This window comes from Melospiza melodia, chromosome 2 (assembly GCF_035770615.1).
Source record: "Melospiza melodia melodia isolate bMelMel2 chromosome 2, bMelMel2.pri, whole genome shotgun sequence".
NCBI lineage: Eukaryota > Metazoa > Chordata > Aves > Passeriformes > Passerellidae > Melospiza > Melospiza melodia.
The window spans coordinates 124,947,030-125,523,745 of record NC_086195.1 but is presented as its reverse complement, the minus strand read 5'-3'; the positions used below and the strand labels follow the sequence as shown (position 1 = coordinate 125,523,745).

The window sequence follows — 576,716 nt, the reverse complement described above, 5'->3', positions numbered from 1 at the left end:
TTAAGAGTAAGATGCTTCTTTGTGTACTTCTGGAATAAGGAAAGCAAAAGCAACCTTGAAAGAAACAAAATGTGGGAAAACAGGAAACAGACACCAACAGACTGTATCACAAGCCTTTCAGGTAATTTAAAAGCAGTTACTGTTTAAGAATGTTGAAGAAATCAGGCAAAAGACTGAAGACTTAGGATTTTGAGGAAGGAAGGCTGTGTTTGGAGAGACAATCATTCTGGTTCTTGTTTCTTATAAAGCATTATGAGAGGAAACAATAAAATTCAACAATGCACAGGTCTGTTTGACTCATGTTAGAACTCTCTCCTTAGCTACAGGATACTGTAATGTCAGGGCTGCTTTTGTTACAGCCATTTTCTTCAGTCATGGGAAAGTTGCTAAGTCAATTACTGCTCCTCTCTCCCAGCCTTGTACCAAAACACTGGCTTTACTTGGCAAGCAAGGAAAGAGCTAGAACAAAATGTCAGCTTCTCAGAGACAATAAAATGGAATCTCAACTATGCCACAAGGCCATCACATTACTTAGACTGACAGTTCATATCTGGATTAGATGAAAAAGAAAAAAAAAGTGTAATAAAGGTATGATCTTGGAAAAGAGGGGCACAGTGGGAAGCAGTGAACAAAGCCAGTAAAAATAAAATGCCCCCGCTCTAGTCATCTGCAGAATAAACTTAACTTACATGTACTAGAATAATGAAAAAGAGCCCTGACAATCAAAATTATTCAAGAATTACAAGTCAACCCATTAGACCTCAGAGAAAAAAAAATGTCTGGTGGCTGCCAGAATCTTGTCTACCCAACTGGTGATTTCTCACCATTAGCTGTCTGGAGCCCAGCTGGGGCAGAATGAGCCATCCCTCACAGCTTGCCTGGCTGGGCAGAGCAAAGGTTAGTGCTGGGTCATAGGAGAAAACTCTCAATGCAGCTGCCTCACTGTATTTTGCTTGTGGTTTATAAAATTAATAGGTTTCAAGAAACAAGGCAGTTCAGTTTTCAATATGGTTCATGACCAAACCTTCAGAAGAGTAAATAAGCTATGGAAAATTCCCAGTGCGTAAGAGAAAACCTCAAAAACCTAAACATATCATAAACATGCCCTTGTGTCTACAGAAGCTGAGAGGGTGGCAGGAGCAGAAAGTCTTGAAAAAACATGAAGAGATTTTTCAACAAAGACTGAGTAGCTCATATCTGACAGTACAGGCATTTCCTCTGGGTTGCCAACTCAGCACTGGAGGCTGTAATCTCTGACACAGCCCCTACACAAACATACTCAAGATCAGCCTTAACACAGGTGAGCAACATCTGAATGATCCAAGCCCACAGGCATTCCATGCTCCTGCCCAGGAACTCCCAAAATTGTTTAGGAATTACAGGCTTTGTGATTAGTTCAAGATGCACATGTGTCATCAGCCTCCTTGTGTGTCAGAATGGACAGCCAAGGCAAAAACAGACCAAAAAAAGAAACCAGAAGGGACACTGCTGCTCTTAAAACTCATACGGGTATTTACTGTTTTTCCAGAATAAATCACTTCAGTCTACCAACTCAGGCACAGTTGTTTCCCCACTTTCAGCTTAGAGTGGGGACCAGTACACCATTCCCATTCTCCTTCTCAAATCAGACAGTTTTCTCACTGTGATTTCTCAAGAGAAAATAAATACATCATTTTTTCAATACAATTGCTTTCTATCACTGCACCATATATTTTAATTGCTTGGTTTCTGAGATCAATATAGATAATTAGCAAGTTTGCTCATCTATCTTGTCATTCCTCCATTTCCAGCCTTCACTTTTTCCACCTCTCTTTCATTTCTTTACCTTGAGACTTCATTCCACCTCATATGAACATTTTTTGGCCATACTCAGGTTCTGCTCTGCATCATTTTAAAGACAAGAGACTTCCTCCCTGCTTGCTCTAGTGTGATCTAATCATTACTTGAACACTCAGTACTTTGTGAGGTAAGCCTGACCAGACAAATACCAACTTAAAAGTAAACTTGTGGTAGATTTGTCAGAACTAACATCAAAACAATGCATCTTTGGCTTATGCTAAGTACTTGTTTGATAAAGTACATTTCCCAGAGCTGGGTATATGACTTAGCTTCTTCAGTCTCTCTAGCTCTCTCACTTTCTTTTTCTCCTTCCCAATTTTTCTTTTCTACTCACTAGAGTCATCTTGTAACATATGCTCTATCCTGAGCACTTTGTCTTGCAGAGATAACAGAACACCTCTAAATACTCTCTCCTTGTGACTGGGCTTCTCATGGAGCATAAAATAAAGCTATTACTCTGTAACTTCATAATAGAACAGTCCAGTCTTTTTGTCTAACAGCAAAGAGGTGGTGTCCCTTCCTTGCAATAGTCAGATCATTCCTGAAGGCTCTTTTCTTTTGGTGCAGCTTTGCACCACAAGCTGAGCTCCCTTCTCATTCCCAGTGGTTTAGGAGGAACTTTGCTGTAAGGCTGCATGATGGACTTCCATGAGCACCTTGGCACACCTCACACCTGGGTGGGCACATGGCAGCCGCTCTCAGACAGGAGAACTGACTGACACCTTCCACTGCAAGCAGAATTATTGCCAGGCCTCCTTCTTATTCCTTTTATTACAGCCTTCATAAACCAGTTATACTCACATGTTTCAGAGGGGTTTGTCTGTAATTCAGACAAAGTACGTTCACCATTAATAAGCAGAAAGGTACCATGTCTAGCTCAGAAATTCCCTGAATCATAAATTTTCAGAGGCCAGGAGAGTGTGTCACTGTATGACTGCTCTCATCATTCTTCATGTCCTAGACAGACTCAGAGTCAGTATCCTCGGCTGAGTCTGACCAAATGCTCCGTCTGTTTGTGCACCTTCAGACAAGCCCTGCACTTCCCCTCCACTTCCACAAAGTAATCTACTGGGTGTCCACTGAGGATTTAACATACACACACAACTCTTTTTTGTCAAGAGGTTGATGAAGTGGCCAGTTTCTTCTGGAGTAAGACAAAAATTCTCACAGTTTTCTCAATCTTGGTTTTTAATTCCACTCTGCCTTTATCATCAAAACTACTAGAATTATTACATCCCAACCCTCTCAAAATTTCTTACCAATTCACACTATGACTTTAACTTGTCCATGTCCCCAGGGAGTGAGGAGGCTAAGACTATGGAATACACATACTGAATCAAGTTCTTGTCCTCTGGATGATCATCTGAGGCCAAAGGATCATGCCCACTCCCAGTAAGTGAACTCCAGTAAAAGATTATTTCAAAAGTCCCTATTCCTTGACTTTTGGAAGTGATCTATTTGTACCAAAACAAGATTTCCTACTATTCTTCTCACCTGAATGTTGTTTTGTACTGGGAACAGACCAATTTCCTCTGATAGCAGTTCTCACATCCTGGGAATTGCCTGCAATGATGTGCCCTGGTTCACCTTCAAGTTATGTCCCACACAGACAGAAAATGTTACAGCACTGGGTAGTGTCTGGTGACCACTGACCATGCCACCATGGTAGAATGAACCAGGGAAAGGAAAGGATGGAACAATGTCCAAGAAGATAAAGCCATACTGAACAAAATACATCAATACTTGCTTTACCATAATGATTTTAAGACATTTTCCCATTACATTATTTCATCTCTCCAGGAAAATTGAAACCAGTGTTTTTATCCAGTCCTCATCCACACTGTTGGTCTCCAGTCTAGCCTCCCACCACTCTCACTGCCCCTCCAGGAAAACTGCTCCCCTTGAGGAACTTCAGCAGTACACTATCGTGTCTGGATAATACCCTCCCTCCTTCTCAGTTTATTTTGGTGAACAAACAAGTTCTGTCTTATAAAGCAAAAAATAAACACTTGCCATCTCCTTAACATTTGAGAGGATTAACAGTTAACTGGAGCTATTTTCACCTTCATGTGGCAACTCATTCTGCCACAAAGATCTGTGGCACTAAATGAAACCCTGCCTCATTCAGACAAATGGCACTTCACCTGGACCAGCAATTTACTCCACATGTATTCCCTCAGAATAAAGATTTTTGCAGTATTTGAGGCATTGACTCTGAAACATTTATATACAAAATATATTTATACACTCAAAACTACTCCCATTTTGATCAGCCTTAAGGACATCAGAGGAATAGGTTGTGCAGGCAACTGTTTTGGGTTTTTCCCTTTTAGAATACTCCCCAAAGCCTCAATGACAAAAGCACAACAGAAATCTTGAAACTCAGATTACAGCTGCAATCGCATGTAAGCTCTACTTTTTCTTCCCCATTTCCAGTTCAGATGAAAATCATCATAGTCCAACAAATTTAAAGATGTTCTTAAACCCATGTTACCCTGAACATATTCCTTCCCAAGCTGACCTACGACTATTTTTGCAGCTCCATACAGCATGCAGATTAGCTTTTGGTCTTAAGCACAAAAAAAGTTCTGTAAGCACAAAATTTCTGTCACACACACACACAACTCTTGTTAACACAAGGCTGGCAATGGTGATTTCCTTGTGAGAGAGCAAAGGAAAAGGAATTAACTGCTAGTGTCTTAGATCAAGCAAAAATTTATTTCCCACGTATTTTACTGAAGATATTTTATAGCAAAACAGGGACAAATACTCATACAAAGCCAACAAATAACATATAGAGAACAAGTGAAAGCTAATGAGCACAGCCCCTACTTCCCCATTCTATCAAATCCTATTACAGGTATTACAATACAACTACATCCAATGCAAAACCCCTAATTCATTAAATAGAAGGAAGAAATACTGTCAACACATATGCATCCCTAAAACCAGTATGACTTCAAATAAACTGCAAACTTCTCATGTCATTAAACATCTACATTTCTTAGAAGTTTAAAACCAGACTTTTTTTCTGCTATTAATATGGGAACTGTCCTCCATACTACAGCTCAAACCATCTCAATTGCTTTCCAATACCCACTCTAGAAAGACCTTTAAAAGCACACAGAATACCATCTGTACTCTGTACTAAAGAGAGCAGACTAAAAAGTGGGAGACAGCCAACCTGTTCCCAAAAGGAGTTAATCCATTAGTAGTTAAAGCCAGTTTATGAGCCAATTACAGGAGCTTCCTAAAAGCCTCTTCAGAAAACTCTTCAGTTATGTCAATATTAAAAAAATGGTTAAATTATCCTCTACGACAGTGCCCTGAGGCTTTAAGCAGAGATACAGGCTCACTGAAATTTTGCTCTACACTGATTTAGTGACTATTCCTGGCACTGACATCATCATTTCCTTCTGCCTTGGTCTCAGACTGGCAACCCCAGCTATTAACAGGGAACAAGAACTTAACAACAGGAGAGAAAAGAGAAAGGCTAAGCAGGCAGAAGTTATTTCTAGTACATGCTGATATTCAGAGAAGACAAAAGATGCAAGTATCAGTTAAAGCAAAGCAAGTAGTATATAAAAATTGTACTGGAATATGCTTAATGATGGTACTATATTGATTCTTGCAGGGGCAAGTGAAGAAATTTGAATTTCATGTAGTATGGCAGGAAGCCAAGGAACGGGTCAATGTATCGAGGCAGTTGCAGAAGCCCTCATGTAAATGCAGCATGGTGAGAAATGCAAAAGGAGTGAAGCACAAAACAGCAACAATTACAATGCACAGCAAATGATTAGAGCCCAGCCAGCAGCTTTAGCTGAGCTGCCTGTGGCAATCCTAAATGGAGGCAATGAGATCCTGTCTGTACAGGCTGATAAGAAAAGAAAGAAGACCAAAAGGCACCATGGGAGTGAGAGGCAGAAAGGCTGTTATGGCTAAATAATGAAGCCAGACCATGGCACAAAAATCTCCCATGTCATTTTTATTTGCTTGGAAAGGTATACTTGTCTCAGGTATACTTGGAAAGGTATACTTGCTCTGTATGGGAAATACAGGTTTTATGGAAAGAAAACTGCAGTGATTTCTGATTTGAGACCTGTCCAAGTTTAACCTGTTCCCAGGAAGGAGCTGTGGGCACACAGCACAATCTCTCCTTTCAGGCAGCACTTGCATGTCACTGTGTACATACATGAGCACGTAAGCAAACAAAACAAGCTGCAGGAACATGTCCTGATCTCTCCCCTCCACCAGCCAGCAGAGGCCAGAAGCATCTGCAACTATTAGATGTTTGATACTCATATGACAAGAAGGAAGACAAAATGAAGAAGCTATGCTAGCAAGGAATACCTTACAATCAGGAAGCTATTATAATCAGGAATAACTGACACTCATCCCTAAGACAGTGTGATACATGGCAGAGTAAAAGTTAAAGAAATCACCCAAAAGCTTTTGAGTCTACTGGCAGGAATCTGATTATGAAGTAAAAGGTAAGGAAAAGGCTAAAAGCAGAAGCTTTAAAGAATTTATGACAGAGAGAAGGAAATAGGCATCCCGGTGGGGAGTGGGTAGGTGTGGGTGTGCGAGAGTGGGGGTATTAAACTCTGAGAAACAAAAGAGAGAAACAGAAGCAGCCCATCCTAGGGCTTTCCTACCTAGCTGGTGAGCAAGAGTTTCCTCCCAAATGCTGAGTATGGTCATGTCAAACAGATATCCCAGGCTGGCCATAGACAGTAGTATTTTAAATAAAAATTTAGACATGCTGGTGAGTGGCCTGAACTGCCAAATAACTGGAACAACTGGGAGAACATGAAGCACAGCAGATTGGAAAACAGCATCTAGGATTGGAAAACAGCATCTAAATCACATGCCATGACACATTTGAACCACAGGGCCCAACAACCCACAACTCTTGGGCCAAGAGAATGCATCAGCTGATAAGCATCTTTTGGGTGATAGGGGATGCACAGGAAGGGAACACAAGGGAATGAGATGGTTTAATGAAAGCTGTAGCACCAACAGAATGTAAACCCAGCCAGCTTCTTCTCATCCCTACCCAGTCCAAGTATACTGATTTCTCTACTAAATAAATTCTTGAATACTCTTCCATATAGGTTTTCACACCATGTGTTTAATTAGATGTGGTAACAAAGTTTAATTAGGTGTAGTAAGAAATACACCTTTCTAAGTGAAAGCAACACAAAAATAGGTTGTAATTTATAAAGAAAAGAAGTAATTACCTGTGGAACTACAAAGCAATCAAAGGTGCCTCCAAACACTTCACAGAGGCTACAATCCCCTGCAATGAGAATGCCTTGGCACACCTGAGGTAAGCAGAACCTTTAATGCTTTAAAAAACTCAACTTGAAACAACTCAGAAAAACTCTTGATTATGTTTACGTAAATCATCAGACAATCTGGGATCTTGATTAACAATAGTTCTTATTAAAGGGTAGTGATCTTTGCTACATTTTGCAGTACTTTCATAATGGAATTCAAATTAAGTTGATTCATTAGCCCTGCTGAGACCCAATGGCAGTTATGTTGCCAACTAAGTTCCAAAGTAACGCTGATACACTGGATTTGCTGTGATAAGAGAATTGGGCTAAAGTTATACAAATTGTGTCACAGTGAACATAAAAATGCTCTCCAACTAGAATTCACAAAATAATATTAATAACTTGATTCTGTCAGGATTTAAATATCTAAAAAGATGTCAATGTATCTCATTGTAATTATGAACAATGCAGTTATCAAACACAGGAGGCAAAAAACAAAAAGCACACAGTATTTAATATGGAAATCAAGGCATTATATCCTCAAAACCTGCCCTTTATTTTAAAGAACGAAACCTAACTCAAACCAGAAACATTCAATTTAAACCAGATACACCAAGTCTGTGGAGAGTCTTCTTTAGTAAATCAAATTGCAACATACAGATCAGGCTTGTTAACTTTCATTTACCTGAAATGAAAAGTGCAGATAGAGATATTCATAGAATAGTTTGGGTTGGGGAATCCTTAAAGATCATGAAGTTCCAACTCCCCTGCAATGGGCAAGGATGTCCTTCACTAAAGCAAGCTGCTCAAAGCCCCATCAAAGAAGCACAAGCATCATAAGGATCAAAATGTACATTTTGCAATACACTTTCCTATGAAATTAAGTGAAAAGCCCTTACCAATGTCCCTGACTTGGCAAAAGAAGAGATCAAACAGGATTCATAAACCATTTATTTCAAAAACAGCTGTCACAGGATGGTGACTTGCCTAATTTGAATAATTCCTCTGGTCCTACAAGGAGATGTGCAATAGTGTTCTGTGCCTGAAGGATCAAACTAAGAATGTAATACAGAAATCCCATGAAGGATATTTTGTGGCCATTCTGTAGCAACACCAAAGCAAGTACGTCCTGCAGACAAAATCTTCCATTAGCAGTGAAACTTCCTTCATAAAGCATCATCCTCTGCAATGCTACAACTGTAAAGCACCAGGCTCTTAAGACTCTCCACAAGTTTTAAGATGTTAGGAAAACACCTATGGAGCAAAACCCAGAAGGTGCCTGGAGAGGAAGCCACAGACTTCTAATGGGATACAAAATCCCTTTGACCTGTTTGACAGGAAAAGGCACCAGCTGTGATTACCTGCACAACAAAAGCACATCTGAACGGTAAACCTGGTAGCCCCTACCAGGAACAAAGCATTACACAAATTGTAAACAATTTCCCCTGGCACACTGTCCCATTTGACTTTCTGCTCTGAAAGGTTGGTCATGTCATAGGTTTAGTTAAAACCTATGACATCCCATCCAAAGAAGAATGTGCTTCACCAAGTGGTGGTTATACCATTGCTTGTACAGCACAAAGCCTCTAGAGGTGAAAAGCAATGTAAAGTGCTCTTTATTGAAGTTTTTAGTGGCTTGTCACTTCATCTTAGAAAAAAACAAGATGCAAATTAGGGCAAAGTCAGATAGGCATGTTGATATAACCAGCTGTAATTAGAAGCCCATATCAGCTTTTTAATTCCAATTATTGCAGAGAGAATTTATATTGATGTTATGTTTATTCTCATAGTTTGGGATGAAAAGGGATCTTTGGGATCACATTCTGGCCTCTTTTAAGACAGTGATGAAAGCTCACACCTACTAAATTTGTGCAACAAGTTCATGATTACTTCATCTTGAGAGCACATTTCTGAAGAGCAATCAAGGCTTAACTCAAAGGAATCACAACTATTAAAATATACTCAAAATTTTCCACATGAAATTGTTTGCTGATTAATGATCATGACAAAAAACAAACAAACAAACAAACTCCCCACCCCCAATGGTTTTACTACTTGTTTCCCACTAGTCTCTTGAGCTTCCAAACATTGGTTATCACTCACAGTAGGAATAAGTAACCATACATTCAGAAGGACTCTTCTAAATAATGTGCATACTGAGATTTCACAGGATCAGCTAGGTTGAAAAAGACCTCTGAGATCATCAAGTCCAACTCATCACTTAACACCACCTTGCCAATCAGACCATTGTACTCAGTGCCACATTCAGTCTTTTCTTAAACACCTCCAGGGATGGTGACTCCACCACCTCCCTGGGAAACCTTTTCCAATGCCCAATCACCCTTTCTGTGAAGAATTTCTTCCTAATATCCAGCTTAATCCTCCCCTGGCACAGCTTAAGACTATGTCCTCTTGTCCTGTCACTTGTTGTCTGGGAGGAAAAGCCAACCCCCACCTGGCCACAGCCTCCTTTCAGGTGTTTGTAGGGAGTGAGAAGGTCCCCTCTGAGCCGCCTCCTCTCCAGGCTGAACAAGCCCAGCTCCCTCAGCCACTCCTCACAGGATGTGCTCTCCAGAGCCTTCATCAGCTTCACTGCCCTCCTCTGGACACACTCCAGCACCTCAAGGTCCTTCCTAAGCTGAGGAGCCCAGAACTGGATACAGGACTCAAGGTGTGGCTTATATCATTGAATTCAGCCCATGGATCCAGCCTGTCCAGGTCCCTCTGCAGAGCCCTCCTACCCTCCAGCAGATCAACACTCCTCCCCAGCTTGGTGTCATCAAAGTTTTTCTTGCATAAATCCAGCAGTCACTCACTCTAAGACATATTTACCAGCTCTTCTATTATTCCTGTAGCTGTTCCATGAACACTTCTGAGTTTAACAGCATGCTTTTTAGCCCAGTCTCCTAAAGAGAGAAGCTTAAGAGAAAATGTTTTCTGTCTGTATTTGTCAATCAATCTCCTGCTGACGATTTTTTTAATCAGTTGGCGTTTTCCACAGAATTTGAATAAGTGGTAGAGATTTCAAAAGATACTCCAGTTCTACTAATTTTATTAAACTCAACGGCTGTGCAGAGAAGAAAGCAACCCAGGATGTCCCTAGGGAGGAAAGGGCTGGACACAGCAGTTCTCAGCAGCTTCTGACTGAAAAGCACATAAATAGTGTGTCTGCTGTCACACTGTGCCACCTTTTACAAACATGATGTTTGGGCTGGTGGGGCATAAAACTGGACAAATCAGCAGAGACTGTCAAATAACTAAAAGGGTAAAACCATACACAGCAAGTATATCTGCAGCTGGATACAGTCTAGCTGAATTGTTTCCTCTGTTTGAAGCTTGTATGAAATTATTACAAAACCATCCGCTTGGAAGCAAGTCAACAGTAAAATAAGTTCAAATTAATTGCAGACATTACTGCCTCCAAAAGCACAGCATCCTTGACAATTTCTGTGCTCAATGCAATTTCTTTCAGAGTATTTCCCTTTTCTCTTAGGATTTATGAGAACAAAACTATTAGATAAACTAGCAATCTACCTTGTATGGCAGAAAGGAATGGGACAGTGAAAATGACAGGTTTCACAGTGCTGTTAAATTAACAATGTGTATTGAAAGATTTTTAATCTGACTCACAAGTGCTTTTTACGTTACAAATATACAACTGGCAAAACAGATGAGTTTTTCCACAATTGACTCTTACTGAAATCCCAAAAAATGGCATCCAAGTGAAAGGTTTACACCAAGACAGACAAGTAGCGGGACATACAGTTGACACCAGGTGATTTTAGCACTGTGGATTCTGGAAAGTACTCAGTCATAGCACATAACTGGTTGCATTCTCAGTACAATAATGTGCCCAGAAGCACAAACATGATTCCAGACGGAGTAGGGCAAGAGATACTTTCTCATTATTGCCACATCCACTGTATGACTTTTTGCAATAACTTCCTCTCAACACGTCCTTCTGTGAACAATGAAGTTAATGACAAGTGTTTCCTAGGTATTGTGTACCATGTCTCTACTTTCCTTATATATGAAACAAAACAGAGAAGCACAACAAAAAAGAAATCGTCCAACCTCAACACTTGGGGCCCTGCAACTTCCTCTCTACCCTCCAGCTTCCTCTATTTCCATCCTACCTTGATGTCTGTCCCTAGCTCCATTCTGCTACTTAAATATCATGTTGGCAAGTGCTGCTCTTGGAGCAAGTTTAAAAATTTGCAGAGACAACTGTAATCTTTGTGCCTCATCACACTGCTCCTTTAGAAACTCCTCCACTGGTTTCAGATGGCGCCTGCCACAGAAGCTGTAGAAATCCCAAGAGTCACTCAGAATGAAACAGGGTGCAAGCTCACCCCTGTATTATGTGAAACACCTTGTACTCCAAAGGGAAGAACCTTTTGATATAGGTCACATTGCAACACAGCTAGCTGCTTTTTCCTGGGGCCCTATCTCAAATGTAATTCAACTCTTCCAGCTGATCATCATTAAAGGACATCAGTGAAGGAAAAACTGCAGACATTTGGGGCACTGACAGCCTACTGAAGGTGATAACAATTCACAGTTCTCAAAATCCACACACCTTTTACAAACACTGGCACTATAGGAATGTTCTCTAATGCCCCTGAAGCACCCTAACACTGACCTCGAGCACATTTAGAAATAAAATAATTTACCATTAGGATTTATGCTTGAATAATTTGCCTCCATTTATAATCCCAGTCTGTGCATAACAGGAAGTACTGTCACATTATCTATACAGCAGCATTTACTGCTAAAACAGAACGGCTTAAGACTTACATTTGAGTCTTTAATTACAAACCAAGTTTTATACCTATTCCAGAATCATGTGATGACTATCCAATCTCAAAATGGTGAGCACTTCAAAGTGTGTTCTGCTGGAGAAGAGTCTAATTGAAGTTGCTGTTGATTGGGATTACAGATAAAATAATACTTGTATGTGATTTGCATAAAGAATTTCATTAATAGAGGAGAAGCACTGAAGAAACACTGAATGCAAAAACAAAGAAGTGTGAAACAAACTTCATTTAGTGGGAAACACAGCAGCAGCAGAAGACAGTACTTCTATATGTCAGAGGTTTAATGGAGAACAGTTGAAACTTGATTTAGGCTACAAAACAGTCAACAGAGGCTATGGTGGGGATGGAGAAGCACAGCAGAGACAGTGTAAACTCAGTGTTATGAGAGCTGGGAGGAAAAAAGAAAAAAATTATGCACTATGTTAAAGCCTTATAAAGATACATCTCTCTTCTTTCTTCTCCTCTGTACTCTCAAAACCCACAGCATTGCAGCACTTCATGATAAAAAAAGTACCAGATGCTATGTGATTTAACCTCTGAGCATTTTCTCCCCATCAGTTTGTTATGAAACCCACACCAGATGAAAAGCATGATAAAGATGCAATCCTGCAGGAAAAGGTGCAGCTTGATGCAGGGCATGATCTCCAGAGAAAGGAGATTGTACCACATTTAATGGATGCATGAGTTTATTCAAAATGAAGCCATGAAACTACTTCATGCCTTCATTAGCATTCCTTCCCAGGAGCAAACAGAGGTTGAAATTTTTCAAAATACTGTGAGTTCACCTGATTGATGCATACATTAAACCGGCCTTCTTGTAGTTAGCAATACCTTTTTTCCCCTAATTGATCATCTTTTAGGCAGGAAAATAAGCTTCATTTGGCCCTGAGGGGAGTTCAAAGCTGGCTGCATGTCTCTGCAGTGGAATGGAAACTTTACTAAAGCAACATAAATGTATATTCTCTAAACTGGAAGCAGCAAACCCAAGAGGGCTGGGTGGCTCAAGGACCCATTCTGGATGTAGGCACAGTCCCAAGAGATGCAACATGACAGGAAAAGCAGCCACTGCCAGTTCTGGCCTCCTCTGACCTCCAACAGGAGCTGCAGCCCTGCACCACATCAACACAACCATCAAAAGTCTGAGACTGAGCATTACAGCCTCACACAGCAACAAAACATTGCTTCCATGAAGAAACAACCCCAGGTTGCTGCTGGATCTTTGGTGGAACACCAGCTCCAATCTGGAAAAGGAAAATACTTTTTGCAATCACAGGAGGAAACAGCAGACCTGCACCACACAAAACCATGTTTTCCTCTCATGCTTTAGATTAGGATCCAGACTGCTGATCCAAAAGCAGGAATGGCCATTATCTCAGCCTTCCAACCAGACCTGATATATGTAACTTTGCCCTTCATGAGTTGTGGCCAACAAAACAAAAAGGCTGAGTGCTGAAATTTTCAAAACAAAGCCATCATTTACCTTAACTTTAGAAACATCATATTGCATAAGAGACTTTTAAACAGTTACATAAAGTCAATCTGCTTTAGGGCAGTGATTGTCAACCAGTGAGCAGCAATGCTCATGGACAAGGAAGTTCAGATCTATAATGTGAGCCATCAGAGAGGAAGGTCAGATGCTGCTCACTGCATGCTCTGTGCTCTACTCCCATGGCAGGGAAGGCAAGGGAAGCACCACCAAGTCCCAGGACTCCCACGCCTAGGCAGAGACTTTCTGCTTTAACCACACCTGACAAATGAAACCTTCTTCCTTACCTTCCTCTTCAGAAGGCTTTTAAAGCCCACAGATCAGTCACTGTTCTTTAAACAATCCCTGAAGCGTTGATCTTGGGGATGTCATACCTACTTATTGTCTCCTCTCCTGCCTGCTGTTGTAAACTGCCCATTCAGCTTTGTTCCACATGGTCGGAATACATCTTGTGGAGCCCTCAAGAGAGCTGCACAGCATTTAATTCATAAATTAATGCAGAGCAGCCACATCTTCCATACCAGAGCTACAAAAGCTTCACTTTCCAAATAAAATTTCAGCATTGATAATGTATTTGTAGACTTAGGAATTACTTACTGGATAAGTGTGTTACTACATGTGAAAGACAGCAGTAGCCTCTGAAGCACAGATGTTGTTATTTAGCTATATAGATTTACTGGGTGGGAGAAAAAAGAAGCAGAGGGGAGGAGGGGTGAGCTCTCCAAAGCAGATGTTTCCAAGCCTTTTTAAAACTAAGAGACAAGACATAAGACAACACTTGAAGGAGCAGCTGGGGACAGCGAATAAATACAGACATTTAAATGTGACTAATTACATACACATGCTGGAATTCTCAGAGGATGATCAGGGAGCCAGGCTCCCAGCTCACTCTGACTTTCAACAGGAGTTCAGTGGCCTGTTCCTTCAGGCATGCTGCAAGATGTCATCTTGCTAAATACAGAACACTGCCTCTAAATGTTGCCTCTAGTAGCTTAACTACAGCAAAGCCTGCAGATTGCTACAAAGCTATCTACAGGAGCCCTCCTCTTTATTAAATAAATACAAATGCACGTATCTGCTGTTCCTTGCCTGTGTGGCTCTGACAGATGAGACAAAGTTGTCTGGACAGCACAGAGGCCTTAAAGCATTTGGGGAACCATCCTTCTGTGCTAAACACAAATACATTGCCCAAAACCTGCTCTAGCAATGGTGGGGAAAGGTTTACAAAAAGTCTAGGGATCCTTTCCAAGTACTTTGGTTGTAAAGCAGGAAAGGTTTCTGTACATGGGAAGTGGTGGCTCATAAAAAAAAAGTTCAGGGAAAAGTACATACCATTGATTTTCAGATGTATTCATGCAATGTGGCTAGACACACACTGTTCATGACAGCTCAAACACCTCCACCCAGCATGGCTGCAGAAAGAGAATCTCTCCCTGGTCATTTGCCTTCTTCTGCATTACAGAAAAAGAAAAGTGCAGTTCCACGATACATAGGATTAAGGCCTGTTTCAGCTTAAAAAGCATGAGGGGAAAAAAAAATACAACAGGGCTCAAGCAGCTGCCAAAAGCTGTGTGTCAGCACAAAGGGGTGTGTATGGACACAAACAGCCAGAAGCATGGGAAAGTCTTGACCACTTCCTTCCACGGCCTATCTTAAAAATCTTCATAAAATTACAGATAGATTTCTGGCAGGTGACAAACAGGAGAGAGGCTTCACCTCACAGCCAGTGAGGCCAGATGTTGCTAGTCACAACAAGCAGTGGCTGACTGTGCAGAGGGCCAGGAAGGCTGTGACTGTAAAATTGAGGAGGAACACAGTGCAAGATCTTTTGTGAGTAAAAGACAAAAAGGAGAGAAGCCAGACCTACTAAGACTTTCTTTTTCCCAGCACTCAAGGTGACTGACTACACGGCACAACAGTGTTCAGTACAAGTGCAGCTAGAGGAAGGTCCCAAACCACCAAGTCCATACTTGTTGTTTTTTATCTGACATACTGGGGCAAGGGTCTGTGGTCAGCAGGCTGCACATCTCATCTCCCTGTATGGTGTGAACATACACATCAAGAGCCTGCATCCCAAGTCCTGTAACTGGGATACAGGAGACTGATGGGGGTCAGTCACAAGGACCACCAGGTTTTGTACCAGGTCCCACAAGGGACGCCCACAAGTAGCAAACCTTTCCCAGAAGGAGCATCCCAAGAGAGAGCTGTGGTTCTTACAGAGTATGACAGAAGAAGTTGCTGGGGGACACAAGCAGTGTGAGTGTGGTGCCTACATCTGTACTGTCAATGCAACTTAAATCCACTAATGCGTCTCCTTTTAATCTCTTGTGCAGGGATTCAGCCCAGGAGATTGTGCTGTAGCAGCTGGCTGAGACCACGGCCTGTGATGAAGCACAACAGCTTAGTGGTTTAAGACTAAATGAAAGTACTGAATGCTTCTTAAGGAGAAGCTATTAGGTAACTGGTTTTGAACTGAATTTTTTGCTTCCTCTGCAGGGGCTAAGGAAGCACACTTGCCTTTTGCATTTTTTAATAATCTACTACTTAATGTTCAAGAGCTCAGCACTTAAATATTTTAATTTGCCCTTCCATTCAGATGAATTTTTCCATCCATTCATCCAGCTGACTTCACAGCATGCTCCACAGGACTGAGGGCTGGCTCAGCCCCAGCTGCTTTCCAGGCTTTCTGGAATGCAGAGGTGGCAGCAATGTGAACAGGCTCAGAGGGCACACTGAAAAAGACCTATGGGTAAGCTCATATCTTTTTTACCTTCTGGAGAGGTAAAAAGTTTCCTAATTGGGCCAGGTGTTCATTTAGCCAACATGTGTGGTCTTTGAAAACAAGCACTACTCTGGGACTTAAGAAAAGCAAGTGTCTCTAAGGTATTTTTAAACAGCTGCCCACTGGATGCAGCTTTTGTTCTCCCTGCAAACCTGAACTGTTCAACCAGTTACATGTATGAGGGAGTTTGCAGGGTAGTGTTCATTTCTGCAGCTAAATGCTTCATTTAAAACAAAGTCAAGGAAGTTCACAAGACAAGCATTAGATTCACCAGAACAAGTCAGTTTTGAAGATGAAGTGATTCTAGATTGTTGCTCATATTTTTACAGCCTTATTTGCTCACTGTAACATCCACGAGATATTCATAAGAAAATCAGTGATTTTCACAACACTCAATTGGAACCTGCACTTCCCTAGAACACCTAATCTCTGCTTTGCACTCCTGACCTACCTCTAACAAAGGCTCTGCCTCTCCTGCCTTTGCTGCTCTCCTCACTGGCAAATTCCAGCTACAAAGACATTTGGCTAAGCATTGCTTAATTACCCCACTTTTCTTACAGGCTGAAGCGCTAGAACCAAGATGTCTGTGAACAAACCTGCAAGAGATTTCAGATCATGTGGAAAAATGTTAAGAACTGCAGTTCAGACCTTCCTGAAGCAAGCAGTGTGGCATGAAGAAAATGCTGGACTACATTCTGAAGTGCTTGTTTTATCCCATGATGTAAACACTCCCCTTCATCTTCCCCTTCTTCTTTCTCACAGCTAAGACAGACAGCCATGAAATCCTGCATCAATCCTGTGGAACAATATAATCTAGAAACATTCTTCTTTCCCAATTCTCTTATTTGAACTGCTAAGCACTACTTTCACCACTCAACAACAAATAAATGTGGAAACTAGACAAAGCAGAGTGTCCAGGTCAGATATCAAAGAGAAGGTGGCAAAGGGAAAGGACAGTTTCAGCAGACAAAAGCTTGCTTGAACTCTGATTTTCAAATTTTGTTTCTAAGACACCTGAACTCATGATTCAGTGGCTAAAACCCCGTGATTTTTCTACACATTGCAGCTAATACACTGAACAATACCTAGCAAATCACGGTTACAGAATGCTTCACAAACCAACTGAAGTTTTTTTTTATCTGCATTGTAGAAAGTTAATGAAATAGTCTTCAAATAGAGAATATATAAGCAAAAATCTGAATAAGTATTTAAAACCTGTCTAGCCAAATGAAAAAGCTTGGAAATCACACTGTTAATGTAGTCATTGCCTTACTGCTATTCATGAAGCAAGAAGCTGCATGTATTGCATAACAAGAAGGAGCTTTTCAGACACCTATTTCCAGCATTTCAGGAAGTTCACTGAAAAATCCATTGGTACTATAATTTTACAGGGCCCCACTTAACCGAAGACAAAACCTTTAAAAGACAGCTGGCTGTGGCATGGCATACTCTCTCAAAATAAAACAAACACAGGCAAACACTTCTGAAGGTCCTTCAGTACACCTCCTAACTATTCAAAACAGATGGGAGCAGAAGGGCATTTCAGTTAATCTATGTTTGCAGAGCCACGGATATCACAGGATTTCAACCCACAATTAGGGTTCAAAGGATAAGGACAGAAGGCTCTGTGGCTGTATCACATCTAAGGAGTGCATTATACACTTCCAGAAAGGCCAAAGCAAAAAAACCCAAAACCTCAATGTGGTAACCAGGACAACTGTGCTCCTTTCCCTGTCTAAACACATAATCCTCCAGGCATGCTTCAAGGAAAGTCCAAGCTCAGTGATAAACTCACTGTCCTGTATGTTCCACACATATTCACCCTCTCTAACACAGAAATTGCCTTTTCCCACCTTTACTTCCCCTTGTCCCACAAAGCCTTAGGACCAATAGCAATACAAGCAACACTTAAAAGATGCCAGCCTAGGACTTGGTAGATACAGGTTTGAGCTCTGATTTCTCAGCATGTGTGTGACCATCATCACCTGGTCATATTCAAATTGTGCAATGGAGAATGACACAATGAGAGTCCTCGGGCAGCAGCTAGAGGAAGGCTGGGCCCTGCAGGTGGTGCACAGCTATACTGACATGGCAATTTTTGTTCTCAAAGAGGTTCAGCTGTGTTCCAGGAGCACTGTGCCCTGGTTGACAAGTTCACTGGAGCTCAGAGCCTTCACAGCAGCAGACTATCCCCTGCCTCATGAGAGCAGACTGCAGAGAGGAAGAGGTCAAATGTACCTTCTGCAGAGGAGGAGGTCAAATGTACCTACCTCTGGTAGGACCTGCATGGCCAGAGGGTACATGCACAGGCAGGCAGGACCACTTACCCCAGCCCATCCTCATATCAAGAGTGGGCCTACAGTGATGGAGGTCACCATATGGGTCACCTGCATTTGTTAACAGGTCCCAGATGTAAAGACTACCAGGACAAAGCCTTATCAAAGGCAGCAACAAAATGATACTAAATACTGGGCTGAAAATTGGGCTGGTCAGAACTTCCCTAGCACAGCATTTATCATATTGACATGACTGACACAGAAGTGTATGATGCCAGCAGTGTGATTTTGACAGCTCTTCTGCCAGAGAACACAAAGCATTCCTCACAGAGGCAAACCAGCTCTGCCACTGCTTCTGGGGTAACGTGAAAGGCTTTGGTGTGGCCTGAGAGCAGTGGTCTTGCAGACTCCTCCCCACAGGACAGAGAAATCTTTACTGCCATTTGAGTCCTGTGGCATCTCTGTTCCAACTTGAATGAGACCAGATGGCTGATTCTGAGGCTGCCTTAGTAAGTGATAGCAAACTTTTGTTTTAAGTCAGCTCTGTAGCACTCTGACCACACAAGCTGTGCTACAAATTTACTTAGCTGGTAAGGTCCTTAATGCAAACTAGAAGGACATTAATATTATCCTTTGATGTCTTTTTGGTATTTATGCCATGACTAAATTGGGTAAGGAAATGATTAACATTTAAGGTTATTAGGAAGAAAATTACATAGAGGGAGGGAAAGGGAAAATGAAAAAAACTCACATGCTATAAACTCATAAGGATATTTCTGATTAGGAACATTCAATGTTCAACTAAATGTGTTGATACCTCCAACTATTTTTAAATGCAGCAGTGCAGACTGTTTGCAATCAGTCTGTTTCTCATAACTTCACAGCTATATTTCAAGTCCTACCGAGTTGCGAGCTTGTGGCAGACAACACCAGTGTCTGTTATGACTTCACTCAGTCTCAGCTCCAGGTGGACCTTCCCCTGAAACACACCAAAAACACCACAGGAAATGTTAGTTTTATCCATAGGCACTCACACCATTCCAACTTCAACCAAAGCAAGCCAGTTTGTGCAAGTAATTCCAGGAGAAGCCTAAAGATTAAATAAGAGCTGTATAGCTGAGGTCTTCCTACTGCCAGAAAATCCAAACTAGTATTCATTCAACTAAATTTGGGTGCATAATTCCCACCATTATATTATAAGCTGAACTGATTGAAGGATATGGAGTGTCTATGGTCTGACACAGAAATGTTATGCTGAAGTTGTAATTAGCATTTTAAATATTAAGCAAGTATCTGCAACACTATTGTTAAAAATTATATCACAGAAGTATCTTATAAATTAACCTCCACATGTTTTAAACATTATAAAAATAAAATGCATTAAGCAATATAAACTGTAAGACAGGTATCAATAAAAGTATATCAAACAACTATTAAAAAGACACATTAAAAATGTTCAATCGTGTTGCTAGCATTCACAGTATCTACTGTTACACAGTGCTCAAGTCCTTACCATCACAAAGTACCAAGGTATACAAGCGTTTTTATAGAAATATTTTTGCTAGTCTTAAATAAATGTTTCCTTCTCAGGAAAGAATGCTTCAATGCACTCAGATGAGCCTGAGAGCAAACTGGCCATTTGCTCAACCTGAACAACAGACTGAATAAAATGAAAGCTCCTCATTTCAGAAATTAGGTTGAAAAAAAGATATTTAAAAATCAGCAGTATTTCACGCATTTTCCTAGCTACATTAAGCATAAAATGATTGTGATGCCTCTCATGAGCTAAAAAGCCATTTTTCTTGTAGCTTTTGTCTTTCTCTTGTGAAAGCTTTGAAAATGGTCAGCTGCTCCAAGAGTGACTCCAAGCTTCCTACAGCAAAACAGAGGTCATGGGATCACTGGGACCAGCAGCCTACAAGTATTCCCAAAACACCTTCCAATGTTTTACTCCCAGTTAAAAACTCAAATACCTTGAAATAAGGCTACAGTAACATGCTTTCAGGCTTATTTTACAGAAAAGGTTACTCTTACATAAACAGAATGCTTTTTCCCAAATCAATTATACTATTATGCAAAACATAAGGATTCAGCTGAATAAATTCACTCCTGAGACATGGCATTAGCTGGGTTTACAAAATACCAGATAATTCATTTTGCAAAGGGAAGATGGAAAACTGCAATAAATCAGTATCATAGGATCAAAAGTTAATCTAATCAACAAGAAGGTCAACCTATAATGGATTACTTGTACCACAGAAACAGAGAATTGCCATGATCTTCGACTGACAGTTTGTAAGAAAGAAATCTATATTTTTAGTATTAACAGAACTACTGTAATAATAACCGGAATCTTTTATTGTAGTAGGTCTGTAGAGTTTACAAGCAGGAAAGATTAGACAATGCAACAGAACAAAAGAAAAAGTTCATTTTACTGAAAACTGAAAAAGTGACTTCATCCTGCTCAGAGAGAATTCCTCCTTTGGAGCCAGGGATTGAGTCTAGGCTCAGTCCTGCATTAGGAGGCTATAATGCTTTCTTTTTTCTGAGAAAAAATCTGGAGGTTTGGCAATTCTGAAGCAGCATGTATTGATTATTCAAAACATTTCCATTAGCAAATATATTTCAGGGTTGTTCCTAGAAGCAGCTATGCTTATTAGCACAACCTTCTGTGGAAGGGTAGGACCCCTTTCCAAGGAACAAGCTGAAGGAGTGCCAATTCAACTGCTGAACACTTCCTTTTCCATCAGCTCCTGCTGACATGGAGGGTGGGTTCACAGGTCACACCTCCTTCCCAACCACATCTAACACCACATAATGGGGCCAGCCAGCTTCCAGTTATTGATTAGAGAAGCCATTGGATGACTGAATTTCTTGTAGGGAAGCAGACAGTACTCAAAAGGAAATAAGTAACAAAAAAACGTTTGAAAGGCCTTACTGAGAACACAATTTATACTATGCTTGTTAAATATAACCTTTACTACACACTCTGTTATCTGAAAACAAAACTGACTGCAAGTTGGCAAAAAAAAGAAAAATACTCAAAGTCCTGGTTTTCTAGATACAGGGAAAGCCTGTCTCCAGCCTGGAATGAAGCAGTGAGCCTCTGTGGACTGAAACACCAGAAAACAGTTATAAAGCAAATAAAAGTACACAAAACCCTACCTAACTGTATCATGTTTCCAGCAGTTGCAAATTTGTGGTTTAATTTAACCGCAGTACTTTGAAGGAAAAAAAATGCATGACCACAGATTATCCTGAAGTTACTCTTACGACAAAGTTCTGCCACCCTGGCATGAAGCAGTTTCAGCATCCTGAACAAGGCCTCAGAGGCAGGGCTTGCAAGGTCACGAAGACACCACTGGGAGCCGTGTCAGAGTGCAGCTAAATGCACACATTTTGCCCTGGAATCTGACACACCCCACATGGAGCAGTGACTGTAGATTCAGATGCAACATCCAACCCAGATCAAAATAGATGCAATCTGGTTTTTCAGAGAAATGTTTATGAAAAGGCACTGACAAATACCAGGAACTTCTGTGCCTATCTGAGGCTCTAGAAGATGCACAAAAGACTGTCAGTCTGCCTAAGCTCAAGACAGGAGCCAAATCTATCCAAATTTCCCAAATCATTTTAAAGCAAATATCAACCAGGCCTCCATCCTTCTTGTTACTATAAAATTTTTAGAAATCTTTCACTTTTTAAAAACATCAAAGGAAAAGAACAAGTCTTCCCTACTGATTTTAAACAAAACTACAAAATATACAGTTTGCTTGAATATTAAGTATCAGGTCAATAGCCTTAATATCCAGGGCTCACACAGCATGATAATTCATTTCCACAAAAGAACAACAGTTGATATCAGGAAAACTCCTAAGTAAGGCATTTGTTTACTATTTTGTTTACTATTAAACCTGCTGGCAAGAGGTTTATGGTAGCCCACCTTTCTACTTCTCACTAGCCTACCCAATTTTGCTGGGAACTTTCCCCCCAAGGTGGGAGGTGCACCTGGATGAAAGTTTTTCCAAACGTTTATTCCACATGGGGACACTTTTCCCAACTCAACTCTGCTCGTTGCTCAGCAGTGTGGAAAGAGGGACTGGGATCCACTTTTGGCTCCTTACTCTTCACCCTGCTGATAGAGTATTTCTGCTGCAAGCAGTCTCACCCCAGCTCCTGGAGGTGGAGGACAGATGAGATGTACCAGACAGGAGCTGTAGGAGAGGACTAGGCTAAGCAGGTGACATGAACCACAGTTCAAGACTGACTCATGCCACCACTTCATTTTTTTTGCAATCTCAAATTCAGGACTGTGATAACACTGGTATATTGGTTTATCTTCCCTTGCTCCAAATTGTCAGGAGAAATGAGCATTGGAAGAACTCAGCACTGCACAGAGACCATTCCAAATTAGGAAATAACCCGCACTACTGCTTTTCCAGTCTTTCCAAATTTTATTTCAGAATATAGCAAATGTTATTGGGCAGATTCTGTCTACGCTGAAACCTTTTTACCCAGTTTCTTGGGAAGTCACTTTCTGCCATCAGTAAAACTTAAAAGCAAACAAGAAAACTGAGCCAAACCCTAAGGGCTCACTAAACGCTGCCCCTGAGGGAGTGGGAGGGGAAAGATCAAGGGTACAGCTACTGCTTTAGGTAAATCCAGCCCTGCAGCATTATAAGCAGCCTCACATAATGTCAGGCCTAACAGCAGGTTGGGAGCAGGAGGAAGAAGGAGTTTGTTTGCTGTCTATGTTTGCTGCTCGTAGCAGCTGCTCCTTCCTTTAGCAGAGGGCGGCGGGCGGCTGGGAAAGGTCTGAGGATCGTGCTAGAGATCACAGCCTGCCTGCTGGACCACAGGGCAGCTCCCAGAAACTGGAACAGAACCCAGCTGATGGCTGAGGCAAGTGCAGCAGCTCCATTCAGCACTGCATGGATTCATAAATGCTAAGCAAAGCGGAACTGATATCTGCTTGCTCTCCATATGTGCAAGCATGTCAGAACTGCTCAGGAGCTGGCAAACAACTTCACATGGCATAATGTTAACCTTCCTGTTTCTCTAAAGGAAGAATACTGCCATATGGTCAAAATCCTTAAAATTAATCTTTTTTTTTCTCTCAAATAGTTTGATGGGATATAATATGTAGATGTTGCACGTGAAAGGGTTTCATTCCCCCAGACAAATTATGTTCTGCAGATACAGCCCCACGTATGTTACTTTAAAACCATGTACACTCGTTCAGCAGTAGGTGCTCCTCACCACAATAGACTAGCTACTGAAAAGTAATAGAACAAAACATTATCAGCTGCCCTAGCCCTTTGTGCTGTTAAATCCGAATACTGTGCTCTTACATTCACACAGGAAGTCCTGCCACAAAGCAGGATCTGGTCAATAGCTGCTCTTTCCCTTTACCACAAACATTATTTACCATTGCTGATGCATGGTTCAGTTGTCAAATAATTTTGTCAGTAGGCATTTAGCCTTGAGATTCTCCCCACCCTATCAAAACAGACATGTCATCTCTCTTCAAAACAACTAGAAGACAGAAGCTTAAGTGCCACTGTTCAAAATATAGAGGGTAGCACCCATTTATTTCCTGTTAGTGGTTAAAAGCTGATACCTAACCTGGAAGCAGCTTCTTCTTTTTACCATTTGCATTTACCCATGCTTACAGTAGGTTGTACAAAATGCATCAGTGACTCATTTTTATGCTAGAAGCGTTTAAGTACCTACACAAAGATAGAAAATATCAGTTTTGGACAGTGGGCATGCAATGCTCTTAACTGTTCATCGGATAATGTAATTCTATCAATTACTGGAGTGAAACTGCTCTGCACAGTTGCTCCTAAAGACAATTATATCTTGTATATTCAAATGTATATTCTTAATTAACAATTAGCAACAGAGCCATCACAGTTCAACACAACTTGGTCCACATATACAAAGAGCATTGATTTATATAGAACAAGAAGCAAGCAGACATGGGACAGTCCTTGGAAATTTCAAAGTGAATAAAAATAACAAAGTAACATTTCCAGCTTCCTCCACAGAATGGGATAAACTGTACTCAGTCTTGTGTGATGGAGAAGATGAGCTAATTAAAAAATTTGTGGTAAAATCTTGGCTCTGATGAACTCATGGCAAAACTCCCACTCCCAGAAGGCCAAGATTTCATTCACAAAGCCTGACACTTGGGATGCAGATTCTGCATTCAACAGGAAGATGAAGAAGAAAAAGGAAACATTTTTTTGAGAACCACACCACGTCTTAGCTAGGTTCTTCTAGTTAATACACAGGCAGCATTTCAGAGCCAGTAGTTATGTCAAGCAAGATAAGAAGTTTTAGGTGTACTCTCCAAACATACCCATAAATAATGTTTTCACTAATGAAGAACAGTACACCACATGACACAGTCCTTTCTCAAGAACAGGCATGTTTAATCAACAATAGTCAAAGGCCTGCATAGACAAAATGCTAAAGTGGTGAAAGGAAGAGGAAAAGCTTTTGGTGTCTGAAGAAAGTACTCAACATCAGTTAATCTTTGGCACAAAGCTTTGAGTACAGAAGGTTAAAATGTGAGACAATTTGCTTCCTCAGTGTTGGTTATCTGCCCTTTACATGCCTTTTATTTTTATTAAGTTGATAGCCAAATAGATATCTCAGACACATCAAAGTTCTTATGAGAAGGAAGGGGAAATGAGCAATTATCAACTTTTTGTCAGACTTTTTTTTGCCCCAACAATGACTTTACATAAGACCTTGAGCATAAATGGCTTTGGAAAAGCATTCTATCATTTAGAACTGAGAACTCAGCTGTAAGAGGACACGACTATTACACATTTGTCAATGGAATGGAGGAAGTAACTCAAAGCACACTTGAAAAGGGGAACTTTTAAAACAAGAGCCTGCACAGGAAAACATGTCAGAATAATTTCTCTTTGCACATGCCCCCATTTAGGCATATACTGACGACATGGTTTGGAGTATGCTGGTGTATATAGAAATTAATCAGAATATATCTGGATCTTTAACCACTTCATTGATTACATATACACAAAGAATGTCTAGGTGGCAAAGCTCAAACTTCACAAAACAGACTTGAACTGTGAACTTCATGTGAAGTGAAAAAATATTAAGGGGAAAACTACTCAAAATCAGGAAAGGCCTTTTAAAGACTGCATGTGCACTTGGGCTTAAGTTCCACTGAGAACACATGGACCACTGAGAGCATCTGTCATCTACAGCCCTAGGCAAATATCTGAATCAGTTACTGTTGGGTAAGCTTCCTTCTGTGAAGAAAAGGAAAACATTCATGGATCAAAGAAGAGGTACACGCAACAGCATGGCTATTTTTACTTCCAGACCTCAAAAAGTATGACAATGAGAATACAGCAGGTCCTGAAAGACAAATGACTGATAGAAAAGAAACACGTCCCATGTAAAGTGTGCAACATCATGCTCCTCCTGGCCTCAAGCAGCTTACAATGTTGTCCCTGCTGCTGCTAGCCCCTCCCCTCCAGCTGAAGCTGCCTGATTGCTCATAATCTATTTCAATGCAAAAGTTAAACCATTTTCAGCAATGGCTCAATTCCTGTTCTACTTCTCACTAAAATTCTTGGGCTCGTGTACTGTCAGACACTGGGCATTTAACTCTGGGCACAGTACTGAGGAGGAGGCAGGCTCCATCAGAACCTGGGAACTTAAAATTCCTTCAGCTAAATGCACACAAGCCCACCTGGTTATAGCTTTCTACCTCCAGAACAAGTTTCTCAGTCGGGAAAGTTAAGTCATAAATTAAACATTAATGGCTGCTGTCAACTTCTATTCTGTACTCTATATAAGAAAGCTTCCTGATCACATTTAACATTTTACTTTATATTTAAAAAGGAAATACTCATGTAATTTCATATTTGCATGACAAACACAAATACAAGCTGAAGTTTCATCATTTGTTCTTCACAGAGCAGCTCAAACTTAACCACCTAGAGCACAACTACTGTTTAATCACCCAGCTCTATCTCAACAGCATCCAGGCTATCCTGGATGGTAGTCCTGACAGGACTAGAGCAGACCATGCACTGCATTATCCTCAAACTAGTGAGAGCAAAACCAGCCAGTGAAATGTGGGGGCACTGATGTAGCAACAGAAAAAAAGCCTGGGAACTTCAAGGGGCAGCTACAGCCCACGGCTGACTGACACAGCACTGTGCTCTGGCAGCCACTGCTTTCCACTGACTCAGGCAAGGGGAAGTTGAGATGCACCTGATGATGCTGATTATCTCACTGGGTGGGTTTGCTAGATAAAGGGTGAACCAAACCCACAAAAGGCACTGGGTGGGTTGTACTGCCTGCTCTGCATCTGTGGGCTGAGCAGCTGCACAGTCCCACCTGTACTGCTCCCTGCGAGACTGAACACAAGGTGCTGGTGAGATCACAGGCTCAGCAGCACCCAGCACAGACATACAATGCCCTCATTTTTTCTTCAACATGAGCAATCATGCCAGACTCCTTTACTTGCTGTCAAGCAATAAATGGAGGTGGCATTAAAGCATCTGACAGTAATACTCATATCTGTGTAGTCTGACAATTAATGCAGTCCTGCTGTCAGTAACATCCTTATCTGCAATAAAATTTATGAAGCCATAATCTCACTCCTGAACATACAAAGCACCTTTATAAGACAGTAAGAATTGGCAATGTTGTAAAACCATAAAACTAGATTCAAAGTCTCAAGCTAAACACCTTGGAAACAATCTGTGATGAAGTTATACAACACTTAACACTTACATATTGATTTTTTAAAGTATACAAGAACTCATACAAATGAGGTACCAACCATGCTGAACAAAATTTTAAATTTCTCTCATTAAACTTCAGATAGCTCAAAATATCAGTTCTTACATCACAAATGCTACTATCTATAATTTCAAATCAGTCTTTCTGTTCTCAAAAATGAGGTACCATGTCCTAAAAGTGGGCCACAAGAAACAAAGCATCCAATATCACTAATTTTTGAACAATCCATTGCTTTTAAGGTGGCTTTCAGTTTCTGACTGTGCTGGCTGCTCTGCTTAAAACCTGGGTATTTTTAGACTTCACACATGGTAAAGCTAAGTCTCTCATAGGTTTGTTATTCTTACCCAGTTTCTTTCATATCATGGCCTAATGTATTAGAAATAATTAGAAACCTGGTCTCCTTTTTCTTTTTTAATTTCTCAGTCTGACTGCATAACCCCAAGCAAGTCACATTCTTTCTGACATTTACTCTCACTGTATTCAAAGTGTGGGAGTGACAATAGCTTACCTCAATAGAGTGCTGTGATGCATAGCTAAATAGCCATGAAGTGATCTACAACATGGAAAAATTGTACAACGGCCCCTGGCTGACAAAAGCAGAAAAAGCAGGAGTTCCCTGGCCTACAGCTCAATGTTTAATCCACTAGATTGCATTGGAAAAGCTGCTAGAATGATAAAACTGATAGCTGCCACATAAAGACTGCCTTTGTACTAGTATTTGCATGATTCACTGCAAATGTTAACTATTAAAAATTTCTTAAACTATTTCTTTAAAGTTGGAGGAAAACTGAGTAACATTGTAAAAATACTCATCATTAATACAAGGATTTTATTTTTCCTTACAAATCATGAAGTGCTTAGGACAACTGAGATACTGCAAATGTAAAAGATACAAACAAAAAAATTCATTTGGCTATCTTCACTTGCATAAGAATTCATACAAAATATTTACAAATCTGCTCCCATTATTATGGAAAACCAAGCCCTCTTGCAGCCTCAACATAAAGACCAAGGAACTTTTAAATAAATGGAAAAAATTAGAGTATCATGTAAATCATATTTACACTACGTGTAATAAAGGCTTACTGTGGAGCCCAGAAACAGCTTTTAAGAGTTGGGCTCTAGTGAGGATGCAAACAGAAGTGATAAACTGCACAATTATGAACAGAGAACATGCTTCCAGCAAATCCTGTGCTCCTCATCACTCAAAGCAAGAGCTGTCTGCCCCTTACATTAGCACTGCTGCCCTAGAAAGGACCCTCGTCTAAAAAGCTTCCACAAATTCACTCTGTATAAATACTGTAACAAAACAAACAATGCAGAAGCTTATCTAAATATTGGCTTTCTTCAACTGATAAATTACAAAGGGAAAGTTTTCATATCCTACAGGAAATAAACACTTAATCTATTGTTCCAAAGGCACTGTCATAAGAGGCTTTGGGGTAAGAAGACAGGGACACACCAGGGTAAACAGAATAGATCTCATAGTTAAAAGCCTGTTAAAAAGCCTTTCCATCACCAGTGACACTGAAATGTGGCATTAGAGAGGATCAATATTTTACAGGAGAATGTCACAGGCTGAAGAGGCTGTCCTGAGGCTTTCTTTGTATCACAGGCAAAACAGGGTATTATTTGTCTCTCCAAACAAAAAGAAAACCTAATCTGGCACGCATTTTCACATATGCTTCACCATACATGACTACACTTTATGTTGGAAAGTGTGTGCATTTTAAGTGTCATTTTCCAACCTGGTATATGTGCAGACTTGCACACACACTGAAAAGCCAAAGCACTGTGTCCAACCCTACCATACAGAAGTATCTAAGAGGCATTTCCCCTTGCATTTATCTGAGACTTTTGCACAGGCCAGATATTCATGTCTCCTCCTAAACAAATATTGTGGTTCAAAAGTGATATGTATACTTACAGGAGGAAAAAAAAAAGTAACTGGCACAGTATTTTGCTATATAATTTGATTGTTTGCTTTGTTATAATGATTGTTTTCACAAGACCTAATGTCATAACAGAAAATAGAATCTGCTTCAAAAGAAGAAAAGTACAGAGAGAGGAGTCACACTGTGTAGAAAAATTTGCAAAGTACCAAAACCTAAATGTGATTTAGGGCTGAAGTAATACAATAATCAGCATTCCCACTGTATGGAACAGGGCCTGGAGATCTGGCAAGGAATGTTTTTCACATTTAAGATGTACTTATTGCCATTCCTGTGGCAACCTGCCAACATAATTATTTTAAGCAGTACCTGCAGATACTATTTTCAAGATGGCTCCACTCCCTGAGGAATCAACTGTTATTTATAGGCCTGAAGTTATTTGATACTTAAGATAAACACACCCTCCCTGTATCAGACCTGATGGTTCACATTGTTTTCATTGATTCTGTATGCAGAATCCTGAACCCCAGTGATTTATGCACACTTTTAATCCATCCTACACTCATCACCAAAACCCAAACCACACTAATGGGCAATGCTTCCTTTTTGTAGGGAAGCAACATATCTGCCCCAGAGCCATGACACCCATGAAACTGCCATGGCCTTGTTACAAATACTCCTTGCCAAGATATGTTTTTAACCATCTCACCTGTACTTCTGAATCAGCATCAACATGCTGGAGTTGAAACCAGGTGTCTCTGTTATGATACTTCTGCAGATCTTCTTTCTGTATAGCTACCTTTCCTGAAATAAAACAAACCAGAAACAGAGTTTAAGACATACTGTAGCTCCACCAAGATATATTTCCATCAAAACCAAGTTGCAAAACAATGATTTAGGGCCTGTCCTATTCAAGAAAGGCTTTAGAGCAAGGGAAGATTTTCTTGGGGAATATTTCTTTACACAATAAATAATGATGAGCACAATATTGATGGATCATACAATTCTGACAAGCATCTTTTTCCACTCCATTTAGTGAATGACTTTTGTGAAGGAATTTTGTGAAAATTCCTAAAGTCCTACACACCTAACAGAGTGAAGCACTGGACATTATGGACAAGCTTGAAAATATGCTTATAACAAAAACATCATTATTAATTCTCTAACATGCAATTAAACTTGTGGGAAGAAAAGCTTGGAAAACACTGCAGAGATTTTTTTGTGGCTGATGTCTTTAACAATCCCAAATTAACAGTGCCCTGCATATGCTATTGCCAACAATATTTCAGGATGAGGCATTTCAAAGTATAGTTTTGTAGGAAAAGGAAAACAACTAGAAATGTCAAATCACAGCATATTCCCACATCTGCACTTTGGCACCCTGTCAACCCCTCTCTCTCTCTCACTCAAATCTTTCAGACTTGGCATTACACAAGCCAGAGCCACCCAAGGGCTGTCCCTGACTCTAGAGAAAAGCCAGGGGGGAAAACCACACCAAAACACTGAAGAATTTTAACTCTTACATTTTTATCCCCCTCTTGCCACTACCAAATTATCTGTTTTGGTAGGTACAGTAGCAGCACTCAGCTCCACGCTGTGAACTAAGAGCCTGCATGACTGCAAAGGGTCAATGCAGAAATTTTTGTCCTGCCCAATCTCTCTCAGGCAGAAAGTACAGCACTCTCTGAGGAGCACTGAAACTTTTTCCAAGCCTCCTTCTTTGTATACACAAAGCTGAGTGCGGCATGCCTGAGGAGCACGTGATGCTCAGAAGGCTGCTTTGGGTTGGGTGGCTCCCCAGGCACTGAGCAGAGCAGCATGTTTGAGGGGAAAGAATCCAGGGCAGTCAGAGACACTGACAGGGCTCCAGGAAGCTGGGGTTTGGCAATGTGGTTGGGTAGATTTCTGCTGCTAAAGTGAGTTGCTCACACACAGTTTGCAACCACTGCTTTGTCATAAAAACACAGACTTTCTTTAACCAAATGTTGCTAGATAAAATTCACCAATGGATATATTTTTCTGGGAAAAAGAGTACCAAGGCAACCTAAATTCATGCAGTTTGGCAAGTTGTCAGTAATACATTACTGACAGCACATGTTAACAGAACACATTTACAAAGGAAAAAAAAAAAGGCAAGAACACATGATCAAAGACTACAAAGGTGGCAAACAAAAAGCACTAAGCACTTCCCTTCAGAAATCTAAAAGCTTAGAGAAGTCCTAGCAGCAAGCTATTACACACCAGCATTCCTTCAATTTATGGCCTTTTCCTTTAGTTGGATGGCTTCACCCAGCCCTCCTGTTTGCTGGGCTATGCCCCATACCACGTTGCATCTGCTTTGTTCTGTCACCACAGGCTGTTTCTGATGACAGTTTCCAGATTTCCGGTCCCAGTTTCTAAACTACCTGCCATTCTTCCACAACTGCCCTGCATGGTATCTGGCAGGGTTTCTGCTCTAGTTTCCCTTTCAAAACTTCTGACCCATTATTTCTAAGTCTTGCTCACTCTGTCCTCAGCACCATCCTCTCACTGCTTGGCCTGTGGAGATTATCAGATCCATCTCCTGTCAAGCATTTAACTAGAGATTAACAAGGGAGACTCTTTACTGGATATGCAGAGCAAGCCACTTGAAACTTCTTAGAAAAGCAATAATTAAATTACACAAACCTACAAAATAATATGGCAGGAAGGGTAAATAAGACATCTGCACTGTGCTGAACAGAAGACACAAAGTTATTCTGCTGAGAATCCATGGCATGATGACTGTGTTTTTTCAAAGCTTCTACTTTTATTCTCCAACCACAGCGGTTTGTGGGGAACCTAGTTTCTCTAAAACACTTGGAGAGGAATACATTGAAATGCATGACCTTCCACTAACTGCTTTGGACCTCATTTGAAATTGTTTACTTTCACTGGCTGCTATCCTCACTCTACCCTTTAATCTCCTGCAGAAATCCTCCACTCAACTGCAGGTTGCACACACTCTGCAAACACTGTCACCTGCCATCATCCCATTCACAGCCACCTCCCTGTAAGGAGTGCCCTGAAGAAAACCCAAGGATTCTTTTCCAATATCTGCATCTGCACGTGGCATAAATGGGGTGATCACTGCCCCCTTTTTCAGCAGGGAGTTCCACTGCTCTCTGCATCAAGGATGGCAGGGTAACCCAGCTGGGTCTGGCCACAAAGTCAGTACATGATCATGATTGCAGCACCAAGTGTTCACAGGCAATGGCACGTGCCTCCAGCTCTGAGGGAGTTAACGTGGTGATACAACTGTTTTGATTAGGAAACTGTTTGAACAGCACTGTTTGCTCTGCACACAAGCAAGTTTTATTAATGACTGAAACTTACTGACTGGGCTGGCTATTATCCAGGGGTTTTCATTGCATACCAAATGATCCACAAAGAACTAAAATCTACTAGGGAAAAAGAAAAGGGTGGCAGTAAAAAGAGGGCCTACAGTTTGGCCAGTCTAAACATATACAAATATATAATACTGATAAGGCAGAATGTTTGATCTGCCCTGTTAAACAGTTCTCTGCACACACACAGAGGAGCTTCCCTCTCAATTTGTTAATAATTCTTCACCTGCACCAGCCATGTGCATACGCTCATCCAGCTCACATTCCTCCTCCTCATCACCAAAACACAGTGCAGGTGCTGAGCATGGTCATGTTTCTGCCCTGGTCTACACAGTCACTGCTCTTCCACTGGCTGACCTACATCTGACCTGGCTCAAACAACTTCCACAGCACCAGAACTAGGCTAAATCCAGGCCAATAATCACAAGCTGTTGGCACCTGTCGTTTGACCTGACACTACACGATAAGAACCTGTAATTCTCCCTGAAGATAAACCTGACACGAGAGGTCAGAAGGATTTACCACCTCTCATTTAAGGGATGTTTTCGTCCCTGTGGTTCTTCAGCATGCTCTCAAACTCGAGCCCATTGTCTCACGCTCTTTCTCAAGACTTGGGTGGCTTCCAGACAGCACCAAGAAACTCTAAATCTTGCACCTGAGGCACCCAGCCACTCCTGCTGGTTTCCTCAGAGTGGCCCCAGGCTGCAGAGTCTGCATCTGATTCAGCTTTTAGACACTGCATGGGAAGAGGCAGGAAACAGCCAAGCTTGTTGAACAATGTAAGGTGTAATTTCAAAACTTAGTATAAGTTACACTTTTAGAAGTTAGATTCTCAGCAAAAACCAGCAAAGATGAAGTAAAAATATTCTTCTCATCTGAACTAATTTCTTTCTGAAGCCTGATGCTCACCAGAGCCTCAGATTGGGGGAGGGTAGGAAAGCCTCACACACTGCTGTGTGTTTTCCATCCATATGGCAACATTTTCCTTATGACCATCCCCCTCCTCACTTCAGACTGAACAGATCTTCACTGCAACGTTTAAATCCTAAACTCTGTGTTCAAAACAAAGATGCAACATGCCACAACTGAGCTCTTCCCTCTATGAACCTCTCTTTAGAGAAAAAACAATATAATAAAGTTACTACCTAGGCCCTGGATGGTTTTAAAGCTGCAAATTCCACTTTATAATCCCTGGTACAAACTGATTTAAGAGCCTCCTACGTTCTCCACCCATGCACCCCCACCCTCTCAAGCAGGGCATACCGAAAACTATTGAGGAAATCAAGCTAATCTAAAAACAACTCAAAAAATGAAAATAAACATTCTGTGCAAGGAGAAGAGAATAAGAAATAAGTTTCACGGGCCACATGTGGGTGGTGTTGGCATTTTTAACACAAAGGTCATTTCAACTGACCTGTTTTAGAGCTTCCTCACTCAAGAGTCACATTAACATAGTTAGAAGACAGAAGAGAGCAGGAAATCTGTAATTTGGGCACAGAGACAGAGATTTTGAACAGAGAAAGGTAGGAATTTCTGGCCATACCACCTGGAAAAGTGCTTGTGGAAGCACCACACCCTCAGTGCCCATCCCTCACTGGTTACAAACATTTTTCCAAAACAAGTCAATGCAGCCCATTAACCTGTCCCTGAACATGCCTAGGCTTGTTAAATCAGGGTCAACTTCTCCATACAAACACTGACAGAAATTATAATTTGGCTCAGGCATTCTCCACCCATACACAACCACCTTCTGTCTGCAGTACCTGTTGGTGACAAAAGCATTAGGCATTGGTTGAAGGATTACATCCCACCTTTTAAAAGAGTAATTTGCTAGACTCTCATTTGCAAATGAGATATGCAAATATTTCTGACAGATGCTAGACTAGTAGAAGATTCCTTTACTGAAAAAGTAGCACAGCAGCAAGGAAAGGAGCTTGTCATTTTAAAAGGGCACAAGACTCGACCAGAAACATGACCCAACAGTTATTTTACATAAGTCTAAAATCAGAGAGAGCATTTCAGGAGCTCTTGTGCCTTCTCTTTAGGTTATCTTTATCTTGGAATACCTACATAGTGAAAACAACAGAATTTTACACACTGTTGCCAGGTGAGCTGATATTATATAATATCCTTCATTAACAACGACTGCAGTACAGGTAATTTACAGCAAAGGGTTAGGTCTGAGTCACACATTAAAAGGCCCCAAAAGCCTAATTAACTGAGTGTTCTCACAGCTCTGAACAGAGACTTTGTCTCCTTCCTATGTAATGCAATAAGTGAGCCTCAAAGCTACTTCAGAAGTTGCTTCATGTTAGTAGGTTAGGTACACAGACATGCTGTATCACTGTATTGATTTAATATAACTGTTATGAAGGTGCACAAAGAAAGGAGCTTTCAATGGTTGGAAAGACTAGGGACAAATCAGAACCAATTTTAATCAACACTTTAGGCTGTGAGAGCCTAATTATCTTGAAACAAAAAGCATCACTGCTATTTCAGCCTACCTATATTTGGTTATAATTATCTGCATGAAAGGTTATTTGTCTTTAAATGAAAGTACAGAAACCTTTCCTGCCTTTTTCAAGAACACCACAAATTCACTCACCTCTCCCATAACACACAAAAAGATCAAAACAAGCAAACTCCCTATTTCAGAATTACAAAGATAAGGATGAGAATTATGGGCAACATAAGGCTTCAGAGCTTTAGAAGCAGCAGAATTGTTCCCTCCTGGCTCCTGTGCAGTGCACCATGAAGCACAAGCACTATTAAACCATCTGCTACAATGGATAAGAATTTAGTGGCAATAATAGCAGAACACTTCCAGCACAGCATTAGTGCATCCACAGAGAGTACTGAGGTATGTGATATTCATGACCTCAATTTCATTTGTTTGGGTTTTTTAAACCAGTCCAAATATACTAAGAATATCACTTATTAAATCAATTTTTCCCCTTTGTGGGATTTATCTTGGATAATAAGGCAGAGAAAAGTAGGCTGTGGACAAAACACAGCTTCCATCCTTTAAAGCTGCAAGCTGCAGCATTGCATGAACTTCCATCAGGGTTCTTTTGCTGGTCACAATGCAAGAGATCTCACCTGGCTTCCATCTGAATTTCTCCTCTCCCTCCCTGCTAAAACAGCAAAACCTACACACAAAAAGAACCAATCCTCAACCACACCTCTGGTATCAACTCTGCCAGCAGCTCCCTGGGCCCTTAAAATGGCCCTACATTTGAGACACTGGCTGTAGCCTGTGGTGGGTTGCAGTGGGAGAGCACTCCTGAACTCGACCTGCATTCACTGCTGTTTGCCTTCCAGCAGGCACCAAAACCCTGAGCACGCTGCCTGCACTGAACAGCCACCTCATCCATCCCCTCATTCTACATACAAACAACATTAAAACTTGTCCTCGTGTCAGCAGGAGGTCAGGAGGGCTGCATGAAAAGACAGTCGAGGTTCTAGCACATTACGCTCAGTAGTTTTGTTTAGATCTGTATTTCCAGGATGAAGAAGAAAAAATACCAGTTTTTGAAAGCTCAACTTTTTTTTTCCCTGCTCTTGAGACCACCCATCAGGTTAAAAGATATTGTGAGTGCCAACTTTTTCTATGCAGAGTGTATTTACTTTAGCCTTTCTGTGTAGCTGCAGAGAACATTTCCAGGATAATTCTAGCTTATATCTTTTTGAGACTTGCTATGGAAGAGTCATCTGTTTCCTTTATTTCATTAGCAGTTATATTTATATATCATACTGAGCAGATATGTTACTCCCACGTCATCCACCAGTACATTATGGAAGCAGCAAACCACTGCCCAAGCCATGCTCAGGCTGGAAGAAACCAAGGAACGCTATTTTCTACTGAAATTTTGACCTCTGCTTCATGCTTTATTGGAGGATCTTTCCTGCACTTAACTAGCAAGAAGCACAGTTCATCAGGGATGATTTTTTCAAATTTTTTCTTTTAAACCAGTAAAATACTGAAATAAAAAGGTGATGCTTCAGCTACATTTGGTAACACCTAATAACTGGAGATGGTTTGCTTGGATGTTTAGTAATAAATTACTCTACAAACATACTTCCTCAGCTTTGGAAGTAACCATTAACAAAGACACAGGTAATTCAAACATTCAAGCCTCAAACAACTTTCAATTCCAAGGTGTTTTCATTTTGTGAGTTTCTCCAAGAGTTAGGAGTTGGTTTCATCTACTTTAGTCCACATTAGCCAAATTTAACTCCTTCTGTAGGCAAATTTGTTTTAGTGCTTTACATTGCTTCACCTCATCCAGCATTAAGCAGGAAAAGAGTTACAACCTAATAAGATAGAATAGCCACAAGAGTCTCAATTTGTCATACAACACACCTAACAACCGGTATGAAGGTGACTTAGAGCAGCTTAGTTATTGTAAATGTAATCAACAGAACCACATACTAGTCTTCTCCCACTGGCTTTCTACTCCTTCACTGAAAAGCTTTAACATTTCACATCTGTGCTTTATTCAGCACCATTCCATCCCCAGCAGCACAGCAGCATTTTGTTCTATTCAGTTCCTGCTCAGCACAGATGTTGGCAAGTCAGTTTCATGTACCTCTCACCAAAACAAATGAAGTGCTGAGGTGAGAAAAACCGAAATCACTTAAGTAGAGGATAAATGATTGTGTACTTGTCACCTGAAGGACAGATGATATCAACCAATCTCTCACCCAAGTGTTAAGTGATTTGGTGTGGCATATTTCCTGTTTTTAATCTGATCTGTATATTTAAGGTCACAGCCTGGCAGTCTGAGCTATTCATTACACACCTAGAAATACCAGCTCAGGGCATATCACAAACATGGTTTTCCTCACTAAATCTATCTCAGTTATTCAGGTGTGAGAAACCCAGTTTATTGTTATTACAGACACAGCATGTCTCATTCAACATCTCTAAAAGGCTGAAAAATATCAAAACAATCATTAAAGAACATTTGCCTGATATAGCAGCACTACTATCCTGATATTCCTTCTGCTGCGTCTAGCCAGAGACATCTTTTTTTTCCATTATTACTGGAGGGGCACCAATTGAGTTTTTCAAGTTAGCCTCATCTCCTCTGTGTTTTTCTCATTCTAACAACCAGAAGGAAATAGGTGATCTACACATTATATACACATATTCCAGCAAATTGTCTTACTACTACTGCTTGATCATTCAGAAAAAAACAAATGCGATTTTAAAATGCTTTCATATTTCCTGCTCAAAGCATCTCAACACACTATATAAGTCAGTACATAAACTCTATCCAGTAACAGTCAATATCACTTAAACAACAACTTAAAACTAGTTTACTTTCACAGTAACTATTTGCTATTTTATCTTAAAAAAGAGAAAAATAATATTTCAGATCCACTGAACTCTGAATTTTCTTCATTATATTTGCATTTCAACCAGCATTCAATATTCTTCCAAGACACAATGGTTCAAAAGTTGTGTCTGTTAAGCTAACAGATGACTTAGCAATTATGATTAAGAAAATGCAAATGTAATAAGCAAACATGCAGACTCAAAAGATATCTTTATCTGCACAATCCTCCCATCCTGTATGCCAAAATACTACAGCATGTTCCAAAACATATCTGCTACACATGTTTCAGTTTGAGTTTGTTTGGCTCTTCTCAGAAGTTTGTGTCAGAGGTTTCACGGGGTTCTTGTTTTTCATATTCTCTCTCCCACATCTTCCGTTTTTGGTAGCTTATCCATTCTCATCTTCACACACTGAGTTGCATTTCTGAAGTTACACAAATTTACCATCACAAACTTATACTTCACATTTCAATAAATAAAAGCATGCCTGAGCTCCAGTAACCCTGGAAGTCAGTACTGTAACACCAAGTCGCATTGTAATACCAAGTCAGTATTGTAACTGGAAACATTGAACAGTGAACCAAAAGGAATTCTGCTAACCAAACATCTACAAAAAGTAGCTACTTGCTGAATTCTCACCATTTTGACCCATTTGCACTCATTCTCTGTCTCAAAATCCCCTCAAAACCAGCCAAATCACAATGCAAGAGATGTCAAACATTTCAAATCACACATAGGTAAATTCACAAGCTCAGTAACATATGGAATTTAAATCAGTCTCTCCTGGATGGAAGACACTACCCCCCAACTCCCTCCTCTGAAAAAGTTCATTGCTGGATGAGCATAAGTAACTACATTTTATTCAACAGAAGTCTCTCATGATAACAGAATGTCACAAGGGATCTTTGGAATGCAAACTAAGGGCCCCTGACTTTGGTGGTTCAGTGGAAAAGAGCTCATTTTAGCTCTGATCTGATCACCCCTTTCAGTACAGACATCTTCCAAACCTTCCTTGCACAAGCCTCTTCAAGGAAAGTTTTAAGTCTTAAAACTGAGCTGAAGATACAGATAGAATAACTATTGCTTTTAAATGTTACAGACTTTTACAAATTGAAGAGTTCCTTTGTGTGGAGGGATAGAATAGTGCAGAAGGTAATCTCACACCTGAGGAGTTGCAGCTGTGCTAATCACCAAAGATTAGGAACAGGCCTGCCCTTAATAGGCCACAGCTGTGTCCAATAAGATCAGTGCTATAAAAGAGTGGGTTAGCTGGGTGAGAAGAGAGTTGATGTTAGTTGGCTGAGCTGTGAAGAAGGAGTTGGTGCTGTGAGGAGTTGTCTGTGAGAACTCACCAAGAAGGTATGGGAACTTTTGCAATAAGATGACAACACCCTTGTTCAAAAAAAACTCCACGGTTGAGCTTTGCAGCTGCTGACTCCCATAGTGAAAACAGCCACAAGCAGGTACTCCAGAGCACTGTTCTCTTCCCAGAAAAATTTCCTACTACGAGCAGAACTTAGAGAGTAGTATCAAACTGACAGCAATTCTGGATTTTTTCTTCCCTTCTCTCCATTGCTATTTATCACACTTTCATTTCTTTGAAATACTTTTCAAAACATGTCTCAATAAGAAGTAAGGGAAACAGAAGGAGGAGGAGAGGAAAAATACTACAATACATAATGTGCACTGTGTAAAATCTCAGCGCAGGCAGGAACACCAGAGTTTTGACTTCTAGTGCTACATCAACACTGACACCAAGCTCTGTGGTTTGGCTGACACACTGGAGAGAAGGAATGGCATCCAGGGGGCCTTGGACAAGCTGCAGAGGTGGGACAATGGGAGTTTCATGAAGTTTAACGAGGCCAAGTACAAGGTCCTGCACATGGGTCAGGGCAATCAGAAGTTCAAACACAGGCTGGGTGGAGAATGGATTAAGAGCAGCCCTGAAGAGAAGGACTTGGCAGTGCTGGTGGACAAGACACTCAATGATCCAGCATTGTGCACCTCAAACTTCCAAGGCAAGTGTATCCTGATGCTGCAACAAAAGCAGGGTGACCAGCAGGTGTAAGGAGGTGATTCTGACCCTCTAAGCCTGCTCTTGTGAGACCCCAGCTGGTGTACTTTGTCCAGGTCTGGGGGCCCCAACACAGGAAGGATGTGGACCTGCTGGAATGAGTCCAGAGGAGGGTCACTACATTGACCAGAGGGCAGGAGCACCTCTCCTGTGAAGACAGGCTGTTCAGCCTAGAGAAGACATGGCTCCAAGGAGATTTTCCAGCCGCCTCTCAGTGCCTGAAGTGGGCCAACAAGAAGGCTGGGGAGGGACTTTTTGTAGGGCATACAGTGATAGAACAAGGGGGAATGGCCTTAAATGAAGAGTAGCTTTAGAACAGACATTAGGAACAAATTCTTTTCTGTGAGGGTGGTGAGGCACTGGAATAGGTTGCCCAGAGAAGCTGTGGATACCCCATCCCTGGAACTGTTCAATGCCAAGCTGGATGAAGTTATGAGCAATGTGATCTAGTGGAAGGTGTCACTTCACCATGCTTCAACCAAGGTGTTGAAACTAAATGGCCTTTAAAGTCCCTTCCAACCCAGCTCTTTCTATGATCCTAAGACCAGTATAGTAACACCAGTTTGCCTACCTGTGGATTCTGCAACACATGCAAGAGTTAACATTGCTATTTCCTGAAGAGAGTGAAAAATGAAAACCTGATCAATCATTCAAGCATGCAAAAAAAAGTCTTTATATTTTCTGCATGTTCTCTTCACAAACTGTTCCTAGTACCTTTAAGATTACTATAGCAGCTCCTGAATAATTCCCCTCCAACATCAGAGCTTGATTATTAAAACATGAACTTAGAAAACATGGAGAAAATAAAAATATTTGCACTTCTCTATCTGCAATTTAACCTGTCAGACATGTATTAAGTGGTTCAAGAGACTCTTTTTCCAAGAAAAGGAGTAAAGCCCTGAGCAAGAAAAGTCCCTGGCCTATTGATGGGTCACTGCAGCTGCTGAAAACTGGTGACACACAAGATCAGATAATTTCAACAATGAAAAACTCATCAGTTGAAAGAAGGGAGCTGTTACTTTCAAAGTACAAGGGAAACTAGACATTAGAGAGAACAAAAAGCTTTCCAAAAGCTCACTCAACAATCAGAAATTGACTCCCTCCTCCCCAGGTTGCTACACACGCATGAGCTCATTTACAGACAAAGAGAATGATGACCTACTTTCCTACCTCATATGTAAAACAATAATTAAAGAAAAAGCTGCATGACAAATTACTGTAATGTAAAGATACATGTAAAATATCTGCACCAGCACTCCATGCTTTAAGAGAATTTTTTTTATGCCATTATACAAACTATTGCTCAACATCTGACAACTTCCTCTCTACAACCTCTGTCAAGATAGCTATAGCCATCTATTTCAAAAGAGAAGAATAACTCAAAAAAAAAAAGTCCAAAGTGTTCAAGTGACTTAAAATAGAAACTGTTCCCCTCAATAACAACTAAGCTTTTACAAGGTTTTTATCCCCAGAGAGATAAATGGAGTGTTGCGCAATTTGCTGCAGATGAAATACACAGCAAATAATATCTGGAAAAGCAGCAATCTTGTCATCCTCAAACAGGCACTGGAAGTCTTTTAGAGCTATTCTGTAAGTGACAGCTTGCTCTGATACACTCCCCAGAATTCTGTCATCATTGTACTTGGGGTACCTACAGCCAGTAGGATTCCTCTGCCTGTTGTTAAGGCGGCCATAGTTTAACAATACTGCAGGCACCCAAGCGTGAGGGACCTGGAAAACTGCAAGACTAATGGCACTGCAGTTAGGAAAAAAAACCAAAAATAACATTTGCAGTGACAAATGTGAGGCTGTCAACATTTAAACAAGGTTTTGTAGCCTGTTTTAGTTAAACTGCTCACTATCCTATTTAAATAAGGTTTTGTAGCCTGTTTTAGTTAAACTGCTCACTATCCTATTTAAATAAGGTTTTGTAGCCTGTTTTAGTTAAACTACTCACTATCCTATTTAAATAAGGTTTTGTAGCCTGTTTTAGTTAAACTGCAATCTGCATTCACTATCACAACAGTCAGTGCTTTTCTCCCCAACTTTTTAATACATAATATGTAATACTGAAGGCATTTTTGACAACTGACAAAAGGACTTACCACTATCATCATCAGTCCTATCAAGACCCCATCTCCTAAGACTGCAAATGATGTAAAAGTTAAAATCCAAGAGAAATAAGCTGTAAGGAAAGTAGTAATTTATGAACACATACCTATGATGGAATCCCTTCGAAAAACATCTCTGTCAAAAATATAAAATGACAGATGGCGAAAGGTCCGAGGAATTTCACAGTAAAAGTCTTCTCCATAGAAGGGGCTGAGTGAACAAAAAAAAAAACCAACACACACAAACACATACACACACACAAAAAAAAAAGGAAAATAGATTAGTGTTGGTATCCTGGACAAGCTGGTGCGTTTATATTTCACACCCAGAACATCACTCAGGACTGTGATGGCCTTTCCCACAACTGAATGCTCCCTTTTAAGCACAGTTCCATTTTGACTCTTCCTAAATATCTTAAACGCTCACAGAACAAGATTTTTTAATGAGCAAAAAAGAACACATACTTCTTTCTATCTGGAAAACAAGTATCCCTTTACAAAGGGGGCAGAGACCACATTATTTGTTAACATACCACGCTTGAAGGGCAGGGAGAGGCCCCTGCTGCCAAAGAATGCTTATAGTAGACCATTAGGATAGAGATCACAAAAGCATACTGAACAGGATGAGAAAAATACAGTATGATTCATGGCTTTTTTTTTTAAAGCACTTAGTATACTTAAGATAAAATGCCTACAGCCATTGCATCTTTTCTCATCCCCTGCAAAGTTTTTTATTTAAAGTCAGACCCAGCCAACTGATGGTAACTACGCCTTGGAGCTGGCAGCTTGTTACGTCAGAGCACTGAGTATTTTTGCATAGTGGAATTGTATAGTTTTGGTGTGGGTTTTTTTGTTTTGTCTTTCTTTTTACAATAAGACCTTTTTTTTTTTTAAGACATTAAAAAAAAAAAAAAGAAAGTACTATCTCAGCATGAAAAGCTCCTTACCGGACCTAAGGGGCTTTCTTTGGATCCTACCAATTTAAATAGGCGAAAAAATTCTCAGACACCTGACAGCAATGCTTTCAGTTTCCTTCTATCAAATTACATGGTTAAGGATTTACTCCTAGGAACTATAAGCATATATAAACATTATTTATTCATTGACAGGTCTACCATTTTACACAGACCTTTCATTCCAAGTCACTCACGCTTCAGTAGATCTAAATGAGTGGATGCAATTCAAGTCACGTGGACAAATACAGCAAGCACTGCAGATGTAGATTTAAAAATATATCTAATTCCAACAGGCCAAAAGCCAGCAAGTTTTCTCTTCCCCTCTTATTGCCTTGGCTGAGCTCAAAAATGAGACACAATTGTGCTGTAATTTTAATCACTATTAAAATTTTTTATGTTAGAAAATCAGATATGCAAAAGTTATTAACAACTCCTTGAATAAACTTTCAAAATTTTCAGAATTTTTTCAGGAAAGGTCATTTCCCTGGCTTCTTTCAGGGATGTTTTACACCACCATATGTTTTTGCTTGTATTTCTGCCTATGGGAAAAATACACTCCCTCAGAATCACCATGTTCCCTCAAAAGCTAGCTGACAAGTCTTCCTTAAAAACACAATGGCACTGCAAATTAGCTCATCAGTCTGTGTTTGAAGGGAAAATTACACCGTAATTTCATGAAATCCAGAGACATCACTCTGGATTCACCAAGAACATTATTTAAGTCGCTACTCCACTAGCCACACAAAGAACACATGTTGGATGAATAACAAAGCCCAAGGCATACCCACAGGTTAAACTTCCACCACTGAAATGGTTTCCCATTCCTTGAAAAAAATGCATCCAAGTTACAAGAACCAATGTGAGGCCCACTCAGCCATGCCTACTGTGAAGGCAGGGGAGGAAAACCTGACAGCTGGAAATGGCAGCTGGTTTGACTCCTTGTCCCAACTGCCCCATCCAATTCAGCACTCCTTGTTACATCCTCTCTACCCATTCTGCTCTGATAAGTTTCATTTGGAAGCAAGAATTTCACAGCCACTACTTCAGGCCCAAAATACCTTAATTCTTTGTTAAAGGCAGCTTCTACCAAAGTGGGAGCTGCAGGACTGTCCCAGCAGCCATGCTCGTGCTGGCAGCCCCGAGGGCCTCGCTCTGTGCACATCACTTGGTGCATGTTTTCACACACAGGCTTAACCCTAGGGGGCCAAACAAATGCATTAATATTGCCCAAATACCTAGTGCATTATACATGCAAAACACTTCCATCATTCTGAGCTTTAATACTCTATTCAGCCATAAAATTGTCCTTTCTGCTGGAAGAACATGACAGATGAATTTATTTCACTCATGACCTTAGAATGAAATGATACTTAATGAACTGTGGATTATATATTCAATCCTCTATCAACAATATAAGGGAAGCTTCAGTGTACTGCAAATTTAAATGCAATATAAATACAAGTGACTTATACTGAGCATAATTTAATGATTCTGGGGGGAAGAGACATCAACTGGAACCTATGGCAAGTCCCTCCCATTAATGTTTGCCATGGGTGTTGAACAGAGGCAGAAGTCAACTAAGATCAATCCACAGCAAAACAAACAAGAGCCAGAAAAGCAGTGTGGACAACAGGAGGTACCTAGCCCAATGCACAAAATCAGAAAGAGACTAAAAAACAGAAGAAATGCTGTGAAGGCTGACTTAGCCATGCAGGGACTGTATCAGGTCACTACTACTGGCACCAGGTTTATTAGTCTGAGCAGGGCAGTGTGAGCCACCATGAACAGAAGAGATGCTTTGTTCTGCTCTTGGCTTCTCCCCTCTGAGATCTTGAGCCCCTTGCAGATTCACAACCTCTCATCACTCAGGTAACACCCCTGAGATGCACTGGTTCTTAATTAATTTAAGCAAGCAGATTTCCAACACAAGCATAGTCTCTGCACTGGGTAATTAGCCAGAAAAGTTTTAATTGTAACAACACACATCAAGATAAATCCAGAATGTTCCCAACCCAATCTTGTGCAGCTCTGCAGAAACAGTAACTTCTTTCTGAAGGAATCAAATGCAACCATACAAATACTTCCAGCTTCCACTGAAATGTGTGCTTTTTCTCCATGTATCTCCTCAGAACAGTACTTGCTTTGTCTCCCATCAAGACCTGAAGAGCAAGAGGTCGCAGCAGTCAAATCCCATCATTTATTTCCCAAGCTAACTTATCTCGAGCGAGAACCCCGGGGCTCCAGAAGAGTTTTTCCAAAAGAACAGCTAAATCCTTCCCCCAGTGTCTCCTCTCTCTGAAAAGCCAGAATTTTTCGGATGGGGATTCAGTACTTTTATTTTGACAGAGCAATTAATAAAAAGCAGCAACATCTGCCTACCCAGCCCCCAGGAGTCTGACAACATCCTCCAAAACAAATACTGGAACTAGCCTGGCCAAAAACTCAGAAATCTTTCAAGAACCAAGTGAGTTCAGATTCAGCTTACAGGTTTTGAGTTGAACTTTCCTTGCAGATGAATCAGCCCTACACTCAAGAGATATTTTAATCATTCAGAGTGGAGGAGTGACAGTGAGGGCCTCCTCTCCAACCCTGGCAGCACAGACTGCACATGAATATGATCACAGGGGAAGGGCATGGCCAACACCAGTGCTGTCATTATTTCAGTTTCTTCTGCACATCAAACAAGTGGTGGGATGTTACTGCTGAGAGCAGGAACTTGCAAGGCCAGAAACAGTGGATTTCCCCTGGAAATGCAATTCATCTTCTTCCAAGCTGAACATAACTGCATTTTCAAACCCAGCTTCTTCAGTAAGGACTACTAAGTTCAGAACAGCTCTGCTAATTTTTAGTTTTGCCATCAAAGTAACAAGAAGAGTATCACTGCAGGTATCAGCTAGTCTTTAGTTACGAAACAGAGCTTGTTATTAAATCACTGTCTCTTGTTTTCCTGATGGGGTTAGAAATGGAGAAAGATCTGTACCAATTTTTAAATCCTTGCTCCAAGCTTTCAGGCACACAAGGGTCTGATTAGCCTTCAATTCCACACACTCTCCTTCACACCCCTTTCTCATTTCTCTTTCAGTACATGCACATATCTTAATATGTCCTGAGCTCAGGGAAGCCTGAGCTCAGCAGTCCTTGTTCCTTAGGAAGCACAGGGCTCTCTTACTGCACAGCTTTTGTACAGCCTCTATCACCAACACACACACTGAAAAATCTCTCCTCAGGACACTTTCTGCTCTCCTCACAGAAGAGACACACACAAAAAACTGAAGTCAGACAGATGCATAAACAGTGCAGCCTATCTGAACCTTCAGGCATACTCACTCTCCCCTCACCAAAATCTTGCTTGTTATGAATGCTCATGACATGGGAGCAAGGTATATTTTCTTGGAATACCAAGAAAACAAAACTAAAAAAGATCCCTCTAGGTATTGTTTCACTCACTTAACAGCTTTCCAGCCCTCCCCATTTCAAGGTATCTATTTTTGAATGTCTTCTAAGCATGTTATGGCAGTGAATATTTTCAGGAGGAGACTGGGAAGGAGAAGAGAAACAAAAATTACTGCGCAGATCAAGTGGAATGAAAATAAATAATGAAGAGAATCCTTACTTCAAACACAATACACCCTCTAAAAAGGGTTCAAGAATTGTTCACATTTACATATTATACTAAATTCCAGAAGTATACTTGCAAGTTTATTTCATAGCTTCATATATCTACTGAGATCATCACAATATTAACGGAGAGGAAGAGATTTCATAAAACAAATGTTAGTGTAAAAACATTTCTTTAGTTTCAGGCTGTGCTACAAAACCTCATGCTTGTTTTTCAATACTTAGGATTCGCTAAAGCAGTTTTGTTTCTGTGCTGGCACCAGTACTTCAGTGGATGAAGTGAAAGAGTTGCATGATGAATAATAATGAAACCCCTCAAGCCAGAATTCTTTGTGTATGGATTTTTTTAAAACTGCTTTTGTGATTAAAAGTAAGGACTATTAACATGCCACAGACAACTCCACATCCTCTGACTATTTTAAAAGGTTTAGAAATACTGAATTCATCCTGCTACATGAACTGAACACCAGAGTTCACATCACCATGTGAGCAGGAAGCAGAATCAGTCTGTACAAAGGAGCACACTTGTTTGTTTCTACTGCTAAGCTTTTTCTACTACTTGGCTAATACTTTTTATGCTATGCTTTGCAGCATATGTAAGGGAGTGGGGTAGAAGAGAGGACGTTTATTCAAAGCAGATACAGCAAGCCAAATAAAATCTGAATGCACTTCAGTCTCCTACTAGACACAAAACTAGGAGACAACAGGCAAGTAAGACAGGCTCTGTAAATGCCAAAGTTGGTAGGTGCCACAGTAGCTTTCTGACACAATTTATTAAAAATTACTAATATTATATTTGAAGCACAGATTTGGCAGAGGACATGCAACAGGCAGTATATGGCACAGGAGGCAACCTCTAAATCCAAACATATCACTTCTGCCCACTGTTGAGAGTGCTGGCTGCAGTCTACCAGACACCCACTGAGCCTAAGTGAATTTTTTCTGATGTACTGTGCAGAGACACTCGGATGAACAGTGCGTTGTTACACCCATAACCAGCCCTACTACACAGAGTCAAAAATAAAGCAGTGTGCATTTTCTCAATCCTGTGCTCAGAAGAGACAGACAGACACATGAGCTATAGTTATCAACCTCACTTGACAGTTGCTGGTTTGGCTCAATGAGGCTTACAAGGATTATGATAAACTGAAGCAGCAGCCATTTGGCCCCTGGTCACCTCCCAAAATATTCTGTAAGATGACACACACAAACAGCAGAAGCCACATTATAGCCGCGTTTACTTTTTTTTTTTAATCACTCAAAGCAGCCTACAACACCAGCAATTGTTACTCACATGGGTGGCTTTTCATATTGATAAACACCCTCATTCATAAACCCTGCCTTGGGTCTCAAGGTTCACTTCATTCTCCTTCTTCCATTAAATCTTGCTTCCCTTACTGGCACTCTTCCCAGCTATATTACTTCCCTGCACAGCCATGCAGTGCTTGGCTTCAATAATATCCCAGGCTGAAGCTGTACCCCTACCAATCTCAACCCTTTTCCTTAGAGCCTCAGGGTGTTCCAGAACTGAAGTTCATTGTCATCAGGAACTCAAGCCACTGTTAGGTGCTGTCACAAGCAGACCTTGGGAACCTGCAGGAGTGAGGCAGCAGAACACACTACCACATCCACCTCAAGGCCTCTGCTTAAGACATCTGGGCTGGGGAAAGCTGTTATTTCAAGGAGGTGAGCTGGCAGTGTAAGAATGTAGAAACAGCTAAAGGAGCTAGCTCAGATACAACAGCTAATTTTGGCAACATTCCAACTAAGGGAAACAACTTTGTGTTTAAAATTTGAGAGGTGGCCTGCATCCAAGATGTTATCAGAACATGAAAAGTTTAGCTACACAACCATGAACTCCAAACACACTGGGAAAGAGGATTTAAGCAAACCTAGAATTAGAAAATAGAATTAAATATGGCAATAAAATAACTTAATGAAAATTCTGAGAGCTATTGGCTGAATTTGTTACCTGATCTAATTCTGAAACAAACACCGAATAACCACCTATGAAAGAGAACACAGCCTTAACTATGAATTTACAGCACATTTCAATATACAGTCACAAGCACACTGCAGACTTGTAGTTCTCATTGTTATGTTCACCAGAGACTTGCAAAAAAAAAAAAAAAAAAAAAGATCAGGGGTGTGAAAGTGGGGAAAGTGCCTATGGCTTCATTTGCTGTTTCATTCAGGCTTTGATCACTATGTTTAGCATGTGAAAAATTCCTCTGTGAAATAGTGGTGAACTAAATAATCACAGACTCAACATGCTTGGCTCACCTTTCTAAAGCACACACTGTCAGACATTTGATTCTTAGCATACGACAGATTTTGCCTTTATTCATATCCTTGAAACAAATTTAGAGATGTCACATTCCTTCCATTCTTCACCTATGATTTGAGAAGCTGCCTTGATTTCCTGTTGCAGCTGACACTGCCCTTTAAGTGAATGGGCACATTTGATGCAAACTGCAAAGGCAAAGTCAGTCTTAACACCAACAATCCAAGAAAATTCATCCTCAGGAAATATCTGTAGCTAGGAAACACTCCTGGATGGTGGAGCCTGAAGTAGGGAAAGCTACTAATGGGGGAGGATAAGTGGTTTATTGAGCAAAGGGAATTAATAGGCAAAATTCTTGTCAGGCTGTTTATTGCAGCTCAGAACTAAAGAAAATTTGTAGAGCTCTGCATTTTAAAAAGCACAGTCATTCTAACATGCTCCTTAGGACATAAAATACACGTGTCCCTTCACGTACATCTTTGCTAGGTTATATGGAATGGATCCAAATCTACTCAGTGTCTTTGTAGATGATGGTAATATAAATATTGAATGACAAATACAAAACAGAGAAGCATATTAAATCCTGGCTCTAACTGACCTCTCCCTCATATCTTATGACTTGCATGTGACCTTCTTAGAATTTAGCAAAAGCTTGTGCCAAGTTTACAAAAACAGTGCTGCTTGAAGAGTTCAAGACTCTCTCCCTGAGAACCTGGATTTCTTGGTCTGACCAAGTCACATATTCACTATTCTTGCCCAAAGACCCCCAGAGAAGTGGGATGATTCTGAACTACCCATATAAACAGCACTTTCACGTTGCTCTGTGGTTTTAAAGAAAGGCCAGCCCCAGTGGTAACCAACCCTTGACTTGTTTCAGTCAGACACTACTAAGTTTATTGCAGCAGCCCTCAAAATCTTCCAGCACAAAGCAGCAGTGCTCACCATCCAGTTTAACAGCAGCCAAGAGGCTGGATGGCAGGAATGATTTAAGTTCTATGTTGCAATTTATGAGCCCCACCTGACTGCTGAACAGAGGAGGTAAGATTCACCATGCTGGCTCCTCTCAGTTTTTGAGACACACATTCAGAAAAAGGGCATCAAGCTCATAGATATTCTCTTCAGAGCACTGGTAAGGGCACTTGACTGGACAACAGGATGTGCTGGGTCAATTCTTTTGAGTTCTGAATGATTCATGCATTGTTGATTTAAAAGGTTACTGCTCTCAGCTGTCTTCTCATGCCTCTGCCACAGACTAATAAAAAAAGAACACGCTGCAGAAGATTAGGACAAAGCTCAGGGAGGCAACTTCTTACACTGTCCCAGCATAAAACAGGAGAGGATGAGTCAGAGCCTGTAGGTTCTATAACAGATATTCCAAGCAAGGCAGAATTGGACATTCATCCAAGTCCCTCTGGGAAGGAGAGATAACTGCTTCCTTTTTTCCATCTGCCAGTTCCATTTAAGCTTTACACCAGGAGCAGGCCTGTATTGAAAAATATAGATTCATGCAATGCCTAGTGGAAGCCTAAAGAAGTTCAACTGAGAAAAAAGTGTGAGGGGGGAAAAACAGTAATTCCCAACTACACAAGACATTATCTCAATTTCAAGCCTTTTCATGCAGGTGAAGGAAAAAAACATTCAGAAATGCTGCAAAAGATGGGCTTCTCCAGGATAAATCTGAACAAGAAGACATCATTCCAGAAGCAGTAGTGCTAGGACTGCATATGAAAGACCTCCTAATTCAGATTTTCACACAAACTATCTTGTTTTCTGTAAACTACATGAAAGTAATTTTTTTGAGCTTATTGGAAGATGAGGGAGTTATCAGCTTTAGTAAAAATACCAGAAGTACTTAAAACTATAGCAAGCCAGTCCTGTGCCAGACATGAAGTGACAGGAAGTAGAAACCAGGTACAACAGACCAGAGCCAGGGATCTTCCCTTCAAACTGTTAGAGGAGAACTGTGTCAAGCCGTGTCACCCAGCCATGCAGTGTTTCAGGGAGGACTCAATTAATTTAGCCAAGCATTGGCCCAGCTTCACATCCCTGTTCCCAACCATTGTGTATCACTGCAATACCTCAGAGAAACAGACCAACACAATCCATGATTAAGCTGGCAAGGGCCTGCCGAAGGAGCACCAGACATGAGAGCAGGAATTTCTCTGCTGCACAGAAATTCCATGACCCATAGGGCACATGAGCCCCACCTGGCCAATAACTCACTCAATGGGTTAAATCCATCTGCAAACAAGCACTAAAGAATGGAACAGCGTGACTGGCTCCTCATCCCAGAATCATGCCCAAAAAACAACGGGCAACTGCAGTAGGGTCTGGTATCAGTTGAAAAACATCTTCTGGAAGACTATGTATGCGTTTGTTTTAAAAAATGTAAACACAGTCATGAAAGATAGAGTAGCTGTTTGAGTGTGCCTCATGGAGTAAGAGCAATTCCTACCCACAGACTGGGAAGACATCCCAGGATTACCACTCATGTAGTTGGGATTTTTGTCTGCTTTTCTTTTATGGCCCAGAAAAAACAAAGACAGGAAAACAATTATAGGACTAAAGGCAAAACTGAGTTGATATGAATGTTTATAAGTGGAAATTCAGAGACTGTAAAGCAGCAAGTTTTTCAAAAACAGTATTTGAGAACCGAAGCTCACACAGGGAGAAGGCAGGCTCCCACTGACTAGGAGAAGAAAGAATGATGAAGGAGATCATTTTAGTCAAGCCTTACATCAGAGAAAATAGGTCCATAATGGGATTTTGAGAGGTCATCTGGTCCCACCATTGTTTCAATGCTGGAAGATCTCTATTATTTAGTTCAGACAGATCATATAGAACCTATTAAAAGCCATCAGCAATAAACATGAAAACAAGCAAAATCTACTCCAGTGCTCCAGAACCTTGAGCAGAGATTTTTTCTTCACAGTTAACCTTAACCTCAACTTCCTTCCCCACTGCAATTTGAGTTCACTATTACTTGCAATATCCATACTGGACAGAGAGGCCAGTTCCCCCCCTCTCAAATTTTGGCTTTTGTGGGGGGGTTGTTAGGGGTTTGTCTTGGTTTTATTTTTTTTAATCTAAATATTTATGTCTACTCTCATCCTCTTCTCTAAGCTAAACAATTCTAATATTTCAATCTTTCCTCACTGGTTATGTTCTCCAGACCTCTGATCATTGCTCAGTTCTCCCCTGAATTTGCCTCAATTAACCAAATGAACTTAGTCCTGTCAGGAAAATAGAAACCTTCCAATTTTGCACAGCCTCATGTACCTCTCCATCTTTATTAGACAATCTAAAAACAGATGCAGCTTTTCCCACTGAATGAATTATATTTGTTGCTTATTTTTATTACCAAGAGTTTATTTTTTCAATAGAAAAATGCTTGGATTAATTCAAGGAAATGACATCAGCTATTCTCACACATCCTCACTTCCTATCTTCCATTTCCCTGTGAAACACTAAGGATCATCCAGAAAAAAAAAAAAAAAAAAAGAAAACTGAAAAAAAACCCCAAAACAACAAAATGCATATGATTCACCCAATCAGTTTTAAAAAAATAATTGGTTCAGGGATATTTGATTTAGGGATACTACATGTCAGCTATAGGGGTGAGGAAGAAAGCCTACAGAGCAATTTTTGCTTTTAGTTTGTATACTACAATTTAAAGAGCATTAGCACCATCATTCAAAAACACCAAGGCTTAAAGATGACAAAAATTTGTGTGAAAGAACAATTAAAGAGACTTACAGGAATAAATCCCACTCACATTCCCGAATGGGTCAGGTACTTCTGAGTAGCTGGGAGTGAGGTCTAGAGATACTTCCTGAAGTACATTATTTGCAATAACAAGACAAATAGCACATTCCTAACTTATTACTCAAATTGGGAAAAGGGTGAGAGTTATCTCTTAATATAGACGTTATGAACTTGATTGTTCCTTGCTGCGTCTTTCCTCTCCACTCAAAAAAAAAGTCTGGCTTACCAGAATATACATATATACCCAGCCTAGTTCCCTTTATTTTTTTTTTATGTCTAAGGATTTCCAGAAGAAAGCATTTTAATTTTTACTACATGCTTCTCATTCTGTTTCATTCTACATTTGACCTCTGCAATCTCATAGGAAGTGTCCAAGATAATCAGACAAGCATCTTATGTTCAAGCCTCTCCTTTCAGTTACAGCCTCGTGACAGGAAAAAAAAAACAGAATTCTTAACTCCCTAGGGCAGCCAGACCAATGCAAAATTCTAAGTCTAGAAAGATGCAAAATGGAGTTTAGTGAACCTTTTCTAAACTGAGATTTTAAAAGCTCAGGAAGTACAAAACAAGTACTGTAGAAAGAAAGAAGCACTGGCGATACATTGTTAGGGAAAAAATTAATATGGATTGCCTTGGTGAAGGCATTTTTTCCCCTTAAATACAGGTCAGTATCACAACATTACTCTTTTTACCACTAGTGTTTTTTAAACTGGAAGAAGAATCCTATTCATTCTCTCTTCTCCCCTCAAGAAAGTATCTTTGGAATATTAAACAAACCTAGTTAGCAGACAATGAGAAGAGTCAACAGAACATTTATATATGTATGTGTTACCATAATGACTTCTCCACTATTTTGGTCCTGAAAACCTCCTCCTGGTCCAGGTTTACAGTACAGTAGCAATCCCTCATCTTGTTTGGCCCCGGATATGTAGGAAGATTTTTGGCTTCACCTAAAGACAAGAAAGAAAAAAACCAGAAAGGTTACATATTAAAATGTTATCCATAAATCAGTAATCTGTCAACTACTGCAGCGTCAGCAACATGGCTAAAGGAACGTATTGTATTTTCCTTCTCAAATGTGAAGTCTCCATCAAACTTTGCAGCAGTCTCCTGTTTTCAATGCAGCAGGTCCTGATCAGGTTTAGAGCTCAGCTAAGAACTAAGAAAAGCCCATTGCATCCAATTTATTCCCATGTATTTGGATGCAGACTATCTCCTTCCATACAAAGTTTAGGTTTTGATTAATGCTCCCCTAAGATACCAAGAACACAACACAACATAGCAACCAAGCTTTTCAACACAGCCCGGTGATTTTATCCTGAAGTCATTACCAGAACACAGCAAATGAGCTGTGCAGATCACAGCTCCATCACTCACCACGGATGTGAAGATGGAAAACAGTCACTTTAGTTACAGCCAAAAGCCTTAGATCACAAGCTGGACTTCAAAGCACTCTGATGGGATAATTAGCACTTGTGAAGCTGCCTAAGGCCCTTGCACAAAGGTACCATGCAAGTCATGAGTATTCTTCACAATAAACATTTGTTTCAAAACTACAGCAAGAAGTTAGTACTATAATTAACAACAACAAAAAGGACAGGACCGAGGAACTCAGGCTAACCAAGAGACTACCAAACCCAAGTGTATGAAACAAGAACAAAAACCACAGTTTTCCCCTTTACATATTCATTAACAACCGAAGTCAAGTACTAAACTTCCTTGGCCGACTCATAAAAATCAAAACTCTCCATCAGGAAACTGGACAAAGCCCCTCATCATTTGGCTGAAGTATGTATCACTATGTGGAGGAGTGATTTAATTCTAAAGACAAAACTCAGACTAAGTGTAAGTCTGCAGTGCACATGGTCCTATTTACTGTCACTCTTCCAGTAGCTGGAGATTATTAGCACATAGCATGGGTACTAGGTCATTCTGTCCTGGTAAAAATATAAGGAGTAAGACCAAAACTGCACAGAGCAAGGGAACACAGGCTTGTTTGCCAGTACAGAAGGAAGCTCTAAATGATGGTAACAAATATAACTTTTTATCCAACCCCTGCAGCTCAGCTTAAGTGCACTTTCCTAGACACAGTTCCCCAGTCTCTGGCTCCCAAATAGCTTCATACTAATAACAGAATCTCCTTGCTTTTTTCAACTCTGTCTTCAGTACAGACATACTTGTTCCTTTTGGCAGATTTGTCCCACAGCAATCTGATGCATGTGCCTGTAAACACTGAAGACGCACAGCAAGGAAATGCTGAGCCAACCTGCACCCTCAGCTATTAAGGAAAGACATCAAATGACACAGGACTCCACATCTTCCTGCCTATCATCTCCTTCTGGCACACTGTTCACACACTTCTGCTAACTGACCCATGGCATGCCCTTGGAAACATCACACAACCACATTTCTCAAAAATGGCTTGTCAATTGTGTGACTGTATGTGCATGTAGTGCACACATATGCGCCATGGTTAGTTTTTTTTCTAAAGCTAACCATGGAGCATATATAGAGGCACTAAAAAGGGACTAGAAAATGTTGCTTCAGACATTAATGCCTTGCTTCAGAGTTCTTCTAAATAAGTTTGTTCGCTCAGCTCAGCTGATACAACTCGATAGCATTCTTCCCACTTCCTTCAGAGTTGCGAGACACTGGATTAAAAAAAGCTGTCTCCACTGTAATTTGAAGGTGTGACTGGAACATCTGTTGGCATGCTCAATGTGGTGTTAAACTAAGCTGAAGTGTTAGCAATAGTTCAACTGCAGCAGCTCTAGACAAAAATATACTGAGGATTATTGATGGCTTGCTCAGTCTGCACTGAAGTCTGTCCTGCCACGCTAAACCTCCAAGTTTTATTCTTGTTAGTCTGAGTTCAAGCAAGCTACGAATCAAATGCCCTATTCTCACACAGACTGAGGCCTCCAAGCCTGTCTCCTCTGCCCAAGCAAGCAAATTCCTGTTAATTTTTCTCCATTAGAGTCACATGAGAGCAGCCTCTTTCCTGGATAACAGGGTACAGTTCCCCAAAGAGACAGTGTCAACAGGAAGTGTTTCAATAGCAGACTGATAAGGAACTCTTCCTCCAGGGCTGGCACACTGTTCTCACGCTTCTTCCAAGAGAAAGACACAACATTTTCAAGCTCAAAATCTAACCAAAACAGTAACACAGCTTCCCTTTTTCTTCACTCTTCCACTTTCTGCTTCAAGATTAATGCATCACATGAAACCAAATTCTGTTTTTCATCTTGATTTCCATTTTTTTTCATGTGCACAATATTCACTTAAGCACTTAAAGGTAATAGTTATTTCAAGTACTCTAAAAACCACATTTTGAGAACTAAGTTATTTCTTTTATAAAAGACTTACAATAGGAAAGCCCACAATATTGAAACCTAACTGCAGTGTAAAGGAAGACACCATTTAGCATCACTGGAAAATGGCTGCCTGCATAGTCTGCACAGCAAATTAAAGGTCACCACCGTCACAATGGTAGAAAGTGCACAGAGGGAAGATAGAGGGAGAAGACATTTTACAGTCATTTCTTTCTTCAAAATGAAAAAGACCCTGGAAAACCATGGAGACTAGAACAATGGATTAATTGACCAACCCAATATATTAATCATGTTACTCACTTGAGTAGCTTACAAAAAAAAATACTGTTTCTTCCCAACACCGGCAGCAGCCAATGGCTGTTTAGATTCCTCCAGCACTGAGCAGTAGAGAAAGAAAAATTTATCAAGCTTTCAAGCACAGCTAAAGACTCAGCTCTCTAGCCAGACATTTTAAGCCAACAAATGCGCTCTGTTAGAGCTTCAGTTGCTCTTTAGATTCCTCCAAGACAAAAAAGTTCCCTCTGTGGCACTCTTTTGCCATCTACAATGAAGCTGAACAATCTGATCAGTATTTTTTTGGATTTGCTACCAGCAAACTGAAAATAAAAGAAAGTCCTTAATACATTATATAGTCATGCACTATTTCCATTTTCTCAAAAAACAGAGCTGATGAGATCATTTATTTTGGGCAAGAATTTAATCACTTAACCTATGTGTGCAGAAGAGACATCTTCATCAAGTGCATTTTCAAAGGCCAACTCCCATGTTTTTTTCTCCCTTCTTCACATGTGTGAAGTACCTGTACAGAGGAGAACTTGGAGAGGGTTTGCAGATGAAAGGTCAACACACTCGCCTTTAAAACCTTTAGTTTTCCACTGCCACTAAGAAGAAATGGAATGTTTCTTAAGATGTCTAAGACCCTGACAATTCAGACTACACAAGCACTTTGTTTTGGAGCATAAGGCCTCCATTTGAAGCCACAGCAGCAGAATAATCTGTTCAAGTTTCCAATAGCTTTTACCCCTATCCCTGCACTTCCAATGTACATGGTCCTAATTTAACTGTGTGCCGAACTCAATTTAGCACTAAGTACTTAAACCTAGCAAAGCTGATTTCAGCTGTGGAAAAGTTAACATTGGTATTTTAGACAAGTCTTAAAAAAAGAATGTACAATTCTGAATATGTCACTGGCTTGCTATCTTCTCCCCGTTCTCCTCATAGAATTACTACAAGGTTGCTACAGTTCAAAAATAGACTACCACAGCAGATAGCTTAGCTTAAGCCAGGCACAGGGAATGCAACAAGCTGGAAGAAGATAAAGGAAAAACTCAAAATTGTATTTATCTTCCTTGTTCTTCCCAATGTTGCATATTGCTGCCCTGCTAAAACACCAGCAACCAAAGGAAAGCAAGTTTAAAGGGTACTCCTACACATATGGCAAGGAAGGGCGCTGGGAGCATAACTGGTAAGAGCTAAAAAAACTTGGAAAATGCTTCTAGGAATAAGTATATGCATACATGTCCTTAAGGTTTTCCCACTTGAATTTTTTGAAGCATCTAGTATTTTTAATTGAATTTAGATACTTGCCACTGTGTCATCTTTGTTTCTGATATATATTTCCCCAGATGCAGCTTTCTGAAAAGCAAAGGCTACATGGCAGCCACATATTATATCTACCTTTTGCAACAGATTTCCTGCTCTTGTGCTGCCAAATATTGGGTCACCAGCACACATCTGCCAATCTGAATGCATTAAGGAAGATTTTGTAATGCATTAACAAATTTAGCTTGCTGCTTTCTAGCAGCAACATATTTGACCATGATGGCATGAGAGAGCCATTTCTCAAACTGTTTCAGAAAACAAACAAGCAAACAGAAACCTACCTCCAAAAAAACAAATCCAATAAAAGCAGCTGAGCTTTCAGTACCAGAGCATTTGACTTCAGGGAGAATGCTGAAAGACTTAAGTACAGAAACAAAGTACCTAAAATCTGAAAAGGGCATCGTATCCAAAACCACAGCAATCCACTTTGTTTCTACTATATTCAGGAAAATACCCTCCAAAGAAGCTTGCAGGGAAGCATTTCAAGAACAAAAGCAGAGCAGCAATGTATGTCAAGAATGAAAAGCTTCTCCTGTTCTCATTTAAGCTCTCTATCTCAACAGAGATGCTGGAAATCTTGAAAAATTATCTCAAGCATTCCTTTCAAGTTTTCTTTCTTCTGAAAAAGCATTATTGCTTGAACACTCACAGATCAAGCAAAAACAGAAAAAAGAAAATGCATGTACACCCAGACCTCTGATGACCACAATTTATGCTTAAAAAGCTACTCATGCACAAAATTCAGCATATATGTAAAATATCAAGATGACAACAAGTTTCTAATTAATACTTCATTTTACTTGAAACAGAAATATAATACTACTCAATGTGGATTAACACACATACGAATAGCTAGAATTTAGTGTCTATGCATTAAATTTTAACTGAACAGAAACAGTTGCATTTATGTTGAATGTTGAGAAAGCAGTTCATTTTCTTGCACATAGAAGATCATCTTTTGGGGATCATCTTAGATGGGGACTAAGGGAGGGATATGACTACAATACCTCAGGAAGAATATACTGAGAAAATAAACCCTTTTATTATTGAAATGGTCACAGTTGAAAAACTTTCATCCACATTAAAAACCAACTTTGTTACTGAACAGCTAATGTGATAATTATATGACATTAATGCAATGTTTGAAAGCAGAACAGATGGTTGCATTTGTATATAATTCCTGTATGCAGATATACTGTGGGTACCTCTCAGAAAAGAGAGTTTGAATTAATTTTTGTCAGTCCAAATAGAAAATAGCAATAAAATAAAATTTAAAAGTGAAGTTCCAAAAACCAGTGTACCCAGCATGCAACTATGGAACTATGTAAGCAGCTTAGTGCTCCTTTGTACTTCTGCAGTAAAATCAAAACAACAAACACTTTCTAAGCAATACATGCCAAGTGTCAAAAATGTTCCTTTCTCACCACATCTGTGTATAATTCTCAAAGCCCAAAAATAAGCAAAACACAAAAATCATTTATCTAAAAAGGAAATTAATATATTAATATAATTCTTTCTTTTAAAACAGGTATGGCTTGTAATGCTCCTTGTCCAACGATCTCTCTTTGCCTTGACCACTGGCATTTATGTGCACACACATACACACTACTTTCCTTTCATGAGGGGACACATTGCATTAGATTTCTAAACCAGGTCAAAAATAGCCATCTGTGAAGAGATTTTGATGATCTGGAAAATGAGATTTTTAGATGACCTGTTCTTAATCTAAAAGCCCTTGCCTGCCAGTCTCTTTCCACGTGAAATGGTCATCACGTTATCAGGGATGGCATTTCCCCAACCAAACAGCACTGCAGACCAGGCATTAGCAACACCCCCTGAGCAGCTCCATACCACAGCCCCAAAACCACAGCCTTGCTTCAGCAGGCAGCCATCAAGGAAAGCACACGGCATTAATTAAATACTTTTTAGACAAGAGTATCGTGTGGAAACCCTCCTGGCTTCAGGGAAAGAGCATCAACCCCAAATCTTCTGGCATGAAACTGAAGACCAGCACCAGCTGATAGCTCTATTCACAGCCTAGTGACAGGAACATTGGCACCTGTTAAAATCCCACCTGCACAACCAACCTCACCAGTACACCCAGAGCCGTAGTGCTGTACCACCTCCTTTCCCCCTTAAATGATTAAACTTTTACTGGTTAGGAACCTTCCTACAGATCCTTCTCTGAGCTGGAGCCTGCTCTGGCACAGCACATGGGCCTTCCTGACCACGGTAACAATTGCTAAGCCTCATCAGCCACGGCCTGCATGGTGAACACACTCAGACCCGTCACTCAGAACGCCAAGCAGCCACATTCCCTTTTTCCTATACACATGGGATCAGACATTCCAGTTCTCCTTTTGCAGCCCTGAAAGTCCAAAAAACTGTCCACATATCTTGCTTTATTTTTCTGGGTGTAACAGAAGCAGCTGAGGATATTTTCACTGGAGAGCAATGAGAAGCTGCAGGCTGACAGTCTTACTTTTCTTGTAAGAGGAATGAACAGAGAGAAGGCTCAAAAGATCTTGTCATGATCTTAAGTACTTAAGTGCTTACAGCACCAGGGCTGTTAATCAAATCCCAGGGCTGAGAGGAAAGATGCCTATAAAGCAAGTTTCATGAGAGCTGCCTGCAAAATTAAGATTTTAGTTTGTACAAGAGGAGAAGCATAATTCTCCTCAACTCTTTAATAACTGGTTGCATGCTACTTGCCAATATTGTGGTCAACAGCAGGCATCAGGTTTCTCTAAAGATCCCCTTAGAATAGTAACTTAATCCCACAAAATAAAAAATACACAGTCCAGCTGCTTTTTAACAAGACTGAAGCTATTCTGTGTAAAAGGATACTTTGAAGGTATCCTACTCTTTTAAAGTAGAATACTGCCAGGAAAAAGGTGTTCTCAAGGAGTTCACATTTAAATTCAGTTTTCCTGCGGCATTCTGGCGGAAGCCTTAAGTGCTTTGATGTGATTTTTTTGGTCATATTTCTGCAGAAAAAATTATGAATTAGCTAGACTCTATCTGTGTTAGCACAAAGTTAGACTCAGTTCCACATTTATTATTTTTCAATCCCGTTTGTGTTTTGAAGATGGTACTTTGCATCAGCACATCTCATGCAACTCCTAGCTGCATTTGATAGAGACTTGTGAGGTTTTTCCTACAGTTTCAGAACTGCAGGGACTGGCTACAGGCTGTTCTGTGGCCTTGGAATTGTGACCTTGGTTTAGGTTGTGGCTTGTGCAGTCCTTGGTAGGTTTTCTGGTTTTGTTCCGAGGTAGGCGTTTGGGAGGGGGAGTTGCTTGGTTTGGTGGTAGTTATTTTTTAAAAATGAATATCAGCTTCCTAAAGTTATGAAAGACCTTCTCTCAGCAAAGTTTAAGTCACTGAACATCTGTTGTGGGAGGCCATGAGGGAGAGATTCAGGCTGCAGGAGGGGCAGAGTAGCTGAGAGGAAGTAACTTTAAACAGACTATTCCATCATGGAGCTGCACTGAGCAAACAGCGAGCAATTTTCACTATTTTTAGAAAAACAGTACAACACAGGAAATACAAGCAAGTGATTTACAACATCAAACAAAGAAATCCAACAAGTGTTCCCTTCTGAGAGCCTCTGTACTTTAGCATACTTTAAGATTGTTGCTCTGTTGTAAGGAACCTAGTCATTGCTAAGGAACGAAAGTACTGTTCTCAAAAACATCAGCATAAGCAAAAAGAAAAGTGGAAAAATATTTTTATTTTCATTTATATTATTCACAGACAAAACTAAAAGTCATATCACAATTTTTTTTTTTAAAAAGGACAATTTTTATTTATGTACATCCCATCTTTTAAATTGTAGATCAAAAAGCAACAGCAACAGTGTGGAAAAAAACAACAAAACACAAGCAATGCAAAAGGAGTGATGCCCTCCCTCTTCCAGGACACTAATCACTTCTATCACAACAAGCAACACCAAAAATTTTTAGAATAAAGAAACATGAAAAGTACAAATCCACCAAAGGCCGCATTTTGCTTCGATTAAAAGCAAAAGGAGTAACTGCTGAACAGCCAAAGGCTTTACAGGTCCTGTTCAGAAACTGTAACTGTTTCCTCCAATGATTCTGCTGTTCACAACAGCTCTTCCTTTAGAATTACATATTTAGAAACATCTTCACCAAGCAGAGTCTCAGGGAATCACGTTTAGATCAGGTTCAGTTTGGTCCTCTGGCTCCACAGTGTTTAAACCAAAACAAAACCTGGCTATTGAGAAACTGGGGGATTTTGAGCACAGAAGTTCAACGCAATCTTGAAAACTATCTAAGATTTAGGAATTAATTGAGAAAAGAGTGCCTTCTTCCACATTCAAAATACTCCTCCTATTACAAAATTAATCTTCATGAGAGGAGAACAAGGTATTGATATCTCCTCAACTTGCTTTACTTGAGTCTTTCTTCAAGAACAGTGAAAATAGGTACTTTCCTACAACGAGATCAAATTCTTTCTTCCCATTTAAGTATTCCTCATGTGTTTCTTCACACATGACAAGCATCCTCTGCACTAAGGAACGAGATAAAAGGAAACGCTTTAAGAGAAGTGTGATCATAACCAGTTCTCAGTCTACATGCTTATCAATGCGTTTTGAATGAAAAAGGGAAATCATACTTTTCTAGCCATAGTCTTAAGTGGCTGACAAATGCTATGCTACAAACTCAGCTCTCAGCATTATCAAATCCATCCACAGTATTTGTTTTACTTCAGTTACTGGGCCTTTATTTGCATAACACTTTTCCAGTAGAGTAAAACAAAAATACATTTCACTTGGACATTAGTAAAGTTGATGCCTGATATGATTATAGGTGACTTTAAAAAATGCATTTCATTGCTGATTAGCCTGTATTGCACAGATGCATGACAACAATACACAAGAATTTACATCAATTATGCTAATTTCTTGTTGCTAGTTCACAGACCCATTAATGAAGCAAAACCAAAGGCATCTCTCCGTTCAATATCTTAAGGTGCCTAAAAGCATTTGAGCTTGACTATTAAAGCAACCACTTGGCAGCTTGCAGTGCTATGCAGCTGGACTCAAGTCAACAGATGGAAGGACACAGCCACTGATCTAAAAACTCATTGATCTCTTCACAGAAAGCAAGAGGATGAAATGCTCTGCTCGAGGTGTGGTGGTAGTTATTGCCTCTGCTCTGAAGCCACACTGCCTTAACTACAGCCACCACACAGCTTGGCCCAAGAATGTCTAAAGGTGGCTACTTCCACAACATCCATATACTGACAGACCTGGACCATCATCATCATCCAAGACCCTAAACATTCCATTTACTGTGTCAGCAGGCTTACTAAATAAGTGTTTGTTTTTTCAGAAATCTCATCAGCACAGGATTCCTAGCTCCTTGTAAAAATAAATTTTCACTTCAAAAATACAGATGAAGACAAACTGACCTAAGTATAGGGAGGAAATGACAATTGTAACTACCACTGCCTTAAGCCTTGGAAAGTTTTCAAATTACAAGCTAAGAGCATGTGAGATTACTTTTAAATTAAGCTGTAAGGATCTACCCACAAATCTAGAGCAGTATAAGGGATTTGCTTGACCAGCAGTGAGAAAAATGAGCTGTAAAAAAACCAAACAAGAATTCCCCCATCCAATTTCCCAGTGTCCCAGGTGGCTGGGGGAAGAATCTCTCATGGAAATGAAGTTCACATGCACAAATACCTAAGTATTTACTTGTTCAGGCTTCATCTGCAGTCAGAGGATCAGGTCCTCATCTCCCAGTACATAAGACCCAAGATACTCATCTCTGCACAAAGTAACTGCCAAAATACACAGGCATGTTGTCTTCCAGGGGAAGCCAATGCAGCAGGATTAAACAAACTTCACAGCAACACAGGTCTGTTCTATTCCAGTGGATATTCTCAGAGAAATAAGAGCAAGACTCAAAATTAAATTTTGGTTGTAGTTAATCACCCAGAGGCTGAGTATCTTCCAAATCTAGCAATGTTTTTTGAAGCTGGGTATTCTGTATGAGCTGCTCACCCACACCCACAAAATTCAGCCAAAGCTGAATTTTAGTATATCTCTTTAGTCACTTCAGGAATCTGTTTCACACAGAATGAAAGGAAAACCAACAATGTAAACTAGTATATGTAACAATTGTGAATGTCTGGTACCTGTGAGAATCAGCTGCATATTGGAGACAAAACAAGACCACCACAAAAACCTTCACAAAAAACCCCAAAACACCACATTTAAATTTCTATAGATGATCTCATTTTCTCCCACGCTGGTCTGCACCTCCACCTACTTCATGAGCATTTTCCTGTCAAAAAAACATTGTTAACAACTTAAAACATGCAAAATGAAGTTGTTCATAAGAACCAGAATCAAAGTCTAATGTGGAACATAATTCATCTTTCCTTCTATTAAGGTTTTCATCTATAAACTATGACAGAGTTTATAACCATTTATTTCACAACTTCCAGTTCTTTACCATGTCATAACCCTAATTTGCTCTCAAGGCACAAACCAGACATTGCTCCTGGGCATATTCATAAGATGCAACACTTTGCACAATTTAGGTGCCTGCATTAACAACTACTGTTGACAGACTCCTATGTAAGAGTATTTGGGCATGAACATAACACATTTTCTGAATCATGATTTGTTGTTCATTGACTAGATATGGAGTTTAGCCAGCTAACAATGGCTAAACTCCATATCTACAGCAACATCTGGGCTATGTGTTTACAGACACACTATATATATTTTCCCCTCTCTTTTCCTACTTCTGATCTGGCCACCACACATTTTTTACATTAATTTGTCTTTCAAACTGCTACTTCCCACAATGAACCAGCACCCCTAAAATCTTCTAGTACCAACATAAAGAACTTCAAGAGCCTTCCTAACAGTGTATTACATAGCAGGGACTAAAAACTGCTACTGTCCTAAAGTTGTTCAAAACCTCCATTAAATCTCAACTCCATCAGACACTTTCAGTTTCTGCCCCAAATACTAAAGTCTGATTCAGGTACCATGACAGCATGCCATCTATGTTAGCAATTTTTGCTATTGCCACTGCTTTCATAAATCTATAGGTTTCATAAAGTTCAAGCTACTACTGCATTTGCAATGTTGTTTTTGTTCTTAACAGTATAATGAAAGAAGCCAAGTTTAAGCAAGATGTATTTCAGCACACTGAATTACTTAAAATTAACCTGCCTTATAAACAATTCTTTGCTAGTTACTGTGAATCCCAAATTTAGTAGACTATTTTCAGTGGGACTCCAATGATATGTCAGTTACCATGATCATAATATATTTTTCAATATAATGATGCTGCTGAACCCAAACCGCAAGCAGTGGGAGAGCACAGAAGGGGTGAGCAGGCAACAACCTGTGGTGCCATTTATTTTTTAAACAGGATTTCAAACAGTGACTAATCTGATTGCCCAGAGAAGGGGAACATCACATGAATCCTGGCCTGAGGAACAGACCTAACGAAGAAAGCATGACTCATTGTGCAGGCAGTGTGATAAAAACCAAATGCTTGATCTTCCAACTTCAGTAACTATGGGAAGAGAAAACACATTTATTTCTTCACTCCTCAGCACTGAGTATAGGTAACACAGGCACAACACTGCAGAAAAACAAGCAAGAATCTGAATATAGTCATTTATTTACAAGCAATGATCAAAACTACAGACTTCAGAAGTTTGTGCAGCTCTGTGCTCTAAAAACACAGCACTTGATATAAGCAGTTAAGATTCTGAAGAAACATCTGAGCCAAAATTACAATATTCCCTTGCAATTTCCACAAACATCCATATTATTCAAATTTGTATTTACAGGGAAATGTATAACTTTTCATGAACTGTCTGCAATCCTGTTGGGTTTTTATGCAAAGTATAAAGTGGGTATTAAAAATGGAAAGTGACCTACTTTCCTTTTCTAAATTATGCAAAGTGTTAATATAATGAAACTCAGTTGATGTTGGTTTTCCTTCAGTCTTCTGGTTTCAGTTTACAAGTTAGTCATATCAGCTGCAGAAAATAGGGTAAAGTCACACTGATTGTGAAGTATTCATGAAGTGTTAAATATTTTGCATACTTATTACTAGTGAAAAAGCAGAAATAATTTGTCAATGCAGAAGGAATTCAAAAACATGAACGAGAGGAGTATCTGGCAACTGCTCCAAAACACATTCACAAATTTTATTGTTATACACATCTTCAGTTTCATCATTCTAACACAGCACATACCTGCTCTCACTTTGCCTCAGTAGCAGAGGTCCAGCAGTAATGAGAGCTGCACCAACAAAGAAGACATTCTCTTTCTTAAAATGCTTAAGCCTACACAAATATTCATGTATGATAAGGGAGGATTAAGCTTTAAAAAGAGAAGGGCAGGTAAAGGACATTTGACAGGATGGAAGTATAAAGGCACAGCATTCCTAAGCATAATGCAATACAAAAGATATACTGTAGTGTCAATCTTAGTTTAGAAGTCTCATTCTGAAAACTTTGCCAATTTAACCAAGATCCAACTGCACAGTCTTTGAGCCAACACAGCTAGCTGGTGACAGTGGCTTGCTTTCATGACACACAGCTGGAGAAGGCACTGCAACCAAGCTTATTCTTCAGTCCAACAACCAAAAAGGACAACACACATTTAAGTAAACTTAAACTCACAGTTTTGAATCACAGTTATGTGGTGCAACTACTCAGTCGTCAAAAGCCCAAAATATACAAAACCTTGGTTAACTCTGTCATCAGCACTTTACAGAACACATCAAGCAGGCAAAAAGTGATAATGTACCCACACACATCATCTTACAGTTCATCTTTTTCAGAGCCCAACAGAAGTGAGAAAATCATGTTTTTCTTTCTGATACAGCATGTACTAGTTTTATCTCAAACTCAAAAAATAGAAAGCAATAAATCCTTTCATATTTATTGTGGGTCACATGAAGCTGTGTTATCACATGCAGCCAGTGTCAATAGGTACCTAAAGGTCAAACTACACATGTGCAATATCAAGTTGTCTTGAAATAACCTTCTCAAACCCCTGTGTAAATTCATAGCTTGCAAAAGAACATGAGACTGGAGTCAGGGAATGCTTCTGATAATCAAGTGTAAAATGAAGTTGATTTCTGGATTGTATCACACACTTTCACAGACTGTAAGGAAGTTCTTCACAGACATTTACAATAACCAGATGCAAAAGTTAAACACGTAAACAGACGTGCCCATCCAAGGACTATTTGTTGGATAAAAATATTCCCTTTTTTTACCTTTTAGGGTAGAACACAAGTTACATAGAGTAGATGGACACAAATCCATGGGCATGCTGTAGTCACGACTTTTAATGCTGTAGGATGGGGACGAATACAGTGGAGATTTGGCTACCAAAACAAACTAATGCTTCTTTGCAGAGATCACCCGAGAATGCAAAGTCATTCATTCAGCCTCAGTTAACCCCTTGCTCATTTCATGCGGTTTCAAAAGTGGCCCATTTATTTTTACACAGCAATACCACACAGCAGAGCTGCTCTGTGCAGGAAGGCTCCATCCCCATGCAAGAAGTTGGCTCTTTTGGTTGAACCCCTGGATTCCACCCTGCTTCTGCTGCAGACTCCAGCTCTGACTGTGCACAGCAAGTCACACAGCAAACTTCCATGGTCAAACTCCATCCCTCTCAGTACTTCATAATCAAAATGCAACTTCAGACCCCTCAGATGAGGCTGCATAGGAGCAATGCATTACAGTCCTTGCTAATGCAACTGCATGAGGGATTGCAGAAGCTGCATCTGAGGGCCAGCAAAGCCACGCCAGCCTGACCCACCTGCCTTACACCAAAGGGCTCTCCTGTGCAGCATGTCAAAATCAACACCTTGGTCTGGGAAGCCTCTTGTCTGCTGTCCTAACAGCACAAGGGTGGAAATCAAACACAAAGGAGAATTTACCAACACAGAGCTGGAGAAGACAAAGCACCTGGTCCTTTTAACAAGCAGGTAAGACAAACAGCTCCCAGTAAGCAGGAGAGGAAATATCTCACTGTTAGCAGTGTGGAATTCCAGGAGTGCTGTCACATCCCTACAGAGAAAAAAAATGGCCCCCAAGGGCTTTACTATAGAAAGAACACTAATTTAGGCAGGAAAAAGGTAATATAACTGTTGCAGAGCAACCTGGCAGAAAAATGCCTTGTGACAGATTACTTTCATAGGAAAGACACTCTTCATGGGAAGCTGCCTGAGGTACTCCATACCAAAACAGAAGGGCAGAGGAACTCCCAAGTGGAGAGAGGGTACCTACACACAACAGAAGCACAGAGTAACACAGAGATAAACGCAACAACAGTTCCCACTAAGGCAAAGTTCACCTCTGCATACTCCAGCACCATTACATCTGAAATAACCATGCCATAACCACAGCATAACCATGCTGCTGCCAGCTATGGACTTAAGGGATCCAAAGAAAGACACTTTCTCCTCATCTTCCCAAGATGAACCATTTGTGAATTAGAATGTTAAGATGTGCGGTCAAAGCAGATCTTTCCTATACTGAAGATTTTTGACTTGTGGGGGTTTCTGCACCAGAAACTAGTTGTTTCTTATTTCCAGTTCTAACTTGTTCTGAAATGAATATGTTTGTGTTATAAATTCAGAAGTGAGGCAGTGGTATACCTGCAAGCAGGAAAACAAATGCACATTTGCTATTCAACCAAAGAAACTGCCCCTAAAGCTTAGCAGAAATATCAGTCTTTAAAGGAAACATCTACATAGGTAACAATACTCTAGGTCACTGTTATTTGGTTATTTCTTAGGAGTTCTTATAGTTATCACTCAAAGCTTCTCTCCTTTGAAAGGCAGATAGATTTCTGTACTAACATGTTCTTAGCATACATAAGATATTCCTCCAGAGAAACAGCAACACTGTTTAACAGCATAATTTGGGTAGGAAAGCTCGAAGGAAGTATAACTCATTTTCAACTGAACTGCAAGTCAGTGTCTTCCTTTCCTGTACTGCAACACACTCATCCTGGGCCAGAAGAGTTACAAGGGGGTTTTAGGCTGGGAGCAGCAATGTCCTCACCTGTTTCAGTATCACTGCAGCTCCACAGCCATTTGAAGCCACCACAGGCCAGGTGACTGCTCACTGCCCATCGGCCCCACGTGGTGCAAAGACACAGGTTCACATGGACACAAACCCATCAGGCAGAACAGACCACAGCAGCTCAGAACAGCTCCTGTGCAGCCATTAGCTCTGACACGGTAGAGGCTCCTGATGGATCCCACACCACAGCCTTTGGCCTTGGTGCAAGAAATGGGGCAGCAATGAGAGTGAAAGGGACAGGGCTTGTGCAATGCATAGCACTGGACACATATTTCATACAGGTTTATGGGATGTCAGCTCCTGGAAGATCTGAGGCTGCAATCTCAAGCACTTGAACTACAGGCTCATTTTCACAGCTACTCTTGCTGGGGTTTGTTCTATAATGCCACTGACCTAAAGACTCAAGCAAATGCAAAAGTCTCTGACAAAAAGATTCTGGTTAACTTATGGGAAGATCCAGTTCAATTCCTCATCATTCTCCATTCACCTCTATATTCCCTCACCACCACTTAATGCTCTCTGCTGATCAGCCTCTCCATTCTTTTTACTGATGGCCCTTTGAAAAAAAAAACTACTAATAGAGCAAAGTTTTCCAGACCTAACAAAGTCTTTCTATCAAAATCAAAGGGAAATAAGTGAAGAAAGCCAATCTATGTAAAACAGTACCAAATCTTGGCCACTCTGCAATGCTTGAGCTCAAATAAACCTATCAGAAATTTTTTCCAAGGCATTCTTTGACAGGCAACTTGCTACTTTCTTTTATCCTTTCCTTTATTCAGTTGAATCACCACTGTGATTGAAGCTTATACTGTACATCATCTCTTTCATGAGGTTTCTTGCTCCTTACCAAAATGAAGTCTAAAATACAATCAAGAAGCCCACAAGGAAATCAGCTATTCAAGTGCATCCATACCCTACTTACCGCCAGTAAGGCTTATTCTCCATCAGAAAATTAAATATTCTCCCCAAAATGGTTACCTCTAATTCCATGCAGCTCCATGCTGTCAGCTGAAGAGGCCAGGTCATTGGCTCTCCATCTCCAGTGCTTTCCCCAAAGTCAAGTGCAGCTATTGCCTCTGCTGGCTCAGCACACTGGAGATGCCCTGGTGTGGCCACCAGTGAGTCTCCACCTGGGATCAGCAGATTCAGTCAGCTCCACAGCTGCCTGCCAGCCCCTGGAAGCTGCAATAACAGCCCCTCTACAAGACAATGCACAGTTATAGCAAGTGAAGTGTGTCCCATTATCCCTGATCTCTCCAGCTGCATTCAAATCCAGCTATGGAGAGACATATCAGAATCACTGCTTCTCCAAATTCATTACAGCTCCTACTGAAAAACCACACTTCCCCTCCTAGCCAGCACAGTCACTCCCTGGGATGCACATGCACACTGAAGGTAAGCAGACCTACTAGACTTTATTAAAAATACTGTCTTGAGATTATTCACCACAGCTGTTTCCTCTTCAAGCTAGTGGAAAACAGATGGCAACATAACAAGAGCTAGATAATTTTAAAAATTAACTCTAAAACATGACACTTGTACAGGATGTCTTCCACTCATGCATCTCCAAATGGGATAGTAAAAATAAATTGATGCCAAATGTCATTTTGCTAGTACAATATAGCATAATTAACATATCAAGAAGAAGGGCAGAACAAAGAATACTTTAAATTACACAGAAAAGCTGCATGTTGTGTAGAACACAAAGCTGTTGTTGTAGATTCCCTACAAAAACAGAGAACATTGTTTATCTCCTCTGTCAAACACCTACAAAGCCTGACAGCATCAAGACACCTACAAAGCACCAAGACACTGCAATTACAGGTGTGGAGAACAGGGGTGTATACTTTTTAATAATCATTAGCAACTTCAGTCAAGATTCACATGGGTGGGAAACAGCAAGGAAAGTATTTCAAGTCATACTAATTATCTCTGTGAACATAATGAGGGGATTTTATTTGTATCAGTCTGGCTCAACTGCAGCCCATCAACTCTATTTCATGCATATTCCATATGCTTAAGAGTAGAATTAAAAAAAAACAATAAACAGACAACTCTAACAGTCTAAACACACATTGAGGGAGATCATGCATTATTGAGCTACTGCATGTTAAAAAAATTCCTACCAAACATCAGCATTTATGGACAGACAGCAATGAAAATCTCAATCAGTTATGCATCTACAGGACCAATTTAGAGCCAAAGGAGAAAGTTTGGACAGAAATGAAAGCTGTGCTTCCAACTACCTACTTTATGGGAACAGTTCAGGCTAAGTGGTTATCTTTTTTTTCCTAATGCTTAGCACTGAAATGCAGTATGCAACAGACCCTTGAACTACCAGCTCACATCTCAGGATCTACTAATGACTCTGAGTCTCAAATTTAGAGTAGTGAGGAAAACAATGCTACAACACTTCATTTTTCTGGGCAGACTCCTGGAAGTGACTACTTAAGTGTGGTATACATTGAAGAACTTAAAAGGTGCAGCTTTTATTTCCTGGCAGAAGAATATATTTATTTTAAAAGCTAACAAACTAGTCTCTGCCAATCCAGACAACTTTCCAAACTTCACTGCAGATCCGCTGAGAAATACACTCACTTCTATTCTCCTACTCCATTAACATGCCTGGTATCAGCTTCTACCACCTATTCTATCAACATTTCTAAAAACTAGAAAGTAAATAACCAGAGCAGTTAGACACTATCTTTTACAGTACAGCAAAACTGGTCCAAAAGAAAACTTATGCGTTTGTATATCTGTTCATCCCCCTTCAAAAAAACCCTCAAGCATAAAACAAAGCACACACAAACTGTGCCAGATGGTTAGCACATTTAGAAACAGAGCTGGTCCTAAAATCAGCTCTGGATACACTCAACCCTATCACTGACAGTACAACACAAGCAATAGTCCCTGTGATTCTTCCACCTATCATGTTTATTGCTGTAATTTGAAGCCAAAAACAGCAGCCTCAAAGTGCCTCAAAACAGCAACACTTGTGGTCAGTAAAGCAAATATACAAACCGAAATACTGTTCTCTGTAATAATCTAGCATATACTCATAAAATACACTGCACAGGATCATAACCTGCATAATATATACTGTAATAACTCTATAAGTGCTTTACATGTTTTTTTATACTGTCACGTTACAGAGACATACGAAAACCCAACAGAACATGCAAGCAACTTTTAACTTTGAAACTCTCTGTTCAGCTGACATTTAAAAAACCTTACTTTCATTTCTGACTACTTATTCTGCTGGGTTTTGATACAGCTTTATCTGAGATGAAAGAATTCTCTATTCTTTTTCTACAGGCATAATCAAATATCACATGTTGCTAATCTTTTACTACATCACAAATACATCTGAAGTGTCTGGAATAGTGGAAGTGTTTGGTGTATTGAAGAGCAAAGCAGTGAAAAAGAACAACTACAGCAAAAAAAAGATATTTCCTTTCACAACATTTTATCTGACTTCCATTCTAAGAGTAGAAGACTGAATTTTGCAACTTGCCTGCCACATTATTCAGCAAATTTGTGATCTCAAGCAAGACAGTGAAGTCTCTGACATACTCATGTACTCTTCTAGCTGTGACTGTATGAATCAACTTCCTCTATTTATGGCAAGTGGGTACTAAATTAACTCTTGCCTTGGCATTTATCATCTACAAGCTTCATTCTCAAATTCACGGGATATCCTCTGTCCGGCACAGTGTGCCATTCCAAGGAAGTTGTGTAACTCCTGCTGGCATGGCTAACCAAAGCTGACACATGTTTATATTGCAGAGGAAAAAAAACCAAACCAACAAATTGTTACCATCTTGTGAAACACAAAACTCAGGTGAAGGACACCCAGACTGCCATTTCCCATTACAAGACCCACACCCAGACCTGCTCAAGTGGTACCTCTACCATTAGTTCTCCCCCTTTTGTAAAGGCAAAGTAGACATAAACACACGTATTGAAAATTTGTCTTGTAGATTAGGAACTCAATTTCCAAATCTTAAACATAAATCCTGCCTCATTTTCTTCAGGAATCAGAAGTCATAAATGCTGCCAGTCAGGCTTACATTTAAATGGAAGATGGGGCACATGTACAGTTGATAACTGCAAAATAACCACCTGCAAAATAAATCTGCCAAGGAATCCAATTACATCATTGAGCTCTAACCACTTACAGTGTACTTGCAAGAATGAGAAGGACACCCATTTAACAAGCTTCCTTCCTCTTTAACGAGCTTCCTTCCTCATCCTTTGCCCGGCCCCCCACCCCATCCCCATTTTAAATGCTTCACAACAACCAACTATATCATGTGGATTATCTAAAATAAAGTTCTCTCCCTTGTTATCATTAAGAGCTGCAAATTACCAAGAGCTCACACCCAGTGGAAGATGTTTACTGAATAGATAGTACAGCTGTGTGGTTTTCCCAGCAGGGAAGAAAAAGCCACTTAACTAGATAAGCCCTCCTTTCAACTTCTCTCTACTTCCACCTCCCTGCTGTACCCTTCAGCTCAAAGGAGCACCTAATCTTAGACAGTGCCAGAACCAACACTGCACTTAAGTAAAAGAACTCACGTAAAATTCCAGCACTAACAGTCAAGCCAAGCTATAAAGAATCATTCAATAACTTACTGAACACATCTCATGGGCACTCTCTGCTACTTTGTTTTGGGAGATCCTATACCACTTTCTTTACATAACAGCTGTGAATTTTCTCCCCCCAACCCTGCAACTGCTCTCTCCTTAATCCTTGCTAACTTGATTGCCTGCCATATCCCTGCTCGTACACAAGCAAGATACCCTTAAACATATGGGAATCCTTGATGTCATGCAGCAAGGAATTACTAAACCCACAAAGTGCAGACTTCATGTGCATCTTAAGAGAAGATAAAAATCTCTAAGCAATTTGATTATGCAGAACAAGCTTCAGATGCATTTAATAGTACTCCAGTATGTGCATTTAGACTACAATTCAAAATATTTTGTGTAAGTTATCATTGCCTTTTCAAGAAAGGAAAAAAAAATAATAACAGTGATAACTTCTAACTCTTTTAACCAGGCAGAACTAAGAGGAAGATGAGGAACCACATGCCTATCTATAAAAGACTGGTCATTACTCTCCCTTCTGTGGAAGAAGCACATTGCAAGTACTGCTGTTCTGAGACATGCCACTGTCTTTCAAAGCAGCAGGAAACTCAAATGCAAACAGAACCAACCCTTTCATCTCAAGTACAGGTCTGCAGGGAGAACCACAGCTTAGAGGACTGTGTAGAAATTAGTTTATGAACTGTCTGCTGCAAAGACTCCTTCAACACAGCTCCCACAGAAATAGCACAGAGAAATCTCTAAAAAAAATCCTTCTGGGGAAAGGGGAAAGAAAAGAGGCAGGAAACAAAGGAACACTGAACTCTAATAGAGCTCTTCTGCTGATCAACAGAAGGCTGCTGACATGATGTAAGGGAAGACTTGACACAGCCTGGAGAGAAGTAAGAGTATGTACCAGAAGCTTCACAAAAATCAGACACGGTTTTCAAACCACAGAAAGAGGGAAGAAGAATAAAACACTAAAAAATGTCATAGAATGAGAGCAAGATACTAGTCAAAGTACATGGATGAATAAAGGCACAAAAACATAGCTGCAAAAGGTTAAAGAGACTTCCAGATAATTTACTTTTTGTCCACCCCAACAGTCTAATTAGCAATCACTGTGACACACTGGAGCAATAGCTGCTGCCAATAGCTCCTCCCTTGCCCTCATCCACCAAGGGCTGAGGAAGCACCGGCCATCCCAGGCGAGCCCCGGCGGCTGCAGCCATCCCACCGGGCCTGGCTCCCCTCACACACAGGATGTGCTTTATTGCCACAGCCAGCGTTACAAAACACACAGACCTATCTTCTGTTATTGCATCTCCACTTCCTCTTCTCACCCTTGAGGACTGACACCACGGTTATCCCAGGATCAGGAACTGCAGCAGGTTTTATGTGATTTGAGGCCAGCCCAGACAAGGCCTTGCCCAAGCAGAGCGGTGCCAGGGCTCTCTCTGAGCAGAGCCTCTCCCCCGGCCCCGGGGTCCGGAGCTGGGCTGGGGGCCAGCCGGGACAGTGCAGCTGTGAACCCCGAGCAGGCTGGGGAGCAGCCCTGGCACACAGCACTGCAGGAGGCCTCACTGGACACCCTGCCCCACCTCAGGGCTGCGTTCCAGCTCAGACCCTTGGCAGAGCTCTGCAGGTTCCTCCGCACCCGGCCATTTGCCTTACCAGCCCCGACTCTGCCCTGATGACTTAAATTCTGGTGTTACCTTGGACCAACTCATCACTACAGAGCTCTCTGGTGGTCACCATGCTCTTGGCTGACCCTGGCTAACATCATGAACCTGCTCTACCCTTCTCTGGCTACCATATGATTCCCCACCTCACTGGCAAGATCACTGCCCTGGCTGCTTTATTGTCATGCCCAGCTTCCAGCCTGCCTTTTTTAATCAAGTAATCCACTTTGTGCTCCGTGACAAAAGGAATAGGATAGCCTCACATCAAATTAATCTTTTGTTCATTCAGTTCTGCTCTAAATATTAATAAAACACACCCTTATAGCAGCAGGGCACTGGAGTTCTGCTACTAAGGTCACAAGGATCAGTGCAGTATTTAACCATCGTTATTCAGAACAGGGCAACACTTGTCAAGGCCAAGCAAAAGGTTATGTTGTAACATAAGTGAACAGCAGCTTTGCAAAAAGGTAAACAGCTAGAATACAAAATGAAATTTATTACCAAGGCTATAGCAGACTTCTCTACATTGTTTAGACTCCAAGCAGCTAGAACAGAAGTTATTTGCACAAAACAGTGCTCTACACCAGGACTGAGACCTTGGTAGTGCAGTGCTCAAAATTCCATTGCTGTTAGCTTACTGAAAGGCAAAAACTGTGTTAACTCCTGCAGATCAGCACGAGTCTAACATGCAGGGGAGGACAGCTACACAGGGGAAAGAGAAAGCAACAATTTAGTACCAATTTCTTAATAATAGATTCCTCTTTAGCTTCTATTCTTCAAAACCAATTCAAGTACTACAGCTGTTTTCTGCTAAACTCTTCCTACACCTCTCAACTGTTTCAGCTAAAACAGACAACATCAGCTCAAAAGAAGTCAACTTGTTCAGCAAATATCCAGGTGTCAAAATTAAGTATTAGGCAACCCTTGCCTTTTGACCTTAAATAATTCAATAAAAATTCACCAAAATCCCAGAGAACAGAAATCAGTATATTTTCTGATCCTTGTGAGAGACACTTGCTCTTGTACTGCATTTCACTTCTCCAATACTGGTTATGCCAGGGAGAATTTGCACAGAAGGCATTTGACTCCAAGTGCAGATTGACAAGAACAGGATCTTGAAAGGAAGGAAGCAAGACTTGGCTAGGCAGAGAAACAGAATCCTGCTTGTCCTCCCCTGTCCCTTCCCCTGGCAGGGTTCTCTCATCACTCTGGCACTGCTTAGCCAAAGCCAGTTGATTCCATCTCTACACAGAGCTGGGAGAGGTGCTCGTGAATTTTCTGCATGCTACTCTGTGGGGGAAGGCACATCACAAATGAAGTAAGCAGGAAGAAAGAAAAATGCACAATGGAATAACAATGGCTGAATACCTATTCAGGTCCAAGATCCTTACTACTTCAACAAAATTGCCTTCCAGAAAAACATAGAATTAGACGGAAATTGGCACCACGACTGGTAAATACCATTTTTCTATCCTGTCTCATACTTAAGAGAGTCAACTCTACCTTGAAAAAGGCTTGATAATTAAAGATTCCACTGTATGGTAAGGAATGCAGCAAAGCAGCTCAACAACAATGCCAAAGCAGGTGTTAAACTAAACATATGGCAGAAAACCATTCCACTACAAGAACAGAATACAGATGATGGTAATGTTAATAATAAAATAATAATAATAGTAAAAAATAATTACTCATTACACAAGTACTACTGAAAGCAGTACAGCATTTTTCTTTTAAAAGTAAATATATAATCCTGTAAAGGCAGGAATGTTGTGTACACAAAGAGACTCAAGATTAAAACTAACAACCCTCCTGATGGCAGCCCTCAGTTTCAAGTGCTTGACTCTGGAAGCTCACCGGTTCTTAGCAGACAGGGTAAACAATGCAAGCCTTTTAGACACTGCTTCCAGCTGCCAGGAACATGAATGAAGACATATGTCCCATGTCATAATGTCACAGTGAGACAAATATACAGGCTGTTTTACAGGCAGAACAGCAGCTATGTGTTTCAATGACTTCCCTAAATCAGGCAGTCTTCAAATAATTAGCATAAAAAGTCATCTATCATTAAGGCTAATTAGGCAATTAATGAACTTTAAAAATCACACCTGAGGAGACTGTAAAAGGAATTAAGTGGGCCAGGTCAAACTTACTGTCTTATATCTTGAAGGTTTGGGGCTGAACCACCCAATCTAGATTATTACAAGAGTACAAACCAATTTTCTATCTCAGTGATTATACTGCCTACAGCTCAGCCATAACTACTGATATGATTCTGAAGCCTGGGTATAACTAAATATCTTTCAGAGGCATCACTAATAGCACAGAAGATGTACAGCAGCATCCTTTTGACTTAGTTTTAATTTAGAAAAGTCTCAACCTCCTTCCCTTATCCCCTGAAAGCTCTCAATCACAGCCCTACAACAGAATTCACATTAGTCCCCATCAAAATCCAAATAAGTGCTCCATTCCTCAAAAGAAATACTTGAACATAGTCTTGATACTAAGCTGTTTTGTTTCAAAGATTTTACTTGAATGGTTGTTGAAAAAAAATTAAAAATCCTGATTAAAGTAAAGCTAACCCACTGGCTCAAAATCATGTTCAGAAGCTTTATATTGTCGTCATCCTCATCCTATGCTGGCCTATTTTAGTGCTAATCTCATGTTCCCAAAAGAAAACTATCATTCAACAAACAGATAGCAATGCAAAGGGAAAAAAAAAAACAAACCAGCACACAGTGGTTGAGCTATGGCTCATCCTTCCCACACCCTGGTCCCCCCACAGCTATGAAGGCTCAGCCCTCCAGCACAGCTGGTTTCAGGTGCACCACACAGGTCACAGAAGCTACAAACACTTTGTCATGAAAAAAAAAAAATGGCATGCATCCATGTCCAAAACAGTAGCAAAACAGCAAGAAAAAAATATCAAATAAGTGCACATGACACCTGCACTAGATCAAAGTGCACTGTGCTTTGCCGCTGTCAAAACCCCAACCTACCCCAAGAGAAATATCCCAATTCTATCTCCTGCAGGCTGATACCCTAGAAGATAAATACACTGCAAAATATGTTAGCATTGCACCACGACACTGAAAATACCAGATGCTATACCTACAATACAACAAAAGCACTGATAAACCACCATCACTGCCTCCTCCAGAAGGACAAAGGGAACCAAATTCCTGTCTTCAAGGCACAGCTAAGTGGTCCTTACTCCATACTCTGAGGGAAGTAGGTAGAAGGTCCTGTCTACATCTCATATTGGGGAGTTCAGGAGAGCAATAGGGAATCTGACCTAGCCCCACAGCCAGTGTTTCCCCCCCACACAAGTTAGTGGGTTTTTCAGATCACATTCTGTAGCACTGAGTTAACCCCATGCAAGGCCAGAGGAGTTTTGGCATATCTGCAGCCTGGCACTAATTCACAGACATGTAAGCTCTTATTTGGTTCTAAGCCCTTCCTGGATAAGATATTCATGGCTGACCCCATTTCATTCTGCCACTGGGCATGGTCTGTTAAGCACAGAACTTACTGCTATATGTTTCCAAATGCAGTGTGCATGGTAGTGCTGAAGTAGAGACCCCATCTCACAAGCACCTGGTACTTCTGGTTATATCTCAAACAGCCACCAAACATTAAAAAAAAAAAAAAAAAAAAAAGTTGGACACAGTACAACTAAACCTGAATAAGATTCCATCAGACCAGGAGAAAAATACACCTTCAATTCTAGCAATTCACTCTGCATAAGATAGTGAAGCCTATATTCAAGAGCATGTAGAACAAGTTATTTCCAAGAATGGATTACCATTTCCCATTATCAGAAGCAGAGCACCAGCATACCAATAATTTGCAGGTGTTATTAGGAAACTTTAAAAACAACATTTTCCACTAGACTGTAACAGAGACTGGTTATATTTAATAATGAAGCTGGCTTTAAAAGTAATTCAGCTCATTTTTTTTCCACTTCCAAACTCACAACTTTCTGGAATACTGTCACAGAATCAGGTGTCAAAACACACTAATTATCAGCCTGTAAGAGTTTCACTGAAATGATTTTGCTCTATTGCAACATTCCAAATCCCCCCAGGCACTTTTTATTCCCTGTCAAAAATCACAGAATCACCATTCAAAAACAGACAGGCAGGAGTATTGGTCTGAACAAAAATTAGCTTTTTTCCTCCCTCTCAGGCAATTTTGCTTAGTAGGCCTAAAAAATAAAAAATCCATGGGAGAGTAGGGAGAGTCACACTATCTTGAAATCTAGTTCCTCTCAACTCTAACACGCAACACCAATTTCCTGAAGTCCATTTCAAGCACCACCCCACAGAGCACAGAGGTTGGCTCTACACATCAGCAGGAGAGAGAGGGGACACCAACAGTTCCCCCAGCTTTAAACAGGGCTGGATTTGTGACCATTGACCACAACCTCCTCTGTAAGCCATCATCATCTCTGAAGCACCTAAGCCTATTCTGCAGCAGCTCCTGGTAGTGGGAACTCTGGTGTTCATAGCGGTCAAGCAGAGCCATCCAAGAGCTGCTGGCCCTCAGCATGCAGCAAAATTAATTATGTGGAACAATCTACAAGCACAGGGTAAGACAAATATTTACGGAAGTAAGACTAGTGCTGGTCAACTCCTACCTCACACTTAGGGCAAGAAATGCTAATAGAGCACAAATGTGGTTCTTCAGGTATCTTAACAATTTGAAATTTGAATATTATGCAACATCAACCGAAGTCTTAAACATTAAATATCTACCCTGTAAATGTGACTACAAGTTTATAAAGAGGAACAGGCCACAGAACATTTGCAGAAATAGCTGATGGGTCCTTTGTCTTATGTACCAGGGAATACTTTACACAAAACTCAGAACCTGAACATTATGTTCCTGGAGGTAAAACGCAACTTATCATTTGAGGAATTCAGCTAATAGGTTAATGAACCAGTGCTGCAGGGATAAGTACTCTGAAGGAAGTCTCTTAGGACCAGACTTGGTCTAGGCTACAGAGAATTTGCACAAATCAAGACGAGGAGCTTACTGACAGTTACAACAGTGCACAAAATTTACAGGGGCACAGCTCCTCTGACTTGAGCAGAGCAGGTGCAAGTTTTTAGGACCTTTACTGCATCCCTGAAACATAACAGAGTCCAATAGCAACAATAATCCCCTACAGAGCAAAATGGCTCTTGGGTTTACCAAATTCTCAGACACCCTGAGCCGTACCGTTACCTTTATACAAGTGCAGAAGACGTGAGAAACTTAATAGTGGTTCTGTACCCAGATAATATAATATGCTGAAAGACACACAGCTGCTGGAGTTTCACAATTCTGTCAGTATTTTTGCCTACCTTGTGAGAAACAACTAGCTCTTCCCTCAGCTCCTTACAATATGGAGAAAAAATATAATGTGCAGCTACCTCCATGTACAACCTATTTCATGTAATCACTTACATATCTGCTGTCAGGGACATTTGAAAAAAATCAAAGGAAGACAAGAAATTGTACTGATCAGATCTGTAGAGGAGTGACAGGTCTCAGTGCTAGCACTCCTTGCTTATATCTGCTAAAATTTACTCAAAGCAGCTAAGAAGATAAATATTTTCCCAATATTAAGTTCTCCATGAGAGCAAATGCTGCCATTTCAGAGATATTCCAAAATCAAAACTGGAAGAGAAAACAAATCAGCAAGTGCATTTATAAAGAGAAAAAAACAATGCTTCCAATGCAAGTCTCATCTTAAGAACAGGTGTTTTGTGAAGAAGTTTTTCAACATGTATTGCAGCACAAAAGTTTTCATGACTAGTAACAGCATGAAGAATGAAAGCTGCAATCCCAGAAACAGCACTCGCAGCTGGCAAATGGCAACAACAGAAGAGCTGACCACTGGACTACAAAGAATTTGCATTTGTTCCATAAAACTTAGGGCAGCCACTCAGATACATAAAGTATTCATAAAAGCACATTTTTTCTCAGGAAGAACAGAACAACTACTTGCAAAAAATGAGAGCAATTCTGTTGGACAACTGCATCTCTCTTTTTTACTACCTTTGAATTATCTGCAACAATGCAATCCCAACCAGTAAATCTAACTTAAATATGGCTGGTTTGGAGAGGACGGATTGGTTTTGTTTTAGGCACACACAGCTCTCACATTGTGCCACAGTGTCAGAGCTCAATTTTCCAAGGCTGTGTTCATGTGTTCTATAGCAGTCACCAGCCTTTCAAACCAGAATCAAAAAGCAACTGTAGGATGTCACACCCTGTGTCTCCTGCAAAATAGATCTAATTTTCCATTACAAACTGGTGATTGTTCCTGGGCAGGGGGAGGGAGAGAGGGAGGGAGAGAGAGACTAAGAAAGGCAGCTTTTGTACTATCTACCAGATTTTTCTTCTATTTCTACCACCCTCCTTCCTACAATTCTACAAGCTGAACGACAGCCAGATAAATCAACGGAACTATTTTTCACCGAAATAAGACAACAAAACATCTGAGAAGTTTCAAAATACAGTTCAATTTCACTGTTCAATTACACAGTTAAACACAAGCACATCTAATTACCTTTAAGAACTCACTAATTGGTTTAAAATGCACATCTCAGAAGATGCTAAGAGAAATAGCTTTCAGAATGTTGCACTGTAGCACTCAATGAAACAGGAAATGAGGAACAAAGAAAGGAATTTCATAGATTCCAGATGTACTCTAACACCAGCTGGGAAATACAAGCAAGAATCAACTCCAGCCTTGTAAAAAGCTACCACTAACTGTTTTCTTCTAGAGTTCTTACACAGAAGTAAGTAGCTGTAAACAATTTGTAAACAGAAATATTTTTAGAAGGAATTGGAAAGAGTAATAAACTTCTTCCCTTCCCTCCTATTTTTAAGGAGTTTAAAACTCAGCCACCAGTTAATCTGGTTTTTTGAGCTGCTTTTTTTAAACATATGAAATCTGAATAAACAGTCATAACAGCAGCACAACTGTAAATATTTCAAGTTGTCCTATTTCCAATACTTGGAATATTAAAGCTGAATGAAACTCAAAAGCAAGGAAAATTTAAAAAACAGTAAAATTGACTTACACTACATGCCTTCCGTGCAACTGGAACTAAACAGAATTTAAATTTGCAAATTGCTATAAAATGAGTTATCAGTCACTTAAAAGTTTTATTCCTACATCTATAAATTTTAAAAAAAGAAAACACACTCCAGATTAAAAACCCAGGAAATAAAACTCCTTCACAAGTTCAAACACCCTTCTGCTCCCTGTGTAACAACATCTCCAATGTTTCATCTTCCTTTTTTTGAAACACAAACTCAGGCCTTTCAATGCAAACTTCTTCTAAATGGATTTTGAAATCTCTTCATAAACAAGTTTAGAGACAAAGAGACAAAATACATTTCCCCCCAAAGTCACTGTAACATATGAAATGAAAGCTTAAGCCTGAAGCATGCATCTTATGGAACACAGATCTGTGTCCCCCTCCTCCTCTCATCACAGAAATAGTTGTTCTTCCCAGCTTTGAAACTTTTCATTCATTTATTGCACATGGAAGAATTGAGACACTTCATCTAACATGCATCCACCTCCTAGCAGTGTGTAAAAGTACATTCATATTTATGCAAATTAAACACTGCATCAAATGCTAGCTGCTAAAACCTACCAGTCATTCTGAAGGAAGTGAAACCCTCTTACCATCACATCACCCTAATCCACTTCAGTCAGTGGCCATGCAGTCACAGCTACAAACCTCAGCAACAGGGGACAAACAGCAAGATTCAGCTGCTGGGCTAATGAAGGGACCTTCGTTTTGCCCCAGTGCTGCCTGAGAGGCAATAACACACAAATGCACAAGTCTCTAGCAAAGCAGAAAAAAATGGTAATACTTCAGAGGTCTGCAATGAAAACTGAACGGCAGAAATGTTAATCAGAAGCCTCAAAAGTCTTCAACATTTGTGTTCTTCCCTCAAGAGTCTTCAAAAATACAGATACACTATATTTTCTCTTTCAAGCAGAAGGGGAAAAAAAACCCAAACAACCCTCAAAGACCTCAAACTTTCCACTGAATATATGTAGTGTTTTACAGCTGGCACTGATCCACTAAAATTTGAGAAAGGAAAACAGGGGGAAAATATTGCAGTTCTCCGTAGTTTTGAAGCTTCACATCTCATTTTGCAAAACTTTCACCCAGAAAGTCTTCTATAGGAGGAAAACAACATGTGAAGTTTCAGGGAACTTCCTTTCCCCCTGGTAGAGGTTAGGATGGGAGAGGAAGGAAGTCAGATTTGCTTTGTTTTTACTCCAAAACAAAGCTCTTATTTGGGTCATAAATTCAGTCACCAACCCGCCACGCTGAAGAAATCAGACACTGCTAAAGAACAGACATTTCATAAAGTTTAGCAAATGTCAGTAAAATCAGAAGGTTAGAATGGGTGAGTCCACAATCAGCTTTACTGTTTAATAAATTATAACCTTTTATTAACTCCAAGATTGAGCTTTTTCTTGGTGTAACCACAAAATGCATAAACCTGGAGTACTAGAAAGTTTAAAAGCACAGCATTAAGATTTACTAATGCGTGTTTTGACTATTAATATATGCCTTAGGTGACTTGCTCCCCAGAAGCATTAATGGTCCACCAGCACACACACATTAATTTTCCTCTGACATATTTGCCTGAGTATTTGTTGGTCAGATCAATATGAGCAATGCAACTCTGATATTTAGATCTTTTACAGTATGCAGCCCAGTCTACAAGCATCTGATTTTATTCTAGGCTTCTGGCTCTCACAAGAGCTAGCTCTAAGATTTATTCTCCAAACACATCCGTTTGCAAAGTGCATTGTAACAGCATGAGAAGTGTTAAGTACTCCTCAACAACTCAAAGTGGATTTTACCTCATCCTTTCCCCTCCCCCACCTCCTCCAAGAAAAAAAATTGCTACATGAGATATTCAAAGACTTAACTCGACTCTCACAGAAGTGCAATTGCTGGCTTTAAAGAATTATTCCTAATTTACACTCCTGTAATGGACATCACTCAGTGAGAAAAGGACAGAGGGAATTTTAACCTGATTAATACTATCAAAGGTATTTTTGATGAGGTTTTTCAAATGTATTTTCTAATCTTGGTGTAGGCAACACTGTCCAGTTGTTTACATGAGATCTTCCTTAAATGGGAGCATCAGTGCAACAAATTACTTCCTATGACAACAGAGTGCTTGACAACATAAGTGCATAAGTAGAAATTTTGCTTTGATGCAGAGAAAGGGGAAAGCTCTCTCAAGCATAAATATGATAATCAACATGAGGTGCCTCAGCTTTAAAAGACAAGTGTGTGATGGAGAAATGGGACAGAATGTGTGACTATTAATTAATACCAACTAGAACACCTAAACTTTCATAAACAGCTACAGCTCCTGAACTGAGTGAGAGATTCAAGTAGTTCTCAAGCAGGAGGTCAGAGATACAGATACATCAGTTTGTCAAGTAATCTTCTTGCCATTCTCTCTGGAGTTTTAACATTTATTCTCCACAGCAGCTGACCAAGCTGGTGTGTAATGGCAGCTAACAAATACAGCACCATCAAGGAAACCTACAGTAAGGAAGGGGAGTGAACTGAAAAGCACAGAAGGAGTCAGGCAGTGTCACAACATCACCAGTACCCAGACATGAACACAACGGATGCACCTGCTGTCCCCTCCGACTCCCCACACACGCACACTCCCAGTCAAGCTCCTGGACACTTGTCCAGAAACACCTCTGACAGCCACTGCAGTGTACAGCTCACTAAAATGGAAAAAAACTAAACCTCAAAAGGAAATTAAGTTGCATTCTTTGGTTCTGCTTTGCAAACTGAACTGGATTTTCTCTCCTGAGAGCAGAGGAGCATCAGTCAACAGCAGGTGTGCAAAGAGCACTTCATGGCTGGGAGCAACATGAGCAGGGAAGGGGAAAGACAAGACCTGCCTTCCCAACAGCACCAAGGGACTAATCTGGGGGACTGTATCATGATTTCATGCTTTGGACTGCAGCTATCAAACAGAATGGAAGAAACATGCAATACATAAAGAACAGCATCAGGCAGAACTGACACATAAAAAACAGAGCAGGAGAAGGTAATATTGGCATCTAACTAACCTGGCAATTTCAGAACTAAAGATCTGGTTTTAACCAATGATAGTGAAATAGTAAAAAAAACAAAAACACAAAAAATATTCATCAGTCTGAAGAGTAATTCAGGGCAATGAAGTTTTCAAAAGCATTTTCTGGAAAACTGAGAAAGATATCCAGCATTTGTATGTCCTTATGTAAGAGCATTTGGTATTCTCACCACCAGACAATCACTTCCATGAAGAGACAAGAAAATACTTCTCATGAGACAGATTAAGTAACAGTTCTTTCAAATGTACCAACTCCATAAGATCACAAGTTTGCTTATTGACATCAGGGGCCCTGAGCATGTCTGTTTAACACATTCACTCCTGTGAATTTACCTCTACACACTCTATAAACCAAAACACATGAGCTTCCACTTATATATGAATCCTTGTCTACTTAAAGGAAAGCTATGGATGGAATGCTATGGAGTTTGGTATCAGGCTGGCAGCCCCAAACACAAGCATCTTCTATTTCTTCAAAACTGCATTCACTGCAGCATTTTCCACTGCTACCTCTGTTTCCTCCTCTCACTTGCAGAAAATACAGTCTTGCTCCAGCCATGGCTGCTCTGGACAGTCCAAAGACAGCCAGGGCACTCTGCCTCTAGGAACAGCACTGGACCCAGCCTTTTCCATTCAGAACACTGAATACAAGCTGGTCAGAACACAGCCACCACCAAATCTAGCAATGTCAAATACTGAACCAGCAGTGACAAATCTGCATAATTTATTCTGCATCTTCCATGGCCTGTGAGTCTCAAGCCTTAATGAGCATTGCTACAGTCAATCAATATGAACGTTAAGTTGCCACTTTATTTCACCTATGCAACATCAGTTTAAGCTGCACTTGTTAACTTTTTAATGTGAAGAAAACATCTTGAGAAGTCTTGAATATATTCAGGGTGAGATGCAAATAGCTTTTCTTCCTTTCTTTTCTTCTTGGTCCTCCAACTTAGAAACACCGGAAAAAAACATTGTTATCTTTATAAGAAACATTTCACACTTCCTAAATAATTTTCCATTTGTTTTTTATAAATACATACATACAAATGTGTATATGTATATATGTGTGTATATCTATATATGTATATATATAATGAGAGAGTGAGAAAAGTACCTGGGAAAAATTCTCTCATTCTAAAAATATTTATTCCACAACCTTGTGCCCCATTTAAAAGGGAAAATCCTTTTACAGTATTATGCAATGAACATATTTAGTCGTAATTACTTCTACAAGTAACCACTTAAGGCACTAAATCCCAGCAGACAACATTAAAAGGGACATCTTCTAAAGACAAAATGGATTTCCCTGAACAACCTTAGTATTAATAGACTTTAGGGAGACCTTAAATTTGTCAGGGACAAGAGAAGTTTCTTTTTAGCCTGGGAAAGGCAGAGACATCTCTCAAACATTTACACTGTAACAAGTTTAATGGTGGAAGCCTGTAAATACCTTCTCTTGGCAATTGACCCGCTTAAACAGCAGTAAACTAGCACTTAACTAAGTACTCTGCCTGACTTCACCCAAGACTCTCAGCTTCACAAGTTTAATTGCTTTCACAGTGTCTTAAACTACACAGCTCTCCATTAATTAGTAAAGAATAAGAGGCAAAGAGATGGCATATCTACAGACCAACCATACTAATTTTGTCAACTGGACATAAACAAGTTCTTGCAGTTCCTAGAAAATTGAGTGAGTTTAGAACAGGGTTAGCTGTGTGTGAAGCACCAACCTACATCAGATAGGAGCCAACTTTTATCACAAATATTTCACTGCTTCATGATTCTGCTCACACTTACTGCTAAGGATAGCTTATGCCACCGGAATTCCCACATTTTAGACTAAGGCCTCAACACCTTGTAACCACAAAATGGCCCTTTTAAAACGTGATAAAAGAAAGATTTAGAAGTTCATGAATGTCTGAAATTGCAACAAGCATTCACATTGCACAAGGGGATTGTTACTATCTGTCAGCTCAAAAGCACAATGAGCAGAGGATCCCCTCAATATATTACAGTTCCAGTAAACTCTCGGTGCGCAACATCCTCCTGCCCCAATTACTACTTTCAAACTATCAGACAGAACTATAACAAGCTCTACTACTGCTAGAAAAAATACTATTTTAAAGCAGAGCCAAATGCCCCTAAGTATAACAGTACTAGATTTTAGGGACATGAAAAGCTTGCTAAAGCGAAAATTCACAAATGAGCTGTTTCTTTAGATTTTTCATGTATAAACAATTTCACAAAGTAAAATCTGGCAGCAGGTTCTCTGCTAAGCAGCATACAGCTTTCAACAACAGAAACGCTAAACATGAGCTTTCATTTTTTTCAACTGAAAGTTTAATAGTTGATGCCATTTAAGGAGAAAAAAAGTAGCAATTAAGTACAGCATATTTATTAAATATTAACAGTGCAACAAAAGTCGTGTTGTCAAGCAGAAGGACTCTTTGTAGTTTTTCCAGCCAATCATCAGCCACAGAGCCTTATGTTGTTTCCTTTCAGGTTTTGAAACACTGACTCATGGAAATATCAGCACTGCACACTTCCTCAAAGTGGCAATCTTATAGGAAGTGTTTGTTTAGTCTTACATGACACATTGTTTTGTTTATGTATAAGGGATTCCGGTAAAAATAATTTTCAATTAAGGAAAAAAAAAGACATAAGCACAATGGTTTCAGTTATGGGAAGCCAAAATAAATCAATTTCAACTAGACATCTGAACAGCACATTCGTTAACACAAGTACTACTACTTTTCTTTCTACTGTACATTACTTCCTCGCAACATGAGCAGAAGTTGCCAGGCATTAACTTCTTTCAGTTCAACTAACCACAAAAGAAAGTGGACAAGAGGTAGCACAGGAACAACTCCTCTTAACACTGGTACCCACAATGACAGTTCACACTGCTGCTCCCCAGCTTCAGTATCTCAGTGAGACATCTTTAGGAGGTGCCACACCACTGTCAGTTCAACTGAGTGAGGCAAACACACATCTTCCCACAAAGCTTAACTGTTCCAACACTTTGAAAAAAGGAGACAGATGGCTCGAGCTAAATCCAAGCTTGACTAGAAACAACACTGCTCAGAACAGGGAAGCGCTTAAGAGATGCAGAATGTAATAACTCACCTAGCTTAATATGGCTGATTCCATGCAGCCTATCAGTCCCAAAAGAACAAGTTATACAAGCAGAAGAAAATGGCTTCATTTACCTGCAGCTTCTTAGAAATACAGGACAAGCCAGCCATAGCAGCACACTTCATTAGGGCATTCAAACATCTCCAGGCTACAAATGTTTTGCACAGCCAAAAGCCTCCCAACCACATCTACCTCCTCATTAAAAGAGGAATGCCAACATGGGTGTCGTCCACTGTGTTTGCACTCATTCCTCAATGAATCGATCCTACATTTCATCCAATTTATTCTAAGGTACACCTGTATATCAGTGTCCCCATTCATGATTTGCCAGCAGAGGTGCTACAGAGAAGGAAATGTCTTATCAGATCAAGCACAGAATATCTGAAAGTCAGAAATCAGACAGAGCTTGACTATGAAACAAGCTCCCAAAGAACAGAACTGACCATCTCCTTAGCATGATGAATCAAAGCAAAACATGGAAAATGACAATCCTTTTTTGCCCTCAAATAAGTTTTCTTCTCTTAACCCATTCATTGAAAGATTAAAGCCTCCTGTCACTAGAAATGAGAGAAAACTACAAGACACCCATGAATGGGAGCTGCTAAAAGAAATGTACTATTGGGAATAGCTGAAAAAAGCAGTGTCACTCCAATGTTCACCATCTTTTCAGGGGTGCCCAGCAACAGGATCAGGAGGAATGGCCAAAAATAGAAACACAGTTAAGTTCCACCTCAACATGAAGACCTTCTTTACGCTGATGATTTATTAAAAATATGGATACTGATCTAGTACCGATATCCAACTGTGACGGACAAAGACTCTCTAATAGTTTAAAGTTAGGAAGTGTATGTTTATTGAAACGCTGGGCAGCATGTGGGACAGCTCCCAAATACACACTGCAATTTACAGGTGATTACAGAGTCCTTTTATCTACACAAGTATTGAATACCCAAAATACAAATGCATATTCATAACTTTGGAACATCTCATTGCCCGTTTGTATGGTAATCAGTTCAAAATAATTAAGCATGCATAGTTTGTTCCTTGAAATGGGTCGGTGGTCCCTTTCACGGGGAGGGGACCCAAAATGAGGAAGTAAATGAAGTCTTCCTCATTCTCACCTTTCTACCTTTTCAATGCAAACATGACAAATGAACCCTTGGTAGAATTCCCATTCCCTGTCTTCAATTGGTTTCAGAACAGAGGAGGCCTACAATTGTCTTATGTTCCTAAAAGCTATTTATCAGTTTTTATAGTCTTCATTATAAACTCAGCTAACCAAACATTATGTTGGCAAGCAATCAATTATTAGTTAGCTACTAACTCTTAACTTCATCAAGGCCTACCCATTTATTTTGATTAACTCTAATAAAGCTTATCTCTAACTAAAACCTCAGCTCCTTTAAAATCCTTAAATTCCTTAAAGTTTTGGTGTCACTGAGGGTGGCAGAGCACTGGAACATGTTGTCCAGAAAGGTCATGGAGTCTCCCTCTCTGGAGACACTCAAAAACCAGCCGGGCACTTTGCTGTATAACCCATGCTGGATAACCCATGCCTTGGCAGGGGGTTTGCAGAGGATGACATCCAGCGATCCCCTCCCGCCCTGCCAGCTCCGTGAGTCTGTGACCTCCCTTAGATCCACTCACAGGACCTTCTGTAGGGAGCCTACAAGCTCCATGTACAAATTCTAGAAGATGAGGATTGCTTTACAAGGCCAGTCTCATTAGGAATACTTCCTCAACCCATCAAAGCAATCCCGCCACTTCCTATTTTTGTGAAAATTTCCCAAGAGACGGTCAGCTACAGAGAGGAGTGTGACTCGGGAACACGAGCGGCCGAAGGCGGCGGGGCTGCGGGGCGCGCTCGGCTGCGCCCCCTGGTGGGCGGCGGCGGCACGGCGGCGGGCATTGTCCTCCCCTGCTCCGGGAATCACCTTCCGCTCCGGCGGCACCGGCCAAGCCAAGCGCCGGGATGCTCGCGGCTTTTCCGCTCGCCATCCAGCCTAAAAAACAGCGGGGATCCTTGCTGCGGTTCTACAGGAATCAAGTGCTCCGCGCCGACAGCTGGAGTCAGCAGCAGGATTAACTTTAGTCCGCCACATAATGAGCTTCATCTCAAGACTTTTGCAGCTGTTATTGTATTCGATCCCCTCAACAGTGCAAAGGAATTCCCACACTCTCGTGACTTCAATCATTCAGGTATAAGATCATCACTGTTTTCTACTCAAAAAAAACCCCAGCCGATCAAACACAAACAGCTTAGCCACAAGTCATCATCCTATACGCGGGATGCGTTCTTAGCCCTTTTACTAAAAAATCACAGATGGAAACAACTTGCAATATCTTCACTCGCATGGTGTCCGGATTTCTCCCTTGGGAAAAGACATTTTTTTAATTCCCCTCCCCTCTTTGAAAAGAGACAGAGAGCAAGTCTCCGTCCATACTCTGTAGGCTTACTGAATCTCTTTTCTGGATGTATACGAGAAAATAAAACGAACATTTAATTTTTAGTTTATATGATAATATTTTAATTCATAAAAACTGCTGTCACTAAACTACCTGTTGACAATTAACGAGGAAACGATCCTAGCAATGGTCTCTTTGAAATGCTAACGCCACTGTACAATAATGAGATTTTCTACGTAATCTCACGTTTCAGTTTCATCCAACACGCCAATTGGAGGCTGCAAATTTGTTTCCGAAAGCAGGGAAACGCAAAGGAATATTTTTTCAAGAGCTTTATTAGGAAGCCACACGCCGGCGGTACCCACCGCTGCGAGCCCGGCGCTGAACGCCGCCGCTTCCCCGGGAGCTCGCAGCCCCCGCGCCCCATCCCGGGCAGGAGAGCCGCTCGCTCGGCATGAGGGACCGATTGTCTTACGGAAACGAGGGATTTCCCTCCCAGCCGGCACACTCAGAACTCGACGAGGGAGAGTTTAATCCGCTCGCTGACATCTGTCGCTTACTTTCTAATAATGTGGTTTGGAACTCGCTCAACACAAGAAGAAGAGCGAATGTCCAAAAGCGCGAGCCGGAGGAAGCCGTGAGGAAGCGACAGCAGCCCCTGCCTGTCCCCCTGGCCGAGGGCAGGGGCTGACACGGCAGCTCCTGCACGCAGCCGCTTTTGGGCCGGCTGCACAGCAGCCCTGCCAGGGACACACAGCGCTGAGACCCGAGGGCCGCCTTCAAACTTTTACAGCGCAGCTTAGCAGCAAAAATGAAAAAGAAAAAAAAAAAAAAAAGAAGAAAAGAAAAGAAAAAAAACACTCTAAAAAAAACCCCCCAAAAAAACCCAAAAAACCAAAACCCGCGAAATCGGCCGAACTCCCTGCGCTGCCCGGACTGCTGCCGGCGCCGCTCGCCTGCCGGACGCACGGCGCTGCCCGCCCGTCCCCGCGGCACCGGCCGCCTCCCAGGCACCGGCCGCCCGCCCCGCACGGCCCCGCGGAGCCCCCCGGCCGCGGGCACCGCCCGCCCCGCCGCCTCCAGCGCTCCCCGGGCGGGACGCAGAGCCAGGGCAGCGCGAAGGGGCCTCGGCGCCTCGCCGCCCTCCGCTCCAGCGGAGCTCCCTGCCCGCTGCCCCGCGCACTCACCGATTTTAATCCTGACGCTCTGGAAGACCCGCAGACCCTCTTCCTCCACCGCCATGGTGCTGCCGCCGCCGCTGCGCCTGACGCTCAGCAGTGCTGGAGCCCCGCCGCCGCGGAGGAGGCGCGGGGAGCGGGCAGGAGGCGGGAGAGATGCTCCGGCAGACGGGAAGGAGGGAGAACGGCGGGACGGCTCGGGACGCACCACGACCGGGCTGCAGCGAGCGAGGCACGGAGCGGCCGCGCAGCCCAGCGCAGCGCAGCGCCCGCCTCCCCCCCCGCGGGCTGGCAGCGCCCGCCCCGCCGCCGCCCCCTCATTGGCCGGCGGGGCGGCGGCCGCGGCGCTCATTGGCTCGCTGCCCGGCGGGGCGGGGGGAGCGCGGGGGAGCGCGGAGCGCGGCAACAGCTGGAGCGCGGCCGCCCCCCGCAGCACGGCCCGGCACGGCACGGCCCGGCCCAGGCACAGCGCGGCCCGGCAGGGGCTCACCAGCCCCGTGCCCCGCTCCGGTGCCGGCCCGGACCAGCCGCCGGCAGCAACCCTTGGCGTCATGGCGAGAGAGGGCGAGAGAGAGGGAGGGATGTGCAAGTTCTCTTTCCCACACAGCCATAAAGAGAGGGCTGTAGCGATGCTCCAGGTTGAAAGCCATTCATTAGCGAGCAAAAGGTCCCGTATTAAATAAACAAACCCGTTCGGGCGCTGGGAGCAGGCCGGTCTGTCTTCCTGGCTCCATTTGATCAGCGGCAAAGCTGGCTCTACCTGATTGCACGGGGAGAGCAGGGAAATCAGATTTCAGACTTGCGTGATTACACATTAAACAGCAAGAAATAGGACCTGTGTCAGCGTTCAGTGCCAAACTTTGGGTCTTGTAAAGTCAGTAATTGAAATACGCCTCCCCAAAGGTCTGGCAAAAGCAGAGCACAAGGTTCAATGGAGGTCTGCAGATTATTTCAAAAACTAAGAAATCAAATCACCTTTGGTGCAGTCACAATATCCCTCAAGAGGCTTGGAACATCCCTATGCAGAACAGCCCAGGCACATCACAGTCCAACACGTCTGATAAGCACAAAAAAAAATGCCCTTTCTCAAGCCTGCAATTAAAAAAAATACTTTTCTATTCTAGCTCTAATTTCAGGAGTGATAGAAAGGCAAACTCACTGAGGACAATCTATACATATATTAAAAAGCTAGTAATGAAGAAGAAATGAGAAGGCAAATCAGTCACAGGCAGTATGAAGTCTGTACCAAAGAGGTGCTTGAAGGCCTGATGAAAACAGTTGGGCAATCCATCAGTGCTTGAATCATGGAAGGTAGAACATAAAATAAATGTCCTTTATTACCAAAAACAAAAGGTGAGGTATTGAAATGCAGAAGAGCAAATGAAAAGTTGGGAAGGGGCTACAATAGCAGAGGAAGTCAGCTTGTAGGAAAGCCTGAGGCATCTGAGATTTCCAACACAGGTATGGGTCTAACTGAAGGAAGCTGGCAAGCTCACAGCCAAAAAAGGAAGCAGTGAGTTATCTCTAGGAGCTGCCTGACTTACTGTGTCTTCCTTGTCTGCATAGCCAAGTGACATATGTAATTTGATAAAAATACTTTTACAGCACAAGACTCCAAAGAGATTTAACAAAGTACAGGCTTCCATTTACCAACACCCATGCTGTACTTCCTTTTTCCTCACTGTAATATGTCCTCTGCAACCTCATTATACTCATTCCACCATGTGCCATCTTTTCTTTGTAATGTTCTCAGCTCACTCCCAGCCACACTTCAGCTCCTCTGCCTGCTGGTCCTTCACATCCCCCGTGATACCTACAGTGCTCCTGCCCTAATAGCCTTTAGCATTTTCTGCACCATGACCCAAATTTCAATTGTTACAATAATTCTGATTCCCCTCTTCTTGTCTCACCTTCCAACTGGACAAGAGGCAACACAAGCAGCAGTCTGAACAGAAATTACAAGAACTCTGATCAGAGAGCTCACATTTTAAGAAGACATTTTCTCAGACCAGCTAACCTGATGTTGCCTCTCAGATGATGGATATGACAAACAAACAATTTTGGGGTATACATGCTGAGGTATAAAAAGAAATATACAAAGTCTGTCGCTTTTGCACTTTCACCACACATGCACATTCCTTGAAGATATTGATACAAAATAAATGCAAGTCCACTGGGCCATCTCACTGAAGAAAAATGGCAAGCAACAATGCTGTACATAGGCACAAATGAAGAATTACAACTATAAGCAAGTGGATCATGTTCAGCTATAAGCAAAGATATCCTGTGCTTAGAATCTTTTAAATCTTCCTCAACAGCATCAGGAGGAAACCTGATTCCTTTAAATATTAGGGACATCTTTAATAAAATATTTTACTTCTGTGTTTGCTACATAAGGACTTCAGCTGGCCTCGTTTCTGTGTTGGAAGCTCTTCTTATCTGCAGAAAGTTGACCCCAAAATAGTAATTTTTTAAAAAATCAATTTTTCAATTCTCTTCCCAGCATTTGCTGCTGTAAGAGCTGTTCTCAGCAGATACTGAACAGGCTATCCTTCCCAATTTGCCATTGTGTTCTTTCCAGATAGTCATGGCATTTCTATCTGTATCCTTTATGCCCAGAAAATGAAAGAACATACCTACCTATAATAGAGTCTTTGTATGTTCAGAAAAATCAAGCTCTACATAAATTCCCCACCCCTTGATGTGCACCCAAATTTACAGTCAGAGCCCACCATCTTAAATCTAATGTCATTTCACCCAGCATACAGTCACCTTGTAATCTAAGGTGCAGATTTTCTCCCACGCCCTAACCTCAAGTGTTGCTTGCAACCTCACCCTGTGCTAACGCTGGGCTCACAGGGGTGTGTGGTGTAACACATTTGTTGGCTAAAAAAACTACACTGTCATGACTCCCCTTTGTATTTGGTGAAAAACAAGAGGCCCATAAGCCATGACACTTGGAAATCCTTCACCCAGCATCATAAGCCACCTGATCAGAAAGCATCTCAGTCCAAAGGTGTGGTTAGGGCACAGTGGCGTACTGGGCAGCTTCAGGAATGCATGTCTGCCCATGGCTACACTTCCAGGCCATTTTCAGGATGGCCTAGCTTTGTCAAGAGCACAGATATGTCCAGGAAAAGTATGGCAAAATTTAACCATAAAGCCAGCCTTTCCTGTGAAATGTAGAGGAGCACAACCAACTTCCACACTTAAGCATAACAGAAACTACCAAGATGCCTACAGAATCAATTAGCAACAATTGAACCAGACCAACATTTAAAATCATCAAAACACACAGAAAATTAGTAAATAAAAAAAACCAGTGAATAGCAAGAAAAAATAGGGAAAAAAGCTGGCACCTTCTTGGAAGTTTTGCTGTGGAATAAATTAATATTCCTCACATGAAAATCTACAAATGGCTGCTTGCAGCTCTGTGCTGTCCAGTTGTGCTTCTGGTTTCCCACCAGATCTTCTCTGCTGAAGCTTCTGTGTACCAGTGTGCTAGTTTATTTTCTGTCAGATCTTGTTTTCTTGACATACAGCTGAAAGCTTGCTGCTTCCTCTGTAATAAACTTGTCTCCAGATGTTATAGACTCCAACAATATAAATGCAAGTACTGTTTCAAAATTCATATGAATATGTATTTTTAAAGATGTTAAACATAGTATAAAAAACAGCCAAGGAGTGTGTGCTGCTTTTTCAGTTTGTCCATTGCTGAAATGAAACCTCAGCAGCAGCATCACATATGCGTGTGCATATTACACATAACTTGTGCAGGCAACATGAGGTATGCAGCTGCAGCAGGCTCATCAAAAAAATCTAGGCAAAGTGAAATACTGCTTTTTAAGATGTGGATGAGTCTGTTAGTGACAATGTCTATCCCAACTTTCTTCATCCAAGCCATATGGGTTTATATTATCAGCTCTTCAGAGGATTCTTGAATCTAAATTAGACTACAAAGAAGGTCATTTTCTGTGACTCATTTGTGCCAAGCAAGGAAATCATTTCCTCTCTTGATCTACATGATAGCTTTCTCTTGGGAGGAAACAGAATATAAGAAGCTCTCTAATCTCCTTTTGCATTATGCAAGAAACTAACAAAAAATGAACCTTCTATCCCCAGGGTAGCACAAAGCTGCTACCTATATTTATGTGAAGGAACAACATATTTAAGACAAATCTAAGGAAATATCACTGTTATAAAAAGCAAGACTGTGATCTGATGACTAAGATATTGTAATTGAATTCTAGGAAGACATAGACAGTTTTGACTAATAATATCTGTACCAGGCCTAAAGGCAGCTACTATCCATGTCGAGATGCTGCATGATATGACAACTGTGCTGACTCGGGTGATCCAATAAACATTTATCCCCGGCAAAGTGAGTGGAGAAGTAAAGAAGTCTTTGTTAGAGCCTCTGCATCCTATTCCCTGTCTGAGTGGTAAATTCAGACCTTGCAGTGATCCCTCTCACAGGAAGACAGCAAAAGTAGCTGGGTATTTTTGCTCCTGAAGTCCTAGAGCCAACCAACTGGTCAGGAAAATCTGCAGTCCTTCCTTCAGTCTCCATGCATAGTGAGATATGGCAGAAATATACTATGCAAGTAGGAAATTAAGACTGAGTCTGTGATTACCTGTGGCTCCCCAGGCTAAGAGTTCACATCTGATGTACTCCAGAGGAATGATGAAACAGTAGTGAAACTGCTTGTATGGTTGGTCTGGCAGAAAAACACTCTGGCCATTACACTAAATAAAACAAGAAGAGAAAGAGAATGATAAGAAGAAGAAACCTTTAATTAGCAAAATGTCAGCAACAGTGACGAGAAAGGACAGATTTCACAGTAATACAGAAGTGACAAAGTCTAATTGAAGGAGAAACATGGGAAAGAGCAGATACTACTGAAGTGGCTGTTACTGAGCTCTGTGTATGTACCAGTACATATGCATGCACGGCACACTCACACACTGGATAAAAATAGACCTGTGCTTCAGAATCAGGAAAACCGGGGATTGCAGTGCAGTTACTACACTTAAAGAAAGGAAAGATCTCCCCTGTGACCCCAGAGTACAGGAAGTAAAGCATGTCTACCTGTTTTTCTTACTAGTTACCTTCAAAAAATCCCACATTTTTGCTGCTTGTTGCTGGAACATGGGGCCAGGAAGAGGCCAGAAGGGGGAAAAGAAAAATGGCTTTAATTACAGGAAAAGGGGGCCAGTAAGAACTGGTTGTTACAATAGCCAAGACAATACAGCTAACTTTCATGATATATGGGGGGTTTTTAAAACTTTTTCTTTTTTTGCTCTTTTAATTCTTTAATTCTTGTTCCTCACTTCTAAAAATCTGTCAGTCTAGTTCTCTCCTAAAATATATATCTATGTTAAAATTCAAGTCATTTCAGCAGCAAGTTCATAACATTCAGGATTCCAATGAAGTTCACCAACATTAAATACTTTCTGGTTAAACTTGCAAGAGCTTTGTGTTCTTGGCCATATCTACTTTACTTGAGCTTATAAACTTTGCTTTCCTATGAAAGAATAAATCCCTTTATCCTCCCCTAAAAGATTATAATGTAATAAAACTGCAATAAGATCTTACAGAAAAACAAAAATAAAACCAAAACAAAACACTAAAAACCCCAGTGATTATGTACAAGAATGAAATATGGTGAATTTTCCTGCATTTTAAAAAGTATGCATCTATTCTCACATCTTCCACATTAACCTTTTGTGAAAACAGCAAATAATATTGAGAAAGAAAAAATGAACAGCAATAGGACCTCCTAGTGTTTTAAAAATACTGAACACTTCTGCTTATAATAAATATATGGTTATAAATAATGGTTATAATGATTATAAATGGTTATATGGTATATATGTATGGTTATAATAAATATATGCAAACATGCATATAAACAACCATATTTCATGAGCCATTGCATATTGGCAGCCATAGTCATCATTTTCATATCTCCTTTGCTTTTAAGTCATCAGCTCATCTGCAGTCTTCTCTGTTCTTTATGAGAATTAATTTGACAAACTATGACTCCATCCTTACTCTCCACCTCCAAGGCAGAATTTCAACCCCCCTCAGTTTGGCAGCACCAGTAATGTCTCTTTTGAGGGGACTGCAAGGAGAGCTTTCACCCCTTCTTCTCCCTCTTATCCATCCCAGGGGATTGTGTAGCCTTTCCTTTTCCCAGAGGAAAGCCATTGGGATTATATTACAAACATCCACCCCAAAACACACATTAAACAAACACTTCTCTGCCTCTGAGATGTGTTCCAGTTTTGTGCTATAAGTGACTCCTGTAAGACAGATGCTGTGAAGTTCACATTGACTTGGTGAAGTCTGGCATCACTCACCCACAAGCAGGGGCACACAGCTGTCCCACATGCTGCTGTAAGCCTTGACCAGACTTTTCCATGCAGTCAGGCGTTCAGTATGGGTCAGGTCCTGTGGTCTTCCTTTGCTCAAATAGCCCATTGAAGCCAACACTGGAAGGTCAACTTGCAAATGCCACCCTCTCTGTGCGGTGAATAGCTCCCATTGAACACACTGGGATTACTCATGTGGTGAGTGACTACCAACAAGAGCAAAAGGAGCAAAATCTGGTCCTAATTAAGGACTGCTAATCTGAATAAAACCTCCTTCAGTCAGTAGTAACAATCAGGCAGAGCAGCTCTCTCAGTGAGAAGCTACACAGGAAGGGCAATAGAGCACCGTTTGTCACTATATTTTAACACATAATTCTTTGAAGCATCAGTTAACTACCCAGGCATGACTACATGGAGGAGCTCTATCCCATCACAGTTGATGAGCAAAGATAATCTTATACCATGAAACACAATTAGCCAGATGGTTATTTGAGGTTCTTGGAAAGAAGCAATTTCTCTGATTTGGGAGATTAAAAAAAAAATCAAGGCTGAATTTAAAATGAAAAATCATACCACACTTGATACCCAAGTATTTAATTACATATTATCATGGGTAACTACTAATGGGCTCCAATTACACAATCTTCGTTTATTGCTTTCGGAAACATTTATAGCCACTAGATAATGTCTAGATTTAAGTCAATATCTGAATAAACAGCCTGGAAAACACATCCTTTGTACCCAGATTGGGTTACTAGCATGATTATCATCTGCCACCTGCTGGAAATAGCTGTGATAATGCAACTAAGTTCCGCAGATGGAAGGTCTGGTCACTCACAGACCAAATGGAAATATCAAAGAGCAAAAATATATTCCTTGTACCCAGGAGTTTATTCCTCTTGCACCCACTGGGAGAGTTTGGTTTGCCAAAGACGGATATTTGTGAGCATCCACAGAGAAGCCTTAACATGAACAGAAATAATTTGCTAGTGAAAATGGCATTATCTGCCTGTGTCTGACCAGAAGGCAAGATATATAGTCTGAAACTAGTGCAAGCAGCTAATCCCATCTCAGGCTGGCATAGCTGGCTTTGCACTCTGCTAGAAATGGCATGATTGCAGGTCCCCCTGCACCATCCTCACATTGTCTTCAAGCCTCATTCAAAGAGATTGACCACTCTGGCTTTATGGTGGCCCATAAAACCCTCAAAGGACAACAAACCTGCCCATTCAAGACATCTTCTGTTGCTCAAAAAAAAAGGGACAGTGTTTGTATGTGATATTCTTCAGAGAGCCAGAACCTTGTAACTTGCTTCCTCCGTGCCAGCAAAGCAGAATGATTAGTCCAAGTAAGCCAGAGGGTGAATCCAAAGGCAGCAGTGCAGGACTGGACTCCCTCCCTCCCTTGTGCAGAGCAGCAGCAGGACACACAGGTACGACGAGCAGTTCTTGTCTCATTGTGTCCACTGGCTGGTGACAGGACTAATTGTATTGGTGTGATTTGCAATTGGCAGGTCTCCCCAAGGCAGCAGGGAGGAATGACACAGGTGCCACTATATTAGAGAGCCAGACCTTTTTTTATTAAACAAATCAAACACAGGCTTAAGCAACCAATTTTTGCTTGCCCAGCAGGTTTAGAACATCAGCCCAGAGTTAGTGTTTAGATGGTTCTTGCATTCAGGGAACTGTGTCTTTCTCTGCATACCTTTCAATATTTTTGAGGTCAAAAAAGGAGAATAAAAGGGAAAAGAAAGAATAAAAAAATGAGAAAGAATCAAATGAAATTATTTTTGAAGGTTATTCAGGTCTGTGGGATGGAGTGGAGAAAGAAACAAGAATACACATTGCAGGACCTAATAAAATTCTAATTAATTCCTCATTTTCTCCACTAACTTTTTTTAGCCTATATAAAGCAACCAGCTGTTTATAGTCCTGAAAGCAATATAAAAAAATCTAAAACACTGAGCCACACCACAGCAAGAATTATCATGGGCATGTACTACCACATGCCTCCTGAGCAGGGGAAGGGCCAGGCATGCAGGAGCACCATGTCCCACTGCAGTGTCCAGCATTCCCTCCAGGAGCACTGGCCACAGGCCATGCATCCAGAACAATGTTTCTGTCAGCATTTGCTTTCAGTTGAAAGCCTTTGTTGCTTCACCCCTGCTGTGTCTGTTCTTAGGAGGTCGTTGTGCTTCAGGCTCCTGAGTTTCCTCCTCTGCACTGCTCTTAGGAGGCTGACACCTCTCCTACAGCAATGAGGGACACTTACCTGCACTGGTAAGTGTCCCTCATTCCAGCCACAGATTTAGCAATGCCTCATGCAGAAAATTTGGCTGATTTACTCCTGTAAAGCTTGGCAAGGGTCTGATATAAAGAAATACCCGGAAGTAAAACACCTGCCAGCCAAAGAACCAGCAGCACCCTCCAGCCTGCGCGCACAGGAGTCTGACACCCTCACTGCTGCCATTGCTGCAGTGACATTTGTACCCAGGGGGACACCTGGCTGAACACAGAGCCTCACCTGGGAGAACATGGGCTGCCAGGAAAATTCACCTAGCCCTCTGTCGCCACACATGCTGGCCTCTGGCTACAGGCAGCTGTTCAGCAGCAAGGACCTACCCCACCCAAGTGCCTCCTCCATGGCCAGCACCAGGACTGGAGCTTATCACCCAGAAAGTGACCCCTCCTCAGGCAAAGGTGGGGAACAGGGCTCTGGCCCTACCTCTGTGTCACTATCCTGTGTCACCCATCCAGGCAGTGAGACCAGCTCCCCAGAGAGCTGAGGGCTGCTGCACAAGCAAACAGACCTCAGGGCAGGAGCTCAGTCATGTCCTGCCCTGTCCTCTCCCTCTGTGTCCTTCTCCCACATTAAAACCCCTCAGGATCACTGGCTGTCAGTGCTTGTCTTCTTGGCAATTTTTCTGGAGATCAAGGAAATCGTTCATTCTAGTAAACATAGTCCAAGAGATTTAAATTATGTAGGGAGATATAAATACATATAGATAAACAGAACTCTGTGTGATTATGGCAATGTTTTTCCTTTCCTCTTCCTCTCTAACCCACCCCCTTTCCCTTCTCTCAATTTCTCAGACAATAAGTGGGAAATTTTTTTCCCCAGCCAAAAATTAATTCTTGCTCAAATCTTCCAGAAGGGGTCAAGTCTAAAGGAAGCATCTGGTCAATGTGCTTTTGTACTGCAGTGGGGGCTGTGGCCCTCACGTCCCCTCCTCTGCACCACTCAGCACTGCCAGCACTTGTGCCACGCTCTGCTCACACTCACAGAGGGCAGGCAGCTCCTGATGGAAGCCCCAGGGTGTGCTGCACGCACAGGCAGAGCACATCCCACTCATCCCAGCACGGCTTCCAGCTGCTTTTGTTATCCCCCTGAGTACAGATGGACTCTTCAGCTACTGGCTTGGGTGATTTGCTCATGAGTTACCTGATAAGGGGCTGTGCTTGAGGGTCAGTCACAGCACAGGATCCTGTCCTGTAACATTCTGAACTGACCAAACAATAATTTGCTTCTCTCAGCATCTTGAAACACACATCTAGGGACAGGCAATGAATGAAGGGAGACTGGGCTTGATCCTCAACACACCCACAAGTGGCTCTCATCCTGTGGCTCAGTCTGTGCATATGTTCAAAGTCAGTCAGTGTAAAATACTTCATAGAATAAAGTAAGAAATAGCCACAATTCAAAATAGTCAGGAAAGCTGTCAACAAAAAAACTCCAAAAAACTCAGGACATATTTTCCTCTTCCTACATACAGAAAGCTTTAAAGCCTTAGAAAATGTACATTTACCACACTGAATTTTCTTAGTAAATATACCAAGTTCACAGCAATGAAAAACATGAAAAGGGCACTTCTGGTCGTGGTGAGCAACAGTACCTCCAAACATATGCTCTCTATAGGGGGTGCAATGGCAGAAGAAGCATTTTTGAACTTATTCTGTAACTGGGCAGTAAACATGAGCAGTTGCTGTAGCTAGCAGCTCCTGAGTCAGCCCAAGCTCTTCTGCTGGCAAAGGGGGTGGGAGAGGAAAGGGCAGTGACTCACTAATTTGCAACACAGTGGGAAGTAACTCAAGAATCAAATTCCAGCAGCAGTACCACCTGCAGAGCTTACAGCCTATATATTTTATTTTGCTTAAAAATCAGACCAAAACAAAAGCAAAATTAAAAAACAAACCCAGAAACCTATGAGAGCCATAGGGTGCTGAGACCTCCAATGAGAAACTGAGCACACTCCAAGATTAACAGGTTAACAAAGTAGTCTGTTATTGACTACCCTGCTCTTGTGCTGCAGAAAGCACAATTCTCTATGCTGTGTGTGAAAGCTAACTGCATTTGTGTCTTAGGACATAGTGAAAAATGCATTTTTTGCAAAAAAATAAAAATATTCTCACATTCATTATCTGCTCATTTCTCATCTGTTCTTTGGCAAGTACCTTTTGCTATTAAGAAATTACATGCAAGTCCAGTCTGCAGCTTTTTAAGGATGCTTCAGAAGACTAAGCAGTGAAGCACCATTCTACAGATTTTCCTGCTGTAGCTCTAAGTTTAGAAGTGAAGTTAGAACTGAGGTTGGACCTATTGTCCTGTCTTCCATCACCATCTTCTGATAGAAAGACCTGCTGGACCTTAGGTAGCTCAACATGAAGACAACCATTGAAACTGCTGAGCTTTTCTTTCCTTATGTCAAAATAAAACAAAACCTAGCAATACCAGTTTCCCCAGAACCCAGTTTAGAATGCATACATGCACAGTTTCTGAGGGTAGAAAGAGAATAGGCATCCAAGGAGGAAGTTTAAAGCCACTTCCCTTCACAAAATTTAATTGAGAAGCAGCTGGGAACCTGTGCCAGGTGATTTCATTTCTTACTGGGCCATGTTTCCATCAGTCTAAGAGTCTAAAGAGTCTATGTTTTTCTTATATTTTAAGGGCTTCATCAAAGTCAGTTAAAAGATAATGATGTCCTTCAGATCAGTGCATAACAGATCATTAATCATATAGTATTTAAAAGACCCAGGCCAAGGCCCTGCCAAGCACTTTTATTTGTTCAAGAGCAAAATACAATTGTGTTATGTGCACAATATAGGCATTTGAAAAAATACACTTTAGTTCTGTACTCTTTATTATTTTGACTGACATTCGCCACATCTTTCTTTTATATTAACAAGAAATTAAGAACACAAACAGTGGGGGAAAAACCACTTTTAATTCCTTTCCATCATTTCTCTGAAAATAAGACTGTTTGCTTTACAGCTCAAAATTAGTAGGTATCAAGATTTTAATTATATGTCTGCTTCTGCTGTTTAAGCTCCATTTCACACCAAGTGTAATAAAATCACTAATGTCTATAATCAACCTTACTTCAACCACTGAAATGAAAAAGATAATCAAGACACATATTAGAAAGAGCACTGGCACTGGCTCTGTGTTGGGAAGTTGTGTGATGGATCCACATGCATCCACATGAAACACTGTGTAAGATCAACCTGTACAAACTGCCTTGCAGTAAAGAGGAATATCCCTGGTTCATCCTTGAACAGACCAATTCTCATTAGTGAATTTTGGTACTAGCTGCCAAAGGTTCCCTCCCTGCTGCCCAGTGCTCCTATATAATGTGCATTAATCTGCCTGTTTTAGAGGACCCATGGCAGCTGCAAGTTGTAATTCAAGTCTTCTCCTTAGGAACTAAGGACCTTCTAAAGAAAACGCATGAACAAAAAGCAAACTTCTTCAGCAGTCTGCCAGACCCAGCTTCAGAGTGCTCCATACCAAGAGGACAGAAACCTCAAATGATCTCAAAGTCGTCTTTGGAGAAGACTAAGCAGATCTTGAATGAGCAGAAGAACCTTTCCTATTTTTGAGGGCCTGAGTAAAACATCTTTGCCCGTTCACTTTTCTGCAAAATACTGCCTAAGAAGAATGAGAGGCAAGGTGGCCATGGATGAGAACCAGTAGTCAGCTTGATAAATGGCTTTTGGAAGTCTGTTTTGTCTGCTTTTCTTAGCAGTCAGATATTAAGCAGATAAAGAAAGGTGAAAAGCCTATTAAACCCCAGAACTATTTCAGTATGAACACATTTGCCCTGGCTTCTGAAAAGTGCTTTTTTAATCAATGAAATAAATGTTCTAAAAAATGTATTGCAGAGCAAAAGACCACACTGTGGGTTTGTTCAGAGCATTACTGAGGTGTACCATGCAATTCAAGACTCAGTAAATATAGCCCATTATGCAGTCCTTTACATATTTGTATGAATTAATCACACAATCATAGATTGGTTTGGGTTGGAAGGGACCTCAAAGATGCTGGTTCTAACCCCCCTGCCAGGGATCTTATTAATCGCTTACACCACTGTCTTTCCTTCACCAGTGGGAAGTAGAGCTGGTTTGTGAAGCATAACTGGTAATCTATTAAATGTATGAATAAAATACTCATTGCTATGACACTCAGTTCTTGTTTTCTATTTTCTAAATGCATTGTTTGAAATGCTACCACCAGTTATTCGCTCCTTTTCTCAGCAGCGGTGCCATGACAACCCCCACGTGACTGGCTACAAGCATACCACAAGTCTCCAGGGCTTTGCTTTAGAAAAGACTCAGATTGGTGTTACTCACACTTTTTTTTTTTTTATTTTAAAGAGCCCAGTTTTATTTTGCAGAGATGCATCAAGCCTACCTATCAATTCTATCATGTGACAACAACTATTTCAGCTAAAATGGGACTAAGCAAAGTATGAAGAACTCAAGAAAAGGGTGGGTAAAATAGTTTGATAAAGAGCATGTTCTTTAAGACTTCATCAAAGAATATGTTTACCCAAAAGGACTACAGTATCTCTCTACTCATTCTTAATGTGAAAGCTACTGATGAGCAATAAGGTAGAAGAGACATGTTTTGAGAATATCCAGCAAATGTATGTATAGCTTTTGTGTCCATTTAGGGTAGCATAATGATTTTCACCAAATTTAGAAGGGAAAAAGTATTTGATTAGTCATGTGCTTCAAACCAGTAATAATGCAGGACTGTGCCCTCTTCAAAATCCATAAGCAGTGAATAGCCTTAGTGATGATTCAACTGCATTGAGACCTTAGGAAGAAATTGTATCACAATACAATTAGTTTTAATACCAAGAAATAGTTCTTCATGATTTCCAGATTGGGTCTGCCTTATTAACTGTGAGCCATTCCTTTCCTTTCCTTTCCTTTCCTTTCCTTTCCTTTCCTTTCCTTTCCTTTCCTTTCCTTTCCTTTCCTTTCCTTTCCTTTCCTTTCCTTTCCTTTCCTTTCCTTTCCTTTCCTTTCCTTTCCTTTCCTTTCCTTTCCTTTCCTTTCCTTTCCTTTCCTTTCCTTTCCTTTCCTTTCCTTTTTCCTTTCCTTTCCTTTTTCCTTTTCTTTTCCCTTTCCTTTCCTTTTTCCTTTCCTTTCCTTTTTCCTTTCCTTTTTCCTTTCCTTTTTCCTTTCCTTTTCCCTTTTTCCTTTCCTTTTTCTTTTTCCTTTCCTTTTTCCTTTCCTTTCCTTTTTCCTTTCCTTTCCTTTTTCCTCTCCTTTCCTTTCCTTGAAATTTCCTTTCCTTGAAATTTCCTTTCCTTGAAATTTCCTTGAAATTTCCTTTCCTTGAAATTTCCTTTCCTTTCCTTGAAATTTCCTTTCCTTGAAATTTCCTTGAAATTTCCTTTCCTTGAAATTTCCTTTCCTTTCCTTTCCTTTCCTTTCCTTTCCTTTCCTTTCCTTTCCTTTCCTTTCCTTTCCTTTCCTTTCCTTTCCTTTCCTTTCCTTTCCTTTCCTTTCCTTTCCTTTCCTTTCCTTTCCTTGAAATTTCCTTGAAATTTCCTTGAAATTTCCTTGAAATTTCCTTGAAATTTCCTTTCCTTGAAATTTCCTTTCCTTGAAATTTCCTTGAAATTTCCTTGAAATTTCCTTGAAATTTCCTTGAAATTTCCTTTCCTTGAAATTTCCTTTCCTTTCCTTGAAATTTCCTTTCCTTTCCTTGAAATTTCCTTTCCTCCTTGGACTTGCAGGTGGAGGAAAGTTAAAGATAAGGTAGAGAATTGAATTTGACATATTTTTCTAACTAAATTGACAATATTAAAATGAATAAATTTCTTTATGAATTAACCTCAAGAGGCTCACTACTGTTTATAAGCATGGATATTTAAACAGTGGCTCTTTTAAAGGAGGGAACTGATATCAGTGTAGCTGAAATACCCTCAGCATCCACTGTTCATACAGAACTCTCCTTTTTTCAGTGTGCAGAGCAGTGTACTTCATATATGCATGAAGGGCAGGCTAGAGGTTAGAGAGCACCATGGTAAATAGTGAAGAAATGTATTTATAGAGAACAAAATATTTGCCAGGACTCAATTGCTCTTGGATTAAAAACAAGTATTAATTTCTGGGTGCAAGAGAAGAGAAAGAATAACCATCATGTTGAGCGAAGGATGGCTTAGAAAGTTCAGAATTTTGGTTTTTATTATGGGGTTCACACCAAGCAGTGATTAACAAGGTCCCCAGTGACCAGAGTGGCCTTTCCAAGTGCCTCTGTGTTGTCATGCTGGTGCTTCTAAATTCCCATGCTGGTTTCCCAGAAAATGCACCTTGTCCTGGTGCCTTGTCCTGGCACAAACACAGGCTTGCTGCAGTGAACACCAGCCACCAGAGCAGAGGTACCTGCAGCTGTGGCACCTGGGGCTGCAGGGCACTTTGGCAGGTTGTCCTGAATGGCACAGCCCCCTGGGGCCCGGGCTTTTCATCTACCAAGAGAGACAGAAATCGCTCTGAGAAAACATCAGGGTGTCTGCTTGGGGATGTGAAGGCTTTGCATTGAAGGAGATCACAAAAAAAAAAAAAAAAAAAGAACCAGAGCAACAGAGAAAGGAGAAATAGGAAGCAAGGAAGAAAACAAGGTAGACTTCTTGGAGAAGACCACTAAAAAGATGGCAATGTTTAGGGTAAGTTATTATTTTCTTCATGCTGCAAAGGTACAAAAAATGTCAATGTGTTTTTTATGAACCCAGGAGAAAATGCATCCAGTCTAAATAATTTTGCTATTTTCTTAATAGAAGAAAGGTACAGGGGCAAAAAAAATCAAAAGATACATTTCCTCTCTGCAACATTCCGCATAGAATTAAAAAATTTAATGGCTCCAAAACCATCTGTAAAGTGCTGCAAGAGAGATAAACGTGGGCTTATAAAAGCCTGGCTTAACCTTTTACTGTTGTGCATAAAAGAATGAGACAGAAATTGTTCACAATAATTCCCAGAAAATGAAATTATATTGATATGAATTCTACAGAAGAAATCTAGTTACTAAACCCACCTTTTGTTGTTTCAAGTTTGGAAGAGTTTGTATATCTACAAATTAAAATCAGAGTTTGCATAAATATCACATTTTGTTCTTCACACAGGCACTTTGTACTGACTGGTACAGGAACAACCCTCTTTTACAAATTACATGCCTTCTTAAAGTTATTTTTAAAATAACTTATTAGTATGATAATTAAAGGCACCTGAAGAATCAGAGGAGCTAGCAGCAGCAGCCAAAACTCTCACAGGTTTGCCAAGTTGAGTTTTGCTATCCAGTAAAAGTCAGCTACTTAACATGATGGCATCTAGAAAGGATGCAGATGAGCCCTGTCATCATCCCCTGTAAACAGTTGGGGTTGGGAGCAGTTTCCTTCTGGGATCCCACCTCCTCTGAGATGACTGCCACAAAAAAAGCAGCTGAGTGTTTTCACAGGAAGCCAAGCAGCTCAAGCAAATTGCAGACAAAGTTAGAAACTGCTAAACATTATTCCAGTCAATGCTGTAAATTATTCACTCAGTTCTAAAAGCAAGGAACCTGTCCTGGTAGTATGCATGACAAGTCTGCTATCAGGGATTCAAGCCTGGGCTTTGGCTCATCACAAAGGTGCTTCAGAAAGAGGCATGAAAGACTTCTGTTGCATTCAGACAGTGCTTTGGTCATGTCCTACACTGGGGGGTTTGTGTTGGTGATGTCCTTGCTGCTTTGACTTGTCAGTCTCTTATTTTTTAAATAACAAGTATTTCTCTATTCTTTACATATCACCGAGTCTGCCTGAGCTGGAACAGTTCCTGTATAAGTTGTGAGAGAGGGAGAATGTATTTCATGACAGACATTCATAGTTTCAGCTGATCCAGTGTCACTCCCTGCAGAAGCCCACTCTGCGGGAAAGTGGCCTCCCCTCTTAATTCTCTCTTGCTCTACTCCACTACCAGCTTTTCTTCCATGGGGTTTACTGAGACCAACACAGCTCACAGATTATTCTTCTCCCTCATATGTTGCATGGCTGTTTAGGTCAGATGGAGATAAATATTAGCACGCTGCTAAACTACCAACTCCTTGAGAATTATTAGATCCACGATGTGCTCTTAATGATTGTTCTAAAATGCTAATAAGAAGAGACCTAGGAATACTTTCAACACAAGAAGTCCTTTTCCAGTATTCTTGCTCCTCTGGCAGCATCCCAAATAAGTATCTTTTTGGAAGACCTGACTTAATTTAGGAGTATCTAGTGCTTTCTTACACTAGTCTTTTTATTTCTGCTGGATGCCTAATGAAACATGCCTGTCTTCTCTTAGACAGTCATTTCTGTATCATAGTGTCAACCTAACTGTAACCAGACTGTATGCATTTTCTACATTTTTCCAGCATAAAGAAGACTTTGCATCTCCAGCAGGCTTTAGAACTTTCTGGAGTGTTTTCCTTTTCCACTACTCTTCTGGGCAAGTCTGGCTTTGCCAACACAATGAATCATGTGTTTAATAGTATTACTGCCAGCTAACAAAACAGAACACAGGAATTAAAAGATCTTCCATAATGATATGGAAGGATATTTCCAATGAGAAAGGAAAAACATTTCACTTCTGTTGCAGATGCAGACAGCAAAACCATTAGTGGGCACATGTGCCCCAACAATACATGGCCACAAGCTGAAGGTATAGCACTGGCTATTTCACTGGGCCTTCACATCTCCTCATAAAGGAAATAAAGAGCCTAGCAGAAGGCCACAATTTCAGGGCCTTTTTTTCCCCTCAGTGAAGTGACTGTTACAACAGGACTATCAGGATCTATGAATAGCACATTCCCGGCAACATTAAATAACTTATTTTATCTTTATGATTATTGATGAAATCAGAGTTCCAGATTAACAAGTGCTAAAGTGTTCAAATAGCCTCCTAAGATGTACTTCTGCACAGCCAAGAAAATACCATTGCAAATAACAAGAATAGCACAATCACCAAGATACAGAGCAAAGAACTGAATAATGGGATGTTAACATATTCAAAGCACAAGAAATAACAATGGGTAACCTTGACTGGCAGTTATCCTTCAAAATCTTACTGCTCCCAAGAGACAAATTTTTAATAACAGATGAGAGTGGAAAAGAAATTGTTAGCTAATTTTCTCTGCTCACGAAACGGAAACAACAATTAAAAAAAACCACCAAAACTGAATGTAAGCAAAATAGAAAATATATGCAGCTAAACTCTGTCAAAGACTTAATTTCCAACACAGTGCCCCTCAGGCAATGGGAGTATAACCCATATAAGGACTTCAGAATTAATTTCCTTAATATTGTTTATCATCTCACTGTGTGACATAATAATCCCCAGGCACCTTAAAACCATTTCACTAGCAAAACAATTCATTTCTTCTTCATGCATAAATTCACATGCTATATTAGGATGTGGGTTCAATTGCTGATGTTAATTTTTTTCCCATTACTGTAAAAATAATTGCTGAAGTTCCTTTGAAAATGAAACACTGCATAACCCCACACACAGAGGTTAACAACAAAAACACCAACAGGAACCCACTAGTCTTAGGCATGCTCCTTAGAACTACAGGTCCTGATACCTCAAGGTGAGACTGGTTCTCTCTCATCCTCCTGATTTCCATACTCCTGTAGAAAGAAGGGAGAAAAAAATTGTGATATTCTGGTATCCAGTTTATTTACAATCACTCTCCTCATGGTTATTTTGTCATGGGATGACTTAATGCACCAGTTTTAGGTACCCTTATACTACAGTGTGACCAGCATCTGGCCTGCTTTGGTTACAAAGCCCAGCAAACAAGGCAGATGCACCAGATTTCCTCCAGAAACCTGCTGTTCTAACATTAGCCACTCAAAACTGTCAGATCTGGATGAGCAGGATTTATTGTTTGCTTTGAATAGGACTTTGGAGTGTCTAGAATCAAATATGGGGAAGGAAAGGATGAGAAAGGAAAAGACTGAATTAGTATGCTCAAAACAAGACTATTCCTTCAGTGATTCTGTTCCAAGAGCCTTTCGAGGATGAGATGTTGAAGTCCAGCTATGAAAATTGTGCTTTCCTTGCTTTCCTCTCTCTGGTTATCTTCAATTCAGCCCTTCCAGAAAAGGGATTGTTGGGCCTCAGATAGCTGTATAAATAAGTTTTTCTCCTCACCTCTCCCCCATTCCTTCCCAATCCCCACAAACACACTTTTAGCATGGGTATGTGTTCTTTGAAAAACAACACGGTAACATTTCTTTACAAATTAGAAAATGTCTCAGAATGTCCAAAGAGGTTCTCTCTCTTCCACTGGACTGTTTCCATTTTTATCCACTGTTGACACAGTTAACTTTAGAAATTGAGATTATTAATATCTTCCATTTTAAAATCAAATTTTAAAAGGCTTAAAATCATGATAACAATGAAAAGAACTAGCTTATCCTTCCTCATACCTCTCTCTCTTTGTTCATTCCACCCAGTTGTTGCTTCTCTACTTACAACAGCCTTCAGTCCCTTCAGGACAAAAATGGCAGGACCAAATGGCCTGCAACTGGACTTAATCCATTTCTCACTGAAGTCAATGGAAAAGTTACTATTTGGTCCAAAGCCCATCAAAGACAATGGAGAGAATCCCACTGACTTCACAGAAATCTGGATAAGTCCCATACAGTCCTAGCTTTTGATTAGAGCTTATGCAGGCTGCTAGAGACAAAAATTATGATGATGATTCTGGAAAATATGATGACAAATACTTATAGAAATTCTGCTTACACTGATGAATTGCACTCATCATGCAGGCTGTGGTTGCAGGAGAGTGTTTCAGGGTCCAATTCACAGCATTGCAAAGGGCTTTGTCTCCCTGTGTCACTATGAAAATGGTGCAAAAAAGGGTTCTCTCAACAATAGCACAGAGCTTTACCTGATCAGTGTCTGTTGTATGCTGAGTAGACAAGGGGACAGCAATTTTGAACACCTCATTGGGTACCCATGATATATCACGGCTGCTTGTTATGCCTTTGTAAAAACAGAATCATTTCTTTATCCCTTCTGTACACAAAGTTGGAGGAACACCAACTTTCTGCCAGTGAGAGAGAGAACTGTTTGCTGCTGGAGAAGATGTCCTGCATCATGAGAACAAAGGGACAAACTGACAACAAAAATGACTATAAGTCCAAAAGGAAACATCAGCAGCGCTATTTCCACGTAGTTATCAAATTTCCTTCCCAGTGATAAACATAGCTAAGGATAAACTGCTCTGTGAGGACACATTTAAAAGGCAGCCTAAGGTATAATCAACACTTCAGAAAGCCATTTGCTTGTCCTGTCACACGAAATCTAATGCCAGGTCGTTTTCCTCCTACACTCTATTGAAGAGACGATGGCTTTAAATTAGTTTTTCACTTTAATAACTGAGGGAATAAAAACAAATAGAAAGGGGAAGCTTTGCCCTACTTTAAGAAAATAATTGAAGCAAACCTGTTATGTCTCAGCAAAGCTGTTGATCCTGCTAAGTGAGTCATTGCTGTTGACTTTGCCAGTTGTTCCTACAGACACCATCAGAAAAAGGTAGGCCCAACGCTGAGTGATGAACAAAAGCCAGAGCAAAAATATAATTAAAATTAAAAAAAAAAAAAAAAGTGGAGCAGGAAGAAGGCAAAAGTGAAAATTTAATTTGCTGCTCAAAGGAGACCAAGCAAAATGTGCCTTGAAGATTTATCACTGGAGAGAGCCATCTTAAATATTTTTGATTCAGCAGGAAATTCACATCCCAAATAGGGCACAGCAATCCAGTCAACAACAGAGACAGGTTTTTGAAGTGAAGGTTTTGTATAGTGCAGGTGGTGGTTGTTATCTCCAGTGATTCATTTGCAGCCAGTCTACTTCTTGATAGACTGACTACTCACCAAGACTTAAAGTGTCTCCAGAAAGCCGACGCTGCTCAGCTGAAATAACCCCGGTAGAACTCACTGCACACCGTCACAAATATCCTGGCATTTGCACAGTTCCTTCACCCGAGGCAGAGTTGGTCATGGGCACATCATGCAAATCCACATCATAACACTTACAGCTTGTCACTAGTGAATAATAATGAATAATATCCAGATCTCTGCAGGCACCAGCAAGAATTACTTAATCCCACTGCTGAAGCTGTGATTACACAAGATACAGAAGGAGCAGATCCTCCTTTCCACTCCTTCTCTCCATTCATGATTCAAATGGCAAACTCCTGTTGTTTTCTTTGGATCAACTCTGGTTTTCACTAAACCTCTCCATTAGCTAATTAAATTTGTGACAGAAGCAGAAAATTAACACAACAAAACCAAACAAACATGGATGGTTTTTCTGCCACTTTCTGCAAAGTCATGAATTCCAGGGCTGCTGCCAGGGATGGAGAAGACCATCCAGCGGGAGCAGGGGGGAGATGAGCAGGGGAGGAAAAGTGTGGGTGCTGTGCTTTTTTGGTGGCAGGAGACTGTTGTGAGATCAACTCAGCTGCCTGGAAAACTGCAGTTTAAGAAAGCACAGAATGTTTCCAAGGCATTTGAGGCAGTAGACTTGTCTCCACTATCTTCGTGCTTCTCAACTCAGTATATCAGATTTGTACACAAGAGAAACTTATAAACCAAAGTAACAGAAATTGATGATTAGGCATTTCAGGCACCAGCCATGCCTTCAGCTACAGTACTGCACTACTGCAATTCCAAGACTGGAGGGTTGGCATTAATCTGAGATGAAGCTATAGAATTGTTCCTCTTGCAAAATGTCCCAAAATTCCATATAGGCAGGAGTGTGTTTGGAACACACTGAACAAAGTCTATCCTCTTAAGAAGGACAAAAAGATTGGGTTACAAGGGCCAGTTAATGCAGATCAAGAAGCAGCAAGTCCCTCTAAGGGAGGTATAAAATTTCAGGCAAAATTCCCCCTAACAGAAGATGGATGAATACTTCACATTCTGGATTCCCAGGCATGGGAACACAAACAAGTGTGAAGAAGTGTGACTCTACTTATATGGTTTTCCCCTCTAGTTTAATTGAAGAAAAACGAAAGCAGGAGCTGTGGAAAGTGAACCAGGAGAACTGAGCCATTCTGGATAGAATTACAAAGTCCCAGCCTCGGTATCAGGTTCAATGATGGCATGAGGATTGGCAACAAGCTGAAAAATACACAGCCAACATTGCGAGATATCCTCGTGGGCAGTGTAAATCACAGAGCCAAAGGTAGCCCTGAGCTTCTGTTCTTTCCTTCACAGTTATTTCTGGATCAGAACTGCTCATAGAGCACATTTTGCTGTACTTTTGTGCTGGGGATTAACTGCACGTGGCAGCCAGCCACACAATTAACAGCCTTTCACTTTATGCAGCCACTCTTATCAAATGAATCCCAGAGCGCTCTTCAGACTTTATTAGGCCATTTGTAACTGCTGTCCTTTCCACACTCCGCCTGTGCACCATGGAGAAATGGTGCTCTCAGAAATAATCTAAAAATTATTGAAGAAACCAGAAGCAGCTGCTTACCAGTTCCCTGAGAGAAACAGCCAGACACTGCAACAACATTTAAGGTGACCAGAGGGGCCACGTGCATTGAGGGTTCCAAAACCTACACTGGAAAAGTAACCAGGTTCTTATTTTCATCAGTAACAGAGGTAAAGAAAATCAGCAATAAAATGGCTATAAGAGGTTTTAGCAAGCTTTTCCAGAGAAAGAAACTTGATTGGGTTTTTTGCTTTTTCATGTCCACCTAGCAGACTTTGAGCCTTCTAAGTCAGAAATTCCCAACTTTCCTCCCACATAAACCAGAGGGAAGCTGCAGCACTGCCCATCAAGCAGGGAGCTGGCATCAGCTCTGCCTTTACCCATCCTCCTTATTGCCTTGGACTGCTAGGCCTCTGTGTCACGTGTGTTGATTTTTAAGGTGTGTTCTCTGTCATTTGCATCTGATCCAGTATGTGGCTCATACTATCTGTATGTTCACCATATTCACTTCCTTACCCATGACCTCTAGCCTGAGTTCACTGAAACAAATATTTTTTGAAACCAGTACTTTCTGAACATAGCTCATCAAAATCCGCCTGAGTCTGAAGGACAGTAAATGGTATTTCTTCTACTCCAGGACTATCCTTTTGTAAAAGTTTTGGTCCCAGTTCTAATTATAGAGGGCTTGCTCAGCAAAGAAAAGCACTCAAAAGAAAAAGAAATTAAAATTGTGGCACTAAAAGCAAAAACTACCTCATCCTCTCTCCAGCTTCTGTCTGGACACAATTCTTGAATACAGATACATCAGTTTTACTAAAGCTTCCCAAAACTGTTTAATCAGAGGCAGAAAGCAAAGCAAGAAAGCGTCAACCCAAACAGTTAAGACTTGACTAAGAAACTTCCAACTAAAAGAAAGGCTTCTACAATGAAAAATATGAGGCAGCTTTAATTGCTGTGGAGGCAACCAAACAATTATATAAAAAGTAGTATGGTTGTAAATCCAGGAGTTTCATAGTCAGAAAGCTCCAAAATGATGGAAAAGTAAATATGTACTGTAGCCTTGCCCACATCAGCTGTTAAGCCTGTGCTCTGTAATTAACAGGTACTGGTATAAGTAATCATTAGAAAACACCTTTTTTCCACTCACCATTTCAGAAATTGGTTAAGCTATTTTGAAGGACATTTGTCTTTTGACAAATAAGCAAACTTATGCAGATATCTGCTGCAAATCTCTTTATCACCAGGGGAAATTCAGTAAAGTTACACATGAAAATAGGACCAGTGGAAGTATTTGGCAAGATCTGCCATAACTTGTGCTACTCTGTGATCTTTCTGTGATTCTACAGTTCACCTGACACCAGTCCACAGTCAAACTTTAATGCAGTACAAGTCATATCATATCTTGTAAAGCATTTTTCTACTCTCCCTCTGTTGCAATTGAAAACCTTTTACTAGTCACATGTATGTTCTAACAGCAGGAAAAAGTGAGAATCTTTTTTACTTAAGGACATTCTTTACCAATTCCAACTGAAGAAATAATTTTTCTGAACCAGACTTTCCACTGGCCTGACTGATGGAAATTGCTCTGACTCTGGTGGCTCAGGCAGTACTCATGAATGAAAGAAAAGGAGAATTCCCTTTCTGTCCTCTGGAAGAGGACTACAGCTGTATCACCAGCAAGTACCTGTCAGCTTTCTTTGCTAACCAAGCTTTGGTGCCAAGAGAATAATCCTGACAACAAGACATATAAGGTTATTAAATCAAGGCAGTGACACCTTATTTTATATTTCTGATTTCTGTCTGCAAGAACAATTTAAAAAAACAGGCATCTAAATGAGATGGGGAAAAAAAGAGAAAAATAGCTGAAACAAACGTGAAAAGTAAGATGAAGGGAAAAGGAAGAGATCATGTTAATAATGGAAAGTAAAAGAACATCTAGAACAAGACAAGGTTCCAGAAATAGCATTATTCCAGTAGTCTCCTGTGAAAGCAATTTAGGAAGTAGCAAAGAATTCTTATTCCCTCTTGGATAATGACAGCATTTGGAAGTTTTACTGTCCTCAGCCTTCCTGCTTTGCCCTTCTTCTGAAAGTCACTCCTTTCCTGGCATAGTGAACAGCAGAACAGGAGTCACAAACCCATTTTGTGATTGCAACCCTATACATCAACATATTTTGATTTCTGTAGTTTAAGTTAAAATACTGTTGTTCCTATGCAGACAATAACTTCCCACACCAAAAATGGACTTGTGAGGATACTAACCTTTTTACCTATGCAGCTAAACATAGCAAAATTTGTAAACAGAACTGTAGAATTAGCTGGACAATCAGGTGGAAGGATTCATACAGTTTAGGATACTAAGGGGTTAAGTATTCTGTAAGAGTGTAGATATTAAAGGCATTATGTCTTCAATATAGTGAAAAAACCATGAAGCAAAATGACATAAAAGCCATTTCCCTTACAATTCCCAACAAAATTCCTTTGAGACTATAACAGCTAGTAAAGAAAAAGACTAACTGGGAAAATGACTATAAGCCAGCAGCAACTGTAGCATAACTAAGTGATCTGATTACAATTTGGAGTTTTCTTCCATATGACAATTTTCATCTAAAATTGATGCCAGCATCAAACCATGACAGTATCCAAGCCCTCTCCAGCAAGGACCCAATTGGCTGACAGCAAATACTTCATAGTGAGGGTTGTAGAAAATCTTCAGAGGCTCTGAAGCCCCTGAGCCATTTGCCACAAATGAGGGAGAGTTCTTAGCAGAGCAATTCTCTCCCACTGCAGCAACACTTCCTTCTTTACTCATGATTTCATGCAATTTTTGTGGCTGTCACAGTAATTGCATTCACAGAGTGAAAATACTAAAAATACATAAAATTTGTTTCAAGCTTCCCTTTTAATAGGATTTTGCAGCTTGAAACAAGGAGAAGCAGCACCACATGACTGATCAACTCTTTGCATGTTATTATCTTCCATTCTGTTACACCACCACTGATCTATGGTCTGGGGGACAGACACATATTCTGTACTACTTATTTTTAATTACACTTCTTCAAAAGAAAATGTGGATTAAAATCACAAATTATCTTAGCATAGCCAAGTAGGGTAGCAGCAATTATGTGCAATTATAAGGATAGTAGGGTTATCAATTGAAACCAATACTTAAACCAGTATCAGCTCTTCCTTTATTTAAAATAGAATTTCATCTGCACTCATGTTGGAGGCTGTGCTTAGATATGCTTTTCTAAGGTATTTTCTCCTTTCTCATTTGCAACATGGATCAGTAGAAAATGTTTGAAACTATGATGAAAACTTCTTTTCTGAGAGACAGAAATTTTAGCACACAAGAATTTTTAGTACTGAACTAATAGTAGAAATACCACCTACCATAACCACCACCTTACAGTACTTTGCTGAATGCCACACAGCTGCAAACTGCCAATTTTCTCCTGGCTTGAGAAAAGTGGCAGTTTCCCAGGGCAGGATCCCCAAACCCACCAAGCCAGAGAGAAAAGCTTCACCATACCTAAGTGTCTGGGTCAAGAAGGAAAAGGGATTCTTGTTTTCCCAGACAGAAGTGGGACTGGTCCAATGTGCTGCAGCAACACACATCCCAGAGTGCATTGAGTATGTCCAGAGCCCCTGTGGAGGAGGTGACCTCCGTGCAGTGGTCAACCACAGAGCTCCATGGCTGGATGGAGGTCACTCAAGCCACCAGCCATGATGGGAAAGTGTCAGGACAGACAAACTCAGCTTCTGTTGGGCACATATTATCTGTTTCCTTCAACAGTAGCTCATTTCTAAAAGAAAGATTATGAACTCTTTAAACAAGAGCCAGAAAGTAATTTAATGAACCAAAACTTCCTTTGCTATCAGAAGGAAGATGACAACTTGGCTTTAGTAGCAATTCTAATTTTTAATGAAAATATTCTATGCCCTTATGGCTGAACTCAAACACCCTGGAATTCCCCTGCTTCACGTGGTTCTAGCTGGATCATCAGGGCACAATGTAAGGAGCCAGCTATCCTTAACAAGCTACATCATTGAACCCAAATATTTCTTATCTCCTTTTCTTCTTTAAAAGCTTCATTTTGGGAAAATAATAATGTAAAACACCTGACCAAATGCCACTTCCCTTATAATTAAGTAGAAATATTACTCTCTTCAAATCCCTGGCTCCAAAATGAAAACACTTTGCTACTGAAGCACTGGTATGATTACAAACTAAATACTTGAAACAAAAGAGAACTGAAGTACCACTTAAAAAAAAGAATGTTAAGAGTTACAGGAAATGTTAATCTCAGGGTCAAGTTCTTCATTCATTTTCACTATTGTCAATCCTGGCTAGCAGCTTTATCTTCATTGCAGTTGCTGTGAGTATTATAGCCCTACATTAAGAAACCATGTAAAAAAAACCCTGATTAGCTCATTTTGAAGTTTTAAAGACATTGGACTGAGATGAACTACCAGCGCAATGCCATGGGAAACAAGAGGTCACTCTTCCCCTCTAACTCCAATTCTTGTGCCTCTCTTCCATTCTGTTTCTCTTATACTTGTGCTCTTGAAATCCTGAGCAAGGTCAACTGCAAGAGAAAAAGATTTTTTAAAAAAAGGGAAATAGTCTTCCAGTGGGTTAATTCGTTAAATCAGTTAATTGAAGATGAATTTAAGACTAAGCAAGCAAGGAAGGAAGAAGTAAGGACACATAGTCCTTTGGTAAAGTAGAAAAACATTTACTCACTGCCTGGCAGTATTTAACACCAAAATAGCTCTCCTAAGAATTGATAGAAACACATGAAATCCAGTAAAATGGTTGCAACTCAATAATCCAGTTGGTTACCATAGAAAAGCTATGAATATAGACACAATAAGGGTTTGTCCAAGTTAGGAATGACTAATCTGGTATTCACACACACACCCCTTTAAACTGGACAAACACCAAGTATGAGTGTATTTATTTTATTACTGTTTCATATTTACCACAATAAAAGTAATATTACTTAAATATTCCAAATTTGTTGGGGTTTTTTTTTAACAGAGTTTTTATGATTTCAGGATAAAATTATTCACCAGGATTTCCAGTCCCAAATTTAAGCAAGAACAATAAGTTGAAACCATATTGTCTGCAGTTTTAAAAAATTGAGTCAGATCTTCTAAAAATGTTGCACTTGTACAATTGCATTAAAAGTTGTAAAACTGAAATATGAATTGTGATTATTTTTAATATTATTCATAGTTGCTTTCTAGTTACAGAATAAGCGGAGTTCATGTTTTCAAGTTTTTCTTTCCTCTTACAAAGTTAAGGAACCTTCTTTTGAAGTATTCAGTTGATGCAGCAGCAGGAACATGATAAAAAGGGGGAGAGAAAGAGGTGTTACAGTTTTATGGCACAGAAGTTGTAATAAAACTGTAACAGTGAGGATCTTTTTTATTAGATACCAGGAAAAAATTCTTCAGGCTGGTGAGGCACTGGAAGAGCTTGCCTAGAGAACCTCTGGATGCCCCATCCCTGGAAGTGTTTACAGACAGGTTAGATGGAGCTCAGAGCAGCCTGGGCTAGTGAAAGGTGTCCCTATCCATGGAAGGAGGGTTAGAACTGGACAATCTTTAAGGTCCCTCTCAATCCAAACCATTCTGTGATTCTGTGATCTTTCTTCCTTATTCTGTGATCTTTGTTCCTTTCCAACACTCATGTTTGGCCTTATCCTAACGTCACTGAAGTCACCTCAACTGCTCTGTGTTTTAAATGTACTTCTAAAAATAAATGGTATTTCTTATTAAAGAAAGGATGTAGGATTTAACTTGTATGTATTGAAAAACTACATCAGCACAAAAGAGCAAAAAAAAGCATCAGTGTCATGCAGCCACAAGCAGAGGTTACCAGGACAGAGTACAGCACAATAGTGTGTTTAAATCTGTGGTTTGATCTGTCCCTTCAGCATTAAAATAATTCCATCCCACCATACAGCCTGCTGTGAAGGATTGAAATGACACCTTCACCCCAGAGCTGAGGAACTCTGGCATAAAGTTTACTGTCACACTAACCAGAGGGTCATTCCACACCATTCTCACTATTTGCATTCCAAGACAAGCCAACTAGGGCAACATGCAAATCAGCTCAGGTATAAGAGAAGTTTAAACTTTTGAGTATAACAGTTATTCCACAGTCCTCAGCCACTACCCCAAATTCAAGCACATTTACATAGGACTGGACACAGATAACCACAGAGTTTGAGGTCCAGGTTCACAAGTCAGTGAGAGGCTGGTGCCTGAAATATCATGTGGGCATGTCACTTCCTTGCCAACAAGAGGTACAGATATTCTTTTGCTCTTCTACAGATGAAAAGCCAGAGTCTGAACAAACATTTGAACCACAATGTGTAGAAGCACTAGAGTTTATTGGGTTTCAGGAAGGCACTGTGCAATTTGTCATCCTGAAGTTCTGCTACAGCTCTCCAATTCACAAGCTCACTTCTGCTGGGACTTTGTGAACAGTAATTATTAAACCATACCTGGGGGATGATATGGCACATCAGGAGAAAGAACATGCCCATGGTGGAAACAAAGAACACACAGGAAGGAATGTGGAGACGTGATGGTTGATGTGCTACTGTGTTAGAGGGGAAGGTAATGAAAAACCCCCATGCCTGCTGTTGTTCCTGCCCTCAAACATCATTTCTAGCTGGAGCAGCCAAAGAAAAGTTAAATGAGGAAGGAAAGCTGAAATGGAACATCCTGGTCACCTCCACATCCGGCATCATCCTCTTTTTCCTTATTAACCAAATATAACCCAGATTTATTTCACTGTCACATTTTCTTTCAAATCAGCAGATTCTTTATTTTTTTAATTAAGGCAAAGCTTGCTAAAGCTGTTGGAAAACACACAAGCTCAAGCACAAGAATAATGGTTACAGTATATATGTGTATGCAGAAGTGATACACTACACCTCCTAGCAATTCCCTTGTCTGAAAGAAGAGCAAAAGGAGAAAATACTACAAAAACCATAGGGAAGTAATAATTTTCTTATATATTTAAGTAATGCTGAAATATTTCTTCAGCCTGTAGAAGCTTGACATTTACATGTACTGTTAAAGGAATAGAAGAAAATCCTTCTTTGGTATATGAACAGAGATGCAACTTGTGAAGTGAATCACAGCTACCTTTCTGCAGTACTTTCTTTCAGTACTTTTTGGGACTGTCAATAACCTGACAAAGGAATTCAGCCACAGATGAGAAAGATTTTTTGCTTTCTTACCTATTTCTTTGTCGCTCATGACCAACAGAAAATTAATTTTATATCCTGCATCAACCAGCAAATTTTGAGTCTCATTTCCATTTTAAAACTCACAGTTCTCTTCATGAATTAAATATGGCATCTAGTAATACAATCGCTACAGTAAGGCTGGAATTTTAGTTCCAATAATACACTGATTAAACTCTGCCCTCAGGAGTTTCAGCTTTCAGCATGACAAAGGTTGCTTTGATTATCCCACGTCTGCATTATCTATGTATAAGGGCTTAAGTACAGTGCCATGATTTGGGAGGCATGTGGAATCGTGCCTGTCATATATAATCTATAGGCATACACACAAATTAAATCCCATTGAGTTGGATTCCCTGGTGCCTTCCCAGAGCTCAGCTGGCATAGCTGCACTGAAAATTGGTCCCATTCTCAGGAGACAGACAATCACTGCTTGCCTCTGCCTTCCCACCCCCATCCTCCAGCTGTCCTTCCTGGAGCAGCTTGCTGCTTCATTTGTGCACTGCCAGCACTTCATTGCAGGAACTGTGGCCTCCAAATTGCTCCTGCCACTTCATTAACGCCATCAGAAACAGAAGCATTTGCTGAACAGCATAATATTGATAATTGGTTTAATTTGGTCTCACCACCTCTGCCAGGCTTCCATGCAACAGAAGCATAAAGAGCAAACCTGGCCAAGCTCTTTTAACAGCCTGCATGGCACAAGTTTCATTGCACTTTAAGGCTCCTTAGTTTAAAGCTTAGCACAAATTAGAATACAAATTAACAGGTCACAGTGCAAGAAAGCACAGCTTTAACAGGCATGGCTTGCATCTCCCAGAGGCCAGCACACCTTGGATTTTGGGCCAGCTGGTACATAGCAAACAGAGGGCACCTGCAGCCTGGCTGCACTCACATAAATCCGTGTGAAAATACACAAGGAAAGACAAGCAAAGGTGGTGTAGACTCTCAGGAAATACTGGTTATGCACTGGTCACAGTCCCTGCAGCTTTTCTATTTTCTGTCTTTTGCAGCAGTTCAGTCTCTCCTTTGCTACATATGTTCTCACAGCCCTGAAAGCGAGCTTCTCGTGTGAAGTTAATGTGCAAATTACTTCATCTTTGCTGCTGCTCCAACTTCATAACTGTATTTTGCAGTACTGATACATCCTGTATCACACTTTTAGAACACACCAGCAGTCACCAGCTAAAGCATTTCAGCGTCACATCTATATCCTAGGCTAGGCAAAACGTGACTGATAGCTTAAACAACACAAAAAAGACACACAGATTGGCAGGCACATGAGCTGGCAGGCACACAGTAAGGACACAGACCTGACTGGTGCAAGCTCCTGGCAATGAGGACACACATGGAGGCACCTCTGTCCACTGCACTGTCTTAGGACATCAGCTGAAGTGAGTCTTACTGTGAAAAATCAAAGCAAAATTTGCAAACATGATCTAAAGAAGGTATAAAACACATATCACATTATAACACTAGTCACAAAAATTTGCAAAAGTTTGCAAATCTACAGATATGAGGGAAAAATAAAATTCACATTTGCTGGAAAAATCAGAGAAACAAAATACCAGCAAATGGTCACAAGTGCATAGAGCTAGTCTGGACTTGAATCAAGATCAGTTTAAAGTACTTCAGAGATCCAATCTAAATGTTTTGCACAACAAGTTTCAGGCTTTGATTTTGTGAGCTGAAGGCAGTAGCCCATTTCCTCTAGGCTGCATGCAACTAATAACAGCTGTAAAATGGTTCTGGCTGCCTGACAAGGCATACTTTCATCCTCTGACCTTTCTGAGAAAAATACCGAGGTTGGCATAGATGTACTGGCACATTTTTTCCATCATATAACATATTATGCTGATGCAACTAATCACTACACTGTAAACACGATTTTATTTTCATGTTTATAATTTCTCAGACTGATAAACACTTTCTGCTATGGAGTTTATAAAAATATACATTTTTTTAAAAATCTTGTTTGTATTTCAGAGTTCTTATAAAGAGAAGAATATTTTGAATGCTATGTTACCTCCAATACCAAAGATAGACATTAGAGTTTGACATACTTGGGCTCCATGTTCTGTGCAATGAAAATTCCCAGTACAAGTACATGGCCTACTTATGAAACCAACCAGGAAGTGGGGAGAAGAAATGACACCAACTTGGGAGTTCAAATTATGTGCCAAAATGAAATATCCTGTTTACAAAGGCACTCGGCATTCTCAGACAGAAAGCAAATAAAAAAAAATAGAAGCCTTCTTTTGTTGGCTAAGTATGGTTCCATATCTTAATTAGATAATCAAATTTGAATAAAGATGTTTGCCTCCAGTTTAAAAATGTTGTTATCTGACCACACTTGTAAATGGCAAACAGCTCAAGCCACTAAAATCAAAGGGGAGGCTAATTGCATTAGGCTAAAGCATGCAAAGGGCTTGACTTTACAAGCCCTTCATGTACAGAGCTCTGACTGCCTACAGGATCAGAGCCTTACATGGGGATCTGAGACCTTCCTGGCCCTTTCAGTTCTATTCCTCATGCTTGAAGAGCTAGCTTGCCATCTGGCATAGGCTTGCAGCAGCTGCACAAGATAAACTCAAGCAAAACATATTGGCACAGGAGTAATTAACAATTAGAGGGGGCAAGTACTGCACATTACCTTATCTAAACAAAAGCTCGTGGGGAGTCCACACCCCTGAGTACATCATGATCACCTACCACCTTTTCAGCTGCAGAATTTATTCTTCAGCCTTAGGGGTCTGGGGAATGCTTCATCCAAATCACTGCTCCCAAGTATATTTTGGGCTAAACTTTAAAATTTTGGTCTTAAACTATGAATGCACATATATATACACACGTTTAAAATATATGAAAACCGAAAAAGCTCTTTTGATAAGTTCAGTAAAATGCCTGCATTTTTTGGTTTACTTGAATTTTATAGTACTTTCAAAGCTCCCCCCCAGTAAGCACTCTGTTTAACCGAAAATACAGTTTGACCCAATCATGCAACTGAAGAAATAAACTTATTTTTACAGAAGAAAAGAATAACCAGTTCACAACTTGGAAGAGGTATTTAATGGCAAATTACTAAGTATCATCGTATTGCTCACAGAAGTGACTGGGATCTTTGCAGATCTTTCCACATGTGTCTTGGAACATGTACTGAGTAAATCTCTCAAGTAGACATAGAAAATAATTTAGGGTGGAAAGGACCTCAAAAATCAAGTCCCATTACAAGTCATAACCACACTGCCAAGTCCACCACCAAACCATGTCCCCAAGTGCCACATCTACACATCTTTTGAATACCTCCAGAGATGGTGACTCCAACACTTTCCTGGGCAGCCTGTTCCAATGTTTGTCAATGCTTTCTATGAAGAAATGTTTTCTGATATTCAATCTAAACCTCCCCACGACTTGAGGGCCATTTTGTTTTGTCCTATTGCTTGTTATCTGGAAGAAGAAACCAACCCCCACCTGGCTACAACCTCCTTTCAGGCAGTTGTAAAGAGAGGTAAGGTCATCCCTCAGCCTCTTCATCTCCAGGCTAACCCTCAGCTGCTGCTCATATTTGTGCTCCTGGCCCTTCACCAGCTCCCTTGCTCTCCTCTGGACACTCTCCAGCACCAGTGGAAATTTTCTTGCAGTGAGGGACTCAGAACTGAGGTGTGGCCTCACCGGTGCTGAGTACAGAGGGACAATCCCTGCCCTGCTCCTGCTGCCACACCATTGCTGATCCAGGCCAGGATGCCATTGGCCTTCTTGGGCACCTGGGCACTGCTGGCTCATGTTCAGCTGCTGTCACCAGCACCCCAGGTCCTTTTCCACTGGGCAGCTTCCCAGGCACTCTGCCCCAGCCTGTAGTTCTGCAGGGTGTTGTTGGGACCCAAGGGCAGCTTGTTGAGCCTCACATAATTGGCCTTGGCCCATCAATCCAGCCTGTTCAGATCCTCCTGCAGAACTTCCTATCCTCCAGCAGATTTACACTCCCATCCAATTTGGTGTCCTCTGCTGAGAGTGTACTTTGTCCCCTCATCCATATCATTGACAATGATATTGAACAGATCTTTATATGCAGAAGAAAAGACAGTTTTCTCTTTACACCACAAAAGTATGTGTTTTCTAAGAGCCAGGTAAAGAATTTTTATGTCATGAAAGTGAAATGCATAGCTCCTTTAAAGTCCAGCTACTTGTGACTTGCTCGGTCACTCTTGCTGAGAGTGACCATGTTAATCCCACTGTGGTAAATGTGTGAAGTTCTAGAAAGTGATTTTCAATTCCTCAGTTTCCACAAGGCCAAACAACTCAACTTAGTTGAGTCCAGTAGGACTGAAAGCTGGACTGAGTTTATTCAGAAGAGAGAAAAGGCTGTTTAGACTTGAGATACTGGACAGGAAGAGAGAGAAAGCTGCCCCATGCATGTGATTTTGTGTTTAGACAAGACTACCAACTCTACTTCCTTTAATCACCTCTCCCCCTCCTGCTTTGGGCATTAAACTGGAACAGCTTCACACATGCAGTGAGCATTACCTGTGATTCTTGTGCAGAGCAGCCCTGGTCTGTATGTACAACAAAACCATTCTCACAGGTACATCAGGTTCTACTCACATGTGATAACTGATGAATTTTAGACATTTGGAGTTACCATGCTTAGAGCAAATATATGTCCTTGAGCAGTAAGCCTGGACTATCCTGAACCTGCATGAGACCTAATGCCCATCCAATCAACATCCCAAGTGCAATAACTCTCACAAGTTTCTACTGCATTGTTGAGCAGAAACATAAACAAACATTTTAGCTGAGTCTGCATCCTGGGCATCCAAGGGATTTATGCTGCATGTAGAAAATGCTGCCAGCAGTTCTTGGGGTCTCCAGTCTAACAATGAACACAAGAAAATGCAGCATCTCTGACAGGTCCTGCCTCAGAGACCTTTGTGCCAGATTGTGATACCCCCAGTGTCACATAAAGAGCAGTGTGATTCTCGTTCTAAACCTCAGTCATTTTCTACTAGCTGCTGCCAGGCAGGAGGAGTGAAAACAAAACAACATGCAGAAACTGGATCTGTGGCAGCCAAGAGATTTCCTCCTCCAGGGGAATTTCTTACTGGTCATTTTCAAGCCCAATTCAATCTCCTACATCAACTGGAAAATGAAATCAGATAAACTTGACAAAGTTGATGATGAGAGACAGAACCTGGTACCTTTCTAAAAGTCACTTCCCAGGTGCACCCATTCTCCCTCCAGCCACAACATCTGGCATCTATAGGAGCCCCAAGCAGGTTTTGATCACGGTCCAGGTGGACATGTACATGCCAAGAGGTCAGCTGAATGCTGTACAATCAAGAAATCAACTGGTATTGGCATTGCCAGAACCAAAGGGAGGCATCACACATGCCAAAGGTGAGTCAGTTAGCAAAAATCATAACCTTTAACACCAAAACACACTGAGGCTGCTTTGCTGTGCTTCCAAAAGAGTGCATTGATCTAGAGACTGGAACAGTCCAGGCAGCAGTTAGAGAAAAAAAAAAGCAAACCCTTCTTGATACTCTTCCAAACCAACAGAAATGCACTTACATTCTTACAGTTACCATCCAAATAACTGATCACATTTCATCACGAAGAAACATGTTGCTATTGCCTGAGGCAAGCACAGAATCTACTAAGGAACCAAATAGGAACAAATGAGATATTAAGCCTGAACTTGACTAGCAACATTCCAGTTCCTACCATATTTTTGGGGGGGGTTAATATTAGGAGGACAGATTATTCTATGCAATTTGTTACTTTCCTGTGGATTGTATCTACCTGTAGAAAAGTGCAACTCAGCAAATCAGGACATGATTTATCTCTCTGGCCTTTGAAGGACAGGTGAGGTGCTCTTGGTTAATATACTGAGGAATGCAGCTCTGGACAAACCCTTGAGACTGACGCAAGCCTTGTCTCTCATTAAGCTAAAAGCCAAGAGGATTTTCAAATTTATTTTCAAACCATTTCTAAACTTCCAGTATGTGTGAAGAATTCATCAACTACTGATAAAAAATAAAACATCCAAGGAATGGAACTCTGCTTAGTCATGCTGAAGAGGAGCTAAGGGCGCTGATTCTGATTCTGCAAGAGGCATCCTCAGCCCCTGTGACTAATGTGACTCAGTGGCACCTCAGGTACTGTGGAGTGCTTGGTGTTTGGTTCCACGAATCTCGACTAAAGGCATTTATCTCCGTTTGCTCATCACAAAAAAAGCCCTTAAAAAGTACTTGTAGAGGTCATCACATACTGTGAGAAATGAGCACTGAAGAGGGCAAAACCCAAGTTCCACCTTTATAAAGATTGCTGGCAACAAATCAGAAGATATTCTCTCCTCAGCTGAACCTTAGTATCCATTTATTTATCTTCTTTCTGGATGAAATAAAATAGCCAGACAAATTAAACATGGCCAAGTGCTGCAATGATCCACACATCGGCTTGAGGAATACGGGCTCAGTTAGCACATAATTGACTGCTCCAGGACTCGTAATCCCGTTGAACAGTGACCCCTAGTGTTGTTCGGCAGCATCTTTGCTTTTTCTTGGGTGTTGGGCAAAAAAGATCGCATAAATTGTAATAAAATGAAGCTGCCTTTATACTACACGGCAGTATCAATGCTCAGCCTCTGTTGTGGATGAGTGGAATGCATCTCAGTCAAAGCAGAGAGGCGGCAATATGTTTCATTGAGGTAAGGTAATAATTTGACAGAGTTCAATAAATTCCATGGAATTTAACAGTGTTTAACAAGGTTCAGTAAGTTTGATGGCAAGGCTTACCTCATTAATTCATGCATGGGAGAAAAAGGCGGGGGAGGGGATGGAAGGGAAAGGAGGAGAAGAGGGGGAAGGGAGGAAAGGAAAAAGAAAAGGAGGAAAAGGAAAGAAAAGGAAAGGAAAGGAAAGGAAAGGAAAGGAAAGGAAAGGAAAGGAAAGGAAAGGAAAGGAAAGGAAAGGAAAGGAAAGGAAAGGAAAGGAAAGGAAAGGAAAGGAAAGGAAAGGAAAGGAAAGGAAAGGAAAGGAAAGGAAAGGAAAGGAAAGGAAAGGAAAGGAAAGGAAAGGTTAGGTTTTAATTCTGCAGTAACTATTGAAAGCTGTAAAACCCTCTTAAACTCCCATTTTCTACTTAGAATAAGAACCAATTTGTAAGTTTTCAGTTTTCTAAGAAACAGCAGAAATTCGTTCGCACACAAACCCTCAGCTGACTCGAAACTTTTACAGTAACACTAGAGGGCAGGAGAGCAGCTTTTGCTCCAAGCCTTGCAATTTCAACTCCATCTGGCTAAAGACGTGCTGAGGAATGTCTCTTTTGTAAGGGAACAAAATAGAAATGAGGTATTTCTCTTCTTATAGACTATTTAAATCTGCTAAAACTATCATTTTTTATTACCACATACTAGCACAAGAAAGGTAGTGCCAATTTGAGCTAAAGAATTTCATTTGCAATTAAATATCCTTTCAAAAACACTTTATTTTTAAACATAATCCAGCATCTCTTCATTCATTTCACTTACGCAATCTTTACTGGAAGATTTAGTTAATGTTTTTTAGGCTACTCCTCCTCCAGAAAATATTTTTTCAAAACATATTGTTTTATATATCCCAGTCAGTTGTAAAGAGCTCGGATTCACTGAGCTGCCCTCCCCATCCATAAGCTGAGGACCATCAGGTTCTGCTCTCACAACTAATTTCCTTGATAGTCAAGAGGAACAGCCTTTTCTGGGTTTCTGACTGCTGTACAAAGAATTAGTGAGAATTAGTGTCTTTGAACAGAGTATTTCACAGAATCTCAATGTGGTTGAGGTTTGCAGCCACCTTTGCAGGCCAGGGGACCCAACTCCCAGCTGAAGCAGGGCCACTGGGAGCTGTCTGCCCAGGCCCATGTCCAGATGACTTCTGAATATCTCCAGGGACAGAGGCTCCACAATCTCCCTGGGCAGCCTGTGGCAGTGCTTGGTTACCCTCACAGTGAAAAAGTGTTCTCTGATTATCAGATGGACCCTCCTGAGCTTCAGGCTGTGCCCATTGCCTCTGCTTAGCATTGCCCCACTGGGCACCTGTGACCACAGTATTTATTTACAAGTTGCAGAATCATGCACAACTACTTGTCACGTCAGAGCATTTTAAAATGTGCAATCTGGCACTAAAACAAAGAAACTAAAACCAGTCTGGAACCTCAGATTAGGAACTTCTGCAGAAGCCAATGCTGTTTTAAAGTGGGGTGGCATAGGACCCCCCTAAACAAGGCTCAATACTCAGTCATGGGAAAAAGCATGCTCAAGTCTCAGTCCTAAACAACACAAATGTCTAGGGACATAAAATAGAGGGGATTCACACCATGAGCACTAATCTGTCAAAATGCAAATGTGATTATGCAAAATACCAAGAGCACCTGCAAGAACAGTAATCGTGATCTATCTAATATCGAGGTACCATGAGAGATTTTGTTTACTTTTTGCCTGCTTGTGAGAACATGCTCCGGTTTTTTGTTCATTTTTTTTGTTGGGTTTTTTTTTTTTTTTTTTTGCTAAAAAGTTTCCATGAAATGGTAAAGTGTTTCTCTGACATGCATACTGATGACAGCAATGACAGGAGTTAAAAAACAGCTGCAACAGCAGTGATAAAAGATAGAAGACAGCTTTTCAGGATAATGACAGAGACAACAATAAACATGGAGATAAAAAAACGCAAGCAAAACTAATCCCAAAGATGCTACAAAACTGCTTTTCAAGGAAATCAAAAGTATACATATTTTAACTATTTTCTGTTTCACATTGATTGTTTCTTATGCAGCCATTTATTAAATTTCTTTATGGAATTGAAGGATACAAGTGCCAAGCAATAACATCTCAGTATAAGAAAGCTGCATCTGTCTGGTACAGTGACCTGAGAAAAGTAAAAGTTGTTCTCCGGATATGATTATTTCAAAATATTACATCTTAGCAATGGGATAATTGAAATCTATATTTCTTAAAAAAAATGCCAACAAACTAGATTTCATGTTGACTAATCAGAAAATATGTCACGGATTCCTTTGTCCATGCTGGTGCTGAACTGCAGTGGTGAGCAGTTCTCTTCACAGTTAAAGGAAATGAGTCACAGACTGCAGAGCTGCTCAAGCTGCAGCCCAGGCAAGGTGTGCTCAGTCTCACAGGCAGCAAAGTGATCACAGAGCTCCTTCTTCACCGTCCCAAGGGCGAGAGCCAAACTCTTAACCAAGCAGGGACATCAGCAGACTAGTCCCATACAGATGTCACAGACACTCCACAGCAAATGAGACAATACCTAAATACAGCTATGCCCCTACATGTGGAGAAACTCATTGAGGTCCTGGGTAGACTCCACTACAACACATTTGAATGGGACAGGTGCTAAAGATCTCATTCTAGTCAGGAGAAGTCTAATTAAGACAAACAACAGAGTCCAGAGAGCCAGTCAGCTCCCCTCAGTGCAGACACACATGCTTGGTCAGCCACGTTATTGATTTTGTGCCACTGGCAACAGAAACTTCCAGGAAAATCAGAAAATCTGCACTGATGGCACAGCAAGCCCCAAGCACCTCATCTCGCTCCTGGTACATCTATCTCAGCTCACCACCTCTGGCCCCATAGATACCTTCTTCTCAACACATCTTCTCAACAGAAATCTAAGGAAAATAAGATGTAAAAAAAATCTTAATGAAGCAGAAAATAAGTCTTAGAGCTAAGTCTTGCTTCAACACATACAATTTCTTTATACCTACATAGAGGAGCCTAACTGTAGTAAGTTAACATATATTTGTAATAGAAGTCACTTTTTGTGATGCAAATATTTATTTCTCTGTGTTAAAATTTGTCCTGAAGGTGTTACATTTTATTGTGATCAACATGAAGAAGCAAAAGAAGATTGTGTTATCTTCATTTCCTTAAAACAGATTTCTCTTTTCTTGATTTCTGAGCAAGAAAGATGAAAGCATCCTCAAACTCATCCTAGACACTCCTGTTAGCTAAAATGGAGTAGTACTGCATGAAGGAGAGAAATCAGCATGAAAGAGGCCACTCTTCCAAAATTAATCTCTTGGAAAAAACAAAGCCAAATGTGATCTTGGTTGTTCTGATACAATCAATGGGATTCTCTTATCACCACTGCAATGAGTAAAAACCTGCTGCAGAAAACAAATACCAAGATTCTTTGCTTTACAGCAACAGGTTTGTGTCACAGACACATTTTATGAAAAATCCTTTTGTTAGGATCTTTTCTCCTGAGAAGCTGAGAGGCCTCAGAAATGAAATGTAAGCAATAATTATCTGCTGCTGTGGAATGCAAAAGGTTCATCTTTGATTGGTCTCATGTGGTTGTTTCTAATTGATGGACAATCACAATCCAGCTGTATCAGACTGTCTGGTCAATCACAAGATTTTATTATAATTCCTTTCCTTTCTTTGCTAGCCTTCTGATGAAATTCTTCCTTCTATTCTTTTAGTATAGTTTTAATATATAATTTTCTTTTAATGTAATATATATCATAAAATAATAAATCAGCCTTCTGAAGCATGGAGTCATATTCTTGTCTCTTCCCTTTTCCTGGGACCCCTAGGAACACTGCCACAGGTTTGCATCACCTACATAACTGCAGGACAAACAATGTTCTATGAGCAGCAAACACACAAAGGCTGGTTTTGATATCAACCAACTCATGTCGCCCCCAAATTTTTTTTGCCAAGCCCCAGCTTCTCTGTCTCCACAGTAACTCTAGTCCCTGTCCTCCCTTGTCCTTGAAGCCTTCTGAAACAATCTCCAGTTGTGATCCTGAGCCATGCACATCCTAACTGGGCTCCTGGCAGCCAAATGGAGCAGGTAACTCCTTGGCTGGAGCTGTAGCCTTCCTTGAGGAAAAGGGGGCACTTGTCTGTCCACATCTCTCTAATCTTGACACTGACTTCCACAAAAGTTGCAGAAACTGACTCTGCTTTTGGAGACCTGTCAGGCTTGCTCGGTAGTGACTAGTGGGATGAAAGATGTTTGGAAGAGGCAGGCCTGATTTACAGCAGCTGTGTAAGCCAAGCTAAAATAAGAAGGTGGAAATTTAAATAAAGGCCTCACTTTAATTGCAGATTGCGTTTTTGACAGCTCATGCAGCTCATCATGAGCAATCAAATAACAGAAGTTCAGGTACAGAAATATCATGCCAATAAGCTTAAAGGAAATGACACAATTTCTGTATGAAAAGGCAAGAATTCTGTAAGATAATTAAAGAATGCTGGTAGGAGACAAGATAAAGACAACTGCTTTCCTTTCCATTCTCTTCCCCTTCCATGCATGCCACAGGTGTCCTCAGTGGATCAAGTTCAGTCCATTTCCCAAATCACCTTTTTTAGACCCACTGAAAATCAAAATAATACCTTTTCCAAGTTTAGCCATGCTGCAGGCAGCTGAGGGAGAGTCACACGCCCTGGGAGCAATTCAGATATTCTGCCTCTGTAAAGTGGGGATTGCCAAGGGCTGCCCCTTGGCAGGTCTGCAGTTCTTATACACAACTTTGGAAACAGGAGCACACATGGGTTTGGGCTTGCAGGGATGGAGAAGAAAAACTTCAGAATGAGGGCTGCAGATGGTCACTCACTTTTTCCACCTACCTGAACAAAATAGCTGAGTTAGGGGCTGCCTCTGAAACCTTCCAGAAAGACTGACACCCACTCCTGGGCTATTTCAGAGAGAACTTCTCCCAGCTCAATACACACCTCCATTTCAGAGGCTTCACTTCAGCTACAGTACTCAAGCCAGAAACAAGGACACTTTCCAATATCAAAGAAGACTTATTTCATGTACCAACTGAAAGCAAACACACACTTTTACTTGATCAAGTTTACCTGGTCTGGTGTAAAGTGACCCTGCATATGGCAGGGAGATTGCAAATAGATGATCTTAAAAGTCCTCTCCAACCTGAATTGTTCTGTGATTCTATGAAATGTGCAAGCACCAAACTGACTTGGAAACAGTAATTTAAAAGCAGCAGGAAGAAGCTACGTGAAAGCACCAGCACATATCATGTCTACAGGTATTTTTAGAAGAGAAGAAAGAAGATAGCTAAAGTAGATAAAAATATAGGAACTTCCACAAAGTAAGTCTTATTATGACTGTGGAGCTTTCCACTTCCTGTCAAGATTTAAGATACCTGAGTGCAAATTTTTAAATCAGTTTGTTTTAACTGACTCTCCATACCCTCAGCACTGTTAAAAGTATTATTAAGCAAAGCAGTAGGTATATCAACATCACTTAACCACTATTACAGTAGGTTTGCTCTCTACTGATTTTGAACCTGAAAGAGAAACTTACATATTATTTGAAACTACATAAGATTCAAAATTTCCTTTGTTCACACCTAAAGTAATTTTTACCACTTTACCACTTCACAAAGATCTTGCTGTTCACAACATGATGTGTCAGCCCCATCTATTTGCTCACACACCTACATAACTCCCAGGGAAGGAGCAAAACACTGGAGTGTGTCCATAAGGGTGCTGTCTTTGAATGACCAGCTGCTCCATGAGAGCTGATGTCAGAGCAGCTTCTTGTTGAAGAAATGGGACTGAAGCCCACCTGAGCAGAGCCCCCAGGGCCACACTGCTGTAGCCCCCCAGCACAGCTTAAGCAACTATTCCTCTGAGCTCCAGTCCCAGAAATAGCTCACACAGATGAGATAAATTTTCAGGGAAATATAAAAAAGCAGCACATAACACATGTTAGGGAGCAGCATGAGATGATGTGCTCTGCTTTGACAATGTAAGAACTAGACAGATGCTAAAGGAGAAATAACACTCTCTGTGTGCATTTCTGTACCTGTTTCCTCACGTCCATAGAGCATTCCCTGCACCACTCCAAGATCCCACAGATGACAGGTCCTCTCTGTGCTTCAGAGCAGCTCCTGGTGACCATGGCTGTTCTTCACTGTCACCCATCCCCAGCAAGAGCATTTGTTTCTCTTCTAACCCCCACACTTCCTGTGCATCTTTTTTTTCTTCCCCAGCCAAGATTTCTATCTTACTGGTTAGCACCAACTCCTAATTTTCATATTTTATTTCATTTTTTTGTTCTGCATTTCATGAAGTTTCAAACTCAGTTTCTCTACTGAGACATTTAAACGGAAAGAGGGCAGATTCAGACTAGAAGTAAGGAAGAATGATGAGGGTGGTGAGGCATGGGAACAGGTTGCCCAGAGAAGTTGTGGATGCTCCATTGCTGGAAACATTCAAGCTCAGGCTGGATGGGACTTTGAGAAACCTGGTCTAGTGGAAAGTATGCCTGCCCTTGGCAAGGGGGTTAGAACTTGATGATCTTTGGAGGTCCTTTCTAACCCAAACCATTGCATGACTCCATGATTTTTAAAATTATCTTGTTCTCCCTGAATTACTGCAGTTTGCTACCTTGATGTCTCACACTGAATAGAAACCACTGATCTCTGGTGAGTTATTATAACACCTGGTCAGAGGGAAATGTGCCACATAGGAAAACTCATGGCTCCACCACTCAGCAGTTTCTAAATGTTATCAAAATCTCATTCAAACATCTTTTGTTGTACACAGACAGACCAACAAGCTGATGAATACATAAGCTGTCATTTCCATACTGATTTCAAAGAGGATTTTAAACCAACAAATTTAATGAGTGGAACAGTAGTACTCATTACAAGCCACAGGTTTCTGAGAATTGTAGGTACAAAAGCTTGATTGCATCCTGCCATGGAAGGTATTTGCACATCCAGAAGTTTTCTTTAGGGAAGTTGAATGTGATAACCCTCACTAGACAGAACTGTTGGATCCAAAGAAACCACTATCACATGGATTAGTTTCTTCATTATGTGATCTAATGGAAAGATGAACAAGGATTTTGCTTTCCCCAAGATGTTGGTTACCAAAATATGAAAAAGTAGCAGTCCTACAAATGCAGTTGAGTTAAAAAAAAAAAAAAACAAACCAATCAACCAACCAACCAACCAAAAAAACCCCCCAAAAAACCACAACAAAACAAAAACAAAAAACCCAAACCAACCCAGAATAAATTTATGCTTTACAGCAGGCACAAATATCTGCCTTCTGTAGCACACACACTCAATGGCACCAGAGAAGAATTGGCTCCCAAAAGGTGACACAGTGTGAGGTAAAAAGCTGACCTAACTAGTAACTGGAGGAAATCACTGAAATCAGACAGTTTTACATCAAAGTGCAGCTACTGCAAATAATTCAAGAGAGGGCACATGGATCCATTTTCCTCAGACTGTTTGCTTGTGACCAGCTGCCACCTTTGTGGCCTTCTCCTCACTGTACCCTGACACAAGTCTTCCTTCTCCATGGAAGCAAACACAGGTGATTCTTCCTCGTGTCCCATGCATACCCGCTCCAAGTATTGGCCAACACCTGAGTTACTTCAAATCGGGCATTTAAAGGATACACACTATTTGGGTTGCAGTAGTGAAAGCTGACCTGTTTCAGCAGTGTCCTAGTGGATGATTCCTTAATCTGTGTGACACCAAAACTGCCTGGGAGATGCAGGATTCATAGAAAACCTCGTGACACACCATCCCCCATCCCGAGGGAGCGCTTTCACCACAAGGCTGCAGGGGCCGAGGGGGCTCTCAGGGCAGCCGATCCCTGTAGGAGCCTTGGCAGAGACATCATGGAACCACCGAGTGTGCTGAGCTAGGCAGGACCCACAGGGATCATGGAGCCCAACCCCGGCCCTGCACATCCCCAAGGGACACACCGTGTCCAAAAGCTCCTGGAGCTCTGTCAGGCTTGGTGCTGAGGCACTTCCCTGGGGAGCTGTTCCAGTGCTCAGCCATACTCTGGGTGAAGAAGCTTCTCCCGATATCCAACCTAAACCTGCCCTGACGCAGCTCCAGGCCGTTCCCTCGGGCCACATTCCACGGATAATCTTTCGCTTCGAAACTGTGACGAAGCCCCTTACCACAAATTTCTCTCTCTCCACAGTACAGACCGTAAAGTCCCAGCACATGTTTACTTAGGGCGTGTGGAGCCAGTGGGGGGATGTCCCGGGCGGCCTCCGCGCTCCCGGAACGCCGCGCTCGGGGCGCTGTTTCCGGGAGGGAGGGAGGGAGGGAAGGCGGGGGGCGGGTTTGGGCGCTGCACCGGCGGGCGGCCCGCGGTCCCTCGGCGGCTCCGGCATCCAGGGCGGCGCGGGAGGGAGACCGGGAAGGAGGGAGGATGAACCTGGAGCGGCTCAGGAAGCGAGTGCGCCAGTACATCGACCAGGTGAGCGCCCGGAGGGGCTGCTGGGGAAGGGGCGGCAGGGCCACGGGTTCTCCTCGAGGAAAAACCGCGCTCAGCGTGGCTCCCGCAGGCAGGGAGGCCGGGGAGCGGTGCCGGCCCCTGCAGCGGCGGAGAGGGCGTGAATTCGTGATAGTGCCCGTGAATTTGTAATGGTGCCCGTGAATCTGTAATGGTGAATTTGTGATGGTGCCCGTGAATCTGTGATGGTGAATTTGTGACGGTGCCCCGTTCTCCCGAAGGGGAAGGAGCGGCGGTCGCACCGGGGTGCGGCGGGCCGGAAGAGCCGCCTGTGGGTGTCCAGCAGGAGCCGGGGCCTCCCGGTGGGTGTTCCTGGTTTCCCCCTGGTGTGGAGAAGGAGGAGGGGAGCCGCCGTGGGGCCGCTGTGTAGCAAAGGCGTATTGGCAGGATCCCGCCCTCGGGTTGTGCAAGCTGGGCCGTGCCTGCCTAAGGCAGCGGGAAATGGCCTCTATCGCACCCGGGCAGGCTCAGGTTAGGTTGGACATCAGAAGAAAAAAATCTCTTCGCTGGAGTGGTGATTAGGCTTGGAACCGACTTCCCAGGGCAGTGGTGCAGTCACCTTTCTTGCAAGTGGACATGGCTCTCGGTGATATGGTTTAGTGACCATGGTGGGCTCTGGCAAAGCTTGGACTTGATTATCTTGGATGGCTTTTCCAGCCTTAATGATTCTGTGATCGTTACAAGAGGGATTCAAACTAAGAGGAGTTAGGTTTAGATTAGATATTAGGACGAAATTCCTTACTGTGAGGGTGGAACTTGAAACACGATGCCCAGAGAAGCTGTGGATGCCCCATCCTTGGCAGTGTGCAAGGCCTGGTTGGATGAGGCTTTGAGCAGCCTGGTCTAGTTTAGTTTAAACCTGGAAGGTTTATCTGCCCCTGGCAGGTCAGAACTAGACAGTCTTTAAGGTCTCTTCTGAGCCAGACCATTCTGTGATTCCCTGGCTGGTGATTAAGCTGCCCATCACACTCCTGCAGTGCTGCAGACGCCTCGTAGGAGGGCAGGGTTGTTTTCCTTTGTTGATGGATTCAGCAATTATGTTGCTGCAGGGCAAAAAAAGAAAAAAAAAGACACACAAGGAAAAATGCATAAATACATTAGGTTAAATGTAGCATCAAACTGTTCTGCTCTTCTTCCAGTTCAGACTTGGTGCAGGCATCACTGCTGAGGAAAGCACACCCCTTAAATCAGCAAAGGCATTTCTCTGTGTGGCCAGCAAGTCTGACTGAAAGGCTGGTTAGGGACCTGGGCTAATTTGGTGGGTTTGATTGGTTTGGTTTGCTGCTCTCATTTGCCTTAAACTGTTTCACCAAGCTGTTTTGCCACACAGCCTTGCACTTCTGTGGAAGGGGCATCAGGAGGAGCATAAAATTGCTTTTTTGTGTAATGATGTGTCATCCTATAGTACTGTAAAAGTGCTGAACAGAAGTCATGCAGTGCCTTGTAGGCCTGGATTATACCTTTCTTTTGTGGTGCTGAGGAATAATGTAAATCTCTTCTTGTAGACAGCTACTAAATGTGTGTGGGGTTGCTTTGTGGGTTTTTGTGGAATTTTTCCCCCTTGGGAGTGCAGATTGAAACCAAACTATTCTCTTGACAAATTTTCTGAGTATTATTAGTCCCCATCAAGTAGGAAATGTAGGAACACATGATAGAAGAGACCACTGAGGTGGTGTAGTGCTTAGTGAGGGCTGGGATAGCATCAGTGTGTGCCTGTCAGAGCAGACTGCCAGAGCTGCCCTCCCAAAGCACACACCAGTCTCTGAGGTTCTGAGCAGGCTCCACAGCTGCAATGGTGCAGGAGGGGAGAGAAGCCACCAAGGCTTGCTCAGTCTTCAGAGAGCCACAGAGTGGTTTGGGTTGAATAACCACAATAACCCCCTGCACCAATATAAGCTGGGGATGGTATGGCTGGACAGTGCTCAGGTGGAAAGGGACCTGGGGGTGCTGGTTGACAGTCGGCTGAGCATGAGCCAGCAGTGTGCCCAGGTGGCCAAGAGGGCCAATGGCATCCTGGCCAGTATCAGGAATGGAGTGGCCAGCAGGAGCAGAGAGGTCATTCTGCCCCTGTACTCAGCACTGGTGAGGCCTCACCTGGAGTATTGCGTCCAGTTCTGGGCCCCTCACTTTAGGAGGGACGTTGAGATGCTTGAGCGTGTCCAAAGGAGAGCAACGAGGCTGGTGAGGGGCTTGGAACACAAGCCATATGTAGAACGACTGAGGGAGCTGGGGGTGTTCAGCCTTGAGAAAAGGAGACTCAGGGGTGACCTTATCACTCTCTACAACTTCCTGAAGGGTGGCTGTGGTGAGCTGGGGGTCGGCCTCTTTCTCTGGGCAGCAACAGGTAGAACAAGAGGACACAGTCTCAAGCTGCGTCAAGCGAGATGTAAGTTAGAATTAAGAAGGAAATATTTCACAGAAAGAGTGGTCAGATACTGGAATCATTTACCCAGTGAGGTGGTGGAGTCATCATCCCTTGAAGAATTCAAAAAAAGACTGGATGTGGCACTTGCTGCCATGATCTAGTTGAACAGTTAGAACATCGGCTGGACTTGATGATCTTCTAGGTCTCTTCCAGTCTTGAACTTCTGTGATTCTGTGATTCTGTGAAGGGACCATAAAGAACATCTGGTTCCACCTTCCACTGGAACAGGCTGCTCAGAGCCTCATCCAGCCTGGCCTTGGACACTTCCAGGGATGGGGCACCCACAGTTAATCTGAGCAACCTGTTCCAGTGCCTCAGCACCCACAGCAAAGAACTTCCTCCTAACAGCTAAACCTACTCTCTTTTTCAGTTTGAATCCATTCCTCCTTGTCCTCTTGCTACATGCTCCTGTAAAGTCTTACAAATCCTTGCAATGGCAGGGTATTTGTTAAGTGTCCAGCATATGCTGGGAATCATATTAGGCTTCCTTACATGGACTGGGATAAAAAGGAGCAGCAAGAATGCCTGGTGATTTTCTCAGGAGATAACCCCAGCCAGTTCTGTGAGATTTTTGCCTGGCACCTCAAATCTAGTGGCAACTTTAGCAGGGTCAGTGGGATATATCTTCACATTCTGCTTTTGTCTGATCTCTGGTTGCCACCACTCCTACCTATTTCACTCACTTCAGCCAAAGTGGAGTCTCAAGAGTGAAAAAGTGTTTCCAGGCAAAAGGGGAATGCATGCAGGCGCTATGGATTTATGTGAAGTTGAAGCGTCCTGACTGGAGAATGAACATTTCTTCATCAGAGCTGGTGCTGCTGAAGTTACCTGAAGTAATTTTGGTGCCCTTTTTTATATACAGTATTGTGTTTTTTCTAAAATGTAGCATTTTTTTAAACTGAAGAGGGGGATTCTTGCTACTTTTCCAGTGATGGCAATTCCACTAATGACCTGTTGCCATACTTACACAGCACATAACTTCTGGTCAAAGATACCTGCAGTATTGGCCCTTTTGAACTATTTTTTTATGTTACAAAGATCAGAAATGTGAATCACCATTCATTGAGACTACATGCACAAGATATTACCTCTGACTGATGTACAGTGTATTTCAAAATTATTCAGAAAAGCCAACCCCAAAGGAATACTAATTATTTCTATCATGCTTTTACAGCAACAGTATCAAAGTGCCCTGTTCTGGGCTGACAAAGTAGCTTCACTCTCTCATGGTAAGTGGTCACTTTTTACATTGTATTTTGTGAACTTCTTTCTGATAGTGTTGTGTTTTGGTGGGGTTTTAGTGCTGTATGGCCAAATATTGACATGTTGAGTTTGGTTTAAGTGCATTTTTGTGATCTTTGGAATGCCATTTTCCTAAATAGAGCAGAGCTCATCTTCCTTGACTTTTGAACTTTATGTTAAAATTCATGTTTGAACAAACCTTAAGGTTTGCTTTCCTTAAGAAACAAAAAAAAACAAGAGCAACAAGAGAGCACGGTGGTTTCCCCCAGGACTCAGGGTTGCCCAGGTGAGGAGCACAAAGTGTGTTTACACTGAGAGGAGTCGGTGCTGCCCATGGCCACCAGCACTCACACTTCTTAAAATGATCCCCGGCACTTGATCCCACAAAGGCTTTGGTTGCCAGTGAGGTAGGAGGGCACTAAAGCTGTGCTTCTGAAGTTGCAGCTCCAAGCTATGGAAGTCTAGTGCTTTCCTTCTTGTTAGGTTCTCACTGATCTTTTTATTGAGAGAGACATTTCTGGGTTGTTTTTTTCTGCCCTGTATCCAAGAGCAGGGTAGCCTGCAACTGCTGTTTTTTTAATCTGTATCACTGTGGTCTCCTTCTCATGACACACCTCTATTGTGACATTCTTTGTATTCACTGTCCAGTGCACCATCTGAGGTCTTTAAAGTTAAAATCTGATTATCTTTTAATTTTAATCTCTCACTGATTGATACTGTAAGTACTTTATACACATTTATAAATAAAATTTTGTAACTCGGTCAGATGCTAGAGTATGGGGAAGATACTTCTCTAGTGAAGCAAAAGTGAACATTCTGTATTAAAATATGTTTGATAATGTTTGAAGCTATGTTTTAAAGCAATGGTTTATAATCTGTTCTTTTACTTTAGAGGAACCACAGGATATCTACTGGCTGGCCCAATGCCTTTACCTGACAGCTCAGTACCACAGGGCAGCGCACGCCCTTCGATCACGGAAGCTGGATAAGGTGAGTCCTTCTGGTCAAAGACAGCCTACTGTTACCCCTCTTTTAAGGCTCTGCTGCTAACCACAGTGACTTCTTCACCATCACAGTAAGAAAAGTAATTAAGAAAGCTGCATTATTTAGTTTATAAGGCCCTGTGTTCAGTCAGTCAGGTTTATAGCATTGTCCCCAAACAGGGCCACGGAACAGAGAAGGGGTCTGAGGATGTAACTGCAGCAGGTATGGGAAGGTGGATTGTCACTTCAGATGTAGTTCTTTCAATTTTCCTTCTGCTCTGATGACAAGTGGTAAAGACAAGAGTCAAGTAAGTGTCCTTTGAGAATTTACTAATAGAGAAAGGGTTACAGGCTTGGGCAGGAAGGACTTTTGGTGGTGAAAGGGGTGAAGAAGCCATAGTACTGAAAAGGGAGAGAGCAAAAGGGACTCAGACAGTGTAAGCAAACATGTTCTCTTTATAACTGATATGTATGAAACTTTTCTTTCAGTTGTATGAGGCATGTCGCTACCTTGCAGCCAGATGTCACGTGAGTACACGTTTTAACCCCTACTGGAAACAAGCTAAACTAAGTAAAAGACATCTTGGGAAGATTAGGTACCTGACAGGCAGTGTAGATATATATGTTCATTGGAACAACAGGTTTAAATTTCCTGAGAGTGGATTTCATTCTTTAACTTTCAGTTGGGTCACTGCAGCATCCATTGTGGCACTAATTGGAAGGAATCCAACTGACCTTTTTCCCAGGAAATACTCCTCTAATATTTTGTGGGAAAAGAACGTGAACCATTTTTGTCTCATGTCTTCATGCTTACACTTTTATTTGGTTGGTTGTAATCTGACCAAAGGAGATGTGATTTATGGTGGTATAACTATAGTTAGCAGCTTTGTACTTCTGTATAAGATCTCATACATAAAAGGTAAAATGCAGTGCTTTCAGAGACACAGCTGAATCAATTGGTAGATTAAATATACAGAAATTTGAAATAGAATAATGTGCTGCTTATAGAATAAGATGATGGTATTTTATTAAAACCTGTGTTAACTATTTTTAAAACCTTACCTGTTTCTCTGATTGCATAATTCTGAATAATACATTTTTCTGTACATGCTTTATTTTATAATTTTTGCATATTTTTTTGCATAGTACAGATGACCAGTGAAAGAGCTAACTGCAATTATAAAATGGCAAATGGCCAAATAAGAAAATGCATGTATGCAAAACCTGCTGATAAACACTAGTTGTTATAACCCATGCCTTTGAAACATGATGCTCTGTTTATTAGTGCTTTATGTACAAATTCTTCAAAACCTTGTTTTTTACATGCACATGTTTGGTTAGTATGCTGCAAAAGAGCATCAACAGGCCTTGGATATTCTTGATATGGAGGAGCCAATCAACAAACGACTTTTTGAAAAGTACTTGAAGGATGAAAGTGGGTTGAAAGATTCTACCACAGACTGGGAGATGTCACAGTCCTCAGTAAGTGACATTATTTTTAAAAACATTTTTGTAGGAAAAAAACCTGTGAAGTCAGAAAGTGTTTTCACAGCTGTATGGATCTGATAGTGCATTGAAGCTTTCTTTTTCAGCTAACATAATTTTCAGAAATGCTGAGTTGTTCTTCTTTCAGTCACACATTGTGTGTTAGCTTGCCTGTATGAAAGTAACCCAGTATGCAAAAATAAGCAATGCTTTTCATCAACTTCTTATAAATTATTTGCAGATGGTTTGCAGGAACTTCATGATCTAGCATTGGTTTTTACAGTCTTTTAGCTCTTTCTTAATAATGTATCCTAACATTGCATTCAATTGGACTGCAGGTTCTGAGATAACAAAGCAAGTTTTTTTTCTCCTCCAGTTATTTTTAATGAAATACTTCATAATCACTCAAGTGTTGTTCTCAGTGGGATATTCTTTGATCACATTTGTGAAAATTATGTGAGATGAAGGTGAAATTTTTGAAGCTCAGGGAAAAAATTCTGTATAGACACACAGTTTAAAGAGATTGGTGTGGTGTGTAGGCTGAAGAGTCTGTGAAGAGTTGTTAGTTTCAGAGGTACAAATTAAAATTTCTTAGCTGAAATTACAGTGTAGGTGATTGACAGATGGCATTTTCCCTGGAAGACTGAAGTAGCAAAGTGGGTTACATTGCTGATGTGAACTGATTTTGAGTGCTGATATAATGGGATTAAAGGATTGTTTAGTCTGATTATAGAGGTGGGTAATGTGTTAACTTTCTCTTTTGCTGACACTTTTGTGGCCTTCTGACTGAACTAAATACCCATCAAGGGAATTTGGAAAGAACGTGTTAGTAAACATTGTAGCACAACTGGTAATTATGGGCTTTCACTGTTTCCTTTTGTGGAATATCTATGTTTTGGATTGAAAACAAGGATATATTTTTCTGTTCAGAACAATTGATTGAGTCCATTGATTTGGCCTTTTTCATCTCTACTGTGGTCATTCTTGTCTTGCATGAAATATGTGGTTTAATGGTCAGCAAAGAAGTGTATTGCCTTTGGAAGGGACAATTTCTCCATGTTGGATATGAAGGGAATTTAGTACAATTAAGTTACAACTCAGTATCAGAGAGCTGGATGCCAGAATTAGAAAAGATAAACTCTGTCCTCTGTTATTTCGAGCATCTGTTTGTTTGGGTAACCTGACAGAGAATGCTTTGGATTTTTCTTTGAGATAGTAGAGACAACTTTTTATTTAAAGACAGCACTAGAAAACCAGGTTCTGTCATACATGAAATACTTTCTACTTTCCAGGGAGCACATTTGATTTGTGCTGAAAACTAAATTGCAAACAATGATTCAGTTATTGACCTCCAGTCCTGCTTTTCCACCAGATCAAGAGCTCTATATGCCTTTTACGAGGGAAGATCTATGATGCTTTGGACAATAGAACCCTGGCAACTTACAGCTACAAAGAGGCCTTGAAGCTGGATGTTTACTGCTTTGAAGCATTTGATCTTTTAACATCACACCATATGCTGACAGCACAGGAAGGTCTGGAGAGAAGTATTTCTCAAAGACAAGTAAAATTTACCTGCTTTCTCAAGATGTGTTTTCCTAGATAAAAATTAAGGCAGTAGAAGTAACAGACTCCAAAATGTTAGGAACAGAAAATGTGTTAAATGAGTGAAAATTATGATCTGTGCAAATTTGCATTTGAACTTTTATTTTTCAGTCCTGCAGTGCTAAGAGTTGAAAGAAACACAATAACCCAGCTGTCCTGCTTGTCAGCTCCTGAACCTCTTCCGCTCTGCCCAGCCCAAACAATGTTTTGTCCTGTGTTTTCAATTTCACAGGCTTTGAACCAATGAAACCCTTCTGGGGTTTGCTTAGGCATTAGTTAATTGAGCATTCTAAGTGATAACATTGGACATGTGGAGTAAATAAAAATAATGGTGTGTTATTTCATCTTTATTACATTTTATTTTAAAGTGTAGAAGGAGTAACTAATTAATCCTAAATTTCCAAAATTAATAGCATTATCTGTTTCAGTGTATCTGTGCTGTTATAGTCCTTGCAGTTGGGATGACCATCATAAAATTCTTTGTATCTCTAAGTTCTTGAAATGTTGGATCATGCTGTTTCTTCTGTAATATGACCATTTCAATGTTTTTTAATTCATATAGAAAAAGAACTCCTTGAATCTCTACCTCTTAATAGACAATGTACGGAAGAAGAGCAGGAATTGCTTCACTTTTTATTTGAGAATAAATTGAAAAAGGTAAGTCCCAAAAATCTGGAGAATTCATTGAAAGTCTTGACTTTGAGTGTAAATTTTCTTGATCCCATTTATTTGGAACATGGAAATAAATATGGACTTTGTAATTTTAAAAAAAATTTATGCAGTACAACTCACTATGCAATAGTGTAACAGTTTTCTGTTAATTGTTTTCTGCTGTGGTAGCAACTTGAAATTCTGATTTATGTTTTTGAAAATTTATTTATTGAGAAACTTCTGGGTGGGGAAAAGGAATGTTAATAACATAGACAAAACATCAGTTACCTGAAAATATTCGGCTATAAGAACATCATTCAGATTATTCTTATCCAAAGAGCACTAAAAATATATATTGCTCAGTTTTAATTTCTACAGCCTACATGAAACATATTGACTATGGCAAGCATCTTTTGTGTTCTAAATGAGCTTTTAAGTACATTTTAAAGAAGCATTTTACCAAATACAGGTTTTTATGGACTTTCAGATTAAAAATAAAAATTTTAAGAACTTTAAAGCTTCTTAAATATTCTTTTAGGACTATAATAATAATACTTATACCATCTGATTTTAGTTTAGTTTTTTGTTTCAAATGCTGTTTCTTTTGTCTTTCAGTATAATAAACCCAGTGAAACACTGATTCCTGAATCAGTAGATGGTCTTCAGGAAAACCTGGATGTGGTAGTATCCCTAGCAGAAAGGCATTATTACAACTGTGACTTCAAAATGTGTTATAAGCTTACTTCAGTGTAAGTGTGCAAAGCAACTTTAAGGTTTTTTTTTCTTATATGGTGGAGTGTAATAATTATGCCTGGACTTACAGAAAATATTGTTGTTCAATGGGTAAACATACATAACAATTTGATATGTATTGCAATGTACATGTCATGTGTTATATGTGTCTCAGGTATTTAAAATGTGTACTTTGTGTCTGTCAAGATATGGTATAATTATAATACATATCAGAAGTCTCCAAGGTAAAACTCAGCTTAATCAGCACTGTGCTGAACTTCATTTTATTCATCCTCTTCCTTATTCTGGTACCTTCAATTTCTGTGCTCTCTGCTTACTTCTTGTTTGGCTTTCAGAATGAACTGGTTTGAAACAGTTGGTTAGCTAGGAAGTTCGATTTCTCTGGCCAATAGCAGTTACAGTGTTATTGACAGTGATCAAAAGATATTATTAATTTAAAAGCCAGCCTGTTATTTCTAATTCTGATGGCCAAGTATCATGTATCGATTGTTACGGGCGTGGATTGCTGCTGGGGTCAGGGACTCAGAGCACTGCCATGGTTTGCTCTCAGCTGCTGTAGGTCTGCACTCATGGATGTGTTTCTGAATGCCACAGGAAACAAAATTTTACAGCTGAGCCAAATGTGATTCTGAAGGCATACTGCCTGCCTGGTGTTAACCTCAGGAAGTTGAGGATTATTGTTTGAAAGCTGCTGTGAAATGTATGGAAAAGATGAACAGAAATGTTGTTTGCTGTCTGCTGGTTAAATTTGAAGTGACCTGCAAAACAAAAGAGCATTCTATTCTGATTTTCTAATTGTATATTCAGCTTGAAAGAATTTTCTGTTATCCTTTTTTGTTAAGCTAAATTAACTGTTGTATTTCTGGTCTGAAGAGAGCCTTTATTATGCTGTTAATAGTTGTGCTTTAATCATAAATAGTTTTCTAATGCCTAAAGTGGCAACTAACTGGAACATTACATGCTAAACAAGCAGTTTGCTTTTAACACATTAACGTTTTTGAAGTGTGCATTAAAGTTTTTTTAATTATTTTATTTTTTAGAGTGATGGAAAAAGATCCCTTCCATGCAAATTGTTTACCTGTACATATAGGGACACTTGTGGAGCTTAACAAAGCAAATGGTAAGGAACACAGCATTTAATACAACTCAACAGAAGGCTGTAAAGCCCCAGTTTTAGTAAAGAATTAAAGATGCCAAGAAAGCCCTTTATATACCATATGAAAAATTACATCTATTTTTCCTCCTCTTGAAACCTGCTGTTTCAAGAAAACAGTGGTAATTGATAAAGAAGGGAATTTCAGAGCTGACAGCAGGGTTAGGGGAAGTAGATGTGCAAAGAGTTTCATGGTCATGAGTGTAGCTGTCTTTTAACCACTGGACTGTGTAGCCAGGAGGCCTGTGAGCTACACTGCCTCATCCCTGTCATTGTGATTTCTGTTTCCAGGTGATCTTTGTACAGTATCTGGCTGCACTTTTTCTGCTTAAGAATAAAATATAAAAAATAAACTAGAAAGTAATCTTCAGCAATGGTGTATGCTTAGGTGGACATGAGAAAAAAATTCTAGACTCTCCTTGCTTTTGCTGTTGTGAAGGCCTCTCTTTAGTTCAAACAAATTAATAATCATGCAGCACTTTGATTGGAATTACAGTAATAGGTTACTTGCAGCTGGGGTAGCTTTTTCTCATTCCAGAATGCATATAAAACAAGGGAGTAGCTTGAATATCTTTAAAATCAATGGGAAAATAGAATAAGGAGCTCATATGCTGTGCAGTCTCTCAGGATGGTGCATTATATATACACAAATAGGTCATTAGGTGTGCTGGTACTTCTTGGGGATTAGTGAATGTTATTTTACAGTTAAGTACATCTGAAAATGGGGCCACTACTCTGATTTTTCTTCTAAATCTGCCTTGAGAAGCATTATGTACAGAAGTTCATGTTTTGTAAGACAGTTGTAATATTATTTTTTTTCTGAGCTGAGATACAAAGTACTCCAGGACAATCTCATTGGTTTAAGAGCACTGTACTCTGGAAAAGTAGAAACTTTATGTGCCCTGATGCTATTTCCTTTGAAATTGCATAGACCATAGAATTGTTATCCTGTAGCTGATTACTACTGCTGCTATTAGAAAATCTGTAGTAAGTTATTTCAGTAACTAGAATTATTATTTTTACTAAAAAAGTAATCACTTGGAATTATTCCAAATAATATAATAATTTATTTGCTTTTGTCCTATTTTCAGCATATTAATGCACAAGACTCTACTTTGAAATGGATCTAGCCAGTATGTTATACCTTTTAGATGTAGGAAGTTGAATAGTGTTTTACCTTGACAAGGTACATTCAAGTGCAATACTACTGGCATTTATTGTAATGTATAGTAATGACCTAAGTTGTTGCAGAATTCTTAAAGGGTGGGAAACAGAGCTGCTTATTTGTGTCTTGTGAAGACTTATGGGTTGTTTTGGTTGGGTTTTCTTTAGCTAATTGCAAAACTGAATCTATTTTGAGGCAATTTGAAGCATTTTAACTAAAACAAAACATTTTGTTCATTTGTGAATTAATAATGTTAGATGTTCTGTATATTTTGTATGGAAAGCTAAAAGACTTGAAACATCTAAGTGTTTTAGCATGTTTTAATTTTCTTTTCTTGTTTCTTCCCACTATGTAGAACTTTTCTATCTTTCTCACAAACTGGTGGACTTGTACCCAAATAATCCTGTAAGTTGTTCTAAGTTTTTGTTGTCAGGTAGTTTCTTTTTTTAGGTGAAAGCACATAAAAGTTGTAATGTATTAGTTTGAGCTACAGAATTCAAAATCTGTTTCTGATGAAGCTTGTAGGAATGCTTCACTCTTTTTATGTTCTCTACATGTAATTTCTTTATGCCAAGGTTCTTTTTATAAAATTAAGTACTTGTAAAAGGTATTCAGTGCCAGTTATTTACTTTGATTAATAATTTCAAACAAATGCTACAGTAATAAATGTCTACATGTCTCTGAGCAACCTTTTCCAGTGTTTGATCACCTTCACAGTAAAAATTATTTTTCTTTGACTTGATCCTAATTTCCTATGTTGCAACTTGTACCCGTTGCTTCCTGTCCTATTACTGCACCCCTGAAAAGAATCTGGCTCTGTCTTGTATTCCCTACCATTAAATAATTGAAGACAGCAGTAAGCTTCCCACTTAGCTCTTCATGAGGCTGAGTAAGCCCCAGTTAGAAAGGTACCTGCCAGCAGTTCCAGCTTGTCTGTAGTACCAAATAATTTGAAGAGCTGACTGATTTCAGTGGAAATGTTCCTAACTTCTCTAATGACCATGTCTTCCTCTCTTTTGATGCTTCACTGTGGGAAGTGTGATGTATCTAATAATATTCTATTTTGATTTTAATGTGTAGGTGTCATGGTTTGCAGTAGGATGCTATTATCTCATGGTTGGCCACAAAAATGAACATGCTAGAAGATATCTCAGGTAAATTTTTTTCTGTTTTTTTTACTGAATCTGTTGCTCACTTGTTAAGAAAACATTTAATGTTTGTGATTGTTTGAAGCTCATAAAGAGAAGCCTCAATAAACTGGTTACTGTTTAAATACTTTCATTGCCATCCTTTTTTTGGTATAGCAGTTTGGACCTCATCTGTAGAGATACTTTAAACATGAGGAAGACTAACGTGGCGTCTCTCTAGGCAGTGACCTTCCTGTTCTGAGCAGGTGTAGTCCCTGCAGTTGCTAATGTTGCTGAGCTAATTACAGCTGTGGGTGATCAGGCCTCAGTTCTTAGTTGAGGGACACTCAGGTATTCTCCCAAGTTCAGGTTTCATATCTGAAAGAATTATATGGAAAATTCCAATGTTTGGCTGTCCAGTTCCTTCTGTGCACAAGTGGGCTTTTTAGCTTTTTAGGTTTGGTCAGTGCTGTTTCCTGTAGGTGTTCTGTATGTGCAATGAATATCGGCACTGGGGAGCAGGACCTTGCTGTGAAGCAGGGCATTTGTTCTGGGGCTGTAAGCTCAAACTGAGAGGGCATAAATCAACCTGTAAGACTAATTTTTCCTGAGACCTTTACAGACAATATATGTAAAGATGGATTAGTCATGTATACTTTTTAAATGCCTGGTTATTATGAGTAAAATATTTTAATTCCTTACAAATAGCACTGTGCAATTCTTCAAGTAGTTGTCCTGAGTGATATATTTGGGTTTGGTGCTGAAATAAAAAACATCTTTAAATGTACAAGCATCTCTAGACAGCAAGAAAGTATCTGTGGATGTATACTCTGATCAAAATTCAGAGTAGTTCTGGCAAAAGGGAAAAGAGGTCTGGTGAAAGTGAAATAGTAACAAGATGCTTAAATATCCTGGAGAAGAATGGCAGTGTAAAGCTAACAAGGCTAGGGACAACTGTGGGCTACACAGTGGTTTCCAGAAAAGAAACTTGAAGACACAGTCAAATATCTACATCTTTCATTGCTGTCATGGGTGGAAGATAAAAAGGTTTGAAAGTTTATATCTAAAGTGTTTAGATAGTGTCTAAATTTTATATCTAAATTGTTCTAATGTTTGAAACTTTATATCTAAAGTTTTGTCTCAGAAGACAGAGAACAAACCATTCTCTAGGATCTGTCGTGAGAAATAATGAGTTTAACTATGACAGACAAAATTTAGATTATATGTTAGGAAAAGAGTAAGCTGTTAAGGATAGTTAAGCAATATGATAAAATACTTATGGAACATGTATTACTTCCATGTCAGAGGCTTTTCAGAAAAGACTGGGCACACTTGTTATGAGCTGTTTAGTTATGAACACCCTTGCCTTCAAATTTAGGAAGTAATCTACAGAGCTTTCTTATGTTCTTCTTTCTGTGAAGTCTCTGGGTTGCTGTCTTGATGCTCAGGTTGCAGTTTTTAGCTCAAGACTTGAATGACATTTTGTATACTTCCCTGATGCATGGCCTGTGATGTGACAAATGCTCATCTTCTTCAAAGCTAGTGCAATTAGATGGCAAAATTTCAATTTAGGTGTTCATTAGGTATATTCATATCCTGCTTCTCAAACTTGGATTTGATATATTTATTTCAAAATGTATAGCTAGGATTTTGCAATGAGTTTTGAGTCACTGCTAATGTTTCCTGCATTTTATTTAATCCACCTACTATATAATTGTTTATGTTCAGTAATATCAAATAATTCCTCCTGTCTGTGAACAGTAGCAGAAATAATGAAATCGATTCACAAGAATGTGTGATCCTTCTAAGTGCAAAATAGTTTGAACTTTTAAAATGAGCTTTGTTTATCACTGATTATTACTGACAATTATCTTAATAGATAACCTAACCATATAGCATAGCATTGCTGTCTGAGTAGACATCTGAAGCAGATGAAATTTAATTTCAGATGTGTTTGCTTGTGACTTGCTCTTGTTTTTAGCAAAGCCACGACTCTGGAGCGGACCTATGGCCCTGCATGGATAGCGTATGGACATTCCTTCGCAGTGGAGAGTGAGCATGACCAGGCAATGGCTGCATACTTCACAGCTGCACAGCTCATGAAAGGGTCTGTACCTGTACAAACATCATATTTGGGAAGATTCAAATGGATCCATAAGTAGTGTAGAATATTGACTTACATCTATTGGTTTCTTTGGCTCTGGATTGAAGGCACTTGGGATGGTAGTTCACGTTCGGACTCAGGTGTTTATTATTTCTTATCAGTAAAACAGTTTCACAACTATGAGTTTAGTAGCTTTTCATTAGCAAGGCACAAAATGGCTAACTGTATCTTGTTATAAGGTCTTTTAAGACTAAACTATCTAATTAAGAAAGGACACTTGGATTATTTTTCCTTTTAACCCAATAACTGATCTTTGGAAGCCCGCAATGCGGACTTCTCTGTCCAATTACAAAACATCACTCAAACCCATGAAGAAGAAGGAAAAAAAAGGTAAAAAAGAACAACCTGCCTCTACCCTAAAACCTCCATCTGGCTTCATATTTATTTCTATATTCTAAAACCCCAAACTCCAAGTCTTCCACCCTGTGATATTACACACGTCTAACCAACTACACACCCGTAATCCCAGTGCTATCAGTCAATTTTGGAAGCCGTCTCCACAGCCTCAGGTCAAATACAGTGTTCTCTTGTGGCTCTTGTGGGTCTGTGCCTTTAAGCACAGAAAATTCTCAGCATCCAGGATTCCAACATACATCCCTTTAAACAGTAGCAATGCGTTTGCAACAATTATGTGGTAAAGAACAAGGGAGGGAAAACATCCCCAATAATTCAACCATCTACTTTCAAGTGCATTATTGTGATTATTTTTCTGATTTTGTAAGCCCTAAAGTCAAGTTTTATATATAGGTAATCTAAGTTCTGCCTGAACATCTTCTGAAATGTGTGAATCATGGTTGTCATACCAGCTCATCAATTGCTGCATAGTAATAGTTTGAACAGCTCTTTCATGCTGTGGGAGGGGGTTGTAAAATGAGTCGCGAACTAATTGTGTCATATCGCATATAAAAGTATCACATTTGACTGTAGTTACTGGGAAATGTAATTCTTTTATCTATTACTTCTTCCATATTCTATTTGTAAATTAAATGTATGAATGAAATTAGGGGAAAAACCATCAGAACTAGACTTAAGTGCTGAGAAAATACATGTGATTGCAGGGCAGGTTACAATGATCTATTGGAATTTAGTCTCTTGTTAAATAGAGATGTAAATTCTTTTAACCTTCCCCTTAGGTTAGTAGTCCATTTAAATCAGCTTTTACTTGTATGTACCTAAACATATGCAAACAGTTGGCATGTCTTTATAGTTTGTGACTCTGTTCTTGAGAACCACACAGAAACAAGCCTGCACTTTGTTTTATGGTTTTAGGTGTCATTTGCCTATGCTGTATATTGGACTGGAATATGGTTTGACCAACAACTCCAAGCTGGCTGAACGGTTTTTCAGCCAAGCTTTAAGCATTGCACCTGAAGATCCTTTTGTTATGCACGAAGTTGGAGTGGTGGCATTTCAAAATGGAGAGTAAGCTTGCAAAATGTGATCAAATACTATTTTAAACATGGATTATTCTTAATCGTAATGTGCCAATATATCTAAAGTACTTATATTGAACTATAGTGTCTTTTGGTCATAGTTTAGATGGTGTTGACCTTAAACCCTTGCTTTCTACATTGTTCTTCCTTGTGTAAGATTGAACAAGAACAGAATTTAATGCTCAAGGAACATCCCTATATTCCATGTGCCTGTCATTGTGTAGTTGAGTGCCTGAAAAGGCATCTATCTGCACACATACTATAAGATTTTGTACAGCAATACATTTTGTCAGCTCAGGAGGTTCCAAATTTATTCTGGGGGAAAAACTCTAACCTATATAAGAATTGTTTAGCCAATATTTTTAGTTTGATTCTGATTTTTTTTCTTTTGTCTTGTTAGCTCTTAGGACCACAATGCAAAATATAGCTAAATGTAAATTACTGGGTTTTATATCTAATTTCACTCATATGATGAAATAATCTCATAGAAATCTTTTTTGAATACAGTTTTCTCATACTGCTGATGAAACCTCTTCACTAATTTACTTGTCTTTCCCCCCACCCCTTCAATCCTTAGCTGGAAAACTGCAGAAAAGTGGTTCCTTGATGCACTGGAGAAAATCAAAGCTATTGGAAATGAGGTATTTATTCTAGTAACGTGCAAGATCATAAATTTATAAAACTCCTCCAAATTCTGTAATAGCTTGTGACAAAACATGTTGTACTTATTTTAAGATACAAGTAATGCGGTATAAATATTATTTTGAAACTGTGCCTTGAGTGCTCCTAGGCTGAGACTTGACTTCACTTTTTCTAGTTAAGTAGATAACAAGTTTTGTTTGGTTTGCATCAAGTTTTAATAACACTCACCCTTTAAAGAAATATTATTAGCTTTGGGGAATGTAAAAAATAGAAAAATTAGTTGTTGAATAAATGTTTTCAGCTTGTGTGTTTTGTTAAGAGTTTAAAATGCTTGTGGTATTTTTCTTGTTCATAAAAAAAAAATCCCTATTCATTTGTATGTTTTGTTTTTTTAAAGTAGATAAAATTTAGTCAAAGTCTAGGAAGTTGCAGTTATTTGAATTGTTGCATTATTTTGCAGGTAACAGTTGATAAGTGGGAGCCTTTGTTGAACAACTTGGGACATGTCTGCAGAAAACTCAAGTAAGCAGAGAGTACTGGGGCTCCATTTCTCTGTAATGCTGCACAAATGTGTTTTCTCCCTCCTTTATACCAAGATGGTGTACCACATGAGAGCAGTGTAGAATTACCCTGTAAGAACAAGATTCTCTAAATCAGCTTGTGAACAAAACTACATTAATCAACCCTTATATCCTGTTTATTACACAAAATTTAAAGTACTTTATGTAAAAGCCTTTCTTTAACTATTGACTCTTATTAGGGAATTAGTTGGAGGCTTTTAGATGCTTGTATAGGTGTGAATTTTAATTCTCCACTGTCCTGGTCCTCACATACTGAAATATGTCCACTGATTATTATATAAAACATAATTAACATAAAGGTAGGTTTATGACAATTAATTGTTTGGATTAGCAGTTACTATTTTTTACTGAAGTGAAATATTCAGTGGCATGAATTATAACACAACAAGGGAGTCTTACTTTGTTTTTTAGAACAATACTATTTAATATTTCATTTCATGTTTACATTCAATGAATAGAAAAAGTGCAAAGCATATATATATATATATATATATACATATATATATATATATATATATATATACAAGCGTTAACAGTTTTAACAGAAACATTTTTCTCATTAATTACCTAATCTGACTTGAACCAGTCCTTTTTTTTGTTCAATCAATGCAATTTTAAAAAAATACTTTTAGTGGTTTTAATTGCTCAATTGGTGTACACTGTAATTTTTGTTTCAAAGCTGCTAATGAGAATGTGATTATGGTAGATGAAAGCTGTACTTCTGCTTTGGGTTTGGTAATAATTGCTTTGTGCTTTAATTGCCAATTAGTCTTCATTTTCATTATGAAATAAGGACGTATAACAGTTACTCCTTGTGCCAAGATCAAACAAAAGGCACTGCTTCTGAAATCTGTTCATGAGTATAATTGCAGATTTTTTCAAATACTTGTTTTGTTTATAATTATTTTTGTCTTTTTAAAATTTCTACAGTAGTTTTAACTGCTTACATCATGCTTTGTACAACTTTTAATATTTGCTCAGGTTCAGAAATCAAAGCTAAAATATTTTTGCATCTATGTAAACTATCTTCCAAGAAAATGAAGTTGAGAATTTAGGCAGCTGTACATATGCTTTCACATCTTAAAAAACTGTAGTAACTAATTTAGTAGTGTGTGTAATACATAATATGGCTATTATGAAAAACTTATTGGCTGTATGTCTACTCACTAATATTATGTCATTGAAATTTCAAAGCAGCGTATTCAAATACAGTGGTAGTAGTCAATTGGATGTGTAAATACTATGAGTGGAAGTGAAATTGAACTCATGTGAAAGGTCTGTGCAGCAAGCAAACATTTGCATAATTTTTCTGCCTCAGTTGTTACTTGATGCCCTCTAACAACTTTGTGTGTTCCTCATTGCATAATTTCATTATCACTTTAGATATTAAAATTTCTTATAAACAGGTGATATTAACAACGTAGAACTAGGATGTCAAATGTGACAATTTAATTTCTCAGAGTAATGCTGTAGTGTACATTTAATCCTTGTTTTATAAAATAACAAATGAAATAATCAGTGTAGTTAATAGACAGTTTTCAAGGACAGGTTGGTATTTTGATAGATATCATGGATATGTGTAAGCCTACTTTTCTGATAGAGTGTGTTGCAAAATGATGAAGGTACCAGTGTGTGCAGCACTCAAGGGCTGTGATATTTCTGCCCAGAGAGCTTTTCTCAGTTTGAATTGTGTGATTTAGTCTCACACTGCTCCTTCTCTCCCTCAGGAAGGCAAATGAAAGTGACAGAAAGAAAGCCGGTGCTACAATGAGCAGCACTAAACATCTAAAGCAATTTACCATATCAAACAGCTAAGATCTCCAACTGGGACCTGGCTGTAGGCAGCTGTTTTCCTACATAAGGAGAACAATGATTTTTCAATTACACTGAGGAAGAAAATTGTCGATATCCATGAGCTTTTTGTACATTCCATTACTATGTTCAGAGTGCAAAGCAATAATGTTCAAGTTCTGGCACAATTGTGTTCCGCTTTGCTAAGAAAATACCCACAGGGCACTGTAAAAGCACCTTTCACCATGAAGCTTACTAACAGATGTCCTGTACTTACCCCTACCAGGAAGTATGAAGAAGCACTGGAATACCATCGCCAGGCTCTGGTGTTGATCCCTCAGAATGCTTCTACTTACTCTGCCATTGGCTACATACACAGCCTCATGGGCAATTTTGAAAGTGCCATTGACTATTTCCACACGGTACGTAACTGCCTGCAGCTGAAGGGCTGGTCACAGATTCTGTTATTTACTCTTTCACTCTGGTTTGGGTTTGGAACAAAGAACCAGCATTTTTTTCCAGCTTCCAAATGAGTGTTTATTTTATAGTCTTAATTTTTTTTTTTCTTAAATCTTCTATATTTTATTGGTTAGGTAGGAAATGGCCTCTTCGGCAAACTTTGAATTGCAATTTACTTATTATGTATGTAAGCTTCTCATGCACCTGAAATAATTTTAAATACTTCCAACTTAGAAATTTTACAGTAAGTAAACAGCAGCATATGTTGTAGCTCATATGTGAATGATTTCCTGTCTGTATCTATGTTCTTTTCTGGTTTTGGTTTTGTCCTTTCCTTGCTTACTACTTCAGCCAGTTCATATGATAGTGTTATTTTGGTTGTTCAATGTTTTGCTTTTACAGTGAAGACTATGCTCAGCTAGCATTGTGGAACAACAAACCAACAAACTGAACCACTGCAGACTTATGATGTAAATGTTTTTATTTGATGCTAAATACTTTTTACTGTTTTTTTTAATAGGCCCTTGGTCTCAGGCGGGATGACACATTTTCAGTCACAATGCTCGGCCACTGCATAGAAATGTACATTGGTGATTCTGAAGCCTATATTGGTAAGTTCTAACTTATGTGTCTCATGAAGTCATTGAGTCCTTTGAGAGGACTGTTATGTCAAGGGCTGCCTACCACTACCTAATTAACTCACAAAATAGAGGATGTCTTTCTTGGGGTTTTTTGGGTTGGTTTTTTAAATGGCTCAATGAGTCAGAACTTAGCAGCAATTGTAGATGACCACTAGTTTTTGAGAGCAGCATGACAGTACTCTCATCAGCATAAAGAAAAGAAACACTTTGTCATTAAAGGTGTCAATGCTTTCTTTTATAGAAAATATTTATTTGTGGCATCTTAGATTGCATAGGGAATGGGGGAAAAATTCAACAGAAGTATGGAGTTAGGAAATCAGAGCACTAATGCTAATGTTGTTGCAGAGCAAGGTATTTTCACCTTGTCAAAACTTGTCTCTGTGGAGACAGGATAGGTTCTTCTGACTACAAAAATACAGCTTTATATATGGTTTTTAAAAAAAGTGCTTCATAACAGTAATACATTATATTGCCATGGGTTTAAATTTTCTATGAAGGATTTTCCCTGCAAAAACAGCTTCTATATTTTTTAATAGATTTCTGCTTCATTGAACTTAGTGATTTATCTGTAGTGAACACAGTTGATGTCTTGTCAAGCATGTTAAGAAGGCTGAAGCCTTAAAAGTAAAAGCCATCTGTGTGCTCTAGTGCTTTTCCTGAAGATTTTTCACACAATTGAAACAGATGTTTCTTCTCAATATTGTCTTGCTCCACATGTAGTCATTTAAGACATCTGGAAGAACCATGCAGCCATGTGATATGCATTAATGCAAACCAAGCTGTGTGTAACTTAAACAAGAAAAAAGCTCCCTGGAGAATTGGGAAGGGAATTGGCAATTACTTCTCAAAACACACTTTTGAAACTGAGTTGTGTTTCTTGTATTGTGCTTTTTTGAGAAAGGAGGCTGCTGGATTTTTTCAGAACAACTCATTCAGCTTCAGTCATTAAGCAGCAGCAGCAGCTCCTTGATGGTCTGAAAGCAGAGAATTATAGTAGTTTCTGAATGATAGTTTCTTTGAGATTACATTTTTTGGGAGTATTCATTTGAAATAAACTACTGGTTTGTCTGTTTTCCTAGGAACAGAGATCAAAGACAAATTAAGATGTTATGACTTTGATGTACACACAGTGAAGACATTAAAGAACATAATTTCACCTCCCTGGGATTTCAGAGAATTCGACATAGAAAGACAAACTGTGGATGAAAGTGGCATAGTAACATTAGAGACATCAAATCAAAGGAAAAGTACAGATACCAGTCGCCCATTGGAAGAAACATTTGAGATTGAAATGAATGAAAGTGATATGATGTTAGAAACATCAATGTCAGACCATAGTACGTGACCATAAATACTGGTAGAGAGCTCATTTTGTCTAAGTGTACTATGTTTGTTTTAGCATTTTTGTTATGGTGTTGTACTTTCATGAATTTGCTATTTTTTATATGAATGCAAACTACTATGTACTTAACACCGGGAGTTTTATAGTTCCTACTTTATAAATATTCCTTTCCTGATTCCTCATGAATCCCCATCTGAATCAAGAAGACCTCATTGCATTGATGTAGGCCATATACATAGTCTGAATCCACAGTGTTGGCTATTTTGCACATGCCTGTGCATTACTGAAGAGGAATCCAAGTTTTAGACACAACTGCACTTTGGAATTCAAGGGTATCAAGGGAGGAAGAGCTTGGGGGGGGAGTCTGTATTTTATCAGCAATTGCACACACTCTCACTGTGGAAATCTGTTGGGTCCAGGTGATCCCATTGCTTTCCTATGAGGACCAGCACAGTAGTGCAGAGAAGTCTGGTTCTGTCCCAGTGGCAATGGGAATTGTGCTGTGGCTCCACAAAGGGAATGGGTGATACCCATATGTTAGAAAATATAGACTGGACTTTGAATTGAGTGCAGAATTCAATACCAGTCCCATATATTCTTAAACATGAGAAAATAAGGTGAACAAAAATGTTTTACTTCCTAGTTCTAAAACAATTCACTGAAAGTTACACATTCTCCTGAAAGTATGAGCCATGAGTCTTAAGTGAAAAAGTATCCAAGCAGAGTGTAGGAAAAATTAATAATTTAGGAGGCATATCTATCTCCTGGGCAGAGTCAGGTCTCTTCTTCAGTGTGACTGGCAAAAGGAGTTCATACAAAGGGCTTTATTTTCACTTGGAACCTGGTAATTAGGGTGTGGTTCAGGTGACTTCTTTGATGTAAACATGGGATTTTTCCTGAACATTCTGGAAGGATCTCTAATGAGTGTGTCTCAACAGCTGCTCTATTAAGCAGGTCTCTTCCTTTAAAGGATCTTTTGGATGTTATTTTTATATCTGTGCTCATGTATCCTGAAAAATTGCAAACAAGACTATCTCATGGATAATATGACAGCAAAGGCTTGTTGCTGCACACAGAAGGATATTGCAAATAGATTCTCAAAGATTCTCAAGGAACACAACTCCTTTTTCTCTATATCATTATTTTTAATCCAGCATATGTCAGTCTAGTTTTCTAGTAAGACATCATGGCAATTTCTAAATGGAAGGTGGCAAAATAATATTCTAGAGAATCAGGCCTTTTGACTACTGTCAGACATGGATATAAATCTTGCAGTGTTTTGTTCCAATTTTCTCATTGGCAAAATGGTTTTCAGTATTGATAGAAGTTCATCTTTCTTCCTGCACTCCCCAGTTACAATCTGATGCTGTGTTGGCTGTGATAGCAACATTGGTTTATGTTATTCCTGCCTGTAGGAATCTACTGTGCCACTTCCTCAGCTGTGGTAATACAAATCCTTGTGTGGTTACATTGTGAATGAAATCAGGGAACTGGAACAGCATTTAAAAATATTTTCTAGATCTGATCAATTCTCAGGTTCAAGGAGAGCAAGCCACTGCTGTGTTACTGGTTGTCAGTGGGGCAGAGTGGTTGGAGTGGGAGGATGGAATAGTGAGAATGGGCATTGCTGTAACAGCAGCCTGTCGTGACACTGTGCTTGGCAGGTATCTGTTGGAGGTTTTTTGGCTGGCTATTGCTAACCTTTGTTTATTGGTATTAAAATTGCCCAGAAAGAAATGTATCCAAAGTGTCCTGGATTGTGAAGGACTCTTTTGGATGTTGGAGGAATTCTTGATACAGCTTGACTTGGCTCCAAGCCTCTTAGGCAGCTACAGTTGGGTTAGAGCTTGTGAGCTGGTTCATGATCTCAGACAGGACCTTAGGGGAAGTTCTTCTCTCCTCATTTATCTTCTGTTCAATGTTTTAACCTACTCTTGTTCTGTCCAAATCCCTGCCTTTGTACTGGCTGGCAGCATCTGTTTGCCCTGATCTTCTGCACCTCCTATCACCTGTCCTGCTCTTACTAGAGAGAGCTTGGTGCCTTTCTGGGTTATTATGACATTCACCCTGGCTCTAGTTAAAGTGAGTATTGTCCTCATGAGGACTTTGGTTATTAGTTTTGGCCTGACTTGACCTCAGATTCTTGATTCGTGCTGCAAGCCATTGCCATTGCCTGACTTGGCTTTGGCTGCTGAGTACACGGGTCCAGGACTGTCAGGTTGGGTGGCTGATAAATATACTCCAAAAAGGGACATTTTTACTCTGTCTCATAACTTCATCTTTCTCTTCCAAGGATTAGTTTTGTCCCAGAGGGGGGAGATCTGAATGTTGCCTTAAAGGTTTTCAGAACAGTTATGAAAACCCACAAGATATTTGTGCTGCAAATGGCTCCAAAAGTTTCTTCATAGATACTGCTGCCTAAAAGATTTGAAAACAAATAACGCGTTAGTTCAGTTGATCAGGCTGCAGGTGCTAATAATGCCAGTGTTGCAAACTTAAACCCCATGTGGCCCATTCACTTAAAAGTTGACTCAATGGTCCTTGTGGGTGCCTTCCAACTCAGAATATTCTGTGATTTCAGTTTTTGCAGCCAATGCCACCTACTTTTATTATTCCACATAAGATCATGTATTTCCTTCATGCTTTGGACAGCTGTTTGAGGAACTATCAATGCAGCAGGATCTGAAGATTTGCAATGACCCTGTGTATTCTGATTAAATTGCAGGCATTTTTGCTCCTTCTGTCTAATTTCCATAGCTCTAGATAAGTCTATCTTTAAATGTGTGACATGTCCTTACTTTGGAGCTTGCTGTACCTCTGCCACCAATTCTAGGAGATTTAGTCCAAGATATTCCAACTCACACAGGAATTTCAAGAAACTTTTTGGATCTAGATATTGCAAAATTCATTGATTGCAATCTAGGACTAAAAACCCTTGCTCTAATTGATGGGTCAGTACTTAGAATAATCATGGAATCATAGAATGGTGTGGGCTGGAAAGGACCTTAAAGATCCTGTAGTGTCATGATGGGACAGCTTTGTGCCAGGCTGGTTAAGGCCCTGTCCAACACAGCTTTGACCACTGCCAGGGATGGGAATCCACAGTCTCCCTGGGCAACCTACTCCAGTGCCTCAGCAGCCTCGCAGTACGTTTCTCGCTAACATCGAGGTTAAATTTGCCCTCTCTCCGTTTGTACCTACTCTCCCTTGTCCTGTCACCGCAGCTCCTGAGGAAGCCGGGCACAAAGGCCGGGGGCACCTTTGGAAGGGCTTTCCCTGCTGCGTGGCCTCAGGGGCTCAGGCTGGCGTGCACTGCCGAAGTGTAGGCACTGCTTCATTATCACAGAGCCTCCCTGAGGGCATAACACTCCTGGCCTCACACAAGTAGTGGTTAATGGCCTTTTTTTTTCTCCTTTTTCCCACTGCTTTCTCCCCAGAATTTGGCTACCCCTTAGACCCTGCATCCAAAGACTGAATAACGCACCCCGGGGTGTCTGTGCCCGTCCCGCCCTCGAGCCGCCCTGAGGCCGGGGTGACAAGGCACCGTGAGCGGAGGGAAATGGGCACGTCTCTGTGTGCTCCCCTCGCACCGGCAGCGTGGGGACCCCGCGCAATTCCAGCGGGGACGGAGCCGGGCACGGAGCCGCCGCCGCTCCCCACGGCTGGCGGGGGGAGCCTCGCGAGATCCCGCCAGCCCTGCGGCCGTTCTCGCGAGCTTTCCGCCCGGCTGCGGGCGCGGCGGCTCCATGCGCTCGGAGCGGGAGGCAGGGCAGGGGCTGGGGCTGGGGCTGGGGCTGGGGCTGGGCTCGGGCCGGGACGGCAGCCGCGACTCGCGACCCATGGACGCCCCGCTGCTGCAGGAGTCGCCGCGCCGCGACACGGACGCTCCGCCGAACCCGCCGCTGACGTCCCCGCCGTCCCCACTGCCGCCGCCGCCGCCGCTTCACCCGGCGCCGGGGAAACAGCGGGAGGAGAAGAAAACGGCGCTGAGCAAAGTGAGGGGGCGCGAGCGCGGCGCGGGGCGCGGGGCGGCTCCGGTGGGAGGGAGGGCGGCTGCCGTGAGGGGACGGACCGAGCCCGATCTCGGGAGCTCCGTGTGTTTGTAACGGGAATTTCTTCATCTGCAGAACGAGGGTGTTCGTTCCCTGGAGTATTGGGAGACCCCCAGCGTCAGCGCTGGAACTCGTTTTACCTTTAATTGTGAAGTCAAGGCTGGCTATTGCTGTGGCAAAGCAGCTTCTGTCAAGGGGAAGAGCACATCTCTCTTCTCCGTCTTTGTTCAAGCATTTTTCATGTAATACTTGCAGACCGTAACACGCTGTGCAGGGATGTCTCAGAGCCTCTCTGGCTGGAGGCGTTCCTGTGACACCTGCTCTAGGTTATCCTGCCGTGGCAGGGGGGCTTGGACCAGACATCCCTTCCAACCCTGACAATTCTGTGACTCCTTGTGTACTGTGAGGTTTGGTTTATTCCCGGGGTTTTTTAATTGGAAAACTGAAGAACTGAAAATAAGTATAACTCAGAGCTCAGTAAAGTTAAATTCAGATATTAAAGTACTCAGAAATTAAAACAGGTTGCCTGAAGTTTGATGGCCATTTTACTGCTTTGTGTGCTGGCATCATTCAGCCTGAGGTTTCTGCAGTTTTCTGGCCTTTATTATTGGGCAGTTTAGTTTGGTGTAATGGGTTGACTCTGGGTAGCTGACCTCCAGCCACACAGAGTGCAAGAGTCGCCCTCTTGCACCCCTCCCTCAGCAAGACTCAGGAATAAGATATGATGGAAAAAACAAAGTGTCATCACAGGAAAAACTGACACAGCTGAGGGCAGACCTCATAGCAGCTTCTTACAGCTTTTTCACAAAGGTAAATGGAGGGGAAGGCACTGATACTTTCTCTCTGGTGGCCAGTGGCAGGATGTGAAGGAATGGCACAAAGCTGTGTCTGAGGAGGTTTATATTGCATGTAGAAAAAGGTTCTTCACCCAAAGGGTGGTTGGGCACTGGAACAAGCTCCCCAAGAAAATAGTCAGCACTAAGCCTGACACAGTTAAAGAAGCATTTGGCCAATGCTTGTCCTTGTCCCTTTTAACTCAGGATACAGTATGGTTCTAACATGGAGAGAATTAATGTACTTAATGGCTAACTAAAAATTAGAGAAGACTGTTAAAAAAAAAAGATTGCAACTGAAACACCTTCCCACCTCCCCTCTTCCTTCCCAGGCTCAACCTCCTCTGCCTGGAAGTACTGCAGAAGGATGAGGAATGGGGGTTGCAGACAGGACATAACAGCTCCTCTCTGCTGCTCTGTCTCCCTTAACACTCCTTCCCTCCTCCTGCATGGGGGACCTGACATGGGACACTATGGGGTGCAGTCTTTCATGGAGTGCTGCAGGAGGGTCCCTCCCACATGCTGCAGTCGTTCATGACCTGCTGCAGCACGAGTCTCCTTCAGGAGCTGCAGGCCTTCAGGATCAGCCTGATCCAGTGTGGGCTCCTCTGCGCAGGCTGCAGGACCTTCAGGGCATCTCCACTTGCTGTGGCATGGAGTCCCCCATGGGCTGAGGTGGATGTCGTCTCCACTGTGGTCCTTCATGGCATGTGGAGGAGCAGTATGCCTCACCATGATCTCCTTCAAGGGACTCTGCTTTGGCACTTGGAGTACCTCCTCTCCCCCTCCTCCTGTTTGTCTGCAGGGCTGTGTCTTACACTTTTTTCACCCCTAACTCCTCTGTCTCACCCACTGCTGTGCTGCCTTTCCCAGAGTCACCACTGACTTGGCTGAAGGGGCTCGGCTGCGCCCTGGGCTGGAGCCATTGGAGCTGCTGCACTCTGCACTGGGCAGCCCCAGCATCCTCTCAGAATGCGCCCTGAAAACCCCTGCAGGAGCAACTGGACAGAGACCTATTACACTCAAATACTGTTGTAACAAGACTTAAAAGCTAGTTTAAATCATTTCTTAGAGATACTGTAAAATTTTTATGTAATCAATACCTATCTTTTAGGTTGATGATTAAATTGCAATGGTTCTCAGGCTGTTCATCAGAATATGTCAATTATTCTACAGTTTCAAAACAATTGCAGGAACTGAGTCAGGGAATTTGGGCCATCTGTTTCTACAGTATTTAGATCAAATATAAATCTCCATTTCTTTTTATATATGCAGGTGGTTATTCGAAGGCTTCCTCCTTGTCTAACCAAGGAGCAACTTGAGGAGCAGCTGCATCCTCTACCTGCCCATGATTATTTTGAGTTTTGCACTGCTGATCCCAGGTGAGGATGAGCTGTTTCTGTAGGTATTCAGGTGCTGAAAACTAATCAAAGTATGTGGGACATTCCAAATCTTGTGGTTTTCTTCTTTTTACTGTTTTTGTTGAGTTACTATTATGGCCTGCCTCAGAAGGTGAGGATAACCTGTTCTTGTTGCTAGATCCCTTGGGGTAAATTAGTGTGAAGTGACACTGAATGATCAGTATTTGTAAATAAACAATGTAGGGTTTATTATAGAACAACTTGGTTGCAAAGGAAAACAGCTATGGAGCTGTTTTTGTGGTTATTATTTATAGTAATACAACATGAAAGTATTGCAATGTGAAAGTGCAACAACATCACCCAAGGACACAGACAAGGGGAAAGAAAGAGAGAGAGAAAGAACGAAGGAAAGAAAAGCACAAAAAAAAGAAAAACAAAGTACAAGAGTGTGAGGATCTCACCACCCATAGGTCCTGCAATAACACTTGGTTGCTGTGCAGTCTTGAATCCAGATCTGGCAGGAGGAGTTGGGGGGAAGTCCCAAGTAAGTGGAGGGAGAAGATGGTGGAACACAGCATCTTTTGGGTCTATATTCACTCTGATGAATATAAATCAGGTGCCTCCTCTGGGGTGGGGAGCTTCATGTAAGAATGTGGATCAGGGGACACCTTCTAAGCCAGCACAGCTGCCCATCCTGGCAGTGCATTGAGTCAGTTGTGCCCCATTGTGTCCCATCAGCAGACATGAACCCTCTCAGGTCACACTCAGAGTTCCCTGGCATTTCCCAGGAAGAGGAGAGGGAGCCCCTCATGCCAGTGGTTTGTGCAAGGAAGCACAGCTTAGCATGACACGGGGCACAATCCTGTCCAGGGGATCCAGCTCTTATCTCACTCACAGCCCATCATTCACCCTGTGCCTTATCAGATCAGAGGTTTAGCCATTACACAACTAAAAGTTCACCTACTCCACCTCAACCAAGCACACTAGCATCTCCACAGATGAGGAATATTTTGAGTCATTGTCTCTGAATAGTTCAGTCTGCTCCTTAAAATATTTCTGAAAGCTGGCTGCATATGCAGGGACAATGGCATTCCTGCTTTTTGCCTTTACACTGGAGATTTTACAGTGGATTTTTTTTTTTTTGTATGAATAGGCCATAATGTAGTTTGAAACCCTGATGTTTCTTTTAACTTTAATTGATAAACTGTAACAGCCTGCTTAATTGGCTGTGAGCAAGATTCAGTCTGGGGCAAACACTGAGAGAATGTTTTTATGAGTTCTGTTTGAGTTTAGTTTCTTCGTTTGAGTTTAGTTTCCTTGTTTACCTGCATGGATTTTTATCTGCATACAGATTTTTAAATAATCTGGTTTTATTCATTTTTGTCTCATGCAAAAGTAAAAGAGAAGAAATATTGGCTAATTTAAATTAAATCAGAATTGCTGGTATAGTAACATCATTTACTCAGCATCACAGTGGTAAAATGCAGTTCTCTTTTGAATAAATCAGTTTCCAGAAGAGAAACAAAACACCATGTATGCTCAATCTTCATGTGTTCTGAAAAACTGATCCATCTTGTCGTATCTTAGTATGTGATGAATCACCCCTTCACTGGCTCAAGATTCTTTCCACTGACTAGAGAGGGATGCTGACCCTTTATTGCTGACCAAATTTTGAAGTTAGGGGTTCTCTCAGAGTCAGTTTCACAATCAAGAAGAAATAAATGTTTATTTTGAGAAATTTTGACCGTTTCTGACCTAGGTAGTTGCACATGAGTGCAGCAACAAAATAATAGGTGCTTCAGCTTTTCTGTTAAAACTACAAAGGATGTGAGGTGGAGAAGGAGGAGAACTTACTCTGATTGGAAATCTTTGTACCTTACATTGCTCTTCTGACCTTTGTCATCTCTGTTTCCAAGTGGGCCTCTTTAAGGCTTCTGTCCCAGCTGTTCATTCGATAAGAAGGAAATACCAAAGGCAAACCAAAAATTCTCTCAAGAACAGTGTTGGTTTTCACTGTGTTTAGATGCACAAATGCCAGTTAACAGTTAAAAAATTCCAGTTTTAATTTTCTAGAAGAGTTTGCATAAGAATTTAGGGAGTCAGCCTCTTCAGAAAAGAGAAGGCACTGACTATAGTTGCATATATAAAGTTTCATTTTCTCTCCTATGTGATGAAATTTAGATTACCCACAAGTCTTACTGTTCACTCGTTTAATTGCATCTATGGCAGGTTACCAATGAAAGACACTGTTATTTCTCATGTGCTGTCATTTGTAATGTTATTCTCTTCTGCCTTCATAAATCTAAATTCACTAAAAAAATTCATTTAAGTTTGAATTTTTCAGCATGAAATGTTTTGTGTTCACTCCATTTTTCTTCATCCTGCTTTTCAAAAAATGTGTTTTCAGACAAAAGATGAGTCTATTTGGAATGGGTTTATCTTTACCAGGTTTGTATGGCTACAGCTTCTTTCATCAAACTACACAGCTTATGTGGGCATTTCACTGCCATTCTGCAGTGCTGGCTTGACTGATGATTTGTTTTTTGACTGGCTCAGGACCACCTTGTCTCTTTTGTCCCCTTTGTTCAAATGCTGACACATACCCACGTATATCTTTTTATGAGTCATCTCTTTACGTTACCCACTGAGGAATATACAATAAACATCCAGAAAGTAGAAGTTTAATCAAGGTTAATCCCCGTCTTCTCTTACCCAGCAGACAATACTGAATATAAGGCATTATATTGCAATAATCTGTCATGTTAAGGACAGTTCACAAGATTTCAGCAAACTCTGTGCATGTGTCTTCATGTCATTCCAGCTAACAGGAAAAGCTACAGGACAAGGTTGGCATGTTTTCTGTCTTTCACTGAATAGCTTTTTTCTAGATCCTGTACCATGTGCATAGTGGCAAGCAATCCAGAGAATTCAGTGATAACAAAAACATGTGAAGATGAAAAGAAATGTCGTGTCACCCAATGAGAAGGATTTGAAGAAGCTACTCAGTGAAGAGGATCTGTTGGAAAGGGCCATAGAGATGCTTTGATGCAGAAGCAGACAAGTTTCCTTAAGAGCTGTAACATCTCAGTTTAACCACATCCTGTGTTACTATGTCACAGAAGTTTCTATAAGCTCATTCAGATTTTAGAGCTTTTCAGAAATTCAAACCATGAATGATGAATGTTGGAAATGGGTCAGGAGCAGTTAGACAAATACTTAGACAGATATTTATCTATGAAAACCTATTAAACATAAGTTACAAGTTTGGTATTACAAAGTCCCTAGGCTGCAGATACTTGCAGTTATGAACTGAGTGCAATATTTGTACATTTTCCCCTTTTTAATAAATTTTCTCCTGGCATTCTCTATTAGTTGCTGTTGATAAGGGCACTAGAGAGGTCTAACTGTAGCTGTTTCTACATTTTTATTTCCAAGATAATTCATTCTAGAGGACAAAACAAAGATATACATCTCAACTCCAGTTTCTCTTTTTTTGTAATCTTTATAATACCTTTGTGTTATCTTTAAGTTTACAATGTTGTGTTATAGGCAAGCTATAAAACTTTTTCAAATTTCATGTGATTAATGTAATTTTCAGTTTTTCAGTTATATCTATTTCAGTAAAATCATTTCAGAAAGTGACTTGTGTTTCATTCCTTTTTCAGATTCATCTGATTCACTGCATTACATTTATTTTCTCTTGCATATTGACATCAAAGTGCAAACAAAACACTGTTTATAGATGATAATAAAGACTCTGCCTTCTTGATAGACTCTTGTGTACTCAGATTTCAAATATTAACTATTTTTTCCAGATGCTCTCTCCTTTCTGTCTGTTAGTAAAGGATTCTGAGCCTATTCTAAAGATTTGTCTAATCACCAGTCAAGTGATTGATCTCTGGCCCTTCAGAGTTTGGGTAATCTCTCTGGACTGGCATTGAGTGCTGAGTGCCAGGAATTGTTGATAGTGTTCTGAGGTTATGAAAGGAAAGAAATCTGAACACGAGCCTTGCTTGCATGAAAACAGTTCAAATAGTCAGTGCCATGCCATGTATCACAGAGTGATAAAGCTTTTCCAAAGAGCACTCTTCCTTTTCCCTCTGTAACTTCTTCCCAACATTGTGCTCAGGATTATTGTAGCTAAACAGCATTAGCACTGTAGGCTGTAGGTTTGCACCCAGGAACTGCAGCACTGAGGGGCAGTGCCTTTAGTGCTTCAAGGGAACCACCACCACTGTGTTCTGGGTGGAATAATTGACAGGTTTGATTGGCACAACTCGGGTGTTTCTGCTTCCTCTGCCAGGCAAACTGCTCATTTATAGCTGTAGAAAGGAAAGACTAAGCTTACTTGAAATTGTGCCAGTTTCACCCATAATGTGAATGACCACAGAAGATGACAAGGATGAAGGCATGGGGATTTTAGCTTGACATGACAATGAGTTATCAATTACTGTATGAATGGGTGGAAGAGCTGTTTGACTCTCCAAAATTTAGTTGTAGAGCTCTATATATATGTAAGTATATATTTTATAAATGTCCACCATGATTCATGAGTTGATAAGTATTTTACTGAGATGAGATTGCTGGCTTTATAGTTAATATGTTGCTGTTTAGACTGTAAATAACTATTTAAAATTATGTTCCTGTATATCAATCTTTACACAATTGTGTTAAAAGGTACATTGTAGAAGAAGTAAACATTTAGAATGTGTTTGCTATTAAAGTTGCTAGAAAAATAAGGACTTAAAAAGATGATAGACTAAGTGTTACAGAAATAAATGTACCCTGAAAGATTGAATACCCTTGAATGCAGAGCAGAAAAAGAAAAAAGAAACATTGTATTGGAATGAATAAATGTGTGCACTCAGACTCATCTGGGTTATTTCCATAGAGATTGCTCCAAATGCCAACATGTGCCGTGTGTCTGTCCAAAACATACGTATGGAAAGCAGCATTATAGACAGCAAACATATGGCAAAATGGAACCAGCTCTTGGATGATAAAACTGAATTTCAGATCCTGAATGAAATCTGTAGTGGTAGATACTTGAAAAAAGCAGGAGACACACAGTTCTCTTCTGTATGACTCAGCTGGAAGACAAAATCCTGAAGAGGAAAGAGTATTTTAGCCAGTAACTGCTAAATACTAAGTACAAAAGTCAAGCAAGAGTGTTTCTTCCTAGGAGGGGTTAGCCTCAGAGTGCCTGTAGCCCTGTGAAGCCCTGTGCATTCTTTGCTGCATGACCATGCTGTTGAGTTCTGAATGGATAGGTAAAGACAGTCCAGGGTGGGGAGTAGCTGCTGGAAATCATGTGTGTAAAACGTAGCGTAAAAGTGATATGTGCAATCCAGTGCTAAGTATTCCAAATTTGCTAGGTTTAGTTAGCACCCACCTAGAATGTTAATTTTACTCATTTTTTTAGGCACACTGCACACTTTGCTGGGTAAGAAGCCTAAGACAAGGGTTTGAAACACTCATTTGGGGGCATTTTGTGCACTCAGCACTCTGATAGCTAACTCACGTGCATATGGGAACCAACTCTTGTGGAAGTGGCCCCATCAGAGAAGTGTTGTCATAGCTCTGTTTCTGCAGCCTCCTACCCCAATACATAGCTCCAGTAATGGACAGACAGTGGTGTGTTGTGCTGCTATATTGGTTGAGCACATCAATATCCTGCTGTGCTCAACCATGCTTTTACATTGATATATGTTTCTGCTAATGAGTGTGGAGTTCTTGAAGATGTTAAAAATGTATACAACAACACCAGATCCCTTACTTGCAAGGTAAATTCTAAATCTGTTTTCCAGAGTCCTGTTTATACAGACTCAGCTAGTTCTTACTGATGAGTGCTTAATAATCATATCAGTTGTTCCTCCATTTTGAAGATATTCACTCTGTTTAAGGTGAAGGAGCTAGAAAAATATTATGTTGTGTACCAGGAAAAGATTATGTTGCCAAAGAAGGTGAAAGAGATTGCACTGATATACCAGCTGAAAGAAACAAGGAAGGAGTAAGCCTTTGTATTTTCAGTTCTGTTTCACAATGAGTCTAACCATAAGGTTCTAAGTTCCTACAGGAAAAAAAAAATCCAACTGTATGATGAATCTGCTTGCTGTGCACTGAGGCAGAGAAGTGCCACAGTAATGTAGGAGTGGACCCAAGTAACAGTCTTTAATCTATAGGAACTTTTAGTATTTTACAAAAGCTGAAGATGGAAAGAACAGTGGGTAGCTATTTTAGACTAGGGACTAAAACTCAATTCCTCAATCTCGGGTATAACTGGAATGAAAATAATGTTCCCTCAAGATTTTTATCTGAATAATGTTTAGCACTTCAAGGGTACAATCATACCAGTCTAATGTCAGGCCTTGTTTAATTTAAACCTCAAAGCACATGAAAGATAAGAATAGTGCTGTTGATATGACAGAGAAGGAAGTTTCCTTCTTCATGGGAGCCCCAGTTAAGTGACACTTTTACTGTTGTAGCCATTAGGCAGCACAGAGACAGTGCTTCCAGTACAGCTATAGATTGCCACAATAAAATTCCCTCCTTACACATTTTTAAGTACATTTAACTCTGTGTAATTATGAAAAGTGTTAAATTTTGTCTTCTTTAAATTTGATGAGAAGAAATCTGTCTTTTTATATCTGCTTTGCATCATGGTGATAACTCTGCAGCCATGCTATAGCATCTCTCAGCCCTGGCATGCCCTAGCAGTTACCCACTTACCATTTTTGCAGTTACCCACTTTAAATTCACACAATGCTGTTCCTATCCTAGAATGTCAAAATATACTGGCTATATATGGATAAAATGGCTCTTCCTCTCTTCCTTGGAAATAGTTCATCTTCTTCAAGCTGTGGAAACACTTCATAGCTGGTATTTACAAAGTAGCTAAATGAAAAAATCCCTCTAGGTTGTTTTGGTTTTTTAACATTTCTTCTGGCTACAGGATCAAACACAAAATTGGTGGGTGTACAAAACCATTGGTGATTGACAGCACTGCTCTTTATGGTCTCCTCCTAACACTGTAAGTGGAATCCATATGGATGCATATTTTAAAAAGAAAAAAATTACTTGGGAGCAATGTTGCTTTGAGCTGCCACATGCATGGATCCTGTGATCCAATCCATATTTTTGTTCTTTCTCACTCATTGTGAAATCTGATTTTGAAAGAGCTATGGGATTGAAATACAATTGCAGCTCTGTGTGTTTATTGTCTCCTGGTGCCAGTGGCGAGTTGGTCTGAAGACAGGCTATAGGTGACAATTGAATTATGAACTATTGGAATTTTAGAATTATAGGTATTTTAAAGATATTGGCTTGTGTAGAAACTTGATGTAATATGTAGTCATCATTAAGTCAGTTTAATACAATGACTTATATATAGCAGTTGCAGGAGTTTAAAGATGTACATGCCATGAGTCACAATAACTTAGCTGATGTTTCATCGTGGTTGTGGTGTGCCAGCCCTGAGGTTTTTATCAGGCACATTAAATATTTACCCATGGAGTGGGATCTATGCCAATAAATTCTTGAAGACTCAGAATTATTTTAAGTACCTGTTTCTGTTGCTATGCTTTGGATTTTCACAGCAACTGTTGGTCACAACTAGACATTGCATGTCCATTGATAACACATGGATGTCTGATGGAGTTTATTTGTTTGTGTATAATTCAGTGGATTATAGTGCCAACTATTAGGCTTTTTATTCTCTCTTAAAGGTGGAAATCTATTTAAATACAGTGACAGCCTGGAAGCTGCCACTTCACTGCAGTCTTTTACTTAACCTTTCCTTTTCAGTGATACAAGACTTCTTAGTATGCCCAAAAAGTTCCCCAAAAGCACTGCTGTTATTCATGTCTCTTAAATTGGGAAATATTAAAGTTTTGATCCTGCACAGTTGGAAATGTATACTCTGCCATTTAGGGGGACAAAATAAACTGGAAATATTTGTGTCAGTTCAAAATAAATGTCACAGTTGTATACAGAACTCTGATGTCCTGTTACTTTTTGTCATACATATATATATATATATATCATTAGATGTGTAAATGCAAAGACTGCTTAAGGTAGCAGCTTCTCAGAGAAGATGAGAATTATGATGTGATTCCTCTGGTTTTATGTTTTCCCTAGCCCTGAAAAGAATAATATGTAACATAAAATAAAATTTCTTGTTGCAGCCTTTATCCTCATCTCTACTCAAGAGCATACATTAACTTTAGAAATCCTGAGGACATCCTTCTTTTTAGAGATCGCTTTGATGGCTATGTCTTCATTGATAATAAAGGTTGGACTGTTTGTAAGATATTAAATGTGTATGTATACATATACAGTTTAGAGCATCAATTTGCTTTCTTTTTCCTAGTTATGCCATTATTTCATCACTAAGCAGTTAATTACATAAAATATGTTAACATTTATCACTTCAAATATAATAAAGTGCAAAATATATTTGTCCATGCAGTTTTGCTTGTCTATGTGGTGTGCATGCTTTATGCGCATTCTTATACTTTAGGCAATGCACTGTCAAGACCAAATTAAGAAAATTACCTTATGCAAACCTCACAATTCATTACAACAGTAACTGAACACATTGTGAGCTCAGATTTTTACATCTTCAGCATTTCTGAGCTAAAGTTCTGCCACTTACTTCTGTTTGGAAAAAGCAAGAAGAAACCTTCAACATTTTGGTTGCTCACTTTTAAGACGTGTAGAGGTTGAATTTTTAGGGCCTTTGCAGACATCTTGAGTTGAGTTCTGAGAACGTGAATGGCAAAATTGATTGCCAGTTTTAAAATGTTCAGTCTGCAAATGTTTGCCCAACAGTAAAAAAAAAGTCTGTAATGTTGATAAATCCAGATTGTCTACAGGAGTATGAAACTGCCATCAATAAGAAGGGGTTTAGCAGAACTTTAGCAGTTCCTTGCCTCATTCAGGCATACCTTCTGTAAAAAGTTGCATAGGTTATGTAAAATAGACATAGATTTGTGGCTCTCTTGTACAAACATTTTTCTATTCTGTATACTCAGTGTTGCAGAGATCCTGTGAAACGTAGCCCTGCCCACTCTTACTAGAAACTGATCTCTAAAGAAGCTGTCAAACCAATTAATTCCTCTTCAGCATTTCCTACCTGTGATGTTTTATTTCTTTCTAATATCCCTCAGATTTAGATGGTTTTTGTAGAGATGAAGAACAAAACATTCCTAGCAGTGTGCATTTCCCAGATTTAAAATTCTGAGTGTTTTAAAATTTAAAACTAGAAAGAAGTTTTTTTAATGACTCTGCTAAGACTTTGCTTAAATTCAGCACATTTTTCAGTATTGTCCTGGACTGAAGCCAGAATACTCTGCAAAACTAAGCTTGGACACAGTTGGCTGGTTTGACAGGATTGCTTGTACAATTAAAGAGCACAAGGTTTAATCAGAAGTGCTCTCTGGTGAGGCCTGAGGCAGCGTTGCATTTTGAGGCTAAAACTGAAACAAGGATTAGCAGGTTCAATAAGGTTAACAAATGTTCTTGCAGACTGAAGACAAGTTTTCCTTGGACTTGAGCAAAGTGTAATCTTGAACCTGCTACAGGTGGAAACCAATGCAATTCAAACCCCACACACAGTTCTGACTCCAGCCCACAGAAGAAGCCAACCCAAAGCAAAGAATCCCTGCCCTGCCAGTAAAAGCACAGGCAGGAGTTGCACAGTCCATCATAAACAGAGAAGTTACACACAATTCTGTGTGCTGAGTTTTACAGTTGTGGTTCTGAAAGGAGATGCTTTGTTGTTTTATTGCATATTACCTGGCATTTGTTTAATTTTTAGGCAACAAAGCCTTAGAAAAGCAACTCAACAGTTGCAGATTAATTTCCCAATAATACTTAATCATTTGCCAGACTGAGATTTTGTGATAGATTTTTCTAACCAATTTCTGTGAATAATTAAAAGGAAGCTATAAATAATATTGCCAAAAATTTATTATTTTGCAACAGTATTCGTCCTCATTTTTAGTCTTGTCAGCATATCCAAATAAAAGATCTTTTTTAAAAATTTTGAATACCTCTTCATGTAACTTTTCATTAGAAGTTTAGGAGTGAGTTACAGAAACATTTATGTTTGTTTTCACGTAAGACTTCCCAACATGTGTTCAAAAGTTTGGAAGATCTTATTTGAAGGTAGGGAATGTTTCTCCCCCTCAAAAAATTAAGGATTGATTTCTTTTAAGGTTTGGAATATCCTGCAGTGGTTGAATTTGCTCCATTTCAGAAGATTTCAAAAAAGAAACTGAAGAAGAAAGATGCCAAAGCTGGGAGCATTGAAGATGGTAAGCATCTTTTCTTGACATGACAGTGGAAAATTTCTGTTATGTATTGCAAAGTATTAATACAATTGAAAAATTTTTCTTCACAGATCCAGAATATAGGAAATTTTTAGAGAATTATTGTGCTGATGAAGACAAGATCTGTGCCAATCCTGAGATTCTTTTGGGAGAGATTGAGGCCAAAACAAGGGAACTCATTGGTCTGTTTTCTTGATTTTTTCTTATTCCTGAGAATATTCATTATCTTATTTTTTATCTTTATTATACTACCTGCAAGAGCTGACCTGTTCAGTGTAACAGATTTATAGTACCAGTTAAATATTTGTTTTCCAGGCAAGTAGTAGCAGTAAACCCTAAAGTCTCTATGCATGAAATCATTTGGTTTCACTTCAACTTTTGTGTGCAGACGCTGTGGCTTCAGAAATAGGCCCTTGGTAATTCTGAATACTTACAGATGTATTAGTAGATAAAAGATTTATTTTAACAATACAAAATAGCTGAATACTTAACCACTGATCCCTGATATTAGCTGCTTTTATTAAGAAACATGAAATCTCTCTCTGTTCTCATGGTCAAGATTCTGGAAAAGCTTTGAAAGTAAGGCAACACCTTGTTTTCTGTGTGCATGCAGCATGGCTTCCACAGTCCTGGGGGGAATTTTAAATAAGGTGAGCACTAAAATCTTCAGTGCTAATATGCAGTTTTCAGGATGGCATGGAATTTTGGTGTTTCTTCAAGTGATAACATGCAGAACAGTTAGTCTTTCCCTACGTGTGACAATTGAGTAAGAAAACAAAATTGACCTTTGCTGTTATTTCTTTACAGTGAAAAAGTGGCCACCTCTTTTGATTAGAATCATAGAATCATTTAGGTTGGAAACTTGCTGTTCAAGAACATCGAGTACAACCATTAACTCAACAGTGCCAAGTCCACCACTAAACCATGCCCCTAAATGCCACAACTGCACATCTTTTAAGTACCTCCAGGGACAGCAACTCCATTTCCCTGGGCAGCCTGTTCCAGTGCTTGACAGTCTTCTGTGAATAAATTTTTCTTAGTATCCAGTATAAACCTGCTCAGTTACATCTTGAGGCCATTTCCCCTTTCCTGTCACTTGTTACTGCTGTTTGAGAGTTAACTGGAGAGATTTGGAACTCTAATAATTTAGATGAAATGGAAATGGACATTTAGATAACTCTGTTATCAATAAAACTTGTTTGTTGCTGTTTTAAATAGGGAAGTCACCCAATAATTTTTATTTACCCCAAATTCTCCATGGTTCTCTGGTTGACAGCAGAGTAAAGGCAGTAAAAAGTTTTTAATAAGTTTGCATTTTGCAAAAAGTTTATGGTTTCAAGAAGATTTATTAACTTAAAAATATTCCATCAGGGAAGATGATTAATCTTGAGAGTTGCAGATTTCTGAGTAACAATATTAACTGAAGGCAGCTTTAAGACTTTTAATGTTTCATTTCTGTTAAATCAGAGGAAATCAAACTAGTTTATTTTTCCTGCCATTCAAAGCTGTGGCCATTGCTATCAATACAAAACTAAAAATTTCTTCAGCAGTTAGCATGTTTATAGCAAGATTATGTAAGGGTCTAGCTGTGTGTGTCCAGTTTCAAAGGTGTTACTCCTACTGATGTCCATGAAGGATGTGCTCAAGACTTTGGTGGCAGAATTGAGCCTCACATGCTCAGAATTTCTCCACATAAATTTACTGCAAACCAACATGTTTTATGCATCATGCCAGATGCATTGGCTAATCAGTTTCCATGTGACAGAGAGATATGAAAGAGATTTTCTCTGTAGCAAAATGAAGATAAGCAATTTTTCTGGTTTTAGACAGCAAGATAAAATGTAAAGTTTTGCTGACACAGCTCTTCATTTAGTAATTTATTTTCTTTTAAAGATTCTTAGACATTTTAAGAAAATGGTCTTAGGTTTGTATTTGCAGTAAGGCCTAAAAATAAGTTGGGTAAGATTCAAGTTTGATAAACATTTTTTCCCCTTCCTCTTTTGGTAGTACTCATCACACTGCTTCTCTCCCTTGAGCTTCAAGTTATAATTTCCCATTAAACCTCTTGCACTACAGTCTTAGTCATGACTAGGGTCAAGTTCTGAATGCTCAGTGCAGCTTATCCTTTCCCCAGACCTTCCAGTTACAATTTGTGATCTCTTTCAGCATGTAAAGGTACCCAGAGGCAGCCACTGCTCAGGCAGGGGAACTTAAGGAGCAGGAGAGAGAGGAATCAACTCAGATCTGAGGGACTGGGAGGCTGCTCTAAAACTTATCAAAAATGCTAGACAGGTGTGGAGGATGGGGAGGCATGGAAAATCTAGGAATAGAAGAAGGAAAATATCAAATCAACAATCATTATTGGTTGTTGATTCCTGCCATTGATATTTGTTTAAAAGAAACAGTGAATCCTACCAGCCTTCCCGTTCATAACTGTGTGACAAAATTTTGTTATTAATGAATGGGTTGTCCCCAGCATAATCCAATTTTCAATGCAAAAACATTTAAATGTCTTTGGGATATTAATTGTTTCTAGATTTTGGCCATGTCATTTCAAATTTGTTGAAGACTTATTCTAATTCATTTTTTTCTTTCTTTTCTTTCAAATTTTGTCATGCATTTCAATAGGGAATGTTTTTCTGTGGTTTGAGGGAGAATCCACTATGTAACTGTAGAGCAATTTCAAGTAGTAAACATTTTCTATTCTGGGGTATCTAAAACTGACAAAATTTGTTGTAACTACTCACAGCTGTAAGTACAGGCTGAATTGAAGTCTGAATTCAGTACTGACAGTCATGAATAAAGAATTTGATAAGGAACATGATAAAGAATTTTTTTCTTCAAGTTTCTATAGAATTTGGGGATGGTTCAGGCAGGTGACTTGATTTCAGAGCGTGGAGACAGCTCTGTAATAAAAGAATGGCTATGTGATCCAGATGAGTATGAGATGAGACCTTTTATTAGCAATTTTGGAAGCCAGAGTTTTATTGGATCTGCTAATACTTTGCTATGTAACCTATGACAAACTGCTTATCTGTTATTCCTCCTGTTTTCTCATGGAAAGGTGAATACTAAATGTCAGGTAAATGAAAATGTTACATGAGACTGAAAATGTTTCCTTCATGATGTACTTTGAAAACTGGGATTGAAGAGGGCTATGTGAGATTACAGTAATGTGGGCTGTATATGAACAACAATATAGCTAGGTTTTGATGTACAAAAGTAAAAAGTAGGAATAGATTCTGAACACGTTTCTTTCTTTTTTTGGTGAAATAACCATTCAGTGAGCAAGAGAGAAAAGCCATTCTCTTGAACTGAAAGGATATGATATTTAATTAAATATCAAATAATCGTGCAGCATATTCCTGTTGCTTCTAATGCTAACAATAAAAAAGCAATTAAGTATTTCTAAAGCAGAATGATGGGAATGCTTTCAAAAATACAGGAAACAGATAAGTTTATCAATGACAGCTCCCTTTCAGATAAAGCTAGAAAAAGGGGGTTAATACTAAAGTAAAAAAATGAGTACATTTTAGGAGTTGAACACTATATCACAAATTTTTTGTGTTTTAGCTAGAAGAACAACACCCCTTTTGGAATATATTAAAAATAGAAAATTAGAAAAGCAGGTACGTTCAGACTTTTGCCTGAAGTTCCACATTTATGTTTCATATGGTTTTCTGTTGGACAATTTACAATTAATCATTATTGAACTCTTCAGAGAATTCGAGAAGAGAAAAGAGAAGAACGGAGGCGGAGAGAATTGGAGAAGAAGCGTTTGCGGGAGGAAGAGAAAAGGAAGCGCAGAGAAGAAGAAAGACGTAAAAGAAAAGAAGTGGAGAAGCAAAAGAAGATTTCTGAAAAAGAAATAAGGATCAAGGTAACTGAGATCAATGAAAAAAATTATTCTTCTTTTGAAGTTATCCAGAAGTTCTTTGGTATCTCAATGTTTATTTAGTGTACAACAGCACAGTGTGGAAACACCACGCCAGTTTTGACTGGAAGGGAAAATAATATAGGGCTTTGACAAAGTGTTGTTTGAAAGTGTGACTGATGGCCTTACCTACCATGGTGTGCTGGTGCAGTTAGGGCAGGTAACTCAGACATCTTCATACAATTCTGCAGCATTCCATTCCAGTATTACCTGACAGAACCAAATTGTTCTGTGCCAGCCTGTCAGAAGATTATTGTGGGTTTGATCCCCTTGTGGGCCATTCACTTCAGAGTTGGACTTCATGATCCTTGTGGATATCTTCTAACTCAGAATATTCTGTGTTTCTGTGAAACATAGCTTTAACACTTTCGGTCACGCAAATCTTCATTTGGCCATGTATGCAGAGACACATATTTATGGTCAGAACTGATGTATTTTAATTGTATGCTAATTTCGAGTTGCACTGCCTTTCAGCAATCTGAACAGATTTTAATGACATCACTTAGGAGGGTGTATCTTGAGCTAAGAAGTCAGGCCATATAAAACCATCTTATTTCTGCAAGATGACATAGATAAAACTGTTCATCTGAACCACATTTTTTGTTATTGGAAAGACCTTATAGGCTGTTTTGAAGAGGAAATTTGGTATAAGAATCTGTAGCATAAAGCAAGAGCTTGACTCAAATTTAGTGGTGGTGAGAAGCCACAGAACTGGCATCTTTCCTCATTTGTTCTTGGAAAACAGTTTTCTTCACCTAAAAGAATAAAAATACTAAATTCTGAAGCTGAATTACATGTTTTTCATATCTGGGCATTAAAAAAAAATACTCCAGAAGTTCATAGGAAAAGGGACTTAATCCTTAAAATATATTACCTAAAAATGCTTGTCCATAAAGCCCCAGTATTCATTACATATCTGTATCTGAAAGCTATTTCTGTCTCTGAAAGTAAAGGAAAACATTATCTGAGAGAAACCTTATAGAAGTTTCAAATATTTGAGAAGATTAATCTGTGCTCATTTCAGAAACAAAATGGTGGAATAGAAAGGCTGAGGTGTTCTGCCTAGAATTGATATTAGGGTAATAATTTGAGACAGTTGGTCCTTCTATAAAGATTACGCCTGTAATACTGTACTCTGCTGAAACCCTGTATGGGTTGCTATGAAAGGAACAGACTTCTTGAAAATCCTAATCTTCAAGGTGAAACTGCAATGACTTCTCTTCTGCTAATATCTCAAGTTTTTCCCTGTCTGTATTTGTGTCAGGATGTACTAAGTACCTACTTCTACATGCCTGTCTATCTCAATTCATGTGACAGACGTTTTATATAATATTTCAAGGAGTGAAGTATTAATCCTGCTCTCTTTGTAGTATTGTAGAGGTTCTGCTTCTTATTTTATGGGCAATGACATTGAGCTCTGTTACATGATTTCTAAGAAACCATAGACCATAATAATGTCTTTATGTTTATAACTCAGGAGAGAAGAGTAGGTAAGTGCTCTGAGAAGAATAGGTAAGTGCTTTCTCCAGTATTCTCCATGTATTTGAAAGTGTGCAGTTGAATGCCTAATAATGACTGTCACTCCTTAGCAAATGTAAACCACCCTTTTAAAATAACCTTAAATTTCATGCTTTGTAAAATATATTCCTAGCATGTAAATAAGGTATCTCCAATCTTAGCAAGTTACTGATATATTTAGTACTTATTAAAATGCCTGTACAATAGAGGAGAATAATTTTGCACCACAATATAAACAAATATCTCTTAGCTTCTCAAGAAGCCTGAAAAAGGAGATGAACTGGCCAGTGAAAAGCACAAAGGTGAAGAAGCTGACACTGAGGAAAATAAATGGGATAAATCACCTGCATCTGGGAGTATAAAATCCAAATCTTTGGAGAGTTCACTAAAAGAAATCAAGGAAAAGTAAGTAATATTTACCTTTTAGTCTTTAATTTAGATCTTAAATGCTTTCATCACAAGGCTTAAATATAAGTGATATATAAGTGGTACACTGACAAGATGTTCTGTCACCAAAGAACCAATTTCATTCTGTGTGTGAACAAATCTCTTCCTATTGTTTTGGTAAAAGGTGTTTTGTAACAGTTTACTGACCTGGTGGTAGTACTAGTGGATGCAATTTGTTATTGGTGAAATGCTATGAAATCCCTGATTGGAAGGATTTCTGCATGAAATCTCAAGTCATTCAAGTCATTTTTGTTGTTATTTCACCTGTTCCCCATCAAGAGCTCAGGTAAGGCTCTCCTTCCATTACTCATGTTGAAGACTAAATTGTCCTCAATGCCATACTTTTCCTTCACATGTGGCTTGGCTGCAATAAACATATAAATGTTTAGGTGAGTGGGACAATGGCAAAAATCATGAAGGTGTGAATGAAAGCCTTATGATAGATACATGCAGTAGGCTGTCTCTATCTCCTGCTGCCTTTTGTGTTACATTTGCAATGGTAAGAACAAAAGGCATAGCTCTGTTCTATTACAGCTGTAGCCTGGAAATTACTCATCTTACAAGTGTTTTCAGCAGTTGGTTCTCTTTCTTGTCCTTTGGCACATGAGTCCCATCGCAAGCAGGATCTACCCATAAGACATGCAAGATAAATAATGAAGAAAGACATGTATGTTCTGAATGTTCCTGAAAAACTCCATGTCCTGAAACTCCAAAATTGAAAATATTCAGCAACTTCTTTATTGATGGTCTTCAAGAAAGGCAGCAGAACAGGCTCAGCAGAAACACTTGCAGGGGCAAATCAGTTGTCTGCTGCTCATAGAATCTTTCAGGTTGGAATGAACCTTTAAGATCATTGAGTCCAACTGTTAACCCAGCACTGCCAAACTGCCATTATAAACTGTGTCCTTAAGTGCCATGTCTACATGTCTTTTAAATACCTCCAGGGATGCTGACCCCACTACTTCCCTGGCTTTTTATGGATTAAACTTTTGGTGGTGCCATGTAACATTGTTTGCTATTGATCCTGTAAGTTTAATAAGACATTCATGTAGATTTTGCTCATGTAAAACAGAATCTGTTTGGCTGCACCGGTACAGTAAGCATTACCTTGTCATTACCTTGTGTTTCCAAGTGCTGATTTTATCTTGATTTTTAGTGGGTAGGTAGCAAGCTATGAGATATTTCAGCTGGACTGAGATTTAAAAACTACTTTGTCACTGACTCAGAAATTGGTAATAAGCTATAACTGCCAGCTCTACCTGCAGGAGACTGAATTGCCTGTTTGAAACCATGTCAAAGGCTTGGTAGAAAAAGCTTCCTACCACAAATCAAAATCTCAGTAGGTGCATAAGTTACGTGGTCAAATGTGAATTTGAAACTGCATCAAACAGAAGCGTGCTTCCATTCCCTTTACTTCTATTCATTTCTGCTTTCTCTGACTGTGTAACTTTGTCTTCTGCCTATACTCTGAAATTGCTTACCCTGCCATTTCCACTCTTGCCTGCCTGTTCACTGTGATTGAATTTTAGGAATCTACTTTGACCACTCTTGGAACAGAAGTTTGTATCCCTGTCTCCTGCCTGCCTTCAGACACAGCACTTCCTCCCCAACAGTAACAGACAAGGGAACAGACAAGTATCAGGCAATACTGCAGCCACAAATTGAGAGAGTCTTTCTGGCTTTTTGGAAGGTCTTGCCCTGAGCCTTGCTAGGACTTGGAGTTAGCTTCTGGAATAGCATATTAAACATGAGGCAAAGCAATTTCCAGCCACATACCCCTTTAGTTAACATGTATTTTATGTAAATGTATCCATGCTACAGGTACAGGGTCAGTGTAACCGTGGTTGGTTCAGGTGTCTGTGACAGCTGGGATGTTGCTTCCACTTGGTGAATGTGTTATGCTGATACAAGCTCAGTCTTGTGAAATGCTGAATAACTTAGCCTCTCATTCAGGTTCTGCTCTGACTTTCAGCTCTTCCTGAGATGGGGACCCTCTTTTGGCAGCCCCACTAATGCCCAAGTTGGCATTGACAGATGCTACCAATTTTCACATTTCTGTTATATGAAAAAGAAAAGTTTACATATAGATACACGTTTATTTGTCTTAAATAATTGTGAATGAGAAGCATATCACTATTTGACCACCACCCCATTGAAAAATCTCATTCCTCTCTGATTCTATCTGCAGTTTCCCAAAATATGAAGAGACTATCAAAAGTAACTTGCTGTTTCAATTTTAAGTATTTATACATATGTAATGAAAAGAAACTGCCTGTATTTGTTCCTTTTGAAGTTCAATCTATTTTGTAATCTTTCTTCATTATTTGCAGTCTGGTCGTATGAGAGAAACACCCATTTGCTAAACTGAAGCAATGAAGTGAATAGAGCTGAGAATTTTATCAGACAGGCAGCAAAATATTGCCAATAGTCTTTATATTATAAACAATTTACAGCATAGCAGAAATTACATATCATGTTGTGGTAAGGTAATGGTCTTTGCTGAAATAAAATTGCAAAGGCAGGCTAGATTGTTTGGAGACACGATAAACAAAAGCCTGGAACAGAAGTATTTATTTTCACAAATGTCTTCTGCAAGTTATGATATCAGTAAATGATTTTTGTTATGCAGAGACATAACATTTACAAGTTCATACATGATACCTGCACAATTCCTTCAGATCCTGAATGTTCCTGTTCAAGGGAATACATCCATGCTTGACTCACCTCAACGCCAGGCTACAAGAGCTAATAGTGCAGCATGTGTTTATATGAAGGGTATTGGGGAGCTATTAATAGGATTTCAAAGGGGGATAGAAGGTGAAGCATGGGCCTTCCACAACAGTTGCACAAAAGCTTGGTAAAGCTTTGTCTGCAATTATCAACCAAATGCATGGGTGGACATACATGGGAAAGACATTCAACATTTAACCCTTTGTAATGAGAAGAAAACAACCTTGATATATAATTTATCTACACACAACTGAAGTCAAAGGAAGGCTTTGACTTTTGTCTTTCTGTAGCTCCTTTTTACTGTTAACTGCTTGGATTTTCTTTCTCTTCATACATACTCATAGGTCACAAAATGATAGTGACAAAGAGCAAAGAGATTTGGAGAGAAGATTTCGAGAAAAAGAACCTGAAAGACAAAGGTATCGATTGGATGATGGCAGAAAGCATAGAACTCACTATGAGTTTGACAAGTTTATGAGAAGGAATGAAGAAGAGCTGAAATGGGGGAAAGGATACAACCAAGACAGAGGAAAGAAAGGGAACTACAACTACAGCTTCACTGTGGAGGCAGTAGACAAACTGGGTAAAGAGGACAAGTGTGATGACATGGCATCCAAAAAGGAGCGCATAAGAAATAAGGTTCTTTTATTCATTTAGGATAATATTTCATTAGTTAATATGGTTCAAGATCACAGGTTTTAAATTCTGCAAATTCAGCATAAAGATGCTTTTTCAAAAGAATTCTTTATCTCATTTTCAGTAGAACTCAGATTCCTTTCTGGGTTGTTGTCAAAGGACAACAGCAGTTAAAATAATTTAAGGTTACAGGCTCATTCATATTCACAATACATAGAAGACTTTCTATCTTCATTTCAACCCTGTCATTTGAAGAATACTATTCTTGGAAGCCTTACATTTTATAAGTATATTAAAAATCGTTACACTTCTGATCTGTAATGAAATTTAAAAACTGTGGCATGTTAGTCTTTTAAAAACATACTTCCATTACTCTCATAAAATAATTATATTATGGATTTGCCAGGCATTGCTTGGCAGAGCAACAATAAGGACTTAAATGAATAGCTAATTCAGAGAGCGTGAATGTATGGATTCTTCAGTATTACATACCTGCCAGTATGAAAAGGCTGTCATTTCATCAGGATAAATTTAACCCCATAGCTGTTGTCAGGGAAAGAGCAGATGCAAAATCAGTGTGAGCAGAGCCTGTCTCATAGTGTGTAGAGCTGTCCCCTATTATCCCCCAGAGATGTGGGTATTGTTTTTCTCAGGCTGGCTGATTTCACAGATGTGCCAGAGTCTTTTCAGGATGTCGCTCTCCTTGTCAGCCCCTTTCTCTCTCTCTCTCTTGATCCTAGATTTTCCACAAAAGATGACCAAAACACTGTTAGCATAGAAATATATTCTGCATATGAAACTCTTCTTTCAAAGCAAGTGACTGATCTGTACTGTGGGCTAAGGCTGACAAGAGTAAACCGGTCACATGCAGAGTGAGTCTGCATGGAGTGTGCGGGGAACAAGTTCAAGTGGACTCACTGTGCATGTCAAGGAAGTCATCTTGTGCCAACACAGAAAGCCTGGTGTGCCCTGAGGTTTTTTTATGCAGAGATCAGGTGGGCAGGATTGCTGAGATTTATCTGCATTTACACATTAGCCATTTCCTCATCAGTAGCTCTACATTTTTCTGTAGAATAGTCAGAAAAATAGCTAGTTCATGTTGCTATTATAATGCAAGAGTTCTATTGTCATTACATTGCAAGGGTTCCATATTGCTAGAGTTTTGTACCTCCTTGATGTTTCCTGTAGGCCACTCCTCCAGGCACTGACTCTTCCTTATCTCCACAGCAGCCCCCTGATTCCAGTCCCCTCAACCACCCAACCCACTCTAACACTCTTCTGATTGGCTACAGCTGCAGCCTGTTAACATCAGGCCTGCTCGTAAGCCTTAATAATTGGCTCAGCTGCAACTCTTTAGGGGATAAGATTATTTTCTATCCTACCTTTATTTATTTATTTATGTTCTATCCCCCTACAAGTTCAGAAACAGGAATATGGGAGTTTTGTTTCTTTTCTCATTCTTGCCATGCTCTTCTTGAAATCTGTCAAAATAATCTCCAGCCTTGGAACTGGATGGTGGGTGCTGGGGGCCTTTTGACAAGTGTTAAGAAGCTGCCTGCTTTTTATTTCTTTGCATCACACTTCTGGTACCTTGTTGAGTCCCTGGATTAGTCCACACTTAGGACTAAAATACTGGATTTTTTTCCCTAAAAAAATAAGCACCATCAGTAAGGTATGATGCAGTGTGGTGATTTTTTTCCTTAGAGTATTTATCACACAGGTGATTAGGGGCTCGGTTTTACAACTTAGGTATGGCATTGACAATGCCAACACAAATTTTTAGTCAGAGATGGAACTACTTTCTGAAGTTCATAGGAATTAATTAGAAAATGAGAAATTTCCAGTGTAAGTAATGTGATAGCTTTTATACAAACCACAGGCTAGAGAGGCTGTGGTAGGAAAAGTCATTTGGACCCTTTATCTTAAACTTTCTAAAGGGCACTGCTGGGGGATCTACTTTTATGCAGCTGTTTGGGATCTAGAAAGGTGTGTTATGCATTTCATACCACACTGCAGAGCACTAACTTGTCATAAGGCTCCATAGTGAATCTTGACATCTGGTCTAAAGAGAAGGAGAAAAAAAGTGGCTAAAAAAAATCCAGGTGGATCAAAAACGATGAAAGTAAAAGAAAAGAAAAGGGGAAATGCATATTGGGAATAAGAAAAAAGAATGAAAGAACAAAAATCAATCATTACTTAAAAGTTACTTATTATTACTTATTTCATGATGAAAGCAATTGAAAATTGGTATAGTTTGATGTAGGACAGTTTCAGTGCTCTGCCACTGTCGTTAAGTAGGCTGCTGGCTGTTTACTGAACTTAATGCAAGACTGCTTGGGTATTGGTGAGCTTTTGGTTGCTTCATAACATTATGTGAAAGTAAAAAACCCTTTCCTTACCAGGAAAAGACTTCTTAGGCAGAGTTTCTAACTGGTGTGTTTTACTAATGAAATTTCAAAAATAAAGAGTGCTCTGAATAGCATCACCATTTTCAGGTTTGAGGCGTCTTTTCCATGTAAACTGGTTCCTTCTTCCATTTTCTCAGAATCAGAGCATGTTTATGATTGGGTCACTCACAGAGCCTGCACATGCACAAATTGTACTTACTTTGTTTATTATCAGTACATAAATTCCCCTGCTCTCATACTCAGGATGGAAGGCAAGATGAAGTAGAGCAAAAATGGTGCCATTTCATTCTGATGTGTATAATTGAAATGTGCATTGCATGTTTAAATTCTGGTAAGGATTGGGTAATGATTGATGATCAGTTGAGGATAATTTTCCAGCTGCTACCTGCTGAGCTGTTCTCTGGTCTGTCTTGGATTTTGATGCTTATATGTAATGTGTGACATTTCATCTGCAGAGTTGCAAGTGCACAGGCTATTGTTCTTCTCAGCTGATGTTAGTGAAGGTAGCAACATTTCTTTTGTTTTCCCTGTAAATAACATGTTTGATAATGGTCTGCAGTATTTCTCCATGTTTATGTCAAATGTATCATAGGATCTTTAATTTTTGCAGCATTTTTCATTTTTTCAAAACGTTTGGCTCCCAAGAATAGTGTTATAAACCACACATACTGAATACTAGATGCTGAATACCCAGTCAGTTTTCATTACATGCCATTTTTTTCCTGGTTCTTATAAAATGTAAAGTAACTTAACACAAAATCTACTTTCTTCATAAAGATTCAAAACTTGAAAATTCCACATATGTGTCCCACCTGGGTTTCTCAGAGCATTAACCATGATCTCCTTCCTTCTAGGATCGTCCAGCCATGCAGTTGTACCAGCCAGGAGCTCGCATCCGAACACATATGGGACCTACAAGTAAAACCTATGACTGCAGTGGGAAACCCTTTGAAGATGCTCTTGATAAAATGTATGAGGCAGATAATTCAGCTGGAGCTAGTTCTGAAAAGACTGAAGAAACAGAATAAAACAGTCTGGGGGAAAAGTCTTGTGAAAAGGAATGAATTTCAGATTCAGCATCATCACAAAAATCCATTGGGCTGTTTCAGAACTCCACAGGCAATTGCATCAACAAAATAATAGCTCTGCCTCTTACTTTCTGTAAAATAAAGGGAAGAGTGACTGGAGATATGTAAAATATCTTACAGCAAAGGAGTATTGTTACTTTTTTGCAAAAAGCCGCTCAAGCACTCTTTGCCTAATTTAAAAGCAGTTAAAATATTTTATTAGATTTACCTTGAAACAAAAGGCCCTCTAACAATTTTGAGGGAGTATTTATATAAGACTTTAGAGGAGCTATGTCAACTTCTTGAGTCTAAAGAAATGAAATGTAAATTTGCATCAGTTTGAAATCTGAGGCACTTTACATGTATTTGGTGCATGACATGAGAGTCCACAGGACCCCTTCCTGCAAGGGGTGGGGGCTGCTGCAGGGTGTTGCAGATGAACTCAGTGGGATCAGCCCTGGGATAAAGCTCTGGAGCCAGTGGTGTTTGCAGGATGAGGCCCACAGTTTGCACAGTTGTGAGGAATGTCCAGTGGTATCTGTACCTCATGGTGTTTACATTGGTTTTCAATTAACTGTAGTGTCAGATAAGTGTTAGTAAAGCTACAAGTATGTTGTTGGAGAGTTTGTCTTTTTCTGAGCCACTTTTGCCTTTTATGTTTTAATAGATTCCTTGTGCTTAAACCAGAAGACAGCTAATGCAAGCATCAGCATTAACAATAAATCTGGTTTTAATTAATTAGCTGTTTTTTATCGTTCTGACACTTGACTTTTGGACAAAAAAAGTGGTTGTACAGTGATGACTTTTTATATGCTAATGTTTCATATAAGTTGCAGTAACAGGATCTGGAAAATGTAAAATACATGAGCATTCTGCAGTTTTGTTTGTTAAAAAATTAAACACACATGAATGTCAATTGCAAACTGCCATTTTGTAAGATCCAGGCCAAATTCTGCCCTCTAGGACAGGCACATATACATGTGTGTGTGGGGGGGTGTGTGTGTCTTCTGTTGGTTTCAATGATAGATGTGTGTTTATGAAAGGGCAGGGTACGTTCATTTATCTTTCATGGCTGAAAATTTCTCAGCTGTCTAAAACGGAGACCTGCTTTGTCATTGAAGTTAAATAGTAAGATATTATTTTTACATTCTCTCTGAACATTTTATTATTGAGCATAACATCTAATTGTCCTAGACTGAAAATTATTTATTGTATTTTACCAGATATTAAGCATTAAATCGAATAAAAGCAAAAAAGATTTTGACTATGATTTTGAGATGTGATACTGTGCTATTTTTTCATCTATTACTCCAGAAAAAAATAAGTAAGATGTTGTTTTACTGCTTTGCATGCTTCAGAAGCAGATAAAAGTACAGTTGAGAAGAATTTTAGCATCAGGCTACATAAGTCAGCTGCCAACTAAAATTACTTCAAGATTAAGTAAAACTGCTGCTAGAGAATCATCTGGGTTTAGCTCCATCTCAAGTTTGTCTCGTTTGCCAAGTTTATCCTGACTGCAGGAGAAAGGATTTTGTTGTGGTATCATGGCTGAACACTGGAAGGGCAGGCTTTTCCCTCAGTGAAAAGTCCCAGCTTGATCCAAGGAAACTCATCAGGGAAATTCTGCTGTAGAGCTGGGCAGAGCTGGGATCTTCACCAGATGAGGGTCTGCTCAAAAGCATCTCCCACCTTTTGGGATGCCCTGTGGTGACTGGAGCAGGGGGTGTGTTTCACCTGGGACAGGAATGGGCAGGACACAGGAGCTGTGATTTTGCACATGCTCACAACTCAACTTTGATATATTTTGGCTTTTGGGCTTCTTCACTTGCACCTGAGTTCCTTGGTTATGAGTACCTCTTGATATTATAGAGAACTAACACAGGAAAATTGCAGTATTTTTCCATTTGGGTCTTATTATTCAAATCTCATCTCAGCAAAAACTCTCAGTGCTTAAACAGTTGTGTCCATCAGATTAAGATGGAGATTCAGGTCAAGACAGAAATTCCTGTAGCTTTTTGACAAATTTTTGCATTCTTGTGAATCCAGGCTCCTGCCCAAAGGGACAGAGACAGAGAACCTGTCCTTTGACTTAGGTATTCACATGGAAGCAATATTCAGGACATCCAAATTTGGATGTGGAGAGTGCAGTAGTCAACATCTGCACGCAGCTGCAGCCTGAGCTGCATCCCAAGCTCCCTGATGGCTTGGCAGTGCCACTCTAGGAACCCCTGGGACAACCTGTCTTATGCAGCAGGTACTGGCATCTATTCTTGCCACACCTGAGAAGGGCAGTAGGAAGCACTGGCCACCATCAGGAGGATCTGAGCATTGCCATGGCCAACTACACCTGCCACAATAGCTCAGGAGAGACAGGAACAGCACGGCAGTCCCAGGAGCACGAGGAGCCCAGGGTGCATGGGAATGGTTCTGCAGGCTCTCTGCTACAGTGTGACCCCTCCTAAAACAGAGAAAACATCATCACTGAGCTTCCCCTCTCTGCACTCACGGTCATCTTGTGCAGTCCAGCAGGACAGCCTGTGCCTGTGGAAACAGGAATCAGGTTTGGGATAGGAGCTTGTGCAGCCATATCTGCAGGGAAGGCTGCTTGCTGGAATTGAGCATGTACCTCATGGGAAAGCTGCAAAGTACAATGGCTAAAGCAGCAAAATACATTTCCAAGTCCCTTCTCCAATGTCTCCTGCACAGGAATGCAGCAGGGCCTGAGCTTGCTTCCCTTGCTGGAGGAGCTGCCACCTGCTCTGTGCTCACTTGTTCTTTTATGCTTCTCCCGATGACATCAAATAAATGCAGGCTTGCTGCCTGCCTTTGTGCAAACTCATCGTGGCGTGAGAGCTTCATTGCCACAATAGTAACTTTGTTTTGCAAATTCAGCCTAGCTGAAAGTAGAGACAGCATCCCCACAGAATGGGAATTGTGTCTGGTTACATCACAGCTGACTTCAGTGCCATCTGTTTTCTTGCTTTTAAAATATAATGTTCTACATATAGAGAGCTTCACCAAATTTCTGTTGCCTGGTTTCTCATTGAATTCCAAGGTCATTGACATTTAGGAAGATGGAAATCACTCTGTCTGTCAAATGGAGATTGGGCTCCATTCTATCATGATCTATTGTGTTACTGGACCCTGATGTGGAATGTAAATATTCAGTAAAAACCCCTGCATTTGTGCTTGTTGCAGCTTTAAAGAGAAGCTTATTCAACTCCAAACACTGTGCTGACAACTTCGCATTCAGTTTATAAATACATTCTGTTGCTTCTTTTAATTGAAAACCAAATGGCTGAAAGTTGTTTTTGGAGAGTCTTTGGAGGTCTATCCATGGTTAAGCCAACACTGCTCTTCATGCTGAAGGCAGTTTCTCTGCTGGCATTTATTTGCAGTATTACAACTGAACAGCCCAAACAAAAGACTGAAATACAAACGTGACAAAACCCACTCACTGGGCACAAAATAATATTGAACATCAGAATATAATATGCCTAAAAAGGAAAATGGAGTAGTACTTCCCTCCCCCAACCTGATGGAACGTTGAAAATCTGTGGAAAATTACTTGTGAGTTGGTGGTGCTGTTTGAGTATTATATGATGAGAGGAGAGACTTAAAATTCTCAAGTTACTTATTTATAACTGTTTCATTAGAAAGAAAAAATATTGGAAACAAATGGGAAACCAGAATCTTGCCTGATAATTTCTAAGTGACTTAAAGGCATTCACTCTGTCTTCTGTGCCTCTGCTTGAGCTTTTCATTTAAGTTCTTGAAGACTGAAAATGTCATCTTACCAAGTGCTGGTTTTTCCTCTTAGCAGTTAAAACCTCTCCCAAACTTCTTCATTGTTACATAACTAAAAAAAAAATATTTTCCAGATATATTTTGTGATTTACATTTCATTAGGCCATACCTGATCTCCTGAATATGCCCCATTTGCACATCCCATCTACAATTATGTAAATTCTATCAGAGGCTCATGACTGTCACATAAATATTACAGTATTTTGATTCAAATTGACACAAACACACAAGACATTGGGCTGCAGTGTTCTTTGTGCAATTCCAATTAACAGTCTGGATTATTAAAATAAAAAATCTCCAACACACTTCAAAAAGGTAAAGATTAGCAAAAATGGCACATAGACTCATGGTTCATGCAAGATCCATAAATGGCTCCCAGCACATGCAGAAGGGAGGAGACACAAAACAGGCAGAAATAGGTGATTCTTTACCCCCTCTCTCTAAAAATGTTGATATAGTCTAGAATCAAATATGAAGATTTTGCATAGAAGTTTAGAGGGGGTGGGCAGGGCCTGGGTCGTTTAGGATATTGGTGTTTTCATTTTTTTTTCTTTTGCCAGGATCTCAGTTGCCAACTGTAGTGAACAGATTGAAAAGTAATTCTGGAAGGCTGCAGCTGGCCAGACAGGGGGGTTGGCTTTAGATTGTCCCCAGCATGGAGGACGTGGCCTGTTGCTACTGATCTGTGCCCAGGTGTGTGTGTTGTGCTGCTCCCTGTATCTGGCTGTGCAGAAACACAGACGGTCCTGCTGGATGGAACTGAAGGGAAGCTCCACCTCACCTTTTTCTTAACAATAAACTTGAGTATGGGCACCAATATATGACATTACCTGCTGGAAGTTCTTGCACAGTTTTGACAGCTGTTGAAGGTCATCAGCATCCAGAAAAAAGAGTATGGGTACAGTCATGTTCTCAGGTATTCAGTCAAGAAAATCATGATATTGAAATGGAAGCACTTTCAGGGCTGAATAGGCTCAGTCTTGTTTCCTTAATATTTAACAACATCCTGAAATACAAAGATTAGTTGCTTGTATATTTGAAACTTTTAAGTTTCTAAATTAGGGATAAAATAACAAGGAGGAAAACATTTGGGAATATGTTACATAAGGTAAAAATATATTCAGGGGTATTTAGATGTATCTCCAATGAATTGTGAGCTCTCCATAGCTACAGTGTTAGGTAACATTCGTTGCTCTATTTGTTACAGTTACTAATGCATAATAAGAAAAAGGCCATTTCAGAAAGTAATTTAGAGGCCTAAGGGAAGGAATTGAATGAAAAAATAGCTGTCTTGGATGATTGAACTCCATGCCTTCAAAAGCCTGCTGGCATTTTTACTGAGAGACTTCATAAGTGAATATGGTAATTTTTTACATGTTGCTTATAAAAAAAACCCCATAGAACTGCAAACTATATTCAGGTGTTTTTTACAATAATATTAACTGAAAGGGGGGGGAGACTTATGAAACTTTAGCATGATTTCATAAATCAAATTTAATCCCTGGATGTAAATGAAAAAAAGCTCTAAACAAGTTAGAAAAGAAAGTTTAACCATATAGTAAAAAAAGTCTATTAAAAAAAAAGTTATTCACTGCAGTTGCTTGAGATGTGTTCTTTACCTATGCTCTGTAATTGCTAATCCAGCAAAAAATCGCTGTGGGATTTCTTTATCTCCTTTGAGAAAACTTCTTCACTAGGTTGAAAGGCAATCCTCCAAGTACTCAAAATCACTTACAGGTAACAATAGCACAGAAAAAGTTTACTTAGTCTGACTAAGAAGAAACCTAATAAATGGGGTACACCTGGTTTATCTGGAATTTAATTAAGTGTTTGATTCCATTCTCAATGGAAATTATCCTATTAACTACAGTAGCTGGAAATTAATTTTAAAACTGTAAGATGAGTGAAAGCACTGGCAAATCAGAAAGAGATGAAAAGCTCAGGATTAAGTGAAAACAACAGGTTATTAGCTGGCCTTGGGTTGACTTTACAGCTATTTCCATGAATGAACAAAGCAGGAGTCAGCATTTTGAGTAATAAAAAACAGATAAAATGCAAGTAAAAGGGGGATGAGTAGCAATAATGTTCTTAGCTGAAGACTTGGATGGAAACAACCAGTTGGTTTTTGTTAGTCATGGGAAAACCACAATCCCCAATGATGAATGTATAACCTGAAGTCAAAGAGATATGAGCCTGGGACATGACTACACAGAAGACTGGGAGGGTATCTAGCCTGCAGTGCAAGATTTCTCCATGACATCTAGATGTGGAAAAAAGAAATAAATTCCTCATCAATCGGTAATTGTAGTAATCACTACACTTCTGCTACATTTTCAGAGCATGGGCAGGATTGATTTTGTTGGAAACTTAGATACGACTGGCAAAAAATACTGCTTCTATCCAAGCAGCCGGGGGATGTGACAGATCAGTGCTAAATACTGCCTGTCACAGAGAGCGCCCTCTTGGTAAGGAAATGCTGCCAAATGCCGAACCTTCCCTGGAGGAGCTCTGAGCCATTCCTACCTATCCTCTCAGTGGGTACCAGGGAGAAAAGCTTAACACCTTTCCCTCAGCTTCCCTCCTCTTAAGAGACAATGACTCAAAATATTCCTCATTAATGGAGGTGCAAGGGTGTTTGGTTGAGATGGAGTAGGTGAACTTTTAGTTGTGTAATGGCTAAACCTCTGATCTGATGAGGCACAGGGTGAATGATGGGCTGTGAGTGAGATAAGAGCTGGATCCCCTGGACAGGATTGTGCCCCGTGTCATGCTAAGCTGTGCTTCCTTGCACAAACCACTGGCATGAGGGGCTCCCTCTCCTCTTCCTGGGAAATGCCAGGGAACTCTGAGTGTGACCTGAGAGGGTTCATGTCTGCTGATGGGACACAATGGGGCACAACTGACTCCATGCACTGCCAGGAGGGGCAGCTGTGCTGGCTTAGAAGGTGTCGAGGACTCCTGAAGTGTCCCATGATCTAGAGTACTACAGGAAGCTCCCTGCTCCTGAGGAGGGATCTGATTTATATTTATCTGACCCAGAGTGAATATAAACACAAGAGATTCTGTATTCCGCCGATTCCTCCCCACCACTTCTTCAGGACTTCCCTCATCACTCAACCAGCACTTCGACCAAGACTGTAGAGCAATCAAGTCCCGTTGTAAGGCTTAGGGTGGTGAGATCCTCACACTCTTGTTTTTCCTTTCCCTTTCCTTTCCTTTCCTTTCCTTTCCTTTCCTTTCCTTTCCTTTCCTTTCCTTTCCTTTCCTTTCCTTTCCTTTCCTTTCCTTTCCTTTCCTTTCCTTTCCTTTCCTTTCCTTTCCTTTCCTTTCCTTTCCTTTCCTTTCCTTTCCTTTCCTTTCCTTTCCTTGAAATTTCCTTGAAATTTCCTTGAAATTTCCTTGAAATTTCCTTGAAATTTCCTTTCCTTGAAATTTCCTTTCCTTGAAATTTCCTTGAAATTTCCTTGAAATTTCCTTGAAATTTCCTTTCCTTGAAATTTCCTTTCCTTGAAATTTCCTTTCCTTGAAATTTCCTTTCCTTTCCTTGAAATTTCCTTTATTTTCCTTGACATTTCCTTTCCTTGAAATTTCCTTTTCTCCTTGTCTGTGTCCTTGGGTGGTGATGTTGCACTTTCACATTGCAATGCTTTCATGTTTTATTACTACAAATAATAACCACAAAAACAGCTCCACACCTGTTTTCCTTTGCAACCAAGTTGTTCTATAATAAACCCTACATTGTTGATTTATAAATACTGATCATTCACACTAACGTGCCCCGAGGGATCTAATAACAAGAACCTTGGTTATCCCCACCTTCTATGCTAATAAAATTCCCCTCAGCCTCCAGAGAGTCTTTCCTTAAACACTTCCAGGGAGTAACGCACCCTGGAGTTTATTAAGGAAAAACTGGACATGATACCCAGTGCTCTGGTCTGGTTGACATGGGGGTGCTCACTCACAGGCTGGAGTGGATTTCAGAGGTCTTTTCCAACTTAATTGGTTCTGTGATTCTGTGAGTCTGTCATTCCTTCCATACTGGACAAAAAGCACTGCTAAACCCAAAAGACAAAAAGCAATTCCTGAATTGAGGGGTCCAGAACTGGACACACAGTACCTGAGGTGTGGTCTCTTTGCACTGGTGAGCCCACACCAAGAATCCTGCATACATTTCTGGGCCCCTCAATTCAGGAAGGACATAATGGGCAGATCCAGAGCAGAGCAATGGGGTGCATGTCCTACAGGGAGCGGCTGAGGGAGCTGGGGTTGCTCCTGGAGAGCAGGAGGCTCCGAGGACACCTTACCTTTCGCTATGATCACCTGAAAGGAGGCTGTAACAGGTTGGGGTCAGGGTCTTCACCCAGGCAACCAGTAGGATGAGAGGACAGAGTCTTAAACGGCATCAAGGGATTTTTAGGCTGGATATCAGGGAGAATTTCTTCACTCAGAGGGTGATTGCTTATTGGAATGGGCTGCCCAGGGAGGTGGTGGGGTCACCATCTCTGGAGGTATTGAAGGAAAACTGGACATGGCACCGAGGGCCATCGTCTTGTTGACACGGTGGTGTTTGGTCATAGTCGAGGATCTCAGAGCTCTTTTGCAGCCTAGTTTGTGACTTTGTGACTCTGTTTCTGGCATTCTGGAATTCTCCCCGCACTGGACAAGCCCCCTGTGGGCCCCCAGACAGGCCGGGCCCCCTGGGCGGCAGCGCCCCCTGCCGGCGGGCGCGGAGGGCGGTGCGGCCCGGCCCCGCCCCCGGCCCCGCCGCCGCGGCCGCGGCACGTGACCCGGCCCCGCCTCCCGCCGCCGCCGCCGCCGCCATTGGCGGGGGGAGCCCGGCCCGGCCCCCCCGGCCCCGCGCCCGCCGTCCCGGAGGTGCCGATCGGTGAGTGCGGGCGGCCCGTCCCGCTCGCCCCCCGCTCCCGCCGGCCGCGCCCGGCGCGCTTCCCTCCCTCCCCCTGGGCATCGGGCCTGGGCCTTCCCCTTGTCCAGCCCCCGCCGCGCGGGGGGCGGCGGCGGCTGCCGGTGCCGGCGCGGGGGGAACAAAACCGGCGGGGCCGCGCACGGGAGGGAAGAAGGAGAAGGGAGGCGGCGAGGGAGAGCGCCCGGAGGGGCGGGATGAAGGGGCGGGCGGCGTGGCCCCCGGCCCCGGGGGTGCGGCCCCGGGAGGGCCGGGCAGCGGGGAGCCGGCGGCGCCGGGAAAGCCGAGCCCGCAGGCACCCCCTTCCCGCAGGAAAGTTAAAGTGATGCCGGCGGAGCCAGGAGCGGGACGAGCACGCTGCCCGTCTGCTGTCCTGGGATAGCGAGTTGGGCGCGGGACGTGTCCCCGCCGGGACCGGGCCCTTCTCCGGTGACAGAAATAGCTGCCGGGAGCGGCGGCGTCGCACGTGGGAGCGGAGAAGCAGGTGCAGAGGGATGGCTCCGCACAGCTCTGGAGAGCGTGTCCTGTGAGCAGCGGCTCCGGGAGCTGGGGTGTTCAGCTGGAGAGAGGAGGCTCGGGGGGACCGTACCGCTCTCTGCAGCCACGGGAAAGGAAGGTATAGCCAGGTGGGGATCGGCCTCTCCTCCCTGGCAACAAGTGACAGGACGGGAGGACATAATCTTAAACGGCAGCAAGGGACGCTTAGATTGGACATTAGGAAGAATTTCTTCACTGTGAAAGTGAATAGACATTGGAATGGACTGTCCAGAGTGGTGTCGGAGTCGCCGTCCCTGGAGGTGTTGAAGGAAAGACTGGACGTGGCACCGAGTGCCATGGTCTGCTTGACAAGGTGGTGTTCAGTCACAGGCTGGAGCTCGATCATCTCAGAGGTCTTTTCCAACCTCAATGATTCTATGAATTTTTTGCAAGTGAGGAATATAGAAACTTTGGATTTCACATTTCTCTTCTGTAATCTTCCCTTGAACCCCATATTCTTTCAGGGTAGTGGAAATGGAATTCTTAGCATGTTACCAAGTTTCACAGCCTTAATTCGGTTCTTGACTAGATTGCAATGCTCTAGTGGCACTTCATTAGCTCAGGTACAGCGCTGCAGCAATAAGGTTTTCAGGGCCATTTTTGGAAGCCAACTGGAAGTGGAATTGGAACTTGGAGTTAAAAAGCTGTAGAAGCAGTACATGGAATTAATTTCTTCAGTCTTGAATCTGTCAAATGTACATTGATTTTACTGTGCAATTTAGACTGTTGTTAGATCTTTTGTTGAGAACTAATATTGTGTAGACTTGTCATTCTCTTAACAAAGATTGAAATATTGCAAAACTGTTGCAGTTCTGGGTGCTTTGTTTTTCTTAAGTCATCTGTATGTGCGTCAAGCATTGTCACTTTGTAGATCTCCACTGCCTTGAACCTTTCCTGGAAACATGGAACTTCATAAAGCAGCATTTCCTGCCTGGATCTGGTGCCTCCCATGTTCTTAGCGTATCTTGCTGTTTCACTGGCTGGTTGGGTCGGAGTGTTTGTGCCTTGTGTAGCTGTGAAATTTTCAAAACCTTGTTCAGCAATTGTTGCTGGTGGAACAGCCTGAGTAGGCTGGCTGGTAGCTGGGAGTTCAGATGTGAGGTTGTGGTCAGATACTGTGGACACTTGTGGACTAGCAGGAGCACAGGGCTGCCTGTCTTGTTCCTGGTGCCTTGGAAGTGATGCCCTTACCTGGCTGGTGCCTTGCAGAGTGCCTGCTCTGCCCCACTGTGGGATGTTTGTGTGCAGCTTCCTCTGGGAGCTAAACTTCTCTTTGTCAGTCACAACACAGGGATGTAGCTTCAAGAGAAGCATCATGCTGCCACCAGACTGCCATTCATTTTTTGGCACTGCAAGAATGTGTAGTTTTTCCTTTTGCTTAAACCCAGCAAAACTCTGGATCTGTTCCTTCTAGCAGAGGCAATGTTGCTGCTGTATCTCGCTTACTCAGATTTCTTTTGCTGGGAACAAATTTGCCACTGACTCTCCTCACTGACAGAGGGTTATGACTGAACTGTTTGTCTGGAAGAAACTTCCAAGGCTGACGAAAATCAACAGTAATCCTTCCTGTGCAGTGACTGGTGTAGGGAATCTTATGTGTGGTTGTAGTGCACTGCAGAAAATCGCATGGCTTTTCTTCTGGATCATTTCCCCAGCTGTGTTGGTGCCATTAAAGTATGTTGCATGTTCTCTAGCTGCTTGTGTTTCACCAGGGTTGATTGTTCATTGAGAGGAAAAGAGTTATAGATTTTTCTGCCACTGAGAACCAAGACAGTCTGATTTTGAACAATGATGTGGCAGACTACTTGTTGCTGTGCTCTGAATTTCTTCATGTAATGTTGAAGGAAATCTAATTTTCTGTGTTCACAGACAGTCTAGATCTTTAGCTTTGAGCCCTTTGTTGCTTCCTTTGTACAGTCACAGCTTATCTTCAGTAGAGGAAAAATGGAGGTATATATTAACTGTTGCAATGCTAAGTGTAGAATGTGTTTATTAAAAATTGCCAGGAATGATTGGAAGAATTGTAGCTATGACATGGGAATGGAGTTAAAAAGTAGAGATACCTTGTTTGCTGCCAGAGTCATGTTGTGCCAACACTTGCATGGATTCCTTGTTATATGTAGGTATCTCCTCTGCATTTTTCCTATTTTCTTCCACGAGGAGGTTTTTGAGGGGCTGTAGGAAGTATGGCTTAATCTTAAGTAGGATCCTTGTGGAAGATGGGATATGGAATCCATGAACCATGTCAGACATGGCTGGATGTGTTGGCTGGGAAGACATCAGGAGGTCTCTCCTCTCTGTGCATTAGCTTAGGATGCTCCTATTATTCAGTTTAACATGAACTCAGCAGAAACTTCTGATGCTGTTTGACTCTGCTCTGTGGCTGCCTTGTGATACTCATAACCAACTTTTGGTTGAATTTGTGGTTATCTCGCTGCCTCTGATTTCCTGGATACTTCTTCTTTCTGCCAAATCATAACTTTAGCCTCTTGGCTGCTAAGAACAAATTAAGAAAAGCAGTGATGGTTGTTCTTTTCTCAGGTAGATACTTGCCCTCATTACCAATCCTTTTCCCATGCTGTTTTTCTGTTTTTCCTCTGATGGAGGAGATTATGGCCAGAACTGCAGTGTAGGGGACAGGAACTGGTGTAAGGATCTTCAGCATCTCAGTGGAGAGAGGAGAGAGTTGGTGGTAGGAACCTCTGTTTGTAGGTTCTAAACATGCCTGGAAGAAGATGGGCTGGGAGAGGTGGCTGATGGAGCAGCAGGAGGGACTGGTGGTCCCACTGCTGGGATTTGTGTCTCTTCAGGCACTTTTAAACTGAGTGATGGACATTGATCTGTGTCACTTCAAGTCAGCTAAGAGCTGGGTTGGTACTGATGCTGTTACTGTGCTTGACATCTGAGGATATAGTGAGCTTTTAGCCAGAAGCACTTACCTGTTCAGGTAGATTTCAGTGGGAAATGTTACGTCTTAGGAAGACTCTGAATGAGTCTTGGCTGCCTTAAGTTAAAATTTAGTATTGCAAGCCCCAGAATCTTAATTGAATCACAGTATTTTGTCTTGCAGGCAGGATGTGGATGCAGAACAGGCATAAATGCTGGGCTTCAGGCTTCTGCTTTGATTGTAGTGTGTTCTGTTTGGCTGCATGTGTGTTTGTTTTCTCAGTGTTGCAGCCATGGAAAGTGAGAAAAGTAGGAGGGAATGTAGAAAGAGCAATTAAAGAATGTGTTGTGCTTTGTAGTGTTACAGTAGCGTGCAGCACAGGCTCAGTTATAGCCACTGCTGCACTGCACATCCTGTTACCTGAGAGTTTGAATAGGGGAATGCTCAGGTGTCCTTTTTACAAAACAGTTATGGCCCGGCAGAGTGTTCAACTAAACAAAGTGGCCTGGGGCCTGCACAGCAGTTATTTGTACTTGCAGAGGTGGCAGCTTCTTTGTCCTCCTAGGAGTACTCAAGAAGTCCTGAGAGATGCTCCAGTGACCATCTGTCTTCTGCTTTGTTTAATGGGGAAGCTGTTGCTCATGACAATTTGATCTTTGTCCTGAAATTCATACTTTTCCTTAAAGAGCTTCAGAGCACTAGAGTGATGTGATTTAGTATTTGGTTCAGGTCTCTGCAGTGCACATGGAACACCCTGACAAAATCACACCATTTATTTAATAAAACCTTTTTATGGGTTTGATTTGCAGCAGCACATTCCCTTTAATGTCTGTAATAATGCATTTACACAGAGGGAGCGTGGTCCATCTCTCTCAGTGTTGCCAGAAGGATGCTGCTGAGCACAGATTACATCACAGTTCATGCAGGACCAAGGCCATGGGGCCCTGGTTACTGAGCATATGGTTTCTAGGCTGGCTGGCTCTGCTGGTGTGGGACTCTTTAGAAAACAGTGACATGTTGTTCCTTGCACTTTCACCCAGCTGGGCAAGCCAGGATGCAGTGCAGAACAAGTTCTGATGCAGGAGTGGTGGCAAAGAGCAGTGTGAAGCAGAGTCATCTGTGTGAGAAACCTGAGTACAGAGGAGGACAGCAACCAAAACCATGTAGAGACAGTGGCACTGGAGCTCAATATTGAGAAGGAGTCTGGAGGGATTGACAGGAAAATCTTTCAAACTAGCTATGTAGATCTGTGCTAAGTGAACCAGCAACGTCTCAGAGTTTATTCTTCCAGAAGTGTTTCAACAAATTTGAATTGACAACATGAGTTGGTACAGGCTCAGTGCTGTTTGTTACTGATCCCAGTAACTATTCTGAAACTAGATTTACTATTCCATGGGCTTGCAGCCCAAGGTGCTGCAATAACCAAGAGTTGTCTTGCTCAGTAGGGTCCTCAATTAAGTAGAGATTTCAGCAGAAGAGGCAGTTACTTCAGTGACTGCCAGGTACACTGGGTTGAGTTACAAAACTAAAAATGCTGGGTGATGGCAATGTGACATAAAGTTCCCTCAGCTCTTTAATGTTATTTCTTATGCAAAAGGCTTGACTGGCAAGACTTTTGGATGTTTGGATTGTGCCTGTAACTTCTTTGGTTCCAAAAAAATCTAATGGCCAAAAAAGCTTAGCATCAATGTGGACAATTTGTGGAATTTGGGAACTGCTGACTTTTTCTGACTGTTGTATTTGGAAAGAAAGTGGGAATTTTCAGCATAAAGTAAGATAGAACTGAATAAAAGAAGAGGATGGGGACATGGGGTGGAGTGTGTTTCAGTGAATAACAAAAAACTGCAGCAAGGGCAACAGGTGACATGAAGAGCTGGGAAATTATGAAGAGAGTAGAAAAGATTGTCTCTTAAACTTTGTTATAAACTGTGATAAATTCAAATTAGAAAAGCCCTTTTTTGGTTTTCTGTGAAAAGAAAATGGGTTATTCCGGATTACAACCAATTTTGGAATTGACAAATTCCCTTTCAAGTCTAAAAATATGATTGCTGCAGTACATCTTCATTATCCTAATTATGTTCTGCTGTGATTTGATTAAAAAAAACCCCAAAACCTTTTTATTTTGCTCATATCAGCAATTCAGAAATTTTTGCTTTCAAATTTAAATTTTCCTATTCTCCTTTTGCTCTGAATCCAGCAAACAAAATATAAAGTAGTTCATAAAGATTTGAAAGTCTTTTAGAGTACTAAGACATGGTGTGCTGTGAGTTTTTACAATTGGCAGGTTATTTTCTGTTGAAGAGATACAGCCCACTGAGCACTGCTGTCATCTTTGTTTTGTTTTCATCTTTTACAGACATAAAAAATTTGTTATAAAATGTTGGGAAGTGTTTTGGGTCAACGCTGAATGTGGTGTGGGCTACAATTTGGGATGTCTTTTGTATGGCTGCCAGCAGTGCTGGGAAACTGCAGCTTGTACCCCAAAGGCTCTTCACTTCAGTGTCTGTGGGGCAGAGTAATTACTTCTCATTTGCAGCTAGGCTGTGGTCGGATGCTGTTCATTTGCCTCATGGTTGTGAAGCAGGTTCCTTCTTAAAGCTCCACATGTGGTTCCACTGTGCTTCCCAATTGGAAATCTACCTGTTCCTGTGGCTTAATGTGATGTGTGTATGCGCAGTGCACACAAAGGAGCTGCTCCATAAGCAGCTGAGCTAGTGAACCTGTGTTTCTTAAGGATTTGTGCCCTCCTGCTCCTCAGCCAATCCTTCTTTCCTGGTTTTTTGCTGTATCCATCTCATCCTTTAGCAGCCCTGTTAATTTGCTTTCATTCTGTCTCTACCCCAAGCCTAAAGCAACTCACTGCTCTAGTATTTTGAATTCCTTCCCCTTTTCCTTAATTAAAGCTGAATCAGATACTGCTTGCTCTGAATGTTTCAAGACTTTTTGTGGAGAGGCTAAACAGAAGTAGTTGCTGCTAAGTGACATATTCTGCCTCAGTGGAGGCATTGCTTGCATTCTCTAGTTGCTGATTTTCATGAAAGGTGTAGAAATGCAAAGTAAGGCTGGATTGCTTTGTCCAGTTTGATTGGCATTGACTGTGGGGCAATGTGTTTGTATAGGCCTCATTTCCATAAGAAACCAGGGGGAAAATGCTTTAGGAATAAATTAAGAAAACTTGCTTTGAATGCATATTTTTAGACTTGTTAGTCTTATATATATTTAGACAGGTAAAATTAACGTTAAAATTAAACAACAATTTTGAGTGTTTTGAAGCACTGTGTTTTACAACACCCCCCAAAATTAGGCTGATAGCTTAGCATGATTAATCATGTAACAACTGTTTAATTTCAACCTACAAGGAAGAAGTGTGCTCATTTCATTTAAATGTCCTTTTTACCTTCCACTTTATGTCAGTATAACTTGCAGACTATGACTAGACTTGGTTTTCTGCTTGTTGCAGTAGCTAATCTGGTTAAATTCTTTTGGAAATAGGAGAATATAGCCAAATCATTAAAAGCTATTTATGTTGGGGGGGGAGGGTTGGTTGGTGTTTGGGTGTTGTTGTTATTTTGTGGTTTTTTTAAGTCTTGTAAAAAACATTAATTTTGAGAAATTTCCATCGCTGGGGTGAGGAAAACAATGTTCTGGATTCAGTGGACTGTTAACTACCAACTGAAAAAAAAACTGCTGTTTTTCTTAAATAGTATTTTTGTTGTTATTGGGGCAACAGATGAAATAATGGAACAGGAAAAGTCCTTGTCATAATAGATGAAGCTTTTATGATCAGTGTATTTTTTATCATATAATTAGTGGAAGGAAGCCAGTATTTAACAGATGAAAACAGCCTAGACTTTAGACTGCTGTTTTCTTGAATTTTAGTTTGGTCTTTGTCAAAAATGGATTATTTGTTTTGAAATTTAATGGTGAAGATGGATTTTTTAAATGGCCTTATCTCAGTGGCATTGTTTCAAGTACTTTCCAAAGTACTTTTTGGTTTCAGTTTACATGTATAATGTAAATAATACAATAAAAGCACATAAAATATGGTAAGAAGACAATGGAGAAAACAAGTCACATTTATCAAGTGAAATTCAAACTTTGCTCTTCATCACCTGGGGTTTTTTTATCATTTGCTTCCAGTTTTTTTACATAGGTAGGAAGGCCTATTGTTAAATGTAAACTTTATTTTTTCAAGTTTTACTGATGCAAAATGACTTTCTGTTTGGATTTCTCTATGAAGTAGTCAGTACCTGTGCAAAATCTATGCTTTCTAAAAAGGGAGTGGGGGTGAGCAGGGAAAAGCACGCGTGGTTATTTAGGAATGTGACAGAGTTGAAATTAACATGAAAGGATAACTATACAGATCTTTTTCCTTTATTACAGGAACTGAAAAATCCTCTTTAAAAGGTGCACTGCTGTGGGGACTGTTACTGCCTACAGAAAAATGGACATGCTGCAGATACTACGGAAAACCACAGAGCGCTTGGAATGTGACTACTGCAGCTTCAGGGGAACTGACTATGAGAACATACAAATTCATATGGGTACCGTTCACCCAGAGTGTTGTGATGAAATGGATGCTGCTGGTTTGGGTAAACTTATATTTTATCAAAAAAGTGCAAAACTGTTTCACTGCCATAAATGTTTCTTTACCAGCAAGATGTATTGCAACGTGTATTATCACATCAAAGCACAGCATGCAGCACCTGAGAAGTGGAATGAAGAGCAGAAAGAGCAACAGGTAGAAGGAGATTCAGATTCGTCCAAGAAAAGTGTCATGTTGGAGCCACAGAAACCTACCCTTTCCCCTGAGTCAGGCAAACCTGCCCTTTCTCCTGAACTCCCCAAATCAGAACCTGTTGTTTCCCCCAGGCTTCAGAAATCTTCTGTGTCCCCAGAGCCCCAGAAGTCTTCTCAGGTGACTTCCCCAGAGCCAGAGAAGTCAGTCCAGACTGTGTCCCCAGATCCAGAAAAGTCAGCCCAAGCCACATCTCCCGATCCAGAGAAGTTAGCCTCATCTGTGTCCCCTGACCCACAGAAGCCATCTCCTGCTGTGTCTCCTGACCCACAGAAGCCATCTCCTGTCGTGTCTCCTGACCCACAGAAGCCATCTCCTGCTGTGTCCCCCGACCCACAGAAGCCAGCCCCGGCCGCGTCGCCAGAGCCCCGCCGGCATTCCCCCGCCATATCGCCTGAGCCCCGGCGCCATTCTCCTGCTGTGTCTCCAGAGCCCCGCAGATACTCCCCAGCTGTGTCACCAGAGCCAAAGAAACCTCCTCCAGCAGCGTCCCCTGAGCCACGGAGGTACGCCCCAGCCGTGTCTCCTGAGCCACGCAGGCATCCCTCCCAGATGCGTCGGCCTGCTTCTGCTGCTTCTCCTGAGAGCCGGAGACCCGCTTCTGCGGTTTCACCGGAGTCATGGAGACCTGGCCCAACTGTTTCCCCTGAGCCCTGGAGGGCTTCACCTCATGAAGTGCAGAAGTCTCCCACAGTTTCTCCCTGGGCTTCAAAGCCTGCCATGTCGGTGTCCGTGGAATCCCGGAGGTCTGCCCCTGAGTCCCGAAGGCCTGGTTCAGTTGTGTTGCCAGAACCTAGGAGGCTTGTTTCTGATTCGTGTAAGTCTACGTCCTTTTCTGAATCCCAGAAATCTGCTCTTGTTTCTTCTGAGCCCTGGAAACCCATCTCATCTGTTTACCCTGAAGGCTGGAAACCTGTTCTGTCCCCTGACACGTGGAAGCATTCTCCCCCTGTTTCTCCTGAGCTTCGAAAGTCCAGTCACACTGTTTCCTCTGACTCTTGGAAGCCTTCTTTCTTTCCTGAGGTCCGTAAGCCTGGTGTTTCAGTATCTCCTGAATCTTGGAAACTCTCTGAGTCACGGAAATCAATGTATTTTTCTGAAACTCAGAAATCCACCTCAGCTGCTTCATCTGAGATTCAGAAACGGGCTCATTTCCCTGAGCCTCGGAAAAGAGTGTTGTTCCCAGAGACTCGCAAATCTAATCCTGCTGCCTCTACTGATGTCCAGAAACGTGCTGTCTTTTCTGAGCCCCAGAATCAGACATCTACTTCTGCTGTTTCTACTGAAGGTCAAAAACAAGCTCTGTGTTCTGAAGCCCAAAAATCTGCTCTTGTTTCTTCTGAAGTCCAGAAGCATGCCCTGTTTTCTGAAGCCCAAAAACTCACTTCCATTTCCTCTGAAGTTCAGGAGTCTACTTCCTTTCTAGAGTCTCAGAAATCCACATCTCCTGAAGTTCAGAAACATGGTCTCTTTACTGAGTCCCAGAAACCTACTCCTGTTTCTCCCGAGACACTCAAGCAAGCTGTTTTCACAGACTGCCAGAAATCTGCTGTTTCCCCTGATGTTCAAAAGCATGCTGTATTTTCTGAGATGCAGAAGCCTGCTGCTGCTCTATCCTCTGATGTCCAGAGACATGCTGAAACTACTGTACCTTCTGAAATCCAGAAGAACATCCTGTTTTCCGAGCCTCACAAGTCTGCTTCGGGCTTTTTCTCTGAGCCCCAAACACCTAGTGAGTCTGGTGAGAGTGACTTTCTCTCTCACAGTTTAGATGATCAGAAACCACTGGATGATTTATTCTCACAGGATGAACAGTCAATATTAGCCAAAGAATCACCTGAACACATGTTATATTCATGCCCAAAAAAGAAGCCCAAGAAGGAAAACCAGGAGAACTCAGATTCTGAACTAAATAGTAGTGAGTGTGGAAAACCAGTGGTGGACTCAATGGAGATAAAGGAACAAGAGTCCAACAGTGACCAAGAGCAGTATGATATGGAGTCATCTGATTACAGCAAAGAGAGCAAAATGGATGCAACTACTCCTACGCAGCCACCGTGTGTGCTTCAGTTTACTGAAGAGAAAGAGGCTTTCATCTCTGAGGAAGAAATAGCAAAGTACATGAAGCGTGGCAAGGGAAAGTATTACTGCAAAATCTGTTGCTGTCGTGCAATGAAAAAAGGTGCTGTCTTGCACCATTTAGTTAACAAGCATAATGTTCAAAGCCCATACAAATGTAAAATATGTGGCAAAGCTTTTCTCTTGGAGTCTCTTCTTAAAAATCATGTTGCTGCTCATGGTCAAAGTCTGTTGAAGTGTCCCCGTTGTAATTTTGAATCAAATTTTCCCCGAGGCTTTAAGAAACATTTAACCCATTGCCAAAGCCGTCATAGTGATGATACACCTAAAAAACACTTGGACAGCCTTGAACCACTTGAAGAACAAATTTAATCTGGTTTTTTTTTCCTTGTGCTAGGAAAGCTGAATTTACAAAGTGTTCAAAAGTGTTACTGTATGTTAACCGAGTAGTTTAGCTGATCTGACAAGTCAGAAGATGCATGGTTTATTGTACTATGTTTAACTTGTCTTATAGCTGTATTACTGAGAAGATTTACTTTTAAAAGTAATTTTAAATGCGTGTTCATGTCTTTGTATTACCCATCAGTAGAGTCATATTTTATTTTTCAGATGTACTATGTTTTTGAAACCAAAATGGATACAAATTAGTTTTGTAAAGATTTGTAAAACATATAGGCAATTAAGGACTGGAGTGGCAAGCAATCTGTATTTTCCTGTGAAGACAACTTCTTTTTTCACATTTGTTAAATGTGGTATTTTTAAAAATGTTTTTATCAAGTTCTCAAATCAAATTCTCACTAAATTGAATGTGAATGAGCAAGAATATGAGGAACTACCAATATTCCTGGTAGGAATATGAGGAACTACTAATATTCCTGGAATAATTCTGCCCTGAGGTAATTGAGTGTATAGACATTTGCTGGAAATTTATTGCACTCAGTTCTCTGACTTGTCTCAGATTTAGAAGCATCAAGGTACTTATTTTGTGATTCTGTATTTTGGCCATGTTTTAATCATTTACTAATATACATTAAATTGATAGATTAACGTCAGACTATGTATAGCTCAACACTTTCTCTTGATGATCCAGATGTTTGTAATGTCAGACGACCCCTAAATTTCCTGTATTTGGTGAAATGTTATGCTTTAATGTTTTAACAATAAAAAGAAACCCAACCTGGTGTTGGCCATATTTTTTTTTGTTCAAGTCAAGAACAAAACCTTTGTATTCAGCATAGTATCTTTTAAGTATCTTTGGCAACAAGAGATGCAAAAGTACCTAGGAGGTCTGCTTTGGAAGCTTCAACTTCGCAGTCATCAGCCTCAGTCATCACTCAGCAAGGTTAGTCTAAATTTCCCATCTCTTTCAGAAGAGCATGTCAGATGTAAATGAAAAAAAAGGAAAACAAGAATTTATATTTATGCACTGTTATTTAGGATGCTGGCCTTTTTGTGATCTGCATATTATTTGTTAAAAACACATAAGTACTTTTTAATTCAGAAGGAATGTAGATTTTATGTGGAGGCAGCAGAAGGAAGAAGGAGTTCCTCTCCAGCTGAATTATGCTTAGACAAGCTGTTTTAAATATGGGTTTAGGATATGAAGGTGTTAGTGTTAAATTAATAATAAAAAAGTCTCCAAGTGTAATCTCCAACCAAAGAGCTTCAGATTGGTTTGATTGAAGCTTGTATTTTTATCTTTGTTGCCTTTCATGAGGATTTCTGTAAGGAAGGGCAAAGATATTTAAAGCTCTACACTCAGGTGACTTCTTATTGCTGTTTATTAAGTGAAAGAGTTGCCTTCCTACCATGTCTGTATGAATAATTCAAATGCATTGTGTGACTTACTGTGTATGTTCTGTGGCTCCAGTTCAGTGTAGAAAGAGTGGCATTAACTAAAAGCCAGTAAAAGTGACTCGTTCAGGACAGCACAGTCATTCTTTACTTCCCAGGTGTTAGAAAATATTATTTCTTGCAATGGCAAATATTTAATAATGAAAGTCAGCATAGTGAAATGATTTCCTGACTTTGCAGCATGTCTTCATTACGCTTGGGTGTAATACTCGCAGTATTCAACTTTCAGGTTCTCTAACTTTTTAAAGGCTGTTACATTCATAGATCATATATATGACTGAGAAAGTGCTTTTATATGAAGTTTTAGGCAGCTCTTTTTTATCATCCCTATCCTTGGAGAGGAACCTCTTCTGTGTACTCTTAGAAGGACACTGATTTCAATCCTTTTTGTGAAGAATGCTCAAGGGAAAGTACAAAAGGAAAACAATAAAGAAACATCAGAGGATGTTGTTACAGAAGGATGTTGGCTCTGGCCATATGTGCAATAGAAACTTCATCTTTCTATGGCAAAAAGTGGTTGGTTGTATGGAATGCTCAGTCATGTTTTTAAAGTGCATTTTCACCACCTTTCATTCAGTCAAACTAAAAGTAGTCTGCAGAGAACTTGGAGGTGTTTGACAGAAAAGGCTGTTTTTGTCTCAGGTTACAACTTCATTTCATTTGATATTTGGGGAGAGATTCTTGCAAGAATTACTAGTTTGAGTAATATTATATCTTCAGCATAGCTAAGAGTGTCTAAGTAGCTGTCTTGGTATATTAGTATGTTGCTTATCTAGATCAGAGAAACATGGAATGTAATCATTAGAATATGAACACATATACCATTATTGGTACTGTTTGGTCTTACATTAATGAGTAAATTAATGTGTAAAAACACCCCTGAAGACCATTTAGGATTCAGTGTTTTAAAATGAGAATTCTGTGCTTCACCATTGTCTATTCTGAGAAAGATTCTAGCAAAGATGTATTAAATTTTAGTATTAAAATTTAGTAGAAGTCAAAGGAATTCTTGCTAATTTGTATTGTCTGACATACTTGACCAGATATTTCTTCTGAGCTGTACAATCAAAAAAGCAGGCTTGCTTTCTTTCTTTCTTTGGGCAGAAGGGGCAGTGAGTTCCTATGGGCTTATGGTAACTCTAAACCTGCACCCTCAGTAACAGACATGCTGGCTGAGTTGCTTATCGATGATGTCTTGGCAACTCAGTTCCATTATTTCCTTACATCTGCCTCTTATCTGTCAGTTGTCTGCTGGGTTGGATTTTACTTTTTTTTTTTTTTGGCTGCCTCTGTACCTTTTTTCTCTATCTTACTGAATGCTCAGGCAAGATTTTTCTTATACCTCGTGAAAGTGTGCCCAAGCCCCAAGTGCTAACCCCCAACAAAATGCATAAACTCTGTTTGTGTGCTTGCTGTTTCATTAGCTGAGCTAAGCCTTGGTGTTGTAGTTGAGACTTGCTGTTCTGTTGAAGCTGCAGGGTAGCCCTCATTGTACCTAGACACTCCATGACTCCAGCAGAGGTTTGTGCAGGTATCAAAACCAGATGTTCTGATTCCCTGTCTCAAGTGCTTATACTAATATTGACTCATCAAAGTGTACAACCTTCTGAAACCCAAAACCTCAAACTCCAAAGTTTAAGTGAAACTCAGTGGAAAAGCAGGCATTTATTCCCAGAGGCTTCCTCCAGTGCTGCAAGAGAAAAATTAAAAACAGTTGTTCTGCTCTTTGTACACTCCGCTTTTAGTTTTATTCCTTATTCTTCCTCCATGCACAGCGTTAAAACTTGAAACATATTGAGGAAAAACAGCTTTTAAATACCTCCTAAACCTCCTGCATTTTAAAAGTAAAAATAAAAATAAGTTCTTTAAACCCAGTGGGGAAAATTAAATGATCGCATTAAGAAAAAGGTGCCTAACATAGGTATATGTCTGACTTAGCAGAAGAGTGAAAGTTTTATCAGTTACAGCATCCATGCTCTGTACTTCTAGTTAGCAGTAGTCAGATGTTCACAGGCACAAGAGGGTGAAGTTTCTGGCAGCTTTTCACAGAAGATTCCCCCCGCCCTTCCCGTAGCCCCCCACTACCCAAGCCTGGCCACACAAAGCCAATACTTACTGCTGCATTAGTGGAAAAAACCTGAGCAAAGCAGGACTGTAAGCAGGTGGGGTGGGTGGATTGGTGGTTGCAGGCACACAGAAATCTGATGTATCCAGTGCCATCTTTGTCATTTCCTCACCAGCAAGGTCTCCCACGCCTCTCTGTTTAGTCAAAGGGTGGAAGAAGTGGAAGAAGTACCGTCAGAGAGGGTTGAGTCAGGAGTGACTCAAGAGAACTCTACTCATGCACATCCATGGCACCCTGGAGGTGGTGCCCAGGATGCTATGAGAATTGGCTGACACCTGTGTCTATTGTACACCATCTTTAATGGAGTTTTGGGAAAAGTTCCCTGTCATTGGAGAAGAACAAATGCTTCACCCATGTTCAAAAAAGTACAGAAAGATGGTCCAGATTCCCCTACTGGCAAATATTTAATTTCTGTAGTTCTGATAAAAAATGATGAAAACATTAAAGGTGAATACTTTGGTTATTCTATAAATGGCATTCTATAAATGTCAATACTTATGCTGATTCTAAGGACAGAATCTTTCTGAAAGTTAAAGGAAAGCAGGGGGATGTGCATTGAAGAAATCTTAAAGCTACTTCTGTTTTCCCTCATTCTGCAGTTTCCAAATATGTAACATTATAAGGACTCATCCATGCAGTTGCTACAGACCTGAATTGGCTCAGTGATACCCCATGCTGTTTTATTTTGGAGGAGAGCTGGTAATGACCAAATGAAGAATTTGGAGAAAATCAGCTCTGCAGTTGAAATGATGTCTCAGCATGTCATTAACACATATTGGTAGAGCAACCTCACAGATGGGACAGAAGCTTTTTACATGAGGACCATATGTGCACTAAAGAGATAATGTAATGACTTTTCTGTTGTGGCTCTGGCTTTAGGGGTTACTGCTCTCAGCTGCCTGACTCCTTTTGTCTGAGATCTGTTCCTTAGCCCCTTTTGGTTGAACTGTTCACCTGTGTGATTTCTAAAGCAGAAATTAGTCTTTTAAAATGTCTTGACTATAAATATATTTTTTTTTTCAAAACCAGAATGATTTCTAACTGACTACATTTATGATTAAATGAAACATCCCACTATGGTGCAAATAGGGTGTTAACATCCAAAAGGGACAAAAATGTCATATGGGGGTGAATGGTAGGTAGTAATTACATATTTCTTAGTAAAAGGGCATGCACATACTAGGGAAAATTTCTTCACCAAAAGGAGTGTCAGGCCAGACAGGCTGGAGTAGGCAGCTCAGGGAGTCACCATCCTGGAGGTGTGTGAAAGACATGTAGATGTGGCACTTGGGGATATGCTTTAGTGCTGGAGCGTGCAGTGCTACATTAACAGTTGGACTTGATGAACTAAGAGACCTTCCCAACCTAAAGAGTTCTATGATTCTGTGATTCTACATGTAGCCTATGTGGACCAAAATATTCCTATTTGAATGAGTCCCTCACTACATGTCACTTCAGGCTCCTTCCAAGGCCCTGCCACTGAGCACTCTGGGACTTTTATCAGCTGAGCCACAAACCTGCCTGTGAAATGAAATGCTTTCTACCTTACTGTGAGGCAAATCAATGTGTATTAGAATGTTAAATGGTTTTCTTAAAGTATTTTGCTGCATAAATCAATTATTTATGTGGGAATTATACCAAATGAACTGTTAAATATTGTTTTCCTCTAGTTTCCAGATGCTGTTCTGCTCTGTACCCAACCTACTGTCCATTAAGACTCTTCTTCTGTCCTCTGAAACAAGTGTCTTTGTTTCAAAGTCAGCATTAAAAAAGTGACAGTATGGAATATTAATTTCACCTAAAAAATAATTGCTGTGGCTAAAAGCAGGTTGGAGTTGACACAAACAAACTCTTAAACAAAGGAAATGTTCCTGATATGCATATGGGAGAAATACACATTGGTCAGAAAGGGGTGTGTGTGTGCAAGTACAGCATGGCTTTTACTACTGTCACTTGTTCACATGTAAGAGATTGTTTTGTTACAGCTTTCTCTCATATTTAACTTCCCGAAGATTTCACAACTAAAATAATTTTCAGAGCTGGAAATCAAACAGACTTTACTCCCTTTGGACTGTGCTGATCTCCAGGGTGACTTTAGGAGTGCAAAGTGTCAGAAAATATTAGTGTGGAAATTCTCATTGATGTGTTGCAAGACTTGATGTACATTTTAATCTACACAGGAGGAATTATGGCTTTCATTGAATTGTATTATACGGACTTCTATAATTAATTTTCAACTGATTCAGTGTGGATATTTTAAATGATCCTATGCTCTGACATTGCTGTTTGTGCATTGCTAGATCCTGTAATTATTTTTTTTAGTCTCCCTATTATCTGATTCTTTTAATTTTCTCTGGAATCAGCAACACATTTCTTGATTAGGCAGTACCTCTGCAAAGAAATCTGCCTGAGGATGGAGTGTATCAGCCATTTTTTACTTTTTGGTCCCTTGCCCAGAGAAGTTGGAGATGCCCCATCCCTGGAAGTGTTCAAGGCCAGCTGGTCTAGTGGAAGGTGTCCCTGCCCACGGCAGAAGGGCTGCAACGAGAGGATTTGTAACTAAAGGATTTTTAAGGCCCCTTCCAACGCAAACCATTCAGCGATGGTACGATTCTGTGTTACACCAAGAGCACAGAAGTTTCATTGTTCTCTGCCTCCCGGAGCCCACTTTCGGTAAAGTTGTCATTAGAGGGAGCCACAGAGCAATTTATGAGCAGATCAGCTTTAAACATGCTAAGTACACACACACAAATAATAATAGTCATAGTAACAACAACAACAACAATAATAATAACAATAATAATAGTAATAATAATAATAATAAGCCAATGATTGGTTCACAAATGGCTCTGAGCTTTTTTCCTTATTCTGGTGAATTAATTTTGCCCCTCCTCTGACTGATTTCCTCGCCACTGTATCCCGAGTATTTTGTTTTAAAGCACTTGTTTGTTTTCTTTGACATCCCTCCCTGCTGTGTAGTATTCTCACTCGCTCAGCACATGCATTATTTACAAAGGTGCTCAAAACATTTATGTAATCACCAAAAAATGACCTCTCTAGTTCTTTAGGCCGCTGCTCCTCTCATGTCGGTAAGAAGAAGCTCTGCGGGAGTTTCAGAGGAGCTCTGCCCTTCCCACGGAGGCGTTGGAGTGCTGGGCTGTGCTCGGGGCCCCCTGTGCCAGCCTGCTGTGCCCAGGACCCGTGCTGGGCATGAGCTCTGAAAGTGCAAAGAGGATTTCAGCAGCTGGTGCACACACACAGAGACACAGCCTGGGCCTGACAAGGGGGTTTAAAGATCTCAGACCTGTTGACTGCCAGAAGATTAGGGGATGAAGCAGGGCCACGAGCATTCCCCTCAAGTCTTGCTCACAGCAGTTGCAGCTCCCACTGCTTTTGTGGAAGACCCCAGCAGAGTTTCTCACCCAAAGGTTACACTGAGAAGAACACACAGAAATCACACAGTGATTCACTCACACAGAAATGCACCGGAGGGAACTAGTGAGATGGAAAAGAGAAGAAATGTGAGAAACCACATTTAGATCCAGGTTAAACTCTCCCAGGTTTGGGCAGAGAGAGGACAGTTTCCAGGTAAGAAATCTGAACATATGAATCCAGGTGTTGCTGGCGGTGTCATAGAAGTCTGCCTGCAAAGCAGTGGTGGCATGGCTGGGTTTAGAATATTTCCACTTCCAGCACTTATTTGTTTTTGATGCACAGCAAGACAGTGACTGTCTTGCTGTCACCATGTTGGTGACATATTTATTTATTTTTTATATATTATCTAATATTAAATTAGATATAAGGGAGAAGTTAGTTACTGTGCAGGTGGTGAGGCACTGGAACAGGTGGTCCAGAAAATTTGTGGATGCTCCATCCCTGGATTTGTTCCAGGTCAGGTTGGATGGATCTTTGAGCAACCTGGTCTAGTGGAAGGTGTCTGTGGCAGGGGGCATGAGATCATCTTTGGGGTCCTTTCCAAACCATTCTATGATTCTCTGTTACATCCGTGCTTTGAGACATGGCCTTCAGGTGGAGCCTGCCCATCTGCAGTCATATTTCCCCTTGAAATCCTAGGGAATTTTGCCTGAGTAAGGCTGTGCACAACTTGTCCTACAGAGGCAAAAGCAGTTTACAGATACAAAATAAAAACAAGCCCTGAAACGTCTGTCCTTCATCATTTTGCATTGACTTGCTGTGGTCTGGGCCATCTCCAGCATTTTTTCCTCTCTGCTCTCATTACTCCAGGCAATAATGAAACTGAATAAGTGAAATGACGAACTTGGCCTTGACATGGTCAAATGTTGTTGAAATGGGGAAAAATACACACGTACTGCCTTGGCCATGGGAACCTTCCTGTTTCATTTATCGTAAAAAAATACCAGAAATCTTTAATTCCCTCAATTTCATACTCAATTTCAGACTTCTTTGGCACACTTCCACTCTTAGGTGGTTGCAAAAATCATCAGAGACAAAGAAGTCAGAAGACTTTTGTAATTTGATCTTTCCATCGCGTCACTGAGAATTTTTTAAAATTGTAACTTCCTACTAAAGCAACAGAAGTAAAGTTGTAGGGATGTCTTAATAGCGTTGAAATGATCACCAGGAATGGTCACATCACTTGCAAGCAAATGCCTCTTGACTAATGGTCTCCCACCGTTAAGATGAACTGACAAAATGAGATAAATGGTCCTAGACAGGATTGCTGGCATAGCCTTCATTGTGGTTTTGAAGCAGCAAGGAAAGATTCAAATACCTACATGTTTACAACAGAATCAGAGCTATTTATCTAAACTGGTTTATGTCGGCACATTTATGGGCAAACAGCTGAAGTGAAGATTCCAGTTTTGCTGATAAATAACAGAAAATGAACCCACCGCCCCTGGCTTGTGCAGCATAGTTCACATTGTGTTGCAGCAGCTGCAGGATGGGGTTTTTACATTTTGTGTAAACAAACAGATATGATCCCAGCACAGCTCTGCAGGCCAGGCAGCTCTGCAGCCTCCTGGCCAGGAGAAAGGAGGCACTGGAGCCTTTGATGGCTGTTGGCCTGGGCTGTGTCCTGCCCAGATTTCTTAAAGCAGGCTATTTCATTGTTTGGCCATGAACTCATTGCTGATTAGATGGAAGTGGGCTTGTTTAATTAAAAAAAGAAAAAAAGAAAACAAAGGCCAACAAATTGAGTTTAAACTATGTGGTTTATGGCAGAAAATGCCAAAGTTAATTATGGTTACCATCTGTTTCATCAAAACCTTTATTTGCTTTGGATACCTCTATTTTCAGGTCAGGGCTGGTTTTAATATCTTTCTCAAATTTATTCCAGTGACCAGGTACTTTAAAATTAAATTACCTTATTCTCTGTAACCCTGAGGAGAGTGGTGATGTCTGCAGTGACCTTATGGTGCTGTTTCTTGTAAAGAAAATATTGCTGTGGCTTTAATCACTGCAAGCTTAGCCCTGCAAGCAGAAAGCTTGCATGGCTTTTTCCAGAGATTTATTAAAGGAGATATCAGTGTTTGTGGGAGGCATATTGCAAACATGAATGACATTCTTCTCCCCAGTATCTCCTTTCCACTACCTGACCATGATTTAATTTCTAATAAATCAATTTTCAAAAAAAAACCGTGAAGAATTCACCTCTCCTCATGGTCGTTCTGCACACACCTCGTTGCTAAGAGCTGTGTCACAATGTATGAGTCAGCCACCTGGAGAGCCTTGCAATGCACTTGTAAGGCAGAGTCTGGAGGCGCTGAGTGCCGGGACATTGCCTGAGCTTCTGCCCCATGGACTGGATTGCAACACGAGGCCAATTACAGCAGGCTCCTGCTGCCCTGCTGGGCTGCCTGCAGTCCCTGGGGAATGCTGGCATGTACAACACTTCTTGACTGGTTTCCAGGAGGCTTGTGAGGTATTTGAAATCAATATTATGTATTACTATCAGTAAATAGAAGAGGCCAGGCTATTACTTAGGTGATAGAAGAAAGGTGCCAATGAAGCTGGCATCAGAAAAATGGCAAAGTACAATAACTTCTTTTAACAGCACATCTGCCTTATTATATACACATTCCCCAAAACATTTATTTCTCTGGCAAAGGTATCACTAACCAAATTATTGTCATTTCTAAGGCTCAAAGCAACACATGGACTCATGTGTACTAAATCCTATGAATTCAAGGAAAATTCAATGGAGGATCTGCTTCTAGAAGGAAAAATTCTTTACCCTGCCTCCTTCAAAGACAAACAAAAACATCCTTTATTATTCTTAGTGAGAGAACTGTGCTGCTGCTACCATTCTACATAGTGAGATGACAATTCCTTGAAAATCTTTCTCCTCTTATGTCTTAAATAAATACTAACCTAATGGGAGTGATAGGGAATTAGGCAATAAGATTAGAAGGAGAGATTGTTCCTGAATCAGTCCACTAGGATTAACCAGGCTTTGTTCCATGGCAACTTAGCTAAGAATAATCATGACTGCAAATAGTGCTGTTCCAGTTTCTTGGGTGGAGTGCAGAGTGAAATTGCTGGTCTCCAAATGCAATTGTTAATGTGTTTGGCCGTTCTTAAATGTCACTGTGGCTGTACTTCAGCAATTCAGTTAGAATTGGTTTTACCATCACATGTGATGCATAAGGAGTTCAAACCCCTGCAGGCAAGCTGAGTTCACAAGGTCCTTGTATTTTCAGATTATTTCTGGTGGGACATGATTTCTGGCATTCACAGTTGAGGCTGACAGCGTTGACTCTGCCAAGAGTCACTGGTTGCACACGAGGTATGAAAGGAGCATGTGAGAGATGTGGGCTGGGGCAGTCAGGCTGGCACATTGGTGGGTCCTGATGATAAACCAGTTCTCAAGAATGTGGATCTCAGGTGGAGGAGAAATTCAAAGCACCTCTGTTCATCCATGCTGCAGGACACACATCGCCAAGCCCTGTTGTGGGAGCAGCTGAGCTGAAGGGCAGTGTCACCTCTGAGCAGCTTGGTTACGTTCATTGTGTCCAGGAAGAATCTTGAGAGTTTTTTAATTGTGAGTCTTGAATTGCTTTATATTACTTGTTTTTATTTTTCTACTGCATAGTCCCCTACCTCACATTGCAACATATTTTTATTTTAAAAACATCAGCCTGTCTCTTTTGTGCTTGGAAACTATGGTGCTTTCTCAATACACCAATTTAAATTGGCATGAATCATTTCTACATATTTGATTATGGTGTCACAATCATTTAAACATGATGATGAAAGTGAATTTAATCACTTCACTGCAGGCAACACCAAATTTACTCAGGGTTCAGGTAGCATTAATTTGTGTACTCAAAACCACTGCAAGATACTCTGGTACGAAAAAACCCACCATATTTATTGGCTTACGGTTTAATGTGTGTTTCCAAACAGTCAGTTATTTCTCCTAAAATGAGCCAAGCCCCTTCAAGAAGGTGTGTTCAGGGACATCCCTGCTTCTCAAGTAGCTCTTTTTAAAGATACTCACTGGGATAAATCTGTGCCTTTGGGGCACTCTCCAGCCTCTCCTGCCCACAACCATTACCAGGTTTGTTGGTCCAAGAGTCTCAGCTCTCCTGGGCACCCTGCAGCCTCTGTCTATGGTGAGTCTGGCTGATGCCAAAAGCAGATGATATCTTTAGCTTTAATTGTTTGGCCTGAGCCTGCTGCCCAGGTTCCTGCACCAGCTGGAGGCACATGGTGGGTGCCAGCGGGGAATGGCTCAGGAGCTCTTGTGACAGCCTTGGGGATGGAGGAGCTGCTTCCCACCACAGACTCTTCTTCCCCTCCCCTGGCTGCAGACAGGACACAGGTGTCCAGCCAAGACCTGACCCAAATGTGTAAGAAAGAAGGGAGATGGTTGACAGTCAAGTCATCCAAACACAAACTCAATGAAATAAAACACTTTATTCCTCTGAAGGGAGGTGAAGAGCAGAAGACAGGATGAGGAGAGTGAAGCCCATGCATACATTTCCCCATTAACTGTAGGTTTTAGCTGGGCTGCTCTCATTCTTGAGTTCAAGGTCACCCTTTATTATGGGTGTTTCACCCAGGTGGTGTTGACAATTCCCTTTACACACACACAGATGCACACACCTTCCACCTGGCTCCTTTGGTAGATCAGCACCTTTCAGCTTTGGGTCTCCTCTCTTGTCCTAGCTCCAGATCTGGGTTCTCAGCAGCCAGACACTCACCAGGGCATTCACCATCTCACTGCTGTTTTGCAATGGGCTTATGGTATTAGCTGAACCCCACCTTGCCTTGCCATCATTGCCTTTCCCAATTTTTTCCCCCTCCAATTACTTGCTTCTGATTTAACTCCTTACAACCAAGTGAATAATGGCAAACTCATAAAAATTGCAGCATCTTTACAATATAATATTCATCCCTGTTACATTTAAGACATGGTGTTCTTCATCATACACTTTCATTGAAGGTAATTCTGAAGTCTGCTTATTTTTAAAATAGACACAAAAAATGTACATATGATTTGTGCTTGTGGTTATGTACAGCCCTGTGTGCCTTTGGAAGAAAACACCTACAAGTCTTGTGGAGACATGACAGACAGATTTTCTGGGGTAGATAATTTGGAAGCTCACATGCAAGATTGCAGCAAGCCCATTCCAGATGGCAGATTTCAGGCTAGAGGAGATTATCCATTCAATGCATCAGGCACAGGCATGGTTTACAACAAAGGGCCCATCCCATCTGAGCCATGTCATGGGCAGTGTGGTTTGCTGAAAGAGTTGTGCATGTGTGCTCATGCTACTGAGATTCCCACCTGCCATTCAGTTTTCTAGTCCTGGTGGAAGCCTTGTTGTGTGTCATACTTTTGCCATGAGGAGGAGTACTCATTGCTCACCAGCTGTGTTTTGATTCCACTTGCTGCCCCTGCTCTGTGTCCTTGGGTATGTACACCTCTTGGGTTGTCTGCCAGATCACTCAGCTGAGGCTGAAATACTCTTCAAGCTATTGAAGAGTAGGAAATAGGGTAGGAAATATTTATGCCGGAACAACAAACAAGAAAATGTGGCCTCTGTGCTGTCCTTTGGCTTAGAGCTAAAATTAAGTGTGTCAGCAGGAGAGGGGAGCAGATGCTGAGCAGGCCAGGGCTGGTGCACAGGCTCCAGGGCCAGCTGAAGCCATGGGAGGCTGTGCCTCCAGCACACAGCCCTGGGCAGCTCACACAGCACTGGGGTAAAGCTGCAGTGTGGGACAAAGTACCCTCCATGCCCTCCATCTGCCCTGAGCAGGAGGCAGGACAGTCCTTGTGCCACTTGCAAAGTGCATTTTTTGTTCTTCAGTCCCATTTAAAAAGAGAAAAAAAAACAAAGATAAATTCCACTCCCCCTTCCCTGAATTACGATAATTAATTCAATGCTTTGTGCTTTTTTGCCAAGCTCATAAAGAACACCTCCTTTTTAACACTTTGCAGGAAAATGCTGATCTGTTTTCCAGAACTGATTTAATCTGTATACTTTATTGTTTAATATCCTGTGGATATTTGGCTAAATTCTAATAAAGCAGCCAGAGTGCACCACCATGGGAATTCTGTCAAAATCCTCCTGAGGAAAATAGTATTCATCCCAAGGGATGTGTCATAGGTCAAACAAAAGCTGTCATACCTCCTCCTTATTTTGAAAGCACCCATCCTTTCAACTTTTATTTGCAACCAATATAAAAAAACTTTTTGTCAGCAATTTGTCTTTTTGTTTATATGCTGGTGTGCTAACTAATTAATTATTACAATTCCACACAATGCTAATCTTGCCATAATGGTATTTCTAGTATGACAACTTTCATCTGCTGACTAAACAAGCACAGTCTTGCCTTTTCTCAGCATGGCCATGAGTCAAAAACGAGTCACTGGGAACTGAGGATCCTAGGGCTCGCCTGCACATGGTTTTTCCATGAGGGCAATTAGACAAGTTCAAGTCAAAGCAATGCATCCTCCAAGCATGGGTGAAACTGCATTCCTGTTAAAGTCAGCACAGCTTATCTGAATCAATTCAGTGTAACAAGCAGTCCATGTCAGAATAACTGCTCTGGAGTGCATGGACTGCCTGTGCTGCTCTGGCTGAGACAGTATCACAACATCCACCACCGTGCCAGCACTCCCAGAACTTTTATTTCTGACAATATAAGTGTGACATTTTAGAAAGAGTCCTTAGGACAAGAAATTGGACATCATGCCATTCACCAAAAACGTGAGATTTTTCCCTCTGCCTCCTTTCAGATCTGGGAATGAAGAGCTTGGACTCTGAGGCTACAATTGTTATAGGCAGCAACACAACAAGGGAACTTTTGTTAATCTCACACCAAATGACCGGGTGCACCTTTGCCACTTAGCTCAGGGCAGCAAACATTCTTCTGACACAGAAGCTCATGCAAGGGGCTCACCATGCCGGAACCTCACCACAGGACCAGACTGAGGGTAGCTGTCCTTTACCCCATGTTGTACTGTGCATGGCACATCTTCTGTAGCATGGGAGTTGTCTTTGTTCCTTTTTTCTTTTTTTCTTTTCTTTCTTTTTTTAAAGCCTGACTACCACGTGCTGATGGTGCAGGTACACAATGTGTTTGCTTTGGCAGTGAAAGCAGCTGAATAATTTCCCACTTCTTCCCCAGCCCAGCTGTTCACCCTGTTCCTCTTGGTTGTGCTGACTGTTTGCATATGGGTAGGACAAGCCAGGACAGAGAAATAACAATGTTAACTTTCAACAAAAAGTCCCCAGCATTCGCAGTTGCAAGGACACTGACTTGTGATTGGGAGAGGAATGCACTGCAGAGGATAAGTAACTTTAAAATACATTATTAAAAAAGCATTTTGTACAGTCTGCTAAAGAATTAGGAAGCAGCTTGTGTTAGGGACAAGGATGTTAAAGGTACAAAACGTGAAAAACAAGTGTTGAAATAAATAGACTAAACAACTGAAATGACATTTGGAATTACACAAGTGTGTTGTCATCTACTGTGAGCATCACGTGTACTTCTTCAATCTGTCTAATCTAATATAAACATAGAGCAGCAGGTAGATCTAAAAAAAGCCTCTTCAGAAACACCACAGATACCCATCTTGCCTTGGGGAGATGATAAGGAAGGCAGCAAACCAGGTATGACAGCAGCTGGAGGCATCATTTAATGTGTGGTTAGGAGGCATTCACATTCCATGGAGAGGAGAGGAGAGGAGAGGAGAGGAGAGGAGAGGAGAGGAGAGGAGAGGAGAGGAGAGAGGAGAGGAGAGGAGAGGAGAGGAGAGGAGAGGAGAGGAGAGGAGAGGAGAGGAGAGGAGAGGAGAGGAGAGGAGAGGAGAGGAGAGGAGAGGAGAGGAGAGGAGAGGAGAGGAGAGGAGAGGAGAGGAGAGGAGAGGAGAGGAGAGGAGAGGAGAGGGATCATGCAAGTTCAGCATAAAAAAAAGAGATAGCCTTAAAGCTTCCTTTTTGGGTGCTAAATTTACTGGAGCAAATGGAATGTTTTTATTGCCACTGACATATTCAAAAGCAAGTTTTCCTTCAAATATCTTTTTCTTTTTTTGTCTTATACCAAGCTGTTATGATTAAAAATCCCACCTGTTTCCAAACACACAGCATTAAGACAAAAGACTCCCTGCATGAATTCTGGTTTGTAGGAGTAACTTTGACTCAAATTGATTCTCTTTTGGGACACTCCTAGAGCTTGTGTTTTGTAGAACTTCGGACTCACTGATTACAGAATTTTTTCTTGGCTGGTAGTTGATGAACCTACATTGGTTTGTCCTTCCACCCTAAGGTGTTATTGGCAAGTAGAGTGAGGTGTCAAGATTTGCTGTGTTTTGCAGTGAGGACAGGAATGAAGCTGCCATTTGATTTTAATGGTGATTTTCTGGGCCCTGGTTTGCTCACAGATGACCTTGCTCAAGGAAGAGGAGAGAGAACTTCAGGTTGTGCAGATGAGAAAACTTCCTTCTGAGAGTAGAAACAACACTGCCTGATATGTGTGACCCTAGAATGTCTTCCCTCTGTGATTTTAAATTAAACTAACTGATACTTATAAAGCTTCTGCCATATTTTAGGTGCTGTTTGGATGTAATCAGTAACAACTGATTACAATTGTTCAACAGTAACTACTTCCAAAATGTCCTCACTCTAAACAGGAGAGGATTTAACATGTGTTTTTATCTCATGCTAAGAAAAGATTTCTGAGCAGGATTAGTTGAGGAGACAGTGTTTGCATTTGAATTACTTTTCTGCCATAGGTTTGAATTCTGTTATAATAACACTGTCTTTCCAAAAAAACTTTTTCAGTGTAATTTTCCCTGACAATGCTGGAAATCCCATTAAATCACCAGTGTTCATATTTCATATGTTTGTGGGTGAAATTTTGAAGGAGTTCCTGAGATACTTTGGCTATGCATAGACAGAAACTGGAAATCAGTCCCTTCATTCTTTGGTTTTGATGCAGAGCAGCTCCTACCTCAGTGACACAGCGTTTGCTCCTGTCCATGGTGCTCTGGCAGGAACATCTGCACCAGCTGTTTCCTTCCCTTGCTGCTGTTCCCCCTCTTGGCCACACTGCTCAGACCCTCTCCCACCTGCAGAGCTGGCTTTCAGTACCCAACATGCTGCTCCCTTAAAGTGCTCTCACCTCAATCTGTCCTGGCAACTTTTGTCTGGGGCCTGGAGGGAAATCCTGTAAAACCCAGCAAAGAGCAGATTTCAGCTGTTGACCTCAGCAGTTCTTGCAGCTACATCATTTCCCTGATGCTTGAGATCTGGTGAGCAGAAGGATGCAAGCTGGCTGGCTTTTGGCCAGGGAACTGGTTGCTCTGCACATTTCTGCAACCACTCCAGTCCATTGCCACAAGCACCACAGGGAGCTGTAAAAAAAACCCCCAAAGATGTGTTACAGATGCCTCAGTCTTTGCAACTGTGTATGAAAGAGAAGCCAACAGCCTGTCTGTGCTTTGGGGACTTACAGCACTGGGATATGAACAAGATCATTTCCTTGTATTCATTTCTGCACAGGCATTGTTGAAAGCAGTGCTAAAACAGTGATTTTTTTCTTGAACTTGAGATCAAGCCCATATTCTGGGAGTGCCCCATTCTTCCCCCATCAAGCAGGTTGGCACTTACATGAACTGATGGTCACAGAGAATGAAAATTTAGGTAGAATGAGACACCAGCTCACCCAGGCAGGAGATGTGCTCCCCTGGCCATGTGAATGATGGGTATTTCTGTGGATCCTGTTCTCTTCTTCTTGTATGTTTACCCACATCACAAACAATGTATTTACTCATATTTCAACCACATAGATGCTGACAACTTTCTTTCACATTGCATCTCTCCAGTAGATTTTAGATAGATCTTTACATTTAATTCCAGCTATTGCAACACAATTGGTACTAAATAGCTAGTCTTTGGGTGCTTTTTGTTCTGGTTTTTTGTGCTGTTGTTTGTTTTGTTTTGTTTATGTGTTGGGACAAGCACTTGTATCTCTTCAGTAATAAATTCAGGCTCCTTCCCCCCTGCAGTGAAGGCACTGGAACCATTGTGGATTCGTCACTGCTGGTAGACAGGGGTATATCAAGGGGATGTCATCTCTGCAAGGTGCCTGATTCTCTGCTAACCATCACTGCCAAGGGGCACCCCTGGGACAGTCAGACCAGCTCCTGCTGCAGAGAAGGCAGAAACAGCTAAGGGAGCACACCCAGGCATGCTGTACATGAGGCTGACACTTCCTAAGGCTGCAACTTTAAACTACCAAAGCAAATAAAACTACCTAAACTACCAAAGTGTACTGAGACCCTTTGAAAATTTTATCACCACTTTCTAGTCCAATATTTTGGACACTGGGCCAAAATCTGAGTTTGCTTGGATTTTTTTGGGGCATTGTTCAGTATAACCCAAGGTAAGCCTGGTAGAAAGGGTTCATTCTCAAATTCCTTCTGGGACTGAATGTATAGAAGAGAAGGGGGGGGGGTTTGTTGTTGTTGGTTTTTTTTTGGTTTTTTTTTTTTTTTTTTTTTTTCCCCAACAGCAAGAGTGATAAAGCGCTGGAATTTTCTGCCTGGAGACGTGGTGGAGTCACCATCCCTGGATGTGTTTAAAAGAAGACTGGATGTGGCACTCAGTGCCATGGTTTGGTTGAGGTGTTAGGGCATGGGTTGGACTCAATGATCTTGAAGGTCTCCCAGTTTTGTGATTCTGTGATTCTGTAATTCCTAGTCTCAGCTTCTCTGTCTATCCCCAGAACAGTCAAGAGAGTAGAGAAACTGCATTTAAAGAGAAGGGCCTATGCAACTCTAAAATTGACCGTGTTTTCAGAAAATAAATGTTAAAGCGGTTACCTTGTCTCTACTGAGCATAAGCAGCTCATTCTTTTCTGACATTTGTAATCTGGAAACAGGAAAAAGCACATTTCATGCCAAACTGCACTTTTTTCCTCACAAAGATAGTGATATTGCAACCTTTGCATAATGTTCTATGTAAAAAAACCCACTTTGGTGTTATTCTGCAGTGCCTTATCTCCCTCAGCTGACATGGGAAAAACAAGCTTCCCCCCACCCAAAGCCCTTGATTAAATCAAACTGAAGTCAGAAAATGGAAAATTTCAGACCATATGTTCAAAGTTGTAAACAATTGAAACCAAGGTATTTTTCTGGCCAGAACTATCGACCATATCTACAATGATTAGTTCTAGTTATGTTTCTGTAAACCATGTTCCTTTTTATCCCCATACAAATACATCTGTGATCTAGAGCTTCAAATACCCTGGAAAAGGCAAAACAAACAAATACAAAAATCCTCTTCCTGGGAAGATGCACAGAAAGAAAATATAATTCGAGTCAGAAACAAGGATACTGTTCACAGAAAGAAGAAAAAAAAAAAGAAAAAAAAGCCATAGCTGCATCTGCTTAGAGAAATGGCTTACACTCAGATGGTGTGTGGGTTTGTTGCCACCCTTGGCAGCAAATTGCTTTCATCCCCCATCCATGGCTTTTTGACATGACCATCCACAACTTTATCATGGTTTCAAATGAGTTAACAGCACACAGTCTCCAAACTTTCCCGAGGGGGAAAAATGTTGTATTTTTAATCTCTTGCATTTTTAACATTTTTGACATATTTGTGGCTCTTGCTGCATAGCAGGTAACCTGCAGAGGAGTGTGGACACTTAAATGCTTCTGTGACTACCTACTCAGCAGCCTCACCCTCAACAGTCAGCAAACCTCAAAACCCATTTCCATTCGAGCAAATGTGCCAGGGTGAGGATGATTCCCTAATTAGCCACATCCTCTGTGTTTCACCATTAGATAACAGAAGGAAATGTGTTCACAGCTCGCTGCTTCATCGAGCTGCTGCAGTGATTCATTCCACATGGACTGGCACTGGGAGAGCAGAAGGGCCCAGGCTGGCAGTAGGGATGTGAAAGAGAGCTCCATTCCTATACAACTTCAGACAGTGTCCCTCCCTTTGTTTTGTCACAAGTGAAAGTTTTCCCTGTGCTGCCCCAAGGACCTTGCTCTCCATTTACCTCCCACAGTAGGAGATGGTTTTGGTTGGGTCAGTTCAAAATGTGTGTGTCAAAATGTGCTTTCCTTGAATGTGTGTTTCTTATAGGGGTATCAGTCGGACACCAGTGTCTCTCTGGAGCAGTAAAACACTCAGTTCTCATAAATCCTGCTCCTGGAGACAGGACATCTCTTGATGACATTCTTGTAGTCACAGGACCATTTGCCTACAAGAAGAAATGGGGTGTGATGCCCTGCTCTGAGCGCTGCACACACAACAGGATTGATCATCCTGTGTGGGATGCCCCATGGAGCTGTGGCTGGCTGAGCCCTGGTGCATCCTTCCAGCACAGGGCCTGGACTCCTTCTGTGCCCAGGGAACAGCCACGGGTATGCATCTCCAGCAGGTATTTCATCTGTCTTGTCTCACACACTCACAACTGTGCAGGAAACCTAAGCAACCTATTTGGGATCAAGCTCTTCGAATGCTGTACCTCAGAAACATGCACACAGCCCTCTGTCTGCAGGAATATCTCTGCATTTTCCCTTGATTCCACCTGTCCCAGCAGCATTCCTTGAGACCCACATGTAACCTGCCCATGCTTATGATTGAATACTCTGTGTATGTGCAGTCTCAGGGTCTGTCATCAGACTATATGATGGGTGCAGGATTTACTGACTGTACAGCCCGGTGCTCTGAGTTATTTCCGGGCCTCAGAGTTATTTTTGAAGGGTGTATTTTTTATATTACATCTGCAACACTGTTACTTACAGCTGCAGAAAGTCATTAGCTTCTGTTGCAGAGAATAGCCTCTTCCAGGTGCCTTCACTGGGCCTGTCAGGTCTGCAAGCACATTCCCTAAAGAGGCAAAGCAACACTCAAATGTATCATGAACTAGGTGGCTACTCTCCCAGGAGTTATGGCAGTTTCAAGTATTAGAGTCAGCTCATGGAAAAGTGCAGGGAGTTTCCCTCAGGAGCAGCCTGTTTGGCTCAGTGAAGGTCAGCAGGAAATAGAGTTTTATGGTTTAGCCCAGGTAGCAGCACCCCAGTTAAGTCCTTATGGGGACACGGCTCGGGAGCGCTTTGTCAGTGCTGTGCCAGATGGCAAGGCCTCGTGCTGACCAAGGGAAATACTCTGCCTTGAGCTCCAGGCTGGCCAGCCCAGGCTCCTGCCAAGCTCTCACCCCCAGCCTCTTTATCTACCTCTGAGCAGGCTGACCAGCTGGGCATGTGAATTCCCAGCCCTGCTCTGTCCCCATTCACTTTGCTGGGGCTTCCTTTCCCTCCAAAGATGTCTCCTCTAAATCATTGGCATTGCAGCCCAATCTGCTCTAGAAACCTGCCTGAAGATGACTGATATCTGTCAAGTAAACATAATGGTTGATGATATTCCGAGTGCTTTGATATGGGTTTTGGTTGTAATTCTTGTCCCACCAAAAAAACCTCTGAGTGCTTGTTCTACCATTAATGACCATTAATACACATCCTATTTTCCTGCAGCATCTATTGTACTCATTTAGACTCTGCTGAGGACACAGACAAGGATGAGAAACTAAGATGTAGCTAAAAGGAAAACATATCCTTAGGAAGACACCACAAACCATTCTCTCCATCAAATGGGAAATGATCTATTACTTCTCATCAAAGGTCTTCACTGAAAGTGGGTTCTTTATGTTATGACATACCACAGAATATTGTACTGCAGCATTAATTACTGCATATACTCATCATAATACTCCAGGAATGTAGAATTTTATGGTTTTTTACCAAAAGTACGTGCTTGGTCTTTTCATTCTGAAAGTTTCTTAACCCACTTTTAGAGAGGAAAGCTTCTTTAAAAATTGTAGTGAATTAAAAATTTTAATTTTTAATTTTAATTATTTGTAGCCTCAAGGATCAAAAAGTGGAAAATAAAGCACTTCATTTCTAGCCTGCTATATTTGAACTAAAAGAAGATTGTTGTTTAAAAAATAACAACCAAAGAAACAAACCCAATCTCATTTTAAGAGTTGTTTTTAGGGGATCTGATTCAACGTATTCTGCACTCTTTGAGACTGGGACTGAAACTCCTTCCTGTTTGTCTGTGGGCTCATGGTGAGAACGCTGACAGTTGGGTTTCAGTTTTTTGTAAGTCGAAGTGAGAGGAGGTAAAGGAAGAACTTGAGTCTCTGTCCTGCAACCATGTTCAAAGTAAAATGCCCTGGTGTTTCTGCATATGAAGCCTTTGTCAGTGTTGGAATTTCTAAAATGTGCACACATCTTACAAAAGGAGAGAAGTATTTTCTCATTGTGTCTGATCAGTAATATTAATACATGATTATTTTTGTAGCTTTGAAATGTTGTGGAAGTTCCTTATCTTACATTAACTTCTCAAGCAAGGCATTTGTCTGGTGTCAAACTAGTCTGGCATGCCAGTCTGACTTTTAAGAAGAAAAGTCCTTGTATTAGTTGTATCTCTCTTGGGATGCTCTTTTAGTCTTTACTTATGAATAAGTCTGTTAAATTATGTTTGTTAACAAACTTTCCATTCTTAGGAAAGGAGGGGCCTTTTTCCTCTTTAAGGGCGTTTGTTCTACTTCTACTTTTGAGGATTACTCATTTCCAGTACACTGGCAGGTAGCATAGACAGCAGGGTTTAATAACAGATTTTTTTATACCTGAGTCACAGGATGTACTTTGGAAAGAATATAATGTTATTTGGAAGGAATTACTGTCTCCAGTGTAGGGCATACACAATGTAAAAACTATCAAAATAAAAAAGTGTCTCACCATTTTCTTCCCAAAGAAAATGTGGTCAAACCAAACTGTGGTCAGCCAAAAAAGACAGATAAAATCAGAGTTCTGCAGTCTGTCATCACTCCATGAAACATAAGAATTTGATCCAGTAAAAGGCTGCAGAATGGTGTTTGTAAACAATTGTCCACACAGTCACTCACTGATATGACAGAAGAGCAACAAATGGTGAGAGAGAAACCTTCAGCCTTTGGCCCTTTTTTATGGCTGTAAGTGCAAATCTCTGTGACACTGCTGTGTAAATTGTCTCATCCTTCTTCAAAAAATGTTTTGAGAACACTGGGATTGGCACCTCACAGTTTCTATGATTTTCTCCTATACAAAGGGTAACTTACACAGCATTTGACAAAGGCAGCTGTGTCTCTCCTGCACTCCTCAGCACTTGATTACTCTCTCGTCTTGTACTGCAATCAAACTGTAAAATCTGGGGTGATGACCATCTCCTCCTTTTCTCTGGACCTCTTAGCCCAACAGGATCAGGCTCATGATAAGGATATTGAGGAGCCAAAGCAAAAGTAGTAAAAAAAAATAAATTGAAAATAATTAAGACAATGAAGAGTTAAACAAAGGAAGCAATAAGTACCCGTATTTAGCATATTATATATAATTTTAAACGGTTAGTAATGGAAAAGATCACCACAGGAATAATAATTGTTACTATTTTTGTCTTGTGTAGATTTTTTAATCTATGACTTACTGAACATGCTAATTAAAGACTTTGCACATATCCAAGTACAAGTAATTCCCATCTGGAAGGGATGAGATGTGAGAGTGAAGCAATTTAATGCCAATAATATCCTCATCTGACATTATCACTGCAGATCTGGGGTTGAGTTTCCATTTTTAATTAGCTAGCAACCTTAGTGTGACATAGATTAATTAAGTACATCCTCATCTACTGTTTGGTACATGGGCCAGCAGTCACCATCAGATTATGGATGTTTGCAATGGGCAGGTACCAGCAAATCTCTGACCTCTGAAGTGACTCAGTTATTGGCCAGAAAAATTTGCAGCTGTAAAACTGGGACTCAGCTTCAGACCTGAAGGTGGCAACTTCCTTTTCATTTTGCCACTCATAATGTGTGGTAAAAGAATGCCTTTTTCCCATTTCTTACTGATGGCATTAAGATTTCAGCTTTTCCTTTGTGGGATGGCACCCACCTCTTTTCTGCAGTAAGCAGCCAGGGTGCCAGTATCAACCTCAGACTTTTTCCTTGGAGGCAGGCAGCCCCAGCCCCAGAAGACAGTCTGCTCAGTAGAAAGCAGCAAGCTTTTAAACTTTCACCATACCCTTATTTATTAAAACTTCTGCAGGTGGTTACATGACTTTTCACTGTGCTCTGTGCCCATGGGGAGCGATAAGGGCAATCACTTTCTCCCCCAGCTGTCCTGTTTGACAGCAAGGTGAGTGATTCCCATCTCTGTTTCAGAGGTCAGCTACTCATTTGCAAAACTCACAGGGTCCAACTCTCCTTGCTTTTCACAGCTAACAAATGCCCAGTATTTCTTGGAGCAGCTCTGAGTCAGGTTTGGGAAGGTGCCACAAGGAGCCAGGCAGCCAAGTAGGCAAAAGGCACCACAGCCACATTCAGCTGTATCCTTCAGTAGCTGTTACAGCTGTAATCCTCCTTTTGTTCAGCCTGCAGCAGATGGTGAATCAGAGCACATTTGGGCAGGTGGAAAATCTTCCAGCAGCAATGTCTGGAGCTCTGAACTTGGCTCCTTCTTGTCCTGCCCCCTGCCTGGCTGTGCTGGCCCAGGGTGCTGAGTCTGCTCAGATGGCTGCAGACAGAGAGGAGGGCTGGGGAGGAAAAGTGGCAGATGGCAGCTGGAGCTGGATCTAAGCAGGAGGCCTCACCTCCAGACAACAAGCATGATAGGAGCTGGATTTTTTTCCAGCTGTGTTTTGGTTGGCTGTGTTTAAAAAGTGCCCCTTTGCAGGGAATTTTGATTTAAAAGTCCACAACCATTTGCTGTTTTCCCCATCTCACCCTGCCTGTGGGCATGAAGGGACAGATCCAGATCTAAATTAAAGTATCTGTAAGTGTGAAGCTCAGGTGGCAGGACCCCATGGCTCTGTGTTGACCAGATGTAATGCTTCAGCTGGGGGAGAATTTTTTTCAAGGGATGATCCATCTTTATTGCCATGTTTGCTGTGTGAACATGTCTGTACAAGATGTGCAATAAAAATGAGGTAGTTTTTTCTATGGCCTTCCTGAGTTAACAGAAAGCTGGCAAAGCTTTCATAGCCCTTCCCAGGTGCCCTTCTTGTAACCATGCCAACCTGATTTGCAAACACTGAATTGGCCAAAATAGCTGTTTTCACATAACCTAAAATTTGTCCACATAAAGTGCTGGGAGGGGATGAGTAAGAAAGGTGAGCAGGCCTGTAGGAACTGGTATAAGCCCCTGCAGTGCTGTTCTCTGTGCAGCTCAGGATACAATAATGCTCTCGTGCAAGTCTAGGGGCATTTAGCAGTGGTGCTTGGTACCTGCTGCTCTTTCTTTTCACTTCTCCTGCTTTGACAGAAAAAAAGGGATGGATTGTGCCGCCAGGATGATGCCAAGTCCTTGAATAAAGCAAGTATCAGACATTTAAAATTTAATTTTGCAACCTCACAATATAGAACAGCTAAAGAGAGACTAATACATTATAGGAAAACTTGCTAGCAGGCCAAGAAAATGTGCCAGAAGTATCAGGACGGGTCTAAGACTTAGGCCTTCACTACCCACACTGATGAGGCAGCTCTGCTGAGATCCATCAGCCTGTGCTTGCTGCCCCCCAGAAGTGCTGGTGCCACTAACTGGAGTCTTGCCACAGGACAGAAGTGTCCCAGCCACTCTGCCATGACATTCCTGGAGCAAAGGAGATCTAGCTATGAAATTTAACAGTCTGAGGGAACTGAAACCCAAGCTAATCTAAATCATAGAATCACAGAAAAATTTAGATTGGAAAAGACCCTTGAGGTCATTGAGTCCAACTGTTAGTCCAGCTCTGCCAAGTCCACACCAAACCAGGACCTCAAGTGCTACATCTGCACTTCTTTTAAATCCCCCCAGGCATAGTGACTCACCACTTCCCTGGGCAGCCTGGTCCAATGCTTGACAACACTTCAGTGAAGAAATGTTTAGAAATGTTTCCTAGAATTCAACCAAACCTCTCCTGGCATAACTTGAGGCCATTAATTATGTTAATAGTACACAGGGGACAATCTGTTTCTCCTGGCTTTCATCCTGATGATTAGGACCAATTCAAGCATTTCCTATCTTCTCAATCTATTTTTATCTGGAGGAGGTTTCACAGAACATGCAGTATCTCAAGGGGAGTGACACTCAAGTGAATGGAACTGTGTGACTTATTCCAAGCAGGAGGTGGTCTTGATAAGCTTTCCTGGTTCTCTGCTTCCGGCTTCAAAAGCAATTTGCCAGCCTAGGAGCTGTTTTGCTAAATGACCTAGGAGAAGATGTGCTGGTAAGGGTCCCTGGTCCATCAGCAGGAGGCTGGGCTGGAGCAGCTGGGCTCTACTTGCCAGTTGTGTCCTGCAGCACCACATGGTTGGTAAATGGTTATCCTCTGTGTCTTTCTTTTGGGCTCCATCCCATCAATACCTGTAGATGGAAGGAGTTACAGGGAATCCCCTGCCTGATTGCATGGCAGTAACTCTGCACTGTATCAGGTGTCCTCTAAAATAAGCTCAAGGGAAAGTGCTCTGGTCTATTTTAATATCTGCACTAATTGCTTTTTTTTCATTTCACAGACATGAGGTGAAATGACAAAGACTTCACCAGAAATTGTGGGGCACTCTCATGCCTGGAACTGAAAAGGCAAACATCTGGGTTTCTCAAGGCAGTTTTGCAAGAAAAAGCCAGGGATCTGCCAAAAGTTTGCTAAAATTAAAAATATAAACTAAGCCTCAGAAAAAAGTTTGAGATGGTACTTCCACAACTGCAGTTTTGAGTGAAGACCAAGGAGGACGGCAACATCCCCTCAAGACAGATTCCTGGCAGAAGAGAAGGTGGCAGGAGAAGGGGACTCAAAAGAAGCCCTGCAGATTGGCAGGGGTCAGCTTGCAGCACCCAGGCCTGGTGTGCTGGTGAAGCAGCCCATGGGCTCCATGGCTGAGGGAGTACTAAAGAGGGATAATGCTCTTTCAAAGTACCTCTGGAAAATCTGGCAGTGCCCAAAGCACTCACTGCAGTTCTGAAGGGCAGTTGTGTTATTTTCTTTTTTGTCAGGGTATCAAATTGGTTGCCAGATCCCCCACCTTATTTGCAGAAATGGAAAAGCCAGAAATAATCTCAAAAAAATCTGCCTTCCAGGATGTAGATCTACAGTATAGGCTCTTGCATCACCATGGAAATTAAGAAACCTCAGACAGCTTAAATCTCACTAAGAAGGAAATAAAATAGAAAAATGTCGCAACATGGCAGGATGAAGTCTGTCCTTCCTGGATACCTGGTGAGATAAACAGTTCTGACCAGGGTCAGACAGAGCAATGGAACTGTAATAGGCTCCTGTCAGAGGGCTCCACTGGCAGAGAGGAGTAATGCTTTGAGTGGTTAAAATGCATTGAAAATGTCTATCCTCCCCCTTGGAAAAACATGTTAGTTAAACATTAATGTGGCACAGGTCGCAGGATGGGGACAAGCATGGACAAATGACCATAAACTTGTTTGTCTCACCTGTCACAGATCCAGTGTTACATCCTGGTTTCAGCCTTCATACTTGCCTGATAGTGTTTGTGACACAGTGATTTTAGGAAATGGAATTGCTGGTTAGCCAGCACAGACTAAAGGCTGCTGATGAAGGTGCTGCTGTGCCAGTGCCACCCCTGCCTTCTTTCTCAGTCTCTCAAATATTTCCTGCTGCCAGCTGTCATTTGGCTGGACACTGGGGCTTCTCTGACCCTTCTCTGAGCCATGGAGCTGGGTAGGTTCTCTGCTAGTTTAAATGACCTTCATTTTGTGCTGAGGAGTTTGTAGAACTGCAGCTTTGGATGTCAGTGTGTATATTGTAGGCACTGGGGCTACCTATATGAGAGGACTGGCAGAGCATTCTTATTTTGAAGTATGGCAAACTTTAAAAAAGAAAAATTTATGAACAAGGCAATGGTAAAAAAATAGTTTCACCAATACCCATTACACTCAAATATCTAATGTGAAAGAATTAAAAAGGGATTGGTGTCTAAAAGAATTTTATATGTGGAAGTGATTTTGAGAACAAGCACACATCACAGACTTAAAAAGAGGCTAAAAATAGCAGACAGATGGTCAGATACCAAATTAGATGCAATTAGGATATGGAAAGATAATTTATCATATTCCTTATTCCCAACTTTCATATAGACACTGGACTTGGCAAGCTCTTCATCTGCTCTGATGAGTGCTTACAATGGAGCTGAGAGGTCTGAGCGCTGCCAGACCTGGCAGATCTCTGTTTTTTGCAGGCTCAGTCCTACCAGCTGCTATCCCTGAGGTGCTGGCTGCTTTGGCCTCATTTGTTCATTTGCTCTTCCTGTGCCCATGATTTCACATGGTTTCACAATAAATCCAGCATTTGGGCTCTGAGGTCAAAATCACTGCAGCCACACAATGTAAAGTGCTGACTTACAGCAGACTCTTGCTGCTGATTCAAGTTTTCACTGTTAATCTGTTGTGCTGGCAGGGTTGGGTTTTTTTATAGGAGCTTTAATATCATCTGTTTGTGCTGCTTGAGCTTTATGTGGTTCAGCCATCATCTCCTGTGGCCAGCCCAGGGACAGCACAAATCCTGTGTATTTCTGAACTTTATGAGAGAATGGAACCATGTGAGGAAGATATTTGTGTTGTCTCTGATTAACAGACTTTTTAAAAATAGCTGGAAGGACTGGAGTACCAGACCTGCACAGTGACAAGAAACAGTGGAAACTGTTCATAGAAAAAAAGTAAACAAGCTAAATATTAAATCCACATGGAATGCCATGAATTTGAATGTCTAAAATTTATCTCTTTAGGATTTCTGAAAGACAAATTTCAATACTCTTTAACAGACAGAGAAAATTCTCTGAAGCCAGATCTGAAATGAATGCATTTCTTAAGATGCCTCATCTCCTCTCATGTCCTTTTGCTTCCTGGCCCAGCTTCAGATCATATGTAGGAGCCATAGTTTGTACAGAACTTATTACAGGCAATATGTTCTGGCTAATTTTAAGATGAAGGATCTCAAATATTTCCATTTCTTTTATGAGAAAGTAAAGAAATTCTGCATAAAATTATCAATAAGGAAAATATCTTTCTCCGAAACCAGGTCCTGGTTATTCATGTTACCTAGAAATAGGATAATGAAGATAATGAATGTTTTGAATCACAGGTAGTTCTGAAAGAAATGACAGGGAAAAATAATTTTGAGTTGCATCAAAACAGAAACCTTTCAGAAATGGCTGGTGAAATTAAAAGGTTTGAGAAAATTAATTTCAGGATAAATGAAATACTTGATTTGAGTAAAATGCATTATTCTTTCTGCTTTGAGCACTGCCACACATATGAAACATAGTAGGAAGTAATTTCAAGGAACTACCAAGACAGAAAGATAAAAAGAAATCAATTTCATTTTGAAAAAAAGCAGAAGTGAAACAAACAACTTTCTTAAAAAGAATTTTATTTTTTTTCTCTTAATAGACAATCATAGCCCAGCATCAAATCACAGAAGCTCACGGCATTACTGAAACTTCTCTGAGAAATAACCCCACATTTGTGCATATAAGTTGCTCTCCAGGTGGGAAGAGGAGAGAACAGGAGGGGATGCAAACAGCCAGAGGGAGAAGGAGCTGCAGGCCCTGCTGCCATCTCCTCTGATGAGTGTCCTGGGGGACCCCAGTCCTGGTTTGCTGGCAGGACTCAGAGAAAATGAACCTGCCTGGGACTCCCAGCCCACACTCTGCACAGATGGAGAAGGATTGAGCCCATGGAAGAGAATCAAAACCTCTTGTTCTGAAATTACTTTAATCTGGTGAGAGAGGGACCTCCATATAGATGATAAAATAACCAGAAATTCTTCCTGACAGCATAACCTAGTTAGATTTCCTGTATAAATGGACTTGATCTTTGTGACCCCGTTCCCTGTTTGTGTGTGGCACCTGAGATGCCACCCTGACTCAGAGGAAATTCCAGAGGGAGGATCCCTCCCCTGTCCCTCCCTCTGGGTCAGCTGTTGGTGCATCAGCCTCTCGCTTCTAAGAGCAAAGGGAGTGGGACAAAGGGACACCCTGAGTTCATGCTTTGAGTGATTCTGCTGCAATATTCTGCAATATTGCCTTGGTACTGGTAGCCCAGGTGCAGCTCTGTTGTTTGCCCTTCAATTTCACCCCAAATTTTCAAATCGCTTTCTGTCTGATTCTTCAGGTTACGTCTTCTTCTTGACCTTCCTAAAAGTTGTATTTGCTGTATTTGCAAAGGCATTATCAAACAGCTATTTGCTGCTGCTAATACAGAGAAGGGAAAAAATATTTCTGCCAAACACACGAGAGAGATTCCTACTCCTAAGGGCAGGATGTCAGCTCTAAAACCTTATCTGCACATGAACTGTACTGCCTTGTCATGGCTTAACCATCTTGAGGTGGAAGTGCTTATTTCTAGAAAGAAGAATCCACAGAGGCAGAGGCATATTTATATTAATCTGATGGAAGATGGGACCGTAAGGTGTGTGAGGCATAGTGGAAACTTTCCAATAGGAGTATTTTGGCTGCATGTCATTATTTGAAAGGACATATTGCTGCAATGTAGTGTTTGCTTACTTTCTGCATACACTATGTACTCCATGGATTAAAAAAAAAAAAGTATTTTGGCATAGGACAAAGCAAAGGCACAGTAACCATAAACACAGCACAGAAACTCTGATGGCAATCACCCTGCACTGCAGGGGGCTCATATTCAGCTAAACCAGTCCTCTGGTACAGCAGGTTCTGGCTAGTGAGACTCCATTGTCATTTACAAGCAAGCATATTTAAGTGGTTAGGATATCTTCATTCCATTTTGTTCTGATTTGGCTGCTCTCCTCGTACTCATTCTCTCTGAGCACACTTAAGGGACCAACCCCTTCATTTGCATATTCAGTTGCACAATAATTTTTTCATCAGGTCACTCTTCTGTGAATTGCCATTTGCCAAGTACTGCATTTGGAAGCATTTGCTGGTCTCAGGAGAGGTAATGCTTCACTTGTGTTGGGAAGAAGAAGACAGAAGTCCTCACAGGCAGGAAAAGCTGGGCTAGATGAGAAATGCATTAGCATAAGTAAGATAAAAGTTTTAGGCATTTAAGGCACAGAAATTGTAATTGCAAAATGCATCTGTGTGAATTCTGGCATTAAAGGAACCCTGAAACCACAAAGAAAATAACTGCCATTGGCCTGGGAGTGACAGTGAAGCAGGTTCAAACTAATCTCCATGCTGTGGTGTTTGGGATGCCCAGAGGACATGTGCAATCACTGGGTGTACCTGCACAGCACACCTGGGGGTTCCAGCAGCTTGCCACTGCCAGGAGGGGCAGCCCAGCCATTCTCCACTGCACTGAGCTTTGCCCATCTCTGCCCCTCAGATGAGAAGCTGTGAACCAATTCTCACCTGGCAGACACTGCTCACCTTTTACTTTTGGTGGGGTTATTTTTGGGCAGGACAAGCAGTTGTAGTTGGTGCTTCATTCCAGCACTTGGGAGAGATCGAGGTTTCTCAGGGAGTGTGAGCAGGACAGACTCAGTTTGCAGCACCTGGGAGCTCATGTACTTTAACTGTACTCTGGTTTTAGAACCCTAAGGAATCTGTTCCTGGGCTGTAAGAGCCCACCACCTTTCTCCAGGATTCATAGTTCTACAATATCTTTTTCTCTGTGTAGAGCTTCTGAGCTTAGACAAAAAAAACCAGTGTGTTAGGGGGCATGGAGTATGTGCCCCTTACACTGAGAAGCAGAGGCCTTGAGTAGTTAGTAGGTATGTTCTAAACAGTGCCAGACAAAGCTATGGCTTTGGACTTAGGATTGCTCAAAGTTTATCTTTTTTCTCCCCTCCCAGTTCCCGTGAATTGACAGCATCATTGTTTCTCATCATGTCAACAAACCAGCCTCAAATACCCAGGGTTTGTCCCTGCCAAGAAAGTTCAAAAAGATCAATAATGTGAAGAGAGCTGAGTGTCATTCAGATGCAATCACATCAGTACAGGTTACTGCTGGCATTTCTTTTTTTTCTGTGTAAATGTTGTGGTTTCAAGCTGGTTTCAGTGTACAGCCTATTCCTAAGAACCCTACAACACCAGCTGCAGCTCCTGCCCCTTGTGCTGCTATCTCAACCTGACAGACACTGCTGCTAAACAGCAGCAGAACTGAAATGCTGAGGAATGTGGATGGGAAGAGACTTTCTGGAGACCAAACAAAGTTTGTAAGGAGAACAGCTCAAACTGCAACTGTATTTGGGAGGTCGAGATTCTGTAGAAAAGATTAATTTGAGACTCTTAGAACAGGAAAGGAGATTTAACCACATATCTTTCATTAAATAGCATGAGGAAATCCCCATGTCCAGCTTGGAAAATTTTGATATAAATTACTTAGCTGCAGAATGACAGTCTTCCTGAGCAGTACTAGCTCCAGTTCTGACCCTTTATAAATACCAAACTCATAGAATACAATGACAGAAAACAAACACAGAAAAATTGTTACACATACAAAAATGCTGAAAAAATGAATACTTTCCATGGAGACAAAAATAAATAAATAAAACAAGATTTTAAATTCAAGCTGGCATTTGGGGCTACAACAATCTAGAAAGCTTGCCAGGAAAAGGAGCACTAACCAAAGGTTACTGTTACTATTCTTTTTCTGGTAAAGCAGGAGCCAGTTGTGCTAGAGTTTATTCCATTTATTTTAAAGGGAGCTCTGATTATGTTGTTCTCTTAAACTTCTAACTACTTCTGGTTTCTTTTTTTTTTTTTTTTTTTTTTTTTTTTTTTTTTTGCCAAACCCACAAAAATTTGTTAAGGAGGACTTGGTTAGTCCAATGCCAATTCCATTTCTCTATTTCTGGCCATTGTTTCTTTTAAATCTGACATGAGCAGAGGTAGGTTGGTGGGTTTGGAGCTTAAATTCCCACTCTTTGACAATCCAAGAATGGGAGAACTGCAGCTTGATATAACACTCAGAGTAAAAACTAGGGAGGTGTTAGGTTTCTTTTTAAGCCATCTCTTCTGTTTGTCAATGTTCCTTTATCCCCCCCACATTAATGACTGCTGAATAGTTTATAAAGAATGCTGCAGATGACCAGTCTTGTGTGCTGCAAAGTGTTCCATTCCTCTGCCCCTGGAAGCTCCCTGGTGTGCACACCATTACATGTCTGTACAGAGAGCCTAACAGCTTACACTGTAATAGGAGGTGAGGAAACAAATCTGTTCAACTCTTAGAAGGGGAAAAAGGAATAGATCTGAAAAGAGATCCAATGAGAATTATTGCAGAGTTGCATTGAAAAATAAATTTAGCTAGTCATACAAGATCCATCAGCCTGTTGCTCCCTGAAGGAACAAGGCTCTATATCCTTGCCTGTGGCCTTCCCAATACCTTTTGAGGAAGTGAGTATGAACCAAGTCCCTTCAAGAAAACAAGAACCAATCACCTTTGTAGCTTTTGGTTTTGAAATATTTCCCCACTGCCCAAATCAAAAAGTTCTTTCATAAAATCCTTGTTCATATGGTTTTGACCTGAGGCAGAACTAAAGTCCCCAAGCACCAAAGTGCTCAGGGAGACCATAATTCATTCCAATGGCAATGGCAGCTCAGCTTCCAGCTGCTTAAGGACAGGCTAAAGGACCTCTCCCTCCATGGTTCCTTCTAAGGGGCTGTGGGTGCTCATATCTGGGAGTGGGATGGGGATGGAACAGGGAGAATCAGGGTCTTTCCTGTGTAAGCCCTGGTGGGCCTGCATAGGTATAATATCAAACCAGTATAGGATCAAGAATTGTGCATAAAGTCACCTCCAGGTACTGGTTTGCTACTTCACACCTTTTCTGATGGCCAGGATTCCAAACCACCAAACTTTCTTATTGACTATTTTAGTGTTTCCAAAACCAGGAAACACTTTTTACCCTGGAGCAGCAGCTCTTCAGCTTTGAAGCACAGAGCATTCTGTGGCTGAGCTGGGAGAAGCAGCTGGTTATTCACACCGTGGTACAGGGCTTGTACATTAATGTGGCTCTTTTGAAGCTAATTACCTGAACATAACGAAAGAAATAAAAGTTGGATGGAGTAACTTCTTGAACTTACTCTAATCTGTGGACTTACAATTGGTTTGCAATGCCATAATTTGCTGTGACATAGTTTGTGGTATGCAAATCATGGAGAACTCTGGCTCTCTCTGGCTCTCTATTTTGGCTTAAAAGTACTTACCCTCAGAAAGTCCTTGTTCCCTCCTTTGACTTTAGAAAGATTAAAAAGAGTAACTGACACTGTAATTTAACTTCTTGATGACCATATCAGTCCTGTAGATCCTCCTCAGTGAAGATGCTGATACTGCTGCTGATAAAATACAAGTTGTCTGACAGGCACCTGCCCCAAATTTATTCCTGCACTTGACATGAACAAAGTGTAGCTAAGGTCAAACATAAGTTCTAGTTAATCATAGTTCTGGAGTGAAGTAGAAGCAATGGACATAAATTAGTGTAATACAGAGCAATTCTCGGGAAAAGAAACCCTAAGATTTTATTATTATCTCCCTGTGAGACTGCAATTTGCAATTTGCACTATAACATCACATGTCATTAAAGAAACAATTATTCTAAGGACAGACTAATAAATGCCTTCTGTTAGATGCAGGATTTAGCCAGCAAACATAAATAGACCTTTTGCATCAATACCAGTGAGGATTAACAGTGACATTTTTATGTCACCCACTCATTTGTGAATTGCCACATTGTCACAGCAAGCCACAGGGTGGAGGGAAAAAAAAGGAGACAACCAGCAAATGGAAAGTTGTCATTTGTGGGAGTGAAGAAACGGTGGCTATTTAAAGATGCTAGTCAAAAACTCTAAAATGAGGAAATATTTGAATCCCACATAAATTCCATATTTAAGAATGTAGGATTGAACACTTAATGAGAATTTGGTGAAACAGATTTTTTTTGGGTACAGTACTTCTTATTCACAGTCTTCCTGTGTTAACTTGGATAACTCACACAGTATTTGCGTGACTCATTTTCTCAGGCTTTTAATTTTTGGGGTATCATTTAGGCAGTGTTTCCCATTCTTACTGGAAGCAGTCTAGTAGTGTCTGCAGAGAATCTACAGATGCTCTGTATGGAAAATTGCTCTGTAGGGAAATTCTGCTGTTCTGATGAAGCATGGGAACCTGAAGATCCTGTGGTAACAATTGGATTATTTTTCTTCACACTCCACAAATCAAAAGAACAGATTGCAGGAGCAACAGGATTAATTTGATTCTTAACTGGTGGATAGTTAAAATTAGACACTGAAAAATTAGACAAAATTTCAAACCCCAACTTTTCAACAGAGGTATTTTTTTCAGCAATTAGTTTCTTAGTACATAGTAGGTTTTCTGCAGCACTTCTCAATACAGCAGTTAGCTATCCATGCCAGGGTACAAATGCAAATTGTCAGATAAAGCCTTGCAGCCAGTCTTGCAGTCACACACTGATTTCCACATACATTCATTGACTAGGTTGGGCTTAAGTTCCTTCTGAAGAATATTTTATCAGTTAAGCCTGAATGCAGTTGTGTCCTTTGAACTGAGTTTCAAGGATAAAGATTTGAAGATTTAATGATACCCCTTTGATGTTATTTGAAATTTCATGAATGTCAAATGTTCTACAAGATTTTGGAATGAGTTGACTGGCTCCCAGGAAATTCACAGTGAGGTGCTAGGGATAAGCAGGAAAACATCTAGCCGAAATCATTATGACTGGGGGTTTTTCTATGTGTCTGCATACATTTGCTCTATTTTGCAGGCATGATCCCTGCCTGGCTGCCACCATTTAAGCTGGCTACAAAGATTCTAGGGACTGTAGGTGAGGAGCTACATCCTTTTCTGTATTTGAACAACACCTAATGTTAAGGGATGCTGTACAACGTCACCAGCATGAGTTTGGACAGCTTAATGCATGTTTGGACAGCTTAATGCATTTCCTCCTCTCCCAGTCAATCAATTTTCACTTCTTCAGTATCATTTCCCTGTTGTTTCATTCAATCTCAAGTCAAACAAGCAGGCAAAACTTTCATAAACCCATGAAGGGCCATTTTAAAAAAGCCACACTGGCAACAAGAATTCCAGAGATTATGGCAACAGTTCCAAAAAGAACACTGGTGAAAAAGCAGTATTCTGCAAGTAGGTAATTCTTCATTACTGACTTACTACTGTAACAGGTCAGAGGGATTTAAACCAGAAAAGGCCCCCTGAAGAGCACAAGTGTGGAATGTGGAATATTAAAATCATTCAACAGTTACAAAGACAGGAGCTGTTGCCCTGCACTGCTTTTTCACTGTGTGTACTGGCACGTCTGAGATAGATTGCTTTTTTTTTCCATTGTCTTTACACCAGGCATTTCACTTTGAAGGGTGTGTAGGAAAGTGAACTTTCAAAATGTTAGTCATCTGTAAAGTTACAGTATTGGACTTTCAATAGGATGTGAGGCAAAGTTTTCCAGAATGTAGATTCAGTTACACAGGGATCAAAAGGGGCTCATCTGCAAGAGGATGATGTGGGCATGCCAGTGAGCCAGAAATCCCACTAAGGACCCCTGCAAAAGATACTCCTTTTGACATGGTTAATGAAATAACATTGGAAATCCTGTGAACTATGTGCAGTGTTTCTTGTTCAAAGCAGAGTATGATTCACAGGGCTGACGTTAAGGTACACAGCACTAAAACCTCAAGGAGAAAGTGTGGTCTTTTTCCACATTTGCCACCAACTTTTAGTTTTGTCTCTGTTATAATTAAAATGATGTATGTGGAGACCTTTATCATCAACACAATTTTTGTTCTTTCCACTCCTAAAATTTCAAGTGGAAAAGGAAAGCTTATGTTTAATTTTTCCATTTAATTCTTAATAAAGAGATTTCTTTATTTGAAGCATCCCCATTTTCTGAGCTTTATAGATCTATTAATCAATATTTATAGAATTCAAGTCACTAAAAAATAGAAAGAGAGGTGGAAAAAAGGGGATGTATGGGAAGTAGCTGGGAAAGCAGAGGATAAAGATGAACAGCACTGTGATCCCGAGAGCTCTGTGCTTTGCCAAGCACCATCAGCAGACTTTTTCATAGCAGGACTTTGCTACCTAGTGGAAAATCAGTTGCTTTGCTTTTAGCCAAGGTTCCAGCCTAGAAGGAATCACACTTTAATTTAAAAATCACTCATTTGTTGTCTGTTCTGAGTTAAATCGAAAACTTTGCAATGATGCAAAAAATAACAACTGCTATTCTGTACCACTGATATATCAGAGAGAAAAAGGCTTTCCCTCAGTGCATACAGCAGAAGTCGCTCCTCAGTGTTTGCCTGTTTGCAAACATTGCTTCAGATAAATTTACTCCAGATCCAGGAAAAATTTTGTGTTCTCATTTTGTTTAAGCCTCACAAATGTAAACACAGGATAAAGGCCACTACTACATTTCTCTTACATACACAAGTTCAAGAACTGCCCAGCTCTTTAATTATTCCAGAAAAAAAAAATTGGCTACAAGGAAGTTGAGATTACAGCAGGAACTTGAAGCAGACTTTCAAAGTTGAGAAAATTTCAATACCCAAAAGCTTAATATTGCCTAGCATGCTGACAGCTGTCCCTGACTTACTATACAGTCTTTAAAAGACATACTAAGGATGTAGTACTGCAAGCTCTTACCCATGATACAACTCATTTTGCAAAGAAAATATATCCTTAATGAGATGTCTTTAAGAACAATTATGTATCTTATGAACAGATATGATAACCTTGCAGCAACTCTTTAGTTTCCTACTAAAGCTACTGTTCAGTGTTGATCCAGCAGATTTCTGTCAGTAGCTAGAGATTAATACCAGACTGTTAATTAGCTATGGCAGCTATATGAGGTACTTTGCACCATTTAACACCAAAAGTCTTCTCAGCCCTCCAGTTTCACCATTGTTCAGTTCATGTCATTTATTCACATGTGAAGGTGTAATACCTGTGTAAATGTCAAAGTGAAGTAGCATCTCTGCTTCCAAAGAAGCTTCAAAAGGCCTCAGACTCACCAGTGCTGGAGCCACACTGTGCAGCTGCAGACTGCAGGGGTGGCAGCTATGACACCCACAGCCTGTTCCACCCAGCCCAGCTGTGCCAGAAGGGGACATTTCAAGCTGCAGGAGATAAGTGTGAGGTTGGTAGCTAATGGTCCTGCTGTGGGAAGCAGCTGAACCAGCAGGACTTACCTGCATTCCTCTAGTTATACTGTCCCAAACTGTCACAGTCACTTCCATAAGACAGATCTATAGTTAGACACCATGCCACAGGTAACAAGGAAAAGTAATAGCAAATATAGCTGTCCTTATATGTTCAAGTGTTACAAACATGTTTTCTGGTACTTGGATGCTTTATATCGTCCAGTGAACAGAGACATCTTCCTAAGTCTGTACAGTTAATTTGTCTCTGTATTTAAAGCAGTAAAAGGGACAGCACCTCTTTAGTATGAAATGTCCCAAGGGATTTCTGTACCTCAACATATATTGCAGACATACTTTATCTCTTTTTTAAAAGAAAACCCCCCAACACACTTCCAGAATAGTCACCCCTTCCACCCAAACTACCATCACCCCACCCAGCTTTAAAAAAGACATCTGTTATTTATGCCCACCCTACTATCACTATCTCAGGCACTCTTAAGGAATTGCAAAGTGAAATAACTGGGACACCTCAACAGCCAGCCAGAAAAAGTGAAAGGCTTCTGGCTTCAGCAGAGAAGTACTGAGGAAATGCCCAGATACAGCCCACATGACTGAATTATTCTGGTAGTTAGTAGCATTTGAGATTAGGTTTACAAAGTCTCTTTTCATGGCCAAGGGTTGATGCAAGGACACATTCTATAGGCTTTCTGCTTTACACTGATAGCAGCCAGCTGCAATCATTTACCTGCACTGATGCAGAGCCATGCATGGACACGGATCTGCTCACTTTTGTCACTCTGGCCAGTCCCACTGAGGGTTTGCCAAATGGTGCTTAATGAAACAAGGGCAGGTTAAAATTGGTTAATGTGACTTGCCCCCAGGGGAGGGGACAGTTTACAGCTCTCTGTGCAGAAGGGCAGGTGCACCTAAATACACTACAATGGCTCATTTGGCATGGCTGGGCTAGCTGAAGGAACACTGAATGCTTTTGGACCTTGACCTGAGCATTACCTGCTATCTCATGTGCCACTTGCAGCTTCACTCCTTGTGAAAGTCTCAGAATACGGTTTCTTCAAGGTTTTACCACAGGAGATGAACTACCTAACTTGTAACACAGTTTTATTAAAAGCAGACACAAAACCTGGTAGGTTGGCTCAGTTTTTCCAATAATGAGCGCACATTAGGACACGACAACACTGAATTTGGCTAAACTGAAAAATCATACAAGATAAATTGTGGAACAGCTGTAAAATGATATTTCATTATAACAAAACTAGGAATTAATGTTTCATTTTTTCTGTCAAACTGTTCACAGTTTAGCACAAACTAAAAAGCTAGCCCTCTCCTAATCCCTTCTATTAATCTCAGACTTCTTCCTTTGCACACTCAGATGAAGACATAAAAAAAAGAAAGTATGCACCTTTTTTTTTCTTCAATGCCAATAAGTTGGAAACAAAATACATAACTACTTTTTTCTGGATGAAGTCTCTGATGTTTAGCCTATTGTCTTCAGGTTCATATGCATTCTATGTAACTGAAGGTGTATTAAGTCAGGACAGTAATCTCCTTAGCCCTCCTTTCTAGCTAATGGAAAATAAGTTAGCAATGCAATGCTGAACAGCTTAAATTGGGCTGTTCTGATGTACCAGGGCTGTGCTGCAACAGCTGTAGCTACACTCAATAGAAGAGTTGTTTGTGCTTTTGCAAACAGTACTAGTCACACAAAGAAATGCTGGTAAGAGGGCCAACTCAAATATTTAGCATCAGACATTAATTTATGTTAAGAGCTCTAGCAAGCCATCTCTGTCAACTATTACTCTTTAGGAGAAGGGATGCATGTTTAGATACAATTTTCTAAAGAACTAGTCAACCATTGCATGATCAGCAAGCCTCATGGAGACTGCTCTTCTACCAAGTTCTCTACTTCCCCCATAACCTCAGCTGCTTTCACATGCCTCTGCTCTCTCCTAAGTTCCCAAGAACACTTCCTCCTCCTTCTTCTCTCACTTGTGTCACCATACTACTGATTCAGGGTTGCTTGGCTTGGAGCTGCATGCATCCTGATTCACAAGCATGGTAACAGCTGAGACTTTTTTTCAGTTTAAGCAAAAATCTGGATGTCTCTTAGGAGCTACTGGCCACATGAGGTTTTAACATATCTTCTGGTGAGGCAACAGCTTCAAAGAATTTTTAGATACACCAAAATCCCACAGTCTAGCTTGCTGATGAAACTTCCCTTTACAGTGGCCACCAGCTGCAGTTAAGACACATTACAAAATACCTTAATCCTAAACCCTTTTTAATTAGGTGTTGACCTTTACACAGTGACTAAAACTAGTATTAGTCTTTCCAGAGTCAGAGATATTAAGCTGCACAGAAATAAGGTCAGTATACTATTTTAAGTTAAGCAATGCCACTCTCCCAGGCCCTTATTTAGACATATTTGTCTACAACAAAAATTGTTGCCTCTTCATTTATATTGACATGAGTTATTAGAAAGTAGCTGCCAAAGAAAAATGTTACTGTCTTGCAAACAACTTTACTGTATTTTTCCATGTCTTATTGCTTGAGTGCTAGACAGCATCAAACATCCTGATAATAAAAAAAAAAAAATCAACACAAACCAGTAGATAGTTTTAACACCAATATGCACTTAAGTATGCAGCATACAGGAGCCAATTCAGAGCATTCATGAGCTCTTTTTATTTCATAAAACTAAAGCTTACAGATTCTCAACTCATAACCATTCAGAGAGACAACCACAAATAGTGTATTAATAAAACCCAACAGGCTTCCAGGCCTCTAAAATTTCTTGAACATAAAGTACAAAAAAAGATACCACATGTTACAGTCTTTCTGCCTTACACACCATCATAAAAAGTGAACAAACACATTCAGTAACTTCAGACAAACCATTAAAAAGATACCAGTAAGTGCTCCAGTTTTCTGTACCATACTTTATTTCAGTCACATCTTTCTAGGCAATGTATCCAAAATATTTGACTCAAGCATACCTTTAGACTGCTAATATACTGAAATAGGGCATCAAGTCTTCCCTACCTAAAAAAAAAAGAAACCATTAAGTTTTAGGTCATATTATAAAAAGTAACCAGGTGGAATGTGACAAGTCATAATGTGAAATCAAAGTGCTTTATTCCCATAGCACAGAGAGACATGAGTGGTTATCCAGCCATTCTTTTGTACATTTCAAACACCAAAAGAGATATTTGCTCTGTTGCACCCCACCTCGCAAAGACCTTTGGATCATTATGGTGAAATTTCATTAACTGACAGCTAAACAGTATCAGTGGACCAGCAATTTCACCTTGATACTTCAAATAATGATATAAATGAGGCATCTTTTGATCATTTTTCAAGTTCCCTTAATAATCTGCAAAGTTCTACTGTATTATGTAACATTATATTCCAGTTAATCTCCTAAAATCCAAGGTATGCTCTATTCAAAACCCTAAAATTATTTCCCTGTAACCCAACAGCTGTCTAAGACTTGGCATTTTTGTGCAATTCTTTGCTATTTGCACGTGAAGAGAGAAACACTTCACCCAACAGCCTGTATGAAAGAACCATAAACTCTCAAAGCAGAAAACAACTTTAATAAGGTTTGGACATCAGTAGTTGCGTGGAATATGTGCTCAATTCAGATGTGCCTGTACTGAAGAATACTCATGTTCTCAGTGTTCAGTCAGAAAACTTCCCTCCTACAGAAGTCTAAAAACCTATTTATCTTGCAGAGAAAAGTTTAAGACTTAGGCATCTAATTATCTTTTCTGTTACAACAGAATTAGCTCTACATCATAATATGTATGATTAATCTTCCCTGTTTCAGACACCCCACTGTACAGGTGCACAGTTTAAACAGGGAGGACTGAGGGAAAATTTCTGGATCCGTCCACGGACATAAAGAAAAAGCGCTTTGCAAGACTGATCTTCTCCATTGCATTTGAGGCAAAAAACCCAAAATGAAGGCACATGAAATCTATAACATTATAGCTTATAAATTGTAAACTAAAGCTGAACCTCTCTATCATTTCTAGTCTTTTTGCACAGAAGTAATGACCAGCACCTACGCAGAGGTTCTACATTATTTTTAATGCAGCTTTTTCCAGAAATAGTGAAGTGTCACTTGCATGCCTGTGCAAACACTGTCATTTATTAGGTCTTGACATGAAGTGCAGAAACTGGTTGTTTATCTGCATGGAAAGTCTGATGCCAATGCACCAGTAGCACTTCCTTCCCGTCGCTACAAGAAATATAAGTCACTAGCAACAGCCACAGAGACCTGGCTGTTATCTCAAAAGTGCACACTCCCAGCAGCAGTTTTCCTGTGAGGTGTTCTACAGCTTGTGGCATGCATTTAATCAGTTTCAAATTTGGATTTTAACATGTCAAAGCCTATCTACTTTTGGTTAGCTACAGGCCAGGCACGCACATGCATCTTAAGGAAGCCAACTCGGAACGTGCTTTGACAGATGCTGCATTGAAACTGGCCATACTTTAACCATTAAACACAGATGAGCTGCCACACTGAGCAGCATTCAGGGTCCAGGGTCAGCTCAATACCTCAGCTCTTAAGGAAAGCTGAATATGGATATAAATCTGCCTCCTAGGTTTCACTGGAACTGCTACCTTTAAAGCAGAGAAACAAGATTCAAGGTTTCCGAAAGCTTTAGCAGACGGATAGGCTCGGCAATCAGATTAAGACTTACTAGGCTGTCAAACAACAGTTCAAAGCCTTGGCTATCACTTCTCTAGAAATATAGGTTTAACAGAACTCAAACACCACTGCCACCACTTAACTAGAATATGTAATTATGCTGCTTCGTTCAGAATGATAAACAGGGATTGGGTTTTGGAGTTCTAGTTTTTCACCCTATGCATGAATTCACACACCTTCCTTTTTTTTGTTTTCTTCCCCTTTTTTCTCTATTTCCGCACAGTGTGAGTTGATGGGATTGGCACGTGAGTTCCCAGCGAACACAGACCTGTAGCTATTACATTACAGAACCATATCAGAGTTTCATGAAGATTTCATGCAATGGTGTCTGTGCTCTTTTATTCTAAGAGAACGACTTTCACAGGTAACACATACAACACGATTTTCTGAATTTAAATGCAGTGAGTTACACAAAGGACATCAACAAGAATTGACCAGACTTAATAACTGGAACTGCGCTAGGTCTGGCACTTGAGAATTCACAGTGATCAAAATAAAATTGCTTTGCCTAAGACAAAACATAAGATACCAAATATATATAAAAACTCTTTGCTTCTATTATCTTGTATTAGTATTCCAACAGCAATAAGCAAGTTCAGTAGTACCTCAGACAGCAAAGACTTCTGCACATGGTTAACTTTATTCATTGCTTGCAGTGCAATGGATTATTATTTTTTAAAATAATGTATTCATTATGTCAAATCAAGCAATTTTCAATGCATAAAGTCAACACAGGCTCAACTCTTCGATGGATTGAAGCCTGGATTCTGACAGGAAACCATTCTGTACCATCTCATTTTGTGTACCCAACTCCACATTGTGCCAGGTGGTATTGCTGTTAAAGAGAAACTTAAGGTATACTTGTATTTTACTGAGGTGTTCTTCTGCCATAGCAAGTTGTTTGCTGATAGTTTATAGTACCAGTTGATAGTGTAAGAGTAAAGCATTTGCACTTTTCTTTCCCCCACTCACTTCACTAATCCTAGTAGATCCACTAACACAGGTTTACGATCCCAAAGCCTGCTTTTAGAGAGAAAGGAGCACAGCTTTTAAACACCCCAGTGTTTCTCAACCCACCCACTGCCTCCCATTTCAGCTCTGAGGGCCCGGCTGGAGCAGCTGCTCCCAGGAGCTGTGAGCTCCCCGAGCCCTGCTGGGCTCACTGACCACACCGAACTGGGAGCTAAAGCGAGATACTCAGGACCCTTCTGGCCAGAGTCCACGAGTGCAGACTCGTACCTGCCTCACCTTCTGTGCTACACCTGAGGGCACTTGGGTCCGTGCATCCACCTCCCAGACCTCCTGCTCCCTGGCCTTATCCAAACACATTGGACTTTGGCCTGAGCTTGAATGACGATTTCAGGGATTTCTCCTCATGCTCTTCCTCCTCAGCGTCACCACGAAAGGAGGGCGTGTTGTGGATGATCTGAGTCCTGAAGCGGATCTTATTAAGCCGAGGCTTCATCCGTCCGCTGCCAGAAGCTTTCCTGGTCATCTCCTTGCCTTTGCCCGACACCGCTGCCCCATCCGTACCTTCAGCTTCCTCCCCAGTGCCGTGATGGTGGTGGGAGAGCCGGTAGTTCATGAGATTAGATGGCAACACCTTGGAGAGCCTCCAGCGCCCGCTCCCGTTGCCAGCATTCCCTTCCTCCTCCTCCTCCTCCTCCAGGGCCCCCACGAGGTTCCGCATGTCCCCCGAGGTGCCGTGCTGCAGGTACTGCGCGGCCTTGCGCCCGCTGTAGTCGCGGATGTCCACGTCGGCGTCGTAGGCTCCCACCAGCAGCTTGACGACCTCGGCGTGGCCGTGCATGGCGGCGATGTGCAGCGCCGTGTGCCCGCCGCTCGTGCGGGCGTTGATGTCCACGGGCAGCCCGTGCCGCTGGGCGAAGTTGACCAGCGTGGCCAGCAGCTCCTGCCGCCCGTGCTTGGCGGCCCAGTGCAGCACTGTGAAGCCCGTGATAAAGTCCCGCTTGCAGAGCAGCGCCGGCTCGCAGCTCAGCAGCCCCTCCAGGCTCTCCCACCGCCCGTCCGAGGCCGACAGCATCCAGGCGTGCTCCAGGGGGTCCAGCGCCACGGAGCCGGTGGTGCTCCCCTCTTCCTCGGCGGAGGACGAGGCCACCGAGGCGCTGTCCGAGTCGCGGCCGCGGCCCCCGCCGGGGAGGGCGCCGCGCTTCAGCTGTGGGGAGCTGCCCCGCGCCGCCTCCCGCAGGCTCCGCCGGCCGCCGCCCTGCGCCGCCGCCCCGGGCGCTCCCTCCGCCGCCCCCGCCTCGTCCGTCGCCGGGGGCCGCCCCGGGCCCGTCGCTATCGCGGTCTCCTCGCCGCCGCCGCCTTCGCCGCGCCCGGGCGGTGGCCCCCGCCGGGAGCCCCTCCGCTGGCCTCCAGCCACCGCCGGGCTCGGTCGGGGCGGCTCACCCCGGTGCGCCGGGGGCTGCGGGCGGCTGCTGGCATCCTCGCCTACTGCCGGCGGCGTCTCCTCAGCCCCTGCCCGTGGGGAGGGCGGCGGGCTCGGCTGCTTCGCGCTGTTCTCCGCCGCCGGCTCCTGCTCCCCGGGGGTCAGGGGGGCGGCGGCGGGGGGCTCGGGGGCGCAGTACCGGCGGCGGAGGTGCACGTACTTGACGCCGGTGCCGGGCTCCTGGCGCACGGTGGCTACTGCGTTGACCAGCTCCTTGAAGCGATGCCGGGCGGCGGCGCGGCGGGAGGGCTCCGCGGGGTTCAGCCAGTCCCGGAAATGCTCCAGCAGCTCCGCGTTCCGCGCCCGCCCGCCCCGCGCCGCCAGGAACCGCACCACTGACTCCTGCTGTAGCTCCGCCGGCTCCGCCATCGCCGCCGCTACCCCATCGCGCCGCCGGCGCTCCTCCTGCTGCTACTGCCGCTACTGGTGATGGTGGTGGCGCGGGCGCGGCAGAACCGCCGCTGCCCGAGCCCCTCCTCCCAGCAGCAGCATGCCCGGCAATCACTGCCGCGACGGCGGCACCGCGCCGCCCTCCGGACGGGAGGCGCCCGCTAGCAGCGCCCGCCCCGGCGGCGGAGCCGCGGCCGCATCTCCTCCCCGCGCTCCTCCCCGCCGCGTGGCTCTCCCCTTCGGCGGCAGTTTTGGCCGCGTCCTTCTCTCTCTACTCTCCTCCCTCATTCTCTGTCTCTGTGGCGGGGCTATGGCCGCTTCCGATACCGAGGAGCACCTGGTAAGTCCCCTCCGCGGCACAGGGAGCGGCGGGTGAGCGGCCCCTGTGCCGGGGGTGAGCCCGGCCTGGCTGAGGGGAAGGAGGGTGGCGGTCGCACTGTGGGGGAGGAAGAGGTGGATGTGCTGCCCTCGCTGTGGGGCTCCGGGCGCTGTCCCTGTCCGTGCCGGGCGCTGCTGAGGGCCGCGTCAGGGTGCGGGTCGGGTTAGCGGGCGAAATGAAGGCTCCTTCCTCACGCTAGTTGCCGGAGCTGTCAGGCTTTTAGAACACTTGGTGTTAAAGGAACTTGTGTTCAGGTGTCACTCTTCTTAGCGCTCCCCTGGCGTATCGCATATTTCGGGTAATAAGTTGAATCTTGTGTATTGAAGAGTTACTTCTGTGTGATGGCGAAGCTGTCAGCTTTGAAGACATTGAGCCCATCCACACGACAGTGCTGGAGCGTAGTTCCCATGCCTGTCGGTAGTAGTGAACTCGGGGCTCAGGCGGAGTCGGATCTGGGGTGCCCGTGGGCACGTTCATGGGGGGATGTCCACGGGCGCCGCATCCTTCCCAGCACCTCGGCGGGGCTGCCGGGACCCTCACCCCCTGCAGAATCACACTCCGGGTACGGTTTTCTTCGAGTTTTGGACGGCAACTTTCAGTCACATCTACAAATCCAGTGGCAAGCTAGTTTCTTGCCTAGACTGCTAGTCTCGTTCAGCAGAGGTTTACACAGAGTGATGAGTGTAGTCTGAGACTTAGCTTTTGCTTTGGTAAGGGATGGTGTTGGGCAGTTTTGGTCAAAAATATGTAGTAAATTTAAAAGATTACTATTTTATTTTAGTTTTTTTTTTTTTTTTTCTGAAAGAAATAATTTTTAAATGTTACACAGTCTCAGGCCATGTTTTTTTTTCATGCTGTTTTTGATGGGCAAGACAACTTTATATAAACCAAAATATTTGATTAAATCACAGAATCTTAGAATGGTTTGGGTTGGAAGGGATCTCAAAAAGATTGGTCCCACCCCTCTTGCTTTGGGCAGGGACAGTTTTCACTAGACCATGTCACTCAGAGCCCCATCCAATTTAACGATTCTGGAGAAATCTAGTTATGCCACCAACCTTTAAAAATGGGGTTGAGGGAAGGAATGAGGTGTGAGTTAGGTGATATTTAGGTGATATCACCTAAAGATCAACTAGGTGATCAACTAGGTGATTTTTTTTTTCTTTTAGAAGTAGTAAGAATGCAGATATCCTGTGGTCTCTCTGCTATTGACAAAGAAATTGACACCCGATGTCCGTGGAAAATTTCGGAGGGAAAAATGTGGCTTCTGCTTTTCTATTAAGACAATGCTTCAGTTGCTGTCAGGTGGAATAGGTTTACGCAGTGACTCTTGTGTGAGGAAGGGAGGTGTTGTGCTGAATGAGTGCTCGCTGCTTGGTAAGCAGCAGCAATTTACATACTGAAACAAGCTACTTCTATTTCTTTATTCTAGTTTGTGCAAAGTGGGGTGCTAGGTGATGACCCACAAAATGCCAGCTGCCCAATCATCAAAACTACATGTATAGATTTTAGCAAACAAGGAAATCAAGGGTCACTGGCTACTAGTTGCATGGTTTTCTTAATTAGTGTCTAACTTCTGTTGGTTGTGATTCTCTCGTTTGTCATGCTAATTAGTTCACATTCGCGGTTTTTCTTTTCTTTTGAGTTGGTGGGTTTCTTGAGTTGGTGGTCACAGTCTCCTCCTGCTAAAATTTCCTTGGAGCTGAGTCAGTTGATTTCAGCATAGTTGCTGACTTGGCTTTGTTAGTTTCTTCCTTATATTGGGTGTTCTGCCAAATGTCCTTGTGGCCCGTAAATTTTGTATTTTTTGTGTCCACTCTCATTAGCACATCCTTCTCGCCAGGCTTTGTTAACCTCCTCCAGGTCTGAGATCATTGAGGCATGTCAAGCCCTAAGCCTTAACAAGGCGGTTCTGCTGACAAAATAATTTATCTTTCTAACATCTGGACATCAGAAGGAAATAAATTTATTCCTGTGAGGGTTTTTTTTCTTTGGAGAGTTACAAATGGCAGTGCAGAGGCTGGGATTTATGCTGGTGACGTGAAGGTGAAAGGCTTCCCTTCTGCAGTCACACTGAGCCTCTTGCACTGGCCTTTGGCGTGGAGGCTGGGTGGTTTGTGTTAGAGAAACTGTGTTATCCTAGTGGCAATAGAGGTGCTTTGAGATCAGACTGAGTAGCTAGAGTTCATAGATGTGCAGCCACTGTCTCAGATACACTTGTCTTTAAATGGACAGGAATCTGACAGGGCTCCCTGTTTGGCAGCACTTTTTGGTAATAATTTTCTTCTGGTAGAATGACTTGAGAAATTTTGTTTTCTGATGTGCTTTGAATGTGTTTTTTTTTTTTTTTTAATACCCCAAAGATGTAATATTTTCTCTTTAAACTGTTCACTTTGCATATGCATTTTCCCTCCTATTAGTCTAAAATGGAATTATCTAATTAGAGGAATCTAAAATGAGAGTTGGTGCAGTGCAGTCTGTAAGCTCATACAAGAAAATCCTGTTCAAATAAAGAAGAGGATGAGTATATGCCATGAGCAATATCCATATCCTTCTAGCTACAAGAATTCTGAGACTTGCTATGCATACTTATTAGAAAAGGTGTCACTTTAATGGGCTTTTAAGTGTTAAATTAAAAAATTTCCTACTCTTGACTGTGTGCATGTTCACAGGAAACAGTAATGGTTTCCAATTCCATGTGGGTTGGACATGTAAGAGAAAGAATAGCATGGAGCTGTCACCATTTCTACTTCTGATATGTAATGTTTGTTTAAAATACAGTTCATTTGTGTGGATCAAGATATTTCCTTTTAGCCTTATGCATTTTAGTGTGCTCACTGCCTTGATGTCATGGTTCTAGATTGCTAACTGATGTTTGAAAAGGAATGTGCACCTTTAGATATTTCAATGAAATAGATGTTATGCTGTCTCTGGGTTCTGGTGCATATAATGAGTGTAGATAATGTTTTAGTTAACATTCATAGCAATTTCAGTTCCAGCTCCTCAGAATGAGTTCCATTTGGTAACGCACACCTTCCTCTGATTATGCTTTCTATTTTGAATTCTGATGCTTAGATTTTTTAGTACGTTTTTTCATATTTTCTAAGAGCAAGCCAACTGTGATCTATTTTCTCCCTACAGTTTTCAGTTTGCATTTTCAGTTGGACTTGTCTACTTTATTTCATTCATGTTTCATAGGGTTGTTTGGTTTGGGGTTTTTTTCCTTTTTTGTTTTCCTTTTAAGCATTCAAATTGTTCTGTAAAGTAAATTGAAATTTTTCCTCAAATTATGGATGAAAGCTCATTTGACAGGTCTTTTTTTTCAGACTTTGGCTTTTCTTCATTGCATGTGAAATCATAAGGAATGAGTTTAACTTTCTAGTAGAATTTTTATTGCCATTTTTAACTGATATTTTAAAATTATTTTTCTCTAGCAAAATGCTGGCTGTCGAACTTTGTCCTTGTCTGCCCATGTTGGGTTTGATAGCTTACCTGACCAACTGATCCGGAAATCCATCAAGCATGGCTTCTGCTTCAACATTCTTTGTATTGGTGAGTAGATCTGGGTGCCTAAAGGCTTTAGTGGTGTATCCATCTTAGGAAGTGACTGGAATTTAAATCCAGTTGTGGTGTTAAACACTTTCTTTAATGTTAAGCATGAACTGTAATTCCACCCCTTCTCCCAGCTTTGTTTATTTGGGTTTGTGTGTTGGGTTTCCTAAACAATGTGAAGACCAAAAAATGTTGAAAATGTATACCAGCCATTTATTCATTTATCAGCAGCCTTTTGGATTTTTTTGAGTAAATGGGGCTTACACCTGTAACAAAGAGCTTCAGATTAAAAAACTTCTGAAATTCCAAGGTGGTATTACTGAAATGTTTCTATACTTATCAAATGACTCTTATTCTTAAAAGATGTTTGTTGAATCTCTGGTTTCACAGCTAGCTACTTAACTTTTAAAAATCTGTAGGAAGTTAATTCAGACTTTAAAAGAAACCAAAGTGTCAAGACATTGTTCTGCTCATTACTCATTAGCTGATAATTTACCCTTATATGTAGGATGAAAAAATAATGAAAATATATTTAGTGTTCACTAAAAGAATGCACAAATGCGCAATTTTGCTCAGAGAAATCAGCTGAGTTTTTGTGTATGCTTTCTGAGATTATTATGTATTTATTTGATGTGAAAAATGTCTTCTCCAACCCTTCTGTTTAACTGTAGGGGAAACTGGAATTGGGAAATCAGCCTTGGTGAGCAGTTTGTTTAACACCGATTTTGAGGACTCTCCATCAACACATTTTCTGTCAAGTGTGCGACTTAGAGCCCAGACTTTTGAACTCCAGGAAAGTAATGTTCTTTTGAAGCTGACAGTTGTGAAAACAGTGGGGTTTGGTGACCAGATGAACAAAGCAGATAGGTAAGTGCCCTCTTGTCACTGTTATTTTGGTGTGGAGGCTGAAGTTTTGGTCTTAAGTGCAAGTTGATTTTACTTTGGGCTTTTGTAGTAAGTGGTTGTCTTACATGTATTCCAAGTAGATGGTTGACTGTTTTCCCTGTGTGCCAAAGTAAACACATTGTTCTTCTCATGTAAGAAATTATTTTATAATTCAGATGAACTCTGCCCTTTTCTTTATGAAATCTTTTCTTTCCTAATCTTTTATGAATGTGTGTACATGCAGTAGTTTCTTTTGGGGTGGAGAAAAGCAGGGAGTTCAATGGGTGGGTTTTTAAACAGCCAAGCAGATGATAAAGTACTGTAGATTATATAGATTAGATCTACAGGGTTTTTAACAATTTCATTGTAACTTGTTGAAGACTTAAACTGGAAGTTTAATCATGTGGATTACCAAAGGCCTTTGTGTTTTGTGTCAATCAGCTTAGTCAGTCAGAAGATGTAGAGGCAGCACACTGGTGTCTTTCAGAACTTTTTTGAGTCTCTGCTTTCGTGACTTTTTTACAGGACTGAACTGTCTCAGCAGATTTTGTTTCTTTCAAGGTAATTGTAAAGGATTTATGCCATGTGAGTACCTAAATGGTGGTACTCATAATAAAGAAAGGTTAGAGAGTCATGTTAAGATTATCATGACAGCTGTGGCTCATGATATGACTGGATAATAGCTGCTGGTGGTGAACTGGATGAAGGAGATGCAAGTAGATACTAGTATAGCTGTTACAGGTTTTGATGTGTGGTATAGGAGGTGCCTTTTTGTCCTTTTGATTTTGTGTTTTGTAACACCTGCTTCTGGATTTCAATAGTGTTTGATCTGCTTTGTCAACTTTGTGGAGCCGAAGAAATGTAAGGGTGCACTGTTTCTACGTCTAGCAAAACTTTCTTTTTGAAAGCACGTTAGACTCTGGTGTTAGGTAGGATAAAGTATACTTAAACTGTACTTACTATGAATCAGATTTTTATTCTCTAACATTTCTCATTTTAGTTTTTGCCTATTGTTTAAGAGCCCTCTCGTGTACTTCAGATGATAAAGTTCATCCTGTTTCTTGGTACTATTAGTTACATATTCTTTCTTTTCTTGTATTGTACCTAAGAGGTTGTTGTATCTTCCTTATGTTTAAGAGTTCTGCATTTGCACAACTTAATTGCAAAAATTTAAAACCATTACTTGGGAAGTTTGTTATAATCATAATTATATAGTTTTTTTCACTAATGGTAGTAGCTAGGAAATATTTTGTTTGTATTAGATGCACAATTCTTTTCTGAGTAATTTTTCAGAAATTGGGATTACTCTGTACACATAATTTTCTGCCCTACTTGAGCAGCCTTTTGACATGTAAAGCAAAAATCTGCAGAACAATACAAGAGAATTCCCTTCTTAGTCTTGTCTCTGTTTAGGAGTAGCTAATATCTGGTTGTTAAATTTTATTTCCTACAGCTATCAGCCAATAGTGGATTATGTAGATGCACAATTTGAAGCCTATCTCGAGGAAGAACTGAAAGTTATACGTTCTTTATTTAGCTACCATGATACTCGCATCCATGTCTGCCTCTATTTCATTTCACCTACAGGCCGTTCTCTAAAAACCATAGATTTGTTAACTATGAGAAGCCTAGACAGTAAGGTAAGACTTGGAAACAGTTCCAAGAATTTGTCTTACTTTCTAAAGCATCTTGTAACTTTTAGGTCCACTACCATGTTTTGGATCTATATCGATGAATTTGGTTTTGTAATTTTTTTTGGTACTGATATACTTAAAGTTCCAAATAAATGGGCTCTGCATGTAGCTTGCAGTTCATCACTTGTTTATTCGCAAATCAAAAAGAGAGAGACATATGGCAAGAACATTGAAAAAAGAATCACAACAAAGTTAAAAAAAATACTAAAAAAAGTAGAACCACACCAACTTTACTTTTATTAAACCCTAAGCATAGTAGTGAGATTGGATAGGGTACCTTCTGTAAGCACTTCACTGTTTCTAATTAAGCTTGTTTCTAGTTTTGGGACTGCTGGAAAGTTGGTATCTACAAAGCTCTGTAGCACTGAAGATCTTTCTTTTAGATAACTGAGGAGGCATGAAGAGCCATGAACAGAACACTCTGCCAATGTGGCTTTTTCTGTGATAGGCTGCAGTAGTGTTTTAACATATTGATTTGTTTAGAAAGCTTTGAAATAGCACTTTCTAGTGAAACTACTTGTATTTTCTAAATCCTTAACTTTCTTCCTGTAATGGGGCTGTGTGAAGCTAAATCTTTAACCTATTTTAAGAAACCTTATATTATTTGGATTTAATTTGTTGAAATGTTGAAAATTTTGAAAACTTAAATGCATTTTCTGTGCCTTTCGCCTTTTTCTTTCTGCTGTATTAGAGCCCTTCCCACTAAATTTTCTTCCTGCATTTTCTTGTTTCAGAGAAGTTTTTTCAAGATATCAAGGATTAAATCAGCTGTATAGTCCACATTTGTGTTTCATAAGCACATTTGGGATTTTTGTTACTTTGTTTGTGGATGTATTTTGCATTCTGAACTTCTCAATAGCAGAGAAGGGAAGGTATGGTGGTATAAAGGTAGGGGAGAGCACATTTCTGTGTGCTGTGTTGTTGGTTTCTAGGTTGTGCCTGCTCTTTACTGAACTTCCTTTAACACAGTGTTTCTTTCAAAAGAAAAGGATATAGATCTTCAAATTCCAGCATCCTAAGAAAATACTTCCATCAGGATAAACCAAAAGTAATTCTGCTGTGAGGAATTTTGACTTCTATCCACCTACTGCAAAAATTCTTAATTCTGCTTTGGCACAGAGGGAGCATAAACCACATGAAACTGTGTTGTTTTATCCCTTTGCAATGGATTCTTTCTGATCTTACTACAGAAATATCCATATACACACAGAAAGAGTTATGTGCTTTAACTGTAGTTTTGTTTCCATCTTGTTGTGGAGCATGTTTGTGGTGCTTTTAGTACTGCATTGTCCTAGTGGCAGTTAAGAACTTGGAATTTCCCAGGATGTGGAAGTCCCTGGGTGTATTCACTGAGCACAGGATTCCATAAAGAGAAGATGGTACAGCCACATGCGTCCATCAAATGTGTACATCTGTGTGGAAAGCTGTCTTGAGTTTCTTCCTGAATCCACTGCAGTGTACACTGTGTACTTTTGTTACAGTCTGCTGCTACAAACAATAGCAGATTACACAGCTCAGAGGTACCGAGGGTTCTTGGGATAGATCAGGTTCATCCTGTTCTCTGCAGTCCTTGAAGAAAAAACAGAGTATCTATGGTCAGTTTATTTTTCTCTGTTATGGATTGCATGACTAGCTAAGAATTTGGACTCTAGCATTTAGACACTGGGAAATCCTGTAGTTTCTATAGTTTTGCTTAGGATGGCATCACTACAGACAAGCTAGGTTTCATTCCCATACAAAGGGATCTTTTCCTGTAGTCTTTCTTCCTGGAAATAGTGATTATTCAATTAAGAGCTCTGCAGTTCTAATTCATTCTCACAGAATTGTATGCAGGTTATGGTTAAGTCAGTAAAGTACCTTGGGGATTTAGTTTTTTTTCCCTTCAGAAAGAATCTTCAGAAATTTTTATATTGATTCACAGAGATACACTTAAATCAGCCTGCTCTTGCAACCAACAAAGATTTCAATTACATGTATTTCTTTTCCTTCTTTGTGGCTTATCTAAAGCCAGAGTTAATTTTATGCTTTTCAATTTTTATACACTTGTGGTGATTTAATATCAATGTTGATAGCTGTAATCAGAGTTTCTGATGATTTTGTGTTTTACTGTTCTTCTTGGTAGACTTTCTCTGCTATTTGTTTTCTGTTTTCTAAGAAATTCTGTCCTAATAAGTGAGTGCTTGAAAAACGTTCACATTGAAAAGACAGCTTTCATGTTGGAAAAGAGTAGAGGTTAATTGGATTCTGAGGACTCTGTGTTCCATCCATTTTTAGACCTACATTGGAGAAAACCTATGCAGTTTTCCCTCAGCTAATTTGATTGAAGGTGTGAACTACTCCTAATGTAACAGATTGTTGATACAATTCTAAATGAGTTCAGTTATTAGAAAAATAAATCCCATAATTTCATTTGATTTTAGATATTTTACCCCATATATTCTTAGATCATGTATGCTACACAATTAAGGACTATCAGCAGGTAATCTTGGAAGTCATACTTCAGAGCTGGCTTGCTTCTTTTTCCTTGGGACATTTTGCTTAAGACAGAAGTCTTATTTGAAAAATATCCATTTTGAATCTGTTCTTGACATTTAGGCATTTCGATTCAGGCAGAATATTCAGAAGAATAGAAAGTGTGTCTGTTGTTTTATTTTTTTTTTCCCTCTCCTTCCTTTTTGCATCTGTGATCAAGTAACTCTGTAAAGCACTTCATCTTCTGAAATCCAGAAGAGTTAGTTATGTTATTCTTTCAAAATATTGGAAAGTTGATTATTTATATTTTTTTCCATTTGGGTATTTATTATTTCCATTCAGTTCTGAAAAATGTGTAATTTGGGAGTGATGATAGTATTTGTTAGAAAAAAATGGCATCTATTGCTTCCAAGTTACTGCCATCACTATTTTAGGAATTAGGGCAGTTTAATAGAACTGAATTCTGTGTTCTGAATAATTAGTGTAAGGACTGGTAAGCAAGAAGCTTTAGCCTGTGTTACTCCTCTGCTCATGTCAGATGCTGGAGAAACTGTGCTGCAGTGGTGAGGTGAGGAAGATGTAGCTGAAAGGAGCCCAAGGAAGAGGCTCAGGGGTAGGCAGGGTTTGCATCCAGCTTCCTTTTCTTTCTGTATTTAGACTGCCAGCTTTCATTTAACACCTGAGCCATGTCCCCTGCTGCTATACACTAAGCAATCTATTTTTTTTAACAGAGATATAAATACTTACTGGCATTTAGGTAATAAGTAGGCATTGCTTGCGTTTGAGTACTTGGCTCTATGAGACCTCCTTCCTTGTTCTTAGAATCAATTACTTTTAAGGGAGTATATTTAATAATTGGTTGCTAGTTAGTTAAATGATGCCCATGAGAATATTTTTCATTGTTTGTGAAAATTTGATATCAATTGATGGAAAGGTTTGGACTGCAGAGGAAGTTTTAAACAGCTATTTAAAAAACAATTCTATTTACAAAAGTTGCCTCCTCAAAATTGAAGTCTCACACATTTCATGTAATTTATGTCATTCATAGGTAAACATTATACCAGTTATAGGCAAAGCAGACAGCATTTCTAAAACTGAGCTGCAAGAGTTCAAGAAGAAAATAATGAGTGAATTAACTAGCAATGGTATCCGAATATACCAGTGTCCTACTGATGATGAAACCGTTTCTGAGATTAATAGCATCACAAATGTAAGTAAATGACAAAAATATTGATATTTCAATGCTAAAGCATCGTTCTATAATGCTGATTCATGTCACTGCTTTCACTCTTGTCTTTAAGTTTGTAAGTTTGCATGTCACGAGTTTGTTCTTCTTAAAAAGTTCTTACGTGTTGGGTTTTTTTCCCCTACTTAAAAATCTTCTGCCCTTCTGCTGTTGATATGTGTAACAGAAAAGAGGTTCTCATGCATAAATAGTTTTTCTAATATCTTTCTAATTAATATATAATTGCTATTATAGATGGACAGATTGGCTTTGCTCTTTTCCTCAACAGATACATTTTTACATCTGGTAGAGAAGATATTTAGGTGCTTTAAGTATACAACTTTCTACAGTAGCAAGTCTTACACCTGCTTTTTTTCTTTTATTTAGTACTTTGTTTTGAAATTAGGACAGATTTTCTCTGGGGATGAAGAAGTGAGATGTGACTCGGGCTTATTTTCGGTTGTCCTTTCTGACTGTGCCAGGGGTAGCTGCCAGCTCTCAGCTAAGGCTGTGAAGCTAGATGGCTTTGCCTTGAGTGCTCTGCATTTGCTGCTCTCTTGCATGTGTTTATAGGTACACCTGACCATGTTTGTGTGTGTGGGGGTTTGAAAGTAGGGAACAGGAGCCAGGATGCTGGAGCCCATGGCTGTGCATTCCCAACCTCTGTTACCCGGCCAGGGAGTGACAATGTGCAGCTGTCCATCAGTAACAGGTCCTTTTGGTGTAGGGAAAAGTGGTGGTTTGTTACTGACCACTTCCATGCTCTGCTAGTGATTTATTTTCCAGGTAATGGTGTTTCTTTATTTGGTCAGCTGTTGTGGGTCAGCAAGCAGGCAGGCAGTGCCCAGGCTGTCTTTGTGCCAAGCCCACAGCAGTAACCACAGCACAGGCTCCAATGCGTGATTGTCATATGAGTGTTACTGGGGTATGAGCTCTGATTGAATGTGTGTTGTAGAACAGTTTTCTGTTTGGGGCTGACATTTCCTAGTGCAGCTCAGGGTGTGGTTGGCTGCCTTTGCCATTGGGACAGACCTGCTGAATCAGGAACAGCCTGCTGTTCACCAGCTCGTTGCCCCCATGTCTTATTCTGCAAAGTGCCTTTCCAGACAGTCAGCCACCAGCGTGTGCTGGGGCATGGGCTTATTCCTCCTGACATGCAGTACTTAGCATTGCCCTCATTTCCACTTTGTGAGGTGCCTGTTGGCCCATTTCTCCAGCCTGCTGAGGTTCCCCTCAACACACCCATCTGGGCCTATCAACTGCTCCTTCTGCTTGTATTGTAGTTTGAGTTTTTTATGAGTAGATACTGCCTAGCTACTGATCTCCTGGGAGTGGTTTTAAACTGCTTGCTGGCTTTTCCTGAAATGGTGTTTTCCTCCTTAATTTGTTTCTGAGGTGTTTCAATGTTTTTACATAAACATTGAAAGGCTTAATTGGTACATCTCCTACAGGGTTATTTGCCATTTGCCGTGGTAGGAAGTATGGAGAAGGTGAAAATTGGAAACAAAATGGAGAGAGCTCGTCAATACCCTTGGGGCATTGTAAAAGGTAAAAGAATTCTTAAAAGTATCTTTATGAGCTTTTGCTGTTGTTGAAGTATAAAATTCACCAATAATACAAGGGGCTGTTTCATTGATGCCAGGATGATTGTATTTTGGATCAACACTATAAGGAATTTAGCAATTAATAATTGAGACATCCACTAACTTGTAATTTCATCCACCCTGATGCATTCTTGGGATCAAAGTATGAGATAGTGTATGTAGTATTTGGGCAGGTTAGGATAGTGGCAGTACCTCTAGCACTACCAAATTTCAGACATTTGTGATTGTCAGTAAAGAGGGTTAAAAAAGAGAGAAATTTGGTTGTCTTCAGCTCAAGCAGGAAATCAGGACAGGTTGAATTATGTTCACCAGTACTTACAGGTCTTCAGTACTTCAGTGTGTATATTAAAAATGATAAAGAAGTGTAAGAGGTATAATAAACAACAAGATAACCTTTTCCTAGAAGTATATTTAGTGAACAAAGTAAACGATGATGTTTAAAATGTATTTTGACTATTTTGCTACTTCTGCATAATAATAAAATCATCTTTTTACTGATTAGTGGAAAATGAGAACCACTGTGACACAATAAAGCTCCGCAGGATGCTTTGCATAAATATGGAAGACTTGAAGGATAAGACTCGTGCGTATTATGAGTCGTACAGGCGCTGCAGGCTGGAGAAGTTGGGTTGCAGAGACATTGGCCCTGAGAACAAATCAGTCAGGTAAAGGACTTGGTGTGCAGCACTTGCTTTCAGCATCCATTCACTTCACATCAACCCAATGCAGAGCAGCGTTCATACGTAAAATAAGTTTTCTAAGAGGGAAAGAATAATTGAAGGATGTAGCTGTTCATTTAGTTACCTTCATGGTAAATCGGCATTCTTTTTTCTCTTCTATAATACACCTGAGGATTTAAATTTTCCTCAGGAAGCATGTCTGTTTTCTTTAGGTATCTATGCTTTACAAGCTTTTAAATTATTTTCATTATATATTAGTATTATGTTTTATTTTCTTTCTTAAGAATGTCTGATTTTAAATAATAGTTTGGTTGGACTCCAGGTTCAGAAGGAACTGAAGCAAAAACTTTTACAAAATAAGTGGGTACACTGTTGACTTCCCACATTATCTGCCATAATAACAAATGCCTTAGCATTTTCAGGTCAAGAAATCTTTTGCTGGACTATAGGGAGTTAGAAGAGGATTTCAAAGGAAAGTTAAGTTATAAGGAAGGTTATAGACACTCAGTTGTTTCATGTAGTAAAGCCGCTTTCTGCAGGAAACATTTAAAATTTTATATCCATTTTGTTTAATATTTTATTTCCAGTTCTTTTGTCTTCCTCTTCCTTTGGGTTTTTTTTTAATGCATGGGACTGTACTTTTAACTGGTCCCAGAATCCTGCTGGGGAAGATCTGGTTCTTTGTGAGTTGTTCAAGCCTTTGTGGTTTAGTGAAGCACCATTACTACATAGTTGTGGTGGGAAATATTGACTTAAACCAGGCATGAAAACAGAATAAAACTTTGCTTTAAAAACAGTTTCTCATTGTTTGAACCAAGGCACATTTACAAATTAATTCATTTAGATGATGTTGAGCTGACCTTGAATCAGTGGTCTCTTGACACTTCACTTAACAAGAATGTAATACATCCTTTTCATAAAAGGAGAACCAAAGGTGAAAGAGGTTTAAAACCAACTGAAATTAATCATAGAATTTTCATTTGGTTTATGTTTAAGAACGTGTGTTAATAGCTGTTCATAGCTATGTCTTGTTATCCTTGTCTAGGGAAGATTTTTTTTAGAGATTTGTTCATGGCTTTATTGACTCGAGTACCTTCAGCTTTTCTGAAGCTCCATTTCATGGTGTACAGCCATCTCAGGATAAAAGTTAATTATAAAAACCATCATTCATAGAAGTATTTTCTTCTACAAGCAGAGGAATTATATCTGTAAAACCCTTGCACAGTTTGTTTTGTAAAAAGGCTGAAGTGGTAGGTTCACATCACAATGTCCCAGTATTTTACACTTCAGAGCTCATTTAGAAATTGTCTGCTTCTTGGATATACAGAGGAGCTGAGTTCTCTCTGGTGTGTGGATTTTACCTATGGCCCACTAGATGTCAGTTTTATTGAGAGAGCTTTGGCAAGAAAATACACTTACTAATTAGTTTTGGTAAATCAGTTCTATTGAAAATGTCATTGTTTTGGAAGGATGAGAATAGATATCCCATAAGAATCTAGAAAAATGACCTTTTTCCCAGACTTACTGCAACAGGAAGAGAAAAGTAAGACTAGGATATATGTGGTTGTCCCTCCGTAGTGTGGCATAGTGAATGACACGGAGGTCTGAGAGAGAAGGTGTTTGGTGTTTTGGGAGAGACATCTTATGATACTATAGAAAAGGAAGAGAATTTAGAGGATGTGTATGCAGTGTAATCAGCAGTCTAATGCAGCCTTACCCATAAGGTGCTTTATCAAGTTACTGAGGAAACAATAAAAAGTGTGATCCTCAGTAATGTGATAGAAAATGTCTTTTTACGTAGAGGAAGTTCAGTGGTTCCCAGTTTGCTTGTACATTTAAATAACTTTTAGAATAGGGACTATCCAGTTGTTTTAGGCAAGACTGTGTTATTAAATTGTCATCCTCTTTATCCTTAAAGATGTTTACAATATATACATGTGAATTCTAAGAGGTGTAGTTTTAGAGTAATTAATATTGCATAGCAGTATATGCCTGAAGATTAAAATTTCATGCTAGTTGTATATATAATGATCAAAATGCATGTTGAGAATTCATATTTTGTGCCTGTGATGTAGCTGTCTACATGTTAAATTTGATAATAACATAGATTTAGAAAACCTTTGCTAGACTTGAGTAATTGGCTGTTTGTAGCCTTTGAACAGTGACACTTGAGTAGCAAATGTGCCATGATTTTTGGCATATTGGGAAGAAGCTGCCTGTGAAGTTCCTGTACTACCCTTTTGGATTTAGAAGTAGGACATTAGTTTATTCATCCAAACTTGTATGCCACTGCAAGGCAAAACCAGTAATTCTTGGATGTCCAGCTGCCTTATGGGAGGGGTTGTGGGCAGACATCTGTAAAGCCTTTTACTCTAACATGTGCGTAAAACACACTTTTACATGCGTGTAAAAACATGTTGGCAGGTTTTGCCTTTTTTATGGGGAACGTGGAAAGAGATGGTTTCAGCATACAGCAGAAAAATATATTTGCATCTTTATTACTGGGTCTGAGAAGGGAGAATAAAGATAGTCTGAAGTGACTGTCTTGTGCACACTTTTAAAAACACCTATTCCCAAATCCTGTAATTTTGGTGAAGCTATTTCATAATAACTTCTTGTTAGTTTGCAATTGCATTCTAAGAATGAAGTAATGAAGTCAATGGATAGCAGAGTATTTAGAATGTGGTTTATGCATTTTATGCAGTATCTGTTGGATATAAAATTCAGAAGTTAATTTTTTGTAATTTTATAATTTTTTGCTACTTAAAATTGGCATTTGCATTTCTTTGTTGAAAAGTAAAGATAAACTTTTTTGTGTGTGTGCAGATGGTTTGGTCCTGCTGTTTTGCTGGTCCAATTATGCCCATTAGGAACATGAATTCCAGTTTCAGGTCATTCTCAGCAAAAGATAATTGCTGAGATGTTTTGAATGGCAAAATTTGGAATAATTGAAAACAGAAATCTAGACATGAAGAGTGCTTCCAGGGAAACAAACTTCCATACACACACACATACCTAGTTAGCCTAGGCATTAGCAAGGGAGGAGAGGATTGCTAGTGTTTTCAAGTTGGACGTTTTGTTGAGTCTGTTTTTCAATTTAAGTTGTTGCCTATGGGCACATTTTTGTTTTGAAAGAAGAAAAGTGATAGACCAGGATCTGTTGAAAAAAGCTGAGGATTGATATTCAGGCTGTATGTTTGTGTGTTTAGATTTGCTAATGTTAATCACTCTCTGGGTTAGTTGTTCTTCTGGCATCATAGTTACAGTTTGTTCTCCATTATAATTGCATTAAACATTATTGTAACATAAGCATCTTGGTTTCTCAGTATGTGGGGAATCATTCCTTGCTTTTTTCTTCCCCAAAACTGGATATTTAGACCATGCAGCTCTTGAACTTGTTTATTTTTCAGTTTTTTTGAAGATGATGACAGAAAACCAGGAAGGATTCAGTGACATGAAGAAGTTTTTATGTAGAGGAAGGTTGATGTGACTCTTTTCATGTCTGAGAAAAGAAACCTAACATTTGAAAGGCTGTTAGACATTTTCCTTAAGAAGTCCTTGGCCATGGAGTTCATCTGACCAGCTGCAGACCTTTGCATTTGAGCTAAATATTTTAACCGTCTTAGAATGAGATTGGGCCACACCCAAAATACTTGGCTTTCTTGCCCCTACTGAAAAATTGATAATTCTTTAGGTCTGCCACATCCTTATTATTGCTCAATAATCAACTGAGCTAGTCGACTGAGTCAAAGCACAGTGCTAGAAATACCTACCACTAGTTAATTTTTCTTTTTGGTTTTTCTGATATACCTTAATTAATAGGCAAATGTTCTGCAAAAATTTACAAGTGTTACATTCAAATTTGAAAGCTTTTCAAAGTGGAAGTGAATAAACTTTAAATACCTGTGTTGTTCAAAGTGCAAATTGTGTTCCACTGAGAGTTAAATTAACTTCAGAGTCTTTATTTATGAACATAATGTGTCTCATTTGCAATTTTAGGCTTCCATGCTTTCAGTCTCATACAGACAGAAAAAACTGTCACAGCAATGCTTCTGTAGAAAGGCAGGTGGTAGTGCTGGTATGTATGATTAGTTTAGACTTTCTTCACAATCCCTTACTACAAAACCTCAGTAAGAATACATTATTTAAATAATTAGTTATAACACTTAAAATTTTTAAGTGTCTTTGTACAGAGTATTTCATTCTGGATGTGTAACCCAGAATAATGAGAGTTCCTGTGAACTTGATTTTCATAATGTACTAAAAGAGAAGCAGTGAAACCAGTCTTCAGATAAACCAAAAAATATTTTACTATGAGCAGTGGATGAAGTAATGTTGAAAGGACTGGCTTAAGATGGGGTGAACTGTTTTTCCTTCCTCCCCAAATCTCCTAACACTTAAGAGTGTTTGGGCTGTTGTGTTGCTGGGACGTCACACACAGAAAAAGAAATTTAGGTTCAGTTCTGTCTTGATGATTCCCAGAGCAGTTCAGTCCAGGGGGAGGGGGTATTTCTTGGAGTCACAGGATGGTTGGGGTTGAAAGAGACCTCAAAGACCATCTAGTTCCAACCCACCTGCCATGGACAGGAACACCTTCCACCAGACCAGGTTGCTCAAAGCCCCATCCAGCCTGGCCTTGAACACTTCCACGTGAACACATACTGGCATCCACAACCACCTGCACAGTAAATTAAAAAATACACTTTTATTTCTCCTTTTTATGTGTAATATGATTATTTACTGAGTTGAATGTCTTTAGAGTTAGTATTTTACTAATTTTAACACCAAATGCTTTTACCTGATAAAGTAACCTAGTCTGGGTCTAAAGATGTCCACATAAAGAAATGAAGGTGTGATTGTAGCATGTTAACATAGTCTAGCATTTGCTCTAGCAGCTTTATCATTTCCAAAGGCAGCATTTTATCTATCAGAACTGACACTGTGTGCAGAAGCCTGAATAGTGTGAGATTGCTAGCACTTGGAAAACATGTGCTGTAGCATTATTGTCTAAACTTAGAGATAGTGTGAATTAATACATCTGTGTGAAAACCATGCCCCTGTTTCATGTGGATTTGGGGATTTAGAATTTCAGGGTGACCTAAGTAATTTCACAGCTGATTAGAAGCCCCCAAAACAAGCCCAAACACAAAAGGGTAATTGTTGTGAATTTATTTTGTTGCCATGTAGTGCTCGAATTAGATAGAATAGGGGGAGTGCTCTGGCCTTGATACCTTATGAACATTGTCTGCATGTGCAATTTCAAGATGTTTCTTCTCTCTTTAGATGATATTTTGAATACAAATAAGAAACTTTAGGATTGAGAAACTGCCCAGTCACCATAAATTTAAAGATAGGAGAGAGTTGTTTAAGCTTAGTGTTGCTCTAAATAATTAACTCTTTAGATTTTTTTGGTATGTTTTTCCTTTTATAAATGGTTTAAATAGAAACAAGAAAAGATAGGACAAAAACATAAGCGTGTGTTTATATTAGAAGTATAAATCAAAGTGAAATACTTAATATACATACCTAATTATTTTACATGAGGGTGGAAGGCATGAGTTACCTGGCAAAGGACAGTAACTCATGTAAGCTGGGAAGGGCTGACTCAGCAAAACATGTAAAGAATGGCCCCAGAAAAAGCTGGAACATTATCCAGGTTTTGAGCTGTTCTTAAGCCAAATGTCACAGAAGACAATGCTTTAGAGTTTTCAATAACCATTAAAACAGCTGTGGTCCTCCAGTTGTGCTCTCTGGAATCCTGTGACTTAGAGAAGTTTATGGTTCATGTTTTGATGGAAGAACTTATGTCATTAAACAGGTTTGCTTTTCAAAGGAGGTTTGGTGTACATCTGTGTACAAGCTCCATTCATATTTCTTGAAAAGCAAACATTTCCCACCAGCACAGCCTGGCAGCACTAGTATAGACTCTGAAAATGTCAAACCTCTAGTAGTTTATTCATATGAATAAATTACTAGCATCTTTTAATTTGCCATGATATGTTTTGACATGAAAGAAGTATCTCAATTTCAGGTACCTGTTGTTTGGAGGGAAAAAAAAATTGTCTTGTGTACTGAAAAGAGAAGGGAGGCATCGATTTAAAAGTAAAGAAATGTTTGATTTACTTACTGACTTTTTTTTTTTTTTTTTTGCCAGAGATTTGCTCAATGATCTGAACTAATTTACTCCTCCTATATAGTTTCAAATATATGTATAGGATATATGCAGTTTATTTACTTCTGGAAGAGAGGGTTCAGGAAAAAACAAGCAGTCTTGAGGTTTTGGCTGTTGCATGTTGGAAAGCAACCCTGTGCTTTAGATGTTGAACTATTTAGGAAATTGAATTCATTCTCTATTAATGTAATTCTGCCATATTTAAATTTCGACATTAAAAAAGAGTGCTATATGTTCTGAAGATCCTGTTATTTTCTTCCATTTTCATATAGGAGCAATCAGTTTTTTGTTACATTAGTGCTCCAGACTAATTGTTTTTGTATGGTCCTACTTGAAGACTGAGGTTTCACAATGTGGAAATTTTGTGAGATTTTTCTGGCAATTTCAGTGTCTTAGTAGTAGGCAACTTAAAGAAGAAGCTTATGCATGTTGGAGTCAGAAAGGTATAAATCAAGTCTTTAGAACATGAGATGCCTGAAGTGTTGCGTTTACTTTGAAATGTAAATTGCCCAGGAGCTGTTAGCATAAGTAATGTAACTCAGGGTTGTTTACGTAAATAAAAAAAATAGAAAGATAAGATGCTTGCTTCCGTTTAGGTTTCTTCTTGAATTTTTATGTGGGAAGCTGTAGAAATTAACATTTCAGATGAGTATTAATTGTTTAAATAATTTTCTGGATTGTTGGTTTTCCACACTGAATAAAGCAGCGTGCTGGAGAGTTGCTTACATTTTTGAACTTCAGTCTACAGGAAGTCATTGAGACAAAGAGGCTGGAGTTCTGCCTTGAAGTGGAAAGAAAAGAAGAGGAGATATGGCAACGATTTGTGCAGAGAGTGAAGGAGAAAGCAGCAATGTTGGAAGAGGCAGAGCAACAGGCAAGCATGCCTGTCTGTCTTGAGTTTGTTTTCTGAGATTTGGAACAGCTAAGTTCTTAACAAAATCACTGGTTGATATTTATAATTTCCTAATATTTTGAGGACAGTAATGCATTAAATCAAAAGCAGTTTGATTAGACACCAGCAAACAGGAGAATATGTCTTATGAGGAGCAGCTGAGAGAGCTGGGGTTGTTTAGCATGAAGTGAAGGAGGCTCAGGGGAGACAGACTTTATTGCTCTCTACAACTGCCTGAAAGGAGAAGTGAGTTTGGGGTTTGTCTTTTCTCCCAATTGCTAAGTGACAACATGAGAGGAAATGGACTTAAAGTTGTGTGATGGGAAGCTTAGACTGGGTATTAGAAAAACATCTTCACAGAAAGGGTTGTTGAGCATTGGAGAACAGGCTGCCCAGGAAAGTAGTGAGTCAGCATGCTTGGAGGCATTTAAAATATGTGTAGATGTGGCACCTGGGGACGTGGTTTAAGGCTGGACTTGGCAGTGCTGGATTCATGCTTGGACTTGATCTTAAAGGTCTTTCCCAGTAGCGTACATGATTCTGTGATTCGGTAAATAGATCTTGTTTTGGGAAGGCTGGAGCTTACAGTCTAAAGGCATTGGTGGGTCGCTGGTGCACATCTGTAGAGGAGGAGTTGATATAGTGAAGTAACAGAGTGATGAGTATAATGTTTGTGTTTCTTTGCCTTCTTTAGCAATGTGAGAAACACTGGTATGCCAAAACAACACATTAGGTGCTTTTTGTGCGTAGATTGCTCTGTAAAAAAACAAAATTTTAGGAAAAAGTATTTCCTCAGGCTTTTCAGAGTGGGCCATGTGTGTTTGCCAGACTTCCAGATTTAAGTATTAAATCTAAGCTCAGCCCTCATACTGAGAGATTTGAAAGTGTGTATGTGTGGTATTCTATTGGTTTGTTTCAGTTCTGGTTTCAAAATCTCATCTATTCCCAGCTGCCTTAAGGCTGTTTGAAAATGTGGAATGTATCTTGGCTCTGTTTTTGAAGATTTAGTCCTGTCAAGCTGGACTAGCAAGATAGGATCTTCTCATCTACTTTCTGCCAGACTCTTATTGTGGTCATGTGTATTTATATTCAAACACTGGTTTAATTGAAATTGGAAACCTGTGTATTTTTATTAATGTTCTTTTCTGTATGTCAGTCCCCCAGTAAAGCTGTAGCAGGTTTTTTGAGGTGTTCCCGTGCATATTTTAAATAAGGCAGCTTAGTATTTGTTTTCTAAATCTCTTAAGACCCCCATGCTACTTGTAGATGAGAACAAAAGAGATTCAGTCCTTCTCAGTGTGAGGATCTTCAATTGGAAGAATGCTTAGTCATGTTCAAAGCAGGTTCAGCAAGGCCTTACACAGTATCTGTGCTAACCCTTTGGTATTTTCCTTGTATGATTTATACCAAGTGGTTTGTGAACTCTACATATTGCAGAATTACGGATATTAGTTTTCTAAGTTCCTGATGTGGGAAAGTGATCATGCAATCACTCCTAAAGAACATTTGTCATGTTCTCTTACTGCTGTATTTGTATTTGGAAACTAAAGAAAACTGGGAATTTCTGTTGAACTTCAGATTTCTTTCACGTCATTCATTTAGAGGAGACTTGCAGGTGCACCTATAAAATTTGTCAGGTCTGCTGTGTACAGCAGGCATACTGTTATGTTTATAGTCTTAGTTAGTTTCTTCTTTGCAAAAGCAGGATTCTAGGAGAATTTGTGTGTGGGGAAATGGGAGATGAGGAAGGATAAAGGACCTCATTTGTTGTCACATACAACTTCACAATGAGGTTGAACTGGTTAAAATACACCTGGAAACAAAAATGCATTAGTATGTCAAAAAAAAACTAGTCAAAGAGCTGAGAAGTAGGTAGCTTCTTGCAGCCCACCAGTAACTCCTAACCAGACTAACTCTGGTTGTTTTTAAATCTGATCAATATACACTTCCCCACTATATTCTGCTTGAGTCATCTTGATTTAATCTGTCTGTTGATAATTGGTTTAGCTCTAAAGGCCCCCTTATTTTGATACAATAAAGATACAGTAAAATGTAGGAGGGAATCTGATATTCACTTAGTGCCTTCCATGTTTTCTACCTGTACTTTGAGTGTAGTATCCTGGATCATGAGAACAGTCTGATAAAAGTTATTATTTTTCTGTACTGCTTTTTAATCTTAACAGTTTGACTATTAACACAAGCTGACATGGGTTTTAGTGTTATTTTGCAGAGGGTTTTTATATTGTGATATCACCACCTTGTGTTGCCAGTTGGAAATGTTGTTTTTTGTGCTTTCTTTAAATAGGTACTGACTGAATTTGAACATCTTACGCTAATGCATCAAGAAGAGGAGCTGAAATTAGGGAAAGAGAAAAAACTTCTAGAAGATGAAAAAACTCAGTTTGTTGAGAAGAAAGCTGTCACTGAATCAAGTCAGTCACAAGTGTCTGTCTCTAGCCCTGTTAGTTTGAAGACACAAGGACTGCAAAAAGTAAGTCATCAGAGAGCAATGAGAAAGTTCTTCACATTCACTTTTATAACTCAAATTGCAGTAATCTTTTAGAAAAGACAGATGCTCCTATTCTGTGATAAGGTGGTATAAAATACCATCATGCTTGGATTTACTTTTAGAGTAATTGCTGTATGTTCTATGAGCATTGTTTTGTCTTTTCTTTTTTCCATGAAAGAAGCAAGATTTTCAACTTGAAGTCCAGTGCTTTCATATCAGAGATGAAGGAGCTGTGAATGTTGGAGAGCAGAGCGAGAGGGAGAGTGAGAAGGAGGAGTTAGAGAGAGAAATTCTCCCAGGGAATTTCAGGAATAGCATTTGATTGCAGCACTTAGGTTTTGAATGGTAGGGTATGTTAGTAGTTTTATGAAGTAGTCTAACTGCTGTTTGGCCCATATTAGATGTGTCTTCCTAGTACAGATTTTTGAGAGAAGAAATTGAAAAAATTGGCTGTAAAAACACCAAGTGCAGAATATGACCCAATAAAGATTTCACTTTCTTCCCACCCACACACTTCTTTCTTTCACCACTGTTAAAAGAAAAACTTGAATAAATTGAAAATTCAGAAATACTTTCTAAAGTAGTGTCCAGAATAACACTCCCAACTGATTTATATTAAAAACGTTGAATTAAATGCTCATGTATTAAATTAAATTGACTTAAATGTTTTTCTCCTCCAAAACCAGAAGTCAATTAACTTACTAATTTTCTTTCCTGATAATTTACAAATTTACTGCAGATAACATTTTGTTATGGAATAACTTCCTGCAGTTGAAAACAGATTTCTTGGTTCTGAATTCATTTATTACTGCTACATTCTGAAGAACTTTAGAAGCTATGTTGGTGCACATATTTCCCCAGAATCATCAAGCTTTGACATTTTTGGGGTGTATGCTAGAAGCCTAATTTGGCCAAAATGTATTCCATTTCAACTACTGTTACCAAATTCCTTTTCCTGAATTCCTTTTTTTTTTTCTGGATTTGCATATGAAAGTGGAATTCTTGGTAACAGAAGTCATTATCTGCACTAATATGAGTAACTCCTCTGGTTTAGTTTTATTTCTTCAGAGTATGCTGAGTTTATATGCTTGCTGTGGTTTTTCAGTTCCAGCTTCATGTAGTACTGATGACAGAAGACACAATATTGGTAATTTCTCATGAGGAGGCAGTGATTCGTGGTGTGCTCTTGAAGGTATAGGAGTTCCAGTTTCTTACTTAAGTGTTTGGCTAATATTTCTTTTGCATTCTGCAAAAGAATAATTTTTAAGCATGATCTCTACACACCCAGCGTGCTGGTTACTGTCATTGTCATCACAGGGTTTCTGCTACAGCTCTGCCTTGATATGGGTTTGCCTTACCTAAGTGTGGTCACCTTGCTTTGATCTTAAATGCATTGTGCCAAAGAATCCCTGCCTGCCATAAACAGTTCCACTCAGACTATGAACGGTGTAGTACAAAAGCATTCTGTGAATATATCCACTACAAGCTTCCTGAAGAGTTCTTTTCAAGTGGTATTGTTTATCAGTCCACTAAGTGTTATTTAATACCACTATTGACATATTTGAACCATTTACTGGTTTTGCTGATAAGTTTTTGCTTGTAGGCTTTTATGTACAAGCAGTGTTCTAAATTTCAGATATGGTCTTCTAAATCAAAATTTGCTGAGATATTTTTGCAATGCTGTACTGTTGCAGGATAGTTCATCTGATATTACTAACTCAGTATGGAAAGTACCTATATTTGATGTTTTGAGTGTGATATTCAGTTACAGTTGAAGATTTACAAAAACTCCAGGCTTGTTAAAACAAGTTCTAAGTGCTTTGTATGTTTTCAGTAGTCGTGATAACTAATGGGAAACTATTAAGAGGTGTAGTTCTCTGGAGTTGTGTTATTTGACTGTTTAAAAATTAAATACTAACTTGACAGAAATAAAATGGATTGGTTTTGCCTAAGTGTTACTCTTGTTCTGCTTCCTGTTCCTCATGTGTTATTAAAAAGGCGTAAGATTTCACATTTAACTGAAAAATATTAAGGTTTTACATCTGTTTTAAATATCTTGTGTCATTTATTTATTGGAAAAAATAGGTGATTTGTGTGAATGTACCAGAAGAGCAGTGTGACTTGTGATACTTGTCATATACTACTGTACTTACCATATAGTCATGGAATATCTCAAGTTGGAAGAAGAAGACCATAAGGAGTTGGAAGAAACCCTTAGGAGACCCTGATTCCAGCTCTCTGCTCCTTACAGGACTACCATAAAATCCAAACCAAATGACTAAGAACATTGTCCAGATACTCCTTGAACTCTGACAGACTTGGTGTTGTGACCACTGCCCTGGGGAGCTGTTCAGTCACCAGCCTCACCTTGTACTTTACTCACACAGTGATGCCATATAATATACCATGTAATTTTAGAGGGTGGAATGGATCTTAAAGATCATCTAGTCCCAAGCCCCTGATGTGGACAAGGACATCTCCTACTACACCAGGCTCAACACTTCATCCAGCCTGGCTTTGAACACTGACAGGGATGGGACATCCACAACCTCCCTGGGGGCATCCTCTTCCAGTCCTCACCACCCTCACAGTAAAGAATTTCTTCCTAATATCTAACCCAAATTTCCCCTCTTTTAATGTGTACCCATTGCTCCTTGTCCTAGCACTACAGTTCCTGACAGAGTCCCTCTCAGGCTTCCCTGTAGGCTCCTCCAAATACTGGCAGGTTTGTTTCACACAACCTTCTCTTCTCTTCTCTGGACTGAACAGCCCCAACTTTCTCAGCCTGTCTGTGTAGGGTAGGTGCCCCAGTCCCCTTATCACCTCCTCTGGACTTGCTCCAGCAGTTCCGTGTTCCATCCAGAGCTGGATGCAGGACTCCAGGTGGGGTCTCACAAGCTGAGTAGAGGGGCAGAGTCCCCTCCCTTGCCTGCTTGGGATGCAGCCCAGGACGTGGTTGGCTTTCGGAACTGTGAGTGCTCCTTGCCTGCTGGTGTTGAGTTTTCCATGAACCGTCACCCCCAAGTCTTCTGCGGGGCTGCTCTCAATCAGTTCTCTGCCCAGCCTGTACATAAAAGATTGTTTTCCTTCAGTAGCAGTGAGAAGGAATAGATAATGAGACACAAACCCTTCATTGACCAGGAAAGGGTCAAACTGCTAATTCAATTGTCTCTACAGACAGAACAGACTGTTACATAGGAGGAAAGGGTTAAGAGGAGACACTCATTTAGCCCACACACAGCCGACATGTGACTTTGTTCAAGAGAAGAAAATGGGGCAGGGCCAGGCTCTGTGATTGCTCCTTCCTGACCAAACTGTAGCTTGATGAAAGACTATTTTTTGTTTGACTTTGTACCATTGACTGGGCTGTTTGCAGTTGTTGGATTAGAAAGAAGGGATATGCCTTTTTTAAAGGAGGTAACAGCAAAATAAAATGATATTTTAAAAGTGATTTGGAAGTGTTACCAAGTGATCTTGAACAAAATGTAGAAAGAATTGAATGATATATGTTGTCAGCACTCAGTTATCTCCCAGTGTGCTGTCCCAGCTGCTGATGTTAGTTAGCTCAAGCACAGCTCTTGATGAGTGTTACAGAACTGCACCAAAAGACAGATTTAGCTGTCTATAGTCAGGCCACTTTGCTGAGGACAAACACTGAGAATAGTTAAGTACTGTTTGACCTAGATAGCTCTGTGCCTGGCTAGTGCTAGAGGATGTGCTGTGCTTTGACAGCTGGGAACCATGAATAGGGACATGTGGTACCACATGTCTTGGTCAGATGGGTTTCTGTGCACTTGCACGTGCTGGCCCTGCAGGACTCAGCAGCAAAACAGAACTGGTTCAGGCACCTGTGCAGGTCTTTGGAATGGGGGGGGTTGTTCAGTTATAGCACAAAGTAAGAGCTGGTGGGGTTTCCTTTTCATTTCCTTGTATTCCTTTAAGCAGTGGAGAATCATCTCTAAGTGCAGGAGATGCCACTGTTATTTTGTTGAAGTTTGCCCAAAGATGAGATACCAGGTAAGAGCACAAGTGCACATCAGAGCCTGACAGTCAAATGTTATTCAAAGAATTATAAAGGAGCAACTAACAGTATTGTCTGGAAGTGGAGAATTAATAGTGCTGGTAAATAAAAACATACATGTCTCCTTGTGGTTTACCTTAGCCATGTGCTTTTCAATTGGACACTTCAGAGAGGTTTGTCCTACATGTGTAATGGTTTCAGAACCACTTATTTAGGTCTCTTTATTGTTATGGTACTTTCTGCAAGTGGCTGCTGCAAGATTACTTCCACCCTGTACAAATCTGAAGGCTTTATTTTTTGAATCCTTTTCTTAAAGTTATTTTGTATATTTATTCACAACTATATATTTGAAGTTACTTTGTCAATAACAGGACACAGCCAGTAAGGAGTTTTATCTTAAATCTGGCTGACAGGTTGGGCTCAGAGTTGCAGTAAATGGGGTTTCATCAAACTGGCAGTCAGGCACCCAAAGCTCACTTTTAGGTCAGTGCTCTTTAATGTTTTTATAAATGAACTGTACATAGGAGTTGAATGTACATTAAGGAAATTTACTGATGATGCTAAATTTGGGAAGCTGTGGACTCCCTCTAGGATAGAGAGGCCCTTCAGAGACATCTGGATAGGCTACAGAGCTGTGCAGTCCCCGGCTGATGGAAATTAACAGGAGCAAGTGCCAGAAATTCAGAGGAAGTTCAGACTGAACATGAGGAAAAGAGTTTTCACTGGGAGCATGGCTGGAACAGGCTCCCCAGGGCAGTGGTTGCAGCACCATGCCTGTCGGGGTTCAAGAAGCATCTGGAATATACTCTTAGTCATATGGTTTAATTTTAGGTAGTCCTGCAAGGAGCAGAGACTTGGGCTCAGTCCTTATGGGTCTCTTCCAACTTGAGATATTCTATGATTTTAACTTATGGAAACACAAGTTTCTTGTAACAGCAGCAACATAATATTTATATAGAAGGAAGAATACTAAAAAAAAAAAAAAATTTTTTAAGACCTTTTTGAAGACTTCTGTAATTCACATTCAGTGAATCACTGCAAAAGGTAATTCAGTGTAATTCATGGATGAGTAAAATACCTAGCTGGATTTTTATGAAGTACTGAGGCATCTACGTCTCCACATTTTCTTTAATAAATGTATTTTTTCAAATCCAGACCCCAGCATCAAGGCAGCAAAGCCCTGATGGTTAAATACAGAAACTTGCAGGATTTTAAGGCGGACAGAAAAAGCGTCCGCAGGATGTTCGCTAGGGTGCGCTCGAAGCACATGGATGTGGATTTTGGGGACAGGACCGTGGCACTGAGCAGCTGCCACTGGCCCTGAGCAGCCTCGGCCTGTTAAACCTGCTTTTGTCGGGGGATTGGTGTAGGTGGGCTCCAGAGGCGCCTTCCAACATCAGCAGTTCCATAATTCTGTAGCTCATTTATCACGAACAATTTTTGTTTCTTCATATATTCCGAAAATATTAACTTATTTTCTGTAGAAACAAAGGTGTAAGCACAGAAGGCAACATAAAAGTAAGTGCTGTGAGAGCTCTGAGATGATGTGGTTGATTATGTGCTAGGGCATTAAAATGCTGGAAGTAGTCTTTATAGTTTAGAAACCCGAAAGTACAATTGCACCTCATTCTGAGCCAAAATATTTTTAAATTACTTCCTGACAAGGTGTGAGAAAATAGCATATTTTTCCTGTTGAGAACTACAAGTGAGATGTGTCAGATAGTTTTTGGGTGACCATCGTGTGAGCTTTAGACTTTCTGAAGAAGGGTATTTATGGAGCTACACAAATGTCTTTTGGCAACAGATCTCTGAGTGTATCTTTATTTGGGGGATACCTGTATTCACAGTCATTAAGGAATAATCTCTGGGCACTTCAATGTATCACAGTGTGTAAGTGCAATTTTCATAAATCAGAAGCCCACCAAATCAGTTATTGCAAAATTAAGTTCTGGCTTCAGGCAGAAATTTGCCTTTCTCTGATTTTCATATCCAAGTGTGAAGAATTTTGATATATTCCTATTCATATATACAAATCTGTGTTTTTTGTAAGTGTGCCTAGAGAGATGTACTCACAGCTGCTGTTGTCTGTGGATATGTATACCACTCACAGCAAGTGACAGAGGTTAGCTAAGAATGGGCCTTGGGCTGTGTGGTTCCTGATCCTTTCAAGAGACTATTTCAGACTATTAACACTTGGTCTGGGTGCCTGCCTGCAGTGTCTGCATTTCCTTGTGCTGGGAGTCAGAAATCTTTACCACCCCATTAGTCCACACACTTCTGGGGGGATGATTGTTCCTGCTGAGAGGAGACAGCAGGGCAGAGCTCTCTGCAGATTTTACACCTCTGTCCTCGCAGAGTGGAGATGTGGACCTGCTCCTTCCTCTGGAAGATGCTGGCTCCTCCACCCAAGGCTTAGAAGCAGCAGACTGGTCATCATCCTTTGTCCTCATCCCTTTGGAGAGAAAAGAGAATAATTGGTGTGTTTAGAAAGATGATGGGAAGGTGCTGGTGTCTGCATAGCTGTTTTGCAAGGCTTCTGCTTCCATTTCATCGGTAAGTCAGGGGAAGGGCAGAGCCTGAGTTCCATTCCCACTTGTGCGGGCAGTGTGAAGATGGTCAGTCCTTTGAGACTGAGCAAACAAAGATCCCAGTGCATTTTGGCCTGTCCATCTGACAAGGTGTGTGAGCACAGGCAGACAGGACACACAGAGCTCTGCCACAGCCTTTCCTCAAATATTTGTTCCCCCATCACGTCACGGGGTGTGACAGGACTCATTTCACTTGCAGGCTCTGGTGAAAAATGCATCCCAGGTTAGAAACGCAGCAGGCAGTACTGGTGCACTGTGCAGAGGGATGCAAAACACCAGTGCTGGTTTGTGGCTGTGTCCACAGCAGATGAATGACATCCAAGCTTTGCCCCAAGGTCAAATCAATATATACCCCTAATAATTTAAAATGTACAAATATGCTGTGTGAATACCTACATGTGAGAAATAATTCCATTGCCTGTCCTGGTGGGGTTTCAGATTGGCATGTGTATTTTTTCTCCAAAGTTACAGAAGTTATTTTTGCCTATGCTTACTTCTCAAGGGAAAAAATCTCTTAGGCAAGTCAGAGTATCTTCTGAGTGCTTCTCAATCTTCATTGTGTTTATTCTCACAAAATACACTAAGAAGTTAAAAGAGACTGCATTGGAAAATGAGAGCTGCAGTGGGTAAGGCTCAGATTTTTAAGCATATTTAGATTTTTTTTTTGTAAATTGCACCCACTCAGTGAAGATGAGCCATGGAAGTAAATACATCATCGTTTTTAATGTGTAATTACAGTCCTGCAGGAAATCTGTGATGGACTAGGTGCTTGGGCTAACATCTTTTGCTCGTGAAAAGCACAGGCCTCTGCTCACCAATCTTGTAAAAGGATCTCAATCCTACTGCTTTTTTGACTGGTAAATGAAGCAGAAGAGCTTTTGTGGAAAGTGATCTACTTAAGGAAGAGAATGCATTTTGAATTCTGACTACTTGAGTTAGGTTTATATGAGACCTTGGTTTCCCTAAGTACAAAATTTCAGTGCTTTATGCTGTAGCATTGTGATTTCCCAGCCACTTGGGTTTTAGAGAGGAACTCATATACATGTTTAACATCTCCAAAACCAGACTGGGTTTCCATGGTGTGGACCTGAAGTGTCTGGGTGTGTCCTCACCAGAGGAGAGGCTTCCCTGATACATAATTTGTTCTAAGTTGTCAGTCCATCTTGCTGGCCTTCTCCAGCTTTATTGAGATGGTAAAGAAAAAAAGAATTCCAAGTTCATGTCAGATTTTACTCATTGCTCCAGTATGAATACAGTGTCTCAAAAATTCCTTGCCTGGTGGACAAGTTCATTGTCTGAAATGTGAGAAAGCTCATTTCAAATTGCTCCTCCAAGTTTGGCAGAGCAAGGGTCTGGGTTTAAAACTCTTCACACTCTGAAATAATTTGTGAATATATTTCATGTAGTTTCTTACAGACCAGGGCTTTCTCTGGTCGTTGAGTGACAGTGATCTTTGGGAAGGCAGTTGTTTTATGTGTGACTTCTTGGAGGCTCTGGAGTCATCAGAAGTTAAGAAAAAAAAAAAAAAAAAACACCCAAAAAAACTTTAGGAAACTCCATCCCAAAGTTCTGTTTCTGGGAAGGCAGCACTCTGGCCCTGGGAGCTGGTGCTTGCCAGAAAGCCCTTTGTAAGCTCCTGTCTCAGTCAGACCTCAGGCTCATCCCTGACCTCACTGCTCTGGCTTTGGTAGGGCTAAAAAAAGTTCAGTTTAAGAATCTAGTCCTTGAAAACATGGCCACAGAGACTAAAGATCACAGTAACCTGAGGGCACTGCTGATAATATTCTGGGTAAGTGAAATCTAATTCTGGTGGGTGGCACAGCAGGTTGCCCCAGTAAGGGCTTGCATGCCTGTTGTGTGTTTTGAGTGTGCCATTCTGTGCCTAGGAGGTCAGGAGTGTTCCTTGAGAGTTTTATGGGGTGATATAATGGAGTTTGTATATTGGCAGAACTTACTGGATCAAAAAGTAAAGATAGTGCATTGCAACCTGTGAATTAACAATTGCTGCAAACAGTTGGCTGAGGTTGCTGTCACTTTAAGTAGGCAAATAAAGGAATTACAGCCTAATATGCCTGCTGCTGAAAGCCTTGTTTGGAAATTTGCCTGGATAGGATGTTTTAAAAAAAGCCCATACAATCCCTATGTACTTCTAAAAGATTATTTATAGCTTTAAAATTTTTATAAGGTGCAATGATACAAATGTCATATCTCAGAATGTAATACCTGAAGCAATAAATTCTCTGCTCTCTTAAGAGAAAGACAAAACCCTCATGCAGAAGTTTCTGGGCCCTGCCTTGTGCAGCCAGGGAGGTTGCAGGTGCATTGGTGAGTTTAACTGGAGAGGAAAAAGAAAGTATTTCCTGTTTGATATGAAATGAAGTTGGAATTACTGAAAATGGCAAGCAGGCCATCCAAAACTGCAGAGGAATTTACAGATGTGTGTTATTTCAAATAAATTAATTTTGCTCTGGCCAGCATTCAGTCAAGAGTGCACAAAGACTACAAAATTATCCCTAATCTTGTAACTCTGTAAATGTAAGAGACAAATGTATGAGACACACCAACTGAAGTGTCCTCTGGATGTGTATTTTTGTATCATCCTTAATCTGCTCACCTTTGATAGCTGGAACTCAGTTAATAACTTACTAAAAGTCATTTAAATAATGACTTTTAAATAATTACTTTCTTTAAATGGAATGTTTTGATGTAGCTTCACAGAAAAAAAGAGACTTAGGACTTCTATGTTTTGAAAAACCAGATCTGTTTTTCAGGAACAACTGGTTTTTAAAAAAGATTACAGTTGTCTAGGAAATGTAATTTCTTTGAAATTTGGAGGGAAAGGCATATTGTGCTTGCTGTCAGTCTGGGTTTCACTGGTTTTTCTATTTGGTACATTTTTGGGTTTATTTCTTCTCTTTGTATTTTAAAGGCAGTTTTATGGAGGCTGCCAGTGAGGGGTGCTACGTGATTACCCCAGAGATGATGGAGCTCCTGAATCTGTGTCCCGCTGCCAGCCAAAAATTATGTTTAAGCATAAAAACAAACCCCCAAGCAAAGGAAAGCTGTGAAAGCCTCACTTTATAAAGTGAACATTAAAGGATTGTCAGGATTTTACTCCTCAGAAGCAGCCAGAATGGAAATCCTCAGGCAGTTTGTACTCTGTGAGAGTGGAGTGGCAGGAAGGATTCAGCAGTGTGGGATGTAGAAGCTGTCTGGCAGGGATGAGGTTTTCATGAGCAACCTGGGGGCAGAGAGGAGAGTGGCTGGGGTGGGTGTGGAAAATCCTGACCTTCGCAAGGTGGGGAGTTTGATACAGTATGTTCTAATGCTTGCATGTGGAAGACTCTTGAGGTTTTTCTGTCTCATCTTAGTTGTCAAACACACAAGAGATTATTTTGATTTAAACCAGTTTAACAGTGTATTTCATCGTTACACATTTTTATTTTCTTTTAATTCTAGACATAACAGTATATCCTTCCTCTTTCATCTCAGCCGCTTGCTCACTAAATCTGGTGAAGGTTCTCAGCCTAAAAGCTGAAAATGTGCATTACCTCGGTCTAAAAGAATGCTCTGTGGTAATATACTCAGGGGTTTGCATCCAAGAAATACCCTTCAAAGAAAAAAGTGCACAGCTGATGTCCCTGTCCTGCTGTGTTGACACTGGAGCTGGAGGCACCTTGGCTCTGTCAGGCACTGTGCAGATGCTCACTGCTTCCTGTGGTGGCTGAGGAGGGTTTGGAAGTAGATCAAAGTAGAGAATAAAAGTGCAGCTATAACCAGGTAAGACAACAGGAAACTCCCTATATAAAAGAAAGAACTTCCATCTGGGATTTCTGATCTGATTTCTTTTGGTGTTGGAGCGGGTGATGTCTGATCCTCTTAAGGAGGGGCAGTAGGACAAGAGTGGTTCTGTTGCAGTGAATATTAGAGACAGTGGAAGAAAAAAGTTCACCAGCTGAGATTCAGCAGTGGCAGGAGTAGTATTTTCTCGTTCTGTCAAAGGCAAGACTTGAGTCCTGGCTCCTACAGAACCCTGAAGAGAAAGCTTTTTCTTCTCCTTTCTGAGCAAAACCCAGAGAAATAAAACACGTAATTTCATTTCGTTGTGCACAAACTGCTCCTCTGGACACAGTGAAACATTTTGTTCTTTGGCACAAGAGGGGCGGTGTGGTCTCAGCACTCATCTGCTGTGTGAAGTTTATCCTTCAGACTGCCAGGGAGGATTTGTTCAGGGCTTGTGTGTTAATGCCTTGGGCATCCTGATGATGCTCTGGGGTGAGCAGGATCTGGGCTGGGCAGCAAGGAACCCTGCTCATGCCAGGTGCTCTGCGGCACACCTGTGCTTCAGCCGTGCTTGTGGCTGGAGGAGCATCTTCAGAGCCTGATGGAGCTGGTCTGTCCTCACTCAGAGAGAAATGAGGGCTGTCACTGCCTCTCTGCCCTTCAGATAAATGCTCCAATGGCTCAGCAATGGTGGTACCAGGGAACAGGCTGATTTTCAAAGGATGCTTTTACTTTGGGGCTAATTTTCAAAGCATTTGGGGATTAAACCTGAGCCTTTTAGCAAAGAGAAAAATAACCTGTGTCTCTTTCTCTGTTGGTTCCCATTCCAGCACCAGCTTGCTTTTTCTTTCCATGCTTCTCTGTGATTTCTTTTGTAGGTCATAAGGGTCTTATCCCCTTGCCTTAGTGTCTGCAGCCTGCCAGGGAGCTGCTGGCAGCAGGGCTGATGCAGCTGTACACTCTGCCCTGGAGGGATGGGCCTCTTCCCGGGGAATGCACTGCAGGCTCTTGGTGATTAACTGCAAGCTTTTGCTTCATGTAATGCAAATGCAGCACGGACATGAAGTAACACTTGCCTTTTGCAAAAGTTCTGAACATAAGAGTTTGCTGAGTCCTGCTTGGGAGGGTTTGCTCATTATCAAACCAGCACTGTTTTAGGCCCTGCTGCTCAGTCTGTCACATCTGCAGCACAGGACTGTGTGCCATGGCACCCAGAGGAGAGCAGCAGGAGGGAGGAAGCTCTGCAGTGCTGGTGGCACCTTTCTGGGGACAAGTGCCCTGATGAGGCTGCCTGTGGCCCCCTGCTCCATGGTTCTTAGCAAGGCAGAGGCTCTTGCCCAGGGGCAGGGAAGGATTTCTTCATCCTTCCCTGCAGACAGTGCTATCCCAGGATTGACTGTGAGGAAATTAAATGTGGATCTCAATGTCCTTAAAACTGCAATATGACCCCAGCTTTCAGTGCTATGTAATTCCCACTGTGAAAAGCTCTTCCAGACTCCTGTTTGGTCTCTTTCACACGTGCACATGCTCATTCTTCACCTCTTGCTTTGTAGGCATATATAAACCTTTGCTTTCTGAGTGCCTCTTCCATGAAATGTCTCGGGGTCTGATTATTTTCCTCAGGAATATTGGCTTGCACCTTCTCGGTGTTATTTTTATCTTTTGACTGTGCAGGATTTGTAAAGTTTTCAGGTCCTGTTGTATCATTTCTCTGTGCTTGTGGCTGTAACACCTCTGGCTCCATACTGGCTCCAAATGCAGCATGCTCTTTCCTATAAACACTAAGGAGAAGACATCAGCTTGACATCAGCTCAGATCCAGTAGAGCTGTCTACCCATTGCATCAGGGTTCCAGGCCTTTGCTGGTGCTTGAGATTCCAGACTATTTGTATGGCACTGTATTTATTTAGTGGCATGGCAGCAGCTCAGCCAGGGGCACTTGCCGAAAAACCTCAGTGGTTAAAACTTTAAAGTGGAAGAAGATGTAGTATGGAGAGAGAGAGGGGATGAACGTGGGATTTAAACCTTCTTCCCTGCTCTTCCCTGGCTGAGGTCACTTGGTTTGTTCAGTCTAGTGAAGAGGAGACTGAGGGGAGAGCTCACAGCTTCCTGCAGCATGTCCATAAGGGGAAGCAGAGGGGGAGGCATTGATCTTTTCTCTCTGGTGGCAGTGACAGGACTGGAGGGAATGGCCTGAAATTGTGTCAGGGGAGGTTTAGGATGGATATTAGAAAAAGGTTCTTCACCCAGAGGGTGTTTGGGTGCTGGAACAGGCTCTCCAGGGAAGTGGTCACAGCACCAAGCCTGACAGAGTTCAAGGAGCCCTTGGTCAACACTCTCAGCACATGGTGTCATTCTTGGGCTGTCCTGTGCAGGGCTAGGAGGTGGATTTGATGATTCCTATGGGTCTCTTCCAACTCAAGATATTTTATGATTCTGTGATCCACATGGAGGACCCTGGGATCTCTGTTCATGTTTAGTTCTGAAACAAGGGCATTTCCCTGTGGCTAGGAATGCTAGAAAATAATCTTTCTGGGCCTAATATGAATGCCTATCAAAGACTCAATTTCTGTCATTTTGTAAGACATGGGATCAGTATGGTAATTGTTGTCTCAGGGCTAGAGCTCCCTTTAGGCTTGCACAAAAATTGAGTAGGTGATAAAAGCCAGGGCTGTGGGCAGTTTTACATGGGTGAGTCTGTGCATACATATCCATTGCTTCAGAGGTAAAGCACTTTGCACTGGATGCATAAAATATGATAATTCCCCAAATGGCAGATTAGAGCAGGCAGAGCACTTATTTAATGTTTTTCTACCCTTATATTTCCACAAGAGCTGGATAAAAACATTATCAGCCAGGAGCTCTTCTGCGTTTGTTTCTGGTGTTTCAGTCTGCTTTGTGTCTGCACAGGCTTCACGTGATCTTCCATAAGGGTTGGACTTGCAGTGACTTTGGGACCACAAGGGATGGGGGATAGAAATGTGCTGGACAGGAGGAAGGAAAAAGCCAATGGTGCAGAAGCAGAGCACAGCAGGACCCACCAGTGGCTGAAGAGTGACCATGGGCTTGCTTGCAGAGCTTGTTGGGGCTCTGGATCCGGTGGCAGAGGGTGCCCTCTGCACAGCCCCACAGCTGGCACTCGTGGTTCTGTGGTTGCCAGTGCTCTTGGGCCAGAGCTGCCCCCTCGCTGGGCATCCCAGCCGGCCCTGCCAGCCCCTCCATTTCCCCCTGTGTCCCCCAGCTCCTGCTGAGCCCAGGCTAAACCCAAGAGAAGCATGCAAAAGCATGGGGTGGCCTCAGCCAGGGTCAGGCGTAGCCATGGCAGAGGCTGATCTGAGCTCACATCTCTGTGCCTGTGTTGGAAAGACTTTGTAAATATTTGGAAAAAGGAAAAGAGAAGGAGAAAATATGAATTTGACACACTTAAAAAATTGAACTATATAGAACTAGGTCACAGAATGTATTAATTTAAAGACATAAGAAATACTTTAATAAATGCAAAGCAATGTTGTAACTGATCAGCTTCTGAAAACCTGAGGTAAAAACTGAGTTATACTTATTAGGGTACAATGGAGGTTTAAGTGAGACATGAAAGAGATATGTTCTGACTAATATATTGCATTTGCTGTAATTTTAATAAGTCTGGGGCATGCCTGGCACTGTGCCTTCCTTCACTTTACTGCTGCATCATAGGAACACTTGATGCTGTCAGCAGAGGGAAAGGAGCAGGCACCAAGAGTGGATTTTCAAATGCATATTATCATAGTTTGGCCCAAGGAAAAGTGATGGCTTAAAGGAGCTAAAATCAAAGCTGCAGCTCTTAAAAACATCATTTTAGGGTCTCCTCGACCCACTTCTGGCTGTGCACAAGCCACTAGAAAAGCCTGAACTGCCACACTACCTCCTGTACAATGACAGAGGGACTCAGTGAGAAAACAAAGAAAAAACTGTAATCTCCATCAAGCCGTAATGAAACTAAATTTTGCCTTAACTGTGTTCAGTTCTGCTGCTGCTGCTGCTGTCACATGCCAGAGGCTTTTGTTCCTAATTGAAAATGATAGCTCCCTGGGTGCTGGGGAGGCATGTGGCAGCCTTTTATTGCCGTGTGGATTATGTGCCCGCTATATTTTACACACTGCCTGGAGAAATGCGGCAGATTTTATTGATAGGAGCGACCGTCCCTCATCATGTTTTTTTCTTCTCCCTTGCATTCTTGGTGCAGCTCATTTCCAATTTTATTAACATCTGGGATGTGATAGGAAGGCTTCAGTACAAAAATTAGCAGAGGCCTCAGGAAAAAAAAATCCCCAGTGCTTGGATTACAGAGACGCACACAAGTACAATTCTGATATTTCAGTAAAATATAACAGGGAAAAATCCCCTGAATTTTTTGATCACAAAAAAGTTAAAGAAATTTAATTTGTCCTCAAAAAGGTTAATTTAGTCTATCAAACCAAGGAGATTAATAGAAGTGTAAAAATGAATATAGTTTAGAAACTAAGCTTCAGAAAGCAAGATAAGGCTAATGACAAAATAAATCACTTTATAACCATCTACCAAGAGTAGCTCATGACTAATGAGGTCCTGGGTGGGTGTCCCTTTCTGAGCTGTGCTCCTGCCCCTGCAAGGGTGGAGCAGCAGCTCCCTTGTCCCACCATCACCCAGCGAGTTTGCATCTTTGCATCCTGCTAGGGCTGTGCTGAACAGGGGGGACGCAGTGCTGGGCATCACCAGCTGTGGGCTGCAGGGCTGTGAGACCAGCCTGCCCTCCTGCAGGACCAGCCTGCTCTGGTGCAGGACCAGCCTGCCCTGCTGCAGGACCAGCCTGCCCTGCTGCAGGACCAGCCTGCTCTGGTGCAGGACCAGCCTGCCCTGCTGCAGGACCAGCCTGTGCTCCTGCAGGACCAGCCTGCCCTCCTGCAGGACCAGCCTGCCCTGCTGCAGGACCAGCCTGCTCTGCTGCAGGACCAGCCTGCCCTCCTGCAGGACCAGCCTGCTCTGCTGCCAGCCTCACCAGCACTGAAACCAGCAGGACACTTCAGTAGAGGAGTTCCAGAGTGCAGTTTCCTCTCCTCACTGCTGAGAAGAGCAGCATGATAAAAGCTTCTCTGCGTCTGTGTGAACCTGATGCAGGTTCATAATCAGGTGAGAAAATTGGCTGACCTGGGGAGCTCCTTCTCAAGCTACAGCCATGCCAGCAGTGGCCCTTGCCTGCGCCCACCCTAAAGCCCAGAGGGGGTTTGGATACCCACATTTAGCAGTCCTGATTTTGCCCTGAGCCCCCAGGGTTTAGCAGCAGTGATGGCTGTGCCTGGGCTGTGGGTGCCAGCAGGTTGGTGTCTGACCCAGCACTGCCCAGGGCTCTCAAACACTCACCTGACCTGGCCTGCACTCTGCTGCTGCCCCAGCTGGCACAGGGAGGGGGCCAAATTATTGATAGATGAACCCCCTCCCAGCACTCCTGGGTAATTGCTGTGGGCTGCTTCATCCCTTCCTGCTTGTGCTGAACCTCAGGAGTGGCCTGGCAGTGCACAGGGGGTGGTGGGAGGTGCTGTCCCACCAGCTGCTGGAGTATCCGGCCATGTGTAAGGTGGCTTTGCTTCAGGCACCAGCCAGTGTTGAGGCAGTGATGTGATTTTCCATATCCTTGGGACAACCTCCTGAGCTGCTGGCTCCCCTCCCAGCACAGTGTCTGCCCCCCAGGATGGGGAATGTGGAGGCTGGGAGGTGCCTCAGGGCACTCACTGGCTCTGCTCCATGTAAATAACCAGACACTGCCAGACCTGATCCTCCCCACCCCAGTTACTCTCCCTGGCTTTCTTGTGCTCCCCTCTCTCAGCTAATTTAGACAAAGCAAAGCAGTGCTTTTAACATACTGTCTTGGGCAAAATCTAGCATTAATTTGGTATGAGTTTCTAGAGCAGTTTACTGTCCTATGGTCAGGGTAAATGGATGGAGGTACAATATGACAGCTGCTCTGCATGTTAAGCCATGGGAAATGCTCAAGAATGCATTTTACTGCCTTTAAATCTGAATGAGCGCTGCTCTATTTAATTAAGGGCTCTTCTGTGAGGACTGGAGAATTGAAGGAAGGGGAGACTTCATTTTTTGCTTCAGTTTCCTTTTAAAGTACCTGTTTCACAGTCCTCTGGCATTATTAGAAAGTTTGGGCATTGCATGATTTCTGTAATGCATCCTATTGCTGCATCTCCAAACTGGTGGAAGGTCATCAGAGGAAATTCAGAAGCTGCCAGAATGGCCATGCCCTTCAGACCTGGGTGTCACAGCTCAGACCTCAGGGTGGTTTTCCTCAACCTCCTGGTGTTGCTTTACAGCTGACATCTGAAACTGTTCCAGTGCACCCCATGCTGTAGCTGCAAACACGGCTTAAATGGACCAGTTTAAATGACATCAATCAAGATGGCATGCAGCTCAGCAAGAACACCTGGCTCTTTTCTGGTGCTGAAGGAGTGATGGTGATATGCAGAAAGAGATGTGTATGTAAATGCATATGTACATGTGTGTGGTTTATGTGTTACATATATGTATTTATCACAGTAGTGAAGGCAAAGCTCACAGAATGTTCACAGAATAACCTGAGTTGGAAGGGACTCCAAGGATCATCGAGTCCAGCTGCAGGCCCTGCACAGGACACCCCAAGAGCCACACCCTGTGTTCAGCTTGAGGAGCAATAACCACCATCTGGAGCAATATCCCTCATCTCAGCCACTCCCAGGAGCTGCAGGTTGTCAGCCACGTCATCCAAGCCTTTGGAAAATCACCTGCTGTGTTTTCCACAAGCAGTAAGTTAAACAGGTGTTCTAAAATTGGTCGAATTTGTGAAACTGCCCGTGGTCCTTCTTCTCCCATGGTTCAGTGAGTCCCTTTCAAGGGATGCCCTGGCTGGTCTCTAAATGTCTCCATCACAGAGGCAGTGGGTGAAACCAAAATCCCTCTCCTGAATAGGGCTACAATCACTACTCACTGATTTCCCTTTCTACAAATCCAGATTATCGTGGCCTTTCCAGTGGTATCCACTTACATTCAAATGTGCTTTTATTCATAGATTAGTGTGAGTTATTTGGCTGGTCTACACCAAGTGGTCTACAGGCCCAACAATTTATCCACACACAACTTGTGTCACTTTCACAGATCGACTGCTTTTTTCCTGCCTTGCAGAGATTCATGCTCATTTTTCTGTATGAGACATATTTAAATGGGAAAATAAAAATGACACATTAATCCTTTCCTTCCTTTGCCTCCCAGATGAGCAAAACTCTTGGAGTAAACTCAAGCCTGCTTCTTAATTTATGGAGAAATGCACAAGTCTAAATCAAGCTCCGAGAAGATTAGATTACAAACTTGGAGTGGAAAAACTTTAAGGAGAGCAGTTCTGCAAGCTGCTGAAAGCTTCAAGTTATTGATGGCCCCAAGCTGCCATGGATACCTCTTCCCTCCCAGGACAAGAATAAAGAAAACTGTTTCCCTGTGGAAAATGCCACAGGGCACAGCTGCCAGCATGGCAGGGCTGCAGATGCCAGCCTGGCACGCTGTCCCCGTGGCACGGTGCTCCGGTAGTGCGGAGCGTTGGGCAGGAGCGCTGTGCTGAGCACGTCTGAGAGCTTGGACTTCTGCAGTCACTTTTTATTCTCAACCAACTGGCACAAAAGCTGCTGCACATCCAGCGTGGGGCATCCAGCATGAGAAGTAGCCCCAGCACATGGTGGTGTCTCGGGAAGCAGCTGGTCCTGGTTGCATTTCACATTTCCAGCTGTGTCCTGTAACCGTTCTTGGGTGGGAGCGTTGGAGATACCTGGGCAGTGCTGCCGTGGATAAACCTGGTAATCTGACAAGAGAAACAGGCCACGAGTGCAGCAAATGTTTTCCTGCCTCTTCAAGGCACAGCAGTGTGTTTCATCAGAGGAGAACAAGCTGGGAGCAATAGATATAACAGGATTAAAATGATGGCTGCTCTGTCATTTTCCACGCTAACCTGGGTGCCTGAGAATTGCTGAAATATGGTTGAAATGCTGCCATGATGCATCTTGTTTAAAAAGTGATTTGTTAAAAGAAAATCCAAGCCAAATAACTGAATCTGCTCCATTAAAATAAAATGTAAACACTAGCCCCATGGTTTAACCATCACGCTTTTTGATAGCCTTTAGGAATTGAAAGGCAATTCTCTCCCCCCCTCTGCATTATTATATAACCTCATCAGAAGATAAACAGCCTCCTTACCCCCAAACACTTTGCAATTTGCATTTAGATTGTTTGATGCCAATGTTCAGGATAAGATACTTCCTAGCTCTGTCAAACTAAACCTGATTGTCATTTAGCAGAGTGGCAGTCAATTTATGTTTCCATTAACGCAGATCCCAGACAATTATCTGGGGAGAGGGGAGGGAAAAACCTTAACAAATTGCCCTGCTGTCTTCAAGGCTGATTTTCCAGTGGGCAGCTGTAGGGCAAATTTGACACACCCAGGAGGAGGAGAAAGGGAATGCCTTTCTGCTGTTGCTGGGGAGAAAGGTGTGGGGGTGGCTCCCAGACCCCTTGGCTGTGCAGCATCACGCGGGAGAGCCAAGTGCCTCATGGAGGCTGCAGGGATGTGGGGCAGGGTGACCAGCCCTGGGCCAGGATGTGTCAGTCTTTGACTCCAGGCTGATTCAGTGGCAAAGCCAGGGCTCCCTGTGGGTTTCCTCAGGCATGTGTCCACTTAGCAGCTGGAGATGTGCTGTCAGACACTGCCCTGTCTGCAGAGTCCTGTGCCAGTGCCAGCCTTGGGGACCCTGGCCCCCGCAGTCCTCCTTGGCCAGGTGGGATGGCAGAGGACATGCCCCCCCTGGCAATGGGATTGCCCTGCACTCCTGCCACACTCACCCCACAGCTGCACTCCTGGGCCAGTGAGGGGTTGCACACACTGGCATGACTGACAGCAGCTCTGCCAAGCTCTGCCAAGAGGCAGAACACAAATGTAATGTGCTTTCCTTCTCTGACAGTAAGTTAGAGACAGTTCTCCCTTCCCCCCTGTCTTAATGACTTCATTTTCCCTCTGCCCCCTTACTTAGCTGTGCCCCATCACTCCTGTGTTCCCCACAAGGATTCCAACCCCTCCACCAAAGGCAGCTCCCCATGGCTCCCCCCTGTTGTTTGCTGGAGCTCAGCACCGATGGCATTGACCAACTCAAGGTTTCCCCATGCCAGGCATTTCCCCCAAGGATGTTCACCCTTAACTAAGCCAGTCCTGTCCTTTCCAGTGCCCTTTCTGAGAGGGGTGGGCAGGTAGCACTGGTGCAGCCCCTCTCCCTGGCAGCACTCCTTGCTCATGGGCTTTTCTGCACACACACGTGTGTGTCACACAGGAGGTCACAGAGCTCAGAGTCCTGTGTGCAGGACTATTCCTGTTGCCTTTGCAAAAGCACTGCATTGCATCTTGGCTGGTGCGAAAGTGCCATTTGTGTTGGAAACAGCTTTTGTGACTCCCTGGCCAAATCAGCAGGATGCTGGCTGTCTTTCCCTGGGGCTGCTGGGGTCTCCATAGGGAGCAAAGAAGAGACCCAAGTAGAGGGGGGCTCACCTGCAGTGGAGATGTACTGTAAATGTGGGAGACTCGCACAGGCTGTCAGGCACGGGCTGCAAGGGGACCACCTTGGTACAAGCCCTTCAGTGTTCTGGCTTGTGGCCCCTTTGTGGCACCATGGGGCAGGTGGTGCTACTCAGTGGCTGAGAAAAATCAAGTGGTTTTCTGAAGGGAGGACAGACACCCATGCCCCAGTGATTGGAAATACATCTGTGACCACTTGGAAAGTTATTTTTGCTACATGAAAGGCTGGGGCGCAAGGACAGGGCTTTCTCCAGACTGCAGCACCTCTTGGCTTTCCTTCCAGTACAGCTCATTTATTTGGTTTGGCACCAACTAACCGAGCCATGTAGCTGCCAGGTTCACCATGTATAAGGAGCTGCTGATGTCAGGAAGAGCTTTTGGCTGCAGGAAAGCCCTGCAGATGTTGTCCAGGTGGTTCTGCTCTCCATGAGCATTTAGAAACAGTCAAACCGTGTGGCAATTTTACAATGATTATTTTTCTTTCAAAACATGGCCTAAATTTCTGTCAGGCACTGGAGCAGAAGCACAGGGTGACACGCAGTAGGATGGCTGTGTGAGGTGTGTGGTATGTGCTGGCAGCAGGGCACAGAGAGATGCCAGAGGAACAGGACTGGCAGAGTGTGGAGGGGGCTGGCACGCCAGACCAGCTCAGAAGTAGCTGGCAGGCTCCTCTGTGCAGCGTTTTGCACCATGCTGCTTGTCAGCCAGCCAGCAAGGCTTAGCACAGGGAGAAGTGCTGCCTGCCCACATTTAAATTTGAGTGGTTCCCACATTTCAGAATTTTGACTCAGGATCCAGCTGGGGCAAAAAGAGACTCGTGTCACCTCCCATGCAGATGACCTGGTGAGTTAGCTGTGCCTCACTCATCCCTGCCCTATGTGCTCCCTAACTGCAAAGAATCACCACCTGTGTGTGGGTGACTTTTCCAGTGGTGTCTGTCAGCCAAATCAAGGCAAACACATCCAGACCCACTTGACTCATGTTCTCCCTTCAGATGTTCTGCACTGTGCTGCTGAATGGCAATCTCAGGCCTTGTCCAAAACCAGGCTTACCCCTCTCACCTGAGTTAGGGGGCATTCAGTTGCCCAGGGTGCAACCTGCTCCTTCCCTCTCTTGCAGTTCCTTGGCTGGACACTCCCTAGAGGACACATGGACCCCGATAGTACCATGCCCAAGCCTACCCAGGGCATGAGGAAAGGGGTTTTCCTCGGCCTACAAACCTGCTCCAGCCACCAGGTGCCCCTGAAGCCCATTAACACTATTAGAGGCTGCTCTTTTCCTTGCCAGTTTTCTGCTTCCACATCCCCTCCTAGCCTCTCTGCCACAGCCTGACCCTTGCCACCTTGCTGCCTCTTCCTGGCCTGTACCCACTCTCTTTCTCTGGACCTACACACCTCTTCTCCACAGGTTGCTACCTTCTCAAGATTTTAAAGAAATCCCAGTTGTGTTAAAAGAAGAACCATTCCTGTTCAGGCATTTCTTACCCCTAACAGGTTTTTATTTATGTGGGAATTACTACAGGGTTTGCAGACCAGTCTTCCCTATTTTCTTTGCAAACCTCTGAGCCAGTTACACTGCTTGCTCACCTTGTTGTCAATAGAGAGAGAAACCTCAGTCAAGTTGCCTTAATACTTATTTTATTTAAAGAATCAGAAACACAGTCATTGTAGTTCATTTGTACTCATATCTGCCAACATTTCCTAAACCACGTTAACATTCATGTATAACAAAAACATTTTCTGAGCTGTGCAAAGTTCAAAGGAACTGTTCAATTACTTGAATCCATTTCTAGAAGAACAAACCTGGCATTTTACAAACTGAGGCCACCAGAAGGAATCTTTTCCCCGCCCTGTTGCAGGAGATGGAGATGCCCTCTCCTCCCTCTTTTCCTGGCATGACAGGTAAAAACTAGACCACAGTATGAGTCAAACCTCTCTCAGTCCAGGACTTTCTGAATGGCACTGGGTCATGTTTTTGTATCACTGGGCTGTATTAAGTTCACCTTAATACTTGTGCTCCTGGCATGGAAGTGATTTGTCCAAGAAGATTACTCAGTAACCCAAACTGTGATAAGCAATAAAGAGGGGCCAGAAACAGCTGCTATCAAAATAGAACACCTCCTCCCCCTTCCCCCCATATTTTTCCTAGAAAAAAAATATGACTGGAAGGGTTGTCGACCATTAAAAAAATCATCATCCTTCTTGCAAAATGTATTTTAAAGCACTGATTTAATGATTTAATGATCTGCATGTTTTCCTTGATCCTCTCACACTCCAACTTTTGTCCTCTTAGAGTTAAGCATAAAACGGTAGAAATCTGGAATCATTTTAGATCTGGCTAAACAGAATAGGCAGCATGCAAGTTGTCATCCTGTTTTGTTCTTCTGACTGTAGTAAATACACCATGGAACAGAATTTTAAGAGTGTTTTAACCACTGTAAGTTGTCAGAAAAAAAATCTCATCTCTGACGGATCCAACCCAGAATTTTCATTGGAATCAATAACACATTTTGGCATTGCTGACTGCCTAACTGTGCAGTTTACTGTTTGAGGTGCAGTGACACCAGTTCTGACCTGGACCAAATAAGTGGAACAGATATGGCTCTAATCTCGAACAAGTCTTTCCAGAAGACGTTTCTTCAGTCTCTTATTGGTTATAAAAAGGCAATTTCCTCTTAACAGTAACTAAATTTTTAGTGACTGACTCATTACAATCGGAATATCAACAAATGCGGCAACATCAAGTATAAAAAGAAACACCCTGAAAGTGATGCCTCCTGGTTTGAAGGTGCTATACTTGGCCATGAACTGTGTTTCTGGAATTGGTTTGTTAACATGTGACAGAAAGAAGAACTTATTTTACAGAGAACAAAGTCACAGAGCTGAACTTAAACATGAATGCTCACTTACATGGGTTTTGATATGTACTAGTACACACGGCTTGAATGAAAACAAAACTTACACCTTCGCACATGAAATACTGGTAATGCAGTGATGATGTTCACCCACCAGGCCTCTTTGTTTTAATAAGATCATCTCCAGGTTACAGTGCCTCTGACACACTTCTAAACACCCACCACATGTGGGCTTTGGCAAACAGCCAGCTGCTGTCAGAGGCAAGGTATGGATACAGCTATGAAAGGCCTTTCAACGCAATTCACTCCTCAAGAACCGATGTCTTTTTAAATACTCTCAACAATTGCATTATGATTTTTTTTTCTCATTCTTTTCTCATTCTTTTCTCATACAAATTACTGGCTAAACTCACATTTATTGCACCTTTAAGTCCCTGGTAGATGGAAGCTTATATTGCCTGATACAGTTTGTATTGTAGCTTGACGACATTAAGAAATCCAACAGTCTCCAGAACTGTACATTTCTACAGTAAGAAATCACATTTCCATAACACTAATGACTGCTGTCACAGACCAGCTCTTGTCTCCATCATGCAACGACAGAGGAAAACTCCACAGTCCCTGCGTGTGCTAGAACCTGCAGTGTTCTTCTTATTGCCATGAAAAAGTCAATTAAAATGACTCCTCTGGGAATTACTTCCAATTCTGGAGTCATTATCACTCTCCAGACAGAATGCTGTGCTTCAGCATGGGTCTTCAGCCACTCTAAATACGTAGGAGAGAGCGAGCATGTGTGTGTTTCACAGGCAGCCCCCCCAGGTGTATTTATTGGTGACCATGCAGCTTTTTCTCTTTTCCTCTATGATGCAAGAACAAGCAGTCTGATCTCAATCTTCAGGTATGGTTCTAATTTCATATGTTGAATGCAAATCTTGTTGCAGCCTCTCTGTTTAACCAAATCTTTAACAATTAAAAAAAATAGCACCAGATGTATGAAAAAGAGGAAATGTCTGATCTAGTAGGAATATATATAAAGTAGAGCAATTCTTACAGTAAAAAGGTACGTCGTACAAAAAAGCAATGGAAAGTGATACCGAGGACAAAAATCCATGCTGCATATAATACGGGCAGAAGACAGGCAAAAGGGATTCTGCTCAAATAACCACAGTTTAATGGTGGAGCCGTGCTTCCTCCAGGACCTCCCTGGCAGCAGTGCCAGGACACGGGTTGGTGTGGCACTCTGAACGCTGACACGCACCAACAAACCTGCGCAGCATATCTTTGAGGTATATAGAAAGCATGACATTAACATTTTTGACTCCTCATTCTTACTTGCACAATGATGCACTGATCTTTAGCTGGGGTTTTCTCCACCCTCCCCTCTTCTTCCCTTGGTAAAAACAAAATCCCAGTTTGAGAGCTTCCTAGCACAGCTCCTTGAACTCTCAGATCCATCTTGCATAGGCCAGTAATAAGAACACTGCAGCTCTGACAAATAAGTTACAGCAATATAACAGCTTTCCTCTTAATTTTTTTTAAAGATATCTTCTCTATAATTTACACAAAAGGTTAACAGCCAGAGTTTAGGTTACTACAGTCCAGATGGGCGTCCTTTCAGTCTGTGATTCCAGGTGGAAGGCACTACTTCAACATACCACTGTATGCACCGCACACGGTCTCGGGAGCACAGCGGGACACTGTGTCTCCAGAGCTGCAGACTGAAGGGCCTGGGGGAAGTCTTTGGAAATAAAAATGGCAGTGGTTATCAGTCCAGTTTCTCTTTGCTGTCTCTTCTTGTGCTATGCAGTTTCCCCTGAAAGCTCCTCAGTTGAGGGAGCGGCGGTTTGTCCTCAGAAGCTCTCGACAAAGCTCCCGGGGAAGAGGCCCGTCCTGCCGTTCCTCTGCAAGGTCCCTTTGTACCAGCCGTCCTCCCGCTTCTTGTGCACAAACACAATGTCACCTTCCTTCAGTTCGATCTCCGCCTCGCTCTGCGGCGGGTACGGGACCACAACGCGGTACCTTCGGAGAGAAAAACGTGCAAACACCTGGTTAATTGATGGGAGCAGCTGGCCACCAGTACCAGAGATCTTGGGAAAAAAACTTCAGGAAATATCAGTAAGTTACATTTTCACACGCTCGGTGTATGCAATGCAGCTACTATATTTTCCACTAAAACTGAGTAAGATGTAAATTTCTGGCCAGCTTTGCTGGACAGTTGACCAGGATGACTCTGGAGCCAGCCCATGAAAGCAGAAATGTGCTGTCAAATGGATGGACCACTCATGGTATCTCTGCTCCCAGCTGTGTGCTGAGCCTGTGCCAGGACTTGGCTGCTTTATCCTAGTGCTGCATCTCCACTGTAACGTGTCTTATTCAGTTCTGCATTTGCTCCCCCCAAAAATCATAGCATCACAGAATGACAGAACAGTATGGGCTGGAAGGGACTTTAAAGGTCATCTAATTCAACCCCTCTGCCAGAGGCAGGGACATTTTCAACTCAAGCAGGTTGCTCAGACCCCATGTGTCAGCTGCATAAATCAGTCTGGTGTCATCTGCAAACCTCCTGAGGTGCCCTCAATCCCACCATCTATGTTATTGATGAAGATATTGAGCAGCACTGGTTCCAGTGTGGACCTCTGAGGGACACCACTTGTCACCAATGTGGATTAGGACATTGAGTCACTAATCACTACCCTCTGGATGTGGCTGTCTAACTATTTCCTGATCCACTTAACAGTCTACCCATGAAATCCATCCTTCTCCAATTTAAAGAGAGATGTGAGGGACCATCTCAAAGACCTTACAGAAGTCCAGATATGTGATACGCTCTCTTCTCTTCTCCACTGATGATAAAAAATGGGGTTTGCAATGCTCCCACTGCATATGACACCAGCAGATGTTAGCTAAAGCAGTTCACATTTTTCTTCTTATAATGTGTCTTGAGATTGTACTTTGAGTCCCTCAAACCTGGAAGGGAAGCTAAGATGGAGAGGTATCAAGTGACTTTCAAAGCACTCTCCAAACCAACGGGGAGCCCCAGTCCTGAACCATTCCCAGGGCTCTCTGGGAACTTAGTTGTCAAGTGTCACTTCATTTCAATGAAGTAATGATGTGTCTGAGCCTGATACAGCTATTCTGCACTCAGAGCTTATCAGCAGGCATCCTTCTGAGAGCACAGACTGGGCCACTTTATATCAATGCACTTGTGTGCAGAGCAGGGAATATATTTCTACTGCATGGTTGTTTTTTTTCCTTCAGCACTTCTGCAGTTATCTGGCATTTGGTTAACAGTCAATAACTGTCTTGCTAATTGCAAAGTAATGAATATAGTAAGATAGTTAAAAGTTGCCAATTGATTATTACCTAAAGTCCATCTCCTGAGAATTAATATATTCACAACTGCTGCCTGGCTGCCAATGCCTGTTTGTGACAAGGTGAGTACTTAGTTAAGACAATATCCTGTCCCTGGGGACTTTACCATGCCCTGGAGGCTGTGGACCATCGAGGCCGTCCCCACTGGGACAGTACTAAAGCAAGGGGCTCTCCAGTGGCAGTCACCCATTTTCTTAGCAGATTTTGTCTCAGGTGCCTAGTGACTTCAGCTCTGAAACTAGGCACTCCACTTTGGCATGACACTGGAAATATCAGCTTTGACTCTATGTCTGGACATCTCCACAACCAAACAAGCCATTACTTGGAAAAGCATTAAACTCCATTTGAAGCAGAGGTTCTGTTCTAATAACTGACTAAGGCTTTTTTATCCTGACAGTCGTGGAAAATATTTGTGTTCAAGTGCCATCAAAAATTTGCTGATCCTCTCTGTACCTAGGTTAATAAATCTAGTTGTCACTTCCTTCCTCTGTGGAAAAGCAAATAACAGGGGTTGAAACGTGTGCAGGAAAATGGTCTATCAAGCTATCATCTGTGGAACTGCTACACTTATAATGTGAAGCTTTGCCAATTACACTCATTATGCAAATGAATGCACACATTATTTCAAACACTCTGCTGCAGTGTTGATTAATTAAATTATCAGAGTGGAACAATTTCAGCTAAGATGATGCCAAGTTTCAGATCTCACTCTTACGCACAATCACACATATCGGAGCTCTGCATCAGGAACTCAAGAGGCCTTGAGAAATAAAAAAGGTTGGACTTCAACATTAGTTGAGTCTTGTGGAGGTACTCACAGACAGTTCTGGCAAGTCAGGAAGCAGAAACTCAGAAAAAGGTGGTGTCTTGGGCAGGGTCATGCTGAAGACCCAGCTGGGACTGCCAGCACCTCGTGTTGTACCAAAAGCGCAGAGAAATCCTTTAAAAGCAAAACTACGTCCTCAGAGTGATGAGCCGCTAGTCCCTAAATGGTTCACATGAGGAAGCAGGTGACCACACTCAACAGGAGTGCACCCAGTGTCATAAAAGAGGTTCTACACAGCACCTTCTTAGCAATTCAGAGAAATAAATCTCAGTCACTGCATTACAAAATGAGGCACTTTCCCCATTCAGGAAACCCTAAATGCTATGGCTTAAATTGAATTAACTACAGTACCTCACAAGATAGTACCGAAGAGGTTTTTGATAGAATAACAAAACACTAGCTGTGAAAGACCTTGCAATCAGATAAGAGAGAGATGGAAAAAGAAGCGATGCCTTTTAAACCCAGAGAGGTCTGAAGCGGAGCCCGGCAGAGGCAGCATCCCGGCGCTGCGCTGGCACGGGGAGCTGTGCCGCCCCTCCACACCTCCAGGTGGCACCTCAGCCTCGCTTATCCTCTGGAACGGAATCCCAAGGACAGCTATGAGCCATATTTTTTTGGCAGAAAAGGTCTCCTCTCCCAGACATCCTCCCTCACTCCCAAAAAGGCAGTCCGGGATATTTCTATTTATATCACCACTTTTAATTTCCCCTTTTGTCTCCTTTTCGAGAAGATGCTATAAAATTGTAGGTTTTCCTATACCAAACTATCTCTTGGCATTTTAGATGGATCTCAGTCTTAATTTTGTCTGTGTCACATTCCACCTCTAAATTACCAACTTTCAAAAATGCTAATTAGCTGGGCAACAATTATTATGACAAGTGTGGCAACCACCTCTGACCAACATTAACAATATTTTCTGTTGTAAATGGTGTAAATTTGTCTTATATAGTTAAAATTCTGTCAAATGTTAATCATTTTGGCCCAAATTCTCAGCAGCAATTGGCTGTATCAGGCTGAGGGTCCAACATACAGCCCAATGGCCTCATCATTTCCAAGAATAACACAAGGGGTTATGCAGCACCAGCAGGACCCACCACAAACTGCTCTCAGGTCCAGTATTTGGGAGCAAAGACCTTCCTGTGGTTCCACTGGTCTGTCAGGGATGGTGTTCTTTCAGAAAATCATCCACTCACAGCCAGGTTCAAAAACATTCAAACCACCCCAAAATGGCACATGCTTAGGCTTGTATGAACACTGAAAGTAAAACCTCTGCTGATTTATGCTCCAAGCTGTCCTAACTCTGTGGGATCTCAAAGGTTGTATTTCTCTTTCTTTCTTAGTACGGGGCCCCTCTTGTATTTTTGATGTTGGACATCCCCACTGCTGGCTGCTGGGGCATCCTTGGATTGGGCACTTCATCCCTGGAGGCTCCTGTCCAGGATGGGCAGTGGCCTGGGAAGGATTCTTGGTGCACAAGAGATAATACACGAGGAGAGGCTGCAAGTAGTATTAGCAAGAACAGGGGATGGGTTTTCCCTGGGCAGGGAAACCCCAGGGAGCTGGAGAGTGGGGCAAAGTAAGGGGCAAGGTGGAGGAAGAGGGAGGCTGATGGAAAAACTGAGAGCAGAGGAAGAAACGTGACTGTGATGAAAACTGGAAGCCCTGACAGAAGGTGTGGGTATGGCTGCTGAGGGCAGAAACTGCTGAGCTGAGTCTGGGAGAGCAAAAAGCCTTGGTGGGAGGGAGCCTGGGGCAGGGACATGGCATCCCAAGAAGCAGGAGACTGCATCAGTAGAGGCTGGCACTGGGGCTGGGGGTGGGATGGGCACCCTGGCAGCAATTATCTCACCGAGCTGGGAATAGGTCCATCCTCTGCTGTCGGCAAAGACCTTGCAATCCCCCTGTCCCCTGTCTTCATAGCACTTCTTTTCACAGCCAAAAGAAACACCTCTCCCACCCAGTCCTCCCTTTGCTACTCCTACTGAAATCTGGAAGGTGCAAATAAGACTCCTAACCTCAAACAGATGTCACCTGATGGAAGTTCTGGTTTTGTTTCTTTTAAAGAAGCAAAATGATTAAAAATATCATGTGTAGATACATAAAAGAAATCTACAACCTTACAAGAACACAAGTGTTTCACACCCATGCATCTGAGATGAAGAAAAAGGCAAATAAAATTGTTCATGACTTTACTTCTGCTGTCTTGCAACATAATCTCTCATTATATGATTGCATACTATTTTTCCCATAGGATGCTTCATTTAGTGCATAAGATGCTGCTCTGGAAGTGAGTCAAGGCTCTGACATGGGAGGCACTCCACCTTTTGCAGAGGTTGGAATATCATTAGCAAGTGACCATGCTGAAATGCACTGAGTAGTGCAGATGTGGGGAAAGTGGCTTCTCTGACTCCTTCAGCTGCAAAGCCTCGTGCCACACTTTCCACAGAGACTCATCTCATGCACATTGCCTGCGTGGGAGTCCTGTCTGCTCTGAATGACTCACACAGGCCCTCTGTCACTGTGCAGGCAGGCACTGAACAGTATTGATCAGAACTGATCAGTAATTAATGGCTGAACTCAGCCATGGACACTCTGAAAAACCTCCAAATACTCACTGAGTAAATATGTGTATCCGGGACACTGATGGAACTAGAGCAACTTAGGAGAATGTGCAATGAGGCAAATTAGGTCTGCAGGGCTAACCTCCAATCTGATCCCATCTAGACTGCTTGAATTTTGATGCTTAATGCAAGTTCCTGTTTCTCAAAGTATCATGCACTAAGAACAGGTTTCATGAGTCCACTCCAGGTCTCTTATGCATTAGGGATACACATCCCTAATGTGGAGGCAATGGATAATCAGTGCCAATGGACCATCTAGCTCAGTTAACCATTGCTCTTGTCTACCAGTGGAGCTCTGTTTTTTCATCCTTTCACTGGCAAATTGTAGGGACCTGCAAGGAAACTCTGCACACTACAAGCCAAAATCAGCTTCTCCATAGTATGGTGACTGAAACAGTACCCCTAGAAGAACAAATCTCAGTTGGGTTTTTTACCTTTCTGCTGGAAATATCTTATGATTCAATTTCTGAGATGGTTGATGGTTAGTTCCCGGTCCTAAGGCGAGTATCCCTACTCGGAGAAGCACTTAACCATGTGAATACATGTCACTGTTCAGTCAGAAATTACTCCTTGGGTCATTTCTCTAGTATCACTTTCCAGGAATGAAAAGAACTCTTCTTTTGCTTTCCTTTTTGGCAAAGAAGACATATGAGCACAGCAAAATTGAAGTCAATGGGCGTTAAGCACATGCTTGAATGCTTCCTTGAATTGGGAGTTCAATTTCTAATGTGGCAGTGATTTGTAGAAAGATACATGGAAACATGGAAGGATCTATTTTAAAGGTTAAACTTACTACTCCCATCTTATTCTGCAGCACTGTTGTGGTTATAACTTGGTTGAAGGCTGCATGAAAACCATAGAAACGCAGTGCAGACATGCCAGTCGTGACAGTAAGTCTGGCCACAGCTGCTTTATCACAATGTAACATGGCAGAGTTAGTGCCAGCTACTATAAAAGAGTCAACAATGCGTGACATGTTTTACTCAGGTTCGCCTCTGGGAACAGTGCCAGGCAGTGAGGGGAACATGACTCACACACACACACATGCACACTCAACCCTCCTGTTTTGCTTCATGTACAGTCACATTTTCTTGAAGGGGGTGGCAAGGGAAGTATTTTGTTTTGGTGCTGCCAGGCACACAGCACACCCCTCCTGTGAGCCAACAGCAGGGTGGGATGTGGGCAAGGCTCTGGCACAGTGCCTGCTTCATCAGTGTGTCCCTATACTGGTCCTGTTTCTCGTACCAGCAGAAACTGGATGGAGCTGTAGGTGGGAAAGAGTGTGTGGGGCACACACAGCCTGATGGGGTATTCACTTGGCAGTCAATTCACTGCCACATGAAGTGACAAGGACACCACCTGGGAAATTTCTCTGCTCTGCTGTCTGGATTGCTGGATGCTTTATGGCAGAGAGCATCTGAAGGAATGTGGTTTTATAAACTGGAAGTGGAAACTACACCCAGAGGGCAGAGATGGGCTCTCACTATCCTAGCAAACTAGACAAATATGAAGGCTAAATGACAGGAGAGCTAGGAGCAATTTCCTTCCCAGTCCAGTCATCCATAGCCAGCCTTCAGAATATCAAGAAAAAGAAGATAATTGCTTTCCTCTCTATGTAGAAAAAAAAAAAAAAAAAGGCAAACCACCAAAAAAGAGTAAGAGTATAAACATTAACAGCACCTGCAAGAGGGTGACGTTTGCTTCACCTTTCTGTCTACCTGTCTGCAACTCCCAGACAGGTCTGCACTGCAAGGCAGCAGAACAGGCAATTCATCCCTTAAATAGTGAGTGAGCTGCAGGCAGTCAGAGCCCTTTAATGCACCCCTTGGTGCACTGGGTTTGATTGGTAACCTGGATGTGGCGAGGGCTGGAGCTGCAAGCCAGCCTCTATAGGAAAAGCAGCAGTGCTTTGCTGCCTGCATGAGCCCCTCTTTGAATGCCGTAAATATTAAGGAATGTGCTACTTCTTCCAACCTTTCAGTGCTCTGTTTCTGTGTGCGCAGATGGGCGTTGGGAGACAGAAAGCCAAGTACAGCTAAGTGTACTGAAATGCTTTGCAGCTTTTTAAAATTTCTTCCAGCATCTGAATCTGTTTATCTAACCTTTTTTTCCCTCTCCTCCCTTTTCTTTCTCAGAGAATTGCTCCTACTGTGCGTATGAAACGCACCAAAATGCAAACAAGCAAAATACGGAGCTGAGTGACGTTGAATGCAAGTCGCTCCATTGCCAGATGTGAAAAGAACAAGAGGTTTGAAAACCATAATTTGTTTAAAAAAAAATACAATTTGGTACTTCTGAGAATTTTGATGATTTAATGAGCACAGATGGATGTGGGATGAATTTCTAGCAGACAAGTGTTTAATGTATCTGCTCAGATTATTCCAGGACTAAGCATTATCCTTCCTAGTGCATGAAGGTAATTAATATTTCCCATTATGGACATGAAAAAACCCATATGATCAGTTAAGGAATGCAGATACACCAATGATATGGAAGTTAATTCATAAATCAATTAAAGAATCTTGCCTGCTGTGTATAATTATGGTTACTTCAATTATAGCTTATTTTCAGATTTAAGACTCAGGAATCAAAATACGTAAAATGAGAGGAAGTTCCTTATCACCATATACTGCAGCTGGAAGTATTTACTCTGTTTTAGCACTCTAAATCTATTTGCTCCTGATTCCAGCACAACTAAGAGGATCCAGGTAACCTTTGTCTCTCTGGTTTTATTCTGACAGTTAAAAATGGTCATCAGTTAAATGTTTCCTACCTGGACCACCTGAGGTGGACTGAGAAATTTGCAGGGTATGGGACTAGCCCTGGCATATTACATAATGTGTCTGGAGTTCTCTATAGTAAAGCTTTGAGAGCACCACATCTCTGGAGATGTCAGGGGCTGTACTCCCCAGCTTCTCTTCATGGTTACATTTAACTAAAGGTGCAGCAGCCCACTGATTCAGTTACACTGGTGCTAAATCTGGTTTATATTGATTTAACTTTTCTTATAGCATTAATCTGAACTGATGTAGACCAAATTAAGTGTGCCTAAATAGGGATTGGTTTTTCACTCCTTTTACTAAATTACTTTTTCATGGATTTTAAGGGCAAGAGACTACTGCGATAGTCTGTTCTCACCGCCTTCATTACAATGCTGAAGGACTTGCCTGTATTTATTTCTGCTTCAAATCTAACAGCTGCACCTGAACAAAAGCATCTCTTATAGAAAAAATGCCAAATCTAGTGTAAAAATATTCCCATGCCTGTCCTGACTGCAGTCTCTTACAGACTGTTACCATGCCATCCCTACACTCCTTACCAGGTGTGCCAGAGCTCCCTGTGACCCTCATTGCAAGTATATAGCTCTAAATCTTCCATTTTTCTTATGATGCTTCTCAGAGTCCACTTCACTTTGCATCAGATTTGCCTCTTCTGAAATACACTGTTACTCTGTTTTCACCTGACCAGGAACTGAATTAGCTCTGTACCAACAGCTCTGCCCTACTCATCACACACGTCCCACTTCAATCCTCATCCTGCAACAGCAAAGGTTTTGTGTTGACAGTCCAGGTTCAGGACCCCACTCCTGTTGGGCTGCACTACATACATTAATAACCATTTTCTAGGGATTTCTTATGTAGAGTTAGATTTGATGCCAGTGAATCAATTTCCAATCCACTTAGTATCTGCTGGGTTGGTTATGTACAGTTTACTCAGCAAGGGGTTCTATGGTAACAAGCCAGATGCCTTTAAAAAGTTTAAGTATGTTATGGTTTCACTGTCACCTTCCCAACTGAATTCCAACCTGCATTGAGTAAAACACTGTATATGGACAGTCCTGTAATGTCCCTTATTGCACATCATCTGCTTCATGATCCCAGCTGGATTCAGGGTCAGGTGCCTTGCCCAATCCATTCCCTTCAGCCTCCTTCATACACTCAGACAAAACGAATTTCTTTCCAACTTCTGTGATTTTAATGTTATTTCAAAATTGTTTTAAATACCAACTGAAGAGTGTTCCCTCAACAGCTTTTTGAAAATTCCTCAATGCTTTTGTAAAAATATGTTTTTCTCAATCACCTTCTGACTGGAAAGCTTTTCAACAGCACTGTATCTGTGTATTATTTATTCCCTTCCCAGTCCTCAAGCTGCAGTCTTGTAGAAAACATCTACCTGAAGCCAGTGTGACTCTGCACATGGAAATCTATCTCTTTTCTGCAACCCCCAGCTCTTTTCTGGTCAGTTATCTCTCTCTTCACCAGCTTTTGTATTTTGGTATTCCTATTCTTCTTTTTTCAGGTTTGTGAAGTCAGTGAATCTGAGGTATACCAAGGTGGAGACCAGGCTGCTGTAATGAACTCCAGAATCACTGGTTCATCCCTCTCTAGAAACAAGCTACATTTTTGGTAACAGGTCACTAAAGATGGCTGTATCTGTATGTATTCTAAACAAGAAGAATTTGAAACAGTCTTTGGTATTGCAGAACAGGATATGTCCAGATGGGACATAATATGCCAATTCCTTTAACTTATTCCTTAAGTTAAAATACTGGGATCCCACTTTAAATGTGGCATTTGCCAACAGTATTTGCACCACCTGGGCTGAGAAAGCATGCTGTCCTCCACATTTAGACCAGAGCTGTGGAGTGTCATGAACAGGTGCTCTTCAACACTTTAAACCTGCATGGTGTACCAAGTGATTTTCAATGGGCACATGCATGTAAGCCTTGTCTTCCTAAAAGACAGCTGAGCCATGTACAGTCAATCCACAGAACACCAAAACTGCAACAACTCTTGAACAAATTAAACTTTCATTCCTCCTCCAACTGCTCCCTGTGGATGCAGGCAACCTCAGGAGAAACACAACTTACCTTTCCCGGGGCAAAGGCTTGGGCTCTGGCCGAATAGCTGCCATGGAAGAGAGGGGAGGCCTGGCAGGTGAAGGGATGGAAAAATTCAAATCCAAGGAGCCTGTTTTTCTGTGCAGAGGCTCCAGCCCCATGGCTCCTTGCATCTCACTCTCGATGGGGCATGAGCCAGCTCTGCCGTGACTGGAGAGGGAGGACAGCTCAGGCCCCACTGCCCCTTGCAGAACTCCTTCAATGGCTGTCTGGGGGTCGTGGGTGGGGGACACGGATGGTGGGGAGCGGGACTTCTTTTTTGTGGATGCTCCTGCTAGAAGTTTCAACAGCCCACTCTTCTTCTCCTTCTGCAAAGGAACCAAACAAAACATGGGCAGTGAGCAAACACACCCAGTCTCTTCGTTTTCATTTTAGAAAACCTCAATGTGTAAGGCAGGAAATCTCTCAAAATTGCCATAGAGGCAGATCCAGGTAGAACTTGAACTTTCTATAATAAAGATCCTATGAAAATCCCACCCCATTGAAAAGGGCTTCAACTAATTCAGTAAAGACCAAACATACTGCAAAGATTAGCCCCATTTTCAAATCTATCCAGGCAGTGATCATGTGCTTTTTCAAACAAAGAGTGCAGCTACACCAGTACAGCAAAGACACAAACTTCTCATGCAGAGAAGACAGCAAAGCAGAGTGCTGCCCTCTCTCTTCAAGGAGACTCCTGTCCCTCAATAGAGATACATCCCACAAGTAGGAAATCAGGACCCATGGCTAAAAACCTCTGCTGGGAAGCACCATGGGCTGAGGAGAGATTTCACATCCCAGCCCAGTGCAAGAGAAGCATTTATCATTACTTCCTCTTTTACTACCTGATGCAGATTTACAGTAGGGAGAATGGAGGCATGACAATCTAGTTTAACAACTCTTTCCAGAACATGCTACCCTTCACATCCTGCATCACACAGCAATAACTATTCGTGTCTCCCTCCCAGAAGGGGGTCACTGCCCCTCATGTGCTAAGGTAAAGGTATCACCTTGATGTTTGACGATAGACCACAAAATTCACAATTGGCAATTGCAGTGGCAGTGCATGGGAGGTTTCAAAGTTCTACAAGGATTTCTGACACAGAGAAATGAAAAGATGATAATAGCACCCTTTCAATTAATGGGAAGAAAAAAATTTAGCCTGTGTTCCTCAGGAAACACATCTGACCTTTTTGATTTCACAACAGTGTAAGAAATCCTGCAGCACATTTACCTCAAGCCCACACAAATAGCAAACACTATGTCCTTCATCTTGAAAGTTTTTTGGCTAGAGGTTCATATGTAGAAATTGGCCATCCTCTGGCACATGCTCCACAATGTTAGGTTACAGTTGCAAACCAGCAATGCTGTGCAGTAAATTTTTCCATTTTTAAAAAATGATACAAGAAACTTTGCAAAGGTCTATTAGATTTCTTCCTCTTTTGTCAGAAGTGTAAGCCATTACCCAAACAATCTTCAGAGTCTCAGGGCTGTGAAGTTCAGCTGTACTTGATAATTTGTTCAATAATAGGATCCCAGGGGATAAAATCAAACCCAGAAACAGCAAGACTTATGTAACAGAAACTCTCTCTATATATTCAAGTAGGAACACTTGCTGGAAATACAAGCCAGTAATTTATTTATTCTCTGTAGACAAAATGTCCCATGCAAGGTTTAAAATTATGCTCTTTTATGTTCTGACTGCTGAAGTAATTTCTCAAAGCAGCTTTAAAGAATAGAAAGGCTACAATAAACTAAATATAAGATTTTAAAAGATGCTAGGATTTACTACAGTAAATGTACTTGGAATGTCTGGTATCTCTGCTTCCAAAGTTCTTGTCAGCACTCCTTAACTGTCATGGACTGGTAAGAAAACAGAAATACCTTAGATGCCAAGACACAGAAGACATAAAATGAAGACAGTTGTTGTCACAGAGCCAAAGTCCACTGATTTTTGAAGAGCAGAGTCTGAACTGCTGTCCTAGGGTGATCTGTGCATCCGGATCCTGGTCTCCTGCATACCACTGGTCATGTTTTAAAGGAGTGTTTTGCACTTACAGGATGAAAGGATCCTCCTGTCAAGATGTTCACCCAGGCAGAATCCATGGAAGCTAAGGGAGGCTGGCCATATGGCACCACCAGGTCAAAAAAATTAAATCAATTCCCCTGGAAACAATAGAAAAGCAGACCAAATGCCCCTGATAAATATCTTCTTTTTCTGATGGGAAGGGACTGAATGGAAAGTGCATTCAGGAATTCACCTGAACCACCAGAAAAACGCTGCAGTTTTTCTCTCACTGTCTAATTAAGAAATACTGTTGCTGTCACCATTATATAAAATTTTAAAGCTCTTCATGAAATTGCAAAACTCTTCTGTCCCTGTGGCACACTGAAACAATATCTCTAATGATCCCAGCATCCTGTGTCAATATGCATTTGAAGGTGCCCAAAGGTCAGTGGCAGAAAACAACAGCCATTGTGGGGCTCTGGAGAAACGACTATTGTGCAGCAGTGAGCACTTTGAGCCTCTTTAATTGGCAGTCTTGCAAATGCAAAGTAACTATGTGAATTAAAGCCCTGTATAACAAACAATTAATATTCCTATGTGGTAGCAGCTTTTCTCATTTTTGCTTCTAATTTAAATACCTTGGCAAATTTTCATTAGAAAAATCTTGTGCAACTTAGACCATTTAAGGCAAAGAAGCAGAAATATTTGGAATGAAGGAGGTGCATACACTCACACCCATCTACACATTGAAAAGCAGATGAGTCTGACAGTCAGTCAATTCAGGAGAGAGGCACCACGACATGCCTCTCTCTGTCTGTAATTTGGGACTAAGTTGAAACTCCTCCTTGTGCTGAGGGAATTTGTTCATGATTCTAGTGTTACAAAGCTCTACATTTCTTTGGGAGCAACCTGCTCTTTTCCATGGCTTTAATATTAAAAAAAAAAGGGAATGGGATGTTAGTATGCAGTCCCAGCAGTGATTTATTGCAAATGTCCAAGTATTATGAATTCATTTAATATTTAGTGTAATAGCAGCCATCCTTCACTAGAAATTAATATTTATATGTCTATTCAAGACAGTCCTTCGCAGTTTCACTGTAAATCAATGAAGCATTAATGGGCATAAATGCTGTAGAGAAATCTACACCAATTGGTTACAGACTGTGTCACTTTTGAATAGAGATAAGAAGTTTACAGGGGAGATATCTGATGACTTACAGAAATGTTTTTGAATTTAAAAAAATAGTTTGCTTTTTTTTCCATTCACAGATGGTTGTTTTATTGTTTTCTAGGAAATCTGTAATCTACTGAAACAGCTGTGTAATTACTGAGTTTTCTTTGTCTAGTAGCTACATTTCCAATTGACTGCAAACTGTGTTTGACATCCCTACCCCCTGAATCTGCCAAGGTCAGACCTTCACATCTGTGTTGATAGATGGATTCACAGTGTGGACAGCACTTCTCCCTTCTCCTGGTTACTGCCCACATGCTTATATGAATTTAAATCATCACCTTTGTGTTGCCCAGATTTTATTCTAGGACATTCAGAGTCCAAACTTCCAAACCAATAATTTCAAAAGGATTCAAAGGAAAGCAAAAGAACAAAATTAGCCCTTACAAATAAATTCCAGGCTGTTTCTAGTTAAAAAAAAAAAACCTGACTGGGAACACAGACAGTATAGACAACTCAGGATTTTTTCTCTGGCACAGCTGACAGTGGAGGCTCTGTTCCTATGGGGTAGCATGAAGGAATCTCAGAGGATATCAGTCTCTAGCAGCACAAGGATGGGATGGGCAGCACTTCTGTGACCCTGAAGCATACCCTTAGGGAAGCCAGCACCTGGACAGGTGTAAGTTCCTCTCAATATGCCAGTGTGAGAATGTTTGGGAAAGTGAATACTGTCTGAGCTTAAGAACTCACAAAGGATTAGATCAAAATTAAAGTTTGAGATATGTAAATGTTGAAATATTTTGCTTCACAGTAATTGGGGATGATTTTTCCCCTCATTAATAACTCACTTGAAGATAATAACTAGCTCTTCTTTCAGCTTCAGAGATGAGATGAGCACAGAATGCAGCTACTTCATTGATGACTGAGTGATAAGAGAGTCCCCTGTCTGCAAAGCAATAATCATGCCATAATCTAAATACCAATTACAAGTACTGGCTATATTAATACAGATATATTTTTTAAGCCACCCAATACACAGAACATTCTGGTTTAGTTTTCTTCCTCTGCAGCTCCTGATACTTAATTTTCTGCCTATCCAGGTTCATTAAACAAATGAGGAAACCTTACTGCAGCTTTTAGAAAAGCTGTCTCTGGTCACTGAAATGAGGTAATTTCTCATGCAACACCAGTTACATCAATAGATAAGACAGCCAGAGGGAGAAGAAGAGGTTTCATTTAAAATGAAGAAAAAAGAAACAAAACTGCTTAAATGCTGTCCTGAGCCCTATGAGGGCTCAAAAGCCCTCACAAATCAGGAACTTATCTATCAGTCAGTACCCCCAAAACACCACTTTTATTGCTTGTTTAACTTGGTCAGTGCCTGTTTGAGTAAATGTAAGTTAGTGGCTGGAGAACAGTGCATTTTTATTTTGATTCCAACGTGGCTTCTGGTGATTGATGCTTGCATTGAAACAGCAGGTCATATTTTGGATTATGTCTCTGAGGAAAAACTATCTGGGTTTTTTAAATCTGTAAAATTATTTGACTTGGGATTTTGATAATCATTCAAAAAGCCCTGACAAAATCCCCAAACCAATATCATCTCAAAGGGAAGCTTCAGGCCTGAAATATCTTTGGATATGTATTTATCATGTGCAATTTGCCACTATTTCTCATGAGACATTGAACAAGACAACAGCAATTACTTACTACACAATTTCCTCTGATTTTAGGGAAAGACTAGTCTGGTATCATATATTATATGGAAATACTTGCCAAAGATTTCGTTTTTAATGGAGACAACTGCTCCTGGCCACAAGTCTATTATAATCTCACTATACATGTTACATGCCAAGAAACAAAAAGGATTTTATGATAATAGTATCTTTAGCTTTTAAATTCCAGTGACAGTAACATGCATACAGATGTGCACAAAATATTTTATTTATGTATTATTAATTTGAAGATAGATACTATTAAAAACAGGGGGAAATAATTAAAATGTCTTGCTAGACCTGTCTAGGAATTTTAAATGTTTTGAAAATAAAACTGAGAATAAGGAATTAGATTTCAGGTCCCAATACAGCAAAGCACATAGGTACTTCATCATGTGCTTTTGTTGAACTGAGGTGGATGCAAGGCTCTAGAGACTACAAAAACAGATAAAGAAGGAATCTAAAAATATATTTCAATATTAAATTTAGATAGAATATTAGATCTTTCAAACATTGGAACAAAGTCAAAGGCTAGCTCAAAGGAAAAAAAAAACCAAAACCAACTGAAGAGGAAGCAGAGAGCCTCAGCTATCGTTAAGCTTCCTGGAGGAAGCTGAATTCCGGCTGAATTCAGAAGAGGTAGAAGGTAAAAGAGACTGACAGGGTTAAGAGTGAATGAGATCACCTGCTCCACTGATACTGTAGCAGTTTTAGTGCTACTTTGTCGTGGGAACAGCTGGAACACAGCACAGGGAGTTGAAACTACTGCTGTGATGAGGTAACCCAAAATTGTGCACCAATAAACTGAAATGCAAGAACACCAGCAGAGAAGTGATGAAACCATGGCTCTCAAGAAGACTGTGTGACCTTTTCACTCACTTCCAATCAGCCACTCTCTCATCTAAGGTCAGATGGATGTGTTTTAGTCCTCATTTTAGTCCACCTCTTCCTTTGAAGCGTGAGCAACCTCTTGGGTGCACAAAATAAAGGAGTAGGCCTGATATCCTTGTACATTTAACACTCAGCTTCTTTCTTTGCTCAGCAATCTACTGGACTTCAATTATCCTACAACAAGTAAGGGAAATTCACCTCAAAGCATGGAGATCTCCCCTCTCTGCTCCAGTCTCCTGCCCACCACACTGCCCACACAGAGAGGCTTTAAGTGTATACTTTCTTGGAAAGCAGAAAACTGACAGGAAATACTGACCTACAAAACCCCTTCCTGTGGAGATGGTACTTGGGAAATGGATTGATTTTTTCCCACAGTACAGGAATTAGGGGGAACCTAAATGAGATTATCAGGCAAATGGTTGAAATGAAAAAAAAAAAATAGGAAGCACTTTTCCACATAACACATAATTAAATAGAGACTTCATGCACACAGTATTGTGGAAGCCAAAAGTATGAAGAGGTTCAAAGGGGATTAGACAAATTAATGGAGAACAGACCTAGCAAGGACTATTAAAAAGTGGTATGAATTCAAACTCTGCTTCAGTAAATCCCAACAGGTAAATGAAATAGTACTTAAAGCACACACAGGGTAACTCCACCTTGCTATAAAGAGACCACAAAAACAGTAATGTTCTCAGAATTATTGCTATGCTAAAAAATTTAGGTATTTTGGCAAAAGCTTAGGAAACAGGACAAAACCAGGAATGAGCCCTCCCCTGTGCCCTCTCAGCTTTGGGAAATCAGCTGTTCAGGGACTTCCTCAGTAGCAAGGGTCTGAGAGAGGGCAAAAGGCAGCCATCAGGATGCAGTGTCAGCCAAGGAAGAGACACAGAGCGTTGGGAACCACAGTCCCAGAGCACTTTCACAGCCCTGCAACTGCAATTTGGATTCCTCAGCTCCATCTCTGCTGTGCAAACCTCATATCCAGGGCTGCTACACTCACACTGCACCAAGGAGGCACAGAAGTCCTGGTGACAGGGCTGACAAGGCCCTATTCCTTCTTGGATACCAGTTTGCTTCCTAACCTGGCACTGCACCGCCTTTGCACATGCCAAGGGCTCCCCTGCAGCTACCATGGGGGTCTCCTGCACTAGGATGCACTGTGTCTTGAGGACCTAACCTAATCTGAAGCCTAAAAATGTTACACCTTTGTTTTAATACAAATCAACTGTGGTAGACTAACTGTACTTTCTAGAGAATTGGAGAAAAACAGCTGGACAGACCATGAGCATTGTTGTGAAACTTTAGGCTGATTTATTCAAATTAGAGGATAATCCATCACAGCTTGACTACAGCACAGGATTCTGAAATGAGAAAAAGATGCACAATTAAATTAACTGCTAGATGAACTACTTAAAATTAATGTTTCTAAATAAGATGGTTTAGACTGACTGGTTAGCTTGCTGCTCCTTGTCTCACATAAGGAAGTGAAAACGATTTATTGATCCTGGGAAGCATTGGGAGCAACACTCAGATTTTGCAGTAAGCCAGAGCACCCTTACTCACAGAACACCTGAATGAGAGAAAATCAATGACAGAAGTCACAATGTGCTTCAACACACTTTAGTCTTACACATAGCTGGCTCTGGCTCTACCCATTCATGAGGGACAGATTTTGTTTCAGAAGCAAACAGCTAAAATTGCTTGGCCTTCCTTTGTAATCTTGTTAAATGACAGGCAAGTGACACTTGTACTTTTATGGAAAGCAGAAACATGAGGGTAAATGGTTTGGATTAGTGGAGGCCATCTTGTGCTTTATCCCTGATGTATCTATTCCTGCTTCGTTGATCTTGTTCCAGCAGCTGTGCCACCTCAGGCTGTAATTTCAGCACTTCCAAGAAACCACACAGTACTGGGCTGGCTTGCACTCAGAGGGAAGACTGCTTGTGGAAAAATCAGGTATCACAGGAGCTATATTCTCCTCTCAAAATCAATTCCTCATTGGAAGAAAAAGGTTTGTCAATAGACAGTGAAAAATTGTCAGAATTTGTGTGTATACTCATTATGGTGAAATAATTACTTCCAAGGATTAAACAGTTCCTAAAAGATGCATTTAGCTGGAGACACAGGAGTCAGCTGAGACTAACAGAATACATCACACTTGCATGGACTGTGGCCTAGAGGGGATCAAAGCAGAAGCTCCTCTTGCCTATATTTCTGAAAATTACCTGGGCTTTGCACTGCTGCTTGGGCAGCCTGGACTGAGCGAGGGACAGGAATGAGAGGGGCCCTGACTCAGATGGTCTGAAATTTCAGAAGCAGGTCCCTGACACCATCAAAGCCACAAGCATGAAAATTTTTCTCTTTCTGAAGGCTGGCCTCTAGTTTTGGCAGTTATCACAGCATCAAATCTGAGCATTCCCCAAACATTTCTGATTTATTTCATGCATTAAAAACATCAGGCCTTGTCCCTTCTCCCTCCTACCATCATGACAGCATATCTGAAACAAAGCAATGCTACTAACTCAAGCTGATATCTTCTGTTCTGGATGTAAGAGAAGCCCAGCCCCTGAGCACACAGGGATCACAGGTGCTATTTTTCCATGGGCATCACAGGCCCTGCTGGGATGTCTCTTAGAACTGCATACTGATTTGTGATCAATTACTGAAGTGCATAAGCTTTGCAGGCAAAGCAGCTGAGGTTTCTGTAACCTCCCCTGTCAGCTGTGTTACAGACAGGCATTTTCACTCTTACTGGATTTCCAAGCAGCCCTGTGAATTACTCCCAGGACACACTAAGATGGCTGAAGTAGTTTTCTCGCATGAAGATCAATTGATCAAGTACACTCTTTAAAAAAATGAAGAAAGAAACCCAGAATAATTTTAAAGTATTGAAAAGAAAGTGGCTGTCAGTGTCAGAGGAATGACCAGAGGAATGAATTGTAAATGACAAGTTCTTTGGTAAAGTCACCAAGAAACTGTCACTTTCCAAATGCCACAACACTTGGGTTTTAATTACTAGAGAACTTTGCCATGACAAAAAAGCTTGCTTTCTCAAGTCTTGGCAGCACATGTCATAAGAGCATCCTCTCTTCATCAAAAACTAATATTTCATATTTTTTCCTAGTTTCATATTTTTTCTGCTTAAAAAATACACCCTCCCTTCCTTTGCTTAAAATATTCTATACTAAAGACAGGTCTCTAGTAATATAAAATTTCTCTCTGTTAAATTAAAGTGCAGAGCAAGAAGAATCAGCAAGGAGAAACAGAAGTAACCAAAGGGAATAACTAGGGCATAAGCAGGGAAGGGAGTCAACAGCACTGCAGCTTTTTTTCACTTTTGTACTAATCCTGGTTTTACTTTGTTATCCTGTCCCTCCATTTACCTTCCCTTCCTTTGTCTGTTTAGCCCTCTTCTTTTTCCCTGCCACATGACCTGCAGATGCAACCATGAATGAAATGCAACCGAGTTACACTGATTTAACTAATTACCACTTGTCATGTGTGCTACCCAAGCCAATGTTCTCCATTGCCTCATTCTATCCCAACGGTGAGACAAAACATGTTAGCTTAAATGTCAGGCTTAAACTGATCTGGGTAGCCCAAGATGTGTGAGGATATGCTTTATACCAGAGCTGACAGCAGGGTAATATCAGTGAGAAGCATCTCACACAGGCTGCACACAGACTCACATCTGTAACCTCAAGTGCTCTCTGAACACGAATTTGTTGCATGTCTGGATTGTGCTATGCAATAAGGCAGTGACATCTGGTTGGTGTTTTCATTTGCAACTACTGCAGAAATAATTACCAATGACAGCACATATACAGCATATTCCTCTTCACTCTGCCAGCTAGTTGACTGATGCAGAAGAGGCCAGTGTGACCTGAAATAAATGGTAAATCCTGCCAACAAATGGAAAGAAATGGTCAATTTTAACACGTAAGTTAAAAATATTTCTGTGATGATGTTGGGCAAATATATCTCATATCTGAAAATGATGGAAACTATATAAAGATAAAATCACTACTGCCCTGGAGCAGAAATGACAGCTTTGTCATTCCATCTCTGAGCCTGCCTACCACAGATGAAGATGAAACACCCTTTACACAAGTCAGATAATGGTGCAAAACTGCAGGGGTTGATCGACAGAGTGGCAGGCTTTCTGATTTTCATTTTAGCAAAACAGAGAGGGTAAACATTAACTTATAATTGTCCCATCCTCAGTTTGATCCTGGTTGATTGGAATGTCCCTGTCTATAAAGATAACAGAATTAGTAGCCCATCAGTTAAACAATCATGACTTCTATTCAAGGTCCTGTACTATGATTACTTTGCTGTATCTGACAATCTTCCCAGAGCAGTAGGTAATATGATGAATATCTTGCACTCTTCCTCATGCGAGAACAGCAATGTGTTTGTTTGAGGACCCCCTTCCAGTCTCCCTCTTTTTAACTCAGCAGTATTCATGCTGCTTCAGAACTCCAGCCACAGATAACCAGATGCTACCAGTTGTTTTGCAATGTTTTCCAGTTAATGATTTTCTGTCAAACCATGAGGACATTTCAAGTAGGTACCATTAGGGCTTGTCTCAGTCCTAGTGCTAGTCAATCTTTCCATTAATTACTTGCTATGTGAGTGTATTCTAAAACCAGCAGTGAGCCCTGAGCTGATTGAGTCCCCAAGCAGTGTCCTGGTTTTACCTGGGACAGAGTTAATTTTCTTCATAGTAGCTTGTATGGTGCTGTATGTTGGATTTGTGACCACACAACAGTAATAATGCCCTGTTTTAGTTAGCAAGCACCCTTGCACATTGTTAAGGCCTTTTCTGCCTCTCACCCACCCCACCAGCAAGGGGGCTGGGGGTGCAGCCAGGGACACAGCCAGGACAGCTGACCCTAGGTGACCAAAGGGATACCCCAGACCCTGTGGCATCACGCTCAGCAACTGGAAGCCTGGGGAAGAGGTAGGAAGTGGGGCACATTCAAGGTGATGGTCTTTGTCATCCCAAGTCCCCATCACTGTAACAGAGATGAAGACCTGCCTGTTAGTGGGAAATGGTGAGCGAATTCCCTATTGTGCTTTGCTTGTGAGGTAGTTTTTGCTTTACCTATTGAAGTGTCTTTATCTCATACCATGAGTTTTCTCACTTTTACTGATTCTTTCCCCATTACCACTGTGGCAGGGAGTGAGTGAGTGAGTGAGTGAGTGAGTGAGTGAGTGAGTGAGTGAGTGAGTGAGTGAGTGAGTGAGTGAGTGAGTGAGTGACTGAGTGAGTGAGTGAGTGAGTGAGTGAGTGAGTGAGTGAGTGAGTCGCTGTCTAAGCTGCCTGACAGGGTTAATCCACAACAGCAAGATTAAAAGTTTAAGAATTCAAAACAATTTTCCTAAAATTGAGAAATCATCCAAAATCACCATAATGAGATCTGCAAAGACAAGCATGATATGCAATTGCTGGGAATGAGAAACCAAATGCACACTGCAATATGAGGAGTGACTGGCCAGCCAACAGCTCTGCCAAGGGACATGGAAGTTACACTGGATCACAAACTGGGAGTGAGTCAAGATGCTCTTGTGAAAAAGACAAGCTTTATCTGTAAACAACTTATATATAAGTAATGGAAAGTGCTTATTCCACCCTCATTTGCACTAACAAGAACTCGGCACAACTCCACTCTGGGACACTACTCCACTACCCTATCTTAAGACTCCAGCAAGCTGCAGACTGCCCAGAGGAGAGATGAAAGTGTAATCAGAGGTCTAGAAAACATTACTGTGAAGAAAGGCAAAGAACTTGGCTCAGTGAGGTTGAACAAAGAGAATTCTGAAGGACCAAACACATTATTAGTTCTCTAACATGGGAAAGGCTGTCAAAGGAAAGCTGATCGGTAGTTCCATCTGGAACAAGACATGAAGAAGTAAGATTGAATTATAACCATGAAAGATTTGTGAGGGACAATAATTTTCTGACCTGAGGAGCATGAAAGGACAGGAATGGATTGTTCAGGGAAGTTGCAGAACTGTCTTAGTGGAACAATTTCAAGAAAAGTTAGACATCTGTGGTGGGAAGTCAGCATCTACCCGACTTCCTCACGGCTGATAAATGGAAATCCATTCCAGGCTTCGGGGCCACCATCCTTAGTACCCCTCCTGTGCCACTGTCTCTGCTGGCCAGTTGTATCTCTCAGCCAGGCTCACTCTAAGTCTGCCAACCAGGAGTATCTGGCTTGGATATAAATCCTGTCCAGAAAAATTTTAAAAGCTGGAAAATCACTTTCCTCTTCTATGTCCTGGTCAAGCCTAGCTGATTGATTTCCCTTGCCACAGCAGGCACCATTGTGTTGATAGGATCTGCCTGCCTGACCTCCTCCCTCTTCTGTCTCAAAACTAAAGATATGAAAAATAACATGACGTTGTACAGGAGGGAAAAGAGATCTCTGAAATCATAAAAAAAGCCACCTAGATCCATTAAAAAATATACTAGTTCTGGACTGATCATGAATTGGGACAAAAAACTACAGCACAGGAAATCTACTTTACTGCAAAATAAGTTGGCCATGGACTTGCATTAAATTACTTCTTCTCTCCCTAAGGCATCTGGTGATGAAGCCCAATGCCAATCTGCTTCTAGTCTGCTGAACACAGTGATCTGAGATTGAAGGTTAGTATTACAGCTTCTGCAGTATTAACTTACAGAAGCATGTCAGTAAATAGGAACCAAACAAAATATATGCAAAAAAAGGTGAAGCAACAGGTTGAGTTCTGCCTTTATAATAAATTGCTTTTTAGAAGGTTGACTGCTTGACACACTATATTAATTGATTACAGGCAGCCTGCAGATGTAGTGTCAGAAAAGTGACTTTTGCATGGTGTGCTTTTTGAATTCCTGAGACTGATCTTTTCCCCAGAGGGCAAAATAGTAACATTTTTTTTTCAGTCCTTCAGAGACTTCCATGTCTTCACTTGGTCTGAAGAGAATTACTAGGTGCTTGAGACATTAGAGTCAGTCTGGGTTGTTATTTTTTTCAACTGAAAGTGGCTTTACCATTTGGCAAAAGAAAGGCTGAGGCGTTGTACATTTTTAAGCTGCTTCTGCAATATGAATAATAAATAAAAGTGTACAAAATATGATAAATATCCCTTTGCTATAACTTGGTTATGCCCTTGAGTTACGTAACAAAAATAGAAACATGCCACAGATATTTGTTAACTGTTTCAACATGCTATTCCTACAGTATTGATGTTTTGTCAGAAACTGCAATTTCCTTCAGTTTACGTAATTCTTCTAGTAGAGCTTGCTGAAAGATTTCTGCATTGACTGTAGATATTTTAACCCACCTAGGAAACAGAAACATTGGCACTGAAAAGTTGATTAGAGACAATTTTCACAGGAAAGTTCAGGCTTTGTCTCCATTAAAAAAAAAAAGCATTGGCAGTTAAAATTAAATTTCTTGTAGCTCAGAAAGTAATCTCTGTTGCCTCTTGGTGGTTTAAGACTTATTGGCTTGTGAATTCACAGTTGGAAAACCACTGAAGAAAACAAATGAGTCCTGAATGTGCAGGATGCCAAGATGCTACCAACTCTGACACACTGCAAGTTGTTTCATTGTTTTCAAGGCATCCAGCTTCCTACTCTGTTTTTCTGCTGGAATGGTTTCATTCTGCATGTCCTCCTTCCTAGGAGTGGTGGGGTAGCGTCAGCTCATGCCAGTTCTGTGTGTTACTGCTTCAGGCAGAAAGGAGAACTACGGGGACAGGAAGGTCATTCACGCTCTGGGCTTCTTAAGCCATGCATGGTGACTGGGACCTTGATGCCATGAGGGAATGAGAGATGAAAAAGTTCTTCAGGAACAGGGCAGGGAGAGAGCAGAAGGCATGAGGGGATGCTCAGCTGCAGAACTGTGTGCTCTGGGGTGGGGATTGGCCCCTAGGATCCCGCAACAGGCGGAATGTGTCAGTGTCTCTCACTGATAGCACAAGAGCGCTTACATTTCACCCGACTAATCCAAGGACGTACTTGCCATCCCCACCCACAGCCTGGCCCCATCCAGCCATCTGGTCCTGCATGATTTCTTCTGCAGGCAGGGGAATGCCATGGGAACGCCAGTGCCGGGATGCTCACACGCAGACACACACTCGCGCACACATACGCCTCCAGCCTTCTGCTTCCAGTGCTCCCTTGCATGCTCTTTCTTTTGTCAGTTCTACTTTCTTCCTCCAGCCGTGCTAAGGATTTAGAAAAAGCTCCTGGGCCCTCTGTGCTATAAAATTAGGTCTCTACAGGTGCCAGGAGAATTCTGTGCCTTGGCATCCAAACAGCTTCATCTCCAGTTAGCAGATAAACTGAATTTCCTCTTGAAGTTAAAGCACTCTCCAGCTTCTCTTCCCCGGGATCCACTTCCCCTTAAGGCAGCACAGAACCACTCAAAAGAGTGTTAGAGAAATCCACTGCGGACACTTGAGAAATCCTGTGACAGCACTGTGAGGCAGATAAGCAGAGGCGGGGGGAGAGGAGAGAAAAAAGGAATAGCTTTCGGAGACTGCTTGGCAGCAAAGTCAGCGCTTGAAATATCTGTGGGGAGTTTGAAAGCATTTCCTAACATCAAAAATGTGAAGAAGAAAAAGAAATTTTGATCAATGACTTATTGCCCTTGATCTAAGCAAAAGAATCCTAGCCAGTCAGAAATAACAGAAATCTGTTTTATTGTAAAGCTTAAGTTTTCTATGTTTTGACAGCTGGGGCTCATGCTTTTGGCTGGGTAATTTGCCAGCTTTAAAATATTAATCACTGAGTTGCCAGGTTTTTGTCCTTTCAAATTGAGCTCTAATGATGAAGGAGAAGGTGCTGGAGAGATTTTAAGCATGAATTTTCTGCCCTAAAACAGAACTTCGTGGCCTGAGTTCACATGACCAGAAAAAGAGGTTTCTGCTCCCTGGCCAAGTTTCTGGTGAATCACTTGCTGGTCACTGAGCCAAGATTCACTTTCTGGAACATGGGAAGCAGTGGCTCATTTGTGATGAAGACAGTCCCCTTGCCTTTATTGAGAGGAAATGGATTAACAGTATGCATTCTGTGCACAAATCTTGAAAGAACGGAACTAAAATATTCCAGACTAAAGCATCCTTACCAAGAAACAAACTGGAACATGTTACACTGAAAATTCATAGCTGATTCTGAAAATGATCTGTGAAATGCTGGTGTTGGTGGCTCTTGGATCAACTGAGATGTCTTACAGAGTACTCAGGAAAATCAGTGTCACAGAAGTTTTTGTTTTTTGATGCAAACCTTTAGATTGCTATTCCAATGTTGCTCCCTTTTAATGCATCCTACACTTATTCCAAGAATTCAAGTCAGGCTCTTCTGATCTTGTGCAATTTTTTTATTGCTATGTCTTGCACTGTTTTCATTTCATCACTCAGTTGTTATCATTACATTTCACACCTGTACAACTTAGTGGGCTTTCTTAGTTGAACATAAGGGAAATATTTTTCCCAAATTGAAAAATGTTAAATAATTTCATATCTGCTAAGAAGACTACATTCCTCTTCCAGAAACTTGGGGTCAGCCTTATAGACTTGGTATCTGGAAAATCTGCTTGCATCAACTCTGTCCTTAGTTTCCTCTACTTGTCACAGGTGACCGCTATTTTTGTCACATCATTTTATATCTACAAAGTCCTTGCAAGTGCTCAACACTTCACTTTTGAGACTGATCTTTCATTTTCTGGATAAGGAATTAAAATGTCTTTGGGGATATGAAATGATAACAAATCCCTTTCAGTCAGGGACAAGCCAATATGAGAAGAAGTTGCAATGCAGAGACTAAGAGTAAGTAAAAACTGAAAGTGCATAACTGTGTAGGATCTGGTTCTTCAGGCAGTTTCAGGTTGATTATCTGATAGCTTAACTGGACAGCTAAAGTGAACTAAGGTCAAACAGCATCTCAAGAGTTTATAAAGCCAAATTTCTAAAGGCCCTTTGATCTAGTCTCCAAAGCTTCATAAAGCCAGAGTGGGCAACTAAGTGTGCATGCAGGAGGCCTGCCCTGAGGGATGCTGCCAGATAGGACTGGGCACTGCAATTTAGAAGGATGAAAAAGGCACTGACAGGAAGGGGGAGTGGTGGAGAGGGAGGTCTCTCTGGTCATGTCTATTCTGGCATAAAAGACAAGGTCAGGATTTAGCAACAAAGCTATGTCTGCAGCCATTAACCTTTGTGGGTTGGCTTACATCAGCTTCCTGCTCTACTCTGCACTGGTGCAGCCTCACCTGAAGTCCTGTGTGCAGTTTTGGGCCCACAATATAAGAAACATATAAAGCTATTAGAGAAACATATAAAGCTTTTAGAGAGAATACCATGAGGATGGTAAAGAGCCTTGAGGGGAAGTCATGTGAGGAGCTTCAGAGGTAACTTATTTCATCCTGGAAAATGAGGAGACCTCACAGCAATTTACAACCTCCTCATGAGGAGCAGCGCAGGGGCAGGTACTGATCTCTTCTCTCTGGTGCCCAGTGACAGGACCTGAGGCAATAGGCTGAAGCTGTGCCAGGGGAGGTGTAGGTTGGATATCAGGAAAAGTTTCTTCACCCAGAGAGTGGCTGGGCACTGGAATAGGCTCCCCAGGGAAGCAGTCACAGAACCAGCATGACAGAGTTCAAGAAGCATTTGGACAAAGCTCCCGAGCATGTGGTGTGCACCTTGGGGCTGTCCTGCGCAGGGCCAGGAGCTGAACTTGATGATCCTTGTGAGTCCCTTCCAACTCAGGATATTTTATGATTCTGTGAACTAACACTCTCCCAGGACAACACAGGAGTGTGGTTTGTGCCACACCACTTATCAGAACTGTTAGTGATGAGCAGTCTGGATGTAGCCATCCTATTTTGGGCAGAAAAAAAGCTTAGAAGCATGGATACAAGTCAGGCAGGGACATTTGCAGGGCCAGAAAATAGGCCTTGGCTTGTTCTGTTTTGCAATGTAGTTCTCACACCAGCATCATGCCAAACACACTGTATCATTTGAGGAATGCATTTATTTTGAGCAGGACCAATACTTGAGAAAGTGAGTGACACTGGTGAAGACAGGCAGATGTTTACTGATTTAGTCTTCACATGCAAAACTGCTGGTGTGTGTTCAAAGTAATTTTCTGAAGATGTACCTCTTCTTATCTTAACATCAGGAAACAGCGGCCTAGTGTATTTTCCCATTTGTTGTAACTTGTTAATCTAGATCCACTATGTATTCCAGGGACCCAGTTCCTAAATTTAAAGCTGCAAACAGACTTGTTCTCTCAGCATACTTGTAAGAAATGTTTAATTTTACATTGCCAATTTTCAAATATTTCAATATACTCTGGCTAGGTAAAACAGTAAGGAATTGCTGTAACGCAGTGACGAATTAATGACTTGGTTGATAGCACAAGCTCTTATTTTCCTCTCTGTCAGCTCTTGGGCCAGACATTTTGGAAGAGTTTAATCAAAATCCTCATCAAAAGCCAAATGACTGGATTTTAAAGAAAGTTTAATTACAGTGGTCAAACCACCCAGCATGATTTGCTTGATTTGATTAACATAATGAGGAGCTCATTTAATGAGAAATGCATTAATTCATTCAAACAAGTGGTTTTATCAGTAGTATTAAGTATCAACCCAGATTATGTACAGCAGAAACTATTATAGCAAAAATTGAGCAAGGTCAAAGCAGTAGTCATACCATAATTACAAGCTCTTAGCTGTAATCTACCAGTTGAACTGGGTAGCATTCCTGCCCAAAAAAGCAGGATCCCTATTTTAAAAAGCCCCCAAACCATACAGTTTTGCTCCAATTCCACAGCTGAGATCGCCATGTCTTTCTTTCAGATGTTCAGAAGGTTTGGGAAGTGGGACTGAATTTTTTGACTTTCAGACAGCTACACATGACAAAGAACTCAAAGGAACCCTGCTATCACTCCACACCCCTAAAGGAAATGGATGTTGTCCATTTGCTCTTTGTTTTGCCTCTCTCCTGACCCTGTGATGTCTTAGGGATGCTCCCATCCCTAACCTGGCATAGAGTGACCCTGGGGAAAAATTAGCATTTTACTTCTGGGGAAAGGAAAAATTAAAAAAAAAAATGCTTCAGGTGGAAAGTATTTGAGCAAAAGAAGAAAGAAACTCCTTCACACTTTCTTCCACTGCCTTCTTTAGAAACATTTCACCCTGTATTTCAACTTCCTTGTTCCAGGACCCCTTCCTCTGGGCTTTGCACAGCACCCTTCACCTGGGACCCTTCTCTGGTGCTCCCTGCTCTATCTCCCAGCAGCTGCCACTGCTCTTCTCTCTCCTTTGCTGCCCTGACCACCATCACCTCTTTGACTTTGCCGTGCTCCCTCACCTTTACTCAGGCCACTTGTCATTCCTGCAGTGTCTGTGCTGCCCTGCGGGAGCCGCCTTTCCTGCTGCCTCCCACTGTGCCCGTACAGCACTGAAACTTCTCTGATTTTCAAGTGCTCTACTTCTCAGCCTGCTTGGCTGCCAGAGTACTTTCCAAGTGCTGTTGCACAGTGGACTTCAGCACTGCATAAAGCTGTTTTTCAATAGCTACTATCAGCAGCTGGTAAAGGAGACCATGCTCAAAACTGTTCCTTAAGGAGACAGGAGGCTGGTCAAGGAGCTGAGATGTGGAGCCCAAGCCCAGTTGCAGATGGGATACTCCAGGATTAGATGCTTACCAACAAGTGAAGACTGGCATGGAGGCAGAATTTCACCTCCTGCTTAAGTCAGCAGGAACATGACAGTAAGACACTATTATTAGGGTACCTAAATGAATGTAAGTACCAAGGTTCACCTGCAGCTTTGGAAATTTGGATCAAGATCTTCAAGAAATAAGCTGAAGCAGAGAACTAGAGATGTCAAAAAATAGACCTAAGGATTTATTTGCTATATTAATAGAAAATGAGCAAGAAAATCATTCATGCTGATCTGAAAACCATAATCCTTAGGATTATTTCTGCCTGTTGCCTTTAAACCACAAGGAAATGAGTAAAAGTTGGAATTGGAGTCCTTTGATTTTAGAGAAATCGTGGGATTTGCCTATATGTGACTGTTGCACACCAACCTGTGATACACTGGCATATAAACATTTGCACAGAGGAAAGCTTTAGCAGTGATGACTGCACTGTACACTCAGCAAGGCTATTCCCGAGGTGAAGTCGATTCCATCTTGGAACAAACAACACAAACAGCATACATGGACTTACTGCAGAAGCTGCCCCTTGGTGTCACATTTAGTATCCTGAGTGGAATCAACATGGGAAATCATAAAACATAAAATTTTAGAAGATCATATCTAAAAACACTTTCCCCCGCTATCTCCCAACCCAGCCTTCAAGCAGACAATCAACATTACTAAAGTTGTAATCTGAAGAAAATTCCCCAAGGTCCAATATATTTCACCATAGTAGAGTGATAAATGCAAAAAATGCAATTTATCTCCACAGCTCTCAAAAGAACCATGAAAAACAATGGATCCTCATCATGTCCATCCCTGAATGCAAACTACTTCTTCTTATGAACTATGTGCCCTCTGTACAATAGTGAACTCACACTGACAATTCCTGCATGAAAGAAAACCATGGTTAATAACAACAAAATGTCTCCTAAACCAGTTATTCTCTGATCATTCAGCCTTTTTCCTCAGTGGTATTCTACAAAAGACACTGGAAAGACTAAGCCAGGATTAAAGTTAACAACTTCATAGGACACCAGAAATTGTTGATTCTAACAGCAATGCTAATTTAATGACACATTACAATTTACATCACACATGAATTGCTAATCTCAGTTTCTCAGGAGATAATTACCTGTGCATTTCTTCCATCCTGTGTTCAATAGAGCTGAAGACCTTATTACCTCTCCTCTTACTAACTTCCCCTCTGCTCCTTTCATCTCAAAATACCTGACTGATTAATATAATGAAACTGAACTCAAAAAAATTGCTTCTGATCTTTGCTTATCTGGCAGCTTGCTAGCTACGTCTCTCCTGTTTTTCCTCCTCGATATTTTCTGATTTTTTCCTATTATGTGTACTGATAACAGATACTGCCTTTCTCCACTGATATTCCCTCTGAGTGTTATGACACTTTCCTATTTACCAAATAATCTGCCCAAACAGCCCTCACTCTGAAAATATCAAGCCCTGTTACAGATATGGTTCCAGTTCTGACTCACAGATGCCTTTCTGAATAGTTATATGTCTTTCCTTCTGGCATTATCCAAGCTCTCAATTTCTTCAAAGAAATATTTGGGCTTAGCAAAGAGTAAGTCAACTTATCTGGCTGAACATCAGACACTATTTCTAAAAAGAAAGGAATTGCTAATTCAGATTTTTCTAAAATGAAAGTGAACTATAACATGGACAAGATTCAGGAAAATGTTGTTCAGCTGGGGCAGTTATGTGTTGCCCAGTTGAGTCAGAAATGACAATTTTTACGGTTACTTTTCTCTGATACTTCCCAGATAGTGAACTGGTCTTTGGCAACACCCATTGCAATGATGTATATTATTTCCTTCTCCCCTTCATGCACGGAGATCACAAACCTCTTAACTTTACTTCTCTGCATCCCAATTCAGTAACTTTAGGCTGTAATAACTTGGGAAAGGTTAACCAGTATTTCAGGACTGTGCTCGATATAATTTTGTCTACAGACTTTCTGTGTGCAGTATCACATGAATTAAAATATATGGACCTATCACTTAATGTGTTTTAGGAAGTAATAAATAAGCCAGTACACAATGCTCTGAGGCAATGTGCAGCTCTACCATCTCCTGCCAAATGCTGTTCCCTTCCTTGGACTTGCAGAAGTAGCAGGTGTTGTTCTGTTTCCACCGCATGCAGACCTTGACGCACACCTGAGAGCTGTTCTTTGTAAGCACATACCTAAATGTCACATCCAGGGTAGAATTTCCACACCCTTCTTCTTTCAACAAAATGCATTCAGAGAAAATTCAAGACAGGATTAAGGGAAGCATTTTAAAACTCATACTCCTCATTTTGTGCAACTAGGGGTTATCTGTGACCCAGAGGACACATGAGACCTGCCACCTCAGTATTACCATGTACAAAGAAATTGTTTGCTCCATATGTGTCTGTCACCATGGAAAAGCTCAGGGAACATATGGAAAGGATTTTTTTCAGGTTCAAAGGAAAAGCAGGCCCCCACATCTCTTCCTCCTACTCAGATACAAACCAGGATCTTGCTCTGCTAGCCAGTACAGAGATAATCTTCAGCATTGATGTATGGGAACTGCTGACACAATGTAAACATTTGGGAAAAGCAAAATATTTGCCAAGAACCTAAAAGGCTGGGTGCTTATAGCAGCTCTCCTCCTTAAAGCTGGCTTTCCTTAGCAAGGTGTGCCAGGGAACACGTACCCAGCTATCAGTCCCACTGCTGGCTCCCCAGAGATTAACCCTACAGTACACTGTACCTACATCCCATCGAGCAGTATCCCATTGCCCTCTTCTCCTTTGGCTGTGCCACTGCAATGAGAGTTTCTTGAAGAAATTGAGATGTTTCTGGAAGAGCAAAACAGCTCCTACGACTCAGGAGCCAATGTTTTACTGTGCCTGAGGCACCTGCTGTGTGGCTGGTGCCACCATCGGCCTCGTTGGTGTAGGGAGGCAGACGGATTCTGACATGGCCATACGGCTCTGACGGCCAAGAGCCCGCTACATCTCGCTGCACCACTGCAAGTTTGCACATTTCGGCGCTTATCATCGGCAGAAACACACAAATTCAGCTCATCCAGCCTTGTTTCCCATCCCTGAGCAGGTAACCCCAGGGCAGTGTGGAGTATGGTGGTGGGGGGAAAGATGAAAAGCGCAAATAGTGTGAGATGAGGATGCCCAAGCTGTCTGGCGATGGAACCCAGCTTTCACAGAGTGCCTCCTCAACAGCCCTGTGGAAGGGCACCGCGGCAGTGCCCGAGGTACACAGAGGCACACAGAGACGCACAGAGGCACACAGAGGCTCGGCGGCCCTTACCTTCTCGTTCTTCCTCTCCTCGGCTTTGCCGGCAGGCCCGGGCGCGGCGGGGCCGCCCAGGGTTCCGCTGCCCACGTCCCCGTTGAGGTGCGCGGCGCTGACGTTGGGCGGGGTGATGGCGGCGGCGGCCGAGGTGAGCGGGATGAGGGGCCGGGCCCCCGGGGCGGGCGGCTGGTGGCCGTGCTGCGGGGACACGGCGGGGTGAGGCCGAATGGCCGCGGCGGGCAGGCGGGAGGGCGAGCTGGGCGTCCGCAGGGGCGACACCGTGGCCGTGGGTCGCTCCGGGGCCGGCACTGCCGGGTGCGCTGCGGGAGGAGCAGAGAGCACGGTTACATTGCCCTCGCACTGCCCCGATGGGCCCTTCAGTGGCCGCGGCTCACTTGGGCAGAGCACGGTGGCAACAACACCGTGGGTTTGATCCCCTTAGGGGATTATTCACTGGGAGGGTTGGCATCGATGATCCTTGTGGGTCCCTTCCAACTCAGAGTGTTCTGTGATTCTGTCTGTGAAGGTGCCAAGGGCCCGATGGGGATATAAGCTCTGAGCCTTTGCCCAGGATGTATCACCCAGCAAGTGTTTTCAGCTAATTCCCCTCCTGGCTGCAAAGCCCTGCCCGAAGTCACCAAAATTGGCTTGTTTCCCCCAGTGATGCCACTGGGGAATGACAATCACTATTCCTTTCCGTGCCTGGAAATAAATACCTAACCTGCTGCCTTTTAAAAATACATTATATCGTTCCAGCTGAGCTGTTTTCTGCACCCCCAGGCCCTCCTCCTTAGGTGATCGGATCTGGAGCAATGCAGCACGGGACCTAAGGGGTTAGCCCAGATGATCCACGCTGACCCTGCAGACAGCAATTACAAAAGGAGGTGTCTTGTTTCAGCCCTAACAAAATGACCAACATCACATCACTGTGCTGCACAGGATAAATTAAGCAGAAATTCACCGGAGGATTTCTGAGCTCAGCCTCGTCTCTGCCAGCAAAGTCCCTAAGGGACTATGCAGTGCCTTTTAGTCTGGCTGCTCTTGCTAAGCAAATCCTGCCTGCAAGCAGTGGGAACCAGGAATTAGAGCTCGCCCATTTAAGGGTGACTGTGACACACTGATGAGGTCAGCTCTCCAGAGCGTGTTGCATGCTTCAGGATGCAAAAAATGTGACTAAGCTCTAGGTCTGTTTCCACAATGATGTTGTCTGTGACTCCCAGCTTGGTTGATTGCTTAGGTGTTACCTAAATACAGCTCCACTTCAAGTATGTGCAGCCTAAAAGCTGAGTCCATACTCAGACGTTCCCTCACATAAATGATTCAATAATAGGACTGGCTGGAAAGTGCCCATTGCATAAATGATTTCAAGGTTTCATAATCTTGTTTAGTTCTGTCTCAGTGCAAAATTTGAACCTCTGAACATTTTTCAGAGCACAACATGCTCACTCACCCCATAATAGACTCTATTTTGATCAGGTTATTCACCTGGGATGTGAAAACATGGAATGTGATCATTGCACTGTTCTCTTCTGTGGAGAACAGCTCTGGAAAGCCATCAATTCCCTTTACATGAGCCAGTACAGCTTCATGGTTGGTATTGGTTGAACTGTATTCATTCCTGACAAAAAAAATCTTTGAGTCCAGCAAATCAGCTTTTCTTTGACCAAGTGGCATTTTACTGGAAAATTTCTGACTGACTTTGATCTGTCATTTTCTGACAAATTCATCTGGAGGACAAACTTTTATGCAGTTGGAGTTCACTCAATCTGTAACTAAACAACAATGCTAGAACAACTCAAACCACTAGTTTCTATTCCTATGGTTATCAGTGGCACCCATTGCCACTGATTGATAGAGGATTAGATTGATAGAGTGCCATTAATCCTGCTCACTACACCAGCTGAGCACTCCTGCCAGGAGGGGATTTCATCTCCCAGCCTTCTGCCCTATTATCTGATGTGATACTAAACATGATGGGCCAGTCATCATCAGATTAGCACCTCCAAAGTTTATATGATTCTCCTCTACAGAAGCTCCTCTATAACATCTTTTTTTACTAATGTTTATGGCAAATCAGCTACACTATATTTAGCCAGTCTGTAACTTGATATCACTTTACCATGTAAAATGAGGAAGGCCCTAAAAGTTGTTATTACAGATGCCTTCAAGACTCTTTTTACTATTAGTTACCATCATTCCCTCCCAGGACTACTAAGAACATGTTCTGGAAGTGCAATTCACTTCCAGAATGCCAGGCAAGGTATTCACTAGTTATCTGGAAATTATTCCCTCCTGATTTTCCCATTTGGAACCTGAGTGATGAGCAATTTTCCTATGAGTAACCTTTTTTTTTGGGGATGGTTAAACTTGTAGGATCTAGGTTTTGAACTACTGTTTGTAGGGAGCAATGACTTTCCTAAATTTAGAGAGAAAGCACATAAATGGAATTTCTCTGCATGTACCTGGTTGCAGAACACTGATTTGATAATAATATTAGGTACATCACCGCTTTCATGCAAGACTTGGTGTTTCCAGACACAAAGGAAACATAAAACATGAAAAACAGTAAAAGAAATGGCCTGTGAAAAATCAGCTCTGAGTAGAGTTCTCACATTTTATTCTGTAGTTTCATCTGCTTACTGTTACAATGTATGCCTTTGCTCTGGGATCTCTGGATCTGGACTGTGCTGCATCAAACATGCTATTAATTAGCAATGCTCACTGAAGGCTACTTTTGTTCTACACCACTCATATTTCGTTTTGGGTGTGTTCCTACATTAGTGGCCTTGTAGCAAATTGATTTGTTACTCATGTATATTGCAAGCCAACAGAAACGTGATTTGAATACTGTGCCAGCTTGCCTCTCTTGAAAAGCTTTTCCAAAAGTCAGTGCATTGACCTGTCCTGCATGGACTCTGGTCCACAGCATGCTGGTGAAGACAGCTATTGTGGAGATAATTACTGGTAATCACGAAAACTTCCTTTATTTATCCTAGCAAAGATTTATTTAATTAAAACAACAATCTCGTGAACCTTCTGGAAAGGCTGGAAACCTTCTGGAAAGGTTGGAAAACTCTCTGCTTGGGAGGTTTTGGAACAGCTCTGTGGTCCCTGGATCACCCTGCCTGCCAATGCTTTGGCACTTTACAGATGTCAGTGACCTGGAGAAGCAATCTTAAATCAGGGAAGCTGCTGGAGGTGTGGAAAGAAGGTGTGGGCCATGCCAGGCCTGTGGGGCAGAGCAATCTGTCACCTTGGTTTCAGGGGAGTCATCTGCCTGGTGATGTGGGCACAGGAGGCACCAGGAGCACCTGAACACTTGCTGAGCACTGCACCCAAAAGGGGACATTTTTGCCTTTGTGCTGTGGGAGCAGGAGACCTTTTGGAAGGGTGTGACTTGAGAGGAAAATTCTTCAGCATTTTCTACAGTAGAGAAGAAGAGGATAAATGGATTATTCCCAGTGTGACATGGATGCCTGTCACACAGCCCTGCACTGTTTGTTGAGCAGAGGAGTCTCCACTGTTCAAGACTGAGATTCTCAAGTATTTGATTACATTTTCTTCCCTTTGGTCTGGACTGTGGAGGAGGTGAGATTAGATGGCCATCATCATGCCTTCTGGCTTCAAAAGGTATGAATTCATGACTCACTCTGCAGGGTATTTCTCATTTGTGTTTGCTCTGTTTTGTATTTAAGACCTTAGTTTTGAGCAGTCACAGTTGTTACTGATCTTTGTAAATACAATGGCTCACATCCCTATAAAATATCAGAAACAAAATGTTTTAAATTTTGCTGCATAAAGTTCCACCACAGGATTTGCTTTTACTTTATTCAACATCAGAAGCTGTTTAACATCAGGGAAAGGGGAATAAATTGTACTCTAGAAAATTGTGCTGTACATCAGAAAGGGAACCTAGAAAGAACAGAGGCCCCCTGGTGCAAGAAGCTTTTATTCTCACTTCAAAAAGGTGGCAGCAGATTTCAGATCTTTTGCTTTACCACTAACACAGGGTTCCATTCTGCCTAATAAATACCTTTCATCCCTGAAGCCCAATGAAATGCTTCTTAATTTCAAGGCATGTATTACTTGCACTGCTATAAGGGCAGTATTTTTTATCAGCAAGCTGACCAGACTCAGAACTGTTATTCTCCTTGGTATACAGAGTGCTTGCATTCACTCAGATAAATTGTATAAATATTTGTAAACACTACAATCTATTTCAGCTGTAGCAACAGAACAATCTGATAAACACAACGTGGTTCCCAGAGATCAATAGAAACCCATAAATATTACAAGCAAAGCAAACATACTCTATCACCAATGCACCAGCTCCACCCTGCCTGGGCTGAAGCGAGGAGGAAAGCAGTGGGAACAGGCACGTTCTGGGGGTGGCACTGGAGGGGTACCCTAGCAGTGGTGCCAGGCAGGAGGCAGGGTGAGCACTTACCCATCTGCATGGCGCTGCGGGGCTGGCTGCCCGCCGGCTGGGCCGAGTACCGCAGGCAGGTGCTGAGCTGCGGAGAGGCCGCCGGCAGCTGCCCGTGCGTCGGGGGCGCGCTGATGGGAACAACCGGCCTGGCAGCCGTGCTGGCGTTGCTGTGACCCCCCACAATGGGGTGGATGGCTCCTGGCGCTACTTTTGTGGTTGGAGCTCCTACAGCTCCGCTGTTCCTGGGCTGCCCAGCTCCCACTGGCACCCTGCACGGAGACAGACAAGTGCAGTGTAAGCATGCTGCAGAGACCCCAATACCCCACCACAGTGCTGATAAGTACCCCCAGTTACTTAGGGGGTTTAACATAATACCCTATCAGTTGTTAAAGTAAACTGAGGTATTGATATCTCGGGATCTTTTGGTGGTCGCCGTGACCCCGAGAAATGTTAAAAGTCACTTCCCAGCCCGAGCACTTGAAGAATGAGTCGGAGCTCTTCAGTTCTTGGTCTCAAGGTTGTTTATTGCGTCTTATCTATAAAAAATTTTCTCCTGCCCTGCTGAGGTCCGTCCAGCAGGACAGTTCCAGGCACACTGCCTGCCCCCAGGGTGGTGTTATGTCTTTATACTAAAAACTACGTGTACAATATTTACAATTACTTTCCAATACCTATCACCTATGTTAGACAGTGAGCTTCTACTCTAAACCAATTTAAAAGTGCCAACATCACAGCAGAAGATGGAGGCCAAGAAGAAGAAGAAAGGCTGGACACACCCAGATCCCTCCATCTTGCCTCCTGAACCCCCATTCTAGAAACCCCAAAAACCACTTTTCCACCCTGTGATAACTTCACTATCATTCTACTTAAACTGTTGTGGCTTGCCGGTCTTCATATAAGCTTGGTAATTTGCTCCACGGGTCATAATCAAAACCACAGGTGTTTTGGACTCCATGCCAGGGCTTCTGAGCCCCCTGGCAGAGGTCTTGGCCGTCCTGGACAGCCAGAGGGACGTCCTGGGTTCCCACATGGATATATACTTATCTTTATAGGACCCATTTATAAGCAAGCTGGGGGATATTTTCACCCCTTTATTCTACAGGAAGAAGTGCAGGGTAAAAATAGAAAAGATAATTTTTCTCATCATGTCTTTTATTACCCTATATTTCTGTCTGAATAGTTTCTAGTAAAATCACAAATCTTAATTCAGAGGAAATGGGTATCTCCCAGATGTCATTTTGTGTGCCAGAGGCTATTTCACATGGAGTGATAATTAAAACAGACTCAGAGATCTTTTCTTTGGATCAAACCTGCATACAGCCCTACAGGGAGAAACAAAGATGGATAACACAATCTGTGTGTGGCTATGGAAGGGGACTGAGAAGCTGCAGACTTGACTGGGCTTGGCTGAACACTCACCTTATTCATGTAACCAGCCCTAGCTTAGATTTGCTAAGAGAATGCAACAGGGACAGGAATGCAGCTGACCTGAATGAAAAAGAAGTCCAAAGAGTTGTTGACACCTCTCTCACTCCTCACTTGAAACTGCAGGCATAATTTCACCTGAGTGGCCAAGTCCCTTCAGAGGGGAGGGACAAGGCTTTTTCTCCTATGAATTGAGTTCAATTAAAGCATGTCTGGATCCTCTTACCATTGAGCAAAAAACTCTGACTAGGACAGAAGGACACTTAGGAAGACAGAAAGACATCAGTGGACAAACTCAGCTGCTGCTGAGCACCTCTTTCTCACTCAAGTTCCTGAATGATTGCCTTCCCCAGCTGTAGATGCCATGAAACAGATGGATCATTTTGTGCTGTTTTCTTCTCCCGGGCTGCTTCTTGCGCCAAGGTCCTCTTGCAGGAAAGGACAGCACAGAGATATGAGGCAGAACAAAGTAAAATGGAGGAAGTGGAAATGAGGCAGTGCAAGGGTTTAGCAAGAGAGGAGAGAATAACAGAAAAAGCATTAATAGTCATCTATGGAGTATAGAACTGGGAGAAACTCTGGGTCCCCAAGACGGCATGGGAAGACAGAGAGGAGAAGAGGAGAAAGGAGTATGTTGAACAGTCTGGTTCAGAGGACATGGGTGACAGAAGAAATAACCCTAAGAAAAGAGTGGAAAGCCTAAAGAGTGGAATTCTGATGGAAAAAGACCAAATCACAGGCTGGAGGATATGGTCCAAAAGGGCAAAAAATAGCTATGCCTCCTGTCCAATCCTCCCTCCTCCTACAGATGTATGGAAAGACATCACTGTGGTATCACTGACTTAACTCATCTCATGGTACAAGGTTTGTCTGGACTACATTTTGCTAAATAAATCTGATTTTTTATTTTCTTCAATTTTTTTTATAAGTCCCCAGGTTGGGAAAAGCTGGGAATCCCACCAGATGGAAATCTTGACTGTCTGTCATCTGCTGTGAAGAGCTGGCAGGGTGGCAGGAAGGTTCAGCTGGAGCTGGCTTGGCCATCTGCACTAGATTCAGTTTGCCAGAAAAGCACATCTAACAGTCCACTGAGAGCTGTGTTCAGGCAAACATGCACACCCACAAGTACAGAAACTATCTGTGAATCCAACAGAGATGGGTAGATGTTGGATGTGGCAAATATTCTCTGCTGCCCTGTGCCTGTCTGCCCATCTAAAGAGTTTTGTTCTTTTTCCGTAATGCTCCACTCAAACACGTGTTTTGGCAGCATATAAATCTTGTTCAGTGTTATTAAATTCACAACTTCTTTTCCTTGGGTTTTGTAGGGTGTGGCAGAAAAACATGTATGAATCTAATCCTCTGCTTTTCTGTCAAAGGGGAACAATGTATGTTGAATGTAGTGGAAATAGGAGATTTTGTTGATATCAGATTTTTATTGCTGTTCTCACTGAGGGTGATTTATACAGGAATTTAATTAGCCCACAGGATCATAAATATAATCATAATGCTGTTTTCAGGTTTTGTGGAAAACACTTTTGCCCTTTAGCACTTCTCTGTCTTGTTCTAGCTGTGACATGCTGCATTTAATAAAGTCTTGCTGATTCAGATAACCGACCCTTCAGCACAAACCTCCTCACTAATTAAGAGCTGAAGAGGCAAGGAGCAAAGGCAGCCAAGGGACTCTATAAAATAAGGTAAATACCTTTAGGTTGATGAGCAGTGAAGAACCAGTGAATTAATATTTGGGGTTTCCTTACTGAAATGCAATATTAGGATTGTCAGCAGGCTTAGTTATTGCCTTCTGATTTGTTCTTAACTTTTGGTGTTACTCAGGACACATGCGGCAGACTTGACAAACTTTAGATGCAACAAAGCTGGATCAATTTTTCCAGATCAACAGTGTCTGAGTTGTGAGGTGCCCTTTTCTGGAGAGGAGTCAGAGATGGTGGAGACTGTGTGCGTGTGGGAGGAGAGACTGAGAGCACATGAGAAGGAATGAGTTCAGTTTGCCAATCCACAGTTGCTCTAAAGGAGATACGGGCATACATATGCCAGCATTTACCTGCAAGGAACATGTAGGGCAAACAGTCTGGGACACAGAGATGGACTTTCTTCTCAGCTTCTCAGCTTTGATATGGTATTGTCCAATACTGAACTCTGACAAATGGCATTCCTCCCTCAAAAATGCCTTTTTTCCTTTTCTCATCTGCTGCAACTGAGGCAGGGGTAGGTAAAATCAGACAATTTACTTAACTCTCCTACCACTTTAGAATTTTAACTGTTCAAACATTAGTCCAGATTCAAACTATCCCAGATCTCTGCTTTAGGAAGAACAAAATCGAGATGAGGAGCTACTGAAAAGCAAAACACGAGTGTTTTTAATTTTGTTACGTGTCCAGTAGTTTTATAACAATAAAACCATTAGCCAACAGATTTTTTACAATAATAAAACCTGGGCCTGTCAGAGGTCATAAATACATCATCTAATACAACTGGTGCAATGTCCTGAGGACATGGATCACTCAAATGCTACAACCAGCAAGTCTCATTACTGAAGTCCACAGTGCAGAGAATTTCTGGAAGGGGAATGTGATTTAAAAGCAGAGCTACATTTTTTCGGTGCCATCCAGAATGCCCCAGTAGAGGCAGGTGGTCCTCACCTTGACACGGGTGTCACGTAGTTGCCTGGGAAGACCCCGGACATGCCACTCCTCAGAGAGGTGCCCTTGAACCAGCCGTCCTGGCACTTCTCAATGACGCGGTACATCTCCCCTTTGCGCAGCTCCAGCTCGTCGTTCTTCTGAGGCTTGTAGGCATACAGGGCCAGGTAGCTGTGGGGAGAGGTCACACAGGGAGAGAGCACACAGGTGACATCAGCCACCACCTGTCCTGCTCCAGCTCCAGCCCCACAGAGCAGAGAGAGCTGCTCAGAAGTTGAGGTTAAAAAGGGACACCATTACAGGCTGCTTCACAAACAGGGAAGGGAAGAGACTGGATTCTAAGACAATAAGGGAGTAACTAATCAGAGTAAAAGGTAATTTAGAAGTTGATGAGACATGCTTCTCATCCAGGGCATAACCAGACCAAAACAGTGCCACAAAGCAGCACCCAAGTTAAGGATGTATCAACAGTTTCAGAAAAACATGACAATTACAGTGACAGCCAGAGTAACAAGGGCTGGAGTAAGAGGGCTTTGCAAATCCTGACATCTGGAAGAAATACACATTCATTTGCTTCAGGTGGGATCCACCTCTGTTGTGGAGTTTAAGAGGAAAATAAATAGGTAAGCTATTTCAAAATAGGTAGGCTATTTCAAAAGCTTTTCTTGCAGCTTTCTCAATGCTATTTATGCTGGCCAAGTTTAGAAACAGCACACCAAACTGTTCTGATCTAGTATGGTAATTCTTGTACTATGTTGGTAAAACAAAAACTGAGAAAGGGCCACATTCTGCAGAGGATTTTTTATTTAAGTAAGTGAACTGGTAGAATTTGGTTTTGAATGTCTTGCAAGTGTACTAATAAATCTTTAATACAGGATCCAATATGTAAAACTTTTTATTTATTTAATTACAGCTTTTATTTATTCCCTTTGTTTAGAGTCTTTCTATTTATCTCTCTTTTGTTCTTCTGTTACTACTTCAGGGATGTGTCTAGTGTTGTGAAATGACTACAGCTTAAAATCCCTACAGAGACACTCTCTGTTTAGAGAGATTCTTGTTGAAAATTAAGAATGATTGCTTGCACTTTGGGAAATAATGGAAAGCCGGGATAGAATAGAAAGAGTGCACACACAGAACAACACTTTCTTTGTAAATACCAGATTTTCTTTGTATTATTGCTTTTCTCCAGATACAAAAAGGGATTTCTGGTAATTCTTGATCAAGGTTGTGCCTTCCTGAGTTTTTTTTATTTATTTGTGATTTACAGGCAGTGAACATAGACTAAGAGAAATGGGAAAACAGAGAAAGTGCATTTGCACTACAAAGTGCAGCAGAATGCTCTTAGACTCAGGGGTGGGTGAGAAGAGGGTTGCTGCCCACCTTATAGCAGTGAACCAGAGAAAAAACCAAAACTATAGCAGTTGTAATTGTAGATTTTCAGCCAATAAAAATGATACATGACTTTTTACTTCTGCTCTCCAGGAAATATAATTGAGGAATAAATCCTGTTATTTTTCTTGATTCTACTTCTTTATTGTACCATAGATTTCCTTATTTTTATTCTGAAGGTAGTAAATAAACAGCAGTGACGAGCAGAATATGAACTATTTGGTAACAGCTCCTTGGGGAATCTTAGGCTGATGTGCCTGGCTCTGTTTACCACATGCATGGGGTACAAAGAGCTAATCAGAAACTATATTTCATTAGCCAACAGAGGGGAGAAACCACCCTGCACATGCTTTTTTTAGCCTATATAATCGGGTGGTCTTGAGCAGGTCTGTAGCTGTTCACCTGACGGAAAACATGAGGCTGCATATGATCTGAAGGACATTAAAATGCGTCACCCTGACAAGAAATAAGGTTGCATGCTTCAGTGCTAATCCTTCAGCACTGCAAGGACATAACAGAAAGTGCCAGACTGCACTCACTCAAGGGAGCAGAGAATGTGGCTTTGACTGTCCCTCTTGAAATTGCTGCTTACACAGGGTTCAGATTCAGAAGCTATGGGTAAAGCAGGGGGTCAGGGATAGAGCATTTTAGATAGATTCACTTAGCCTTTTCTCCCCACGGGCTACATGTAATAATGTAACTTACAGGTGGAGATTCTGGAAGCAGGTGCAAGGAAAATTACCCTAAGTGGATCATAGGCTGTCGTGCCTTGCAGCTATCTTCAGATCTCCTATTAGTTTCTTTTTGCTCTCTCCTACTAGCTTCACCCAGCAAATTCCCCCACGTCAGCTACCACTAAGTCTGAATATCCAATATCACAATGAGCCTAAACATCCTCTGGATAGAGCATTGAAATCCTTGCAGAGACTAAAAGAAGGTGTACAACAGCCCAGCACAGATGCCACACCAGAAAGACCAACCTCTGTATGGCTAAAGTGATGAAAGCTTCTGTGTGACAACCATGTAGGGTGACCCTGGCACAACACAAGTGATCAGTACTTTCTTTGTGGACCAGCAATCCCATCTCCTGTGCAAGGGGCTAGTGAGGATGCCCATCCCTGGGGGTCTCCTCTTTAGTTGCAGAGGCACAGGGTTCTCCAAACCCAGGGGCAGGCCCAGCCTGTGGGCAGGCATAAACTCCACTCCTGGCAGGGAGGCGGTTGTGGGAGAGCTGGGGGACATGCCTGCTCTCATCCATGGCTGAAAACAATCTGATTGCCAGCAGCTCCCCTCCCCAGAATTTGTTTCTGGGTTTTTCCTCTGGCAGGAAATCAGGTCTAGTGGTCCCATTTGCTGAGGATGATTTTGCCTTAAGGCAAAGTCTTTGGATTTGGACACATTTCACTGCTCTCTAGATTTTAGGTGTGAAACTTCACCAGCTAATTCTGTACAGCCTAGAAAAAAGTGTTAAAAAAACAATCTGAAATCTTGCAAAATGTAGTATCAGATTATTCTGGGCTATGTGAAACAGCGAGGCTAAGGCTTGCAAGTGGGACCTGGAAGAACCCAAAATGTTTATTAGAAATTCCCTGAAAAAAGGTTGAAGTGTGAAGTGTTCTTGGCCTTGGGTAGCTGCCTGTGACTCTGCTTACAGCGCAGAAGCCCCAGGGTTTTGTCTAGAGTTGCACCTCCCCACTACTGCTACAGCTTTCAAATAATGCATCTTCTTTGACTGGAACTTGGCTCGTAAATGCAGAATGACAGACCGGATTACAAGGCTGCTTCACAAGGGAGATGACAGGAGAAGCATGGGAGGGAGCAGGGGAGGCTTGCTGAGGCATGGAGTCAGGGGCATTGCCTGAGAGCTGGAAAATGTCCTGATTCAGCAACCAGGTACTTCAAATGTTGCCAGTTATCGCTTCCTAGTCAGGGCAAATCTTGCAATAAACACGTGCCCCACTATGTGCCACACAGGCTGTGCAGGGTGAGCACAGGGCAATGGTGACACCTCTCCATGGGGCACTCAGGGATGTGTGGCATCTCTCAGGTATAAAGATCTCAAGTAGCTAAGAAGAAATTTATTTGGTTCTGATTAAACACCCCCATTGTTCTTAAAGAAGATCTATTATTTTCAGGATTTTGTGAATTCAGACCTTGTTTTAGCTATATCATAAAACCCAAAAATGGGGATACGCATATGTGTTTGTGTGTGTATAGTTGTCCTGCTTTTATGAGGTATATGTGTTGAAAGGAGAGGATTCAGTAGTTAATTAGACAAGTATCAGATAAACCAACCAGGCTAGAAGAGACTTGCCAAATATGAAATCTATTTGTTCTGTGAACCTTCTGTTATTCTACGCACTATTCAACAAGACTGTATGCCAAAGATGTGAAGTTCATTCATTGCCTTGTTCGTTCATTGTTGATGGCACCAAAAAAGTGCAACTGAGCCATTTTTTCTGGTTAATTGTGAATAAATCAGGTGTTTGATTGCATGGGACTACACCTTTTTAAGAGCTTTAAATGAAAGATTTTCTCTAGCTCAGAGGTACTCAGTTTGCTTCACACTGATCTATACAGTTACAATAAATAAAGTCTAAAAGGGCTCACACAGAAAGGGGGAAGTCTTGCCCTGCCCTTCTCTATTAATTTTTTAATTTCAGCAGAGGCTGCCTCACATTTGAAATTGCAATCTCTCTCTTCTCAGAATGCACCTGAGCTGAGATTTGGGCATTCAGGTTTCAAGCACACACACACACACACACACACAATTGGAAACAAAGAGTACACAGTGACTGAGATGAGCTGCTTACATATTGAGGGGGAGCTGGACCTTCGGTGGTGTTCCCTGATCTCCAATTATTGCACTTGTCCTGGGACCAGCCACTGTGGCTGTTCCAATCAAAGAGGAATCCTGAAAATACACAAAGAAGAACACACAAGGATTTAAGAAGAAGCTCATAATTTCCTAAATTTCTATGGGGTGAAGGCATAGAAGAATAAACCACATATTTTATAAATTCCTGGATTTTCTAACTTCATTATATTGCCTTAAAAAAGGCTTATTCTAGCCTTACACACTCCAAAAATACATTTCTGACACAAAGGATTAGCAGAATTTCCATGTACCTGTCAGAGAAATTTTATTTGTAGGCGCATCTTAAAAGTTTTACAATGTAAAACTACTTAACTGCTTTGTAAAGTCAGCTCAGCATGTGCATCTGCAGTAGTATCTTCTCTGATAAAAGTAACCTTTTCCCCTCAAAAACTTGTTTTTAAATTGGTACCCTTTTGGTAGTGGTTATGGATCTCTGGAGAAGAAGATACTATTCAATTTCCAAAATGCACTCTCATTTCTATGTACTCTTTTTATCATCAGGAATATTCTTCTCCTTCAAAAGAAGGTGACTACTCAACCCAAAGCTTTCTCTGAATGGAGAAAGTAGTTCACTCCACTTTTACCCCAGAAAATAAATCTCTCATATAGACAGCTGGACAGATCTTCTCCAGCCATTCATGTGAAAGGCAATTCTAAATGTAATCATTCATTTCTCAAAGCCTAATGCTCAGCCAAATTATATAGGGCAATCTCTTTTTGAGTTGTCTCACCAAAGTCCTCATTCATCTATGTCAAAAATGAATCCTGACTGGAAACGTCTCCTGAACTAATGCCAAGGCCTGTAGCAACAGATCTTTATTGCAGACAGGGCAGAGCTGGGCTGATGGGACTTGTAGTGGTTTACTTGAACAAAAAGTTTTCTAATAAATCTCACCATATGCTGTGTGCATGTCCATATGCAGAATGGCTGTACAAAGTAGGAACCAATACCCACAAATTGCAGGTTCAGGCAGGGTGTGTTATACTCAGCAAAGATCCTGAGAAGTTCACAGGCCTCCACTACAGCTTTTCTGTTTTAAAATTCTATCTAACAAACAGTAAATATTGATTTTTGGAACACAAACATGGGGACAATTCTTGTACTTAAAAATGACACTGAATTAAACCAAGACATTGAGTTAACCAAGACACACATTGTTACTTAATTACTGGATTTCAAGGTTATCTTATTCCAAAGAAGCCACATAATCATTACTGTTCTGTCTTGACAGTGCATTGCGGAGCTATATTGCTTTGCTGTTTATGAACACATTATCATTAGGAAATTGTGCAGCAAAACATGGAAACACAGCATTGTGATTCTAAAGCTTTTGGCAAAAAGCAGCAAGATGTCTCATTTCTCACCAACATCTACACTCAATCATGAAATTGTATTGACAAGTACATCTCCTTTTTCTCATTATTTCCTCAAACTTTCTGGCTGCTTGCTCAAACAAAGAAGGATCCAGGCACCTCTTGGTCCTATGTGTAAAAAGCATTCTTTCCAGCTCTGTGACTAAGCTTTATTAATACTGCCTGTCACTCCAGTGAGCTAGTATCAACTTACAGAAAAAACACATCAGCCCACTAAAAAATTTAGGGATAGCTGGAGAATGATCCCTCATTTGTTATGTTGAGCTGGTTAATGGAGTTAGGGATTGCAGATGTTGGGCTGAGACACTTGGCAGCTACCTCATCCAAGAGATAAATGAGAAATCAACTAGTTCAAACTTTGTGTTGTGCTACCACTGTATGCCTGCTCTGAACTAGAGAAAGTCTCTAAGAAAACAGAAAATGCATCAGTCCCCACCCTTCCTTGCTAGGAAAAAAATTAGATTTTATGTCATGAAAAAACAGATCTGAATGAACAGCCTCAGGGTGCAACAGGAAGATCACAGCAGGAAGATCACAGCAGGAAAGAATAGAATAGGACAAAATGGAATAGAGTAGAATAGAATATGTATATTGAAAGTGACCTGCAACAAGCATCTAATCCAACTGCCTGACCACTTCAAGGCTGACCAATTAAGGACATGTCCAAATGCCTCTTAAACACTGACAGGTTTGGGGCATCAACCACTTTTCTAGGAAGCCTGTTCTAGAGTTTGACCATCCTCTCTGTAAAGAAATGCTTCCTAATGTCCAGTCTGAATCTCCTGTGGGGCATTCCCACAGGACCACTCCCTTGCATTGTGTCAGTGGACACCGGGGAGAAGAGCTCAGTGCTTCCTTTTCTGTTTCCCCTCCTCAGGAAGCTGCAGAGAGCAATGAGGTCACCCCTCAGCCTCCTTCTCTCCAAACTAGAAAAGCACTGTGTCCTCAGCTGCTCCTCTTAGGACATTCCTTGCAGTCCTTTCACCAAGATTTGTCATCCTCCTCTGGATGTGTTCAAGGACTTTCACATCCTCCTTCCATGGTGTGGCCCAGAACTGCACAGAGTGCTCCAGGTGAGGCCACACCAACACTGAACACAGCAGGATAATTTTGGGTGACTGGTGATGCTCTGTTTGATGCACCCCAGCATGGGGTTTTCCCTCTGGTGTCTCACACTGAGCCTGCTGTCCACCAGCATCCCCCAGATCCCTCTCTGCAGGGCTGCCCTTCAGCCACTCCTCTCCTCATCCATACTTGTGCCTGGCTTTACACCATCCCAGGAGGGTCAGAATCCAGCCTTTTGAATTGTTACATTTCCTCCTGCTAATCATTGGCCAATGCTCCAGGGTACCTACATCCCTCTGCAAGATATTTTGTGCCTTCTCAAGAGAATTAAAAGCACCTCCCACTTTGGTATGATCAGCAAACTTGCCAGTGGTGCATTCAACTCCTGCATCCTGATCATTGATATATATGCATATGTGTGTGTATATATATATATATACATATACATATATATATACATATATATATATACATATATATATATATATATATATATATATGTGTATATATATTCACACACGCAAATATATATATGACAGAACTGGCCCTAAAACTGAGCCCCAAAGAACATCACTGGTGACCTGTCAACAGCCAGCTGTAACCTGCAATCCTTTGAGATCTGGCCTTTGGCCAGTTCTTCACCCAGTGCATCACAAGTCCACTCATTCCATGGCTGAGCAATCTGTCCAGAAAGATGCTGAGGTACAGTATCAGAAGCCTACTAAAATCCTGAGAAAACTGTATCCACTGCTTTATCTTCATCCACTACACAGGTGACCTTATTATAGAAGGATATCAAATCAGTTTAATGGGACTTCCCTTTTATGAACCTATATTGACTGTTCCTTATGACTGTATAATTCTTTAAATGCCTTTCAGTAGTACCCAATATAATAATCTCAATAATTTTTCCAGCAACTGAGGCTCAATTAACAGGTCTGTAATTCCCTGGGTCTTTCCTCATGCCTTTTTTTTGTAGACTAGAATAACATTGTAGTTACATTTTTTGTAACTAGAATAACATAACAAGCTTCAAATCAGCGGGACCTCCCTAAACCTGCAAGATCTTTGACAGATTATTGAGAGGGCTCCTGCCACAACATGCACTGGCTCCTTCAGAACACTTGGATGAATCCCTGAGGCCCCATGGACTTGTGAACATTCAGCTGATACAGCTGGTCTCTTACAATTCCAGTGTTCACAAATAGAAAGCCACTGTTCTCACATTTATGGTCCTCCAACTCAGAGGACTGGGAAGCTGTAGGTCTACTAAAGAATGAGACAAAAAGTGCATAGAATGCATCTGCTTTTTCTTCATTCCTGTTAGTCAGATTGACCAAGCACTATCAAGTATTTGCCACCTTCACCAAGTCACCAAGTATCAGCCCAATCTTTTCTTTAGACCTCATCTGAAAAAAAAGCTCTTCTTGTTATTTGAAACAACACTGGACAGTTTCAACTCTAATTGAGCTTTGGACTTTCATGTCTTCTTCCTGTGTAAATGAACCCCAGCTCTGTAGTCAGAGCTGACCACTTCAAGATTGACCAATTAAGGACATGTCCACCTTGCTTCCAGAGGTCATACAGTTTCTTTTTCCTCCTGATCCACACAAGGAGTTCCCTGTTCAGACAAGCTAGCCTTTTGCTCTGCTTGCTTGACTCACAGCATGGTAAAGTTATCTGCTCCTGTGCTTCTGAAAGATGAGTCTTAAATACTGATCAGCATATGTGGACTCCAAAGTCCTTAAAAGCAGATTCCCTTGGCACACCGCTAAGTAACACCGTGAATAGCATAAAGTTTGCTCTCATGAAGTCCAGGGAAGCAACTCTGCCATCCTTTTCTGTCTTTACAGTGAAAATCCTCAACTCAGCCATTTCATGAACACTGTAGCCAAGACAGCTGCCTTACTGTCACATCCCTGATGAGTCCTGCTCTATTCACAAATAGTCAGTCCAGGAGGGCATCTTTCCTAGTTGGCTCTCTAAATATGAATGACAAGCAGTTTTCTCTATAAGCCTCAAGAATTTCCAAGACTTGTCACAGAAGTATGATATTTCCAGTTGATATGTGGGAACTTGAAATCTCCCATAATGACAAGGGCTACTGGTCCAGAGAGTTCTCCCAATTGCCTATAGAATAACTCACTGGTGCTTACATCCCAACTGGGCAATCAGTAGCAAACACTCTTTACAATACCTGCTTTGTTTTCCTTCCCTCCCAGTGTTCACCCAGAGGCTCTTCACCACATCATCACTAACTCTAAGGGCTGTGCAATCAAACCTCTCCCTTACTTATAGTGTCATACCTCCCCCTCACCTGTCCTGCCTCCTCCTGAAGCCTGTAGCCCTTGGTGCCAGCACTCCAATCACAGGACTCATTCCACTAGTAGCAATGATATCCAGCTCTGGGAGCTGACCAATGCTTCATCTTTCTTGTGAGACACATGCTAACATTTCTTTAGCTCCTGTGATCCTCCCTCTGCACACTGCAGCAAAGTCAGTTTGCAGAGGTGCAGCTACCCCAGGCTGGAGTCGCCACTGCAGGCACCCTGGGCTGAGCCTGTCTGACTGCAGAGTGATGAGTTCAAGCCAAGAGAACAGAGCAGTAGTGAAAGCATCATCTATTTGCCTGTTTGCACTGACAAAAGGGCCTTCTGTGTCTTCTGTATTACTGATGATCTCAAGTGCTTCCTATTATGCTTGTACTAACATATAGTCCAAGGGATTAAGAAGTAATGTAACTGCCATTCACCATTGCTGGATGACAATTTTGCTTTCTTCCCTTGAATAATCCCAAAGATGTCTCCACAGTTCTGTATATGTCTATCTACCTGACCTTCAGTTTGCCTGTATCTGGTTACTCCAATATTACTGCATCTGGTGCCAGCCTGGCACCTACAAACCATTCATTTTTGCCATTTTGTACAGCCTAGTATCCTGTACATCCAAACTCTAAATCAGCAACTGTTTCCTGATTGTGCTCTGGTTTTTCTTTAGCTGCTCTCCCTACAGGCTTTGATATGACTGTGTACTTTCCAGTCTGTCTATGACCCTGCTTTTCATCATCAGGTTTTACTCCACAGGACCTGCTGGCCTTCCATACATTGAATTCAGCTCCTCTGTTCACATCTTGACTTTTACTGTCACAGAAGTATTCTGCTCTTCAGATTCATGTGTCTCTGTGCTCCTTGCTGTATTCTCTTGGTGGCTGCTTGATTGCTACTATGCATCTGAATGTTCACCAGCTTTGCATTTAAACTACAGTCCCTGACACAGTTGGGGAAGTCTTTCTAAGCTGATTTTTTCAAGGTCCTCTTGTCTCCTGTGTATTACTAACTAACTCATATCACAAAATACAGTATTGCTAGATTATTTTGCAAGATTGTATTTGCAATAAGATTTTGAAGAGACTGGTTTTTGCAAAAGAATAATCTCCTCTTTCTTTATACTTTATACTTCTTTGTAGTTCTTTTCTTTATACTTCTGATCACCTGAGTTGGAAGTTTACCTTTCTACTCTTCACACAATTTTATGTGCATCTCCCCAGTAACTAGTAATACCAATAATCCTCCTGGAGAACACAGCAGGCCTTTCTCTACCGCAGCTGGTAGAAGGACTTAGTACATTTTCCTTCTTTATTTAGCCCTGGAGCCAGGTTGTACTTTTGCTACTGTGATCTAAGGAACAAGGTACTAAATATGTCCTCCTTTCCTCTTCATCTGCTCAGGGGAATGGGATCCAAGACAATGCTCTGATTTTCTTGTTCTCTGCTTTGCTACCTTTAAGGAAGTCTGTGTGCCACATCCTTGCTTTCTGATGGCATGTGCCTACATGATCCATCTTCCTTGTGTGGCATCAGACACACAAATAGAGCCATGCACAGACATTACACAGGGAGGGCTCAAACACTGCAGCATTTGTGTCTTAATCCTTCTTCAATCTCTGCTACTCAGTGTTGCTAAAGCCTTACGGGTAGGAGATGCCTCTGACAGCCAGGATTTTAAGAGGCACATAGGCACTTACTGATAAAAACAGGCACCCTGCAGAGTTTTCTCAGAGTGGCATTAAGTACTTCACTGCCTGATTCCCACAGATTTTATTGCAATTTAAGTAATAGGAGTCACTTCTGAAAATACCATTTGGTGCTCCTCTCTATCCCTATGTGTCTCTAATGCCTTTAAACATTTGGCCATTGAATTTCCAGATGTGACCTCCTCCTGGGTGATCACACATGCACACCTCTTGATTAGGAGGCTGTTTAATGGTGGCATGCACTTTTCTGAACCAGGCACTGCCAACTTTGATCCCATTTACTTAGGCCTGTGAAGAGCAAAATCTGACTTCTTCATGCTCCCGCTTCAGCCTGGCATCCTCCAAGCACCACTCACCACTGTTTCAGCTCAACAGACAGCAGCTCTTTTCCTCTGGACACTACAGACCCAGATGCCAGCCAGCAGGGAAAAGCAGCTGCACAAAAGTGTGCTGAAAGTCACCTCCAGATCCTTCTGCACTAATTTCTGCTTCTTGGTGACCATTGGTAGCACAGCAGCACCACCTGTACTGTGTAAGGCTAAATCCTGAGTAAAACTCCCAGACTACACACACAGGCACCATGGTGCTGCATGACAGGTATTTCACTCCCAGCTCATGCTGTGCCCTCTGTTTTTATCACCAGCTACTCTGGTGTAGTAGGTGATTATGTACTCATGGACTGGAGAATAATAATAAAAGGACTTTTTATTTTTTTTTTCCTGTAAACACAACAGCTTCCTTAAGACTACTGAAACATTACTCCCCCTCAAATATTACTGACAAGCCCAGAGACATCAGGAAATTAAAGGTAACAACTACTCATCTGGGCTGAAACATCTTCTCAAACTCATTCACTTTCTCTTTTCCCATCCACATGTTTATGGAAGGATAAGAATGACTAGTTTGGACTTCCAGCATTAAATTATATTTTTCTTTCCCTTGCAGATTTACTTTAGATTTTCACCAGTACTTTAAGGCCACATTTGTGGTTTAATTTGAAAAGACAGGGTGCCTGTAGGGATTAGTGAAAGTGCCTTGCAAAAGCAAGAGATTCAGTCTTCAAGCAGAATAGAAGTCTAGAAGACAGTGATAAAACTAGCAACAGAGTAAAATGATATTGCAGGTTGCAGTAGCCTTCACTGAAAAATAATTGTTGCTATCAGATGAATGTTCCTATCATCTAGAAAATCAGCCAGAATTCTCAGTTTTGACTTCAAAGAAAATCCAGCACTCTCTCACCACAGGGCACTTATCACATTCATTAATTCTCAGGAAAAATTCTTTTAATGTCTTGAATGCATATTTACAGCTTACTTTAAATTTCTCTTTAATATTACTTTAAAATAAGAGAAAAAACACCCATTCAGCTCACATAAGTTGACATACCATCCTCTGGAAATATCATAAAAACAGGCTAATGGTCTTTAAGATTCCTGTGACTCGTTTCTCTAATTTGCTGACTCCATAAAACAATGACTGTGGCAATCATTCTGAACCTTAATGTTCCTAGAAATAATGTATTAGCACTTAATGCATGGTAGTGACACCAAGTATTGATGAAAAGTGTTACATGCAAGATCAAGTAGCCTCATCAAATGCTAATTATCAAAGTGGGGGCTGAAATGGACTTACCAATTCTAGAGGAAGATTTTTTTTTTCCATAACGGTGTGTGTGAAAAACAAACAAATGTGCAGGATAACAGCTGCAGCTGCATAAATAGCTGCATAAATACCCAGTTCCTTCCTGCAAAGACTGGAGCTAAATTTATATGATTTACTGAGGGGTTCTTACAACCTGCAAGTATCTGTGGCTGCGGATGAAGGTGAGGCACAGTATTATGCTAGCTTTTTCTAGGACCAGTTTGGCCCTGATTATTTTTGGTTTGTAATAGACCAAAAACTCTAAATCATATCTTCTCTCAGTAGCTCATAGAGCTATGCAAAGAACTGGAGAAGTCAAGTAAATTAATTTCCTGAGCTTCCATTTCCCCTATCCTGCAATCTAATGATGCCTGAAAGTTAGAAGAAAAAAACCCCAAATATTTTTGTCATTTTCTTCTGAAGATTCATCTGACATTACTATCCATAAAAGCGCTGATTATTATGGCTCACAGCTTCTCAGCTCCCCCAAATGAGGACTAATTAAGCATCATGTGGATGAGCATCATGAGAATTATATTTTATTCAGCCTTGATTCTCTCAGACTATACTCAGGGTATAGCTCTCCACCACAAGGTTTTAAATAGGTTTGTAGTAAATAGTTTCTTGAAATTCTGGGATCAAAGAACATGAAAATCAATCAGAGACACAGGAAGGCTTCAAGTGAAAGCTTGACCTGTAAAAGATGTTAATTTAATCCCACACTCAGAATTGTCCTTTTGATAACTGTACAACAAAATCATCAGGATCCTGTTCAATATTTTTATTGACGACATGGATGAGGGTTTAGAGTCTTTTATTAGTAAATTTGCTGATGATACTAAATTGGGAATGTGTGTAGATCTGCTAGAGGGACGTAGGGCTCTGCAGAGAGATTTGGAACGGTTGGATGGATGGGCAGAATCAAACGGGATGGACTTCAATAAGTCCAAGTGCCGAGTCCTGCACTTTGGCCACAATAACCCCCTGCACCAATATAAGCTGGGGACGGTGTGGCTGGACAGTGCTCAGGTGGAAAGGGACCTGGGGGTGCTGGTTGACAGTCGGCTGAGCATGAGCCAGCAGTGTGCCCAGGTGGCCAAGAGGGCCAATGGCATCCTGGCCAGTATCAGGAATGGTGTGGCCAGCAGGAGCAGGGAGGTCATTCTGCCCCTGTACTCGGCACTGGTGAGGCCTCACCTGGAGTATTGCGTCCAGTTCTGGGCCCCTCACTTTAGGAGGGACGTTGAGATGCTTGAGCGTGTCCAGAGGAGAGCAACGAGGCTGGTGAGGGGCTTGGAACACAAGCCATACGAAGAACAACTGAGGGAGCTGGGGGTGCTCAGCCTGGAGAAAAGGAGACTCAGGGGTGACCTTATCACTCTCTACAACTTCCTGAAGGGTGGCTGTGGTGAGCTGGGGGTCGGTCTCTTTCTCCGGGCGACAACAGATAGAACAAGAGGACACAGTCTCAAGCTGCGTCAAGGGAGATACAGGCTAGAATTAAGGAGGAAGTATTTTACAGAAAGAGTGGTCAGATACTGGAATCATCTACCCAGTGAGGTGGTGGAGTCATCATCCCTTGAAGAGTTCAGAAAAAGACTGGATGTGGCACTTGCTGCCATCATCTAGTTGAATTGTTAGAACATGGGTTGGACTTGATGATCTTACAGGTCTCTTCCAACCTTGAATTTCTGTGATTCTGTGATTCTGTGATTCTGTGCAATGCCTCCTGTAGGAAGTCCCCATCCAGGGAGAAAATAGTGGTAAACAAATACACCCTCCAAGCAAAAAAAGAAAAAGAGGAAAATACACACTTTAGTAATTTCTGCTCAAATGTCATACATATGTAGACATAGTGTGTGCCAGATGAACAGGATTTTATGGCATGGGGTAAATACCAAGGCAGTGTCTCACTTACTCTTGAGACTTCTAAACCAGTAGGTGACTGGCAGGTACTGTAAAGCCTCAAGATTAGCTGTGTGCAAAAATTATTTTAGTGGCAAAATGTTTTCAGGTTACTACCCTGAGGAGCATATGGAAAAAAACATGTTGTTTTTCTTTTACTGGCAATAGGGTTTCACGCACAGTTGAATAACCCTTTTAAAGTACAACTTTCTCTTCCTAGTTCCTGTAAAAAAATTAGGATTTATCTGGTTCTTGAAAAATCTTTCAAAATATATTTGTGATAAGGAATATTGTAGCAAAAAGAGAAGACACTGTCTCTAACCTGGTAGTTCCCTAAAGACAATTTTGCTTTGACCTGGATTCCTGGTAGCTTATGTAATCAGTCTATAGACTGAATCAGCTCATGAGCCTCATTTGCAACAGTTTTGACAAATAATGAAATATATCCCAACATGCACAGAGCATATTCAGAGACCTATTGGTAGCAAAAAAAGAAGCTGCTTACATTCCTGCCTAAAAATTTCTGTTTAAAAGAAGTTAACTCCTTCCCACCTACAACTACCCCTCCGCAACAAGATATTTACAATAGGCAATGTCTGGAATTATAAATAACTATGAATAGAATTGGAAATGCACAAGGATAAATCATTCATTTATATTAGACCTTAGCAAAAGCTCTTATGCATTTTTTGTGACATATTTTGATCTGAATTACAGAAAGACAGGTACTTTGCCATTTTGACTGGTGCCACCTCCTGAAATAGCTGCCCTTAGTTTCACCTGTCTCACTCTTGTATCCAGTCAGTTGTCATTGACAGTCACCAACAGAGCAGATTGGATAGAATTTGGACTCCCAGCCAAAGCTGAAAAATACCTGAATTTGACTTATTTTCTCAGAGCTTGTTGTGCACTTGAAAATTCAAGGTTCATTTTTAGTCTCTGGATTTTAGGTATAATCTGTACGCCTCTCATGGTCAGCACATTTAGGTTATCAGCCAAGGCTCAACCAGAGTTCTGCTATTACATTTTCTCAGCTAAAATTCAGCACTTCTAAATAACTGATAAGGACACACTTCCAAATGATTTATATAGCAAGACACTTCAAGGAACATTTTTCATTTCAAATACTGTCAATCTTTGGGATTGGGAGCGTTCAAGACATTATTCTCAGCTTTTCCTGAACATATGTCCTCTGGTTAGGAGCTTGAACTAATACTTGCAGATACAAATTGGCTTCTTGTGCATGGTCATGAGTTGTTCAAAACAGACACAAAAGTTGCTTCTGTGGGGAGGGTCCTTTCTTCCCCACTCAGCTGTTACCCTGGTGTGCACAAAGCCATGCTTCATTATTCATGAGATGCTTTTTCTGTCAAAATCCAGGGGATTTGGAGCAGGACTGACCCATGACCTTTTCAACTAGCAGGGACGAATAATTCATAAGGGGTGAAAATGGAAGCAAGAGAAGCCATCTGAGGCCTAGGCATGATTACCTTCCAGGGGGACCTTCCCCACTCCCCAAGGAGTCTCAGTTACGAACCAACTCCTCTGCACCCGTAACCTAATTCAGCTTCAGCTCCATCACAGGCCTGCAGCACTACTTACATCTTCAATAAAAATCCATTTTGCCAGTATGATAGGACATTCTGTATGATGGAAAGGCACTATTACCTTTCAGATGGAGATCTTACATTTAATGAGTGATGCTTAGCATGCAGCAAAAAGCATACAAGCAAATTTAGTTGCAGGCAAAATTAGGATTCCAGCATTGCCTCTTTTAAATTAAATGCTTTATATTCTGGCTGTTGTGGAATTCCAGTCACTATTTTATCCAGCTGAGGTGACTTCAAGTTGATTCTTCTACCTTTCAAGCATCCCAAGGTTTGTAGTCAGTGAAGATGTTTTTTAAGACCATCATTCATTTCAAAATACATCTTGGCTTTTGGAAAACAGCTGAGCTGGTTCTGCTTAAAGAACAATGAACACATTATGGAAGGCCAGCAGTCTTTGATTATTAAATTAATTATATGCAGAACTGCTTTCAAAACATGTGATTTCATAGTCTGGTCTGCATGTCAGTGCAGAAATCAGTCAGAAATCCGTGCCCTCTTGGAGGCTTATATTAGTCTAACGACTCATAAAAACAAAAAAAGCATGTCAGCTCAGTGTGGAAGTCTGGTTTCAATTCACAAGAATTGACAAAAGCCACAAGAATAAAGCATCACACATGAAATAACTTCTAAGGGGTGGAATATATGCTACATTTAATGAAACATGTAAAATTTGCACCTAAATTTTAAGTTCTTGCAGTAACTTAGGCAGTAAGCCCTAGATGTCTCTGTTTCTTCTCATGTCAGCAGAGAGAAAGCAGGTGCTCCACATGTAGGTGCCTCAGGTCTGCAGGGAAAACTGATGCTTGTTCAGAGGAGACTTTCGCTGGCTTGCCTTGAGCTAGGGGACTGGGTGCCATTCAAGAACTCCTGTAATTGAATTCCGCTTGTTCAAAGGACAGGCTATAATAAAACTGTGTTGAACTTTTTCAAAATTTAGAATTCCCCTGCAAGCTAAATACCAATCCTGATCTGTTTCAGAGGAACTCATACCTACAACGGAACAAAATTCCTTTATTTCTTTTTATGAAGACCTCTATTAAATAAGCAATGAAAAATGCCTGGAAATTTCAAGGATGGGATATAATGACACAATAACCAAATTTACATTCTAGTTTAAAAAATGGCATAAATTTGCTAGATACTGAAACTGTAAATTTGTTGTTTCCATTTGAAGAAATAAGCTTTTGCTGAATTTGCTGTTGCAAACCAGTAAGGACATGAGATGGTCACAGAGACGACCACTGTGACAATGACATGCAGGACAGAGAGGTTCCTGTTCAAGTGAGGAGAGAAAAGGTGAGACATCTTCCTGCAGCAGAGCTCACTGGTGAGTTCAGCAGCCACATGCACAGCCTTCCTACAACCTGCCCATGCTCTCAGCAACGCCCCTGAGCACTTCTGAAGCAGCAGTAAAATCAGTTTGCAGATTTGTCAAGATGTCAAATGCTGAACAAGACACACAGGGCATTTACCTCAGAAATGCCAAATGTATTTTAGAGCAAAAAAATCTGAAGACAAGATTCTTACTGCCCTGAATGCCTTGATGTAAGAGCTCATGGGGCCCATTGTTTATGCTACTCTGGCTGGCATTCAGCCATGTGAATAAAAGAAAAGTGCTGAACTGATATTCTGTCTAAGGCTGAAGCATCATTAATTGCTTCAGAGCCATGTCAGGTCTTAGCAGATGGCAGAGAAGAGACTGAATTTCTGACATTTTTAATTAAAATGTAACCCCTATTATTATGGGATTAATAGTTATATAAATATAGCTGCACATTTTTAATGGACATTTGGTAAGAGCAAAATTCTGTATTTTTGTAGACTTAATTTAGAAGGCTTAAAACCAGGTGAATGCATATTTTTAGCTCTTGTGATTTCATTGCTAACCTTACAAGCATTTTCTGAAGGTTGCTCCTACAGTCAAGAGAACACAGTGAAAACTTCAGCCCCACTTTTTTCCCCCTATAGATCCACATTCATTGCAAACCTTTCAAAGGAAAATGTTTGAATCCCTCAAATTAGAAAGCAAGGTTCCCAAAAGCAGAGATATGTATTAATATATGTAAATGCCACACTTGGGGTGACAGGGACCAGTGACACTTTTTGACAGAGGGAAGCCTCTTTTCACTAAGGTTGATCTGAGCTACCAAGACTCTTCTCTGCCTGGATTATGGCCAAGACAGTTTTGACCAGCAGTGACAGAGGCTTGTGCTCAGCTCTCTTGTCTGCAAACTGGCTCTATACCCTGAGGCAGAATCACTCCCCAAACCTGTTCCCACCATGGGCTTCATTACACCCCATGTACATCTCTTCCCATCTGCTGCAAAGGACCCAACCAAGCTTCCTGTGGGCTGGATTTCAATAATCATAACTTGTCACTGGGAACATCAGGCCCTTCTTGTCCTCTACCACTTGTATGCAAATGACAAAATTGTTTGAGAAATGAGTGGGGTCTCGCATACCAGTTGTTCTTGTTAAACAGGGGAGAATAATCAAGGCACTTTTTGTTTCATGGTATAACTTTTGTGGTTTACAAAACCATTAGCTCAGAATGAGTGTTCAACATGTACAAAAATGGTGTGTGTTGTGTTTCTTTTGACTAGCACAGGACCAGAAAAGCCACTATCATGTCTCTGTGAAGTCCAAATGTGTCACTCTCAGTGCCAAAATCCTGGGTGTCATTTACTTGACAAGTTTGAGACCCTCCCTCATGTGCAGTTCTTAAAGCTGCTTCACAGATGTCCCAGTACATCTTCACACCCTGCTGCTTTGTATGGGGGCCATATCCTCACCTTCACCCTCCTGCTGGGGGCTGAAAGGAGGGGAAGACCTTACACCACAGAAACCCTTCCTGGAAAAGGCATGTGGAAGAAAACGGGTGCTATTACAGTTGGACTGAGATTTCTCTCTGCTCCTACATGCGGATGGGCAGTGGAGGGAGGTGAGCAGTTGAGGCAGTGTCCTCTCAGTACAGTTTTGGCTGGCCCTGCATTGCTCATGGTGTGCAATCAGGGACCTGCCTCCCCCAGAGTCCTTGCAAACCTGTGCTGCAGGGGCCTGGGGCTTGTATCTTGGGTCACAGTGGGGCACAGCTATCAGGAGTGACCCCATGGTCTGGTGCACCACACTGACCTCATTGGGGAGACCCATCAGCACTACAGATGGACAAAACCAGGCATTTCTGCCCAAATCACCCCCTACAGTTTGCTGCTTATCCCTCTCCCAGACATCTACATGCATACCAGCATAGGCAGTTACATGGATTGCCTCCTGCTCCAGGCCACCACAGGCTTGGCAAGTGATCCATGTTTTCACTGTTTGGGGATATGGATGTGAGGGGACAGAAGGCATGTCCAGGGAGAGGAAAAGGGCAAGGATGGTTTTTTTCAGCAGTGTGGGATGTGTGGGAAGACCCTGTCATGCTGAGGTTATTTTGGACTATGAGACTATGAGATACAGACTGTGAGGAACCGGTCTATAAACCACATGTGGGTGCTAATCCGCACACACACTGTGTAGATGACTGGGCAGGAAGGCTGAGGCAGAAGAGCTTTGGGACTGTAACTATTCTCCCTTCTCTTCTACACCTTAAAACTGCAAATTGCCAGTTGAATTTCCTTATCCACAGAAACAGCAGGCAATTGCAAAGGGTTTCAGTGAGTTTGGCTCCTGTTTCTGCCAGGGCCCCAGAAGCAGCCTCTTGGAAGCTCCTTTTGGGACCTGTGGGAGTGTCTGGGAGGATGCTCTTCTGCCTCCTCCTTTGAAAGGGGGAAGGATGGAGAGGGCAGCTGCACTCTCAGTATGTGTGATGGTTTAAAAACTCCTTGGGTTTTTCGGAACAGCAGCTACTTGCGGGATACAACACTTGTCAAAGTGCAGCACATTTGCTCATCCTCCAGTGATCTGTACAGAAATACTTATTCCAAAAATCTTTTTTTATCCCCAGTGTGTGAATTTCAGACTGACATTGCTACCCTGCAGAGTAACAGACATGTTCAGGGTAATGGGATCACTCAAAATTATTCCCTTCTACAACAGAAACTGCTGTAACAGTTGCATTGCTTCTAACAGATTGTAGGATTACTTTTTGTTTTTTAAATGGTTGCAGTAATGTGAATCCAATTTAGCCTTATCCTCTGGCTTCTCACGCTTGCCCAGTGATTAATGCAAGGTGCTCAGTACTGTCACACCAGGATGACAGCACCATGTGACTGCTTCATGCGAGGGTGAGCCATTTTGGAAGAGGTGACCCAAGGGCCTGCCACATGCTAAGGATGCCCAAACTCCCCTGCACACCACCTTACCTGGGCTGGGGCACTGGAGGAGAGGTGGGTGAGGTCCCCGATCCTGGCAGCTGCCCGTGGGTCACTGGAGCTGATGAGGACGGGGGCGCTGATCTCCATGGAGTGCCGGTTGCTGGCGGCCTGGGAGGACTTGTGTGTCATGCTGAGGGCAGTGAAGGAGTGGCGCTTCTTGGCGTTCTTTTTGCCTTCCACCTGCCTCTGGGCTGCTCCAGCCGCCCCCGCAGCGGCCAGCGTGGAGCACGGGGCCAGGCCCACCGCTGCCGCCGCCGCCACCGCCACCGTCTCTGTGGCCAGCGGCAGGTCACAGCCAGAGGCCGCAGCCGAGCACGTCTTGTCCATCTCCATGAGCTGCTTGGCAGATTCATTCAGCTGTGTGGGGAGGAAAAGAGATAGATGAAGAAGTTGTAGAGAGTGATGAGGTTCCCTCCACTGCAGAAAAGGAGGCTTATCTCTGTCTACAACCACCTGAAAGGAGGTTGTTGTCACCACAACTGACAGGACAAGGGGAAATGGCCTCATGTTGTGCCAGGGGAGGCTTAGAATAGGATATTAGGAAAAAATTCTTCACTGAAAGAGTTGTCAAGCACTAGAACAAGCTGCCCAGGAAAGTGGTCGAATCATTGTGCCTGGGGGTATTTCAAAGACTTAATAGACATAGCCCTTCAAGGCCATGGTTTAAGGGTGGGTTGGCAGTGCTGAATTAACAGTTGGACTGGATGGTCTTAGAGGTCTTTTCCAACCTAAATGATTCTATGATTCTATGAATTGATTTGATTTATGAGGCCAGATGAATTATTTCCATCCACTTGTTAATGTCAGGAAGACCAAAAGAGGCAAAGTGAGCATGCAGAAGAGTTAAGCTAGAACCAGACACCATAAATTGGTCCAGCTACAGCATTTAAAAACACAGAATTCCCCAAAACAGCTTTTTCCAGACTGCTGAGTCAGAGCCTGGGGAAGGAGGCAGGAGCCTCTACATCAATGTTTTGCTATTCTCAGTTAAATCACAGGCCTGTGCTTGACATTTGCCACACATGGTTTTGATCCAAGGGTACAACTTCCAAATCTTCCCAGTTTCATTTCCCTGCCTCCCACCTAACACAGGTTATCCAAATGCAGATACAAGCTGAATGCATTTTCCCTAGCTGTACCACCTAAACTTTGGAAGAGCTTGATGGCCACTGGAAGATTTGCTTAGAGTCCAGCTTGAAAACGTGGTCTCATCAGTTCTTTTGAAGAGTTTAACACTTGATCTACAGCCCATGAACTCCGCACCAAGAGGCTCAAGCCAGCTTTCAGCCTGCTGCTCCTCATCCGATCCACACTCACAGACAACCTCATGTCTGTGCAGGCCAGAGGCATGCTGGGTGGTGCAACTCTGAAGTCTCTTACCTCCCAGCCTCCATAACTCATCCAGGAAAGCCACACTGTACATGGCTGGAGAGATTCCAGGCACGCAGGGATGCTACCGTCACTAATGATACATGGAGTGCACTCTGAAGTCAGCAGTGCTTTCTGCACAGCACTCATTGCCAATACATCTTCCCTCGAGGGATGTTAACAGCTGATGGAAAATGCCACATTTTGCCCATAGACCTTTATATTAAACTAGGATACACTGCAATATGTTTGCATTTAATGAACAAAAACAACATATGAGAATGGAAGCCACAATTAATGCACACGTGCTTTTGCATTCACTGCTATTCTGAGACCCACATAAACCAGAGCTGTATGTAATACTATTCTGGACCAAAATAAGGCCAGTTTTTATTCTATAACTACTTTTATGAATTATGGTAGCATCCAAGAAACAGTTGAGGACACAGTCTTCCAAAGCTCCAAATAGAAAAAAAAAAAGAATAATTTCTGCTCCAAGCCAAGCCAATTTTGAAACCCAACACAAGTGGAAATAAAAGGGAAAAAGAGAGAGAAGGGAAAGATAACAACAGAAACACGCAGTTAAACAAATGTGTACTTGCGTATCTTTTATACCTCCCAACCGCTGTCACCATGCTGTAAATAAAAGAATAGATGTTGCTAGCCTTAGGCTGGCCCTCCTGAGTTTAAAAGCACTTCTGACTCCACAAGGACTCATTCAGTGTAACAGAATACTAACCTAGAAAGTAAACCTCGACTTGTAGGATCTTTCTTTCTGTGACAGCTTCCACTAAGTCATCCAAGAGCCTCCAATTAATGATGCTCCACTACTTTCCGAGCTGCTGGGAGTCCTGCAACCATTCAATTAGCAAGTCATTTTCCCAGCTGCACTGTCCAACTTGAGACCACGCTTACAGCCAGCACAGTGCACTGCACCTGCCAATTTTCGCCGATAACAGCTGATCCTATTTCAGATTCTTCAGAAATGTCCATTATTTCCCACTTCATCATGCTCTAAATTGGTACAACCTAATATTTGCCAGCAGGCTCCAAGTTGCAAGGAAACCAGATGGCTCCCCTCCCTTAAGTAGGTGTTACAGCTCTGCTTACCCCATTGATGAAGATAGTCTAGCTGAATTACTTGAAATATTAAGGAGAAAAGGATAAAGCTATCAAATATGTATGACTCTTCGACAGCAGAGGGTGAGGAAATTTTTGCTCATCAACAGCAAGAAGAAAAAGAATACATTTTAGCTCTTTGAGATAGGAAAATATAGACTTAAAAAAAGAATTTAGAACTTCTGATTTTACAGTGTGCTATAGATGGACAATGAAGCACTCCAGCTCTTGATATCAAGCTCTGAATCTCTTGTAAGAATTAGATTATAAATCCCACTGTCTGGAATCCAATTTAACACTGAAGCTGTTCTTTTTAAAACAACAAAATCCCTTACTTTTTTGTTCAAAGTGGCACTTACTTGAAATGTCAATACGAAAGCAAGCATCTAAACATGAAGTGATAAAAAATAACCCTGTATTGATATAAACAAAAGTAAATCTCTGTATCAGTAGAAGATTGAAGACAGAAAGAAAACTCTTCCCCAAACAGTCGAGCTAATGAACTTTTGAGAATGTCAGAGGCTTCCTGAAATACTGGGAAAAAACTATTTTGGTCTGCCAAGATAAAAAATGCTTTATAGCCTTACAACTTTATTTTTGTAGAGAACTGTTTTTAAACAGCTTTGCCCACAGATGCTGGAAAGTACTTCCCAAATAGGCTATGAATGCCAGAGAAAAGTCTGCTTACTACTTTGTAAAAGCAAACAGTTCTTCCTCTTCACAAAAAACTTTTAGAAACCTTTTTTTAAAACATAAACATGATTGCAAATTTCTTATTTTAAACTCTGAATATGTAAACAAGCATTGCTTTCTGGTGTCTGTCATCTGATCTTCACGCAGATTTGCTTCCAGATGAGAAGCTTAATGGAAAGTTCTGACCCACAGTCAGTGTCAGGAATTTGACATTTCTGGAAGCCTGTAGCTCTTATGACAATCTCTAATACCAGAACTCAACTTTCTCACTCAGTTTTGATTCCTTCTCTAGAAAGATCTTACATTTGTGTTTGTGGTCCTGATAAGCCCAAAGTATCTTGAGACTTATGCCCTTGAGACTGCAGAGAGACTGATTTTACCCCAAATCCATTCTTTGCAAGGGGGATGTCCTAGAAAACTTGACATAGGATTTAGAGGGATAAGGCTTGGATTTGAATGCCAAACCAGTCAAACATTCCCAGCAGCCCTGCAATCCTGTCTAGAAAGGCAAAATCTTGCAACAGCGAGCCTTATATTATCTGAGGGACTTTATCATGCAAGGGATGTGATGAGACGGCGCAGTAAAACTGTTCACAGTGTCTCAGTGACTGTTGGCTGTGAGTCCTGCATGCTGAGATAAGGATGCACCAGTCTCAGTTCATGGAGCTACTGTGCCTGTTTCTCAGGAAGACCTTCCCCAGCTGTGAGTAATCATACTGGAGACAGCGACAGCTCATCTGGTTTTGGGAGTGAAGGGTAGGAGTGGAATACTTCTGTGCACAGAGCCTTGTTCACCTCCAAACAACCTTTTCCTACAATGGGAGCAGTAATCAAGTGCTCTTCATTAAAAATTGGTGGCCTTTATCAGGAAGCCATAGTCCCCACCTTGCCACAATGCAAGCTGTCATGACATAAGTGTCCAAGCAGAGAGCCCGTGCGATATGAACTAAGGGGAGGCTTTTTCCTTCTTCTGGCCTTTAGTATGACTGTCTTAGATACTCTGCTTGTGACTTTACCACATAGGTGACAAATATTAAGATACATCATACAGGACTTCTCCACTGCCAAAATTATTTTTTATTATTCTCCACATAAATCTCTTTTTTTTCTGCAGAATGTATTATGGTAAGTTTCTCTCAGTCTTTGTTGTGCATGCTTGCATGCACACATATACACACATGCTTCTAATTTCTAATACATGTGGGTTTAAAAGGGACCACCTATAAATGCTTTCAACTTATTTCTCTTTTAAGGATGAGTGGATACAGGAGAGAAACTGTCATCTACACTGACGGTCCCATGTGGGACCAAATATGTCCTTTATATCCCAATATGACTGAATGAACTACAGTTTAAATGGGCAACATTATGCACCTAGTTACATACCCCAAATGAAATGAAGAGTAAGGAAAACCTACTTCTTGTCCAGTGTGGGTGACAATTAACTCTAGGTTTACTTCAAATAGCAAATTATTAGTTTGGAATTTCTTGTTGTTATTATTATGGAACTAGAGAGAAACATGGGAAATTTAGGTCAGATTTAAATAATTAATCCTTACTGCGTCTCCCTTGACAAATATGCCAGTGCATTTACTAATCCATGTTAGTGGCAAAATTATCCTATCCCAGTTTAGACTTCCAAGGGACAGTTTGATACACTGTGATCACAACAGCAGCTCCCGGATTGTGGCATTTCCCTGATAGTTCTGTCTTCTGTAAGAAGGAGGACTGTTCTGCTATTGAATACTCTTATTTTCTAGTAATTTAGGTCTGGGTAAGGGATTAATTTCTGACTGACATCTGCCCTACCAAAGACAGGACCTCACTGTGTGGCTTACAAATATACTTCAGCATGTACTTGATACTGTACAGACCAAAGTGTTACTAATGTGTGACTAAAATGTCATTCTTCTCTAAATAAGAAAAGATTGCTTAAATTCTCAGTTTTACACATGTGATTCAGTATTTTGATAAATTGGAGCCAATTTGAACTGGAAAGTACACTTTATTAAGACTTTCACTTGCTACAAAATCTTTGTTTTCTGTCTTTATGGAAACTATTAGCTAAAGAATGGTGCTGTTCAAATACAGATATAAGATTCAAATCAGTTTTAAAAGCAAAAAGTTACAAATCCCCTCAAATCTCTACATATCCAATACAGAAAAACAAATTGGAAAGAAAAAATATCATGCTTAAGTTTTTAGAAAGGAACCACTGAACAGAGTAGAAAACAAAATTAAAATTATTAATAAAACATCTTCAAAATGTCCCCCTGAAAGACTGAAAATATTTTCACCTAGGGACTGCTGATTTTTATACTTTGTAGTTCATAAATATTGAGAAGATCATGCACATCCCTATTTCATGCCTTGCGGAGACTTTGGCAACTTGCAGTTCTATATCTGATTTTGTGATTAAAATAAACAGTCTGAATTTATTACTGCATTTTCACTTCAGAGTAGGTACTTTCAGGAAATACTAAGTTCATAAAGTGCCCTCATTAAACTAGTTTGCTATAATTATAATTTATGTTCTGAAGCACAGTGAGATTATGAAGTAACTAGTGTCATAACTATACAAGATTCTTCTGTCTCTGCTGGGTTCCTGAGAGGACTGCATCTGTAAAAGCATTTTCAGACCCAAAAAGTAGTCTTTCAGAAAGCTAAAACAGCTCTTCCTTACTATTATCCCTACTGGCAAATGCAGGATACAATCTTTCTTCTGCTGCAGCCAAGTAACAAAACAGCCTTTGACTCAAATGGACATTAGGAGGAAGTACATTATACTTTCTTTACCTGATACTTTACATGTTCTTTGGTAGGATAGTACAGAAGGAGACACAGCAATTCCAAGAGCTTACTAGTGGGATATTAGCAGACAAATTTGTGCCAAAGCCTCTTTGACCAAGTCATATTGAATGTATCTATTATTTTAATCTTTTCTGGTTAGTTAATTCTGATTTAAAAGTGTTTAGAGAAAGTCTCCAAAGTTCTCCACAGACAATTTAAATTAATTCAGCAAAACCTACAAAATCCTACCACAATTATTCATTTAGGCACTATCTTATGAAGAGTAACTAGTAAGGCACAGTTTAGGAGAAAATATTATAGATATACTAAAGCAGTACTTAATGGTTTTGTGTTAATCTCTAACAATCCACTATTGCCTTTTCTAATTTATTGCCAGAGAGCAACAAGCAAATTTGGAACAGATTGTCTGCAAGTGGTTTATCCATCATGGAAGATAGATTTCTGAAACCCACACTGTGATTGAGAGCAGAGTTATTCTGTTCACCCAGAAAATATAAGAAGCACAGTACATGTGCTTGCTTGAACAGATTCAAATGAAATGATAGCTGCAGAAATACTTTCCTAGGACACATCTCAAACTTCAAATGTTCTGTTCCTCCAGCCATAGGTTGAGGCAGACATCTCGTTCTCTTTTCCAAAAGCCTGCTAAATATGTCAGCATGTTCTCAAGAAATGAAGTCCCTAAAATCCTACAGCAGACAGCCTTCCTAACCAGGGTCATCCACATACACAACGATGTATAGTCCAAAAAAGCAAGCCAATCATTTTTGTCTACAACATGGGTCTTTGAAAGGCAGCAGTACTTAGCAATCTATTTGCCTGTCCTACAAGATCTTTCTCATTTAGCAGCAATGTCACTTCTAACGCACTGAGGGGCTGAAGGAATGTAGCATATTAGAACAGCATGTGCTTGGACGAGCGTGTCATCATGATCGTGCAGAATGAAAATAAATGATGCGTGCAGCAGAAGTAAACACTAAGCCCTGGGTGGTGAATTGGGAATTTTTTTCCCCTTTTTTCTGAATAGTTTTAAGAAGGAAAATGGTCTGCAGTGGTGGAGAACAAGTTTGGTGTATCCCAGAGAAATGCATTATCTGCTGTAAAGTCTGTTCAGGAGTTAAGCACAGCAAGAAACCTTATGGAAACGAATGGCTAAAGAACTGAGAAGAAAGAAAATAAAATTAAATGCAATATCATTAAAAATAGATTACCTTACCAAAAAGAAGTATGCCTTCTAGATCTCCCTCCACTTCCTGAAACAATGCTAGCTATTTAGCCTTCAGCTCTAAGTATGAGGACTCTCTTGCTCTGATCTGTCATCTCTGAATCTCTGATCTGCTGTGTGCCTTCGATATGCCTAAGGATTTCCTTTTTCCTTCTATCTGTCCCCTATAGACACCCTTTTCCATAATGAGACACTCATAACTGCACCAAAGCTACTTTGAAAGCAAGAAGTGTAACCAAATACAGCTTTACTCAACATCAGAAAGAGTGGGAGAATACAGCCTATTTTTACTTATAAATTATTCAGAAAGCTAAATAAAAAGTGCAGTCATGAATTCATGGGCTTGATCCTAATTCCTTTGAAGTCAGTGGCAAAACTCCAGCTGCCTTCAACAGTGGAAGGACTGGTGCCCATCTGGCACCAATTTCAGTACCAGAAGAGTCCCTGTTGAAGCTTGTGCAGATTTTACTGACAAACTATTTTTTCATCAAAAAATTAAACTCATTGGAACTTAAGTATTTCCCAGGAACTCGCTTGTTTTGACAAGATGTCCATCAGGAAATTGTTTTGCAGATGATGTTTCTCAGCTAAGACAAGAAATTACCAAAGCCATAGTGTTTTAGGAGTTCAACAGGGTACTTGCACTCCTGGCTGAAAGTCCCTGTGCGGGGGAATAGCCATGGGAGACCTGAAACAACACTAACACTTTCCAAATAGAAAGCCACCAACTTTCTGGATGCGCTGAGTATCCTTCACTCTTGTTCTTGTAAACTGGAAAACCTTTGTGACTCCCCTCCTGAGTCCAGGTGTCCACCTGTGCCATGAGGGAAGAGGCTGGTGCTAGCTGAAGTGTGAGCAGCCTTGATGGGACCTGGATGAGTCAGGAGGCTTTGAGGAGCAGTTCAGGTGATGTCCTCATTCCTCACCAAAACCTGTCAGCTGTATGAGCCCTGTATCATTACAGCCAGTTACTGCAAGAAAGGGAAGCCCTCTGAAGGAGTTTTGTGCTGAATCTAGAAAGCCCTTCCCTTGTGAAAACTTCCACTGTGAGCCAGCTGTACCTAAAAACCTCAGCGCAGGCTAGGAAAGATTGTTGAGATCCTGGAGCAGACCTGTATGGATCACATGTAAACTCCACACAATATCTTTAAAAAGAGTCAAGTTTTGTGTTTTCAGAGTTTTCAGGCAACTTTCTACCTCCTTCCTTCCTTAATATTTCACAAGGTTCATGTGCTATTGCTTACTCAAGTGATCAACAATACCCATACAATTATGAATTAACTGAAAATTGACAAGTTAAATACCACCAACTAAGGAAGTTAACTACCACCAACTAAGGGCAGAGGATGTCTTCAGAGTTAATGCCTATATCAAGTCTGGGAGTCTTAAAGCAAATGGCTTCCAAATTACGTTGTGTGGCCTCAAGTACTTATAAATGGCATTGTGAACCAGGAACATCATGCTCATGTTGTTGCAGAGACCCTTCTCTTCCTAATAGCTGCACTGTGCACACATGCTACCAGACATGACACTGTTCCCTTTTGCTCATACTCTCAGATTTGTTCCTGGAAATATAGTTCTTGAAAAGGCTGGTTTTGGAATGATCAGGGTTGTGTGAAAGAAGCAACAATACCATGTAATTTTTTAAAGGAAAACCCTTGCTTCTAGCTTAATGAGACATAAGGAGGAAAGAAAAAACCCATGTATTTGCTGAAGTCCTTTATAAATTTGAGAAGAAAAGTGTTCTGGTAGGTAATGAGAAAAAGACCTACACCATCACCCCGCATCATCAATGCTATGTGCAGAAAGCATGAAGTTGGATACATCTTTGGAGGTATTAGAAGCTCTTGGAATTGCAGCACAAGGAGCTTATGGGAAAGCCAAAGTAATTTTTCAAGTAATGCAAGGCTTTGCCTACACTGAGCAAGCAAGGAGTCTTTGTTGCAGTGATTTACAACTTTGTGTAGAATAAGAAATCTTGTGCAATCAGGGAAAATTAAGTTTTATGTGCTGCAACTGAAGATTACCTGTGGGGAATTGCATACAAATAAATGCACTGTACTCTCTATCTCTGATATAGTGGAAATAAAGAATGAAAGCAAATGCCAAGAAAATGTTTTGGTTCAATTGCTTATAAAAGGAACCAAGGTATACACAATTCAAGCAGATATTAGCACTAAAGGGTTGTGATAAACAGCCTTTGCTCTTTTTGTACTATATTTAGAGACCTTTTTTTCTACACAGTGTTCTGGCTTCTGCTTCCCAAATACAAGACAGAGAAGGACTGCTGGATGTGGCACATGGCATTTGCATTAGTGTGACATCCCATGGGGCTGTATAGTGAGATTCTGTGTGCATGGAGCTCCTGCTACAGCTGGCTATAAAGCAAGGTTGCTGGTTGTGGTGGAGGGCTCCTGCTCCAGCTCCAGGGTTACAGTGCATGTTTCTCTGGAAGCAGCCAATGGATGTCAGCCCTCTGTCACAAAACTGCTGTGTCTTTGGAGAGATGCATCCAGCCTTTGGGTTTGCTATTTGCCAGTTGGGGTGAAAGTGTGAGTCAGGACAGATTGTGCTGCTGTTTCACCAAACTATGGGATGTTTCCCTAGAGGGAGAGTTCTGAGATGCTTCTCTGGAATGGGGGATGAATTATGTGTTTGAAAAGGGCAGCTGCACCAGGATACATGAATCGTTTCTGTGACAGGGAGACTGGTCTTCTTAGCTATGCACACAGATTAAAAAAAGGAATTGTGCTGAGGGAGACATGACTTGACAGCCTGAGTTTGTGTCTCCTGTGGTTATTACAGTGCAAACTCTGCTTTGAATTGCCTGCACATTTAAAGCACCTTCTTCCTGCATAGATAGGCTGATGCCTGGTACAGCAGCATGGCTCTTTTCCCTCAGTGGGAGCATTAATTTGCATCCTTTTTTGTTCTATGCAGTGACCAGTTATTTTAAAATGATTTTTACATAGCCTTGTCTCACCTTGGAGACCTCTATACTTCTGTCATACTGCTAAAAGGCAGACAATGAACTGGGATGGCATTATGGGCCAGGGGCCATTACACATGACATATTGCACGCTGCACAACTGGCACATCTCTTTTTTTGCGGGGGGAACCTGACCAGTAATTGAAAACCAGTCTGTAAGAGATGAAAATAAGTTTTCTGTGCTATATGATGATGCAATTTCACAACTCTCCCCCCTCACCTTGTGGAAGAAAAATCTGACAAAGCTGAACTGTGTAAATTCCCTAAACTCTGAAAATTCTTGGCTGAAAATGGCAGCACTCAGCCTCACACTCATGGCATGACTCACTGCCCCTCACCTCAAAGAACCATTTATAGACCTCTTTGGAGAGTCTGAGATGTTAAAATACGATTGGGGGCAAGCTTGAGTTCAGAGTGGGAGGTCTCACCATTGACTTGCCAACAGCTGCAGTCAAAAGGACATTGAACTCTCTGGCAAGCAAACTAGAAATGTTACTTGTTCAACTTTTTGGGTTTAATTTCTGGTTCAGGGTAAAGGATGCACACCCAGTGCAGCGGAATCATGCAGTGAAGCAGCTAGTGCCTTTGCCTCTTGTACACCCATTTGGAGCTGGATCAATGTTCTGGTTTCTGTCCAAGCCTGCTCTGCCACAGGTGTCACTGCTAGATAAGAGGTGTGCCATTTCTTCAGCCCCAGTGAGCTTGGAGCAGATCATTTAAGATGCTCAGGCACATGTGTCACATTACTGCAATAAAGTACGATGATTGCCAGCATTAGTCACTTTTATGACATCCATATGCAAATGCTGTTTATGCTAGTATGCTACAAGTGGAAGGAATTTGGAAAACCACTGCTCTAGGCCATGCTGTTTGAGCTCTGAGATGGCAAAAGGAGTGGGCTAGCAAAAAATCTGCACAGTAGGAAATCTTTTTGAAACTGCAGAACACTGGGGGTTTTTTCCTGTTTGTGGGATTACTCAAGCTCAAATATTTTCCTAACGCATTCCTTTCTGAAAACAGTCTGCCCTGCATTGCACCTACATTCCGTAGGCAGAGAGACAAGTTGTCTCAAGAAAACTGAAGTTTTGCATACTGTGACCACATTGTGTGATGCAGTCACACAGAAACATTTATTCATACTTATTTTTGCCATTAAATGCTGAAAAGCTCCTACCACACATCAGAATTTCATTGTGAGAAGCATTATGCAAACAAAGAGCAACATGACAGCTCTTGGCCAAAGGAAGTACAATTTAGGATGAGGACAAGAGACAATGTATAGTTATAGACAAAATATACAGTGCAACAGTCTTATCAGCAAGATGGACAGAGAATTGCACAACATACATCTTCTCTAGCCATCACAGCCAAGAGCAATTTCAGAGAAGGATCTGGAGGAGCAATTCTGATGCAGATGTTTGAAGCATTCATCACAACAGTGAAGAACAGAGCACTATGAAAGAAATTTGGGATTAAAAAAAATGACGAAGTGATTGTCGTAGTTGGCATTCAGTAATAAATAAAAGACAACAGGCAAAGAGTAATGAGTAAGCAAAGGGTTGCAAGTAAGGGTGAGCTTTATAGGCTCTAGAGGACAGAAAAAGACTCCAGAGAGAAAGAAAGGAATAGCAGCAGATGACCATTTCAGACTGTCAAGAATGAGGCACATCTGCATTTGCTAAGGATGCAAAAAGGATACAGCCATAATCAGGGTATGACCTGATGAGAGTTTGATCTTTGCAAATGCTCAGCAATCAGGTTGGACAAAGACTGGTAGAACTGCCAGCCATATGAATGAATTAAACCACTCAGGAGGATGTGATTCCCACTGGCAATGTCTTTATTACTTGCCATGAAAGTACAATGCTCCCTCTTTAACCAGTGGCCAAAGAGAAGTAACACACTTAACTGTGTACTGTGCACTGCCCTGGAAACTCAGGTATGTGCTTAGTGAGAGCTCCTCCGTGCAAAGGCAGACCTGTGTGTCACTGGAATGCTGTGGAGCTGCCTTTACTTTGACCTTAAACTCATCCCTCAGGAGTGCTTTTGTGTCTTCAAGGACCCCCATAGGACAAAACCTTGTGCTTGAGACACAGCAGCAATCCCAACACAGTAGTCAGCCAAGGTTAAACCATGACAGCCCCCCAGGTGCTTTAGGGCAGAGAAACTCGGTGCCAGTACCAAGAGCTCTCAGATCTCATTTGGCCTGGGAGATTTTCATTAATTCAGTATTAATCATCTCTATAGCTCTTCTTCCATTCCCATAGTTCATATAATGAGGGATAATAAAATCTTGCATCCACCAAATCAATATATCTACACACATCTCTTTCCTGAGCAATGCACCTATGGAAGTGAAAGGCTTTGGCTGGGAACAGGCAAATCTAAGGACCAGACTGGAGCAAGGAGGGAAGATGCTGAGGAAATTATTTCTCAAAGGTTAGAGTCATTGTCCTTTGTCCTGGGCTAGGAAAAGGATACAAGAGGAAGTCATTACTATAAATTCCTTACTATGTTGTTGAGGCTGAAGCAGATCAGAGAAAGGGATCAAAGAGATGACCATCAGGGAGTGCTCTCCCTCCTTCTGCATGGTTGCTTTCTTCTTGAGAAACAGAGCTGCCTCTTCCCTCAGTGCCATCCCTTTAGCCATGTGGTAAGAGAAGAATACCTCCAGCATGAGTCTATCACTATCTGAATGCTCTGGCACCTCTCTTTCTCTGTCCCAAGGTTTCCAGAAAAATTCTGTTACAGAAAAATTCTATTATAGAAAGCTCTCTCATGAAATTTCCTGTCAATTTGATTCAATTGTGTCTAAACAGATCGGAAGACTTCAAAGTCAGATTTAGAGCAGGACACTCCCTCCAGCCTCACTTAAGCAAAAACTAATATTATTAACCTGGTTTATGGAGTATCTAGTATGCTTTGTCATAAAATTATAACTTAATAAAATAATTAGATTAGTCAAGGGACAACCAGGAGGTGGAGGAGGTTGCTTGCACAGAGTCCCACATTCCTCACCTCACCATTTTTGCCTGATGGCTTACAGCACAGTGCAATGGCAGCACTCACTGCAGGATAACCATGGGTGGGAGCTGCTGCCCTCATAGACATGTTTTCCTGCAGTGTGAGGTACCACATGGCCTCCTTTCCCATCTTCCCTCTTTCTGCCCTGCATCAGCAAGGATGTTCATGTGACTGTGCAGTAAATGTAACAGATATGACTGGAAACTAAAACAGCTCCAGCTTAAATGAATAGCTTTCAACAGGGTGACTTCCCTGATTCATTCTCAGCATGCTGATATATCTGGTAGTCCTGGAACATGGAGGGCAGAAAGAAAGAATTGTCACCCATGAGTTAAAAGCAAGACAATCCCTTTGGCAGCAGCCCTTGCTTTTGTCAGATTAAAATAATGCCAGTATTACACTCAAAAAGGATGCAGCAGGACATAAAATAAACAATGGCTGGTCTACTTTGTAAAGGAATAAAGTAAGCAAAACCAATGCAATTTCTTCTACAGGATAGACTAAACACAAAGGGGTCAGCCTTCAAGAGTCCTGTGTGTTCTAGAGAAAATCTGGAAAAGATAGAGATTCCCAAATTAATTCCAACTATCTTCCTCTGTTTCTGATTTTCCCCTGTTTAATTTGCAGATTCTTCCTCTAGCCTTTTGAATTTGGCTTTTTCAATGTTCAGCTCTAACACCTAACAAAATGTCAGAGGATTTCAGACTTCAACATCTGGTTTTGGCACAGCTAATGACATTTTTAGGCAAAACCCCAACTTCATCTGTTATTTTTATTATTTGAAGCATGCATTCAGCATACACACACACACTCACTGATCTTTTTGTGCCTAGAATAAAAGCAGTTTGACCATTCCAGCATGTGCGACAATAAGAAGTAAAGAAAGAGGCAAACCCGATTCATTGCTACATTCTATCAGGAAAATCTTATTCTTCAAACTACTCTTCTTGAAGGTTCAATAGGTCAAGTTTAGACACATTTGTGACTATGTACCATGGTAGAATAAGCATAAAAACACGGAATGGTTTGGGTTGGATAGGACCTTAAACATGATCTAGTTCCAGCCCCCCTGTCACAGGAGAGGTGTTCCAGCCCTCTGATCAGCTTTGTGGCCCTTCTCTGGACTTGTTCCGACAGGTTCACATCTTCCTCATGATGGGGTCCCCAGAGCTGGATGGAGCACTGCAGGTGGGGTCTCATGAGAGCAGAGTAGAGGGAAGAGTCATCTTCCTCACCCCACTGGCCATGCTGCTTTGGATGCAGCCCAGGATGTGTCTGGATCTCTCGGCTGCAGTTGTGCACTGCTGAGCCTTGCTGAGCTTCTCATCCAACAGCACTTCCAAGACTTTCTTTTAAGGGCTGCTCTCAGTCCATTCTTCATGCAATCTGTACCTGTGCTTGGGATTGCCCTGTCCCAGGTACTTGGCACTTGGCCTTGTTGAACTTTGTGAGGTTTGCATGGTCCCACCTCTCAGGCCTGTCCAGGTCCCTCTGGATGCCCTCCCTTCCCTCCAGCGTGTTGACCACACCTCAGAGCTTGGTAGCACCAGCAAAGTTACAGAGGGTGAACTTGATCCCACTCTCCATGTCACCAACAGACATTTTAAACAGCACTGGTCCCAGCACTGACCCCTAAGGAATGTCACTCATCACTGCTCTCCACTTAGACACCAAAATCACTCTTTGAATGTAACCACCCAGACCATTCCTTATCCCCTGAGTGGCTCATCTGTGAAATCTATGTCCCTCCATCATACTTATGCAACATGCTATTTTCTGAAAACAAAGACCAGAGGGGGCTCTAACAGGCACTCCTTGGTAATTCCTTTTTGGTGTCACTCTCATCAGCTGTCCCTCCTGTCCCTCTGATGGAGAGCATCTTACCCACCACTGGCACAACAAAGGATAACATGGGCTTCCACCTCTGCCAGGTCCTTTCACAATCTGGGATTTTAATATAGGGCACACTTTTTTCATCACTCCCAGCATCAGGGCTGTGGCAGACACATGGAAACATTTTGCTCTTTGCTCATGGGGCTCTGGCCACCAGCAAAGGGGCAGAGAAGGCAGCTAGTTTGCCAGGGGCATCTCCCAAAACCCTCCTAATGACCCTCCATGTCTCTATTTGGATTTAAGATCCCCATTCAGAGTTTTAAGGCATTAGGAAAGCTCCCCAAGAAGGGAGCTAATTCCCCAAGAAGGAAGATAATTAAGATGTGCAACATGCACTAACAAGAACACTAGGAAAAAAGATAAAGAATGCTGGTGTGAAAAATAATGAAATCCTCTAGGATTTTATGTTTAATTAACTTCTAGACAGTGTATCTGTTGACATATAACTTCTTAATATACATTCATGCATTAGCTCTAGGTAAGTGAGACTGAAATGTACTTTATTTTCAAAAGGAAAAAGATCCCAGGAAGTCATCAGTGCTGAAACAATCTTTAGAAGCTGTCAAAGGTGATCAATGGCTGGAAAAGACAAAACGTCTCTTCAGTACCTTCTCTAGAGAGCATGGACTACTGATGAGAGGATCTAGATCCCACTCAGAGCCCTGTGGGACAGAGGGTATGCTCACTTGGGAATGTTAATTTCTAGTGCTTGGAATGCTAATTTCTAGTGCTGGGGTTTGTCACTGCAATGGTTGTGTGCTGTGAGGCTTCTCAGCACCACTGCAAAGCCCAACACATTTGTTGCACAGGCAGAACTTAATCTCTAAGAGATGTGCTATCTACTTACTTTATCCTTCATAAATCATCACTAGTGATTGTTTTGTAACGCAAGCAACCCTGCAACCATAACAGCAGAACAAAAGCTTTGAGGCAGCCCAAAACTCAGTGTAGAAATAACAGAAATGAGACAGAAATGCACCCAGGAGCAGAAAACATATATTAAAGCACAAGCCTGGTTCAGGTGATGTGAAGGTGAAGGGAAGGGCTGATGTGCTGAGAGCACAGGGAAGTGGCAGCAGATGCAAACACAGTAGGCCAGACCCCAGTCCATTTGCACCAGGCAGGATCCAAACAGGATTTTGCAGGGGAAATGCCAGAAGTCCCTCAGTGGATTGTGGCTATAGACCAAAGTCTTGTTATCAGATCAGCTTAGATGCCTAAGGAACCTAATTTTTGCCATTTAGGAAGCAGCACTTCAAAAATGCCCTGTGCAGATATAGAATTGATATATATCACCCTGAAAACTCAGGAAATGGGCTTATTTGCAAAGGTTGTGTGCTTGAGTTGGTTGTGCTGGAAACCTGTTTTTTGCCATAAATTGCTCCAGAGAGTTATTTTTACAAAACACAGTCTAGGAAATTCAGATGTTACTCATAATTAGGAGGAGTGGGTAGGAAAGATATTTTTGGATATGACAGCTGACAAATTTCTGGTTTAACACACCCTGAAACAATAAGAGGTGATAACAACTCGGATCTGGTTTTGATGAATAGAAATATTGGTCTTAACACATAAATCCAAATAATTTTGAGCTCATTCAAATGAAAGTAGGGAAGAGTAAAATCAAGAGAAGACCTGTAACTAAAACTGTCAGTTCGCAAAAGGCAAATTTTCACAACCTACAGCTGTGTCTAAATTTACATGCTGGCTCTCACCATGGCTCACACAGATCTCATAATTGTCTGGGCTGGAGGATGACTCAAATGTGACAGTACTCCTACCTATTTCTGTGTGCAGGCTTCCCCTCTGTGGCAGCCACCTGAGATGAACTTCAGTGCAAATGTGGTGACAAAGAAACCAGAAAGCTGCTCTGCTTTGGCTTGTCCAGACACAGCCTGAGGGGACTGAGTGACACGAAAAGGTCTACAGAGCTGAGGGGCTCAGCTAGTCCAGGGAACACCTGACATTTCAGTCAAAAGGTGACAGTGGAACTCAGTTTTGTATCCTGAAGAGGGAGGAAAGTGTTAGAGAATCTGTATGAATGATCACTTTATGAAGGGTGCTAGAAATCAAGAGAACTTAAAAGAAACCAGTCGAATTTAAAGAAGACAAATTTTCTGCCCAATGTCACGCTAATTTACATTTTACATAGGAAATTAAATCAAAGAGCACAAGGTTCTTTATTTATAGAGGCAAAAGGGAACATAAGAAATCAAGCTGTTATGCAGAAAAATGGGCCACAGATTAAAAATTATGTGTATATATATAAGTAATAGATATATAATAGAAGAATACATATTTATATATTGTAATATGTTGTATATTTAATATTTTTCTCACCTCTGACAGCTAATACTCTTAGTTTTCCTGACTAACATAATCTTTATTTGAACTTCCACAGACTATTTTACTTTGTATGCATGTAAGAGTACTTTAAATCAATGAGTTTTATTCATGGATTGATGTGAAGATAGAGGTCCCTCTGGCAGCCTACAACAGAAATTCTGCATGTTTTATTTTGAATGTGAAGCATGAGAACTGTATTTTGTACTCCATTCACACAGAAATCTGATACCAAGAACTATCTTTGTAATCTTAATCTTGGTATCTTAATATTCTATACAGGATAAAAACAAGTGGGACCAACTTTTTAGAAGCTATGAAGGTGCAGGAATGAAATTCTTAAAACAATATATGCACAAACCTTGAAAATGCATATCAATAAAGCTTTCCAACAGAAATTGGCTGAACATCTCTTAGCACTTACATTATTGTCAGCTTTACAAGGTTCTTATTCCGTTTTTATCTGACATACAAAAGGAGAGAGAACAGAAAAAAATCAATTGTGATGTTAATGGGTATAATTCTTAACTCATTAGTGTTACACCTACTTACAACTGGGATGAATTTGCTCCTCTGAGATTTAGTAAGTCAGCTTTTCTAAAATCATCTACATTAGCTTCCATCTACCCACCTTTCAAAAGATTCCATTTTTATTCACATTAAATGGTTCTTGCAAGGCTAAAATGAACCATTTTTACAGTACTTAAAAACAGAGATTGCACATTCTTTTTGAAAAGGGCACCAAACAAACGTTAGTATTTAATGAACATCTAATGCTTCAGGTTTTTTGGAAGGTTTTCATAAAAGATACTCAGAAAGATTCAGAGTGTGCTGCCACCAAGACCACACAAAAATAAATGATGGGTCAGACATCAAGGTTGAATTAATTATGAGAGTCCCAGAGGGACCCATCTGTCCTGCAGCTGAAAGGAGAAACCAAACAGAATGAGGAGAGAAAAAAACATAAAGAAGAAGTGGACAGGGTAACAATCATTTGTTGAAAATGGTCAAAATAGCTATTAGAGCTAGAAATACACATGCAGACACATCTGAGTTTTCAATAATATAACTGTGATGACTGCCACTGGGGACACCAGCATAGTGGGAAATGGCTGTTGGGAATCTGCCTGTAGAGAAAAAAAGGACAAAATCTGCCATCCAGACTGAAAGGGTAAGCCATCTGCGTTCATTTACAGCTAACTGAAGGCTACTCTCAGCAAAGTACATGGTTACACAGCTGAGGACCCTCTTCTGTGCTGGGAACATGGGCCTCTGTGACACTACTGAACAACCTCAGCTGGGATCCTGGTAAATGTGCTCGGGTTCACCTCTATGGTTAAGCTTTTTTAGGATGACTTTTAGATCCTGCAGTACAGCATAAAACTTGAATGGATAGTCTGCTTTGCAAAGATAATTTTGGAATGAAAAATCATTGTTTTCTTTAAGAAATGCATTTGCTTTTGGATTTTGTTTTGTTTTCACTTCTGCTTGAACTCTTTTTAATCCCTGACTTGCAAGAATTATTTTCCCTGGGGAGTCTTCTGGACCGATGCTGCAGGGCATTGAACCCATCAGCTCTGCCCATTCTCCTCCTCTCTCTTTCTCCGAGACCTCCTTTCTACTTTTTTCTTTCCTTTTTGACTGTGAAGAACAGGAGAAGATCCTCATTACCCTGCTTCGCTGCTCTGTAAAAAGAATTTTAAAGCTCCTAATATTACTTAATCACAGCTTTCAGTGCTCCTGCTGCCATAAAACATTATAACAATGGGTTGGCACTTCATCAATTGTAATTTGCTGATATTACAGTCACAGTAGCGCCCAACATAATTGCCATGCTCTACCACTGATTCATAAGGCTTCTTGATCTTGGTCAATCTTTTTCTTTGCTCTGGGGATTGCAGGCAGAAATTTTGCTCTAATAGCTTAGAGTTTTGAATTTCCCAGTTCCTGCCCATCCGAGCAGGATGCCTCCCTCCAAATACTCGGCACACCATTGCCCTCAAATTTCACTCCCAGTTACTTAAATCTATTAGGACACACTTTATTCTTCATTGTTCTCAATTTTGCACATAGCAGCAGAACACAACTTTGAAACAGAGATAATAAAAGTTATTAAGAATGAAGGAGCTAGCTTGAAGACAGTAAAATAAAAGAAATTTTGTCAGGGCTTTGAATTCCTTAGAGGTCCAAAACTCCTCAGAGCAAGAATATGACGTCAAACCATACAGATTATTAACAAGATGTTTATTTCAGGACAGAAGGCACATTGAGGATCAATTTCATTATATTGTGAGGTTTTTTCTGTAGACAAATGAAAATATAAGTTATCAGCCCAACTGACTTCTACTGAGGATTAAGGACAGCAACAAAGTAAGAAGAAACAATAGTCCCAACTCTCCCTGACAGAACATATTGTTTGTGACTCATGCTGTAAAAGTAATCATTGAAAGCTGTGAATATTTGTTCCTTATCCACTTGTAACTGCTCTGAGGATGGGACAGAGATGATACTACAGAGGCAGGAAAAAGCCTCTCTGAAGACATGTAAGGACCCTTGTTAAACACTTGTAAGGAATAAAGAATAAGATCTATGCCACATTGCACTCATATGGCTGTACAGACAACCAAACATGATGCTGAGATAGAGACTTTCTAAAACACTGCAGGGGCAAGGTGTATTTTGACATCTGCTGGTTTTTTGTGCATCTTTCTGCAACCAGGATCTGGCTCTAAAAGCTTCCTTTACAGAAGTGGTGATCCTGGTGAGGTATTTGCTAAGCATCCCTCCTCACCAAGCATTGCAAAAACTTTGTAAGCCCCTGCAAAAGCCTTTTGGGCAAGCACCTGTGTGAAGGGTAAAGCAGCAAATTGCCAGGACAAAGTGTTGACACAAGAGGCCAAAACAAGGATTATATGCACTGTTTGTAGCCCTGGCATGCTAAACCCTGAGGTCCTCAGTGGCTGGCTTGTTTTCCAAAGCTCTGGCTTGCACAGCAAGGGTAAGAGCTCTTGTCTGGCCGTGGGAGCAACTGGGGACAGCAGAGCCTGCCAAGCTGGAATTCACTCTGTCCAGAGTGCAGGGCTTAGGATGCCATGTGAAATCCCACACACTTCAGCCAATCCACTGACACAAATGGAAGGCTACTGTGAGAATTAAACTTTGCTTATTCTACACATTTTGCCAAGAGTTTGAAAACCACTTAATGGACTTAGACAGACTTGAGGAGTGTTTTTAGATTCAAGTACTACTTGTTTAATGTATTTACTTTATAAATATCAGCACGGAGATTTAAAAAACTTCTTTGGGACTTGACCTGCTAATTCCTTTTAATTTTTAATGCAAAGTAACATCTGAAGCTGGCAACAGCAACATAATTGTATAACTTGAATACTTGCATAAGCTCATCTCATATTCAGAGCTTATGCCTTAATCCACTATGTGAATGAAATAGGTGTCCAATATTGTAGTCTGGAGGATCACTTCCCTTTGGTTTTACAAACCACTGCACAAATATTATGGCCATGGCACCCAAGCATCTCATTTGAATAGGGCTTTCAAATCTGCAGATTTCAAATTTATACAGATAAAATACATGTGTGTGTATGCACATGAATATACACATATACAATTGAACTTTACCTACTCTGTGTGTGTATCTGGTATGAATGTATATGCATGCAGACCTTGCCACACATGTTCTTGGCCCCTGGTGCTGGCCACCTGGCTGCCTGCATCTCTTTAGAATCTGCAAGCATCACTGTTCTGACCCTGCACAGCGCCACCTCCTGCTCTTCCATGGCCACCCAGGATGTGCTAGTGCTTGGAGAACTTCAACAAGTCTTTAGCAAGACTTCTCTGCAGGCTGTTCTTCTGAGGTTATGAGCCCTTCAACCTTCAATAGCAGTAATTATGGAGAACAGATACCTAGGAGTGGGAGAAGGATCAGGATGCTGCACAGTGCGTAGGCAGTGCCAGCCTACAGATGAAACTAGAGCTGGGGAAAGGTGCTGAGGTGCAGTGGTGGCTGGCTGTGCAGAGGTCCCCCGTTCACTCCTTCTGCAGCAAAACTCAGGACAGTAACATTGCACTTTCCAGGGACAAGAAAAAGAAGGGGAAAAGGATGAAATCTGGAAGAAACCCAGCTTTCTCATTTAATCACAACAAACTGAACATGTCTCACACATTCAGAATAGAAGAAAACTAGTCATTAACTTATGTGAGGCAGCTGGTTTCCCAATAACAGCTCCTACACATTCTGGTGTTAATATTATTGTTCTTGTCAACTGTGGGAATGCAATGTATATTAATGACGGTTTATTCCAAATTGGTCATTGTCGGAGTTAATAATTAGGTAGTCAGGCACTAATTATCTCTATTTTGTCTCCAATCACTAACTAAGAAAACTGGAGAAGTAATTTCAGAGGCAGGCACCAGAGCCACACACAGTAAAGCAGGCTCTGCTCTGGGCACAAGAGATTCTTCACTGCAGAGGCACCAGACAATGGCTGGAAGCAGAGTTGGGGTGATGCTGCTCTGACTACTGAGTGCAGAGTGGCAACACCCCACAAAAATGCACATGCATGTGGTGTCCATCTGCTCTTTGCACCCCTGGTTCACCCATGAGGGAGGAAAGCTCCTTGAAGACACTGCCTGGCACCTGGACAACAGAGCTGCACCAGCAGGGTCACCACTGCTGGCTGCAGCCCTGGTCCCAAGCAACATCTGCCTGGAAGGGCACAACCGGCAGCAGGGGCAGCAGTGGGAAGAGGTGGAACCACAGGTGTGCACAGAGGAAGTGAAGTCTCAGCATTTACTCTGAAATAAGAATCCTGTGGAAATTACAACAGGAAAGAGCTCAGGATAAAGATGGGTCAGGCACACATGGAATGTGAGCCCTTGGGCACATGGGTGGAGGTGCCTGAGCCCCTGCTGAGACAGAGAACACCCTCAACAGGTGTCCCCTGCTGAGACACAGACCCCTCCTCAGGTCTGTGCATTTAGATCACGGCTCTCCACCAGCCCAAAACTCACATCTCTCCTCAGGTGCGTGGAGGTATCCCAACTACAATCCTCCTCCCCTATTTCCCCTATGCACTTTGGAGATTACACCAAAGGGGAAGCCTTTAGAAGGAGATCATGGAGCATATTTTGCTGACCACTTTAAACTGAATTGGGTGTACACCCATAGTGCCTTAGCAGACAGCAACAAAAGCAATTCCCTTTTCAGTAATTCTGTTTTAGTTCATCCTTCTCATATAAGAATATTTGAGATTATCCTGCCCTTGTAAGCACAAAACCCCCACAAGATTTCAAGACCAGCATCCACCACCATGTGTTATAAACTTACCTCAACATAGAGGATAGGGAAAATGCCAATCTTGTCACCCAGCATTCCTTCTGCCCAGTTGTCATCCACCCTCCTGATGACTGTCAAAATTTCATCCTAAAATCAGAGATACACAAAGCACATAATCAAATATTTTCAGTAGAAAGATGCCAATTTTTGGTTACCCAAATGATAGCTTAGAGAGTGAGTACACAGAGGAGGTCACAAGCCAGGTAAAAGTGTTTCCTGAATCCTGTGCTAGCAGCATCCCTGGCCCAGCATCTTTTCCCAGGCATCCCACTCAAAGTGCACTGAAGCACCCTGCAGAGCAGTGCAGCTCATGCTGGCCGCCAGCAGCTCCAAGGGTCTGAGCACAGCAGGTGGGAACAGGTAACTCCTGGCTTCATTAGGGGAGAGAAGAATGTCTGACCCAAGAGGTCACCTACAAATCACAGGTGAAAACTCCTCAGCATGAAGTTGCCCCTGTGCATCCAAGGGTCTGTTGTGATGCTTGTGTGCTCTGGAACACAATTCAAAAGGAAGTACCAGTACAGCACAGGTAGTCCTGGAAACACTTCCAACAAGGAATAGTACAAGGTGCTCAGCAACAAGCCTACACAGCTAGCACACTGAATGTCAGTTTTTCTTTAAAAAAATATTATAAGGTAAAACTGCAAAGCAAATAAAAAAACCAAAGGTAACATGTCAAAAAACCAAATTGCATTCACCTGTTGGATCAGCGTCAGTTTAAATTCAAGTTCATTTCCTAAAACCAATGGTACTTTGATATTATGTTTAATCTAGGGGACTCTATAAGAATTTCAGGAGATGATGAACAAGTACAAACCAGATTCATATTGCTCAAATTTTCACTTGGTACAGTTCACACCCAGAATGTACAAGTCATTAGGAAAGCTCAAGTGACTAGAACAAAACTCTGACTTTTTCCAGATTGAACTACTCAGTTTGCCAATGGATTTCTGCTACCATCCCTTTCTTCTGGGGTCATCATACTAAACCCAGGCTTAAACAAGCACTGCTTTCTACAACAGCTGTGGAAGGCAACCCTCTCAATGGGGCTCTGCCTGGATGCTCATATCTTCTATGAAAAAAGGAAGGAGTGGGCTGAGAAAAGCTGGGAAGTCAGCTTTGTTCCCTCATGGCATCCAATCTTTCTCTGCTCTTGCACAGGAATTTACTAAAAAGAAGAAAATCTCTTCCTCCAGAAAGCTGAGACAGAGTTCCTGGCCGATCTCACTTTATTTCCACTGCTCACTCTGTGAAGATAAGAGCAATGCATGGTCTACCACGCTCCATGTAACAAGATCCTGATGTCAAATGGCCAGGCAAGGGCAGCTGGTTTTTTTTGCAGATACTTCTTACATAGAAAAATCTCCCACAAATTCCTGATCCAGGATGTTCAGACCACGGATTGGCTTTGATAGAAAAATGACCAGAACAGAGATGTGATGTGATGTACTTAGTAGTTTTTGAACATGTGCATTTTGAATACATGCACCCTGAAATAGTTTAAATGTTTCCTTTGCATTATTCATCTGAATGATCCATTAGGGGAAAGCTCATAGAAACGGCTACAAACTGAGTCCTTCAGCTATTTATTACAGCTGGAAGGATGCAAAAAGAATTTGTGCATTTAATTTCCTGAAGAAACAGATAGTATTCCCTTCCAAAACCCTGTCTGCACAGACCATTTTTGATCTGTTTAAAGAACTGACAGTAATACATCTCTGCAAAGCTTCCACACACTCTTACAAAAGACCGATTAGCATAAATTTAGAATCTAGGTAAAGGGTGTAAACGAGGAAAAGAAACAACTGCATCACTTCAGGGACTTGCTATGAGTGTTCCTATTTTTTATATTTGCTCAGCTATTTCCCTAAAAGAGTTTTTTAAAAACACAAAATGTGATGTAGTCTACACTACACATACATACATAATCTTATGTGTGTGTAAGTGCATACACATGGGTATGAATAGAATCATAGATTGTTCAGGTTACAAAGGACCTCTAAGATCATTGAGTCCAACCATTAACCCAGCACTGCATATAAATGTATATATATATTTGCAACTATTTACACATGTAAGAAATTAGGAAAAAAAAAATTAAACTCTAAAACCCCAGAAGCTTTTGACCAGATTTTGCTAGAGGCACTGTGCAATCCCATCTCTGGAGCAGGCTGTACAGACACCTGGCAGGAAAGGTTTATCCTGTGTTGACTTTGCTCAAGGATGGGGTGGGGAATGGCTGACCTTTGAAGATGCCTTTCAACTTTACCTTCTGTGGATGTATGAAATCTGGAATCATTTCCATACACTGAACTTCATTTGGCTCAGCCAAGTCTGACTGCTGAATATGGTCCTGTATGAGAAATGCATCCTGAGATATGCTGACATTCAAAATTAGTATCATTGTGGTAGAGCAAAGTGCAAATTCTTGAGAATTCCATTACATAATTAGTTTTAAGAAGGGTGTTGAAAATCTTCAGAATTACAGCAAATCCCAAAAAATCTTTTGAATTTTTTCTATTACTAGAAAGTTTATTTGAATGTTGCCAACGACATTATTCTTCACAGTGAGCTGGTGAAAGCTTCAGCATGAATTATTTTAGAACTTTATATTAGTTGGATGGCCGTGCTACTTATAAATTCCTAGAAAGGTTCCCAAAAGGATCATGAATAGCAAAACGCCACAGATCTCTTGGCACACCACTTCACTATTTCACATTGACTAAATTGATTTCCAGGCAGCATAAAGGAATACAAGCCTCAAATCTCATTTCAAAAGCCAATGGTATCCACTGTAGTTTGGACAAAGATATGTCGCGCTCCTTTTATGCCTGTTGCTAGACCCTTTAATTATTTGCTCTCTCCTTCTTGCTTGAGTTTCTCTCGATTCATCAGGGCTGGATCAGCCTTGTGACAGGCATGTGGGACCTGCAGTTCCAGTTTATAATCATTATCAGAAGAGAAGTCAAAGATAAATCACTTAAAAAGCTATCTGATTGACAGAGAAATGAATCCTTTTGCTGAGAAAACAGCACAAAATTCTGTCCTATAACAGTCATGATTCACAGCCTGATTTTTATTCTAGTCATTAATGGCCATTAACGGAGCAATACAGAGCAGCTGTGCCTGCTATTCTGCAGAGATAACTACTCCATCTAGAGCACTGGGGAGCTCGCAGCGATGGCACCACGTGCTGCTTGGTGAGTCCAGAGACAGCGCTTGCCAGCTGGCACCAGAATCCTGTCACCAGCTATTGCTGGGATGTCCCTCTGTGAACAGCAAGTGCTGCTGGAACTGAGTGCTAAGGGGCCGCTCCACAGCCAGGAACAAGCATTGGATGTGATGGTTCTAAGATTGGCACAGCTCTTGTTCGACACCACTGTGGGCTGGGATCAAAAGTGTTGGAAAATGAGGGAAAGAGTTGATGTTATTAACAATGTGCTGAGCAATGAAGCATGGTGAACAGCTGATGCTACCTTGACAGGTTTGAGCCTCATCGACCAGCGTCACTCAGCCTTCTGATGGCCATGTGAAGATGCATGCAAAGGGTGGTCAAACACCAAAACAAATGTGTGGGCTGACACTGGACTCAGTGTAAGTCTGGAGCAACTACTTCAGATTTGCACTGCTACACCTGAGAGCAGAATCCTCCTGCATGTGGTTTGTACCAGCATTCACAGCCCAGAGAAGGATAGATAGAGAGACAGCAGGATCCCATGTCCATACTGTGGTACCACGTTAGGAGAGATTAGACAGCCGAACCAGTAAGTATATCCCAAGAGCATGCAATTAGCCTCTGTAGGCCACAGCATGGTCCCAACCACACTAGAGAACATCAGGAGTACAACTTCTGAAACTACTGTCATTAAAGTGGTGCGCAGCTGACACAAGGCTGGAACCAGTTGTTACATAGAAAAAAATAACTGCCGGGTTTGGCTAATCACTGCCAAAGACTGAGGGAAAATAAATTAAATAGGAAATCTGGATAAGTTCTATCTTCTTACAGACACCACAGAGGAGAGAACAGAGGTGAGACACTATGCCTGTATGTATGGCTTCTCTGGGAAGAGGACTTGAAGGAGCAGTCCAAATGGTGCAAAAGAATGTGGGAGCTTTGTTTTTTGTACTGGATACTCGAGACAGATTTTTCTCTGCCCCTCCTGAATTTATTCTTACACATAAAAATGATTACATTTACATCTTTGGCCTTTTATCTGGAGAGTGTTGTATCCTCAGGAGATGAAAATAGGTAAATGGCAGAAGCACCCTGCAGCACTCCTCATGAGGATCTGTGTAAAGCAGACTTCATTTCCCTGCAATACACATCTGGAACAATGAAACATTTTCATTTTGAAAAATGTAACAAAACAAATTAGTAAGAGGAAACACCAAATATCCTCCCTTTGTTTTCTTTTACTGTGCCAGTAGGTATTCTGAGTAAAAGGGGGATGGGGAAAAGCAAAGCCCAGCAAAAGAACAACAAAACAAAATGATACAGAATATCCCCATGTTTGAGTTTCCTTCTTGTAACTTCTCTTTAGAGGAGAACTCTTCTTTATTTTATGTTTATAAGTAAAATCCAATCACAAGTGTCTGGTAGCCTGAAATGAGTTGCAGTACACAAATAGGTTATATTAGTTTGTGTAAGTGTTATGCCAATGTAACCCCTCTGCCAGAGGAAGGAACAAATAGTGTAAATGAAACTGGTCCAGCATCTTCAGATGCAAGCTGAGACATTCAAGTGATGCATATTACCCAAAGTGACAAATCCCATCTCCAGCACTGCAGTGCTCAGGACTCTGTGCAGAGGAACTGACTGCATCAGCAGATGATCTATAATCTGGGCTAAACAGGAACCTTCATCAGCACAGGTGACAGCTAAAATTAGCATTGAGAAAACTGATGAAAACATGACGGTGAAGTCCCAAGATGAAAAATAGATTATTCACTGTCAGGGAGAACAATAGGCAGGACATAAAAACTGTTACAAGGTGACAGTGTGTGTAGTGGAAGGAGCTGAAGAAGAAAATAGCAGTAGAAGAGAAACCAAACCCCCTTGGGGAAAACACAGTCATCAGGGATAAAAGGATGCCGACAGTAACACGAGGGGTGAAAACAAGGAAAATTGAGAGATTGAGAGTAGAGCTATACAGCAGGAAGAAATGCTCCATGTGAGAATGACATTGGACAGCCAAGAAAATGAGAACTATCACTATACAAAGGCAGTTATTGTAAAGGAGGTTTTCTAATATATGGCACCAAATATATCAAATGCAAAAGTGTCTAGGAAAGGACCTGCTGTAACAAAAAAGACCACAACTGCCTGGAACACCTATTAAATTTCTTAAGACTGAGCAATCAAGGAATACTTTAAGCAGAGAAGGAAGACTGCAGCTCAGAGAAGTCACCAGTGTACCTCTGGGCAGGCAGCGAGGAAAACAACGCACCAGAAAATATATATTTACTGATAAGGTCTCAGAGGTAACTTCTGGCTAACTTCTGTTAGTGCAGGGCTGCTACTTCTCACTAAGCAGCCCACTGTCTCACAGAGATTCATGGCTCCAGGGAGGCTGGCTGGTCGCAGGGTTTGCAGTGTTTGCAATCAAACACTTCACTTGCTATGGAGCAAAAGTGCTTACAAATCCTTTGTTAAATAAATATGAGAAAGTATACAGTCTAGGAAATTGCATTCTGCTGAGAAACACTGCATGAGTGAAAAAGATGTTGCATTCGGTGAGAAAATTACATGCTGCAAATAATTCATTCAGCTATAATAAGTAGCTTCAAAAGAGGAGGTCAGTAAAATCCTGGTGAAGGATATTTTTATCGTCTATTTCATATTCATTTTCAGCATAACTGTTATTACTTTATGTGATACTATAACAGCCGCAGACAGCTGAAATAAAACAGAAAATGACAATGAACAGATTCTCCATGGCATTCACTGCCATAAATTAACAATAGAGGATGGACTTTATTTTACTATGAGTTTCTTGATATCCATGAAACCCATCTAAGGTCAAGACAAATTGCTAGGGAGGGGAGTGGGAGGCAAAAAGCAGGTGGGGAGGAGGGGGTGAAAGGGAAAACGTGACATTTTAAATCCAAAGGAAATTACAATATCTCCGTTTTCTCACATTCCAACAGGAATTTATTAAACATTTTCGTTTTAAAAAACCACCAAAGACCATTTTTTAAATGTCTGCCTTTTACTGTATTTATGTTCTTAAAATAGGAAATACTATTATGATGATAGTGTATTTCAACTGCTAATTGGTATATGGTATGATGCAATACACATTTTGAAGCTGAATGCCATTTTAAAACACTGGAACATCTGATTCAATAAGAAACATTAAAAGACGCATTTCCATTAGAGTTTTTTTTCTGAAATTTGAGTAATTCTTGGGGAACATTTCAAGGCAGATGAAATGCATGCTTTTTAGAGGGAAAAAATATTCTCAGAAAGTGTGCAGCCAGTTCTGCTTGTTGAGCTTCACTAGCTTTACACCAGCCTTGCTATTCATGGCACAATCTCACAGAGTCCAGGGCAGGCCAGGGAGGCCAGGAAGACAAGGAAGGTGTCCCACCAGTCCCAGAACCCCTGGCTCAGCTGCCAGCACCACATGGGCCCCATCACTCCCTATCTAAGCAGACTGCTGAACATTTTAAAAACACCTATTCCCCTACCTTGGTGAAGGTCAAGCAATCCTTGTCTTGATCTTTATCCTTTATTTCAAAGTCGTAAAGTGCTTTGCCCTGAGGTGGAGCCTGTGGGAGGGGCTTGATGCACTGGATGTAGCTGGCGGGGAAGAAGCCGTGGTTGCCATTGAGCTCCCCGTGGTACCAGTTCTCGTCCACCTTGCGCCGCAGGATGATGATGTCCCCCTTGTTAAACTTGAGGTCACCAGGCTCCTTTCCCTCATATGTGTACAGGGCTTTGCCATAGGGAAGCTGAGAAACACTCTGGGGAAACAAAACAAACACCTTTAAGCAATCTCCAGCCAGCACCAATATCATTCCTAGAGTCACTGTTTAGCTGGAAGCAAACTGAGCAGCCATGGTCCTTTACCAAATGACCCCAATGACTGCAGCAGACTGCCCCATAATGCTATACTCTGGATCTCAGGAAAACTAGGATGCAGGTGATGATAAGCCTGAGAAGGTAGGTGTGTTACATCAGAGCAGGCACTGTCCATCTCATGTAGCTCAGCTGAAATCTGCAGTACCTCTTACACCACCAAGCAGCATCGTTTAATTTGCAAAATATCCCATGTAAGCAGAACTATATGTTTAAACAACTAAACTTGGACGTGTCAAAAGGCAAAATATTAGACATGCTGACCTTCAGAGTTGCTTTGGTTTCTGAAGCTCAGAAGAGAAACAAAACAATACATGCTTGATGATTCACAGGGTTATAAAAGCTGGCAAATTGGTAATTTTTCATTGCATTTGTTTGAGCATTTCCAAACATTTTTGAGTTTGAAGCCTTTTGTTTAGCTTTTGATTCTGTAACCAAATACTCTTATTTCTTTCAAAATCCCCAAGTCTCATGCGACTCACTGAGGGCTACTGTAAACAGTTGTAATATTCTTTGCTGGCTATGAATTAATGTCCTTGTGGAAAAGTGGAATAGGCAGAATGCCCCAAATCTTTCTTTTAGAACTAAAAAGAGCTCTGAAGCTTTCACTGTCATTAAAAAAATTAAACAAACATACTGAAAAATCATGGCCCATGAGAAAAAAAAGCCTAAGAAGTTCATTGTTTGGTATGATAAAAGAGTGAAACCTATTTGATGGAAGCCACTTGAGTGTGAAGAATTCTTGCCAGAGTTCATTTTGTCCCAGTGAAAGGTAGATTATCTCACCCAGGCTGGGACTGCATGAACAATGTTTTGGTGGAAGTATTGGTTTATGCAGCCCCTGTCCTCCCCATCTACTTGCTCCTCTTCTTGCTGAGTCCCACAGAGCAGGGGGTAACTCTGTTGGACACAGCCTCCTGCTGCTTTGGTCCTGTCACAGTTCTTTAACCCATACTGGAGTGCAAAAGGTGTATTGCTGTATTATCCTATACCATTTTCCATTTTATTTATTTTGAACTAAGAGTCAGCTTGCAAATACATACCAGCACATAACACAAGGGATGTTAGAGGAGTCCTTAAAAATCAACCTTCTGTAAGAAGGTTTGGTTTTTATTTTCAGAGTTGTATTTACAAAAATGACACGGTTTTCTTTGCATACACATGCCTTTGAGTAGTCTGTTCCCTGCTGTGCATCATGCTTGTCAATGGGGTGTCCTATAGGGACAATGAAAAGGTAAAGCTATATTTAATAAAACACCCTGGTATTCACCCAGGTGTTTCTAATGCCTGTACTTCTGGATGACATTCCTGTGCCTAAAATAACACTCAGATGCATTCCCCAGAGGATAGGTGGAGTGGCCTGACAGAAACACTGCACTTCCAGAAAATGAGATGCTGGGATGACTTTTCATGGTATTTGTTAAAACCACAAGCAGAGGCATTTTTCAATTCCGATGGGTGCATTAAACGGACCTGCTCTGGTGGGGTGGGTTTAATGCTCTTCCACCTGCATCTTTCGGCAGGAGGAGGAGAAGCAGAGCCCTGCCTGCACTGCCTGCACTGCCTGCACTGCTTGCATTGCCTGCCGGCGCCTCCGCCGCTCCTGGGTGCCAGATGGCCACGGCGGCAGGCACACACCATCAGCTGATCAAAGAGCAACTTTCTTCAGTGCACCTTCACACACAGGTGTTAACTTACTCATTTTTATTAGGAAAGGCTTTGGTAGCTGTGCAGGTCTTGGAATGTTGTGTGACAAATCTCTTTGCCTACAGCCCACACTGAAGGAGACAGGCCAAGAGGCACAGCTCTTCAGAGCGTGATCCATGTTGTCTGGAGGGGGATTTAATTTCTTTCAGTTCTAACTTTTCTCGTTAGCAATGTGCAGTTCCTCTGCAAATCCTCTGTATTCTTCTGGATTTTGCTGTATCTGAATGGAACTACCCACTTAAAGACCAGTTGTTCTGGAAGCTCCTTCAAACATAACTAAAAAAGCAAACAATCAACAGCCAGCTAACAAAGCATCAAACAGTCTCTGCCAAATCAGTGGCAGCATCCTACTGATATTTTTCTCTCTGCCAGGATGGTTATTTCCCTTGAAAGCAAATGTTGCGCCCTACACAGCATTTTAAAGATTAAGCATACAATACCATCAAACTCCTTAGGTAAGGCACAGATTGTATTACTCATTTGAAACTAGGAAAAAAACCCCACACTAAGCTGAAAGACTACAGAGTCTTGTAGTAATTTAGAAATAAAAGAACCATTACTTTAATTCATGCTGGGAGAAGAAACTTCATCAAAGGAAGAGTAAGACTTCTGCCAGGTGCACACTGCCGATCCAGAAATTTGCCTGGCAAACACGCTCTGTATCACTTACCCTAGACAGGACCTTCCTATTCCCAAGATCTTTGTAGGAATTCAAGGTCAGATCACTTTTTTTACTTTTTAGCCACTTTCTCTTCTCAAGCCTCATTTTACTGTGCAAAAAGGCAACACAGTAGCCCCCAGTGCTTCAGAAAACAAAGGGGATTTTACTTTATTGCACACTTCATCAATGAAATTCTTATGCAATGCATGCTGGGCTTTTATTGAAAATTAATTGGTCTGGCTAGAAGATGATTCAGGTTTTTTAACTTCACCTGATGCAAATGAGGACTTTTAAGAAAAACAAATCAACTGCCAGACATAAATTTGAAATCTGGCATTGTTCTATTTGGAGACCGTAATGTGGGTGTTTGTGGTTTAGTTGCTTGTGTTCCTCTTCTCTTTCATGGGCTTATCTGTGGGCCATCTAGGAGCTGTCCTACACAGAGAAGATCTGGGCAACTGACAGTGGGAAGGACTTCCAAAACAAACTGTTCCAATTATCAGTTACTTCCAAAAACAAGCTGCTCCAATTGTTCAGAATTTCTAATTCTGAATCACAGCTTTTCAACTAAAAACTCTGTAGAGGCATTTTTTAAGGTGAGCATGTTATTTAGTGGAAAAGATACCCACTGACATTGAGACATTTCCCAGCCTTTCTGTAAGGCTCTATGTACCCATTTTGATTTGAGTGTCCCATGTAAACCTTGCATTTACTGTGGCCCAGGTATCAGTGTCCTCTAATCCTTTTCAAATAAAGCTACTTGCTCTGTTCTAAAGCTTTAAGTATCTGCTCAAATCAACCAAAGAGAAAAATTTAGTATCACAATTACAATTAAAAAACTCAAACAAAGCAAAACACAAAAACCCCAAAGTACCCCCAAACAACAAACCAACCAACCAACCAGCCAACCAACCCTAAACACTTAAGATAAACTCTTGAAGCTCCTTTGATTATATATTCTGGCCAAAAGATCTAGCTTTCATTGGACTTTTCATGGTCACATTATATTAATGGATCCTAAGAAGGATATTTTTGGAAGTTTCCCTTTATTATTCCTATTTTTGTTTAATTCATAAGTGAGAAGCAGATCAGATTCAGAAATTTCCTCTGAACTACATCTGAAAGGAGGGATCATTAAGCATCTTTTAGCAATCTCTGCTGCTGTTTTCTAGTTGCAATGTGGTTCTTAGAAATCTTCCTCTGATCTTGATTATCTTCCTCACTGGCAATCTTTGTGCAGACAAATCTGGCCTATCCACTCCTTCTTCTTCACTTGACTTTCCCAACTCAAAGGAAAAGAGGTTGGCCAGGACTGATATCTGACTGATGTTCAAACTCCCCAAGCCCTGCTGGTGAGCATGGCCTTCCCATTTTATGTTCAAAACCTCAGCTCATGCCCTGTCCTATTTCCCCTCAGGTCTTTGTTCCATGCAGCAGCATTTCAGTCAGAAATCATCACCTTCAGAATGTCCATGTGGTCTTTCCTACAAAACCTTCTAATCTAAACGAGGATATAAAGTATCATCCCACAGATCAGACTCAAGCAAAGCAGAGACAGGCAAGGTTCAGCAAGACAAAGCACAGTGAGGTGTTTCTCCAGCAACTGCAGGAGGCTCACACCTTCCTCTTGCTCCCTGCTTCAGCAGAGCAAAACCTCCTTACCCTTCCTGTGCCCATTCCATGCATGAGCATTGCCACAGCAACTGCTGGTGGACAACACTGAGCCTCTGCACTGCACCCTTGGCATGCACTTCATCCCCTGCTCCACCACCTAAGTCCCTGCTCATCCGTGGGGCCCCATCCTGGCATCTCCTGCCTCACTGTGTCCATGGAGAGGAGCTCCCTTTCCAAGCCTGGCCCCAGCAGCATTGTGCTGCTCCTCTCCCTGTGCCACTCAGCCTCTCAATGGCCACTCCTGCATCCAGACACCAGTGTGGTGGCAGCCTGGCTGTCCCGTGAGGAGCTCAGCATAGACCACCACCCCACTGCCTTCCTCCAAGTCAGCTCCTGACCTGTGCTCCACCATAAGGAACCCCTGCCACCAACCCCCTCCCCAGCTGCCATGAAATCTGGTCGGGCACAACACAGGTGGCTGCAAAATTAAACAGCCTCGACATCTGAGTGCATCAAGGAGTTGATTTGCCCTGCTGGTTTATTGTGAGGCTAACTGGCACTTGGCTATGATGTGTATTAAATTTCAAAACTCTGTGTGGGTGTGTATAGAAATAAAAAAAATTAAGAAAGGAAGAAAGGAAGGGATGAAGTCACAGTCAATGGCAACAGCCAGTTTCTTTTTCCTGCCACTAAATCCATGCTGGCATGATGCTGAATACTGCCAAAGGTTTCTTTTCTATGTCAGCAATCAATACTGACGTGAAAGCCTGAAGCGTTAATATGCTGAAAATCCCCCTTGCAGAAGACTCAATGATATGTTGGCAACTCAATCATTCTGCATTTGTGTTTCAGCAATGTCAAATAGCAGCAGTTAAGCAGAAACCTGCTGGCAAATTGACAAATAACAGCCATGAAGCAATTAACTGGCAAAGCTAGAGCATTCTTCATTATGTATCCTGAAGAACAAAAGGAATGGGAAAAAACCCAAACATGCTTGCTTCCAATAAATTCTCCCAGTAGAAAGCTTAGTAGAATGTGAGCTGCCCAGATAGAGTAGGTGTTCAGTTTTCAAAAGTTACAGAAAATAAACTCTTTCCCAATGTGCACAAAAGCAACGCAGGCTCCAACAGGGGTCAGAGCCTGCCAATTTCTGCATGCAGGACTTGGTGGAGGAGGTCACTACTTCAAAAAAAATGTCTCATGCTTGCCCAAAGTGCTATGTAGGTGCCTATAAAACAAGAAATCAAAAATAAAATAAATAGGGCAAGGCATCCAGCTACTAAACCCAGACAGAAATGCTATGATCCAACCCTTCTCTCAAGCTAAGTTTGTGTTTAGATCCTTGAAAGCCAAGAAATCTCTTGAGGCTCCAGCTACAACTCCTCTCCACAACAGCAAAGCAGAAGATTTTTTTTCTGCAGTGTGGAAGCCTTGTTAATGCTAAAGGGTAATTTCTCTTGCCCAAGCTCTTGCCTTGTGCAGGTCAAACTGTGCAAAACCCTCAACCTCACTGCTTCAAGGGGTTCCCTTGCACATGGAAATCCCCCACAGGAGGCAGGTGTGATTCTGCCTGCCCCATGGGGCAGCAGTGTCACCTCACCCCTATGTCAGAGGGTGAAAGAATCAAAGAATTGGAGAAATGCAAAAGGTGGAGGAGTATTTAACTCCTGTTTCCCTTTGCTCCATGAATCTTGATCATCATCTGTGCTAGGGGTGAAGCAGGAGGGGATAAAGCCAAACAACCTCAGAACACACTGCTGGAACAGCCTGACAGGAACACTGCTAGGGACAATAATTTGTTTTTTTAAAGTCTGTAATAAGTCGCTTCAGCAAAACACACTGGCATGTTGCTTCTTGCAGTCCTTCAAAATTCTCCAAGATCTCTCTCCATACCCCCCATACTCCAAATATATTTCTGAAGAGTCTGTTCCTCTGCATGAATGTATATACATTTATCTCTTTCATCAAGCACTATCAAGTGTAAACATCCAAAGTAAATTCAAAGTTGATAAAGAAGAAAAGGAAAAAGTAATGAAAAGTAATTAAAAGCATGCAGTGGTAAAATACAGTTAAACACAAGCTATTACTATAAAGCATAAATAATAATTAAAACACATACTGCTAATTTTTTGCTCCATTACTCTGAAGCATCACACATTACTCTGAATTTCCCAGGCTACACAAGCAAAGATTCAGCAGTGACAGTTTGTACTGAATTTACATTTTCCAACTGGTAGGAAACTCCCCACAAGCAGGCTGGGTAGCACTTCAGCATATGGTTTCCTGACACCCGTAAGAGCTCAGCAGAAATCCCAGCAGCTGTGCTGGAGAGGACAAGGGCTGCGTGATGGAGCACCCACCAGCAGGGCTGCTGAGGAGGAGATGGGCTACTCCACTCCCTGTAACTACCCTGTTACTGGGATCTTGGCATCCAAAACTCCCATTCAAATCAGCTGAGAGCAATGTAAATCATGAGCCTGCTGGGATCCCTCTAGGACACACAAGTGAAGGCAGTCTGGCACAACGAGCAGCTCCATTGTGGTGGCAGTGACAGCCGTGTCAGCCAGACTTGGCAGGACAGCAGGGACTATGCACTGCCTGCTTGCTCCTCACCACCCTGCCCACTGTGCTCCCCCTCAGGTTAACACCTTTCCAGAGTGACACCTTTCACCTAAACTAAAACACGTGTCTCAGTCAGCCCTAGGAAGGAGAGAGCACTTGCACATGCAGCGAGCTGAAGAAACAAGGGGTCAAGGCAAACTTTAGCCAGTGCAGTTAAACCAAAAAATGTATACTCCCACCAGATCTGTGACCTGCAGAGTTTTTAGTGGCTTTTGTCCTCAAGAGGAACTTTCAGGGTGACAGATCATGAATCATCATCATATCTCACAGCAAAAACTCTCAAAAGTGCTTTGTCTTCTGTGTAAGATGGTTTGTCTTACGTGCAGCGATTCAGAAGTACAGGTCACCTGTCTGACATATCTCAACAGTGACACTGCAGCATTTGCTTTCACAGAAAGGTGATTACAGGAAAATTAATCAAAGAGAATCTAAATTCTCACAAAGAAGCAAAGACAAACCCCACTTATAAGCTGTTAGTCAGCTCTGCATAACAGATCAGTGAAAGCCTGAAAAGTCACACTTTGCATGTACAACCTTTTTGAAATCAACTTTAAGAATAAAAGTATTTGAGATGACAATAGAAACAACCCCATGGAGAATGAAAACTGAATGTAATCATTTATATACTCTGGAAAGTGGCATGTTTATTGATAGTGCCATATAGGTATTAAATAATCACAATAAAAATAAAAGTTCTTAAGTAAAGCTTTACTGTTTTATTTGACAAAATGGTTACCTAATATTTAGGCCCTGACCCTCGCTGATGGTGCTGCAGTCCTTGTGACACCTGAAGACACACGCAGACAATGCATGGCTCCCACCTGGAGTAGAAGGGAAAATGCTTTTCCAAAACTAAAAGGTCTGGGAATGTCTCTACACATTTGCAAGAAAGAGCCTTTATACATGGAGGGGAAGTGTCCAAACAGATTAGGAGCCTATCTGCCATTTCCAGAAATGACTTCTGCAATTAGCATGAAGATACCGGGGGAATTGCTCAACAGATGGAGCATGAAGGCAGGCAGGTACAGCATCATTCTGGCACATCACCATTGCTCTCCAATGAACAGGGAACAACAGTGCTCACCACCCCAGAACAGCACAGGATGGTGTTCTCCACTTCATCAATGGGCCAATGGAGCACAAATTCATCTTCCAAGAGAACAGTGTCTGACAAAGTTATTTTGTAGTTTATCTGGCAAACAGGCACACTTTGCATTTCACCTTATAAGGTCCATATTTGTACACAGCAAGATTAAAGAATGTTTCAAAGTTTCTCCTAGCAAATGCAGCTGATGCATGCAGCACAACTGAGAAAAAAAACAGCAGGCCTTCCACTGCACAGCTTTTCACATAGATCTGTCTGGGATTCTCCACTTTATCAATATTAGATCTGAGTTAGCTTTACAGTCCAGTGCCATTTCTCTTAGAAAGATTCACAAGTTGAATGGAAGAGTGCATCTGATCTCATAATTGCAGCTTATAGCTTCATGTCCTCTGCACAGCTCACATTGCTTCAGCCCCTCACTCACTATCTATCAATATTTACACATTCAAAGATCTCTATTTCTCAGTAACCCGTTGTTTAAGTGAAGTATTTTCAAACTACATGCTCTCTCCTATTAAACAACATGTGATATTCAGGGCCAGGTTGGATTTCCAGCAATGAGTTCACAGCTATGGCTGCCCTGAGAATTAGAATTAGTGGGTAACACCAGGCAGCTGTTTAACCATGTCAGTGGAAAGTCCCTCCCGTTCTGCAAAACCCCAATGCTTCCAAACTCTCTGCTCTTTACTAAGTGATACAGAGAACACACTGCTGGAATTGCAAACAGTTTCTGGTTTCAGTTGAACCAGTTTAATTCCATTGATCTTGATGAAGTGGTGTGGGTGTATAGAAAATTCCTACCTGGTATAAAGCTTTACCTTACAAGTAATCTTCTGTGAAACAAAGCTGAACATCTGGCAGTCTCTACCAAGGAGAATATTTAGTGATGACTTGTGCTGGCCATAGTCTTTACAAGAGCTAGGTATGTTCTAAGAATCTGTCCTTCACTTTTCAGGCAGGAAACATTCACTGGATCCTAAGGACCAAATATGACCCTGATAATCCTGTGCAGGGATCTTGGTGAAAGGATTGGCTGCTGTGCACAGACACTTCAGAGCAGAAGCTGGTCTACAAAACATCCCAACCAAGAGCTGACACAACTTCTAACCCAAGAATGCAGTGTGGCTTCCTGAGAAACCATCAGACAAAATATGCCTCAGCTGACTGCCTCACAAGGGCAAGAGGCACCAAACACTTCCTGAGCTTCAGGAACCGGCAGTGGGTTAACACGGAAAAAACAACAAATAACAGAAGAAAAAAATTTCCAGCGCAACTCTGCTAAGCAAACTAACAGCCATGTGCTATTTGAGCAGTTCAAAGAGGAAAGACAGCACAGTTGGCTACATTTAGCCTGCCAGAGCCACCAATAGAGAAAAATCAAATAGGAGCTCCCTTGAAGCTGCAGAGAAACACAAAAAAACCTCCTTATATTCAAGGCACTACAACATTATATCTTTAGGGTTGCCTTGTGTTCTCAATTCAAAGTGTCTTAAAACCTTTAAATAAACATGAAATCTCTCATTGATTACTTCCCAGATGACACCACTTTGGTCAGAACCATGACCCAGTTTTCCCAGCCCCCTGACAGAACCAGTCCTTGCTTGCTTTTTAATAAAAGAGATGAGTTAAAAGTCAGTTCCCTGTGCAATTTTGAGAGCCTGAAGTTTTTTCAGGCTTCTTCACTTCCTCAATGGCAGCATTTACAGCTCTGGAATTTTCCACAATTCCTTATGCTGTAGGTCACAGCAAGAAAAAGAAGAACACTTTGGGGAAAATACAAGAAGTATTGCATAAAAATCCCCTAACATGAATCTCTGCTGCAACTGCTTCATTTGATCTTTCCTGGTGGAAGCTGACGAAGCACGGGATAGCTTACATTTTCCAGCAGTGCCTTTGTAACTCTGCTAGCCAGCCCAATACCTCTGGTTTACTTTCCAGCCTTTCCACATATTTCTTTTTGGCTCTTTGCCTTGTGACTCAAGCGTTTCCTAAGCAGAAACCCTCTCCTACCCCAGAAAGGACTTTATGGTCCAGTCCTGCTACAACTCATTGGAGCTGGGTTTCCTCTGACAGAGACCAGGCAGGTCACAGCTCAGAGGTCCTACTCCCAGACCCCACTTTTTTGGCACTTTTCTATTACAATTTTTCCCTCTCAACGGGACAACAGGGAGAAGAGAGGGGTAAGGAAGGGCCTGGAGATGAAGCTGCCCCCAAAATGGAGTGGGCAGCTGTTATTTACCATCTGGCAAAGCTCCCAGAGCTCAACAGAGGGAGCCCCACTCCGGTGAATCTTGCCGGGATTGCTACCCATAGAGAAGAGACTTCATTATTTCTTTTTTTTTCTTTCTTTTTTTTTTTAATAAATAAATTCTCACCAGGAAAATCTTTTTCCTCTCTTTCTTCCTCCCTTCCCACAAATGTTAACTTAAAGCTTACACAAAAGCTTCTTCCATAATTTCAACCACTGAGAATCAAGAAAACTGGCGCCTGAAACACTTTGGCAGCCTCAGCTCACAGGCTGCAGCACCCAAAGAAAACAATCGAGAAAAATTTAAAAATTAAGGATTTTTTAAAATGAGCTTTCTGAGGTGACACAGTTGGGGATTACTTCTCCATATGGACACTTGCATTCACTGAGGAGCTGAGGAATCTCTGAGGCAGTCAGAGAATTGCACGGCCTGAAGGGTGAAACAGGGATGGTTTTTTACAGGGGATTGAGCAGGGTCACTGCCAGGGTTTCCAAGGAGTATGGGAGAGGCAGTGTAAGATAAAAGACTATTTTGGTCCTCCGATATGGAAATGGAATGAAAAGTGCCCACGCAAAGAACCTGCCTGTGGTGTCAGGGTGGCCTGTAAACTGAAATAGATAAATGGATGAAGGATGAGAAGCCAGTCTTGATTTTTATATCTGATGAAGGGGAGGATCTGAAATTCCTGTTTAAACCCCAGCTTTGCAAAAAATCAGATTTGATTTACTTATTCAGTTTTTACTTTTGCTTTATGATAAATAAATGTGGTGCCTAGAAAGCACCTATTTCTGCTGTATCTTTTTCACTGCATGTGACCACAGAGCAGATTCCTGTGCTATAAAACTGAAAATATATCCTCTGCTTTCCACTTGTCCAAAGTTTTCATAAGACAGCTTTAAAAAATGTACTCTAAGAGAACTTTCTGAGGTGGTGTTCACAGTTTCATAAATACTGTATTACCTGAACTGTGCCTTCCCTGAAGTGACAGGGCGTTTGATAAATGCACCGTGGACTGCATACACAGTGGAGCTAAAGAACATGTTTCCTTGGTAGCTCAGTTGTAAACTTCAATAGGTGGATAAATTCCCATGTCACTAGAGAATATTTACAACTGAACCTTATTTATCAGCAGCGTGCCCTTACCAACAGCCCACACAAATCCTGTTACACAAAAATGGCTGTGGCTCTTTTCTCATAGTTAAATGAAAATCACAGAGGTTTCTTTTGCACCAGGACAGGTTTTATAGCCAGTGAGAAGAAATTGCATTAGGAGATGCTAATGTTGAAATATTCTTGGCTCAAAATGTCAGTGTGAGAGGAGCTAGCTCATCCACATCTGCACTGTGTGACCAGCTTCCTTGTCCCCTTGCTGTCGGAGAACATCTCAAGTAAGAGCGCATCTGGAGTGTCCATCCTCTCATTGTCTGAAGAAATGTACATGATGACCCACTTGCCAGGAATTTAGAGAGAATATTTTCCCTCTGTTTTCTGTGATTAGCAATATGAAAATATCTGCTATCCAGTAAAAATGAAAAATGTGCTTTTTAAATCACAGTATTTCAGCTCTGTTTATTGGAAGTATCCCTGTGGTTGTTATTCTCCCTCAAAGAGGAGGAGAATTCTTATTTTTCAGAATCCCTGCCCGCTCCTTGGTGGGACTGCAGGCTCCCTGACATCCCCCAGCCTGCCTCCACTTTGTTCTCCTACCCAGATCCCGTGCCCTGAAATGATTCATTGGCTGCAATTTCCTGACACTCGCTTTCTCCATGCAGATGATTAGGAGCTGCTTTCAGGGCTCAGTCCTGCTGGCAGCACAGGCTGGCACCTCCCTGCAGGTCAGCTCTGGCTCTGACGTGTGCTGGGCACGCTGGGCAGGGGTGCCCACTGTGCTGAAGAGGTCAGAGAGCATCCTGCACTCCAGAGCTGCCAGTCCTCATCTCCTCTGGGCTGGAAAGGGCCCCAGTGCTGTGCTGGGCTCCCATTAGGAACAGTTCAGCTCCTGCCCTGCATGCAGCAAACCCTTGTGCAGTTTGATGTTCGGGAGCAATAGCAGTTGGAGCAGACAAGGAAAACATCAAGGCAGATACAAGGCTTCGTAATGCAAATCATGCTTTTATATCATTCTCCCAAATCCCCTTTGGGGAGAGGAAAGTTGATTATCTACAGAATATGGGTCAAATTTATGCCTTAAGGATCTTTCAGTGCTGACATAGTATGGGGCTCCTTGCTGCCTTTTCAGGTTAGTGCTTTCAAAGTGCTGTCCCTGGGCATCATCATCATAATCATCATCATCCTCAATTTCATAATATCACTAAAAAAATTAATTTCCTGCACCCACTCCCAGGAGTTTCTCTCACGCTGAACTTAATTGATGCTTCCTCCTGCACTCTGAGGAATGATTAAAATGAATGCTGCACATGTTAGGAAGCACCTTGGATTTCAAACTCTGCATGGTTTCTAATTAAAGAGACACACACAGGATGCTTGTGCTACATTTCACTCCTCTCTAAGGCTATTATTATTACATACATTTCAGCAGTAGTCAAAAGGGTCTCCTCTACCTCACATAATAGGATCCTGATTTAGACTGGATAATCACCAGTCGTTGATCTGGGTGGAAAATGTCTTTAGGAAAGGGAAAAGAAAAGGCTTGTGCTGTAACCAGCCCTCTGGCAGAGAGATTGATATTAATGACAGAAGTGTTTGAATTTCTGGCTAACCTAGAGCATATAGTATCCAATGTTAAGCACTGGCTAATGAAGTACAATAAATAAAAAAGAAAAACCAGCTAGAAAAGCCCCATCACAGTCAGGGGTGCCTGATGTTCAGAGATTTTGGAGGAAAAAGGCACAGGCACATGAATGTCAGCACTATTCCCACAATTCCCTACCTACCTTCTCCCTCCCAGTTTTCTGGTGTCCCTTTGTCTTGGGGATAAATACTTGATTCCTGGACAAAACTGCTTGACTTCAGGTACAATTTTTGAGATGTTGGTGACCTTTACCTACCTCAGGAAATCTCAGGACCCAAATGCCAGGGAGGAAACAACCAGTGCTGAAATCTAGCCCCACTTAGACATCTTTATCATCAGCACCTGCATTTGACATCAACAGGGCTGCAAACAAAGCTAATATCCCCAATTTTCTGTCAGAAGATATGGGGCTCAGAGGGGAAAATATTTCACATAGGTGTGTTATTAATACAAAGTCAGCTCATAAACTCTATTTTGCCAAGCTGTGCAGTCATTTTGAAAACTGCAGCTACACCTTGCTAGATGCAATGACCTTACTGTTTTCCAAGGCCAGGTTCTGCCTTTGCTTACATGAATGTAAATAACTCAAGTGCTCTCCCACTGCTCATAATGACAGTATTCCTGATTGTCACTCTTGTGGCAGCACACTCAGGTTCTGTGGCAAATGACACCAGGGGAAATGCCATGATAGCAATCCTCTGCTGCACTGCATGCATGTTTTACCACCAAGTAATACTTAAAATATGGGATCCATTTGCTTTTCCAATGTCTTGTGAAATGCTACAGGTTATAAATAATTCAAACCAATAATAACAGGATGTCTAGGCATTTATTTTTCAGGTTTAAGAAGGTAAGTGACTAACTTGGTGAAATAAACTGCTTTTACTGAAATAGCTTTCTCTGCTGATAAGGAAATTATTTCCAATTAGACACTCTGCATATTAGCAATAGCAAAAGACTTAACAGACTTAACAACAAAGCAAATTAGTGCAGTGTATACATTTTTATTACTTATTCATCTCTGTATGTTTTCAAATCCCTTCAGAACAGAATTGAACCCCTGTGCCTCTACCTTGGGTTAATGCTACAATCACAGGGACATTGCATGAAACAGGCTTCTTCTCTGTCCATGTTATAAAACGGAAAAGTATTTTGCTTTTCAAAGACAGGTTTTAGACACAACTTTGGGAAAGGATTAGGGTACATATCACAAAAGGAAGAAGATACTTTGGCCCCTGAGAGGGGCAGAAGTAAGACATACAACACTTCCCTAGCAGCTAAATCAGCTCACCAGCTTTACCTCTCCCCTCCTTCAGCTAGCACCCAGGCTCCCAGCCTGCCCTAACTCTTCTCACTGGAATCAGGCCCCTATTTCAGGACAGTGACTCTGGTATGGAAGCGAGACATCTGCAAGACACAGGTGAAGTATGGAGTTCAGTGTTGCTGGGAAAAAATATAAAGATACTCTGAAAAAGACTACATCTTGTATTTCCATGACATGAAAACCAATTCAGCTTTGTTTCTCTGCTCATTATGCTTAATTATTCCATCATTCTTCCTTTAAAAAGCTATTCATAGTTATGTGTGCCATATGACCTCAGCACATCTCAACTCCAAGGGTCTGCAAGTGCATTTTGTGAAATAGCAGTGAGTGCTCTGTGGTCGAGTCTGAACTGCTGGAGAAAGCTGCAACTCCCTGGACTCTCTCAGCAGTGGGACCTAGAAGAAAGACTTTGAGAAAGAAGTGGCCAAGTGTGCAATTTTATGATATGTGAGCCCATCTTCAGGCAGATCTTTGCTGGTTAGTGTGTCTGTGGATTTGTGTGTCTGTGTGTCTGTGGATTTGTGTGTCTGTGTGTCTGTGTCTGTGTCCCCGAGCTGCCTCCTCTGGCTGTGAGAGGAGGACAATGTGCTGCTGCACAAGGAGTGCAATGGGACTTCACATCTCATGGGAGGGCCCAGAAGGGAACCAGAACCTCCTTGTAGGGCAGCAGCCCCCACATGGGCCCCAAAGGCTCATCACTACCCTAAACACTGTTTCAGTACAACAGTAAGTGATAGCTCCAAGTCTGGGAATACACACTGGATCTTTCACTTGAGCAGATGGGAATTACCATGCTATATTTCAAAGGATGGGAATTTAATTTCCATATCATGCCAGTGCTTTCTTTTCACCACCTTATCCCCCTGCCTGCCTGCCAGAATCTCAACTAAGGAATTGTCCATATCCTCGTCTGAATGTTTCTATGGATTTAGAACTTGAAAGATTATATCTGCGTTCAGAAATTATGCAGGAGTCCATTACAGCACAACAACAATTCAGCTGTAATTGCCTAGCAGGGCAGGCTGGAACAAAGCAGGTATGAGCAAATCCAGAATCTGAGCAAACATAAGAAAAGTCAAGATATAATGGAGAGAAACCCCTTTGAGGCTACTGGGCTCCCACATGGCCTTGGAGTCTAATCCTCTGCAATCAACAAGAAATGTTGTAATAGATTTATTTCTCAGGTTCTCAACCATTTTTTATCTATGTGCTGCACTTCACCACAGGCAGCAAAGCACCTTCAAAAGCACCTTCAAATCCCTCTCATGAGCACCAAGCAGGAATGACCAGAACCTGCAACTTTCACATGGTAAATGAAGACAGCAGGACATAGCAGAAGCAATGTCAATGTCCTGCTCCTGATAAAGAAGGGAGCTCACAGAATTTTGGTAAGAGGGCTGGGTCACCATGAGATGAGAAGTACCAAGAAAAATTGAAAAACTTATCACCAATGTACCTTGCAAGCTGAGAGGAAGAGAAAGCTTCTTTCTGAGCACAGATGTAAAGAGTGACGCAGGCCTGAGCAGACACTTGGTATGACTCTGTGCCCCAGCGCTCCCTGACCTGTGTCCTGGCTCCGGATATGGACAACACCCAATCCCTGCAGGAATGCCAACCCCAATTAAGCTTTGTCACGCAACCTGCAAAAGTTCTGCAGCATGAGATGAAGGCAATGCAAGCATGATGCAGTGTGACAGTAACTTTAAAAGCCCTTTGGGCATATCAGCGTAGCACATACCTAGTGATTCATATTTCTAGAGCACTAAACATGCCATTACTCCTGCAAGAACCTGATAACTGTAAAAATCCCCAGATATATAGAAGGACTGTTCAGCCAGTGAGATCCTGTAGCTACTAGATCAATGTCTTCTCCCACAGGTAGGAAATGAGAAATTATGTGTTCAATAGCTCAAAGACACAATTTTTTCCATAGAACAAAAAGGGGGAAAAAATCAAACCCAGTTCAAAAACATTCTACTGCAAAGTTGTCATCCCCTCAATTTGGTCTCTATTATAACAATTGTTGGCTATTTTAACACAAAAAAATATGGCACAGAACTTTGCAAACTTGCTGTCCCACAGGGTTATTTCAGTAGAAGTTGAAAAGTGCTGATGGCAGTGGAAAGATCCTGTAGATTGAACTCTAGAAAATAATTCATTGTCACTAACGATGTCCAGCAGAAGTGACAGAAAATGTTCCTTAAGGGAGATCACGCCCATTTTACCTTTGAGTAGATACCACATGAAAGGACAACAAAAGTTGAAGATTTTCCCTTCCATGTTTACCAGTATCAACCTCGTTCAGGCAAATAATCAGTCTGCATCTCCTCTGAACTTCCATCATTATGAGTGCACACACACCCTCAGTGTCTGATGTGCATACATTATCTACATGAATTAAACCAATTTGCATTTGTACACTGAGCAGCTGGCCTGAAATTTACTCCAGAATATTTTTTTTTACGTCCAAAAATCATATATGCAGCTGGGATTGCTTATGAGTGAAAAAATGTGGTATCTTTATAGCCAACAGCATATGTATTCAGTATGCAGATCTACAAATATTGGATTCACTGCCAAAAATCATTGTTAAGCAAACTGGCTGACTCGCTGCATTTTCCTGATGAACCAGAAGGAACTTGCTGAAGAGAGGTAGAGTACTTGCAAAAATTTCAGATCGTGGATTTGTAGTGTGCACAATGCAGTGTGATCCAGCTAGTCCCAGATGAGCGGGTATGTCCCTGTGGCAGAGCACATTTCTGCCCGGGATATGAGCGTGGATCCTGTGGAAGTGTCAGCAACATTCTGATGGCCCTGTCAGTGTGGCCATGTTCTTGCAAGGTAACCTGTGTGCAGCAAGGTCAGGGCCCTCTGCACATAGCTGAGGGGAGTGTTGCAGACCCACCTAACAGCATCCACAAGTGACACTGGATGAAGCTTTTGTTAGCTTTTGTTTTCAAAGGGGTTTAGTGGCCTCTTGAGGTGCAGAAGATGGCACATGCAACAACCTCTTCCTTTGCAACACTTAACCAGAATAGGCATTGCTTAGTTTGCAAAAATTAAAAGTAAATAAAAAAAAAAAAATCAGTCTTCATTTATGTCTCTCTTCAGAACATTAACAAAAGCTAAATTCCCCCCTACTTATTTCAGATAATGGAATCTACATAATGAGAATCATTTTTAATAGACCTTCTCTGTGTTCCTACCATGGGCATATTTTTACCCACTGTGTGGAGCTGACTTTGCACATATTCATTCTGCTATTTTAGCAGTAGGAGACTAGGTTAACACACCAGTCATTCACTCCTGGAGATCTGGATTCAGTTCCTGGCCTACATGACAAGTGATAATGAGTTTGGTTATTGAATCTCCAGGGGATATTTGTTCGCATTACTAAGCAACCACATAATTTGGCAAGATGTGTTAAGTATGTGCTAAGGATAAGACCAGGGGCCAATTGCTCAAATGACTGACACAATGCAGCCTCCCGCACATCACTGCACCGAGCCCCTCCTTTGTGCAGTGCTGCTGGAAGTCGGGAGAAGCGTGCAGGATTTTCAGCGGGTCCATTTCACTGTGTGTGCCGACACAGCCCAGCGCGCAGCCAGGCAGGTGCCATCTGAACCTGCAGACACGCAAAGAAACACAACCTATGTCCCTGCTCTCAAACTCAGCACTTAACTCAAGGATACTTTAATCAGTTATGCATACTTTTTCAGCACTTGCTGTACTCAAGAAATAATAAAACATAATTAAAGCTGAGGGAAAAAAGGGACATAAAAAATAATTACTATATGTAATTATGCTTACCTATTGACATGGAACTCTGCAGGGTTGGCATTGCTAGGGCTTTCTCTGCAAATACAATGCTTAGAAAGGCTCATCTAAACAAAATGACAACTGAAACTTGTATGTTCACAAAACTCCATTTAAAAAGTGTGTTGCCCATTGCAAGTACCAGTAACACTGCTATGTCACACTGGCTAAAATTTCAGGCTTGAATTTCTTTGCAATCAGCAGATTTGGCAAAAGTAATCACTTATCCTAAGGCTACTTCCAGCTGATCTTCTTTTGCCCCTAATCTAGTTGACTGTGCCTCAGATTCAACAGGAGGCACAGGCAAGATTATCTAGATGTCCTCTAGACTGGTGGCACAAGCACATGGGGAGATTGGGTCTTCCATGGATGGTACCTGTGAGTGGGTAGATATTTTTATTTTTATTTTAATTGCTATGATATTTTTAACAAGTCTGGCAATCTCCTTTCCCTGGGCCTCCATCTAGTCAATCTGTGAGCTCTGAACACAGTGTCCATTCCAGGATTTGGGAAGAGAAAAGCTGACTTTGCCTTGTCTCTGCATTAGGATAGCCCATGTGTGGGTGCTATGTACCCAAGCCCCCCAAGCAGGCAGGATTGGCTGTGTGCTCCTGCACCTATGGATCTTGGAAACTTTGGGGCCAAAACATTGAGGTATATCAGGAGATTTAGACACCTAAGGACAAAAGGTGGTCTTCATTATTTTCTGGGCTGAGCTGTCTACATCATTTAGGTAAGGGATAGAGAGCAATCTGGATCCTTTCCTTGACATACTCCGGCAGAAATAAACCTGACTCATGAGCCAGAGCCATCTGCTACAGATTAAGGTTCAAAAGGGGTTAACACTTCCAGAAAATAGGAAATCCAGATGTCACTTCATCACCCAGTTGTATGACAAAAGTCAGAATTCATTGATAGCTTTTGCAGGAATGGAGGTTCAGCACCTGGCAGGTTTAAACCTGTAGAACAGAAGAAAAAAAAAAACAACCCACAAAAGGAATAAGTCTGCTGCCATTCCAACAGGAACAACTCTCATTGTGGGGATGACTGGTAGCTGAGTAAATCTGGAATGGCTGCAAATCAGGAAATTACTTGTCAGCCAATTCCAAGTCTATTTTGGCACACAAAGCTCTTGGGGGGGATAGTGGCAGGAATGAAGCATTTCTGTGTGATCATTTGGGAATTTTATGAATAAAAAGATAAAGTTCACTTGCTATGAATCACAGAAAACCAGAAAATTCTCCCTGACACAACCAAGAAAGCTTATGAATAAAACTTCATTGAAGAGAAGCCATGGTGGAGCGTGATGTTACTCGTAAACAAACACCAGTCAGCTGATGTTCACCATGCCCTGGGACACACAGCCAGCAATTAAAGAGCTCCCATTTACATTGGAAATAATGCAATGGCACTGCTCCAGCTTTCAGAGAAGGTCTGGACAGTGCAAATTCTGAGCTATCATGGAAGGTGGATGTGAGAGTGATGTTTCATCTCGTGCTGGTGAGAACGTGGGGCTCCCCCCATGCCGCCCCCGCCTTCTGGCAGTGCCTCTGAAACACGGGCAGGAACCTCAGAACAGCACTGTGGGTGAGAAAGATGGTTACAGCCCACCTGATTTGCCAGCCCACCCAAAAAGCATTGAGTTGTGTCAGAAATGACAGATAAAACATTTGCTTTGATTTAGAGTGCCTGCCTTCTATTTAGGGGATGCCAGAGACTCCCAAAGTGTGAGCGAGCGGCAAAGGCAGGATGGCATCTAATCTAGTGCTTGAATTCATTTTATATTTATTTTTCTCTCTTCTCTCATAACACTCCACCTTCCCCAGATTTCCTCTAAATCAAGTTCTGCTCCAGTCTGATGCACTTCTTCATAGTTGTATAAACCTGTCTGCTCAAATGTTCCACCTGCAGAAAAGCTGTGCCAGCTTTAACTTCATCAAACCAGCCATAAATCCCACATGTGCCAGAAAGTGCTGCTGAAATGCCAAAGCAAGCCACATTTTCCAGGTCTCCTGCTGGGAAAATGAAGCACCTTTAACCCCAAATGAAGAATTGGAAAAATCAAGGAAAACTACAATTGCTTTTTGCTAATTGGAAGACCATTAATATAAACACCGCTTTCCTCATGTAAAGCTGTCCTTCCTCCTGCCAGATTCTAAGGATAATATCTTAATTTATTAGAGCATTAAGATGCATTCACCTCCTGCTAAAAAGCCCAAAATGATAATGATGGGAGAAATGTGAATATTCATCTGAGATGGGGGGGCTGTGAGGCCACGCCAGTATCCTCTCCTGGGCACTGTGAATAAGGTGTCACAGAAAGAATCCTTCAGCTCTGCCAGAGCCCCAGGCAGGGTACCCAGAAAAAGCATGTTTGTCACTGTGGTGTCAACCATAGACACTTGACCAAGAACAGAGCTGGCACCTGTCTCCAAAAAAAACAGGGCCCTGAAACTCCCAGGTAGATGGGCCTTATGATCCACTGACAGTGCTGTAAATCAAGGTTAAGCCATTGCTGAAAAGGCAGCTCAGAGGAAATAAGCGTCAAGACCCACTTTACTTTTGGCACATCAGATACTGAGAAATGCAGGAATGTGCTAACAAAGGGCCTCTTGACTCAAAAATCTGCCTCTGTGTCACACGAAACATGAGCCGTGGCAAATTCAGATAATTAGGGCCTGATCTTATTTATGGCATGATTCATTATAATGCTGGTGGTGTCACTAGAGCTGGGGCTACTAACAGCAGCACAGAAAGTGGCCCTGTATGTTGAATTTACCATGCCTGGACATCTCTGACTCCTGGAAGCTGCTGAAACAGCATCTGCTGCAGGTCAGCTTTCAGCTGGAGGGATTAAGCAGCTCAGGAACTTGATAACAGGATATGGGCACGTCCATCCCCACTCCTGGCTGCAGTTCAGCCCAGGTTTGCACTGATCTGTGTGAATGAGTGGCTGTGCCAAGAGGGGGGACACAGCTGATGTGCTCTCCTTGTGCTTCTGCCCCATGGAAGTAGAGCCCAGCACAGCTCGGTTGTCTTACCGGGGCGAAACTGCTGGGAGCTCAGTCAATGCGCTCATCTGTCCCTCAGCGTGAGGTCAAGGCATACTGGTGGGACAGGCATGGGGTTCTTCTAACTTGACTAGGCTTTAGAGATTATTTATGAATATTACTAGCTCAGCACAGTCTGCCCAAATGAAAGCTAGCATTTTCAAGCAATTTGTGAGAAATAGAAACCTTCAGAAACATTTTGTTCTAAAAGTAAAGTAAAATTAATTTTGTTCAAACAACAGCTTAGCTCTTCTAAACTCCAGATTTCCAAGGTAAAAACCTGTTTATACTGTATCTGAATGTCAAAATAACCTGGTTAATCCAACAGAAAAAACAATCCCCTAACTTTCCCTCCAAAATCAAGAAAAAATTATCAGGAAAACACACCAAACATTAGGGATCAGCAGAGTGCTTTGGGTGCAGGTTGTGTTACTGCATCAGTATTGACAGGTTAACGGGTCCAGGCTCCCCCTGAAGCCACTGAGAGCCAAGGACCAGCCATGTCCCCACGACTCCCCTTCCCTGTGGGGTTTGCAGAGATGCTGGAGATGCCTGCAGCCCCGCTGCTGCCCCGTGGTGCTGAGTTTGCTGCAGGGAGGAGCAGCTCCTCGCCCTGCAGGCTGTGCAGGCTCCTGGGGAGGGCAGCCAGAGCCTCCCAGGGCAGCTGGCAGGGACCCTGTGCAGCTGCAGCAGCAGGACCTGCCCCAGCAGGGTGAGGTAATGACACACTTGTGGTCTGGTGAGCTGGAACAGGAATTTCTCTGGAATCGCTTGCTGCTTATAAATGTAAAAACGTGGTGTGCTTATACAATGCCGAGACTGAAGGCTTGAGCAGTGGGACAGATAATATAATACTCCTTCTGTGGCAGTGTCATTAAATAGAACTTTGCATAGAAGCCAAAGCACAGCACTACAAATCTCTCTCCCTGGCAAAATCCTCACTGCCTGCATTTTTCTGTATTGCTCATTACCACCAGGAGAATGATTTATTTTGAAATAGGAGGGAGAGGAGACACTTGGCACTGCAGCTTTGAAGAGTTCCAGTCTTCTGTTCTGCAAAAAGTATTCCTGCAAAAATACCATTTTAAGGAAAAAAGATAAAGGACTGCAGATTGAAAGGAAGAAAAAGAAAAAATTTTGTACAGTGTGAATTCCTAGATGATTCACATCCTTTCTTCACTTCCTCGACATACATCCTTACAGTAGTGTGACATCTGTAAAGAGTCTTTCCTTGATGGGGAAATTCTCCAAGGAAGGTCAGCACAAGGTGCTCATGCAAAACAAAATCTCCCCCTGCCCTGGTGCTAATGGGAATGACTGGTAATGCGAGGCAGCAAATAGCAATGGCCTATCACATGGCTAAAGGATGGAGGCACTCATGAGATGGCAAATGTTGACATAAATTCTGAGTACATGACACATATGACATCTGCAGAGGGGAGGGCATGAGACAGCTGGATACTCTGTGTTTGAGAAATGAGAAACTCTAATTAATTAAGCTGTGGTGACCCCTTGGCATAGCAGAAAATACCTTCTTGCAATGTCTTGTCTCTATTTTAATGCAGTTCCCCAAAGGGATTCTAGGCACATGGGGTACCTATCAATTCCCCAGTCTCTTTTAAAAAAGGTTCAAAAGAATTATAATTATTTGGCTGGCCCAACACAGTAATGATTTTGTTCCTCCTGAAAAAATAAATACATAATGATATTAAAACTCCTCTCTGCATTTAGTTTTAATATATTGTGAATTCCTCCAGAATTAGAGGAAATGGCCTCAAGTTGTGCCAAGGGGGGGTTTAGATTAGATATTAGGAAAAATGTCTTTACTGAAAGGGCGGTCAAATATTAGAATTAGCTGCCCAGGGAAACACCACACCTGGAAGTGTTCAAAAGTATATGGATGTGGCATTGGGGAATATGGTTTAGTAGTGAACATGGTAGTGCTACGAAAATGGTTGGACTTGATGATCTTAGAGGTTTTTACCATTTTGAATGATTGGCATCATCTAGTCATAAACCAGAGGTACCTTTGACACCAAACTCCCTAAAAATGCAGTAACTCAGGGTAACCTGCTCTGGATTTCTGATGGCTACCAAATTATTCCCAATCTCTATAGTTACAGCTTCACCCTCCCTCTTTTTTTAATGTCTCAGGAAGCCAAGTCTGGAAGATGATTTGAAAAGTGCATTGGAGATGCTGAAGATGACGTTTTTTGTTCTCGTCCTCCACAATGTGGTGGCCAATGCTCAGTTATGCAGGAGGCATTTGCTGCTTCTTGGACTTCCTGACCAATCCCCCCCATCTCAGCTGCAGAACCTTGCCTACCCCTCCCAGTCAGCATTTCTACCATCGTTAGCCATACACGTTTCCATTGAGTTTTCCCCACTGCTATCAGTGTGTTGGGCAGTTGTCACTTTGCTGCTGCCCCTTCCCTGGCTAAGCAGCCCTGGGAGTTGGGTAAGGTGGGTAGTGGGGCCGTGCTGACCCATTTGTCAGGAAAGAATCACTGCTGCACAGCTCAGGGTTTGTTAAAGGATGCCGTCATTTGGTCATGAACATGTAGGAGTGCCAGTAAAATCGGATTGCCAACCCTTTCCCAGCTCAGTGCAAGGGGAAACGCCAGTGCTGACAATATGACAGCTTTCAGTCAGGCACCTGCGGGAATGGGACAGTGTGACAGGGAACAGGCTATTAGAGCATGCCATGTCACAGCCCCAGAAAATCCCAGAGCAGGGCAGTTTAACTACTACAGACTCGTTATGTACTTGTCTTCTTTCATTAGCTCTTGTCTAATCTCATTAAGCTAACAACCTAACCAATGGTAATAAACCCCTCCCTCAGCAAACACTGTGTAGCTCTAATTGGCATTTAGAGGAGATCCCCTCTGGCCCCTGTGTGTGTCAGGAAGGTGCTGTCCTGCAGCCCTGGCTCCTTGGTGGCAGCCAGCACTGCCCATACCTGCTGCCCTCAAGGCCAGGCAGCTCCCACCTTCTCCAGGAGCAGAGACGGGGGGAGAAGCACTCGTATAAACAGCAGCTCTTCCGTAGGGCTGGGAAAGGGAATTTAGGCACAATTGTGCTATGCCCTGCTAATACTGAATCCTAACAAGGTTCTCCAGCAGCAGAGTGCAGAGCACTGCATGCCCTGTGAGACCCTGCCTGGAGGACTGGCACTGTCAAGGATGCTCCTACAACTGGGACAGCATTTGGCCCTCGTGCACCAAGTTTTTACATTCTTTAAATATTGCACAGAATTATATTTCCACACCCAAATATGATAAAAATTGGCAATACACAGCAGATTTATTCACTCAGATTTATTCTTGTACTAGCAGCAGCAAAAATCTGCCTCATTGGTTTAGTCCATGTAGTTCCATTGGTGGAATTATTCATCAGCACTTCATTTATAAATCAGATTTTAGAAAAATTATTGGCAGCATCTCACACTTTCAAATTCCAAACTTTAATAAAAATAGATTTCCTTTTCAGTGTTCTGTGTACATAGTATCCAGCAATAATTTTTTAATAATGTTTGTAGAATTCAGTCATAAATCTTTATCACCATCTTTTGTTTATGCCGTGGGTGTGCCATTGAGCACAAGTTTTATTAAAAGGGAAGATGCACAGAGGACAAGTCCTTTAGGTCCCCCATTGTTTCCCTAAATTGTTGCCCAGTAAGAACAACTATTTTGCTTCACCTTTCATAACTGGTTAGACTTCAGCTTTCTGACTTGCTTCAGAAAATTTGCTGCTCTCGGCTCCTTGAGGTACAGCTACAGGACAGGACCAGCTGCTGCCAGGGCTGGTGCTGAAGAGCTCATTGGGGTTGGTGAAGACTCTCTGGTCCTCCCTGCCAGCTCCCAGCCCACCCAGTCATGGGGTCAAGGCACCATTTGACATCTCAAGGAAGGGCAATCACTTGCTGAGATGATGTGGTTTGACCACATGCCAAGCCCCCATGCCTCCTTATCCACTTAGAAACAGATTAGCACAGTGTGCATTTTGCTCAGAAATATCTGAAGATATTAATAAATGATGAGATTGATAGTGCAAACTATTCCTCACATAAATGCTACCTTCCTTCCAGCTAGAGCTGTGTCTCATAAGTCCATCAGGAGTCTCCAGGTTTTCAACTTCCATAAGAGACTAAATTCTTGGAGGCAAGTGCAGCCTTCTGCTCCTGCTCTGGTGAAGAGGAGAATCCATTGGAGGCCATGACACAGGCATGTCCATTGGCCATTTCTTCTCCACAGCCACAGGCAAAAACCAGTGGCAAATTCCCTCTTTAATCAAATTTGGTGTTGTAAGTGTATTTTTTTTAAAATACAAACATAGTTTTACAAATCAGGAAGGTTTTAACTTACATCTTCAGGGATATGAGTAGATAAAGCTTGTCTGCTTTAGTGGTGAAACACCACCAGGTGATTTTCCTGTCTAAAAAGGAGAAGGCAAATTTTGCTGAAAAACAAATTATCTTGCAGTGCATGCATTAATTGTAAAAATTTATTTGATTAACAGAAATAGTTAAAAACCCCAGCTACTCATCTTATGCTCTAATCAAGAAAATACTGGGACATAAATATTTCTGTTTACTATTTATAAGTGCTAATAAGTCTTATCCCATGAAGTAAACAATTTTTATTTCCAGTCCAAGAGATGCTCTTTACTGAAAGTAAAAAGCACAATCTGATTTTTCAAAACACACCAAAAATGGTCAGTATTAGAGAGGCCAGTATATGCTTGTAGAATTTCCTTCTCTTGTGATAATCCCCATCCATTTCTCATCTTCTATGACTCCTCCTGCATATTTCAATTTACATGTCACATTTGCTCTGATGATTTATTAAATTAAATGGCAAAAGAGGAGAATGGGGAAGAGAGCCCTTATGTGGGAAGAGAGGTTTAGAACAGATCCAAAACAAAGCCCATTATGAGATAGATGAAAATCATAACTGGGCCACTTCTGTAATCTGTTTTTTAAGTAACATGAATTTAAAGTTTAGACTTTTTTTCCCCTTTGATATAACTATACTGTTGTGTGGTGATGTTTTTGTGTTTGTTTTGGGCAATTTGGTTTTGTTTTTTGTTAATTTTGGGGTTTTTTTTTTCCCAAGGAATACTTAAACTACAACAGCAGTGAGCAAAAATGTGGTGGATGTAAGGAGCACTTGAGAGCAGGGCTTCAGCACTTCACAGAGAGAACACTGAGGGCAAGGCCTGTGGTTTACAGATCAACACCTCCTATTACTGGCACTTTTCAGGAAGCCTCTTCATGCTGTAAAAATGGTCTAAAATTATCAGCCTTGTCTCTGCGTTTCCTTGAAAGTAAAACAAGATTTTGTACCCAGCAAGGAAATGTTACCCACCTTCTGCTTCCACATACTAAATGCCCAGTATTGCTATTCATCTGTGGTTATTTTACTAGCAGGAAGATGGAAAGGAAAACTGTACAAATTCAAAAATGTGTCTGCAGACAGAATGGAGCTCATATACCTATTCCATTACAGACTCTGACTCTGTTGTTTGCTGTGATAACAAATACTTGTGGCAGCTAGAAACGCGAGCAGCCCCGCAGAGCCCTGAGCAGATCACCCTGTGCACGAAACGTGATCGGGCTATTGTTTAAGACCTGTTTTAGGGCATGAAAATATTTCTCTGTCAACGCTGTGAAGGTAAAACCAGCTCAAATTATCTGCTGTGTAAGCACCACTCACATGAATGCAATATGCCCAGGGACTATGAATCTTGCGACAGACCTTTCCTGCTGTATTATCCACAGCACACTCTACATTTCCAGATAGGAAATGCATTTCTTTGCTCCCTTGTGTTTGTTTACTTTGGTCTTCTCATTTCTATTTCACATTACTGATATCTGTGAGGCAGCTTGCTCTGTTGGGATGATAAAACTGACAATTTCAGAGCCACACATCCTTGCTCTAAAAAGAAAGCACTTTGCCTGTACCCCTCACAAGAAATTCAAGCATGAGGGCTCACTCATGAACAGGGTCAAACCCTTTCTGGGAAGCACTGAGGACAGGAATTGCCCATTGCTGGTTGGAATTGTCCATTGCAAGGGCTCTCAGAAGAGTGCCCCTGAGGGGACGTGCTAATGCCCAGCCTTGTGAGATGCCACATGTGACATGGGGAGGCTGTGGAGCTTTTTAACAACACTGGCAACAGTGCTGCCCTTTCTGCAGTGCACATCATCATTCTCCTAAACACATGACCAGCAGCAGTGACAAAAAGGAAGAGCTATGAGATACAAGCAGGAACAATTTAAGAATTTGGTATGTGAACAGAGTGGAGAACATCACAACCAAATTAAGCACTTTAGGGCCCCCAAATTACATAGAACTGTCTAAAAATAGTTAAGATGGCAACAGCAAGCAATACTCTCACTAAAATACTTTAAATTTTGAATGTAAAGAATTTTAAAATTCCATCTCCTAAAATTTTAAAATTTAAAATTTTCCCTCTCCTAAAATTAATTTTAATATTTAACCTGAGGCATTGAAGGCACTTATAAATAAAGCAGCCATCAATAAGTACTTTTAACTGCTACGTCTCTATGGAGATTTGCTGGCTCACCTCTGCCATTGCTACATGCAAGCTGAAAGAATGGGATCATCCCAAGGAGGACAACAGGCTGGCTTCTGCTTTGGCTGCTGCAGGTGCTCCCCAGAACTGCCAGCCCTGCCCTGCCACAGGCACAGCACATCCCACGAGCAGCAGCAAGAAAAGAAAATCTTAAATGCAGCACAAAACACACAAATGGCTGAACAAAGGAGCACTCTGCAGTCAAGCAAAAAGAAACTCAAGTCCTGGTTCCTTTCCTAGAAATATTTGTACCAGTCTAAGATGATTGTACAGACATTTTCCCAGGGAATAAAGTAATCTTGTTTTTCTGAAGATAACAGTACAAACCTAAAACAAAAAGGGTAAGGAGTTATTGTATCCATTCCAAGAATTTAATCTACCAAATACACTTCCACACAAAACCAACACACTAATATGAAATCAACTTCTCTTTATCCATCTGACTCGTTCTTATGAGTCATACTAAAAGAATAGCAAATGTTTTTCAGATTCAAAATCTGAAAAATTTCAACATAACTCAAAGCACAAACTTTTGAATGGTTCAATGACATACTAAACCAAGCATAGTTCCTTTTATTCCAGTTTAACATCAAATTCCAAAATCTCCTGGCAGATCCTACATCGAGGATCTTTGCCCTGTTAAGTCTCATTTCTGCTAATCATCTGCTGAAAGCTGAATAAATATGCTTTCAGGGCAGCCAATGTGCTCTGAGGGCTTCGGCTGTCTCTTGATATGAAGGATCCAAATTTTCCTAGTTCCTGGTTCTTTTGGTTGTTGTAGTTTTGAGAAAGATTATGCTAATTCCTTGAGAGTATTCCAAGCTTTTTTCTTTTTTTTTTTACTTCAGTAATTATTTCCACATCTTTGAGTGCTTCCAGCTTTAGAAATATTTCCAGGATTCCTCCTGGTAGTCACTTTCCCTGTCACATAAAAGGTGGTGAGCACGCCACATTTGTTTTTCAGTAACTGGAAGGCCTATAGCTAGCTGTGGAATAAAACTACTCCAAAGGCAACCTTGGCTCTGTTTCATTTTCAAAGTTACTTCTTACTTCCACACAGCATTAATTTGGGGATACAGCAAACACATTTGTCCTAATTTTGAAATCTGACTCAAGGGTTTCAAGTGTTGTTTTCACTCACACTGCAGTAGATCTTTCCACTTTAAGGAAACATTTACTACATATTTTCAACCAATTTGAGGTTTAAAATCTCCTTAAGGTGATGACCTTCACAATGATCCATTTCCATCACAGCTGAATTTAAAATACTTCTTTGAGAGTACACTCTACTTAATTTTCCATGCTGAATGAGACTTGGTTTAGAAAGCCACAGAGTGGATTCCCAACTAAGTTTTGAAGCATATCACAAAAGTTAGGGAGAGGTAGGGAAAATCAAAGTAGTAAAGAGACTTTCAGAGTGATGGGCAAAGAGGACAAGCTGGTGACCTGCTCATCACAGCAGGATTGACTTGGCTGTCCTCACTCATGGAAGGAGGCCAAGGCATTCAAAGGGAGCTTCACTGAGGAAGTGAGCTGAAGCTCAGTGTGAGGGTGACAAGAATTATCTTCAGCTGGACAGAAAAGCCAATCTCTCCTGCTCAGTCCTCTCCTAAAAGCTGTGCCTTACCCCATACAACCACACTGTGGTTTTATTTGCATTTCCACTTGGAAGTCTGAAAGACAGGGTGATATAGGGCTCTGTGATGCTTTAATTGGTTCACTTGGGAGCCACCCAGATTTGAATTCCTGATTTATGTTAATCACAGGCTGAAAATTCTCTTTCTGCCAGAGAAGTTCTTCCTATTCCGCCCTCACTTAACGTCATAGCAGGGAAACATACATGAATGCAATTAACATTTATGTTCTTGACTTGACTTGGACAGAAAAAAATAGTCTCTGTCAGCTAGTGTAAAATGTACCACTTCTATTTTTATTTTAAGAAGAATTAAATAGCTTAGGCTTTTGAAAAGTAACAGACAAGGGCTATGTACCCATCAATTCTACTTCATAGTCTCAAATGTTACATGTATATATTTGGGTGATTAAAAAAAATCAACAGGAGAAACCAAAGGGTTTTCAAAAATGCCGATCAACTTCCCCATTCCTGGGTTCAGAATTCCTTGACTCTTCAAGAAGTTGGAAGGAACTAATTTTCACCCCGTGGAAAAGCAAGACTCAGCCAACTCTGTTGCATGCTCCAAAAGTTCATGGGGACAATTTGGAAGAGGAAGTGTCTGCCTACACCAGCACATGGCTTGGAATCAGAAGAGGAGCTGAGAGCCTAAGGACGATGCTGTAGGAGCTTTGTGAGCTTTACCTCACACAAGTCTCCACTCTGCAGCCATGCACTAAATGTCCATTACCAGCTGGGGGGCATCATGTGTGGTGGACTGCACCTTCCCACTGAGTTTCCTCTGGAAAGTACAAAATTTGTGTCCTTCACCACCCTGTGACAGAGCCAAAGCACAGTCAAGCAGGATGCTTGGATGAAACACTTCAAACACATGCTCCTGGTCAAAACAATACCCATGGAGACAAATGGACAGTGACCAGACAAAGCTGATGAGTGGCATCTCCATCTGCCCCGGGAAACGTGACAGAACAAAGTGCCACCTCTTCTCAGCCCTACTGCAACCTCCTACCCTTGTGTAGCTGAAGGAGGCCATCACACCTCTTCTATCCCTGATGTTCATTCTCCTGTACTTTCATCAGTTGGCTTATGAAGAGGCAGTATGGGTCCACTACATGAAAGAACTAGTCATTCACAAAGCTCATAGTCTTTAAATTCTGGTAACTTGCACTGGACATAGGTGTAACAGGATTGGTAGATTTAGAACAGTGGGAAAGAGGTGTGTGAGCCTCCAGCCCAAGCAGCAGCAGTGCCCCACTGATGAGAGAGACCTTGTGGAGTTGGCTGGAGTTGCCCCATATTTTCCCCAGCATTTCCCCCCCAGCACTCATTCTGCCATCCCCACACCCCCTGTAATATGAGCAGCAGTTCATCATGATTTCCTCACCATTTACGTTGCCCTGTGAAATGTTATAATTACCCTGATGCAGAACAATGTAGAGAACCACCAGAGGACTGACTCATCTGACTCACTCATCTGACTGCCTTTGATAAATGGAGATGAGGAACCTGATTCTCTTTGGAGAGCCAGAGAGATTTGGTCACTTTAGGGGAAGCTCCAAGCCAAGCTGATTTTTCCTGCAGTGGGAGGCAGGGATATTGCAGGATGGGGAGGACAGCAGTTCCTGAAGCACCTCCTGCCTGGGCAACAGAAGCACTGTAGGAAAGTCTGTTCAGACCAGACATCTTTCTCCCATGTGCTTCCTCATCTCCAGCATAATAGCTGCATATATAGCCTCCAGCATAGTAGCCTCTCTGCCCCAAAATCCTGAGTGAATGAATGAATGAATACTTACCCTCTGGCTTGTTTATCCTTCAGCTGCTTGAATTCCATTCTCCTATTAACCACAATCCACTCAAAGCAATGCTTTTTAATCAGCCCTTCCTCCTCCTGTCCAGTTTCTCTCCCAAAAAGTCTGCTCCATTTCATGTAGATCTACATCTTCCAGGTTTGCCAACATTATGTTTTGAATTTATCTATGTCTTTTAAATAACAAATATTTATCTTCCTCTTGTGTCCTAAGGAACTAAGAGAGGGAACTTGATCTTTAAAAACTCATGTTTTTTAAAAACCTCCTGTTTTGTGTGTCATTCATTTGAGTTACCGAAGACCAATTTTCCCTTAATAAGGTTTCAGGGACCTGGAGAACCTGGACAGGACAGATGAAGTGGAATTGCTTCATTTCTAATAAACCATAGGCATAGTGCAGAGTGCTCTGAGAGTATTTCATTCAGCACTTATTTACTGTTCATAATTCACCTCCTTCTGACAGAGAAGGGCATGATAGAGCTAATTTAATATTTCCATGGTCAGATTCCATTCATATTTGAGTGAAATATCAGTAAATAAAACTGAAGCACCATTTATTAGGCTTCTGAAATTGTCACAGGTTAGGTTATCAAACACTGTGAGCCGACAGCATGAAAATTAACTTACTATCCTGCTCACCAGACAGTGCCCCAAGAATTACTCAATCTGGGTGACCAATACTTTTGAGAAGACCTGACTTCTTCCAAAAATATGGCCCAAATAAAAAACTCCTGCTGAGATAAATGAGAAGCGTGTCAATATGGCAATTTATCCAGAATTGTTTATTGGAGCTGAGCAAAACTCTTTGGTTGGGGTGGAGAGAAAAGAATGTGTGTTTGGTGTACAGGAATCATGGGATGGATTTGTGCCAGATTGCTCCAGGCCACAAAATATTAAATCTTTCTCATGCCTCAAAGGAAAATGTTCCATCTCAGGACTTACCAACTGAAGCAGTTGGGGTTTTCCCTCCCCAGAGACTTATCTATTTCAGTCAGCACCTAATGACTGGCCATTGCCAAGTCCTGGAGATATCAAGAACATTGGCTTAGATTGGTGTTTGCAAGTCCTGCAGCCCTGCCTTTCAGCAATTTCCCTTGGATTTATTGAGATCCAGAAATCTGAAAGATCTAAATAAGGATGTTACAGAAAGTTTAGGAAAAATAAAGATTCCTTCAGCCACTTGTAGATTCAAGGTAGATCTGAACTAATGCTGAGTTTCCGAAATACTGAAAGAAATATTTCCTTCTCTTTTCCCCAAATACATTAATTTCTTTAGCTTACTGCAAGGTAAAAAAGGAAAATGTGGAAATTGCATAAAAGAAAGCTTGATCTCACAATATTTCCAGCTGCCTTTGGCAGCTTAAAGAATATTGCGTAGGTTGCTGAACTACTGGTTGTACATCCAGCCTGACCCTTTGAAGTGCACACATCTTAAGTTCAAAGTGAGTCAGAGTTAAATAAAGTGATTTACTTAAATTGCCCATATTTTGAATTCTCAAGGGCCAAACGCCCCATTTAATTTGAATGCCACCAACGAACAGCAATATGCTGAAAGTCTGGAAGAGACCAGAAATCAACTAAGGCTGAAAGCAAGGACTTACATAACCCAAGAAGAACTACATCAACATTCCCTACTTATAACCCATCATGAAATAAAAGGATTTTGCAGGCAAGGCAATTAATGTAAAGAAATGTAAGAAAGATACAAAAAATATCAGAACTAGTCAACTAGGTGTTTTAGCTAAATTTATGCTTCAGGGCTATGATTTATTCTAGTGGATGTGACACTTATTGGACTGTCATAGTCCACCCACAATCAGTGTTATTTGCCAAATCAAGTCATGCAAAGACCAGGCAGGGAAGGATCATTCACTGTAATACAGTACATCTATCAAAAGGGTTATTTTCATGGACTTGGTCTCTAATCAAGCAGCAAATCATTCTCCAGTTTTGTTATCAAGGACCATTACTTTTAGGAAGTGCTTAATCTGAAAAAAATGCATCTATTTGAAACTACAGGGCATCTGGTAAGATATACTGAAGACAGGGGAAATGAAATACGTGCCACACAATTTACCCTCCCGGCAGCACTTTATGAATAGCTTATTTGTGGAGAGAGAGGTGAGTTGCCAGCAAGACAGGAGTTTTAGCTTCCTATTTGTCTCGTTTGCTGAGTTATTGCGAAGGTCACTCCTGCGCTTCAATTGCCTGAGTGCCACTTTTGATGGGGGAATTTTCAGATTATATCCCAGGTGCCTCAAATATTTGCAAAAGGCTTCAGGGTACATGTGCCTTTTTAATTTAAGTGCCCAGATAAAATTACAGTTACGTCTCCACATTAAAGCATTTTCCCATCAAAGTCAGGGTAAAAGCCTGTAAAGCATCAATTTGCCCCATCCAGACACAATTGTTCTCCTGCAGGTAAAACATCCCTCCCAGGGCATGCTGTGCCACCTGGATGCAATTCCTGGGCCATTTACTGCATCCCTGTGACCTGCCAAGCATCCCTTGGGAAATCCCAGGGGACTGTATACACATACAACCCAGAGGAGCAAGCAGCAATACCGAGGTTGACTCCCAAAACAAGTTTGTCCTTTCTTTCACATAACACAGACATTGCAGACCTAATAATTGAAACAAATCCATTGTGAAGAGACAGGGACACAGAACCCTCTATCAGTTCTCAGAAACCAACAGTGATGGTGACACAGGGCTTGCACCATCTGAAGAATTACTGTTCTTTTCTGTGAGTTTGCTCTCAAGGACAGTTTTTCTCAGTGGTCAAAACGGGCCAAGGTGTCCCCACCCCTGCACCACAGGTCAACTTCCTGATGCCTTCTGTAATAGGAAAAAAATATGAATAGACATAACAGGCCTGATAAAATTTCATGCTGGGATGGTTGAATTCTGCAGGACATCGTTCACTGTAATACTTTGCTCCAGGAGTGATCCCACTGGAATTCATGGGGACAATTATTTTTTGAGCAAGGAAAAAATGAGATAAAAACAAGAAAAACAAGCACCGAATAGATGTAAGCAACACAGTGCCTTCTTCTACATATCTTCTTCTACATATCTTCTCCTCCTTATCTCTGCAGATCTCTTCCAGATTTTTAAGGGAAATATTTTATTAAAAATTGTTCTTAGCTGTTTTCACAAAGGAAGAAATTTAGTTGCTGCTTAATGAACCCCACTACTAGTATTTTTTGTTATCCACAATGCACAGCCCATACAGAATTACTTTGCAATGGCCATTCAAAATGTGATCCAGATAATGAAACACATTAGATCAATTGGTGTCTTGGTGCATCCCCTCTGCTGCCACCCACTCCTCTGCCTGCATGTGTCTGCTGGTTCCTGACAGCACAAGGAAATGCCTCTACTTAGTCACCATCAGGTAATCACATAAATCCAGAAACGCCCAGAGGAAACCAGGTTTACCAGGTTTTGGATCTAGCTCTAAGCACAGATAATCAACAAAGCGAATTTTTTCTTTTTCACATATTTGTTTCAATTACAGCTTATTGAATTCTCTGCAGCCACAGAGAGGGCTCAAGTAATCATCAGTGCTGCTCAGAAGGCAATTCAGGATGCTGTCTGGAATATTTGTCCTTTTTAATCATCTACCACACATTGCTCTTTTAGGATATTGTCACTCAGAGACTGAAGAACAAAAAGGAACATTAAAATGAAAGGGTGTCTGTTTGAATGTGGCAATTCCCTGCATAAAAATGAGTCCCATTAACAGGAAAGCCCAACCTATCTCCAGGCAATATTTCAAATCCCTGTCTGCCAGTAACCTCAGAGGAATTTAATTCCTTTATATTATTCAAATTATACACTACAGGAAGAAATTATGAGATACTGGTCATTTAAAATACTTTCTTTAAAATATATAATTAAAACAGCTAGCAGACCTACGGACAGCAATTTTATCATGGCAGTCTAAAAAAAATCTGAATTTATGGCATTTACAAAGTGTCATTTTCTCCTACAGCCTTTAATAAGTAAACCATGATTTAAATGTTTTCCCTAGCAGTCTCATTCATGTAGCATGTAAAAACAGTAAATGAAATAGTAGTGGACCAAAATAGGTAAAAAGGAGTCCTATACAAAGAAGATATACAGTGCTCATTCACTCCTTAGCTCAAAACTTAAACTGTGCTCAGTGTTTTTCCCTCTTCCTAAAGTGCATGGTTACTGTCTGGTTTGGAAAGTCCTGGGGGACTGAGTATTTGGGCCAGACTTTTATCTCGGTTGTCTGATTATAAATCTAAAGAAGCTTGCTGATCTCAAAGGTATTATTCCAGTTTATGGGTTAGGAGAAGTTCTGCCAGAGCAATGTACATTTAAAAGAACAACAACACCCTTTCTAAACTCAGCAGTTGTTCAAACAACTGAGCTGAAAATTATCTGTGTTGTTGGGAACTGTCACAAAAAAGGTAGGACCACAACTGATAACATCCTATTGGAGACAGACTCAAAGAACTGGCGTTGTTCTGCTGGAGAAAAAAAGGCTCCAAAGGCACTTTATAACACCCTCCAGTACCTACAAGGGGGCTACAGGAAATCTGGAGAGGAACTGCTCACAGGGGCATGTAATGACAGGACAAGGGACTAATGGCTTTAAATTGAAAGAGGGTAGGTTTAGAATAGATATCAAGAAAAAAATATTTACTGTGAGGGTGGTGAGGTACTGGAACAGGTTGCCCAGAGAAGCTGTGGATGCCCCAACCCTCTCAGGGTTCAAGGCGAGGATGAATGAGGCTCTGATTAACCTGGTCTGGTGGAAGTGTCCCTGCTGTGGCAGGGGAGTTGGAATTAGGTGGTCTTTAAAGTCCCTTCCAACTCAAACCATTGTTTGATTCTGTGATTCTATGCCTAATAGCTACATACTGGCTTCACCACTACATTCAATTTTTTTTCCCTCTTTAGTCTTGTGCAAATCACTTCTGAAATCCAGGGCGTGCTCAGCAATGTATTCACGTTGTATGCACCATTATGAAACTTGAATGCCATCAATGCTAACATTTTAAAATTTTTTTCTTCTCAAAACAGCAGGGAAAAATGTGTCCTGAAATGGTGTATAACTGTGTAAGAACTTGGTTCAAAAGGATTTTAAAAGGAAGAAAACCCACCACAATCAAGAAGGTTTTTCTGGCTTGCTTATATATATGTGTGTGTGAATAAAAAAAACATTCTTCTCTGAGAGTGAGGCTGTGGAGAAATTCCAGCAAGTACATGTACCACTTTTAGGATCAAATATGTAGTTTGTAATTTTATTTGTGGCACACTTAAGCAAAAGGCCATATTTAGGGGGGAAATTGGGCATCATTTCCAGAATGAAAAGAGATGGGGGGTTAAATCACTCCAGAGCAGAATATGCATTTGAAAATCATATGACCCAAGTTCACATCTCCCCTGTCTCTGGATAGCTGTGAGCACACAGGAGGTGGATGCTATTTATTTATTTGCTTATGTACTGGAACAGTTCCACTTTTCTATAAAGCACATGCTCACTGGAGCAGGAATCCACATTGCTCCCTTCCCAGCTCAACTACTGGCAGGATGAATACTGTTTCTGCTCTGGTCAGTACATTTAGTACTTCATAAAAAAACACCTTCAGGACTAATGGCTGAAAGCAACCATGCCAAAGCTTAAGGCATAGTCCTAGTTGGGGTGTAAACTTGCCTTGAATTGAGCAGACATGGATGCCTTCCTGTTCCTGCTGTCATGCTCATTGGCTTCTCCACTGGGTTGGCAAACAGTGCTTAAGTCCTATAAAGCACCCACTCTCAGGAGAAAAATCCAAACAGGAACTATTCCAAATATTGCCCCAACCCAATTTGGTTGGGGTTTTTTTGGGTTTTAGGCTGGTTTTACAAGATTATGTGATGTTCCAAATTGCCTGCTTCTCCAGCTGCCCTTGGGACTTGGAGCCTGCTGGGCACTTTCAGCCAGACCTGAGGAGCAGAGTGGAGCTCCAAGGTGGCACCATGGCCCTGCAGAGGAGATGGTGGTGAGCCCACACCAGCCAGGAGAGCCAGAGAGAGGGAGGAAAAGAGAGCCACAGTCTGAGCTCTTGCACAGTGAAAGAGCTACAGTTGGACCATGTATTTCTAAACAACAGAGCAACCTCATGGGGGAACAGCTTTGGCTGGAGAGCCTACCAAGGGATGCACACACATTGCAGCTGCAGCTTAATTCAGTTAAAAGTCAATCAAGCAAGAGACAGGCATCCATTGGAAAGCAGGCATTGTTAGTTTGGCTGCTCAAGGAGTGATTTGCTTATTAGCTGAGACAGCACCTCTCTCAATGGCACGCTGAGGGAAAAATTAATGCAACTTGGAAAGGAATATGGGGGCACTTAGGGTTAGTAGGAAAGCATAACCTGAGAAGCAAATATAATGAGTAGAAGACGACAAATTTAATATGTCTTTTCCACAATTAAAACTGAAACAAAACAATAGTAGGAAGAGTTGTCTTCACAAGCCAAAAATTGAACTCATCTATTTCACTGTGCCAAAAAAAGCCCTAAATATAAGGCATCTGCATCTTCCTTCTCCATGCAAAAATGTATTTTTTCTGTTCTGCAGGATTCTAAATACCATCTGATTTCTGAAAAAAACCCAAACATTATTAAAAGCTTAATTTAATGTCTCAGTGTTTAAGTTATGGGGTTTTATCTGCCAATATATACAATGTTAAAGGACCTTTAAGGATTTCTTAAAAATAAAAATAAAGCAGTTTCTGTTCTGCCTCTAATACTGATGCACAGGCAATTGCAGGAGTTATGTGAAGTGAACTGGATTTTAATTGCTCACTTTAAAGATATTAGTATGTTGATTTATGTTTAAAACACCTTTTTGTACACAAGGGAAATCTATACTCCAGCACCTCATTTTCTCTAACCTTTCTCTGTTCTAAGGTTCACAGACAGACTGTGCTTCTAGTGAAGCTTCTGAAGTTAACTTCAGTCCTTTACATTTTCCAACTTCTTAGCAGAAATAAACACCTCTAAAAATTTGCAAAGAATAAGGATCTGATCCTTTCAGATTAAAAATTGATAGAGCACTCTCTGCACAACTATGCATGCAGGAAGGTATTTTAAGAAAGTGAAATCTACTCTCAAAATCAGTGGGGGAGATTTCACTTTAAATATTAAGTAAAGAAATTAGCACAGCTGTGAGAAACATGGGAGATCTGTTTCCAGAAATTAATCACAACTTAAGTCTGAAAGCATCAACAAATGTTATGAGGGAACTTAAATATCCTCAGCAATACTTTCTGTGTAGATAATACAGTATTCCCTGATAACTCTGTTACTCACTGCAACCATAAACAAGCCTCTTTCTTTCCCCAGCTTTGTTCTCTAAGAGTGCAGCGAAAGCTCATGATAAAACAATGTTCTTTTTCCCCTGGAGCACACTGTATGCCTAGCACTCTCTAACTCCTACAACTTGCCAAAGTTTCTAATTTAGAAATTACAGAGGTTTAGCCTGAGAAGCTCAGATATTCAGCTATACATTGTTGAGGGAAATCTCCTTTCCTCTTGGCAAAATATGACTTGCATATATGCAAGCACATAGCTCAGTCTGAATTTCTCATACTTCAGGAATTTGAAATTATCAAGACCAAGCTGCACTTTGGGTTGCGACAGAAAAGCTCATGCACAAGTTCATGTCTAGCTGAGATATTAGTTTGGTTTTCACATTGCTAAGCTTAAAAACCCTGAAAATGGAGGGGAAAAAAAGCCAGAATAATAGAAACATTTTGGGAGGTATAAATCTGAAACCAAGTTTAAAAAAAAAAAAAAGGAGCCTTTTTTATTCCTAGCACTACAAACCACAGCTGATCAAGCTGGAATGACTCTGAAGGAAGGTCCCACATTCCTGTCACAGTTATGAATGGATAAGTCTCAAGTACTGCCTTGGGCTCTACTTGGATGGAACACCAAAAGGGTAAATGTTTATTTAAGTCTATGTCAAACACTTTGAATGTTTTCAGTATACAAAGCCGAGCTAGAATGTCATGAGTCAGTGAATACTGGGACATTATGGTATTTCCTCCTCTGCTGTAAAGGTATTTCATCTTAGAAACATGGGTTTGGTTCTGATTAAATTTGGGCACAAATTCAGGCCAGTGCTTTATTTATGAATAAGGATATTTCCATTCCCTGAAATTAATTCCTGGACCTTAAAAAAACACCTTCCACCAGACCAGGTTGCTCAGAGCCCCATCCAGCCTGGCCTAGAACACTGTCAGGGAGGGGGCACCCACAGCTTCTCTGAACACCCTGCTCCCATGCCTCACCACCCTCACAGCAAAGAATTTATTCCTAGTATCTAATCTAAACCTGCCCCCTGACTGTGCACCTTCTAGCACACACTGGTTCAATAGTACAGTTACAGCAGCCTAAAAAATTATCTTGGCCAAACTGTGTTTAAATTCCACATTTCACAACTACACATAAGGGTAATGTGACATGTGATGCTTCCAGGAATGCATGCAAAGGCTAAAACAGAATTATAATGAATTCCCAGGGAATTTATCAACAAAGACTTTTCTCTTATTCATTCCTTTAGCAATGATCTATCTTAAAGGATAGCACAAGAATGTGTAGAGCTCACAGCATCTTTGTTTGTATACTTTCTAATAAAATTTAGATCCCTAGAGATAAATATCTTTTGGATTACCCCTTTTTATGCCTGAGTTCACTGCACTTTCCCACTGAGAAAATATTCTGTCAATCAACGTCGGTCCTGTTTCCTCTTTGTCATACGCCAGTTTTCCTCCACAGTGTCAAATCCAGAACTGACAACTTACAGCAGGCAGAACAGATGGAAACACAACTGCCCTGAGCTATGGAGATGCTGCAAACTACTTTTAACAAATACCAAAAATTTATGAATGGTTTATAAGCAGCCTGATTTAAAAGGTGAAGCAGTCACCACAGCATCTTCTAACCATACAATCTATGCCTGCAGTTAAGAGGGTACCTCCAGGGGCAGCTCAGTTTAGCTTATATTTAAATATAACAGAAGAGCTGGTTATTGGCACCCTGCTGAGTGCCCAGAAGTGCCACACACAGAAAACCTGCAGGATCCTGGGACTCTGTGTAGGTCAGTCACAGAGCCCCCCTCCTGCAGCCCCAGCACCACCCCAGCCCTGTCCCACCTGCCTGCTTACAGAAGAGCCTGGACCTTTTTGAGTCCCTTGCTAAATTCTCATGATAGCTTGGCTGGAGAGGCAGAGGCAGTGGTTAGACAATGCATATCTCAAGAATAACCCAGTTTTGCTCCAGCAGGCATCAGCTGACCCAAATGTTGTCTCTGTGCATGCACTGGCTTAGTTTTCAAGCTTTGAATGTTGTATACATAAGCTGGTATGACATGCACTTTTATCTCCAGTACTTGTTTTTTAATGTCATCTTAGCCTCCTGAAACAACAGAATTTCTCCACTTAGCAAACCATGTAACCTGGAAATAAGAATAATTTGCTATCAACACACAAATCAAACAGTTGGGAAGGGGAAAACAAAGACATAAAAAACACATGGAGCGTACTTCTGAGAACAGAAATCAGGCAAGCAATGGTAAGTAAGATTATAGCAAGAAAAGATCTCACTACTCTCTGGGAAGTAAGATTTTCAGTGTACCACCTGAAGATACTCACATAAATACCATCTGTGTAAATCAGACTAGAGAAAATGTGCCCCTGTCTGGTCAGCCAGTGCATTAAGAAATAGATAGGACTTTTATGGTAAAATTTGAAAGCTTTTCCAAATTTCTCATCAATATGGCATAGAGGTAATTAAAACTAGTGAGAGTTCTTATATATGCTTATTGGCTTCCAGCTTCCCAATACCTTTTTGCTTTATATTGCTAGGCCATTTCTTTTTCTTGTGCTAGAGATATATCAAGTCTTTTAAAAAAGAAAGGCTAAGAAAGGCAATTCAATCCTCCAGATAAGTAGTTTAACACATGCTTTGCTTAATTGATTGGAAAACCCTAGAAGTTTCTTGACTTAGACAACAGAACTTCTCCAATGTCTGTGCTGTTAAGTATAGAGTGAGACAGAAGAAGGGATAGGAGCCACAGGAGAACACACCACCTTTGGGACAGTGCTGGCTGCAGAAGCTCGCTCTGCTGACCCACAACCTCGCTCTGCTGACCCACAACCATCACTGCCCCCTTGCACTGCCAATTGCTGCCCCTCCTGGTTTTGCAGAGCTACCAAGCTGCACTGATCACCCAAGAGATCGAACTTGAAAACAGCCACTCAAAGTACACCATAGAAATGGCAGCTGCAGAGCACTGCAGCCATCCCTTTGCAACCAGCTCCCTCCTGGGAATGGTCCCCCAGGCTGAGCACAGGACCAGGCCCAGGAGACTGCTGCCAGCTTCTGAGTCAGAAGGGACCCACAAGGAAGGATCATTGAGATCATCGAGTCCAGCTCTTAAGTGAATGTCCTGTATGGGGACACCAGTGAAATCAGTCCATTCAAGGGTTTAGGTGGACTGAAAACATAACACTTTTTCTTCTTTCAGTTTTGTTTTGTTGCAGTGATTAACCTGATCATCACAGGGATGTCTGAGGGCAAGTGCCTCACAGGCATGTGATAACCCTGTGAGGTTAATAATAATAATCAGGTGCTTATTCTTATTGTAAGAATAAGTAGGATGAGCAAATAAATGCAAAGCATTATTCACTTCTGCAGACAAGAAACTATTTCCTCTAGACACATCAGAACAGGAAAAGTGTTTCCATGTGCAAATGTGTTAGCTAACTTGTTTTAACTAATGTGATTTTAAGCCTGACTTAACATTAAATGTGGACAAGCCACAGGGTTCCCCAGTGATCTAACCACAGCTAACCTACATGTTTTTAAATAAGGGTTGCCCTCGCTCGTATCCTACACTCCAAGAGTTTTCCTGATTGGCACATTTAAATTTAACTGATGGCTTGAGCATACAAACCCAGTGATCATGTTAGGAGAAAGCACACAGGATTCACAGGTGTGCAGCCATCCTGGGACCCAGTTCTGCTGCTGGGCTCAGACTGCAGAGCTGCAGACATCATTGCACTGCAGGGGAAGAGCACCCTGCAGTCTCAACAGCGGGCTAAATGCAATACATTTATCTCAAATGCCATCTTCCAAATGGTGCAGCGATCTAATACAGGCCTTATCCTGTGTGCCCACAGAATGGACTCTAGTGGGAAGTTCCCAAACACTTTGTGGATCCTACACCATATATCTCACAGAGAGTAGAGGCATAATTATATGGGGACCATGATAGAATTTTTCAAACATATGGAACTAGACGTGTGGGAGACTGGGGAAAATGTAAGCTTCTTTCCTGTTCCTCAGTCTTTCAGTGTGTCCTATATTCCTGCTTTGACCCCTCTTGCAGTATCACTTCTAGAGGGGACACAAAAGGAGCCGAATTACTGGAAGCTGTGTTCATATCCCCTGCACTGAGTGTAGCCTCCTAAACTTCTTCAGAATTTCAAGCTGCCTCAGCACTCTGCCACAGTCATCACTCAGAGGCAGATCTCTCCACAGCTCCTCTCGCAAACCTTTCTTTTTTTCCCCAAGAGAATGAAAGACCTCATTTGAAAATGTCAGCTGCTGAGCAAAGGCAAGATTTTACCTTATTTTTGACATACATTATTTTCTAAGCAAGGTAAAAATTTGTGAGTTTTTCCTTTACCAGGTGACCCTTCAGAACCTATTTCATCAGCCACTGGAGTTCCTCCAATCCTCTGGGGCATCCTAATGTATCCACTGACATTTGGGCACATTTTGCCTTTGGCTTTGAGGGCTAGGATTTGGGCACTGGGGCTAAGCCTTGGACACTTTTGCAATATGAGGCCCTCTGAGTTACACCCCTAAACTTCTTGTCAGGCTGTCACCTGAAAATTGATACTCTGGGTTTAGTTAATGAGGCATCTCCAAAGCCAGGGGAGTAAGAAACATCTGCCACAGGGCTGAGACCTCAAGTTGCTCCATTTCTTACACTGTTGCAGCAGGCAGCATCTCTGGTAGTACGAAAAAAAGGAAGAAAGAGTAAAACTCAGGGTTCTACACTCTGTGGTAGGCAGCTCCACACAGGGAATATGCATCAGGCAAGACATCCCTGTGTAGGAGACCTCAGCCCTGTTTCCCCAGTGCCAGCAGGAAATCCACACCTAATTTGAGAAGTGAGACTGAGTCTGTTACCTCGGGCAGGCTGCAGACACAAAGGTCTGTCACCTAAGAGTAAGGAGACGTGACTTTTGATCTCCAGAATTTAAGCAGGTTTTTCTATTTCACAACAGACAAATGTTGCTTGACAAATCTAGTAATGAAACTTTCATAGATTCTAATGTGCTCTTCTGTAAAGCACAGCTCTGAGAGGCTGCAGAGAAAAGCTAAATGAGCTCCAAGTCCCTATTCATGCTGCATGATAACATTCTCTGCAAATAAAAAATGCCTTTATCACCCTTCTCCTCCTCCATGAAAAAGCAACTCTGTGACCTACTCCAGCTGATTATAGCTTTACATTTCTAATGGAAAAAGGAAAAGAAAAGCAAGCCACCAAAATGAAACTTTGAAGACTGTCAGCTGCATGTGGTTTAATTCCAAAGAAAGTATTTTGGGTTCCATATCACATCTGGGGAAGACAGTATGCCTGTCTTCCCAGGTTGTGATATGGAACCCAAAGACTGTTTAATACACCTGCTAACTGTTTATTTTAGCCGCCCTCACATAGGACTCAATTTGCACTTGGTAGCAAGGTGTGACATGGGAAATTTGCATCCACATTTGAGAGACCTCATCATTCCACAGGAGTACCAAGAGGCATGCCAAGTTCAGAAGGCTTTGCTCCATGTATCTACTTTCCATGCTTTGCCATCTCTCCCCCCAGCTCAGACCTTGTGCACCAGTGGAGAGGAGTTACTTGTGTACCTTGCTTTTTTCTTGTTCCAATTATGGCATGAGTGAATTCTGACTGCATTTTGATGCCACTTGTAAAGTCCAAGAACAATATGCATTGAGACTTGTAGCTGCTTTCTACACTGTGCTCATTTTTAATACTGCAAAGCCAGAATTCCCAGAGTATTAAAGGAGCCAGAAGAGAAAACAAAAAGACCAAAGCCATGGCTGCAGTGCAATTTATCAGAAACCACAGAAGCACATGCTTCATGCTGAGGTTTATTCCTCAGTACACAGAATGTTGTGGCAGACACATACAAAGGGACTCCTTCAAACTGTCCCAAAACCAAGTAAAAGAACATGAAGAACATGTTATATTTGGCAGACTTTCTTCTTGTGTATCCATTTTATCAAAGAGAAAAGGTGCTCCAATTACTTTAATACTATCTTACACTCTCTGTAGATTCTACTTATTTAATTGCATTAAGTATTAAATCTGCCCTCCAACCATAACCTAAAGTTTCCACAGAATTAAGTACTCCACCTATGCTATGAACAAATAACATTTCCTCTTTCTGTTTATGACTATGCATGTACAAACAAAACCAGCATGTATTATGTTAACAGTGCCTCTTCTTCCCCTCCTGAAAATATTTTTCGCCACTTATAAATGTTGTATGTGTGTATGCGTTCCAATCATTTTCAGAAAATGCTTCACAAAAAAAAAAGTTGAAGCCTATCAGCAAAAAGAAACATGAGAAGGATCCCCAACGAAAAATCAACAGCAACAGGGGCGTACTGCACCACTCTTGCCCTCAGCGTCCCTTTCATGTTTCCTGTGACATTGAACTCAGTGCCACCCCTCTGAACTGAAGCCCAAAGATAGTTCAAGGGTTAGGACATCCCATTCAACTCCCACACAAAGGCTTCAACATAAAACCCTTCCCTGATTATTTATAGCACAAATCAAGGCACTGTCCACAAAGAGTCAGGCACCCAAGCCTGCCTCAACCAGACTTATCAATAGGTTGTTGTTTTGCCTTATGCCAGGTTTATATTTGCTGCAATAATCATGCAAATTGAGGGCAAGCCATGCATATATATTTGCAATTTATGTCCTCAGTGTTTACCCAGCCCCTTTGGGAAAACTCTGGTGGAAAAACTCTAGCAAAGCAGGACCAAATCAAAGGACATACATAGTAAAACTGAAGAAAAAGCTGTAAAGAAATACTCTCAGAAGCAGATTTAAAAAATACTCAGTTATCAGTAAATGGATTAAGCTTTATGCAACATGCCCCAACATTTCAATTATTTATTTCACCCCTTTTTGTAATTTATGTCTTTTACAATGAGTTAAGGTATCTTGGTCTACATTTTAACAGAGAATCTATATTTTTTATGAAGAATGATACATATTTTTCATTTTTATTAGTGTCTGTAACAGAACCTATTCAGGCTTTACAATATCTGAGAAAAGAACCTGTTGTTGTTAAAGGGCTGGCTGGACAACATGATGCAATGCTTAAGCTGTGCAATGTTTTAACTGTAAGCTATTTATTGAAATAAAATGAAGACTCATCATCACATAAATATTTCATGAATTCCTATAAAATTTGCTGAATTGTTAGCTTCAGACAAAAGAAATCAGTAAAAAATGGAAAGGCTTCATTTTGACATTTTGAAAATGAAAGGTTTTGATTTCCTCATTTGAAGTTACTTCCATCTACAAATTTTCCTTATTTCATAGAATATTTGAATTTGTTTGAAACCAAAATAAAATCTCCCATTCCATGTCAAACAAAATGTTTCACTCAACTCAAAGCATTTTGGAGTCTGTGGTGTACAGTGGTTATTAGCTCTCAATTCACTGAAATTTTCATCTAATTCACTCTCACTCTGACATGAAACCATCCTTTTTTCCTCACAGGCACTGTGAAACAGAAATGCCTGTTTTTCTCCATCCTCTGCTCAGTGGGAATTTTTCATTCTCAGCTTCCAATATGTTTTTAATATAAGGAAGGCGTACTCAGTACTTCAAATACTTTTTTACTGGTAGGAAAAAACCCCAGTGCAATAGCAACAGAAGTACCCAGATCATGTTTTCTTCCAATTTAGAAAAGCTTCCTTAGAAATTCCTAGTCTAAGGCCTAGGAACTCAGCCTTTACCATGTTAATTCATGAATGACAATGGGATTCAACAAGCCTTTAAAATCACCCAAATTCAGAGTTGTGGCAGCTGTGGAATCATCACACAAGGTGACTTTTCAGCATAATGCAGATTCTGAAGAGCAGACGTATCTCATCCACCCTGAAAAGCAGGCATCTGGCTTTTCTGGCAGTGCAGGGGCTTCCACTCCAGGCAATGGAGAGAAACAGGCAGCTCAATTAAGTATTTCATCCTGTTCTGGGAGAGGTGTCTCAAACATGGAGAAGAACACACCTATGGAAGTTCTGGCACTAGCAAGTGACTGTAAGGGAGCGTTTCCTGACTGCATTTCAGGGTGGATGCCCAGTTTTCAAGTTAGTCTGGCCCTGGCAGCCAGCACAGACCAAAAACTCCCGGAGCCCCGAACAGGGAAACACTGGCCATATCTGCAGTGTACTTTGCCAGCTCTGTGCATCATCCTCAAGTCCCCATGGAGAAGCAGGTCCCATTTCATGGCCAAGTGAGCATCACCATGGAAATGCTGTTTTGCTATAGCTCCTCACCTTTGTCTCCATCATGAACACCAGAGGAACCCAGACAAGGAAAATTGCATTTATTTCTGTGTATCTGAGTCCAAATGCCTTGAACACAGGACCTGTTCCCAGTTGAAGCTCATCAAAAGGAGCAGTTATCAAGCTCTCTGTGTTTCACCTCCAGTTTTCTACCTGAGGAGCAGGTGTTCCTGCAGGTATTGCTTGCTTTTCTTAGTCACCTTTCACAGAGCATTTAAGGGCTGTTCAAAGAACTCTGCTAGTCCATATAAGAGAGTTTGCCTGCCCAACACCCTCCACAATCACAGTATGTTCCTGCTGGACAGCCACCTTTCCTCCCCTCCCAAAACCCGAGCAAGAAATCTCAACAAACCTCCTCACCACCGCCGTCTTCAGGAAGGAGAGCAGAAGCAGCAGGAGAGAGGACGCTGGTGTTTGCCTGCAAGCCTCCCTCTTGCCAGGGTGCTGGCCACTGCTGCTGCCCGTGGGGGCAAGCCTGCCTGCCTGCTGCCCTGGTGCCAAAATGCAGCAACAGGCCTTGCACCTGCCTGACAGGCACCCGTGCTTCTTCTTGGCAACCCACCTGAGTGGCTGCTGATGGTTGGGATCCCTTCCATTCCATCACCAAGCCTGGGGGTAGAAGCACCACCAGGGCCATCTGGAGCCAGGCAAGGAGGTGCCATATTCCCAGGCACAGACAGGTTCTCATTGTCACCCCGAGGATAGTTTTCCTAACAAATTATTACTTCTGAGATTTTCCCCCTCTTATCTTTAGACATTCCAGTGATTTAAACCTCGGCACGAGGCAGAATAGTGTCATCCAGCCTGACTGCAGTACACTTCAGTAAAAAAAAATGCATATATTACTAGTGCTTTCTCACTGAGAGTGTGTCTGGGAACAATTCCATTTACTAAAAGAAATATAGAGAAAATTGTTTTTCTAGAGTCAAAGATGAGTAACAAATGTGCTCTTCTGCAAATAAAAATCATCCTAATATGTCACTTAGAGAAGAATCTTAGTCTGTGGAAAACTCAAAAAAAAACAAAAGACCATAACTGTGAAGTAAAATACATTTCCTGTTTTTCTCTTATTTTCAGTAGTATTATTGTGGATTGTTTGTGTCTAATTGTTCATTCTTCTGTGTTTCTACTTTAACCCACAGTATGCTCAGAATTCTACAAAGAATTGCACTGGATCCAGCGCTCTCAAAGGAAAGTGTGCTGTCACCCCACCACTACAATGACTTCTCTGTAAGTTGAAGCAAGAAAAATAACTGCAATGAAGGCCCTGGGAAAGATCTCATCTAAGTGCTATCTTCTACTAGTAAACATATATTCTGTGTCATTTAAACATAGTATATTCTAGAAATTTTTTATTATGTTTGAATTTCCTTTTAGGAAAGTATACTAAAATGCAGGGTTTTAATTTATTGAATAGATGTACAATTTGCTGAGAAAAGCCAAATCATTCTATGTTCTGCACTTTACATACATTCTGAGTAGTGCGTCAAAGAGAATGAGCTGCAGAAATCAGAATTGTCTCTTTTGGGACTAATTGTCATCAGCAGAATTCCGATGATTATTACAGAAACTATTCTCCTTACTTGTGTGTCTAAGTAAAAATCACATCTAAAATGTTAGTTGCTAATTTAGTCTGAATCCCTCTTATGTCTGCTGATGTTATGGGTGATTTACCAGATTTTAGATATACTTGCCAGATAATTAATGCACTGGCAAAGCTTTAGTGCCTTTCTCAAGCACTGTTAATTTTCCACATGTTTGTATCCCAGGCATAAAATCACCTTTTGGTGGAGTTTACAATATAATATGAAATAATGAAAAAAAAAAGCCAACCCAGAAGATTTATAATTCGTGTCTGACTGTAAATGCATGGGCATGAAATTAGCAGGAGCACAAGCAGAGTCATTCTGATTTGTCAATCGATAGGTAATGCTTGTCTTATTCCAGATCACAGGTATCATTAGCTCGATGCTCATTTTCTCTGCAGATGCTGTACATGCTGCAGAGGAATGGCATGTGCTTGTCCAGCCTTCTCAGAGTCACCCACAGCTGTCACACTGGCACTTCACCCCTACCCTCACTGCTATCACCACATGATGTGCAAAAGAGAGAGCTCCATGTGAGAAGTCTATCAGTTTCTGAGATCTTGAGACTCATCAAGACTATATCCATATTGAAGGGAAATGAAATGTTTTGAAAATGCATAAAAAGAAATCCCATATGGAGGGAAATCACTGAAATAATATGGCAATATGGGAAATAATCTTCCAGACCACCCATTTGTACAATTTGAAAATTACTCATTCACTGGTAAGATACACTCAATTGTGGAGACATAAAAGGTAGCAATCCTTTTCATAATTACTTTAGCAATACATATGTAAATGGCATTACAATTGAATCTTGATCAGAAAATCCTTCTGTGTATTGGCAGAACACGGATTTATTAAAAAAAGTTCTACAAAAAGAAGAGTGCAAAATAACAGAAAAGGAAGCCAAGTTTAGGGAGAAGCCCCAGCAATTTAAGCTATGTGTAGTTATAATGTGGGGTTTAAGGTTTATGAGAGCTACCTTAAATAACCACTTTACTTTAATTGCCTCCTTTATATGTAACGAACAACAGTTGTGGATAAAGAATCATATAAATTAATTTTTAGAAGCTGTCATTGAATGACAGAGCTTCAGAACATGCTGTATTGCACACTAATATCCCTAAACAGGAAGACCAAAAGACCCCAATATGTAGGACTTTACAAAAAATCTTGCCATGATGTTGTCTTGACTCAAGAATTCACAAATTCCAAAGGGTGGGGGTAGCAAAAGCACAAGCCCTGCAAGGCAGGCCTGCAATATGCAGAGTCCTTCTGGAATAAGGCTCTGCTGGAAACAGGCTCAGAAGACAAAGCCATAAGGTCTTGCTGGCTGCAAAGCCATATCAGAGAGAAGGAGGAGCTGGGAAGCCAATGTTGGCTCTTCATGTTTTGCTGCAGCATATGAAAAGACCCAGCAAAAGAACAATTTTCTTCTCACAAAATAATTCTTCTAACATAGAACCCCCAGGAGGGTCATAAACTATGAACATTCATAGCTGTTTATTTATCTCAGCTGTTAACAGGTTTTTATTTTTGTCCTGACATTATTTAATATGAAACACAACAAAGGCAGCCGAGTTTTTTGTGCCACCTTCACAACCAGGAGAGATAATTTCCCTCCATGCTATGATATCAAGAGCTCTGTGGTGAAATACAGATAATTATGAGAAAGTTGAAGAGATTTATCACTGAAAAGGGATTGTTGCCAGTACTTTTCACCTCTGTTACCACTATTTCTCCTTCCTAAATGTTATCAAAACAAGAGCATTAGTACTGATGAGGTAATACAATATATTATATTCACGGTTGAAACCATTATTCATATGAAACCCAATGGGCGAAAAAGACAAAAACAGAACTTCTGATAATGCCATCTCAGAGTTTTATATCATATTATTCTTCACATAACTTCTCAGTATCATGTGGTCCCATAACTATTCTGATGTGGCCATGTGTACATCTCCCACACCTGAAGCAAAGCCCTTTTCCACCTCCACCCACATAACTCAGCCAAGGTAGGGCTGTCAGGGGCTGTGCTCCTCCAGGCTGCTCCTCAGGCCCAGCACGTCCCCTTCCCCCTGCTCTGGCAAGGCATCAAGGGTGCCTTGAAGAAGACACAAACACACCAAGCATAAGAGCTGAGTATGGAGTCTGGAAGTCAGTCCTTTCTTGCAATCCAGTAACTAAAACCTCCTACATCATCTGAAATATTGTGAATACCCTAAAACTCCACCCATACAGGGAATTCGCTACCTCAATTTACACAGTTTCTTTGAATTAGGAGGCTTTCCTAATGAATGGGCCAGTTCAGCAAGTCATAGTAATTGCTTTGTAAGCCTGCCCTAACTCAGAAGGGATATTATGCCCTTTTTTGTCACCACTGAGCTGGGAAGTACTTTACCATCATCACCTGCTTCATACACGTAAACTTGCTTTTTTCCAGAAAAAAGCCAGAACATTAATGTTTATTGATTAACTCTTTTCTGCATCATTAACAACTTTGCCATCTCCATCAAGTAATGCCTTATACTGTTGCTAGGATATCTTTTTTTTTCTAAAATACTTAAATAATCTTTACTGTCCCCAGCTCTGCTAACCATTGATTTTTCCCTGATGTCTTCAGCTTCCCTCATCAATTATCTACACTTTGTAACTTCTAACTTATATTGATTACCATCTCCCAAGCATTTTTTCCAAAATTTAGCTATACTATTGCTTCTTTCTAATTACTGCCTTTTTCATAATTCTGAAACAGAATGGGCTTTACACAAAAAAGTCCCCCTCTGTAAGAGAATCTATATCTCCTCATCCAATAAAATCCATTTTTAAAACGCTTTGCATTTTTATAGCAAAAGATTTTCCCACCGTTTATTTTACTACTAGTTTTCCTCAGCTCTGTGTATTGATCCTTCTGAGGAACAGTGCAGATATATTACTTGTACTTTAGTGCCAGGCACCTGCATGCCCATACTGAATGTAACCAGGCTGTGATCACAGGATCCTCACGGTCACTCAGCAAAACTTCTTTATCCATTGTAAGAAAATTTTAGAATGCAGTTGCTTCCTGAGGTAGGACATTCTCACCCATCTTTTATTCAAACTTTAATAACGTGTTAGCATTGTCTTCATGAGGCAGCATGTCTCCCACTGTGATGCCCTACATCCCTGCCATTCTTCCTTCCACCCATCACAGACAGAAATGTAAGCAGCACCTTACAGATTTTGCCCTTTCTGTTAACCTTGTGAGGGATCTGAGGACATCCACCACCACCACACTGTTCACTGAGGCTCTGCTGATTAATATTGACCCACATGCTTTCAAGATCCCAGTGTTATCCATATTCATACAACAGGCAGCACTGCCTTTGTGCAGACTGTACTGTAGATTCACCCCACTCTCTCCCCACCCTTCTTGCCCTCTCTCTTTATAAGCAAGACAGAAACCAATGACCTTAATATTTCAGTGTTAGAAACCAACCTATTAGTTTTTAGAAATGGCATTTGTACCATAATTGCATCTTTTCTTCAGGGATAATGTTTAATTCCTACAGCTTGTCTGAAGTATTAATGCAATTTCTAAGCACTAAGATTATCTCTTTATCTGACATTCTATATCACATTGACTCATTTTGTTTTGAAAAAAATTTCTAAGTTTGAACTCTTTACTGCTCTCTCTTTTGTTTTATGTCTCCTTTGATGAATTATCTAGTTCCTTTGCTTGCACTTTGTATGTACAGGACTCTGTGGTCTGGGTGGGACGTGATGCATAATTTTCATAGAGCCATAATTTCCAGCTTCACCTCAGAAGGGCAGTCATCTATTCAAACCCAGGGTCTCCTAACTTCTGTGGTTTTTTCCTCATTCACTTGAAATGATATCTTAGAAAATCAAACTGGCTTTTCTCCATGTCCTTGCCCAAAAATCTTGCATTATTTGCATAATTCTACATTTACCCAAATAATTTCCTCTATTGTTAGTAACCATTGGTGGAAACTTGCCAACATTACAGTTTCATTCAATTTTTTTTATGCTAGGGAGACAGCTGACAGATTTCTTGCTGAATTCTCTATTCATTCGCCTAAACATAGCACTGCCTGTGTAACTTGAACTGAAGAACCTCGTAGCAGCAGACTAAATCCTCAATTCCACAAGCTGTAACCCCACAAGTATCTCTCCAGTCTCTCTCTCCTGCTCTACGAGAGGAAGTTTCTCTCATAATTTTTTTTCAGTGGGTATGTGAAAAAGAGTTGGTATTTCTAGCAAGGCTGCACGTCTTCTGGTTTGCTTCCATCATCGCCTCATATTTCTTAAATTTCTAATTTTTCCTTTTATCCTTTTCACACATTTTTCCATTTAGTATTTCAACAAGATCTGGTCATCCAAGTGTGTTTCTTTCAAATACTGCTCATTGTCAGGACCCAGGCTTGTAAAAATCACATAGGTTCCCCTTTGCTGATGATTAGCTTGTACTCATATACTAGAAATCTCATTTTTTATCAAGAAAAGTCAGTCCAAAGTAATTCCAAACTCTGAGTCTCCCCAGAGGGCCATTGAACCTGTCACTGCAAAAACATTCAGATGTCTTCAGGAGGCTCAGAAGAACCTTGCTCTTCCAACCACAGAGAGAACAGCGAGCCCTGTCCAAGAGAGACAGCTGAACAAAGAACAGAGAAAAGGTGCAAATGCAAATGCTTTGACAAAACACCAGACAGAACTTTCCACCTCTTCACTCTGAAGCAGCCTGCAACTCCTGCCTTGCCCAGGTGAGCTCTCCTTTGCATAACCACTGCCACGTCCCTGTCTGTATTTTATGTAGTATTTGACCATTCTCATTTTATAAACTATATCACCATGTGAGACCACAACTAGTTCATTTAGGGCTGCTGGAGAATAAATGATACTCCATTTAGGTTATTATGTGAAGATTGATGCAGATTAGCACAGATATGTAATGGTAAACTATGTTTGGATTCACAACTTCAGCAGTCAAAAGGGAAAAAAAACCACAGGGAGTCTAGCTACAGTTATGCACATGGGCTTAGAATCATCCCTCCTGACTTCAGAAACCTACTTGAGGCTCCCAAACTGAAAACACAATCACTTTTGCCTCCATATTTAGGCAATGAAGAATGGTAGATGGATTGAATTTCTCTTGAAAAGAGATGGAAATCAAACTGCCTTCCAGAAACTGATTATTCCTCTCCCCTCACTGTATGGAGAACGCCTCTGCAACAAGAGCAGGTGTGCCAGTCCCTCACAAAGGTCAAGAGCTAGCAAATACCAGAGAAAATTGACAATTCCTTTGAATTACAGTATTTTCCCAAAATAGAGTGGTCAGCTTCCTTCCACAGAGCTATTTTTAATGTGAATTTTTCTAACAGGCAGCTTTTGTGTTCCTGTCAGACACAACCGGTGATTTGATGTATTAATAACAGCTCAGTACTAAGGTAACTTAAGATTACAGAATGTTGAAGATGTGTGGTGTTCCAGTCTTAATGTGCTTTTCCTGAGGAGCACTGCAATGAGGCCAGCTTTTAAGTGTTTTTATGACAGACTCCTGGGCTTTCACTTTGACTTTTTTCACATCTTGTTGAGCTTTCCAATGTCTGAAAAGGTCATTTTGATATGTAGAGATCACATGTTAAAAACCTGAAAGCAAAGTCCCTCGTTAATGGTGAACTGGAAGCAATTGTTTGGCAGTTCATCACAGAAATTGTTTTACACATTTTTGGGGATCGTAAAAGTAAAGACTGTACTTTGTCCTCTAAGGAGAGGATGCAAAGATTATGTCCAAGAGACATTCTTCAGCCACTGAGAGCTGGAATGGAGATTAGAATAAGTGGGTGGGAGAGAAAAGGCCACACTTATCAGTGAGCAGCCACAAGAGTACTGCGGGTGAGAGAAGGTAAGAAAGAAGTCTGGGGAGTTATAAGGAACAACAAGAAGAGATATTATTCCTAAATGCAACTATGGAGGCAGGCAAAGAGGACACCTACAAGGCTAACATCAGACTTTGCTTACACAGTCAAGTTAGAATATTTAAATTTAATACAGATTTTCATAACTTTCATTTAAAATTTGTGCTAATTCCATTTTGGAAATGCATATTTTGATTATATTTTATTCCAGTTTAGGTGGAACAAAGTGATTAGCAATTTTAATGAGGCAAAGTAACGTTAATTAAAACCAATGAAGGAGACCTCCCACAGCCTGCTCTGGCACTTGAGGCACTCTGTCTTAAAGACATATTGAAAGTAAACAGATGCAATTTATCTTTCTGATCTGTCAGGAAAACATTTTCTTCAAATGCCTCAGTGTTGAGAACAATATGTAAGGCTGATTGCCTTGGTGGATTGCAGGAAGGAAGAGTTTTGGTCATTTCAAAAAAAGGAATAACATTGATGCATGAAATTCTGCCGCAAGTCCTTTTTTTCCCAAACTGAAAGAGCACCTGGAGAAACAATCCACAGAAATCTCCTTCCTGTATGCATAGAGCCAGCGTGCCATCAGTTCTTCCAGGAGCAATATTCCTTTAGGACTCAGTGAGGGTGTGACAAGGTTATTTGCAAGTTCTGAATCAGACCATCACACTCTTGCAAAAGGTTTGGCTCTGCTAGGAGGACTTATCCCACCAAAATGGGCTGGACTACTCAAGGGGGCAGCAACACAACTGGGACCTAAAAGATTGGAATCTAAACAAGGTATTACTATTTGATCATAATAATATTTACACTACTTAACTATAGCGTAGTCCTTCTTTAGCACTCGTATATCAAGAATCATGAAGGATAAAATCACACATATGCCTAGCAACATGCTATAGAAATATTGGCCAGCAAGGCTGGAGGGAAAAATAAAAGGGTTAAACAAAAAGATAATCTGGGCTTTAAGAACTCAGATGTGGTTGGAGCCTCTGTGACTGGAGATGTGGTTTCAAAGGAAACCACGAAAAAAGTTGCACCAAAATTTACAGGGAAAGCACAAACAGTTCAATTTGTTTATTTTTACAGTGATCTGAGGCAAAATAGAAATGCTAGCAGCAGTAAGAGAGGATTTCTGGAAAGCATTTGTGTTGTTCTGCTTTGTTTCTAGTTTTCCATCCCTATTTTATCTGCTGACATTGCAGACTCAGGCTTGCAGAAAAGCTAGAATGGAGAGAGACAGAAATTTTAACATATATGAACTTGACTTGGTAAAGGCATGTTTACCATTGTCCAGTCAAGTATTGCCACTGACAGCAGAACCAGTTGTGAAAGAAAGGGGAAGCCCCATGAAGCATTTCCAACACCAGCAACTTGATGAGCAAAATCTCAGTAATGTCATGACCTCTGACACTGGGTGTGCACTGTATTCTTCCCTTAATTAGCATCTCAGTAGAATACAAGTGCCTCTAAATGATGGCATGAATTATTTTCATACACATGACTATTGATAGCATGCACCAATTGTAAAATATTTTAATGCTCTGTGCAGTTGGAGACGACATCAGACCTTCTGAAATATATTGTGAACCTCTGGATCACAATTCAAAGTGTGCCTGGTCTGCTGAGGACACAGCGGTACAAAACTAGGATGCCTTTAATGAATAAAACACTAGTCACTGATACCATGTGCATTATACATACTTTCCACTTCACTGGCAAAGCAGTTACAGCTTTCACAGCCTGGAGCCATCCCACATTGGGCTGTGACTGGATCACATCTGAGAACATCAGCACACTGAGGCGGTGCGGTCTTTGAACAGGAAACGCTGAAATGAAACCAAACGTGCTGCCCAAAATGTTCCTGGCACCGCTGCCTCTGAGTCAGCAGCAGACCCACACCTCAGCCTGTTCCTGGGGTCACCGTGCAGCTCTGCCCAGAGGACCAAACCACATGTTGGCCTCTGCTCAGAGGAGCTGCTGCTCACCTTCTGGTTGTTTGGCCAGATTTCAGTGCAAACAGTCAGACCCTGTCTGCTACCTCTACTTCTACAGCAGTTTTAACAGAGTATTGTAACTTCATTATTTTTCTGCCCTAAACTATCATTTTATGTCCTTCCACACTGTTAAAATAACTACCATAATCCATGCCAAAAGCATAAGGCAGCAATACTCAAAACCACATTAAGGCTTTAACCTAAGCTTGCATTCAGCAGGGTGAATTTAAAGTACCTCAGCATTAATTGCACAAAAAATACCCCAGCACCAGTATCCTACTTGGTTTGAACCTGGCAAGGATTGTGCCTTTGCTAATCCAGAAATGCCAAAGAAATTCAAACTGGAAATACATGAGAAACTGGCCCAAATCCTGTCAACTGTAAGACAATAATGCTTCATCAATACATGCATTGATTTAACCATATTTATTCCAAATTGGTTTTAGGACAAATTTAATGCAATCTGGAAGCAGCTTATTTTTGTGCAATGCCATCAGAGAGACTGCTGGATAGTGTTTGCGTTTTTCTTCAGGACCCAGCTACACCAAAACAAATGGCTCCTCCAGGAAAATATGAATGTTGATGGAAAGACCCATATGACCTAGATAAATCATTGTCTTAACCTGGCATTCAAATCTCTCACCTTCCTTCATGTATGGCATTCAAGTCCCTTCTGATGGTGAGTGCCTGCATGTCCCATACATGGGAGAATGTAATGGGTGTTAGTCCGACTGCATGAGCCAAGAGGAACAGAGGAACACTAAATGATGGGGCTCTAGGGACAGCCCACACCCTGCACTGGGTCCCCCAGAACCTCAGTGCAATGTGAATCTTGCCAGCACATCACAGCTCCAACCAGTCTGCAACAGTCAGGCACCACAGCAGAGGATGGGAGCTGCGAAATGTCCATTTTCTGTGGAGTCTCCTCGTCCATTCACAAACGGTGCACAAGCTGTGTGCTGGATTTAGCGTAAATTCACTGAGCTTTTCTCAATTCCACCCACTCTTGTTCCAAACTGAGAAACACCATAAACAACTTTTGCATAAAAGTAAGTTGATTAGGTTTGCTTTTTGGCTATTTTTGTCTAAGAGTTCTTGAAGTTTACTCCCATTGTATACTGATGAATATAAGAGTCACTCATGCATCCTCCCCCCAGACCTGGTGGTGAATGTATAAAAGGACAGAATGTGAGTGGTTCAGCTGTCATTTGCATCTGTGCAAATCAGGCCTAACTTCATTAAATAAATGTAATTGCACCAATGAAAACAAAAGTTTAAACACCTTATTTCAAATACTTCTGACAGACTACAGTTAGTGCAATAAGATTTAAAGTCATGACAATCTCAGCTGTTATGGAAAATAAAAAAGAGAATATGTTGATTTCCTGTTTTCTGTTAAACATTTCTCTTTCTCATTACACCTTTCCAGCAGAGCAAATATTTTTTGATTAGGTCTAGGAAGCAGTATTTCCTAAGAGATCTATGATGAAGGCTATTTCCAAAGCATACAGCTTTCCATTTCTTGATTCTGGCATTTCATTCACTCCAGTGTAAACTTATCCAGTCAAAAAAGGCCCTCATTTTTTTTTCCAGAGTCCTCATAAGCCACATCCTTTTGCCTAGACATAACGCATCCTACTTTACTTAATGTCTAAGGTAGATCTTTTACAAATTCAAAGCAGATTGCTTTTTCCTTTCCTGCTCTCCAAGCTATTCTGAGTTACCCATACGAGTCTCAATACATCCAGAAAAAAACCTGCCTTTTGCCTTTGGGAAGTGGGAATTATTTCTGAAGAAATTTATAAATATTTGCTCTGAATGCCTGAACAAATGAGTTATTTCCTGTGACTTGCCTCTTGATACCTTAAATCTGTTAACATTTTGGCATCAGATCCTCTGTTCCCTCAGTGTCTCAGATCACAGTGTGAATTGATGGCTTATGAAAAAAGGACAAAGTAATCTCTGGAAACACTGAGAACCAAGAAAAAAAAATTAAATAAAAATAGAAAGGAAAACAGGCTCATCTGGAAGCAGAGACTGGACTGAGCAAACATTAGCAGTTTCTGGTGGCTCTATTATTCTGGTGGTTTTCCTGCTGTCCCTCCTACATCTCCAAAGGGCAAATTTAAAAGGCTTCATGTCAGTGGGTCCCTCATGGCCCTGGGGCTGCTGCTCAGGATTTATGAGAGACTCTGCAGAGACCTCAGAGCACGCCTGGGAGGAGAACAAAGCATTTGGTGCATTTACAGCCACTTCTCCACCCTCCAGGTAGGGTTTTGCTCTGGCTACACTCACTGCACTCCAGAGAGAAGTAGGGCCAGTCAGTGCCTGTTAGCCCATGCTTCTAGTTTGATGGGAAAAATATTCTTATCAGACACTGAAAATTTGCCATAGATGCATTTGTTGCTCTCAAAAACTGGGCTTGGGGAATGCTACCCAGTTCTGGGAGTTGGAAGCAAGTCGAAAGCATTATTTTTAATGTCAGGACAGGGCTGGCCTTTAAAACCACATCCACAGTTGCCAGTACTTCAAGGAAAACCCCAATAGTGAATTGTAGGGGCTGGACATCCCTCAGACAACAGGATCACATGCAAATCCTAATTCCTGCGTTCCCTGCTCTGAAACAAACCAACTGCCCAGAACAAGATCACTTATGGAGGGGGGAATATATCTACATCAGCTAGTTTTAGTCTTTCCCAAAATGACTACACTCCAGAAGCACTAACAAAGAAGCAGATGTAAGATTTTGTATGACTTATCTCCAAGGCAATTATTTATAAATCTCCTTGATTCATTATGTGCCAAGCCTAAATTAACCCTCTAGTTTAATAACAGAAATGTATATGAAGCCTTGTACATTGCACCAATTGTGCATGCTAGGCATTTTGCTTTATAGATTATTTTTGATAGCAAGAAGCAATTTTGTCCCTTTGGAATATTTTAGGCAGAAAAATAACTTTCTCAAAGAAAAGACTCTGGCTAGGGCCAGTTGCTGTTGTGGGGTTTTTCTATCTAGGTGCTTCTGGAGACTTCTGAAGGGTCAGGGAAAGCTGGCATTGTATTTGGTTGAGAACTGCACAGAAAAAGCACATCCCAGATGTTCACTTGCACACGCACACAGAGTGTTATGTAGAAAACTTCAAAGTATGGTCTTCATCTCCTCCTTCCCATGATAAATAAAACTAAATGGCATGAGTCCCTAAAGACTAACATTCCCCAGGCTTAGCTATTTTGCTTATCCAACAGGCATCCCACTCCTGGTGGCCAGAGGCAGTGCAAACCAGGAAGGATGGGGCAGCTGGCACACCATGGTGCAGTTCTGTCTGTGCTGTAATCTCTGCAGCATCAGCTACAGATTTGAAGGGGCAATGCTATTTATGCAGTGTAAAAAGCGTGGCAAAGTTCATGTTTGGAGGCTGGTTTTATTTATTTTCTACTCCTCTCCTCCACCCAAACACCAATTGTTGTTGCTTTTTAATGAAACTCAGCAAAGTAAAGGATTTTAATTTAGGCTGTCAGTCAAAAATAATGGAAGTGCTAGAAGGCCTGACACTGCCTCTTTTCTGCGTGCTGACTGAAGCTGTGACAGGGAGTATGTTTCAGCAGGGATGAGGAAGGAAGGACCAGGACCAGAATAATTAGCAACCAGACCTTATCTAGGACAAATATTACAAGGGAATAAAGCCATAAAAAGCTACATATTTGCTGATGTTAAAGCAGATATGGCTTCTTTTGACAGGAATAAAAAAAATAACCAAAGCAATAGAAATTGTGTTCTGTGTTATTACAGTATCTGGCAGAAACTCCTCCTTCATCATGCACAGGAAAGTTAAACTCAGGACAGGAGCTCTTAAATAAATGTCCACAACCACACACAGCATGGTGCTGTCCATGGCCAGAGCCTGACCAGCTGAGTGAGTGATGGAAACCTGAGGGTGCTCCTGACTGGGGCCAGCCTTGCAAACCATCCCTGTGTCTGTCTGCACAGAGGCTGTCACCCTTGGCACCAAGCCCCTTGGGGCAGCAGGGACTCCTCCTTTGGGCTCCTCAGGAGTCACACCTCCAAACCAGCTCTAGGGCAGCCCTCTGCAGTGGAGTAGAAGGAGAAAGTAGGCAAGGCAGATCCAAGGCAGACCTGTTCCCACAGGGACACCCACTGAATGTGGGGTGGGGAAGCTGCTGGCTCAGATTGGGGTGGCAGGTCCCAGGGACAGTATTGTCCCCAAGTGCAAGGACCATAATGCAGAGGGGACCATAATGCAGAGTGTGCACCAAACAGACAGGAAGCTTCCTCATGCGTCTTCTGTTCCTTATCACACTAATTTTCATAGAATCGTTTGACTTGGAAAGGACCTTTCAGATTATCAAGTCTAACCTTTAACCTGTCACTGCCAAGTTCAACACTAAGCTATGTCCCCATGTCCACACATCTGAATACCTCAAGGATGGTGACTCCACCACTTCTCTAGGCAGCCTGTCCAAATGCTTTGTCAAGCATTACTTCAGTGAAGAAATTTTTCCTAATATTCAATCTAAACCTCCACTGGTGCAACCTGAGGCCATTTCCTCTTGTGCTATGTCCTGTCACTTGGGAGAAGAGACTAACACCCACCTGGATGCAACCTCCTTTACAATTGCTGTAAGAGAGTCACAATGTCCCCACTGAGCCTCCGTTTGTCCAGGCCAAACAACCTCAGCTCCCTCAGACACTCCTCACCAGCCTTGTGCTCCAGACCCTTCCCCAGCTCTGTTGCCCTTCTCTGGACACTCTCCAGCCCCTCAGTGTCTTTCCTGCAGCTGGGGCCCAGAACTGAGCACAGGATTTGAGGTGTGGCCTCACCGGTGCTGAGAACAGGGGGACAATCCCTGCCCTGCTCCTGCTCCTACACCATTGCTGATCCAGGCCAGGATGCCATTGGCCTTCTTGGGCACCTGGGCACTGCTGGCTCATGTTCAGCTGCTGTCACCAGCACCCCAGGTCCTTTTCCACTGGGCAGCTTCCCAGGCACTCTGCCTCAGCCTGTAGCAACTCTTGGGGTTATTGTGATGTAAAGGCAGGACCCAGCACTTTGCCTTGATGAACCTCCTGCAATTGGCTTTGTCCCATCAATTCAGCCTGTCCAGATCCCTCTGCAGAGCCGTCCTGCCCTCCAGCAGATCAACACTCCTGCCCAGCCTGGTGTCATCTGACTGAGAGTGGGCTCCATCCCCTCATCCAAATCATTGATAAATATATTAATCCAGACTGGCTCCAATACTGAGCAACTCCACCAGTGACTGGCCACCAGCTGGATGCAACTGCATTCACCCCTGTTCTCTGGGCCTGGCTATCCAGCCAGTTTTTACCCAGTGAACAGTGTACCTGTCCGACCCATGTTCCAGTCTCCCATGCTGAATGCCTTTTCTCCCACCTGTCCCTCCTTCCATTATTTCAAGAGGAAGTGGTGTCTGGTTTTGTTAACTCCTTTGACATTAATTTTCTATATGGCATAGGAGGATAACATCTATAAAAAAGCTATCTATCTATCTATCTAATCTATCTATCTAATCTATCCATCCATCCATCTATCTATCCACCTGTCTCTCACAAAAGAAGAAATAACTCAGCCTTAAATGAGATGCAACTCCTGATTAAATTGCTACATTAGTTATATTTGACATGCTATAACCTTGAAAACTAAAATACTGGGGGAAAAAATAGAGCTATAGGAAAAAAGAAGGATGATATTTATGTACCAGACAGTTAGACTTCAATCATTTTGGTTGAGATGCTCAGTTTTACTCCTTCAGTTGCTTTGTAGAAGGGCTACAAGTCCAATTCTCTTTTTACTTCCAGCATTCTGGGACTCATTATTTGCCATTCACGATGTTATTAATTCTGGCTGCCTGAACATTTTCATTATCAGAGGAAAAGGAGGTAACCAAAGATAACTTGGCGGGCATTATTCCTGTTTAGGTGCTCCTCTGAGATTTCCTTTTGACTGCAATGTATTTCATTAATTCGGAGGACATTCTGGCATGGATGTCTAATTAGATCTGCTTAATGGATTTCATGTCACAGAGGCATGTAAATCTTGCCACAAAAGACAAGGTTTGTATTGAGAGATAATATCTTTTATTAGACTCCCAGATAGAATTTAAAGGGATGGACATAATTTTCACTTTTTAAAAAATAAAGATTTTGCTATAGACTTTTTTACCTCCTTTCTTACCTCTTCAGAGAGGCAGAGCTACAAAGACCTGACAGAGGCAGTCTCTTCACGGCTTATTTTAACAATCACTTGCTTTTCAATAATCTTTTGCCACATCTGTATTTTTCTTATTTCTTCCAGAAATCTAGTCTTCTGACATTCATCTGTTTTACCACCCACTGCATGTTATATGCTATGAATGTTTATTCAATTTTACTTATTCAGAGGAGGATGGTATCCCAGATGGGGTTTCCTTCAGGTTTCTATATCTAAACATCACCCACTCCCAGAGATTACAAAATGCTACTGGAGTCATTACATTTTTTGTGTTACTGCTCACTTGAATTGAGTCAAGTGCATATTCATCAGTTGCATACATTTGTCAGTTTGAATACCCAAGACTACCCTTAAAATATCCATTAATTCATCTTAAAATCTTTAGTAGAGTCCTGCAATCTTTAGGGGGAGAGGAATTGCTGTGCCTGACTTGGTGGCTTGCCTGTTCTCATGAGAGCAGCATTGAAAGTGCACATCCAGGCCACTTTCATCCTTCAGCTTAAGCTTAAATTTTTGATGCTGGAAGTGTTTAATATAACTGACAAAGCATATTCTGCCTAATATATTAGACACCGCATAAGAATATGTACCTAATTTATGGTGGCTTTTTATGCCTGATACTGGTATATTCTGCAAATCATGCAAAATAGATTACTACAATTTCAAAAGCTTTAGTACTTTTAAGTAGTATTTCATTCCTTGAGGTCTTAGGATGCAGTTCAGCAGGAACTTCAGATCTGTTTTGGCAGGTACTACAAAAAATCTGGATTGATCTTGCTGGATTTCTTATAAACTTCCAATCCCTTTTTTCATGTTGCTAAAGACATGATTTCAATTATATCCCATGACAAATTGCATGGGTTTATTCTTTGTGACACCAATCCTGTATCATCACCCACTGTGTATGACACTACCTTCAAAACAACCTGTACCTATGTTTGTAAGTCACAAAAACTGCCACTTCTAAAAGCCCAGTATTGTCATATTCTTGGGGAAAAAATGGGCTTTCTGTTGTGAAAAAAATCTCATAGCTGTAGAAACTAGAAATTAATTATCTCACATATAGTCTTGGTTTGCAATGAATGGCAGAGGGGGGATATATCAACTCCTACCTCATCAAAATATAGCTTTATTTTTTAATGTATAATCAGTTATGAGTCAAAACTGGTTTTTAAAAGCCTCCGTTTTAGGGTATCTCAACACTGATTTTCAAAGATTAGGCAACAAGAAAACTCTAGAGATCAGACAATGATTAGTCAATGCTTATTAAAACATAAAATTAGGCACATCTCATATCTAACACAGTAGTACCTTAAAATAATATTGCCTTTATATTTTCCAAAATTACATCCTCCACCAAGTCCAAGGAAGGAAGTAAACTTCCCTAGTGCACAAGAGGTTATTCCCTTTGCAATATTGGTAATAGCTATTCAAAATGATGTGTCTTCACAGTCTTCTTCATAGAGCTAAGTGAGAGTGGGACTTGGCAAGCAGAAGCTCCACCAAGCAGGGTTGTAAAAAGCAAGCACTTGCTGATATAGCAAGAGCTTTAAATTGGGTAAGCTGGAAACTGGTTGCCCAGACACAGCACCCATAAAGGTTCACTCCAGCCTACACCAGTAACACACAAAGTCATTGGCATCTGTAATTGCTGCTCAGGGCCTTCAGGCAATGATTGCTTGGTCTCAACCCAGTCCACTCAGCACAGGTGGCCACATCACAGAAACCACCCAGTGCTGCATGGGCAGGAGGAGCAGCTGCCCCCTGCTCCCTGGAAGCCCCTTCCTCCTAAGCACATCTGGGCTCTCCCCAACAAGGACAGGGACACGCATTCTCCACCATCAGTTAGCTGCTTCTCTCAAACAACAGGCTCACTTCTAGGAGGGAGGAAGAAAAAAGTCTGGGGCCTCATGATAAGCCTGGGGTATTAATAAAAGCAGTTTGGTTTACAGGATAAAGTAGAGCCTTTATCGTCTGCAGTTCAACCTATCAACTTAAAAATATGTGAAATCACATATTTATATGAAATCACATATTTATGTGAAATCATTGGCTTCAAAACCACATGAAACAAAAAGCTTAAATGAAGACTGCTAGGGGAAGTAATTCTAAAAGATAAAGAAAGAAGGATATCTAAGACTGAAGGTCATGCTAGACATTTCTCCTACCCTGTAAAGCTAAAGTACTGAATGTAGTGTTGTGGTAACACAAGGCATAATAGCTGTCAAGAGGATTTCTTTAAGAACATAGATGAGGAGGGGGACAGATCCAGGAGAGAATCTCAGATGTGCAGAAGTAGAGGGAGTTATAAGCTTTCAAATTGTGTTTTATTTGCCTGCTGCTTTAGCCACTTTAATTTTTTCCTAAAACTTAAACCTCCTTCTAAGCTTCTGGTTTCTTCAAGGTGCAATTTATCACAGTCCTATTTCATTTTGAAATGCACTAAAGCATGAAGGCAAAAAGGGAAGATGAAGTCTATTTAATCCCTCTGTTGCACTGCACTAAGAGCAAGCAAACAGGGAGTTGTAAGTTTATGAGGAAGGCAGAAGAAGAAATAGGAATGGAGTAATCTCATTGCAACTGGGTTCGGAGATCCTTAAAAAAGCAGCAATAAGCTTCCAGAGCTCAGCTATTTGATTGTAGAGCAGAAAAGAACTTTCAGCCTAAACTTGACATCATTTGGCATCTCCATAACTAGCGGGGCAAAGAACACACTGCTATTTTACATGGCTATGAAGTACATGCCACAAGAGATTTTAGCTGCAGTGAGGGCCAAGTACAGACATCAAAGGCTGGCATTTGGATGCAAAGAAGTGAGAAACACACTTTATTTCTCATAATGAGAAATGCGACTTATGCTTTATCAACCCCAAACTTCTAATAGGAGTTACATAACACAAAGCTCTGCTCCTCTCTGCTGACTGCCAAACAGCTATCAAATATTAAAGAGATGAGCAGGGGCTCTGAGAGGGGGGTGTATGATCACTGTGCAGCAGCCTTAATGTGCACGTGTGAGTGCATGTGCCTCTGTGTACGTGAGCAAGAGACTCTGCACAGCAGGGTGCATCCTGAAGGTCAGTAAATAAACCCATAAACCTCCTCTCTCTGTCTTACATTCCCATCATCCCCAGTTGCCCCAGGAGTAAGGAGCCTGAAGGAGGAAGGGAAAGAATTGGGTCAAGCGCTGTTTGCAACCACTCTGCTGATGAGGTAAATGAACTGTCAGGGATGGGCTGTTGATCACAGAATGAAAGAATTGTTTGGGTTTGGAAGGGACCTCAAGGACCATCTAGTTCCAGCACTATGGGCAGAGACATCTGCCACCAGACCCATCCTTCAACACTTCTTGGGATCCACAACTTGTCTGAGAAACATTTTCCAGTGCCTCACCACCCTCACAGTAAAGAATTTATTCCTAATACCTAATCTAAATCTCCCTTCTTTTGGTTTAAAGCCATTCCTATCAGTACAAGCCCTTGCAAAAAGTCCCTTTCTACCTCTTCTCAGACCCCCTTTTGGTACTAAAAGGCCTCAATGAGGTCTCCCTGGAATCTCCTCCAGGCTGAACAGCCCAAGCTCTCCCACCCTGTCCTCATAGGAGAGATGTTCCATCCCTCTGATCATCTTTAGGAACCTCCTATGGACTTGCTCCAGAAGGAATCCAAGCCCCTAAGTCCCACAAGCAATGTCACACGTCAGAGATTGCAGTGGTACCAACCCTCCCAATTGTGGAGATTTTTTTGAGATCCAGTGATGGAACAACATTAGTTGCTTGCTGACTCCTCTAATTTAAGAGAATCTTGTAGGCTTTTCAAGAGAGGAGGAAGGAAAAAGGAAGCTGCCTCTTGGAGTCACAAGACTTGAAGTTGGCAATATTAGGACTGTGACTAGAAGAACCAAATCAAGCATTGGGAAGAAAGTGAAATGTGGGGAAAACTCAGTTTTCTGGGCATTTTCAATACTAACCTTCAGTTTAAACACACTTTCATGTAGTGCTGAGTATGCAGGGAGGCAAGCCCTCCTGACAGTGGGTGAGGCTTTTCAAGTGGATCAAAGACCTGCAAGGCAAAGAGGAGTGGGATGTCTCCATTGGCTTCCAGGTAGTTTTCTAATAAGATGAAGTAAAATTTGATCCCTTTTGTACTCTCTGCTGACATAGCCATTTTCACAGAGGGAATAAAAACAACTTCAGGACTTGTGGGGAGCAAGACAGAACTGCTGACTGCTCGGTTCCAAGTAGCTCACCAATCAGTATAGTCTAGTCAAAAAGCATGCTGGACAGGTATATAAAGAAATGCACTAAAATCTACTGTACTTTTGAATTTTTGATCCAGAAGTAAAAGAAAATAAATTAAGGGCAGGGAAGCAGTAATGGGGAGGTGGGGAGAAGAGGGGAAGTGAAGCTGAAGAGTAGAAAAAATGTTGCTCAGATCCAAATACCGTAAAAAATTTTGGAGAATGTCCCAGCCAATGAAAATTAAATTCAAATGTGAACTTGAACAATTTCACTGTCAGGTAAGTTGAGGTTTGAGCATGAAACTTGTTGCTATAGGCTCTATCTATAAGGCACTTATCCCATAATTCAGGATATTTATGTCAGAGGTTATTGTTCTGGCAGTGGAATTAAGAAAAGCAGAGAGAATTTATCATAAAAATTGTTTAAATTGTTCCTGCTTTGACAAAATATAGACATGTATTGAATAATCCAGGATGTGGTACGTGTTTTATAAAGGTTGATAATATTATTGTGGAAGAACCTCTTTTTTTAATGTATTTTGATGTATCCTCTGTGTGAAGTTTCTTAATTTATCTGTAAGCATTTGTGACAAGCAAATTTGCTAGTGAATTTCTGAAACTTTGCCTAGTAAAAGATTTTCCATTGTGAAAGTAAGAAATTAATCTGTCAGTGGTTAACATCACCAACAATTTAGTGGGGAGCACTTCATGAACAAGAAAAATAAAGTAGTCCCATATTCACATTTTAAAGAAAACTAAAAATCAGAAAAAGCTTTTTCTAAAAGAAAAATACATAAACCTACTTTGCATGTGTCCTATTTTGGAATGTAATTAATGAAAAACCCAAAACCCAGCTAATCAAAGACTACAATGCTCTTGGTAACAGGTGAAATTAACCCATGAGAGTCTCCCCAACGTGCTTAGCAATGTCTTTGCCATTCATTTAAGTTTTAACTGCTCATTTTTACCCTATTGTCTAAAACCTACAAACAGGCATTGAAAATTATCCATCCTATGGTCTGCCTTTGAGGCAACCAGGCTGCAAAATACAGGGTCCTCCCCTGAAAATTAGTTTCTTCCCGTTTTTTTGGTTTTTTTTTTTTTTTTTGCCACACCCATACACATGACCTGCCAAGAGGTACATCAGTGCAGGCTCCTGGAACAGGAGACCCAGCCCCAGAGAGGACGTGGAGCAGCATGGCCCAGGACCAAGCTACGCCAACATGATGGCTCCTGCTTCCACAGCCTCCTCCCTGCAGACCCTCAGCTCACCCCGACAATGCCCAGCACCCACCTGAGCAAACCAGACAGGTCATGAAGCAACATGTTCATTTATAAACTCACCTCCTCAGTGTATTAGTCAAACTTACATTAAACTGTACTCCAAAGACAGATGTTCAAGGATTAATGCCATGTAAACAATGACAAGCTTTTTGCAGTAAATGAAAGCCCACCAACCTACAGCTGAGTTTAAATTGGCAGTGCCTGCCACGAATAAATGCACTTCAATGCTAACTGCTGGCATCACAGCTACACTCATTTGGGTTTATGATTCAGCCAATGTTAGTCCTTTCATGAAACAGTTCAGTATACTAAAGCCTTTTTTTTCTTCCCCCAAAAAGATCCTTTGGGATTTCTTTGGATTCATTTTCAGTACGAATATGTCATGCTATGAATGGGGTATTAAAGAACAGAATGGTGGCAGACTGAACTCTCCCTTTTAGGTTTATGGTCAACAGGCCCCAATAAAAAGAGTACAAAAGAAAGTGGGTTTTTTTAACTGCCACTTAAAAGTGTCAGCTATTCCCTGAAGCTCAGGTACTAGACTTAAATGAGTCGAATAAAAAGAAAACTCAGATGATAACAGTGTGCTGATGGACAGCAGGAAACTCCACATCAGGCAACATACTGGGAGCCTGATTGCTGCAAAGGTCTGCAGAGGATTCCCACATTGCTTTGCCCTTCTTGTGTTTGAGGGTGCCCTGCTCAACAGGGAAAGGCACTGTTGCTGTGGTTTCTCATGCCTCCCTGGAATATGACCAAAGACCCAGCAAGTAATTCTTGTAGTCCCACACAGTCACAGTCGGAATATCAACTTTTCTTTCAAGCATTACTATTTATACTCGATTGTTTTCAACAGTGCATTAAAAGCCAGCTGGAGCAGGAAAGAAGGATAGTGCAGAGGATATACATGTTTTTTACTCCAGACACATTAAACCCACAGCCTTATTATGCTTTGTACTTCAGAGACATTAAGTTAGCCTTTGATTAACATCTATTTTAAAAACTGTCAGTTATGCTTCATTTGAACTATCCCTCTTTAGCTCCATGTGGTAAGGTATGACTTTTACTGTAAAAATTAACAGACTCCCTAATTACTCAGCATGGCTGCAGGGCAGAGAGCACAGGTCAGGCTGCAGCACTGGCAATCACCATCCAATTGCTCTCCTGACATCCATGGTCTCTCTTCAACTGTGCCCATTCCTTCCCTCTCTTTCTCCCTTTATTTTTCTCTAGAACATATACCTTTTTTTCTAACTCATTGCTTCTCCTCTACCCACTCACAGCTATTGTGTGAACTTGGGCTGATAACTGGGTTTAATTAACCATACTTGTATTATGTAGCAATACAATTTCAATATGACTGCTATGTTAGCAGTAGTGGACTAATATAATGGTCTACTGAAGCGCAGCATTGTCCGTAAAATAGAAGGTACAGCTTCTCCTAAAACACAGCTAGCAAAGCCACCCACATGCTTCATGGACTATTAAAACACCCTTACGCAAATTCACTATCAAACAGACTTCTGAGAAGAAAAAGTGTATCTTGTAAAAACATAAGGTGGCCTGAAACTAAATGCATATTGTTTTACGATGAACAAAATGCCCCTGTCCCCAGCTGGAAACATCATCCACTCAGCACTTAAAATGTACTGGGAGAAAGGACTGCAACAAGGAAATCCATGTCATGAGCTTGGTGTGAGAAATTTTACAGCTTATGTACACGGTCACCATTTGCTTAATGCCTCTAGATCCTTTCTCATTTTGTTTATTTTCATGATCTCTAATGTTCTGTGCACACATACACATATGAAAAATCATTGCAGAGGTCTCAACTACTCCATGCTGATCAATACATTTCAAAACATTTCTCTGTCCTGTCCAAGGACACAGGTAACTTTTTTCTGCCATAGCCAAGAGAAAAGTCACACTGCTAAAGCTGCATGTGTAGATGAAGTCTGGATGACAGGGGAGGGATTATGTTCAGGGAAATTTTGTTTATGCATGGTAAGGGATGTTTAAAATCTTCAGGGAACTGAGCACTGGAGCCAATTTGGAAGTAAATGTTCCCACCCTTGCCCACAGTAAGATCAGCAGAGTGCTGTTGGGAAAACTCTGCCTCTTTAGGAAAGCAGGCAGCAACTACCTTTCCCCTCATCCTGTTTCAAAGCAAAACTGAGGAGCTTGGTGTTTTCCACAACAACTCAGTAGTCAGGGTGTTAAATCAGAACAGGGACAGCCAGGTATAGTTGCCTGCTCTGACTAATTCAGCCCAGGCATTTGAGTATCAGTCTCTCAGGTGTGAGGGAAGGGTCCTGCCAACAATTTTTCCAAGCTGGTTCTTACCAAACTGTTCAGTGTTCTATAAAACCTGATGTGGGCTCTGCTAAGGTGAGTACAGCATTACATTGTGGAGACAGGACCCACATGGGACCCTGGAGATCAAACCTCATGGTTCAGGCCTGGAGAATGTAACACTTAGAAAGGTGTGGAAGAGCTGCAGCAGGAGACTCAAAAGCCATTTGAAGAGGAACAGCATGTTGATCATGGGGAGTCTGGGGAGAGGGTATGAATCGACACACATCTCCTGATCATGATAACCCTATATGATTTGCCAATCCCTTGACCATTTTCCCCTAGCAGCTGAATATGCTGTCTCCTTTAACCATGCTGCTCCACCACCACCCTCCTGTCTGTACCATCCAGCAGTGGCCATTACAGGCAAGCACGTGGTACCCTGTCACACCAAGCCATGTGCTTGGGGGACCTTCAGGACTCCAGACCACACTGAAGTGTTTTGATATCTAGCAGTGTGTAGTCTGGGATGCCAACTGAAGGAGAGCTAGAGAGATGGATTAAGGAATGAAGGCCTTAAAGAGAGGGTGAAAAGTCAGGTCTTATTGTTGCTATCTTATTGTATTTCATATTTCTAGAGTCCCATCTTAAAGTCCATACCTTCTAGCTGGTTTTCTACCATGCAGCTCCTCTCTGCTGTGCAGTTCCTCATGGCTTCACAGAGGCTCCTCCTGGGCTCTCGACCCAACCCCTTTTATCCCAGTTATCTTTGCAAGCCACAGCTGCTGCCCAACTAAGGACTTCACAGCTGTGGCTCATTTAGAGCAACTAGGACCCACTTATCCAATACATAGGACTCTCACTACAAGGTCTTTCTAATCTCATTTATCAGACTATGGCATGTTGTTTCCACCTTCCAACAGGTGGGTCTGGACATTGTCACCTTTACCCACTAGTTCTCCCTTAGCATCATTACTGTGATACTCTCTATTTGTATTAAGATGTTTCAGTGACTGGCAGTACTTTTCCAGCTGCAGGATTTCAGATTGGGAAAATTAAAGGGTTTGCTGACCATTCTAAACATGGCCAGGGTGCACAGCAGGGCCTCCCAGTACTCACCTTCTATTTCATTCACAAGCAGAGCATGCCAAACTAAAGAAAAGTTTGATGCAACCCTGGGTGCTGGGAGAAAAATGTTCTGCATTCCCCTTGCTGATCTGTATGATGGTAATGACAGGATCCACAACATTTAATCACTTTGGTCAGATGGTTGCACAGATCACAGAATACCCCTGAAAGCACCTGGCTGGCAGGGGTCCAGGTGCTCTGACACAGACCACAAAGCACTTTGTGAAGTGCTCAACAAGGAGCTGAGGGCTGAGATGCAGCTGGGCTCACACTCACCTTTCAAACATCAAGGAAACCATAAATGGCTTTTGATTTTGTATCCAAAATATGTAAATTCAGGGATGTCTATGCTTGCTGCTGTTGTTTCATGCCCCTCAGCAGGTGTAACACAAACTCCTGTATGACATAGTCTGTGATCAAGAGCCCACACTGGCAAGGCTGCCTAGTGGCACATCCTTTGTAAAGGTGGGACATCTTCCAGTGCAGGGAGACACAGCATCATGGATACAGGACATGACAATAGTGGTGACACAGCACAGTCAACAAAAACCACTTATTAATGCCTAAGAGCCATCTAAGTTCAGCCTGCTGCAGTTTTGTACCTAAAAGTCAACATTTAAAGGCAAAACTTCTCCCATCATAGGACTCCCCATGTTGCAAATGAATCTCCAATTAGTTTCATTAGGGCAGCTTGCAGCCAGAATGGGACTTGCCAAGCCACAAACCCTGCAGTTGGCAGTGCAGCTTTATCTGTTTAGGAAATACGCACCTTTGCTCAGGGATGCTGCCAAAATGTAATGGAGGAGCAAAATCCAGTGTGGAAGTGTCTCTGAAATGCTGTAATTGGAAAACTGTGTCTGCAAACCTGTTTGGTTTTCTTTTGGTTTTTTTGGTTGTTTTTTTTTGTTTTTTTTTTTGTTTTGTTTTGTTTTTTTGTTTTTTGGGGGGGTGTTGTTGGGGTTTTTTTGTTTGTTTGTTTTGCTTTTTTTGGTTTTGTTTTTAGATGGACATAAGCAAAGATTCTTCTGATTTGAGGTTTTGTTTGTCAAGCTCTCTTCCTCTATTCTACTTCTCTACAAGCTATTACATAGTAGCCTTTACTGTAAATAAGAGGCTGGACCATGACTGGGGTTGAGTCAGTACACAGTAGATTAATTCTGCTCCAGCAAATGAAGTTTGCCTGGATTTACAGCGATGCAGGAGAAGAGATTCTTGCCTGTTTCTGCTCTTCCACTGAGGGAATTAGATAGGGAAGCATGACCATTTTTTGCCTGAGGAGAAATATATATGTTAGCACCCCATTCAGGAATAGTGATCATCCTTGCAATATGGCTCAATAAAAGAGTAATTTGAATTGAAATTTTGTACTTTGTGGACAATAAGACCCAGTTTTCACTTACTAATTTATGGATTTGTTTCAAGGTATTCAGTGTTAGCTCTACAGCCAAGTTAAACATGATTTGTTCTATTCTGGAAGCCCAGAAATAGACAACTGAGAATTCTTTTAACACCAGGAAATTCTCATTTGGCATAGAACCAAAACGGCCAGCTGTACACAGTGTATGGGACCTGTCAGGGACACTGCTGAGCCAAAAAAGCATGATAAGACTGCAAATTACAACAACCAAGTTGTTGTTTTTAGCATTCCTGCCTCCACCCCGAGTATCTTTGGCTGTTGCACTAGCTAGTGCTGGTGATGTCTAGTACAGCTGCCTTGAAAGGGAGTTTGATCAAGGAGGCCAGATCAGATTTGATGTGATAAATGAAATATGACAGGTCGTGGCGTCTGCAGTGCTGGGTGGAAAGCTGGGTGTAGAATGCTCTGCTCTCCCAAACCAGCAACCTTCTCCCCCAGATGCAGTCGGCACCGGGGCCAAGCTGCCTTAGTGCCAGGCAGGCTTCCTCCAGCAGCAGGCTTGGCAGCATTGCTGTGCCCTCTCCAGGAACTCTGGCTGGCAAAGCCCTGCCAGCTACAAATTGTACCTTAGCATGGCCCAGCTCAACAAAGTTGTGCTGGCACAAAATCGCAGGGTGGACTGGGCCAAGCCTTGTTAGGGAGCTGTGCTATTAGACTGCATATCTCGGGTGCTTAAAAGCACTAAAACTTGTGAATTGACTAGTCTTTGTGGACTGAGAGCACCAAAACTCACCCCACACCACCATTATCAGCTGGTATTTAAAAGAAGTCCTGTCCTTAAAAGAAGTGTAAACCTGCACATCCTGAGTTGTGCTACCTCTTGGGAAATACAGCCCTGCCAGGAATACAGCTCACCAAGGGGCTGGGAACATGAAGTACCCAAACTACCCCTGCTCTGCAGCATTGCAGGGCAGCTTTGGAGCAACTGGCTCCAATTTTCAAGTTTTTCTCTCTTCATTTTCTTGTGAAAGCAGATGTTTTCCTCATAAATGCAATTGTTTTAATGAAAACTGTTCTGAAGGCACTTTTCCAGCCTTTTTCATTAAATGCACACATTTACCTCTCAATACAACATTAAAGCAATACCCACCTGTCAACCATGTGATTCTTTACATTTGAGGTCACTTTGACCAGAGATAGAAGTAAAGAACTAGCCTCATTAGCTCAGCAGTTTTGGCCAGACATGTTGATAGAAGAAGCCTAAATTAATTGAATCTGTCACACATTTACTCAAACCTTTCCACTACCTGAACATGCAGATGTCAAACATCCTCTTGCACTCCTTGCACTCTCCTGCTTCCCTCTTTGTAGAGAGTAGAACTTATACACATTTGCTTTGCTGTTGTTCAGAATTGCCTTACTATACTTTTAAAGAAAATCAGGCCAAGAGCTGGTTCCTGATGCCTCACTCCCCTTTGCTGCCTGCTGTTTTGCCTCCTCAAGACAGTCCCTGGACACGATCCTGGGATATGTTACTCCATCCCCTAAGGCTGACATGATGGAGACCACCCCACATCTTTCTCTGTCTTCCTTATAGCAGCCCCCCTCCAACATTATATCAGCACATCATCGTGGTGTTCTCATGTAGGAGCTGCATGTGCTTCCCTCCCATGGTCCCAAGGTACTGAACCCAGGTCCTTCATTTCATGTTGGCAAAGCACCACGCTGATGCTTCCAGAAACCTGGAACTAAAACCATGCACAACAAATAATAATTGTGCCTCAGGACCACCACTGACTATTTGGGCCTCAAGGAGATTTAGGGCTGAGGGCTGTTTGCTGTGGATGTGGCCAGTCTGCTCCCAAAGGACCCCTCAGGTTTGGGGAGAGGGGACAGAGGGAGCAAGCACTCTCTAAGCTGAAGGCCTTTGGCTCATGCAGTTGTTGCCACTGGTCCATAAAGCTGAGTGTCCCCACGCCACCGACCCAGCACTGCCTCACCTGGCTCGACACTTGCAGGAACCCACATGTCTGGCAGCATTTATGGGAAAGGAGATAGCTCTCCTGTGAGCAAAGCCATCATGGTCCAAGAACACACCTTGGCTTGTCCGTAAATCCTTCTGCAAACCTACCCATTCGTACACGTGCTTTTCCAGGCATGGATTTGTAAACATAGTAAAGAGTACCTTACTATTAGAAACTACACGCTAGAAAGCAGCGTGCAGTGTCAAGAACAAATAATTACATGTTCTAAAACTTTTATCAAATTTAACTCAAAAAGGTTCTGTAGATAATAATGTACTTTCAACAAATAATATTCTGAGAAAAAAGACTGCATTAAGTAATTGAGGAATTGCTCTACAAGAAATGTATAGTTAGATTCTGCTGTCTCCTAATTCTATTTTCAAAACAACCATCTTTTTTAACAAATATGTTGAATCTTGATCTTTTGTTGTTGTTACTGTTGTCTGCTATTCCCATAGCAATAAAAAACAATTGCAACTAGTGCATGTGTGTGTTAAAAATAGCCAACTACTTCAGCAAGTTATTCTTTGTTTTTAAAATGTCTCCATTAAGATCCATTAAGATACCAACAAACACAAACAGTTTGACATGGCCAAGAAATGTTCTTAAAATTAAGTTTCTTATTGATCTCCAATTTAATTTTAAAAGCTTTGTATTAATGTGTGACAGCTTAAAAGACTATCTAATAATCATATTTCTGTGATTTTTGTGCATGACTGAGGAATAGAGGAGACAACAAAGAATCAATATTTTTCTCTTTGAAACTAAAAATAATCTCCATTAGATAATCTTAATATTTTGTCAAACTACGAGCTTCAGCTATTTAAAACCAACAGTTCATCTAAAGGGCTGAAAAAAGACAGGTTTTTGAATGTAGATATTTTCAAGTTGCTACTTTCTTAAAGCATTTGATAGGAGAGGATTAAGAAACTTTAAGCAGTCAAATTAATGCAATCTCTATTTGAAAAACCTATTATGGTAAATAAGCTTCAGTATGGACACTGGGACACACATGAATTTTTGAAGACTTGCAATAAACTTATCATATTTACAGCATATCCAACTTCATGCTTTATTAGTGTGACCTCAGTTTTCATAAAGTGTGAAAATGGACCTCCAACATGAAATCTCTTTGGCATTTCAGCTGCAGTGCTACTGCTGAATGCAAAATGGAAATTGCTTCCCTGCTTTCACTCTCCTAATGAAGTACTTACAGCTTATTATTAATACCCATTAAAACGAATGTTTTTAAATATGCATAAATACCAGAATGCACTCCTGATTTTTTTCCCTCCACCATGCAGAGGCCAGTTGAATTCATCTGCTGAAACTCAGATTCAAAATGCTTTCATGGAGGAGGATCCACACACAGACCATGCCTGAAGAGAACACTTCCATCAGCCCTTACAGTTCTATGAAAGAAGTTAAATAAAATGACAGCAGAAGAACAAAAGTGAAGATCCATAGTAGTGCTTCTGGGAACCAAGTGCCAAAATCTTTTGGGGGATGAGACCAGGGGCTGTGGATGTTTGTGCTTAAGAGGAGGCAGCAAGGAGTGAAGGATCTGGGCTCCTGGCATGACTCAAAGACCTGGGAACTTCACCAGCTTCAGAGGGCTGCAAACCAGCTCCTCATGAGGAAGAAGGAAGGACTGGCAGGGCAGTGTTAGAAGAAAGGCAAACTGTTATTATGAAAGGCAACTGTCACTGAAAAAGAGCCACATTCAGCAGGCAGAGCCCTTCTAAGGTGTCACATGAAGCACACTGTGCTGTCCTCTCCCTCCTGCCAAAAAAAAAAGCGTCCACCCTAGTGAGTTTCAAGCACAAAGTCCCCCCCAAAAATAGTTTTAATTGTGTGCATTCAGATAAGCAATTATACTAAAGGCTATTATGGCAGTTACCCCAAAACAATATAAATAGTCATCTTGCTGACAGATAAAACACACAGTGCCAAACTCCTTATAACAACAGGACAGGCTATTAATCCCATTCAGTTTTGATGATATAATGCTATGGAATATATTTCTGCCCACATTAGTGACAATTAATGCAGCTTGCATGCTGAGAGGAGAAGCTTTGTGTTCAAGGGGAGTAAAATTTCCATGTAAATGTGGGACAAAGGTACCAAATGGATGGCAAGACTGAAAAGGAAAGATTTACTACTCAATGTGCATTTTGCCAAAGAGATTTTTTTTTAAATAGTAGTAATAGCAGAGAAATGTCCTGCCTGTTAACTAATTGGATTTGTGCAATTCAGGCACACTAATTTATACTGAAACGGTTTGCTTGCCTTCCCTCTTTTCAGCCTGGCAGATGGACTAGGCAAAAATGTGAAATTCACTCAGTCATTGCTACTCATAGCCCACTTAATTCACAGGCCTTTGTCAAAACTTCTTTAGTTGAGATTAAAAGAGAGGGTACCATATCTATCATAACCATCTGGACTGAAATCTGCCAATCTGGACCGATTGGACAGAAGCCTAAACTGTACTAAAGAGCAAAACCCTGTTGGGGCTCAGGGGAAAGAATTCAAGTGCAATGGAGAGGACGTACTCCAGGAGCTGAGCACACTGAGCCCTGAGCTCCACTCAGCTCCTCTGCTGTTCATGCCACTAGAGACAGGTCAGTGCAGAATGCTAATCAAGGCATTAGCATTTTAAATCTTTCTCTTTTCTTTTTCTTTTTTTTTTTTTATTTTTTTGACAACTGACAGTATTTATACAAAGTGGGAAGCAACTAAGAACATAGCCTGCATGTTTTACTTTGAAAAACGAGAAATTGATTAGGTGATGTGCTGTCAAAGCATCACACTTTTGGCAAAGAAAGCTCTTTCTAATGAAAACACAGGGCTGGTGGCTGAGCACAGTTAGTGTATTGACTATGTATTTAGGATTCATCAAAGCTCCAAAGTGCTCAAACTGCCTCTGGCACAGGGTAGAGGAGCCAGTCTGAAGGATGAAGGGCATGACATCAGTCCAGGTTGGCTGGTTGGTAGGTTTAGCTCTGATTTTATCTGCTGATAACCAGGAGTCGCCACAGATCCCCAGATTTCTCATAAAAACAAGCAGCAACCATTTGTTCACATCTATCATGCAAAAATCATGTAAGGCTTTTTAAATCTACACCTACCTCTCCATGGCTCTCCCCAGCTTTTTAACCTCCACAGTGAATTATCATGGCAATCTCCACACCCTAAAAAGCTGTTAGAGCATTGACTTGTTTGTTTGGTGGTTTTTGGTTTTTGTTTGGTTTTTTTAAGAGTGTCCTACCTGCAGCCAAGTATCAGGAAAAGCAATAGAATTTATTTCTTAGTGAGTGAAATTCCTTCAGGTGTGACAGGTCCAGGTTTGTCTCAGTGCCACCCTTCACTGTCAAACCCAGTACTGCACATAAAGGTCTTTGGCTGTGTAAGAGCCAGCTCTGAAAAGTGAGCAGTATGGGGGTGACAAAGCATAGGAGTAGGTATTACGTCCTTGAAGGTTGCATTTATAAAAATCCACTCTAACAGTAAATAAATTTTATTACAAAACATTATTTGCACTGCACACACATTTCTAATATACATGCTTGTGAAAATTTGGGTTGTATATCTCATCAGATATTCAGGGTCAAATCTGTAGGTGGCTCTATTGACTTGAATATATTGACTTCAGTTTCCAAAGATCCTAAATCTGATTTTGATATATTTAATTTTAAACACAGCTGACTGAGAACAGAGTTACTTTATTAAACTAAAATATTCACAGAGAAGAACTGCTAATTACTTATCTTATGAGCTGGTGCATTTAGTTTACATGCATCTGACTTGATTCCAATATCAAACTTATTTTAAAAGCATCATTGTATACAGTATGTATTACAGTAGACCAGATTTTTGCTTGTGTACCAGGTTTTTATTCTATGGGTTTCAAAGGAAGATAAAAAAGTTCTATATGTAAACAATATTTTTTGTTTGCAAAAAAAATGCAAAATGCTTTGCAGTAGTTATTTTTTAACATCACCAAGACAGGAATGATAAATCAGAGGATAGGACACCTGGAATTATACATAATACTGATAGAAGCATCCCCATGATATTTGCATGTAAATAATGAATTTACATTATTTATACTAGGAAAATTGCTTATGAACTTTGCTAATGCTTTCACTTTATCTATAAATGACATTCGCCGCCATTGTTATTTCCAGAGGGATTACAGATTGCATGTAAACACAAAGCTGAGAAACAACTCCCTGTGTTAAGTACTCAGAATAGAAAACACATTAGAAAATATTTTTACTGATGTAACATCTGGAACTCCAAAGGAGGCATTGGGTTCCTCTTAGCTACAGAATCAGCAAGAAGCAAGATTAAAGTATGTCAGGGAAAGCAGGAGGCAAATGGACAGAGATGAGGATAATGATATGGTGAGACAAGGTACCCATACAGAATTGCAATCCCTGGAGCCACAAGTGACCACCTGTCCAGAGAGAGAAGCCAGCAGTAATAATTTGCAGGTCTCACTCCCATTAAGGACTTACAAAATAAAAACATGTTATCTTTCACTGTTTGTTTCCCCCCAAGTAAAAGAGACTGTATAGATAGACAGAATTGTGTATTTTTGGGTAAAGCAGAGAAGTTATTAAGACCAGTACAAGGATAAGGTTAGACTTGGATGATGCAATGTGCTGATAAGCTGGGAGAGATGTTTCCTACCCGGAATGTTTTAAAGCCCTTGACCACTACTGCAATACTGACCAGTCAGTTAGGGTTGGGACATGCAGAAATTTACTGAGAAATTAAGTTTCAAGATGCCCTATGTAAAATTAGAAAACAAGCCACCCAAGTTTTCACAGCACTGTTTCCAGAATGCTTCGATGTTCAGATACATTTAATAAAAACAAAGACAGCAAAGATACAGAATCCTGAAATGCTGTGGGAAAAGGCCAGAGAGGGAGATGCACTTTCTGTACAAGAGCTGGGTTTCTCAGCAGCAATGGCCAATTTTGTGCCTTTGAGCAGGACCTTCCATCCCCCTGGTGAAGGCCCAATGGCAGGGACAGGGAGCAGCCCTCAGCTTCCTCCATCTGCTGGATGGAATAGAGCAGTCTGGGCACAGGGAAGTGCATTACCTCCCGTCCCCAGAGTGGGACAGCTCTGGGGTCTGGGTGATGCTGCAGCCCCCGTGCAATAGTGGTGGCTGTTTGGCAGCAGCTGGCGAGCCAAGGACCACAGGCTCCCTGAGCACCTCTCTACATGCCCCTCTGCTGCAGAGAGCTTGCTTTTTCCCTCATTTAATGAATATTTAAGTAAGCTGTGCGAAGTGGGAGCACCATTGGCAAAGCAAAAAGGGTATTCTGGGATCAGCCGCGCCCCTCCGCGTTTATAGGAACTGTTCCTGGAAATGGGTTCGAGTTCCCCCAGGCAGTAAAGGGAATTGAGCCTCTCCCGTCTCGGGTTAGTGGTATAATTATCTTCAACTGAGTAAAAAGGCAATGGGTTCACTCTTCCTCTTTGGTTTTCTAATCCAGGCTTTTATCTCATTTGCTTTTATTTCAGAGCTTGAAGATGAAATGTGACACAGAGAAAGAGAAAACACTGGAACAAGATGCATGGGGTTTTTTCTTTCTTTTGGGGCAAGAAAGATTTTCTTTGTCTTGATTTAAACCATTTTTTTCACAATTGATTGCCCTTTGTCAGAGAACTAAAGAATGAACAAATGTGCTATTAATCACAGTTTGGAATTTTATATCAAGCTCTCTATTTTTTTTTCACTACTAAACAAGCAATACACACACAAAAAACTTTTAGTACATTAACAAATAAATGTCACATTAAATAATTAGGTTCTATTAAAAGCACAAGATAAAAAATGCTAAATATCTTCTTTTTAATGACAGTGTTTTTAATGGAGAAATCATATAGCCATATATCTATGTATCCCCTGACCACAGTTACTTCAAGCGGTGTTTAAGGATATTGCAATTCTTTTGGGGAACAAATAAAGAGTTGTAGTTGACCTTAGGTAGTTTTGAAAGTCCTTTAAGCCCTAAAACACAAAGGGAAAAAATTCCACAGAAAGAGGAATACTTGCATTTTCTTAGGCACCTTTCTCTCTTGCAAATTAGTATTTAGCAAATGTCATTAAAGAGAGTTAATATGGCCCTATCTCTCCCAGCAAGACCTGGCAAACTTCATGAGCAGAAAGTTGAAAACACTGCTTCTAATTTGTCCTTGTATTCCAGTCACATTGCTGGTCTTGGAGAGTTACTCCGGACTATTAAAATAAAGTAGCAAATAGGAAAGAGGAGAGGAAAAAAAGCCAAGAAGAGAGCAGAGGACAGGGTCAGATGCAGCCTCCATCTGACAGGCAAAAAGGGAGTTAAGTGGCTGTACAGCCCCATAACCACCTGCAAAAGTAAAATCACCCTTCACTCTCCAGGAAATCTTTTCCTGAGAAAAAAGGGACTAAATCAACTGGCAGACAGACAAACTGGCAACTGGCATCTTTTCTATCCACTTGTCCAAGCACTGTAATGGTATGGTGGTGGTTAAATATGCTACAAAGGAGCAGTTCTCTGGTGTATTTGACCCAGATTAACAGTCTCCATCTTCATGGATGGGAAGGTGAAATCATGGCTGTATCAGGAGAGCAACTGCAGGGTAAAGGGTTCTACAGACAGAGCCTGGGACAGCTGGGAAGGAGGGAGGCACCCTGCATATGGATGGAGTTTGACCATACACATGTTAGTCCAAAATCTCCAGGTCTCACTACCTCTCCCACAACTGATATGTGAATGGAAGTTATTCATCAAGGTATAATATAGATCTTTCCCCCAGCTCCTTCACTTTGGGGGCTGACAACAACAGCATGCAAAAACACTGACAGAAAAACACTTTTGCTTGATCAGTAATAGCCATATATTGCCTTATTCTTACCAGGAGTCCAAAATGTGTAAATGCACCAAACTTCCCATCTTGTTAATTAAATTTGTCATAGGAAAATGCATATATATGTTACAGGTCAGGCTGTTGTCACTCTTTCTATAAAAGAACTGTTCCCATACAGTTGATGGCTGGAATGACACAGGAGGGACATCATGTACCAGACTATTTGTATTGGGTGGATTTTAACTCCCTTGCCTATTTCAGCATTATTCCCCCTCAAAGCATGGCTGTGCTGTCTTCAAAACCACTATACAAAAACATCTTGGAATTTCTTACTTTTTAAAACAGTGGTCATTTCACAGAGTGTTTATGATTTGTGTGGGATACAAATCAGAGAATCATTCATTAAGGGTTGAAAAGACCTCTAAGATCCATACAGTCCAGCCATTAACCTCTCACTGCCAGGTCCAGCAGTACAGCATGTCCCTGGTGCAGCTAGTGCCATCTACATGCTTTCTGAACACTTCCAGGGACAGTGATTCCACCACTTCCCTGGGCAACCTGTTCCGTGTTCCAGCGCCTGATCACCCCTGGCACAACATCTCTGTAAAGGAAGCATTTAATGCATTCTGCAGAGGGCTAAATCTTGGAACAGAAATGCTCACATCAGACAGTAAATCATTGGCAAAAATTCTTGATCTTTCTGTACCAGCAGTTAACCATAAAGGCAAGGTACTGATGCTGAAGCACATTTCCACAGGTTCAAAGATTTTCTGCTAACTCCTTTTGTACATGCCCTGTTCAGCATCCTAAACTAAAACTGTTTAGGTGACAAGGAACTCCATCAGGAGACTCAGCAAGACATCTTGAAAGACACTTTTCTTTGTTGTTATTATACAGCACTAGCATTTAACTCTGTGTTGTCATGGAAATCCTCTCTTCCCTAAGATGTTTAAAGTAAACAACCATCTCTCTGCCTTTCTTCAGTTTTTATGAATGACAGCTTAACTACCACAGCCATCACTTATCCACAGGTGGTTTTGGCCATTTAGGGGGCGTTTCTCATATTTTTTCACTTAAGTCTGGAATAGAGGTCAAGGCATTCCTCTCTAATCGCTGACCTTTCTTCCCTTCAATTTCTTTTCTCTGCCAGCTGTTGGGGAAAAAGCCACAGTGCTATCCATTCATTGATATACATAGATGAAAAGGTATCAGTTTGAAATACCTCACCTTTTAAGACCATGTGAAAGTTTGTATCTAAAAAACACCCAGGTGCTATTTCATATACTTCTTCTGGTAAAGAGGAGGTGAAGAAAGGAAAGTCAGCTGTGCATAAATGAGTAATATCAGCTTCTTCCTTCATCAAGAATGATATTAAAAATATTGTTGGATTTGCAGAAAACATGAAAAACACTGAACTCACTATGTTACTATGTGGGAGCAACTATCCTCAACACAAAAAAATATTTTCTATTCAGGGTGTCCACTAAGACAGACAGCAATGTAAATGACACTGCAAGTCATCTCTTCCCTAGGTGTTGTCCAAGACAATAATACCTTGAAATTCTGCCTTAACAGATTAAATTGTTTAGAATAGAAGCATTGTTTAAAGGAATCTTTTTTTTTTTTTTTTTTTGCGTTCTTAACCTTTTAAAAGGGAGATATGCTGCGGAAGATTGTATATTGACACAAATCAACCTAGTGTTCTCCTTTTAGAATAAGAGCAACAAATATAGAAACTAGTGGCACCATACCTGTTTTGTAGTGGCAAATAAGAAACTGAACAAGTAAAGTAGGGAGCACTGCACACTCAGATAAACTCTTTCCTGCTTTCCTGTGCTATCTGTGCATTACCACCATACTGAAAACCAAGGGTGTCCCTAAGGTACCACAAAATGCTTCCAGCAAGCATCAGCAGGGAGGATGCTTCTGCAGGGAGAAAGGCTTTTCAACAGGGCACGAAGCCACGTGCGCAGCAAAACAAAACTGTAAAGCTCAGCAGGGAAAGATGTGGAGCTGGCAGAAATACTTCTGTACTGCTGAAATGAGTGCTGCTCCCACTCATACCAGGGCTACATTCGCCACATCACAGGTCTCTTCCCTCTGTTTCAGGGCTGCATTAAGAAATGAGAGACACAGCACAAACTTGCACTGAGACTGAGGGGCAGCAGCACTGGCTGTAGGAAAATGCTGGTGCCTTGCTGTTGCTTACCTTCATCAGTTCTGGGACAAGCCATGCTGCCCAAATACATCCTCCCCAGCCCCCTGCCTTAAGCAGAGCATTAAAGGAAACTCACTCATTACAAGCACATTGAACCCAACAAAATTAGCTTTAAGGTAGGTTTGCACTGCCAAGTGACTTTCCCATTTCTCTTCTCACTGAAAACTAAACCAAGGGTTCATGTCCCATACTGGTGGAGTGTTTTGCTACTGTAAGTTTAACAAAAATGTACAACTATTTAATTGCTTCAAAATTCAGGTTCTTACTGTCACCTGAATTTGAGCCATCTAAGTCTTCTCCACTAAACATCACTGACTGACACTTTCAGTGTACTTGTACTGTACAGTCCATTTCCAAAACAGACCCTGTAAACTTAGGGAGACAAGGGTGGTTGCCATTTCAATGTGTCCACATCTTTCTTTGTAAAGTCTTCTGTTATTCGGATGCTGGGAACACAAGCTTGGAATGGGTCAAATATAAAGCTGCTCTTTTTGTTGTGTTGTACTGTTGACCTAAGTCACAAAGTATATCACTCAATGACCAAAACACTATTTCAGCCTACAGCAACATCCCTGATTTATTTTAGCTCAAGGAGTTACTCCTTCAGCTTGAAATACATGCCATTGGGGTGGATAAAGCACAGAAAATTCAACTGTTTAAATATTTTCTATGGTAAAAAATAGAAAAATAATTATTTGACATGAGTGCGATGCAAGTTGTCTATGACACAGAGGTCTGTTCTCTCCAGCTCCCCTGTGCTAGGGCACAGACTTTGATAAGTAAGGTAAAAGCAAGGGTAATGAAGCACTTTCCTCTACTGCTGAGTCCCATACCTATCCTACCTGTGCCTAATTTTCAGTTGTGCTTGGATCCGTGGATGGAAAGTGCCACACCAATCCGCTTTGTTAGCCTTTTAAACAGAAAATATCTTTGGTAATCATAAAACTAGCAAAGAACTAGAAATAATAAATGTCTCAATCAATAAAATAAAATAGTCTGGAGAAATATCAAATCCAGAGTAATCATCACCACATAAATTTTGGTCTCATTCAAGGTTTAATACAGCATAAACAAGGTAACAAAATTTAAAATTGTAGGGAATGGAATGGCATCTTCAATTGTTTATGAATGATAACACTAAACAAAACAAGGAAGAACAGAAAAAACAAGTGTGTTGGAAAACAACTGTTGAGTTTGCTATACATCAAATCCAATTTTACTTCTGGGTTCTCAGAACGGAGCGTTTCAATTTTCACACTCTGAAACAAACCATACGAGAGCTTTAAATGATCCAGATGGGAAGCCTTTTGTGAAAGCTTTTGAAATCAGCACTATAGTTCTGTTTCATGGATGAATTTTGGTTGGTGTGTTATTGCAATCAGTAATGCTAAAACAGTCTGTCAAGCTCTCAAGTAGTGAGATGACAGAAGAGAGAACTAAGGGGAACGAACACACACAAACACCCTTTTAAAACCCATAATGTATCATGACTTTTATTTTTTTTTTTGGAGGACATGAATTGAGAAATAAAGAAAAGGCAGACACTCAGGAATGGCCTGGCTGTTAAATCACAGCTCATCATTCACACACCCTTAAATTTATGGATGAAAGCCTGTGAGAAACAAATAAACCGTATTTCCTATATGTAATAAACTGCAGGCTGGATCCTAAGTGTTTTGTAAAACAAATGAAACATTACTTTCTAAACACAGCAGTCCAAGTTATACAGTCAATGAAAAGATGATAGCATAATTAATTAACCCTAATCAACATGGTTTTAAGGGAAACAGGTTTGTTCAAGCAAACTTGCTGCTGTTTTCTGACAGAACAATGGGCAGAAGCAATCTCCAATCCCAGGACAGACTTCTGTGCAGCACCCAGACACATGCATAACTAGCAACCCTGACTGTTTTTAAAAGCACTTACACAAAATCAATGCAGCTGATGCCAAATCGATTAAAAAGAAGCTGACAATGAGTTCATCCACATGAATGAAACCCCTCTAATCATAAATGGGCTTCATCATCTGAGAGTAGCTTCTTTAATGGGGCCTACAGGGATCTGGTTACAAAACTGCTTCGTGTCTTCATGAATGATCTGAAAGAAAATACCAATCAATTTTCAGTAACAGCTGGAGAAGAGTCAGGGCGAGGGATGGCGGGGTGGATAAACACAACTGTGGATGTGCCAATTATTTAAATCATCTTGCCTGACAAGGAGGGTTCTTCTGAGCTACAATAAGCTCCTGCACCCCTATGAAAAATCACAGGTGTACTGGCAAGGAATAAAGGATGAGGGTCTGTGGCAGCAGGGAAGTCCCTAGGCAAGCACTGCACCCTGTCCCAGCAGCTGCCCATCCATCGGGGAGAACACCGACAGATTAGAGAGGGCTTGGATTCAGGAAAATGATACAAAATTTATTTGAGATTGAGGAAATGAAACAATACCAAAAGACTTTCTTATTTGCCCAAGAGAGGTCAGAGGTGACTTGTTAACAACATTTAGGTTGTTACAGAGGAGAGAGGTTTCCAGTCACAAAGTGTGCTCTAACCTAGAGGGAAAAGACATAGAAATATCTAATGGCAAACTAGATTCTGACTAAAAGGCTGTATTTAACATATCAAAACCTTTTCCTAGGTAAAAGAATTTCTTGTTCGCTTTGCTGTTATCAACAAAAATGGGGGAGGGGGGGCTGCACCAATACAGGCGGTACATACATATCTGTTACACATGAAAACAACCAACATTAAAATGAAGAATAAACCAAATCCATTTCTATAGACATAAAAAATTCTTTGAGGCTTCACCGAGGAGACAATGCTGACTGAACCATCCCACTGAAAGATCCCTTTCCTAAGAGCAAGCAAGCACAATATAGTAAGGCCTTGAAGGGGTACAGCAGAGGATAAGGCATGCAGGGGGATGTCCTGCAGTCTTCAGCTGCTGCTCCTGCAAAAGCTCATCAGTTGTAACACAAGACTTGCAGGCAGATTAAGTGCTTATTATCTTTTTGATAGCAACACTTCTGCTGTAATCATGACCGCCTAAGCATATGGGGCAGGCAGGATTGGTAGAGAGATGAACCTTTGGGAAAAAAGCATGCACAATTTTGGGCACACATGACCCCCTTTTACAGGTGCAAGGTAAGCTATGAAGCAGAACAGGATGAAAACCAGAATAATGATGTAAAAGAGATGGATGCTGGGGAACGGTCCTCACTGGCCTTGGTACAGTATCCCCTTGCCCCACACTGGCTCCTGCAACCCCAGCACCAGCTCCCCAGCCCCACAGCCCCCTGAGGCCAGCACCAGGGCTGCAAGGCTGCCTGCAAAGTCAGCACCATGCAGCTGCTTTAATAAGTAACTGCACTTAATTCATTAACTCTCCAAGATTAGCAGAAGACACACGCCGCAGCCAAGACCAACAGAGCCAAATAAATTCAGAGTTTTCATGCCAAGTCACAGAGCTATACCTAGCCAACAGAATTTGTTTTTAAATGAGGAAAACATTCACTGAGTACTTTTCATTCTTCAGACCTTTGCAAAACCCTCTGTAGGATTTGCTTTAAACAAGGCTTCTCCCAGAGCAAGCGCCAACAGAAAACATGATGAAGACTCTTTATTTTAATGACATTATTTTTAATTTCATAAAAAATTGGATTCTCAGCAAACAGTCAGTTTCAAATTTATCTGTGAATAAAAGCAGTGAAGAGCTGCCAGACCTAGTGAAAACTGCCAGGGTGGATGTGAGTGGAAAGGAGATTCTTCAAGAAAATCCTCTGATACCAACTGCCCTGGTTTGAGGGACCAGCCCTGCCTGCACCAGGCATAGCATGTACCCAGAAATGCCACTCCACTGAGCACTTGCAACCTCTTTACATCTGTTAACATTATGGTCACTGCAAGAGGGCTGTGTTATACTGCAATTCCAAACAAATGCAGCCTTGTGTTAATGATTTCATGCTCGCTTAACTTCGCTGCCAGGCACCGGGCAGGTCAAGAGCCCTCTGCGTTCCCATGCATGCACTTTGCATTAACAAACTGCTCCTCAGGAAATAATAACTTAGAGAGCTCTGTGAAACCAGTCTGGCTTTAAGGTATACATGTACACAAACCCATGAGGAGATACCCCACACACAGATTGCAGGAGGACTTGCAAAGAGGCTTAGAAGCAATGGGAGGTGGTCCCTTCTCCTGGGGGTCCTCCTTCCACTCCAGCCCGGCCCACCAAGCTGCTGCACAAGCTCATCCCAGCTCCATGCCCCACCAGCCACTGCATAAACCCATCCCCAGTGCAGTGGGACCTCAGAGAGCCCTCTGCTGTCCTCCCTTGCCCCAGGGTGATCATTTACCAGGGGCTGGTAATGATCAGTCAACACTGAAGACTGCTCTGGGGCAGACCCCACACACCAGGGTGCTGGGTCCAGCACATCACCAGGCACAGCACCTGTGCACATTGCATCCCTGGTGCTGAAACAAAACACCCTGCACTTTTGACAGGAATAAAAATAGCAAGCTAGTCCCAAAAACCTCAATATTCTAGCTATTCCTTGAGAAACTCCCCGAAAGTCTGTGCTTTGCAACTGGTAAATGTATTATTTACCTAAAGAAATCATATTACTATTACATATCCAATGTACACTAACATAAGCTTTGTATGAAATTTGTATGAATGTATTCCTCTACCTGAGCTTAGACATAAAGATGCCAATAGTTTCTTCAAATAAAAGGCAGAGGTATGAAGGCTGACAGCAAGCTCATCTTTTAAATATTCAAAAAGTCCCAAGGGAATTATAAAACTCAAGAACTACAGTGCATTATTTAACAAAAAAAGTAAGGAACAAGTAGTTTTTCTTATAAAAGGTGACACACAGTAAAGTATAATTCACACAGTATAAGAACATAAAACCATGAATAATAACCTAGTATTAAGTACATACAGAAGTTATTATTAGGGGAAATCACAGATTTTCTTTTTACTATAGATTTGGAAAATTCTGAAAAAGTGACAGGACCTTATTAAGAGAAGTTTTTCCCAAGTGCAGCTCCTTTTAAAAAGCCTTGAGAGTAAGAATTTATCGATACTTTCCATGACTCAAAAAACCAGAAATCAGTGAAAACTGGGGAGGAAGGTGATCATGGCAAACCTTGGTGAGCTGGGCTGGTACAGTGCCAGCCTTCTGTGAGTGGTTGCAACCTCTGTGTCTTGGCTGTCCCAGCCCTTGGTGCCACATCCTAGTGACAAACCCCCTCCCTGAGGCAGCTCTGTCTAACATGCTGCGACAGAGGAGCACAAAGCCCCAGTGTAAAGCAGTGCTGCTGCTGCAGAGGATGCTCTGGCCTTCTTCAGCACCTGCAGCTGCTCTTTCCTCTCCCATTTGCTCCTGCCAGCATGAATATTTGGATGCTGTGCAGAGAGCTGGGTCAGGGAACTAACCCATATGAAAATTAACCCAGGATGAAGTATAATTAATTTCCCTTTGGTTTTGCTCCCTCATGCAGCTGGGCAAACCCCAGCAGCAGCAGGAGAGGGAAAGGAGAGGGAGAAAAAGTAATACATGGGGTAAAGAGATTGGGACCCCCTGCCTAGAAGCAGTCTAGCAGGACAAGCATAAAACTGTTTAAGCCAGAGGCAAAAAAAGCTTCAGGTGCTATGCCTCTAAATCCTTAGACAGAAATAAATAGGATGGGAAGTTTATATTTTGCATCACTGCTCCAAACTTAGTGGAAGCAAATTTCTGAGAGGCAGCAGGAGAAGGAGCTGGTGGTGAGTAGGACTAGACCAGCCATCCCTGTGGATCCAAATAAATCCTGCTGGCACAGAGGACACAGCACCACACCACCACAGCACTTGGGAGAGCCAGTGGCATGTTCAACACTCTGAAGGACCCCAGAAGTTCAACTGTTGCTTGATCCCAAATGCTCAGCCCACACCTGCTCCACCTTGCTTGGGTGATGCTGCATTCATTGCAAGACAGCCCATCCTGTAATGAGAACTGTCAAAACCATAATGCTGCCACTGGATGGAAGTATCCCAGTAGGTAAAGCTTTTTTCTTCTCTCTCCTTTGCTTTTCCATCACTTTCCACCACACACTTTTCCCAACCATATCCCTTGTGTGACAACACAATGTTTTAGTTTGTCAGCTTTTTTTGACACTTTGGCAAATCCTGATAAACATGATTTCCCTGCAGAAATTACAGCTCTGCACCCTGTGCCATTTATGGCTGTCATATGACTCTGAGAGCAAACTTTACAGCAAACCTTGAAAACCAAATCCTTCCTTTCACTAGCTTTTAGACCTATAATCCTATCTATTTATTTCTTTTCTTGCTCTGAACCATTATTCCTTTCTTCTTAAAACCTCTGCATGAAAACTCTCCAATGTTTGTAACCTATTATCCACAAAGAAAGGGTACATTTCAAAACACCAGTACATTTGGGAAAGAATTAGAGAGAAGTGCATTTTCATAGCCAACTTCCATATGGCAGAGAATTTAGCTCCCTGACTTTGTCTGCCATTGAGATCTGCAAGCTGCTGTCAGGTGTGTAGACTGATGAGGATTACAGTATTGGAGGCTCATTATAAACATGCTAATTAGTACCATGAAGGTGGCAAATGCAGCACTTCTGACAATGTGAGTACTAGGTCACAAAAGACAAAAAGCTGCTACTTTAGAGTCCATAATAGCATTGCTTATGATGGCCAAACCAGTGAAGTAGAAAAAAGATTAAATTTTTTCACTGGATCACTGAATGCTTGCCAGAAAGATGGCACTAAAATCCAGGCAGTTAAGTTCTCTAATTCACAGCCAAGAAGTTTGACCCTAGTTCATACACCAATAAAATACCAGCATTATATCAAATAGGTTATTTCATATTCAAGAAGCCCTTTCATTAACAGAAGTGTTTTCCCAAAACTTACTAACTGCTTTTCCTTCTTTCCACAATAATTTAGAATTACTATAATGAGAGAAAGTTGTCATTCAAACCAGAAAACTCTACATCTTAAGAATTGGCCAAAAACCACTGAGTACCTACATTAATCAAGAAATATTTTCTAAAACCTCTAGCATGTGAAGAAGCCTTTTGTATATTTGTTTCTCCTACAGAAATGGCAAAAAGGGAGAAATGAAAGATCTGGACTATAGAGAGTAAAATTTTGTATGAGGTACTAAATAATCTCTCAGTTTGCAGACTCTAAAAATTGCACAAAAATCAGTCTTCATCTTTTTAAGCTGCAGAGTTTACATAAAGTTGAAAAATGCTTCACATCAACATCAAAACATGAAATAAGATTATGTCTTCTGTTTGATAATGGACCTACAAAGCACAAAAATCACTCTTCTTTAATCTTTCAGCTCAGTCTACAATGCAATACAGAAAAATAATGGTAAGATTGTATGCAGAGGCTGCTATGCAAATAGGGAGCCAAAATTTCATCTGAACCCAAGGTGAAATTCACAGAATTGGACTATTTTCTACTTTCAGCTACAACTAGGTCTAACTTCCTACTGACAACTGTGTAGAATTTGACCTATATTTTCTAAAAGAAAATTCTTCTTTTAATAAAACATGTATTTTTAGATTTCATTCACTCTCTTTGAGCAGCCTAATAGTTTTAAAATAAAAATACTATAAAGAACCCCCCCATACCCATATCAATGAACAGCCCTCAGGGAATGCCAGAGCATTAACCTGCCTGATAACTGCATTAACCTTTCCCCAAAGGACATTTTCTCTGAAACTGTGAAAATCTGCCAGTGAGTGTCTTCCACCATGTCACCCCATGCCCTTCTGTTCTGAGAGGGCAGTAATTACTGTAAAACAACAGTTTAAGGCAGAGACAACTGCACTGATGATTTAATCAGGGAATTTCCTCATAGGCTCTCCCTGTAGGAAGGACTTATAAACAGTGCTATCCAGAGTCTTTTCAAAGTCAGGAATAACAAATATTAATTATCTTCCATGGACTACCTTCACGGCTGTGTCTGTAAACTGACATACAGGAACCGTGAGGATTAATTACGAGTAATGAAGCTCAATTCTGCACCGCACAGTTAAACACAACTCCCTGCAAATGAGTTTGACCTTTCCAGCACCACATGCTCTGGAATTCCTTGCTCAGAAGGGGATTACCTGCAGCCAGCATCTTCACATGGGAACCAACATCACATTTGAGACAGGCTAGGAATGTGGCTCTACATTCAGGCTTTAAAAAAGACAAAATAGATATTTAACAGGAGGCCATCTTTTAGTGGATGACACCATCTGAGCCACTGACAACTTACCAGGCTTCCTGTGGAAAATTCTTGATAACACATGTGCATACTTGGATGAACCTGTGAAAGGTGTTTCTGCACTAACACACAGCTCACTATAGAAAGCTTGAAGCTACCCCAACATCAGAATGTAACAAGACTGAACTAAAGAGTGGATATATCACTGAAAAACTATTCAGTCCTAGTGGCACACTGAGAAACATTCCCATATACTCCAGTGATGCCAATACACAAGTAACAGGATGAAATTTTATCATGTGTTCCGTGGTGGTATTTTGGAAAAGAAGCAAGGTCATAGGATATTACAGCAAGATTTTGCAAAATGAACATGAAAAATTGTTTCTAATGTAATTATTAGTTTGGAGACACATGACTTTTGTAAGCCAGTCATGTCAAAACACACATTCTGCATTTTTTCTTGAATTTAAGCTGCTGCAGTCTGGAGTTTATGGACACACAGAATAAGAATATAAAAGAAAGCATTCATCAAAAGATCTCATTGGCCTCAAATATACTATTTGGTGTCACCATTTGAGCAAAGAAATGCATTATGAAAGTGGTAAGAAACTACAAAAAAATAATGCTTTAAAGTTTTCCACAGACATGCTGATTCAAAAAATCATGTCTTAGAAGTCACATTTGACATCAGAATTTAATGACCCTGATAAACATAATCCTCACTAGCAGAGAAAGTCACTTCCTTGCCCTGGAGAATGCGGACTGCCTCCTCCTTTAATGTGCTCACTTGTAAGGCTGGGAACTGCAGGTTGTGACGAGTATTCGCAGGTCAGTTTGCATTTTCGTAGACTTTAGTTGCTGCCTTAAGTCATCGCTCCCAGCAGAGAAGAAACAGTTTTAAATGCCACAAAATTGACAATCTCCACTGTAGCGGAGGAAAGCCACTAAATCTGACATCACTTCTCATCACCTACGCTTTATAGGTCAGACGTGTCCAACTGCAAGTTAAGATTGAAAGTGGCTTGCTACTAATCTTAGCCCAGACATTAGTGCCGCTCCAATACACTGTCTGTGCAGCAGGGTGCGAGATGAAATAATCAGCTATCTGCCTGCCCTCTGACCTTGGCTTGGAAGTGTGTGGGGGTGGGAGCAGCATTAGAAACATATTTAATGATCTCTGCCCGTTCGAGTCAAGTTTAGTAATAATTGTAACAAAAAATTCAAGTAGTCTGACTTTCAGATCCTTCAGAAGATGCTGACAACTCTGACTTATGTCATTCTCAGTCAAATAAATGCCATTTATACAATACTTGTCGAAACTGGCATGTCTCCCGCTTTGTCTTGCAGCTGCTAGCATGAGTTGGGATTCAATGCTCACAGCAGCTTTAAAAAATTTTAATGAATAATTACACCAGCCAGTTTTCCATATCACTTTAACTTCATCAGTATTATTACCTTTGGAGATATTCATGTAGACATCCCACTGGAGCATTTCAAGAAAGGCCAAGGATAACATATTTGGATCTATAAATTTAACATGGAACTGTTTCCGGTGATTTCCCTAAGGATCTGTTCCCTGGGTGCATTTTTTTTTAAACAAAACCAGAGATCCATCACAAATAAAGAAGCAAGATGAAATTGTCTTCTTCCTTCTGTGCATCTAAATGAATTCAGATGTCTGCAAATTGTTAAGATTTCTTGGAAAAATCAGTGACCATAACAAAAACCTTTTGCATCCCTTGATGAGCAAAAAAGCCATCACTGAGTTGTGAACCAAATTTATAGAGCAGAAATACTTGTCAACTTCATCTAGGTCAAAAGGTGTGAGGTATAACAAAAGCTCAAAGATAATGATTTGCATCATATAGAACCCCTCAGTATCATTCTTTTTTAATTACCTTCATCACTACAGAGACAATGGGCTTTTTGTTTCATTCTTTCAGCTTCTTGGACTGAGTCCTGATACCCTATTAACCACAGTACTGCAAATAACAGTGAAGGGATAACTAGCCTTATTAATAATTAGCTCAATTCACCATTTCTCTGCTCTAAGCACCAAATCTGAGCTATCCTGCCAAACCACCTGCTGATAACAAACATGGGAAGACTGTGTTAGTGGCAAAAATAAAAGGTCTGACGTTTTACCACCATCCCAAACAACCACAGCAGAGCTCCTGGGTGCTGCTGAAAGGGGAAATGCTGCTGGGAGTCAGCTGAAGGTCGGCTGCTGCTGCTGCTCTTCTTAGAATGCAGAGCTAGCTTAAGCACAGATGCAATACAAAAAACCTGCACAGATGGTTTTTGCCAGTGACTCTTCATGAAGTTACATTTATATTCACTTAAGCTTGGTGTAAAACAGGAACATTATCGTTGAAATTAATGAATTCATGCTTTGGTTTCCTGTAATACTTATTTTGCTGTTAACTGACTTAGCTACTTGTGCACTGTCTATTAGACAGCAGAAGGCAAATTTTCACCATCCAGAGTATTCTCAGCTACCTAAAATTCTTCACTAAACAGGAATGTTTATTACCATGAAGGAGTTGTGGTTAAAATAAAACAAACACAGATTTCCTAGGAGAAAGATGGCCAAAGTTTGAAGCACAACTACAGAAATAATCCTAATAAGGTTACGTTTGATTCAAACCAGTGAGACTAGCCTACACATGGACAAAACAGCCTAATCCCATGCTTGATGCCAATGCGGGCTTGGATAAATAATTTAGATATTCAGCTTTAGGTAACCCAGAGCTCAGTTCAGCATGGAAACTGTGACTAGCTCCTGCCTTAAGTCATTCAGCTAAAGAAAAAAGTTCATTTTCTACAGAGAAGCACACTGAAGGTATCCACATGCCATTTGTTTTCCATTTCCATGAACTGCCAGGTGACAAAGAAACCAGTGTGGTCTTAATGGGATTTTTCCTGGTCCCGAGGCCTGGCTGGCTGGGAACACCACCTTGCACCCATCAGCATCCCCATAAACTGTTGGGGACTCCTCAGCCCAGAATGCCTCACGAACCTCTTTCCCCTCCTCTGTTAAATCACAATGACAGTTCACAGAAGGGCCAGAGCAGCATTCATCACACCAGCCACAACGCACAGCCCTGCAGCTGCCCCTCGCCCTAATGTCAGCCCCCTGCCTTACATTTGGACTATAACCACACCTTCATGTAGCTAGGTTATCTAGGGATTTTTCCTTCAATATTTCTTGAATATTTTATTCTGCGAGCACCGTTCACAGTAATTGAATAATCCAATAATTCTCAGCAGTGACATACAGCTTAGTTTCTTTCTAATTTGAGCATGATGATGCCTCATAAAAGAACTGGGGCAAGCCAAAAAATAAAGGCATTTCAGGCAGCAATGAAATCTAAAATGTTCGCCTGCATCTATTTATTAACGTCACTGCAGAGCAAAAAAGCAATAGAGCATCAAAATGAAAGTGCATCTGTGGCTCGCCTATCGCCACTCACACGCACACAGCGTTAATTAAAGGCTGTAGTACAGGTTTCCTTTCTTCAGCCTCTCTGCATTATTTCATGTATAACCCAGACCTAGATGCTCTGATAAAAGCTCGGTAGAAAAATGTCCGAGAGAGCCTGCCAAGAACCACACAGACTTGGCCTATGGACAAAACGCAAATACACAACTGCGGAAAGGAAAACAAAAATGAGGACAGAAAGCCAACTACTCTTTAATTTTGTGATATGGAAAATAGAAGCATGTTTTTCAGCAGCTGATTGCTTACATGGAAAGTTTAAAACTTCCAGCACAACCAATTGTTGTTCAGAATCAGAACCATGTTGGAGATCACTGGGCTCCTGACTGTGAACATCACTTATGCAGAGAAAGGGGTTACAAGGACCTCTGAAACAGCTCCCCACACCAAGAGTAACTACTAACCTTTGGGGAGAAAACATTTCCTAGCAGTAAAGCCTCCAAGAGATTGTCACAGACTTGTGCTACTCCTGTTTGAGTTTCTATTGTGAAAGAGCAGGAAGGTATTTTGACACTGAGCCAGGTTTTTGAGAAGAATGCATACGAAGTACCTCTCTGCACCGCAAAATACCATATCTCTAGGGCTAGCTGTTTGTTAACAACTTTTTTTCTGATAACACCCAGATCAGACAGCTTCAGTCTAACACAATGTCCCTCCTCTAGTTTGCACAGTCCTGAAGAGTTTTCATGGTGTGTTACAGCACTCCACTGTTCAGTACAGTGTTTTTCAGGAACTCATGTACATTTACTTACAGCTAGATTTATTAGAAGAAAATTTCATGTTGATCAGCTGACAGTACTATACATGCAAAGCAACACAATGTCTCAATTTTGACATTAGTATGATTTGAGAAATGCTATTTCAACTGAGAAGGAAAAGTCAGAAGACAGGCAGAAGGAATGAGATCATGAGCCCTTCCCTGAACAACAACAAACTGCCAGAGTGGAATGAGACTGATGGATCTGGGTACTACATTTGTAATATATTTCGGTACATTGGTGTTTCCAGGTAGAGAGGTTACTCAGCCTTCTCCTGAAAGGGAGGATGTTTTGGTGGAAAAAGAACCAAAACAGCTAAACAGAGCTTTACTGTCTTCTTCTTTTCTGTCTGAACCTTCCCTGCCCAAACAAACAGAGAAACCAAACCGAACTAAAACAAGCAAAAAAACCCCAACCAACCAAAACAAAAAAAAAAAAAAAAAATTTCCATGCTATTCAAGTCCTTGATTTGAATAAAAAATTATTCAAAAAAATAAAAATTATTCAATTTGGTTTATTTTTTATATTTTTAGCTTTTTGCATAATTTAGTTTATATCAACATAAACAGTTTTGAAAACACTGAAGCAATTCTGTAGCTCTGTTTTACCTTGAGCTGCAGCTTTTGGTAAATAATGAACTAAACCAATTTACTTTAGCCTGATGTCTACATTTCTGGATGGTCATTGCAAACTAGACCCATTTGAAAATTCCCCAGAGTAAAAAGGTTAGCTGCCCTCTTTCCTGGCATTTATCTCTCCTGTCTCCTCCAAAGGCACTTTTTCACCAACCCTCTTCTCTCTGGTATGTTGTTGCTGTGTCTTCCCAGAGAACACAGCAGCTTGAGGAGCTCCAATTCCATCTGCTCACAGATGCAATTCAGCTTCTTCTGTTTCCTAATTGAAGGTACAAAATCCATCACAAAACAGGAGCAAAAAATAATTACACCATACCTTACTGCATACAGGGTTCACACACTTCATATTATGATGACCCAAGAGGCATTTATCCTATCATTGAAGTTCATTAAAATACACCAACTAAAGAGGCAATGAACAGCAGAAAACCTTGACAATTTCAAAATAAATTACAGTAATTAAGTAACTTTCCTGTACCTTATTAAGATAACACCTGACACTGCCTATCAAAAGCCAGAAACCTCACACAAGGAGCCACAAGAAAATGTGACCTTTTATTGTTCACTGCTAGAAAAACCCCCCAAAACAAACAAAAAAGACCATCCAAAAAACCAAAAACACCCAAAACCCCAACCAAACAAAAACAAAGAAAAAACCACAACAAAACCGACGCCAACCAAAGCAAAGCAAACCAAATAATAACAGAAACCCCACCAAAAAACAAAGAACCAAAACAAAAAAAAAACCAAAACCCAAACCAAACAAAAAACCACAACAACAACAAAAAAAAAATCCACTCAACAAAAAAAAACCCCACAGAAAAGTAGTTCTGTCATATGAAGACAGCCAAGATGAATTACACAGCTGTTTAGATAATTAGTAGGTACTTTACTAGTATATCATCTTCTACTTCTGAAGTAGAATTACAAAGGTGGTGGGTCACCTTTGCTTAGTCTCCAAAGCCCTTGGAAAAAAAGGGTCAAATAAGAGGACAGAAACAACTTTGAAAATCACTGACAGTCCAAAAGCTCACTGGCCCATGGTGAATACAATAACAAGCAGTAAGGCATTGTCCAGAAATTCACTTATCTGGAGTCAAAAGTTCAGATAAATTACAAGCAAAGCACAAGCTTTCTTCACAACTGTTCAACACACAGGGCTGGAGTACTGAGCATCTCAACTTCACCAAAGGTCTGAAGCAGAAGCTCAGAATTAATGGCACTATTTAATGGCAAAAAAGTACAGGAACTCTGCCAGTGCCATTCCTGTTAAAAAGACATACTGCCCAAAAGACAAGGTCCACTTTGCCCTTTTTCTTGTAATCAACAGGATTTAAAAATACAGAGAACATCTTACAGCCAGAACAGATTACAAGTTTCTCTACTGATGCTTGATGTAAAGGTTGTGCCTGTCATGCACAACATGTCACATATCCCCCACCACGTGACAAACACAGATCTGCTGACATGTACCCTCCAGAGGCCCAGGAGAGAGGGGGGATTTTGCAACTTTTAAATGCAAAATCACTAGGCTAATTCTTCCACCTCTCAGTCTTTTTTTTTTTTTCTTTCATATTATTTCCCTTCCATGAATTGCCCCTGTTTCCTAAGCCTCATCCCACTTTTCCATATTACAAGCAAAATTAGGACTCTGCTTTTTTTGCACACTTTTATACCATTGGTATATTTGTGATCACCGTATTTAGTGCCTTGTTTCAGAGTAAGAATGTGTGATCTGCTTTCAGATTGCTTCTATGTCTTATGCCAAAATGTCCCAATCATCAAACTTTGCTGGAATCCCAGTCTCTTCTCTTACAGCCTGTATGCTGCCATTTTTATTCACCACTCTTGCTGTTTTAGTAAATTTTCTAGCCATGTAATAATGGTCATGCATCTCTGATGCAAATATCTTTTCATGCAAGATTTCAGGAAATATGATGTCAAATGTCCAGGCACTTAAGCAGCTGAATATCTGTTATTTGTAAAGGGCCATTCAGTGATAAAGTGAAAAAGAACCTCCAGCAATATAAATATATATGCAAAATATAAATATATATGCAGTCATCTTTGCTGCAACAGCTGCTGAGGAAACACTGGATTTCCCTGACTTAAAAGAATTGAAATTATTCAATCAGGTGGAAAACAATTTCTGAAAAAGCTCTGTATTTTGCTCTGTTTCACTACATTAACCCTAACAAGGTGATCAGAACCAGGAAACTTTTTTCCTTTTTAATTTCTTTGACTGTTGTAAATAAAAACCCAACCCATTCCTCCTGGCCACAGAGTCATTTCATTCACCGCCATTCTCCATTCCTATCCAAACAGCATCAGGGTGATGGCATGCCTTGAGAAAACACCTCCAGCAGCATGCTGCCATCAGTCTCATGAGCCTTGCCAGGCTCAGAGAAACCCGGGGAGCTGCTGAGGCCAAGCACCCCACCCTGCTGCTCACAAACCCCCCTGAGGCTCTGAAAGCACCTCTGCCCTCTGTGAGAACAAAAATCAGCACAGCCAAAGTACTGTAAATACAGTGCTCCAGGTGATTTACCAAAATGCAGTCTACAGGCAGCTAGCTGCTTGTAAACTGTGAGTTTCCCTTTTCACTTCCAGGTATTAGAATGAAAAAAAAATAAATTAAAAACCACAACAAACAAACAGCCCAACCAAAACAACAACAAAACACAAAAACCCAAACAAACCAAAACCCAACACTTTTTTTTCCAGGACTCCTTTCCCATGTTAGAGGGACATTTCTCAGGGCTGCCCCATTGTAAATGCATGACGAGCCTGGTGGAGGGAAGAACAATGCATCCAACTCCATGCTGCCAGCAGGCTAATGTATTGCTTTATTATACTATATTATATTAAAGAATACTATACTATGCCATACTAAAGAATACAGAAAAGATACTTACTGAATGTCAAAAAGATAATAATGAAAACTCGTGACTCTTTCCAGAGTCCCGACACAGCTTGGCACTGATTGGCCAATGAGTCAAAACAACTCACAGCAGAATCCAATCAAGCAATCACCTGTGGGTAAACCATCTCCAAACACATTCCACATGAGCACAACACAGGAGAAGCAAATGAGATATGAATTGTTTTCCTTTTCTCTGAGGCCTCTCTCACTGCCTTTCAGCTTCCCAGGATAAAACCCTGGGCGAAGGAATCATGTTCAGAGAATGTGAATGCCACACTGCCCCAACTATTAACATGAAATCTGAAATGAAATGAAATCAACATGACACTCACAGTGATGTCCTGTGATCCCACATGGAGTCCCATGAAAGCACTCCACAGCGTGCTCCTTCCCTGGCCAGTCCTGAGCCAGCGACAGCTCACCCAGGTTTGTAAACAGAAAATCTCAAAGCCTTGCCAGGAAAAACAGTAGTCTAGAGCAGCTGAGGTTCACCTTGCAAGGACTTCTGCCAGAGATATTCTGAAGGAGGGAAAATAATCTTGCAGTATTTCATCCTACTGCATTTTATCCCTGGGCTGGTCTGATTACCCTCCCACTCCAGGACCAGCTTAGAGCAGTGTCTTTGCCTCTTTCCATCCCCAGACCATCCTCATTGCTCATTCAAGGCTCAAGGCTTGAGTGCTCCAGAGAAGCCCTTAAGCACAGTACAGCTTTCTCCTGCCTAGAATGACCATGGTGTAGATTCTGCATTTTGTTTGTTTTCTGATACCACAAAAGGAAAAATCACTCTTGAACTGTTTGTAAGTCTGCAGGGACACAGGGATCTCCCTGCTGTGTGGCCACAGCTCAATATTCCTGTTATTGTTTATTAGTGGTGTAATCTCTTGCACAGACAGATGATAAAGTAACATCAACAACTCAAAGACACATGATGAAAACATGTTAAATTAAGCAAACAATGGATTCCAGGTGGAGAAACATTCAATACACAGTAAGTTACCCATCAGCCTTTTTATCCTAGAATGGTCTGGGTTGGAAGGCATCTTGAAGATCACCTAGTTCCATACCACCTTTTACACCTATTGGCATGCTCTGACTCATGATTTTGTACTTCGCTGACCACACAAAGAAAACTGAGGAAATGTTTCAGAAAATATTTTTACAGTGTCATTTATTATCCTTCTTAACACTCTGTTTCAAGCTGTATATACATGGATAAACCTGCTTCCTCTAACTTGACTTAAAAATGCAGTCTAAGCATCACACAATTCAAAATAATTGTTTGGTTCCATTAATTCCTGCATGGTGAGTCAGAGTTTACTGAGCTTCCAAGCAATGACAGGACACCATGGAATGAGAAAAGGGCTGAGAAGAATAAGGACAGGCTGGGGCTTGGAAAGCCTTCCACACAAGAAGACACAGAACAGACTCAGCCTGGACAGCATGAGTATTCACAGTTTCTTACTGCGCAAAAATTGTTCAGTGAAAAATTATCAGTCAGCAGGCCTGAAATAAATCAAAATATTATCTTTCTACTGAAAGCATAATTATAACTGAATCTGAATGCCACAGGATGTGGTAATAGCCAAAATTGTATGTTAAAAAGTTAAAAGTTAAAAAAAAGTTTAAAAAGTTAAAAAAAAAAGTTAAAAAAAAAAGTTAAAAAAGTTAAAAAAAAAGTTTAAAAAAAAGTTTAAAAAAGTTAAAAAAGTTAAAAAAAAAAGTTTAAAAAAGTTAAAAAAAAAAAAAAAAGAATAAATAAGAGGTTTCTCAGAGCATTTCAGAGAGAAATCCATCACTGACCTCCGAACTACACACAACACCCAGCTTGGGAAACTCCCAAGCTGCTGGCTGCCAGCAGCAGGCAGAATATACCACTGAGAAAAATTGCTTTAAAAACATCCTCCATTTTAGCATTTTAGACTCATTCCCTCAGCACCCCACACAGGTCACCGCTAGAAACTCGCTACTCAGTGAAATGTATTTCTGTAGGAAAACCCCTCCTTATTTTGCATGGCACTCAAAAACTGAACTGCTCTCAAGGCAATGGTGCCAGAAGAAAAGCAGCAGCAGTGCCTGGTGTACACATGTATAACACATTTGCATTTTAAAAGCAGTATGTTTGCCACAGCTGAAATATTCTTACTTCCCTCAAGTAATTCAGCATTGCCTTTGAGAAAAAGTGGCAGGCAAAGAAGTGGAGGAAAAAAAATCCCAACAGATTTAACATATGGGTATCTTGGTGAGGTCTAGGTGGCAGAGGCTTCCTCCCTACCCTTTCCTGAAAATGCAAAATCAGTCCTGTTCAGGCTATTGGTCAGAATTTGTACTCCCCCAGCTCCTGCACCGAGCATCTCACGAACTGCATGAAGGACGTGGCCTTTGGGCACTGAGAGAGAGCCACTGCCACCCCACTCTTCTCCCAGGAACACCAGCTGCTCCTTCCCTCCATCCCCCCATGGACCAGTTAGTTCAGGTACCCTCCAGGAAGGATAACATTTCCACTGAGGAAAACACCTTCAGCTTTCTTATCTGCACAAGACAACGTGGGGAGAAGAGTTACACCTCCTTCCCTCCACACTGGGAAAAACCATGCCCAGATCATCCAGCTTCAGGGCAGCTCTGTGGGTGCTACTGGCACCTTCAGTTATGATAAAGTGCCAATGCTGAGCAGGGAAACACCGACTTTGTTCCTGCCAGGGAGCGCGTAGGTGTCAGTGCCAAATCCACAAGTTAATTAAAAACTGTATTTTCTATGGGAAAACAACACGGCTAGCATAATAGAGCTATAATTATAGCCAGGTTTCCACTGGCAACTTGTTAATTGATTCTTATTCTGTTTCTTAAAGGAGAGCAGGGCTGCTGTCACGCCCTCTTTCGTTCCTGCTGCTGTAATTTCTCCAGCAGTATTCCCAGCAAAATGTCAATACATTTGTGTCTCTGCTCTAAAAGGGGATCAGCATGGTGTTGCATGATACGCAGTGTCCTAAAAAGAAGTTGCTCTGCAGCATGGCAAATCAGTACATGTGTAATTACCTACATAATTTTATATAGAGCATCTAGAATGAAAATATGATAAGTCTCATCTCTCCTCAGCCCTGCTCCGTTGTCATGGCAACTGGACACTTTCTCTCTCCCCCCTTTCCTTTTTCCCAAGGGACAAAGAAAACCACCAGAGACTTCACAAATCAGCATACATTAAGCACAAATAGTTTGCCAAATGCATTTGTTCACTGACATCTCTTACTTCAGTAATTGTGTGCATTGTGCTCACTGAAGTGAGCTGCTGCAAACACGGCTGCCTGCTTCCTGCCCAGCACCATCCCTGAAAAACAACCCCCCTATCCTCTCCTCCACCTCCCCTTCCCTACACATGCTCAGGCAAACACTGTCCTGGGTGGCTTTTTTTGTTCCATTTAGCCATTATTTTCCTGTTTGCACGTGCACAGATGAATGGAGGTGAGCTCAGTTTGAGTCCACCTGTACTGCTGAGTCCTAAATTTCTCTGGTGAGCAACAGGTTGAAGTAAATACCTATGTCCTGTAGGCAGCCTTTCACATGTGGCACACTACAGACAAGAGAAGCAAGATCTGGGATTCGTGACCCAGGTAAGTGGAAACTTTCACAGCAGTGCTGCTTGCCTTGCAAGCACCACCTCGGCTGCAGGAGGTTTGTGGACCGGGTCTGGCACAAGTCCTTCCTGGGAAAAGCAGCCGGATGCTGCCTCCCATCCACCCTCGGTTGCTTAGTGCTCTGCCAAACTTAAACTGACAGGCTTTCAGTGTCCCTGCCAGGTGTTTGGCTTATACCAAGGAAGCACTTCCCTTTGATTTCGTTGGATGTGCTCATTAAAATGATTCTTCTATTCCCGAAAAAAAGGCTGGGGAAAATGCAAATTTTGTGGGTACTAAACCCAAGACCTTATAATTTTTCTTTGTTTCAGAGTTGAAAACAGGAGGAGAGGGGCATATGTGTTTGAATGAGTAAGATGTACCTCTCTCTGTTCCTGTGAAATTTCCACTGAGTTTGAGTATTCAAATCCCTCCAAACCCCACTACCCACATGGAATGAAGACCATCACCCATAAAGGTGGGTGCTAACACCCTCACCACGTCTGTGACACTGAAATGGAGACCCAGGGAAAGGAGTCCCACCAAACCACTGCACGCACCCCTATCAATGCTAGGTGCTCCCTGGCCTCGTGCCCGTGCCTCCCTGCTGCAGGCAGCTAAGGAGAAGCTGGCCACACATGAAAAACAAGACCCTGGTCCCACAGGCAGCACGTGGGGAAGAACCAGCCACCCGTGAAAATACCCTCCTCAAAAATAATGGGGCTTCTCAGTGCTTTCAGTACAAATGGAGACAAAGTGCTGCAAAGGCGATGATGACCTCCTGTGCCAGCTGTCAGGAGGCAATGTGGGACGTGACATCAAGGATAAAGAGTTGCTGGCACCCTGCACACCCTGCACCAGCTATGTCCACTCGCGCCAGCAGTCACCAGGCATTGTTCTCGCAGATGTACCAGGCACTCTCCCATTTCGGGTCATAATGAACTGCAGATGTGACAGGCATTTCAGATTCTGAATCTGCAGCAATGAGACACTCCACATAGATGCTTCTGCCTCATTTTTACTTGCTAATTTTTAATAATGACAATTTAACTTCATTGTGCGTGTCATGTACTGTAACGGCCAATTCAGAAATCATCCTAAAGGGCTCTGATTGCTTAAGAAATCTTGCAAATAGCTTTCCAACATTTTTTTAATAAAGTGTGCATTCTGAAAAGTCAGAATTTCAGATTTTCAAAATATCACTTTGATAGTTCTCTAGAGGGAAGTAATAAATAATAAGGAGGCACGATGCTTTGGAGATACAGAGCCAATGCCTCAATTAGAGACATCCCCATCTCACTTTTAAAGGACTTCAAAATCAGCATGAAAAAAAAGCTGATATTATACAGAATATATTTACACACATCAAAGAGTAAGTCACAAGTAAAAGCTTAATTAAACTGAAATTTGGGTTGATCAATTAATTCATGCATTTCAGAAGGGAAAACACCTTATATAACTCCAAGAAACTATGATAAATGTTGGAAAGGCTAGACTTTCCACAATGAGGCAAAAATCTCTCCAAAGTTTCACGTTTTACTCCATCTCAGACCTTCATGCTTTTCCTGTAACCCTTTCACATGATGATGCAATTAGCTCCAATTTTCTGGTTACTTTTGACACAGAGCTAAAGCCATGTACATGATTCAGGGATACACGCTCCCGCTGTGGTTAAGGGTACAATAAATGCTGTATTAGAAACGACCTGAAGTTTCCTACGGAGTTACAACTCCTCCATATCAAACTCCAGAGCTCACTCTAAAAGCTGCTCTCCAGCACTGTTTATTTAACATTAACCATGGCAATGTTAAATGTCTCCTCATTTCAGGGAGGGGCTGCAATAATATAAGCTTTGCAGATGCCTGCAATACACAGAGCAAATTCTTACAAATTATGTCTGGATATCACTGCCTCTCAGCACTCATGAAGACAGATTCTTTTCCAAGGCATGTGTTAAAATGCTGCAGAGAACATTTTTTTGTTTGCAAACCCAAAGAGTTCAATTAAATGACACTGACTTCTATCTTATTCTGCTCTAACTATCTTCAACCCAATATTACCTAGCTTCACATGTTTGTTTACTAGTTAAAGTAATAACCCAGAGGAAAGGTTTGCAGTAACATACTTCACGTAACAAAGATAACACATCTTTAACAAATATGCACATCATATTCACAAAGGGAACATGTATACACTTATTTTGGTAGCATTCATATATTTCACATATCCATGCCTTAAGCACATATCAACTGAATGCAAGTCTGGCAAGTGTATGGAAATGGCTTTTGCTTACTAGAAATATCTGGGGTCAAGATTTATGGATTTCTAAAAAATGTAAATCTGTACTTCATATATAAAAAAAATTAAACAAATGCTCCTGAAAATCAGTCTTTTTCACTTTTTTAAGTACTTTTTCCCATTCTGTGTGATTTCCCCACTTGTTACAGAAAAGAATTAATTCTGTATTATGAAAGATTATGGTGTGTAAAGTCTCATCTCAATTAGTTAATCTTGGTGTCTTTAAAAAGAGGGACGGGTAAACAATGAAAAGACACACTGCAGAAAATGGGTTTTGACTTCAGATTTGGAAGGACAAACATTCCTCCGTAGCTCAGATCATCGCAGCAGGTTTCCAGGAATAAGTAAAACAAACCCAAACCAAAGCGGGAGGGGGAGTAAATCCTAAAAATCTAGGTCAGAGGAAGAAAGCAGAGAAATGCAAAGCACCATTTTCCACAAGCCTCACAACTGATTGTGGGAAGGTCTCATCTCCTGCCACACTCTTGTGCAGAGGAGCCAGAGGAATGTCCCACAAAGGGGCTCAAGTGGCATCTTTGGGGAAGCACGGGAGGTCACAGGGGGGCAAGAGCAAAAACCCTTGGCTGTACTGAAGAAAGGTCACCTCACGGAGAATTCTCTCACAGTGCAGCCTGCACAAAACCCAATTTTCTTGATAAAAAGAAGGGCCAAAGAGCAAAAGGGAATCCTGAGAAATTCTGTTCTCAAGGTAAAGCCTACAAATATAGAAACTCTTTACTGCACTTTTTTCATAAACAGACCAGGCATATAAGTGGTTCTTACACCCTAAATTTTTATGATCTTCTATTTGTGATCTTCATTCTGCTGCTCAGCCACCTGGTTTTACATTTACAGATGGCTTTGAGATCACAGTTTGTTATCTTATTCAAACATAATTAACAAACACATTTCATCCTCTTGCATCAACAAGGATCTGACTTTTCTTGATAGAACAACAAAAATGGAAAACTTCAGCAGATGTAGCCAGTTATTGCTTTCTGTCATCTACTTAAGAGACATCTTTAATACATCCTTCTATTCTTGCTGTCTTCGAAATAAGCCCTTTCCTATTGTAACAGGGATACAACTCCTACTTAAAGTCAGTATAATTTTTTTGTCTTTGAATAGAAAAGCAAATTAACTGATAAATGCATCTGTTATTTTCTTATCTTTTGTGTTCAATTAACCACTACCATTCTGAGTGACAAAAACTGTCTCTTACCATCTGCTCACTAGAAATCTGTTTTAAGGCTGTTTATAATTTATCAATCCTTTTTTTGTTTTGTATTGGGATTTTTTTAATTCTTAAAGTAGTGGATTTGCTTTCCTTCTGGCTTTTGCTTTTCTGTTAGCTCTGCCATGAAGCTCACAGCACTATATTTGAAGCAAAGAAGAAAGAAAATTGTTGGACATTGTACCTTCTCATTGCATTGCAACCATACCAAACCAGGGCAAGTATAAATTTAAGAGCTGCGTAAGAATGCACAAGTAACTGGTATTACATCAGAAATTTTATTTCTAGTATCTTGCAATCTCTTAATCCTCAAAGCCTGACTTGGGCACTGTGCAGAAGGCAGACAGGGCAGTTGGCTGTGTTGGCCCCACGACCACTTGCCTGCCTAGAGCAGGGGTGTTTTCCTGTGGGGAAGGAGCCCACAGGGATAATCCTATCAGGCACCCAACATCCATTTCCAGCCATTCCCTTTCCCAAAGCAGTTGTAAATGCAGGCCCAGGGTGAGACTGGGTGGCAAAGGCACGTGTTGGTGGACTGAGCTGACTCTGTCTCCCACTCGTGCTCACATGTGTTTTCACAGGTCTCAGACTGGGAGCTGTACTCAGACCTGGGGTGATGCAGCCCCACTTTTTCCCTGCAAAACTAGCTGGGCTCTGAGGCTCTAGGCTGGGGCTGGTGTGGCACTGGTCATCCCTAGCACATATCAGATGCTTCCAGCCCAGCACTGAGTGATCCCAGCCTCTTCTGATGAGAAGCATCTCTTTACCACTTCTGTGAATATAAAAGCAAATTATCTGATGAAAACAGCTTTCTTTCCTGATCATGTATGTTTAACTATTTACAATCTATTCCCCCTTTTTCTGGATTAACTTAGAGTTAAGTCAGTCATGAGAGTCTTGATCACCCCCAATGCTTAATTTTTGCTCTGTCTGGTTCTGGCATTGTTTGCTCCAGTCAGTTCTTCCTAAGCCTCAGCACCCTCCTGGGAATAACTCACTCTGGGGAGTGTCCCCCAAAGCATGGAGAAGACAACAGGCATGGCTGTCTATGCTCCATGCAGTTTTGTAATGTTATCCCAGCAGTTTCAAATGCTCAGTTTGGGTCTGACAGCCTCATGCCCTGCCCTAGGTCATGTACCATGCATCTTCAGCTTCATGAAATAAAACCACCACTCCAACAGAAAAGAAAAAATGCCAAATAGAAAAGAAAACCACAAAACCTATCATGCTTATACCTCAGGGCTACTAGAACACCACATGGGGTCCCAGGCAGATTCATGGTTAAGTTCTGTGTGCTCTGGGTAGAGCTCACCATAAGCAATACAGGTGCAAACCAATCTGTGACTTGGCCTCAGGGCTAAAGGTGAGTCCCTGTCTTTCTTCTATGTAAGTCCAGTGGGTCTGAGAGATAAAAGGCTCCTTTGTTTTGTCTGCCAACAAGACAGACTTCCAGTATTTCAAAGCACCTTGTGCAGCTAGTAACTCCTAGCATCCTTTTTCATACTTCTTGGAAAGCGTTGTTCCTTGCTGCTTGTCAGGAGTCCTGTAACAACTCCAGACTGCATTGCCTTTCTTGTCTGACCTCTTCTAGTACTTCTTTGTCGCTAACACTGAACTTTTAACAATACCAACCCTTACAAAGCCATTCTAAAGTCCTTCTCTCTGCAGAGAATGCAATGGTTAGCACAGCAGGCCAACTTTCAGGTTTTGTGAAAGCCTGTCTGTGCCTCAATTCATTAGGTATGAAAGTGAAAAAACACCTCAACAACTATTCTCTTAATGTACTCCATTACTCCCAAAGATTTTGAGGATGAAAACATCTGCATCCCTTCCTTCCCTTTTTATACATTACAATGAGAACACATTTGGCACTTGCACCAAAACTGGACACAGCTTTGTGAGCCTGACTTCATGCACCCCGAGAACTGTCACCATGTGATCCAGTGACGTGTCCCCACTCTGCAGTCCCTCCAACTGCAAAGTGCATAGTCCTAAGCCCACAACTGTGAGGGAAGAATTACAGATGGTAAAAGAGCTCAGTAGCCCAGAATGAGAATGAGAAGTCTGTGCCAGAACAGTGAGGAACCATTAGTAACTGGAGCTTTGTTACTTCCTTCAATGATGTCTCCACTAGCCTCTGCAGGATTTTTATTCAAATTATGTAGGGAAACAGTCCTTCACTGTTTCTACAGAAAATAAACCTCCTTTAATTTTTTTCTCATTTTTTTTCTTTAGTTGGTACCAGAATAATTAAAAATCTTTAATGTCCATGATTTGTGTGTATTCTTTGTTTTCAAATAAGCTTTTCTTATCTGCGAAGAGACTTTGTCATCTATTTTCTCAACCTGCAAGAGATTTACAATAGCTAGGGATTACAGTAAGATTGGGTTGATCTTAATTTCTTTTTAACAATCTTAGTGTCTTTTGCAGAATCCTTAAATCTTGTCATTCTGTCGATGAAAATTATCAACTATTATTTTTTATTATTGCTTTTCCTGTTTTATTTGTCCCGTGCATCCTGATCTTTTCATTCCTTTTATAAAAATCTATAAAAGGATAAAATATGTGGAAGACAGATAACTATACAATGCATTCCAGAGAAGATTTATCTATAATTTACTAAGTTCATTTCAAAATCACAGCATTTGTATCAGTTTTGTTTCCATCTTTTATAGAAGCCCCCATCAAAATATCACTTCCTTCTTGCAAGGGAAAGCTGTTACCATGGTATTCCCATTATTCCTAACACAGAGACTGGGGGAAAGTTCGTTCAGCTCCTTAGAAAATTTTCTTAATTCCAGTGCAAAGGTTTGCTGGGGTAGTTGCAACTGAACCTGTACCTGTTTTGCAGGCTGAGGGCAAAGGGAGACTGGTTAGTGGCTGGCAACAGTGGCTGGAGAGAATCCTGCACTCAGTACAGGTCCCATCTGTTTCCTTGAATTACGATCCTGTCTGGGCAAACACCACAAAAATTTCAGTGCGGTGTGGCATAAAAAAAGCTTTCCCATATCACGTCTGCTTGCATTTGAATTTTAAATGCTCCTACTACTCAAAAATGGAATTTTTTTTGACTCTTTGTTGTGCTGTGGCCTGGCTAAAACCACTATGGAAAAGCACGGAGAAACATCTGCAGAAAGAATTACATTAGGGAAAGATGATTGGCCTCTAAACATGGGATTAATGGATACGATCACATCTGGAGAGATGTGATCAGAAAGAATGACATTAAGGAAAGATGACTGGCTCTAAACATGGGATTAATAGATATGATCACATCTAGAGAGAGTGATCCCACTCCCTGGGAATGGCAGGAGTACCCAGGAACAGGGCTCGGGAGGCTGGTGCGTTTGTTTCCAACTCTGAATGCTGCAGCAGCACTAGGGCTACAATAAGATACAGGGGAAAAAGCTGCAAAATGCAGGAAGACACCATCAGATGCAGCTCCCCCTGCCCAGTCTGGCTCCAGGGAGAGAAAGGCCCTTCTAAATCAGAACTTCTCCTGAGGGCGCCTTTTGTGGTGGAACCTCTTCAAACCTTTTCCTCTTGAGCACCTGGGTGACACCACCACTACAGAGGCTTGCCCAGGTTGTCTGGGCACTCTCAGCCCTTATGTTTCCTCAAGAAATTGGAAGATCCCTCAAGTTTCCCAAGAAATTGTAAGTATGCTGACTGAAAATACAAGCTCTGGTCCAGCTACTGGCTTGGGGTTTGTTTGACCCTTCCCCAGGGCCCACAAATAACACCTGGCCCACCTGTCCACACTGATAAGGAGCAGCTGTGGCAACACCAGCATCACCATACCAGGGAGGGATAGGCTGCCATCAGATGTCCCGCTGAGACAGTAATAATCCTTCAGATTCCCCAGTCAAGGAGCAAGGATGGGTATCTTCCGCTTGCAGAAATTTATCTCGGGGTGTTGACTTGGCTTCTGTTTAAACTCACATTAATTCCATTAAAATTGTATTTTCAAAATAAGAATTCAACTTGATCTTGTTTTGAAAATGTTGAAAGGAAATGTTTCAACCAATGCAAAATTATTACTTTTATTTTATATTCAGCCAAAATGGTTCAGCAAGCAGATTCAGATGCCCTAAGACTTCTGGAGAATAACAAGCTGGTAGGACAGCCAATTTTTGCAGAGCTCTAGCCTGGATTTGGTTTTGTGCAGCTCTACCCTTGCCGCAGATTTAACTTGAACTATCTTCACTTCTGCTCCCCTCTCAAACTGACTGAGCTGCCACTTTAGAAAATGGCAGAGTGCAAGCATCAGGATTAGTGAGTGGGATGATTTTGTTAGCAGTGCAAACATACTACAGTGCTAACAAGATGGTCAAGTGAAGTTTTTGGATGAAGGGTTTATTTGTCAAACATGCAGTTTCAGAAGCATTAGAAGGATTCACAACTTCCACTTGAATTTAAAAAAAGTCTGGTAAATATTTGATATGTGTTACATTGCAAAATATTTTAGGGAACTCCAACTGCTCCGTTTCACCACTTTTTTTAAAAAATAAAAACCCAAAGGTTTCTCATCTTTCATTTTGATACACCCTTCACAAGTGCCACTTAGCTCTTGCCAAATGTCTCAAAATATCATTTTGCATCAACACTGACAAAATCACAATCCACTGCCTGTTTCATGGGACAACCAGAACAAGTCTCACAGTCAGAGACAGCTGTGTGGTGCTGGGGACACAAGCATGACCTCCTGCCTGATGGGTGGCATCCCAGGTGTCCCAGCCTCCCTGGGGCAACAAGGCATCAGTGGCTGTTAAGCCAGTTTTTCTCCTCCTGACCTGGAGGGTAACTGAGCAGCCTCAGCACTTCTGGGGGTAGAAAACCATAGATGCACCTGGCACAGCTCCACCATGAGCCGTTCACTCACTAGTTAGTGAAGCAGATGTTTTGTTTTCTGGCTCTCCCCAGTCTAACTCACCTCTGAAGGCTGCAGCAGCAGATGACACAAGTGTGTGACAACAAACTGCCAGTGGCAGTTTTGAAGCCTGGAAGTATTTCTGGGTCAGGGAAAGCTGGCTGAGCTGCTGGCCTCTGGTTAGGCAGCAAGGAGAGGAAACCCTAAGGGATGGCTGATCTGATGCTGCTGGTGCCCAGCAGCCTCTTGGAGCTGCCACAGGCTGCAGTACCCACCACTGCTGACACACACCATGGACAATGGACTGTGAATTCCTCTGCAATGTCTATTGTAAGTTATATTTCAGTGAATCACCATTGCAATCCCCTTCTGTACTAGATATTCAACATCTACTCCAAAATAATGTTAAAAATAACTGATTGACTTCCAACAAGCAGATGGCTCCTAGATCCTTCTCTATTTTTCTGCACCTCAAAAGACTTTTCTTCAATATACATACACTGTGATATTAAGACATTACAAGTATTGAAAATACAGCAGTTAAAAATGCTCTCAGTAGTCACCGAAACTGCCAGAGCTGTTACTCTAACATCAATGTCCCAGCATTCTGCAGAAATCAAACAGGTGAGTAAAACTAAAACTTCTTTCAGGTTCCTTCTGCATAGCAAGTAGTCAGATGGATGAACCTTTGGGGGACACAGCTGACTGGATACTGCATCTTAATACTGCACAGGAGTCTCCAAAATCACAGTAATGTCTACTTTTCCTCTGCTGCATTTACCAGGGAAGTCAGCAAGGCTCAGCCTGGACCTGGATGCTTCAAGAACTGCAGGGAAAGGTGGTGGCACAGCACGGAAAGGAGGGAGCCAGAGCCCAGGTGTACAGCTGGCAGCAGCCCTGGGGCCTGTACCCAGGCTGTGCTCCAACTCTTTCCTCAAAGGAAGCCAGAGGGGTCAGGCAGGCAGCTTGGAAGAAGAACAATACATATGGAATAGTCACACTCTGTCTAGAGACAGAACCCAGAAGCAATCTAGGGAGATAAGCTATGAGACAGTGCAGGTTCACCCCTGTGCTCTGTGGACCTAATGAATTGTGCTTTTCTTGTGGGGAAAAAAAATCCCTCAGCCCCCAGCTTATTTATATATGAGCCTGTGTCTCTGAGAAGAGCTTTTTAACCATCTTTAGGCATTAACCAGCATTGAGAAATCCCTGAGAACATCCTTATTTGTTCAGATTTTTGTGTTTCTAAACACTTGCTAAGGAAAATGGGGAAAATGCCCATCTCCAGTTGGATCCTGAATTAATAGCTTGCAGCCCATCACCTGGCTAAATGGTCAGGACACCAGAGTGCTGCTTGCCCGCACAGCACCACGTCCAGGCACTCACACAGGTCTCTCACCATCAGGAAAGAAGCACAAAGTTCCTTAAATCAATGAGAGACTCTGCTTATAAAGCTGGCTGTGTGATACTGCCCTTCATCTTTGCTTCAGCATCAAGGACATCAAGGCCTTTAAGCCATGTACAAGGCAAGCATGCCTGCCCCCAGTCCCTTGCAGGCTGAGAAACTAATGGTGAATTCAGATATATCATCCTAAGTGACAATTAATTGACCTCACAGTTGCAGCAGCTCCAGAGGCCTCATGGCTGGCTCTATTGTTCTTTAATATGTCATTCAGAGAAGGTTAGCAGCTCCTGCAAGAGACATTTGAAGGACTTGCTGAAGCAGATTGCCATCTCAAGAGAAGATTACATTATGATTCCTTAGACTCCAGTTTTATCTTAGGGTGGGTGATTTGTGTGCAGGGTACAAAAGAAAGGAATGGACATTTCAACATTTCTCAAAAGCTTTTCGTTTTCAAGGGACTTAAACCAGACATCATAAACTTTGCAAAGAGGCGTACAAAGCGTCTCACCCTTGCCAGGCAGTTTTGCTACAACCCGTTGATGTATTAATGTCACTGAAAAAAACCAGCTGTAATTCAGAAATGGAGGTCTTGTAGTGTAACCAAACACTGTTAAAGACCTGCTGAGTTTGGACACTAATAAAAAATTAAAGAACTTCAGTCCAAAAACAGAGGTTAAAAAAGCAAGGAATGCCCTTTCCCAGTATCCAAATCTTGAAACTTACTTCTGGAGCACCTTAAGAAAACAAACTATTTGTTTTGTGCCACAGCATTAAAACCCATAACCACCCTATGGTGGTTTTTGGCAGGGATAGAGTTAATTATTTTGATTTGTGCCAGAAACGATGTGGATAACTCGGGGATGTTTTAGCTATCAATGAGCAGGGCTTATGCAGAGTCAAGACCTGTTCTGCCTCTCACCCCACCCGGGAGGGGGCTGGGGGTGCACAAGGAGTTGGGAGGAGACACAGCCAGGACAGCTGTCCCCAGAGGGATATCCCACACCATATGAAGTTGGGGGAAGAGAGAGGAAGCAAAAAGTGAGGGGCTGCTTTTTTAATTTTTCCTATGCATTTTAGCAGCCTTGAAACCTAAACCTGCAACCCACCCAGCTACCGGGAATGACCAGGCAAGGGTGGGTATCCCAGGCAGAGGGTTGTGCCAGTGTGCAGTATCGGTCATCACTCCAATTCCAGTGTCCCTGTAAGCACCAGCACCCAGCAGAGAGAGCTGCTGGTGGGGACTGGGATGGACACCAGCTCCAGACCCACAGTGACTGCCCTGGTTGCTTTCTTTCTTTCATGACTTTTAAGCATCATCTTCATAATTCATTTATAGCAGGGGTGGAAACTTAAGGATTCTATCCCCTTCCAAAGTCATCTTTTCTTTCAAGCTTTAACAGCTTCATTTAGATTTACCAGTGTAAGTTCCTACCTTCCTTTTTCCACACACAGAGTACATCTGTAAATGAGAGGCTGAAAGCTACATGAGCTCAGAAAAGCAAAGACAGAAGAGGAAAACCAGCAATTTCAGTTAATGAGGGATGCTATGTAGTTTGATGCAGAAGAAACAGGGCCTGATATTTTTCTCTGATGTCTGTGCAGATTTATGTGTGGCTGTGGGTACAAACCCCATTTTTAAATAATTTGTGTACTACAACACACCAGTCTAGGTTGGTCAAAGTACAACACTGGGGATATGCAGTCAGGACAAACAGGAATTTTGAACTGCATTTAACAAAACAAATTCTGAGTAACTTCCACAAAGGTTGAAAATAGCTTAATTCAACAGCTATTGTATAAAGATGGAACTTATTAAACATCTTTTTCTTTGGTTATGCAGGCTTCCTCAAAAAGCTATTATCAAGGTTTTTTTACATGGAACATAAAGGGGCTATTTCAGAAAACAGCAGATTAAAATTATCTTTAAAATTATCTTATTATATTATGTTCAGACATAGGCAAGCAGATGTACACCTGTTTCTGAGAGAGGACAAGCCTTTCTGGTACATTTGGGTAACATGAAGACTCATGAGAAAACTCCTGATACTTTCAGAGAACAAGGTGGTTGCTGCAAAGCATTTGTAAAACTGAACAGTGGAGCTGGAATCTGAAGTACCAGCATTGACATGACAGAAACAAAACCCACTGACTTATGTGGTCCTTTATAATAAAGGCTTTGCTCTTCCACACATAATATATCTGTGAGGGTGAAACTCAGTTAAGGCACTGGAACCCCCCAGGGCAGGAAGACAAGAAGTGCCTTATGGGGTCTGAGTCACTCTTTTTATAATGCTGCTCCTTTTGCCTGGGCTCACTGTGGATGGGGAGCCTCCCTGCCCTCCCAGGCATCACTGAGGTCCCTTCCCTTGCCCAGGACAGTCTGCTCCAAGCCAGACACCTTGTTACTTTAGACTCAAATGTATCTTTAAAAAGTGATGTCATTTTCTGAACTTGGGCACAAAAGTCAAAATTACTCCTATGCTGCCTTTTTCAATCTGTATATTGGCTAGTTTGATGAATACATCAAAGGGAAAACTATTTCAGAAATACAAAAGCTTATTATAAAACAATGATGAAAACATATTTACAACATCTGATTAAACAAAAGAAATCAAGTTTCTTGGATAGTACACCAGATCCTTGTTTGTTTTGGTTTATTAATAAACCGTGATAATTATCTTCCCTTGCTTTACTTGTAAGAACCTAGCATCAATATTGTATTTGTTTCCATTAAAATAGTGATTTATAGGCTATCTCTTACACTAAAACCATTACAGAAAGATCAATTTATCAGTAATCTTTAATGGACAAATAAACTGGAGACAACATGTTCAGTCCAAATCAGATTTAGCCTATTATTGGGTTTCAGGCTAAGGACACAGAAAATTGAACCTTTGTATATTAAACAATAATGTAAGCAAATGCAGTTTGTGTCTTTGTTAGCTGGATTTCCAAAAGCAACTGTAGCCTTCTTCACTGTTAACCCTTTATTTTGTGTTCAATTTGAAGCAGAAATACAGGAATATGATGTGACAGGGCTATTTTTCTATCATTTCCATCTCACCCACAGGAAAAGGACTCCAGCAGTATTCTGCAGTGAGTTAACAAAAACCTTTGCTTGAAGTTTGACCACGCCAGGAGATCTGTCCAAGCATCCCTGAGGCTGCAGGCAGGACAGCAGGCAGGTTTCCAAGGAAGGACAGAAGGACAGGCAGCCTGTGCCTAGTGACTGGCTCCAGGGTGGGCACTACCATCAAAGCCAGTGCTGTACTCCCTGGGATGGACTCTGGCAAGGATGCTGGGACGGCCAGAGGTCCAGCCCAAGGTGAGCTGTCCCAGTCCCTCACACAGAAGGGGACAGTGACCCAGGTTATTGATGTATTGGCCTCACAGAAAGGCTACTGGACACTCAGTTCATTCAATGGATGGGAATAGCAATTTCCCCTCAAATCCTTTGTGATGTACAAGTGGTGCTCAGCATGTCAGAAGCCACCAGAGACCAACCACACAGCAAACCTGGTCTGCAGTGAGGGGGCTTGGCCACTGGCAGCAAGTGCAACCATGGAGCTCCTCTGCACTGTGCTCCTCATGCTCTAGGCAAGAGCCAGTGCTAACTTGGGTAGTACCTGTACACGTTTATGCAAATCTGTACATTCTATGCCTTCAAATGCATCTATTTTCCTTTTTCTTAAACAACAGTGCCTGTCAAATTCTTGACTTATTATTTTTGAAGACATCACAGATATACTTGAAGCATTTTGCACCATAAATACACCGGTACGGCATCTAGTTAGATGAGAAGCTTTGGTTCTCACCGAAAATACTTTGTGTTTTCCCATGTGCTGATATATGATCCTCAGGTTAGTAACAAGGACACATGACTGGGGCAGCTAATCGAGTGTTTTGTCACATAAAGTAAGCATATGTGAAAAGCATTTAATCACTTATTGCCAGGCAATGTCTATTTGTGCATCAAAATTATTAATTATTAAACAACGCATTACTAACACCAATGTTTGTAAAACTTCACTTACCCTCACTGCAATGGAGTTCAAGCAATTTACTCTTTTACTGCTTATTTCTAACTGGTCTAAATAGGACACTGGCAATAATGAGCCAATTTCAGTCCAAAGCAATTGAGACATCTGCCGTGGCCCTGGGGCTGGGAGCTTGCATCCTGCCCAGAATGTGTTCCATACTGACAAAGTTGTACATCCAAATGAACACTCCCTCAGGCAAGGCACAGTGCTGATGGCCACAGCACACTGCTGACAGGCATGATGGCTAAGCACAATCTGGACAACTACAGAAAGTATTTTTTAAACTAAAATAGCCAAAAAAAAAAAAAGGATAAAACTGGAGTGAGTAATTTGGTATCTCTGCAAGTAGCACACCCAAAGGAAAAGTGTGGTTAAGAAATTTAACTACAATGTGGGCTTTGATGGCAATTTTGGATATGAACCCTTACACGAATACAAGAAAAGTCTATTCTAAAGACAGCAAGGAAGACTTGGGTGATAGCTGGTCTGTGTTCTACCATAAATTCAAAATCATGGCAATGTCTCTGGTATTCTGTGTATCTGATCCACACATGCACAACAGCTCTGCCATGCATTACACACGTCAGATTTATCATGTGGGTCAGGAGCAATTCATGCCGCAGATGCAGGGAGCATGATGTGTCTGGAGCCTCTCAGACTGGCAGCCAGTGCCCAGCAGCTGCTGGCTCTGGCTTGTTGGATTTCCAGTTTTCCAGCCTGAGCTGCTGCTCACCCTACTTACTGGGCATCCAGACACGTGGCAAGTAACAAAAAACAAAACAAGACAAAACCAAAACAAAAAAAAAGATACAGCAATGTGTAAAGCAGTAGTCTATCAAGATGCAAGAGGCAGTAGAGCTGGCAGACATGTGCTTCTTTTGCCTACACCTTTATACTAGGTAGATGCAATTGAAATAAAAACTGTGACACAAAAAATGCCAAAAAGCAAGAAAGAAGAAACTGGTCAAATACTAGCAACATGAGTGCAAATTAAGTGCCTATCTGCTGTACATGCCTTTGAAAATCTCTGACCTAAATTGAGAGAGAAATATCCTTTGCAGAACACACAGAATGCCAAATACAGATTTTGGATTCATCTATGAAAATAAAACAGATTATGTTACTATCAGAGAGAGCACAGTGAAGCATCAGCCCTCCCTTAAACCCAGTTACATATATACATACATAAATAAATCCCTGACCTGCCAAATTTCCTTAGCCGATGTAAACTGTTTTAAAAGATATTTCTATTACATGAATAAACATCACTTCCTATATTTTTGTCAACTGAGTGTAAGGATTTAAAGAAGACGGATCAAGTTTATTTTAGATTCCCTGAGGAAAAACAAACCCATCTGTCCTCACTCCTTCCCCACTGTTTTACAGCGTTCACTATTACTTATTTCCGTAACACACCTACATTTATCCTTATCTGCAGGAGGAACATTTATCTCACAAATACTCCTGTCAAATCGTCCTAAAGTGCCAGCAGTTAAAACAAAAAAAACTGAATCCCCATAGAAATGAGATTTATAACATAGGAAAGGAGATAAGGTGAGCTCTAACCTGGTGAGTCTGAAGTTGATGCCATGACATCTCTCACAGAATGTGACATGGGAACAGACAAGTTGTTCAGAAACAAGTATGGTGGGAAAAAGAGAAGTGTGATGCCTGCTTTACTACATAATGGTGGGCTTGTTATCATAATGGTGCTTCTTTAACAGTTTTCTGGTTGAAGACATCACAGTTGCTTGCTCTTTTCTTTCCCTCCACACAGGTATCATGTACAAAAGATAAATCCTGGCACTACCTTTAACAGAGGTGCCATCCCAGTACAGAAAGTCTCCAGCACTGAAAGTTTTGCCTTGATTGCCACCAGTACACCACAAGATCACAGCCCATGTTCCTTTTTGCAAGAAAATGCTTCCTCTAAATTTGGAGAAATCTTAAAATAGCGTATTACCAAATCACAGTTACTTAAGCCAGCAGAACTGATGGAATCTATGTTTACTGACCTTCAAAATTCACCTGTAGGGGATGATGCTCTGCAGAGTTCCATGGCAGAGAGACTTCAGATTCCTACAACTGTCATGCAGGTTGGAAGAACACATGTGCACATGGAAGTGTTTCCAAGCTCCTTCTTATTTAAGCAGGCACTCAATCTAACATTTACAAGTGATCCTGTATCACGAACTCCTATTGACAAAGTAACATAACTGTCATAACTATGGCTTTACACAGTTATTTCCAGGACAGCAGCAGTTTACAACATTTTCTGTTGCGCTTTTGCTTTCTGTGTTGGGATCTCAGTTTCACTCCCTCTCATCTCCACTGGCAGTGCTGCTGTTTCTATCCACACTGAGGTGTGAGTGGGGCATGTTGCCATCCCGATAAGAAAGGTAGGACTGCAGCAACTGAACTGGAAATTTTATTTCTCAAAAGCTGCTTACTGCACATCTCACCTCTGCCACATGCAAGCCTCTGAGGCACATCTCTCTTAACACACATTTCCACATCAGTGGACTTAGTATCTCAAGACAGTTCTGTTTAATGTAGCCCTGAGCTGTGCTGTTTGATTAGTCTCAATGGCAACATCTCAACTTACCTGAGCTGCAGGTTTATGTTTCTTTGCACTGACACTTTGAACACAATTTAACTTGTGCTCCAGATAATCACAAATCCCATCTGTCTTTGCTTTAAGAAAGACATAGATCCTTCTGGGGAGGATCCTGTGCTGTTCTGTCTGCTAATACTCAAGTCTTGGGGCACCCATTTAAGATGGATGGAATACAAGGGGACAGCTGGAGCAGGCAAGGAGCCCCACACTCTGCCTACATCACCCACAGTGCTCCCACCAGTGCCCTCCCACAGAACAGCAACAGAGAAAAGAGACAAGGCTGGCACGGGGCCCCTTTCCACGGCTGCTCACACACAGCAGTGCAGACACAACTGCAGACCTCAAGCTGATCCCCATGCCTTTCTGGTAAATAATCTGTCTGGTCGAGGCAGCTTCGGCATGACATAGCTGGGAGGTTGTCAATGGAGATCCCCACAAGAATGGTGTGAATGCATTGGCACGATGTGTGCTGTGAAGAGAAACCCACAGCACACAAGTCAAGGGCAGTGAAGAGAAGAAAAGCATCCTACCCCGTAATGGATATCGAAACAAAGACTGCGTAGGAAAAGCCAAGGCTTCTAAATAGCCTGAAGGAGACTGAGCTGTTTGCAAGAATTATTCTCATTACTTCTAACAGCCTGCCTCCAAGAGATGTTGGACAGATGAGGTATGTTTAGCTCCTGCTTCTGCGATTTTTATTTTTTTAATTGTATCTGAAGAAAAAGTATTTCCATAAGGTTTGACTGTATCATAAATTTCATGATAAGTACTCCTTCTGTTTTAATGCCTACTGTGGTTGGAAAAGGTAAGTTTAACTGAAGCTGAATGTACGTTTGCTTTCTATATGGCTTTGTTCTAAAATCACAGCAGTCTTTGTAAAACAAGTTCCAAGCACAAAGACATAAATGGTTTACTTATTTTTTCTTTTATTTGCTTCCATTTATTTAAAAACAAAAACATTCTCACTATAAGCAAACACAAACAGCTTGCCTCAAACTTGAATTAAGTCCTATTTAAAGCACACCACAAGACTAATTTCTAGTCCTGGCAGTACAGTGATACTGATAACCACATTATGCTGCAGAGCCCAACTGTGGCTTCCAGAGAAAACACAACAGATGAGGATAAGTGCCTCTACTTCTAAACAGAAGAATTCCCACTATTCCTCAGGCATATTTAACAAGGATCATAGTACATGGGTTAGTGAATGTACATGTTGTTGGCATCAACATTATCCTTTCTATAGAAATTCCATCTATACCTCTGGAAAGATGAACAGTACAACAATTCACCTTACACTAAAAATGCCTTCTACACCAAACACACAAGAATTATATCAAATTTCATTTGGTTTACTTCTTTCTTCCATAATTCCTGCAGCCTTTAAGACCACAGGACAATTTTATCTAACCCTTAAAGTATTTTCCACCATCATGTAACATTACAAGGTAATGACTAACCTTTGAGCAATCTTCTACCATTTAATCCAGTCTGCAGAGCACAAAAACCTGGCCAGCCTGTTCTATAAGTCAGCAATGCAAGTTTCCACAACCAAAAGAACACTTTGTAAATGTTTGCTGCTACTAACAGAGCAATCACTTCAACATGCCATTGCCAGTCTGTCATTGCTGAAGTGGTTTGAGTGAACCATTCATTAAGCATCTTACTGCTCCAGGTTTCAACAATGTGGTTTGAAATGGAAGGTACCTCAATGTAACCTTGCAAGGCTTGAGATCCCCAGCAGAAGCAGACCAGATGGTCAACACAATAAAAGTAACAGCTGAGTGATTTCCACATACGGTAGCACAGTGGTCACAATTCCCAGTGACAACATGAAAAAACCCTCCTGCACCTTTGACCTGCAACTAAAATTGTGGCTCCATTAACTTTGATAAGTAAAAATGAGTGGTCACACAGAAGCGTTCAACACGAAGCTGGATGAGTCTCTGAGAAACCTAATGTTATGGAAGGTGTCCCTGGCACCCATAGCAGGGAATGTGGAACTAGATGATCCTTAAGGCCCCTTCCAAGGTCCCCACCTAACCATTCTCTGATTCTATGATCTCTCTGCTGATACACCATTTCCATGCTCAAAACATCTGTTGAAACTATTGACATCTCATTTATGCATTTTTTGTTGAAACTGCACCTCGGGACTAACAAAGGCCATGACACAAAAAAACCCCATGGTCCTTCCCATGGTTTGAAGCAGAACAGAAAAAAATCCATGTCTTCTACCACTGCAAAGCATCAGTTTCTAGTATCTGCCACAAGTGCTGTAAAAAAAAAACTACTCCTCCAGGCAGGAGGGGACAGATTGTTGAATCATATAATCATAAAAACAAAAAAGACCTTTAAGGTCATCAAGTCCAATTGTCAGCCTACAACCACCAACATGTTAACCATAATCCATGTCCTCAAGTGCCACATCCACACATTTTTTGAACACTTTCAGGAAGGGCAACACCACCACTTCCCTGGTTACAATGCCTGGCAACCCTTTCAGTGAAGAAGTCTTTCCTGATACCTAAAATAAGCCTTCCCCTGAGGCTGTTTCCTCTCATCCTACCCCTTGTTACTTGGGAGAAAAGATTGACCTCCAACTCACTACACCTCCTTTCAAGTGATCATAGAGACTGATAGGTCTCCCCTGAGCCTCTTTTTCTCCATGCTAAACAATCCCAGCTCTCTCATCTCCTCCTCAGCAGACTCCTGCTCCAGACCCTTCACCAGCTCCATTGCCCTTCTCTGGACACATTCCAGCACCTCAATGTCTTTCTTGTAGTGAAGGGTCCTAAACTGAACCAATATTTGAGGTGTGGCCTCATCAGTGCTGAGTACAGGGGAACAACCACTTCTGCTGTCCTGCTGACCACACTTCACCTGACACAAGTTAAGATGCCGCTGGCCTTCTGGGCTACCTGGGAATTTGGTACTAAGGAATGAAATGTCAGCTCCCAGGGACTTTTCCTGCATGTCTCTAATCATGGCATGCCCACTCCCACCACAGGAGGTGGTAGGAATGCTGGACTCAAGCAGAGGTGCACTACAGTCAGGCCAGATCCCCAAAGGCTGTGGCACCCCAGAACCCAACAGTGCACCTTTCTACAGTGACACACATGGAAACCTGCTGATTCTGACCACAGCCTGCAAGAGTCCTGAGCACTGAGCCCCCCTGTACAGCTAATTTAAACATACCACATTCCTTAAGTGTTAACAACATCGTGTGTTTTCCATAGGTGACAAAGGGATTTAGCTCCAGGTAACTGCAGCACACCCGCAAGTCCCCAGAGAGTCTTCCAGCATTAAATTGCTGAGCATTTACAGTAGACAGTAAAAAAACTACTGACCTTTAAAGCTCTAATTCAAGCTCCACCACCTCTCAGATTCATAGGTACCAGAAATTTACAGCTGTGTTAAAGTATCATAGAAAATGAAGAGGGCTAGAGAACAAGCTGGCAAACAACTGTAGGACATGGCAGTACTCAGTGCACTTCGACTTCTCATATCCTTTTAAGACCTCAGGAACTCAACAGTATGTCATGGCTGGAAGAATAAAATCTCATCTTACAAACCTAAGAATAAGCATTTAAAAAATAATGTTTTCTATTTCTCTACTGATGTAATCCTGTTGATGCATCCTTGCAAAACACCATAGTCCTTAACCCCCGGCACACCTGAAGCACATGTTGTGTTTGTGCAAGTGATTCCATTAGCCTTACCCAAAACGTCACCAATTTGCTGTAAAACTCTGGCTGCTGAAGTGCTCTGTGCACTGCAAACAGAGCAGGCAAGCCTGCTCCCCTGAGACTGTATGAACACCCATCTGCATATTTTCAACAATATACCTAACTTCACACCTGCATTTGTAACTATTCCCAGGGAATCCCATGAGCCTGGAGAAAATAAACAAGGCAAAAGAGTGAAAATCTGAAGTCTTTACTGCTTCCTAAAAACATCCTATGACAGGTTTCTGGAAAGCAGTGGTTATATAAATAAAAGGAAAAAAAACATCGCCCCCATGTCTGCTGTTTTCCTACTTTTTAAGCCAATTTCTGAACAACAAACTTACCTAGCAAAAAAACCCCACACCACTAAAAAATCCAAATAAACAACCAAAACCAAAGCAAACAAACAAAAAGCAAAAAAAACCCCAAACACTAGCAGGAAAAGCTCATTTAGAACCACACGCCCACTTGTTTTTTTTACAGACTTCTCAAAAAGACCAACCCACAAGTAGCAAGACCATAGAAAAACTGTTATATGGTAAGCTGCACACACGAAGGAATCCTCAAAGAATCTCCTCTTGATAAGAAAGAAAAGTAGCATTAACTTCATAGCCAGAGAAACTGAGGTAATGTTGTCATCTTATTGCAAAAGTTCCCATACCTTCTTGGTGATTTCTCATGGACATCTCCTCACAGCACCGACTCCTTCTTCACAGCACAGCCAACTAACATCAACTCTTCTCACCCAGCTAACCCACTCTTTTACAGCACTGGTCTTATTGGACACAGCTGTGGCCTATTAAGGGCAGGCCTACTCCTAATCTTTGGTGATTAGTACAGCTGCAACTCCTCAGGTGTGAGATTACCTTCTGCACTATTCTCTTACATTCTCTTACAAGGTAATGGGAGGTCACCTGAATGACCTGGCAGCATTGGAAAACAGCACTACTGCACTACAACTAGTTGTTGTTACTAGTAATTCTTTTTTGCAAACAGCCTTCTAACAGGGGGCATTGCAGATTAAATCAGGAACCTGGCTTTCAGGAATTTATAGTCTAAATTGCAAGAAAAAATTGTATGTGTCCTGTAAACACTGAAAAGCTGATGAGCAGAGCCCTCAGAACAGCCAGCAAAGGACACATCATGTTCTGGTTCTGGAGAACCATCACTAGGTACATTTCTTAATCATTCAAAAGGACTAATTTTAACCTTTTTCTCAGAAATACACTTGACATAATTGAAATGTTCTTCATTTAGGTTTTTTTGCAAGAGCCCAAATAAGGCAGCTAAATCAAAATTTTAGAAACAGCACACAAGACAACAAGATTTTGAGTGAGGATGCATCTCCCTTACTACTGTCCAAAGATGTTCAGAGAAAAGAGAGGGTATTAGAGGAGTTCTAATTAATAAACATTCAGGTAAGGTTCTCAAAGGTGAAGTAAGGCTATTGATGTCTCCTTTTTCCCAGCCTAGCCAGAAGTTATAGAAGGAAAACAACAGAAGGCAGTTGCACCAGGCAGCTTTGGGGTCTCTTCTCATTCCTCCCTTTCCCCCAGACAACCTGCTCAATTCCTGCATTAAATTCTGCCTCTGTCTAAGCTGTAGACATCCATTTTCAATCCACATTCTGAAGTGGGGAGAAGCAAACAGAGATGGCAGGGGTCCCAGGAACAGGTATGGCCACAGCCCCATGTGATGGACAGCATGGTCCCACTTCACATCCTCACCCACCCACCGAGACCATCCACCCCTAAGCAACGATCAGAGACAGCCATTTGCCACACAACTTCCCATGTTTTCTTTTGCCTGTTGGGTGCATGTAAGACCTAAATGGGAAATGTGAAACTAATTCATAAAAGAACTGTTAATAAAACCCAATATATTATTCAAATCCAATGACCTCTCTGGCTTTTCAGGGTGGAAATTAGTACAGAAGCTAACTGAAAATTTCAGTAAACACACAGATCACTGTCAGCATGTTTTTATTAACCTTTGTTAAGCTAAGTGAAACACCCATATTATATCAGCATACATAAAGAATGAAATATTGCCATTAAAAACTGCCATTGTCAAGTTACATGTATTTAGAAATAAAATTATTCAGTCAGTGCTTCTTTTGGATTCTCAGGCTGGTACAGTATTAGTTAAACACACAAATTACAAAATTTTTTAAGAGGCTTTCACCTTCAGTTAGTTCTACAGATCTAGGGTGCACTTTGAGCCTAATTAAAACTGCCTACCACAAAATACTGGATGGGTTTATGTAGCATTTTTAAAATGCTGCAAAAAGGTTGATCACTGTTTTAAGTCAAACAGAAATTTGTAAAGAAATGGTTTGTAAGGTACTTACAATGGAGTTCCATGGTTTGCAGCCATCCTGTTAGTGTGAAGTGTAAGACAAATAAGAATGCATTTCTTTTCTAAACATTAATATAATGAACATCAGCTTTCTAGTATTCACCATATTCACCATTCTTCCTCTTACTGATTTAAGACTACATTCTGAACTGAATTAAACCTAGAGCTTTTATACAAATTAATTTGAAACCCAAGAATGGAATTAGCTTTTGGTATCCATTAGCGTGTTTCTGTTACACATGAAAAATACTCTGCAAATATCCATTAAGGAAGCTGAGAATTTATTCTCCATACAGGGAGAAATGTAGCACACCTATAACTGTGGACAAGTGGAAGCCCATTAGCAGTTACTGTCATCATCCATGAGATCAGCTGTGGGGAGATCACAAGAGAGCAGGGAAAAAAGCCACACAAAGGAGAAAAATATAATCATTTGTACAATATTCCCTTTTATGTCATACTATGCCCACTAAATAATTAATTACAAATACATCAGTTGCAGTTAAAAGAAAAAAAAAAAAAAAAAGAAAGGGGGGTGGGGGAAATCAATGAAAAGCTCACAAATGTAGCTAATAAAAGAAGTACAAGAAGCACTGGTGTTGCAAAGCGCCCAGGTTAAATGCTGAAGAAAGCACTGCCAGCAGCAATCGCCTGCAGGCATCCACGCGTGATTGGCGACTCGATGCCACAGAACCCGCTCTGCTGAAGAAACCCTCCGACCTGGGGATCCTGACACCAGCAGCCAAATGCAAACCGTGTCATCACCCCTTCCAGGTGGCTCCTGGAAGGAAGCATAAAGCCACACTGCCTGCACCCAGTCTTCCACAGCAAGAGCACCACAGAGGTCAGAAGGAGTCTGTATTAATAACTCCCCATTGTTGGCATCACCTAAAATTCCTATTCATTTTTGGGTTCTATCTGTAAATAAAAATTTCCATTAAAAAGCCTCAGAGGAAGCACATTCCCATGAGTTAAAGATATGAATCACACATAAATACCCTGCCTGTTACCATGATTTTATGTGAATACAAAATGAGGCTTTCAAAAACTACTGCACATAAAGCATGAATGTCTTTATTCTGGGAGTAAAAATCATTGCTGTAGAAGAGCCTCTCTCCTTCCCTCCTCCCTGGCTATAGCAGAGACAGACAATACATGTTTTTGAGATTTTACATTGCCACAGATTCATTTCTTTCACATTACAGGCGAGACAGCTGATAACTTGCTACCTGAAAGGCAACTGTATGGGCAGAAAACTACCAGAAAAAGGGAAACAGCTCAGACAAGAGAGTTCACAGTGGTTAACCTCCTGGAACACATTAGCTACACCAACTCCCAGTTGCCCAGACTAAACAACCCCGAAAACCTCTTGATTTTATTCACTAACAGGAAATGATTCAGATACAGTTCTGCAAAGGGAGTCAACAAGAAGAGGTAAATTACGCACACTCACTGTACTACATTTTACTGTGAAACAATCGAGTACAAAAATTATTCAGCCCTGATGTAATTTTTTCTTCCTTCCTTCTTTTTAATGTTTTTCCCCTTGGTTGACACATCTGAGATAAAACATGTGATGCTTTTACCATAAAACTTCAATACACATAATTTTTTAAAACACACATATCCTACAGACTCTTGACAGTGCAGTGTCACCAGGTGTGAGAGAAACTGGGATCTCTTACAGAGAATGGTGCCTGCAGATAAATAATAATGAAAACCAAAGTGCTGTCAGGTCTGAGGCTGCAGAGTTAGACTTTCTTTTTCCTTTAAAGCCTGCTTTTCATGAGAGATTTACTTACCAGGATAAATGTTAAACACCACTGCAGAAGCATATAGAAGGATCACAATATTTTCTGGCTCCACAACTCATCCCAACTTCTCTATGAAGCACAGCTATGGTCACAAAATTAAAAGTTCTTTATCCCTTGTCAAACTACCTGATACTAACAACAGCAGAGCACCCCATTTACCTGAAAATAACATAAGCCTCCCTCATCTTAAATGTATCTGTACAAATGAAACAGCCAGACTCCAAGCTGAACTTTCATGGTAACTCAGAGAATTAATACCTTTTAAAACTATTTTAAATGTATTGTCACTCTATATACACATATATACTTAAAGCCACGTAAAGCAGGCAGAAGAATGATATTTGGGATAAATCCCCAGCATTCCTTCATGTTTTGCTAATCAGACAACACCTAATATCTTGACTGCTCCATCACCAGATGCCTGGAGCACTGCTGAGATAAAGGACAAATTAGAGATTCAGCAGCTTGTCCCTATCATCTGTTCCAGACTTTGTTGATGTGGACTACTGGCAATTATTTCCTATTAGAAAAAAAAAAAAAAATTCCTTGTTATAAAAAAAATATTGAAAATCCCAAAAGGCCTAGTAAAACCCCCTTATGGTCCATTATCATTCAGGCTTTAATTAAGAGCTGTAACCAAGTGCCATGCCATGCAGCCAGGCAGGACCCATGATTATTCTTTTCCTGAGACTACTTCTGCAGCCCTTCATGCCAGCAAGGACTTACCTAAAATGAGGCCTGGGGGAGGTGCAGGAGGAAGTGTCTGGTTGAGCAACTTGACCTCATACAGAACTCCAAGGGCTGCAAATGGGTAGGAAAGCAGCAATTTTCCCAGTGCTGGGGCTTGCTGGGAATCAGCTGCTCTTCCAAGCCATGGGAGGAGGCAGCTCTCAAAATGCCAGCCTGTGACAATTTCAAAATATGGGTTTTGCAGTGTCCAGAATTCCACAGCTGGAGTGATGGTGCTGGGCAGGGACAGCTCAGCACACCCTGGCACTAAAACCCCCCACAAGTTGGGCTGACATACTCTGTTCCCACAGTCACTTCACATGGAGCCCCAGCTGGGGGAGATGCTTCCCTGGATATCTGGGTGTATTGTACTGGATTTTTCCATTCCATCCTAGGGATCTAGGAACACTAGCATGGCTCATCCTGCTCCTACTGTTTCCTTTGAGTTCTGATCTTATATTTAATAAAAAAAGGTAAGTGACTTGTAGGCTCTGCTGAATCAGGCATCAGGAGACAGGTGGTTTGTGGATCTTTCCAGAATGACTTCTGCATTGCAATTGTGTCCCTCCCATAAGAGAAGGCTGAAGGCAATGACCACGTGGTTCCATTCATGTATGTAGTGCTGGCAAGCATAGGCCAAGAGTGCTCTACTGCCTTACCCCACTTTTAGGAGGGTCATGTGAATTAGTAGGAGGCACCAAAAGTGGTCAGGGTCCTGCTGGGTCATGGTGGGTCACCCCTGAGGAAGGAATGGTCTATAAGACCATCCAAAGCACCACCTGTACCAAGGTACTTGCTGGTAAAACAACAGCAGCCACTAGAATGAGTAAACACCATGGATCCCACAAGTAAATTTCTGAGCATCTGCTTAAAGCAAGGCTTAAGTTTGGGATCTTTTCCTAAAACTGCCCATTAATTGGCTCAAAATACCATTCAAGAGGGCCAAATGAGGCTTGGTATGACTGCAGCTAAATGTGTCTGTGAGTAAGGGCACCTGCAGTGAACAACTTAACTGAGCAGACAGTGAGGAAGCAGCGCAGGCACACGTATAGCTGAGCCAGTGTCAGGGACAGAAAAACACATTAGCAACCTGCAGGGACAGCAGGGGACAGGGCACCACTGGTTCAAGTAAATGCTCCCATGTCTGAACAGCTCGTGTGCAGTGCAGGCTGGTACAGCAGAGAGGTTGTTCCCTGCTTGCATAAGAGATGAGAAACGAAATTCAGTGAAAGGCAGTCCCCTTTGAGAGATGGATGACGCTGCAGTTTGGTTCGCCCTTCCTCCCCTTCCAGCACAGAGGTGTGACCAGCAGGGTGACAGGCTGGGAGTGGGACACACGCCGAGCTGGTGGCAGTGTTAAGTGTGCAGAAATGACTGATGGCTGCCCCTAGGGGATTACTGCTGGGCCACACTTAAATGAGTTATGTCACTAAAACAGCAGCACCTTTAAGTCCCACAATCTGCATCTTGCACATCCAGAACACAGTCCTTCTGTTCATCCTCCTCCACCTGTTGCCAGCTGTAAAAGTTTAGTGCTCCTATTTCTAACACAATCCTAATGTAAGCACAGGCAGTAAAAAACCCAAGTGCTAAACCCAGTTCTTCTGTTTTTGCATTTGTTTCAGACTGCAATGCACACAACTTGCTAACCATATGGTTTATGGGGCTCACCAGTCCTGCAGGGCTCACAGGACTCATCAAACCTAAAACTGAAGAGTATACTTGCTTCTGAATTCTGCAATGTTTATGTTGTCCTATAAATCACTGTCTTCACTCCCTGGCTCCTCATCAGGAGCCAGGATTTTTTCACACCTGAAGTGCTCAGGACTTTCAGATACATCTACACCAATCATTATTGTGGGATGGCAAAGAAGGCATAGGTGAAAGAAGATGCATGGGTGAAAGAAGAGCTTTGACATTTTTTTCCTGTAAACACAGCAATTCAGTTATTTTGCTAGATGGAGAACCTGGTAGTGGAAATCACCTTGTTGGTACTTGAGAATAACCCTTAGACCTTCCAACCAGAACTGTCACTTTGTATCTCCATTCCTTATGAATATTTCAGGAAGTAGGCCATATATAATTAAAGATGCCTATGACACTTGCAATGCTCATTGTTCCTGCAACAGCTGACAAAGAGCAGTAACCCCAAAACTACATTTTATAGTCCGGCTTTTTGCACAGCTCCTGCAACTCCTCTCTTATGAATTAATCAAGTGGAAGATTTCAGCTGTTTTCTATAACAATTCCTGATAGGAGGATGTAAGTCACCACCTTGCCTTGTGCTAAATAGATGCAGACAGGTACAGCCTGAACAGAGTTCAGTAGCCACTCAGAGGAAATTATCTCTAACCTCAAGTCAGCCCTTTATTTCTGCAGAGGACACATCAGAAACATGTTTAATTGAGAACACACTACTAGAGCTAACCACAGGCAAAACTGTAGCAACAGAGATTAACACAAGCATACTTTTAAAGCCTCTGTTGAACTAGAGCCTTAAGTGAATACCTCACTTGGGAATGGGGAATTATTGTCAGAATACCTGCATCTCTAACAGACCACTGGGAACTCCTTTCAAAATTGGTTCTGAAATACTCTTGTTTTCAACATCCTGTTATCAACTCTACTTGGGAAGCAATGGAATTAATTTAGAGAAATGGTTCAGAAAAACATATGGGTTGCATGTCATGTCTGGGCTCCTTCAAAACCTGTTTCCTTCCTGTATTTTCAGAAAACTCACCAATACCAAAGGCAACAGTAGTTATGAACCCCATATGCTTTGAATATATAATACACCTATATTCTAGTCCTGTTTGGCAAGCCCTTCTGATTCTTAGAAAAACTAGACTGTAAGACTTGGTGACCTCTTTGTTTATAATATTCATCCATTCAATACTGCTGACAAAGTGACTGCTTCCTTTGATGGCTTGTGACAAGCCTTGCCAAGTTAAACAAAGGACTCTCTGCTATTAATCTGCTCTTCTGATTTCTCTCTTATGAGGCTGAACCTGTTTATCAAACAACTATAATAGCTGTAAATACTCCAGATTAACTCACAGTAGCACCAAAGCAAAGACAAGCTATACGTTCTCAGGAAAGGTGACAACTTCCAAAGCCTGAAGGAAAGAAAGACTCTCACATCTGAGTGGCTGAAGTGGCCGCACCTTCCAGCTCTGCTTCCAATTAGTGATAGCACAAATATGAACATTAAAACACACATCCAATCAAGAAACTAGCCAAATGCATCATTTAAATATTGACAAATATTGCCTAACAATGCAACAGGTTTATAGTTTTATTACTTCTAAATCCACTACCCTCACTGCCATGACCTGGCACAGTCTCTGTTGCATTCATGTGCTGTTCAGCACCTCTGTTCATGTTCCTTGCCAGCTGGTGGCAGGGGAGATGGGGAGATGGGGACTTGGATTAGGTTCCCTGCAGAGGTCCCTGCCAAACACTCTGCGACTCTGTGATCTACCAGCAGGGTGCAGGGACACACTCCCCATGTTCAGACCCAGACTATTCCACACAGCCTGTGAGGCACATCAGCCCTGTCTCAGGGATTCTTTACAGTGCCTGTCAAGGGACCCTTTGGGCTGCTTTCATCCCACCAGGTGAGCTTGTTCCTCAATGCACCCGGGAGTGCTGGTCCCCTGGCCCAAATGCCCAGAGCATGTTGCCTCCACCTGGTAAGAACTATTGAATGTGGATAATCCTATCATTTATTCTGAACTAATTTAGAAGGCTTTAGTGCATTAAATATGTTCATAGTAGAAGACAATTTTAGACATTTTATTAATATGCATTGCAGCTAAGCAGAGATATGTGTAGAACTTACAGCCTGCATATGCCCAAATCAACTTCACTCACTTCAGTAGGAAATGAGACAATCAAAATATGATTCACTAGAAAGAAATGAGCCAGGGCCTTTCCACTGACAAATAGCAGAAAAACAGATTGATCACAAACACCCAAGAGAAAGATGTGTGTGTCTTGTACAGAAGGAGTAAGAGTGCTCCCATAGCTACAGATGAACATTTGTCTTAGCAAACCATTTTCAATCAGTAACATTTGTTATTTTTAAGGTAAAAATAGCAACATTTATTTTGAAATAAAATAACAAAGGTTCACTGAGGCAGTGAGTTGAAGTGGGACCAAAGTTTCCTTCTTAACAGACTGACCCCTTGCTATCAACCTTCAAAGGAAAATACAACTCCTGAATCAAAACATTTATATTCTTCTTTATTTGCTTTTCTTGTTGTTACAGGAGCTGCTTTGGCAGATGGTGGTTAGCAGATGAGCAGTTCCCAGTGATGTGGTTCTCTGACCTGTATTGCTGACGCACATGATATTTAATGGCTACTGGTTCACCAAATAACATCTGGGTGAAAAATCCTTTCAGGACAGGTGACAACCCCGTCAAGAGCACCACCAAAGGATACCTGTGACAGCTGCAGCAGCAGAGGCGCTTATTCCCTCCTGACATTTCTGGGAGAATTTCAACAGGAGAGGGCGGTGCAGGCACAAGTGAAAGTCTCCCAGTGAATGATCACAGCCTCTTGATCAGGGGTTTCCAGGAGAGAAGCCACCCTTGGTGTCCCCTCTGGGTTCTCTGGAGGGCTGCTCTACTCCATGGCCAGAGCCTCCTCTCGACAAGTACTGATTTGCAGCAGTTGCATTTTTACTAGAACTGCCTTATAAACAACATCTGCTAAGAGGAAAGAAATTTATTTACTTTTCTTTTAAGACTTCTCCTTTTCCATTGAAATTCATAGAAGTTTTCAGAAGAACTGTTAGGAATCTCCAAGAAATGGACAGCTTTGACATAAACTCTTCCCTTGCCTTTTTCCCCACCCCACCCCCCTCCGCCCCAGTTTATTCATCAGTTCTCTAACACTGGCAAGAATCTCCTATACCATGGCCAAATTAAATGTACCAACTGATTAATATTTTCCAAACTTACTCAACATATCCTATTTTCCCATGGAATGTGTGTCTAAGAGCATCAGTTTCCCAGTGTCCAGATGTACAGACAAACATTAGGAGAACTTCCCATATTTTATCTGTTGCAGTAGGCACCAAAAATGAGGATCATATTTAAAATTCTCAGACCTTCCTCAGAAAAACAGAGTTGTTTTTATTTCAAGCCTTTCAGGAGGTCTGGGAAAGAAATAGTTAAAAATAAAATTATATTAAGGTCAGCAGAGGCAGCATCATGATTTCCATGTTTTCCATATTCTCCAGATATGGAATGATTTCTTCTAACAATACAGAACAAAATACTATTTAGCATGAGAAGTAAATTGAGGCTGTGTTTCATCTTTTTCCTTTGCCAACACAATGGCACTGTCAGCAATATAACCTTGAATGTCTTCATTTTCATACATTAACTCTTTGAGCCCTGTAAATTTAAGCAGTCTTTTTGACTCACAGAGGAGAAAGTGCATTTTAAACTCCTGAAACAATGGAGAACAGAAATTTTAATTAAAGTTCTCCTTGTACACATGCACATATAACACTCCCTTTAGCAACGAAAAACCCTTTTAAAATTAAACTTATCATGCTGAAATAATTAACATAACTCCTGGGAAAAATGCATAATCTTTGCATACCAAATGCCAAAATGTCTAAATTAACTGTGTTTAATAAATATTACATTTTTCGTTGAGTACATACACTCAGTTAATCATGCATTGATAGGCAGAAAATATCTTTAAAGCGTTAGGTATTGTAACTTAAGCATTTTAAATTAGACTGGTGTTCTGGTCTTTGCAGGTCCCTGAAGGGCTCAAATCTTCGGTCCTCAGGACGTGAACCAGGTGGAATAACTTTGGAAAGAGCAGGATCCCCACATCAGCAGTGCTTTTGCAGAGCTGCCAGTCTGGATGCCATCCTGCTGCTCTGGGGTGAATCCCTGAGCATCCCTGTGTGCAGCACCCAGCGGCTCGGGGGCATGGACTGCTCCTCTCTTCTGGCCAGGGGGCAGCTGTGGTGGGCATCGAGCTGGCTTCATGAGCCCATGCTTCATGAGTCCCACCAAACTAATTATTTGGTACTTGCTTCGTACCCAGAGCTTGGCACAAGGCTGATTCCTTATTTCAGGGTATCAGCATTTTGGTCTGCAGGGAGTGAATTTATAGGAGGAAATACTGGAAGTGATGGACCCTATCTCTGTACTTTTGAGGAACTCATTTTCAAGCCTGTCTGTTTATAATGCTCACTTAAAATTCAGCCTCTCTCAATGTCCAAAAGGGTGCAGCAAAAAATTAACATCATTATTTGTTTTGTGTGCTTAGCAAGATTTAAATGTGACCTAAAAAAAACCCCCAACCTTGACTGCAAAATTACACTGGTGTATGACTCTTCTTAGGTGAAGAGCAACAGAATTCAAATGCAAGAGCAACAGAATTTCATTCAGTCTCCTGTACTTACCACCACTCCTCCACCCTGGAATTGATTGCATCCAACCCCACGTTTACAAAATACATAATCACAGCCAGAGGATGATTCAGTCCAGTTAAGGGATGTGTTGATCCACAACATCTACTCATTCCTGGCCTCTCCTCCCAAAATTCAAGGTGCACTTGCATCCCAGTTGCAATGGTCCTCAGCCACAACTGCAGCCCCTCTGCAAGGTACTTTAAATAGAGAGACCAGCCCTGGCCTAGCCAGTCACTTCAACAGACACATGTAATCTTTAGAATCATAACCATAAAAGCAAGCTATGAGCATTGGTGAACCATTCAGCAGCTAAGTACATAGCAGCTGTATTTAAAAGTAGCCAGTAAAAGCAAATTAATTATTTAGATATATTTATCGGCTTTATAGGTCAGCTGAAGCTAAAGCCACTTAATTGAAATCCTGATAACAGATTGAAGCCTGTGCTCGATCCTATACTGTAAAATGCAAAGTCTTTATTAAATAAAGCCATTAAGAAGGATGATAATCCCTGTGGCCTTAAATATGAATAAGGTGCAATGTAAATAATAAAAGGCAAAAATCCAATTTTCATGCAGTGAACTTTCAAATACTCCGCTGTTTCCATTAAATTACCTTTTATTCAACATATTGTAATGGCACTGAGGGCACATCAGGCTTCCTTGTAATACAGTTATTGTTCAGCATAAAAACTGGTTTTTAACTTGAAACAGAAAAGTGAAATATTTTATTTGGCTTCTCTCATATGTCAAATGACATGAAAATTGAGAATAAAAGCTTCACAGATGCAATAAAAGAGAAAATAAAGGAAAACTAAACATATGCAAACAAAAAAAACCCCTCAGAATGTGAAGAAAAAAGAAAGAAACAGGGTACATAATAGCACTTTTCCAGTTAATTTTACAGCAATTTAATACTAGGAAATGGAACAGGAAAACCATTTCAGCAACTAAAGCAACTAAACTTGACTATAAGCCAAAGAGAGCTGTAGCACACAGCAAAGGAGGTGGAACTCATGTGAAATGTCTGTCACACTCCTTCCAAACATGAGGATGACGACAAGAGCTTGAGTGCATCAAGTGCCACAAGAGCACAGTGCTCAAGTCTGGAGGAGTGTGATGATCACTCCCTGGTCCTGCGGTGCTGGTAGTGGGTCCCTTTGGTCCTGCTTTAACTTCTCATCCACAAAGGAAGCACTGATATTTACTGTTTGCTGTGGAGTTAAGAAAAACTAACGAAAGACTCCTATATTTATTGAAGAACTGGAAACTGTAACGAAAGGTCAAGAATTTACTGTTATTGTTCAGAAAAAGAACGCTCATTGCAAAATATAAACAATCCATTAAAGATGAGACTGTATTTGTTATGAATGTCAAATGATTTTTCCACTATAATTTTTTCTGCAAATCAAACTAATTCCTCCAGCAAAGCTGTGATGGAATAAAGATAAGAGAATGACTATTTTTATTCAATTCTATATTCAATTTGGAAGCATTACACCCAAAGAAACCTTTCAGCATAAAAATACAATTTTCCTTGTAGCATCTTCATGTTGCATCACAATGTTTAAAGAATCCACGGCAGATATGTGCACCACTGTAACCTCATGAAACACATACACGTGCATTTTACAATATTTACTTTCCACTCTCTATAGCTGTGTGTCACTGCAATGGGCCCCTAGCTGGGTAATAATTAGCACTGACTCTATGATTCACAGACGGTTGATCAGTCCCTTTATTATATTATATCATTATTAAGAAACCCATAGCTTTTATACACAGCAATGATACACCTCGACCTAACTGGTCCACCAATCCAAACACCATCACCATTAGCTAATTAAGAAATCACCCTCTGGTAAAAAATCTCTATAACACATTCCACATGTTCACAATAACAGGTGCAGCAAGTGAAGATAAGAATTGTTTCTCATTCTTTGCTCTCATCTGCTCACAGCCTTTCCCAGAAAGGCCTGGGAAAGTTGTGTGTTGCTCTCTGTGGCCGGAGAGCTGCTGCCTCAGCTGTGTCTGCCACATCCTATTTTCTGTGCTCATTCTCTGCTCATGGACTCACAAAATCACAGAATGGTTTAAGAAGGAAGAGACCCTAAAGATCATCTAGTTCCAACCCCCCTTCCAGTGGCAGGGACACCTCCTACTGACCAGATTGCTCCAGGCCCCATCCAACCTGGCCTTGAACACTTCCAGGGATGGGGCATCCACAATTTCACAGGAAAACCTGTTCCAGTGCCTCATCAGCCCTCACAGCAAAGAATTTGTTCCTTATATCTAATCTAAATCTACCCTCTTCCACTGAAAATCTGCTACCCCTTGTCCTGTAATTACAGGCCCTGGAGAAAAAAAATCTCTATACATCTTTCTTGTAAGCCCTTTTTAGGTCCTGTAGGCCTGTAATAAGGTCCCCTTGGAACGTTCACTTCTCCAGGCTGAACAAACTCAAGTCTCTCAGCCTGTCTTGCTAAGAGAAGTGCTCCAGCCTTCCTCTGGACCCCCTCTAACAGGTCCACATCTGTCTTGTATGGGGCACCCCAGAGCTATAATACTCAAGGTGGGGTCTACAGAGAGTGAAGTAGGGCAGAATGACCTCTCTCAATCTGCTGGCCATGCTGCTTTGGATGCAGGCCAGGACATGTCTGAACATTGTCAGCTCACGCCCAGCTTTCCAGGCACCAGTATCCTGAAGTCCTTCTAGGCAGAGGGGTTCCAGTCCATCTGTAACCCAGTCTGTAGTGACAGAGGTGTTTGCCAGAGGGCCAAACCTTGCACCTGGCCTGGCTGAACTCCATGAGGTTCACGTGGACCCACTCCTTGAACCTGCCATGGCTCCTCTGGATGGCACACCTTCTCTCACGCATACCAATGGCACCGCTTGACACATGTCATCAGCAGTTTGCTGAGGGTGAACTCAATCCCATGTCTGTGTTATTAATGAAGACACTGAACAGTACTGGTCCCAGTAAAGAACCTAAGGAACACTACATGGTGTCCACATCTCCATTTGGACATCAGCCATTCATTTGGTCCATCCCTTCTCCAATGTTGCTCACAGGCAAAATGAATAGGGAGTGTCAAAGCTCAGAAACAGCTCTGCTACAGAGGCTGTCTGCTACCCCACACAGAGAGGATCCTGGGACAAAGGGGTGATGGCAATGGGGCAGAGACAATGCCAAGGGGAGACGGCAATGGGGACATTGAGATGTTGCTGCCCAGGCAGCTCTAAGGGGCACCAGCAGCATGGGACATGAGTGGGCCATGGGGGTTTCCTGAGCTGTCACCTCCCATCAAGCCAGAGTGAAAATATCCTCCCATACCCCAATGGAAGCAAACCCCTCCATGGCCTGAACCCATGGTGACAAGAACACAGCCTCCACATGAGTCTTTTATTCCTGGCAAAATTGTTTCCTTTTGCTTCTTGCTTGTGCAAAGAAAGACAATACATTAAGTAAGAGGGAAAAAGCAAATCTATTCATGGCATGCAGAGCAGAAAATAGTAACACCTGACAGACCTACAGTGAAGTAATACAGCAACTCCATCTGTGCAAACCATTATCTTGAATAATATTTTCACCAAGTCAATGAAGCAAAGCTATTTGAATTATTTTTCTCAAGCTTTTATTCCTAGGAAGGACACTATTGCCTTCCAGCAACACTCTCCAAAATGGTTCTACTGAGGTGCTACAATATTGCTACATACTACAGTAGTGATTTCTCACACCTCCCACCAAACAGAGTCAGAGTCCTAAAGAGCAGATCTGTCAAGTAGGAGATTACTCACATTCTTCATTAATTACTGAAAAAAGCCACAAAAACCAGAAGTGTATATTTAAGCTCACTCAGACAAAGCTACTAAACAGCTAGTATACTGAACATTACAAGGATCAGAATCTCCTCATACTATTACTTTCTTGGGTCTGCAACTACATGACATCAAAAAATGAAATATTTCTATAGAGGCATCATTTAATGCTCTTTTAAACTCTTCAGGGGAGGGAAAAAATCCACCAAAAAACCCCCTGAAGTAACCTTTACTGTTTTACCTCAGATTCATTCTGGTCTTTATCTGCTCACTGCCAATGGCTCTGAGTTTACACACTAATGAGACAACTGCAGGCTGACCACAGTCTGTTCAGTGTTTAGCTTCTATTTATTTCACCAGCACTGACTGATTTGGGGAATCGGCATCATTACCCAAAACTCATGAGATGACTCAATCAAAGAAGCTCATATTCATCAAAAGCATCAGACCAGCTGAGGAACCTCAAATATATCCTATTTCCTGCTATCTCTTAATTCAACTGTGAGCTCACACTCTTTTCACCCTAGCCCCTGCGTCAACAAAAAATCTCCTGAATAATAACTACGGAAAGTATAAAGGAAAGAGACTTCTCCTACATCCAAGATCCTAAAATAACCACTCCTGTTTCACCACAATTTTCATAATCAGATTAATTAATTCTCAAATGATCATATTAAATAAGAAAACCCTCTCTGGCAGGGCAGCATTCTAGCATAGAAACTACTCACTACATAAAGGGTATTGCTGAGGGAATCACAGAATCATCAAGGTTAGAAGAGACCTTCAAGATTATCCACCCAGCACCACCCTAATCACCCCTAAACCATATCCCAAGTGACACATTCAGATGCCTCTTGAACACTTCCAGAGATGTTGACTCCATTCACTCTAATGCCTCACCAGTCTTTCAGTAATTTTTTTTCTAATATCTAATCTGAACCTCTCCTAGTACAATTTAAGGTAATTTCCTTTCATCTCTTCACTTGAGAAAGGAAGAATTTACATTTCTATTTTGTATAAAACCAAACTAACAAAAATCCAAAACACATGAACAAGGCTGGAACAAATGGAATACCTCCGGGAATTTTTGAACCTCATTTGATGAAGAACAAAGAACTACAAAGAATTGAAGAACATCAGCCATTGGGAAAATCCCCTCTTCTCCTCGGTACTGTGCCCCTTTTATTGTCATCTCTGTGCACCCTGAATTCTCCTCCCATGTTCACTGGCTGGAGACAGCTGCCCCTGCCTCTATTTTCTAAGTAAGTGGTGGCCTGTGTGAAGAGTGGTGGTCAAAGCAGGCTGAGTCTTGGGAGTGTTAATTTGATAACAAAGCACAAGCCCACCACGTCTTTTCTTGCTGTAGCAATGAGGAAGATGCCCACCATCAACAGCTGATCATGTCCCTGGTGCAGCACAGGTTTCTGAGCTCAGAGAATGGGGTACAAAGACTTAGAAAGTTCAACATGGTCTCCAAATCTCCAATCTACAATGCTGTCAGGGCAAACTCTCCCTAAATACCTCCCTCATATTTTTAAGATTTGGCTATCACACAAGCTCTACTCCCACAGGAAACTGAACATCCAAAATGCTCCTCTCTCATTTTCTGCCCAGCCCGGTGCTGCCTTTCAGTATGATTCTACTTGGTACAGTCATTCTATCATTAGCTACCACCAAGCATCCCCCTCTCCCAGGGTCCCTGACCACTAGCACCAGTGACTCATGAAGCACTTAATCACCCACGTGAAAGGAGCTGAACTTCTGGGTCCTCATCACACAGAAAAAAGGTGATGATGCTCTGGGCTCTGCAATATAGGCTAGAGAGGATGTGCAATTTGGGAGGCTAAAAATTCAACAGGCAGGAGTGAAGGCACAGGCAGGTGCCCTAGCCCACTGAAAAGTGAGGATTCAAGGGGAGAAAGAGAACAGGAGAACCAGAGCCCAGCTCCTGGACAGACTGTTCCTTCACACTCCTGACTGCTGGATGTCTTCAAATGAGATGAAGCAATGCAGGAAGGACACAATGACACAGATCCTTTGCTGGATCTTCTGTTACCTCTACCAACAAAACACTTTGCTTTTGGTATTCCTATTTTTTGTATCTTTTTAAAAGATCCAAAGTTGGGAGATGAGATGCATTAAACAGCACAACAAACTCCCCTCAGTCCCCTGGATAATCACAGTGCTTGAGGCACCAAACCTATTTCCTGCTCTCATTTATGGGGGTAGACAGGACTTGTCTCTCTGCTCTACACACTGCACAAGGCAGCAAATTAAATGCTATATCTTGTTGTTTGGGTTTTTTTTTTAATACAACAGGAAAACCAATTTTAGCAACAGCGATTTCAACAGTATAAAATTCATATGAAATGAACATCACAAGTGAAGAAACTGGAAAGCAAACTGGCTCTTGGAAGAAAGAAAGAAAGAAACTGGCTCTTGAATACCTTGTGGCTCTGAACACCTCTGTACTTCTTGTAGTGTGCTGCTGACAAGACAAAGGGAGGAAGACACCAACCTTCCCTTTAGTTACTTGCTTCCTGGTTTTAGAAGCCAAGGATGAAGGGGAGATGGCCACTCAACCCTGGCCATTGAGTTCTTGTTTATTAGGAAGCAGAAAATGACCTCTCCCTGGCTGAACAATATTATTACAGATGATGAAACCTCCACAGTCCCTTCTTTAAAATGTGCTGAATTATTTTCAACAGTAGCGACCATCATGGAAGTTCACACTCAAACAGAAGTGAGACTAACTGCACATAAAAGGAAGTCCTGTGTTTATCAAAAGAACAGATAAAACTCTAGGAAAAAATGAATTTTCCCTTCTGCAATATAGATCAAAGGTAACATGCTTTCCTTTTATAAAAAATTTACTAATTTTTAAAAAGGTGTAATTGGTTCAGATTTTTCATTGCTGCATAAATAGTCAGATGTTTCCCACCAAGATCTTACACCATAATTACCTACACAGCAGAAGAGAATAAGCAAAAAATTTCATCTCATGGTTGTCAACTACTATTTTTACTGTATTTTATGACGTGTGTATATGACTCCATTCTCCCAGGGGGGTTTATGATTTGTTTTAGAAAGAGCATATGCAAAAGAATGAGGCTCTCCACACAAAAGCTCTTGGCTGAAATGCAAGATGCTCTGGACTGAACACAAAGATGTCCTCGCCTGCCTCTTCCACAGCGCCGCACCCTCCCTACACACAGCTGGCCGAGCAGCAGCAGCCCCAGCAAGGATGCATCGTGCCCACTCAACATGCTACAGATCCCGCTGCTGTCAGGAGAGTCTGTGCTATTTCTGTGCCTCATCTCGTGACATTTTAGCATGAAATCAGCAGGAGGCTCAGCAATGAGCATCAGAAGAGCCCATCAGGACTTGTCCCAGCACCCTCGAGGAAGAAGCGCCTTGCAGCACACCAGGACCCATTGCTCCTCCTCCTCTCCAGCCAACCCTTGCTGGACATCCCTTCTCCCTCACACAACAAGCACAGGCCTGTGTTTGCACCAGGGGTGCAAGAGGAGGCTGTGTGGGTGCACTCCTATGATCCCATGAGGACACGTGTCCCCATGGACACACATCCAGAGATGTGGCTGGACCAGGCACTGCACTGTGACACAACACACACGTGTGTCTGAATATAATGCACAATTTACTAGATATGGACATGAGAATGCATGGAACAGGCCCACTTGACAAGAAAATATACATTCAGGGAGATAGATATACAGATAGATATATCTATACATAGTATACATACTTATATTTGATGTACCATGTTTACAGACAACTAAATGTAAGTTTAAGTCAATCAAAACACAATCAAGACAAAATCTTCCTTCTACTTCCTTCGATTTCACTGCATTAAAATAATTACAAATTCATAAATTACTGCAGTTATTGGAAACGAAAACATATTGATTGGCTTATAAGAATGACAATATTGTAAACCTGGTACAAGCTGAAATAAAAGCATTTCAAAACACATATGAAGGCAGCCAGTAAAGAGGCAGCCTACTAAAAGCTGTTAAAGCTGTTTCAAAATTAATTTAGAAATTAATAAGTAAATTTATAAAATTATGTCTTTTTATAGTAAGTCACAGAGGAGTTTTTTATTGGAATTGGCCTGAAAGTAATCCACAAATAAACATGTTCAGTAATATTTACTGAAATGATCATTTAGGAAAGTAAATATGACAGTGCCTGTGTTTGGCTGACTTCTTGGCTGTTGCAGGGAAGGCAATCAGGAGGCAGCACACCAAACACAGCACTCTCCCCTTCGTTTGGTTAGGGCTGTAATATCTTAACCCAAAGGTCCATCCACTACTGCACAGTCAACATTTTAGATCTCTCTTTCCCTATACTCTTCTTGCACCTAAACCCACTTCAATGATACATCAACTGCAGCAATTAATAAACCTTTGTCCAGAAGGGGAAAGACTGTAACAGCTTAATGAGACAGTAATACATATTAAAATCAATATTATTCAGATTATGTATCTATTCTAGTCCTCCCTCCGAAAATAACTGAGACTGTAGGAGAAATGATCATTAGCATTTTGATAACAATCTTGCCAGCCTTCTGTTAAAATACTTTCTCTTTAAAGTAAAACTGGGATTTGTTATCTTATACAAGCAGACCACTCTAAAATTAGCAATGGAAAATTCATATTGGTTTGCATCAGATTTTTAAAAAAACTTGGAAAAAAATTAATGCTAACTTGCCTGAATAATCAGACTCTTGTGCTTGTTGCTGTAGCAGTGGAAAGACACTCTAAGCATTGAGTAAGAAGCAATCTCTTCTCATAAATACCATTTTTGTGCACAGAAAGGCACTCCTTAACCATATACAGCATTAGTTTCACTTGTCTGATAAATCATATTCGTGTTGACAGCCAACATGAGGGACAAATTCCTCAGTACCACAAATCCTTTAGGCATCTTAAAAAAGAGTCTGAATGCTGCAAAGCAGGAAAGGGTTTTGCACCTTTGTCCCACTGCCACTGCAAGTGGACAGAAATTCCTCAGCATTCCTGATTCAAAGTATATTATGCAAACACCACGGTAAAAGAGAACAGCTCCATCTCTCCCTTTTTTTAATTAGCGAATCCCACAGCCTTCCTTCTCCTCCTGGCACCCAGCGCTGTGAACCAGACAGCTAAGCCCTCCTGTTTCCAAAATGGGCCAAGATGGAGACCTGCTGCAGAAACAGCTTTAAATTGTTCATGAGGATCTGTGTCCCTCAGAAACCCCTGCCCTCAGTCAACCACATGCAAACAGACCAGCCGCACCAAAAATCCCAACCACTCCGACAGGACACGAAGCCAAACTCAGGCAGGGGCCAACCCATGCTCTGAGAGTGCCAGAAACCAATTGTAAAACACAGCCAAGCAAGTTTTTCACTATTTAACCCCTCAATAGCCAGGCTGCAGACATGAAGGACTGAGCCCAGGGCCAAGTGAGGAGTCCTTCCACTGACACCTGAAGAGCTCCATCAGCTCCTTGGGGCAGATATTCAGCTGCCCATCACCTGAGTTCACAGGTCACCCCAGCTGATAGCTATCAGTGAGCAGCAAGTTCTGGGGAACCAATGGAACTTACGCTCAAAAGGCTGGTCAGAAAGTGCTCTTGATTCCAGATGTTTTACATTTTTCCTCTCTGCTTTTGAAAACAAAATGTCTTTTTAATACCAAAAGTAATACTCTCTCCTTCTGTTCTTCCCCTAAGAGCCATCTCATGTACATGCATCATTAAATTAATGTTTGTTCTGTCTAACGGAACAAAACCATTCAAATTACATACAAAGACAATTAGATTAAATTATTAGGCACACGCTCTGGGTTTTTCTTTTTAAAGCTATTCAAACAATTTTAAAGGTTTTTCAGCAATCCTCTAGCAACATAAGCAAAACTTCCCACAAAGAGGAGGTAACAAGTTTAACATTACTGCTGAGAAGACGGTAATGGAGCCAAGTGAGTAAAACCAGCACATCAGCAACCCCCCCACAAACCCATACAGTCAGGAAAAGGCATGGCTCAAGCTGTCAGAGGAATCCAAACTAGCAAAAGAAAGAGGATAGGGGGCTGGCATATGGGGAGAACCTGTTCACAGGCCCACCTACATCATGCACTAGAAAAAATTTTTCTCTTTTTTTTTTTTCATTTTTTTGGTGCATAATGGTCAGACCTTTGCAGTAACTTTGCAGCCAAAGTACCAGGCTGCTCCAAGCAAGAGGATTCTGTCATTAGGAGCAGTTTGTTTTGGTGCAAGACTAGGGATAAATAGGTAGCTTTCAGCTGGCACTGTATTTCCCTGTATTTCCCTTCTGCAGAAGCACAGCTGCTGTGGGAGCTGGGCAATGCCAAGGTCATGCAACCTTCTCAAATCCTGTAGTTTGTCTTTGTCCAGGCACTCATGTCCTGTTAGAGCTAATCTTGGGTTCTTCCCTTGACAGCTCATGGCAGATTGGGAAAACCTGCTGTGAAATATCAGATTTTAACAGGACTGCATTGAACATGTTTGCAAAAATTTAGCTTGATATGAGTAAATGCAGTAAAGCAGAAACCGTGTTAATCCCCAGCAGTTCTTGTCTGTAGAAGTCACAAAGTCCCTGAACATAGAATAAATCCAGTGCTCTATAGGTCATCAATTACAATGTTGCAATGCTTAAAGACATTAATCAGAGTGAAATATTAGTTGTAATGCCTCCTGAAGCTTAAGGAAAGGCTTCTAAGAATGATCTACAGCTTTGAAAACAAGCCACCTCACAGCTGAAGCTATTTCAGGTGGGTCACTAAAGTGCAAGAGTAAACTATGATTTTAATCTGAAATTTAAGCACTGTTTCTTAAGAGAAACAACATGAAATATTGAACAGAAAAGTGAAATTAGAGGGGACAGTATAAAGATAACAGTGCAAAATTCAAGAACTACCCAGCCTTGTCAAGATAAAATTGTAATAGGATTACTAAACCAAAATTATGACAGCCGAAAAAAATAACTAGAGTATAAGAAAATACCTTCTCAGAGAAAGAAATCCTCCGTGGCATAAATAAAAAATTGTTGTAGCACTCTGTGTAGCAGCTTATTGATCGTATGGACACAGCTTCATCTAGAAAGAGCATGCGTAGCCTCCCCCTGACCTGCAAGTGCAGGCACCCAGCATTACCAGCCAGAGCCTGCAGCCTGTCTGACCTGTTGGGCACCCAGCCAGAGCCAGGAGTCTGCCTGAACATGAACTGATAAGATTAGAAACAAGGAATACAATGTACTATTACAGTCCATGTGCAGCACACATCGCTGCATCCCTGCGCCGGCGCTCCCCGCAAACCCAGCACAGCATCTCTGCCAAACCCCACACAACAGCAGAAAATAACCACTGCAGCTTCAGTGCATACAGCCAGCACTTCTCAATTTTCCCAAAACCCAGCTTCTCTTGTAATAATTCTGTGTTCATAGGGCAGCTTCCTTTGGAAGACTGAGAAGCACACGAGGGTGGGCTACTGCTACTGGGGCAGCTTTCCAGCTGGGAAATGTGAAGCCCAGAAAGGTCATGCAGCTTGCTAGACATCAATGACCATGTTCTGCATGTGCCTTGAAACCACAGCAGAGCTTTAGGGCAGCTGGGCAAAAATTGCCAGTGCTGAAATGTGCACTTTAGGGCTGAGTTGAGCAAGCCTATCCATCTGTCTTTGAGTAACCGGCTACGGAACATGGAACGCTGTCATATGCTAAACGTTACCAGCATTCATCATGAATCATTCAGAAGGATGACGTGCAGGGATTAAACTTAGCATTCACATTTGACATCAAGAGGAGTCCTATAGAGGCATGTCACACTGACACAAACTAATAGGGAGGGTTTGGGGCTAATGACAGAGAGCCCTCTCCACCGTCCCATAACTTTTTTGGGTGTGACTGAGCCACTGCTGGCCACCCCAATTCAGAAGAAAAAGTCCACTGTCAGCACTGGCCCCCTTTGGTCACATCAGGTCCATCTCACACTTTTCTAGCTTGCAAGTAAAATAACATCATTACACAGAAAAAATCATGAGTAAAAATACTCCGTTTCTGGAAAACGTAATGGACATAAAGATGACACCTGCAAATGGCACATTTTCTGGAAAGTCTAAGTGCTCAGTGAATGATGAATTTTTCTGACACAGCCCCTCAGCAATCCCTTCTTTGCTCACTCATTTCTGTGGAGACAGCTTCAGCTGCTGGGGTTTTAAATACTTCTGGCTACATTCTTCACAATACCCTTTAGTATGGTAGTTAATCTCCTGTGTCAAAACACATTTTTAGCCATCTGCCAGACAAAAAGGAAATCCTCAAGATCAGAGCCTTTGACACATGGAACATCACTCCTTTTCGGATGGCTTTATGACAAAGTTCAAGTGCTGATCAGTGAAACTACAGCATCAGAAGCAAATAAATCAAAGGGAATGAACAAAAGTAAGGTAAGTCCCTGGGTTTATGTACACGGCACACTGCTGAACAGCACTCCAGTCTGTGCAAGCATGACCATTAAAAAGGCAAGCTGAAGACTACCCTCTGCCCAAGACAAAGTGTGTCCCCTTCACAATCCCCTCCTGCTGTAATACATATAAATGCATATAAATGCCAGATTACATCTGCTTTCCCTTGTGTCACCCAAGGTGGGATCTTCACCTGATAGACAATGTAACCAAAAAGGAAGAAACAGGGGAGCAGAGAAATACCATGAGGTCGACTCCTTTAATCCACAGTACCCAGCCTAGGATGAGGCAGAACTCTTTAAAAAGTGACATAAAGTCTCCTTTGGAGAATTTCTACAGAGTAGCTGAAAAGCTTATTTAGCAAATTAGCGCTGTTCCCTAGCTTGCAAAACCTGCATGAAGCCAAGGGCTAGCAAATGGCAGCCTTCCTCTCGAAACAGAGAAATAGCTCTGCAAAGCTGATACACATGAGATGCATCCCGTGCAACACGGGAGTGCAGCCCATCCGTCACTTTGCTCAGGCACGCTGCTGACACATCATTTTCCTTATGTGCACATCTCACTCTTCACCAGCACCTACAACCCATCTGGTAACACACCACATCCCTATCCATCACTTCGGCCATGTTCTCTCTTCTGGGAAAAAGGACATGTTTTGTTTTACTAGCTTGTTTCTTTTTCATGCAAATGTTGTTCTCAGTTTGTATTATGAGCAAACAAGCAATAAGCCTTGCACCTGGAGTGAAAGACGCCTGGTTTGGGAGGAAATTACTAAAGACTTCATGCACTTAACTGGCTATTAGACTTTAAGAACTTCCCCCCCCCCCCAAAAAAAAAATAGGTGATAAACTGCATTAATTGTTAAAAAAATGCAACCCCAAACTCCACACTCAGTAAAGAAGGCAGATTTACCATAATGCCTCAACAATCTAAGGGAGCCATTTACTTTGACAGAACCTGAATTCCCTAAGCAATTCAGCAGTGGTAATGGAAACAGAGGAGCCAATAAATTATAACCTTGTGAGTAATGTGCCTACCATTATAAACCACTCTTAGCCTCCTGTCTATTCCCAGAGCGGGGTGGAGGGGCACACAGTTGTTGGATTTCCTTTCCTTCATTCTTCCAGTGTGCTCTTTCAGCAGCTGGACCCTTTTATAATGTCTAACACCATTCTCTGCATTTAAACAGCTTTAATGTGAGTATCTCAAAATATGCAATATCATTTAGAACAAGACTATTGGTTTTTTAAAGGCTGAAACAGAGGCACTGGGTGACACCACTATATATTGATAGGATCCCAAATATTGTTCCACTATATATTAGTAGGTACACAGCACTCCCACATCTCTCATACTGAAGATGTGTACCATGTATCTCCAAATACCTACAGTATTTCAGGAGTGTTTCTGAAGAATGCTCTTGTACAACTTTAGAAACAGCGCCAGTGCCAGTTCACCCCCAGCTCAAGCCCTCTTACTCTGGCTTTCAGCAGTCTGTACAGACCAAGTCTGCAACAAACTATGGGAAAAGAAAGGCCAGAGACCCGATAAAAAAATACAAACCCCACAGAGTTTTGCCCAAGAGATAAACAACATGTGTTGATTTCAGAAAATAGCATCTATGCAAAGAAGATTTCTCCAAAGTATAAGGTGCAGAAGCAAAATACAGGCATGATAGCAACAGAGAGGCTGACCCTGCTCTGTCTTCTAAGGTTAATTAAAACTCCCACAGAAACAGATCCCTGGTGTGATTCTAACACACTGGTCCAAGGATCTGGGCAAGATTGAAGTGTGATAGAAGTGACCTTGGCTCTCTGCCATTACACTTCACAATCAGCGTTTTCCTTCCTAACCAAAAAGCCCATAATGGTATGTCCTATTTCATATACTGCATTATCTAAAATGAAAGGTAATAATTAGCAAAGTAGTGCAATTTGCATTTCAGCCCTAGGCAGCAAATCTACAGCAATTTCTGAAAAATATATATATCACAAAGAATCACTTCTGCTTTCTTCAAGGCAGCTGAGCTGTCAAAGACCAACGCAAGAGAGAAAGGGATGTAATTCTTCTCTTCCGTATCAGCCTCAAAAAGCTTGATTCCAGCCTGGATTGTACCATCTATTGTTTAGTACAGAGAGAGGTTCTGCACTCTTGTCTCCAGGACTGCTCAGCAATCAGCTGTATCAGCAGCTCCAAGGAGGATTACTCTCCCCTGCTGCTTTTTTTAAAAGCAGATTAGTTCAGACTTTCTTTCACTGTAATGAACCTTGTAAGGATCAAGCACATTGCATTGATTTCCAGGATAAAATTGTGCCATCAGTCAAAAGGCCAAGCAAACACTTCCACAGACCCGCTCTGTCCCAGCAGACCCACTGCCCCAGAATTACCCATTAACCCCAGCAAGGGGAAAAGAACAACACAGTTGTTAACCATAACAGCCAAAATGTGATTCTCAAGTCGTGTCATTTTGCTTTCTGTCAAATTCAGATGGGTAACAAGCCTCACAGAAATGGACAACAGAGCTGCCAACGCTCACCAAAGTGCTATGCAATCAAAGACAGAAAATTATAAAATGCATGTGGTTTTATTTACTACATGATATCTGCAATAATGGCTATGGAAGAAACTTTTTAAAAGACTGACAATTTATGGTAAAATAACAAAAACTCAATTTCTCTAAAAATTTGCAAATCGTTTTCCCCATCAAGCATTTCATTACATGTGCACCCCACTGTAATATGCAAGCTTGACTGGGACTTAAAGATTTGACAACCAGAGATTGTCTTGTGGAATGGTCACAAAAGCCAAGTGAGGGTGCAAGACCCTGCCCCTCCAACACAAACACTGCAGGTGTACTCAGCAGACCCTGCCTCCCACAAGAGACACCTGCCTGGACTTCAAACCCCACCATGGGATATTGTACTTTACCCAATGAATGCAAACTTCCCTTTCTATAATGCTGAAACTAAGAAGACAGGAGTTGTCTGCTGTGGCAAAGCTACAGCATTAAGCTTAGCTGAAAAACAAGGAAAAAATGCAGAAGGCAGAATTCCATTGCCTTTCTTCTTTAAATTGGACAAGTCATTATTAGGTACCTGAAGCTCATTGAATATGGCTCAATAATAAAGGATCTACCCTTCCAGAAATACTGCCTAGCATATTTCAATTCCAACTCCAGGTCAGAATTTCACAGAACAATGTGTGGCATTTGCCATCATTTCCTGTAGGGAAAACTTTAAAACAGCAATACAGGTCTACTCCTTTTTTTCAGGGGGAAAAAAAAAAGTAGAAAAATAATTAATTGAAACATTTACTATAGCAATGCAACTTCACAAGGAATCTCTACACTGACCTTTTAAAATCAAAAGCCCGTACACCAAACTACACCTCAAGTGGATTTCGTAAAACATCAAAGACAATTAAACATATCCAGTATATATGACATTAAAAGTGAGATTAAGTTCACAGTTTTAAGACTGTCTCCATTCCTAAGTCTCCTGAAGAGGTCCCATTGTAAATTTTATCCTATCGCATGAAAGACCAATACAGAACAGTGAAAGGAACTGATCTTGTCCCCTCCGAGCCAATGAAACCCTTGTCATGGACTTTAAAGGGCGCAAGATGGGGCACTCGATTGAAGAGTTCAATAAATAAATGCACACGCTGCAGTACTCGCCTTCGATAAATCACACACCTTATACATAAAAATGAAATTACGCTCCCTTGAGAGGGGAAGCTTCAGCTTCAAACCCCGCTCCGTTCCGCCTGTCAGGAGGGCTCTGTGGGCTCGTAACAGCACCGGCAGCGCCCGGAGAGCGGAGGGGACAATTCTCGGCTTGGAGGAACACGCTGGGCTCGGACCGGCCGAGCGTTCCCGGAGCCTTCGCCCCGCAGGCAGTGAGTGCGCGGGCGGGAGCCGCTCCTGCCCGCACCTGGCAGGCAAAAGCGCTTTCGAGGCACTCTGTGGTTCACAACTCCGCGTCCGGCTCTCCTACACCGGGGGCGGCCCCGGGGCCCGCCGGTGCAGCAGCTGCCCCACGGCCGATGTAAACCCACCCAGAGGGGGTGTCCCGGGGCGGTCCCGGCCGCTCCCGCCGCCCGCGGCCGCCCAGAGTACTTTGAGGACATCCCCATCCGAGCGTCCCAGCGTTAGATCGGGGGAGCTCCCACAACAGCGGCCACAAGCGCGGGGCGGGCGCACGCCGGTGCCCGCGGGCACACACCCTCCGCCGCCCGCGGGACGTCCCGCCGCCGAACCGGGGCCGCCCGGCCGCGCTCCCGGCTCGCCCGCCCCCGGCCCGGCACCCACCTTTCCCAGCAGGGCGCTGCGGCTGGCGGCCGCCAGTTCCCGCAGGCTGGCGGCGGCCGAGGCGGCGGCGGCGGCGACGGCGCTGGGGGCGGCGGCGGGCTGGGGGTACGTGGGGGCCGCGGAGCTGGGGCTGCCGCTGGCGCCCCCGGCGGCGCGGGGCCGCTGCCGGATGCCGTCCAGGAGACGGACCAGGAGGATGTTGGCGGGCAGCTCGTCCACGCCGCAGCCCACCAGGATGCGGCACTCGGGGCAGCGCAGCTCGTGGCGGGAGCTGACGATGCTCTCCAGACAACGGCGGCAGAAGGTGTGCTGGCACGGCAGCACCTTGGCCGTGGTGTCCAGACGCTCCAGGCACACGGAGCACTCCAGAAGATCCAGCAGCGACGACTCGTCCATCGCCGCCGCCGGCTCCCGCTCCGCCGGCGTTCCGCCGCCGCTCCGCCGCCCCCTCGCCTCCGCCTCCGCCCCCGCCCCGCCGCCGCCGCCTCCGCCTCCCCTCCGCGGGGCAGCGCAGGGCCCCGACGCCCCTAGGGCCGCCGCGGCCGGCGGCAGCGAGGGAGGGGCGGCGGCGGGGCGGCGGGGGCCATCGGGGCGGCGGGGCTGCCCCCGGCGGCGGGCGGCGGCGACCTCGGGGGCTGCCCGGGCGGCGCTGCCCAGCGCCGTGCGGCGCGGCGGCGATGCCAGCGGCGGGGAGCGCAGCGCTTCGGGAGGAGGGCACCTGTCTGCCCGCGCCTGCTCCCGCCGCCCGGCGCGGCTCGGCAGCTACGGCGGGGCTCGGCGAGGCGCCCGCCGCGCCTCCGCGCGGGGCGGGGAGCGGCGGGGAGCCCCGGGGGGGCGCCCGCAGCACGGCGGCCGCCCCGCAGGCGGTCCCCGCCCGCCTCGCCGCCGCTCCGTGGCTCCCTGTAACCCGACCCAGCAGGGCTCGCCGCCCGCTTGCCGCCGCTACTCCCTCCTCCTCCTCCTCCCGGCGGAGGCTCCCGGACAGGCGGGGACAGGCGGATGAGACCCTTCGGGGAAGACAGAGGCACCCAGGCGGGGGCCGAGCCGAGCCCCTGCCGGCCCGGCGCCCCGCGGAGAGCGGTCCCGGTGGCGGCCGGGCGGGCAGGGCCGGCGGGCACGGGAACCGCGCTCGGCCCGCGGGCCCCGCCATCCCTGGCGGCGCGGCGCCCCCTGGCGGGCGCGGCTGGAAGCGGCGCGGGGCCGCAGCCCGGTGCCCCAGGGCGTCCCCAAATAATTGTAATTTAATTGTTAAAGTATCGTAGCCAACCCTCGGGGGACCGAAAGGGTAAGAATAAGAGCGGGCGTCGCGCCCTCTCTTCCTGCCGGGTGTCCTGTGCCCCAGCCAGCTGCCCGCCCGGCTGCCGTCCAGTCTGTCGCGGTACCCAGGCTGCAGCAGGATGTGCCCGGGTCCTGTGTGAGCTGGTGGTCAGTCCCTGCGGTAAGGGGAGAGACCTGTCATTTTGGAGTTACGCATCTGTGGTGTTTATTAACCACAGGAAGTTTCAGAATATGACATACAGCCACTTGCATGTGTGGACTATGCACAGAGCTTCTCCTAAGGAAAGCTGCTAAAGAAGCCCAATTCTTCATATAAATATTTCATTTGACAAGTCCCTTTTCGTCTAACTTTCGACTATTAATACGATTTAGGGCCCTGCTTAACCCAGAAACTACAACTGAAATACGCTGTAGTCTTGCCAAAAAGATTTCAGCTGTGGTCCAACCCCTAACCCAGTCTTTTCTTCTATACCCGTGCTGCAACAGAGCACTTTTGGAATTGAGGATTGCAATCCAAGTGCTTGCAGAAGCCCTCCTATCCATCTCTTAAGTGACGCTTCTAAAATTGCGTTTTTGTGAGGGCCATGTCATGACAGCTGCACAAAATCTTTCCATCAGCTTCATGACTATGCAGTTAACTTCCAATGCACACAGAAAGTTGAACCTGTTTGATAAGGGTAATCTAGACACTGTACAATAAAATTTACTTAATTTCAGTGTGTGAAAAGCCATGAATCTCTTGCTACTCTTTTTCTACTCTAGAAGGGATATTTGTAAAGCCAAATAAAAGCTCCCAATTAATAAAGAGCTCAGACCATTATTTGTTGGTGAGTAATGTCCAGGAAGGTTAGAACCTATGCCCTTGCATATAGAAATACCAAGCACAACAGCTTTAAACTATAAATAATACTGATTCCTGGAGAAATGTGGAACACAGGACCAAGGACTTTGACTTTCTCTGGAGTAAAACTGTTAATTTAAGAAAAAGAAGTAGTGGAGAACCTTTAATGATAAAAAGCATTGTTTCAGCAAAGAGAGAGAAATACTGGAAAGTGCAATGAAATGCATAATTGTTTCAGCACCTTATATTGCTTCCTTCAGAGGGGAAAACTTAAATATCACTGTCAAAACATAAAAGCCTAAAGTGCTATGTTACACACCAGAATACCTCCAGTGATTAGAGGGGCATTTTTCATCCCTCCTTCCTTCTGGTTGCTCCAGAGTTTACAGCCAAACTACCCTGCCACCAGAGCTGCCCAGTTACAGCCCCAGAGCGGGCAAAGCACTCTGGAGAGCCTGCACCCAAAGGTGTCTTGATATTGTGATGGCTTAAAATAGGTGCAGATGAGCAAAACATTTATTATTTGAGAGAAGAAATTGCCGATGCACTTAAAATGAGAATTTGCTGTAATCCACCTGGAAAGTGCCCTCTTGGCCAGAAGCAGAAGCAAAGCTACATCAGGTCCCTGCAGGGAGAGGAGGTCAGGGAGCTCTCCAACCACCCCAGAGGACTGCAGGTGAGGGAAGGAATTGCTGAGGGACGCTAAGGAGGATGGAGGAAATATAGAACCAGAGAAGGAGAGAGAAAAGTGGACATGAGATGAACCAGAAGTAAGGAAAAAGGAAGGGAGGCAAAGATTAGGAGAGTGAAAGGTTCATACAGAAATGGCACAAATGACTAGAGACAATAAAAGCACATTTATGAAAGGAGGACGAGAGTTGCAAGTTGGACTCCGACTAGAAAAAACACCTCCTATTTCTTTGATGTCAGGAGAAGCCTTTTCAGACTTACAAGTTTAGTGTGTGTTTGTGTGCCTCTCTGTACCTGGGATTTAATGGAAGTCAGGCCAGGCCAGGCCTAAAGGAAATGAAAGAAAAAAATATCACCACACATACTTTTTTTCTTCTTGCCAAAGAGACCATGGGAAAAATTGCTTTAGATATTAGGAAATTAAATACTCAGAGTATTAAGTTTAGAAATAGAAAAAAGATTAAACTCTCAGAAGCCTGAGATAAAACACATGGAAAAAAAGGAAAAAGATAAAGATGTAACAGGTTTACTTTAAACAAATGTGGATTTTATTCATTTCCCTGTCTCAGCTGCCAAAACATCTAGCTACAGATTATAAGTGTGAAGTGATTATTTGTGAACTAATTAAGTAATGTGATTAACATGGTTCTCAAGCAGAGGTGCTGTTTTACACACAGGGATGTAGCTCCACACTTTGCCACACATTCCTTGGTGAGTGTGTTTGACAAGGCAGCTGATAAGCAACTGGTGTTTCAGGCTGTGGAAGTGGCTTCACTCCCTTGGTGGGTGTAAAGAATGACAAGTACCCGGAGAAAAGAAGAGATTCAAAAAAGCAAAATACTGTTAATACTGTTTCAGGAGAGTAGAGTGATGCTGAAGCATTCAAAGACTTCATTTGTAGTTGTCCTTAAATTAATATGTACTAGGTATTACTTGGTGTCTCAATTCAAAATTTAAAAATGCTGTTCTTCTTTGCTTTCCTGGTTCTTTTCCCTGCATGATCTCTCTTGCTATTTAGTTCAGATCAGGAGAGACTTGACAGATTTTGCTGTCTGCAGCTATATCTATGTTGGTTTTGAAGGCATTTTCTCAGGACAGCAAATGAACATTGCACCTTCAGCATTGCCTTCATGTATTTGCATGCTGCTCTTGAAAATGCCCAATGCTTTTGCAGTCTTCTGCCAAATGGGATTTGATTATACAGAAATCATTCTCAATTCTTGCTTGTATGCTTGCTCTGCTTTTAAGAGTCTACAGCACAATAACTATTCAGTTTGCATAGTGAGGGAACATTTGCCTACTAAATAACAATGAGTTCCTCTATTTTTATGGTTCTTCCTAAACCTGGAAAGCATTATACAAATGATAGGCATTATTATTTTAGATTATTCAATGTGATTAAACTTATGGTGGAATTCTCGGCAGTTCATTTTTACTAGTGCATTTTCTCTATATGTTTAAATAAGCATTCAGCTATACTTACATTACTTACTTTATTTACATTTAGATTCAGAAAATTAAAGCATTCTTGGATTTCTGAAGTGAGTTATATTAATACCAAACAGGGGGAAAGAAAGAGACTTGTCAGCTCTGCCTTTTCCTCCTTTTATTTGACCTAAAAGAATCAGGTATATCTAACAAAAACCACCGAATTTTAGACCATGGTAATAATACTGCAAAATAGACAAACTTGATTATGGGATCTTCTTTTTGCTTCTTTGACTGGAGATAAGACTTTTGATCAAGATCAGCTGATCTTTCTGTCCGTCTGTCCATCCATCCACCATCCATCCATCCATCCATCCATCCATCCATCCATCCATCCATCCATCCATCCATCCATTCATCCATCCATCCATTCATCCATCCATCCATCTACATATACCTATACCTATACATTGCCCTCCAATGTAGAAACCTAGCAATAAAGTCCATAAAGAATTTTTTCTTATACATGGAGAGGGTAACCTGACAAAAACCAGCCTGTAGAGAACTGGTGGCTGAAAATGCTTACAGGAGGTACAGCAGGACCACTGCCCCAATGTGCACTGGCTGTCACTATACCTGTCCTGGCAGCATGTGTGTGACAGCCTGCCCTCTCTTCCAGGTCTGGAGAGGATAGATGAGATTACCCCATATGAAACAGCCACAGAAAATCCACTCATTTGGGCTCTGGATTATTTTCAGTGCCAACTTAAAAGACTCATTAAGGTGGAGGTGTTACTTTAATTACTCTTGAAAGTATTTTAATACTGAGGAGAAAAGTTCCTCACCATGTGTTTAACCACAGCACTGACATCAGGAAAGGGAATGACATCCATGTACCTCTGCTGTCTCCTTCATGCATGTTGTTCGTGTAGGCCACGGGTCAGACAGATGTGTGTGTGACAGTGCAGTGGAATGGCAGCAATGTTCAAGCAGACACTTCAGCTGTCCTGCCTCATCTTCCCCAACGGCCCAGACTGGCTCCTCTGTCCCCTCCCTTGCACTTTGCCTGTATAATCAGTGTGCCTTTATGAAACTCCTACAGGCAAAAAATAACACAGAAAAAAAATCAAATAATTTTGACCATAAAAATGACAAATAAATGTCAAAACTGAAGACATTAGGAAAATTACTGCATTATACTGTGGGTTTTTTTCAATAGCATGTCCTCTGACAATACATGTCCATTGCCAGTCTCAGTATGACAGCCTATCAAATCACTGCAGTTTTCTGACAACTTGTATCTCATTCTTGGTAGTTCAGGATTTTTTTAAGGTATGGACAGAGGCATTGCCTGTTGTGTAGCTCTTGCAACACATCCAGCCCTTCTGAAAGGCACTGCCCAATCCAATGTGATTGTAGAACCCTCCTTGGGCATGGCTTTCAAGATGCTTTTATAAAGTGCAAACTTGGGTTTTTATAAAATGTAAACTTCAGCTTTTTCTGCAACTTTTTTTAGGGCCTCAAGCATTTATGATACTACCTTATTTGCAGTGAATTTTACATGAATGCTGCTAGGAGTTTTTAATCTTTGTGGGAATGAGCTTGATGGCATCAGAGGCTGAAAGAGGAATTTTATCCTAGTCCTGAGGAATTTTTCCAGTCATGAATACAGGATACAGAACTATATTTCCTTGCCCTTTCTAGGAGTCAGTTACAGTTCTGTAAGATTATAAAACCCCACAATCCATTTCTTTTGTCTTTGTCAATCATGATTGAATTTTCTTCCTGTAGCAAAACAGATTAAAAAAAAAAAAAAGAGAGAGAAAGATACTTCAGTTAGTGATTAATTTGTTTACCCTGTTTATCAAAATACTTTTTCCAGTTAGTTGATTTCTTCCCACTAAAATCACATGTAAAATAAACAGCAGCTTTGTGGATATCTGACAAAGTCTCTGTATTGGGCTTGCATGGCCAGGTTTTAGTAGCAGGGAGCCTACAGGGGTGCCTCCTGTGAGAGGCTGCTAGAAGGCTCCCCTCTTGTCTCCTGAAGTCAATGCCAGTGGGCTCCAAGAGGGACCCATTGCTGGACAAGGCAAGGGTGGTGGAGCTTTTGGGATAGCTTTTAAAAAGGGGAAGGGAGAGATCCTGGGCTAGGAGACACTGCAGCTGGAGAGGGAGTGAGGTTATGTGAGAGGAACAGCCCTGCAGACATCAAGGTCAGTAGACAGGGAGGGGGAGGAGGTGCTTCAAGAGCTGAGATTCCCCTGGAGCTACTGGAGAACACTGTGGGGAGACAGGCTGGACCCCTGTGTGTTGGTCCACAGTGGAGAAGTTATCCACTTACAGATAGAAGATATCCGTGGAGGAATCCACATCAGAGCAGGTGGATGCCTGAAGGAGTCTGTGACCCCATGGGAAGCTCACACTGGAGCAGGCTCCAGGCAGGTCCCATGGACAAGTGGAGAGAGGAGCTCACTCTAGAGCAGGCTCCTGGCAGGTCCCACGGACAAGTGGAGAGAGGAGCTCACAGTGGAGCAGGCTCCTGGCAGGTCCCACGGACAAGTGAGAGAGGAGCTCACACTGGAGCAGGCTCCGGGCAGGTCCCATGGACATGTGGAGAGAGGAGCTCACAGTGGAGCAGATTTGCTGTCAGGATTTGGGAACCCACAGGAGACCCATGCTGCATGGCTGCAGATGCCCAGGTACAACGTCATGGTTAATCCTGTGTTATGATTGTTCCTCACTGTCCTGCTACTGAGATGCCTGCACAGTTGCTTCAGAGAAGTCCCTTGCAGGGAGTAAGAAGGGATTGCTGTGGTTAACATACACATTTCAAATTGCCAGGTTTTTAACAGTTTAAAATTTGCTGTTTAATCTTCTTGTGTTGCAGTTGCTTTAAAAGGCCAAGTTGCAGTAAACCGGCACTTGACACCTGAATTCCTTGAATTTGTGTGGCCTCATGGGGACTGGGCTATGTTCAGCTGGGGATGGCAAATATTTCCAATTTCAGTCAAACACTACTCCATGAATATTTAATCAAGATATCAAGATCACTCCACTTGCAGCAACCAGCTGAGAAAACTTATTTGCCAGGAGCCCAGTTTTTCCTGGATGTCCATTCACCTATCTGCCCAGTGCTGTGTAGGCACAGCAGTTGTGTTCGTGTCCTTGGGTTCTCAGCTCTGCAAATGAAAAACCCAGGTCTCCCTCCCCAGCAGGAACTGAACTACTGTGCTGTCAGTGTTTTCCTTAAACTTTAACCAGCACATCCAGCCAGCAGAAACTGCTGCTTCACCAACAGCTAATCAATGCATGATCGACTTAACAAACCATCTGCACTTAACACATGAAACAATACTCTGCACTGTAACATTCTTCCTTTCTTTGTCACACTTTTGACTTTGTCATTTTCAATTTTTTTTAAGGAGAATTAACTTTTCTTGCATGTGGTTTAGGAATAACTTTGACTTTTATTTGTAAAAGTTTGGAAGAATAAGGATTAATTACCATATGTGAGAGAAGACTCGTGTTCTTTCAATCAGCATTGACTTCTTTACATTGAGGAGGGGAAACAGCAACCAACAATGATGCCAAAATAAAAGTTTAATGGAGCTCAAGGTTGTAATTTTCTCTGTAGTGAGGTGTGCTATCTCTTGGGATGAAATGGGTACCATCTCCACAGACAGGCATGTACCTAGAAATATAGAGACGTAATATACAGAGAAATCTTCAGAGTTTCAAGCTACAGACAATACAGGCAAGGAAGAGCTCAATAGACTTTATTATTATTCAAACAAGCAGCTGTCAACACTTCATCAGAAGAACACACTGAAGCTCTTTACATAGTTTTACTACTGTAATAGTTGGGTTTATTGGCAGTAGATTGGAAAACATGCAATACTAATGAACCCTCCCTATTTCTCTTGGTCTGGCATTTAATCCATCCTAAAGTGAAAAACATTTACGACATATGCAACGCGACGCTCACAAGAGGCTTCAGGTTCAAAAGAGATGTTTCAATTTTGTTTCTTAGCAACATACATCCAGCAACAGTGAAGCACTATACAAACTGTAATGTGTTTGTGTTGTTTTAATCTATAATGCAGTACTTTGCCAGTGCCAAGGAAGTATGCTGCTACAGGATCTTTTCAATGTCACTTATAATTAGACATACGCATTTTTGTTTTCCCATACTGGATTACCTGCTGCAGAATATATTTCTGAAGATGCTATAATGTACTCATGAATAATAAATAAATAGGTAAATTCTGCTATAATGAGGGCACACTTGTCAGGATTATACTGTGGTCTATTACATAGGAAGAAATCTTTTGATGTTTGTATCATAGGAAGCATTTGGACACCTTGTGAGGACTTGATTTCTAGAATGAGTATCAGCCAGCCTTCAATGCAGGGCTTAAAGGATTTGTGCAGCACTTATTTCTTGGAAGGACAGTAAGCGTGGCTTAATATTTTCTTGTCCCCCGTCCAATGTCTGATTTGATGTGACCAAAACTGGTTTTGTGGTGTCTTCACTTTACTGTCATATCAAGGAAGAGGAGGAATCAGCCAGGTCTCCAAAGGCACATTATGTCCTACAGAGGAGCTTTCAAAATTTCACTCGCTGCAGCTATAACTCTTCCTCTCTGTCATTTAGCATAACTGCTTCCCCAGTGCCAGAAAAGAGGAATAAGAAACATAGTATTCAGTTTCTTCCCATGATTTTTATCCTTCTCCTCTGTATATTTATCTTTAAAAGAAAGACTCATCTCTCTAGAAAAGCTGTAGTATTTACATTCTCTAAGTGCCTGGTAATAACACTTCCAGCATATCAACACTAAGTTTATAAAAGGCAAATATTGAAAAGTTGTAAAAGAAAAAAATCAGTGTATAAAGAAGTGCTGTTATCTTATTTAATGCATAATACAAGATTTTTTAAAATAGCATACTTCAGTTTGGAAATACCAAGAAATGGCTCAAGAAATGCAGCAATGTTTCCAGTCCACACTAGGATTCACCTTCCCAGGGAGCCTTGTGCCCTAATCCTCTTGATGCCGATCTTATACTGCATGCTCCAACATTAGGCACTTCTGCAGACTAACTCATATTTTCTAGGTATGGGGACTGAAAAAGTCAGTCTGAAATATTCAAAGAAAGCTGGTCTGAGGGGAAGCCTGTAAGTATCTAGCACCGTAGATATAATTTATGAATTATTTAACATTGAGGGTTGCTAAGGAAAACAATACCACACAGAAACACCAGGTGGAACTAGGAGGAGAGGAAAGGAGGAAAGAAAGGGAAAAAAAAAAAAAAACAACCCTCTTTATAGTTTGCCAAGTTTTCTGAAGAAACACTTTTTCCAAATTCAGTCTAGGTAGAAAATTAGTTATTTACTTATATTTCACTAACTATCAGCTTCTCTGGACGCATATAAAATTGAGCAGGCTGATTAGCTCTCTAAAGCAAAGCAGCAAAGATTCTACTCAGAAACAATAAATATGATAACTCTGCCAGATATGATAACCCAGTTTGACACATCCCATTGCATGCAAAATTTGCTGGCATGACATAATCTGTCCTCATAATGCCCTCTAATTGCCTGCTTTGAATTTTTCTTTAGAAAACCAGAACACTTAGTTTTTGCTGGGGTCTAGTCTAAGTTGTGGTTGCTGCCTACTTTTGTAAATGAGGTCATAGAAATCAACAAACTCCATGAAAATAGAGAGAAAATAAATCACATGGTGAAAGGGCACAGTCTCTCTTGAGGAACTAGTAAATTCAACTGACTTGAGCCATCTCAATAACGTGGAAGAAGGAGGATTTTTCCCCTAGCAGTGACCACTGTGAGGCAATTCCCTGTAGATCAATACTTATCCCCTAATACACACTTAAGCCGTGAACAGGAAGTCACCCTCAGCAGTTGTGGGATGCTGCCTACACGTTTTGCAGAAGGCAAGGAGCCAAAAATGATCCTGAAGTTCAGTTTTGGTGCAGCCTCCACTTCTTGCCTCACCAAAAGCTGCCAGAGGAGGAGGTGCTTTGTCGTGGCAGCTGAGTTCTGGCCTCAGTAAATAGGAGTGGTGCATTCTGCCTCTGTATAAAGAAAATGTATTAGGAAGTATTTCAGATTTTGTATCTTTAGCTTTTGCTTCTACAGGAAACACAATTGCAGATTCTGAGATTTGTAGGATTCAATAAAACAGGAAATAAAACTTTCCACTTCTGTTCATGTGACCTGTGCTTATTTTTATAACTTTAAATTAGTTTTGATACCAATTTAGAAATCATTGTTAAGCTTCAAGTGACTTCCCAACTTGAAATATTGCAATTTTTCACCATTAAACAATCCAGGATACATTTGAAGATTTTGGGGTTTTCTTTAGAGCAGTATGCTTCCAAAGGCATGAATAGCAAGATCTTTAAAATGTTATTTCTCTTTCATCAGAAATATTAGCTGGAGAAATTATGTAAAAAATGCATTGCCTGGAAAGCAGTAATTAATCAATTATTCAATGCCCAGCATGCAGGGTAATTTTCCTATGGACAATGTTTATGTGGAGACATTCATATGTTCTGGACAGAGAAGAACGATCATCCATACGGGGTTTTCTGTGTGAGTACCCCTCCACAAATCAGCTTGCACTCTTCACACACTTCTCTGGGATTTACCTTCCTCATGAGCATTACACTCAGAGTGTTTATTTGCTACACCACTTACGGAAAGGAAACACAAAAGGTCTTGAATATAATCAAAGCACATTTTCTTTCATTTGCAGAAATGCTTAGCATGTACCCAGCTTCCTATTTACAAATAAGAGAAATTCAAAAATTAAGCATTTCTTTCTGCATAATTTTCCTCTCTTTATTTCCCAGCTGAGAAACCAAATTATAATAGCCTATAACTGGAAGGCCAGCTCATAGTGTCTTAGCCCTTCTGTAATAATTCACACTTGTGCAAAAATCATTAATGTGGCCCAGCAGAATGGCATTTATAACTCATTTGCAGAGCATAAATTATATAGTCCAGGGTATTGCACATTAGGTTTTTCACCCCATAATTCAAAACTGAACATAATCAATAAAACTACAGACTCTACAGGGTTGCCCTTCCAGACTATGTTTGCATGATGTCAGGGCTACTGTGTATTGTAAAAATCTGCACACATAAGAAATGCTGATGCAAGTAAATTTGAGAGATCTTTTCTGCAGACAAAACATATCACAAACTCATTTCTCAGAAAAATTTGTCTGGGAACTCACCTATCCTGGGCTAATGCAGGACAAAATAGAGGTTTTATTAACAAACACTAGTTTACAATGGCCAGGTAAGTAAGAGCAACTAATAAATATTAACAGAAAATTATAAATTTTGGCCAAAAGTCAAGTGGTTATTAAGAAGCAAAACTATTCCATGTTTTTTTAGGAAGTCACACAACAAAAAGTTGGGAAGGCAATGTAATGTGACTTCCATGACAATGAGGCCAAGACTGATTTAATCACTTCCTGTTTGTGCAAATAGATCACCAAGCCCTATAATATTAATAACATGGACCAAACTACCATAATTGTTTCTGAAAAATGAGCTGGGAAAAGATATAAAGTTTTACTGCTTCTTGATTTTACTTTGACTTTAACATGCTAACAAGTGCTAATATGATAGAAGGCAGATCTTGAAATATGAAGGTGTCCTATCAGCTCTCTAATAGACAGGAGAAGGACAGTTTTCTATTGAAGACTGCAACTCTTGAAGATGCACTGTCCACATATGTGTATATTGAGATGCTGATGATCTCCAGGCCAGTGAGAGAAAGTGCAAGGAGGCTTGGATGGGGCTTTGAGCCACCTGGTCTAGTGGAAGGAATCCCTGTCCATGGCAGTGGAGTTGGAACTAGATAGTCTTTAAGGTCCCTTCCAAAGAAAACAATTCTGTGATTCCATGAACTGCATCCTTCACCACTGCAGAGTCTGGAGGCAGGAGGCATTAGCTAAAACAGATCTCAGGAGCTACTGGCACAAACCTTTAGAAGTACAGATGAAAAGGAGACATTTCAAGCATGCAGCTATTCCAGCCTAGTTTATGCTTACACAGAAATCAGCACACATCTCTGAAATGCTGACTGGGCACACTAGTGAGGCATTGCTCCCATAGCAGGAACTCAAACATGAATTCTTAGCTGTGGAGAGGTGTTGAATAACAGCATGGACTGACACTGCCACCAATACATTGTAAGTGTCTGAAGTAGACTGACAAGTCAGCTTTCACCTGTTTTGGAAAAAGAGTCTAAACAGTTGAATTTTTTCCTGACAAAGGCAGAACAAGGTCTAGTGCCTCCAGGGAGGGCTTTCTATGACAAGTGGGGTTCAATTTGTGTCCTTCTATTACCTATTTTAATTTCAGATACCTGGCAGCTTCGAATTTGAAGGAAGCATTGGTGTCTGCTTTCACAGAGAAAGATTTGTGTTGTTGGGATTTTTTTAACTTTCTTTTGTGGCATTATGTAATAAAGAAAACTTATTACAAGGAATTGGATGCCAAGAAAAATCAAAGAGAACTAAGGCCTGCAGCAGTTCAATCTACTTTGGCTAAATCAACAGCTTAGGCAGCATAGTCTGATGCTCCTTTGGAAGCATATCCCTGCCAAAGATGCTATGGACACCTATGTAACCAGTTCCCACAACAGTTTGAAGGAGGGATGTTTTCCAACAAGTACAATGACAACAACTTGAATAAATGCCCTGCTGTGGAGGAGAAGGACGTCCATCATTCAGCATGTTTGTGTATTCCCATGAACAGCTGGTACAGGCAAAAGCCTAGTATCTTTTTTCTTAATCAGAATCAAGTACCTTCTGCCTTAAAAACCAACAATGAGACTTTTGAAGGCTAGTAAGAGCTGTCTGTTCAGCTCTTACTGAAAGAGATACAAGTAAGGTTTTGGGGTAAGCTACCCTGTACAAAAAGAGAAGTGAGAGTTGTATTAAAACCTTGCATAAGAAGGAATGATCATCACACAGAGACACGGAAGCAGCTTTATTATTTAACTCCTCAAAACTAAATTTGCCACATTTTTAAAATGCTAGACAAAAGGAGAGGAGTATCTGCCAGGGAGAAGAGCAGAACTCAGCCCAGGTGGGACCTCTTTCCACAGCCCAAAGGAAAGAGGCAGAGGCATGGTTGGAGATACCACTTTGTCAACATCAATTTTGTATTAGCAAATCTCAGTGTAAAGAGTGTGCCACATGGGCAGGTAGGATCTCAGAGGTACCACAGCCCAGGGAAACACAGGATGCAACCACCAGTGCAAAAACCAGCAGTGACAAAGCTGTGATGTCTTGTGTGTGCTATGTAAGCCTGGGTTTCAGGGCAGTCAGGGGAATAAGGTACCGTTGTCAGCACACCACAGGGCTGAATACAGACAGGGTGATATGGCTGCTGGCAATCTCCCATATGCTGAGGAATAAGGTCCTGGGAGGATAAAACTTTCCTTAGGAACAGGTTAGACAAATATACGCCAGGAACAGCATAAGTACAGATCATCCTGCCTCAGGCAGAGTGATGGAGTAAATCACCTCCCAAGGCCTAGTCTGGTCTTGTTTTCTGTGTTAATACCCAGCTAAATAATGAAATGGTAGAATTTGGAAAGTTTGTAATATCCACAGGGCTGTGGAGAATAAAAAGAAAATAAATTGAAGTTTTTGCAAGGAATATTTCCTAGACAAATGCTAAGGAAGCCAGAGTGGGTTTGCACTAGCAGAAATAGAGGCAAATAGAGAGAAGGGAACAATGTTCTGCCATTATACTGCATTGAAGAAACCTGTTTATCACACCTGTTTATCCACACAGCAAGTGGACAGGATGTTGTGCTCTGGATGGGAGGAGCTGGTTTGTAGTCAGATTGGAGAGTACCGCACTGCAGGACAGGCAAGATGCAACTATTGGATGAAAATCAAGAATTTTGGAAAGAAATCACCACAGATCCACATCTGAGGGGCAGAACCCCACATGCATGCTGCAAAAGCTGTGGGAGGAATGAAAGATGTAAAATTATCCTTTGGTTGCCATCACCAGAAAGTTGTTGGAAATGGCCCCTTTTCAATTCCCCAACTTGCAGGACTGGTTTGCAAAGGGAGATTGAACCTACCAGGCTGGATATACCCCAATTCAAGCGGTGTCAGAGCCAGAGCCAGCAGGCTCTGGGGCAGGGGTGTACCTGGGGACAAACTAGGTGGGATGAGCACTTCTGAGCCAGCTGGGCATCTCCAGAGATTCTCAAAGTATGGCTGGGTACCACAAGGGGCTCACTGGGACATCCCATAGATAATTGGCATGTTCATAGCTGAAAGTGATTGGAGGGAAATCTAATGTAATTTCTGTCCTACAAAATCAGGTAATTTCAGAAGGTCTGTGAAAGTCTCTAGTGATATTATATCATCATTTAAGATCCATCAATGTGTTTTGTTGTGCTGCATAAAAATACAACTGTGCTTTGATGGAGAAATAAGACTTTTTTTAAGGAGGACAGAAATGAAGTCATTACAGTTCATGGAGACAGGGCTCTGTTTTCCCCTTTCAAAAAGTGCAGGGGGAAAGCCATTTCATAACACTAGCAACTGCTACTCTCTTCAGGCAGCATTTTGTGGGGAGCTAAATTCCAGAAGTATCTTTACTGGGTAAAAAAAAATCCCTCTCTGATATATTATATGGTACTGGTAAAAATCATGAGGCTGAAGATGGTTATTTTCCCTTGAGTAGCAACCCAACAGCATTGAGTCGGGGAGACATTTTTTTTAAGACTCTTAGACAAAATTCATGGAAGTTTAGAGCTACAAACTTGTTAATTCCCCAAGCACTTGGGAGATGGATTGATTGTGTCTCAAGATTAGCTTCCTTACAATGCCAGCAAAGCAGAGTTCATGTCAGCAGTGTCTGCTTTCTGGCAGAAGACAGCTGAAGACAACCATACAAAGAAATTTGTGAAAAAGGGTATTGAATTAATTGGGAATCCAGCGCCCTGCATCAACATTAGTTCTTGATCTATGCTCCCAGCTTGTTTTCATCCACTCTTCTCTAATATTTGTCCAGGTGTAGGCAGAGAAGAGCAGGGCTGGATGGGATCTGCAGGGTCTCTCAATCCAGTCCCCATTGACTACAACAGAGGCTTCAATCAAAGTGCCATTTCCCCTGCCACAGAAAGACCAGCTGTGATATCTTTAATGGGGCAGAGGAAAAATTAGGAGAAATTGAGAACTTTTTAGTCATCACAATATAAAAAAAGATACTAAAGCTATTAGAGAGAGTCCAAAGAAGGGCAACGAAGATGGTGAAGAGCCTTAATAGGAAGTTTTTGAGGAACAGCTGAGGTCACTTGCTCTGTTCAGCTCAGAGGAGACTGAGGAGAGACCTCATTGCAGTTACAACTTCCTCATGAGGGGAAGAGGAGGGGCAGATACTGATCCCTTCTCTGTGGTGACCAGTGACAGTACCCAAGGGAATGTTGTGTCAGGGGAGGTTTGGGTTGGATATTAAAAAAGGGTTTTTCACCCCAGAGAAGTGGTCACAACACTGGCCTGACAGAGTTCAAAGAGCATTTGGACAATGGTCTCGGGCACAGGGTGTGATTCTTGGGAATGGTGCTGTGCAGAGCCAGGTGTTGGACTCTATGATCTTTGTGGGTTCTTTCCAACTCAGCCTATTCTGTGATTTCCAATTCCCGCAGTCACAGGATATCCCATGGATGCTTCAAGGTAGATCACTCTTTTGTGAATGAGGGTCACATTCTGCTCCTCCCTGCCAAACCACCCAGCAGGATAACACCTTTCTGACTGCAGATTACAAACTGCCTTAACTTTCAGTATGTGAACTGAACAGACTATATCTACCTTCATAAGTAAGAAACTCAATAAATATGGATTTCTAGAGCAAAACCACTGATGCTGGAAACCTGCTATTGACATTACACAATTTAGGGGTGATAACAGCAAGTCTGATTCCCAGGACCACACTGGGGCATGTTGGGTGTGCAGCTCAGACACACCTGGTCTAATCTCTTTCAGGCAACCCCATTCACACACCCAGTGTCATTGCTGTGACACAACTCACACTGCAGTGAGTGGGGACCACCAAGACCACCACTTCAAAACTACAGACCTGGTCTGGGTTAAAATGCTGATGTGGATGTACTTGCTAATGTTGTGCCTGAGGATGTTACACCATCAAGAGCACCTGTCTGTGCCCTCTCTCCCAGCCACTCAAAGAAAAGTGTGTGTAGGAAACAGCTAGTGGCAAATTAGGCATTTACATAATAGAAAGGAGTTCCTCCTTACGCCTTACAAGTGGTCAGTGGAGACCCAGAAGGGAATAATATTAGGTGAAGTGATGATGCAGAGAAGCAGCAGAAAAGCATCAGCTCCTCTTCACTATCAGTATATCACAGACCTGTCTCCAGTAATTCTCCCTTTCTTTTTGCAGTTCTTGCTGTGAGAAGTGGCTAGGAGGGACATGGAGCTCTTTGATGAAAAACAAACCTGAGAGCTCGGAGTAGTTCAAAAAAGCTCTCAATGCACCTAATAGCTGAGCCTTGACAAACCCCTCTCCTTTCAGACTCAGAGGACTCCATCAGATGCCAGACTTCAGGGAAATGAACATGTGCATGTCTCCTCCATCTTATTTTGAGAGAAGAGAAATTGGCCCTGCATTTTTCAGAGATGTGATTTAGGCTGAGGTAACCCACACCCAGCTTTCATGGGCTGGAACCTGTATATTGCAAAGCTCTCTTTACACATGGCTTTTAGACAGAAAAAAAAAAAAAAAAAAAAAAAAAAAGAAATTCCTGACACACTTGATATGCCAAAATATAGAAAATAATTTAATACTACTTCTCCTCTGAAGTGGGAGACAGTGCTCAGATTTTTCCTTATATATGAAAATATATCCTCCAGTGGGATTAAACAGCATCTACAAGTGCAGACACAGAATACACAGCTGGTAAAGAGAGTCCCTGAGTTTGCATGAGAGACCTGTGTTTGCCAGGAGATTTCAGACTTTCACATGTTCAAGGAGCTAACATCTAAGAAAGAAAAAGAACACAATTTTTGGCCCCAAAACTCAAAAGGAACATTGACGTACAGGTTTTAGTGCTGTTCTTACACCCAGTACTCGAAACCTTGCTTTATCCACCATTTAATCAGCACCCATTTATCATCACAGCTGACTGAAATGATCCTAATGATAAATGGCTTGTTACACAAAAAGCGGTTGCAATAGAATTAGTGACATTAAGAATTTTTCATAATTTAAATTATAATAAGTCTTCTTTCCTCTACAGTTATTTCTTTCAGTAATCCATTCTCACTTTAGTATCTCCTGAACTAGAATTAGTGGCATTAATACATTTTTTACTATTCAAATTATGGTCTACCTTTTCCCAATAGCTGGGTATTTCATTTAGTAAAGGAGACTAAATTAACATCCTTCGAAGGAGATTATTTAATTTAACAAGAAATCTTTCCATGGTTGGATGAGGTAATAAAAAAGCTTTATTATTGAAAGTTATTGATATAGTTTAAAAAAAACTTGGTGAAAAGTATGCCTTCTATGAGAATCTGGGAGTTTCTCCACTTTTCTGTTTAAAAGTCTGCCACCCTCCTTTCCGTATATATTTGGTATTCTAAAAATCTTAGAATTCATTGGGAAAAGAACAATCACAACATCATCTGAAGAATGTAGAATTTGTACATCAAATTTCTTATTTTATCATTCACAGATTCATATGTGGCAAATTAATAAATACATCAACCTCTTTCTGAAAAAAACTAATGGTTTCAGAAGATTTGGATCTACTAGAATTATGGGAGACAATGAAGATTTATTTAAGTAACCTAATTAAATCTTGTTATCCATAATAAATGTCCAGCTAATATTGTAAGAGTAGGAATTTCAAGGTAAAAAAATCTAATCACCAAAGGAACAGACTTCTGAGTGGCAGCCATCGTGGATGGCTGCTGCTGTGCAAGCAGGGATCTCTGGAGAGAGGGACAGATCCAGCAAATTCTTACTGAGGCTGCCAGTAGCAAATTATACTGCAGTCTATCTCTCCATATCTGATATATAATGCTGGCTTTACAGGAAATGTAATGAGACTTGTAATATATTTCATCTGCCTTTTAATAACTCTGTGCTTGGGAGAAAATCATTATAAAAGGCAAAATCATTATTACAAGTCATTTCCATAGGCTAGACCTGAAATGCAGTAATCTAGGTAATTCAGGTATTTATTTAAGCAAAATCAACCTAAAATGTTAACCTGGAGAAAATGTACTTTCAGGGCCTAATCTTAGAAATTTTTTTCATCCTGCATGGAATCTGCTAAAGTCAAGCTATTAATGATTTATAGAAATAGGACATTAGGAAGTATTTTAGTATTTTAGTCAAGCATCACAAAACCTAAATACTATTAAAGAATATGGCTTGTTTTTTTCACAGCCATCTCTTGCACTGAAACTCAACAAATGTCAGTAAAGCCATTTACCTCTAAAAAGAGATACTGAGAAGGGATCATGAGAAACTGGTATGGGCCAAACTCCTGCACTGCAGCATGACCCAGAAGTAGAGTGCATCCCAGGCAGTCCATGTGTGTCATCAATGACCTTTGCAATAGCACATATTCCCTCTTTAGAAACATAGAGATGTTTAGTTGGCTGCCCAGCTGGTTGGCACTTTATTACTGAAGTATTACACAATACTGTTGCCTTCTCCCAGTAAAGGTCTTTTCTTTATTTCATTTGCTTAATGAGGGATGGCCTGAATCATGAGTATGAGAGCTAGAGCACTATTCAGCTTTCCCATTACCCAGGGCATTGGATTTGGCAGAGTGGTTTCAGCCCATCTCCATACCTATGGAACCAGCTTTTTGCAAAAAGTAATCCATTAAACTGGAAAAACACATTACTGTACCACAGTATGATGGTGTGCTCTTGTTAAAAGTAACAGCTAAAAGGCCACTGGAAATGCCCCAAAGAGTGAGGGAAGAAGTTGCATTTGAGCATGAGCCACACTTCATTTTCCCATATCCCCTTCTAAGTGTGGAAGTGCCTTGACAACAGCAGGGGATCTATAGCTCAGGTCGTGCTTGTTTGACCCTTTGCACACAGGGCAGCTTCCCATGGGATGAGGCTCAGAGAAACGGCACAGCATCCACAGTGAGCATCCACACTGTTTTTCCCTGGAGCAGTTCCTACCCCAGAACACCTAGGTCAGGTTTTTGGACAACCAAAAGCCTGCCCTTTATCCTACCCCACATTTCTGCCCTTCCTGCAGGCGCTGTGATGACATGTAAGGGCAGAGACCTACAAGGAGTCATCTAGTGTGAGTATCACAGAACTTGTCCCTGGTTAACACAATGCATAACCACACACCCAGCACTATTTCTTTGTATTAATACAAGCCTTAGGCCACATGAACACATTATTCTCTGATTCTTCATTTCTAAGCCCACTAAATTTTCAGGTCTACATCTTAAGAAGATGCAAATCTAAAGTGCAAAAAATGCATATTTTATACTGCCAGAATCCTTAGCCTCTGGAAGGTATCAGCAGACCAATTAAAACCAAACCAACCAAAATCAAAAGGCAGACTCCTGAAGCCCATTGTCTAACACATTAACTTCTCTTGATTTGTCTTGGATAAAAGGCCAAGAAAATGAATATAGATTATAGTGCTGGATTACTTGTAATAGAACAGTAGAATAGTGTAGAAATAGTTATTTAATGTGATTTCTAGTTTGAAGATTGATTATGCGACCTTCATCAATGATTTATTTATTTATTTGAAATTCTTTATCAGTCATTTTAGTACCAGAGGCAAAGGCAGTTCTCCTGTGGGCAAACTCCAATGCAATATGTACAATGTAAGATTCACTGAAGTAATTATGGAATGAGATATTTGCTTCATTTCTGGAACATGTAGAAATTTTTCTTTTCATGGTGGAAAACCAGCAGATACTCCAAGTGCCCAATTTCATCAAATGTACTGAACATTTACTAAAGTCATAACAGTTTAGCATAGTGTGTATGGTTATAGTTGCAGTAAATAGATCTGTAGCACACTTATAGATATCACAAACTGTTTAGTATGAGAACGAAGTGAAAACACAGTTTATTTAAAAATTGTTTATAATTATAATGACATACCATGTGCATTTCTGGCCTGTATTTACTGCTTTTGCAAATAAATTTGCCATGTCCTTTCTGGTTTTCTTTGCCAGCTGCCATTTCCCACTCTAGTCCAGACATAACCATGCTTTGCTCAGCTACAAAAATAGCTCTTCTTCTCAGAAATAGGATCTTTTCCTTCAAACACAGAGATGAAAAAGGCTTCTGTGTTTTGCATTTTAACAACAAAAAAGGGAAGGGGAGGTCTGAGGAAAAGTAGCCTGAGAAGATCAGAGGTGCCCAAAAGAGTGCGAAAAGGGTAATGTTTTAAATAGAGAATTTTTCCCCCCAACATTGTTATTGCATTATTCTGGTTCTGTATAAAGTAGAGCATTTATAGAAAGTGACAAATTTTAGTATTATTATTTGTCCTTACAGTTCCAGAAGAAAGGAAAAGCCAGAAAGGCAGCAAGAGGAGGACTCTCTAGTTTCACTTAAGAATTGTTGCAAATTAATTCAACCAGATCCAGTTTAAAAGGTTTTATTACACAGTTCTACCACTCTTCATGAGAGAGGAGATTTAAGGGAGCAGACTAACTTGCAGCCAGTATGAGCTGCATGTATGGGAATTCACCAGGCCCCTGAATATTGAATTGACATGAACAGATACAAAATAGCCTCTCTGGAACAACGGCACCAGGACACAACAGCGCAAGTAAAAGTTCAGTATCCCACCATATTAAGCAACTGTTCTCCTTATGTTTTATTCTATACAGATCTGCTGTGCTCTATACCAAAATAAATGGATTTTAGTGGAGAGTCTTGAAAGTAAATAGTGTGTGCCCTGCTGGGAAATGCCAGAGCCCTGGCAGTGGCACTGTCCCTTGAGGATTTAATGCGGAAGGAAGAAGAGCTTGTGCCTTCAAATTATTTCACTGCACAGGAGACATGTAATGAGTAACATGCATTTGCTCCGGTTAGAGAACCCTACTGTGGCAATTTCTTCCTATCATAAAAAGTCTAAGTCATTTTATAAATACACTTAGACTGTTCTTGAATGTGGAGAGGTAAGGAGAAACCCAGCATAGCTGGGGACAAGAAAGGAGATGGGATCTCCAGTCACTGTTCAGAGAAAGCCAAGTTGATGTCCCAGCAGGAGAAATGCCATGAACTCATGTTGCATGTGCTCTCACTCACTGTTACCGAAAGCCATTATTAACTTGGAGAGAGAAGGTGGTTTGGCTGCACCTTTCTGAGTGAACTCCAGTCAACTTGGTTCTTGAAGCTGGCTTTCTAAGAACCATATTGGTACTCCCTCTTCATCTTTTTGTGTCTATACTGATTAACAAAATACATGAACAAGTCCATTGAGATGATGAGAGAGGGAGCTGCAACAACCACTTGTAGAACACCACCAAGTTCAAGCATCCCTATGACCTTCCTCAAAGTCAGTAGAGATGTGCCAGATCTGAAGGGGTATTACAGGCTGTCCCAAAACCTGTGATATGTTCCAATTTCAGTAGATATGTCCAAAGTTAATTCACAGAGGTGCACCTGGGCTAAGCCATGCCAGGAGAGGGTGGCCCTGAGAGAGTCAGCCCTCTCTGGCATTGCACAGGGAGGATGACCATCCACATCACCTCACAGCAGTGTGCTGCATACGGCACAGTGGAGTCCAGTTGGGGACAGGCAATTGGATAATACAGAGCAGTGCTAGGGCTTGAATGTTGAAATTATCAATGTGCTGGTACCAGTCTCTTGCCTGCTGTATGTAAAGTAGAAAACTTCCTGATCCTGTCCTGCATAAAATGCAGTCACTATTTGATCTCTGGTGGAAAAATGTTAGCATAAGCAAAGGGGTCTAAGCCAAGGAAGACTGATAACACTTTCTCTAGTCTCCCCACCTTCATAATTAAAAAGAGGAATGAAAAAAGTATTTAGATTGTATTGAAAGAAAAGGCACCAGGGAGCAGATTCAATTTTTGAGTCATCATAGAAATTCTCTAAAATTCAATTACAGTGATGTGGATCTGACATAGGATGTATCATTATAGTACCCTAGAGAGGTCAATAAAGCATATTGTAAAGTTTCTACAAGATTTCATCAGGACTATAATATAGATAAGTCTCATTGTTTCACATGTTTTGCAGCTGCTCTAACTTAATTTTCAGGGGTGCCATCATGTAATTATCAAAGATGATTAAGTTTTATGCCCCCAGATCTTGCAGGTTAAGTCTGCAGGGAAAGAGTTCAAACTTATCATATAAAAGCGGAGATGTAATTAGGCCCTGGAGACTGAATAAATAAATCATACCAAGCGGAAAAGGGCAACCTATCTACCAACAGACCAGCATATTTACAGATTAAGCTAATGTCATACAGTGAAATATCAATTTAAAGTACTGGAAATTAACAGGTATTTCACAGAGCCTTGACTTTCAGCAGGTATTTCACAGAGCCTTGACTTTTAGCCACTCACCAATAAAACATCTGCATTTCTTCAGCTATGAAATCTGTCCACACTGACTAATATTTTAATCTTTACAAATAGAGATGGGTCACAGTGACATAATATCGTATGTATGGCCCAGACAGTGCCTCCAGCACTCGCCATGGAATTGCAAGTCTACAAAATTATCTATTTTTAAATTTACCACAAGTTGACAAGGAAAGACTGGGACTGATTGTGGGTTTCTCTTGTCTAACAATAGGTGACTTATTGCCATTGGACATGCCCTCAATATCTGGGGCTTCTGAGTGGGGCTGGCAGAATAACATAAGACTTGTGAGAGGTCTGCTTCTCCAGAAATAGCAGCTGAAGGTAGAGGGCATAGCAGGGTCTGAAATTACTCTAGACTCATTAGGATTTAGTAATTTTTTTCCCCACAGGGTTATTGAGCTGCACAGTTTGATCCAGCGCCTGCTAAAGGACCCAGGTGTTTTGGTGGCTGGGAGAGGTCCCAAGAGCATTTTAATCCTCAGCCTATTGGATCAGGGACTTAATGTGGGACTGTATTTATCAGTCTATACATTTAGCATGGGAAGAGAAAAAAAATTAAGACTTGCTGATTGTGGTAATTTCACCTTGAAAAAATGTGGTGGAAATAGTGGTTAAGAGATAATAAGAACATGTAGAAATTTGTAAAGGCTAAAAGAGACTGACCCATCAGTGACCAGAGATCAAGAAACATGGGTGATGCTAGCTGTCCTTTCTGCCTGTGTGAAGATAAGAGCCTAGCTGATGTCAGTGAACAGCATGTACTGAAAACTGAGAAAAATACCTTGTGTTTGAAAATTTCATGCCATAACATCAAGTTCTTTATGCCATGTCTAAAGCATCAAGTATATAGCACTTGTCAGGCAGGATGCAGAAGCTGATTTACTGCCAGAGTGGAGGGTCTGCCATCCCCCTTCTGACTGCCTGGCACAGCCCCAAGGTGTCAGGGCACCTTCACAGCTACACAGCCTGGCCCAGGCCCGTGCAGCCCCCATAGCTGGTCCACATCAGTCTTGCTTTCACCAAATTCACTTTCTTGGACAATCCTCTGATGGTTCATGAATTTCATTGGAGTAGCTGTGTCTGCTGCATTTGTGGTGTGAGGGAAGGGAGGATATTTAGAGCTCTGGGGGAAAATTCAGGGAGCTTTATGGAAAATGCAGCTTTTTTAATGAAGAGTGGATATCTTTGTGCTTTTAATGGGAATACATCTTGTGCTATTTGGATGAGGCACTTCTGAGAAAATTACTAATTAATCATTGCTACTTGTATCCAGACTGTTTACATTTCAGCTTGTTGTACTACAGTATAACTCTGATAAAATAGGGATGTTAAGGGCAGTTCAAACTCTTCACAATATAAACTAGGACTTCTGGGGCTTTTATATGTCTTGTAACACCATTTTTGCTTCTGGTAATATGTAGATAAAACCTACAGAGCCAACCCAATTTTGCTGTGGATTCTACTGATGCTGGGCCAGCATTACAGTTCCCAGTGACACCTCAGTTCTTCCTCTTTTGGCATTGAGTGCAGTCATTATCTGAATGACTTCCTTCACTGCAGTCTTCAGCACAGCTCTCTGCACCCCTTCCCAAGCCCTTGCACCTCCCTAGTCCCCCACCCCACAACAAGGACTTGCACCCAATGTCTTGTCCCCATGGCCCCTCCACTGCAATCTTGTTCAGTTTTCGTCTTGCTTCACAACTTCAGTTCCCAGTCTCACTATCCAGCTCCCGGTCCCAGTTTTTCTCTTCCTCCTTGAACTCCAAGGTTTCCTCACAAGGTTTTTCTCCTAATCTGCTTGGCATGCCTGCCCCTCGCCCACTCTGAATTCAAATAATTTTTTTTCTAGTCTTCCCAAGCACTGGCAAAGTTGTTGAAATTGCTGAGTGTGGTCTTCTAGGGCTGGAACACTCTTCTTCTTATTACCCACCTGGAGAACAGGATTTGAAGTGTGTTGGCCTGGAGGGGATGGAAATGCCTACTTTAGTATAAAGAAAGAGGGTAAAAAATGTGCAAGAGGACCAAAAAACCCAAGACCAAAGAAGGCTCCTAAGATTTTAATAAAATGAACAGACTGGGAGTGATTTGTAACTGCATTTAAAGAAGGAGAATGTAACTGCATTTAAAGAATGTTCCAAATATTCCTAGGAATCCAGAATCTCAAAATATGCCAGTCTAACAGCACTGCTGGAAGGAAAGTACAAGCTCCATCAAACCAGGAGATCACAAGCTGCAAAGGTAGATGTACAAACCAAAGTTCACATTTCACAGGGTACTCTAAAGGATTAACTCAGAAACATTACAGTACAGTATTTAGTATTTTTATTCATGTGAAAGAGCAGAGAAAACTGCCTGCAGTGTTTACCAGGGTGCTTTAGTGTGAATATAATATATAGATATGTTTAAATTAAATTATGTATTTGTGCATGCAAATCATGTTTCTTACACGTAGGCAGAAGTCTCCTCAGATGTTGCATGTGCAATTTAAGAAGCAGCTTTGAACATTTGGTCCTGTATTTGCCTGAAGGAAAGGAATTCAGTACATTAAGATTACATTCTTCTGTGCCCAACCTTAGCAGTTCATTGAGCATGTTGGGTCACTGACTCTGTAAGCATTTAAATTAACTTTTCTTAACAATTACAGTAATTAAGTCTCTCCTAAATTACAAATTAAGATCATCTGGATGCATTATAGAAGCAAAAGTGCTATTAGCAGGGGGGAGGAAAAAAAGTTTATAAAGTCTTCCATTATTTGTATTTTTAGAGACAAGTCTGTGTTTTTACAGACCAGGTTGCGCTGTTGCTGTGAGTGTGTAGGGTGAGGCGCCTCTGCAGCACATCCTGGCCACTGTCTCTGTTCCTGCTGCTCTCCCTGCACTTTGCAAAGTCTCTTCAGATATCTGAGGGTCTTTTTTAGGTGCAAAGTGCTGGTATGAGTTTGCTGTGGCAAATGTATCTTCAATGTGAATGTACCTTCAAAGTGAATTCAATTTGTTTGGCTCCCATATCTTTCTCTGAAGGCACAAGCTCTTAAAACATCCATGCAAACTGCCTGCACAGAGATGCTTTCCACTGTTGTTGAACAGGAGCTTCTCCAACAGTGGCTCACTGACTTCACAGACACTCTGTGCCTGCTCAATGATGTCACCAAGGAGTCTTGCCAGCAATCAATACCTTGGGCCAGAGAACGCACAGGAAAATGCTTCAGTTTAAAACAAAATCTTTGGCAGCTGCCAACACCTGGATCCATTTTTCTCTGTCTTCACCCTTTAGTTTAAAAGAAAAAATGAAGACGATGAAAACCTTTAACCAGCAAGCAGTGAAAATTCTTGGTAGAAGTCTCAGTGTAAGTGCCCAATTTAATTCAAGCCCAATGTACCAGGGGAGTACTTTGACTACTGTGTTGCTAGCTGTGCTGGAAAGGGAAACAAACACATATGTCTCTCACACACCTACATATGCCTTCTATCCTGAGGGTATTTTCCCAGGAATTAGAATTTTGAAATTATCTTGAAAAAAGCTTTGAATTTCTTCTGGGAAAGGATCCCAACCAGCTCAGCTGATACACTGTAGGAACTAAGGGCAAGGTAGAGAAGGTGTGTGCTGGTCTGAGAGAAGTTATGAACTGCTTCAGCACAAACAGAACTGGGATTCTACCTCTGAGCAAGCACATGGCCTTACAGTTCACCTCTAAAATGGCAACAGGAATATTTGGAGAGCAGCCCACCAGTTGACAATAGATGATATAGATGGTGCTGTCACCCTTGTCTCCTGACTACCTGCTAACCCTGAGTCACCTGCACTTGGATGGAAGTATTACTGCAAGGCTGGGTTTGCTCTGTTTAACCAGCTGACAGTTTCAATTTATTATGTATTTTAAAGTATAGTAATACGTCACAGTCATATATTTCAAGTGATATGAGACCATATTAAAATATTAATCAAATGTGCAAACCATCTGCATTCATGAAGGGAAGTAATCTGTAAAGGAAGAAGTTATAAACAAAATGGGAATTCATTGGAATGTGTTTGAAAAATGTGCTACTGGCATATATTTGAAAACACCCTGAAAAATTCCTCTTAATACAAGCTTCCTGGATTAAAGATTAATTACATATATTAAGAGTAATAAAAGTGTAATTGACCTTTAGGGATGTGAATTTAAACTCTCTTGTCACTCTGGAGAAAGAGCTGACTGGTAGTGAATGGAATGGTTTATTCTACTAGACATAGAAATTTGTTTTGGTCAGACTCATGACCTAAGCCTTTTTGATTTTTTTCACCACTTAAGTGACAAATTGTGACATCACTATGGTTTTTTCTACCCCTACTTTTATGGTCCAAATTTCAATTAGATTTTGGTTTGAACCAAAGGTAAAATCACCAGCAATTTAAAAACCTCATTTTGCAAGATGTTTATAAACTCAATACCATTCATGCCCTGTTTATACTCTTCTATTAAATCAAAGTGATGATCATATATTTTGCATCAAAAAAACTTATGATGATCAACATTAAAACAAATGCTTAATACACTGTTCTAGTTACCCTTTTTAAGGGATTCCTCCAAGAATACTCCAGGGTTTTATACAATGTTTACGCACAACAGAGGAAAACAGACTCCAAACTGAAAGCCCCCAGTTCTATGCTAAAAGCAAGGTGTTTTCAGGCTCAAGACACGCTTGAAATATCTACAAATAATTCTTGCAAGTTAATTCACTTTTTAGGTGGCTAAACAGCTTTAGTATCCTGTAGCTATTTGAAGAGGAATCACTGCTGACTAAAGATTTCCCTTGCCTTATACTCATGACTGTAACAGTGAAATATATGTTTTAATATGCTGGTGACTGCTCTTGCCAGGTGACAAAGCTTGCAGTGGTCAAGTTTCAAATAACTTCTGAGGAATGGAGCCTGATCCATGAAAAATGATTTGTGTGCAAACCAAGTGTAGGGAGTCACCAGTTGTGTGTGACAGGCCTGGAGATTAGCTTTGTCTGACTGGCAGAGGTTATACAAACATAAAGCAGAATTAGACATCTGAGACTGAATTTAAGGACTTACTCAAATTACTTTGAAAGTACAAACTACAGTGTGTTCATTTTGGTGAGGGGGTGGGGAGGGAGCACAGAGGGTAGCTTCTGTGAGAAGCTGCTAGAAGCTTCCACCATGACCATGAGCCAATCTCTAATGGCTCTGAAGATGGACACGCTTCTGGCCCAGTTGGATGGGTTGGTAGCACCTCTGTGATGACATATTTAAGAAAAACATCTAAACAGTACACAGGCAGTTTTTTTCCAAACTGAGAGACGCTGTGGCTGCTGCCACTGCGGCCTGCGGCGATGTGCCATCATGGCTGCTGCCACTGCGGCCTGCGGCGATGTACCACCATGGCTGCTGCCACTGCGGCCTGCGGCGATGTACCGCCATGGCCGCTGCCATCCCAGCCTGTGGCGATGTACCGCCATGGCCGCTGCCATCCCAGCCTGTGGCAGTGTGCCACCATGGCTGCTGCCATCCTGGCCTGGGGCGATGCACACCATGGCTGCTGCCATCCTGGCCTGGGGCGATGTACCACCATGGCCGCTGCCATCCCAGCCTATGGCAGTGTGCCACCATGGCCGCTGCCATCCCAGCCTGTGGCAGTGTGCCACCATGGCTGCTGCCATTCCGGCCTGTGGCAGTGCACCACCATGGCCGCTGCCATCCCAGCCTGTGGCAATGTGCCACTATGGCCGCCGCCATCCCGGCCTGGGGCGATGCGCCACCATAGCTGCTGCCACCGCGGCCTGCGGTGATCCTTGCCTGCCTGGCCACCCCTAGCCAGCTGCACCCTGGGTAGAAGGGCAGGGACAGTGGCAGCAGCTTCTCCTTCCTGGTACCCCACGTGAGGACAGGCATTAAATAGCGCTAGCATCACATCACTAACACAATGGTGGCAGGGCCACATGGCCAGCAGTGGAAACATGGCAAGCAATTCTCTGACATGGAACCTGGACAAAAACAACTTCTAGGTGCTGCGAGATCCTGCAGGAATCTTTGAATTAGTGGGACCTGTTGGCAATGATAACTATGAGCAGCAGTTTTTCTGCTGGTCAGAGAAGATGAGGCAGTGAGGACATGTGAGGGAAAACAACACAGGGGCACCAAGGTCACTGGAGAAAAAAAAAAGGGGTAGAGGAGGTGCTTCAACTGAGCCAAGATTCTTCTGCAGGCTATAATGAGGATTGTGGTGAAACAAACTGTCCCCCTGTAGTGCATGAAGTCCATGGGGGATGCAGAGATCCACACGCAGCCTGTGTGAAAAGCATTCACACCAGAGCAGGGGATGCCAGAGAAATCTGTGATCCAGTGGGAGATGCGAATCGAGAGAGAGGACCCCTGCTTCCCGAGATAGAGTGCCCCTGCTTCCAAACTAGAACAGTCTATCCTTAGAGAACTGCACCCTATGGACAAGTGACCCATGCCACAACAGTTTTGGGAAGACTTTTTCCTTTGGGAGGGAACCCACAGGACAGCAGAGGAAAGACTCTTCTCTCTGAGTGAACAGATCTCGAGTGATGAACTGGCCAAAACCCCTATGCCCTGTCTTACTGTGCTGTCAGTGGGAAGGAGGGAGGGGCTGGCTGAAGAAAGGTGTTTTAAAGGCTTGTTTAACTTCTCATTATCCTCTTCTGACTGTTAATAATAAATTAACCTTATGTCTTTTAATTTGAACTTGTTTTGCCCTTAGATTGCTTTGGTCCCAGTCCTTACCTCAACTCATAAGCCCTTCATAATTTTTTTCCTCTCCTCTGCCCAACTATAGCAGAAGAGAGTGACTGAATGACTTTTGTAGGTGCCTGACATTTGGCCAATATCAAACCACGACATACCATATTCTGTTTGGTTACATGCTGTGCTGTGCTGTGCTGTGCTTTTTACTAGACTTTGCTTCCTCTGCTGCAACATCTAAACAAAAGTAAAGGCAAAGAGATGCAAGAGAAGACGAAATATTTGAACACTTCAGGCAGCCAGTGCTGCTGTGGAAACTCCAAGGCTCCCTGCCTCATTACAGGGCTCCACAATAGATGCACAATACAGGCCTGACAGAGTGATGCAATTTCTGACTGCCACTGAAGCCACTGCAAGCCCATCCCCCAGAATATATCAAGTACTGCGTATTGGGATACAGACTGAAATATCAGTCCTGACGCATTTGAAATCAAAAATCTGAAATTAATTGGCATATTTGATTATCATTACTCCTATGTCTTCCTCCCTTTTCTGTTACATCAGGTTAACACCACCTGTTTTAGAGAGAAGTTGTATTTATTGATACAATCAATATTGCTCATAAAGCTCGGAGGAATACTGAATGTTTCACAAGGGACATCCATAGTACTCGGCAACTTCCATAAGAAAGTTAATATATGTGTAGCAGGGTTTGCTATTGTGTCATTAATAATGTTCCTGTTTGCACTTTGCATAAGGAAGAAAAAAAGGACTGTTCTAATGTACACTGACTGGGGTGGGTGCACGGCCAGTGTCTGGGGACTGAAATTGCAGAGGCAAGCCAGTGTGGACTCTGGCTTCACCACGTTAATTCTGGTCTCCTACTGAGTCCCCCTCTTCCCTTTGCAGTCATACATGTGGGTATGAGGCTGTCGGATATACATATGGATGCAAGAAACTTGCAAATTTTAGTTTAAGATGTCAAAAGAAAAAACCTCAAAAACACAACAAAGCACTGAAAAAATAAAAACTAGCCTTTAAAATTATGCTTACCTTTGGTCATTCGCAGTGTTCTCCCTCTCTTCCTCTGTAAGATTTCCCTCGTCTTGTTCTTCTCACTAATCTTCATAACTTTCTTCTCCTTTTATGCTACTGTTTCAATACTTCTAGCCTGTCATTGTCCCATTCTTTTCTTTGTTCCCTTAAACCTAACCATTGCCCTATGTTTTCCTCTCTTCCTTTCCTTCTTTTGCCTCCTCTTTCCTCTCACATTCTTTTTCTTCCCAGCTTTTGCATTTTTCTTGTGTACAGGGATGAGTCATTACAAGCATAGGAGATTTCTCTTCCTTGCAGATTAGCACTAAATGCCAATAACACTAACAAGAAATAATTTCAGGGGAAAAAGTTTGTTCCATTTCCACAATGTTGGAGCACATTCACTGTAAGAAGAAAGTTTCGGTAATTTAATGATTCACTTTTCATTGTAAAATTGCAAATAGTGATATTCAGAGATGCATAACTCTCAGATTAGTCCGTATAGTAGCAAAAAGCAAATTATAAATTTTATTTTCTCCAAAATTTACATCCTTAAGTCAAAATCTGTGTTATGATGAAGTCTCCTGATGGAAGCCATTGATAAATATTAGCATAGGCAAAATTTCCAGTACTGTTGTTGCCTCTGACAACAACAATTTGATATCGAAGAGAGACACAGATAAAATTGGACTGTTTTCAAAAGGTAGAGAAAATCCAAGGTCAGCTTGGAACAGAACATTAACATGTGTGTAAGTATGCATAATTTACATTGAATATACACATATGTTAAGTGCTCCCCTAAAATTTAGGGGTTTAAAGAAACTTTCTGACATTGGCATCTTCTGTGCAGGATGATTTCAGCAGAGAAAATCTGAAATCAAATAAGATAGGCAAGAATACTGAAGATGGAAGAAATCCCTCCTAGTACTGAAAAGGTTTGGAATAAAAATGACAAATGTGGAAGCATCAGAGATTAATGGTTTTTAATACCCATAGTTCTCTCTCCTCCCCAAATAATAAAACCTCACAAAATGTGAGCCAGTTTTAGATATAACAATAGGGTAATAAAAGAAAACAGCAGTTTGACGAATGTCTTAACTCTAGAATATACATCAAGAAATAAAGCTAAGTGAAACTATATGGAAAGACATTGGTAAAGAAAGTAATTTTACAACAGTAAGTACAGAAATGTCAATGAAGAGAGAAGGTCAGCATATATGCAAAAGCGAAATAATACAATACAAAGCAATACATGCGAACAAAAATGTTGCAGAGAATGAAGGTACAAATGTAGACTCAAATATAATGTAACACAGTAAACATCCACTGATCACTGGTTTAAAATGCTGTATCCAAAGTCTAGATCAAGAGTTTGAGCTACTGGCTGTCTTAGAATCCAGGGTTTTTATAAAATGAATAGTAAAACACTGGGAGACATTTGTGATGCATGAAGAGACTTCTTAAGAATACTTCTGATACCACAGTGTATCTCAAGCATCCCGTATTCCATTTGTTCCTGGCCCTTCAGTTTAACTCTTTCCTAGCTTCCTCTCTTCCCTCGGCTTTTCAGATATTTGAGAAGGGTTTGTGCTTGGATCCATCCTCCTGTGCTCTCCAAAGCCTGATTGAGTTCATGAAAGACTGGGAAGAATATATCATATAACAAATAAGGAGTTCTTTCTCAGCAGCAAGGGAAAGGGTATTTTCATTTGCTTTTGTTTTAATTACTTCTGCAGTATTTGTCATGAGTTCTTCCTTTTAGGAAAGGAGTCATGATTAATATATTTGTTAACTACACACATTCTAGAAGGCACAGAAATACATTGCTAATTATTTGAAATATTTATTGCAAACTCAAGGGCATGGTTACTGTGGGCGTTTGAGCTAAGCTAATTGCTTTGCAATTTTCAGAACTAGGTTCTTGTGAACTAAATTCTCGTAAAAGACGTAATTCTGAAAACCAGATATATATTTAAATGGGCTAGCTTGAAACAGTGTACCTGAAGATTTGGAAGAAGTTCTCCAAATGCTATGTAGGGTTTTGTGACTTGGTAAGCAGTTTCAGTTCCCAGATAAGTGTAAGGCTGGGGGCTTGCAATGAGTCAGCTGAAGAAGTGAGTCAATTAAACCTGAAGAATCACTGAAAGATGCCATTTGAAAGAAACCAAACTTTTCTGGCTGTAAGGAACATTTATTGGTCTAGTCTCTACATAAACCAGCACCCATGTGTGTTTTCTCTGGCCTAATACAACGGGTGGCATCTGAAAGCAGTGCTATGGGTCTTGGACAGATAGAACCAGTGAAGGGCAACCCCAAGGACAGAAAGTGTTGAGGGAGAAAGGCTGAGGGCAGTGGTAGGTGTTGCAATAAATCTGACTGAGAAAACTGGGTGGGTTATGAAGGAAAGGAGCAGGGTTAGAAGCCCTGGATGAGTATGATCATGTGTAGTCATCAGTCCAACACCAGTGACTCCAGCTTTTGAAATAGGCAGGATGCTAATGGGAGCCCTTTGCAGGTGTATGCTGGTTATTTTGTAATTTTTTATTTTGGGAAATAAATGTAAGCTCTGGGAAAGGGGCCCTTTATCAAGCACACCTCCAGAAGTGTTGGCTTTTCATTCCTAGGACGCTCTGCTCAATTATTTAATTTTCCTTCTTACAGTATCTTTCTCAGCCCTTAGTGTTGCAATAAAAAGAATGTCACTTCTGTGAGACAATGGAGGTCTTTAGACAGCTGAAGTTTTGTTATAAACCAGACAATTTTCCACCACAAAAGGAGAAGGTATCTCCAATGGGGATGATGCTTTCTCCTTCTCCTCATGTCCCACCTCTGGATGCCAGTGTCTTGTGCTGCAGTGGGGCAGGGGGATACCAGCCCTGCAGAAAAGGGAGACAGAAAATGCAAAAGGGAGAGCTCCATCAGCTTTACTTAGCAGCAGCAAGAACACACACCAGGCAAACACTGTCTTAGGTGTGCAGTACAGGCACTTCTCATGTCATTCTACCTCTCCCATGACTTGAGGGAAGACACAGGCCCTTTGGAAAAACTTAAGAAATATTGCAGTGACATGCTCCGCCATTGGGCTGCCTCAGATGGGACTGAAGACAGGGTGGGAGGATGGTAATGTGACAACAGATATTCTTGTGCCATATAGACCTCATTTTGATAGAAAAGGTAAGCAGTAAGAAGCCTCACAAGTTCATAGGTTCATCATGGCTCATTCCTCCTTTCCTTTCTTGTGGCTGCATATACTTATTTTGTCACTGATACCTGCATGTCCCCTCATTCCAGCTGGGCACTCAGTGCAGGAATTTCTCATGTCAGAGAGGGTGGGTGGGTGACATATGGATGTCATAGGGGCTGAAAGGGGTAGTTAATCCTTTCAGTCTGTTACCTGATGCCAGGAATCAATGTGGCAACTTAAAAAGCACACTGTCATCTTGGTGGCTCTTCAACAAAAGTAGCTCTCCTTCTTTCACATTTACTTTTCCACTGTGGCTGGGTCAGCTAAATTCGAGTTTCTCTTTTTCACACAGTGTCTTTGCAGAGCAGCATCTCTGGGCCAGATGTCAGCCCTGATAGGATGTGGACCTCAAAACCAAACCATGAGGAGTTCACTGAGAGGCAGGACCTTAGGCAACGATATTGCGTTGTGAATTTTCCCTTGGCACAGCCTAGCTGCCTTGAAGACTGGGACAAACAGAAGAATGAAAATTAATCTAATTTGGCCCAAAAATATAAACCATAAAATTCTCCAGTGCCTCTCAGACCCACAATGATAAACCATCCACAGAAAAACATCTTGCTCCAGAAGTACTGGAACTAATGAATCCTGATTTCCTACAGATCTGTGTTCTGTGGGTTGACTGACTTACGTGGTCTAAGAAGATGTATGCTTTTTGGGTGGCTGGAGAATGTGTGAGGTCTCTCTCTGCATGGATTTGTTGCTTTCTCATAAGGTGTGTTCACAGTATGCTTTCTCCAAATCCAGGCAATATATTTGGGATGACTGTCTTTAGCCAGCTGCTTATTGTTAGAGGCTTCTGAGAATGTATCTTTATTGGCCAGTAGATTCAAATGCTATTTGAAGAGAACACAAAAATTGTATAAGCCTTGCTTCCACAATGGAAGGCAATGGGGATAAACAGCTATTGTTCTTCCTCTGCCCTCTGCTCCACACTATCCTCTGTCTTTCCTAGTCGTGCTGCCTTTGTCTCTTCTCAGGAATGGATACACCCTGTAGGCTATAGGGAAGCAACATCTTTCCTGGTTTATTCCATCATTTCCAGTGAACCTGCCCTGATACTACCACCTTCATCCTTGTCTCTCCTATGTTTCAGAAAAGAACTAGGTTCAGGAACAATTCACTTGCTGCTAAGAGAAGCGATTCCTGTGGAAGGTCAGACAGGTTTAGCTATGTTGTAGTGATACCAGCCAAAATCTGTTCTCTGCAGGTAAGAAAAAAGCAACTTGCTGTGTAGTCCACGGTCAGCTTTTGACAGCTGGAACCATTCTATTGAATATGTTTCTTAATAAAATGAAAAATTGCCCAATTATATTTTAATGTTGATTCACATATTGAGTTTGGTAGGTGTTAGATAAGAACCAAAGCACCCCTGCTATCAATGCATGCCTTTGCCCAGTGGGATGGTGACTGTAAGGTCAGCTACAGAGTGACAAGAACAATACACACCAATGCACACTTAAGAATCTTGTATCCAACAAGGCTGAAAGATCTCATTTGAAAAGTATTTTCCACTGGTCTAGCACTGTCAGTTTTCCATACTACATATTGGATGCTCAAAAAAGATGTAGTGTTGATATGTTTCTCCTTTATGACTTCTGAATTAAGTGCTCTAACTGCTCTCAAGCCACTTGCACGTGGGCTGGGTGTTTTAAATTTCGTTTATTTTCACTTCAGTGATAAATAATGCTATCTGAGTAGGTTATTTCACATTTTCTGATTTTTAGGAACACTGTCTTTGCAGAAATACTGGCAATTCCCTTTCCAAGGCTAGTTGACAACAAGAATTTGCCACCTTTAGAAAGCACAACTGTATAAGAATATTTCAGGTTTGCTTGGGAATAAAAGAATCAATAGTTCAGAAAGGTACCTATGACATTTTCAATTTGTAAATCATCTAGGTTATTCTTTAGAATTTTCTAGAAGCAGCAGGGAGCTATTTGTACTCCTGAGGAACCAGTGATTCCTGAAGTCTCCCATGCTATCCCTTTCTGGTAAGAGTCCTACGGGAAGTCCAGGGAGTCTCCAACACTTACACTGAAAAATAGGAAACTGAGGTGGGCTTCAGAGGAGCCGCTCCAAATTATCTGAAAACCAGGTATTCCTGCAGGATAGTTTGATTTTGCCATAGCAACATTCACTAAATTGAACCAGTTCAGTCATTAAACTTCCCCCTCACTTCTGCTCTCAGCAGCTCCCCAGAAGCATTCCCCGGCACCCCAGGCTCCGGCTCCCCTTCTCTCGGCCAAACCAGATAAACCCTTCTGTTCCCCAGCCAAACCCGAGCTCGGCGGCAGCGAGCATGGGCTCGGGACTCCTCCTCATCCTGCGGGGCTCCTCTAGGTGGGGCAGGCGAGTTTTCGCACAGAGCGGAGCCCGCTCCGGCGCCCGCGGCTCTGCCGAACTTCCAGCGGAGAGCGAGGGAAGGAGAAGTTGCGAGCGGAGCGCGGGGCCGTGGGCTGACGGCTCCGAGGCGTTTGGGCTCAATGGGACACGGCTGGGGACATTCATGACAAACTCGG

The 576,716-nt window shown here is 41.5% G+C and overlaps 7 protein-coding genes across 14 annotated transcripts in view; 4 read left to right on the top strand and 3 right to left on the bottom strand.

Moving 5' to 3' along the window:
* RASA3 (RAS p21 protein activator 3) overlaps positions 1-134,138 on the bottom strand; it is a 171,347-nt gene extending 37,209 nt beyond the window's left edge. The window contains exons 1-6 of one of the 4 annotated variants that reach the window (XM_063149888.1): positions 134,102-134,138; positions 122,582-122,672; positions 53,514-53,631; positions 42,166-42,269; positions 29,877-29,971; positions 19,382-19,458 (exon numbers count right to left, since the gene is read on the bottom strand). In XM_063149888.1, coding sequence (XP_063005958.1) covers positions 19,382-19,458; positions 29,877-29,971; positions 42,166-42,269; positions 53,514-53,631; positions 122,582-122,618 — 431 coding nt within the window. In that variant the 5' untranslated portion in view covers positions 122,619-122,672; positions 134,102-134,138. Of the gene's footprint in view, positions 1-19,381; positions 19,459-29,876; positions 29,972-42,165; positions 42,270-53,513; positions 53,632-91,876; positions 92,061-96,501; positions 96,598-122,581; positions 122,673-134,101 lie in introns of those variants that run through there. The other 3 variants (XM_063149889.1, XM_063149890.1, XM_063149887.1) reach the window with 3 other exon arrangements.
* A 2,280-nt stretch (positions 134,139-136,418) lies between these two features.
* CDC16 (cell division cycle 16) lies at positions 136,419-158,443 on the top strand. The gene is made up of 18 exons (XM_063149886.1): positions 136,419-136,530; positions 140,166-140,220; positions 141,126-141,223; positions 141,706-141,744; positions 142,558-142,698; positions 144,074-144,233; positions 144,866-144,960; positions 145,570-145,703; positions 146,748-146,827; positions 148,381-148,430; positions 149,106-149,179; positions 151,134-151,259; positions 152,586-152,738; positions 153,327-153,390; positions 153,852-153,913; positions 156,050-156,185; positions 156,743-156,833; positions 157,943-158,443. The coding sequence occupies exons 1-18, from the start codon at positions 136,483-136,485 to the stop codon at positions 158,206-158,208; spliced, it is 1,872 nt and encodes a 623-aa protein (XP_063005956.1). The 5' UTR covers positions 136,419-136,482; the 3' UTR covers positions 158,209-158,443.
* Positions 158,444-161,936: 3,493 nt separating this feature from the next.
* On the top strand, positions 161,937-188,792 carry UPF3A (UPF3A regulator of nonsense mediated mRNA decay). Of its 5 annotated transcripts, none has more exons than XM_063149885.1 (10): positions 161,937-162,200; positions 164,366-164,472; positions 172,635-172,741; positions 174,669-174,767; positions 174,854-174,964; positions 178,356-178,411; positions 178,504-178,662; positions 180,485-180,639; positions 183,756-184,050; positions 187,310-188,792. In XM_063149885.1, exons 1-10 carry the CDS (start codon positions 161,952-161,954, stop codon positions 187,481-187,483), a joined length of 1,512 nt encoding a protein of 503 aa, XP_063005955.1. In that variant the 5' UTR covers positions 161,937-161,951; the 3' UTR covers positions 187,484-188,792. The 5 variants fall into 5 exon arrangements, with proteins under 5 accessions (XP_063005955.1, XP_063005950.1, XP_063005952.1 ...); XM_063149880.1 differs by having other exon boundaries at positions 162,038-162,200; positions 183,756-183,830; XM_063149882.1 differs by having other exon boundaries at positions 162,038-162,200; positions 183,756-183,994; positions 187,310-187,518.
* Positions 188,793-196,152: 7,360 nt separating this feature from the next.
* CHAMP1 (chromosome alignment maintaining phosphoprotein 1) lies at positions 196,153-207,732 on the top strand. Its single transcript, XM_063149877.1, has 2 exons — positions 196,153-196,214; positions 204,058-207,732. Exon 2 carries the CDS (start codon positions 204,119-204,121, stop codon positions 206,921-206,923), a length of 2,805 nt encoding a protein of 934 aa, XP_063005947.1. The 5' UTR covers positions 196,153-196,214; positions 204,058-204,118; the 3' UTR covers positions 206,924-207,732.
* A 39,113-nt stretch (positions 207,733-246,845) lies between these two features.
* Positions 246,846-251,844, bottom strand: SOWAHC (sosondowah ankyrin repeat domain family member C). Its single transcript, XM_063149878.1, has one exon. It carries the CDS (start codon positions 251,720-251,722, stop codon positions 250,217-250,219), a length of 1,506 nt encoding a protein of 501 aa, XP_063005948.1. The 5' UTR covers positions 251,723-251,844; the 3' UTR covers positions 246,846-250,216.
* Positions 251,844-275,859, top strand: SEPTIN10 (septin 10). The gene is given in 12 exon segments (XM_063149879.1): positions 251,844-251,939; positions 251,941-252,040; positions 252,043-252,083; positions 255,557-255,674; positions 256,346-256,541; positions 258,013-258,199; positions 261,774-261,935; positions 263,402-263,498; positions 264,057-264,219; positions 271,148-271,280; positions 273,604-273,789; positions 273,986-275,859. Coding segments are annotated over 12 exon segments (1,623 nt in total). The 3' UTR covers positions 274,130-275,859.
* Positions 275,860-295,422: 19,563 nt separating this feature from the next.
* Positions 295,423-540,738, bottom strand: SH3RF3 (SH3 domain containing ring finger 3). Its single transcript, XM_063149876.1, has 10 exons — positions 540,321-540,738; positions 388,381-388,656; positions 381,682-381,777; positions 358,858-359,226; positions 342,862-342,962; positions 338,660-338,830; positions 334,593-334,843; positions 330,161-330,465; positions 308,346-308,683; positions 295,423-298,675 (listed from the first exon to the last, which is right to left on the bottom strand). The coding sequence occupies exons 1-10, from the start codon at positions 540,714-540,716 to the stop codon at positions 298,507-298,509; spliced, it is 2,472 nt and encodes an 823-aa protein (XP_063005946.1). The 5' UTR covers positions 540,717-540,738; the 3' UTR covers positions 295,423-298,506.
* Positions 540,739-576,716: the final 35,978 nt, after the last annotated feature.

What these genes read in the sequence shown, in the direction of transcription:
- SH3RF3 (XM_063149876.1), bottom strand. Translation starts at nt 540,716, where the DNA reads ATGGACGAGTCGTCGCTGCTGGATCTTCTGGAGTGCTCCGTGTGCCTG. An exon ending in GTCCAGCTCCCCCTCAATAT is followed by an intron (nt 338,831 to 342,861) that starts GTAAGCAGCTCA and finishes CTCTCCCCACAG; the next exon opens with CTACCTGGCCCTGTATGCCT. An exon ending in AGGAGAGGAAGAACGAGAAG is followed by an intron (nt 308,684 to 330,160) that starts GTAAGGGCCGCC and finishes GTTCCTTTGCAG; the next exon opens with AAGGAGAAGAAGAGTGGGCT.
- UPF3A (XM_063149885.1), top strand. Translation starts at nt 161,952, where the DNA reads ATGCGCTCGGAGCGGGAGGCAGGGCAGGGGCTGGGGCTGGGGCTGGGG. An exon ending in TGTCTTCATTGATAATAAAG is followed by an intron (nt 172,742 to 174,668) that starts GTTGGACTGTTT and finishes ATTTCTTTTAAG; the next exon opens with GTTTGGAATATCCTGCAGTG. An exon ending in AGCTGGGAGCATTGAAGATG is followed by an intron (nt 174,768 to 174,853) that starts GTAAGCATCTTT and finishes TTTTCTTCACAG; the next exon opens with ATCCAGAATATAGGAAATTT.
- CDC16 (XM_063149886.1), top strand. Translation starts at nt 136,483, where the DNA reads ATGAACCTGGAGCGGCTCAGGAAGCGAGTGCGCCAGTACATCGACCAG. An exon ending in TGCGCCAGTACATCGACCAG is followed by an intron (nt 136,531 to 140,165) that starts GTGAGCGCCCGG and finishes ATGCTTTTACAG; the next exon opens with CAACAGTATCAAAGTGCCCT. An exon ending in TGATTCTGAAGCCTATATTG is followed by an intron (nt 156,834 to 157,942) that starts GTAAGTTCTAAC and finishes CTGTTTTCCTAG; the next exon opens with GAACAGAGATCAAAGACAAA.
- SOWAHC (XM_063149878.1), bottom strand. Translation starts at nt 251,722, where the DNA reads ATGGCGGAGCCGGCGGAGCTACAGCAGGAGTCAGTGGTGCGGTTCCTG.
- CHAMP1 (XM_063149877.1), top strand. Translation starts at nt 204,119, where the DNA reads ATGGACATGCTGCAGATACTACGGAAAACCACAGAGCGCTTGGAATGT.